This window comes from Macaca nemestrina, chromosome 15, assembly GCF_043159975.1.
Source record: "Macaca nemestrina isolate mMacNem1 chromosome 15, mMacNem.hap1, whole genome shotgun sequence".
Taxonomy (NCBI): Eukaryota; Metazoa; Chordata; class Mammalia; order Primates; family Cercopithecidae; genus Macaca; species Macaca nemestrina.
The window spans coordinates 57,828,498-58,405,213 of record NC_092139.1 but is presented as its reverse complement, the minus strand read 5'-3'; the positions used below and the strand labels follow the sequence as shown (position 1 = coordinate 58,405,213).

The window sequence follows — 576,716 nt, the reverse complement described above, 5'->3', positions numbered from 1 at the left end:
GAGGCCAAGGCGGGCGGCTCACGAGGTCAGGAGATCAAGACCATTCTGGCTAACACAGTGAAACCCCATCTCTACTAAAAATACAAAAAATTAGCCTGGCGTGGTGGGGGGCGCCTGTAGTCCCAGCTACTTGGGAGGCTGAGGCAGGAGAATGGCATGAACCCTGGAGGTGAAGCTTGTGTGAGTGGAGATCACGTCACTGCACACCAGCCTGGGTGACAGAGTGAGATTCTGTCTCAAAAAAATAAAACAAAACAAAAAAAGAATGAGAATATGTCCTTTGCGGGGACATGGATGAAGCTGGAAGCCATGGTCCTCAGCAAACACACACAGGAACAGAAAACCAAATACCACATGTTCTCACTCATAAGTGGGAGTTGAACAGTGAGAACACATGGACACAGGGAGGGGAAGAACACACACCAGAGCTTGTCGGGGTGGGGGGCAAGGGAAGGGAGAGCATTAGGACAAATACCTAATGCATGCAGGGCTTAAAACCTAGATGACAGGTTGATAGGTGCAGCAAACCACCATGACACGTGTATACCTATGTAACAAACCTGCACGTTCTGCACATGTATCCCGGAACTTAAAGTAAAATAAATAAATAAATAAATAAAATATAAAAAGGAGAAGCTATTAAGAGAGAAGATTTGATTCTACAAACATTCAAATCTCTGCCCATCAAATCTTAAGAAAAATTGAAAGGCAAATGGCAACTCAGAAAAAACATTTGCAATGGGGGGCGATGATTAGATGTCTTGTGATTCTGATTTGCTCCAGAGAGTCCTGGTTTATGCCTGTTTTTGTGCATAATTATTGACTGTAACACTTCTACTCTCAAATGCCCTGATTTAGACAATAAATTACACTATTATCCTAAAAATTGTTAATAACTGTAGTATATAGAGTGGCAGGAGGCTATTGAAACTAAAACAGGTGAGAACCAGGATAGAAAATGCAATAAAGCCACACACAGGTAATGCATACATACAGATTCAAACAAAGGGTCAGTTCATATCGAAAAATATTTATTGTTGATAAAAAAGTAGAGGCCACAATAATGTAGTATTTTAAAATTAACAATTGCAAAGCTCCATAAACAAGTACACACACACATACACAAACACATGCACACACAGACACACACACATAATACATATATACACGCATACACACACAGACACATATACTCACATGCACATACACACACAGGCACACACATATACACACATGGACATACACAGACACACATAATACATATATACATGCATACACAGACACATATACACACATGCACTATACATACAGGCACACATATATACACACATGCACATACATACACAGACACACATAGTGTTGTACAGATTTGAAGCATTTCCTACTCTCTTGGATGTAACAACTTGAAAGACCCCTCCTGGGGGCAATTTTGCAACTTGCATGAGGAAGTTTTCCACTTCAAGTAATGTGCCTTCAGGAAATACCTAACGGTGAGCAGAATGACTCGACTATTGTAGTTGTCATTGCAGCCTTGTTTATAGAACACTTGAAAGAAGGGCAGTGTCCCAAAAAGAGGAACTGGCTACATTGTTATTAGCTGGTGGTGATGAGGTCTGGCAAACTCAGCATAAATGGTGTCTGTGGTCTCTGCCACTCTCTCATGAGGGAGCGAAAAGGAAAAACACACTACTTTCTGCAGTACTCCACTATTATTCTCGATTCTTCACTTCTGACACCAGATGTGTGGGCTTTCTTGACCAATTCTCCAAAACCAGCTGGTATTCTCCAATTTTACTCGCTTCTGAAACCAACCCGAGTCAGGGCAGATCCCCCAGGTTAAGGGCTCGTTTTCACAACGGCACCCCCACCTCAGGTGCCAGTTGCAGGGCGGATGGTGGCAGGAAAACGTGACACTGTCTGGATGACCTGAGAAGCACCCTCTATGAATCTGTTTTCTCCCTGTGCCTCACCTCTCCTGGGTTTCCGCCCCTACTCTGGCGGAGGGCCACTGACGGTGCGTATCTGGCAGGCTGTGCTCACCTGGATTTCCCCCACCCCCTACTCTGGCGGAGGGCCACTGATGCTGCGTATCTCTCAGGCTGTGCTCACCTGGATTTCCGCCCCTACTCTGGCGGAGGGCCACTGACGCTGCGCATCTCTCAGGCTGTGCTCACCTGGGTTTCCGCCCCTACTCTTGCGGAAGGCCACTGACGCTGCATATCTGGCAGGCTGTGCTCACCTGGGTTTCCGCTCCTACTCCTGCGGAGGGCCACTGACGCTGCGCATGTCTCAGAATGTGCTGCAGCTGTCAGCTGGCCCTGCCTCTGTTACAGGTCTCCATTCTGCGGCCAGGTTTAATGGCTTAGTGTCCCAGGGCCCTGCCCTGCCAGGAATGCCACAGGGACTCCTTCCACCTCCTCTTCTTATCACGAAAGTGTCTGTTCCTGCTGTGTCTTCTTCGCTGCTCAGCAGAAACAGGCTTTTCACATTTCTGTGCTTCAGAGAGTCACGTGTGAACTTGTGGAGATGTGGAAACGATGAAGAAATTGAAGGCCTGTGATTGAAATAAGGAGGGACCCCTCCCTGCATGGGAAGGAGGAGCAGAGGCCCTGTCACGCACCGGGCAACCAGGGAAGGTGAGGCTGGATTCCCAGCTCTGTCCCTCCTGACTTTACACTGTAACTGCCCAGTGGGTTCACCTTGTCTGCTGCCTAGACAGAGCCGATTTATCAAGACAGGGGAATTGCAATAGAGAAAGAGTAATTCACACAGAGCTGGCTACGTGGGAGACAGGAGTTTTCTTATTACTCAGATCAGTCCCCCTGAGCATTTGGGGATCAGAGTTTTTAAGGACACCTTGGTGGGTGTGAGGAAGCCAGTGGGCCAGGAGTGCTGATTGGTGAGGTAGGACATGAAATCACAGGGAACTGAAGCTGTCGTCTTGCGCTGAGTCAGTTCCTGGGTGGGGGCCACAAGATCAGATGCCCAGATGGGCATCTTTTTTCTTTCTTTTTTTAATAAATAAACCCTACTCATTTATTCAAAATTAGCCAATATCAGTAATAATTCTGTTAATTTACAGAATACGGTTACATAGACACACAGTCTTTTCATTTATAAATTTAAAAATATTTATAGTATGCAAGGTATTACTTTCGGCATAGTAGAAAACTTACATTTGAAAGAAATGTGTCACTTGTCAAGTACATCAGCATCAAGTTGAGGAAGTAAAATATGTCACAACATAGCATGTAAGTTAACAGTAAAGGTTTATGATTATTTGGAAGAGAATAAAGAGAAGGGTTCCTAGGAGGGGTTGCCATGATCTCTTTTCTAATGATCATCCTTCCTTCTCATTTGTTAATTGACACAAGTTAATGCCCAATCACAAGAATGGTTCCCAAGGCTAAGTTGATTAATACATATTTATATAAGCATTTATATATATTATATATATAAATATATATATACATATATTTAAAAACCATAATTTTAACTTTTAAATTCAGGTGGTATGTGGGCAGGTTTGTTACTGGGAATGGTGCATGATCCTGAGGTTTGGGGTACGATTGATTCTGTCACCCAGGTACTGAGCATAGTGTCCAAAAGCTAATTTTTCAATTCTTGCTCCCCTAATTCCCTCCCTTCTCTATAGTCCCCAGTGTTTATTGTTGCCATCTTTATGTCCATGGGTACCCAATGTTTAGCTCCCATTTATAAGTGAGAACATGTGGTATTTGTTTTCTGTTCTTGCACTAATTCACTTGGAATAATGGCCTCTAGCTGCATCCCTGTTGCTGCAAAGGACAAAATTTTGTTCATTTTTTATGACTGTGTAGTATTCTATGGTGTATATGTATCACATTTTATTTATTCAGTTCACCATTGATGGTCATCTGGGTGGATTCCATGTCTTTGCTTTTGTGAATAGTGGGATGAACATGTGAATCCATTTGTCTTTTTGGTAGAGTGATTTGTTTTCTTTTGGACATATACTCAGTAATGGGATTGCTGAGTTGAACAGTAGTTGGGTTTCATGTTCTTTAAGAAATCTCCAATTGCTCTTCACAGGGGCTGAACTAATTTACATTCCCACCAACAGCATATAGGCACTCCCTTTTCTCCACAACCTCACCAGCATCTTTTGTTTTTGGACTTGTTAATAATAGCCATTCTCACTGGTGTGAGATGGCGTCTCACTGTGATTTTAATTTATTCATTCTTATATTTTGATTCTTGGAGAAAATAAACAATAGGCACAAAAATTTAGGTAGATGGAACTTTAATATTAATAAAACCGGGGATCCTCCATCCCCCACTAAGCCAACCCCAACTAACAAACACACTTACTCATAAACAAAACCAGCAGGACAGTTTCTCCAGCGGAGCCTCATTTTTGCTTCTCTCTGCTAGACTCATGCAAGATCATGACAATGCAGAGAGCTCCATGTACTCCGGGAAGCTCTGGGGCCAGGCGGCATTAGATGATTGGGATCACTTGTGAGTCGGCGAGTGGCTTGCCTTGGCCTCCTGTGTGATTTCAAAAGGGAAGAATCAACAATTGTTTCTGTGGTCCCAGGAACCAGGGCTGAGTGCCTAACAAGCAGGGTTTTATTATTAACTTTTGATTCTGCACATGTTTCAGGTCATCTCATTCCAGCAAGTCCAGTGAGAGACACGTTTCCAAAGAAAAAGAGGAATGTGTCTGGGGTGAGGATAGAATGATAGATGGGGAGGCTATGGATGGAGTCCCACATGCCCAGAGTTTATGTGGCAGAAAGAAACTGCTGGGAAGATCATCTGGCTCAGGCATTTCTACATGTTCCCTGGATCCTAATACTTTACAGAAGTGCCGAAGGAGAGGCCAAGGATGATGGGTTGAGGTGGGTCTGGGGAGAGTTTGCACTGGGCCCCAAGCATGTCCCAACTAGAGCATTCACTGCAGGCAGTTTACACAGGAAATATTCCTGTTTTATGATTTCTAGGTCTATTACAATAGATAAGCTATGTTGACATTTGTATGTGCTGGATTGGACTGAAAAGTTTTCTGTTAAGTATCTTAGAGCTCATTGAATCTTCTCATTTAACAGCTCAGGAACAGGGGCAGAAAGAGGCTCAGCCAGGTCACTGTGGGTTCTCCAGGGAGTCGATAACCTGGGCCTCATCAACACTAGTCCTGGCTTTTCTCTACTAAACCAATTATTTGATTGAAACATGGTCAGTTCCCTTGAAGGGGGAGGTCAGACCCCTGTACTGGCTGCAGGATGACCTGCAAGAGTGGCCTGGGTGGGCGCTGAGTCTGGTGCTCCTGAGCCCTGGGGCTTAGCCATGTTACGTGGCCCAGGGCTGTGTCTCTCAAGACTCTTCCTGACTACAGAGTTTTGTCTTTTTGCTAAACTTTCCCTAAATCAAATTCTGCTTTATATCTCTCTTTTGGAACTTTTGGCCTTTATTTATCCCCAACCCTTGAAATGCCTGCTCTGCTTTTTCCACGTAGTCCTAAAGCTGGCATCGTTATCATCAGTGTGCTCTCTACATTGCTCAGGTCAGGAATATGGTCCATATACTTGTTAGACGTTTTTGCTGTGGGAGATGGCATCCTAATTGAAGCCAGTGAAATAAAACACAGGTTTTATTATAAGAATCCTGGAATGTATTACAGAATCCAAGTGTGGGAATGTGGCTAGGGTTTCAACTAAATGAATCAAAACTGGAAACTGAAACGGAAATGCCATTGGCTCTCTTTCTCTGTGTGTGTCTTCTCGTTCTATTTTAATGTTGGCTCTGTGCTTCAGCCTCACCGAAGCCAGTTTTCTCCATGTGGCAGGAAACTTGTCCACTGAATGCTGCACATGTTACCTCTTGTGGCTTCGGTCTCCCAAAGAACCCGACAATGTCTGGGGCAGGGCTGTTGGCCCACCATGGGCCTGTGCACACATGCACACACCATGGATGGAGGGGCGGATTGGTGGTACAGGGAAGGTTTCAGGGGAGGCCAGTGCGGGGAACATACAACTAGATAGCCATCTTGTAAGGTCATCCAGGGTTCTCCACCTCGGCTCCTGGATCTCCTCACACACAGAATCACAGAGAAGAATATGTCAAAGAGGCATTCTAAAGCCTTCAGTAGCCAAAGGTCCCCAGTAGGGCCCATTCACCTGACCAGGCCTCAGGCAGATGGTTGGCAATGGGGCAGTGGCTATGGATGAAAAGATGAGGCATTACCCAAGGCAGTGCCCTTGTGCAGAGCCAGGCTTCTTCAGGAAGACGGCAGGAGTCCATGTGACTGTGGATGAAAAGATGGGGCGTATCCCAAGGCAGTGCCCTTGTGCAGAGCCAGCCTTCTTCAGGAAGACAACCAGAGTCCATGTGGTATGAATCACCCTGTACCTCCTTCTGGAATCCAGGAGAGGAGACCTTCTAGGAGGTTCCAAGCACAGAGATATCTCCTTCAGCTACGTTTGTGTGTTTCCTGGGACGCTGCACAGATAGATACTTCCTTGCCCATTGGAAAGGCTGCCAACATTGATGTTCTTCCTTTGTGATATTTTTGCGACTGCTGTGCAAAAATAAAATACCATTTTTTCAATGATTCTAAGACATACACATTTAGAAAAACACATCTTAACTTCTCCAAGATTGGAGTACATTGCAGAATTCATGGCATGTCACAGCTCTCCTGCCAGAGGATTTCTGTTGTTTGCAGTATATAAAGTAGTGGTCTTATATCAACGGTGTCTTAAATTCAATGAAGCGTGATAGTTGCAGAGGCAGATTTCCTTGAAAACAATGACAGCACGTAATGGTAGAATGCACCAACCTGTCAACCTTAGATCATGAGATTCAGAAATCATGATTAAGTGCTGAGTTCATTTGAGCAGGAAGCTTAGGGTTAGCCACCTGGGAAACACAGACTCCAAAGCAACAGGGTCAATGCTCCACAAGTTGTGAGTTAGGGCTTCCCTTACATAGACAGAGACAGAGAAGTTTAGGGGATTCCAGCATCTTCCATGCAAGGCCTGTGCATGTGTTGTAGTGATTTGATCAGTGGCAGCTTGCTACATTCTAAGGAATATTGCTTTAACATTCCATGAGCAGGGTTGACCATCTGAGGGGGTCTTAGCCCTGGCGCTACAAGGTCTTTCCAAATCACTTACAGGAAAAAGCCAGAGTCACAGCTTCGTGCTGCGTGACTCAGGCCACAAAGCCACATTCCTGTCAGGGATCAGAATAATGTAAAGTTCCAACAACTTTAGGTTTTAATTATTTAATTTCACAAACCTGATGGATAAGCAAAGGAAAGTCTCATCCTCTTGGCAGCAAGGGTGGGTTTTATGGCTGAGCCAAATGGGCTTCCGAGCTGTAGGAGAATCTGCCAGAAGAAGGAACGCACGCTTGTCTCTGGGAACCTTAACATTAGGAAATAAGGGAGCTTTAAACAGCAGATGGGCTACGTGTGAAGAGGAGTTCCTTTCTGTTGTTTTACTAAATACTGGAATCAGTTTTAAATCACTTTTAAAAAGCGACTGAGTAGTTCCATCTTAAAGTGACTTCTAAAGGGAAGGCAGGTCTCCATTGTCTGGGATGAGATGAGGAACTTCTGCCTAACAATAGGAGGTAGATTAGTTGACCCTCAATCAGAGTGACTTGGGTGCAAATTAACTAAAAATGTTAATTCAAGTTGGCTTAAATGGGAACATAATTTATTGTCTCACATGAAAAGAAGCCAGTAGTCCAGATTCCAGAAACTGTCATTAAACTGTTGACTTTCCTCTTGCTTTTCCCAGTTAGTCCTAATTAAAACTATCTTATTTTTCTTTTTTTTTTTTTTTTTTGAGACGGAGTCTCACTCTGTCGCCCAGGTTGGAGTGCAGTGGCTGGATCTCAGCTCACTGCAAGCTCCGCCTCCCGGGTTCACGCCATTCTCCTGCCTCAGCCTCCCAAGTAGCTGGGACTACAGGCGCTCGCCGCCTCGCCCGGCTAGTTTTTTGTATTTTTTAGTAGAGACGGGGTTTCACCGGGTTAACAAAAGAAAAGCCTCTCTGTCTTTTGTCTGGAAGGGAAGTGATTACATTAACCTCTCCTTGCCCTGGGGCTTGACTGTGCTGCCAAGGACCGGAGTCTCTCTGACCTGCACTTGAGTGATGGGCCCTTGGCTCCAGGCATACCCTTCCTGGGCTGCAGATGTCAATGTCCGTGCATGGCAACCACCAGAGAAAGAGAAGGAATGCTCATTCCCAGTTGATAGGGCTTGAATCTGTGTCCCCACACAAATCTCCTGTCACATTGTCATCCCCAGTGTTGGAGGTGGGTCTGGTGGGAGGTGACTGGATCACGTGGGTAGATTTCCCTCTCTGTGCTGCTTCTTGTGATGGTGAGTGAGTGCTCGTGAGATCTGGTTGTTTAAAGTGTGTGGCACCCCGCCACTCCCCACATTCTGCTCTGGTCATGTAAGACATGCTTGCTTCTCCTTTGCCTTGTGACATGATTGAAAGTTTCCTGAGCCCTCCCAGAAGCCCCCTGTATAGCCTGCAGAAATGTGAGCCAATTAAATCTTTATAAATTACCCACTCTCAGGTATTTCTTTATAGCAATGTGAGAACGGATTAATATACCAGTGTTAACATTTTAGGAGCAAGAGACCTTTCCCAGACTCTCAGCAGACTTTCTGTTCTGTCTCATTAGTTAGAAACAGGCTAAATCGAGGGGAATGGGATCACAAGATCCATGTGGTCCATCAGAAGTTACCCCTGCAGCTGAGGATGAAGTGGGCACCCAAATAAAATCATGTCTCTATTAACAAGGAAGAAGCTTCCTTTGCTGCGTGGACTTTCCAAGGTCACTTGCAGAGCTAAGGGATTCTGAGTACCCTGTGCTTGTTGCAGTTTACAGTACTGAAGTTGGCATGTGGTGCATGGGTGGGTGGTATATAGGTTCCTGGTGTGTAGGCACCTGGTTTTAGACAGGTGGTTTTAGGCACATGGAGGGTAGACACATGGTGGGTAGGCACGTGGTGGGTGGGTATGTGGTGGGTAGGCATGTGGAGGGTGGGTATGCGGCGGGTAGTCATGTGACAGGTGGGTATGTGGTGGGTAGGCATGTGGAGGGTGGGTATGCGGCGGGTAGTCATGTGACAGGTGGGTATGTGGTGGGTAGGCATGTGGAGGGTGGGTATGCAGCGAGTAGTCATGTGACAGGTGGGTATGTGGTGGGTAGGCACGTGGAGGGTGGGTATGCGGTGGGTAGGCACGTGGAGGGTGGGTATGCGGCGGGTAGTCATGTGACAGGTGGGTATATGGTGGGTAGGCACGTGGAGGGTGGGTATGCGGCGGGTAGTCATGTGACAGGTGAGTATGTGGTGGGTAGGCACGTGGAGTGTGGGTATGTGGTGGGTAGGCACGTGGAGGGTGGGTGTGTGGTAGGTAGGCACGTGGAGGGTGGGTATGCGGTGGGTAGGCACGTGGAGGGTGGGTATGCGGAGGGTAGACACGTGGAGGGTGGGTATATGGTGGGTAGGCACGTGGAGGGTGGGTATGCGGTGGGTAGTCATGTGACAGGTGAGTATGTGGTGAGTAGGCACGTGGAGGGTGGGTATGCGGAGGGTAGACACGTGGAGGGTGGGTGTGTGGTAGGTAGGCACGTGGAGGGTGGGTGCGTGGAGGGCAGGCACGTGGGGGGTGGGTGCGTGGAGGGCAGGCACGTGGGGGGTGGGTGCGTGGAGGGCAGGCACGTGGGGGGTGTGTGCGTGGAGGGCAGGCACGTGGGGGGTGTGTGCGTGGAGGGCAGGCACGTGGGGGGTGGGTGCGTGGAGGGCAGGCACGTGGGGGGTGGGTGCGTGGAGGGCAGGCACGTGGGGGGTGGGTGCGTGGAGGGCAGGCACGTGGGGGGTGGGTATGCGGCGGGCAGGCACGTGGCGGGTGGGTATGCGGAGGGCAGGCACCTGGGGGGTGGGTATGCGGAGGGCAGGCACCTGGGGGGTGGGTATGCGGAGGGCAGGCACCTGGGGGGTGGGTATGCGGAGGGCAGGCACCTGGGGGGTGGGTATGCGGAGGGCAGGCACCTGGGGGGTGAGTATGCGGTGGGTAGGCATCTGGGGGGTGGGTATGCGGAGGGTAGGCATGTGGAGGGTGGGTTGTGGAGGGTAGGCACGTGGAGGGTGGGTGTGTGGAGGGTAGGCACGTGGAGGGTGGGTTTGCGGGGGTTAGGCACGTGGAGGGTGGGTGTGTGGTGGGTAGTCATGTGGAGGGTGGGTGTGCGGGGGATAGGCACGTGGAGGGTGGGTGTGCAGGGGGTAGGCACGTGGAGGGTGGGTATGTGGAAGGTAGGCATGTGGAGGTTAGACACACGGTGTGTAGGCACATGGTGAGTAGGTATGTGGTATGTAGGTGTGGAGGGTAGACATATGGCATATAGGCATGTGGCATGCACTGTGCTGGACAAGACATGCCCCTGTTCTAACCCCTTGGCCATTTGAGCCCAGCTGGACAAAAACAAATGGCCAATCACAGAGAAAGCCACCTGTCAGGGAAAGGTTAATGCAATCATTTATCATCCTGGAAAATTGCTCAGGGGACATTTTGTCCATATCTTAAGACAACTTAGAATAGATTAATTGGAGGGAACTCAGTGGACATTTCTGGAGAATAATGCTGGAGAACATGTGTCTGCTGAGCCAGGAGACGTCATGATCTCGCTCAGGGAGCAGCCAGAGGTCCCAGGTGGAGAGGCCTGGGTGTGGCCATGATTACCTGCCTCCCTGCCCAGCCTAGAGGTGATCATAGTTTCAGGTGAGCCACACAAAATCATCAATATTGTCCCATCCCATCTTAGACTTACAAAAGTGGCAATTTTGGCCGGGCGCGGTGGCTCAAGCCTGTAATCCCAGCACTTTGGGAGGCCGAGATGGGCGGATCACGAGGTCAGGAGATCGAGAGACGATCCCGGCTAACACGGTGAAACCCCGTCTCTACTAAAAAAAAAAAAAATACAAAAAAATAGCCGGGCGAGGTGGCGGGCGCCTGTAGTCCCAGCTACTCGGGAGGCTGAGGCAGGAGAATGGCGTAAACCCGGGAGGCGGAGCTTGCAGTGAGCTGAGATCCGGCCACTGCACTGCAGCCTGGGTGACAGAGCGAGACTCCGTCTCAAAAAAAAAAAAAAAAAAAAAAAAAAAGTGGCAATTTTACGTGGTTCAACTTAACATTTAGTGAAGAAGTGGAGAGAGAGGAACAACTCCAATGGAAATGAATGCTAAATATTTCAAAATGTTTTGTGTTACAATGAATCCAGCCAGGAGGAATACCACTTCCAAAAAAGTGCTTCCTAACCCCATCTCCTGCCCTGCCCGCCCCTTTTCCTACCTCTGTTCAACCCTCACAACCTCTCTCCTGTCTCACTGGATTGTGATGAAGGAGCAGGTCCTGGAGCCAGCAGTTTGGATAGTGGCCTCTGGATTCCTTGACTCTTTGGTCATGGCGGAGGCAGATGTTCACACTGGGCAAGCTCTGTGCATCTTCCTGGGCCGTTCCTGGAGGGAGGAGTGACCAGCTTATGCCAGCCCCTCCAACCCTTCCAGAAACTTGGCCATTGCTGAATTCCCTGTATCAAACCCTTTCTGCTCAAATGAACTGGTGAGGTTTCTGATACTGATCAGGTGCATCTGATCCTGACTGGTAAACAAGAACAGAAGGGTAAATGAATTTTCCATCTTCTTCTTTCCTTAAGGACAAGCTTCACTGGTCATAGATTTCTGAAGGTGCCACCAAAACACAAACTGAGTGAAAAGCTACCTTAAAAGAGTCTCCTGGAAACACATCTAAAACTAGAACTACCGTGAGAAGTCTCATAGGTTAACATTTTCATCTACATGAGAATGTAACTGCCTGTACATTTTTTATTTTATTTTTATTTTTATTTGTTACTATACTTTAAGTTCTATGGTACATATGCACAACGTGCAGGTTTGTTACATATGTATACATGTGCCATGTTGGTGTGCTGAACCCATTAACTCGTCATTTACATTAGGAGCGAACTATCACAAGAACAGAAAACCAAACACCGCATGTTCTCACTCATAGGTGGGAATTGAACAATGAGAACACTTGGACACAGGATGGGGAACTGCCTGTAAATTTTAGTGAAATCGCAAAAAGAAGAAAATTCCATACATTCACTACAGAACAGATGTGTTAGCTGGAAAAATGCTGAAGGACCCACAAATGCATCTGGTGCATTTTTGTATATATAAAATGCTGGTACAAATATGCATTTTATAATTCAAACACATACCAAAAGGCCACCTCATGATTTCAAAAAGAGACTCATCGCAGTCACCTTAATTAAACAGCTGAAGTAAAATGTGATGGTTTCCTATAACCCAGGTATTCACCATTTCAGGAATATTTATTGAATACATTGATGTACACAATGTTGCTTCAAAAGTGAGAACGCTGCCTCTCTGTGGGGCTTTGCTGAACAGTCATCACTAACATTTAAGTGGCTTGTGTTATACTGAATATTTACCTGGGTGTTCTCATCTAATCTTATCAACAGTCCCATGATGGGGAAACTGGCACACAGAGAGGCTAAGTGACTCATCCAAGGACACACAGCTTGTGAGGGGAGTAGCTGGAACTGGATTGCTCAGTACTCCCAAGGGTGCTGGGCGTCATCTTTTCTAATCCACTTGCCTTCTGTTGTAAGGTCCCCAGGCCTGCACATTTGGACTCTTACACTTCCACCTCCCTAATTTATGTCTGGCTGCTTTTCTCTCAGGATGGGAATCTCACCATCCAAAATGTTTTTTGGACCATTACTTTTGTATTTTACTTGAATTTTGGAAATTAGCAGGGTAAAACAGATTTTTTTTTTCTTAACCATCTCCACCATTGCAGATCCAATACACTGTGACACAGTTCAGTGCCCATGCGGGGTCTTCACGTGGACTGAGAGCACCTTTCCCATCCATCCAGGTCCCGGTGAAACTGAACCATGTTACTGTCTGCAATGGTGACTTTAGAATCTGGGAGGGCAGCTGCCAAGTGCCCTTGTTGCGTTAGGAAGATTGGAGTCCAGGGCCACGGGCTGAGAGTGACAGGAGCAATCGGGCTACGTTTCCCTTTACACATTCTCAAACAGACACATCCACAGAACAGAAATAGCAGACGCTATGCATTTTTACAGCTTAGATCACTGCATTCAGAAGAAATGTGGTAGGCCTGCCAGAAGGCAGGGATTTTGAACCATTGTCTGCTTCCTGCACGCTGACCTGATTGAAGGCCAGGCTCTGACCCAGTCACATGTTATTGCGTACTCTGCCTTGCTGCCCCTCTGTGTAGTCACCCGTCACCGTTAGGAACAACCTTGGCTCATTCTTTCTGAGCTCACTTACCTTTTTGCTGCAAGGTAACTGGGTTCTTTGCAGAGCAGGGCATTTTCCTTGAGTGGATGGTGAAGAAATGTCCCTGACAGTAGGCCACAGTGAACCGGGCCACATGTGTGTCTCCCATGAGGTTTGGGGCATCTCCAGGTGAATCTTGTCTCCCTGGGGCCATCAGCGTAGCAGCCTCCAAGATCATAGGAGCTCTTCAGTCTCCCAGTTCTCCCTGGTTCACTTAGGTGGGTTTATTCTCTGTTTTTCATTGCTGCTTCCTTAACTTAGAATCAGACTTACTCGGCAATAGTTTGAGAATGTCCTCCCACTGGCTCTCCTGCTTGGCAATGAATTCATGCTCCACCCTCCTCCAGCTGAGGCCAGCACTCCCTCTGGGCCCCTCAGAGCACCCCGTCTCTGCCTGCTGGTGATGCTGACCACAGCGTTCGGCCACAATTCTTCTGCTTTCTTCTCATGTCCAGACAGTGAGCTCCAGTGTACTCAAGAGGTGTTTGCTGAAGTGAATTGAATGATTTCATTCAAACCTCTAAACCACCCAGCAAGTAGGCGGATCCCCAGATAAGGAGGAGAAGCTGAGACTCAGCAATGTTCAGTGCCCGCCCGTAAGCATCATGGCATCAGAGACAGAGCTGGGATTTGCATCTTCAGGCTCCCAGATCTTAGGTGCTGGGTAGCTTTCTCATTGTTCTTTGGCTCATTTGACCAAATTACACTTGTCTTTTGAGACTGGGCCATGTGCTTTTAGGAGAGCCTGTTCTAATACCATTCTCACTGATTTGAAGGAGAGTTTCCAGCACACCCTGAGGATGCGAAGGACAAATGGGCATCCTGTTTTCAAGGCCATCCTTGGAGCCATCAAAATGTTCGCCTCATGTTCAGGGGAGAGAGGTCATCCCTGGACACCTCCCTGAGCCTCAGGCCTTGGACCAGACTCCTTCCCTTCTGTGGTCCCCAAGGCATTGGGAGGGTGCCTGGTTACCATGACAACCTCTTCCCACATGGCAGTCCCAAGCCACAGTCCCACAGGGGTGCATCCCGGTGACCGAGCCCACAGCAGCCTGTCTGCTCTCCATAAACAAGGGAGACTGGGAAGTGTAGGACTTGAGATTCCATGTCGGAGGGCAACATTGACACCTGTACAAATAGGCAGTGGGTGTAAATGATGGGGAATTGCAAGTGGATGATGACAGATGTCCTCTGTGCTGCAAGTCCTTCTTCCTCGCCTCTTTTGTCTTCATCTAAACAAAGATGAGGATTTTGGAGGCTCTACTTGCAATCAGTGTTCAGGTTGTCTCTGGTGCACTGTCCCCGAATGCTGGGCAGGACAGGAGAAGGGGAGATCCTGGTGGTCAGTGTCTAGCTTTCGGGAACATCTCGGCTTCCCAGGTGCTGATGTGCAGGAACCAGATGCCATGGCTCCAGGGCTCCAGCTTGCCGTGGCGAAGGTGGGAGGACCCAGTAAGAACTCATCGGAAACCTCGCTGCTCATTGCAGGCGGCGATTTTGAACATAGAGGGGTGTACTGGAAAGTCACAATGCACCACGGTGTGGAGATTCGCTTCTATAAACCAGGTCCCTGTTTTCAGCAACCCCAAATCCCTGTTAGTCAGTTCAAGCCACCATAACAGAATACAGAAGACCGTGTGGCTTAAACAACAGAAGTTTATTTCTCACAGTTTTAGACACTGAGAAGTCCAAGATCAAGGTGCCAGCAAGGTAGGTTTTATGCTGAGGGCTATTCTCTTGTTATCAAACTGAACTGGGGGTGTGGCCAAACACTGACATTATTATTGCAGCGAGGGAAAGTGAGGCATTTATTGCAGGGCCCCAAGCAAGGAGAATCGGGCAGCTCATGCTTAAGACCTGACTTCTCTCATGGCTTACCCTAAGGTAAGGGTTTTGAAAGGAGGGGACACAGAGGTGATGGCTGAAGTTATATATCAAGGCATGGAGGCTGTACTTCGGTTTGACCCAAAGAGGCAGGACATCTCCAAGAGTGGGCCCACAGGTCATAGGTGGATTAAAAAATTTTCTGATTTGCAATTGGTTAAAGAGGCAAAGCTTTGTCTGGAAATTTGGGATTAGAAGAAAAGAAATGTGGAGTCTGACCCATGGGCCCAGGTTGCTCAGGAAGAAATTTAGAACAAAGAACAGAGATCAAGGTTCAGTCCAAAATCCCCCTTGTCTGAGGCCTGAGCACCAGCAGATCCACTTGGTGGGGGTCTGGGTTTCTGAAAGACAGCTGAGAGACATTTGTTAAGATACTATCTTTAGCTTCTCTAGGTAACTGAACATCTCCTGACTTCCCTGGCCACCGTTTTAAGCCACTGTTACCTTCTTGTTTATCAGGTTGCTCATTTACTTCTCAGGGCTAGCTGGGTGCCTGGAATTTTCCTTGAAGGAACTCAAGATTTTCCTTTATTTCAATGCTCGGGAGGCCTGGCAGGTCCCTAAGAGGGGTCCCTGCTGCCTCTCACTTTGGTTTGTAGTTTGCTCACATGACCTGCACATGAACTTGATGAGGGTAGAGGGGAGAGAGAGAGAGAGTTAGCTCTCTGGTGTCTCTCCTTATGAGGGCACTAATCCCACCACGAGGGCCCCACCCTCATGACCTCATCTAACCCTCATTACCTCTCAAGGCCCCATCTACAGTACCATCACATTAGGGGCTAGGACTTCAACATTGGAATTCTGGGGGGACACAAACATTCCATTCTATTCATAGTAGTCATGATGCTGATGCAGATGCAGTTGCATTTTCTACATCCTCTGGGTCTAGACTGCCTGAGTTCAAGCCTGCCTCTGCCCCTTGCAGACAGTGGGGTCTTAGACAAGTTCCTTGATCTCCCTAGGCCTCAGTTTTCCTATCTGTAAAATGGGCATGATAAAAAAATCCCTACCTTGGAATAAATAGTAAGTGCCAAATGAGGATTTGTTAAACCGTAATATCTACTTCCACAGTCTTTCACAGGTTATGAAGTTCCCTGACACCTTACAAGTCAAGCTGGTGTTGTCCCCTCTCCTTTCCTCAGGGAAACAAGAAGTCTGGCTCTGATAACCCTTCACAGGCTGGAAGTCAGGACACCAGGAGAGTCTTCTCTGAGCTGTCACTTTGTAACGAAAAGCCTTGTCTGGAACAAGCACTCCTGTACGACTTCATAGGCTCTACATGGTTTATTGGCAGTTAAGCACATCTGTGCTGTGTGCCTGTGTGCATGCATGCACCTACACACATAGTACGCAGCACGCCCCAGTGTAACCATCTGGGGGTCTTGCAGTGCTTGTCAGGATTCCATCTGTCATCCCGATGGGCAGGGTTAAGGTTTTTGTGTGGTCTAGGCCCTTCCCTCTCTTCTCCCCTTTCTGGTTCTGTGCTGTCTTTGACTTGTGATATCCACTTATATGTCTGGCACTGGTTTGTGGTCCTGAAGCTTGGCAGTCTCCTGTGTGCAATGCTCAAAGTGGAATTCCCAAGAACTGCACTCCTGTTACTTCTAATAATTTTATTTTTTGCATAAATCTGTGCTTCATGGGAGCTGCAGGGAATATGGTTCTCTGGGTGACCTCCTGCAAGTAAGCAGGATGGAGGCTGGCTGGGAGGTTTCGTTCCTCCGAGTGTCCCCTGCCCCTGCCCTGGGCCTACACACAGGTTAAGTCTGGTGTGGTTTCAGGAAGGGTATGTTACTTCCCTGGGGCTGCTGTAACAAATTACCACAAATTTAGTGGCTTAAAACAACACATTTATTTTTGTACGATTCTGGAGGGCAGAAGTTCAAAATCAGCCTCAGTGGGCTGAAGGTGCTGGCAGGGCTGGTCCTTTTGGAGGCTCTGGGGAGAAGCTGTGTCCTGGCCTGTCCCAGCCCCTGTGGCTCCTGCATGCCTGAGCTCCTGGCCCCTTCCTCCATCTTTGCCGTGGCAGTGTGGTCCGCACCCTCTGCATCCTCTGTGGTCAGGCTGCCACCTCTGTCTCTGCCTTTCGTGAAGACCATTGTGGTGACCTTGAGCCCACCTGAATCATGTCCCCATCTCAGAATCCTGAACCTAACAGTATCTGCAAGGCCTTCTTTGCCATGTAAGGCAACATACTCACAGGTTCTGGGGATTAGGACGTGGATATATTTGGGGGCCACTGTTTTGTCTGTCACCAACTGGCAGGCTGTATCCCTTCCCGTGTTCAATGTGTGCAGACGCTGCACTGGGCCAGGGCTCCCTGTGGGGCCTTTGATTTAATCCTACGGCAACCCCGCGCGGTGGGCACACTCCAACCTCCAGGTTGAAGGTCACTGATAATGGAGCTGAGGTTTAGGGAGGTCAGCTCCCGAAGGTTACACAGGTTCCAACGGGTGAAGCCAGGACTCAGCGGGTGCAGCGTGGTATGTTTTAACCGTCGGTGCCCAACTGCGTGCTCCAGCCCCTCCTCCCAGCCACCCCCACAGCACGTGCCCCTTAGTCTGCCAGAGGTAGGTTCGCTGTGCCAGGCTGCTGCCCTGCTCCTCCCTCTGGGGCCCCAAGTCGCCTGGGCCCCACGCCCACTCCTCAGGCATCCATCAGTCATCTGTGCTGCATGACAAATGGCTACAGACACAGCGGCTTGGAGCAGCACCTGCTCACTGTCCCACAGCTCTGTAGGACAGAAGTCTGTGGCTTCAGTGGGCTTCTCTGATCTCACAAGGTGAAAGTCAAGGTGTCAGTTGGGCTGGGCTCTTGTTGGGTCCTGGGGAAGACTCTCCTTCCAGGCACGCTTAAGTGCTGGGCAGGACTCAGTTCTTGGTGACTCGGGGCCCCGTGTTAGCCAGGGGCTGCTCTCAGCCAGGCTGTCTTTAAAGCCGGTGAGGCCATGTTGGCACCGTAAGGTGTGGGATCTGGCTGACTTCATTTCTTCCACCAGTTGGAGAAAATTCTCTGCTTGTCAAGGGTTCACGTGGCTAGGTCAGGTGCAGCGGGATAATCTCTCATTTGTCATATAACCTAACAGGGTCACAGGTGCTCCATCTCATATCTCCAGGGGAAGCTCACTGGGTCGGGGGTCACGTTAGAGTTCTGCCCACTTGGCCAGTCTGTGTCCTCTAATTCATCCCATTTCAGTTCCCAGTGCTGGGCTCTTTCCCTCCACACAATTTGAAACCTGGCTGTGAAGGCCAGAGGGAAATGGCTGTGGAGAGAGAAGAGCATGTTTTCTGTGCCGGCCAGGGTAGGGGTGCAGAGAGCAGTGAGAACCAGAAAGGCTGTGGAGTTCAGAGGTAGCTTTCTGGGCATGAGGAGTGTTTTAAAGGATGATCTTAAACATTCTTTGAATTCTCTTAGAACATTTCTGTGGAATCTGGGTTTCACAATTCTTTCCATAGTATATCTAAGTCTACATTTTACCAGTTCCTCAAAATACTTTGTTGGTCCCCTGTAGAGAAAATGTTCTAGCTTTGTGACCGTGTGGGCAAACAAGCTATTTAACTGCTCTGTGGCTCAGTTTCCCCACTGGTAAAATAGGCATGATCACTGTGTCTACCTCATAAGGTTGTTAAGGGGTTAAACAGAGTGGATGCAGGCACATGCTTAGAACACAGAAGCACTTGTCAAGTGAGTAAAACCAAGTAAAACCACATGTCTACAGAAAAGGTCGCTTCAGTTTAATTATTCGGTTTAGAGTTGCAGCTGAAAAGTGTTATAAATGTATGGAATAGTGTGAATTCTTTACTGTGAAAGCAAATTAAATGTCTTTAGTGTTGGGGAATGCTTAGGTGAATCAGTAGAGAGTCAACAGTGTCAGCGAAATCATCCAAGGTGTGGCTGGCCCGAGGCAGGTGTGATGCAAAGCTCATTGGCTACTAGGGTGCAGGTGGAGGGACATGGTGCTTGGTCACTCGAAGGCACTTTGAGGGAAGGTGATGAAGGTGTTCCTCCGGCCCCACAGAGGGGAAGAAAATGTGGAGGTACAGGAAAAGAAAGACAAGGTCAAGGCCTTCAAGGCGGCCCTGAGGTCATCCTGCACCCTTCCAGCTCTCCCAGGTGAACGACTCGCTCTTTCCTCTTCAGTTCACTTGGACTCCAGAATTCTTTGGGATCCTTGAATTTTTTTAAAAAAATATTTTATTTTATTCTATTTTATTTTGAGATGCAGGTCTCACTATGCTGTCTAGGCAGGCCTCAAATTCCTGGTGTCCAGATCCTCCTGCCTCAGCCTCCTAAGTAGCTGGGATTACAGGTTTCGAGCCACTTCACCTGGCCCCTTGGAGAGCATCCGATTTTTTTCAGCAGTTTATTCTGATAGTGTCACTGAAACTATGTTGCTCTAAACCACATATCGGTGTTACTTCATCATTGAGAGTTTTCTATAACCATGATTAGTGGTGGTTTGATTTGCTTTGAAAAGATTCTGGACTAAAAATTTTTTGGCTATGTTAGAAAGTGGAGGAATTATAAACATGAGTGTTTGATGAAATCAGAATTGTCATGTGTGGGTGAGTGTGTGTTTATTAGGTGTGTATATGTGTGCATATATGAGTGTATATTTGTGCCTATGTGTATATGCCTGTGTATATGTGTATGCATGTATGTATTTGTGTGTTCATGTATATGATTGCATATGTGCATATGTGTATGCATATGTGCATATGTGTATATGTTGATGTGTATGTGTGTGCATATATGGGCTTGTGTATATGTGTGTACATTTGCATAGATATGTATATATGCACATATATATGCATGCATTATATGTCTGTGTCTGTGTGTATGTGTGTGAGTGTAAACATTGTCTCATATGTAAGTTCTTCCATCCAACTTCTCTTCAGTGTTGGATTGTCTTATTAAGGGCCTTGGTTAGTCTTATAAATCTTCATGAAAAATCTGTCCACTCAACCTTGCTCGTTTGATTAGATTATTTAATTTTTGACAATAGAGAGGGAATATCTGCCCACCAGGTTCTAATCTGAGATGAGAACCTTGAATAATCAATTGTTTGCCCTTGTTGAGAGGAAGGGCATTTGTGCAGGGTCTTTGGAGGGCAGGCAGAACCTCCTTTCTTTGGGGTGTGTTGGACTGAGTCTCTGGAATTTGGAATCTGTCTCACTTCCCAGACACCTGTGAATCTACGCTCTCTGAATTGTGCTTGGTGCTCATGACGGGCCCTGATTGCTCGTAAGGTCCATAAGAGAAATTCCATGAGACTGCCCAGGCCTGCATTTGCTTTAGAAATGCTGCCAAGGGTTTTCTGCCATGATAATCAGTGCCCCTTATGTAAGGTTCACAAGGCAAACTGCTTTCTTGCTCTGTGAGTTAGGAAAAAAATTTGCTTTTTTAAAGGAGGTGGATTATTCTACTTTTGCACAGTTAATTTTCTTTTCTTTTTTATTTATTTAAAATTTTTTGAGACAGAGTCTTACTCTGTTGCCCAGGCTGGAGTGCAGTGTTGCAATCTCAGCTCACTGCAACCTCCACCTCTGCACAATTAATTTTCTGTGTTTTTGTTTTTGCTTTTTCTGCTAGGGAGCTCAGAGTAAAATTTATGTTTCAGATTTAGGAACTGGGTGAGACATGAAAGTGTGGCCTTCAGCCTTACCCTTAGACTGGATTTTCTATGCTGATCTGGATCTTCCACGATCTTGCATTTTAATCTTTTAGTAACGCTTTTTCATATGTGTGCTAGTCAGCTCTATCAAGCCCTCAGGGGAACAAGTCAACAGCAAATGATGAACATTTAAAAACTCTGTGATGGTTGCTTATAGGCCAGTGGAGGGCAGGGAAGAAGACACATAGGTGAGGCTTGGGGCCCACAGCTGGAGAGATGGTGGGTCATAGTGTGGACTCAAGAGCTGGGTACCTGCACCCAGGCACTCAGTGCACACAGAGGCTGAAACCAGCGGTGACTGCTCTGGTCTAGGGTAGGAGCCCCTGCTGTCACTTTGGGTCCTGCCTTTTCACAGCTCCACACACACACTGGTTGAGTCACCTGGGCACATTGCCTCACCTCTTTGAGCTTCAGTCTTCTTCTCTGCAAAATGGAACTAGTAATAGAGTTAGCTTCATAGAGGATTGTGTGTTTTAAATGAGACCAGTTTTTAGGTGTGGAACAGAGAGGCTGGCATCAAGGGCTAGCCACCACTATTATTATTAGTAGTGGTAAAATCAGAAGGCCTGGAAATTGTGTGCAAATGGAGGGTGGGGAATACTTGAACAGAGCTTGACTTTTGAGCTTATGGTAAGTATTCCTTACTCACCAGGTGTGGGAGGCAAAATTCTAATATGGCCTTCAAGATTTCCTACTCTAATCCCCAAGACTTTGAAGATTGGATTCACTGATGCAGGTGTAATTAGGGTTACTGCTATGGTCTGAGTGTGTCCACCAAAATTCATATGTCGAAACTTAATCACCCAAGTGAGAGTATTAAGAGGTGGGGAAATGAAGTCACGAGTATAGAACCCCCATGAATAGGATTCCCGTCCTTATAAAAGAGGCTGAGGGGAGCACTGTAGGCTCGTACCCCTTTGTCTTCTGCCGTGTGAGGACACAGCATTCATTCCCCCTGGATGACACAGCAACAGGTGTCATCTCGGAAGCAGACACTAGGCCTTCCTCAGATGCCAAACCTGCTAGTGCCTTGACTTGGACTTCCCAGCCTCCAGAACTGTGAGAAAGGAATTTCTCTTCTTTATGAATCCCCAGTCTCAGGTATTGTGTTACAGCAGCACAGGTGGACGGAGAAAGTTCCTAATCCTTTGACTTTAAAATAGCAGATTACCCAGCTGGGCTGAGCTTCACCACACACCCTTTACAGCAGAGGATATTCTTGAACTGCTGATGGAAGGGGAAGTCAGAGGGACCCATGGGTGACAGAGCTGCTCTGTCCAGGGAGCTGCTCTGTCCAGGGAGCTGCTCCTTTCCTGATGGTGATGTGGAGGGGCTCATGGGTCAGGACCTGAGAGCAGCCTTTAGGGACCAAGACTAGTCCTTGGCTGATAGACATGAGAAAACAGGGACTTCAGTCCTGGAACCACAAGGAACTGAATTTTGCCACAACCTGGATGAGACCATAAGCTGATCTTCCCTGGAGCCTCCACCTACAGTACAGCAGAGCTGACGCTGGTTCCAGCTTGTGAGAGCAAAGGCAGAGAGCCCAGCCAAGCCTGTCAGGACTTCCAAGTTGCCGTGCCGCACGGTGGCAAATGGGTGTTGTTTAAAGCTGTTAAGTGTGTGGCGTTATGCAGCTACAGATGGCTAATACATCGAGCCACTTCCACATGGTACTGTACACCTTCCGGGCACCACCAAAACACCAAAACGGCTGCTGGGCAGGGGGGATGCACCACACAGTGGCTCCCCATCAGCCTCTGGAGCCTATTGGTGGCTGCTCCTTGCCTGTGGGCAGGGGATACAGTGGGTGTCCCTTGCTGCTCCAGTGATGCACTGACTGGCGGCTCTTGGTCCAGGGACTCCAGGTCGCAGATGCCACCCAGTGGGAAGAGACATGCCTGGGTGAAAGAGCATCTGGAGCCCTGTTGGTGGCTGCTCCCCACCTGTGGGCAGGGCACACGGGGTGTCCCTTGCTGCTCCAGTGATGCACTGACTGGCGGCTCTTGGGCCAGGGGCTCCAGGTCGCAGTTGCCACCTGGTGGGAAGAGACATACCTGTGCAAAAGAGCATCTGGGGGTCCGTGGGATGCACTGGGAGAAGGACGGCTTCACAAGCGCCTTCTGACTCATCAGCCACTTCTCCCTGGAGGACAAGATGTGACCCAGAAGGCTGAACAAAGGCAGCCAGCTCCAGGGATCGAAAGTCCTTGTGATCTGTCTTCAATTCAGCTTTTACTTTGATTGGTGAAGCCCTTCTGGTGAAATGTGTGAGGCTTAAACCCAAGACTGTAAACCTAATAGGAATTCGGTTCGCTTCATGAGTCAAGATAATTGTGGTTTGAAAAATGTTTTCAACATGACATTAATTTCGACCTTTACGTAAAGACTGACATAAGTGTGTTTTTAAAATGGATATTCATGCATGACACAGTTTTCATTATCACCTTATCAGATTTCCTGAGTTGCTGCAGCAGTGATAGTTCAGGTGTTTCAAATAAGCAATCACTTATTTTTATGCTCTTGCAGGGACAGGTTATGGTGATTGAATGGGATTTTCTTTTTTTTTTTTTCCTCCTACGGGAGCCTCAAGAACAAAGGCCATCGGAATGGCCGTTCCCTGGCGTGGAGCCCCACAGGACTCATCAACCGTGGTTGAGGTTGGCTGAAAACAGAGCAAGAGAGGCCCTCGCCCATCTCAGGCCCTCTCCATGCCCTCTTTCTGGTTGGATCCATGAAAGGAACTGGCAGCACGTTTCTATTTCTTGGGATTTAAGATCCTTTGTGTGAAATACTTAAAAAACCAGGTTATGGTTTATCCGTAAATTCTGGCTGGATCCCACTGGCTTCCTGACACCTCATGGGCCATTTTTCCTCTCCCAGCCACTTTCCTCACCTCACCCAAGGCATGCTGACAAAGGAGCCCTGGCCAGATGCTGCCACTGCAGAATTTTTAAAAATGCATTAACCAAATAGAGTTTATAAAGTTGAGGTAGAATTCACATAACGTAACACTATTTTAACAATTTTGAAGTGTAGGAAACAGTGACTTTTAGTACATCCACAATGCTATGTGACCATCACTGTCTAACTTCAGAAAGAATCCCCACCCCACTAGTGGTGACATCCCAGTCCCGCCTCTCCTGCCACCAGGCAATCAGGAATCTGCTTTCTGTCTCTGCAGATCAGCCTATTCTGGGCATTTCACAGAACTATATCAAATAGTGTGTGTCTTTTGTGTCTGGCTTCTTTCACCGAGCACAGTGTTTTCAGGTCTGTTGTGTGGCAGCAGGAGGGATCACAGCTTCCTTCCCTTTCAGGGTTCCACAGTGTTCCGCTGTATGGATGGACCACATTACCTTATGGATGGACCACATTTGGCTTCTCCATACGCCCACCAGTGACTGCTTTCTGGGCATTATGACTAACACTGATGTGAGCATTTGTGTACGTTTTTCTTTGACTCCCTGCAGAATTTTGGTGTGGGCTGATTCTCGGGTTTCACTGGACCCGGCCTCCTCTGGTGAGTGTCTGCTAAGACCGTAATTCACTGATTGGCTATCCTGGGATTTGTTTTCCTCAGATGAGACTGGTGTTTTCTGCTGAATACAATGGATTGCTTAAAGGGTCTTGAAGGGGCATGATACTGCAATATGCACCTTCCACGGCCTGGAATCTTCCTGAGTCTTGTCTTGGTTGAGCTGCCTTCCATGTACAGGTGGGGTCTGTCTCTCTCTCTACTATGTTTTTCGAAGGATCCTCTGATGCTATTTCTGGATTTTCCTGCTGCTGTCTCTATTTCCCGAAGACCCAACTCTGTTCTCAGATTTATCAAAGCTTTGAGACCAGAGGTATTTGAGGTATGAGATTAACTCTATTAGCGACTTAGGAATTAAGATGCCAGGCCCGTTTCCTGATAATGCTCTGTTTTAGTAATCACGGCTTTGTGCCACCTTGTACTGTATACATCTGATCTTTTGCATGGATGGCATTTGCTTTCAGTAAGATTGGTTTAGGGCTGAGGTGATTGTGAGCTGCATTGGTGGAAGAGTGGCGATTGGAGGAAGATGGCGGTCCCCTGCCCCACCCAAGCTGTGGATACATCATCTCTCGACCACTGCCCCCAGGTCAGTGTAAGCTCTCTCCCTGAGAAGGGCAACCAGGGCTACGAAGAGACAGCAAGTGTGGCGCTGGAATCTTAGCAAGGAGCTGTGTGAACGATGCTGAGGAAGCGCATGTGCAGAGCACAGTTGGTCCGGATTACAGCTGGGACCTCCCGTTGGCTTACAGGGTGGAGGCTGAAGCCCACGCAGATGCCCCCAGTCACTCACGACGGCTTGCTGTTCAGGGCTCCCTGCTTTGTTCCCCGTGCCACGCCCTGCCTAATGCCAGTGCCGTGGTGCCCATGGGTTACCAATCTGCAAACATAAGTGACATGGCTCAGCAAAACCTTCTCTCGACATCCATGGAAAGCGCGGGGCCGCTGAGCGCGACCCAGAGAACCGCAGAGTGTGTGTCTCAAGCTCTCTGGGCACATGAGTCCACTAGGTGGGTTTTTGGGTACCACTGGCTGCCCTTTTTCATGGCTATTTTTTCTGGGCATTTCTCTTTAAAATGTTGACCAACATGAATTGTTAAATTGTTGAGTTTAGGTGCATAAAATGTATATATAATGGAATTTGTCAGCTTTTCAAGAGGCAGCATAGAGTCTCTGATCCTCCAGTGGCATCCCCACTTCCCTGTGGGGTGTCTGAGTTCCAGAGAGTCATGGAGCTTGCACTCTTGCTTATTTGAGCAGTTCAAGGCCTTTGACCCCAATTTTTTGCTTGTCTTATCCAGCAGAGTCTCATGCACGGTCACTTTTATTTCTCAACACACTTCCCTGCTCATTTGTTGGTTCCTTTAACAGAACTTCAAGGGATCCTAGAATCAAGATGGTGCCATGATCAGGGAGCAACCAAATAACCTTTGCAAATCTCTCTCTAAATACACACACACACGCAAATACATTCATATGTGCATGTGTATGTACACACAGATTGAGTGTCCCTTATCTGAAATGCTTGGGACCAGGAGTGTTCGGGATTTCCAGTGTTTTCGGATTTTGGAATATGCACATACAGGTAATGAGCTGTCTTAGGGGATGAGACCCACTCACGCCTAAACACAAAACTCACTTATGTTTCAGATATACCTTAAAACACAGCCTGAAGGTAATTTTATATAATGTTTTAAATAATTTTGTGCATGAAACAACATTTTGACTGCAATCTATCACATGAGGTCAGGTGTGGAATTTTCAGTGTCATGTTGACAGTAACGAAATTTTGGAATTTGGAGCATTTCAGATTTCAGATTTTCAGATTAGAAGTGATCAATCTGTCTATGTAAGTGTGTTTGTTCATTTACTTTCAGCCCCGTCTGAAGATATTAAAAAGGAGGAGAAGAAAGAGGAAAGCAGAGAAGATCGCCTCGCAGAGGCCAGGCTGCAGCCTGGGCTCCGTGCACCTCTGCCTGCTGACGGGATCCACCTCAGGTCAAGAAGGTGCTGGCTCACCCTTCCCTCAAGATTTTAGAGATCCCAGTGCATGTCCTGGAAATCCTTTAAAATTCAAAGAAAACAAGCAAAGCTCTGGCTAATTAAATGTTTTCTGCTTACCGTCGTTAACATATTAATGCGACAGGCTAAATGTATTACTCAGTGGTGCAGAAGCTCTTAGGTCTGTGCACCCCTTTTTGAGAGGATTTCTCCATGTGGCCTCCGTGTTTACAGTGCACTGGCTTTCTGTTCATAGGGCTTTTACGTGGGGGCGATGGCATGGCAGAAAGCATCCCCAGGGTGAGAAGGGGATGGGGAGGTCCACATTGCAGTTCAGACCCCCTGGACATCTGCCTTTGAGATAGCCACGTCCCTGAGCCTTTCCTTTCAAAGGATGGTGGGTCAGTTTCTAATGTTCCCATTTTGACCTCTCAGACTCAGGGACTGGGGCTAGAGCACAGGTCCTCTCGTTGAGGTCACTGTAGCGCTTCAGCGGCATCAGCACTCTTGCTTTCTTTTGCACATCCTTGGTTTTCAGTTATTATGGGTACACAGTGAGCCACCCCAAAATTAGTACAACAATAGCCATTTTGCTGTGTTCATGGATTCTGTGGGTAAGGAATTGGGAAGGAGCCCAGGGTGTGGTGCGTCAGTTGGGAAGATTTGAGTTGATAGTAGGTTTGCTCACTCCTGTGTCTGTGGCGCACGTGGCCTCTGTGTGGCTGGGCTTCCTTGCAGCATGGCATCCTGAGCCGCCTTCCACGGGGGCTTGCTCAGGGCTCCCAGCACAAGTGTTCCAGCCAACAGGGTGGATTCCACAGCGCCTTTTCTGGCCCAGTCTCTGCCACATTGAATCATCTGTACCTGGCGAGGTCCTGACTTCCTTTCTGCCAGATCCTTCTCTGGTCCTCAAGGTCCCTTACTGTTTTTGCCCCTGGTTACAACCTCCTGTGTACCTGTCCTGGAGTGTTGTGGTTAGGAGTGTGGTCTCGGGCGCAGACTGAAATACACTGCTGTGTGCAGTAGGAACCTTGGCTGCTGCCCTGTGTTCATGGCAAGCACTTCAGAGCTGAGCCTGGTGTGAGGCGAGTCCTCCATCAACGGCCTTGACTTTTCTTTCCCAGACTAAAGTGCAGGTTCCTTCAGGGAAGCTCTCTCTTGGTCATCTCTGCCTGGCATTTCCTGCAGGACTTGGCAAGTACTGCGTTCCCTCTGCTTGGGCGGTCTGCGCTGGGTCTGTCTCCTGTTCTGTAAGTCTCACAAATTCACCCTCTCAGAGCAGCCGTCTCTGCCTGTCCCCTGCTAGGAGCTGTGGTGACCTCTACTCATCTTGTTTCCTTTTGTTCATGACACTAGCTCTAATGAAAATGTTTCATCCCCTCTTTGTTTCTGTTAGACCAGGATATGAACCCCACCAGAGCCAGATCTGGGCCTGTCTCCTTCCCTGCTATTCAGTGCCTACAAGAGGGTCTGGGTCAAAAATGAATGGAGAGGAGGAAGGGAGGGGTAAAAAGATCGACTTCAGGAAGATTTCAGAAACACGGTGCTGAGAATAGTAGGGTCATGTACCAGGGTGGGATTTACTTCCTTTTTATACACTTAAAAAATCTCAAAGACATCCATTCAGCTTTCAGTTTAGGTGAAATCTATTCGTAATAAAAATAAAATGATATCTCAATGACAATTTAATTTTGAGTAAAAATATTTTCTGGAGGGCAGGGGGCTCTAAATACAAAGAAGCAAAGAAGCGCGTCACCTCTCCCCAGTGGGGCTCATGGCCCTCGATGGAGCCACCTGGAGCCCAGGCACTTTGCGGTTTATTCCTGGGTCGCCTCCACCTCCGTCCCTCAGTTATGGGGCTGTGATGGTCCACAGCAAGCCCCCATTCTTGCTGCTCCACTGGTGTGATTTTCTTGGGACCGAAATGGGGAGAGGACAGGATTGTGTGTTTTGCGAAAGCACAGCGTTGGACGTTCATTGGTGTTCCTCTGTGCTTCCATGACTTGAGGGCAACCATCTAGCAGTTTACAGGGGTTCTGAATAAATTCCGGGGACCTGGAAATTATTGGATTTATTTTATTTTAAGCAGAAACATTTTATGTTTAGTGTGGTAACGGCGTGCTCCACTTAGTGTGGTCATGCCTAGCTCTCTTGTTTTGTGTCCACTTTGGAGTCTGGCTCTGGGCAAGCACTCAAATGCTCATAGGAATCCCACGGCTCAGGGCATCCTCTGAACCCAAGGGCCTCTAAAGGGGGAACAGCAACGTGGGAATGTGGGTGGGGACAGCGAGTGAGGGGCCGGGTGCAGGGTGACGGCAGGTGTAGGTTCTGCACGATGCACACTGCACTGCTTGGGGGCACTGTGCGTTCCCCCGCAGAGCACAATGATGCCGCAGAGTGTGAAGTCACAGGTCTCCGCACTCAGCGGGGAGCGGAGGTGCTTGGGTTTGAGAACCGGGGGGGAGCAGGCAGCTTGGGGCCAGCAGATCCACCCCTCTGCTCTTGGGGAGCTTTTGGTGGTCTGCTGGGTGAGGGCGTGGTGGTCACTGGTGGGTTCACGTGATTCCCCGTCATTCTGTCCCTATGGCCCCGCCCTCCCTGACTGTGCCGTCAGTGGTCAGTGTACCTCCGTGCCCTCTGTGGTTGAACGTTAGTCATGATCACAGGACTTTAATGATCTTATTGAGTACCCAGTGCCGGCCTCAATTTTTACTTGGAGAATGTGGGGCTTACATGACAAAATATGACTCATGCACGCATGCTGACTGCCTGAATTAGGGGCTCTTGGGCTTAGCTGCTGGTTGGAGTCATCCGGGAGCTTCAGGAAGCTCCAAGGCCAGGCCCTCCCTCCCAGAGGTGGGGCTGAACGGACCTGGGGTGCAACCTGGGCTCTGGGGCTCAGGAGCTGCTGGAGGCTGAGGGGAGCCAGCAGGGCACCTGTGGGGTTCTCTGGGTGGTCCAGCGGAAGCTAATGCTGGGCTCTGGAGAGGGGAGTGAGCAGCAGTGCGGAGTTCAAACCCTCATCACAGACCTGGCTGCTCAGGGCGGCATGACCTTTTGGAAGAGTATGTGGGCGAGAAATTGGATGATTTATCTAAAATAGATGCCAGCATGGTGTGAGTGGGTGACTTTGTTTAGATGTAACTGTGCATAGATTAGGCTGTTTGGATGTGTTTAATTATGGCATGTGATGGCGCCACTTCACCAATCATTTGTATTAAATGTCCTCAAGCCTAGTTTGAGACTTTAGGTCAAGTTAAAACTGTTTTATCTGTCAGCACCTGGGAGACTCGGGAAGGACTGTCACTGCAGGACCAGTCCTAACTCTCCCTATCATGTGCATCACAGGATGTCAAGCTGTTCTGCAGAAGTAGCAGAGCCGAAGCTGCAGTCATATGACCTGGGCATGTGGAGAGCAGGAAACCGTCACCTCAGTAACACTTAGAACCAACGTTTCCTCCCTGAGGAATCAAAAAGCCTGGACATCACTGGAAGCTGAACACGGGAACCCTTTCAGAAACGAGCGGTCTGTTATCCAGGAAGAGCCAGTGCTGAAGTCCACCATTCCGCGCCTTACCGTAAATAACCACGTTTAAAGCTGTCCCATCGAAATCCGCCCCACCAGTGCGTCTGCATACCAACCTGCCCTCCCCAGCCCGTTAGAGTCTCACCTGACCTAATACTGGGGATTCAGATCTGAGCCCTGCCTCCTGTCTCCTTGCTGGTTGGCCTTGCAATAAAGCCTTTTCTTTTCTCAAAAGTAGGAGCTATAATATTGGCTTCCATGTGCAGTGAACCCACTGCATTACTCAGAGGCTGTGTGGGCACACGGCGGGATGGTGTGGGGCCAGGCAGGGGCATCGCAGACCCAAGGACTGGCAGTTTCCTTTAATGCGGGGTCACCGTGAGCAGTTGTGGGTGATGCAAGGAAGAGCTCTGAAAACCACCAGGTCAGTGTGGCATTGGGCACCTTGGCTGTCAGGGATGGTCTGACATGAGCCCGCCCTGGTCCTGGGCTGAGATCACTGTCCTTGCAGTGTCCTGTGCTCTGCTCCATCTTGGCACTTTTTTTGTGTGTGATGAGGAATGAGCCCACATGTCCATTATTATTTTCCTACTTCTGGCCACCCTTAGGAGAAGCTCCAGGCCACCCACATTCTGCCTCTGCTTCCAGGCCTCCATCATGGATGCCGCTCAGTTCCCGTGGATTCTCCAGTGCCCCCCTGCAATGCCCCTGCATCTGCCCACAGTGTCATATTCACCTGCTGGAGGAGGGGACCAAGGGGATGAGGCCCAGGGGGGTGACGTGTCCATGCTCCTGCTTTTCAGGAGGCATGGCTGGGGTACTGGCAACGCAGCCTCCCTGCTGCTCCATGTCTCCATGTCCCTCCCAAGCCCTAGGCCGTACATGTGGGTGGAACAGGTTGGTGACCACACGGCGCTCAGCACGGGGCCACGCAGGTTCCGACGACCTTCAGTCAGTCTCAATCCATTTCTCTTCAGCCCCCTCCCTGGGCAGAGGGAACGAAAGCATTGAAATCACTGCCACTTTTAGCCACTTTAAGTTGGAGGGAACTTGTTTTCCCTTGGAGGCACTGGGTAACTTCCCACCCTGGGGAGAGTGTGGGTAATGACTGCGCTAAAGAACATGTGACCTTCCTAGGAAACAAGGCAAGAGCCGGGAGGGGCTCTGTGGGGTCTGTGGGACTTCAGGGGCTGAGGAAAGGTCTTGAAACTGGAAAGGTGTCTGGTGAGCACGAGAGCTTCTCAGGGAGTCTGGGCCATTCATCCTGACAACAGAGGCAGGTGGAGAAGGGAAGGTGCCTGCCCACTTTGCCGGGTTCCTCTGGTGGCCGAACGTAGGTTTCCCTCAGACAGGAGCCTCCGCTGAGCAGGCCCAGGGGGCGAGGCTGTCAGTGTGAAACACGGGATGGCCGGAGGTGCAGGCGGAGCGTGGGCAAGCTGTGAACCTCAGTCTGCAGGGACTTTGCATTTCGTTGCTTTTCATAAATCACCCTCATTCGCTTTTACACCTGGCCTCCCCTCTGTGGAAAATCCCACTTCCGGTTTGTAAGGCGAGTTCTGATTCCCAGCCGCTTCCTCCCCACCTCACCAGGGTTATTTCAAAGACTCAGGCAAGGCGGAGGCACAGAAAAGCCCTCTGGCCGCAGGTGGTCCCCACTGGGTTGGGCCACCTGGTGTCCCTTTGTGCTGTGCTTTGAGGATACCAAGAATCTCATGGAATCACTTCCCAGGACAAGTGACCCAGGAGAGCCTGAGGTCTCAGGCTCTCAGCTTTGAGGTCTGCAGCCTCCCAGCTCCTTCAGGCCCACCAGGTCATCTGTCTAGTCCGCAGGAAGCCCCCACATTCTGCACCTGCTGAACTTTCTGCCTCTTCCCTCTTCTCTTGGTTTGGGATTTTGGGAAACAAGAGCCAAGAGGTGTCCATGGTGACGCTGGCTCTCTGCCGTGCTGTGTGCTCCCTCCTGGAGGCACCAGGAGAACCACCTGCCTGAGTGGAGGAAGGAGAAGGAGAGGAGGACCCAGGAGAGAGCATCACGAGGCATCAGCTGGGAGCACGTGGAGGCCCAAAGAAAGCTACTTGTATCCTTCTCACTGAGAAGCGTTTTGGGAACATGGTATGGTCTAGATAGGAGTTAAACCATCACTGGGCAGAGACAGGCAGGACTCTGGGTCTTGGGTGGGCTGAACTGGGGCTGAGGAGCTCGAGTCAAGCAGGGTGTCAGCTGGTCTCAGTGCACATGGCCAAGGGGCCCAGGCTCCCCTCTGCCAGGGTGAAGGTAGCAGGGGTGAATCAGAGAACCCGATCACTTTTGGGGACAGTTAATCTGGACACAAAGAGGCAATAATCTTCCCGTGTGTGAGGTGCTCAGCAGCCAGCCTGGACTCCACTAGGAGGAGAGGAGGAGGCAGGCCCTAGGCTCGAGCCCCCCACGCCTCTTCTTCCTCCCTCCCAGGGCTGAACGTCTAAACTCTATGCCTCTTGCTGTCAGCCCTTCCCTGGTTTTCTTTTTTTTTTTTTTTTTTTGAGACGGAGTCTCGCTCTGTTGCCCAGGCTGGAGTGCAGTGGCCGAATATCAGCTCACTGCAAGCTCCACCTCCTGGGTTTACGCCATTCTCCTGCCTCAGCCTCCCGAGTAGCTGGGACTATAGGCGCCTGCCACCTCGCCCGGCTATTTTTTTTGTATTTTTTAGTAGAGATGGGGTTTCATCGTGTTAGCCAGGATGGTCTCGATCTCCTGACCTCGTGATCCTCCCGTCTCGGCCTCCCAAAGTGCTGGGATTACAGGCTTGAGCCACCGCGCCCGGCCCCTTCCCTGGTTTTCACCAGCAACCCCTGGTTTGTTCTCAGTCGTTATCATATTACCTCTGGAGGATTGATTTTAAATGTTAAGAAAGTGTCACAGATACAACATGAGTGTCTTGAGTTTCTGGGGAACTGTAACCTGAAGCTCCCAGGGACGCAGGTGCCTTTCAGTCTGATTGTGATTACTGACCACCACACCATCCACGTCTTTTTGGAAAACGGCCCTATTTATGAGTGGGAGACATATTGCTCTTTGGTTTATGCAGCATGTGTTGACCTGCAGTCCCCTTGCAATCATTCCCAGCCCACAGGGCACAGCCACCATGGCTCCACCAACCGGGGCAACTGCACAGACTGCAAAGAGACAGGGACGGACCCTGTGGCCTCTGATGTCCAGGCAAGCTGGTTCCCAAGTCCCAAACAGCTCTTACAGCTGAGTGTGTGCACATATTCCAAGTACACATAGCAAGGAGGGAAGAGAGAGAAGAGAGAATTAAAATACCCTCACCCATTCCATTTTCACCTTTCTGATTGAGCGTAGCTCTATTTTCCGTGAGGAATATGAAAAACAAATTTATGTCAAGCTGGTGACAGACCTAGTGGAGGGTCTTTCTGTTTGTGTTTGTGTGGGTGATGAAATGGACTCAAGCTTATTGAAAAGTATTTGCGGGTGTCCCATAGAAGGGCGTGGGTGCCGAGGTTACTCCTCCACAGCTGCAGTGATGGACAGAGAGCCATGAGCCACTCCGGAGGCTTCAGCTGGTGCTGGGGTCCCCAGGACAGCAGGGGACAGGCTCCTCTGGAAGGCTGGCTAGCCCTGGTATGGCTGGGGTCTCTTCTGTTGGGCTAAGAAGAAAGCTTATTTTAATAAAGAAGAGAAGGAAGTTTTCATTTCTGCTTTGTTGTTATGGATCAAAGAGATAAAAGTGTAGTGTGTGGCACCAGAACACCAGCACCCACTGACCTCTTTGAAATCAGATATTCAGGGACCCACCTCACCTCAGTCTCTATCTCTGTCTCTCTCTCTTACACACACACACACACACACGCACACACACACGCACACCCACACACACGCACACGCACACACACACCTCCTGTGAACATTACTGCCTTCATCATGGTTTCTCATTCTTGGTCAGACGTCCCTGCCCCCTAGTCCCTTGCCCCTCTAAAAGGAGATTCTTGAATTCTGTTACACACCTTTTGAGTCCACCGGCAAGCCTAGAATTTGCATTTTTAGTAAGTAAGCCAGTAGTTCTGATGTAGACAGGCCACATATTACAACGATATCTGGACACACAGTTTAGAGATGTTTCTGACTGTTGAAGTCCACGACTTGTCACATTTTCGTGCCGCATCCACTGACAGGAGCTGACTCCTTAAGGAACAAATGTAAATCTTGTCTTACAACTATGTGGTTTGGGTATGCTGAATGATAGGCATGTCTCGCTTTAAGCAAAATCCAAACACAAAAACCTAAGTCTACCAAACAAATACAGGAGTTACTTGTTCATAAACTTTGTAAAACAAAACTCATCGCAGCAGGGAGGGGAGTGGACGAAGCTTCGCTGAGAGCTGTCCTTCCCTGGGAAAGCTGAGATCCGGGCTAGCTGGGGCGGCACTCATCCCTGATGCTCTGCCCGGTGGCGGAGGGTGGAGGCCTGATCTCTGCCCCAGACAAAGGTCACTGTGACCCAGGCAAGAGAGTGGGGTGGCATGGGAGCTGCTGGGTGGGGAGGTGGGCACCTAAGAGGGCATGGACCCCTCCCAAATAGCTCTGGCTTAAGTATCCCTCCTGACCACCCTCTAATGAGCCTTCTTGAGAAATCAGCCTGGGGGCAAAAGGCAGAGCGCCCCACCTACCTCCCGAGCCTTGTGCGCTGGGGGTTCTGGGAAGGAGATGGTTTGAGCACCCCAGCCTGCGGTATGGGGTAGACAGTGTCAGGAGGGAGGGGTATGGGGTAGACAGTGTCAGGACAGTGGTGTATTGGGTAGGTAGTGTCAGGAGGGTGTTGTATTGGGGAGGCAGTGTCAGGAGGGTGGTGTATTGGGTAGGTAGTGTCAGGAGGGTGGTGTATTGGGGAGGCAGTGTCAGGAGGGTGGTGTATTGGGTAGGTAGTGTCAGGAGGGTGGGGTACGGGGTAGACAGTGTCAGGAGGGTGGGGTATGGGGTAGGCGGTATCGGGAGGGTGGGATATGGTGTAGGCAAGGTCAGGAGAGTGAGGTATTAGGTAGACAGTGTCAGTAGGGTGGGGTGTGGGGTAGACAGTGTCGGGAGAGTGGGGTATTGTGTAGACAGTGTCAGGAGGGTGGGGTACGGGGTAGACAGTGTCAGGAGGGTGGGATATGGGGTAGGCGGTGTCGGGAGGGTGGGATATGGGGTAGGCAGGGTCAGGAGAGTGAGGTATTAGGTAGACAGTGTCAGTAGGGTGGGGTGTGGGGTAGACAGTGTCGGGAGAGTGGAGTATCGTGTAGACAGTGTCAGGAGGGTGGGGTATTGTGTAGACAGTGTCAGGAGGGTGGGGTATGGGGTAGGCCCTGTCAGGAGGGTGGGATATTGGGGTAGACAGTGTCAGGAGGGTGGGGTGTGGGGCAGGCAGTGTCAGGAGGGTGGGGTGTGGGGCAGGCAGTGTCAGGAGGGTGGGGTATGGGGCAGGCGATGTCAGGAGAGTGGGATATGGCACAGGCGGTGTCAGGAGGGTGGGATGTGGGGCAGGCGGTGTCAGGAGGGTGGGGCGTGGGGTAGACGGTGTCAGGAGAGTGGGATATGGCACAGGCGGTGTCAGGAGGGTGGGATGTGGGGCAGGCGGTGTCAGGAGGGTGGGGCGTGGGGTAGACAGTGTCAGAGAGTGGGATATGGCACAGGCGGTGTCAGGAGGGTGGGGTGTGTGGCAGGCATTGTCAGGAGGGTGGGGTATGGGGCAGGCAGTGTCAGGAGAGTGGAGTATGGCACAGGCAGTGTCAGGAGGGTGGGGTATGGGGCAGGCAGTGTCAGGCAGGTGCAGACACATGGAGGCCCCCTTCCCCAACCCCACTTCCACTGACTCCTTCCCCTTGTTGGCTTAACCAACCCACCAGGTTCAGAGTTCAAGCCATGTGGGCTGGGTAGGAATGTTCCCCAAAGCATGTGACCCTGCCTGCCCAAGCAGAGTGCCTCTCCGCTCTACCAGCCACATGATTGGTTCTGCCGTAGCCCAATCCAGAGTCCGTGAGAATCTTGCTGTAATATTGGGAGAGAGGCTCCTCTGGTCACAAGCCACAGTGGGGCCTTGGCATCACATTTGCCCACCTATGGGGTGTGCCTAAATTCAGTCTCCAGAAAGCCTCAGCCCAGAGCAGTGGGAATGAGACAGGTTCCTGAAGCTGGGCTTGGAGACCCCTCAGCCTGCACTTCCCAGTCCATTTCCTGTGTTCAGGCACGTGCAGCTGGCGCCTGCCCCAGCTCCCACAGGATGACCAAGGCGTGCCTGGAGCAGGTGCCTGCACTGCACCTGGAACTCAGCCGGCTTGGTTACTGGCAGTGGCCCTGGTTGTTGTAGGAGAGGGTGGGGCATCTCTATCTTCACACTTTAGGGAAAGCTGGCTTTCTCTCCATGGGCAATACTTTTTTTTTTTTTTTTTGCTTTTAATTTTGAAACAATCTCACACTTAAAAAGAACAGTATGGAGAACTAGAACAGTATGGAGAACTTTCCCCAGAACCATTTAAAATTAAATAGCTGACATAATGCTCCATCACTCCCAGTGCCTTAGTGTGTGATTCATGCAATCCCTACAGAAAAACACTCTCTTCTGGGAGCAAAACGCAGCTATCGAAATTAAGGAACTAACACACAGACTTTACTTATTTATTTATTTATTTATTTATTTATTTTTCCCTTAACAAACTGTTTTCCTTTTTTAAAAAATTTCAACTTGTACTTTAGACTCAGGGGTACCTGTGCAGGTTTGTTCCATGGGTATATCGTGTGGGGCTGGGGTTAGGACTGCAAATGATCTTGTCACCCAGTCATTGGGTACAGTACCCAATGGTCGGTTTTTCAGCACTTTTTTTTTTTTTTTTTTTTTGAGACAGAGTCTCGCTCTGTCACCCAGGCTGGAGTGCAGTGGCATGATCTTGGCTCTCTGTAACCTCCGCCTCTGGGTTCAAGCAATTCTCGTGCCTCAGCCTCCCGAGTAGCTGGGACTACAGGCACCCGCCACCACACCCAGCTAATTTTTGTATTTTCAGTAGAGACGGGGTTCCACCACGTTGGCCAGGATGGTCTTGATCTCCTGATCTTGTGAACTGCTCGCCTCGGCCTCCCATAGTGCTGGGATTATAGACGTGAGCCACCACGCCCGGTCTTTTTAGCACTTTAATCAGCCCTTCCTCAGCCCCCTTGAGTGTGGCCAGTCATCTCAGTCGTGCCCTCATGGCCAGGGTCCAGGTTTGGAGTCCCACACTGCATTCACGCCTCCTTCCACCTGCAGCCACTCTCTGGCCTTTCCCGACCTTCGTGAGCTTGTTGCTTCGGGATCCCACAGATCAGTCACCTTCTGTGTGATGTCTCTTCGCAGCAGGGCCCACCGAGGCAGCCTGGGTCGAGATCACAGGAGTGAGACCATGTTCACTCAGTGTCCTTGCAAGTGGCTGATCTTGCCCCATTGACGCTGAAGGTCGTGGGTGCAGGCACGGGGAGGAATTAGGATTTTAGCATCACCAGTGAGACATGCCCCCAGGGAGTCTAATTCTGGGAATGAGGCGGGGATGAGAATCACCTCTGAGAGGCCAGAGAGTCATGATACTGCTCAGCACGTCCTCTTAGGACTCGGGCATCTGCTGCTGTGGAGCCCTGGACGCGTTCTCCCCTGGGCTGGTCTCCATTTCTCTGCTGTGAGATGGGAACAGCACCGCCCATCTCCCCAGGCTGCAGGCCACTGTTCCAGGGAGGGTTTGGGTATCAGAGGGCCCAGCACAGGAGGCTCAGCCGGAAGCACAGCGCTAGTTCACCCTGACGTCTCATGTTTCTGCTGACCTCGGTGCCCGCCCCAGGTGAAAGCCCTTCTGTAGCCCAGCCTAACGGGGCCTGAGTCCTGGGTAGTTCCTGTGGCACCGTGAACATGATCCCCGACACACTCAACGTTTCCTAGGATGCTCCTGCCTCTTCTATGTGGTGCCCAAATCTTGGCTTTGCCCCCAGAGGCCCGTTGCCCTGCAGCCCTGCAGATCAGAGGTAGGGCCACGTCCTCCTGGCCCCACACAGTGTGTGCAGGCCTGGCTTGTCTAATATGGCAAAGCTCTGCACCTGAACTCTCCCCCTCCCCTTCTCCTCTCAGCTCTCATCAGCAAGGCTGTCACAGCCATGTCAACCCAGGTGTATCAGTGTATTCCCTCAGCCTTAGTGACCCTCACCCCACCCTGTCCCCAGAGCCCTGCCCTGGACCTCCTGAGGAGCTTGCCTTGCACTATGCCCTGCAGCCCCCACGAGATCACACAGCCTGAAGCCCCCACAGGATCTCACAGCCCACAGCCCCCATGTGATCTCACAGCCAGCAGCCCCAACAGGATCACACAGCCCACAGCCCCCACAGGATCTCACAACCCGCAGCCCCCACAGGATCTCACAACCCGCAGCCCCCACACGATCACATAGCCCACAGCCCCCACAGGATCTCACAGCCCACAGCCCCCATGTGATCTCACAACCCGCAGCCCCCATGTGATCTCACAACCCGCAGCCCCCACGCGATCTCACAGCCTGCAGCCCCCACAGGATCTCACAGCCCGCAGCCCCCACACGATCTCACAGCCCGCAGCCCCCACACGATCTCACAGCCCGCAGCCCCCACGCGATCTCACAGCCCGCAGCCCCCACGCGATCTCACAGCCCGCAGCCTCCATGTGATCTCACAGCCCACAGCCCTCATACAATCACACAGCCCGCGGCCCCCACGCGATCTCACAGCCCGCGGCCCCCACGTGATCTCACAGCCCGCGGCCCCCACGTGATCTCACAGCCCACAGCCCTCATAGGATCACATAGCCCGCGGCTCCCAGGCGATCTCACAGCCTGCAGCCCCCACAACCAGCACACTACCCACTGAGACCAGCCAGCCTCAGAATTAATTGTTCACGGTCTCCAAACTCACTGGACTGGTATTTTAAGGAACACAGAGCGGCCACGCCCTGTCCAAACTGGAAGTTTGTGAGAAGGATAATAAGTGTTTTTGTTTCAAGCTCCTAAGATTTACGAGGTTTGCTACACAGCAGAAGAAACCACAAGGGCTAATCTACCTTCAACTCATGATAAAACGTGCATTTTAAAACCAGAGTGTACGTACACATTAAAGTATCCTATGTTTGTGTATTTTTTGGAAAGCTATTGTGTAATTTGCTGCAATAAAGTCCTTCCCCTGGAGGCCAGGGCCAGTGGCTCACACCTGTAATCCCTGCATTTTGGGAGGCCAGGGTGAATAGATCACCTGAGGTCAAAAGTTCGAGACCAGCCTGGCCAACATGGTGAAACCCTGTCTCTACAAAAAGTACAAAAATTAGCTGGGTGTGGTGGCACGTGCCTATAATCCCAGTTACTCTGGAGGTTGAGGCACAAGAATTGCTTGAACTCGGGAGGCGGAGGTTATAGTGAGCTGAGATGGCCCCACTGCACTCCAGCCTGGACGACAGAATGAGACTCTGTCTAAAAAAAAAAGTGTTTCCTCTGGAAACAGAATGACAGAATGTTAATGGCAGGAAGAGGCCACATGGAGTAAGGTCAGCCTGCAGTTGAGAGCGTGCTGAGGCCAGCAGGCCAGCGCTCAGCAGCGGCAGGACGGGGAGTGTGCGCTGCTCTCTGTATTAAGTTGTGCAAGGGTGAGCTGGTGTGAGATGGAGTAGCAGATCCCCCAGCCTGCCCCAGGCGCCCACTCTCAGCTGCCTGGCACCTCTGCCAGCTGATTCCTCAGCTACGCCTCCTGGACTTCTACGCTCCAAGCATACCAGCTTCCGGGATGCCTGTCCAGGGAGTGCCCAAACGTGTCCCATCCTCTGTCTTTGCACTATTGCTTCTACCCCATATGGAAGCCACGTACCGTGAGATGTCCCCTCTCCCAGGAAACCCTGAAGCTCCCAAGCCACTTGGTTGCCTTTTTTTTACTGAGCTTGAGAAGCCCCCAGTGTCCCCTTCCCGACTCACTGGGATCCCTTGCTGGACTCAGAGCTTCCTGAGGACACAAGCAGACTAATGCTTGGGGCGGGGCCATGGGGCCTGGGCGTCGTTCGTTGGCCACACTGATGGTGTTGGTCGATTGGGGCAATGGGTGTGGCCTTCAGGATGGCTCTGCCTGCGTGGGGGGGCCCAGGGTTGCCCATGCTGGGACTCCAGAGACAATCGGCAGGAGCTGCTGCATCTGGGAAGGGAGGGAGCTACTCCCTGCACTGTGCTGTCCTGAGTTCGTGTGACAGCAACACTGCCATCTCTTTCTGAGGTTATCACCTCTCCTGTGGCTCCTTCCTGCTTCCCATGGAGGACGCGTGGATTCATGTGCCCTAGGAAGAAGTGACTGATGAAAACTTTTTTGCCGAGTGTCTGCCTGAGCACCAAGATGAATCTGCCACCTCTTGTCTGTATGGAGAATTTGTAGTAAGTTGGGCTCTGACAGGCCCCTTTCATTTCCACAAAACTTAGTTGGATAAATGATATCCCTTGATTAATCTTCACATCAATTTCAAGCTGGTGCTGTGAGATTGCCCCTGCACAGGTGAGGCCAGCTGCAGCCGGAATTAGCCGTGTTTAAACAAGATGCAAGACGTTGAAGGTTTACCATGACTGATGGTAAACCTTAGGAGGTTGGGACTTTCTTCATATTTGAAATCTTTAAAGCCACAGGATTGCCAGGAAAAATGACATAGGGAAGTGCTGCTGCTGTGGGATGTTTACCAGTTCCTTTTGTTTGGGGATCCAGACTTTGCCAGACTGGCCCATTAGGTAGCGTGCACACACACATACACACAAATGCACACACACGTGCCTGTACGTGAATGTAGCAATATGCACACTTGCACTCACAGACACGTGCATTCATATGCACATGCACACGCAGAACATCTTTTGAGATGGAGTCTTGCCTTGTCACCCAGGCTGGAGTGCAGTGGCGCGATCTTGGCTCACTGCAAGCTCCACCTCCCGGGTTCACACCATTCTCCTGCCTCAGCCTCCCAAGTAGCTGGGACTACAGGCACCTGCCACCACACCCGGCTAATTTTTTTGTATTTTTTAGTAGAGACGGGGTTTCACCATGTTAGCCAGGATGGTCTCAATCTCCTGACCTCATGATCTACCTGCCTTGGCCTCCCAAAGTGCTGTGATTACAGGCGTGAGCCACCGTACCCAGCCCACACACAACATCTTGAGTGCATCATCCGTCAGCACATCTTTGAGTGCCTACTGTGGCAGTTAAGTTCCCCGGAAGCGGACTCGGAGATGGAGGTTGCATGCAGGCGTTTCCTAAGCAGGGCTCTCAGGATTGCGGGGAGCCATGTGCAGAGCTGCCACAGGGGCCTAGTGATGGAGCTCTGGAGCTGGAATGACTCCTGGGAGTTGCCTTGAGTTGGGTCTACATGGCCAGGCGTTTGTATTCCACCTGAATGAACCACTGGGTGTGTGACGTCCCAGGCAGGCTGTGACCTCGGGTGCGGCACATGGAGGAGGCCTAAGAATGACAAGAGTTCCTCTTCTGGGCTGGTGGTTCTGTAGGCCACTCTAACTGCTCCTCATTTATTTTATTTCAATGCCTTGTCCTCCGTTTTCTTTAGGACATCCACAGTTTAGCCAACAAAGAGTGGGGGTGGCCTGGCAAGTGTTAGCTCAAAAAAGCGTTGTTGCTAAGCCCTGCTTGTCCTCCACCAATACAGACAGGGCACAGTTACCTGCTCACGACTAAATGAAACTTATGTCTTCACATGTGTGTGTCCTTTTCAAAGCCTACAGAGGTGAAGACCTATGCGTGGGGCAGCAGCAACCTGTTGCAAGTGGCCTCTCTGCTTCTCCTGCTGGGCCTTGAGGCCAGAGGTCCCCCTGAGAACTGAGAGCCTGCCAGGAGCCTCAGGCCACATGGAGCGAAGGGGTGAGGGCCTGCCTTCTGGGCTCAGATGCCAGCATGTGTGGACGGACAGACAGAACCTTCTCACTGATTTCAAATGCTCCTGTTGATGGGCCAGGAGGCTCTAAACGCTTTGAGAGGTAAATGCACTTGGGGCTGGAGGGGGCTGGGGTCTGTCTTCAGACTCAGGTTTGTGTTTCCGCAGCATTTCTCCCTTTGGGTCGACCCTGCCCCTTTCCCACTATGTGCCTCTGACCCTGCCAATCAAAGCCCGAGTGTGGGCAGGAATTCAGATCAGCTCCTGACCTCTCCCAGGTGTATTTGTGTTGTGAGCCTCGTTTCTGATTATAGGATTAACACCTCTGCACCATGACAAAGGTCCTACAGGAAAGGAGGGGAGCACTTTCGGGGCTGTGGAGGGCTTTTCCAAAGCCCCAGGCTTGGACGACACCAGCCTCTCAGGATAGTCCTTGCTGGTGCCTGCTGCCCCAGCGCTGGGACTAATGGCAGTGTTTCCGCTCCTGAAAGTGTTCTGGTCTGAACCGTAATGATGGAGCGTTCACTGTTCTCTACCCGTGGGTCACGACAGAAGAACTTTCAAAAGAGCGGGGCAAGCCGAGAGTCTCTGGGGGACGGGTATTGGGAGGTGGAAGTGAACCTGTGGTCTTTACAGCAGATTTCTCAGCTGCAGGAGCAGCGCACACGGCAGGTGCTCCACAAACAAAGAATGCGCGGCCGCCTCTCTTAGCCCCATCTTGCAGATGAACACAATGAGGAGAAGAATCCTGATCCAGGCCTCAGTGTTCTGTTCACCAGCTCCTCCTCCTTGCTGGGGCTTCAGACAGGTCCGTGACGGAGCTGGGGCTGCTCTGCCTGTGTTGGGCTCTCTGTACAGGTCTGGCAGGTGTGCCAGACCATGGCCTCCCTCGGGTCTCCTGCCAGCAGTGCTGCCATGGGCCAGGGTGGGCCCAGAGGCACTGAGCCTCCTGGTCTTGATGCTGCTGTGGTTACAGGCCTGCACTCATCACAGACACAGACTCTGGCTTCCCCACGCTGAGTGCATGAATCACCTGAATGCAGCTCAGAAAGCGGGTCTTTCTTCGCTGGGTGTGTGTTCACAAGCTGGAGAAGGTGTCAGTGGAACTGCATCTTTCAGAAAACATGCACAGACCAGCAGTTTTCCATCTTGGGAAGAGAAAAACCCTCCCTACATCCCTGGTCCACTGAGTCTCCAGGGCTCTGAGCCTGTAGACTTAGGGTTGATTGAATTCCCTGATAGCTGGCTCAAAACCAAAACCCTAAACCAAGAGCCTGCATTCCAGAGGTAGGCTTTCTCACGAACAATGGATATGTCAGTTAACTGTTTATTTTGACTAGTGTACTGAAGCACTGAAGGAAGATGCATTTCGGTCCTGGTGTCACATAAAAAGCAATTTCCGGGCCAGGTGAGGTGGCTCATGCCTGTAATCCCAGCACTTTGGGAGGCTGAGGTGGGTGGATCAGCTGAGGTCAGGAGGTCGAGACCAGCCTGGCCAACATGGTGAAATCCCGTCTCTATTAAAAGCACAAAAAAATTAGTTGAGTGTGGTGGCGAGCACCTGTAATCCCAGCTACTCAGGAGGCTGAAGCAGGAGAATCACTGGAGCCTGGGAGACAGAGGTTGCAGTGAGCCGAGATTATGTCACTGCACTCCAGCCTGGGTGACAAGAGCTAAACTCTGTCTAAAAAAAAAAAAAAAAAAAAAAAATTTCCTGTTGCAAACACCTATGGGATGGCGGAGTGGGGCTGAGAGGCACCTGTGTGGAAGTCCAGGGCCCTGGGGATTCAGGGCTCACAGGAAGCCCTGAGAAGGATGGACAGGGCCTCTGCTCAGCAGAACCTCTGCTTGGCTGTGTCCTTTGGCAGGTTCAAGGGACTGGATCTTTCCTGGCGGGATCCCTGGAGTCCATGTGGACACCACGCAATGCCTGCCCCCCAACGGCTATGAAATACAGGTGGGGTTGGCCCTGGGCCCAGGCAGCTATACCTCCAGCCCTGGTGCCAGGTGAGCCTGAGAGGCAGCCGAGCCGCACACCCCTGTGTCGCAGGGCAGAGGCCTCTGCAGGCCAGTGGCTCTCACTGGTGTTGCTGGAGGCCTCCTGCAGGGAGGGCAGGCGGAGAATTCCAGGCTCTTCCTTGTAGCAACCTGGGACGCCTTTCACCAGTTTCTGTAGCAGACGCCTGTGTGGGAGTTCACGAGAAGAAAAAGTTCTATTGGAAAGCCACTCGCCACACTAAGAAAACACTTGGACATCCCAGCACCCCCGTGGTCACGCTTCCTGTCCAACAACCTTGCCTGAGCGCGGATGAGACAAAACACCTCTGTCGTGCAGTGTTTGGCTGGCAGATCTTACTGCCTCAGGATTCCCTTCTGGCTGGCAAGCCAGGTGCACTCACTGAAGGGCCAGGCCTCCTCGCCATGGCCGTGGGACGGTTTGTCACTCAGTTGAAGGCTAAGACAGAAAGGACAGATATTCATTCTTCAGGGCCAGCCTTTATTCCTCATACTTCCCCTCTATCCCAACACTTTATTGTAAAATTATCAAACACACAGGAAGGTGGAAAGGAGCGTAAGCATCCTGGGGCTGGGCTGTTCCCTTGAGCCCTCTAACCCCTCCCCATTCCCCCACAGGACAGGTGGAGTGAGAACGGAAGCATCGTTTTGGTTACCTGGAGGGACTGCTGCGCCTTCCTTCTCCCCTTCTCACCTCTTCAGCCTGGGGACCAGGGAATGGTGTGGGCCCAGCCCCCAGCATCCTTCTTGTTCTTGGAGGACCGGGGCCGGGTGGGGTCAGGTGGGAGTGAGCAGCTGGAGCTGATAGGGGCAGTAGAGGCTGTTACCGATGCCCCTGGGATGTGTCCTGGGGTCATTTGGCAGACTTGTCCACTCAGTGTGTGGCATTTTAAGGGGATGAGGGCCAGGAGTATGGCCCAGGGGCCCAGGTTTCTGGCTCCTCAAGGTTCAGGGTCCCATTCTCCCAGCCTGTCCCTCAGCCCTACCCTCCCCACACTGGGCTCCACCTGCTTTGACCGCAGATAACAATGGCATAGTCTCAGCCCTGGGAGGGAGGTGTCTGGTGATAGCCCCTCAACTGCAGGTCAGATGGCTGAGGTGTGGATGCCTAAGACCCAGCCCGTGAGATTGCTTGCAAATCGGCAGGGTTGACATCAGCTGGTTCATATGCACAGACTTAGTGTTGGGATAAGTAGGAAAGAGGGTGTGTTGGATATGCAGAGTTGAATATGTTTATTTTAATACAAATAACTTCTTCATCTGTAGTATTTATTCTCGGGTTTTTCTGCTTCCCTTAAACAGATCTTGATGGTGGCTAAAGGACTCAGGGAGTACTTCACAAGGGCAGGTGCTCCCCATTCCTCTGCCCTGCAGCAGCACTGTGTGGCGTGTAGGGGTGCAGCAAGGGACAGGGTAGGGACTCGCAGATCTGAGAAGGGTGATGTGATGTGCAGGCGGGGGTTCCAAGGCTTTGGAGGGAGGTTCCAGGGTTGTCAAGGAGGCCTCGGTGGTCAGGGAAGGCTCCAGGGACAGGGAGACAGTGCTGCTGAGTGCCAGGTGGCTAACTGGTCCCCTGAGCACCTTCTCCAAGGCCCACTGGCCTTCCCTGTCCTCTGTGGCCACTGTGTCCTGCAGGGACCCTGACATGTGGCAGGCATAGCTGGAGGGCAGGAGAGAAGTCGCTGCTAGAAACTTCATTATGTTCTGAGGTGGCAGCAGGCACTAGGAGTGCAGGGTGGCAGGGCCACAGCTTGCTTCCCGAGTAGACAGCAACAGTCCACTTTTATGACACTGTGATTTCAAATGTCTGGGGCCAAAGTAATAAGGAGAGCCAGGCTGGAGAGGCTTCAGAGGCTGACCTACCTGCTTACTTTTCTTCCTGTGTCTAAAACCCAACCCTGCCAAGCAAGAAAAACCTTGACCCAACGAGAAATGGGACCAGAGACCCCCAAAGCAGGGTGGAGACACAGGAGTGATTCATCTTGGGCACATTCTGGGAGTTAAAATAGAAAGGAGCCAGGAGGACTTTCAGCCTCAGATGATGCTGACAGCACCAAGGGCTGGTGCAGCTGCTCAGCCGGGTTTCCTGGAGCGAGTTCTCTTGTCGCTGCGTCTAAATGTAGAAAGGTTGGTGGGGAGAATCCAGAGGATTTGTGCTGCCCCTTCAGGGCTGATCTGGGGGAAGTTTTCCTTAAAAGTTTCACTGACGGAGATAGCGGGGCAGTCCACATCAGCTATTTTCTGCCTTGTGTCTTCTATGTATGTTATACTTGCAAAGTTAAATATGTCAAACAGCATGAGGTGGGAAAAAAATCAAAGCTCTTCTATAATCAGGACCTTCCCGAGGGCCTCTGGACAAACAGGCAGTAAATAGGAGAGTTACAGATTTTACACATGCGACCCTACCTGGCTCTGAGCGGTGGTGCTGGAGCACGGGGCAGCCCATGTGTGGGGTGACACCTTCTAGGAGCAACAAGACCCAGATGCCAGGCTCTGCAGGATTATTAGGGAGCTAGTCTTTCAATTAGAGCTGCTAATTACTCTGCTACTGCTGCTGACTTACTTTGCATGGGGCTTGCTAATGAAGTGAACTTTGGGGTATCCTGGGCAATTATCAAGGCTCTTTGACCCATATATTGACATACGCCAGGGGCACCCATGCAAGGCATGGGCATTGTGCGAACATCTCAGGGCACTTCACAACTAATTGGTAGTGGAGGGCATTAAATAGTCTTGTGGGCTTTATTAAGTTGGCAGTGGCTAATGAGGGTCAAGTCAGTTCCTCACCGAGAAGAGGCTGACAGCAGCTCACAGTTAGAGAATGGGCACTTGGGGGATTTTTATGACTCCAGGCAGGATGCCAGGCAGTACTGACCTGTCAAAAAGGGCTGGGAGAGTCTCAGAGTCATGTGCGAAGGTAATTGCACAGATAACTTGTTTTATGACAATGAGGTCTGAGGGTGCTTCTTACACTGCTAATTCTTGGGCCCTACCCTAGATATGGGTTCAGGGTCCAGGGACTTGCTTCCTTAACACCAATGGGAAATGTGGCCAACTCTGGGCAAGTGGCATGCATGTGGAAAGTGGTAGCTGGCAGGATGGAGGGGAGCTGGCATTCGTCAGATGTTTGCATGGCAAGTTGCTAAGGTGACACCATCGGTCCACTGGCATGGGTCTGCAGGGCTGACTTCGGTCTGCTTCTGCTCCCAAGCAGGTGTGGGTGGAGGATGGAACAGGAGGTGTGTGGCTGCTGCCTGGTGGGCAAGCCGGGGTCACCTGGGTCTCAGGGAGCCAAGACGGAGTGCAGACCCCACCCTCAAAGGCTGAGAAAGGGCTTCTTGTTCCCTCACCTGACTCCACGGCTCTGAACTGGCCCCTTCCTTACCAGCGTGAGTTGGCTTGGAAAAGTCTTGGACCTGAGCACAATAAGACCCTCAGGGACTGGTCCTGGGCTCGGGGGAGGTCCCAGTAGCTCCACCAGGAGAGGTTGACATGGGCGGTTGGCATGGGGGTGATCTAGGAACAGGAGACAGCACAACACCAAATAAGAGGCCTGGGTTTCCACTGTGAGATGGTGATGCCCCCTGCCATCCACTCTTAACCTTCTCATATTTTCTGTGTCCTCTACAGCTGGGTGTGGCCACAACACTCAGTTCTGGCCAATGAGATGTAAGGAGAAGTGTTTTATGGTACTTCCAGAAAACTGCCTCCTTATTGATGCCTGGAATGTAGATGCGACGGCTGGAGCTTAAGCAGCTATTCTGGCCCAATATGTGGGGCAGCAAGACAGGCAAGTCCCTGACACTTTGGACTCATCAGCCAAGGGACGCCTATCTTTGTTCCTCCTTTATGCAAGGGATGCATGCCAATCTTGTTTAAGCCACTGCTATTTGTGCCACTTGAACCTAAATCTAGCCAATGTAAGCTGATAACTGCCGTCAGTGAAATCCAAGGCTGGGCAGCAAGGATCTGGGGGCAGCATCAGGCACTGCAGGAGAATGTTCTTGCTCTGGGAAATACTGAGCTGCAGAAAGAGGCAAGACCCTGGTCTGCAAAGGCATAAGAAGGCAAAGGCTCCTCCAAAGGCACAAGGAAAAGTCCACCTCTGGGACTGGGCCACGTGGTTCGAGTGGGCTTGGTGGCAGTGTGGTGTGCCATGCATGGTGCAGTTTACTCTCTGTCGCCGTGTTCCCCTGCCTGGGGCCAGCGCGGGTCCCATGCTGGCTGAGGGTGGCTGAGGCACACAGTTCTGCTTGGAGCATGAGAGGGCCGCAGAGGCAGGAGGGAAGCCATCTCTACGTTTCCTTGTTTTCCTTTTCCAGGATTTCCATCCTGTCTTAGCAGTTGGTTAACTCCTGTCTATGCCCCAAATAACAGTGGTGCTGGGTCAGGGCGTAAGTGGTCAGGACACACTTGAGGACCAGCACTCATCGGGTCAGCTCCCTGGTGGGCTGGGAGATTTCACAGCAGCCCGGAGAACCCATACGGCATTGGGCTCTTCAGTTAAACCCACATCCACAAAAAGTCCTGGAATGACTCCCCCCACCCCGACCAGGTGGGGGAACAGCAGCGGGAACAGTGACAGCAGCCACGGTACCAGCCAGGGCCTGCCTTTTGCACAGTGATCTTTATCTCACTTAATTGGATCTCCTTGTTGGTGCCGTAATGGAGATGGTGCTTGGAAAATTGCTCATAGCTGCAGAGCTGGAATCCAAACCCGGGCTGGTCCCACTCCAGTCTGTGACCCTTCCTGGAGCTGTCTTGTGTTGGGGTCTCATTTAGCTCTGCTGCTGGCTCATCCTGGGAGCTTAACCGAGTCACCACGGGTGTCTGTGTTTCACAGCTCTCTGTAAAGGGAGGGGATGGACTAGATACATTGTGAAGGTCCCAAACACTGGGGCTGGAAGACGAAGCTCTGCACCCACCCCGACACCCACCTTCGCTGCACACTTTGTGGAGCGTTTAGGGGAAGCCCTCACTCTCAGGCTGTGTGTTGGAGATTGCGGGTTCCAGTTATCTATTGCTGGGACACAAAATCCCCCAAACTTAGGGCTGGAAAGCAACCTGCACTCATCGTATTATGGGCATGGATGCTGAGGGCCAGGGGTGGCTTTGTCTCTGCTCGGTGATTCTGGGTCCTCAGTTGAGAAGACCGAGTGGGGTGGAGTCATCCAGGACTGAGGGCTCTTCTGAGGGAGCGTCTTCCCCCCCACACTTGGCTCCTGGCCTGGGCTTAGCTTGCGGGTGGAGCACTTCCCATGGCCGCTTGACGGGCTGGGCCTTGAAACCAGGGTGGTGATGGTCTTTAAGAGGGAGTGTCTCACAAGTAGGTGTCCCAGGAGATCCGGGTGGAAGCTGTGTGGCCTCTTCTGACTCAGCCTCAGAAGTCACCAAGCATCACTTCTGCCATGCTCTGCCAGTCGAAACAGCCACAGCCCTCTAGATCCAAGCAGAGGGAGGCAGACCCCGTCTCATGTGGGAGGGAGTGTCGAAGAAGCTGGGATCCCTGTGTTGAAGCTGCCACAGGGCTGTAGTGAGGCTGCACTACACACCGCATTCCTCCCCGCGAGCTTAGTCATGGGCTGCAAGAACAGTGATATGAACCAACCTCGTTTGATCACATAGGTCACTGGGGTGCCTTTGACATGGTGTTGGGCAGTATGTGCATGGACCTGAATTTGGCCTTGGCTATCTAGAGGTTGTCAATCTCGAGCTGATTAGCAGCCCCTGGAGGGCTCGTCCACACAGACTCCCGAGTCCCACCTCCAGAGTTCCTGATTCAGTGAGTCTGGGGTGGAGCTCAAGAATTTGCATTTCTGAGGAGGTTCTAGGAGATGCTGATGTACTGGTCCAGGGACCCCACTTTGAGAATTGGGGCTATCCAGGGAGCATCCTATGCCAACTGGGCCTCTGGACTTTGGAGGCTCTAGTTACTAGAAGGGTACACTCCCTGCATTTTTACTGTGCCTCATCAATTAAAAAACCAAACAAAAACAAAACCAAAAAAACTCCTAACTATACCCCAGATATATGCATTTCATGAGTTATACATGTGTGTAATTGTTAATCACATATTAAATCTTAGTGAAGCCTAATAGATGTGTTTCCAGCTTAAAATAGCTATAAATAGAAGTTCTAGCATGTTCTTCCTGCATCCTGAAGGATGATTTGGGGGTTTGCAGGGTAGCACAGCCCAGCCTGGAGTGCCCGGGGGGCAGATAATGGTGAGAACGTTCACCTTCAGGGTTCCTTACTGCTCAGAAATGGCATTTGTTCTGGTAATCCATGAATATTTAATGAACCCTGAGTCCATGCAAGGCAATGGGTCAGGCACTATAAAATATGCAAGGAAGCAAAACATGAATCTTATCACTTAGCTGCTACTGTGAAAGTTGATTGTTCGAAATGGGTCATTCTTGTCACACCCAACTAAAACAGAGTCAAGGAGCCAGAGGCAAAAAGCACTCAGGTCACATAACATTGCTCTGAAATGTAATTCCCTGCAAGCCTGGCTGGTGAAACTGCCTGTGGTGACCTGAAATCAGTTTTATCTAATGGTTACTGAAAGGACCTGCTGCAACTCTAAGACTAATTTTACCCTCTGTCACTCACCAGTCAGAGCTTGCCAACTCCCCAAAGCTTTGCTAGTGCCAATAAATTTCCTCAAAGACCAGTACATGACATTTCTCCTTTTTATAAAACCTCCAACGTCCTCTTTGTACTTTGTGCATGACAAATACCACCTGGTCTGCGTGTGTGCCCCAAATTGCAATTCTTCCTTCTCAAATAAAACATTAGATTTAAAAATTTATCTCTACAATTTTATTTGACTTTGACACTACTATTAAGACTATGTGTTTCCTGTCCTGTTCTCAGAAGGTTTCAGGCAACAGAATCAAGGAGTCACAGACTGAGAATATCAGTGCATGATGACCTGGTTACCCAGATTGCTCATGTCAGTTCAACATTTACATGCTACGTGACTTACTCCACTCAAACCAACGCAGGCATAAAAAGGGATGTCCTGACTCTCGTAACTGGGAACTCAGGGCTGGATCTAGAGGTGGCAACATTTAGGGGTGCAAAGATGTCAGGGTCCCCTGTACCCTCACTACCCTCAGCTTCCCTCTGGGTCTAGTCGTTTCTTCACCCTGCTGTTGATGTCTTTTTCCAGGCCACTGTCCTGATGGAAAGAGGCTTTCCCCACCGGCCACGTAGCTATGCTGTGGAAGGTGACTGGTCCTGCATGGGAGCAGAGCCACCTCTGGATCAAGCACTGTGCAGGGGGCAGTGGGTCACCGGGGTCCCAGCCTGGGTCACTTGCCCATTCGTGTGCATGTGGCTGTCATTGGAAGCCCCTCAGCAAAGGGAGGGACATAGCTGACAGAGCCGGCATGGGCCCATGGCAGCCATATGTTTAGACAAAAGAAAGGAATCTATACTACTTGGTAATTAAACCTTATTTAATAATTAATAACGTTACGTATCACAGTGCAAAGCCAGTCCTGAATTATTCAACAAATGGCTTAATTTTCCAGATGAGTTTTGTGCTTTGGCAAGATTTTAATAAGCACCACCCATAAGAGAGGGTTCCACGTTAAATATATTTAGGGAATGCTCTCTACTCTACCCTCCTTCCTGTAGACTCAAAACTAACATTCCTGAATTCAAGGCCCAGAGAACTGCAGCTTTGAAGAAGTCTGTTTAGCACAGTTTAGCCTCGAGTTTAACACATTTATATGACTAAGATCCTCTTCTCCTTCTTCCCTCCCTTCCCCACTCTAAAACTCAGACCCCTTATTGGGTGGAACCGGCGTTCTTGGGAGTTGCTTGGAAATGTGGGTGTGACGCATCGGGCGTGACCTGGACATGCAGTCATCTGCCGAGCTTCATTTCGTCTCCTTCATCATCGGGGGCGGGGAGGGAGTTTTCCTGTTTAGAGATGTGGAGACTGAGGCAGATGAGGTGAAGTCCTTTGCTCAGATTTCACAGCGGGGGTGGCCAGCCGCAAAGTTTACCCCACCTGTGTCTGACCACCAACCTCCCTCTCTTTCCAGTCATTCTTGTAGAAACCACAGCTTTCAGTGAGGTCATTTCCTTTCCCAACTTGCACACCGTGCAGGGGAAGTTGGCTGTGACTGGCCATGCCCTGGACATGGCTGTTCCCGAAAGGGAGCAGGGGGAGCTGCAGAGCTTCCACTGCAGGACCCGACCGGCACCCACTCTGACATGGAAGATGCAGGGGTGGCTCAAGATCTTTCCAGGGGCCAAGAAGAGGATTTTGTGAGGCTTCCAGATAATGGATAATTTCTTTCCCCTTTAATTTATACACATCCCTTGGAAGTCCCCAGGATTCCAGAATATTTATCCAGCAGTCTGGGTACCCCAGGGATGACCAGATTCCTCAGGTCTTTCTGACAGGACACTCTGGGTCTTGCTGACAGCTCGGCCAGCCATGCTGACCTGAGACTGCACTCTGTGATGGGCAATTGCTGTGATTTGTAACTAAGGGCAAGGGTGATTTTTGGGCCTTGGTGAATCCTTTAGGAAAAAGGAGTTTCGCTATTTGAAGGGGCTTGGGGTGAGCAGGAGGTTGGCCCTGTTAGGACAATAGTATTCCCAAAGTGTCTTCCTTTTGTGGGGAGCATAGCTGCCTCCAGTGTCTGGTCCATTAGCTGGGGCTGGAAGCCCTGGTCTCCATAAAGTGTAGGAGAAGTGCAATGCGATCCCTTTTACTTTACTATTATTTTTCTCCCCACCATCAACCCAGCAGCATGGCCGTGCCTGGTCTGGGACTTGCAATGGCGTCCACTCCTCACTCCCGGGGGCGCCTGGTGGGTGGGACACCGGGTCTCATCCACACTCTGGTGGGATTGAGAGGTTCCCAGGCTCTCTCCAGAATCTCTGCCGGAAACTCCTGAGGTGATTCCCCTGTTACTACATGTCAAATATTCTCTGGGTGAATATTCTGGGTTATTGTACTAGCATGTCTATTGTGAGGCTGTGGCTTGGGAAGGGCTGACGCCCCTCACTGTGTCACTTCCTTCACTCAAGGCTGGAGCTGGGCAGGGATCTCTGTGCAGAGGCTTCTGGGCCACATTCTGGGAGCAGTGCTGGGGGAGGAGGTTGGTGCTTACCTTTAGGCTGAAGTTTCATAGCTGACCTCTCCAGACCCTGCTAGCAAGCTCCAGGATCTGTCCCAGCTGGGAGGGCTCCTGTGGTCTCAGGAGAGTGGGTCTCTCATGGGGCAACTTGCTGAAGGGGTCAGGTGGGGACCTGAGAGGCCAGAGCCCAAGCATGGGCTTCCAAAGGAAATAGCCTTTGGTGGCCTCAGAGCCCACACTCCTTGGGCCAGGAGGAGGAGGGGCACAGACTCTCCTTTGACCAGGAGGCAGGGGGCTTGGAGGGGGCAGGAAGGGGGTAGGGGAGGGAGTGCACAGACTCTCTTTGGACCACGAGGGCTGGGGTGTTATATTGGGGGTCTAAACAATCACTGCCTGGTTTGATGATTCGCTAGAACTCACAGGACTCGGCATACAGTGGCTCTCACAGCTATGGCTTGTGACAAAGGACACGGGGCAAAGCCAGCAAAAGCACAAGGTACATGGCGAAGTCTGGAGCAAACCCAGTGGGAGCTCCCAGAATCTTCTCCTGGTGCATGATACAGGCTGTGCTTAGTTCGCCAGCAGGGAGTTGTGAGTGGAGCTTCCAGAATCTTCTCCTGGTGCATCACATAAGACGCACTTAGTTCCCCATCAGCGAGCTGTGACAACACGTGTGAAGTGTCATCTGTCAGGGATGTTCATTAAGACCTAGAACTCAGACTTTTTACTGGAGGCTGGTCATGAAGGCAGCCTCTGCCTGACACATGCCGAAATTCCAGACTCCCAGAGGAGAGCAGAGGTTCAGCATCAACCTCACTGGTGTACAGACAGTGAAGACACAGGGATCCACTTGTATCTATCCTGGGGATGATCAGAAAATCCAAGTGCACAGACGCCAGCCAAGGGCTCACCTTGCTGACAGCCTTTCTAAGGCTAGCAACCTTTTCTGCAGGGTGTGGTGCTCCTGAGACCAGAAGAGGGTGCCTTGGAGGACTTAGGGAGATGTTCACAGTGGTCGGTGGAAATGCAGGCTGCTGCGGGGTGGAGTGGGTGGGCTGCAGGCAGCTCCCACCCCTGCCTTCCTCTCTTCCTGCTGGATGAGGCTGCTGACTCCCACATGGCTTCAATCCTCCCCGCAGTTGGGACAATCCTGGCCAGATTCTGCTCCGATGCCCTGGGTCTCATGGCCTGTTAGACCCTTCCAGACGCAGCCACTGCTGCCACCTCCCACACTCAATATTAAACTGCATGACAGGGGTGGGGCTCAGGCTTGACTCCCTGCAGCGACGCTTCCATCACTTCCTACAACATGGCAGATGCCAGCCTTTTCTTTTCAATGCACTGCTTGCCTGGGACCCGAGTCTCCCTGTGTGAACATCATCTCCTTCCCCGACAAAGCAGCTGCAAACCTCAAGCCGTGTCCTGGGTCTCCATCTCTGTGATGGGAACATCCATGCCCAGCTGCCCTACCCAGAGCTGGTGGTTAGTGTTCGCTCCCTCGCCAGTCCATGTGGCCCTCGGTGGTCTCTCCTGCAGTGCTACCCAAGGAACTGCCCGCGGTCACCCCTGGCTCCCGGCTGGCTCCAGGGAAGCCCTGGTTTGCAGCCAGGGCTTTGTGTCTCCAGAGGAGATACATGGCTCTAAATAGAGGTCCTCATACTCGCCTGGCATACAAAGGTTTTCACAGAAGAAAGGTTTTTTTTCCTTTTTAAATGTACACAATTGTCTACAGAGGTTTTTGGACACTTGTGGATCACATCCAGACCCTGCAGCTTCCACAGCCCCTCTGGCTTCAGGAAGGTTCCTCTGTAGGCTGCCGGGAGTGGTGGCAGCGAGGGTGGGCGGTGGCTTTCTGTTTGCAGAGGTCAGTCCCAAGGTCGGCTCGCCACCTGAAGACATGGGTTTCTCATCTTCCCGCATGTCACCCACCATCCTGGTTTGACGACCTGCTTTGGTTTAGATGGGAGGGGAGGATTTGTGGATGCTGAGTCACTAGCTGTGCAAAGCTGTGACATGACCATGTCCACAGTCTAGGCTCTTGAGTCTTCTCTCCCTGCGAAAGGAGCAGCTCCCATTAATGCCAGCTACCGAGATGATTTTAGCTTTAAAAAGTGACCCTGGTGTCTCCTGATAAAAAAAAAAATTTGCCCAGGGTGTGGCCAACATCTAGAGACCGCATTTTCCAGCCTCCCTTCCACTTGGCTGTGACCCTGTGACTTGCTTCTGACCAATGGGATGTGAGCAGGCGCGCAAGGTCTGGGGCACTGGTGTCAATGGAAATTGTGGGTGCGATGCCTCTCCTCCCATCCCAGCAGCTTAAGTGCAGCTAGGTGGCATGAGGCAGCCTTGCTGTACCAATGGAGACAACACTTTGAGAAGAAATGGTTGTTCCGTGACACATTTTTAGGCACGCAAATCCATGACACACATGTGCACACCATTTCTCACGGCCAGCATGCACAACCAGGATGCTGCTGCTTTCCATTCTTACGATGCTTTCCAGAAAACCACCTCTCTTCTTTCGGGGCAGGAATGTCCTTCTCTGTTTGTTTTCTTTGTACTGCTGTATGCTGCTTCTTTCACTTTCCCCCAGAATCTGCCTGCCTAGTGGTGGGGGCAGGAGGAGGACAGGACTCTCAGGGGATGCTCTTTGGCAATTACTTTCCAGATGGGCATGATAGTTTCCCCTTCTTAGAATCCTGGGTGGTTATCAAACTGACCGTCTGTGGCTGGAGCAGGGGTCTCTGGCTCTGGCTCTGTGATGAGCTGGAGAGTTGTTTCCAGGTCTTGGTCTCTGAGTAATTTGGTCCAACAGCTTAAAGAGTGTGAGCTCTGTTCATTGTGGAAAAGGAAAATTATGATCCAGCCTTAAATATAGACTGTACAATTAATTTTCTTTTGTGCGCTCAGGGCCCAGCTAATCACACATCCCTTTTGGCCTCTCAACTTCAAAGCATGCACCTCCCTCTCTCCCTTCATCCCCTCCTTTATTTTTTTCTTATTCCTTTATATCAGGTCAAGTGCAGGCTTTAGAGAAAGCTGGCTGTTTCCTCCTTTCATAAATATGAGGCCAAACTAGGTCATTTGATTTTCAAATTCCTTTATGTGGATCAAAAGAGTCCATGAGAATTCTGTCAGGATAACAACAAGGAAAACAAAACAAAACTTTGAATTGATTCTTTAAAAAACTTTCTAACTGGGAGATGGAGTGGAAAGGGAGCCACGTTGGCCTCTGGGTCCCCCCGGCTGCAACCTTCTCTCTCTGTGATGCTGGGCCAGAGCTGGGCGGAGGAGTGGCCTACAGCCTACAGCCCCGCAAGAAGCCTCATCATCTCTGAGAGGTGGTTCAGAGGCTGTAAGACGAGTGCTCCAGATCCCACAGCAGGAAAGCACTGTGAGTTCTGCACTAGAACTCAGCGCTGGTCAGCTGAGTCCACTGGGCATGGAGGGGCAGCTTCAGACCGACTGTGGCTTCCCTTTCGGGGCCCTTGCTTGCTGCTGTTCAGAGCAGGGCAAGGTGGCACCTGCGCGCAGGGCTCAGGCAGAACAGCTCTCAGAGGGGTTCTGGGAGCTCACAACGATCCAGTGTCGCTCTGCCTGGGACTCAGGGATATAAACTCCCTGCAGGGCTCGGGCAGAATGGTTCTCACAGGGATTCTGCGGGTTCACGATGATCCAGTGTCATTCTGCCTGGGACTCGGGGATCTGAGCTCCCTGCAGGGCTCGGGCAGGACAGTTCTCAGAGGGGTTCTGAGGACTCACAATGATCCAGTGTCGCTCTGCCTGGCACTCGGGGATCTGAGCTCCCTGCAGGGCTCAGGCAGGACGGTTCTCAGAGGGTTCTGGGGGTTCACAATGATCCAGTGTCGCTCTGCCTGGGACTTGGGGATCTAAAGTTCCCTTTGCATTCATCCCAAATTCCCGCTAAGCCTCTATGCTTCCCGCACAAGTGGAGCCACAGTCCTGAGCTCAGTGTCTGGCTCTGCCCTGAGGCACTGTGGGCCTTGGGCCAAGGATTAACCCTTTGGTTCCGTAGGTTTCTGTAAAATGTGTGTTTTGAGGGTGAAGTGAGGAAAATGTATATAAAGTGCTGCAGTAGGTGCACAGTCAGCGGGTGGGAGGCTCAGAAAATGGTAGCTGCTGGGAGGACACTGCTTCCCCTGACTCCTCCCCTCCTCCCCTCACTCCTCCTCTCCCACCCCTCAGTACTCCACCTCCAGGCTTGGCTTAACAAGGAAGAAAGTCTCTACATCTTCCGCGGAGCTCTGTCAGCCTCCCTGGCAGGCCCCTGGGTCACCTGCTTGTCCCCACCCAGATGGCTCCAACCTGTGGCTTCCTGCCTGGCTCCAATGCCCTCTCCCTCGCCCAAGCTCAGCCTCCCTGCAGGGGGAATGCAGTCTGAGCCTGTGCTGTTGGGCAGTGCTCTCCTGGGCTTAGCCTCATCTCTAGAGGAAACAGCCAGCCATCCTCTGCCATCCAAGTCACTGCCTTGATCTCCTCTTGCAGGGAGGGCTCTGGGACTGCTTGTGAGGAGCACAGTCGAGGCATATCATGGTGTGGAGATTGGTAACTGTGGAAAACTGAGAAACTGCAGAATTTCTGGGGCTGAGGCTCTTGGGGGTGGCAGGGAGTCTCCTGCCTGAAGGGGTTAGGGTGTGACTTTGGAGGAGAGGGCTGGGGACTGGAAGGAATTCACTGAATTTGAGCAGTGTTGCCCAAGGTACGGCCCCTAGGCTATGCAATGCACTCACCTGTGGGCTTGTTTAAATGCAGATTCCTGGGCCTCACACAGACCTCCAGGTGAAGTTGCTGTTCTGCAAACCTACGTTTTAAATGCACAGGCTCTCCCTCCGTGCCCTGCCTGGCTGTGCCCAGAATTCTTTTGCAAGGCACAAGAAGGAGCTGAAGCAGAGGGCAAGGGGTGTGGGGAGACTTCCAGGGATTCAGAGGATTGCAATAGACCCCCATGGCTATGCTGTTTTCTGCACAATTGGAAAGAGGAAATCTAACCATGTTGGTCGTGGGAAGGGACGACTTAAACCCTGGGCAGGAGCTGGGCTGGGGTCCCATGTCTGGGGAAATGTTAACCAGGGGTTCATGGATTCCTGAGGGGCTGGGCATAAAATTCAGATGACCGTGAACTTGAAAGGAAAACAAATTTCATCTTTATTTCTACTAGCTTCAAACTCAGATTTTGCATTACTTTTGATTCTGAATTGAGTTCCACCAACGTGACTTTTCCCATGGACATTGCAGAGGGTTTTTATCGTGGATGTGGTTGCAGGCATCTTGGGACTTTGAAATTTTAGTAATTCTTAGATCCTCTAGTGAACTTGCTGTTTAAGATGTTAGTAAAGAAGCACATATATTAACACATCACACATGTATTTAAAAACATTTTGAGTGGCCGGGCGCAGTGGCTCATGCCTGTAATCCCAGTATTTTCGGAGGCCGAGGCAGGTGGATCACTTGTGGTCAGGAATTCGAGACCAGCCTGGCCAACATGGTGATACCCCATCTCTACAAAAAATACAAAAGTTAGCCTGGTGTGGTTTAGTGCATGCCTGTAGTCCCAGCTACTCGGGAGGAGAATTGCTTGAACCTGGGAGGTGAAGCTTGTAGTGGGCTGAGATTGTGCCACTGCACTCCAGTCTGGTTTCAAAAACAAAACAAAACAAAAAAAGTTGATAACTTGCAAATATTTTCTCCCATTCTGTAGGTTGTCTGTTTGCTCTGATTATTATTATTTTTTTGCTGTACAGAAGGTTTAATTAGGTCCCATTTATTTATTTCTGTTTTATTTGCATTTGCTTTTAGAGTCTTAGTCATGAATTCTTTCAATCCCACTACTGGGTATCCACCCAAAGGAAAAGAAGTCTTACATCACAAAGACATCTGCATGAGGATATTGATTGCAGCACAATTCACATTTGCAAAGATATGGAACCCACCTAAATGCCCATGAAACAATGAGTGGATAAAGGAAATGTGGGATGCATGTACCATGGAATACTACTAGGCCATTCATAACAGTGGAATAATGTCTTTTGTAGCAACTTGGATGAAGCTGGAGGCCATTATTCTAAGTAGAGTAACTCGGGAATGGAAAATCAAATACCGCATGTTGTCACTTACAAGTGGGAGCTAAGCTATGGGTATGCAAACGACACAGAGTGATATAATGAACATTGGAGACTCAGAACGGGGAGGCTGGGAGAGGGATGAGGAATGAAAAACTACATATTGGGTACAATGTTCACTACTCAGGTGACAGGTGCACTGAAATCTGACTTCACCACTATACAATTCATGCATTGTAACCAAAACCACCTGCACCCCAAAAGCTATTAAAATAAAAAAAGTCTAAAACTGTTTTGATAACTGTTTCAGTATAGTTGGTTGACATTGTAAGGCGATGCATGTTGGGTAATGTGTTAGGAGCATCCTTCTGAGAAGGGCTCGGTAGGCTTCACCTGATCCACAGAGGAGTCTCTGGCACAAAAAGGTGAAGGTTCTCCCTGGCCATGAATGGAACTAGCTCTCCATCAGGCATCACTCCCTTTGGGGCCCAGACTCCCATAGCCTCTGTGCTGCATGTAACTGGCACCACGTGACATGGTGTCCTACTGAACGCTCTGGGTTCAGGGGTCAGGCTGACCTGCGCTTAAGTCCAGCCATGTGCCCTGGTGTGAGGTGCAGAAACTTCTCAAGCCTCAGTTACTACAGCTCTGAAATAAGGCAACACAAGTACCCATTACCCAGGGCCATTGAAACAGGATCTCGGAGCCTGGTGCCCACAGGCTTAACTCTAGAAATAGCATCTGTTTCCTTTTGAAACGGAGAAATGGAGGGAGGGAGTCCTCCTGCACGGGAGAGAAAGAGACACAGGAAGGACTTTAAAGGTGATGCCTGTGTCAGGGAGGGGAAGAGGGGCTGGAGGTGGGAGAAAAGTGCGGAGGAATGTGTGGGTCACATGTGCAAAGAAGGACGCTGGATGTCGTGGGGTGTGGGCCCACTGTTCTGGGGGCTGCTGCTCTCCCAGGGTAAGTCAGCGCCTCGAGACAGCCCACTAAGCAAGGGCTTTATCAAGAGCCTTCATGGCCTCCATCCACCAGCCCGGTGGCGATGTCCCTGAGAGGGGCACTGGGTGGTGGCCTGGGGCAGCACTCCCTGCTCTGGGGCTCCTGTGGAGGCGTGAGAGGGTTTCAGCCTTGACTTGATCATGGAAGCAGAAGGACGAGCAGGCTTACACGGCCGGCAGCAGCACCTCACTCCTGGGGGTTTTGATATTCAGTTCCAGCTTGAACCGCAGAGACTTCACAGCCAGTGCCAGGGGACCCTCCACCCTAACACAACCGTGTTCCCCAGAAGCAGGCCCTGGTGCAAGGCTTTGGGGACAGTCCATACAGGGTGAGGTTCCTGCAGGGGACTCCTGGGTAAAGGCATGGAGCACACAGCAGCCGCTGGGTCCTGAGCATGCCGCTGTCAGGCTCTCATGCCCTGAGTGCTCTCTGAGCAGCTCTGTGGGGTCAGTCAGGGGCCTGGAGGAGACCTGCTTTGCATGGAGATGTGGGAGGACGGGGGGCCCGGGGCTGTCCTGTGAGCGGGCTGTGAGCCCACAGTGAAGGTAGACGGTAGGGCCAGCCCGCCAGAAAGGGGGTGTCTCAGGCTGCATTTGCCCAGGGCAGACCCCAAGACAAGCTTTGAGATGAAGTATTGGTCTGGGAGGGGTCTCAGGAAGCAGCTGGAGAAGGGGGCAGTGAGGGAGGAAGGGGTGGCGATGGCGCATGAGGGTGGGAGTCAGCCACCTAGCTCTGTGGCCACTGGGACTGAATCCTGCTGGGACCTCAGGGGATGGGGAGGCCCAGGGGGAGGCATGAGGGAGCCCTACGCCTGTCTGCCCTGGGTCAGGCCCACTCCCAGGGATGTTTATGACTGCCTTGTCTGTGGGCAGAGCAGGGTCCCAGGTTCCAGAGAAAGCCCCTGGGCAGAGAGAGGAGATGCTGGCAGCTCGGTGCCCACCAGCATCTGGTACTTGGGGCAGCCCCATCAAGCCCATGGCTCACTTTCCCTCCTCTGCTTCTGTGGTTCTTCTCCCTGGAGGGCAGGGGAGTGCACCGTCCCCCTCCTGTCTCTTGCTAGCTCTGTGGTGTGGGCAGCCACGTCACCTCTGATAACTGCTCCCCTCACCAGGCTGCTGAGAGGACGACACCAGACAGCACCCAGGGCATGGGTGCTCCACAGGTGCCAATCTTGGGTTGCTCCTGTCTCCTCTGGGCTGGAACTGAAGAGCCAGTTGTCCTGCAATCAATTTCTGGACCCTCCATAAGTGAGGAAGAGCAAGGAGTGACTGCAGAAGCTGTCTGCGCCTCTGCTTTTAAAATGAGAAGGGAAGAGGATTTCCTAGAAGTGCTTTTGTGCTATCAGCTGCCTCTGGCTGATGGCAGGTGGAGGCCAGGTTTGGAAGGAGAAAGACGTGTCAGAGCCTGGGTCCATCCCCTCCACTGATCCCTGTGCCCTTGGGTGAGTGTACCAGTCTGATGAGGACTCCACGTGGGATGGTCCCTTAGGCGTTCTGGTGATTCCAGCGCCCGTCCTCTCCTTCTTGTGGGGAATTGAGAAGGAATGTGTGTGGAATGCTGGTCCCAAGCCCTGGCCAACCTGCTTGCAACTCCATGTGCCTCCCAGCAGCAGATGGTAAATACCCAGGAAGTGCAGATTAATTTTCACATTAGACCAAATGAGACAGACGTCACAAACCCAGAGAGAAGCAATTTGGGAGTTGTTTGCTGTGTTGGACGCTGGTGCTGTTCTCTCCACAGCTCTAAGCCGAGGCTGGCTGTGGTGTGAGGGGGTGGCCTGGGGGGCAGTGGGTACTGGGGGACATGCCCCACATCCCTGTGACATGAGGTCAGGGTCATGAGTGAGATGCCAAGCTTCACTAGGACATAGCCCTGAGATGAGGGAGTGGCTGTGGCAGAACAGAGGGCCCGGTCTCAGGTCCCAGCCTTCCCCACTTCCCCAGCAGTCACTGCCAGAGCCATTTCTTGCACTTGTACTGGGGTGACTGGAGGAGTCTGCTCAGTAACGCCCCACCTGCTACTGGCACCATCATGTCTGAGGACTTGCCCCCCCAGTCTTTAGATCTCCTTTTCCCTTGAGGTTGCCCATGTCTTGACCTCTCTGTGTCCACATCTGTCCTTCTCTCTCTTCAGCCACATTGGAATTTCTGTCTGTTATTCTTACATGAAACTCTTGGGTCAGTGTGCAAGGAGCACAGGTTACTAGGTGGCAGTCTCAACAGTTTCAACATCCAATAGAGTGAAACCGTTGTTGGGTCTCTTGGTGGAGCATTCTTCCCTGGGGAGCTAAGTCCTCCAAAACAGCTGAGCTTAAAGCTGTGTCAATGGGAAGAAAAAAAAAAATTGTTGCAGAGTGTGACAGGTGAGAGAAGCGGCCATCACATGATTCTGCAGACCACATCTGTGTGGGTTAGAAACCTACTCCTGATACAAAATACCGGATGTGTGAAGGCTAGTCAGGAAACCAGAACTCAAACACACCATTCTAATACAAAGACTCTAAAATAAGATCAAGCAGATGTTGGCACCAGGAAGAGCATGTAGTGCCCAGCCGGGCATTTCAGGCTGTGTGTATTCTGAGACCTCCAGCAAACCCAGTCACTGTTCTTATTTCACTGACTTAAGGCACAACTAGACAGTCAGGGTGTCAGCTGAGCATCTGCTGTCTTGTTAGATTAGCTGGGAGTGGTCTTCCACTTGAGTTCAACCCAATCCTGGTGTTAACAGCTGCTGTTTATTAAGCACTGACTGTGCCCAGTATTGCACTCCTGTATTTCCATCCACAGCCTTAAAGAGAAGGCACTACTGCCCCAATCTGAGGGAGGCAAAGCGGAAGAGGCAGAGCTGGTTTGTGGAGCACTGGAGCAGGAGGCACAGGTGGATCTCAGAGGGCCTGGCAAGGTAGGTGTGTGCTGAACAGACGTTAAGGTGGCTCCTGACCTCCTCCTGGTGGTCACATCTGTGTGTGGTCCTCTTCCCTGAAAGCAGATGGGACCTGTGCCTTGCTTCTAACTAGATACACAAAAGTGATGGCATGTCACTCCTGTGATTATATTACATTATTTATTTAAGACTGTCTTGCTAGCAGACTTGCTCTCTTTCTCAGTTGCTGGATTTGGGGAAGCAACCTGCCACGAGGTGAGAAGGCCTGTAGAGAGGGCTGCCTGGCAGGAAACTGCAGACAGCCTCTAGGGCCTGACAGTGGCCTCCAGCTGACAGCATGAAGCCCTTCAGTCTTACAGATGCAAGGAAATGCATTCTGCTGACACCCCGAGGGAGCTTGGAAGTGGATCCTTCCCCAGTCCAGCCTCTGATGAGACCACAACCCTGGCCACAGCTGGGCTGCTGCCTGGTGAGACCCTGAGCAGAGGGTGCAGGTCAGCCTGGGCCAGACTCCTGATGTGCAGAAACTGTGTGGTGACCATGTGTGTTGTTCTCAGCTGCTAAGCTTGTGGTGACTTATACTGCTATAGATAACTAAGATGGTGTTCAATTAAAGGGAGTGCAAGGGGTCAATGAACAGGTACATGAAGAATCCTGGCAGTCCTTAGCATTTTTGAACTCCCTGGGAAAGGAGGTGTGAGGTTGAGAGAATTGGAGGGGTGGGGGAATGAGGCCCAGTGGTGGGATTTTGTTCTGGCTGGTCCTTCTGCCAGAGGTGGCCTGTGTGGATGGCAGGAAGTCAGCTGCTGGGGCTGGAGTTGGCCGTATGCCTTAAGTGCATTTCACTCTGTTTCTTATGGCACCAGAGATTTCATTATCCACAATCCATTCTTGGGATCTTAAGATTTTCTCTGTCTTAAGTGTCCCCCATCACTAGTCAGACATGGTAGAATTTGGAGTAATTCACTAGACAGTTTTAGAGAAACCACTCAGTACCAGGAGACAGCATGGGCAACAGCAAGTAAAATGCAGGTCTTCATGCCCATGGCTTGGACCTCAGTAGTTGAGACAGATGCAAGAACCAGCAACCATGGTACACAGGGGGAGGGAGGCCCGAGCGGTGGGCAGAGGAGGAAGGAGTTCTCCACCTGGGCAGGGGGAAGGAGGGAGGGCTCCCCAAGGGCCACTCCGAACCATGTAGGACTATGTGATGTGCCGTGGCCTTTAAGAGGGAGCAGGATGCCCAGGGTAGAGGAAAAAGAGTGTCCCAGCTGCATGAGGAGGGAGCCCTGCTGAGCTCACAGCCTGGCCCTGGTCTCACCCTGACCTCCACAGCCTAGGGAGGCCCCACCCAGTGTGAGTCAAGTGTCAGGGCTGGAGCACCCACCAAGGGGTGATGGGGTCCAGTCACTGTCTCCAGGACTGTCCCTGGTCCTTGGGGAGGCCCTGTGGCCACGAGGGGACACTGCCCCATGCCCTGTTACAGCCCAGGCCAGCCTCTTCTCCAGGAGCCCTGGCCTCTCCTAGAAAGGCTAGCCCAGAATCAAGTGTGAGATGGGCTGTGAGGCAGGGGAGGGGAGTCCTTTCAGGACACTAAAACGGAGCTGCGATTATAGGTGAACTTCATTTCAATCCATTAAAGCCAAGAGGAGATGGAGTTTTTCCCTTTGACTTTGCCAAGTGATGGAGCATGAGTGGCCCAGCTTCCTGATCTGAAGCAGAGCAAAACGTTTCTGGGAAAATAAACAAACGTGAACAAAAAAATAGATGCTCATGTGTCTGAGCCAGCAGTGAGCCTTTGATTAGGTTGCACCAAGGGACCAAAAGAGCGAGACCGATGGGCCTGGCAACAGGATGAGGCAGACTCTGTTAGAGGCTGCCCTGAGTCACACACAGCATTTACAGAGGCTGCAGGAGGAGAGACGGCCACCTGGGAAAGGGACCAGACTAGGGCTTGGTGGAAAGAAGCGCACCATGCTGCTGACGTTGGCAGTGCTGCACAGCGATGCCTGCTCCTTTCGACTTTCCTTCTCTTTTATTAATTTTATATTTCAGGCATTGCTTAACGGTGAATTTGTCTTTTTCTTGAAGATTCTCTTGGCCTCCTCCTCACTGGTTTGGCAGGACACCTGGCTTTTGGAAGAATGACCATTTTGCTGTGCAGTCTGGTGTGGCTCAGAAGCCATGTTAATGTTTTGATTTTTTTAAGATGGAGAAAGAAGGTGTGCTGGGATGTGGGAGGGGTAAGGAAAGGAAAGGCTGAGAGTGGGGTGGGGATGTCGGGAGCTTTCTTCCTACTAGATGGAGATAGCTGATGCATTTCAATTCACTCTTACCCTTTTGTTGAGAGAGGATGTAGCCATGGTCCAGGGCATCAGAACCCATTTTCCTCCACATTTGCGAGTAATTAGGACTTTCAGTTGGACACGGTCGCTCCAAGTCTCAAGCTCTCTTTCCTCACTGGTGTGACGAGGGTGGATGCTCTTTAGCTCACAGAGTCTTAGTTTGAGGCAAAATCACAAGAAATGTGAATAGTGCTTTGGAAAGGATAAGACAGCCATGACAACATGCTTTCTATTTATTTCTATGGAAACAGCTGGTGGGCAAGTCAACCAGGGCGGCTGTCTCAGAACCCGGCCAGCACCTGAGCGGTTTGGGGGCCTCCTACTCCCCTTGCCCTTGCCAGGCAGGTCTCACCTGGACTCTGCACAGCCCCCAGTCCTGCCCTCTCAGCCACCCTCCCCACAGGGCTCATCCACTGCTACCCAGTAGAGGGCACCTGGAGTCCCTTTAACAGCGGCTTGTCTGCACAACCTCCTCGAACCATTTAGTTTATTATAGTGGAAATTATCTGTAATTATGGCAAAGAACAGTGCCCTTGGGCACCCAATGTCAGAGTTTGGCAAAGCAAGGCAGAGAGCCCTGCTGCTGCCTAGGCTCAGGAGCCAGGGCTGTTCTCAGAGCTTTCTTCCCACTCACTCCCTCTCGGGACTTTGTGGGAGAAGGAGGGTGTGAAGTGGCTCCAAGGCAGCCCCCTCCACACGCGTCCCATGGAGTCTTCTTTCCTATACTTCACTCATCCATTCGTTCATTCACTGGTTTCCGGTGTACAGTGAGTCTGCAAGCCAGGGGGCTAGGTGAGGGAGGAGGAGTGAAGGCAGGGAGACAGAATCAGGTAACTCACCAGTGCATCCACACGCTGACTATTCAGGGAGTGCTTGTTGGGTTACACAGCTACTGATGGAGTCCACCCCTAAATAACTAAGCAGAGCTGTGGGATGGTTGAAGCTTGACCTTAGAGAGACCTTGGAGGGAAGGACAGGTGGACTTGGCAACCCCCACTGTGGAGATGCAGGGTCTCCTTTCTTGCCCTCTGGGGGCAGTGCTGTTTGGGGAGTGAGCTGGGAGCCAGTACTGTGGAGAGCCACAAATCTCCTTTTGCCTCTGCCTGTGGCCCCTCTTCCTGGGCCAGCCCTGGCGGTTGTCGTCCTCACCAGTGGAAAACATCTGCTGCAGTGGTTTGCCCAGGGCTAAGGAAACAGCAAGTTCTTCCCCCAGCACGGGTGGGGCCCACCTGCCTTGCCTGGGAGGAGATGGGGTGGGTTCTTGTTGATGGATTAAATTGTCCTGCCTTAGGTGATGTGCAGTGCACATCCTGGGAAGGAGAAGCTTGGGCCTAAGCACCCGATTAGGGCAGAGGCTGGGCTTAAGCTGGAGCCTGGGCTTATGCTGGAGGCTGCATGGATGCACAGCCAGGATTTCTAGAGCCTTTCATTCTCATAGGGCCTCTGACAGAAGCCAGGTTCAAGACTTGCTTAGGGAGACACAGTAGACATAGCCGAGGGGGCCAGGAGCTGGGAAGAGCTCATTTTGATTCATAACAGGTCTAATAAAAGTAGAACATGAATTTAGGGTTTGACAGGATACCAGAATAATTGAAAATGTCCTTTAAGAAGACATAGCCAGTAGAAAACTAGGTCAAATTAGATATGGCAGGTAAAAGCCTTGCCAGAAAGAACTGGGAGCTGCAGCGAGCTTGAACTTCTGGGGCAGAGAAGTCAGCACATGACCATGATGTGCAGAAGGCCAGGCAGCAGCTGTGTCAGGGCCAGGAAGCCCTAGAGGCAGGGGGTCTTAGAGAGGGGCCTCAGGAACCCTGCAGAGTATGAAGACCAGACAGGTTTCCCTGGGGACATAGGGCTCTCCATGCTCACCTATTCTCCCTCTTGCTAGGATGCCCTGATGTCTCATGACACACAGCCATGCTGAATGCCACTAGAGGTCATGCCATGGGGTCCAGCTCAGGTGGGGGCCCAGGTGCTTCCTTCCTCAGCCTGTGCTGCAGCACTGGTGACAGCTCAAATCACGCATAGGTTTGAAACTCCAAACACCCAAAGTAAACCCCGAAGCTAGCTCTCCAGTCCTCCCAGGGGATGTCATTCAGGACTCCAAGGAAGATTCCGAGGAAGGGGAGGAACAGGGGTCCTCCTCATGGGGTGACTTGGTGCCTCGTGCCTATCTCTGGGGTCCACTCAGATCCCAGGATGGCTTTGTGTGTGTACTGCCAAATTTAGCCACTCTGTGATTCCATGGGACCATCCTGTTCCTTCTGATTTGTTCTGGCTCTGCAGACCCCACTTTCCCATCTCTAGTTTCTTTCTGGTGCCTGCAAGGCGGACATGCATCATTCCCTCCAGGAAAGGTCCAGCACCTCTTCCGTCCTGCACTTTGCTTGATTAGGAATCACATGCAGCTCATACTTGTGCACTTATTAATTAAGATAGAGCTGTTGCTTTTTCTCCTGTGAAGGTATGGAATGGAAGCTGTGGGTCTCATGCTGGAAAGCAGGCTTGCCTGGCCCAGCCCTCTTGGCTTTCTGCCATCGTTTGCACCTCGGTGTCTTGTTGGGCCCAGACATCCACCCCTCACTGGGCTCTCATCCAAAGACAGGAGAGGGAAGGGCCAAAGAGCAAGGAACCTCGGGGGCTGCAGTACTTAGGATGGTTATGCTTCCACAGAGGAAATGCCAGGAGAGGTGGCCCTGGAGCTAGAGGCCCTTATGAGGTGCAGGAGGCACAGCGAGCAGAGCCCTGGGCACTGAGCATTGTGTTCAGAGGAAACAGCTGCATCCCAGCCAAGGCCGGAGTAACAGGTGTGTTCCCAACTGAGAAAACGGTAAGTAGATGCACAGTTAGGGCCTGTGATTAATCCCACACCTACAGAAATAATCAGATGAAGGTCTGTCTGGGTAGGACGCTGGAAGCAGGAGGTGCTGTGGACCTGAGGAAAGGCTCCTGGGTGTGGCATGAAGGGGTGGTTAGATCCTGCCTTCTGGAGCTGAGCTTGGACTTTCAGCCCCAGTCCAGCTCTGTCATTGGCAGTCTAGTCCCGCTTTTCCTTCCCTTGGTTCTGGTGCACAGGTGTTTTTGGCTGGCCCCAGTCCCCAGGTGCTCTGCTGATTCACAGAAGCTGGCAGGCGGCAGCCACTGTGGTCAGGGCAGCACAGCTGTCTTCATCTGGGGCGTCCTCATGCACCTGCTGTCAGCAGGCCCTCCTACCCTGACCCTGGAGGACAATCTAGGAGCCCGGGAGCCTTTCTGAAAGGTGGATGCATGGAGAGGAAAACCTGGCCTCAAACCTCACCGGCCCAATGGGAAGGCTGATGTGGATGCTGCCTCTGCCTGGCAGGCTTCCTGTGCCCTGCGCCGGCGTCCTGCCTTGGCCTGGCAGTGTGTGGGAAGCAGTGATGAGGCACCCAGCATGCTGAGCCCCCAGGAGGAAGGCGGCTCTAGTCCTGGGAATTCAGCGAATTTGTGCCCTGGCTCCAAGGAGCTTCAGTTCCCAGCTCTCTCTCTCCTCTCCCTCTGTCCTGATCTCTAGGCCATGCCCCAGGCAGCATCTGACCTGCCCTGTCTTTGTTCCCCTGCCCCACAGCCTTGCACGCACAGATGGATGGAATGCACAGAGGAAAGAATGAATGGTTGCTTAATGTGAGGGGAAGCCAGGCAGCCAGTGACATGTAAAGCTGGAAGAGAACCTACAGAGGGTTCCCCTGAGTCCCTCAATTTGTCTGAAGGGGCCCCTCTTCTATGTTTGGTTGAGGAAGGGGCTGGGAACTTTGCCTGTGTTGACAGGGGTCTCCTGGGGTCTGGGGTGCGGGGTGGGCAGATCCTAGCTCATGGCAGGCAGGCATTCATCGTCGTCTTTGCATTTGCCAGAAGGTTCCCCTCCTCTCCTGAGTCCTCGGGCTGTCTCCGTGGCATCTTCCACGTTTGAATGATGACTCATGGGCGTCTTTCCTCTCTGCTTCTGGAGATAGTTTTAGGCTTGGGGAGGGGGTGGAATCCCACAAGAACAGATGCACACTGCCTCCTTTGCACCTACCCCGTGGCTGTGTCTGAAAGCTTCCATTTTCTCCAGGAGGACAGGCGGCAGAGAACCATCCAATTCCCTCTGCATGTGCAGCGCTTTTTTGGAATTCAGTTCTACATCAGGTGGTGCGTCTCGCCAACTCTTCAAAATTCAATCAGCTACAAGGCCTTATATTAGAACAACAAACCTCTTGGAAATTCAGCGCTGAAATCCCTTTATGCACCAATTCTCTCAGAAACCTGAGTCAGATAGTCACAGTTCTCCATGTAGCCTATTTTTATGTCTGGTCTCTTGGAAATTTAGCACATAGTGGGAGCTCAAACATTTTGCTTAATCATTGCAGGACTGTTAATTTCTGTGCCACACTGAGGACAAGCTATTTAAAGACCCTGTATGTATGGGGCTTAAGGAGCTTAAAGACATGATTCTGTAGAAACATGATTCCATGGAAACAATGTTGCTTCTATGCTTGCCTCTAACATGTCACATTCTTTTGTATTTTAACGTTACTTCTCATGTTGTATTGACCAAATGCAGTTTCATCTTCTGAATCCAAGAACGGAAGCACAATGGGACCTGGGCATCCAGTACTACTCACTCAGGAGCACATATGACCAGCCCCTCAGAGCCTCTGAGGTAGGAGGCAGGTGCATCACCTTCCAGCCCCATAGTCAGGTCCCGTGACTCCTTTGCCTGTGGGCTGTGCCATCATTGTGCCACATGATTGTGCAGTTGCTTTGTGCTTGGAGTGTTTGTCAGAAAATGTTCCCAGGGCAGATGGGTGCGAAGGCAGCATCCTCCCTTGGCCGAGGTGACACCCTCCAGGCTGGGGACAGAGTCTGGGAGAGTAAGGAGCACTTGCTCCTTTCTCTGGGGACTGTGCTGTGTGTCCTGACAGGGTGTCCTGGTTCTCCCCTTTGCCCTCACACTCTTTTCCCACAGTGAGTCCTGGTACGCTCTTGCTCAGAGCCTGCAGTGGGATCCACCATCCCTGCAGTGGCCCCCAAGGGCGCCAAGACCCAGCAGGACCTGCCTCGACCTTCCAGTCTCACTTCTGTCCACTCTCTGCTTTCCTCTTGCCCGTCCAGCCTGACCTCGCTGTCCCTCCAGCACCCAGTCACAGCCAGGCCTCAGGGCCTTTGGCTGTGTGGTTTGCCTGGAGCACTCTTTACCCAGACATCTGCTTGGCCAATGTCCTTGGCACCTTCTCTTTGGCACACCCAACTACCTTATTTAACACCACAGAGTCTCTCCCTCTCCAGCCCACACTCAGGACCCACGTGTCTGACTGCTTTCTTTCCTTCTCATACTTACAGTCGTGTAACATGCAAGCTGTTTACTCCTATTCTGTTGTTGTTTGTGAGTCATTGCCAGTTTTGCTCCCCAACATCCTGAGCACTCAGCAGTCTGCCCTGCTTTGGCTCAGGTGGAGCATGATGTGTGCATTTGGGTTTGTTGCATCTTCTCAGTTGAAATAAAACTGACAAATGGCAGCATTCTTCAGCAGACATCCAGCACAGCTTTGTCCATTTCATGTATTTCTGCTTCTGTCCTTATTATCTTGTATATTCTGTTTTCCTAAGGTTTATTCTGTTTGAAAAAATAGGTTTTCTTAAGTTCATTCATCCTCAGACTTCCTGCTTTTCTAAAACTGCCCTAGTATCATGTAACCACTCTTAGAACCTTTTTGTTGTACTCTGCAGTGTACTCTGCAGGTTTTGACATGTACTCTTAATGATTATTCAATATTAGGTACTGTTACTTATAAATTATTTAGAAATACATGGTGATTCATTGTTACCTCCTTTTTCCTGTTTTAGAGGTTATGCCTCTGTATTCTTTGACAGAGGCTAACATTTACAGACTGCATTCCTCACTTATCAAAGTCTGATGTTAATTGGTGATTTTGTATATGGGCACCCTCTTTTCCAAATATATTTTAAAAATCTTTTTATCATCGATTTTTCACTTAATTGTATTGCGTTTAGAAAATATGGTGTACAGATCTAAGTTTTGCGATCTTTTGAGACTTGTTATTTAGTCCAATGCATAAGCAATATTTGTAAATGTTGTCTGTGATCTTATAAGAAATAAATCCCACCAATTAATGGGTGCATGTTCTGCACATACCTGTCAGATCATGTTTGTTAGTTGTGTCATTTGTGTCCTTGGTAACCATTTTTGTCTGCTTGACCTATCGGTGACAGTGGCTTTATCAACCTCTTATTGCAATCCTGCCAATCTTTGCTTTACATATTTGGAAGTTATTAGTTGCACACAAGTTTAGAAACACTGTATCTTCCTGTGTAGTGATCTTTTTCTCCCATATGATGTTTTTTGTCCTAAAGTCTATATATAGCTGCAGTAGTTTTTGTGATTAATAATTGCCTGGTGTATCTTTTTACTGTTATTTTCTTTATGCTGTATATATTTTAAAGTTTTAGACGTTTCTCTTTAAAACGCATATAATGATATTTTGTTTCTAATCCAGACTGACCATATTTGTATCTTCATGAAAGAGTTTTTAATCCATTTACCTTTAATCCATTTACCTGTGACTATTGATGTGTTTTTGCCCCCAAATCGTATTTTACATCTTTTATTAGTTTTGTTCCTTCCTCCTCCATTCTTTCCCTTTTTGGGAAAAAATGGCAAAGAGTTTTTGAACTCAGATTTCTCTAACACCAAAGACTGTATTCTTTCAACCTCTCCACTGTGGACTATGAAAATCCCCAAGTGGCATTTCTAACTCATATCTCAATTTTATGGCAGAGATTAATTGCATGTTTTTCTATTTCCTATTTCTCAACCTATCTGTTTGAATAAACATCTGAATGGTTTTATAGACTGGCTTCCTTGGTGCTTCTCAGATATCCCCCCATTTCCCTACAGGGTCTGTTATGCTTTTTCCTCAAATACCTATGAGGAGTTCTCACTTCTTTACCCCTTCTGGTTTGGCTTAAAGCGTGTCTTTTTACTGAAGCTCCCTCGACCATCTTAATAAAAATATCAAAACCCTCCACCCCTGCCATTCTTATCCCTGTCCTGCTTGACTCCTTGGAGGATGGGTGACTGCAGGCACCACCCCATGCTCAGAGGCTCTGTCAGGAGCCTGCACCCCACGCCTCACCCTATGCTGAACTTCTTCAGGATGGCATTTGACCTCCACCACACAGGATGAGTCTTCTGGGTAAATATTTTTTTCAAGTGTAGTGGCTCCCTTTTTTAAAAAGTCAGTGAATATGGCTTTTTCACATGCTAGCATTTTTTCTTTGTTGTTTTCTTCTTCTCATCCTTTCCACTTCTGCCCCCTTCCCCCAAAGCATGCACTGTGCAGTGTCCCCATCTCCTGCTCATCAAAACTCATGACCTTTATTCATACCATGGTGCTTCAGAAATGCCATTCACCTCCCTGCCCAACTGTGCAGCTCCCTCTGGGTGAAATATTGACTTCAATGGCCTCATCTTCTTTACATTCTCCAAAGTTTGTCATCTTTGTTAAATAATGAATGCAGCTTCTTGATGTTTCTCTCCTTAATGATTGCAAGAGAGAATGATGCTGTTATTTCCCAATTGATGCTGCCAGGGAGACAATTGGAGCTAGGAGTGGACCCAGAAGCAGCCTGCTGGAGGAAGCTGCAAATGTGATCATCATGAGGCTGGAGATGCTGAAGATCGGTGAACATTCCCAGTGACTCTGGCTCAATCTGGGACCCTGGCCAGAGCTACTGGTCACCAACACTATGCAGGGTTTGGGGCTTCAGTGCCTCCCAAGATGGATCTGCAGGTTCTTGACAGGTAACAAGGTGACCCCTGTCTGCTACTGACCCCTCAAGCTGGTCGGCACAGGTTTATAATGAACACCACGGTGTCATGTCAGACTCGGCCCCAGTATGAGACCAGGGGATGCTGAGTGTCTGCATTTCAGCAAAATGTAACCCATCTGTTTCTAGGCATTTGCCTGAGACAGATTGTGGTCTAGCCGTCCAAGGGGGATGTGGTGTCTGAAAGCCCCTTAAAAAGCTGATTCAAGGTTTATTCTCTCTTTTGAAGAGGTGAGTCATGTTTCACCAGCAGATACTTGTGACTCATTTTTAACAAAGGGTTTTCATACTCTAAGCTGGTGGGGTTGAAGAGAATTACAAATCTGTGAGCCTTTCCCCATCTTTCTTACATCTGGATGGAAAACACAAGCTCATATTCAAGGAGGTGCTCAAAGCTGGACTGTGGCGTTTTGCACACATTATGAAGTTATTTCTACTTTTGGTTCTGAACCAGAATTGAGCCCAGAACCACTAGGGCTACCCCTCCAGGGTCACCTGGAGAATGGTTTCTGTGGTGATCGCTGGAATTGGGCTGGTGGTCCCAACTGAGCCACAGGTCGGGCCTCTTAACTGCACCAGGGTTAGAAGATGCTCCTGGAAGGGGTGGAAACAACTTTCCTCCAAGCAATACAACGTCTGTGGTTGGGGGATTGCCTTGGAGAGAACCTGATTGGGATTTTCCTGGGTAGGAGTTCTGAAACTTTTCCAAGTCGTTAGAGAAAGCCTGTCCAAGCAATTTCATAGAAAAAGCAACCTGGGTGTTGCACAGTCACCCACTCACTCAGCAGCACAGCGCAGTGCGGATCCTTGGGGTCCTCCCAGTTTGCAGTCACCCACTCACTCAGCAACACAGCGCAGTGCGGATCCTTGGTGTCCTCCCAGTTTGCACAGTCACCACTCACTCAGCAGCACAGCGCAGTGTGGATCCTTGGGGTTCTCCCAGTTTGCACAGTCACCACTCACTCAGCAGCACAATGCAGTGAGGATCCTTGGGTCCTCCCAGTTTGCACATCACCACTCACTCAGCAGCACAGCGCAGTGCAGATCCTTGGAGTCCTCCCAGTTTGCACAGTCACCCACTCACTCAGCAGCACAGCACAGTGCAGATCCTTGGGGTCCTCCCAGTTTGCACAGTCACCACTCACTCAGCAGCACAGCACAGTGCGGATCCTTGGGGTCCTCCCCTGGCTTTGTGAACTTGCTGAAGCACCTGGCTCCAGCCCCATTGCCTCTTGTGTGAAATTAGGATAACGGATTCTCACAGAACTGAAGCATAAATTTAGTGAGTTATTACAGGAAAAGTACTGGGCTCTCTCTGGCACATCGTGGACACTGTGCATTCCAATTCCTTGCATTTCTGGGGACATATAGGAGGCATTTCTCCTTTCTCCCTTTAGAAATCACTCAAAACCACTTGGAGAAAAAAGCCGAAATGAGCCTTTTCTTGATGAATTAGGAGTGCGTGTCCTCCCCCCAGGCCCCCAGCCACAGAGCATCTTCGCGTTTTTGAACAGCCACCTGGCTCCCGCCTCAGGGCCTTGGCACCTGCCCTTTCTTCTCTCAACACAGCATGTCCTCTGGTTGTCTGTGTCCTTGGCCCTCCTCATCTGTCATCAGGGATGACGACATCACTGACCTGCTGCTGAAGGTCGGTGCCGTCCTGCCCACACGTCTTTGAGCCCTCAGCAGGGTGCACACCTATTTGGTTGCATTGTGTACTTTCTAGTGTGCACTAAGTGCTTCCAACAGTGCCAGGCTCACAGCAAGCACCGCATCAGTGTCTGTTGCTATTATTATTATTATTATTACTACTACTATCATGTCTTTGTGGGATGAAGGAGGAGTGGCTGGGGGGCGGGCGAGGTGTGGTGGCAGAGAGCGCTTCCCGCCTGCAACACGTGCCTGGTCTGAACATTTCACATCAGATGCTTTCAGGCTCCTTCTCTTGGCAGGCCACCCAAAGGTTGCTTTTCTTTGCCTTGAAGAATTGCAGCACACTTTAGATCCATTCTGCGTTATATGTGTGTGGTGTAGTTGGATCAGATATGTAGATGGAGACATAGATAAAGACACAGATGTGGACCTTCAAGGAGAGCTAATGAGGTCAAGGAGTGTTACTGTGAACACACACAGGTACACATGGACACACACAGAGACACACACAGGCACAGAGAAACACACAAACACAGAGACACCAACAGACACACACACACACACACACACACGTGCACACACATACATATGCACACACACATCAGACCTGGAGACCGTAATCTAGGTCCTACAGAGAAGTTTTGAAACATTTCCGGCAAAATCCCATCCCCTCCTTGCTTCACCTCGCCCTTCCCCTGCCCTGAGGGGCACTGTCTGGTCCTAGGAACAGGGCCAGCTTTCGAGTGCCCAGGTAGGGCTGCTGCTGCCTCCAGCCTCCAGCTCCATCCTGGCCAGCCAGGGCTCCTTCCTGCCGACTCTGCTTTCCCTTCCTGCACCTCTGGCAGCCTCCTCCTGGCTCTCAGCATCTTACCTAGTGAAAGCGAATGCAAGACAGACTGAAAACCACATCCTTACAATCCTGGGGACAGGACTTGCCTCACTGTAGCCCCGAGTGTCCCCTCTGCTCCTGGGCTTGGAGCAGCCTGGGTGTGCAAGTGCCGAGATCTGCAGATCTGGAGGAGTTGCTCCTGCTCACCCTGCCAAGGCCGTTCTCCCTTCTCCTTGCAGGAAGCCATTATTTCCTATGTGAAGGCATGGGCACTGCCCCGGAATTATCCTGCGAGGAACACCTTCATTTCTGTTTTACTGATTAGTACACCCAGGCTCGGAGAGGTTAATTAGCTTGCTCATGGTCACACACATCATCCACTGCAGAATTGAGACATGAAGGAGGCTCCTGTGCCCCAAATCCTGTTTTCTTCACCCCTTTGCTAATACTTCCAAAATTGTGGAAACAAAGCACATGAAGCCAAAGGGAGTCGGAGAGGCAGTGCAGCTGCTTAGAGATTTAGGGTCGAGGTCGGTTGCCTTTTACCCATGACTGCAGCTAGGGCCACTTTACTCCTCCGTGCCTATAAAATGGGGAAATGACACCTGCAGAGGCCGCTTCAGAGAGATGTCGAGGTGGTCAACTGAGAAGGAAACCTGCTAGGGAAGCCGTCAGGTACCCCCACAGAAATGAATTACCCTTATCCTCCACAGCACTGGAATACACCAACATTAAACACGAAAGGACACCAGAAAATTTCTAAAAAGAATATGTGTTCTTCCAGGAGACAACCTGTTTTGTAAATGCACTTTCCTAAATCGGGGTTCCCTGATGCCCCGCCCTTCACCGTGGCCACGTTTCCCAGAGTCAGTGGGTATGAAGTTGAGCAGCACAGCCAGGGCCCCGCTGGGCTGGGATTGCAGCCTCCTCACTCAAGAAACAAGGAACCAGAGAATCTGCCATGGATGCTCAGCCCGCTTCCAAAAGACCTGAGACACAATTACACCATCCGTGTGGAAATGGAAGAACCTTGTCTACCATGGAGAAGGAAGGGGAAGGAATTACCGCCAAGGCCGGGCTCTGGGCGGTCATGGTGGGAGATGTTGATTCCTCCCATGGGCATCCTAGTGTGAGGGCAACGCCCCAGTCCCAGCACGTCTCCCCACACGCATCCTCCTGGAGGGTGCCCGTGGGGTAGCCCTTGAGGGAGGGGAAGTGCTGGCAGATTCACCCAAGGGCCTGTGCCGGGGATGCAGACAGCCTTGCGGACTTAGCTGCCCCGGAGGGCTTGCTGCTGAGGCACAAAGAAAGTCCCGTGGCATTTTGTTGCTTAAACCCTCAATAGAAGTGAAGGGTGCAGAATAAAAATGTGACTCGGCCGAGGAGGCCCTGCGGGAAGCTGACCGAACGAAGCCACCCGACTCCACACCTCCACCTGCTGCTCAAAGTGTCCACTGGGAAGGCCCAACGTCTGCCTTAAACTCACCATTCCTACAACGAGGGGGATTTGCCCAGCTTCCCTATCTGTGCCTGGGAAAAGGGTCACATTCTCCCTCCTGCTTCCTAGTCTGAGCAATGCAGGGCCGGGGACCAACTCTCAGTCTGCCTCCCGTCGCCCACAGGCCACCAACTGCCCCTCAGAGCACCTCGGCTTGCACTTCCCTAGCTATTCAGCACCACACCCTACTCATCGTCCTGCTGGTCTCTGGCCCGTGCTAGGATCGTGGCCCTCCAACAGGTTTCCCAGCCCCATCTCTCTCCTCTGGCATCCCCGTGCACTGCCAGCAGATCTGTCTTGGCCAAACTCTGCGTGGGGCGTGGAGCCACTCTGCTCAGAAGCCCTCAATGGCTCCCTGTTGCCTTCTCAGTCAGGGCCTCCCAGCAGAGGTTCCCCTTATTTCCCACTGGTACTGGTACCCCAGTCCCCAGCACGTGCTGGCCAAAGCCCCAGCCATGGCCCAAAGTGACCACCCTCAGTCCCTGCTCAAGGGGACTGAGCTCTACCATGCTGGGGTGGGGGCGGCCACCCAGCCAGTGGTGGGGCCTGACCATGTTGCCTGGTGCCAGGGCTCTGGCCAGGGGAGGCCGTGGGGCCTGCCTGTCAGGTTCTTTGCAGACCTGCTCCCCTGGAGGCAGGTCCGGCAGCAGCAGAGGAAAGTGGAGCAAAACCCCTGAAGGAAGAGGACATTTGGGGAGGGGCTCAGGTGCTGCTCTGCCCTCACCTAAGGAGCCTCATCTTGAACCTCTGTCCTCACAACCACAGGAGTCTGAGGCTCTGATGGTGCCCATTCTGGAACATTCTGGTTAGGACCACTGGCTCCTTGCTGCCAGAGAGCTTCAGCATGGAGCTGCCGCCTGGAATCCGGCAGTAGCTGTGCAGGGGAGGCAGGCATTGCAGATCGGCCCTGCAGTGCTCATGACAGGCGCCCTGGCACAGAACCTCTCTGGGCTTTAGTTACTTCTTCAGTGCAGCAGAGAATCTGTAGCCCCCTGGATGTGGTTGTGAAGCTGAACCTAACAGTGAGAGGGAAGCCTGTGGCGGAGATGGGGCTCACAGCTTGAGCTCCCAGAGGGCTGGGCTTAATCAGATGATTGAGTGTCCTGGATCCCAGAGGCAAGAGGGGACCCCCCATCGTTACCAAGAAACTGCAGCTCCAAAACAGCTCCAGATGCCACATCATGTCACTTCCCACATGTGGCCAGTTTGGTGGTGCGGGGAGTGTCTGTCAGGGCAGGTGCTTGCGGAGGGGCCTGGCATTCCTCATGCTTTGCTGGACCCAGCTCATGAGCCCGGCCTGCATTTTCCACTGTTTCAGAGTTCTGGCTTCTACACTGACAACCCTGCCATTTCACTGGGTGCCAGGAAGAAAGACATCCTTACATTCTGCTGTGTTCTGGGTGGGTGGGATTGCTTATCTGACCTCCCAGATGAAATTAACAGGGATGTCTAATGCCATTCTCACTCACATGCACCAGATGCTGGGAGAGGGAAGAGGGGGTACATAATTGGAGAGGAAAGCAGAAGAGCCACAGTGGACATGCTGTGTATTACACAGAACAGCCAGCCGTGCAGCCTGCGGTTCCTGGGTGGAGTAAGTGCATCCTGAAATATGCATCTTCTAAGTGCATATAGTCTTCTAAGTGCATATAGTCCTGGTAATTAGAATTTCTATTCAAGGTAATTGATTTGAATTTCCCATCTGTGGGAAATGCAGTGACTTAGGTGGAAACATTACGTCTCCAAACAAAAATTCCATAAACAACCCCTTAAGACTTTGCTAATTTTATGTTAAGAAGTTCTCCAAGGAGGGACTTGGGGGAAATATTTTTGCCTTTGGGAAGAGAGAAAGAAGGGAAGGCAGAGGCAGATAGGAAACGGGACTGCCTGCTGTTTGCTGATTGCTATTGCACTCCTGGCTTGGTTCCATTCTCTCTGCTGCACTGGATCCAGCCTGGAGTCATTACTCAGAGGTTGAGAGACTGACTTGGAGATAAGGGGCCTCTCTTGCAGGTTTAACAAGAAGTACAGTGCAAATGCAGGCTTCCTGGAATCTTGCTGGGAGCTATTCATGCTGACACACATTGCTGAGCGAGAAGGGGGAAGCTTGTGCCTGCTGGTGGGGGGCTCCTGCCACCTACCATCTGTGGCTTTCAGGGTGGTCCCTGTGATTCTCTGCTCCTCGGGGCTTCCACTTCTCTGGATGGGGCTACTTGGCAGCATGGCCTGCCAATGCACCAGCACCAGGGTCTGGTAGGCTTGGCCTGCCTCCAGCACCAGGGTCAGGTAGGCTGGTCTGATGGAGGAGAGTCCAGGTGGGGTGAGGGGGAACTCTCAGAGTGACTGTTCTGGGGGATCTGCACAAAGGGGCAGGAGGTCTCCCCACAGGAGGTAAACCTTGAATGGAAATGGGTGGTCCTGGGGCTGGAGACCACCAAGACTTCAGGCCATCAGGTAACACTAGGGATGGCCACCAGCAGGCCCAGGGCACCCACTTATTCATCTTCTTTCCTGGGAGGTCATCAGGAACCATGGCAGTTGGGGGGATAGGTCACAGGGAGGCAGGCACTGAGAGGCGCCAGCACTGGCAATGACACCGAAGCCAGTTGTCAGAGCCACAAGGACATGGCCTGTGACTTTCCTACCGCTGATGCATCCCTGCCTGTGTGTGACCCTTACACCAGCCCTGGGGCTCAGGGGGAGAAGGACTTGTGCAGGGGCCCTTGGCAGACGAGCAAAAGAATCGGGTTTGGACTCAGGTCTAGCTGATGCCAACTCCTTGACACCATAAAAGCTGGCAGAATGCACAGATGACACAGTCCACGCAGAGCTTGGCTGCAGCAGGTGCTGGGAGGCCAGGGCCCCCGTGCCCTGGGATTTTGTCATCCCTGAGCCTGGATTCCTGGAGTCTCCACATTGAAAACCCTATTCTACATCACGTGACTCCCTGGACAGGGACCCGGCTCGCTACATTTTGGGCAAGAACCCTTATATCCCATTCTTCCTGATGGGCTCCAGAGCCCAGAGGAACTCAGTCTGCATGGGATCAAGCTGTCCCAGCTGTGGGCAGAGGAGAGGCCAGATACCCCTCCTGCTGAGCACCCTGCCACCTGGCTTTGCTACTTACTCTCAATAGCAAAAGACAAAAATCCAGATGAAAATTTCCTCTGGAATCTGGATAACTGAGCCATTGTTTTGGCTAGTGCTGCCAAATACTGTGGGTTCTACCTTCTCCCAGTGATGGTGGCTCGAGGGGCTGTTTGGGGTTCTGTAGCCTGGGTGCAGGCATTTGGATTCAGTCTATCTGACTGGGGGTCACGGTGCCTGCGGCCAAGGATAAATTTCAGTGACTGGCCCAGCAGTCAGCCTTGCAGACTGAGGCATGAACCCGAGCGGCTGGAAGCAGCCCTCTACCTGTAAGTATCTTATCTCCAGGATCCCAAGGAGACGAGTCGCAGACTGACTTCAGCTCTGGGGAAGCATGAGACACAGGTTTTCTGAAAGCACCTATTGGGGGTGGGTCTCCCAGTCCAGGGCGAGTGCACACCTGGTGGGCCTCAGGCCCAGAGGAGGCCCCTCCTGGGCCCCCTGGCCGGCTTGATGATAGAGCCAGAGGCAGGTCGCTCCTCATCTGCATTCTTCCACAATCGAGGGCCCACATTGTAGTCTGATTTGAGAAGGGCACCAGGTGTAAAGATGATGCTTCTGAGACTGCTTTAAAACCAGGTGTGGTCACAGAACTAAATTCAGGTGAGTGGGACATAAGTCAAAGTGTCTCATACGGCAGCTTCAGATGCCTTTCTTAGAAGTCAGCTGCCTTTCAACCTCTGTCAGTTCCTCTCTTCTGCTGGCTATAAGCAGATGAGATGGCTGGAGCTGGAGCAGCCATTTTGGACGGTGAGGTGACCCTATGATTGTAGACTTTGTACAAGGAGGGAGGAGGAGAAAAAGCAGGGAACTCTTACTCTTCTTGGACTTGGCTTTTCTCCATCACTTACTTCTATCTTCCACCCTGTTGGTTCATTCTCAAGCTTGACAGGGAGGTCTCCCACAATTCTAGCCTCACCTTGTGGCCACCTCCAATCCATAGGAGAGAGTATGCCCCTGAGATCTCAAAGCAAGCCCCAGAATCAAGTCTCACTGTCCCCATGTGACTTCAGCTGGGTCATGGGCCTGTCCTTAAACTAATCACTGAGGTGGTAAAAGCTTTGTGTGCTGTGTTTGTTGCCATACAAAAGAACATTCAAACATCTTTCCTCAATTCCTATTTGTATCTTTAAACCAGCCTTTACTTTACTGACTGTGCGTTGCAACTATTGATTCCTCACCTCTTCTGTTTGATGCAAGGGATCTGAGGTCCAGGGAAACTAGGTGACCAGCCCCAGGATGTGTTTGGGGGGCATGTATCACTTTTCTGAAACTAGGCCCCCTTTCTATTTTGGGGAACCCTGACAATGGTCAAAGGTAGCTAGGGACACCATCTCCCCAACCCAGCATCTGGCACAGGGATGGGCCTGTTAGCAGGGCTTGGCAGACCTGGGCTTACTAATGGCAGTGGCAGCCAGCAGGGGAGGCAGTGGGGTCTCACTGAGCCATTCAGAGTGACTTGGACTCTCGAGTCCCTGAGTCCCTGGTCCTAACCTCCTGAGCCCCTTCCAACATCCCTACTTCTTTGCTTGTCAGCAGGGCCTGGGGTTGGCAGCCAAAGACCAGATGATTCCAAAAAACACCCTACCGGTGGTGAAGCCTGGATCTCTCTCCCAGCCCCAGCCCAGCACCTGCGCAGAGTTGGTGCTGTGTGAGTCCTGGTGATGTGGGACTGGCTGGGCCTCCCATGTAGGGCTTTCCAGCCTGAGCTGGTGTTGACTGATTCAAACACGAAAAGAGCCAGCAGCAAGCCAGGGCTGCTGCCAAGCCCACCAGGGTGCTCTAGGACTCAGATGCAGAGTCCCAGGGGAGCTAGGCAGGCTCAGATCCCCACACCTGCAAAATCAGAATGTGTGGAGGTAGACGAGGGGCCCAGCAGGGATCATGGACTGAAGGCCCTGGGAGCAGATATAGAACCTCAGGGCATCTCGGGGCAGCTGACTGGGTGCAGTTATTTTCACACAAGGTTTCTTCCTAATCTTCCAAGAAGAACTTGTAACAGACAAATAATATGACCAAAGCCAGAAGACATCCCACAAGACAAGGCTGGATGTGATTTTTCCAAATGAAGAGTAGGTTGGGCAACTGAGATTTGAACAATGGGCTTGTGTGCATGTGTATGCATGTGTGTGTGTGTTCTCCTGCGTCTGTGTTAAAATTTAACATTAGCCTTTTCCTCTTCATTCCTCTTTCCAGGTTACATGACAAGGTCTGTGGAGAGGAGGCAGGACTGGCCTGGGCAGGAGGGGTGGTGGCCTGCGGACACACAACCCCGACCGCTGATGCCCTTCGGCATCATGAGGCCCATTGGTGTCGGGAGCCTTGTTCTGGAATCACATCCTTTCCCTCCCAGAGTTTGGCCACCCTGGAGATGGAGATGACACACAGCTGTCTCTCCTGGCCCAGAATTTCAGCCGGTCACATGCTGAGTCCGTGGTGCTCAGCCAGTGATTCCAGCATTGTTTCAGAGAAGCCTGAGGGAGCTGTCAGTCTCCCGTGTAAGTAGCACTCAGCATTAAAACCATATCTAAAGCAAGTGATGGGGAAGGGACATGGTACCTGTCACCATTTATGTCCTTTGTCATCAGCAGAGTCCAGGGCTCTGAGCGGGTGATGGGCACTGTGGCTAATGAAGGGGACAAGAGGCTGCCGCTCTGGGCAGTGCTCCTGGGAGCAGAAAATTGAATGAGGTGGATGTAGTGAGGAGGGGATGAGAGTCCTGGCAGAAAGGCCAGAGCATCACAGGGAGGTCTGAAGGCTGGGTCGCTGCCCACAAAGAAAAAACTCTTGCGGCTTTCAGACAAACAGGAGTGTCCTTCTGCTCACTCTAGAGTCCCGCTGCCTTGATGGCAAGTCTGGCGGGGCTGCTGGGGGATGACACGCTGTGCAGAGCAGAGACAAGCCAGCTCCCAGCCCCGCTGGCCCCCAAACCCACAGGCTGGAGCTGCCCAGTGAGCGATTGCTGACCACACCATTGCGATATGAGCGCACGTGCGGTGGTTGAAGCTGCTCGCTCCAGGTTGGTGTCAAACAGGCAAGGGAAAGAGTGCGGGTTGGGGATCTAGCCGCGTCCATCTCAGGTATGTGCCAGGAAGCCCGGGCTGTCTTCTCTGCAGCCGCCAAATGAGGAAGCCTCCTTGGAGGCCAGGGCAGATCCTGCTGCTCAGCTGCCATGGCCTGGTGCTGCTGTCCTCCACCCCGCTCCTTACTTTAGACCCCAAGTCATCCTTCCCAAGCAAAGTCTTGGGTGCCAGCTGTGTCTGCGATGTGCCCTGGGCCCACCCACCCAGCCTGCCCACCCACCCAGCCTGCCCTGGGTGAGTCTCCAGTTTCTCTATAAAATGGGAAGGCAGCCTCCACCTCAGGGTCATCTGGAAGTTAATCAAGGAGCCTCGGGGGTGAATTCTGCAGGGAGGGTCATCTGGGCAAGTCCCTATTTTACCGTCAACCCTGTGAGTGCTTCTCCAATCCCACCGCGAGCGTGTGCTGGGCAGCTTCCCATTCCCATGGTCAGTAAGGGCAACAGGGAAGCAGTGCATGCCTTGGGCGTTTCCTTCACTCTGTCGTTTGAACCAGTGAGACCTGGCTAGACGTTTGATGCCTGAAGTTTTCTTTTCAAAGAAGAATTATTTTGGTTTGATGTTCTTGACTGCTGTACTTGCTCCCTGACCACCAGCACCCCAGGTGCGGGAGGTGCACCGGAGGCCCCTCCTGCCAGCCACGGTTTTCAGCAGGCTGTGACCTTCGCTCTGAATGTGGGGAGGGAGCTGCTGCTGTTGGAGCCCCACGTCTCGGAGGCCTTCCCACTCCCAGCCCCTTCTCCAACCAGCAGCAGCGTGGAGGAGTGGGAGCCTCGCAGCTGAAGGGAGCGGTGTTTTTGGGGTGGTTTGCAAGTCTTTCTCTTCGTGCTGCTTTTGCTGTGTGTGCAGTGCCGACACTTGAACTGAGAAGCCGCTGGGGCATGCTCAGGTCTGAGTCTGAGGCTGGCAGACTTAGGTTCCCCCATGGGTCAAGGGAACCCTAGAGATTTGCTGTCACTTAAATGTCCCCAAGCTCTGCTGTAGATGCTGCCTTCAGAGCCAGCCACATGTAACTATCGTCTGAGTTCCAGCTGCCAAGGGCCTGAGACTCTACCAAGGCTCTTTCTGGCTGGGGGCAGGCAGGGCTGGGTGGGCTGGATCCCCCCTGGCCACCCAGAGGGAACAGCCCTCAACTAGGGCTGGGGGGCTGCCCAAGTGCCCCAGCTTCTCTATCTGGGGGAAAGCCCAGGTGGGGCTGCCAGCACCCAAAGCTCCGTGTGAGGTCAATCCTCACTCCCTTTCCCTTCCCCGGCCCGCCTTCCCCTCCTCTGCCAGGTTGTGCACCTCTTCTCCCAGCTCAGCCTCTTGCCTGGAATCCGTGCCCAGGGTTTGCCTCTGGGGACTGCACTGAGAGAGCTGGCTGTCTCACCTACATGTAGAGTGGGTTTGAGGGGACAATCCCAGAATATTTGGCACCAAGGTCAGGGCTGCTTGGTCGAGGATGGGCAAGGGCAGTGGTGATCAAGGAGTTCCATGTTTTCTCCTGTGGCTCAGAAGCTGCTTTCCTTGTTTTCTGGAAAGGCCTTGGGGCAGAACATGGGATTCGCTGTCTTCCAGGTGGGAGACTTACTAACTTTTCAAGGCAGTGAGCACCTGCCAGCCACCCTCCTGACCCCTTGGAGCATCAGGGATCTTCTGCATAGAGGCTTCCCCTAGGCAGGGCCATGCAGAGATGGCCATTGGAGGTCTGGAGAGGTCCTGGTGAGTGGGTCAGTTGGCAAGGCAGGGGGACCCTCCCACATGTATACACAGCAGGGGAGGGCACAAGGGAAGGAGCTTCGTGGGGCTCAGGCAGTGGGGGGACAATGGAGGAACGGGGGAGAACTGAGTTCCCATGGAGAGCAGCATCTTACTGTGAGTGAAGATGTAATTTGGGCCTTCCTCAAATACACAGCAGGGTTGCCCGTCCTTGAAAGTAGACCTGGAACTATGTGTGTGTCACCGCTTTGTTGAGCATGGGGTCTGCAGCCAGCATGCCTGTTCCCATCTCTCTTTGCTTCTTATAATAACTTAAGTTTTTATTCTATCTGTATCTATATCTATCTACTTATACACACATATTATGCAAATACTTCTCATGCCAATCTACATTTATTTCAGTCTCGCATTTACAGTATGTATAGTACAAACACGCTTTGGTTGTTATAGTAAATATGAATGCATATACACATACACACACACACACACATAGAAGAAGAATGTTCAGTTTTGCTGCAGTCCGAGAGATACTGAGAAGACCACTTCCCCACTGAACTTAGCATGCTTATATTGCACTCTTGCTGAATACCAGGCACAGGCCTCTTCAGCACATACCTTCAGAGCTCCTTCACTAGGGTGCTGGCAGATGTCACGCTTGATGTAGGCATCCAGGAGGAAAGGCTAATTTTGTCTGAGAGCATGTGTGTGTGAGTGCACAGGCTGGTGGAGCCTTTCCCTGAGACTTGGATGCTCCTCTGGAGGTCCACGCACAGGACAGAAGCCCTGACGCAGGCTTCTGCCTCCCTCCAATGAGGCATCCTCATAAGCTCTGTCAGAGGCAGCACCTGGGCTGGCAACAAGCCTGTTGAGTCTCTGCTGTGCTAGGCACTGGAGAAGCAGCTAAACCAGACAGGCTGCCCCTGCCCTCCTGCAGCTGACAGTTGAGGCAAGGGGGATTTAAGTAAAGATTCACAGAGGAGGCCAAGAGGCTCTTCACCAAGAGGGGTCAAGGTGCCCCTGTTGTGGCTGTGGGATGCAAAATGAGAAACGGTTGTCAGGGCTGGCCTGGGCCTCACTGGCCTCCAGTTTAGTGCCTTGGGCAGCTCACAGTCTTATCTGACTTACCCATACCTGTCCTAACAGGGCTGGAGTGCACAGAGAGCTCCCAGCAGGACTGAATATCAGTGCAGACACCTACACACCACCCACCCCTCTGTGTTGATCTTGGTGGAAATAACTGAGCAGGTTTGCTGGGCACCATGTGATCCTGAAATACAAGCAGATGTCTCATGCTGAGTCAGTCCAGAGATGCATTTTTTAAAGATTTGGTTTAAAAAATAGATTTTATTTTTTAGAGTAGTTTCAGGATCACAGAAAAAGTCATCAGAAGGTATAGAAATTTCCCATATAACCTGTGTTCCCCCAACCTGCCCTACTATCAGCATCCCACACTAGAGTGGTACATTTGATTTCTTTCGTCAGAATTTTATAGTTTTTCTCTTACAGATCATGTATATATGTTATTGGATTTGTATCTAAGTATTGGTGCTAATGTAAGTGCTCTTGTGTTTTTAATTTAAATTCCACTTGTTCATTGCTGGTATATAGGAAAGTGATTGACTTCTGTATATTAACCTTATATCTTGCAACCTTGCTATAATCGCTTATTAGTTCCAGGAGGTTTTTTGGGTCAGTTATTTTAGATTTTCTAAAAAATAATTTTGTCATTTGCAAACAAAGGCAGTTTTATCTTTTCTTCTTAATCTTTGTATCTTTTATTTCCTTTTTATTTTTAGACAGAGTCTTGCTGTGTCACCCAGGCTGGAGTGTAGTGGTGCGGGCACAGCTCACTGCAGCCTCAAACTCTTGGGCTCAAGGGATCTTCCTGTCTCAGCCTATTGAGTAGCTAGGACTACAGGCATATGCCACCAGGCCTGGCTACTTCTTTTCTTGTCTTACTGTATTAGCTAGGACTTCTAGTCCAATGCTGAAAACAGTGGTGAGAGGGGACATCTTGCCTTGTTCCTGATGTTAGAGGAAAACTTTTGAGTTCTTCACCATTAGATATTATGTTAGCTGTAGGATTTTTGTAGATGTTCTTTGTCCAGTTCATGAAGTTCACTATATTACAAGTTTTCTGAGACTTTTTATTATGAATAGGTGTTGGAATTTTTGTAAAATGATTTTCTACATCTGTTGATATAATACTGTGGTTTTTTTTTTCTTCTTTAGCCTGTTGATATGATGAATTAGAATTACTTTAATTGATGTTTCAGTGTTGAATCAGCCTTGCATACCTGGAATAAATCCTATTGGTCATAGTATAGAATTCTTTTCATACATTGTTGGATTGGATTTGTTTTGTTTTGTTTTGTTTTGTTTTGGCATTTTTGCTTCTATGTTCATGAGAGATGTTGGTCTGTGTGTTTTTCTTGTGAATTATTTGTGCAGTTCTGGTATTAAGGTAATGCTGACTTCATAGGATGAATTAGAAAGTATTCCCTCTACTTCTATGTTCTAAAAGAGATTGTACAATTTCTTCCTTAAATGCTTGGTATAATTTACCTGGATCTGTTGCTTTTGGTTTTGCAAGGTTGTTCGTTATTGATTCCGTTTCTTTAATAGATATAGCTCCATTCAAATTCTCTATTTTTCCTCACGTAAGTTTCAACAGATTGTTTTCTTGCAGGAATTGTTCCATTTCATCCACATTATTAAGTTTGATGACTAGAGCTTTTCATAATAGTTCTTTATTATCCCTTTTAATGTCTATGGGATCTGTAGTGTTGTCCTCTCTTTCATTTCTGATGTTAGAAATTTATGTCCTCTTTTTTTCTTTAGTTAATCCTGGCTAGAGGCTTATCAGTTTTATTTATCTTTTCAAAAAATCAAATTTTTCTTTGGTTGATTTTCTGTATTGATTCTTTAATTTCATTGATTTCTACTCTAATTTGTATTGTTTATTTTTTCTGTTTAATGTGAATTTAATTTGCTCTTCTTATTTTAGTTTCCTAAGGTGGAAGCTTAGGTTATTGGTTTTAGACCTTTCTTCTTTTCTAATATGTGCATTCAACGCTATAAATTTCTCTCTATGCATTGCTTTCACTGCATCACACAAAATTTGATCAGTTGTATTTTCGTTTTCAAAATATTTTTTAAAATCTCTTAAGCTTTACTTTTTGATTCATGTGTTATTTAGAAATGTGTTGTTTAATATCTAATTGTTTCGGGATTTTACAGCTCCCTTTCTGTTATCGATTTCTAATTTTAATTCCATTGTGTTCTGAGAAAAGGCGTTGTGTGAGTTCTATTGTAAGTTTGTTAATGTGTGTCTTCTGGCCCAGAATATGGTCTCTTTTGGTTAATGTTCCATGTGAGCTTGAGAAGAAGGTGTATTCTGTTGTCGTTGAATGAAATAGATTGATGTCAATTATATCCAGTTGATTGATGGTGCTGTTTAGTTCAATTATTTCCTTACTAATTTTCTGCCTGCTGTATCTGTCCATTGCTGATAGAGGGGTGTTGATGTATCCAACTACAAGAGTGAGTTCTTCTATTTCTCCTTGCATTTCTGTCAGTTTTTGCCTCATGTATGTTGATGCTCTGTCATTAGGGACATATACATTAAAGATGATATTGTCTTCTAGAAGAATTGACTCCTTTATTATTATATAATGCACTTTGTATTCCTAATAACTTTCTTTGCTCTCAGGTCTGCTCTGTCTAAAATTAATATAGCTATTCCAACTTTCTTTTTATTAGTGTTAGCATGGTATATCTTTCTCTGTCAATTTACCTTTAACCTATACGTATCTTTTTATCCAAATGAGTTTCTTTTAGAGAATATGTAATTGGGTGTTGTTTTTTGATCCACTCTGACACTCTTCATCTTTTAATTGGTGTAGGTGGACTATTAACATTTAAAGTAGTTATCCACATAGTTGGAATAATATCTAGCATGCTTGTTACTTGTTTACTATTCATTGCCCTTGTTATTTATTCCTATTTTTGTGTTATCTTTCTACCTTTTGTTGTTTCATTTGGGTATTTCATATCATTTTATTTACTCTTCTTTTTGTCATATCAGTTATTACTATTATTTTTTTGAGATGGAGTCTTGCTCTGACACCCAGGCTGGAGTGCAGTGGTGTGATCTTGACTCACTGCAACCTCCGCCTCCTGGGTTTAAGCTATTCTCCTGCTTCAGCCTTCTGAGTAGCTGAGACTACAGGTGCCCGCCACCAGGCCTGGCTAGCTTTCTGTATTTTTAGTAGAGACAGGTTTCACCATGTTGGTCAGGCTGGTCTCAAACTCCTGACCTCGTGATCTGCCTGTCTTGGCCTCCCAAAATGGGATTACAGACTTGAGCCACCGCATCCCGCCAGTTATAATTTTTAAAACTGTTTTTTAGTGGTTGCCCTAGAGTTTGCAATATAGTCCAGGTCCACTTTCAAATAACATCATACCATTTCACAGGTAGTGCAAGCACCATATAATAGCAAAATAATCCTAATTCCCCCCCTTGTCCTTTGTGTCATTGTCGTCATTCATTTCACTTATAAGCACATGTATAATATATAATACATACATATGTAAACATACATACTCGAATATATTGTTATTATTTTGAACAAAGTGTTATCTGTTAGATCAATTAAGAGTAAGAACGGAAAGTTTTTATCTTTGCTTATTCCTTCTCCAACGCTCTTCCTTTATGTAAATCTGAGTTTCTAGGTTGTATCCTTTTCCTTTTCTCTGAAGAACTTCTTTTAATGTTTTTTTGCAAGGCAGGCTTACTGGCAACAAATTCCCTCAATTTTTGTTTTTCTGAGAAAGACTATTTCTCCTTCATTCCTGAAGAATAATTTCTTAGGGTACAGAATTGTTAGTTGTTGCTGATTTTTTGTTATTTGTTTTTTTTTTTTTTCCACCCTCTCAACACTTTAAATACTTTACTCCATTCTCTTCTTGTTTGCACGGTTTTTGAGGATAAGGTGGATGTAATTCTTATTTTTATTTCTCTATAGGTAAGATTCTTTTTCCTCTGGCTTCTTTAATTATGGTTTCTTTATCTTTCATTTTCCTCATTTGAATGGGGTATGCCTAGGTGTAGCTTTTTGGGGGGATTTATCCTGCTTGGTATATTCTCTGAGCTTCCTGAATCTATGGTTTGGTGTCTGTCAATCATTTAGGGAAATTCTTAGGCATTATTGTTTTAAATATTTATTTCTTTTCTTTCTTCTCCTTCTACTGTTCCCATCGCATGTATATTGTGTTGTTTCTAATTGTCCCACAGGTCTTTTTTTCAGTCTTTATGTTTGTGTTTTAGTTTTAGAAGTTTCTGTTGAGATATCCTCAAGCTCAGAGATTCTTTCCTCAGCGATGTCCAGTCTCCTAATAAGCCCATAAAACGCACTCTTTACTTCAGTGGCTGTGTTTTTGATCTGCAACTTTTTTGGGGGTTGTTTCTTAGAATTCCCATCTCTCTGCTTACACTGCACGTCTGTTAGTACATGCTGTCTGCTTTGTCCGTTACAGCCCTTAGTATATTAGTCATAGTTGTTCTAATTCAGCGTCTGGTAATTCTAACATCTCTGTCATATCTCGATTGTGGGATGAGGTGGAGTTTGGCTGGGGGCAGTTGAAAGCGAACCTGGGTCACCGAGCAGCCCAACTCCAGGGGAAAGCTGTCTCCCCTGTGGCTCCCCCATCTGCTGAGAGCTGCTTCCACTCGGTAAAACTTTGCACTCATTTTCCAGCCCATGTGTGATCTGATTCTTCTGGTACGCCAGGGCAAGAACCTGGAACACAGAAATCCCTCTGTCCTTGTAATATGGACGCAGGTCTAATTGAGCTGGTTAACACAAGCCACCTATTGATGGCGAACTAAAAGAACACTCTGTAACACACACCCACTGGGGCTTCAGGAGCTGTAAACATCCACCCCGGGACACTGCCGTGGGGTCGGAGCCTCACTGCCTGCCCATCTGTATGCTCCCCTAGAGGTTTGAGCAGTGGGACGCTGAAGAAGCGAGCCACTCCCCCGTCGCATGCCCTGTGAGGGGGACAAGGGACTCTTTCCCGTTTCACTGTGACCTCAATTCTCTGATGAATCCAAAAAGAACTGTTGATTTTTTGGTTTGTTCAGTTTTTTTTTTTTTGGTTGTTTCTAGGATGAAGGAATGACTTGCAAACTCCTTACCTGCTGGACAGGAAAGCACAAGTTGAGATAAACTTTTTAAAGGAGTTGGGATGATTAACATTCAAGATGATAATAGAGTTTAGATATTTAAGAAGACAAAACTGAATTAAGGCAGAAATGAGAAAAGCATTCTCTCTTACTCCTGTGCGGCATGTCGTAGTTTCCCAAACACGGTCTCACTTGGGTCTCCAATCACCCTTTGTTGTGTAAACTAAAAATAAAGTCCTAGACTTCTCACCAACTGAACAGACCTTCTCTCGGCCAAAGGACCCCAGAAAAAAAACATAAAAACCAAGTTCCCAGCCATGACGGGGCAGGAGGTCAGACACGCTTAGTTTCTCCCCTCCCTCTTGTGGTTTAGACACAACTGACCAGCGCGAACGTTGAAATAGAGATCATAAGACTGATGGGACAGACTGTGTGGCAATAAATTGCTGAAGTATAATCAGGGCCTAAGGCCGTGAGAGTCAAAGCTTAAGTCACTCACCCCTATACTGCAAGAATAAATAAACCATGTTCTAACTGTTGTGAGGGTTTTCTTTTTCTTTAGTAGCTGAACAAGCAGTGGCTTTGAGGTAAACAATGCTGAAGCAATTGCAGCTCCACTGGACATTGACCCTAAGTTTCACAAACTGTAATTACAGCTTTGATTGAACAGCAGGCTGATTTCGATAACTTTCTCCAGAGAAGAGACCACTGACCGTGGACTGGTTCTGGATGGTTTACAGAGGTTCACATTTGAGCACCTTTGTGTCCTGAAAAGACCTTTTGACATATAGGTCCTAACAGTCATGCATTTAAATGTTAAGTCTCCACCCCAAGGCGAACATGGGTTGTATGTGACATACATGTTTGTTCTATATGTGTGCATCAGGACCCTCGTTATGAATATTCACAGCTCCTTCTGTAACCTGTTGAATATGTATGTTTAACCAACTCATTTGGCACAAAGCTCCTCCCCCCACCTATTTTTCTTCAAAGTGCTTGACTTTGTTCTTTGCCCGAGGCTGTGCTTCCCAGTCTGCAGGATGACTACCTTCTGGCTGTGCTCATAACCCTTTATAAGAAGTATGATTTCCTTTCCAAATGTATAAATTGTGTGATTTTTAAGTTAACGGTTGTATTCCAGGATTGTTTTGCCCCTGTGTTCAGAGGGGGAAACTGAGGTGCAGAAGGGTTTCTTGACCTTCTCACCAGAAGCATAAACCTAGACCTCTTTGTCTTTGAGGGGATATAAAACAGGCCAGCAGCTGTGTCTGTTTTGCCATAGTTAAGCACCGTGCATTATTAGTATCATTGTTATTAACTTGAAGGCCTTTAAGCAGGGCATTTGCTCATAGCTCTTCTGCCCCTGCTGACTCTATAATCTTTAATGTGGCCAGATTTGCGCAGTTACTTAACTGGCCTGTCCTCTGTGGGCATTTGTGATTGCCAGAATCCTGCATGACCTTATGCAAAACATTGTTCAGAGTACAATATCTGTGCTAATCCTCCCACAGTCATTTGCATCTTAAATGAGAACACTTGTGAACTCAAAAACAATGACTCTCCAATGGCTGAATTTTAGAGATGGTGGCTGGGGCAGAGATTTTTGAGCTGGCTGTGCTGCCTGCAGTATCCTAGGTTGGGACTCTTCCTCCTGTGCTGCACTGTGGTCCTGGGCACCGCCCAGCTTGCTGGACGGAAGCCGGCTACAGCATGCCAGGGGCTGTTTCCTCTTCACACACTCCTCGAGGCTTTGCACCTGACAAGAGGGTGCTCAGGGCAGAGGAGAAGGTGTTCCGAAGCAATTGCTCAGAAGAAGCCGGTTTACTTCTGTCTTTGAGAAACTTGTGGTTGTTTTCCTCATCCATCTTGAGCCCAGTTCCTGCCTGTCTGGGGCGCCCCGTCAAGAATAGGGCTGAGTTTCTGGAAATTTAATGCTTTCTAGATATAACATTTGAATGCAATCAGTGATTCCCAAACCACAGCCCTGGTACCAAATGCATCAAGATTTCCCAGAAAGATTAAAACAAACAAGCAACAACAACAACAATAATAACCTTTCTGGGGCTAAACTTTCAGAGATTCAGTAAGTCCGAGTAACACCTAGGAATCTGTTTATCTTTTTAAAAACAGCCAGGAGTTTAAATAATCATTTCTTTATTGGAATTTACAATCCAGACAACAGCAGAAAGAAGAGTTTATTGGGCCCACATACACTTATCTCCAGCTGATGGATGCAAGGTGTTTTTTCAAAATTGAGATACAGCCCTCCCGTGCGCCCCCTCTGCCTGCACACTGGGTTGTTCTGAAGCCTATCCCAGGCATCCTATGGTGTTGTCATTAGGCATTTCAGTATGCGTTTTTAAAAGATGGATGCTTTTAATGTAACGTAGATACCTAATCATCAACAATCCTCAGCATCAAATATCAGTGTTTACCATTGGTTCATACAAATCCCGCATCCAAACCAGGTCCACCTGTTGCATGGTATTGGCATGTTTTCTTTCTTTTAACCCAGAGATTTCTGCCCCCTCCTTTTTTTTCCTTTGAAATTGATTTGTGGAGGAACCAGGTCCACGATCTCTTAGAGCTTCTCAAATTTTCTTATGTGCACACATCACATGCAGATTGTGTTAAAATGCAGCGTCTGATTCTGCAGCTCTGGAGCTGGGTCTGGGATCCTGCATTTCTAACCGGGTCCCCTGTGATGCTGAGGCTGCTGGTCCTCAGACCACATGCAGTGGGTGAGGCTGCTGAATGAAGAGTATGGAGGTCCAAGCACCATCCGCCTTCCCTTCTCTGTACAGGGGGTCAGACACAGACCCTGGTCAGACCCAAGTTCGCTGCGGGGCAAGCATGCTCTCACTGCAGCTGTGAGACATGTGGAGAAGGCCACCTGCAAGCCAGGGCGGGCCCTCATCACACACCAGACATGCGGGCTCTTTGATCTTGGACTGCCTGGCCTCCAGAACTGTGAGGACTAAACATTGCCGTTTCAGCCACCCAGCGCACGGCAGCCCAAACAGTAGACAGGGCTACAGATGGCGAGAGTTGGGGAGAACCTGGAGACCAGCCGCCTCATGGGCTGCACCCCTGACTCTGTGCAGACTTCCAGCCATGCGAGGTTCTCACTGCCAAGCTGCAGTGAGAGCATGCTTGCCCTGTGGCAAACTTGGGTCTGACCAGGGCCTGTGTCTAACCCCCTGTATAAAGAAGGGAAGGCAGATGGTGCTTGGACCTCCGTACTCTTCATTCAGCAGCCTCACCCACTGCATGTGGTCTGAGGACCAGCAGCCTCAGCATCACAGGGGATCTGGTTAGAAATGCAGAATCCCAGGCCCAGCTCTCGCCGTCTGTAGCCCTGTCTACTGTTTGGGCTGCCGTGCGCTGGGTGACTGAAACAGCAACATTTAGTACTCACAGTTCTGGCTCTCGCCGTCTGTAGCCCTGTCTACTATTTGGGCTGCCGTGCGCTGGGTGGCTGAAACAGCAACGTTTAGTCCTCACAGTTCTGGAGGCCAGGCAGTCCAAGATCAAAGAGCCCACGTGTCTGGTGTGTGGTGAGGGCCTGCCCTGGCTTGCAGGTGGCCTTCTCCACATGTCTTCACATGGTGGAGGGGAAAGAGGGAGGATGCATCCTCTCCCCTCCCCCAACCTCTCCCCTAACGGCTCTGCCTTCACAACCCAATTACCCTCCCTTCAAAGCCCCACCTCCTATTACCACCCTTGTTGAGAGTTAGGGTTTCAACATGTGAATTCTTGGAGACACCAACCGTAGTCCACGATAAGCCTGTAGTTGGAGGCTTTGGCCCTGACAGCCTCCTATCACTTGTCCTTTGTGGGAGACGAGGCTGGACTGAGCGCCTGCCTGCAGAGGCTTGGCCAGGCTTGGTCAGGGCTTGCATGTTGGGGCTTCCACTGCTCCCCCTGCCACTTGGGGATAGAAGCCCAGGTTAGACCGTTGGATGACAAGCAGACAACAGGCAAGGGACCCAGCTCATGGCCAATGTTAGGGCCTGGGCACAGGTTTGAGGCCATCTCAGGCTTCTAGCCCCAGCTGAGCTCCCAACAGAATGCAGCCACAGGACTGACCATCCACAGAACTACCCAGCCATAGAACTGCGAGAAGCAATACCTCTCGCTATTGTCTTAGGCCACCATGCCCTGGTGTTTTGTTACACAGCACAGGATAACTGAAACACCCAGTGCAAGGCCTGAGCTGGGACCTCCCTACCTTTCTATTTTGAGGGCTTGTCACACATGGGCTAACTCCTGACATTTGGATGCCTCAAGAAAGAAACCAGCTTTGCAGTCCCACACTTGCCTTTAATTTTTCAATCATTGCTTCTGTCAAAAGGAAGGCTCACGGCAAAGCCCTTGGGGATGCTGGGTCTCGAGCTGGAGGCTCCAGGGTGGCCTGGGGCTGACCCCCCTTCTGGTTCCCTTGCAGCCACACTCTGTTCTCTCAGCTTCCGTGGCTTTGTGTTTCCAAGGCATGTAAGAATAGCGGCCGGGTGTGGTGGCTCACACCTGTAATCCCAACACTTTGGGAGGCCGAGGCAGGTGGTTCACAAAGTCAAGAGATTGAGACCACCCTGGCTAACACGGTGAAACTCCATCTTCTACTAAAAATACAAAAATTAGCTGGGCGTGGTGGTGCGCACCTGTAGTCCCAGCTACTCGGGAGGCTGAGGCAGGAGAATCACCTGAACCTGGGAGGTGGAGGTTGCAGTGAGCCAAGATTGCACTACTGCACTCCAGCGTAGTGACAGAGCAAGACTCTGTCAAAAAAAAAAAAAAAAAAAAAGAGAATATCGACTTCAGGGCTAATTTGAGAATTAAGTAGAATGAGGTCTTTAGTGCGGGACCTGACACAGAGTGGCGATGCGACATGTTGTTATTGTTATTGAATATGAGCTGCACACTGAGCACAGGAGCCATTGCTCGCTCCCTCTGTTGCTCGAAGTGTGCTTCACGGAACAGCAGCACCAGCACCGCCTGGGAGCCCCAGCTCACACCGACTGCATCAGAAGCCCTGGCTGCAGGGCCCCGAAACACAAAGCTCTGTGGGTGATTCTGCTCCTTTCTTGTATTCATCTATCTTTCAGTGACAGGATCTCGCTCTGTCACCCAGGCTGGAGTGCAATGACCTGATCATAGCTCACAGCAACCTTGAGTTTCTGGGCTCAAGCAATTCTCCTGCCTTAGTCTCCTGAGTAACTAGATTGCAGATGTGTACCACCATACCTGACTAATTTTTTTTCTCTTTTAAGATGGAGTCTTGCTCTGTCACCCAGGCTGGAGTGCAATGGCACAGTCTTGGCCCGCTGCAACTTCTGCCTCCCGGGTTCAAGCGATTCTCCTGACTCAGCCTCCTGAGTAGCTGGAACTATAGGCGCATGCCACCATGCCTTGCTAATTTTTTGTATTTTTAGTAGAGACGAGGTTTCACCATGTTGGCCAGGCTGGTCTCAAACTCCTGACCTCAGGTGATCCACCCGCTTTGGCTTCCCAAGGTGCTGGGATTACAGGTGTGAGCCACCATGCCCGGCCTGGCTACTTTTTTAATATTAAATTTTGTAAAGACAAGGTCTCACTATGTTGCCTAGGCTGGTCTTGAACTCCTGGTCTCAAGTGATCCTCCTGCCTTGGCCTCCCAAAGTACTGGGATTGGTAAATTTTTCTATTATACAATAAAACACAGATACAGAAAACTCCATAAAACATATGGCTCAGTGATTTATTTTGGGTCAACACCCTTACAGCCACCACACAGGTGAAGAAGCAGACCTGCAACCTCTCCTATGCCTGCCCTGACTAGACCAGGTCTTTGCACTTCTCGACAGCTTAGCATCCAAACACAGTCCTTGGATCCTAGAGTTTCATCTTCCTCTTTTGAACTGTGATGTCTCAATTTATAGGTTCCCTGTACACCTCTCTCTTTCCCTTTCTGTTGAGGGACACAGGCTCATTGGCCTGCAGTTTTCCTGTCTGGGTTTTGCAGGCTGTGCCCACATGGTGTGGACCAAGGCCTGTGCTACCCTCTGTTTCTCACAGCTGGACCCAGAGCCGGATCAGACCCAGGTGCCATTCCATCTTCTGGACCAGACAGGTGCGTTCTCTCATCAGGAGGCATCGGATGTCCAGGTGGTTCTCTTTGCGTAACATCAGTAGCTGCTGGGCTTGCATGCCTGCAAAATGGTGATTGTCTGTTTCCATCATTTCTTTTTCACTTGTTGGCTGGGATAGTTTCTCTAAGAGACACTTTTCCTCACCTATGCCTGGATTATCCAGGAGTTCATACAGGAAAAGGAGGACAAACGCTGCATACTTTCTCTTTATTTAAAACATTGAATTGGTTTTACATCATCTTCAAAAGGTGCCCAATTAATATTTAAAAAATACCATGAATTCATGAATTTATAGTTGATGGGTTTTCAACATATTGCAATTATTCTCCTTCTTGAAGATTGACCTCATCATGAGAGCCTCCCCATGCTGGCACCTGAGGCTTCTGATGTGACCCTCGTAGTCTTTGAGGGTATCTTGGCATCTGCTAGGGTGCTCCAGGCTCATCTCATGTATTTCTTCTCTCAGACATGGGACAAGGCTTGAAACCCAAGAAACCCTCCTTATTTTTCTTTCTTTCTTTTTTTTTTGGTAGGAAATGACATTTCAAGCCCACAGTCTGGATGCTGGATGCACTCATTGCTATTGGGATGGTCATTCCTTCCATGCATGTGTATGTATGTATGCATCTCTCTCTCTCTGTCTGTCTGTCTGACTGGCTGTCTATCTATCTATCTATCTACTTTAAAGGTAAAAATACCTAATGAGTTTTATTCTCTACACAAATTTAGAACTTACAAGGTTTTAGAAAAGGGGGAACCCTCTTCTATTCCATCTGTATCTTCTTTCTTCCACAATAAGAACCCTGATTCTCAAGGCCACAGTGATTGATAGAATATAACATAATTATTTGTTTTATCCCAAATTAAAGTCAATGAAAAAAGAATAACAATACTACCACTCCTCCCTCCCTCCCCAACTTTTTTGATTGTGTGGGACCTATGCTGCCCGAGCTCCGGACCCTCCCACAGGCCATCACCCAGGCTGGATTCCAGGGGCAACTACCAGTCCCCGAGTGGGTGTCTCTCTCATAAGCTCACTTGTCTGAGGCTAGTGTTTAGTAGATTCCTCAGGAAATGTCCATGAGAACAATCTTTCCTGAGTTGTGACATACCGATAATAGTTTATACATGGCCTTTATCATTGAAGTCAGTCTTGCTGGATATGAAATCCTTGGCTAACATTTTCTTTCCTTGAGTATTCTAATGCATTTATTTATTTACTTATTTATTTTCTGGTACAGAGTGTTGCTGTTGAAAAGTATGATGATAATTTGCTTTCTTCTCATTACAAATTTGCTGTTTTTGCCTGGATGCTCAAAAGATTTTTTTTTCTTTTCTTTATAGTTTAATAATTTTACTAGGATATGTTTTGGCATTGCTTGTTCTTGGCTGATATTCATTTCTCCTGCTTTGATTTTCTTTCTTAGGCTCCTATTTTCTTTATATTAGATTTCCTTTTTCTATCTTTCATATTTGCCACTTTCAAGTCTTTTCATCTCTTGACTCGTGTTTTTCAGTTTTTACAAATTTCCTCTTTTTGTCTTCTAGTTCTTTATAACATTATCCCTTGTGTTTATTTGGCGTTTTGTTCCTTTCGTTTTAATCATTACCTCTGCAGTAATTTTCTTTTATTTCAAATTCTCTAGAGTTTTGTTACCTTGTTTATGAATTCTTCCAAAGTCATTTAAGACTGTTCGTATCATGTGTTCCTAATGTCTTTTAGTTTATATTGAAATAATAGATGGTAGCTCTGATTTTTGTGGTTGCATTCGTCTGGCAAGTTTTGACTGTTAGTAGGAAAGCTTTTCTGCTCCTTCATCTCTTTTTTCGTGTTAATTTTTTATTTTGTGTGGTATTGAACTGCAATGCACTTCTGTTGCTCAGTTTTTCTGTGAAATGGTTTTCTGATATTTTAGAAGGAGACTGAATGCAAGGGAGAATTTGTAACTCTGCAGAGCTCTCTCTTCCACACTTTCCTTGTAGTGTTAAAAACATGGTGGTCTCCCCTCTGAGGTTTCCTGGGGGGGTTCTCCTTCCCCACTTCAGGTCTGATATGGTTATCTTGCTCAATTTTGATTTTTCTCACCCAAATCTCTCCTCAGTGTGGGCTCTGTCCTGGCTGGGAGCCCAGACAGGCCAGTTTGAAGGATCCACGGCCCAGCAGGCTCACCCTTGTACTTGCTGACGCATCAGACAAATACTCGGCTTCAACTGCTGTTTCCAAATAGCTCCCATGCCCTCTGCCTTGTGGAGGCTCTGTTTCCAGGTGTGAGGCTTGTCTCCTGTTTCCCTCTGCTGCTCCCACCCCGTCTGGTCGGGGGCTCTTGGGTGTTTGTTCCACCCACTTGTATGTTGGGTTGCTGTCCACGAGTTTCGGATTTTGCTGTCAAGTTTGTTCTGGGCATTAAGGCTTCCATAACAAAATGACACAGGCCTGGTAGCAAAAGCGACGGAGATCTATTGTCTCACAGTTCTGGAGGCTCAAGTCCCAGGTCCAGGTGTGGGCAGGGCTGGTTTCTCATGAGGACTCTCTCCTTGGTTTGCTGCACTTCCCGTGGCCTCCCCTCTGTACATACGCATCTGAGTATCTTTCTGTGCCCAAAGTTCCTCTTTTTTTTTTTTTTTTTTTTGAGACGGAGTCTCGCTCTGTCACCCAGGCTGGAGTGCAGCGGCCTGATCTTGGCTCACTGCAAGCTCCGCCTCCAAGGTTGGTTCATGCCATTCTCCTGCCTCAGCCTCCAGAGTAGCTGGGACTATGGGCACCCGCCACCATGCCTGGCTAATTTTTTGTATTTTTTTTTTTTTTTTAGTAGAGACGGGGTTTCACCGTGGTCTCGATCTCCTGACCTCGTGATCCCCCCGCCTTGGCCTCTCAAAGTGCTGGGATTACAGGCGTGAGCCACCCCGCCTGGCCAAAGTTCCTCTTCTTATGAGGACACCAACAGGTTGGATTAGGACCCACTCTAATGACCTCACATTAACTCATTCACCACTTTAAAGGCTCTATCTCCAAATACAGAGCCCATTCTGAGGTACTGGGAGTTAGAGCTTAAACATAGGAATGTTGCGGGGAGGCCATTCAACCCATAGCATGCCATGTATTTTTAGGGTGAGGTCTGGGGAGGGTAAGCACTCTGCCACTGCTGCCACTTTTTCCCAGAATTTCCCTTTCTTGTGCCCCAGTGAGCCAGAAAAGGGACACTCACCACTCCCGGACGTGGGTCCCTTTGTAGCACCTGCCCTTGACAGCTGGAGTGCCTGATGTTGCAGAGCTGCCTGCCACACTAAAGCACAGAGCCTCTGCAGCCTGGACTCTGCCTGTCCCGTTGTGGCCGCATCCACAGCACCAGTAGCTGGTTCATGGCAGGTGCTCGACACATTGCCAAGGAGTAAACATGCAGGGAGAGTGTGTGCAGAGCAACAAACACAGCCTGGGAGATAGGAGCCGTGTGTTCAAGTCCAGCTCTGCCTGGACTCGGGTTTGTGCCTTTGAGTGAATCACTGAAGTCTTTTCCCACCACCTGTGAAGGCTGAGGGGATGAGAGGGGTCATATTCCTTACCTCTGGGCTCATGTTCCTTACCTCACTGGGGGCATATGTGCATGCTGCCTGAAGAGTGACTGCTGAAGTAGCACAGTCCACAAAGTAAAAATCTCTTTTACTTTCTCTGCAATTAAAAGTGACAGCAGGAGTCAGCAGCATCCAGAAGGGTCAGAGGTCACTGCTTCTTACCAGCATCAACAGCTTCTGACAAGGGCACTGCCTTACTCTCAGGCCACTGACTGGGAAAGAGGCCTTGGCTGTGATAAGGGCTTTGGCAGTATTTTAGAGAAATACAGTTTTCAGGAAAGAATGGAGCTCTTGTAAGACACAGATCCTAGGGAGGCAGCTGAGGACTAAAATCGTTGACTGGAAAGATGAGAGAAAGAGTACTAGTCTTTTCCCCACCATTTATTTGATTTTTGCTTGCACCCACCATTTATTTATCACCGCAGCTGTTTTCTGGCCCTCACCACATACCTGTGTGGTTGCCCTCACATCTCCATCTGTGAAATTCATCCATGACCTTATTATAAAGAAACTTAAATCAGGATCAATGAATTTCAGTTCATTTTAAGGCTAATTTGTTAAAAAAAGAGAGGGAATCTTCGCTGTGGCTACATTGGGAGCTGAGTCCAAGAGCTTGGAGCCCGAGCTCAATGGTGACACGTTCAGAGCTGTGGCCACGGCCTGCAGAGCCCTGCTCTGGAGTGCTCCCTCCCCAGGACTGTGCAGGTGGGAGAAGGAGCAAGGTGTCAGACCCCAAGTTTCCTTGCCCTTCTGGGATTTGGCCCTGGGCCAGGGTCTGCAGTGCAGGTTGGGGAATCCTCACTGCCCAAGAGCCCTGAACAAAAGGAACTTAGGAGGCTGGGGCATGGCACAGACTGGCACGGGAAAAATGCTGAGTCAGACTGCAGAATGCGCCTAACCCCAGTGAGGAGGCCTGGAGGGAGGTGCCTGGGTGAGGAATGCAGATGCTTACAGCATCATGGCTGAGTCCTTGACTCCCTGCAGAGGTTTCCTGGCATGGGCTTGGCATAGGTCTTGGGTGGGAGGGCAGCTTTCCCTGTTGGGCCTGCCGGGCAAAGCCTTGTCAGTGTCTGGGGCCCCCTCCTGAGGGATCACACGTAGGACTGTGACTGGGAGTGGCCTCCTCGGTCCCCACCCCCAGCCCTGGGCCAGGTGATTGGGGCTAGTGCACTTGGAGGTAGACACCACCTGGCCCCTAAGAATGGCCAGCAAACCCTGAACTTCCCGTAAAGGACCACGTGGGCACGGTAGGACTGCAGGCTGCCTCTCTGTCGCCAAACACCATCCAGTAGGAGCTGGAGGGTTTCCATTCCCATCCCACTGTGGGATCGGCCTTCTTTGCTTCAGTTCCACGTTTCTCAGAGCTGTGACCCGTGTCAGCAGTTTTGCAGGCTCTCCTGTAAAACTCTTGGTTTTGTTTTCCTCAGCATTTAACCCCATGCCAGGGTCTCAAGCCTGGTGCATATTAGAATCACAGGGGGCCTTAAACGATGTTGACAGCCAGGTCCCTGCCCTGGAGGTCCTGGTGTGAGTCTCTACCTGCATCCCCCAGGGGATTCTAACGTACAGCCAAGTGGTGCCACTGCCCCAAAGAAAAGGCACATTTGCCACCAGGTTTCAGAGCTAGCACGAGAGAGGACTGAGCATGGGTTAAAACAGCCCTCTCTGGGGATTTGAGGCATAAACCAATTGTTCCCCTAGCCAACAGCAGGGTGAAAACCAGGAGGAATATGGCGCCGAATAGGACTTGCTAAGAGGTTTTGGAAACCTGGACAGGCTCTTCAGGATCTCAGGATGCACCGTGTCCCACTCACAGGGCCTGGCGCGTGCTTGGCCGGCACCAAGTTCTTCATAATGAGGGGCGAATAGTTAGAAAGATAAAGCAAAAAAGCTTGCAAAGAAATATAAAAGCATTGAAGAAACAAAGGTGGCCACGCTGGGGCCTTTGTAGCTGCTGGAATAGCGGACATTTTGGTTTAACACAGCAATTTTTCAGCTTCAGTGCCCACAGAGTCCCCCAGAGGGTGTGTTCAAAGGCTGCAGTCCTCACCCTCAGAGACGCTGACTCCCTGAGTCCAGGGAGGGGTCTGACATCCTGCATTTCCAACAAGTTTCCAGGCGGTGTGGATGTTTCTGGGGGTCCTTGAACAACATGTTAACCCTGGTCAAATGACCAAGATAAAGCAACTTCAGAGAAAGTCAGTGAGAAAACAGAAAAGAAACAAAGGTACTTTTGGCTAAAACCCCCCTTTTGGACTATTCGATTCCTTTGATTCTAATTCCCCTGTACCTGGGCCTGCTTGCAGCAGCAGTTTTCTGTATTCAGACATTGGCACTTGCTATGACTGAAACCCAGGGTTTCTGGAGTGGGTCCCAGGATGCAAATTCAAGGCAATCTCTAATTTTCTCTAATCTAGGAAGTGCTGTGTGAATGTTGCCTGCTTTCATCCTGGCCAGAGGTGGTGCTTAAGGTCTGAGACCCTGGCAGCCTAGACTAAGGTCGCACCTGAGATTTCCCCAGATAAATGACCTCCTGCGCTGGTGTGGTCCCAGCTTGCCTCAGAGCTCACACAGCCCCATGGCGCTCAAGGCTTGCAACCCACAGGGATTCATCAAACGCTTAACTGTGGCCAACTGCAGTGTTCCCAACCTGTACCCTGGGCAAGACTCTTGGAGGTAATATTTGTAAGAATGGCCTGAAAAAGTCTGGGAAAAGTTCTACATTGCATCATCGTCTTGTGGTTTAGCATGTTAAAGGCCCTGAGTATTCCTGCAGTGAAGAAACTTGCTTAACATACGGAAACTGGTGCCTTCCATAACTTGTTTGAGCATGAACCACGTTCTCAGCATTTCTACTATTGAGTTCTCCAGGAACTCACTCTCCATGAGATAGCAGTGTGGGAGATGTACACAGATACCACAGTCCAGGAGGAGGGGAAAGAAGAGATCGAGTCTTCCTGGTCTCAGAGAGCAGATCCTCAGTGGTCTGTGAGGCCCCACAGAGTCGAAGCCTCCTAGAGGACGCAGGCAGGTAAACAAGTGTCTCCTGGGGGAGAGGCCCTGTCCATGCCCAGTTCCCAAGACACACTTGCTCCCTTGTTATTCGCAGACGCCCTCCTTCATCCACAGGAGTTTAGGCCTGCTTCTCTGTGGAGCATCAGAGATTCAAAATATCTACCACGTGGCCTCAACTCCTGGTCTTGTGGCTTACTGCCTGGGAGAGTTGGCATTAAAACCAAATGAAGTAATGAGTTCAAAGCTGCATGGCTCAAAGCAGGCAGCATCAGCACCGCCTGGGAGCTTGTGGCCCACACAGAATCCCAGGCTTGCTCCAGACCCGCTGAGCTGGAACCTGTCCTGGAGTGAGACTCCCAGGAGTGTAGAGGCACATTCGAGTTTGAAAAGGCACTGTTTTTCAAGTAAACAGAAATTAAAATAAAAGCAATATGTTAAAGGGTTGGTTCCCAACCCTGTCTGCACTTTGAAATCACCCAGGAAGCTTTAAAAATACGCAACTGCCCTGCCCCCAATTCTAATTTAATTGGAATGGAAGTAATCTGGACAAGGGGAGTTTAAAGGCTCTGTGGGTGATTCTAATGTGCAGCAAAGATTTAAAGGTATTAGGGTCTTCAGTGCATAGAGGTGGTGATGGTAGGGTGTGTCCCAGCACCTGGTATGGTGCCTGGCATGTGGCAGGCACAAAACTGTTTATGGAAGAACCACCTCGCTGCTGCATGGAGTGCATCCGGGGACTTTGAATCACACGGAGGATGGGCAGGAGGTCCTGCTGAGATCTGGATGGATGGAGGACAGAGAAACGTGCAGAAACACTTCATCCTACAGTGAGAGTGTGGCCCAACACTGGGGTCCCAGGAGCGGAGGCGGCCTGATGGTCACACTGCATTTCAGGTGGCCTCCTGGTCTCCGGCAGCCCGTGGCATGCACAGCCCACCCTGTGATGCTGAACTGGTGGGTGCAGTGGAGCCAAGGCCAGTATAATACGTCATTATTATTTTGAGTTTTTTTATTTTAAACTGATAGACTGTAACCTGGTTATAGATGAGTGAGCGGCCATGGTTTCAGGACAGGATACCAAGCACCATCAGGTCCGCGAGCAGCCACCTGTGCCCTGTGAAGGGTGGGAGCGGAATGCCTTGGAGTTCTCAGGAGCAGGGGACCCCTCTTCCAAGGGGGCTGCTTCTAGGAACACACTCCACTCCGTGCTGTGTGTCTATGTGAGCTGATGGGCGGGGGACATGGGTGGGACAGGCAGCTGGAGATAGAGCCCTGGGCAGGTCTTACCACTGGCTGCCTACCCATCCCCAGCTGTCAGGCTTGAGTGACTTTTTAAAAATACAAGGACAGCAGCCACACACACCTTGCAATGGGCCATCAGCCTTCAGCCAGCCTCAGGAGCTACAGCAGCAGAACTGGGAAGCGGAAGGGGTCAGCGACTCCACCTCAGGGCAGGGAGCTCTGCCGAACCCTCCCTCTGAGAAGTGCCTTCCAGTGCCTTCTCTTTGATAAAAGACTACATGGTTGGCAGAAAACCAAAATACATTTTCTCCTTCAAATATGTCTGAGGCTCACGGCCAATAAATCCCAGGTCCCTGTCAGGCCGGTGAGCATGGGCGTAGAGCTGGCTGTGGCACAGCTAGGGAGGCAAGGCCCCTCGGTGGGTGCATGGAGCCCACCCTGTAGACTTGCTGTCCTCCCATGGCAGCCCCTGCTGTGCCTGGAGGAAGGTCATCCCAGGAAGCTGCCATGGGAAAGAGCTGGGAGGGGCAGATGTGGGGTCTGAGGGGACGCTAATGACTGACTCCCAGCCGCGGATGCTGTTGGCATCTTGCTTCCTGGTTCTGATCTTGCCGAACCAGCCCCTTGTCGGTGTCCCCGTGGCCTCCTCCTCTGGGCAGGCCCAGGCTGGGGCCACTCATCCTCTGCAGGTGAAGGCTACCTTCTCTTATTGCTGTCATTCACCAATGTTGTCCTTTCTCTGCTCTTTTCAGAAATGGAGAGGCTGGGGTTCCAACAGGGCAAAGAGGAGACAAAACAGGTGGAGAGAGACGCCCGGGCCTGTCAACCACAAAGTAAAGAGGCTGGAACCGCACAGCTCCTGCCCGAGGGCCTTGGCAGGATCTGTGTCCCCCACGGCCCACTGGGCATGGACTCTGGGGAGGGGCAGAGGGGTTGGCCCCTCGCTCAGGCTCTGCTTCCCTGGCCTTCACCCACATGAGCCACCTTCTGTTGGCCCTGGGACACTCCCTCTCACCACAGTGGCCTACTTCTGAGCCCACATCAAGTAACTTGCGCAAATAAAAGGAACATTCTCAAGCTTGGGAATTTATTTCTGTGAATACAGACTGAAGACTGTTAAGTCACATTCAGGCATTGGATGCATCCGATGAGAGAAAGAGAATGTGTGTAAATTACTGGAAATGTGATCCACTGACCACAGAAATCAGGACGGAACCAGAACACCCACATACGGCAGAGCTCCTGGGGAGACTGAGGTCCAGGGTGGGAGAGGGGCCACGTGCAATGTAACAGGAAGGTGAGGTTGAATGACAAGCCACTTTCCAGGCAGTGAGAGAGTCCGTGTCAGATGGGCAGTGCCCCTCCCACATGTTCCATTGGGGGCGGAGGCCTCTGCATCTCCCCACATGGCTGGGACATCTCTGTTGAGCAGTAATATCCTGGCCCCAACACATTCCCTGCGTCCTTAGCAAACCTGCTTCTTGGGGGTGTGAATGTGCGTGTCTGGAGAGTGATACTGACTTTTGGAAACAGCACAAAGTAATTTAGGGCTGTGGTGATGCAGTTAGACAATATCATTTTGGAGGTGAAATTGATGTGTTTGTTTGCTAATGAGGTGGTGTCCTGCAGAGGAGCAGTTCTAATACAGTCAGGGTTATGGAGCTGGGGTGCAGGAGGTCAAGGTAATGGTGGTGGTGAAGCAGCTGTGAAAGACAGACACTCCCAGGAAGGAGCTGGAGCAGAGCACCAGGCCTGGCCCTCTGTGCTCAGTGCTTTCTGCAGGGGATTGTGGGCCTGGAAGTGGGAAGAGGGAAGGCCCTTGCCAGGCTCCTATGCCTCCTAAAGTCTGTGTTTACACTGTTGGGCTAGCCCCTTACTCCTGTACCAGGCCCAGCACCAAGCTGCAAACCCAGGCCAGGAGGAACAGGCCAGGGATGGCTTCCTGGCTTGACCACATATCTGGGCTTTTCATCTTGAGATTAGTACCCAGAGAGGACTCACTGGAGTTCACAGCATGCAGATTAGGAGGCTGCCCTCTGACACCCTGGCCCTGACCTCTGCCCCTGCATCCATCTCTTGAATCCATTTAGAATCCACACTTTGTTTTACATAACTTGCTGCTCCCAACTTCATACTCCACACAGGATCGGTGGTGAAAAGTTGATTATCCCAGAGATGGCTCCCCTGCAAGCCAGCGCCCCTCAGCTTATCACTTTCCAGAGAAGGACAATGCGCAGCTGCAGAAACACAGACCCAGGAGCTGTCATGGCCTACAGGGTGCCCTTGAAGTCACGGGGTCTGGGTTTTTGGAATTTTAATTGTCAAGGCTGCAGGTATCCCCCTTGGACTGGGGCACCCCACAATTTCACTCCACTGAGATTGGCTGTCCTGGACCCCAGCCCAGGAGGGAGGAGGGCTGCTGCTTTCTTGGACCATCTTTCCCTCCGACGGGGCCCTAAGTCAGGTGAGCTGAGCAGTGTTCCCTGCTTGGTGGTCTTTCTTAATAATGCACAAGCTTTGTCAAGGATGCTAAAGACAGAAGGGTGAGGCTGGGTCTCTGGGAAGGGAGGCAGGAAAGAAAAGCGCTCTCCCATAAACATGCAAATGAGCTTCTCCCTCCTGCTGAGGCTCTCGACAGCAGGCAGCCACCACCACAGGGCTGAGGCCAGCCATAGTGGTGGGATTTCTTCTCTGCTGGGGACTCATTTTCTCTTCTGTGAAACAGAGAACAACTTCTATTCCAGAGTTCTAGTGAAGGATGATGCTGAAAAACTGACCTTGGCCAAGTGCAGAACCCATGGCTGGCGCACATTAACTGGTGGTTTCCTTTCCTTCTTCTCAGAGAGAGAACTTGGGGTACGGGTGCCCTCGTTAGGCCCCAATGGTAGCTTTCCCACCAGACCCTGTATCCATCCAGCCTGCGGAGAAGGAATCGGGGTGGGGTCCAGGGTGTGGGGGATGTGCAAGACTGGCTGGCTATGGCTACGCCTCAGCTTGGGGTTGGGGAAGAAAGTGTGGAGCAGTGCATGGGAAAGAAGGGTGCCCAGGAGACTGGCAGACCCTGGGCACATGTAGGAGAGCCTAGCCCTGAGGCTGGCCCAGGCCCTGGTTGGGAAGGACACACAGGTCCCTGAGCAAGACCTGCAGCTGCAGCTCCTAGTGTTCCGCTTCCAAGCCTGGTGGGAACTGCCGACCCACAGAAACTCTCACTTCTCCGGGAGCCGCTGGACAGTGAGAGCCAAACTGGGTCATGTGCCTGCTGCAGGAGGGAGGACCTGGAGCCAGGTGCATCTCCTCCTCAGCTTTGTCACATGGGCGCTGTACACAGAGGGCTTCCTTGTCCATGTAGACCACAGTTGGTTTTGCATCTGATCTGCGCTGGCTCCTTTGAGGCCTCTCATGGGGCTGGAATCCCCGCTGTGCCCCTGCACTTGCTCTGTCTACACCTGAGCCAGATGTGCCCTGGAGTAACGAGGTCCATGGTGGAGACCAGAGAAGTGGGAGGAGCGTTCCATGCTGGGCTCCAGGCTCTGTCATCGTCACGGCATGGGCGGGAGGGTCGGGAGAGGTGTAGGGAGAAGTTGGGTGAGAAGACACTGGCTGCACAGAGACTCCTGCCTCTGGGCGGTTTCCCTGCCCAGGCATGACATCCTTCCCAGCAGTGTTAGTTTCCTTGGATTGCTGAGATAAACTGTATCTATCAGTGATGTTACTTTCCTCCGGTTGCTGAAATAAACTATCTATATTACCTGAAACAACAGAAATTTACTCTCTTACAGCTCTAGAGGCCAGAATCTCTGGACCCAAATCAGGTGTCAGCAGAAGCCCCCTCCGGAGGCTCCAGGGGTGGACCCTCCTGGCCTCTACCAACCACTGGTGGCTGCCTGCATTCCTTGGCTTGTGGCCACATGGCTCCAGTCTCCACCTTTATCTTCCCATCACCATCTCCTCTGCTGTGTGTCAAATCTCTGTCTTCCTGTTACAAGGATGTGTGGATTGCACTTAGGACCCATGTGGAAAATACATCTCTCCTCAATGTGATTACATCTACAAAGTCCTTTTTTTTTTTGCCACCTGAACCAACATTCACAGGTTCCAGGGGTGAGGCGCATGGCTCCCTGGTGAACTTTCTAGATTTCTAGGGCTAATAAAGCTTCTCTGGTCACTGTGCACTGGTTTTGTCTGGTCATTTCCAGGTGCCCAGTATCCCCAAGAGACCAAGGTTGCTGGGCAAGGACCCAAACCATACTGGCAGGGGTAAAATGCGATTCTCTCGTGAATGCAGCACATGGGCCTGCAGTTTTCCCTAATGATTACGGCTTTCCTCTCTAATGACTGTCTTCAATTCCTTGACTGACCCCTTTCTCCTCACCTGCCTGTTTGGTTCTCCACCATCCTCCACCGGCACCTTATGTGTACAACCTGTCAAGTCACACTGGCATTCTCGGCACCCTGACCCCGATCACTCACATCCTGCCTCCTCCACAGACCACGCCACCCACCTGTTCCTGGAAGCCAACTGCCTCAGCCTGGCCCTCAGCAGCAAACTCTCCTCCCTTTTCTCATGCCATCTGCCAATTCCATGGCTTCTAGTCCAGAACAGCTCTGTCTTTCCCATCTGTCTGTCCCCACCACCGTGGAGACTCTGCAGCAAAGGCTATTCCTCTCGCTACATGAAGGCATCCTAGCACCATCAGGACGGCACTGGGTGAGGGGTCCACACGATGGCCCTGCTGCTCCTAAAACAGACCAGGCCCAGTTGTGGGCTCACACCAGCCTCAGTTCCTGCTTCAGGTTCTCTTTCTTTTTTTCACCCCATTTATACATCCTTCATGTTGCTACTGTTTTTTTCCATCAAGTATACAGTTAGTTTTGCTATTATGAGGCTTGAAACATCAGAAGCTTTAAGTAAGGCCAGGAACAAACAAGGATTCACCATGATCTTATGTAGGCTGATTACAGAAGGCTATACAATAAAATCAGAGGAGAGTCAGGAGTGCCAGTAAAATAGTGAGATGTCAAAGTGAAAGTTACCACTGTTCACAGATAACATGATTTTGTGCTTAGAATATCCAGAATAACGGCGAAACCTATGGAAAACAATAACTCAGGTAGGAAAATTATTATGCATAATAAATAACTTTTCTATGTACAAATAACTTGTTAAAATATGAAAAAAGGCCGGGCTCGATGGCTCACACCTAAAATCCCAGCACTTTGGGAGGCTGAAGTGGGCGAATCGCTGGAGTTCAAGAGTTGAAGACTAGCCTGGGCAACATGGAAAAACCCTGTATCTACAAAAAATATGAAAAACTGGCCAAGCATAGAGGTGTGTACCTGTAGTCCTAGCTACTTGGGAGGCTGAGGCAGGAGAATCACTTCAGCCCGAGAGGGGGTGTTTGCAGTAAGCCGAGATTGCAGTGCTGCACTCCAGTCTGGGCAACACAGTGAGGCTCTGTCAAAAAAATTATGAAAAAATATTGCATTTAAGATAGCATTTAGTTGAGACAATAGCACAATACAAACTTTAAAAGAAACATGTAGGACCTGTATAAACAAAACCTGAAAATCCTGCTAAGGAATAAAATGAAACTGTGAGAGATAACTTGCTATCTGCTAGAATGAATCAATATTATGAAGATGACTGTTAACCCTAAACTACTCATAGGATCAGTGCAATCCCAGTTGAAACACTAACATGCTATGTGAAGGAAAATTGATGCGGGAAAATAAACAGGAGTGTCAGGAGAAAGAAGGGAATTGGGAAGTAGTCCTATGAACTGTCAAATGCACCCTGAAGGTTCAAGAATGAAACCAGATCAACATGAACGTTTGTGTGCAGCAGAAAGAGGCCCCAGGATATACACAAATATATACTCAAATTGAGTGTGTGTGATAGGAAGCATTTTAAATCAGAGGGCAAGGAGGAAATATTGAATAAATGGCTTAGAGACAATGTGGTATTTGGAAAACCGTACAGAATTCTGACCCACTGCCTTACTGTTCCAAAGTAAGTTCCAGAAGTATCAGAAATGTGAGTGTACAAGAGTGAAATGAAAACATTCTGAAGTTTAAAAGGTGAGTTTATTTATAATTGTGAATGGGAAATGCATAAGCAGGACATATATTTGAAAACTTTAATGGGAAATGTTGAGATATTTGACTAGAAATAAAAATCATCATCGAGGACACAAAAACCCACAATTAAAGAAAAAGGGGATAACTAACTGAAGAAAATATTTGAAACCCAAGCGGAAAGAGGCTTGTAGGCTTCATTGAGCAACACATTTTACAAAGAGTGCTCATCAGTCAGTAAGAGAAACATTTACAAACCCGACTGAAAAGCCCACAGGACTATAAATGAAATTGGTGAATAAATGTATTTTTTAACAGGCTTGCTCAATTTCTCTCAAAGTTACAGAAACACATAAAAATAACAAAAAGATATAATTTCAAAGTAACAAAAATTAAAAATGCAATGGCACTGGTGCCTGCTGTGAGCATAGGGAAAAGATCGCATTTGTAAATTGTCAACAGGAGTGTAAGTTGCAGAAGGCTGCCCTGGAAAGTTAATGGGCCATATCCATCTAAGTTAAAAATGCAGCTACCCTTTGACTTAGCAGTGCCCCTGCCAGGAATTGACCTCGTGGCTGTACTCATAAGTTAGCCAGGAAAAAGAAACACTTACAAATATTGTTGCAAAAATGAAACCAGAACAGAAAAATTAAATAATCTATCATTACGAAACAGATTACTTAGATTATGACAATTCTACAGATGGTAAAACTACGATTTGTTCACTTTTCTTTATGTGTACAATTCAGTAACAAGTTATTAACACACACAAAGAATGAAATGACCCTCTCTACCAATACAGAAATGTTTCCAAGACATATGTTTAAGGGAATAACAAAACGCAGAACAATGTAAAAACAATCACAAATAACTAACTCTATAAAATACCTATGTTGGCACATGCACAGAACTTTCTCAAAAGGACATCTAAGAAGTGAATGAGCCTAGAAAACAAGAGAAAGGCTTTCACTTTTTATTTGAAAATGTTCAGCAATCTTTGAAGTTTTAGGCTATATGCATGCTTTACTTTCCTTTTTAATGTTCTTCTTTCCGCTTCCCCAAGGTGTAAGAGATTGCTTCAATCCTTCCCTGTGCGGTGTTCAGATGTAATCTTCTCTTGTTCTTGTCCTAGGCACCTTAACACCCAGTGAGTGTCTCCATGTCCGACCGACCATTGGGGCGGCAGGGTTATCTCCTGGGGAGCGATGTGAAAAGGCTGCCTCAGTAGCAAGCCTGCCCTCCCCCCTTGGTTTCCTCCCACAGTTAATGAAGACCTCCCCAATCTCCCTGGTTCAGTGGCTTTCCAACGCCAGCTTGCCTCAGAGTACTCCGAGGGCCTGTGAACAGGTGTCGCAGTTCCTTTGGAGTTTAGAGATCTGGGAGGTGGGGACCGAGAGCTTCATTTCCAAGAAGTTTCCAGGTAATGCCTTGTTGGTCCTGGGAGCCCACTTTGAGAACTGCTGACCAGGTCAGTTGTCTAAAGTCAGACGCTGGGACTTTTCCTTGTGTGTTAATCTGCTCCTGCTGCTGTATCGAAATACCCGAGACTGGGGGATTTATAAGCAGCAACATATATTGCTCACAGTTTTGGAGTCTGGGAAGTCCCAGGTCAAGGCACCAGCAGATTCAGGGGCTGGTGAGGGCCTGTTCCTCCTGGATGAGGCCTTCCATGTGTCCTCACATGGTGGAAACACCAAAAAGGGCCAACAGCCCCTTCAGTGCTCTTTCATAAGAGCACCAGTGCCACTCATGAGGTCTCCCCATCATGATCTAAGTACCTGCTAAAGGCCCCACCTCCTCATACCATAACTTTGGTGATTAGTTTTCAGCACCTGGATTTGGAGGGACATAGACACACAAACATGCAGACCACAGCACCCTGGCTTCCTGGCACACAGCTGATGCTTGATTTCCTACTGATGGGTGAATCCCTAAGCCCGGTGCTACTGTAGAAAGCAATGATGGTCCATGCAGTTCACCCCGCATTGACCCTACAGGCAGGAGAAGGGATGCAGGGACACCTCAGTTCCCTGAGGTTCTCGCTTCCTGATCTCACTTCTGGGGCCGGGAGGGCCAGTGTAGTGCACATGCACCCGCACTCCAGACCTAAGGTCTCTGTCCCCACATCCACAGCGCTGCGGGTCTGGCACGTGCCCATCGCCTCTTACCATCTGCTCCTTCTCAGGGTTCTCTCCTGAAAGGCTGGAAAGTCAGGCCCCGGCAAGCTGCCCACAGCTGCAGACCTACTAGAGCTGCTGGATCCAGCCCGGGTGCCTGGCTCTCTGGAAAGGACACTTGGAGGCACAGACTCTGAGACACAGACCTCAAGTCTCCCAAAGGTGACCACCCCAGACTCACTCTCCCACTGGTTTTGGTGTTACTGATTTCCTGCTCCTGGGTTTTAACTTTGGTCCCCTCCTTGCGACACTTCCCTTCCTTCCTCACTCCCCTTCAGGTCCTTCCGGGAATCCCCTCTCAGATAAACCAAATCCTTATCTCGGGGCCAGCTGCTGAGGCAGCCTCAGCGAGGACAAGGCCTCTGCCCGACTCTCTGGCTGAGGACCCTTCTCTATCTTGGCTGGACGGTATTACCCTGCCTCTTGGTGGGAGTCTTCCCAGGACCAACCGCGTGATCCTGGGGCTCTGAACAGGAGGCAGGTGAAAAGCACCTGCTGAGCAGGCTGGTGTAGCAAGCCCAGGAGCCCGGTTGCAGAGCACCCTCACTCCATGCTGCCTCTGTCCAGGGAGTGATGATGGGCTTCAAGGAGAGCAAGGGTGGGGGCAGAGACCTCATTACCCCCACAAAGAGAGCGGTATTGCCTCATCCACCACTGTTTGTCCTACACAGACCCTGGCTGCCAGAAGTGTCTGCGCGGGAGGTATTCGCTGAAAGCCTGGAAAAAAAAGTTGAAGAGAAGCGGTAAGTTTCTCAGGGCTTCTACTGAGACTTGTCAGTTGTCTACTCACCCTCGAGAGCAGCTCCTGGCCCACGACACAAAGTTCTGCAGCTCCAGGGACCCGGGAATCCCAGCCCTGCGCATGGCAGCTCCCTCCTTCCTGCTCCCGTGGAAAGATTTGCTTCTACCTTCAGGGCTCAAAACCCTGTGCTCTCTTCTTCCTCCCTTCCCCCACACTGGGAGCCTCCTCTTTGCCTGCTGACTACAAGAAAACAAAGATCGTTTTTGGGGAATTGGTGGATAACTCAGGTGAGTCTCCCACAAAAGTGGGTAACAAGGTTGGAGAATGGTAATGTGTCCAGAATTGGTGGGTTTTTGGTCTCACCGATTTCAAGAATGAAGTCGCAAACCCTCGCGGTGAGTGTTAGAGTTCTTCAAGATGGTGTGTCCTACCTTGTTTCTTCAGACATTCAGATGTGTCTGGTGCTTTCTCCTTCTGGTGAGTTCGTGGTCTTTGCTGCCAGGAAAGAAGCTGCAGACTTTCATAGTGAGTGTTACAGCCCAAAAAAGCAACATGGACCCAAAAGCTGAAAAAACAAACCCTCCACGGTCTTGAAAGTGACCCAAGCGGCTGCTTTTATTCCCTTATCTGACCCCACCCACATCTTGCTGATTGGTCCATTTTACAGAGAGCTGATTGGTCTATTTTACAGAGAGCTGATTGGTCCATTTTGACAGAGTGCTGATTGGTGCGTTTACAATCCTTGAGCTAGACAGAGTGCTAGACAAAAAAGTTCTCCAAGTCCCCACTAGGTTAGCTAGATACAGAGTACCAATTGGTGTATTTACAAACCTTGAGCTAGACACAGAGTACTGATTGGTGTATTTACCATCCTTGAGCTAGACACAGAGTACTGATTGGTGTATTTACCATCCTCTAGCTAGACATAAAATTTCTCCAAGTCCCCACAAGATTAGCTAGATACAGAGTGCTGATTGGTGCACATCTAATCTTCCCGCTAGATATAAAAGTTCTCCAAGTCCCCATCCGGCTCAGGAGCCCAGCTGGCTTCACCTCGTGGATCCTGCACCGGGACTGCAGGCGGAGCTACCCGCCAGTCCTGAGCCGAGCCTGCACTCCTCAGCTCTCGGGCTGTCGGTGGGACCAGGCGCCACGGAGCAGGGGGCGGCGCCCGTCGGGGAGGCTTGGGCCGAGGAGGGAGCCCACCGCAGAGAGGGAGCTCAGACATGGCGGGCTGCAGGTCTCGAGCCCTACTCCGCTGGGAGGCAGCTAAACCCGGCGAGAAGTTTTGAGTGCAGCGCCGGCGGGCCGGCACTGCTGGGGGACCCGGCGCAACCTCCGCAGCTGCTGGCCCGGGTGCTAAACCCCTCGCTGTCCTGGGCCGGCGGCATCGGCCGGCCGCTCGGTGTGCGGGGACCGCGGAGCCCGCGCCCGCGCCTGCCGTGCCGGAACTCGCACTGGCCCGCAATCGCCGCGTAGCCCCGGTTCCCGCTCGCGCTTCTCCATCCATATCACCCCGCAAGCAGAGGGAGGCGGCTCCGGCCTCAGCCATCCCAGAGAGGGGTTCCCAAGGTGCCGTGGCGGGCTGAAGGGCTCCTCGAGCGCCGCCAGAGTGGACGCCGAGGCCGAGGAGGCGCTGAGAGTGAGGGTTGCTAGCACATTGTCACCTCTCAGTAGCTTTTCTGGGAGCTGATCTCAGGACGCTCCAACCTTCCTGAGGGTAGGGGGAGTGGGAAGGAGCCAGGACAAAGCTGTGGGCAGCTAGGGTTCAGCCATGGGGAGAGGGGTAGATAATACCCCAGGGTCCTCCCAGCCCAAGGGGCAGGAAGTGGGGCTGTTCACCCTCCAATTCCCACTTGTAATCAGCTAAGGGCTGCTTGTGTCCCGACCCCACATTGCTGGGAAAGCCCTCAGGCAGATTCTCCAGGGGCTGCAGGAGGCCTGTGCAGCTCTGGGAGCCATGAGCCTGGGGAGTCACCAGGGCACCAGCAGAAACAGCGGCTCCACCATATTTATTACAGGATTTGAAAATAGTGACCAATGTATACCCCCTTGGAATTAATATGGAGCAGACTCTATTTAAATGAGGAAAAGTGTATTTTTCTAGTTAATTGGACACTCAGGGAGTAGAGGACTGGAATAGAGCCATTGCGATCTGGATTTCTGTTTAATAAAACAAGTGCGAGCGTGGCATTATTCTAACCACCAGTATTTATCTTTCAAAGTCACTTGGCAGCACTAATATGTGTAACTGCTAAATGCATGTGGTTGCTGAAAATCTAAAATAATACATTATAATCTCTTTATTTAGAGCAGTAAGATAATTTATGCTATTAGAAACTTGGAGAAAATGAGCAATCTTTAAGCACCTTGGTAAACAGAGACAGTACCTGACGTTTGAAGCACAGCAATTGCAGGAAGTCTTTTATTCATTTCAGAAGGAGGAGCCCCCTACCTCCCTGACTCAGCATCGTTTGCTGTTTGCTAACGAACTTTTGGATGCTGTGGCATTGCTTCCTGGGAAGATAAGCCATGACCCTTACCGCAAGAGGCAAGTCTGGATGGGCCTGGGTGTTCAGGGCCTTTTTCACCCATACCACTGGGGTGTCCAAGGGACAAGGCGTGTGTGGATTATTACGGAGTAAACAGTGCTTTATGCTTCATCAGTATAATCACATTCAGAATCACAAAATGTGCATGCTATCAGGATCATAAGCCCTCTCCTCTCTTTTTAAAAAGTAAGTGGGAAAATAGTAATCGTGTAAGTTTGTGGGGCGTGTGCTATGGCGAGGTGTGCATGTGCTTGCGGGTGCCTTAGCGGAGCCACCTCCTCACATGAGTATTGTGTGTGTGTGTTGAGAACGTTTAAAATCTACTCTTTTAGCAATTTAAAAATGTGTAATACATTTTTATTCGCTAAGATTACCTGTCTGTGCACTAGGTCAGTGAAACCCATTCCTCCCGCTTAACTGTTGACTTTGTACCTTTTGACCAACAGCTCCCCTTTCCGCCTCCGCCGCCTCAGCCCAGCCCCTGCTAACCGCCATTCTCCTCCATTCTGTGAGTTCAGTCTGTTTAGATTGCACGTGTAATGAGATCATGTGATACTTGTCTGTGTCTGGCTTATTTCACGGTGAATAAGGAAAATGTGGCCTATATACATGATGGTTTCTATTTGCAGCAGCATGGATGAAGCGGGAAAGCATTACCTTCGTGAATGAACCCATTCCCCCATCCCCACTCTCTCCAAGGGACAGCAGCCTGTGTGATTTAAATGGTTCCCACGCTGTCCCTATCCCCTGGGGCACTGGATGAACTTGATTAAAGCTAAGGATTAGACTTGGTCATCTCACTGTAAAGCATGCATTCCTAAGGAGATAAGGAGAGACCTCAGACAGCTTGACTCTAGGCTATAGAGAGCCACCGATGTGCCAGCTGGCGGAGACAGAGCTGTCTGTTAGAAATGGAGCCTTGGTGATGGCTGCAGACATCGTCATGGCCTTTCTCCCTCCCTCGTGACTTTTTCTTCTCGGAAGTAACACACTGGTGTCTTCCTTCCTCCCCAGGGAGTCAGGCTGAGTTATTAGGCTGGGGAGTGTTGGGAAGGAATTGGGCCTGCCTGACTCGGCCCTTCCTGCCTGTACTTTGGTGGTGTGCTTCTCTGCCAGAGCGTCTGGTGAGCCTAGCGCACCCTGTGCCTGGGTGAGGGCTGTAGTTTCTCTGTCATTTTTTTGGGGAGAGGGGTAAGAGATCACATGAGATCTGCCTTCTCAACAATTTTTTCCAGTTTTATTGAGATATAATTGACAAATAAGAATTGTATGTGAAATAATACTACATATGTGCACACAGAAAATGGTGGGGCAAAAAGTACACAACTGGAGAATGAGGGTAAAGAGAGTGTAGGAGCTCTTTGTCCTAAATCTGCAACTTTTCGGTAAGTTTAAGACAATTTACCTTTATACCCTTTAGCTTCATTCACCCACCGTGTGCATTCCAGCCCAGCATCACTTTCTGTGTGCGTAGCTAATGTCATTTTTTTTTCTGATGCACTTGAGAGAGAGTTGGAGTCCTCATGCTATTTATTCCTAAATATTTCACAATATGGCCTGAGAGCAAGAGCCCTTCCTATCACATAGTCACAGTATAATGATCAAAACTCAGGAAACTTAGTGTTAATACTACCATTTAATCATTCTTTGTCAGTTTTCTCAGAGATGCCAATGATCAGCCTTTCTCCCCTGTCTGGGAGCCCTGCGTGCCTGGAGTATTACCTTTGCTTGCCGTGCGGCTCTGTCCATGTTGCCTCTGGAGTGTGCCTTCTCAGCCTTCACTGTCCTTCGTTGCCTGGACACTTCTGAAGAGAGCAGGCCAGCAGTTTGGTCAGTGGCCCACCTGAGCGGACTGACGGGATGTGCCCACGGTAGGGACATCCCAAAGCCCAGCACATGGGGGCGGGGGCGGCTCAGCAGGACAGTGCTGTTGACCACGTTACGTGGCTGTGTATGGGAATGTTGGATGTCTACCTGCTTCTGGTCCTCCCTGTTCTAAAAGCAAACCCCAGACCTGGAAGGGGAGGTGGGAGAAAGCACTGCTGGTACTCACGGGTCCCTGAACAAAGTCTTTGCCTTTCCCCCACCTCTCCAGAAAGCCCCTCTCCAGAGTCTGCCCTCTGACCTAGATTGAATTCTTCTTCTAAGTACTTCTGAAATAGAAATCCCTCTGATGGCCACAGTGAAACTCCATTTCTCTGCACCTCCACACCAGCTCATCTGGGGCTAGTCCCTGCCCTTGGTTGGTTTTGACAAACAGAATCTCTATCACTATTCACAGTTCATACTACAGAGGGCTGAGTCTTCTGAAGATCTCTGCAGAGAATTACAAATATTCCAACTGCTATTTGCTGCCACAGAGGGCTGAGCACATGCAGAAACTTCTGGAGACAAATTATCCTTCATAAACTCTGTGAAATATGTTCCTCTTACGCCAAACCTATCTTTTGGAAGGAAAAAGAACTTTCTGTGTCGGGTATATTGTCAGGATCTCCCTCTTTTCATTAATTGGACATCACTTGATGTCAAGGATGTTTGGGTTTTGCTGCTCAACCTCTTAAAGCCCATTAGTGTCTCTGTCTTTCTTCCCCAGGTCCTGATTTTCCACACTCTAGTTCTGCTTTCTGACTATACTGTGGTTATGTCATTTGTTTTAGGTGATCTCAACTCCTTTGGGAAGCACGGTATATTTTTAGCATTTTCATAGTTACATTGTGCTCGGTTCCCCAGCAGGCAGAAATTCTTATCCCCATTTCCCATGAAGAAAACAGTCTGGAGAATCCAATAACAGGCTCAGTTTTCATGGGACAGGTTAAAGGGAGAATCAGATGTTAAAGCAAAGTCTAGAATATTTTCCTCCTCATGTGAGTTACTATTAAGAATGCAGTTACAATTCTAAGAAAAAATATAAATAATTCGTGAGTTCCATGGCCGACAGAGGCCAATGGATGGCATCCTTGCCGGGCTCACCGATGAGGTCCCTGTGGCTCAGGGAGAAGTCTGTTGAGTGCATTGCTCCTCTGTAGGCTGCAGCTTTCCTACCACCTTCACCCTGTGTCCCCAGCTTCTAGAACAGCGCCTGGCAGGCACAAAATAGGCCGGGGCTGGTAAATCATGTTGAGCAAATGCCCACAATAATCATTTGTGCTTTCCACTTTAAATATGTGGCCAGAGATTCTCATTCTCCGTGATGTAAACTCATGGGAACGTGGAGGCCTCCTAAGGCCAGGCAAGTGGCTCTCTGGGGCCACAGGCTTCGCCCCTCACTGTTTGCGTTCTGTTGTGATGACCAGAAAGCCTCCTTCTCACAGGGAAGGCCCAGGCCCTGCCCTCCTCAGAGCAGCATCAAGACGCCCACTGGCAGGTGTCCCCATGTGGTGGGGCCAGTTTGGAAGCCTCATCACAATGTCTACAGGGTCTCCGAACTGGGAAGGATCAGGAAGACGGTGACTCCCAGACGGCAAGGATGAGCTCTCTCAAAACTGACTTTGCTGGGTTTGCTGTGGCAGCCTGGAATGCAGGGTGGTGGTGTTCGGGCTGTAGGCATTAAGACTGCTGTAATTGATTGGTGATGTCTGCCCTGAGCAGGACTGGGGAGTGGGAGGATGAGTGTCACATTGCCAACTCTAACCTGATCAGCGGCCCTTCATGGTTAAGGTTAGGGAACTCTCCCCTGGAGAGGTGCCTTCCAGAAGTGTTTAATTGTTGAAAATGTTTAATTGCTATCCCCGAGGTGCTGAGGAGATAGCAATGAACAAAGCGAAGTCCCTCCCTTCTGGAAGCTTGCATTCTAGTGGGGTGCCCAGTGGCCCTCAAACTTCAGATCTATCCAGGGTTTGTTACAATGCAGGTTTCTGTGTCACAGTTGCTCAGATATTCTGATTCAGCCTGTCTTGGAAGTGTCTGGGCCATCATCATGCTTGCAGTGACCTCAAGTGGTCCTCTAAGGGTCTGAGGGTGGCAACAACAATGGACAGGATGCTGAGAGGGGGTTTGAGGGTAGACTGAGGCCATATTTGTGGCCAGCCCCCAATCCCTCCTTACAGTGCTGCAGGCAGCTCCCCCTGGCTGGCTGGTGTTGGGTGGAAATGGCTTCAGTGCCCTGCCCTACTGAAGCTCAGTGTGGAGCCCTTGTTGGGTTCTCAGCCGAGAAAAAATGAGAGAAAACATCCATGAGCCAGAAATAGAAATTGAGAGCATTAAGCAAATGGCCAGTTATCTTTCGGATGGTACCCAAATGTACTGTCTGTTTATCTGCTGCCTTCAGAGCAAGCCAGTGCCTGCCTTTGGGAGCTGACTAGGAGGACGGCTACTCAGAGTAAAGAGGCTTAATTTTCCTGGCCAGAGCCTATACTTTTTAGTATGTTGATTGAGTGAAGTGTGCCTGCTTTCCTGTAGAGTCAGAGGTATTTTATCACAGACAGGAAAATCCCTGTATTCCAAACCCTGGTACCCACTGCCTGCACACAGGATAACGTGCAGAATTCCACCAAATGCCCGGACTCCCCCGAAGTTCAGCCCTACCCAGCCGTGATGCTGTTTCTCTCCTGTAGACAGTCATTAAACAGTCATGTTGCAGCGAAGAAGTCCTCTCTTAAGAAGATGAGCAGCGGAAAAGAGGCTGTATTATGCTTGCCACGTCTGCGAGATGAGGGAGGCGGCGGGTGGGGCAGGAGGCCCAGTGGAGGGTGGCACAGTGGGGTGATATGGAGAATCAGCTCCTGTGAGCCGCGGGGCTTCCTCGGGAACATGAATCTCTGGCTCAGCCAGACCTCCTCTACCAAGGGCATTGGTTTCCATGCTGCCATTTTTGGGCCATCCATGCTGGGGGTATTTCCAATCGATTGAGCCCTCAAAGGGGCCTCCTGGACTCCTCAGAGCACAGCCTCTGCCAGTATCAACAGCCACAGCAGCCACATCCCAAAGGCAACCACCACCTGGAGGAATGGAATCATCTTCTGCCATGTCTCTGATACTAACCTTGGCACCTGTGCTTTACAGGGGATTTTTATGTTGTTTCCCACTTCAAAGGCCTGTCTGAAAGATGCTCTTTGGATTTCAAAAATACTGGGTTAAAATTTCTGACACAGTAAAGCAGAATACTTGATACTGTGTATGTATAAAAAATTCTGGGTGAACTGCTGCTATCGATGAATGTTTTGTCCTTATTATTGCTATACATAATTAGTAAACTCGATACCAGTATTGATTCAGCATGGTAGGCCCGCGGGGCTGGGTAACTGGTTGGAGGGACGTACCCCCGTCTCAGGCAGCTCTGAGGGGTGCGTGCCTCTGGCTGTGCAGGCCGGCGAGCTCAAGCCGGCAGCGGGCAGACACAGTTCAACCAGGAGCGAACCAGGTGTGGCATTGAGACCCCCGTGTCCACTCCAGTGCTCAGATTCTTCAGGGCACTCTCTTCCTCTCCTTTCCTCACAAGAGCTGGTCACCTGCTCATTTCTTCACTCTGCACTTGCCTTTGTTCCTTCAACTCTTAAGCAGGAAAAATTCTGTTTCTTAAGTAATTGCCTTGAGATATCACCAGTGGATGCTGGAGCCAGCTTGCTCCAGCTCCTGAAACCTAAGTGCTAAATTTTCAGGGGTCTTGGGAGCCAGTTAACACAGGCATCATTAAAAATTAAATGTTAAAAACTTACAATTAAATGAATTGTATTAAAATGAAGGGAAAGTACTCAAACTTGTCACTTCCGGTTCATTGACATTTGACTGCATCTGTACTCGCGAGGTGAGGTGGATCCACGGCCCTCCCTAACTGTGTTCATGGACCTCACATGTGCAGCCTGGAAGCAGCCACGGGTGAGAGGAGTCACACCTCAGAAGGGGCAGACACTGCAAACTAGAGCTTTCCTGCCCAGATAGCTGCTTATTAAACATTTACAAGCGCACCAGTGGGAATGACAAAGTGCACAGAACTGGAGAGCTGCACCCGCGCCACCGCCACCCAGCCTGCCACCCCGCATAGCCACCACCCCAGTAACTGACTACCACCCTATGTGACTGCCACCCCGCCAGCCACCCCGCATAGTCATCACCCCAATAACTACTACCCCATGTGACCGCCACCCCTCCTGCCACCCTGCATAGCCACCACCCCAGTAACTGACTACCACCCCATGTGACTGCCACCCTGCCAGCCACCCCGCATAGTCACCACCCCAATAACTGACTACCACCTCGTGTGACTGTCACTCTGCCTGCCACCTCGCCTGCCACCACCCCAATAACTACCACCTCGTGTGACTGCCACCCCACCTGCCACCTCGCATAGTCACCACCCCAAATAACTACCAGTCCAATAACTGACTACCACCCCATGTGACTGCCACCCCGCATAGCCACCACACCAATAACCGACTACTACCCCAATAACTGATTACCACTTCATGTGACTGCCACCCCACCTGCCACCTCGTATAGTCACCACCCCAAATAACTACCAGTCCAATAACTGACTACCACCCCATGTGACTGCCACTCCGCATAGCCACCACCCCAATAACCGACTACCACCCCAATAACTGATTACCGCCCTGTGTGACTGCCACCCCGCCTGCCACCCTGCATGGCCACCACCCTGTGTGAGTACCACCCCCATAACTGACTACCACCCCGAATAAACACCAACCCGCCTAACTACCATCCTGTGTCACTACCACTCCGAATACCACCTCGAGTAACTACCACTCTCCGTGTGACTACCACCCCGCATATCCACCACCCCATGTGAGTACCACCCCTATAACCACCACCCCGTGTGAGTAGCACCCCAAATAACTACCACCCTGTATAACCACCAGCCCACCTAACTACCATCCTGTGTAACTACCACCCCAAATAACTACCACCTCAGATAACTACCACCCCATGTGACTACCACCCGTATATCCACCACCCCATGTGAGTACCATGCAATAATCACCACCTCATGTGACTACCACCCTGTGTAACCACCACCTTGAATAACCCACCTAACTACCACCCTACATCACTACCACCCCAAATAACTACCACCTTGAATAACTACCACCCTGTGTGACTACCACCCCGCATATCCACCACCCTGTGTCACTATCACTCCTATAACCACCACCCGTGTGATTACCACTCCTAATAACTACCACCCTGTATAACCACCAACCCACCTAGCTACCATCCTGTGTCACTATCACCCAGAATAACTACCACTTTGAATAACTACCACCCTGTGTCACTACCACCTCAAATAATCACCAACCCTTCTAACTATAGCCCAGTGTAACTACCACCTTGAATAAGTACCACCCAGAATAACCACCCTGTGTCACTACCACCCCGAATAACTACCACCCTGTGTAAGTACTACCCACAATAACCACCACCCCACGTAACTAACATCCTGCATAATTACCACCCATTGTAATTATCACCCTGAATAACTACCAATCCATATAATTACGACTCTGACAACTACCACCCTATGTAACTACCACCCCATGTAACCAGCATCCTGAGTTATTACCATCCCATGTAGCTACCACCCCTTGTAATTACTACCCCATGTAACTACAGTGAAAGGAAAAATGATTCTGGGGGCCTTCAAATCACTAAGCTAAAGGGAAGTCAAGCTGGGAACTGCTTAGAGCCAACCTGCCTCCCATTCTATTCAAAGTCACCCCTCTGCTCCACTGAGATAAATGCTCATCTGATTGCTTCCTTTGAAGAGCCTAATCAGAAACTCAAAAGAATGCAACCATTTGTCTCTTATCTACCTACGACCTGGGAGCCCACTCCCCACTTTGAGTCTTCCCGTCTTTGCTCCGAGTCGCCCCGCCTTTCCAGACTGAACCAGTGTTCATCTTGCATATATTAATTGATGTCTCATGTCTCCCTAGAATGTGTAAAACCAAACTGTGCTCTGACCACTTTAGGCACAGATCATTAGGACCTCCTGGGGCTGTGTCACAGGTGCGCATCCTCAGCCTTGGCAAAATAAACCTTTTAAATTAACTGAGGCCTGTCTCAGATTTTCTGGGTTCACACTACCACCCCTTGTAACTGCCACCCCATGTTACTACCGCCCCGTGTAAATACCATCCCACATAACTACCACGTTACGTAACTACCACCCCAGACAACTACCACTGCATATAACTATCACCCCATGTAACAACTACCAACCCAAATAACTACCACCCCATGTGACTACTACCCTGTGTAACTACCACCCCAAATAACTACCACCTCACATAGCTACCACTCCATGTAACTACCACCCCAAAAAACTACCACCTCACATAACTGCCACTCAATGTATCTACCACCCTGAATAACTACCACCTTGCATAACTACCAACCCATGTAACTACCACCCCATGTAACTATCATTCTGTGTAATTACCACCTTGAATAACTACCACCCCCCCAACTACCACCCCACATAACTGCCACTCCATGTAGCTACCACCTGCTTGAGACATAGAGCACACAGTCCCCTGGGAACCAGTCATGTCTCTTCCTAGTCCACAGTACCCCCTTGCCACAGAGTAACCACTATTCTAAAGCCTCTCCCTAACGTGTAGGATTTCCTGACCTTCGCCTCATATCAGTGGTATAATATAGTGTGTTATCTCTTGTTTCTGACCTCTTGCCCTGCTGGTATCTGTGGGATTCACTGTCATTGTGTGTAGCATGGTTCATTTCTTTTGGTTGCTGTGTGGCAGTCCCTTGTATGAATATCTCGTTGTTTACTTTCCTTCTGGCCCCTCTCCTCTGCACCCCCATCAGCTCCTCCTTCCTCTTGTCCTTGTCTGTCTAGCTTTTACCAATGACTCTTGTATGACCCCCCCAAATAATTGTTGTCTCCAAAGTCTTATTGCTCCCAGAAGCCGGGTATGCTGACAGCTGTAGAATGTAAACCTGGGAACCAGGCTGAATTGACAGCTCTAATTGAGGATTCCCCTAAACCTAGACAAAGCCAGCAACTATTCCTAGAGAAACTTTTGGGTGCATAGGACCCAGGGCCACTGTGATGGTTAATGTTATGAGTCCACCTGACTGTGCCATGGTTCCCAATTTATGTGGTCAAACATTATTTTAGCTGTCTCTGTGAGGTTGTTATGGATGAAATCAACATTCAAATTGGTGTACTTCTAGTGAAGCAGATTGTATTCCCTAATGTGGGTGCACCTTTTCCAATCAGTTGAAGGCCTAAATGGAATGTGAAACTGACCTCCTCAGCAAGATGGATGATGCAGCTGATGGCCTTTGGACTGAACTGCAAAATTGCCTCTTGCATGGGTCTCCAGCCTGCCAGCCCACCCTGCAGACTTTGGACTTGCCAGCTTCCATCATCTATCAGGTCAATTCTTTAAAATCTCTCTCTCTCTCTCTGTCTCTCTCACACACACATGCACACAGACACACACACTCACTCACCACTCACCATATTGGTTCTGTTTCCCTGGAGAAGCCTGGTTGGTGCAGTGACCCAACCTATGTCAGGTTGTTCACATATTGGTCAGAGTCTCAGATGCTAAATCTTAGATGGTAAGAGCTGATTGGACTGAACTGGAAATGGACCTATAGGATCCCTCTTTCCACAATAAGCTCGAGGGTCCAAAAAGGGCCTATAAATTAGGGTTAGGTCTCCTACATGCTATGCCTGAAACATTTCCAGTAAAATCTATTGGACCATAATTATATCATGCAAATATATAAAATATAAAAATATAGGCAATGTTAAGACTAAACTAGAAAATATATTGAGGCTACATTTGGGAGTTAAAGAAGATGGTGATGGGAAAGCAGCTCTTTCATCTCATTTTGTCAATTTGTATATGTAATTCAAAAACAGAAATTAGAACAGAAAGGCAGTCTTTTCACCTGAACTACAACAGTTGGCAGAGCATGTTGAAAAGGCTTTAGAACAAAAGCAAGACAGGACCCAAAATAAATGCATGGCCCCACAGATCAAACAGCAGGGTGACCCACTCCCAGCCAACTGACAAACTGATAAGGATACTTGTAGATATGTAAACAAAAGAGAATCTGGAATAAAGATCATCCCATCTTGGAAAAGAAAAGGCAAGACAAAGAAAAATCAGAAAATCTAGTTAGATGAGGGTGCACCCAATATCTTGCTCTTACCTTAAATACTCAAGGTGAGTTGACACATATAGATGGTCCATTTCATTATTCCTGGTTGATGCAGGAGCTGCTCTTTCTAAGCTACATTTGCCACCTTTGCTTAACCTTCATCTCAGAGCAAACACACCACACAAGTGACTGATGTTTCAAATAACCCATGGATTTTCCTGAGCTCCTGGCCCTGAACTGTATAACCTTTGGGTCCTTGGCTAAAAACACTCTTTCCTGTTCTGTGATCCCATCTATGCAAATTTAATAGCAAGACATTCACATTGCAAACAGAACATTTGCACACCAGAGGGACAATTTCCTGCAGTCCCAGAGGACTCTTTTGTTCATCATCAAGCTGTGTCTGTTCTCATTCTACTTTTGCCCCTTCTGTCACATCAGATGTGGGCCCTAGATAAAGACTTTGACACTGTATCTGATACTCTATGGGCTAAAACTTCCACCAGCATACAGAATTAATTTGAGTAGAACCTATTAAAATTTAGATAGATCCTGCCAAATGGTTACCAAAATTTCTCCATTATCCCATGAAGCTGGGAATGAAGGAAAGGCTCAAACTAGAGTTAAAAGCCTTATGGCCAGAGGCCTTCCCATGCCCTGCATTCACCCTTACAACCCTCCTGTCCTGCCAAGAAACTGAATGGATGAGAAATCGATGTGGTCAAAACTTCAGGGCATCGACACATTTGTCATTTCTCACTTCCCAGTAATTCCTAACCCAAACACCATCCCGCCATCGGTTCCTCCCGCAGCTACCTGCTTCACTGCAGTGGAGCTTTGGTCGACTCTTCTCAGTGTGCCCCAGATCAGTCAAGTTTTTCTTCCTTCACCTGGAGGACAACAGTGTACCTGACCGGGTGCACCCCAGGGCTTCACTGAAGTCCCTCCCGCCTTTCCCAGGTCCACAGTCAAGACTTTACAAAATGGTCAGAGCACATTCCGATATTTAGTGCACGGCCTACCAGAAGAGGGAAAGGCATTCCCTCCCAATAGACAAAAGACTATGCAGACTTGTCCTAGAACCCTCACAGCAACAATGGAGAGGGTTTCTAGGTTAACTGGATATTGCAGACAACGGGTGCCAAGTTTTTCTGAGGTTATGATACCTCTTTATGAACTCAGTTCTCAGAAAGACCCTCTGCTGTGGGAGTTCCAACATGAGCAGGCCTTGTGGGACCTGAAGAAGGCTCCTCAGTGGCCTCCTTCCAGGTGCGTTCCTAACTAGCAAAGCCATTCATCTATTTGTGCATGAGACATCTGGACATGCCCTTAAGGTTCTGAATCAACTTCATGGAAGGGCTGAATATGCCAAGCAGCCCCAAAATGCCAGAAGTGCCAGGAAACCAAAAGATGAGGCAGGCAAATCCAGTTTGTGGGTATAGGGTGATTCATTAGAACCTTCGAACAGAAGCAGAGTCTTGAGAGGCTACAAGACAAGTAGACCTCCCTGCTGTCACTCCTCAGACCCAGGGCTTATATAGCATAGGGAAAGAGTGTATGTGCTCTATTGAGATGATGAAAGGCAGCCCCCTAGAACAGGAAAGAATGCTGTGTGTGTCAGAGCCTGCCATTTGTATGGTAGCATCAAGGTTGACATGCTCTTACGCAAGGGAAATTGAATACAGTAGAATCGGGACTCATTCCTGGGACTGGGGCTGACCAGAAGTCAGCATGTAACCAGCATCCAGGATGGAGTCTCTTTTGTCTCCACTCTAGCAAAAGCCTGTTGTGGACTCTGTAGCCTGGATTCAGTGATAAAGGTTATCCCTCTTGCCTCGGGGCAGGAGCTGGCACTGCTGGTGTTTCCTCTGAACTAGCTCTAGGCTCCCTGCCTGACCTCATAGCTCCTCATGCAGCACAGACACCACTTCACTTCTCAGCCGGCCCACCAACCTCTTAGGAAATTCCATTACTCCCTCTCACTTTAGCGTTCACCGCGGCAACACCCTGAACCTGCCACTCTCCTGCCCCAGCCCGGGGACAGGCACCTCTTGATGGTCATTCCTGAGCTGGGGAGCCCTCTGCACCACACTCAGATTTTGAGACGCCATCAAGAACCCTGACCTAACATGATGGATTGTGCCTCACAACCGAACCTGGAGGTGATCAAGCAGCAGGCAGCGCTAACCGGGAATCTAAGGCTCCTTCAGAATACAGTCCTCTATCACGATCAGGTCAGCCCAGATAGCAGCACTGACCATACTCACCAGAGACGTCAATTCATCAAACCCAGAGAGTAAACTCATACACAGACAGCAGACATGCTCCGAGATGCATTGGAAATAAAAGGGGTTTCTTGACTTGGGGCTCCCTCACTTGCTATTGTGAGTTCCCACCTTCACGCAGGGGCAGCCTCCCCATCCTCTCAATTCCCACACCACTGATCTGTCGTGATCTCTCTAACAGCCATCTTTTCTAAGTCTGACATCATGATTAATGTCTTGACAGTTTCTCTTTTCTGACCTGTAAATTTTATTACAGGAGAAGTCTTAGCAAGTTATAAATTTTAGAAATTACACTTAGCAGTATATTCCAGAGTCATTCTTATCAGAAAGCACATGATTTCCTGATTGCATGCATCCTGCAAATCTGTCATAACTCAGCCATGTGACAATGGAGGTTGTCACTTGTTACTTCCTGCTGCAGGGACTTCTGTGCAAGCCTTATTTGACCTTCTTGGCTGTGGACATAAAGATGGGGTCTTTTGTGTCCCCCAGAGTAGCTAGCATATATCCTCTATGAGGCAGAGCTGCAACAGATGTTCAGACACATACACAAACATCAATGCTGTTTTCTGGGAATTTCTCTTCAGCCACCAAATTTCAAGAAATCAATGTGTTTCCCTCTCTGCTTTTCCAGACCTTAGAAACGCAGCAGAATGAATCAAAAGGGCACAGTTCATGCTTCTCCAGCTGGCAGAAGCACAAGCTACATGTAGTTCACTTAAGCATCTGATTCCAAGCCCAAAACATTAACCTCTAATTAAATTATGTCCTCTTGACACCTATAATGTAAAATTATGGTAATGTATGATGTTATTAATTATATCTAATTATTCAATTAGCAAATAGCAGATACCAGTGGGGATGAAAGTTTGTGAATGATTTATCAGAAAAGCCAAGTTTGACAAGTCTGGAGCCTGCTGCTTGGTGGCAAGAGAGAAGATGTCCCCAGGCGCTGATCAGCCTCCAGGGAGGAGGGGGGATGCTTCTAGCTGCCCTGGAGACGCACAGTCTAGAGACCAGAGGTTGTGTTCGAGGGCTCTGAGCTTGTGCCTGGGAAAGTCTGGGCTGGTCTTAGAACCTACCAGAGAGAGGATATGTCATTCTTTCTTCCCCAGAGCTGAGACTATTTCAGGCTCCAAACCCAGACCCCTGCCAAAGGCTGGGTGGGGCTTTCTCTTAGCAAGTGGTAGCTCACTTAACACTTTTCAACTCAACACACATTTCTTGAGTGTTGACTGGGTTCTAGGTAAGATACTGAGACAATGTTGGCCTGGAGGGAAACAGGGATTCCATGTTAATTTGAAAACAAGCAGGAGATGTGAACTGTCATCTGGCTACTTGACTCCCCGGGTACACAGGCTTCTCAGGCTTTTCTTGGCAACTCACCAGAGCCTGGGCTTCCACAGGCTGGTCTTCCTGAATCTGACCTGCCTCATGATCACACCAGGAGACACAAAGGCTCCCCTCCTGCTCCATATTAATGCTGCCTCAAATCCCTCACTCTGCCCGTCTGGAGAGCAGGGCCATTTGAGGGCTGCAGATTAACTTAGGGACTCCAGCCCAGCTGGGCCCTTCCTGCCTTAAACCTTATCCATGAGGGGCCAGTGTGGGGATGTTCTGAATTTGGACACATGACAGAGCAGAGCAGAGGGCTTGATGAAGTCGTCCTTTAGTGAGCGTGCCCCTTCCATGCCCAGACAATTGCCAAAGACTACTGTGCCCTTGGGGGAGAGCCTGTGGGAGCATAGCAGAGAAAACCTCAGTAAAAAACATTGGCCCAATTGCTCCCCTGACTAATTTAAAGGGAGCAGCTTTCCCCTGCTCTTGGCCACGTTTGTCATCTGGATACGCCATTGGCCAGAAAGAAAAGTGTCTTTGAACAGCCAGAGCAGTAGGGGTCACAGTTTAATGAAGATTATGATGTTAAGTGTCACTGGAATTTTGGTGAGGGGAGATCACTAAATGTTTTCAAGATATACAAGGTAAAATTCACTGATTAAAATTGTGTGTGCATTATTCCAAAGTAAGTGAAAACCCATTTTATCACACCATAGATTGAAATATTTATTCTAATTATAGTCAATCCTCATCTTTATCAAAATAAACATTTACTGTATTCTTCTCATTAACAAAAATAAAATTATACATAAAAGTTCAAGCCCTTAGTACTTTGACACTTTTACCTTCTGTTTTCTTAAGTATAAAGAAAAACTTTGATTATGTCCCATAAAATTTTTGAAGTTGTTTATGACTTTAGTAGATGATTTTGATTATTCTCAAAATTAGCAAAACAACCCAAAATGTCCAGAAATGTACCTTTGCCACAGGCTTACTAAAGCTTTTATCGCACATTTTATATCATACATAATAATTTTACAACATGATGGCATTATACCACATTCAATAATAACAAATAGTATTTAGATTTACTTTGTTTTTTTTTACAACTTATTAAAAAATAAATATGAATTATTATATTCAATTTTTATCAGTTTAATATTGACTGATTTTAGTCAACTTTCTTATAAGATACATTTTGCAATTTATTTCTCAGTGATTTTTATGCTATTTCTTGAAACATGCAATTCACACATTTGCTTGAGCTGAGAAACGCCATATGCCTTCACCCGGGAGGGAGTCCCATCTGGCAGTTGAATTGTGCCAACAGAAGCTGCAGTGCTGGCTTTCCAAGCATGTCATCAGGGTGGTGTCTCCATCATTCAGGCTGGCTAAGCCTCAGCCTCAAGGTCTTCAGGAAAATATATTCAAAGCATATGATAAGATAATATCCAGCGCTTTCTCTTAGCAGGTTGAACCAAGTGCCTACAAGGGAAACGCTGGTATACGGTCCTCTGAGAGTCTTGTAATAGTGCCCTTTGCATAGACTTCCAAGAGACTGAGCAATGATGATTTGAATGATTGGAAAACAAATCCCTTTCTAAGGGAGGTGGTTTCTAATTCTTTGCTATCAACAAAATTAAGGGCAGATCTAATGGCTATAACTGAGAAAGAGCCTCAGAACTGAATGCCATTGGTATAACAAAATTTTCACCTACTCTTAGATGTGAATAAAGTTTCTCAGTGTATTCCGCTGTAAAACAAAACCACAAAAACAAAGGTGAGAATAAAATTGATATGAGGTCTCCCTTGCTTAATTCTCAAAATAAGCACTAATCATCTACAGCAAGGCCCTAGACAAAAATACAATTTATAGGCCCCCAGTAAAGGTCAATATCAATATGAACCACAGGGGTGGGTTGGGGGAACCCTGAGCTCTCTCCAGACAACTGCACCAGTCATGGGCACCTGCTATCCCTGCTGTCCACTTCTTGATCCAGGGGACATATACGTGGGTTACTCAAGAAACAGAGCAACAACCACAAAATCATCTCATTACAAGAAACATCCCCAATGCAATCTTATTTTTTAATATAATAATTTATCAATTTTTTATTATGTATCTTGAATTGTTCAATTAATGATCATTGTCATGATAACTCAATTAAAAAATTGAACATCTAGAGCCTTTTGGTCATAGGAAACAAAATAATTTCAATTGATATCCATGTTACTCTTCCAGAATTTTATGAGATGATAATAAGGTACTTTCAAGCATAAAATTCTATGACATTAGAATAAAATTCAACGACAGAAGTAGAATTGAACTGTGAGTTCCAGTAGAAGAAAAGAAGGGGTAAAATTTCTGACTGTTAAGGTGGAGATTGCTCATGTATTCTTTTTTTTTTTTTCTTTTCTGCAACCTCCACCTCCTGGCAAGCAAGTCTCCTGTCTCAGCCTCCCAAGTAGCTGGAATTACAGGCGTGCACTACCATGCCTGCCTAATTTTTGTATTTTTAGTAGAGAGGGGGTTTCACCATGGTGGTCAAGCTGGTCTCAAACTCCTGACCTTGTGATCCACCTGCCTTGGCTTCCCAAAGTGCTGGGATTACACCCTGCTCATATATTTTTTTAAAATGGATAATGGTAAGTTTTAAATTGCTGTGGTATTTATTTTCTTTCTTTCTTTTTTTTTTTTTTTTTTTTTTTTTGAGATGGAGTCTCACTCTGTTGCCCAGGCTGGAGTGCAGTGGTGTGATCTCGGCTCACTGCGACCTCTGCCTCCCAGGTTCAAGTGATTCTTCTGCCTCAGCCTCCTGAGTAGCTGGTATTACAGGTGCACACTACAACACCTGGCTAATTTTTGTATTTTCAGTAGAGACAGGGTTTCACCATGTTGGCCAGGCTGCTCTGAAACATCTGACCTCGTGATACATCCTCCTCTGCCTCCCAAAGTGCTGGGATTACAGGCATGAGCCACTGCAACTGGCCAGTATTTATTTTCTATTGCATAAATTCTAGAGAGAGGTAATAGTTTTATTTTAAAATGGCAGTTTTTATAATATCTGAAAAATTATATGTTTGTGTGAGAAAGTTAAATGTTACCTCAAATATATGTGAGAGAAGTTTCATGACTTTGTCAAAATTCTTTTAAGGAGCAAGCACAGTGGTTGAAGAACTGCAGCCTGGGGAGTGGGGCTCTTGATGAGGAGCAGCTGGTGCAGAGGGAGAGAAGCTGGACAGAGCCCACTGTTTCTAGGAAACTGCGATAGATTGGTGGAGGAACTGAATGCGGAGGAGAAGCAATGAGCCCGGCAGGTGGGAAGGTGTCTAATCATGGAGGCCTTGGGTAGGAAGCCGAGGAGGGTCTGGAGTTTGCAGAGAGTATTCAGCAGCGGGCAGCGATGACGAAGGCCATTTTGGAAGGATTTTTGGGGTGCTGTGACAGTGCATCAATTGGCATATGGAGAGGGCAGAGGGACAGGAAGCAGGAGCGTGAGAAATGAGAAAGGCAGGAATGAGGCAGAGGTGGCAGCAGGGAGGCGGGAGGGCCAGTGTTTGGCAAGTAGAAGTGACAGGTGCTGGTGACTCACATCGGGGGCCTGCATGAAGGAAAAGACCCAGTCTCAGGTTTCTACCTGATGCTCTGGGTACAAACATTGTGGGAGATACTGGAAGCAACCTGAGGTCATTAGATGATACATTGGACTATTTTGGGCCTAGTGAAAATGAATTGCTATTATTTTGCCCATCAGGAAACTATAAGCTTTTCAGTCTCTCCACTCAATTCTACTCACAGGACCAGTGGGAGACGTCTAGAGTCAGGCCATTCTCTGCACAGGTGTGCAGTGTGTCATTTGCACATTGGTCGAAAGAATGTTAAAAGTCTGTCCCAAGTTATTTTCAAATAAGAAAGCTGAGTCCCAGAGAGAGAATGTGACAGTCAAATTACATAACTAGCTGGTTGCCAGTTTTATTTAAGTTGCCCTGGCAAGAAGTGAAGTGAGTAATGGTTCACACTGTGTAGAGAAAAGGGAAAACCAGAGCTCCACTCTTGTCATCTCCAGTGGGGAAGGCAGGTTTGTAAATGGATTTAACTCTCCAATTAAAAGATAGAGAATGGAAGAGTGGATCAAAACATGATCCAGTGATATAATAACAAAAAGAGACACACTTTAGATTCAAAGAAACGAATGGTTTGAAAATAAAAGTATGGAAAATACATTGCATACAAACAGTAACCTATAGAGAGCCAGAGTGCTTATACTAATGTCAGACAAAACAGACTTAAAGACAAAAACTGCTACTTGAGACAAAGGACATTTTATAATGATAAATAGAAACTCCATAAAGAAGATGTAACAATTGTACAAATAACAACAGAGACCCAAAATACATGAAGAAAAATGACAGAATTAAAGGGAGAAACTGACAATTCAACAATAATAGTTCAACACTCCATTCTAAATAATGATTAGAACAATTAGACAGAAGATCACAAAATAATGGATAACTTGAACAATATGAAACAATGACAACAGTCACCTACAGAGCACTCTACCCAACAACAGAATACACATTCCTCTTAAATGCACATAGAATATTTTCCGTGGTAGAGCATATGTTAAGTCACACAATTGGTCCCAATAAATTTGCAGTGGTCAACTCATGCCAAGTATGTTCTCTGACCACAATAGAAAAAAAAAAGAAATTGGTAACAAAAGGAAATTTGAAAACTCCAAATATATGGAAAGTAAACAGTACATTAAAAAATAACCAATAGGTCAAAGATAAATCACAAGAAATTGGGAAATTCTTTGAGATGAATGGAAATTAAAATGCAACATACCTGAATTTACGGGATAAAATGAAAGTGGTGCTCAGAGAGAAATATACAGCCATCAGTATCTACATTTAAAAAGGAGAAATATTTGAAGTCCATAACTAAACCATCCACCTTAAGCAACTAGAAAAGGAAGAACACTACAGCCAAAGCAGCTGCAGGAAGTAAACAATAGAGAAGAAATAAATAAAATAGAGAACAGAAAAACAACAGAGAAAATGAACACAATAAAAATTGCTTCTTGAAAAGATTAACAAAATCGACACATCTGTAACTAGGCTGACCAGGAGAGAAAGAGAGAAGACTCAAATTACTAAATCAGGAATAAAAGTTGGGGAGGGGGCATTAACACAGACCATTCAAAAAGAAAAAAGATTATAAAGGAATACCATGACAAACTGTGTGACAATATATTAGACATTCACATAAAATGGACAAATTCCTAGCAAGATACAAACCTCCAAAATGGACTCACAAAGAAATAGACTTATAACAAGTCAAGAGATTGTATTAGTCACAAAACAAAAACAAAAACAAACTTCCTGCAAAGAAAAGCCCAGAACAAGTTAGCTTCACCAGTGATTTGATGAATTCTACTAAACCTTTACAAAATAATTAACACTAGTCCTTTAAATAATCTTCTAAAAAGCAGAATAGGAGTAAGACTCCCCCGCTCTTGCTATTATTCCAGTGTTACTCTGATACCAAAGTCAAATATCATAAGAAAAGAAAACCACAAACCAATGCATCTTATAAATGTAGGTATGAAAATACTCAATGAAACACTAGAAAACCAAATCTAGCAGCATTCACCATGTGGTAATTATCCCAAGATGCCAATTTGGTTCAACATATGAGAAAGTAATCAATGTAATATACCACACTAATAAAATTAAGGATAAAAATCACGTAAGATCTCAATGGACACAGACAAACCCTTGACCCAGTCTACCACCTTTCTATGATGAAAAACACCCAAGAAACCAGGAATGTAAGGATGCTTTCTCAAACTGATAAAGGACATTTATGAAAAACCCACAGTTAATATCATACTTAATAGCAAAAGACTAAAATCTTTCCTCGAAGATCAGGGACAAAACAAGAATGTCTCTCCTCTTGCCACTTCATTTAACACTGTTCTGGAAGTTCTACCCAGGTCAGTTAGGTCAGAAAAATACATAAAAGACATGGAGATTGGAAAGGAAGAAGTACAACTATCAGTATTTGCAGATGATCTGACCTCATATATAGAAATTCCCAGAAAATGCACAAGTAAACTATTATGACTTCAGCAAACTTGTAGGATTCAAAATCAATACACAAAAATCAGTTGCATTTCTATACATTAGCAATAAACCATCTGAAAATGAAATTAAGAAAATAATCTCATGTTTAGTAGGACCAAAAGGAATGAAATACTTAGGAATAAATTTAAAGAAGTGTAAAACTTATACACTGAAAACTACAAAAGATAGCTAGAATAAAGTGTATCACAGCAAAATGAATGAAAAGACATCCCATATTCGTGGACTGGATGAATTTTGTTAAGGTAGTAATACTCGCCAAATTGATACAGAGATTTCATGTGCTCCCTATTAAAACACCAACTTTTTGTTTTCCAGGAATAGAAATTCTCATCTAAAATCTTTATGGAAATGGAACCTGGAGTACCCAAAACAGTTTTTAAAAAAGAACAACAAAGTTGGAAGACTCAGACTTTCCCATTTCAAAACTTACTACAAAGCTAAATTAATCAAGACAATAAGGTACTGGCACAATGACAGATATATGGATGACAGAATATAATTGAGAGTCCAGATATAAATCTGTGCATCTATGAGCAATTGATTGTCAACAAAGGTGCCAAGACCATTGAATGAGAAAAGAATAACCTTTTCAACAAATGGTGCCAAGATGTGAAAAAATTAAGTTGGCTCCCACCTCAAACAATACAGAAAAATTAACCAAAATGGATCAAAGACCTAAATGTAAAAGCCAATCTGTAACATTTTTAGAGAAAACATAGGTATAAGTCTTTGTGAACTTGGATTAAGCAATCGTATTTTAGATATGACAAAAAAGCACAAGCCCCTTTGAAGGAAGCAGTTTGCCACTGTAGGATCCAAGCTGAAAGACTGAGTGCCCAAAGTGTGAGAGGGGAATGTCTGCCCCTGAACACACATCCTCACTGGGGAACCTGAAGGTCTGGATGATGGGAAAAGAATTTGACCTTACGTGGGGCTGAGGTGAATTTAGAGAGCCAAGTGAAATACAAGGGTAGAGGAAGCAGTGGGAAGAACGCTGTAGGCACTCTTGGTCCCCAGGAAAGCCATTCCTGACTTTGTCTCTCAGGGGTTTTTGCAGAGGGGTGCCAGTGGAACTGAGGAAAGACCACAGAGAGAAGGAAACTTCCAGCTGGACTTTGTAACAATTTCAACCAAACATGAACTTTCATGGACAGAATCCAGGGGAGGAGGTGAACAGGGAGTGCATTTATGAACACAGAAACCATGGCAGGCAGGGAGGCAAGAAGCCTGAAAGCCCTGCTTGTTTTCTCAGTAAGGAGGCTTGTAGTCTGGGGCAGATTCTCAGCCCTGCTCACTGTCTGCCTGGAGATAAACTTGATGCTCTTGTGGGGGCACAGTGGGAGTGAGACTGGCCTTTTGGACTGTCTGGGAGCTGGGTGAGGCCTGTCATGCTGGTTTTCTCCCACTTCCCTGGTGACCCGTATGACACAGCAGAGGCGGCCATAATCCCCCCGGGAACATCACTCCATTGGTCTGAGAATAAAACACCCATCCTCTACAGCAGCCATGGCAAGCCCTGCCCAAGGAGAGTCTGAGCTCAGCCATGCCTAACCCTGCCACCATCTGATGATCTTTCTCTACTTGCCCTGGTAGAGGTAGCTGAAGACAAAAGACATAATCTCTTGGGAGCTCTATGGCTCCATCCACCACCGGATCCTCCCTATGCTACTGCAGTTGATGCGCTGGAGGACAACCAACACAAAACCAGCACACTTAACAAAAATACAACCAAAGACCCTCACTGAGTCCACTTTACTCCCCTGCTACCTCCACTGGAACAGGTCCTGGTATCCACAGCTAAGACACCTGAAGATAGATCATACCACAGGACTCTTTGCAGACATACTCCCGAGTACCAGGCCAGAGCCCAGTAGCTCCACTGGGTGACTGGAACTAGAAGAGAAATAACAATCACTACAGTTTGGCTCTTAGGAAGCCCCATCCCTAGGGGAAGGAAGGGGGAGAACACCACATCAAGGAAGGACCCAGTGGGACAAAAGAATCAGAATAGCAGCTTTTGAGTCCCAGATCTTCCCTCTGACATAGTCTACCCAAATGAGACGGAACCAGAAAAACAATCCTGGTAAGATGACAAAACAAGATTACTTAATACCCCTGAAAGATCACGCTAGCTCACCAGCAATGGATCCAAGCCAAGTAAAAGTATCTGAATTGCCAAAAAGATAACTCAGAAGGCTATTAAACTAATCAGGGAGGCACCAGAGAAAGGTGAAATCCAACTTAAAGAAATTGAAAAATTAAGATGCAGAATATGGAAGGAAAAATCTCCAGGGAAATAGCATAATAAAAAACAATCACAACTTCTGGAAATGAAGGACACACTTAGAGAAATGCAAAATACACTGGAAAGTTTCAGCAGTCGAATTGAACAAGTAGAAGAAAGAACTTCAGAATGCAAAGACAAGGCTTTCCAATCCAATCCAACAAAGACAAAGAAAAAAGAATTTAAAAAAATGAACAAAGCCTCCAAGAAGTTTGGGGTTATGTTAAAGGACAAAACCTAAGAATAATTGGTGTTCCTAAGGAAGAAGAGAAATCTAAAAGTTTGTAAAACATATTTGAGAGAATGAGCAAGGAAGACTTCCCTGGCCTTGCTGAAGATCTAGTCATCAAAATACAAGAAACTCAAAGAACACCTGGGAAATTCATTACAAAAAGATCATTGCCTAGGCACATAGTCATCAAGTTATCTAAAATCAAGATAAAGGAAAGAACCTTAGGAGCTGTAAGGCAAAAGCATCAGGTAACCTATACATGAAAATGCTATCAGATTAACAGCAGATTTCTCAGCACAAACCCTACAAGCCAGAAGGGATTGAAGTCCTATGTTTAGCCTCCTTAAACGAAACAATCATTGGCCAAGAATTTGTACTGAGCAAAACCAAGCTTCATAAATGAAGGGAAAATACAGTCTTTTTCAGACAAACCAATGCTGAAAGAATTCACCACTACCAAGCCAGCAATACCAGAACTTCTAAAAGGAGCTCTAAACCTTGAAACAAATTCTTGAAGTACACCAAAATAAAACCTCCTTAAATCATAAATCTCAAAGGACCTATAAAATAAGATCACAACAACAACAAAAAAGGTATTTTGGCAACAACTAGCATAATGAATAGAATAGTACCTCACCTCTCGATATTAAAGTAGAATGTAAATGGCCTAAATGCTCCACTTAAGAGACAGAGGATGACAGAATAGATAAGAATTCACAAACCAGGTATCTGCTGCCCTTAAGAGACTCACCTAACACATAAGGTCTCATATAAACTTAAGGTAAAGGGGTGGAAGAAGATATTCCATGCAAATGGACACCAAAAGCAAGCAGGAGTACCTATTCTTATGTCAGACAAAACAGACTTTAAAGCAACAGCAGTTAAAAAAGACAAAGAGGTACACTATATAATGATAAAAGGACTAGTCCAAGAGGAAAACATAACAGTTCTAAATATATATGCACCTAACACTGGAGCTCCCAAATTTATAAAACAATTACTACTATACTTAAGAAATGAGATAGACAGCAATATAATAATAGTGGGAGACTTCAGTACTCCACTGACAGCACTAGACAGGTCATCAAGACAGAAGGTCAACAAAGAAACAATGGACTTAAACTATACCATAGAACAAATGGACTTAACAGATGTTTACAGAATATTCTATCTAACAACTGCAGAATATACATTCTATTTATCAGCACATGAAACATTCTCCAAGATAGAACATATAATAGGATACAAAACAAGTTTCAATTAATTTAAGAATATCAAAATTATATCAAGTGTGCTCTCAAACCACAGTGGAAGAAACCTTTGAAACCATCCAAATACATGGAAAGTAAATAAACTGCTCCTGAATGATCATTGGGTCAACGATGAAATCAAGATGGAAATTAAAAAATTTTTAAAACTGAATGGTAACAGTGACACAACCTATCAAAATCTCCAGGATACAGCAAAAGTGGTGCTAAGAGGAAAGTTCATAGCTTAGAAGGCCTACGTTAAAAAGTCTGAAAGAGCACAAATAAAGAGTATAAGGTCACACCTCAAGGAACTAGAGAAACAAGAACAAACCAAACCCAAATCCAATAGAAGAAAAGAAATAATAAAGATCAGAGCAGAACTAAATGAAGTTGAAATAAAAAAAATACAAAAGATAAATCAAGCAAAAAGCTGGTTCTTTGAAAAGACTGTTAGTGAGATTAACCCAGACAAGAGGAGAGAAGATCCTAATAAACTCAATTAGCAATGAAACGGGAGATACTACAACTGATACCACAAAAATACAAAAGATCATTCAAGGCTACTATGAACACCTTCACATGCACAAACTAGAAAACACCAAGGAGATGGATAAATTCTTGGAAGTATACAACCCTCCTAGATCAAACCAGGAAGAAACAGAAACTCTGCACAGACCAATAACCTGCACTGAGATTGAAATGGTAATTAAAAAAAAAAAAAGCCAATGAAAAAAATCCAGGGCTAGATGGATTGAAAGTGGAATTCTATCAGACATTCAAGGAAGAATTGGTACCAATCCTATCGGCACCATTCCAAAAGATAGAGAAAGAGGGACTCCTCCCTGAATCACTCAATGAAGCCAGAATCACCCTAATACCAAAACCAGAAAAGAACATAACAAAAAAAAGAAAACTAGAGACCAATATCCCTGATGAATATAGATGCAAAAAATCCTCAACAAAGTACTAGCTAACCAAATAAATAGCATATCAAAAAGATAATCCACCATGGTCAAATATGTTTCATACCTGGGATATAGGAAGGTTTAACATATACAAATCAATAAATGTGATACACCACATAAACAGAATTAAAAGCAAAAATCACACAATTGTCTTCATAGATGCAGAAAAAGCATTTGACAAAATCTAACATGCCTTTATGATTTATGATTAAAACCCTCAGCAAAATCATCATAGAAGGGACATACCTTAAGGTAATAAAAGTTATTTATAACACACCCACAGCCAACATTAAAATGAATGGAGAAAGGTTGAAATCATGCCCCCCCTGAGAACTGGAACAAGAAAAGGATGCCCACTTTCACCACATCTATTCAACGTAGTACTGGAAGTTCTAGCCAGAGCAATCAAACAAGAATAAAGAAATGAAGGGCATCCAAATCAGTAAAAAGGAAATCAAACTGTCACTGTTCACCAATGATATGATTATATACCTAAAAACCCTAAAGACTCGTCCAAATAGCTCCTAGAACTGGTAAATGAATTCAATAAAATTTCAAGACAAAATTAAGGTACACAAATCAGTAGCACTTCTGTACACCAACAGCGGCCAAACTCAGAATCAAATCAAGAACTCAACCTCTTTCACAGTAGCTGTAAACAAAATAAAATCCTAGAAATATACCTAACCAAGGAGGTGAAAGTCTTCAAGGAAAACTACAAAACACTACTGAAAGAAATCATAGATGACACAAACAAATGGAAACACATCCTATGCTCGTGGATGAGTAGAATCAATATTGTGAAAATGACCATACTGCCAAAAGCAATTTACAGGTTTAATGCAATTCCCATCAATTGCCACCATAATTCTTCATAGAACGAGAACAAACAATCCTAAAATTCATATGGAACCAAAAAGAGCCCCCATAGCCAAAGCAAGACTAAGCAAAACCAACAAATCTGGAGGCATCACATTACCTGACTTCAAATGATACTGTAAGGCTATAGTCACCAAAACAGCATGGCACAGGTACAAAAACAGGCACACAGACCAATGGAGCAGAATAGAGAACCCAGAAATAAAGCCTGATACCTACAGTCAATTGAATTCCGACAAAGCAAACAAAAACATAAAGTGGGGAAAGGACACACTAATCAACAAGTGGTGCTGGGATAATTGTCAAGCCACATGTGTAAAATAATGAAACTGGTTTCTCCTCTCTCAGCTTATACAAAAGTCAACTCACGATGGATCAAATACTTAAATCTATGACCTTAAACCATAAAAATTCAAGAAGATAACATCTGAAAAATCCTTCTAGACATTGGCTTAGGCAAATACTTTATGACCAAGAACCCAAAAGCAAATGCCACAAAAACAAAGATAAATAGATGGGACTTAATAAACTAAAAAGTTTCTGCACAGAAAAATAAATAATCAGCACAGTAAACAGACAACTCACAGAGTGGGAGAAAATCTTCAAAAACTATGCATCCAACAAAGGACTAATAATCAGAATCTACAATGAACTCAAACAAATCAGCAAGGAAAAAACAAACAATCCCATCAAAAAGTGGGCTAAGAACACAAATAGACAGTTCTCAAAAGAAGATATGCAAATGCCCAACAAACATATATGAAAAAGCTCAACATCACTAATTATCAATGAAATGCAAATCAAAACCACAATGTGATGGATACCACCTTACTCCTGCAAGAATGGCCATAATCAAAGAATAATAAAAAAAAAAAAAGATGCTGGCATGGATGTGGTGAAAAGGGAACACTTTTACACTGCTGGTGGGAATGCAAACTAGTACAACCACTGTGGAAAATAATGTGGGGATTCCGTAAAGAACTAAAAGTAGATCTACCATTTGATCCAGAAACCCCACTACTGGGTATCTACCCAGAGGAAAGAAGTCATTATATGAAAAAGATACTTTCCCATGCATGTCTATAGCAGCACAATTTGCAATTGCAAAAATATGGAACCAGGCCAAATGTCCATCAATTGACAATTGAATAAATAAATGTGGTATGTATATATACATACATACATACCATGGGATACTACTCAGCCATAAAAAGGAATGAAATAATGGGATTCACAGAAACCTGGGTGGAATTGGAGACCATTATTCTAAGTGAAATAATTCAGGAATGGAAAACCAAACATTGTATGTTCTCACTCATAAGTGGGAACTAAGCTATGAGGATGCAAAGGCATAAGAATAATACAATGGACTTTGGGGAATCAGGAGAAAGGGTGGGAGGAGGGTGAGGGATAAAAGACTGCACATTGCATACAGTGTACCCTTCTCCAGTGATGGGTGCACTAAAATCTTGGAAATCATCACTAAAGAACTTATCCATGTAACCAAACACCACCTGTTCCTCAAAAGCCTTTTGAAATAAAAAATAAAAATTGTTAAAAAGCACAGGAAACCAAAAATAAACGTATAAGACAATCAAAATTAAGAACTCATGGAAATCAAAGAAGACTACCAAGAAAGTGAAAGGACAACCCATGAAATTGGGGAAAAGATTTGTAAATCATATAGTTGAGAAGCATCTATTATTCAGAATGTATAAACAACTCTTACAACTCAATAATAAAAGGCAACCTCATTTTAAAAATGGGCAAAGAAATTGAATAAACATTTCTCCAAAGAAGGTATACCAATGGCCACAAGCACATCAAAAGATACTGAATGACATTAGTCATCAAGGAAATGCAAATCAAAATTACAATAATATACCACTTCCTATAGCTATAGGATGGCTATCATAAGAAGATGAATAGTAATAAGTGTTGACAAAGATGTAGGAAAATTTGAACCTTCATTTATTGCTGGTGGGAATATAAAATGATGCAACTGCTGTGGAAACAGTTTGGCAGTTCCTCAAACAGTTATACAGAGTTACTTTATGATCCAGCAATTCCACTTATAAGTATATACCCTAGAAAATTGAAAACATATATTTACTTAAATACCTTGTAAATCAGTGCTCAAACAGCATTATTCATATCATCAAAAAGGTGAGAACAACCCAAATGACCATCAAATGAAGAATGAATAAACAGAACTTTTTATGTCCATACAATGAAATATTCAGATATAGGAAGGAATGAAGCACCAATACATGCTACAACATGGATGAACCTAGAAAACATTATGCTGAGTGAAAGAAGGCAGATACAGAAAACCTTCTTGTATGAGCCCACTGATAGAAAATGTCCACAACATGAAAATCATAAAAGACAGAAACTAGATTTATGAATCCCAGGGACTGGAGGTAGGGGAGACTTAGAAGTAACTGGTAATAGTTGTGGGGTTTTCTTTGGGGTGGTAAGAATGTTCTGGAATTTGATGGTGGTAATGGTTGCACAACCTTGTGAATGTACTAAAACTCCATGAATTGTACACTTTAAGAGAGTAATTTCATGTTGTGTGAAATTTCATGTGCTGCCTTTTATGATGATGCCAAATTGTATATCCTGATTTGCCTTTCCCAGTAAGGAGCTTGGCTTGTCTAGGCTCCCAAAAGGTATATAATACAGAAATTTACAATGACTTCCTTTTGCTTGCCTATATAGCATTTTCTTCTCCAAGAGCTCTATGCCCAGTGCCAGGGAATTATTCTAGCCTCTGTGAGTAAACCACCTTGTCTAGTGCCTAAGACAGTGTTCTTTCCTGTGAACAAAAAGTGCACGCCAACTTCTATCTCTCCTCTAGACGGAACTCAGCATAGTGCTTGGCACAGAGTGTGTGCTTAATTGCAGAAAACTTGCCAGATGTCTTCACGGCATTCATTCACTTACTCATTTGCTCCATTCCTCACTCACTCATACACTTCACATCTTGAACCTGCATTCTGTGCAACATGCAGTAAAAGCATTTGCTGTATTTCAGGTGGGGAGGTCGTGGGGGTACAATGAGAGCCGAAATGAGATGCATGCCCTCTGGTGACACACAACTAAGGAAGGTAGATGGTTATAGACATGAGATAATTTAGACCAAGGCTAAAGTAAATAGTAACCATGATGGACATGTTAACCAATGCCACAGGCCCTGGGAAAGTCCAGCTCTGGTGACTTTGAGGCACTATCCGTTGAGTGCCTAAAATACTGCTACTACTGGGAACCCCCAGAATGAGCGGTATGGTGATCCCTCCTCGGAGGTGTCTCCTGCATTTATTCAAATACTACAGCTTGATGTCCACATCTTAAGTAATCAGTGATCCTGTCGAACTTTAAAAATGATCAAGTACACCTGACATGTTTGCAGACAAGATTTCAAGTGGCATATAAAGAGACTTTGAGCAGCTATCTACATTGTGAAAAAAGCAAAAGAGGTCTCTTGGAGAGCTAACATAAAAACTAGAGTTACCAAAATTGAACTCTATATTTTGTTTTGAGTTGCCTAAGAGCCAAGGCAGAAAAAAACGAAACACAGTAAGCTAGAGAAGCACTACTGTCTTTTCCTGTACTCTTTGTCAAAGTAATTATGATAGACTTTGAAGATCAATGGCAGATAAAGATTTCAATCCCAGTTTTCTGGCTTCTAGTTGAAAATATCGGTATAGAGGTATTTGTACTCTTCCCCAACAACCAAAAGCAGCCAAAAGGAATGAAGAAATGGAGAAGAAAACTCCATATTTAACTAAATTAGAAAGAAGTCCACTACCTCAAACTACTCACTGTGAAGAATAGCTGGCAAATGGAGTGAAATTGGACAGAAAGAAAAACGGTACGAAACAAAGATGACCCCTCAGGTCTCCCAAGCATGACAGAGTTCTCAAAGAAAGAGTTAGATAGCAATGAAGGCCCAGTCAAGGACCTAGAATCTGCCATTGCAACATCTGGGACATGGAGAGACCATGGAAGCAGCCCGCAAACCCTAGCACATGGTGTTGAAGCAGTCCACGGAGTGGGGTAGAGGAGAGGCTGCACAGAGCAGCTGTTTCTGCAAAAGGCAGATGGCGGTAGGGGTAGGATAAAGGGGGAGTGTGCACAGCGATCAACTAATCAGATTAAAGTTAAGCAAAAGCTAAGTGAGCACGGCATGAAAGAAAACACCTGCGTGGATGTTTCACCACCCCAGTGGATGCCCTTTCCTTCCCCTCATGTTTCCCCTTTCCCTCAGTGGGTAACTCAGAAAGGAGCCAGTAACAAAAGAAGCTAACAAGCAAGGCTGATGTAGGACACGCATCTGAAAGCTGAGCTGCGAGGCAGAAGGGGATTTTGGACAAAAGCTTCTTTGAAGAGTGCTGTCTCTTAAGTCGTCTCCTCTGGCTGCATGCCCACCTTTTTAACCTCTGCTCTGTGATGGGGCTGGGACTCTGCAGCCACGTTTCTAATCTATCAGTTGTTCCCCATTGTGAGGAACACCAAGAAGCAGTGTTAGAGGGAGGCGTCATGGCTGTAGGAGGAATAGGACCTGCTCCTTCCCTCATGTTCTAACAGCATCTCCCCAGCAATGGGTCCTCCCATTTCCTATCAGCATCTCCCCAGCAATGGGTCCTCATCCCAGTTGTGACAGCTCCTTCCTCTGCAGCAGCTGAATCCCCTCCACAGTTACTCACACTCAAAACCAATGACTGGATGACATTCAGAGACATGGACAACACTCAGCTGGATCCCTGCCTCCCAGCCTGGGTCTGTTTCATGAGACCTCTTTTTGGGCTCCTAATGCACCAGGACCAGCCATGCACTGCTTCTTCTCTGTGTCTTGGCCTTAGCTCCATGGGCTTCTCCTGCTGAGGTCAGGCATCAACTCCTGATAAGCAGTGGCCCCCTACACAGAGGACTCATCTCACATCCCTCCTCTCAATTCCTGATGTGCCAGCACCAGCCAAGGAGTCCTATCCTTAGATATCTGGGCCATAGGCCCTTAGGACATTTCCTGGGAGCTTGAAGACACCAGCACTAACCAAGTAGCAACCCCTACTCAAAAGTCTAGCTTCCAGCTTGAGAATGCTCCTCTGTCAGAGCTACAGATTTAATGTTCCATTTGTTCACTTTGTTTCTCCAGCCTAGATGTGGTAGTGGCTCCCAGGAGTTGTTACCTTAAAGGTACCTTGGTATTTTCCCCTTTCTCTTTTTGGTTCAATACTTGGTTGACAATATTTTATATTAAATTTGTTTTTCTTAAGATACCTGATGTGGTTTATTTTTTCTTCCTGGACATGTAGGTTACAATAAGTTGTAAGAAAAAATAGTGCAAAGAAAATATGCTAGAAATTGAAGAAGAGATAAGACACCAGAAAGAGATAATATTGGTCTGGGTGAGTTAAGAAAAGAAATTAGAATTAGTAAATGAAACCAAATAAAAGTCACATTAGAAACAAAGGGATAAAAAAAAAGCTAACACGAAAACTATTGTCAGAGGTATGGATAACACACTTAGAAAACTACACAGAGAGAAAATGATTATAGAAAAAGTATTAATTAAAGGAGATTCAACTAGACATATATATACATAGTGTCTGAGAACAAGAAAATTCAGGAAGTAAAAAAGAATAAAATATGTTAAAAATATAATAAAAGGAAGTACTCCTAGGAGCAGCCTGAGTGAAAGAATGGAAAGGAATGCTAGAACTTAAACAAAGCTGACATAGAATGACTATTACCAAGAAATATCTTGGTGAAGATTGAAGATTTTAGAATTTGAAGATAAAGAAACAAACCTATAGGGTCTCACATAAAAAATACAAGTTACGGCCAGGCTCGGTGGCTTACGCCTGTAATCCCAGCACTTTGGGAGGCTGAGGCGGGCGGATCACGAGGTCAGGAGATCGAGACCATCCTGGCTAACACGGTGAAACCCCATCTCTACTAAAAATACAAAAAATTAGCTGGGCGTGGTGGCTGGTGCCTGTAGTCCCAGCTACTCGGGAGGCTGAGGCAGGAGAATGGCGTGAACCCGAGAGGTGGAGCTTGCAGTGAGCCGAGATCAGTGCCACTGCACTCCAGCCTGGGTGACAGAGTGAGACTCTGTCTCAAAAAAAAAAAAAAAAATTACAAGTTACACAAAATCAGGAAGATTAGCTTGGTCTCAGTTTTTCCTACAGCAATACTGAATGCAATTTTAGCAAGCCGAGTAATATGATTGAGTTTATTAGAGAAAAAATAATGCAATAATTAAATTCCTAAACAATTATTTTGATATAAAGGCAAAAGAAGATATTTTCAAACATGCCTGGACCTGAAGAACAGTCACTCATCAACCCTTTCTGAAAAACATAACTTCTAACTAAAGGTAGAGGTTTTTATTAAAATAATTAAACACACAATAAGACAACATGAATGAAATACGACAATAACAACAGCGTCAGCAAAAGATATTAGAAACAGACCCATAAGGGATCCAAATATCGGAGCTGTTAGATACAGACTTTAAAATAAGCTCACTTTATATGTTAAAGAAAATTAAAGAACAGAGTGAGACATGGAGCCAAAAATCAGAAGCTGTAAAAAAGAATCAAATACAAATTTTATAACTGGAAAATAAAATAACTAAAATTAAGAAGTCAGTGAATGAGTCTAACAGCAGATTGGAGGCAGTTAAAGAGAAAGTGAATTGAAAGATAAATTTGAAGAAAATATCTAAACTAAAGCATGAAGAGAAAAAAGAATTAAAAATAGAGAAAGACATTAAGAGACATAGAACACATGGAAAATATCTAATATATGTGTAATTAGAGTCTGAAAAGGAGAGGAATAATAAATAGGGTAGAAATAGTACTTAAAGAGATAACTGCTGAAAACTTTGTAGAACTGGTTAAAGACATTGACCACAGATCCAAAGAAATTGGGCTTTGAGTACAAAGAAAACAACATCCAGGCACATAATAGTAAAGCTAAGACAAAAATCTTTAAATAATCCAGAAAAAAGATATGCTTTAATCTGACTTTTCAACAAAGCAATGGAAACCTGAAAACGATGCAATGATATCTTCAAGAAGTTCAGAGAAAATAACTTCCAGTGTAGGTTTCTTGCATACACACCTAGAACTGAAGAACTGCCCAGCTAAGGCCCCAGCTCAAATTAATTCCTGTTGTTTAAGCTGCTAAGTTTTAAAGTGTTCTTTAGCAAACATTCAAAAGTGGATGTGAAACAGAGACACATTCAGACACACACACACACACACACACACACACACACACACACACACACACAATGTGAGAAACTGAACTCACTGTCTCCGGAATGCTGAGGATTGGCCTCCAGCCTTGCTGGGTGGAAAGAAATGGATTGTTCATTGTGCATTCTTTTGATCTGTCTAGATCATTTTTATGATGCTCTTTCATTTTTCTTTTTTTTTTTTTTTTTTTGAGACGGAGTCTTGCTCAGTCGCCCAGGCTGGAGTGCAGTGGTGCAATCTTGGCTCACTGCAAGCTCTGCCTCCCGGGTTCATGCCGTTCTCCTGCCTCAGCCTCCCGAGTAGCTTGGACTACAGGCACCCGCCACCGCACCCAGCTAATTTTTTGTATTTTCAGTAGAGACGGGGTTTCACCATTCACAGGATGGTCTTGATCTCCTGACCTTGTGATCCGCCTGCCTCAGCCTCCCAAAGTGCTGGGATTACAGGTGTGAGCCACTGCACCCGGCCCGCTCTTTCATTTTTTAATAAAAATATGTGGACAGAAAGTTTTAAGGAAAATGCCAAAGTGATCGTTTGCCCATTTCTTATAAGCCACCCCGGATATATGTGCAGGAGCAACTTTGAAATGTGAGGTGATGATGCCGCCAGCAGGTGCTGCCGGGCCACAGAGTGTGGGATGGTGAAGTCTCCAGGGTTTGGATGAAGCTCCCAACCCCTTTGTCACCGTATTGGTAATGACAGTACCCTAGCTGGTGGTCCAAATTCCCTTTTTGCCAGTGGCAATTCTAAGCCATTCCTTCACCACGAAATAATGAAATTGGGCAGGGAGAATAGTTTCTGAAGTGAGAACAGTGATTAATACCCACAGCTGTCAGTCTTCAGCAGAAATTTGTCATACTATTCAAAGAATTAAATTCCTCCTCCATTAAAAATATGACTAAAAGAATTAATTAATTTTCAATGTAATCACTTAAGCAAGCAAGTCTTGCATGAAAATGAGTATTTCTGAACTTCTAATGAACTGTTTCCTTTTAAATGTTCTAATGAAGCTGAATTCAGAAGGCAGTTTTCTGATAATTGCTAGAGATCCAAGACTCCCTCAAATGAGCTATTAGGTGAGATAATTTCTAAGGGAATTGAACTTCAGATAAGGATAGATGAATAAACACCAGTGTGGGAATCAGAAGTTAGAGGCCATGGTAGGCTTTTGTATCTGCAGCCCCAATGAACCACACCATCCGGTGTTCTCACCCTTGTGTAGGCCCTTTCCCCCTTGACTCTGGGCTTGGCCATGTAATTTGTTGAGAACTGGATGTTAGCAAGTGTGATACAGGCAGAGACCTGATCAATGTTTCTACGTGGGAGTTTGTCTTCTTGGAATGCTTTCTTGTGGAAGGCAGCTGTCATATAAGAGGTCCAACAGGTCTGAGACCACCATGCTATAAGGAAGCCCGAACTACCCTGGTGGTCAGATCACAAGGAGAGAGAACTCACATGTCTGGTCAACTCCCAGCCACAGTAGCTCTCTAGAGAAGCCCCAGGTATGTGAACACGGGGTGCACCAGCTCTCGCACACGCTACCTAGAGCTGAAGAACTGCCCAGCTGAGCTCCAACTCAAATTAATTTTTGTTGTTTAAGCTTCTAAGTTTTGAAGTGTTCTGTGGCAATCAATAAGTGAAACTGAAGTCTGGGGGTCCTAGCTGAGACACACCTAGAAGAGAAGTTAGCAGGCAGCAGAAACAAATATAAAAAATGTAGTGAATCCTTTCATCTGTAATGGTGTCAGAGCTCTTACTGTCTCTTCCAGAAGGTTCCATGGGTAACAGTGAAGCAGAGACCCTTGCGACTCAATGTGTGGTCCCTGGACCAGCAGCATCAGCATCCCCTAAGAGCTTGATAATTTCTAAAATCTCAGGCCCTGCCCCAGACCTGTGAACCATATCTGCCTTTTAACACAATTTCCTGGCATTTGATGTGCAGGTTAAGGTTTGAGGCGCGCTGGTCTGGATGAAAGAGATCTGGGCCAGGAGATTTGGTGTTTGTCAGCTTCCAGGGATGCCAAGATGTGGGTCCAAGGCCTGTGCTCTGGGATGGCTGTGACCTCTGTTCTCTGAGATGTCTGTGAGTACCTTTGAAAGGGTGTAACTCATCCATTGAAGGTCTCACGGCCACTTACATGCCAAATGTGTGTGTGCCTTTTTTGTTTCAGGCTTAAAGCCATGAGTTACTAGGCCAATGTGGACATCCTTAGGAAAAGCCAGTAAATTAGGACTCTTTGTGAACTGTCAAAGCAGTGAGGCTTTGTTGACTGAGAAATGGAGGTGAAAAGAAAAATGCTCCACCTAAGAGGTGACTGAGAGTGATGGGCAGAAGCACGTGGCTGAGGGCTCCTGGAGTCTCAAGTCCTGGACTCCGGGCACCTGAATGTGTGGACCAGTGGGTCCCTCAAGTAACTGTGCATAAAACAAATCACCTTTCCCAGTCCCACACAGGGGCCAGGTTTACCCTTGGAGATTTGGCTCTGGGAGGTCTAGGGTGGGATCCCAGAATCTGAATGTGAATGAGACACCAGAGGGGAGACAATGCAGATAATTCTAGGACCACCCTCTCTCCTTTAATTTGATAAATAAGAAAAAATTGATGGCGCCGAGCAGGGGTGACCTAGTAAACCAACAGTCCAGAAGGAAAATTTTAAAAAGACACCAACAAATCCCAATTTGTAGCATCTTCTGACTTCTGTGGTGCAAACCCTCCCACTATTGCAGAATTCAAGCTACCAATAGTTTGACAACCGGCTCCCCAAATTGCTAGGCATTTAACAGTGGGCTTTCTGCAGACTGCATGAGCCACTGCCACCGCAGTGGAGCAGTCTTCCTGTTGCAATGTAAATGCTGATGGCAACACAAATGCTTCCAGCCAGGAGCACGTGGAGGGCTTCCTGCATGCGGGCAGCTTGAGTGCTGCCTTGCCTCACCCTGGAGGCAGCCATCAGGGAAGTAGGCTGAAGGAAGTCGAGGCTCAGTTCCTGCTTGGGAACTGCAAGGGAACTCCCCTGTACCAAGGACCCCAGGCCTCCAGCAGCGAGTATGCTTCTAGGTCTGACCTGCTGGGGGCTGGGGACCTTCTTGGCCTTTCTGCCTGCAAGGTGTGGGCTCTGTCTGACAAGGGTTGGGCTCTGAAGTGGATCATTCCTCACCCCTAGTCCCCAAGGAAGGTAAGAATCAGGAATTTGGGGAAACAAATAGGAAGCAGGGGCATGTGTGGACCTCAGCTGAACAGCAGGCACTCAGGCCCACTCGGCTCTGGGCTGCTCTCCCCAGTCCTCAGTGCTCATGAAATGGGGACTGGAGGTCCCGCAGTGTCTTCAGGAAATGGAGAAGGCGGCTAGAGCAGGCCCAACAGCAGAGCTGGGGCTCCTGGTGGGTGTAGAGGGAGGTTTTATGTGGCTGAGGCTCAGAGCAGGATGGACTTCTGCGGAGAGAAGCCACAGGTGGGGCCTAGAGGAAGGAAGGGCTACACCATGCCCATTACGGGGAGTAAGTTCCCCCACCCCCCAGCAACGGGCTCCTCTCCATGGGGTCTGCTACTCGCCCTGGGGCTGACCTGCTGGTCTCTGCACCCACTGTCTCCACGAAGAACTGCCCTGCTGAAGCCATGGGGGGACTTCTCAGGTGAGACCCCACTGCGGAGTCAGGGGTATTTGCAGGAGGGCTCCTATCCTCTTCCTCCAAGCCACCTTCTTGTCCCCAGTCCTTGGGCTCCACCTGGCTCCCCACACATCCAGGTTCACTGTGGTCATCTGTGGGATGCCTCTGGAGCTTGGATTTTGTTCCAGCTTCTGGGATGTCACATGTCCTTGGAAGACTCAAAGCGACTCTGTATTTTTGTACAACATTAGACAATTTTGGTTCAAACGAAACAGTGACTATTATTCGTGATGATGTCAAAGAGGGAGGGCGGTGTCCGAACCAGCCCAGCAACGATGGTTTGTTTTGTGAATAAAGCAGATGCATGATGCGCATGAGGCTGCTGATGGCTCACTTAGAAGGTTGGGGACAGCAGTGGAAGTAAATGCGTCAATGCAAGTGAGGTTCTGACAGGTTGGAGAGCAGAGCCAGAATCCTTCCGCTGCAGGACCCGCTCCAGCACCCAGCAGGCCTGCCCAAGGCATAGCCAAGGGTACTGAGAGGTTGGAGAGAGGCGTGTGCACGTCAGGTCCCTGCCTGAACAAGGAAGATGTTTGGACTCTTAATTAATGTAAATATTCCTTAATCATCCCCACATGGATCTGCTGATGAGGTTGCCATGGCCACAGGCTCCGATGAGCCCAGAGCCCTCATCCCTGCACGTCCATCCTCCACACCCACATTTGATTCAGGCAGTGAGTGCTGGGATCACTGGGCTCCTGTAGCTGCCACCGAGAGTCACCTGGGCCCCTCTGCCTCCTGCAACACCCCAAGAGTCATCTGGGGTTTCCATGGTTAGGGATGGGTGACGGCAGGCTGTCACGGCAGTAAATGGTCTACTGGGTTTTGTAGCTGCTCCTGCAGCAATACCAACAGGGATAGGCAGGGCTGAGCCTATTCCATCACCGGGTAGGACAAAAAACCAAGGTTCACAGAGGAACAGTGACTCACACAGCTCATTTGTGACTTGTCAGGCCCCATGCCTGGTAAGGGTGCTAATGATACTGGGCAGCACTGGGCTAGGACTCAGGATCCCAGCAACCTGGGAAGGAGGTGCAGGCATCATCTCCACTTTTCCGAGGAGAGAAACTCAGAGATTGTGAGTATCTTGCCTCAGGTCACAGGGCAATTGAGTGGCTGAACTGGGATTTCAGGGCTGTCACAGGCCATGCTTGGGAGTAGAGGCAGGGGCAGGGCTGGCTTACATTTTCTGCCTGTGCCCCAGGATTAAGAAGTTGCTGATCCCCACCCCTCTGCCCTGCAGTGTTGCTGAGGGCCCTGGCACTGGGCTAGGAAGGGAGAAAACGTTTGAGAGGCGGGTTGCGGGAATCACACTGTGCTGCATGCGCTGGTGCAGTTGCATTGCAACTGCAGTTAGCAAGCTCAGAACCCCAGTCAACATGTGCCCTGTTGCAGGTGGCAGATCCACGCAGAAGTGAATCTTTCTGGCTTGGGTCACTACAGAGGGACTGCAGGGGAGCCAGCCCAGATGTGCGGTATCTGCAGCAGCAGCTGTGGATGTGGCCAGGGCATGCGGGGGTGTGGTGAGTGCCTGATGCTCCCAGGAGGAGCATGACAGCCGGGCATGGGTCTTGTAGTTAACGTCACTTGCCCTGCTGTTCCGGTTCTCCTAGTTAAAGCAAGGCATGATTATCTGGGTTTTCCTGAATCTTTTTCAGAGTATTTCCCCACTAGGCTAAGTCATGCTGTTGGCCCTAATCACATTAGATGATTAAGGCTTACACATGGTCAGACATTTATTCTGGGGAGTTAGATCTCCCGAGCATGGGCTTGTTGCTTTGCTTCAATGCTGAAGGGTTCCGGGCAGAAGGAAGGTTCTGTCTTAAGGGAGAGCTGTGAGCTCGGGGCTTCCTTCCTTTCCCAAGTGTGTGCTTTTAGCTGAACTTGACTAGGTCAAGATTCTTCTGTCCTGAATCTCCTTGCTTTGTTCAGACACATCTCCCTGATGCTGCTTGCCTTGGAAGAGATTCTGCAGATGACATGATCTGTCTCCTTTGGGTTAATGCTGGCTCCTATAGCAAAAGGACCCCATAATGTCCAAAGTTGCAAATACAGAAGTTTATTGCTTATTCCCTGAAGAGTCAAAAATGCAAGGTCCTGGCTGGCAGGTAGCTGTCCTCCCTCTTCCGATCCCTTCCAGGAATTCTCCCACCTTGTGGCTCCTCTGTTCTCTAGGGCCTCGGTGTCTACATCTGGATCCAGCCTGCAGAAGGGGAAGAGTGCTCTCTGGCTCACATCCTATTGGTTAGAACGCACCTGGCTGCAGGGGAGGCTGCTGTCCCATCTGCTGGGTGTTTAGGAAGAAGAGAAGAAAATGCCGACGGGTGTGCCCGATGGTGACAAGCTTGTTCTCCGCTCCTCCTTTCTTCTTGGCCCATTAGGTAGGCGCTCACAATGCCACTTTTTTGACGGGGAACTGAATTTTAGGGAGCCGCCCAAGCAGCAGAGTGGGATTTGAATAGAGACCTGGATATAATTTGTCCTTTTTCCAGAACACAGCAGCTTGCAGTGTCAGGGCCACTTGTCCACATGGGGACAGGACAGTCCACTTACTCAGCCTCCAATCCTTTGTAGAACTGAAAGTCTGAATCATCCAAAGTAAAAAAAAAAAAAAAAAAAAAAAATCCAGTTTACTTTCTAGTGGCAGCTAGGAAACTCAGATTAAACAAACCAAGATGGCCCTAGATGCCCCACCAGGAATTGGTAGGAAGGACCTCAGAGCAGGTTGTCATATGTGCCTGAAGGGTTGATCCATCCGGTGCTGGAAGCCCATGGACATGGCTTCTTCCCTGAATCTTCGGTTGCCTCTGAGGAATGTTTCAGTGAAGCTACGAGGCTGTGTTCAGCTATGGCAAGGCTCACCAGCACCTCGTCCTTTCCATTCACATTCCCAGCCTGTCTTAGCTCATGCCCCCAAGGGATATCCCTCTGCCTCTCTGCCTCTTAGTGCACCCTCCCTCTCCAGCCCTGTGCCCACCCCACTGGGCCACAAGACTCTGACCCCTGAACGTGTTGTTGATCTCACCATCCCCAGCCATTAAAGCCACTTCCCAAGGCTGCTTGACCTTCTTGGGGTCAAACTCAAAGTCTTTAGTTTGCCCCTCAAGGCCCCCTAAGTCCAGCTCCAATTCCCCCTTCTTGCCACCGCTGCGTCTACCACTTCCCTGCTGGGTCCATTCCATGGTTCCCTGTTCCTAGCAAGTGCCCCGCTTAACTCGCCTGCCTCCTGCTAACTAGCTGTTTACACATCCTCCTCTGCTTTTCCATGAAGCCTGCCCTGTCCATCCCTCCTGGAAGCATTTCCTGGTTCCTTCTCAGGGCCTAGCACATCATCTGCCCTCTCAGGGCCCTTGTCACTTTTTTCAGCTGACAGTGACTTTGGACAATCTCTCTCGCCATGAAGCTCTTGGTTTTATGGACATCTGGGTCCCAGCTCATGGCCACCTACCTGCTCAGCAAATGCCAGAACCACCAGCCTCCAAGGTGCAGAATCAAGCTAATAAGGTTTTCATCAACTCACATGCCAGGGCCCTGGTTCTAGCCCTGGGATATTTAGGAGAGGATGTGGGGTTAAGTTTATGGCTGAGCACGGAGGGCTGGTGGTGCTTAGGAATGGGATGGACGTGTCCCCAGCCTCCAGCCTCTGACCACCCCCTCTTCCCATCCTGCTCTGGGCACACATACAGACTGCCTGTGGTTGATGGACCTGCCCTTGCTTCAGGGGCTGCTCAGAGCCCCCTCTGAAATGCTTTCCCATGAAACATTACACTGTGCAACTCTTAGGGCAACTACCTCTTTATGCCTAGATAGTCACTCGTGTTTGTTTCATCATATACATTACACAAGCCATATTTAATCATGCCACACAAGTGCACACACGCACCCCTTTCCATTGCTCCTTTTTTCCTCTCTGGTGGAATCTACCTAACATAGCACCTGGGGCAGGGCAGCCACTCAGTCAAGTTTGTTGAATGAATCACTGTAAGAGTGAATGAGTGAAGGAATGAATGAAGGCACTTGCCAGGCATCCGTATGATGTATTATCCAACCAAGACTCAGCAATTCCTGATGTATTCAACCTGTCATTAGCTTTACATGCAGTAGATTTTCCTCTGCGTGGCTCCAGTAGGATCTAGGGGAAAATACAACATTGACCACAGAGTGTCATCTGAACTAAATTATGCCCCAGCCAGCAGGGCACTGTTTCTGATTGTGTCAACTCTCAGCCCTGCAGCAGGCAGTGGCCCAGATGCTGATGGCAGAACTGGACCAAACCAGTTGTGCAAGGAATTTTTGTGGAAACCAAAAAGAATAGAAACAGAAGGTAAGAAAAGTAAACAAGACCATGAAGGGAGAGACAGAAAGTCCTTGAGCGAGTGCTGGAACTAATGAAGTTTGCTCTGCCGTGGAGCTGCCCGGGGAGGGAAACTGAGTGGTTCTGATGAAGCCTCCAGGGACTCGGGAAGCAGCAGCCTGTCCGGACCGGCGCCAGCGAGGTCACAGCAGGGGTGGCACAGGAAGGAAAGGGAGACACAGCTCAGGGACAGCGTGGACTTCCAGCCGTCTCTCCAAAGGAAGCCTGGCTGGGAATCAAAAAGAAAATTGTCTTCCGAAATGCTTCGTGTTTTTGAATTTATGGCAGCAATAACTCCTTGGGCTATAACCACTTTGGGCCACGGACTCAGGTGGGAGAGGCTGAGCACTAAAACTTGTGAGGTATCCTGGGGTGAGGGCAGAACGGTCACTTCCCTGGGGACAACCAGAGCCTGCGCGTCTAGCTTGTGTCCCTGGGGCCAGGGTCCCATAGCCTAGGGACTTGGAAGTCCTTTCTTCTGGCAGTTACCAAACCTGATAGCTCGTTAGAATCACCTCGGGATGTAAAAAAATAGATTCCTGGGCCCCAACCCTGGAGATGCAGATTCCTAAGTTCTGCATTTTCTAATAGGTTCTGCAGGCCTAGCAGTCCCAGTGTGCAAGCTCGGGGCCATGGACTCTACCGCAGGTGATGGAGAAGCTCAGGCCACTATGAGGAGGTGCTGCAAAGTCACCCCAGAAAGGGCAGGAATCATCTGACTGTGTCCTGCTGACCCGCCTTCCAGTCAGTGTCTTGGCAACATCCGCTCTGCCTGGATTTCAGCCCAGGCCTTTCCTGCCTCTCCCCAGCAAAAGTCTGCTGAACTGGGGCCTCCTCCCAGGCTCTCTGGGCCCACCCACCCTAGAGGCTGCAACCACCACTGCCCTCCTGGCTGCCCTCCCAGAGCCCCACTCTCCTTGTCCTACTTCCTATGTCCCTCCAGATCCCAGGGAATGGCCGAGTTCTGGCCATGCTGCCACTCAGGGCCCAGGTCACTTCACCTGGCCCTTCCTGGCCATGGTGTGTCCTGGTCACACCTGCCCTCACAGGGCAGTGTAGGCCATTTGTGGTCCTGGGAGCAAATCCACGGGTCTTTTCTGTGCCACGAGGCTTGGGGTACTCCCAAGATGCCTCTCTCCCGCCACACTGGCCAACTCCCTTATTCAGCCGTGGCCTGTCCCAACCCAGGGAGGTTCTGGAGGCAGCAGACTGGGGCCTCCACACTTAGATTTCTGGTATTTTTGTCCTTTTCATCCAAGGATTTGATCTTCCACCCACTCTTGAGCTCTGACTTCAGGCCCAGAGCCTCTGCCGCCAGCTCCTTATGTGTTTTCCCAGGAGTGGAACTTGTGGAACTCGGGGGTGGGCGCTCGGGGTGCCCCCCACACCACACAGGTGTGCACTGCAGGTGCTCATGGCAGGTGCATGGCAGATGCAGGGGGCGGCGAGGGAGGCAAGTCCCCAGCTCTGCCCCTTTATGTCCCTCTTTGCCGACATCTGGATGTCTCATCTCCTGTGTCCTTGGCTCTCTCTGGCCCTTCCAGATTCCAGGCCCACTTCTGACTCTCTGGCCTCTGTGGCCTTCCTTCTGGCTGTACCCCTGTTGCTTGGGTGGAAAGCCACCTCAGAGAACCTGGAACCAGGAATGGTTCCAGCGAGCACCATGGGAACAGGGTTCAGCTTTTTCCAACCCGGTCTGCTGCTCACTCCCATCACAGCCCCTGGGGACCCACCCCCAAACCTACTGAATTCAGAATGGCTGGGGTCGGGGTGAGGAACAGGCTTTTTAAAAATACACATTTTATTCTGCACCAGTTTTAGAGTCATAAACAATCTGCGGAGATAATGTGAATGTTCCCACACGCCCCTCACCCAGTTTGCTTCCTCTAATAGTATCTTACGTTACCAACGTTCATTGGTAAAAACTAAGAAAGCAACATTGGCACATTACAATTAATTAACTCTAGACTTCATCAGATTTCACCTGTTTTTCCATTAGCATTCTTTTTCTGTTCCAGAATCCAGTCCAGAAACCCAGGAATTATATTTTAAACAAGCACCCTGGGTTATTCTCAGGCTCACTAGAGTTTGTGAAGTTTGATCCATTTACAAGCCACAGTTTGAAGATGAAATTAAAAGTCAGAGAGGCCCAGGGACATGACAAGTTCCCCTAATTAGAGGCAGTGCTGGGTACTTGGAGCTTGCCAGTCACAGCACTGTCACCAGTCCCACATGAAGCTCCGGCCCTGGCTCTGCTTTGCACCCTCCAGCCATGGGGAGAGGAACTGGGGCCACAGCAGTAGCTCAGTCTCCCTGAGTAAGTGGTCAGAGGTGTTGCAGTCTCAGGCTGACACACCTGCAACGCTGGACCTGGTGGGCTCTGTGCTGTCTCCAGAGTGAGCTACACAGCATGGAGTTACTGCCATCGAGGAACACCCTCCTTCCCTGCTTCTCTGAGCCTGCACTTGTGATCTGAACCTGCACCCAGGCCCCAGCAGGCTGCCAGAGCAAGTCAATGGGCCCTGCCGACATGGAGCTCTGCATCACCTGGCGGCTTCCTCAGCCTTGGCTGGCCCCACACCGTGCCCTCTTTTCACCCTGCACTCCTGCATTCCCCATGCCAAGGGCCCACCTCGCTGCAGGTTTAAGATGACCCAGGCTGGTGTGCAGAGGGAAGAGGAGGCCCTCTTCCTGACCCTGGGCTTGTCCAAGCTGCAGTCTCCTTGCCTCATATGAAGGTTCTCCCTTCCTGAGATGCGTTTTTCCACCTTCCTGTCTATACCTGCGCTGTCCCATACTTTGCCCACTGGCAGGATGTGGTTGCTTAAAGAAAACATTCTGTTTCACAGGTGCACCAGTCACATTTCAAGTGCTCAATAGCCAGGGGTGGCTGGTGGCTGCTGTGGTGCATGGGCAGGAGCAGAATATCCCCTGGTGGCAGAAGGCCCTGATGGAGCAGATACTCTAGTCTGAAGACATCCATCTGCACATGATGAACAAAGCTACAGGGAAGAGAGGGGAACAAGGTTCAGGGGCATGTTGGGGGTGGCTCTGCTGGATTCACACCAGCTAGACTCTGGCCTCCATGGTGGCAGCCAGCTCAGCTCCTGCAGAACCAGCTCAGAGAGCTCCATCCCACCTGAGCGTCTCCTCTCAGCATGAGCTGGCGGTTGTGGAGCAAGGCTGTGCTCTCTACACCCAGGAGACCTGGGCACCTGTGGAAGTTTCCTAGAGGGCTGGTGGCAGGAAGAGAATGGGCCAGTTCCTAGCCAAGGCATAGGGTGGGGCTTGGTTACTTGGAAAACTTGGGGAGGTGGAAGACAGAGATGGCCTGGAGCCAGCAGCAGCCCACACCTGCTGGAGAAGGTTAGCCTGTGAAAATGGATTTTCCACAAACACGGAAATTGGCAATTTCCCCCTAGGATTATATGTGAGGGAAGTAATCTATTTGAATAATGCTGAGAAATAAAAGACATTCCTGTTTCTCTTTGTACCCCTTTCCTCCTTTCTAATGGAACAAGGCAATCTTGGGAAGTGCAGAGGGATGAGATGCAGGCAACAAAAATGCCTTCATCCATTTGCCTTGACAGGGAAGGGCTCTACGTAGGTATAAGGAGAAAACGTCTGTCATTTATTTACTATTTTAAAGTGAAAAATCGGTAGATATGCATAGGAAACGTTGGCGCTTGCCTGTGCACAGCTGTTCATGGATGTTGTCTTTGAGAGTGAGATTATGAGGAATTTTCACATTCTCCAAATTATAGAATGTTAAAAACAGCAAGCATGCATTGTCCAAATTGTCCAAATACATAAAATAAAATAAAAAAAAAGGAATTGCAGCATATGAGGGATGGGGCCACTCGGTCTTCATTAGATAGTCAGGGTTTGGACTTAGTGATTTTTGGTTTAAGGTCCTTAAGAACCTACATCTAAAAGGCTTATTAGTCTCAATTCTATTTGTAGATTAAAAAATATTTTTTTGGAGACCAGAAAAAAATGGCAGAGAGGAGGCATGAAGAACTTGTAGTTCCTGCTCAGACAGACAGAGCAGCCTATGGATAATCACATCATGAACTTTTCCTCCAAGAACTACTGCAGAAACATACCAGAAAAGCCAAGAGAATCCACAGACCCTTTGAAGGAGGTGAATAGCTACTGCAGGTTCCATGGGACAGCTTGCTTTCTCAGTGGGGAGGCTTCTAGCCTGGGGCAAGTTTTCAACCCTGCTTACCAGCCACCTGGAACAACTTGGTGCTGTTGTTGGGGGCATGGTGGGAGTGAGACCAGCCTTTTGAGCTGTGGGCTGTGTGGAAGCTGGTTGAGGACAGCAACACAATAATAGTGGGGGACTTCAATACTCCACTGACAGCACTAGACAGGTCATCAAGACAGAAAGTCAACAAAGAAACAATGAACTTAAACCATACCCTAGAGCAAATGGATTCAACAGATATTTACAGATCATTCTACCCAACAATAGCAGAGTATCCATTCTATTCAAAAGCACATGGAACATTCTCCAAGATAGACCATATGATAGGCCATAAAACAAGTCTCAACAAATTCAAGAAAATTGAAATTATATCAAGTACTCTCTCAGACTACAGTGGAATAAAATTAGAAATCAACTCCAAAAGGAACACTCAAAACCATGCAAATACATGGAAATTAAATAACCTGCTTCTCTATGATTGTTGGGTCGACAATAAAATCAAGTTGGAAATTTAAAAATTCTTTGAACTGAATGACAGCAGTGACAAAACCTACCAAAATCTCCAGGATACAGCAAATGCATCGCTAAGAAGAAAGTTCATAGCCTAACATGCTTATATCAAAAAGTCTAAAAGAACACAAATAACCAATCTAAGGTCACATCTCAGGGAACTAGAGAAACAAGAACAAATCAAATCCAAACCCAATGGAAGAAAAGAAATAACAAAGATCAGAGCAGAACTAAATGAAACTGAATCAAAAAACACAAAAGACAAATGAAACAAAAAGTTGGTTCTTTGAAATAGATAAAAAATTGACAGACCATTAGTGAGATTAACCAAGAAAAGAAGAGAGAAGATCCAAATAAGCTCAATTAGAAATGAAACGGGAGATATTACAACCAATACCATAGAAATATAAAAGACTATTCAAGGCTACTATGAACACCTTGACATGCACAAACTAGAAAACCTAAAGGAGATGAATAAATTCCTGGAAATATACAACCTTCCTAGGTTAAACCAGGAAGAAACAGAAACTCTGAACAGACCAATAACAAGCAGCAAGATTAAAATGGTAATTAAAAAATTGCCAGCAACAACAAAAAAGTCCACAACCATGTGTACCCACAGCTGAATTCTATCAACCATTCAAAGAAGAATTGGGGCTGGGCATGGTGGCTCACTCCTATAATCCCAGCACTTTGGGAGGCCCAGCCAGGCAGATCACCTGAGCTCAGCCTGGGAAACATGGTAAAACCCCATCTCTACAAAAAATACAAAAATTAGCTGGTGTGGTGGCATGTGCCTGTGGTCCTAGCTACCTGGGAAGCTGAGGTGGGAGAATTGCTTGAGCCTGGGGGGTCAAGGCTACAGTGAGCTGAGATTGTACCACTGTTCTCCAGCCTTGGTGACAGGGGGAGACCCTGTCTCAAAACAAAAACAAAAACAAAACAAGGAAGAATTAGGAATCGGTACCAGTTCTATTGACTCTATTCCAAAAGATACAGAAAGAGGAGCTTCTCCCTAAATCATTCTATGAAGCCAGATCACCCTAATACCAAAACCTGGAAAGGACATAACAAAAAAAAGAAAACTAGAGACCAATATCCCTGATGAACACAGATGATAAAATCCTCAACAAAATAATAGTGAACTGAATTCAACAGCATATCAAAAAGATAATCCACCATGAACAAGCGTTTTTTAAACCAGGGATGCTGGGATGGTTTTAACATATACAAGTCAATAAATGTGATATGCACATAAACAGAATTAAAAACAAAAATCACATAATCATCTCAATAGATGCAGAAAAAGCATTTAACAAAATCCAACATCTTTTTATGATTAAATCCCTCAGCAAAATTGGCATAGAAGGGGCACACCTTAAGGTAATAAAAGCCATCTATGACAAATCCACAGTCAACATTACACAGAATGGGGAAAAGTTGACATCATTCCCCCTGAGAACTGGAACAAGAAAAGGATGTCCACTTTCACCACTTCTACTCAACATACTACTAGAAGTTCTAGCCACAGTAATCAGACAAGAAGAAAGAAGTAAAGGGCATCCAAATCGTAAAGAGGAAGTTAAACTGTTGCTGTTTGCAGCTGATATGATCATACACCTAGAAAACTCTAAAGACTCATCCAAAAAGCTCCTAGAACTGGTAAATAAATTAAGCAAAGTTTCAGGATACAAAATTAATGTACACAAATCAGTAGCACTGCTATACACAAACAGCTTCAAATCAAGAACTCAATTCCTTTTACAATAGCTGCAAAAACAAAACAAAAAAAAAAAACCTTAGGAGTATACCTAACTAAGGAGGTGAAAGACCTCTACAAGGAAAACTACAAAACACTGCTGAAAGAAATTATAGATGACACAAACAAATGGAAACACATCCTATGCTCGTGGATGAGTAGAATCAATATTGTGAAAATGACCATACTGCCAAAAGCAATCTACAGGTTTAATGCAATTCCCATCAATTGCCACCATAATTCTTCATAGAACTAGAACAAACAATCCTAAAATTCATATGGGACCAAAAAAGAGCCACCACAGCCAAAGCAAGACTAAGCAAAACCAACAAATCTAGAGGCATCACATTACCTGACTTCAAACTACACTGTAAGGCCATAGTCACCAAAACAGCATGGCACAGGTATAAAAACAGGCATATAGACCAATGGAACAGAATGGAGAACCCAGAAATAAAGCCTAATACCTACAGTCAACTGATCTTCGACAAAGCAAACAAAAACACAAAGTGGGGAAAGGACACCCTAGTCAACAAATGGTGCTGGGATAATTGGCAAGCCACATGTAGGAGAATGAAACTGGTTCTTCATCTCTCACCTTATACAAAAACCAACTCAGGATGGATCAGAGACTTAAAGCTATGGCCTGAAATAATAAAAATCCCAGAAGATAACATCTGAAAAATCCTTCTAGACATTGGCTTAGGCAAATACTTCATGACCAAGAATCTCAAAGCAAATGCAACAAAAACAAAGAAAAATAGTTGGGACTTAATTAAACTAAAAAGCTTCTGCACAGCAAAAGCAATAATCAGCAGAGTAAACAAACAAGATTTTCTCATAGAGTGGGAGAAAATCTTTGAAAACTATGCATCCAACGAAGGACTAATATCCGGAATCTACAAGGAACTTAAACAAATCAGCAAGAAAAAAAAAATCCCATCAAAAAGTGGGCTAAGGACATGAATAGACAATTCTTAAAAGAAGATATGCAAATGGCCAGCCAGCATATGAAAAAAGCTCAACATCACTAATTATCAGGGTAATGCAAATCAAAATTGCAATGTGACACCACCTTATTCCTGCAAGAATGGCCATTATAAAGAAATAGATGTTGGCGTGGATGTGGTGGAAAGGGAACACTTTTACACTGCTGGTGGGAATGTAAACGAGTACAACCAATATGGAAAACAGTGTGGAGATTGCTTAAAGAACTAAAACTAGATCTACCATTTGATCCAGCAATCCCATCACTGGGTAATCTTCCCAGAGGAAAAGAAGTCATTATACAAAAAAGGATACTTGCCTACGCATGTTTACAGCAGCACAATTTGCAATTGCAAAAATTTAGAACAAGCCCAAATGCCCATCAATGAGTGGATAAAGAAAATGTGATATTATATATATATATTATATATGTGTGTGTGTGTGTATATATATATATATATATGTGAATACTATTCAGCAACAAGAAGGAATGAAATAATGGGGTTCACAGCAACCTGGAGGGAGTTGGAGACCATTATTCTAAGTGAAGTAACTCAGGAATGGAAAACCAAACATCAGATGTTCTCACTCATAAGTGGGAGCTAAGCTATGAGGATGCAAAAAAATAAGAATGATACAATGGACTTTGGGGACTTGGGAGAAAGGGTGGGAGGGGGGTGAGGGATAAAAGGCTACACCCTGGGTACAGTGTACACTGCTCGAGTGATGGGTGCTCCAAAATCCCAGAAATCACCACTAAAGAAATTATTCATGTAACCAAACACCACCTGTTCCCCAAAAACCTATTGAAATAAAACAAAATAAAAATAAATATTTCAGAGTTTGGTGTGAATTTTTCTGTGCAAAATGGCCGGTTTGCTGTGGACAGCTATCGGCTTCTGGGACTCAGGAACTTCTTTTTCCTGGGGAATCATAAGTCTGGGCCTCATATGGTATTTATCCGCTCCTGAGCCCCAGCTGTAGTGCAGCCTCAAGGCCCCGATGGTCACTTGCTGTCTTAGCTTGGTGTTCCTTGGAAGCAGATCTCAGACAAGGGCTGGGAAATAGTGGTCCCAGGAGGCACACGTGAGGAACTGGGAAGTGGCACAGGGCAAGATGGGAGTCAGTTAAAAAGGTGTTAATAATCCCACTCCAGGTATTTCACCTAAAGGAATGGAAACTTATGTTCCCGCAAAAACATGCACACTGTTGTTTATAGTAGCTTTATTCAAAGTTGCCCCAACTTCGAATACACAACCCAAATGTCCTCCCACTAGGGCATGGACACACCACTGCACCCGCCGTGTGCAACGCTACTTAGCAATACAAAAGGGGGAGCTGTTGATGCACACCACAAGCTGGATGAGTGGCTGCAGGCTGAGGGTAAGAAGCAGGCTGGAAGGCTGCATTCTGTGCAGCTCCATTCACAGGACACTCTGGAAACCCACACGGTGGGGGCAGAGGGCAGGCAGTGCCGCCGCTTACAGGTGGGGCAGGGGTTGACTGCATTGGGCATGTGGGGATTTGGGGAGTGACGAAGCTTCGTATCTTGACTGTCAAGGTGGTTCCATGTCAGTGCATATTTATCAAAACTCTTAGCACTGCGCACTAAAGAGGGTGAATTTTAGGTCCACAACAAATCAGCAGAAGCAGACGTTACCCCAGCTGCCTCCGTGAGGACTAGAAGCCAGGAGGCTGCCAGAGGCGGAGCCAGCGGGAGCCCCAGGAAACCTGAGCCAAGGGACTTCAGGTCTACAGCCGCCACGGTGTAAACTCCGATGTAGGGGCCCCACTGCCCACTGAGGGGAGTTGGCACAGCATGAAGAGACAGGAGCATCAGCAGGGTTTCAAGGTTAGATCTCACCAAGCCCCGGGGCAGGAGTGTGAACAAAGATGGCCTAGGGCGCATTGAGAGGGGCCTCCCAGTGGAGAGCAGGGGGAGGGAGGGGCCTGCGATGCCCACCTGGCAGGCCCCAGGCAGGGACGCACATGCCAGGGATTTATTTGGGAGGTGATCCCAGGAAGCACTGGTAGCCGAAGGGGAAGATGCCAGCAGAGGCTGCATGAAAGAGCCAGTGACAGACGAGGACAGCCGAGGCTCTGTCCTACTGGGAAGCTGGTGACTACCCACGACTCCCAGCACCACTGGCTGAGGCTACTCCCGATGGCAACTCCCTGGTCCTGTGCCTGCCCTGAGCCCTGCAGAGGTGAAGGGGAGCCCCTGGGGCATAGCCGAGGGCATTACTCCTCATCCCCCTGGAAACAGGAGCCTGAGGATCATGGGCTGGGCATTGACGGCCACTACCATTGGTGCCAACACTGGCCACCTGCACTTGGAGAAATCTTGTTATCAGGAAATGGAAATTGTTGAATGTATTCTTTGATTTTCTGGTTTTATCTCACTAACATCCGCGTGAAAGAGGAGCGGAAGATGCCATTTTGTGTCTCCACCATCACCCTCAGGACCACAATTGCTCTTGAGGTCAAGCCATCTCAGAGTGGTCTGGCCCCCTGAGGAAGCCACACGTGGCATGAATGCCAAGCAGGAGCCAGGCCCCAGCCACTCCCGCTGGCTCCCTTCCCCATTTCTTCTTGGCACAATCGAATCAAACATGATGCTTCCCTGTGGGGACAGACATTGCTGAGAAGCGTGTTGGCTTCTGCTGCCGCTGCAATGAGCACACTTTTCTCTTTCTCAAAGATTAAAGGAAGAAGTTTGTTACAGCAATGTCACACAAAAAAGTACTTCCAAGGAGATTTTTCTTTTCAGTGAAAAAAACCCTGTTTTCTAAGTGAAGCTGGGGTTTCCAGTTCCCCTGTTTGGAGACTCTGAGATCCACACGTTGCTGACAGGCCAGCATTCAAGGCCAATGGATGCAATGGCTGGGCTTCCTTCGCTGAACCTTTGAAACTACTTCTTTTTAACCTTGCAGTTAAATTTTCAGATGCAGACAGCAGGCTCTGGTCTCTGCATTGTGCCTTTGTAAAAAGAGGGACACCCTGTCTGCTGAGAGGAGCCTCCATTTAGTCTCCCTACACATCAGTTTCCCTGCTTGTAAGTGTCAAAAATAGTGCCCTACCTGCTTGCTTCACAGGGTCGTTTTTTTGAGAGGATCAACTTTAATCATATTTAAATATACGTGTATAACACTTATCCTGCTTTCCAAATAGCTAATGCTGAGCAAAATAATGCATAAAATACGAGGTCTGTTTTAAAAAAGAATCCTAAAATACAGAGGGAGCTGCAGTTAAGTCCAGGACCATGATGCAGGACTGAATTAGAAACCCTAAGGACACCCTCGGTGGAGACCGCAGCCTTCCCGGAGAGCCCTGTGCTGAGCCGGAACCCCCATCCCTTTATTTACTCCTCAGAGTAGATCTGTGCCTGGAGACTTGAAAGATGAGGGAAGTCAGGCCCAGAGATGCTAGTGAGTGGGGTAGCAGGGATCCCAGCCCTCCTCTAACCCTGGAGCCTGTGATTGGAGCAGCGGCACAACACAGATGAAAGGATGTGGACATATGAGTCCTTGGGCACAGGGCTATGCCTTCTTAATATTTTTAATCCTCAAGCCCAGCAGAGTGCCTGGCACACACTAAATCTATGGCTTGATTTTTTAAAAGCATGAGCCACATCCTACATAGAAGCAATGTGTATAAGGAATACACAGTTTAAGAAAAATAGGAGGCACCTGTGCCCTCCTGGCCTCAGAAAGGGAGCCTTGCCAGCACCCCGGACCCCTCTGCTGATTGCCACGCTGTCCCTTCCCTTCCTGTGGAAGAACTGCTGTCTTTTTGGTTTTAATTTTAATTTGTATAAATTTAAGGGATACAAGTGCAATTTTGTTACACGCATATGTTGTATAGTGGTGAAGTCTTGGCTTTTAGCTTATCTGTCACCCGAATAGTGCACATCGTACTGGTTAAGTAATTTCTCATCCCCCTCCCCCATCTGCCCCCCACCGTTCTGAGTCTCCAGTGTCTATCACTGCACACTCTTTGTCCATGTGTACACACTATTTAGCCCCCACTTATAAGTGAAAATATGCGGTATTTGACTTTCTGTCTGAACTATTTCACTTAAGATAATGGCCACCAGTTCCATCCATGTTGCTGCAAAAGACATGACTTCATTCTTTTTTATGGCTTAGTATTCCATTGTGTAGACACACCATATTTTCTTTATCTATTTAGCCATCGATGGGCACTCAGGTTGACTCCATGTCTTTGTTGTTGTGAACAGTGCAAGAGCAGATGTCCTTTTGATACAATCATTTCTCTTGCTTCGGGTAGTTGCCCAGTTGTGGGATTGTTTTAGCTCTTTAGGAAATCTCTGAACTGCCTTCTGCAGAGAGAAGCCCTGCCTTGAATTGCGTGTTACTCTCCAGCACTGCATCAGCTCTTGTTACCTGCCTATGCTTCATTACAGTCTAGCTTTTCTTCCTTTGAACCAGATCTAAATGGGTCACAGGATGCACCTTCTGCACCTTCTGTGCTTGTGTTCCTTCTCACAGTTGTGTTCTCAAGCTTCATGCCCTGGGCTCACTGGTGTTCAGCACCCAGATTCCCCTGGGCTGGACGATGACAGCGGATTTGCCATGAGCGCTATTGATGAAATGAGTGGATGAAAACCACCAGAGGCCTGGGCACAGAGGAAGGAGTGAATTCTGAGTTTGGAGACAGCTTCGTGAGGGGTCTGCATTTGCCTGGGCCTTTGGGGACACACCTGACTCTGATACACCTGTGAGGGTAGCTGGGAAATAGGGCAGAACAGGGTGTGCCACACTGGAGAATTTGTAAGACCCAGGGTGGGAGGGAAGACATGTGGCAAGAGGGGCTTCTTGGGGAGCCTAAATTAGGATTTCAGTTCCATGTGCGGACACCGCCCCCGACCGATGCCCTGAGGAGGCCCCAGATTTATGCCCTGAGGGAATAAGTCCAGGCCTTGAGCACCCCTTGAAGCCACACATCTCCTCCTTGGAGCAGGAGGCTGAGAGCTGGCAATGGTTTCTCCTGGGGCCTTTCTGCTTCACTCTGAGGTGCACACTACTAAGGTCTGCGGTTGAGCTGAGTCTCTGAATGACCAGTACTCCTGCATAGACCCCTCACTGTGGTAATTCACAAAGTCCAGAGAGGTACTTCACAGTTTTCTGGGTGGACCCCTAACTGTGGTAATTCACAAAGGTCAGAGAGGTACTTCACAGTTTGCTTCCTGCTACATGCTGACCTTCTTAGCCTCGTGCCTATCCATGCCAGAACACAGGTTCAGGTAAATGCAGACCCCTCACGAAGCTGCCTCCAAACTCAGAACTCCCCTCCTTCCTCTGTGCCCAGGCCTGTGGCGGTCTTCATCCTTTCATTCATCAATAGCAGTCATGGCAAACCCGCTGTCATCGTCCAGCGCAGGGGAATCTGGATGCTGAACACCAGTGAGCCCAGGGCATGAAGTTTGAAAACACAGCTGAGCAAGGACTGTGTCAGTCGAGCCAGGACACTGAGTACACCCAGCAGCAGAGTTTTGTGGACGCAGCCCCCTGAGCCCTGTGTTCCCACCTCTGGAGTCTCTGATTATCCTGTGGGATGGCTACTGCTTGAGGGCCCTGCGAGCGTCCAACAGCGCAGGAGCCAGCGTGCCCTTTCTGAAGTTAGGATGCATCCAAGAGAGGGCTGGCCCTGAGGCTGGCCTGGGTCAGTGCGACGGGCTTGCCCACAGGCTGACGCAGGGCTCTATTCTGCAGGACCTGTGGAAGCTTTGTATACAGAACTTTGATAGCCATATGTGTAACTCTGTTATCGTGTGTGTGTGTGTGATCATGTGTGTGTGCCCGTGTAAGAGAGGGACAGAGACAGAGAGAGAGAGACTGAGAGACAGGCACACACAGAAACAGAGAGAGAGAGAGAAAATACGCCAGTGGGAAACATTCACTTCTGAGTCATTTATTGAAAAGAAAAGGGTGAAACCCCCACAGAGTAAAGTTAAGGAAGAACTATCTGCTGTGCCAGCTGGGTGCAGGGATGGATCCACTGAAGAGCGGCGGAGGAGGTCAGAGCCGCCTTCCTCATCGCCCGGTTCGAGCGGAACAGACGAGTGGAGAGAGCCATGCAAAATCAGCCTCTAGAGAATGCGAGCGGCACCCGGGAAGATTCCTGCTGTACTGTGAGGAGGGCGTTCGGGTGTTGAGTATCCCCATGAGTCCAGTTTTCAGAGGTAGGGGAACGGGGGTGTGCCTCAGAGGTCGCGGCAGCCTCCACATGGGGTAGCAGGCTGCTGATCTCATTGCCGTGGTCACCGCGTCTCCATCCTTTTCCGTCATTGCATTTAGTATTCTCCCCTAATGTGTGCACATCACAAGGAGAAGTGGGAGGCGCTCACCTTCAAGATGTCCTTTGTTCTCTGAGTGTCTCAGCTTGGCAGGATCACTTTCACCCTGGGCCGGCTTTTGTCTGCGAGCCACAGAGATAGCTGAAGGAACCGCCTATGGAGCTCAAACTGGAAATCCCTTTCCGGCCATCTTGGAACAAGCTCACTTCCTTTCAAGGGGCTTGGATGGTCCAAGTCTAACCTCTGAGAAATCAGGGCTGGAGGCAGGACCCTAGGCTGACCATTAGTGAACAGACCTTGGGTCCACCAGTGCAGCAGAGCAAAGCCAAAGCTGACCTCAGGGCTGCGGTGAGAGAAAGTGAGGCAATGATTGCAGGGCAGCTCATGCTTGAGACCTGGCCTCAGTGACTTACAGGTAGGAGTTTTTAAAGGGAGGGAGGCAGAGGTCACAGGCAAAGACATAAATCAAGAGTTGGAGGCTGTACATTGGCTTGACCTAAGAAAGTGGAACATCTCCAAGCGGGGGCCCACAGGTCATAGATGGCTGGATTCAAAGATTTTTAAACTTGCAATTGTTTAAGGAAGCAAAGCCTTGTCTAAAAATTTTGTAAACAGCAGAAGAGAATGCTAGGTTTAGCTGGTGGACGTGACCTCCTCTTGGCCCTCAGGAAGAAATTTAGAACGAAGAACGGTGGTCAGAGTCCAGTCCTCAGCTCCCCCTTGTCTGAGGTCTGTGTGCCAGTGAACCCACTGGATGGGGTTCCACATTTCTGAAAAACAATGCAAGGACATATGCTAAGATGTTATCTTTAGTTTCCATAGGAAACCAAATACTCTCATGACTCTAACATCATTGGCTACTGTTTTAAGCCACTATAACCTTCTTGCTTATCAAATTGCTCTTTTACTTCTCAGGGTTAGCTGGGTGCCTGGAATGTCCCTCGAAGGAACTCAGGATTTTCCTTTATTTCCATGCTTTCGGGAAGGAGTAACTGGCGGGCCCAGCAGGCCCCAAGAAGGGTCCCTGCTCCATCTCAATCCCAGAACACGGGTGATCTCAAGCTACTCCAACATCCTAGGTGCTGGCCTAGGCAGCCAGTGTCATCATCAGATGATGGAAAGGGTCACTGAGACAGCAGTCCCCAGGATTGATAATCCAAGAACATCTCACTCAGTTCTTCATTACCAAGGCCCTGACCTTCATTCCCAGCTCCCAGTTCTTACTCACTCTGAGATAGGCCTCTCATTTTGGTTTGGACAAGCTTAGCACATTACTCACCTGGAGAGGACGGGCTATGCATAAAATCGCAAATTCAATTTAATTAAATTCAACAAACATTTAATGAAGGCCTTTCCTCCACTTCATTGTAGACATTACAGCAGAGTTCCATCATAAAGATATCTAATTCACCTGCGCTCCCTGAATGCAAAGACAGGTCTGGGGGCAGGGCTAGAAGTAGGGTGAGATTTAAACAGGTGCTTCAATCAATGAGCATTTATCCCGAGGTAACAAATGCAATCACGCCTGAAAGAAATCGATGCATTTTAAGCAAAGCCATGGGAAGCATGCATGAATGATTTTAATATTTTCCTGCCAATGACTCGGGAGTAAAGGGTTCCTGAGGGGGATGGGCCGCCTCTGCCTGGTGATGATTTCGTCAATATTCTTGAAGGAAGAATCAGAGAAGGAACTGGCGGCCCTACACAAAGACTGACTGAGGAACAATTGGAAAACTTGATGCACTGGCCTCCAGAAGATGAAAATAAGAATAGCAGATAGAAAAGCCAGCAAGCTGGAACCCTCGTGCACAGGTTGCAGTGTGGCCTGCTGCGAAGCACCCTGAGAACCCCCTTGTGGAATGGGGTCCCCTGGTGCACTGAGAGAGACTGTGCCGTTGTTGTACAGATGGCAGTGGGTGTATCATGTGCAGGGTTGTAAACCCAACATAGTTTTTGATATCAATTAGAAGATGTAATTCTTCCATATTACATTGTTATAGCTTTTTTACATTCCACATTACAAAATTACAAACCGAATACTGACCCTATGCCGTTTTCACTTTGTGCTCTTTGGAAACTACTTCCTGGCTGAGATGCATCTCCAGAGCATGACCCGAGACCTTATGACACGCAGATATGATCTTCTTCCTCGCCTGCATGGTCAGTTATTGCTATCAGCTCTGGCATCTGTCACTGTGCTGCTGTGGCAGCCTGAACTCATGGTCAGCCATCAGCCCAGTCATCCTAAATTCCACGTCTCATCTCCACAAGGCCCATGCGGCCTCTGCTGGCAGTCTCCAAAAGAGGAATGTGGGCAGTGGGTTCTGGCCATGACTTTGCCAGGCACCTGGGAGGGGTGCCAGCCAGCACATGAGTGTCCTGAGTAGCAAACCTGGGCTGGCTTCAGGCATATCTGGGTGATAGACCAGAGCCTAAGCCTCTCATCTTTCCAGGACTTTTGTGTCAATGGCAACTGAGTTGGCTTGGGGACATCTAAAGTCACCCCCTGACCATCTCCAGTGGCACCTCCAAGCCTGGTGGCACCCATTCCCTTGCTGCCTGTCTCTTTGAGTCCTCCCATTCTCTGTGGTTGCTGGCCTGTCTGTTGGTTTGCCTGGTCGTTGTCTTCCCCCATGGAAGGAGCCTTTCCCTTACTGACACCGTAACCTCTGAGCTCAGAGCAGCTGGATCACTGGGCAGGTCTGCAACCACAATGCATGTGGTAAGTGGTTAGGAGTCAGCCCTGCATGACCCTCTGCTGGGTTTGAGTGGCCAATGGGGCCTGATGCTAGAGGCTCTGGAATTTGGATTGGTCCTGGTTCCTGCAGGCTGGGGAAGTGTCAAAGAAGGCTTTCTGGAGCAGGTGGGTATCAGCTGGCCTTGAAAGATAGGCAGGGTGTGGTCATGGGTCATGCATGGGCTGAGAAGGGGCTCCCACTGCATCAGAGGCCAAGGTGCTGGATCTGCCAGATGCCCATCTCCTGGCAGGGTGCTGTTGGGAAGATTCAGAGTTGACCTTTGGCATTCCAGGGCAGCGGTACCCAGGGCGCTCCTCAGGGGTAGAAAACCTTAGTCTTATCAGATATGAGCCGGAAGAATGTGAGCTCTCTACTGGAAAGTTGAGTCTGGAAGGCCTTGAATGAATGCTAGAAAAGCCTCAGCTTGCGGGGGTGGGTGGGCAGAGACTATGGGAGCTGCACCGCTGCGGCCTTCTCTGCACCTGGGATCACGGCAGGAGGGCACCAAAAACACCCCTGGGCTGTGGAGAGAGCAGAAGCTGACCCCCAGAGTAGTCCAATTGCTCGAGACTTCTTTGTCATTTCATATCCTCCAGGGCCATTCTTCAGGAGCTGTGGCTTCACTGTGAGTGGGAGTTCTGGCCTGGTTCGTCTTCCAAGAAGTTAAATTTGTTTCTGTAATATTCAAGCTAAGAAGTGTTTATTTTTCTCTTTGGTGCATAACTTAGAAGCAGCAAGTATTTTCTAGCTGCACTATCACAGTTCAGTTCTGCTCCTAGAACAACTGAGATGAGTCTTAGTTCAGAGGAGATCTGTTTCACAGGTGAGAGGCAAGTGAAGATTAAGAGAGTTTAATTGCACAGGAAATCACAGAATGAAAAACAGTATCACCTACCTTGGCGCTGTTCAAATCATGGTTCTGCAAACATTTACCCCAAACATCCACTATGACCTTCCTTGGAGGCTCTGCTAACAGGGGCCTTCTATAGACAAACACAGGCCTCCTCTTTTTTGCAGAGAAGGAGACAAAAGTTTGCACTGTGCTGAGGATTCCGAGTAAATTTTCTAAGCCTGTCAGACTTGTCTCCATCAAAATGAGTCCGTGTGGGCTGAAAACAGAGCTGCAGCTGCCACATAGCAAAGTGTGCTTCTTTCCTTGCACCCTGCTTCACGAGCGCAGGGGCCTCTATGTCGGGAGGGATGAAGAGGGTAGATGGATGCTGTGGAAGAATATGGTGGGTCCAGCAGGCAGGAGCCTAAGGGAACGCAAGGGCCCCGAGCCACGGAGCCAGTCACTGAAAGAGGCTGAGTCCGTCATCTGTGAGAAGGGCTCAAAGTGAGCTGTGGCAAGGGGCTTCTCCAATTAGAAGATGGATTGTTGGTTTCAATGGTGCGGGAGTCACATGGGTTAGGCTGCAGCTGCTCATGGTTATCTTTTCACCTTTTCAAGATTGGGCTTCACCTTCCTAACACCTGAGTCCTAATCTCCCTGGACCTCACCCGGGGAGGCAGGCGCAGGCAGGCTCTCCAGGGAGCAGCACCAAGGTGTGCAGCGGAGAGGCTTGTGGTGGGAGTGATGCTGTGAACCAGCCGTGGAGACTGTGGGCTTGGGCAGGAGGGGCCTTCAGGATGCAGGGCAACCTCTGGGCACCTCTAAGCCCAGGGTGCTGGTGGGAAGAACTGGTCTGGGTGGGAAAGGCCAGGCCTGTGCCTCTGACTGGCCTGGTTACTAGCTAGGGCCGCCCCAGGGAGAGCGGGCTGTGGCTCTAGCACCAAAGGCTGTCAGTGGCCATGCTCCTCACAGTGGGGCAGCCAGTCTAAGTGGGCTGCTTATGGGACACGGTGCTGTGGTAGCAGAAGCTGCACACACTTGGTTGACTCTTACCCTCAGGTAGGTTCAGGCAGGACTTCATTAGTCTGAAAATCTGCCTGTCAAATATCCCTGACAGTTCCCTAGCGGCACCCCCCCCCAGTGTGTGTGAGCACATTCACCAATGCCATCCTTTCCAATGATCCTCTCTGCTCCCACCTTGGGGTCCCCCGTGTCCAGCCAGGTATCTTCACCTGGTCTAAGGTCCTTGTCCTGGCAGGCCCCACTGACTCCCACTTGACCGGCGCATGCCGGTTCCCAAGGAGTTCCTCGACACAGGGGAAGAGCCCCGGGGCTGAGTGGCAAAGCCTCTCTGGGTCTCTCTCACAACTCAGTCATGGCTGGGCTGCAGACAGGCAGGGTGGGGGGTGCACAGCCCCCAGCTGGAGAGCTCCTCATTTTAGAGGTCCTCTTGCCCTCTGCCTGCAGGATCCTGGTGGTGGGCAGCATCCCCAGCTCAGCCGACACTACCAAGTCTGAATTCTGTGCAGATGCCAGCTGGGCTCTCTGTAGCCTTGGGAAGAAGGGGTCCACATACTGGACACCCACTGCCCATGTATGCGCAGCTTGAACCCTTCATGGATCAAACACAGCACTGATGTGGGGCCCACAGATGCGGGCGCACAAACAGACAGACAGATGTGGGCGTGGCTGAGGGCAACTCTGCTGGGTGGTGGTAAGGGGCTTGGCAGTGTATCTGCACAAGGGGGTGGGAGGCCACAGGGATGGGAGCTGCACTAGCTTGGACAGTGACTTGGGCTCCGTTGTGTCCCCTCAAAACTCATATGTTGGAGTCCTAATCCCCAAGCCTCGGAATGTGACTATTTGAAGATAGAATCCTTAAAGAGGTAGTTAAGTTAAAATGAGGTCACTAGGGGTGGGCCTGATCCTAGATGGCTATGTCCTTATTAGAAGATTGGGACACGTACGTGGGAAACTCAGGAAGAGGGCAGCTGCCCGCAAGCCAAGGAGAGACCTCAGAAGAACCCGTCCTGCTGACATCTGATTTGGGACTTCCAGGCTCCAGAACAGTGGGAAGTACAATTCTGTTGTTTAAGCCACCCAGTCTGTGATGTTTGTTACAGCAGCCTGGGCAAAAAAATACAGGCAACTCCTCAAGAGGCCACTGTCCAGATGGGTGTGTTTTGGGCGTTTGGCCTCTTGGGGAGCCACTCGGACCTGAACTTTGACTCTGGCCTGTTGTGGACCAGCTCTGTCATCAGGCAAAGTACTGGTTCCCCGAGCCTCAGTTTCCCCATCTGTAGAATGGGAAGGTTAGAGCCCATATCCCCCTTGAGGACTGTGGTGGGGCTTCAGAGGGAGGGCTTGTGACAGTGTCTGCTACATACTGGCAGTGTAGGGGCCTCCGGACACACGGGCTGCCCTCCCGTTCTTTTCTAGGACCAATCACCTTCCCCTCCAGAGAGAAGACCTGAGTTTCATTTTCCCAAGACCAAAATACAATCTGATTGATGCTACCTAGGTGAGTGGTGGGTACCAGGAATCCCAATCAAGGGCACTGGAGAGGGCATACAAGGCCTTCTCTGTCCCAGAACATCACACCTGGAAAACTGGGAAGGCTACACCTCCATTTCCTTTTCAGACTAGCAGCCAGCAAAGCTAGTTATGCCAGAAGGCGTGTGTTGAGAGTGGAGTGTGTAGCAGTTGAGACTACCAACCTGGGATTTGGGCAGAGCTGGAGCATAATTGAGATTTGTACCAGCTGTGTGACCTGGGACAATTTATTTCCTAACCTCTTTGAGCCTTGGCCTTCCCTCTGGGACACGGGGATCACAAGGATACAGACCCCTGAGACCATGGTACAGATGAAGATGACATCATAGAATGCTCCATGATTGGCAGAAGCCTCCCTCCGTGCCACACCGTTGTATCAGTGCCCCTCATCCTCAATGTGAGGAAGGGGCATAACTGGGGACTGAAAAGGGAGAACCTCAGACTGAATCTTCTGCTGCCAGCACCCTATGGTCAAGATGACCTTCTCGGCCCATTAGAAACAAGGCCCTGCCTTACATACCCCGCCACAGGCAATACTCAGCAGTGGCCATCTGAGTGACTGAAGGAGAGCGCTGTGGCCACTCACTGATCCCCTTAGGAAGGGAGACCATCACCCAGGTGTGAGGGTCCTGGGGAGCACCACCTCCATCTCTCCCAAAGCTGACAGAGCTGCGTGGGCAGGAACCTGCCACCCACACAAGCACCAGGGATATGTGCACATGGGGCCAGATGCAGCTTTTGCGAAGGGTTGATGGAAGCCTAAGAACTGGAAGAGTGTCCCAAGAAGCTGGAAGAATGAATGAAGCTCCCAGGAGAGTTGGAGCGGAAACCGAGTCTCCCTCGAGGTTGCTGCTCCAGCCTGAGCAGCCTCTTCCACCACAAACGCATGCTGTTGGACTTGCGTGGTCTATGGCCTTGGTCCCTTCCCTAGGCCCCTGGCCCGTGGCCTTGGTTCTGCCCCTGCACTGTCTCTAGTGAGGCTGTGCACGTCTCCAGCTCTGCCCCTTTCCTCGTCTTTGTTTCCCAAGGGCCCACTCTAGCCCTTGCACACAGTAGGTGCTCAGCAGTGCTTGTCAAACTTCCCTGGCATTCACGAGGGGGCATGGAATGCCTGCCCCATGCATTGCACCTCTGGCTTTATTCCACAGTGATGCTGAGTGACCGAGAATGAATAAACCTGCAGATAACTAAATTAAAGCCCAAACCTCCCCTGCAGACTCTGATAGGCCTTGTCCAACCTCTTTTCAAATGCAGTCCTCTCCTAATTCACGCGGAAGGAGTGGAAGGAACCATACTTTTTCTCTGAGCAGCCCTGACCTGTGGGTCTGATTTCTTGTCCACAGCTTACACAGTGGAGAGCACGTGGTCCCCAGCCTCATGTAGACCACCGTCCCGGAAAGGATGGCAACGCTGCTGGTGATGCCTGTGCCCCACCCGGTTAGACCCTGATCCTCACCCACAGTGGAGTAGCTGGGGAAGGAGGCTCGGCCACCACCCAGCAGACTCGAGTCCCCACCTACCATGACCTGGCTGACTTGGGCTCATGGCCCTCCTGTGGGGCCCTGTCTCTGTCCTCTGTGGATGAAACCCACAGCCCTTTCTGGATCAGAGGATTTCTGGGAGTCAGTGATTGAGCGACCCTGAAAGCTTTCTCTACAAAGCCCCAGGCCACCTCCAGTGGGACGCTCTGTCTATTTCACTGCTCCCGTTTGGCTGGAATCGGTGCACTGCTGGTGAAGGCAGGTGGAGGTGTGCACAGGGCAGCTGAAGCGATGTTCGACTCCGCAGGCTTCTTGCAGGGCTCAGAGGAGGGGTGGCTCCCTTGTTCCCTCTCTCCGCTTCCCCTTCCTCTCTTCAGCTAAACTATGATGGGGGTGTTCAGGGAAGCCCTTTCATAGGTCTGTGAGTGGATTCCAAGCATACTTGGCAGGCTCCACCTGGGTGGTTCCTAATTCAGAGCCACTTTTCAAAATGTGAATGTTCGTGTTGTGAGTAACCAAGCCAGGTGGCATAATGCAGGGTTTCTTAGCATTGCTGATGTTTGGAGTCGACTAGCTCTCTGTTGTGGGGGTTTTCCTGCAGCAGGATGTTGTTTCCTGTGCAGGATGTTGAGCAGCATCCCTGACTCCATAAGAGGGGTAGTTGTGATAACCAAAAATGTCTCCCCAAACCTTCACAAGTATCCCCTATGAGTGGGTGCAAAGCTGACTCTGGTTGCTGATTCCATTTGCTGTCAGACCTCAGTTATCCCTGAGCGCAGGTGGCCCCCGGCTTCATGTTCTCCTAGCCTGTGCCTCCACATCAACCACTGCAATCACCACTTTCTTGTGAACTGGACTCAGATAAGGCCTTGGGGTGGGGGTCGCGGGGAGGTTCCTTTCATGCCTGAAATGCTGCACCTGCTCCAGGGGAAGCCACACATCAGGGGAGGGCATTTGGAAGAAGCCTGACATCTCCAGCTTCTCTCCTGGTGCAAATCATCCTGGTGCCACATATTCCCCAAAGGGGATGCTCAGTGCAAGGGGGAACAAAGCCAGGCACCCTCTGTGCTGGGGTCTCAGCGGGGCGAGACTCAGTGAGTGCTGTGGCCATCTTGCAACCGTGATTGTGGGGCACCTGCCTCACTGCCCCTTGGCTGAACCCAAGGCAGGGTTTGTCACCCAGGGGTGTTGAGGAAAGCAACCTTTAGAGTTCCATTTCAGATGCGGCACAGGACTGCTGAGAATATGAAGCAGACCCTCTATCCCTCTATCCAGGGAATGAAGACAGTAGCTCAGGTGAGTTAGGGGAACTGAGACCATCTTGTTCCACCTGCAAATCTTGAATGGTTTAATAAAATAGTTGGAACCCAAATATGGATGCTTTGGCATATATAGACAACAGATGCAAATCATTGTCCATTTTTTGGCACAATGCACTTTGGCAATGCACTCTTCAAATTTAAGGTACGTATTATTTTTAAAGCACCTATTGTTTGAGAATCCACACACACCAGATGGAGAGTTGGTTTAGAACACCTGAACAGCTGGATTCTTCTCTTGGAGTAATAACGAAGTTTTACATTTAATTCCTTCCCATTATTCCATTGTGAACTAAAAGGAAGGGCAAGTGAGCCTGCTCTCTTTTCTGCGTTAAAGATTGTGGCGGGACAGTGACCATCCCTTGTCGCCAATGACTGAAGAACGTCTTGAGAGAATAATGGAAGACTCACTCACTGTGCTAAGCAGGAGAGGTCTCCCAGCTCCTCATCGGCCCTTCCGCCAATTCAGCCCTCAGCAAGTCAGAGCCCAACTTAGCAGATTCTTTCTACTTAGCAGGAACACTTCATCAGCCAATTCAGTAGAAAAATAGATGCTGCTTAAAATGCGCCAACTCTATCCAGGGAATGAAGACAGTAGCTCAGGTGAGTTAGGGGAACTGAGACCATCTTGTTCCACCTGCAAATCTTGAATGGTTTAATAAAATAGTTGGAACCCAAATATGGATGCTTTGGCATATATAGACAACAGATGCAAATCATTGTCCATTTTTTGGCTGAGTCATGAGTTGGACTCAGGTGTCCTAAGGTATCATAAGCAAAGGCCGACGAGAATGGAGAGCGCTGGCTTAGAGCTGGAGGAGATGGTTCAGATACCGTGATTTTGTGTCACCTCTCTCTCTCTTAAATGTCTTATTGCTATCTCTGTCTATGTATATTCATATTTGCCCCCGAATGACCTGGTTTCAGTAAACAGCAAAGCGCAGTCGCCTAGACGTAGTAGGAGGTGCAGGGGATGTGCCCTCCAGGACCTATCTGGCACCTCCCAGAGCACCTCGTTTTCACTCAGCCTTGACTGACTGAGTGTAGGCCTGGGTGCTGAATTCTCTCTGTCTGGGGCAAGTGCAGCCCTGGGCTCATTCTGTACTAGAGCAAAGGACATGAGGGTGACGGAGGAGACTGACAACATGCTCAGCTGAGGGGACACTTGTCTCGCAGTCTGGAGCCCAGATCCGCCACTTTGGCCCCTGCATTGATGAGACGGGTGCAGTGGCACTGAGAAGCCAGGTCTGATGCCAGGGCAGCCACAGCACTTGTCCTGGATTGGAGCAGAGGCAGAAATCTCAAGAATAGGTCAAGGCAAATATTCGGATCTAATCTGGGAACTGTGTGCCTGTGGCTCCTCGTTGTGATATTTGGACACAGCATGGTGACTGTAGGCACACGTTAGGCAATGGAGTTGCCTGCAATGCAAGTCAGAGAGGGCCTTGGTCAGAATCAGGACAAAGACATTGTCCTTGTCGCTCCTAATGGCTTTAGCGCTGTGATGGGAAGGCCTGGAAGCGGATGCTCCAGTTGTGTTGGAGTATGTGAGGAGCACACGAGCCTGCCCCAAGAGCCTGCCTCAAGAGCCCTGGGAACCAGCCTGCCTTGGGAGCCCTGCACACCAGCCCGCCCTGGGACCCCACCCTGGGAGCCCTGCACACCAGCCTGCCCTGGGAACCCTGGGTATGAGCCTACCCTGGGAGCCCAGTGAAGCTCTCGTGGATTCAGCCCTCGGCATTCTTCATTCTCTCCTGTGGAGCCTCCAGCATGTGCAGCTGTAGGCACTGCGGTGGGTCTGTGGCCTCTGCTGGACCGAAGTGACCAGAGGCAGCTGTCAACAGTGCCTAGAGGCCCTTCAGGCCGCCCTCGGGCCAGCGTGAGAGGCTCACAGTGGGCATCCTGGAGCGGGTGGGGTCAGTGTCCTCAGTGTGAAGGCCAGGACTCAGCCCTGTCTGCATGCTGTTGTCTTTGGGCCTTGAAAGCTTTCCTGAAGAAAGCTGTCCTACTCCATGGGCTTTCAAAACCAAACCAAACCAAACAGCAGCAGCAGGACCAGCAACAAAACCCAAAGGAATGAGCCCTTGACCTTTCTTCTGGAGTAGAGGCTGGTTTAGTAGAGGCTGGTTTCGCCTCAAGCAAATACAGTTTTCCCTGCAGCATGAACCGGCCCTCTCCCATTGTTTGGGTTTGGAAAGCTAAGCCCAGCCCCACCCACTGGGAATGTCTCCAGTCTGGTGCTTCTGCGTGGAGTCACCCACATTCACACCCATCTGCTGCTTTTCTACCTGGTAGATTTGGGCAAATCCTTAGAGCCCTCAGGGTCTTCCCCTGCCCAGGGGGGGTCATCCCGTTATGCATACCTGCCTGGAACTCCATCCCAGCCATCCCCATCCCCTCGTGCATGGGGCAGCTGTAGTCAACCTTCTCATTTCCCGGGACCCTGTTCTGGGGACCTTGTTCTGGGGACCTTGTTCTGGGGACCTTGTTCTGGGGACCTTGTTCTGAGGCCCCAGGCCATGCCCGTCCCTCACTCCTGTGGGAAGGTGAAGTCGCCCCTGTGGTCCTGAGTCCTGCTGCGCCTTAAATGCAGGGTCAGCAGATCCTGCCCCTTCTGCCCTGTCCCCACAGGGAACTTTGACTCTTTCCTGTGAGGCTCAGGCGGTTGACAAATTCATTACTCAGTGGACATGCTTGTTTGGCAGGGAGCCCACAGTCTGAAGACCTGCTGTGTCTTGGTCTAGCATCCACCGTTACTTTCAAAGATGAGCAGACTATTCAGACAAGAGCGTCAGGGGAGCGAAGCCCCCACCCCTTGGACAGCCAAGCTCACTCTGAAGAGCAGGGAAGAACTTCCAGGAGGTCATGGGGGTGGGGACAGCACAGCCACAGCCTGATGCCATTGATCCCAGTGTTATCAGCACAAAGCAGACGCAGCGAGGCATCCCTAGATCGGAGGTGGGGTGGCCGTGATTTCCGAGGGTTCGGCCTCAGCTCAGGCTATGGAGGGACAGTTAATGGCCTATTGGCAAATTGGACCAACAGATGTCAGCACCGATGGCAACTAATGCAGGTAAACTTTGAGGGGAAGAGGGAAGCACAAAAATGTCCTCATAAAGATAGGCATTTCAGCTGGTCCACTAGGAGCCTCTGAGGGATGCTATAAACTTCAGGGGTCAGATCCTGACCTCAGGCCATGGCTCTGAAGGGCGGCTTTGGCCATGATCTCAGTGCAGGCTCCACTTGACATTGGTATCCAGGGCATGGGAGCGGCAACTGGTAAGCAGGAAGATTGCTCCACTGGTCATTTTAAATCCATAGGCTACTGCAGAGGGCAGGGCCACTTGTAGAGCTGGCTGAGTTTGAGGGAAGCCCTGTTCCAGCTCTGGAGGAGCTGGTCCTGGTGTCAGGGGGCCTGGTTCCTGGTTAGCTGTGTGGTCTGTCTGTGGCAGCTGCGGACGGCATGGTGACCAATGATGGGTCCTCCTCTACCATGTTCTCCTCAGAACTCACTGTAGTTCCCTGGGAATAGTTGGGGTATGACACCTGGTCAAGTCAGTTGGGACACTTGCTGAAGCTGGGGACGCCTGGGGAGGTGGGGGTACCTGGGGAAGTGGGGATGCCTTGGGAGGTGGGGGTACCTAGGGGGTAGGGGTAGCTGGGGAGGTAGGGATGCCTGGGGAGGTGGAGGTACCTAGGGGGTGGGGGTAGCTGGGGAGGTAGGGATGCCTGGGGAGGTGGAGGTACCTGGGGAGGTGGGGACGCCCAGGAAGGTGGGGGTACCTGGGGAGATGGGATGCCTGGGGAAGTGGGGGTGTCTGGGGAGGTTGGGATGCCTCGGGAGGTGGGGGTACTTGGGGAGGCAGGGGTACCGGGGGAGGCGGGGACGCCTGGGGAGGCAGGGATACCTGGGGAGGTGGGGATGCCTCGGGAGGTGGGGGTACCTGGGAGGCAGGGGATGCCTGGGGAGGCAGGGTTACCTGGGGAGGTGGGGATGCCTGGGGAGGTGTGGCTACCTGGAGAGGTGGGAGTACCTGGGATATAGGGATGCCTTGGGAGGTGGGGGGATGCCTGGGAAGGCAGGGACACCTGGGGAGGAGGTGGGGACACCTCCCTGCTGGGACTATTGGGAGGATGAGGCGAGGTCATGTGTGCCTGGCATAGCTGTGCTTAGTGGATGCCACATGGGCCTAACAACAATGATGCAGGTTTAGGGAGGTGCAGGTCGCTCCGACACACTCGGAAGATGGCTCAGCTGACAGCAGTCACTAACACAGCCACCGACGATGACCTTCAGTCACTTTCCCTGCCACCAAGGCCAAGGCAGTCGCAGGGCTGTCACACACTATGCCTAGCTGCCAGGTGAGCTGCTGGGCCCCATGGCTGCCTTCAGCTGGCCCTGTCCCCTGTGCCCACTATGACCATTTACACCCATAGGTAAAGCCCTTGAGAAAGACTCGGCAGAGCTTGACAACTTAGATAGGGCCAAACCCTTGGGAACTGAGGCTTTTCCATCTGGAAATACAGAGGCTGGAATAAGATGGGCAGTTGGTCTAGCAGAGGTAAAGTACCTGGCACTAAGGGCCTGGCTTAAGGTGACTGTTACAGTATAGACAGAAATGATGGGTGTGGATGTACAGAAAGGTTCTACTTCTTTACCACATCCAAAGGTATGCGCCTTTGGGGAGCCTTTGAACTTAACATGGGTCATTTCAGGACAAGTACAGCTCTGGAGGGGCTGGTCCTGGTGTCAGGGGGCCTGGTTCCTGGTTAGCTGTGTGGTCTGTCTGTGGCAGCTGCAGATGGCATGGTGACCATTTGACACAATGGCTTGTGATAAATGAACCCTGAGAGATGGAGGGACACAGACCAGCCATGGGATAGCCCATCAAGGACATGATAGTAACTATGACCACTTGCTCCTGCCAGGAGCCATGGTCTGTGACTAGCGCCTTCCCCAGCAACCCCACAAAATGGGCCTTATTGATTATCCTCTCCTAGAGACCTAGAGACGAAGCTCAGAGAGGTGTAGACTTTTTTTTTTTTTTTTTAAATGAAGTCTTGCTCTGTCGGGCCCAGGCTGGAGTGCAGTGGTGCAATCTCGGCTCACTGTAACCTCCGCCTCCCAGGTTCAAGCGATTCTCCTGCCTCAGCCTCCCAAGTAGCTGGGATTACAGGCACGCACCACCATGCCCTGCTAATTTTTTGTATATTTAGTAGAAACAGGGGTTTCACCATGCTGGTCAGGCTGGTCTTGAACTCCTGATTGAATCACCTCGTGATTCACCCACCTTGGCCTCCCAAAGTGCTGGGATTACAGGTGTGAGCCACTGTGCCTGACCGAGGTGTCAACCTTTACCCAAGATCACAGAGCTAGAAAGTTGCACAGCTGGATTCAAATCCAGGTTGGTTTGAACCTAAACCTATGCCCTCCATGGCTGGTGACTCTAACTCCTACAGGGATGTTGGCTGGCTTCCCTATCTACTTCTTAGGGTTAAAATCCTATAGTCCCTGTGAACCATCCAGTAGAGACAAATGCTAGATGGATCTCAAATTTGACCTGGGAAGACAGTGCTAATAATTTTCAGAATATTAAGTGTTCAAGGTCAAGGAGGACAGTGTCAGGAAGAAGGATCAAACCCATAGTCCTTATTCCAGGGCAGTGGTTCTCAACCTTGGCTTCATGTTGCAGTTACTAGGCCACATCTTGACCAATCAAGTCAGCCTAGGGCTGACCCAGGCCTCAGGAATTTGCCAAGTGCTGCAGGCGGAGCCACTGTCCTGGAGAGGGGGGTCTCTGCGTCCACTGAGGGGATTAGGACGATATTTATCAGTGGAAACTGAACCGGCAGGGACTTCAGTTCTCCTGGAGACCCCCCTACTATTTCATAGGTGGGGGCCTGGGTGGCTCTGCAGTTCCTTAAACCACAGGGGAAAGTATAAATGAAACCCAACGACAGCTATTCATCAGAAAGAAAAGTCTTAAGCGAAAAAGCTAAAAGATAATTTTTTGTTAAGTAATGAACACTCGTAAAACAGCAATGAAATGGTATTAAAATGTCTGTGATTACTTATTTCTCAGCATTCGTCTGGTAACTTAAGCAGCATGAAGCAAGAGTTGCACTTTAAAAAATGACAAGAAAATAGCTATTCATTTAGTCGACAGAGTAAGGCCCATCTCGTTTCCAGGATCACTAGTTTCTGCTTATGACGGGGTGAGCATCCGCCAGCGCGGTGATTGGGAGGCGCCCCTGTGTCTTTACGCTGAGGCAGTGCCCACGGCTGCAGTGCCTTGAGTTTCTGGAGCAACCGTGGGGCTCTTTCTTGAGGAGTCTTGGGAGGGGCGGTGGCCTGCCTCCCCATCCTAGATCAGTGAGGTCCCAAGAGTGCGTATTGCTGCGGGGTAGCTGTGGAGTGAGACACGTTCTGGAGTGGCTCGACATCTTGAGGCTGGGGTGGTGTGAAGGGAAAGGAACAGGGGCAGGTCCCGGGCTGGCTCTGCTTCCAGGGTCAGGCCAATGGGTCTGCAGAGCAGTGCGGCGGGGCTCCTGCCAGCCATGGTGTCACCTCTTTCTTCCCAGCCCCATTCTCATCTTGCAGGGAAGGCGTGTGGACTCAGGAGGGGCACAAAGGACTCCAGCAGGGCCACAGACAGAAGAGTGATGTGTCCCTTGTCCTCTGCCTATTGCACCATGTTCCATAAAAAATAAACGCTTTTTTGGACTGTTTGTATATTGCTCATGCGGTGGCACTCTGGGCACTGGCAGGCTGCAGAGAGCCGCGCTGCCATTCATCCACCAGAATCCATCCAGAGACAGCCTTGCGGGCTGGGATCTTTGGAGCTTTCCTTTGGAAGGATTAGCAGTGCCCGTCTGTCTGGTGCTCTACACAGTGCTGTGAACATGAAATTAAAGGATAAAAACAAAAGAAATTCATGGGTAGGAAATCCCAGGGCTTCGTGGCGTCTTTTGGCGATCATTTGTACTGTACAGCATCATGCGGTATGTCTGCTTCCTCCACGTCCACACAGACCTGGCCCCGGGCGCTCCCCCTCCGTTCGCAGGAAGCTCACAGGTGGTTGTTCTTGGAGAGGTAGGCGATGAGGGCCACGGCCACGCCCACATAGACGCCAGTCCCAATGGTGATGGACAGCACTGCCAGGAACAGGGCCCGCCGGGAGCTGGTGCTGGCCTGGTGCAAGTCCCCCTTGGCTACGGCTTTGTTGGTCTGCAGAGTTGGAGAAGGAAAAGGAAGTCATGGTAAGCAAGTTGGAACAAGCAGTGAATGGAGGGCTCATCTATGGCTGCTGATTCAGAAAAAGGCATTGTCGATGCAGAGAAGGCTGAGGGGGAAACTGTGCTCACACCTGCTGTGACCAGGGCAGTTCTCTAACTGCAAGAAACGAATGTGGGGCTGGGATCTGCTGCTGTTCCCCCACACCGCAGGGAAGATAGACTTCTTTTCTACTTGGCCCTGAGGGAATAAGAGAAAACTGGGAGTAGCCCAACTGAGTTCCACCAGTGTGGGGTCTGGGATCTCCAGCACCAGTATTGAGGGATGGGCTAGATATGACTCCTCCAGTGCCGCTCTTTCTACCCAAGAACGGTGTGCTCATTTATTTGAATAACTCGTAATTTTCTAAAGCATATTCCTACCTATCTGTTGAATCTCTGCTACCCACTGGAGGTGTGCAGAAGGCAATGACAGCTCTCATTTCCCCGAGAGAAACTCCGGCATAAGATCATGAAACCCACTGGAGGACGCCTGAGACCTTCCTCCTCAGCTGCCTTGCCTGCCATGGCCATGAGTCATTCACTTCCCGACCGTCCCCACCCTGGACATGGCTGGCGTTAGTAAAATTCATCCATCAATAAAATCATTTGATATAAAAGTAACAGCTATATTCCTTAGTGCTCAATGACATAACCAGGTTTTGGTGTAATCAAATTCATGATTCTTGGGGTCATGAGGAGATAGAAACACGGAGGTTTTGGAGGCCACCATGGAGGCACCACCAGAGTAAAATGGCTCATTTGGCAGATGGGGTGGGAAGCTACCAAGGCACTGAGCCCCGGGAGCCCACGTGATGCTGAGGAGGGTCGACCCCAAGCCACTGGCGGGCCCCCTGTGGTCAGGACTACCCTGGCAGAATGTCCTAGCTCACTCTCATGGCCATCTCCACAAAGCCAGATTTCTACCGGGTCCCGTTTCCACCTAAGGTCAGTGACATTCCTAGGTTTTATACGTGAGTATGGGAGTCGGCATGTTGTTCGCTCAAACACACCAGCTGAAACATACCAACACCTCTTCAGTGGACCAGAAAGGCTCACACTCAGATGACTCATGACGAGAACCTGCATCTTCCATGGTCTCTGAGCTCTGGAAGTCTGTACCACGTGGGGAAGGGATGCCCGCCGCTGCCTGACTTCCTTCTCACTCCCCTCGCTTTGGGATCCTAAAAGCTAGTTTTTGTTTTTTTCCTCCCCAACTTTTTGTCTTGGAACTGAGCTTGAGAGCTCACTGTGGACAATTCTGGAGGGAGCAGAGGTAAAGGGATGCAAAATGGAAGCCTCTTAGGACAATGAATGAATAAATGAATGAATGAATGAATGAAGTTGTGACGAACCCAGTCTGTTTCATGCGGCAGCGATCCCACACAGGCCCACATCTTAGGATACAATTTCCTCTAATTGCCTTTCCTTAGCACTAACTCAAAGAGCCATCGCTCATTAGGGTCATGGCTGTGTCCCCGCCATAATCACCAGCCTTAGTGCTATCTCCATGGCTACACAAAGGGGTGCGGAGAGGAAGGCGGAGTCACTACAGCTGCCTGGGCACCTGCCAGCAGCATTCCCTGACCCCTGTGGGAACACCCATGCTGGGCTTCCTGAGCTCATGAGGACTCACACATCTGAGTACCCACTTGTGGAATAGTTGCCTTCCTGCTCACTGGTAAGCTCCCCGAGGTAGAGCCCCTGTCTCTCTTGTGTGTTGTGGTCTCCCTGGGGGCCTGGGCTGGGCTCTGGGGGGATAGGGGGAATATAGTACTTCTCTAACTGGGGCACAGTCCCAGTCTCTCTGGTGGTGTTGAGGAGGAAGGCAGTGGCATGGGGCTGCCTCTTGACCTCAGTTCTGGCCCAACTCTGCAGGTTCTGCACACACACGCACCAGAGCTCTCATGCCTAAGCTGGTGTGTCTGCTTGAGAATCACATTTGTTCTTTATTCTCATTCTCCATGCTGGGGGAACTCGATCCGCAGGTTTATATGTTTGGCTCTAACAAGAAACCTAGGGAATGTGGTGTGTTAGGGGCCTGATCGCTGATGTCAGAAATAGCAAACAGATGCAGCCTTAGCAAGCAGGCTGCCTTCAGCAATGTCACTCGGCATCTGCGTGTCATAGAAGCCAGAGTTCCTGGGGTGCCCACTCCCACAAGGCAGAGACGTCATTTACATACACAAAACACACAACATGGTCTAATGAAGGTGATTACCTGACGTGAACCTTTTGTTTTAGAAAATGGATAACTGTGGCCGCGAAACAGCTTGCTCATTCCTTTGACAGGGTGCAAATGGGAAGACATGTTTCCATCCTGACAGCTGCTGGATGAAAGCTCCCGGCTATTTGACAAAGTTTTTTGCTGTGCATGAGGGCAGGGCAACTTGACCTGAGTCCAAGAGTCTCTGAGCTGAAGGCAAGGCTTTGTGTGTAGGTGCAAAAAAGTTTGTCAAGATTGTTATTTCTTGTGGTTGGGCTTTTCCTTCCCTGCCCTTTTGCCCAACAGGTTGCAAGTAAAGTTTGTGACTTTCTTTATTGGCCTTTCGTTGGAAAATAAGTGCAGGTGGTTAGAAAATGCAGGTGGTTGGGGAAGCCCCAAGTAGTGCCTGGTGCCTGCACCTTGTGCCAGCGGTGGGCTGGGGGTGGGGGCTCAGCAGGACCCAAAGACACTATTTCTGCACCGTGAGGGCTCTTCAGAGAAAGCGTTTCAGCTCACAGCAGACAGAGCCTTAACAACCCAGGGCACAAGGGCTCATTATTGGGAACGCAGGCAGCAGCCAGGCTCCATCGGCAGGGCTGGCTGCAGGGCATCAGACACAGCCCCCAAGGGAGATGTCCTGCAACCTGAAACCCTCCAGGCGCTGAGCTCCTGCACAGCCCACATTGGAGCATGATGTGTGCACTGCGGTTCTGGAATTAAAAGACCTGCTTTCTCTTCCCTAGTTGCAAAGATATGTAGAAGACCTGAATTTTAAATTGAAGAGCAAAAGTAAACGTGCGCCATAGCAATGACAGTTATGGAAGCACCCCCTTCCAGTCCCTCAAGTGCAGTGCTGTTCACACTGAGGAAATAAAAGTTACAGAAGCAGAGGACAGACAGCCAGAACGAATGTGCTTTGGCTGAAGTTGTCACCATCCGAACTGAGGTCCAGCCACCTTGTACCACCGCTGGGTCACACATCCTTAGGTAGAATGGTCACTACCAAGTGGCCAAGTCAAAGGAACTGGCTGTCAAAGGACCGAGCGCTGTTGATCCACATGTAAAGGTCATGCTGCTCATGGTTTTGTGATGAGAAATGACCAGTTTGTGGAGGGACAAAGTCAATTTACGTTCCATGGGTGTTAGTGTTTAGTGCTGAAACCCCCCAGCAATTCTCTCTGGTGGAACCCCTGCCCTGCAGATTGGCCACATTTTGGGGAATGGTTTTATCTGAAGGGAGTAGCTTCTTGTGGAGGTGGCAGAGAGGTTTGGGAGTGGGTCCTAGGCCCTGCTTCCTTCTGATGCACCTGGTGGATCCAGGTCTTGCTCTAGTTGGGGGAGTGGCCAAGTTGAGTGTCTCCCCTTCTCATGCCCACCTGAGGTCCCTGGTTTATCCAAGAATGTATCTTAGCACATGCTGGCGTGCTGAAGGCCTGTCCCTCCCTCCCTTCCTCCTCCCTTCCTTCCTTTTTCCTCCTCTCCCTCCTTCATCCCTCCCTCCTTCCTCCCTTTTTTCCTCCCTCCCTCCTTCCTCCCTTTTTTCTCCCTTCCTCCTTCTTCCCTCTTCCCTCCCTCTTCCCTCCCTCCTTCCTACCTCCTCTTTCCTCCCTCCTTTCTCCCTCTTCCCTCCCTCCTTCCTCCATCTTTCCTACCTCTTCCCTCACTCCTTCCTACTTCCTCCCTCTTTCCTCCTGCCTTCCTCCCTGTTCCCTCCCTCCTTCCTAACTCCTCCTTCTTTTCTCCCTCCTCCCTCCTTCCTTCCTACCTCTTCCCTTCCTCCTTCCTACCTCCTCCCTCTTCTCTCCCTCCCTCCTTCCTCCATCTTCCCTCTCTCCTTCCTACTTCCTCCCTCTTTCCTCCCTTCTTCCTTCCTCTTCCCTCCCTCCTTCTTACCTCCTCCCTCTTTCCTCCCTCCCTCCTCGCTCGGTCTTCCCTCCCTCCTCTCTCCCTCCTTCCTCCCCCTTTCTTCCCTCCCTCCCCCTTCCTCCCTCCCTCCTTCTTTCTTCTGTTCACTTGCTCTGTAACAGGAGGTCCAGCTGGAAGCTCCACCCCAGGCTCCACATCAAAAGAGACACACCCTAGGATGGTGACAGGGACCTCCCTGCCCCCACCCCCAGCAGCCTTTGCCTGTTTTCTAAATAAGAGAGCGGAACCAACTTAGATGCCTCAAAGCCTGTGCCTTCACAAAGGGTTTGGAGGCTGAGAAGCATTTGGAAGGACTGACAGTTGCTCAGCCTGGGTTCCGTCCACAGAAGGCAGGCATTTGTTTTTCACTCAGGCTGCGGGGGCGCAGCTGCCACGGGACACTGTGGGCTCCATGCATGTCCAGCACTGCGGGCGGATGGCCAGCCGGTTCCTGCCTGGAGAGTCTGCAAGGCGAACGGCTGGCCAGCAGTCTCAGGGGTGGGGCCAGGAGGGTGCGACTCTGTGGAGATGGCCAGGCCTTGGCTGGGCCAGGAACAAAGGCTGACACGGTCCCCAGGGACCAGACATGGTCTTAGGTCCCGTCCAGTAGAGCCCAACTGAGGGGCAAGTGGACGGACACACAGGGCCTGTGCAGCAGGCTGAAGCTGGGCATGTGAAGGTGAGTGTGGGCCTGAGAAGAACCTGCCAAATGCCCAGATGAGAAAGCAAGTCGTGTACGAGAGCATGAGCCTCTTGTGACAATCTGAGTTGGGGGCAACTGTGACATCTCTGTCCCCTATCTGCTCCTGCCAACCACACCTTGTCCACAGGGGCAGACACTGTGGCTGACAAGTGGGAAGGAGGAGGGGAAGAGAGGAGGCCCCTCCTCTTGAGGCCAGGCCTACTGTGTGTGCACACATGCCCAACCCGGGATGCTTAGCACATGCATGGACCCTCCAGCAAGGCCAAGACACGGCCAAGAGGCAATAGGAAGTGTCATGGAGAATGTGGGAAAACTAAAATTCCCCTGCACTCCTGGCGGGATGTAAATTCATGCCATCACTTGGGGAAATGGTGAGCATTTCTTACAGCTGAACATATAGATACATCACACAACAACAATTCCACTCCCGTAAATGAGTGGACATTTATTTGTGTAAATACCCAACAACAATTATTCATGTGTTCACAAAACACATCTGTAAGAATGTTCAAAGGAGTCTGACTCATGGTTGCCCTGCCCTGCAAGCCCAATGAGTGCCAGTGATAGAAGGGCAAGCCGTCATGGCACCCAAATGGTCATGGAATAAATCTCAGAGGCACAGTGATGACCAAAAGAAGCCGGACTCGGCATCCTATTATCTACAGCACAAAACAGGCCCAAGTCGCATCTGTTGTTGGCGTGGAAACAGGTTCATGGATACTTCTGGAAAAGAACAGTAACTGGAAGAAAGCATAGTTGAAAAAAATCTACCTTACTTTAGAAATGAATTCTATCAATAATTAAATGAACAGATAAGAACCACCTACAGAGAACAGAGAAACTCATTTTATAAAACTGATAAAATCTTGATGCCAAAACCAGAGAAGAAAAGTCAGAGAAAGGGAAACGAGAGGCTGACTTCATCTCCGAACACGGATGCAAACGTAATTGTCAAGGGCAGGTGCTGCCCGGCTCCCTCTGCAGGCCTCTCCCCACCTCTCCCTGATTTTCCCTTCGCTCTGGTTGTATTTGCAGTGGCCTTTTCATCACCTGTCACTGTTTCAACACTATTCATCTTCCGGGCCACAGCTTCTCCATGGTATCTTCCCAGCTGCCTTAGGTCTGGGCCCTCATGTCTCCACCCAGCACTCAGGCACTGCAACGTTGATGCTAGCCTCTTTGCTGAATGCAGGACACATCACCCACACCTGGTAGTGCCCAGACAGGGCCCAGGGAGTGTCATTCATGACCACATGATGATGAAGACGGCAGACTTTCCCCCTACCGTGTTCTCAAAGGTAACTCATGCTCTCCAGAAACATTTCCACGATGTGCAGAATCCCATGCAGGCAGGCCCCAAATCATGGCTGGTAGTCACTCACTGGCTTTATGCAATCTACAAGCTACTAAGGAAGATAAAAATAGGCGAATCCAGAAAGGAATGAATTATGTCCAATGCTTCTTTCTGTGGCCGGTGACACCTATTAAAGGGAAGCCCTGTGGGCTCAACAGGGCATAGGGAGGACTTGGCTCCAGTTCTGGCAGTGTGTCACGCTCAGCAGGGCAGAGTGGGAGGGACTGGCAGCTTCTTGGGTAACCCAGGAAAGGAGCGGGCGAGAAGAGCTGGAGACCAGGTAGCAGCTGGGGAGGGAAGGTCCACATCAGAGCCGTGCAGAGGCTCCTGGGGGACGGAGATGCTGCTTGACCGTGCCACCTGCTGAGTCTACAGGGCACTTGGGGCTTGGCTCATGCTACTGCAGAACTGAATTTTAATATTACTTAATTTTAACTAATTTAAAAGTAAACAGTTGCCCGTGGCTGGGGGGTCCCACACTGGACAGCATGGATCTGGGAGAAAGCAAGGCAGATGACCCCGCCAGGAGAAGAGCCTGTGGTGATGCCCGAAGTGAAGCTCCGGGCGTTTCCGGGCTGTGTGCTGTGCGGGCCTTCCCAGGCCCCTGGGAAACAGGCTCCACACCTGCATGCCTCGTGGGAATCTCTTTCACCTTCAGTGAGTCGCTGGGGTGGCGCTGGGGTGGGGGGTCATACTCCACACAGTTCAACGTCAGGGTGGAGATAATGAAACAGCTGCAAGATGAAGGACATGGGGGTGACCGTGGGAGGGGGAAGCCCCTTGAAACCTGCAGGTCACTGGGGGAGGGCTTTCGTCCTCGCAGGGCATGGCCGGAGTGCCTGTCCACTTCAGGAGTCCACAGTCTGCAGCTCCTGTGTGGAATCTGTCACGGGAAGGGGCACCGGCCATCAGGGACCCAGTTCTCAGTGACCCCGTGGCAGAGTCCACTCCTCCAAGTTCTAGTCCCCTGCCACGTCACTACCTGCCTTTCTCTGAGACACCCTGGAGATGTCTGAAGTGCTGGACTCTGGGCTGTCTCAGACAGGCCAGGACCCACTGGCTGGCATTTCTCTTCCCTCTTCATGGAGTTTCTGATGAGCTTTTGCTTGTCCTTTGGCTGGAAATTATCCACTGTTGTTTGAGGTTTTGGAAAAATCATGTTTTCTGATGGCTACCCCGGCTGCGTTGTTTCTCCTGCAGTCAGTTTTTAGGAGCAAGGTCGATGTTTCCACAGTCTGCATCCTCCATGGACCAGGGCCAGCACAGCTGGGGGTCCTCAGCAGTTACGCCCTCGCCAGACACCTGCCTCCCGAGATCTGGGACCGGCTTCTGCAAGATACTGGCTGCCTCCCGAACTATTTCTCTGGAAACGTATTGCATCACGGGTGTTTTATGGTTCATTTTCTTTCCAGTACTGATACCTGTCTGGCTGGATTACATTTCTTTGCATTATTGTAAAGGTTATTTCCATTATTTATCATCATCTAATGTTCGCCGTGCAATGACAAAGTACTGAGAGCTGTACTCGACAAAGAGGCAGATTCAATATTCTTAATGCGGACAGAAAGAGAAGCTGAACAGCAACTACAGGAACGGGAGGCTTCTCAGGCAAAGGGTCTTACACGCAGACCCCCCAACACACGTTTGTTTCCTGCATGTGTTTAGGCCCAGGTCTATTTTTATGACCTCTCACCCCTGCTTTTTTAGCAACCCTTATATTGTAAGCCGTAAAAAAATAAATCTTCTGATGTTAGTTAGGTCTAAATGGCAGGGAGGCAATGGACTGTGAAACCAAATGTACCGACTGTTGGTTACAACCCAACTCAAACACCAGAGGATGGCTGCGTCACCACCTGGGTGCCGGCACTGATCCTCTCCACCTCCTGCTGGTCTGAATCACTACATCCAAGGGAGGGGACTTCCTCACAGGGAGGCGTCTTGAGTGTCTTTGTCCTCAAGGCCAGCCCCTTCTGTGGATCTCAATTTAAAGAGATCACCATATAACAACATCATAAACATAAACAGGAACTGCGGCCGCTGCGCCAGGCTGCTGCTGGACGGGGGAGCTGCTATCATTTACTCCATTTGCTGACTGTGTTCGACCCTCCTTGCAAGGCTATAAAGGAATACCTGAGGCTGATAACTTATAAAGAAAAGAGATTGAAGTAGCTCATCCTCTGGAGGCTGTACCGGAAGCATGGCGTCAGCATCTACTCCACTTCCTGGGAGGCCTCAGGGACTTTTCACTCATGGAGGAAGGAAAACCGGGACCTGACAGGGCCAGAGCAGGAGTATGACAGCAAGGGACAGGAGGGGCCACACACTTTTACTCAACCAGATCTCAGAGCACTCAGTGTCTTGAGGACAGCACCAAGCCATGAGGGATCTGTCCCCGTGACCCAAACAGCCCCCACCAGGCCCTACCTCCAACACTGGGGGGTACATCTCAATATGAGATTCGGAGGGGATAAACATCCAAACGGTGTCACTGGCCTCTGGCCCTGGCCAGGGAGAAGCTGGCCTTCGTTTCTCACAGATTCAGGCTTAGCTTGCCTGAGAGGGAGGGGGCTGCGGGGCTGGCACTGCTCGAGTGGGAGCACACAGAGCTCAGGAGGAAGCGAAGCAGAGACGGGAGCCCCTGAGGAGGGCGAGGGGCACTCATGATCTGGTCCAAGAAGTGGATTTCCGTGTCTGGGTGGCTTCAGCTCGTTCCTGCATCCTGGCGCCCTCTGAATGCTGCCCATGATGCTTCACCTTCCTCCAGGTGAGTAGCTGGTTCCACCCCAGCAGCCCAACCTCTGCAAACGCCTCCTGGCCCTCCTCACCAGTGCCCCTCAGCACGCCTGCTTTCCTCAGGGTGCCACGGGGTCCAGCATGCAGGCCGTTTAGGAATAGGAAGGATCCTAAAATCGTGAGATATTCTATTATTACATCAGAATTACGGCTAGAATCAGTGGGACTGACAACTGTCACTCTCCTTATTCGTCAGATCCAAATAGCAGTAAATGGTCACACACTTTATACTGGCTTTTCCTGTGCCCTTCATTCTTCTTTAAAATGTGATATATATCTCCCATATGACTGTATACCATGTGGAACACTCACAGAGAAATGCTCTGTGCATCAGTACACAGCTTGGGGAAGGCCCACCACATATGTAACCAGCATTGGCACTAAGAACAGCACCATATAACCCCCAAGGCCTTCCTGTGCCCCCTCACTGTCCCTCATCCTTAGCGGTGCCCACTTTGCTGAATTACAACAGCCCACATTCTGTTTGCCTGCTTTGGTAGGCCCTATAGGTCCCATAGTACATGCACGATGGTGTCTGAGTCCTCTGCTGTGGGTGTGAGACTCTCCCCTGTGTGTGCAGTGATGGACCATCCGTTCACTAGGCTCTTGTTGCAGGAATGCACTGCAGTCTGTTCGTCCATTCCCCTGTGGAAAAGCATCTGAATAGTTTCTAGTTTTGGGCTACTATGGATAGCTCTGCTATGAACATTCTAGTCTTTTTTTTTTTTTTTCTGATGAGTATATAGATGTATTTCTGCTGGCTATATAGCTAGGAGTAGAATTGCTGATAAGTATATGTATATATTTAGTTTCTAAAATAATTTTTATCATCAAAGGAGTATGCTCAAAGTGTTTGGTAAAATACATGACACCAAAAGATGTATAAAATAAAACACCAGCAGCAATGTCTTTGGATACTTCTCTACCTCTGAGGCTCTTTCCCAAAGACGCATTTTGAACTTTGTTAGTGGATCCATCTGGTATTTACTTCTTTCTTAAGGAGTTAAGCATATTTAATTTCTTGATTTATCAATTTGTCAACTACCTATCACTGACCGACTATTCTGGTGGATGAAGAGTTCATTTTCTTGGAAACCTCTGTCCCCACCCCCTTTGTCACTTCTCCTTTCCTTCATCCCCTAATATGGTCATTATTTTGACTATGCACATTGTGTTCACTGCTAAGCCAAGTGCACTGGTTTATGCCTCTTTTCTTCTGGCTTCAGTTGCTGTAGTTTTTACCACACCCATTAACACCCTCTCAATACAATTTTTCAGGCTATAATCAAACATATCAGATGACCTATTAATTCCTTCTTATTTCCTGGGACCATACTCCTGGCATTCTGCTCCATTGAAGCTGATTGCTCTTTGATGCCTCACCTTGGAAATTCCTTTTGCTTCCCTTTGACGTTACAGTTTTCGTTTCCTAGATCTCAGGTCTTATCTCAGGGAAACTTGTCCCTGCAACACACACTGCAGAAGCTTTCAGAACATCAGTGCATGGGAGGCAGTCTCTGCATGCCTGGAATGGCCATATTCTACTGCCACATTTGACTGACAGTTTGGAAAAGTATAGAATTCCACTTTGGAAATGATTTTTCCTTGGACTTCTGAAAGCCTTGCCCCATACTCTTCTCACTTCCAATACTGTCAACAGGTAGCATCATCTTTATACCCCTTCACTTCAACAGATCTAGCATCATCTTTATATCCCTTCACTGCTGCAGCTGCTCCTTCTCTCTAGAAGCTCTGATGGAGTCCCCTGCCACCTAGGTGTTCTAAAATGTTGATTTGAAGGGCTTTGATGTTCAATGAATTCTCTAACCCACGCTTGCTTGCCTCCTTCCTTCCTTCCTTCCTTCCTTCCTTCCTTCCTTCCTTCCTTCCTCCCTCCCTCCCTCCCTCCCTCCCTCCCTCCCTCCCTCCCTTCCTTCCTTCCTCCCTCCCTCCCTGTCTCCCTCTCTCCCTCTCTTCCTTCCCTTCTTTCTTTCTCTCTGTCTCCCCTTCTCTTGCTTGCTTTTGTCATTGTCTACCTCTTTCCTTTTGTTGTACTTTATGGGACATTTCCTCAATCGTTCTCCAAGCCTTCTATGGGATAGTATTTGGGTATCATATTCCTTAATTTCCTTTTGTTTACTCTTTTTGTTTGTTTACTCTTTCTGTTCTCTCGCTTTTGCTTTTACACAACTTTCCTTTTTGGTTTCAGGAAGTTGATTTCATTCCTTATCTCTCTGAAAATATTAACTGTATAGATTTTTTGAAAGACACTTTCTACTTCCTGCATTGTCTCTCTATCAATCAGAATCCTTCCCCTGACCCTCGCCCATTTGTTCAGGTCTCTCTCTTTTTTTTTTTTTTTTTTTCATGGTACAGGTGTTCTTAAGTGTCAGGAAATCACTGGCTGTTATTTAACATTGAGGATCACCAACAGGCTAATCAGATGCTCTGCATATATGGCACTGATTAACTGGTGAGATTTTCCATAGTATTGATTAGGCTGCAGGCTGTCTCTTAGATTTCTTTAGCTTCTGTACAACAGCATACATTGTACATTGGTCTTTTCTCTGGGGACTGTTATAGGCTGAATTTTGTTCCCCCAAAATTATATGGTGAAATCCTGGCCCCCCATACCTCAGAATGTGACTGTATTTGGAGACAAGGTCTTTAAAGAGGTGATTAAGTGTAAATGGCATTGTTAGGAAATGGCATTGTTAGGATGGGCCCTCATCTGACATGCGTGGTGTCCTTACAGGAAGAGATGACGCGGACACAGAGGGATGACCCCGTGAAGTCGTGACAAGAAGGCGGCCACGTGAAGAAGAGTGGCCTCAGGATAATCCAGCCCTGCCAACCTCAGGCTTCCAGCCTCCAGAGTTGACAGAGTTAAATTTCTGTTGTTTAGTCACTCAGTCTGGCATTTTGTTGTGGCGGCCCTAGAAGACTAACATAGAGACTTTTCACTTTCTCTAGGGACAAATCCCCCAGCCTCCTGCCTTGGGGTAAGAGCCAGGGGGGCTAAGGAGCACTGTGGCCTGGGCATTGGAGGGGCCGGGCCCCACTGCTCATCACGCTGTGGACTTTGGTCTGCCCTCGCCCCTCCCACCCCGTGCTCCGAGTCACCAAGGCTGGAGGCATTCTGACTGGTCACCTGCTGGGATGAAGAAATGTCTGCCACTGAGCCCTGAAGATGGGAGACAGGACTGGGTGCTTTACCTGTTACAACTTAGAAACGCACTGCTTTCAGGTGGATGTCTTCGCCACGTCTTGCCTCATACCTGGAGCTCCCCAGCCCTGCCTCCTCACGGTGATGGTGGAGTGGACTGGCTGATTCCTGCTGCTGTTGTCACAGGGGCTTGCAGACTCAGCCACACTACACAATCACCACTCCTTTGTGAACTTTCGTCTTCCAAAATGTGCTGACATCTTTGTTTCCTGTTGCTCCATATCCTTTTTCTTTTCCTTCATGGTTTCATACCTTATTCTTTTACCATAACTTAAACAAAGATTTTATGAAGGAGCTGACATAACACACATGTTCAAGTGCCACTAGAAACTGATCCCTTTGTTCTTAATGTCTTTCCAGCTTAGGCGGGGTCCAGAGGTGACTCTGAGACAAGGGTAGGAGGGCAAGCAGCTTCCTTGGAGGTGATCCCAGGAAGTGCCATTAAGAAGGTAGAGAGGTGAGACAGGGAGGCAGAGGAGCCGGTGCAGGGTGGGTGAATGAGCAGGGGGTGGCTGTGTCAGCCCCACTGCAGACTTCTGGAAGAATATTCCCAGGGGCTCCCCTCCAGGAACAAGGAGTCTGGAATATGTAGCCCCAGTCTCCTCCACCGTTGCTTGAGGTCTGCTCCCGTTTGTTCACCTCCCCACATTTCTGGCCCTCCCCTGCACATGACCGGGCACCCTGCTGTGAGTGGAGTAAGCCTCCAACAGAGCCATGGCGGGTATTTGCAGTTAGAGCCATGAGTGCAAAGGGAATACGGGTGCAGCGCTGGCGTCATCTGCTGTGTCTCAACCAATTGCTTTGTCATGTTTCCATTTCTCCCATATCACAATCAGCTGAATGAAGAATCACATTAGGCCACTTGGAAGCTGTTAAACTTACTGGAATCACAGCCAACCACAAGCAGGCTGAGGGCTGGACCAGAGCCCAGGGTAGGACAGGCAGAAGCCTCTTCTGATGGCTCTTCTGACTTGTAGGCTACAGTGGGGGAGCTCATGTAAGTTTTGTGAACGTTCCTCAGTAAGGCATCCTGGGATAAGGGGTGAATTCTGGTAGCTGAAAACAAAATTAGAAGGTTCCAGGAGGAAGAGAATTTTGAGCAGAGGCTAGAGATGGGTGTGTCTTTGGCTGCACCTTGCATCTCACTTGCGGGGAGGAGCCTCAGCCTGTTAATGCTTCCCTTTCAACGCCTCTGCCTGGCTTTCCCATCAATCCTATTTCCTGGATGCAACCCGAGGGCTCATGCATCATTCTGCAAAGATGACCGCTCTGTGGGGAGCGGCGACTGTTCTAAATTATCTACTGCTGGTAACAAATGGTTCCAAAGCCTGGTGGCTTGAACAACAACCATTTTCTTCTGTCTGATAATTTGTGGGTCAGGAATTCAGATCAGACCAGCTGGTTGACTCTTCTACTCCATCGGCATTAACTGGGTCACCTGATGTGGGGTCACCGGTGCCTGGACTGCCCTGGGGTGCCTGAGACAGCTGCACTCATACCTGGTGCCTGGGCCTCTCCAGCACAGTGGCCACCGCTAGTTGAACTTCCTGTGTGGCAGCTCAGGGCTCTGGGTGAGTGTTGCAGGGGGGAAGCTGCAAGTTTCTCCTGGTTATCAGCCACAGGAGACTCAGAACATCACTTCTGCTGTGTCCTACTGGTTACGAGTGACTCAATGGGGCCAGCCCAGATTCAAGGGAAAAGGATGCAGGAAGCAGGTCAAGAAACGCGTGGTCATCTTTAGTGTACTGCAGTGACAGCCACTCTCCTCGAGTGACTCCCCTTTCACATGGTGGCCCAGGACGGGAGGCTTTGCCTATGAAGAAGCGCCCTTAGCTCATTATGTATTAGACTTCTAATCTGCACAGCTAAGTAAATTTCCTTTGTTTTAAATATACGTCAAAACAACTCCTATGTGTGCTTTACTGATTCAATCACAAACTTGGCTCATGTGTGGTCATTTATCTGCCTTTGCCACTCCTTCTGTAGCAGGACTGACTGCAACTTTAGGAAATTTGGATAGGCCCTTGGTGGGGAAGTTTATAGTGATTAACCCACCATCTCTTGCTGTATCCCCTTTTTGACCAAGAGATATATTTGTGACATTTTTGTGGCCTTTATTGACAGTGAATGCAGTCTGTGGCCATAGTTCTAAGGTGATATTTGGAGAATGGCCCTGGTAAGGATCTATGCTTACAGTCAGCCTCTTTGCAGGGAAGCAAAATAGATAAATTCAAGAGTGTTGGCCTTAAGAGTAAACACATGTGAACAAACACAAACAAGCTGAAGTGATAGGAAAACACAATAAAAACAAACACACATATGAATATAAGGAGGCCGAGGCAGATGGATTGCCTGAGCTCAGAAGTTTGAGACTACCCAGGGCAACATGGTGAAAACCCCATCTCTACTGAAAATACAAAAAAATTAGCTGGACATGGTGGTGTACACCTGTAATCCCAGCTACTTGGGAAGCTGACTCAGGAGAATTGCTTGAGCCCCGGAGGTGGGGGTTGCAGTGAGCTGAGATCGCACAGAGTAGCACTCCAGCCTGGGCTACTCTGTCTCAAAAAAAAAGAAAGAAACAAGAAATAAGAGTCATTGCGTGGTCCTTGGGAGCCCTTGGGAGCCAGAAGTGAGCTGTAAGAAGTACAAGATACATTGCATTTTCAAGAAACACACATTTGTTTTCATACGATGCAACAGTCCGTTTCCACACATACTGCAGAACCATTACAGCTGGCAAGAGCACACAGGAAACGCTGTCCCAGCTGGGAGGCTGGGCTGGTGCACTGAATTCTGAGACCCGGTGCTTATGGTAAAGAGAGGGATGTTTTTCTCACCTGGAGAATTTGTACAACATATAAGGTTGAATCTTCTTTAATTCAAGTGGGAAAAAAAAAGGATGGAAAGGTTTCCACAATCGATTTGTTTCATTTGACTCCATGGTGCTGCCCATGTACGTGATGCTGAGTGGGAGCACACAGGCAGATACACACCATGTGAACTGAGGATGGACAGCTCACTATGGTCGGAGGGCTCGGCACAAACTGGATGGGCCATTTATTTCGAGCACAGCTGGCAAACTTGCAGATTTCTGTTTATAAACGTAGTGCCTCCTGGAAGGCAGACACAGCATTGTACAAGTGCTACTTTCTAGCTGGTTCAACTCTTTATGAGTTTGCTTTCACAACAGCCTTGGGGACTGGTCTAGATGACACGTTACAGATGAGACAATGAAGACTGAGAAAGTGTAAGCGACAGAGTCGAACTTGCTTTCTGAACCACACCCAGTGCCCTGCTGCCTGCAAGCTACCCCTATTTTGGGTTAGTGGGTAACTGCGACCCAGGGCCTGGCTGACACAGGGGAGCTGTGTTTGTTGGCCCTCCCATGCCCATGCAATCCATCTGTTTGTTGCACAAAATGTATTAAAGATGAGTGTATGCCACAGGAAGCAATGGCTTCCTGCATTTTAATTCATTTTATTTGCATTTTCTATTTTAATATTTTCCTGTTTTAAATAAAGTCTTTTACATTTGGTACTGTCACTGGTGTTTATCTGTGAAGTATGATAGGTCTTGCATTCCAGCAAGATGGCCAACTGGAATGACATGGGTGACCCCTTTCACTGAGAAGGCACAGAAACTATGTAGCCAATGGGTAATTCATTTCCAGGAGTCAGGACTTGGGGTGTGTGGCTGAGTTTCTAATGCCTTGAGGGGAGACAGGACATGGTGTTTGCTCCAGGGAGAACTCATGCATAAATCCCATAGCCTCAAAGAATTCTCTCCATGACAGAGGACTAGAAATTCCCCAGTCTCCACCCCATGTTAATAAACCAGCAAGTAAGCTTTGTGTCTGTCCTGGACCGTAAGTGAGCAATCCAGACCTCAAGTCAGGATAACCATAGGCATGGGCCCTGAATTTATAGATACACGTGTGCAAGAGCCCTGCTGAGAAGTTAAAATATAAATGGATCCAGCACTCAAGCCCAATAAAACAAAAGGATGTCTCTAAGGATGATGACAATTTCATAAATTAGAGCTCATAGATTTCCAGCAGGGGAAAAACAAATCCTAGATCTCAATGGAACCACCAAAGAAAATTATAAACTGAATGAGGGGGGTTAACATAAAAATGATGGTCAGCTGATTGTCCACCCAAAGCAGAACTATTACTTCCAGGTGGCTCACCTTCAGCTGTAGGGCCCCCTGCCCACCACCTCAACAGGATGTCTCTAGATCTCACACAAACATTGCGTCCCTGGAGGAGGCTTCCTTGGTCCCTGGTTCAGGTCATGCTTCCCCGCACCATGCTTTCATACAACTTTGCATTCATGACACTTACTAAGTGAATGTTCATTTGCCCACTAGACCGTAAGCTCCAAGGGAGCATAGGTCACCTTTTTGCTCACCTTTTTTCAACACTTAACATAGCACTCTGCACATGGATGACATGAATGAAGGATATATCCAGGATATAAGTGAATAATAAGAATCAGTACCTTTTCCAACAGAAATTCAAGCAGCATGCTGGTAACATGAATACAGCAATAGTGTCCTCTGCAGACGCTGGCCTCCACCAGCTGTTAGCATCCCAATGTTGACTGCTGAGATGGAATCTGGCTGCTGTGTCTTGGCCTCTATGTTGCTGCACTTGGCTTGGGCACTCATTTCTAACACTCAGTTCTTACTAAGAAGACGGCTTGCTTAGCACAGTTGGATCTGAACTTCTGAAAACTGTTTGCCTCTGCAGCAGAGAAGCAGCCCTTGCCAGGCTGGTGCTGGTCTCACTGCTGGCCCTTCTGGCCTCTCCCTGGGGAGCCTCCCTGCTTTCAGACTGGATGCTAGCAACCAGGGATGTGCACTTCCTAGTTCCACTCCTTCAGGTTTTTATTTTCCTGCTGCAAGAGTTTCTGACATCCACTAACCCCAAATGTGTGATAATATAGTGAGACAAAGGAAATCAGACTTCGCAATTATTCTACAGTCAAGTGAAGTGAAGATTCGGTAGTTGGAGTGGACACACTGGGAAGGTGCCACATGCTCTGTATGTCCTCAGATCCTTGGTGACACCAAGACACACACTGCAGGGCAATGGCAGATCATAAACCTCCACAAACCTCCTCTCTTAAAAGGAAAAGTGCCCACTTCAAGAGAGGGCCTTCAGTGAAGCTGAGTTTGTTTCTTCATTACCCAGAGGCATGTCTGTGAGCCAAACTGCTATGGGCTGCATGTGTGTGTACCACCCCATCTCCCAACTTCATATATTGAAGCCCTAATTCCAATGAGATGGTATTAGAAGGTGGAGCCATTGGGAGGTGACTGGGTTTGGATGAGGTCATGAGGCTGAAACCCTTAGGATGGGATCAGTACCTTTCTAAGAAGAGAAGACAAAAGAGTTCTCTCTCCGCAAACCAGTGAGGACACAGGGAGAAGGTGGCCATCTGCAGCCTGGAAGACAGCCCTCCCCAGAACCTGACCATGTACCCTGATCTCAGATGTCCAGCTTCTAGAACTGTGAGAAACAGATGGCTGCTGTTTAAACCACCTAGTCCACAGTAACTTGTGACAGCAGCCCAGTCTGACTGATGTGCTGCTCAGTCTATCCCCAACTTTTCACAATACTCCCTTGCATGTATCTAATTGCTAGAAAAAAAATCCACCCATTTCCTGAGATTTTAATCTCAAATGAAAAAGGGCACTTTCCTTTGGAAAACAGGTTCCAGCTTGCTGGGCCTTCTTAACTGGGATTATTCTCGGAATTGTGTCATGGTATCGCCTGCTCCATCTGGTTCCTTGCAAGCTGCCATTTCAGGGCTATCCTGATATTTCCATATGAAATTGACAAGTGCCTCTCCTTTTCCACAGATGCCTGTGAGCCCACATACCCTGTGCTGCACTTTGGGATATCCATCATTCCCCTTCCCAAAGAAAGTGTTTGGCTCAAAGAGGATGTTCATATCATACTGCTTTTTCTTTCCCTAGTGAGAAGAAACTTGCCTCTGAAGCGTGAATTGATGGCATATATACCCAAAACAGATTCCCCTGATTCTGCCACATGCACTGCCCTGTGTCAACTCCAGGGAAGCAGGTTTCAAGCCATCGAGAAGGTGCTGCCGTGTACCCTGCCCTGCCTGTGTGTTCATATGGCTCTCAACTGTTTAGTTTCTGGGTTCTCTGATTGGGAGCAAGATGCAAAATTAAAAGTATATCTACATTGACTTCTTTACTTAGACCTTTTAATGAAGTGCCAACTGTCAGGTGCAAGCTAACAAGAATCTGCTTCTTTGGAATGAATTCCAAAGGAAAGATAGGAAATTCTCTTGTACTGAACTCAAAAGAAAAAGATTCAAAAGACTACATGAGGGTTGCTGTCTTAGTCCACTTTGTGTTGCTATCACAGAATACCTGAGGCTGGATAGTTTATCAAGAAAACAGGTTTATTTGGCTCATAACTATGTAGGCTAGAAAATTCAAGACTGAGCATCAGCCAGGCGTGGTGGCTCATGTCTGTAATCTCAGCAGTCTGGGAGACTGAGGTGGGTGGATCACCTGAGGTCAGGAGTTTGAGGCCAGCCTGGCCAATATGGTGAAATTCCATCTCTACCAAAAATACAAAAATTAGCCTGGAGTGTTGGTGCACACCTGTAGTCCCAGCTACTCAGGAGGCTGAGGCAGGAGAATCACTTAAACTGAGGAGGCAGACATTGCGGAGAGCCGAGATCATGCCACTGCATTCCAGCCTCGGCAACAGAGTGAGAGTGTGTCTCAAAAAAAAAAAAAAAAAAAAAAGACTGAGCATCTGCATATGGTGAGGAGGACATCAGGCTGCTTCAACTCACTGCAAAAAGTGGAAGGAGAGCCTTGAAAGCGGTATGCACGCACAGAGATCATGTGGTGAGAGAGGAAGTGGGGTGTGCCAGACTCTTTCTAACAGGCAGCTATCGAAGGAGCTCATAGAGACAGAACTCTCTCACACCCAGGGGAGGGAATTCATCTATTCATGAGAGATCTGCCCCCTGGACCCAAACACTTTCCACCAGGTCCCATTTCCCAGTATTGCCACACTGGAGATCAAATTTTAGCATGAGGTTTGGAGGTGACAAACACCTAAGCCATAGCAGTCCCTGGAGCAGTCACTGGGAAATTACCGTTGTGTATAGGCAGTGTTGCTTACTGCAATGTGTGCACGTTCCCTGGTCTGTCCACAGTCCTCTAGGTATTGGAGGAACATGCATGGCTTCCTCAGAGCTGCATGTGGGGCTTCAAAATGAGATGCTGGACTTGAAAGGGCAGGTCTCTACCCTGACATAAAATCTGACTGAAGAGGGGCTCGTATGTGAACTGAGGCCTTCCTGGGCAAGTGCATGCTCCAGCTCTCCTCTCTCCAGGTGGATGGAGGTGGCTCTGTGTGGGACAAGGTTACATGATCACACTCCCACGGGAAGCACAAGCTTGGCTTCTATCCAGGTGAGAAGGGTGCCTTGACTCCTGCAAGCCATTGCTGGAGCTGGCCAGCACCAGGTGTTCTCTCTACAGTCCACTATATTAGGGAGGAGAGAACCAAGATTCGAATATTTTGGTTCTTAGGACTGTTGAGATGATATCCAATGAAGATTTGCTGAGCATTTTCAGCCTCTGAATACAAGATTAATCAGATGGTAGCCACATATACTGGTGGCATGAGGTTCCCCCTAGCCCAGCCTCCGCCTCTCTCAGCCCAGGTGTAGCCTGGGTGCAGACCTGCAGCTGGTGAAGTGAGGGGACAGCAGGATCTTCTGCTGGTCCGGACAGTGTATTCGCCCAGAGGGCTCAAGGCTGAGAGCTCTCAGCACACACCGAGGCAGCCTCCCCCTCACTTCCCTCTTTCCCTCTCCATTGCCCTCTCTCCCTCTTTTCTCTGGAGCCCTGTGCTGGTTCTCTCTGCTGAGCTGTTTCAGTGGGAGCCACAGCCACAGGAACAGATGGCACCAATGTGGCCATCCACATCCTACCTGGCAGTGTGGGCTCTCGTCTAATGGTTGGAAAACCAGCTATTTGGTCTGCTCATCTCAAGTTGTGGGTAAACGAGCCGCGTTCCTACTCAGATTATCTATGCCCAACTGGGTGCAGATGCTTCCCATTGAAATAATTATGAAAAAATTAATTAACGTGGGTGTTTTGCCTGGAATGTGGCAAGATCCTTGAAGACAATTTGGCTTCCTCATTCTAACAGGAGGCTCATTTCACCACCAGGAGAGAGCTGCACACTTCCACATCATTCATCTGGCTGCAGATGGATCCCAGAAGGCACGCTTGGTAACTCTAATTTCTCTAACAGTTCCTTCCCAAAGTGCCTCTCAAGCATTTTTGCTCATGTAAGAGCATTTTTTCAGGGTCAGACTGACTGGTTTCAAACCCATTGCTTCACTGTACTGTGACTTTCTACAAGTTTCTTTCCTTCTCTGTGCTTCAGTTTCCTCGTCTGTAAGCTGAAGATAATGAGTCGCTGTGTCATGGGGTCTTTGAGAGTACTAGGGTGTTAATATACACCAGTATTTAGAACAGTACCTAGGACACAGTAGTGAGTGTTCTGGTGATCTACTGCTCTGTGGCTAAGTACCCCAGTGGCTTAAGACAACCACCACTGAGTGCTTATGAATCCTGGGGTCAAGAATTCAGGCAGCACTCAGCTAGATAATGCGCTGGTCTAGAGGTCCAATGTAACTTCTCTCAGATATCTGGTTCTTGGGCTGAGATAACTCAGAGACTAAGCCTGTTGACCAGAACACCTACAAGTGGCCTCTCCATGTGACTTGGGCTTCCCCAAAGCATGGCGGTCTCAGGGAGGAAGACTTTTTACATTGTAGCTCAGGGCTCCAAGAGCAAGTGTCCCAGTGAGTGAGGCAGAAGCAGCAAGGCTTTGGTGATTCCTGGCTTCTGAGGCCACACAGAGCCCTCTTCCTGCACTCCACTGCGACAAGCAAGGCACTAAGTGCATCCCAGTGCTGTGCAAAGCACTAAGTCAAGAGGTGAATGAAATTCTATGCCTTAATGGAGCAGGGGCAAGGCCACATTGCAGAAGAGCATGTGTGCTGGGAATGCTGTGGCCATCTTTGGGAGGTAAAATTTGCCACAGTGAACAAAACGTTTTAACTGTCATTTTAATTAGCCTCTGCCTCATCATCTATGTGAGCAACAGAGGGCTGAAGATTAACAGTAGCCTTGCTCCATGGATGAGCACGTGGAGATTCAGTAGAGCAGACCAATTTGCTCATCATCAGGCTCACAATCAATAAATCGAAGTGTGTTTGGAAGCTGTCGTATCCTGGAATCCATTGATTTTCCTCCTTCCCTGGGAATAAGGTGTGGGTGTTTGCGTTAGCTAGTCTACATGATTCACTTTTTCTTCTTTGACATAGAAAGTCTACTTCTTGCATTTCAAAATATATGAAGTTGCAAGCTAATTATTGCTAGGGCTCAGTTTTCTCTTTTTGATGATGTGCCTGTTTTTCTATTGAGAAATCTGGGGCCGAGTTGTGGGGCAAGAGGGAGAAGTCAGCATCACATAAGTGGGTTGGAAATCACATATTTAAAGGCTCTTTCCACAAAGCTGTGTTTCTTCTTAGAGCATGTCTGAAACTATTCTGTATGACACTGTCATGGTAAATATGTGGCACTGTGCATTTGTCAAAACCCACAGGACTTTACAACACAAAGATGAAAACCTTATTGTATTCAAATTAAAAAATTGATTAGGAAGTCAGGGGATGCCAGGAAGGAATGCAGATTATGATGGATGAATCTAACTGTATTACAAATTTATGCAACAACCTCATTGAAGGGGGTGAGGTGGGTGTTGACTGAAGTAACTCTGAAATTGAGACTATAGGACTAAAGGCAGAAAGAACTGCACATAAGCAAGGCACTCTAGCTGATAAAGTTACTTCCCATGAAGATACAGGTTGACAAATCTGACGCTATACACATAGACTGGAAATGAACAATTAAGTAAGTGGATAGTGGATGGTTGGAGCCGGGTTTCTCATTGTTGGAGTAGGAGGGTACAGAGAAGTAAGGGAAGAAGGCTGCAGTGATGTGTGACAATGAGTTGGAGTTGGAGGCATCAGTATGAACTCACATTTAGCTTAATACAGATACAGATGGAGATACATATCTATATACACACACATAAATAATTATACATATATAAATATTTCTACATATTTAAACAAGTAGAAACACTCTACATATAGAACTAATTAGATTGGTACAAAAGTAATTGCAGTTTTGCCATTAAAATGCAACTAACCTAATAGTAATGGCATGAGGATACACACATTTATTTCCTAGCTTTGTCACTGAGATAGCCTAGATTCAACGACACCCCAGAAGCCACAAGCACACCCAGTGCCCAGATCTTGGTTTCAAACATCATTCTTTAATGAACGAACCAGAGCTCCATAGGAAAATAGTTGATTCTAGGACGTGGACAGGAAACATGCAAGATAAACCTGAAGCAGCATCTTGCAGTGCAAAAAAGTAAGGAAGTGCTTCAAAAAACAAAAGGATGTCAAGTGGACACAGAAACCAATCTGAAAGAGCTCCCAAGGGTCAAAGCAGCAAATAAATTATGTAGTTTTGGATTAGAAACCAAAGTATAACATAAATATCCAAGGGTCCATACTGACACAAATAAATGGGTGAACGAATTAATGGAGAATAGACAAATCTCCCACATAGACAAATTCCAAAAAATTTACCCAAGTGCTCCGCCCTTAAGGTGATAAAGCATTTTCCCCCTTACCCTTCAAGTGTGGGCTGTGCGGTGAATTCCTATGACAGAGGACAGCATGGGAAGGGGGAAAGAGTGACTCTGCGGTGGAGGCCCTGAGAATCGCTCTCTCACCAGGTGCAAGTTTAACATCAACAGCAACAAGTCACACCGATAGCAGGTGCCCCTGATGTGACCCCAAGTCTATAACCTCAGTCGAATCATGGTAAAGACATCAGACCAATCCCAACAGTGGGGCCTCTCATAATGTATCTGACCAGTGCTCTGCAAAATTGCCAAGGCCATCAAAAACAAGGAGACTTATTTGAGAAACTGTCGCAGCCAAGAAGACCTTAATGAGACATAACTACTAAACGCCATATGGTTTCTTGGATGGGACCTCGGAACAGAAAAAGGACATTAGGTAAATCCTGAAGGAATCCATTATGGACTATGGTTCTTTTGTGTTTTGTTTTTGTTTGTTGTTCAACCATAGAGCCTAGATAGTCCATGGAGTGTAGTTTTTGATAATGTGTTAATAGTGGCTGATTAATTGTGACAAATGTGTCACACCGTAAGATGTTAGGGAAAGGAGAAACCAGATAAGGAATACATGGGAACTCTGTGTACTGTCTTAGCAAATTTTTTGTCAACCTAAAACTATTCTAAAATAAAACGTTGACTTTAAAAACATCAGGGCATGGCATGGGACAAGGTGAGAGACCAGGAGCTGTGAGTCTGCAGACCCTGCTGTACACCCCATGCTCCGTCCTTGGCTGCCTGGTGGCGAGGTGGGCAGGGCACAGCTTTGACCCGGCTCAAGTCTAGCATGAATGTTAACTAGTTTACGTCCTGTTACTCTTTTATCTGAGTGTCTAGTTTCATTTTTTTCCCCTAAAATAGAGTTATAATACCTATTTTGCTGGTTGTGACAAATATTAACAACAATAACACACTGACTTACAGCTTTATGTCGAACACCATACAGACAACACTTTACTTGCCTCACCTCGTTTCTTCCACTGCACAACACCATCTAGTAGGTACCATTATCAATACTGTTTTCCTCAGCAATATTTTATGTTAAGATATGGAAAAGTTAAAAGAAACTATAGTCAACACCCATATACTCACCACTTTGGTGTACCATTATCATTTTGCTATATTTATGTATCTACCCAACTCTCCATCCATCCATCCATCAACCTATCCATCCATTATCACCTTTTTCAAAAATGTATTTCAACATAAGTTCTCCTAAACATGTCTGCATGTGAAACCATTAACGATACTTTAAAAATGAGGACTTAAGGTTCAGGAAGGTGAACTTTATCCAAGATCACATAGCTAGTGAGTAACAGCTTCTAACTCTTGGATTGTAGTAAGTGCTCATGAATAGAAACTACTGTCACCAATATCATTCTCTAAGCAAAAGTTCCTGGGAACTAATGAGGAGGTCTAAGGTTTTAAGAGCTATGAGAGGAAGGGCAGATCTTTCTTGTTAAACACCCATTGGGGATGAAGAGCAATTTTTAGCAACGAAAATGCGTGGACATTATGGAGTGACCAGCTGTGTGCATACAGGCTGGCAGGCACCTGCCCATGTGCCCTCCGTGTGCACCCTCTCCCTGATACGTGGGTGCTGGCTGTTTTGTGCCTGTGAAATGCTATTGGGTTGCTAGTTTGGTGCCTCTAGAGGGTGTGTGGATCCATCCCATGCTATCTGCAGAAGCACCCCTAGGACTCCTGTGTTTTTGTGTCCAGCAAGCTTCTGCAAGTTTTGCTGTATTATGGGTGACATATTAGTCCTCTTGTTCTCATCTGAAATCTCCTCTTTCCAGCCAATTTCATAGAAAAGCAATTACACAGTAAAACAAAACACATTTGTTTACAAGGTCTTCCCACATTGGGGCCACTAGATAACCATGAAATCTAACGCTTTAATTATTTGGAAAAAAGCTCCTTCCTTCCTTCCTTTTTTTCTCCCTCCCTCTTTCTTTTCCTTCCTTCCTTCCTTCCCTCCTTCCTTCCCTCCTTCCTTCCCTCCCTCCTTCCTTCCTTCCTTCCTTCCTTCCTTCCTTCCTTCCTTCCTTCCTTCCTTCCTTCCTTCCTTCCTCTCTCTCTCTTTCTTCCTTTCCTTTCCTTTCCTTCATTCCTTCCTCTCTCTCTCTTTCTTCCTTTCCTTTCCTTTCCTTCATTCCTTCTTTCTTTTCTTTCTTTTTGAGACAGAGTTTCACTCTGTCACCCAGGCTGCAGAGCAGTGGCATGATCTCGGCTCACTGCAAACTCTGCCTCCCAGATTCTCCTGCCTCAGCCTCCTGAGTAGCTGGTATTACAGGTGCTCCCCACCACGCCCAGCTAATTTTTATATTTTCAGTAGAGATGGGGTTTTACCGTGTTGACCAGGCTAGTCTCCTGACCTCAAGTGATCCACCAACCTTGGCCTTCCAAAGTGCTGGGATTACAGGCATGAGCCATTGCACCTGGCCAGGAAAGCCTATTTCTTAAGAAACAAGAATAAAGATTTAAGCAAAAAACTGAAAAAAAAAAAAAAAACATGTAGTGTTGTTTATTAGAATGAAAATTTGGGGAGCAATCTAAATGCCTTAAAATGTATTTGTGAATAGTTAAATAATCATGTTGTATCCACATGATGAGATATCTGGTACTCACAGACAATTATGCTTATGAGACAGTGCTAATTACATGGAAAATGCTCACGGTATTGATTACAAAAAGGCAGACTTTAAAATTTAATCTTACCTATATAGAGAACAATGTTTAGAAAACAGGGCCAGAAAGAAACAGGCTAAACTCGTCAGTGTGATTTCTTCTGTTTTTTCATAGTTTATCACAATGTCCAAAATTTCCATTGTGTTAATGTTAACAACAACAACAACAACAACAACAAGCAAAACATACTGATACGGCAGGATGCCATTCTGTCCTGGTCAGCATCACGCTGACAACTCAATTTATTCCTCCAAGTGTGAGCAGCTAGGGTGGTGGCAGTGTTCCCGTCACTCAGACTAGGGAGCTGAAGGGCAGGGACAGCAGGCTGTCTCCCAGCCCCAGAGATGCTGAGATGCCTTTTAGAATTCTGGGGCGCTGCTGTCAAAGCCTTCCTGTGTGGGGAACATGCCTTACCCTACTGTCCTCACTGGGCTCTGATCTGCAGTGGCAGGGACTGCTGTCTCTGCAGGCTGATAAACCTTCATCATCACTGTCACATACGAAGCCCCCAGTAGCACTGGAGCCAGTGGGCACATGCATCTGGTTCATGCCCTGTTGAGATGTGCTTCCCCTATTGGCCATCTGACAACCCTCCCCTGAGCCTGTCACGTTCTCCCTGCCTGCGTCTTACCTCACCCTGGGTGCATTTCATGCCCTCTGTGTGCACCCCTCCAGTCTCCACACTTTAGGCTGCACACAGTGCTTTGTATTATAATAATGTGTGTGGCCTTTGTGGGTCTTGTCGTAAGGACAGCACCTCCTCAGCTCTGCTTCCTGGGCCCCCATGTCTGTCACCTGCTGCTGATGTCAGCTGCACCCACCATGCTGGCAGGGAGGCCAAGCATGCTGCCTTCCAGTCCAGGCTGCCATCTCACCACAAGTCCTGCATGCCAGGCCTATGACCTTTGGCACCCCTGGGCTGCCCCTGTGTTTATTTCTTAAACAGTGCAGCGTGCTCACTCTCTGAGCCTGGAATCAGACGCCGTCACATGCCCAAGCTGAGTCATGCACAGACTTTCAAATCAGAGCCCGAGCTTCTGCTTCCACATTTAATATGCCATTTATCATGACAATGGCCATTCCCTTTTGTTTTCAGTAGCAATCACATTCACAGATATTCATCCAGTGACACATTTAAAAACATACAAATTCCAGGCTGAGTGTGGTGGTTTATGTAATCCCAGTTCTTTGGGAGGTCAAAGTGGGGGGATTGCTTGAGTCCAAGAGTTTGAGACCAGCCTAGGCAATGTTGTGAAACCCTGTCTCTATTTTAAAAATAGAAAATTTCACCGGGCATGGTGGTACATGCTTGTAGTTCCAGCTGCTCGGGAAGGGGCTGGGATGGGGGGATCGCTTGAGCTCAGGAGGTGGAGGACGCAGTTAGTCCTGATGGTGCCGCTGCCGTCCAGCCTGGGTGACAGAGTGAGACCCTCTAGAGACAGAGTCTCTAAATAAATAATAAATAAAACAATTTCTATTTTTACCTGCCACCATATTGCTGTTCTTAATATGTATGCAAACTTGTCAGTTATAGTCTCTTCTTTCAAAAATCTAATTTTGCACCTGCAGCATCCGTCTTAGTTTTTCTGTCCTTCTCAGCCCTGCACTGTCACTGGGGTGCCCAGCTTTGGTAGGAGTTGACTGTGCAGCTTTGTGCTGGCTGCTTTTCCTCTGTGAGTGAGAGGTGACCAGTGCCTGCTTTGCTTGGGCGACTCACTCACCTCCACTTTTTAGGACTGCGTGAGGCTAAGTGATGCAATATTTGGAAGGAACACTCTCTTGGACCCTGGATGACCAGATGTTAGTGCCAGCTTGGCCATTAACTAGCTGTGGTCTCGGTCAGGCATTTAACCCCTCCAGGTCACAGCAGTTTCTAAGGTGCTTCTAGGATAGTCCTGGATTTCTTCCAAGAAGTCTCAACTACACAGAGGAGTCTACAGGTAGTTGAGGGGTGTTCTGGGGCTAGGGAGCCTCAAAGGGAGCCAGGGTGGTCTACACCAGCCAGCTAGGTGGGTGCAGTCCACTGCCTTTACCCTGCTGTGGTGCCTGCGGCTCTTGGTGACACCTATACACCTTTTGCTGCTGGACCTTTGACCGGTGCCTGCTGGCAGAGCACCTGCTCTGCTCTTTGCCTGTTCTGTTTCTGGCATCACCTGCCCCCTTCTTTCCTTGATTTGAATTTAGGACTTTAGTGACTTGCTCTGTATCACATCTAGGAATATCAGCGTTTTAAAAGGGTCTTCTCTGTGGCAGAAGTCTGGAGAGCCCACATTTTGCTGGAGTTTTCTAGGTTAGCAAGAGGCTTCATGAATAAGATCCGATGGCCAGGTGGGACCTCTGAGGGCTGACATCTCTGAATGAGAGGGTTGTCTTTATGGGCCTGTTCCTTTTGTCTCTCCTATGCCACTGCTTTTCACAGGGAAGAGGCTGTTAGAGTGGAGGGAGGGGATGCAGAAGGGACTTGAGAAAAATGTTGCTCTGAAGGGAAGGAATCGTAAATTACCACGTGGCTTGTAATTACCACATGAGACACACCACAGAGTGTTGGGTTTCTTGTTCATCGTTCACTTGTCTGTTCACTATGTAATTGGCATCTATGCTGCATGTAGCTCCATGTGGGATTCTGTATGAGCTGTACCAAGACCCCTCTTCCTAGCCAGTGTCCCCTCCTCAGCTGCCGGGAGGGCAGGCTGCTGAGGATACAGCAGCCCGCCCTCCCCGGGCCCTGCCTGTGGCTGCAGGGAACTGCCTTGCAGGATCCCCTACAGGGAAAGGGCCAAGCAGTGACTTCCCATGTGCAGGGGAAAATTCTCGCCCCTTGGATGGTCTGCAAGGCCTCAATTGCAACTTGTGATTTCCTACTGCACCCCAGGTAGAACCTAGGTTTGTTTACATGATCAATATAGATTTTATCTTATAATAATGATATAGCAGTTAAAAAGAAATTCTTTAGGCAGATAGTGAGGGTAAGAGAGTCCTTGGTAAGGTTTTCCTTTTAATGAAAAGCAGCCCCCAAATCACTTCTTTTCTAACAAACAGCAGCCTGTAAAATTGAGCTGCAGGCATAGATAAGCTGGAAGTTTGCACGAGTGAATGCCAGCATCTGTGCCAACAGGAAAAGGCTACCTGGCAGCCAGGCAGGTTCAACATGGCACTCCATCATCTCCTTTCCTTGTCAACCACGTGCACAGCAAGGAGCAGACAACAGGGCACTGGCCAGGTAGAGACGCCATCTGCATAATAGAACATTAGGGAGAGGTGTCCAGCTTCTTCGTGTGCTATGTAAATGGCACATCTGGTCTGACCAATCTTTGGGCCCTATGTAAATCAGACACCACTTCCTCAAGCCAGTCTATAAAACCCCATGTACTCTGCCACGGACCAGAAGACCCACTCAGGAGCCCCTCTCTCTCTGCAGGAGACAGAGCTATTCTCTTTTCTCTTTCTTTTGCCTATTAAACCTCCACTCTTAAACATACTGCTTGTGTGTCTATTTCCTGGATTCCCTTGGCATGAGACAATGAACCTCGGGTATTTACCCCAAACAACGACACAGCTTCAATAATAGATGAAAATCACTTCCAACTGATGTATGATGAAAAGAAGTTAAGCTTTCTCATGAAAACTGAAGTATCCTATTTGCAGCCCAGTCTTATATACCAGCAAATATGGATATAAACTTTCACCAAAAACTACATTTGATTAGAACATTGTTCATAGAACTCCCCAAAGCCCAGACAACAGTGAACAAGCAGTGTTGGAAAGACAGCTGCGTCAACGACAGTCATCGTTATGCAGGTATTTCATGAGTGCTAAAGACAATAACTACAAAATTCCAGAATATTGGAAAGTATTGTCAGTGAAAACACTGAGATACAGAAAACGTGTTTAATTTCATGAGAATAAACCAGTGAGAGGGTCCTCACAGTGGTAGGTGGCTTGGTGACGGGGTGCTAGATGTGTGTGCATATACAAATGGCGGAGTGTGGAGGAACCTGGAAGGGCAGTCGAGGTGGTTAACGTAGGTTACCTGTGTGGCTGTGAGATCCACCCTCAACACAGAGGGGGAGAACACGGTGCTCTGAAAAACAAGAGGCATGTGTGAATAACTGCGCTGCTGTAAAACTATGTGTTTTGTGATGTGAATGTAATAATAAAAAAAAGGTTATGAAAAGGTACTCCTTTAGTTGGCCTCCTCATCAAGAAAAGTCTCCAGTTTAGAAACTTAAGTATTTAATAAGAAAGATGAGAACTGGGGGCAAGACCCAAGCAGCACAGAGACCCTTGGTGTCCACCACGATAAGGCGCAATGTCCCTGAATCTGCAGAGCTTTTATCATAGCGACAGCTTCTCTTCTTTAGAATCACGGGTGGGAAATTATGCAAGATGACCAGGAATGAAGAGCCTGTTCAGAAAGGCAGAAAGTTATAAAATCTGCGAATGATAAGAGGAAGCTGCCTTGGTCAGAGGCTCTGTGAAGCACGAGGAGATAGGTGTAGAAATAAAAGGTGAGCAGTGGATTTTGTGACAGGACGATGGGGCTCTTCACTGCACGATTTCTCCTCCTCTGCACACCCAATTCTTCGTGTGTTCATGAGTCACCACGGTGAAGCCAGCACCCTGGCCCACGGCCCAGCAGGAGACAAGTGAGGTCTTCACTGCCTTTCCTTCCCGAGTCTTGGAGGCTTCCCGCTGGCGGGGTGAGGAGTGGGCAGAAGCCCGTGCTGTCCCCAGCTGCGCCCCCTCAGAACAGGGGAGGAAAGCTGCTGAGTCACACAGCCAGGCTGCTCCTGGGACTGCCGCGTGGGAGCTGCAGGATCCGATGGTGCCTGGGAGACACCAGCACAGGCTCTGTCTTCTGCTGAGTCACCGTGAGACGCCACAAGACCAATGCTCAGCAGCTGTAAAGAACTGGACTGTAGTGCCCTGGAAGCTTCCCCCCAGCAACCACTGAAGGTACTCCAGGACTCCTTTCTACAACAAATGGCACCACTGACAGCCAAGTCTGGCAGGAGGACATGTTTGCAATAAAGCTCACAAACAGCAGTGTAAAAACTGTGTCAGAAAAATAAGGTCTACACATTAATAAAATGTGAAAGCCCAATGCAAAATGGTAAATGTAGAACTAGAAATTTATACAGGAAATAATAAAAACAGGAAAAAAATAACACACATAAAGATGTTCAGCATTATAGTAACCAATGACATACAAACTGAAACTGACAGTATCTTTTATCTACCAGATTGTTGAAAATGGAACACTGAGCCCAGGTGGGAAAGACAGGCATTCGCATTTTGTTAATGGGAATGAAAACTGGTACAGACTTCTGGAGGAGAAGTTACAGTATGTAGCTACATTTACATGTGAATAACCTTTGACTTGCTGGAATTTCATTTGTGGATATTCTATACTTGCAAAAGGAGAAGCTGAAAACAATTGACATGTCCATTTTTAGGGAAAACATTCCTGTAATGAAATTATTGCAATTCCTACATCAAAATGCTACAGAATCATTAAAAATGTCAATGCTGGTGTTTATATGCAGATATCAGAAGTATTTACATTATGTGAAAAAGCAAGCTGCAATGCACTTTGATGCTTTTCTATGTGTAAATCAAAACTGGCCACACACACATTGATAAAGGCACAGAAAGACGGGGTCCCCCTGGAGGGGTGGCTTTGAGAAAGGGGCATGGAGGAGAGGTTCATTTTTTATGCTTTCTTTCTCCATTCTCTTCCTCCTCCTTCTGTTTTCCACATTGAGTACACTATATTTGAAAAGACAACGAATGAACAAATCCAGACGTGTGCCTATGTGTTCCACTGATAATGAAGGGAACCCAGGTGGAGTTTGGCGGATGCAGGTGACCTGGGAGGGCAGGAGTGAAAAGGTGAGAGCGACTGGTGAGGGTGTCCTGTGCTGTGCCCACACCCCAACAACCCTGAACCATGGCCTCCTCTAGGTGCTGGGGTTCCTAACCAAGAGGAACATCAGGACAGGCTGATTTCAGCATGTGCTAGCCCAGGAGTCTCCACAGCAACTTCAGAGGGGCATTCACACCCAGACTGCTAGCCCCGCCCCCAGAGCTTCTGAGCCAGCAGCTCTGGGGAGCTGAGGGGAGTTCACGATCTTAAAATGTTCCCAGATGACCCTCATGCCGCTGGTCTAGGGAACCAGCCCTTGAGAACTAGAGAAAAGGATGGAAGAATTGAATGCTGTTATTCCTTCCAGGGTGATCAACTAGAATCAAGGGGGCCAACTTAGAGGGGTTCTTTGGAGCATTCTCCTCTGTGAACGTTACCGTTCATATTGATCTGTGTTTATTTCTGAGCTTCCCCTGCACCCGCTCCTGTGCTCGGTGCTGGGACTCTGCCAGGCACGTATAAACCAGGAGGGGCGTATCAGGGGCGTCACACACTCCACTGTGGGCCTTCCAGCTGGGTGGTGTCGGGGAGGAAGGCACGTGCCAGAGCGGTGGGCAGTGTGGCCCTGCAACCAATGAGGGCTCAGATCCTACGTCTGTACTCAAGACAGTAACATGAGCCTGAATGATCCGGGCCAGGCCATTCTGGGTCTGGAGGCACTCTGACCAGTGGGACAGTTTCCAGGCAAGCCTCCTCACTCAGTGTTGAGCATGGCAGTAAGCTTGCCGCAGCAAGCACATCATATTCAGATTCGACACGATCTGCCCATCGCCTCTGATTTTCCTCAGGGAAGGAGGTACAGAATGGAGCACAAAGAACCACTGGAAACTATGGGAAAGGTTATTCTGGGATATGAAAGCCTGTGGTAACTTTATTGACTGAAACAAAACAAAACAAAACAAAACAAAACTTCACATAATCCATGGCAGTATCCCTCCAGGGCCTTCATAAAATAAGTTCATTTCAAGTTCTGTTTCGGCTTCTTGCAAATTTATTCCAGAAGGGAGGAAAACAGCTTGTCATCCCTGTGTCTGGAAGCCCCTATGACTTTCTCTTGTTTCCTTGCAAAGCCACAATTGTTTACAGGTCTCTTTGTCCCTCCAGCTGGCATTAAATACCTGAAGGGAAGCAAGGCTTCCTGCTGTTTCCCTGCTCATGGCAGCAGGGCCATGTTATCATCTTGTTACCTGGACTCCTGACAAAGAACAAGAAAAGGGAGCCCTGTGGTCCTGGGACCAGGAGTTTTGAAAAAATCTCATTGAAATGAGGCAGCCTGCCTATTTTCACTGGTGTTATTATTATATGTGAGATCTGGCCAGGTGTGGTGGCTCACGCTTGTAATCCCAGCACTTTGGGAGGCCAAGACGGGCTGATCACCTAAGGTCAGGAGTTTGAGACCAGCCTGGCCAACATGGTGAAACCCCGTCTCTACTAAAAATACAAAATTTAGCCAGGCGTGGTGGCACACACCTGTAATCCCAGCTACTTAGGAGGCTGAGGCGCGAGAATCACTTGAACCTGAGAGGCAGAGTTTGAAGTGAGCCATGATCGCACCACTGCACTCCAGCCTGTGCAACAGAGTGAAACTCTGTTTCAAACAAAATAAAATAAAATACAAAATAAAAATAAAATAAGAATTAGGTGTGAAATCTAAGCAGCAGGGAATTCACAGAACTGGAAAGGTCTCAGATAGGCTGACTTCCAAATTCCTCCTTGCCCTCCCCTGCCACCGCCTTGGCCCACAGCCCCCACTTACACAGAAAGACATCTGGGAGATGAATGAATCTAGTTCTGGTCTAGTCTGTGCCACCCTCTGAAGACAGGAGCAGAGGATGAGGCTACAGGGACATGCGTAACTGGACAGCAGTGATGCTTTGCTCACATTTTTGAGTCTTGGTTGATGTAACTATAAGCAATCTAAGCTCTTATCAAAATGTTTGATCCTTGGTTTCAAAAGTCACCAACACTGCAAATCTACTATTTAAAACAAAGCTAGGTGATAGTAGAGTATAGAACTAGCCACAGAAACTTATTTTATTGCAACTCTTTGAAAATAAAGCTAGTTTCACAGGATATGGTTCTGCATATAAGTGTATATACTTATTAGATACACACACACATACCAAGAAGGGTGCTCTCAGCAGGAGGAATTTTTGAAATTTTTCCGATCTGTTGGTTTCCAGGAGAGATTCCTCAATGCTCAGATGCCTCAGCAGATTTTATGTGATAAAAGCTCTGCTCCAGGAGTCCTTCCCAGTGTACCCCTAATAAACTACAAAGGTCCTCCTGATCCCAAATACAAAAATATCACCTTTTTGTGAAAATAAAAGTTTTGATAAATTGGTTCAAGAATGAGGAATGTTGAATTTGAGGCTGACAGTTCCTGATGTGTGGCTGAGAGTATTGCTTTCTGGAGGAGATGATGAGGCTGTCGCGCCCGCAGGTGGGGATGTGGTGGCTGACGAGGCCCTTCCGCAGTCCTCAGAGGCCTCTGCTGCCTCCACCTGCCCCGGAGCTCACCCTCATGCACGGTGATGCCCGCCGCAGGAGCCACCATTTCATCTTCTACTTCTACAGCTGGGCAGGGAAGATGCCAGGCCACAGTTTCCAACCTTGTCTGGGCCCACAGCTCCCAGGACATTCTATGAGCCTGTTCTCTAATTTCCTCAGACTTCACTTTGAAGCCTTCTAGGCCACAGCCTCTTCCTTGATTTCCATGGTTTCCCTTGTACGTCACAAAGTAGAGGCTCCCCAGCTGGGACTTTTGAGGCAGTGTTGATTTCCTGTCATTGCCCTCCATAACAACACGCCCTGTGGACAATCCAAGGGCATCTATGACCACCTCAGTTAAATACCTTCTCCCTCACTTCCCATCAGCAGCCAAGCCAGCTCATCTTCCAGACCCAAATCATCACGTGATCCTGCTGTCCTCCTCTCTTTAGAGTGTTCTTTATTGCTCCGAAGGCATTTGCCTTCACTTCTCTTTGTTCGGTATTAATCTCACCACTGACTACTTCAGTGTCACCTTCCCTCTGGACGGGACATTCTATAACTCGGGGTTCTTGTAGAGTGGCAATGGCAGAGAGGGAGATTCCCAGCAGCGGCAGCCCAAGGGCAGCCGGGTGACAGTGGACCAAGGTCTGACGAGTCCTGAGGATGCAGCACGAGGGCTCCCAGGACCCAGGACCTCAGGAGTGTGGATGTCGCTGCAACCATGTAAGGGATTCTGCTGCCTTTGAAACAGAGGGACTCAGGCCTGCCCCACCACATGGAGCTGCCTGGTGAACCATCCTGGATTCAAAGGACCCTTGAGATAGACTCTGGCTGTTTCTCTGCTCCCCTGGGTTGTTTTCAGTTTGGGGCCCTGATGAATAAAGTATCATGAACAATCCTGTATATCTCTTTTTGTGGACATTTCTGAGTTCGTTTCTCTTGGGAAAATATCTAGGTGGGAATAAGGGAGATACATGTGTTTATGTTTCTAAGGAAACTTCAGATCATTTCCACGGTGTTTGGAGCATTTTACCCTCACACCAGCAGTGGGTGAGTGTCCCAGTCCTCTAGGTCCCAACCAATCCCCAGGGGTCTCAGCACGTTGAATATGGACCACGCCGGTGGGTGTGTGCAGAGGCAGCTCATGAGGTTTCCGTTTGCACTCCTCTGATGATACAAGATCATGGGCACCATCTCTGTGCTTCTTGATTTTTGCATATCTGCTTTGTGAATTAACTATTCAGGTCTTTGTCTTTTTATCATCGAGTTCTGGCATCCTTCACCACCACCAGCAGAATCTCTCACTTTATAGATGATGCATCTCCTGTGCAGTCACGCATGTGGTCCTTGCAGGGTTGGGCTTGGACTCGGCTCCTGACTCCAGGCACTTGTGCATGACCTCAAAGTATAGAATATCTTGAGTGGCAGGAGAAAGGCCACTTGGCAGCAGGAGGCAGAGACACATGACCACTTGCCTGTCTTCAAGCAGTTATCTCGGCAGCTGATACTATCTCAGTTCTGGAAGCTGCCTGGGCTGCTCACTCTGGTCCACCCTCCCTGGCAATGGTGCTGTAAAATGATTTCACAAAACCTGCATTACATTTACTTCTCCTTGCTGGCAGTAAACCATGGCTAGCTTTGTAAATCACTTTCAGCTTTGAAGCCTCAGTGGTGTATAAACATGTGGAAGGGCCCCAATTCTCCGTGTTCCTACAGCACAGCATGGCACAGGCAGTGGTGGGCTTCTTTTCCTTGGTTTATTTATATGGTCTTGACACAACAGAGCTGCTGACTGCTGCGTGGGCTCAGGTGGCTGCGAGGGCCTTTCTCTGTGGTCCTCATTTGGCTTCCTGTCAGTTTCCTTCCTCCTCTGCCTCCCTCCTTTCCTCTTCTTCCTGTCTTGATTTCTCTTTGGCATATTGTTTATTTAATTGCCATGACTCTTTGAAAGGCCCTGAAGTCAAAGCAGTCACTTTTGATTCTCTTGCCCAAGAATTTCCACCTAGGACCTTCCTCCATCCTAAGACACTGCCGAGGAAGTCTCCCCAAGGGCAGTAGCAAGACCAATCCGAGAACCCCAGAGGCACACTTGTCTCACTGTTGGGAGGCCACTTCAGCATAAGCGGGGAGCCGACATGTCCACGTCTGTCACAGAGGAGTGTGTGGGCTCTTGGGCCTGCCCTTGGCGTGTCTTGTGTGTAGCAGGCCAGAGCCGGCCTTTCTGGTTCACACGTTCTATCTGCAGCCTCTCAGCTGAGCATCCATCTCCACTGTCCAAGCTCTGCATTCATTCTGCCTGAAACAAAGCCATTTGCATGGGGCTAACGTGGACAGATACAGAGTAGCTGTGGCTGCCTTTCTTATGAAGACCACTATGCCCTCAAAATCATCATCTTCCTGCCTTTCAGGGTCTAGATCTTAGAATCCATATGGGGGCTTTGGAAAGCCTACAGACTTGCTTGCCTTCCCTTCCACCCAATCTGCAAAGCGTGGAGACTGAAAAGCAAGGCTGACCTTCACTTCCTGTTCTGGAAGGATCAAGGGCAGGCAGAGGATGCAACTCCAGATAATGGTGACAGAGCCCTAGTGCGGTGTGTTTGGCAGAAGGCAAAGGGTGGAGCAGGGGTGTGTGCTTCCTGGGGACTGCCAGCTTGGCTGCAGCCAGACTCCCCTTCCCACGGGTCCTGCTGGCCCCGCTGCCATTCTCAATGTGTTTTGATTGGGTGGGGAGCAGAAAATACAAAAGAAATTTCAAAGTCCATCACTTAGAGGACAAACGTATAGCATTATGCACTGATACTGCCTTTCTTGAAGTGGAAATTCTGCTCGGGGTCCATGCCAGGCCTTCCTCCAGTCAGTAATAACGACCTTCTTCACTTGGAAATCTTTTCATTTTCTCTGCTATGAAGCCCTTAGTAAGGCCACCTCAGTTGATGGTCCACACACCAATAAATACATCAGAGGATGAATAAGCAGAGGCTGGCAGGATGGGGAGCACAGAGCTGCATAATGAAAGGTGTCAGAGCTGCTGACTGCAGAGGAGTGCTTTGCTGCAGATGTCCAAGTTCGCGGGGCTCCCCTGGTACTCGCTTCAGAAGAGTCTCGACTTAAGGGACACGGGCTCTGGCAGTGCCAGGAAGCTTCCGACCTGCTTCCTGGCAGTGGTTGCCAATTCTTTTCTTTTTTTCCCAGATAATTTTTACATAAGGAAGTAGGGGGCTGAGCATGCTGGGGATGCCCCGGAGAGCGAGCCCTGCCGACAGCTCGCCAGCTTCTGCCTTCCTCTGTCCTAGCGGGGGACCATCCTGCTCTCCTCTAAGTGCCCTAATTACGAACCATCAAAAATGATTTAACATCCACGCTGCACACCAACGACATGAATAAAAGATGGAAAGATACTGCCACAGCTCAGAGAGCTTACTCTTCAAGTTTTCATCACCATGCTGCTCTCCGGCCCGAGGATCTCCACAGAGTGACTGAGCACTTGATTCTCCAACCTCCAGAGGCGACCCTGCTCCAGGGCAGCGCTAAGAAGTGCTGAAGAGGGGGGCTTATTCTTAGGGTTCCCCCAGCCTTGTTCTCCACTTGACAGTGGGACCCTGTCGTCAAACAAGCTCAGAAGAGCGTTCCCTTTTAGTTCGGTAGCAAAGCATTTTGTTGTTGCTGAGAATTGATTGATGGGCATTTTTGAGACTGGGAATCAAACCAGTGCCAGTTCCAGTCCCGGGAACTGGGGAAGGCTTCATGTCTTTTAGCCTTTGAAAGAGGCACTATGGAGAATGTTTTCTGAAGTGTAGGAAAAATATCCTTTTGTTCAAAGGACATCCGAATGCGGAGACTGCAGCATGATCCCTTTGGTAGGTCATCAGAATCAGGGGAGGAGTTCTCAAAACCAGAGCACCCAGGCCTCACCCCAGACTAATCACATAAAATTCACCAGCAGAAGGGCCCAGGCATCAACGGTCCTTCAAGTTTTCCAGATTCCATAGGTAGATAAGACTGAGAACCATTGCTTTCACTGCGGTAGAGCAATCAGGTTATCCCTTGCTCCGCAAGTGAGCTTTGTCATTTGTATTTTCAAGGGACTGGTCACTTTCATCTAAGTTACTGGATTTACAGGTACAGAGTTGTTCACAGCATTCTCTTATTCTCCTTTCAATGTCCCAGGCATCAGGAGTGATGGCCCTTTTTCATTCCTGAGGTTGATAATTTGTGTTGTCTTTATCTCCTGGTTAGCCTGGCTAGAGGTTTAATTGTGTTGATCTCTTCAAATTTTATGTTTTCTTTTCAAAGAACTGACATTTGGTTTTGTTATTTTCTCTACATTTTTCCCGTTTATAATGTTATTCATTTCTTCTCTAATTGTAGTTATTTCCTTCCTTTTGTTTAATTTGTTATTTCTCTAGTGCCCTAAGATAGAAGTTTATAGATATTAAATCTTTCATTTTTTCTAAGATATGCATTTAATGCTATAAATTTCCCTTTAATCATTGCTTTAACTACATCTCCCAAATTTTAAATTATATTTCCATGTACACTTAGTTGAAATATTCTTAAGTTTTCCTTGAGATTTATTCTTTGACCATGCGTTATTGAGAAGGGTTTTTTTCTAAGTTCCAAATATTTGAGAAATAACCTGTATCTTTCTGTTATTTAGTTCTATCTTAATTATTTTGTTGTCTGTCACATACTTTTTATTTTTTCTACAGTTTTCAATCTTTTGAGGATTGTTTTGTGACCCAGAATATGGCCTATATTGTGACCGCTTCATGTGCCCCTGAGAAGAATGTATATTACGCTGTTGTTGAATGAAATTTTCTTTTAATGTTAATAAGGTCAAGTAGATTGATAGTGTTATTCAGATCATCGTTTATGATTTATATCTTCACTAATTTTCTCTCTGCTTGATCTGTCAATTACTGACAAATGGGCATGAAAATCTCTAACTACCATTGTATCTTCTTCTTCCATTTCTATCAGTTTTTGCCTCTCATATTTTGACTCTCTGTGGTTAGGAGCACACATGTTTAGGATTGTATCTTCTTGGATACTTGAACCTTTCATCATATCCAATGAGCCTCTTTATCTATGATGATCTTTGTTGTTCTGAAGTTAGCTTTGTCTGAAATTAATATAGCCACTTCAGCTTTATTTTGATTAGTGTTAGCATAGTACATCTTTTTCCATTCCTTAATTTTTTTTTTTTTTGAGACGGAGTCTCGCTCTGTTGCCCAGGCTGGAGTGCAGTGGCCGGATCTCAGCTCACTGCAAGCTCTGCCTCCCGGGTTTATGCCATTCTCCTGCTTCAGCCTCCCGAGTAGCTGGGACTACAGGTGCCGCCACCTCGTCCGGCTAGGTTTTTGTATTTTTTTTTAGTGGAGACGGGGTTTCACCGTGTTAGCCAGGATGGTCTTGATCTCCTGACCTCGTGATCTGCCCGTCTCGGCCTCCCAAAGTGCTGGGATTACAGGCTTGAGCCACCGCGCCCGGCCCCATTCCTTAATTTTAATACATCTGTATCTTTATATTTAAAGTAGGTTTCTTATAAACAGCATTCAGTTGGGTCTCTTTTTTTTTCGAGACGGAGTCTCGCTCTGTCACCCAGGCTGGAATGCAGTGGTGGGATCTCGGCTCACTGCAAGCTCCCCCTCCCGGGTTCACGCCATTCTCCTGCCTCAGCCTCCCGAGTAGCTGGGACTACAGGCGCCCGCCACTACACACAGCTAATTTTTTTTGCATTTTTAGTAGAGACGAGATTTTACCGCGTTCGCCAGGATGGTCTCGATCTCCTGACTTCGTGATCCGCCTGCCTTGGCCTCCCAAAGTGCTGGGATTACAGGTGTGAACCACCGCGCCCTGCCAGTTGGGTCTCATTTTTAAAACTCCAGTTTGACAATCTGTCTTTTAACTGTCATATATAACTGATAATACAGTCAGATTAATGGCTGCCATCTTTGTATGGTTGTTGCATTTGTTCTGTTTTTTTTTGTTTGTTTGTTTTTTGTTTTTCCCCTTTTTCAGCCTCCTCTAGTTTCAACTGAACATTTTACATGATTCCGTGTAAAATGGAATCTATTGACTTATTATTGACTTATATTATCCTCTATTGACTTATTATTTATACTTCTTTTTTAATGTATAGTTTAGTGCCCAAGGTTCATAGTATACATCTTAAACTAATCTAAATTTACCCTCGAATAATACCTTTTGCAGATGCCCTTCTCATTTCTTGGGATGCTGTTTTCATTTTTCACTTGAACACATGCTATAATCACCAAAGGCAGTGTCACTATTTTTGCTTTAAATGGATCTTTTAGATAAATTATGAGCAAGAAAAACAAAATATTTTATTTCACTTCTAGTTATTCCTTTTTTGCTGTACTTTTTTTCTTTATGTAGATCCAAATTTCTGACCTGTAACATTTTCCTTCTGTTTGAAGAATTTCCTTGCTATTTCTTATAGACTTCAGCCCTGCTGGCAATGAATTCCCTCAGCTGTTTATCTGAGATAGTTTTTACTTTATCCTTGACTTTTGAGGGATACTCTTACTGGATATGCAATTCTAACTTGCCAGTATTTTTTCTTTATTTGTTTCTTCAAATCTTTAAAGATTGCAGTAAGCTGCATTCTTAGTTGCACAGTCTCTTTTTTCTTTTCTTTTCTTTCTTTTTGAGGGAGTCTTGCCCAAGCTGGAGTGCAGGGGCGTGATCTCAGCCTACCATAACCTCCGCCTCCCGGGTTCAAGTGGTTCTCCTGCCTCAGCCTCCCGAGTAGCTGGGATTACAGAGTCGCACAGTTTCTGATAAGTCTGCTGTAGCTTTAATCTTTATTTCTCTAAAGAGAACATCTTCATTCTTTTCAGATGTATTCAAGATTTTCTCTTTGGTTTCAATTTTCCATGGTTTTAACAGGATATATCTCAGTTACTTTTGGTTGCTGTTGGTTTGTTTTTGTTTTTTGTTCTAATTCTGCTTGATGTTTTCTCAGTTTCTTAGGACTGTGGCTTGGTGTCTATGACTAATATTGGAATGGAATATTGGCCATGATTTTAAAAAATATTTCTTGTGTCTTTTTCTGGTATTCCAATTTTCATATGTTACACTAGTGGCTGCCAACCTTTTTGGCACCAGGGACCAGTTTCGTGGAAAACTATTTTTCCACAGATCAGTGCAGAGGGGATGGTTTCAGGATGAAACCGTTCCATCTCAGGTCATCAGGCATTAGATTCTCATAAGGGGTGTGCAACCTAGATCCCTCACATGTGCAGTTCATAATACGGTTTGTACTCCTATGAGAATCTAATACCACCAGTGATCTAACAGGAGGCAGAGCTCAGCTGGTAATGCTTGCTCACCAGCCACTCACCTCCTGCTGTGCGGCCCAGTTTCTAATAGGCCACAAACCAGTACTGGTCCACGGCCTGGGGGTTGGAGACCCCTGTGTTACACCATTTCATATTGTTCCACATTCTTGGACTTTCTGTCCTGCTCTGTTTCATTTTCCATTCTTTTTTCTCAATGTGTTTCAGTTTGGGTCATTTCTTTTCACCTGCCCTCAAGGTCACTGATTCTTTCTTCAGCCATGTCAAATCTATGTATGAGCCCAATAAAAAATTATTTGTTTGTCTTTTTTGTATTACTGGCATTTCTTTTCATATTTCTGCTGACATCCATTTTCTTAAGTGTTGTCTACCTCTTCCATCAAAGCCTTTCACATATTGATCATACTTGTTTTAAATTACATGTCTGACAATTCCAACATCTGAGTCATATTTGAGTTTGGTTCTGATGATTATTTTGTTTCATCAGTGTTTTCTTGACTTGTGGCCTGCCTTGTAATATTTTGTTGAAATATAGACATATGGTATAGGGCAGAAGATACTGAGTTAAATAAGACTTTCAGGTGAGAATTGATGTTAATTTGGCCAGGAGTTGAAGTGTATTAGATGTTTGGTGTAGATTTATGTGTCAGAAACTTCTAATGTCCTTATTTTTGCCTCCTCCCTTGGCATTTGGACTCCTCTATATGTGGCACCTAAGTCAGAATATATGTCTTGTGGCTTCTCAAGCTCAACTCATGGTTATTTTCATATGTTACACTAGTGGTTGCCAACCTTTTATGCTCATTCACATGGTGGTAGGGCATAGGGAAGGAAATGTTCTCTGATTTGATCAAGTATCATTCTTTGGAGTGCATAGGTGGCCTGGGGTGCACTCCAGAAAAAGGCATGACTTTAAAATCTTTCTGTTTCTTCCCAGGGTAGAGTTTCCCCCATAACAAAAGCATACCACTGCTTCAGATACTAATACAGGGGAAGAAATGAGACCCGGCAGACATATCAGCACATGGGTTTGGGACTAAATGGCAAAAGAGTTATTTAAAAATATGAATAAGTAGGGTGTAAACTTAGAAATGCAGTATTTCAGCAGATCTGAAATAAGACATTTTGCAAATGGCCATTTAACAAGAGAGAATGCCAAATTGTGCTAAGCCAACCAACTGAAACCTTCAAAGTGCTATGCACTTATGATGTGATAAATTATTTACTTAAGTAGCAAAAGTAAATAGAGAAGCTTTCCCAACACTTTGTTTTTAGAATAGCAAGTGAGATGCTTGTGGAAGATTAGCAAATGCTTTAAGGTTGCTCTCTTTTGTTGAGACAGTTTCTATTCCTTTCTCGTACACATATAAAACATCAGGCTGCACATATTTGATGGAATATGCTAACTTAGCTTATTTTTTAACACTCTCAAAATATTTAACGCTATCATTTAGCGTTATCAACATAATGCTGTTTGCTTTGCTCATTGAAGATTCACAAGATTCTTAGCCCTTTTATCTCCATCAGGTAATGTGTTTATCATCATTGCTATGTATGCCAACGGGCATCTGCCGTGTATAATAGCATCTCAGTCAAAATGCCTTTTACCTTTTACTGAAATAATGCCATGAACTTATAAGACTGACAGAAGGCATTTTAGGTCAAAGATATTTTGTTAATTTGATATATTGTTGTGGAATAAAGTATTTAGGAAAATAATTGTTCTGTCATTATTCATTTTCCTGTGAACCTATTAATACAAATATGTTATGTGTATAATTTTCTTTCATCATTGGAAATACAGCTGTGGCAGACTATATAGTCCCAAAATAGCAGCTGCAATTTTCCCCATCCTTTAGAATCTTCTGGAGCCTTGACATCTGTGTCTTCTCCCATGAATGCCTTGACCAGTAGAGCCCAGCAGAAGTGATGCTGCCTGGCTTTGAAGGTTGGATCACAACCAGATCTTGTGTTCCACCTTGATGTAGGATGTTTGCTTGAGGAACCCAGCTGCTGTGTTGTGAGAAAGCTCAAATTAGCCCATGTGCCGAGACCACATGGAAAGGCACTGAGATGGGCCTCCTATGGATAGTTGGTTTAAAGTACGAGCCAACAGCCAGCACTGATGACCAAATGTGGGAGTAAAGACATGTCCAAGTGTTTCCAGACCATACTGTCTGGTCACCCCCAGCTTTGGGTCTTCCTAGCCGAGGTCCCAGACATCATGTTGCAAAGACAAACCATCCTCATGGTGCCTCTTGAACTCTCAATCACAGAAATCATGAGCATAATGAAAAAGTTGTTTATGCCACCATGTATGGGTAGCAGCAATAAATAGATCAGTGTCGTAAATAAAATTTTGAGATTTATCAGAAAACGGGGAGCTGGAGTTGTGTATGAAATACTTTCCTTTGAAACCGATAAGAATCACATAGACTGTGGCTTGAAGTTTGCAGCAACTGATACAAGGTTATCCTGAAGAAGAATTTACCTTCTCCTCTAGAGTCTTAGGGAAGCTCTCCAGGGCGGCCAGGATTTTGAACCTCTTTAGTTGAGTCCATATTTAAATTCCCAGGGCCTCAGTTTCCTCATGTGCAGAACTCCACAACATGCTTTGCCTCATGCAGGGTCTGAACCTGGAAGCCTCTGCGTCACCCTTTCTCTCCCTCAATGCCACTCAAATGGAAGACACTGAATCCTGATTTTGCACATGAAAGTTAGGCTGGGTCATGCCACATGGGGTCTGTGATACAATATGTTCTGGTCACTAAAAGATGACTTTTCTTTAATGGTTGGAGCTTTGTTGACTAATAATATCATGAAGATAATGTAGTCAGTCTGGGCTATGCTATTACATAGTGGCAACACTACATTTATCTTAATTATAAACGTTAAAAATAAATACAATGTAGAAGCAAGGTTCTTGAATTATGTGTGTGCGTGCACTTGCAAATGCATGCTCTTGTTTATGGCACATAAATACCAGCTCCCCTGACAATCATCTACGAACAGGAACACGAAGATGGCAGACTTGTCTCTCTTACCACTTTGCAAATATTGAGAAGTGAAACAAGACTGAATTAGTGTTGTACAAATGATTGGCTACCCTCCAGCTCCATTCATAACAGCAGCATTTAAAGAGAACAGACTTGATGATGACAATGACCACTGGGCCCAGGAGGAATGGCCCTGGGTCCCCACTCTTCAGAGCAGCTGCAGCGAAGGCCTTAGGAGCTTATGTGTACACACTGCGCAGCCAGTCCAGATCCTCATTACGCATCCAATTAAAGGATCCTTGAGGTGTAACACCAGCCAAGTTTGGCTGAGGGCTGAGGGTTCCACTAAGTCAGACTCACAGGCTTATCATAGGCATTTTCATTTTTCCAGCATTTAAAACAGTGAGATAGACCCAAGACCACAGCTTCTCTTTAACTCTTTTGGCAGTTTTAAATTCCAGGAGGCTTCAACACTCTCGCCCTGCAAAGGAGACTGTAAACCTCAGTCTTCGCATAAAAGAGCGGGAGGTTCTGCAGAGGCCATACCTGGAAGAAAACAGGTGCATTTTGTCTCCCTGTATATTATTTGATGATATTATTTGTTGTTGCAATTAAGGAAATACAAGCCCTAATGCCCTGGTCACTTGGCTACAGTAGTTACATATCTGAAATAACAACCACCACCACAAAATAAATAAAATAAAAAACAAAGAAAGGAAAAAGGAAAAAGAGTCACATGGAGGGGAAGAGGTAAGAGAGAAAAAAATAAGAGACTCATCCAAAAGAAGAAAAGGTCACAGCGGCTATTCTCAGTGTGTAAAATATTCCATTAGCTTTAATATGTGGAGGACATTAGCATTACGCACAGTGGGAAGGAACATTTTTAACACAGAACCTCTTCTTCCAGCTTCAAAAGATGAGAGGAAAATATAAAGTGAATGAAGCTGCTGTTGGGATGATGTCTTTTTCTCCTCGGAGTATAGAGGAGAATACTCCTCTGGGTGGGCAGAATAGCAGGCTCGTCGGGACACAATTTGCCTGGTCAGAAATGACCCCGCAAGAGAAGGAGAGGCTGAGCCCCACAGTGCCCAGGAGGACAGGTGCTCTGCCTCCCAGAGATGGTAAAGAACCCCCCTCCCTGGGCCCTTCCCAGGGACCCCCTTCCCCAGGCTCTCCCCCATCCCCGGGCTCTCCCCTCTCGCGGGGCTCTCCCCTCTCCCGGGGCTCTCCCCCATCCCGGGGCTCTCCTCTCTCCCGGGGCTCTCCCCCTTCCCCAGGCTCTCCCTCAGGACACCCCTCCCCGGACTCTCCCCACCTCCGGTCTCTCCCTCCTCCCCGGGCTCTCTCAGGACCCCCCTCCTTGGACTCTCCCCCCTCCCTAGGCTCTCCCCCCTCCCCAGGCTCTCCCCCTTTCCAGGGCTCTTACCCCTCTCCAGGCTCTTCCCCTTCCCCAGGGTCTCCCCCTTTCCTGGGCACTCCCCACTCCCCAGGCTCTGCCTCAGGACCCCCCTCCCTGGGCTCTTCCTACTTCCCAGGCTCTCCCCTCTCCCCAGGCTCTCTCTCAGCATCCCCCTTCCCCAGGCTCTCCCCACTCACCGGGATTTCCCCTCCACTACGCCAGGGGTCTGCCCCTCCCCAGGCTCTCCCCCATCCCTGGGCTCTCCCTCTTCTCCAGGTTCTCCCTGCTTCCCGGGCTCTAACCCCTCCCCAGCCTCTCTCCCCTCCCAGACCCTCCCTCAGGACCCCCTTCCCGGGCTCTCCCCACTCCCAGACCCTCCCTCAGGACCCCCTTCCCAGTGTCTCCCCTCTCCTAGACTCTCCCCCCAGGATCCCCCCTTCTTGAGCTCTCCCTCAGCCTCCCCTTCTTGAGCTCCTTGGCCAGGAGCCCAGCGGGGAAGGTCTTGGGTTTGCCCGCCCTTTTGGGGGGCTTCCTTGTGGTAAATCTCAAAGGGCAAAATGCACCCCCGGGCCTTGCCATGTTGACCGGGGAGTCTGAGGGTGAAATGGGTTGCCTACGTCTGGGATCCTTTCGGAGAAGGAGGTGGCTCTTATAAAGTCGAGTTCTCAGGAGCACCAGGCAGGCAGTGTCTAGAAGCTCATTAAAGGTCTGGTCTTACAGGCATTGCTGTTGCACCTCCAAAGGGTGCAGCTGTGACTGTGAGGAAGGCATGCAAGTCCATTCCCAGCTTTCCCTGGTTCAGAGTAGTGCCGTGTCCCCTTTTGTGCTCCAGTCAACCGCTTGGGAGGTGGCAAGGCAGCAGAGAGAAGGGTGTCCTGATGGGGCAGAGTCGGTGACTGAGTTTAGGAGGTGAGGGAGAGGAAGGATGCGGGCCAGGAGCATGGACGTTCGGTGGGGATGGCTGGAGGGTGAGCAGCCCCTTGCAGAGCCACGCGATGGGGTGCAGGCCCCGTGCTGTGGGAGAACCCTGGGGACAGCATCCAGGCGGCCACCTCTTCTCGGCCCACCTATCACATCGGGTAAATTTTCTGTGTCTGTTATGTAAACCTCCTGAGTGACCTAAGCAGCTACAGGAGAAGGGGGAGGCCTGAGAGTACACGGATGCCACGGAGGGCCGTGGAAGGGGACAGATACCTCCAGAAGCTGCCGAAGCCACCTCTTTGGCCCACACTCTGAAGGTCAGCACCCTGAAGGTAGCAGGCCGGGGCTCTGCTACCTGGCCTGGTATTTCAAACCCTACAAGGACAGGGCCTTGGTCCTGCTCTGTGCTGTGTCCCCAGTGCCGGCACCCTGTGTGGCAACAGTAGCTCAGTGAAGGGTTGGGAAGTGCATACCCTATGAGCAGCAGCTGGGCATCACAGCAGCAGCAAACAGCGAAGCTAGCAGGCGATTTTCTCTCCTCCAGGCTCAGCCAGTTGCTGTCCAGGTGTGAAGGCTGAAGCCCCGTCCAGCTGCCTCAGCCCTGTGCAGCTGCCTCACCCCCTGCACCTGCTCCTTTCTGCTCCACCTTGCCGGGGCCTCCTTGCACCTTCTCCTGGGAGCTGCTGCTGCTCCCCACAAATCAGATTCTGTGCTTTCTCCTGCTGAACCCAGAAACCTGGGCCCTGAGGTGGCTGAGAGTGCAGAAGGCAGGCCTTTCACTGCCTGAGGGAAGAAAGGTTGGCCCACCCTTGTACTGGCAACATGATCTCGGCCCTGTCTGGAATGGGAGCTTCAGTTTCCTTCGAATTAAAATCCCCAAAGGCGGAGCTGGGGGGATGTTGGTGGAGGAGGGGCGCGAGCCCCTGGAAAGGCTTTGGTGAAAGGCCTTGAGCTGGGTGGGAAGGAGGTGCTGGCCAGATGGACAACATGTCACAACACCAGGTAGAAAACCTCACCTTCTTAGAGCCACAGCCCCTGTCTCGGAATAGTGTTCTTAAATGTAAACAATAAAATACAGAGGCTTAAAAGATGAACCAAATATTATGAAATAGAGCTTTGGAAATATTAAAAGTCATAATCAATATAGAAATATATGGGCTACTTTAAGACATTAAATAGCAACTAACATTTGGGTTTGCATTTTTAAAGTAGTGATGAGCATAAACAATATTTTAAGATACCATCAACAGCTGTTATGTGATGTGAAGACATCTGTGGTTTCTCCTGGTACAAAGTCACAACAAACTCTGCCGTGTGCTGCTTACACTCCTAATTGGAGGAAGTGCTAAATTTCAGCTAGAGGTTGATGAAAATAATGATGTAACTCATTTTCCACCCAGGCTCATGGATGTGCTAAATGACTTCCCTGGCCCTCTTAGGGGTCCTTCCTCTAGAGGGGAGAGGGGAAGAATCCCACGTTCTCTGAGCTGCAGAGGGACATTGAGAACTTTGGGCAGCAGCGAACTGAGAGGAGGTGGAAGATGAAAGACTCCGCAGACTTTCCACTGGGCGCCCGTTTCAGGGACAGCAGTGTGGGGTAAACTGAGTACCTGTGTCCCCTCTGAAAATGTGCCTGTGAGGAGAGGCCACCTGGAGGGGAAACTGGGTGAGTTCTTGACCCCGAAAAAGCCTGCCTAGCCCTGGGGCCATGGGGAGGATGAAGTGGGTGCAGCATGGGCTCCTTGTGCTCCCAAGCTCCCACAAAGCTCGACAGTCTTCACTGAGGGGCCCAGCAGTTAGAGAGAGGTGGCCTCTCCTGCTGGGTCAGGAGCTTGGTTCTGGAAGGGTGCTAAAGTAAGAGAGCACAACCTGGGGTCGGAAGATCCAGGCTGAACCCAGGTCTTGCCCATCACCCCCTTAGGGATTTCAGGTGGGTGGTGGGGTTCTCTGATTATCAGAGTCCCTGTTTCCTGCAACATTGGAGCAACACCCCTCCCTGGGTCCATTTCATTTCACACGGGTGTTGGGGTGTGAGGATCTTTAGAAGACCATCATACAAGGAAAGGCAAGCTATTAGGGGTGGACAAAACGCTGTGTGGACCAATTACATGGATGTTCAAATATTAGCAAGGAAGCTGCCTAACCTACTTAAGATACTAACGTCTTTAAGAATTTCAATAAACATGTACAAATTGGTTGTTAATTTCAAATATTAGCTTTCACTTATTAAAGTAGGACCCTGAAATAACTCCTTTGAAACATAAACTTGTTAATTGCAAGGTAACAGAAGTGCTTGAAAGCAATAATGCTGCTTTAAAATATTTGACAAGTCAGACGTTTGAGAACATTTCCCCACACCTGGTCCAAACTACAACGTATTGTTAAGTTCTGTTCATTTCATTCTCCACTCACCAATTACATTAATTTATGCATATAAACATTCTAAGTATAGCCTAAGCATTTAAATAGGCGAAGCAGGACTTCTCCTTGACAACAATTTGTCAATAATTAGCACTTTAATAGTATTTGTGTTTTATTTATACCCTGACAACTTCCAAAAAGGATCTGTTTGGAGGGTTAGCTCATTCCTCCCATGTGACTCCCTCTCCCCCTCCTTCCCTCCCCCTCTCTCCCTCCCTCTCTCACTGCCTCCCTCCCTTCCTTCCTTCCTTCTTTTGATTTTCCTAGCCCCAGTTTCTAAGATCTAATTTAATATATTGCTGTGATCACTCCAGAGTCTTAAATTAGCAACTTTAGGTTAGTTCCCCTGAGATTCTGTTTTCACTGGAGAGTGGGAGGTTTGGGGAAAGTGCTCTGATGAACCAGTTCCCTTTATTCTTGGTTGTTGCCTCCCTACTTCACTCTTTACAACAACCAGTCAAACAAACAAACAAAAAAGTATATTTATTATATTCCTTTACCAAACCACAGATTACACGAATACTAAAAATTCTAATCATGCACATTAATATCTCAGAGTGAGGCTGGGTGCAGTGGCTCATGCCTATAATCCCAGCACTTTGGGAGGCTGAGGTGGGAGGATCATTTAAGCCCAAGAGTTCAAGACCAGCCTGAGCAACATAGTGAGGCCCCATCTCCACAAAAAAATTTAAAAATTAGCCAGGTGTGGTGGGCATGGTGGTGTGTGCCTATAGTCCCAGCTACTTGGGAGGCTGAGGCAGGAGGATCAATTGAGCTCCGGAGGTCAAGGCTGCTATGAGCCGTGATAGTGCCATTGCATTCTCACCTGGGCAACAGAGAGAGATATTGTCAAAAAAAAGAAAAGATCTGAGAGCGATGCCCAACCCTGCTGGCGATCTGGGTGCTCTCCATGGTCTGCCTCACCCAGCACTGGTAACAGCCTCTCTCCCCTACCTGGGAGGCAGCGTGGCCTCTCCATTCATGTTATCCCCCAAAGCCCTAGATTACCATCCTCTTCTATCTCCAGACACTAAGAATTCAGGTTCCAAATCCCATTTATGCCATTTATGCCCTTGTCCTTTGGGTGTCATGATTTAAGCTGGGAATGTTCCTTAAAGTCCCAACTGTAGCTGGAGAAGAGCTGCAGGGGCACTCCGTCAGTCTAGAAGGGCTCTGGGAGACGCCTCAGGAGCTGGTTCTGTGTGGGCTGAGCAGGAGTTCCGGCACAAGGTCAGGAGGGCAAGCATGAAGGGAGAACCTCTGTGTCGAGGTGTCGAGGCAGGGGGTGCGGGTGGCTTTAGGATCCTCAATGGGGGACACAGGAAGCTCGGGGTCTGGCTAGGCACAATGGGTACGCTGAGGGCAAATTCTCCCCCAGTCCTAGCTCCATGCTGGGGTCCATGGGCAGGTCTGTGTCATGGAAGGCTGATGGTGAGGCCAGCAAGGAGACTGCACCAGGCCTGGGCATGCAGCTCTGTCCAGGGAGATGGCAGGACAGGGAGCAGCTGTCCAGGTGCGGATGGTGCTGTCTCTCTGATTTGCAGAGTAGGCTTGCTTGCTCCCATACAGCACACACAGCAGCTGTCAGCCTCACCACATCTTGTCTTATCTTATCTCAGAGGCCCTGGGATAGGGAGTAACTTGGCCAGGGTCACATAGCTGGGACTGGCCGTCACCAGGATGCTTTCAAACTTCCAACCCCAAGCACCCAGACCCTTTATCTAAGTAACAGGGAGGTCTGATATCTTCCAGGTTGCCTTGGAGGTGGGCAGTCTAGCCAAGCATTGGGAGGGTCTGCTCTGACACCCTGCCTTCACCCCATCCCATGGTGCCATCTCCCAGAGACGCATTCTCCTCATCCATAAAGCATTCCTTCCCATTTCATCACTGTTGTGGAGGCACGCATGTGACAGAGCTCATGAAGCACTCAGCATGGTGCCTGGCACATGGAAAAGCTCAGGATGTGACAGCCTGTGGTTGAGATGGGCACGCAGGATGTATCCCGTTGTTGGGGTGGATACCCTTTGGGGTTTGTCCCTGCTCCTGAGTGGCTGGCAGTGATGTGTCTAGATCCAGGAGCCTCCCAGACCCTGAGTTCTTGACTCCTGCAACCATTTGTTTATGGACCACCAAGAGCCAAAACCCTTCATGCACACTTTTTGAAGATGAAGAGCTGTTATAATTCTGTGCTGGGACCGAGGGGGAATATTTCTGAGTTAAGATATATTTAGAAGCATATCTAAGGTTGACTTTCCTTTAAGCCTTTTCTCCTAGCTTTTGAATTCTGTTAAGTTACTGGGAAATAAAATTAATCTTTTGCAGGTTAATGAAAGGTTGTGCCAAGATCAGTTTTAAGTCCTGCTGCCAAAGCCATTCTTTAGTCTTATGGCTTGGGATGCCACGTGTCATGAATAATAGCGCAGGCTGCTTTCTTCTCCTGCTTTAAGACAAAGGCACAAGGATGTTTATGTCAACAGGGACCATCACAAATATTCCCAAGTAGACTCAGGACTCAGGGGCACGTGATGTCTGTCCTGGCACCAAAGGGTTAAGCCCTGTCCAAAAATTAAAGGCACCTTCCCAGCCCTTTCCGCTAAGGTCAGACTGTTCCTATCTAAATAAAAAAGATGAATTATTTGGAGAAAAGAAAAGTCTTAGGTGGCCTCCGTGCTCCTAAGTGGTGACGAGGATTAATGAAGAATTTGCAGAAAGAATCGGCCTTTCTCATGAAAGGCACACAGTGGTGGCAGGTTGAATATTTTGCCTCTAACCATGCACACCCTTAGAGAACTTGATACATAAACTATGTGATATTCCCTGGGGCAATATTTTTGTTGCTCTTGCCATTAAGTGGCTATGTCCCTGTCAGCACAGCTATGCAATGGAACTGGATATGTCAAGAACACTCTCATTAAGACATGCAATTACAGGAAGCAGTGCAGGGTTTGGTACTCCCTGTATTTTATTTTAGAACACCTGAATTACAGTATTATCCCATTCTCGGGGATCACACGTGACAGTAACAAGAGGGCTCTGGCCAGATTCGCTATGATTCTTGAACTTAGAATGCTCAAGGGAGACCAGCACCATGGGCTAAAACCGAACAGCAGAGCCACGCTGCATGAGGAGGGGCCTGGGAGAGGCACCTGGCCCATTTCCTGTGGAGGAAGTGGAAGCTTGTGGGTAGAAGGCCTCCAGGTAGAAGTTGAGGAAGGGCTCCTGGAGGGGTGGCATGGGAGGACAGGCCATGAAAGGTTGGGGTGGCAAGTGCACACCAGGGTACGGAAGGCAGGAGAGAGTGGGAGAGGGAGGGTGTGGCCCTGCTGAGATCCTGTGGGCAGGATGGTCCTGCTGTGGGTAGGAGGGGGGTGCTGGAAGTAGAGCCCTAAGCTGAGTTGTGAGAGCCACCAACCTCCAGCAAAGGTGCTCTGAGTGAGCTCTGCAGAGCATCAGGAACCACTGAAGCCTGGGCTGGAGACAGGCACCAGCTTACCCGCCTTAGGAGCATTAACTTGGGGACTTTGGCTGACACAAGAGAAAAGGGAGGTACGAAAACAGGGTGGTGAACTGGAAGAACAATCTAATGGTTCCAAAAAGTGGCAGGCCATGAGAACCAGACTAGAGTAAAGGGACAGCAGACAGGAACGGAGAGGCCAGGAGCCTTCGTAGAGAGAGAATGCTTGGGATTCACAACCTGGAGAATGTGGTGAGGTGAGGGGAGGGAGCTGTGGGCGGTGGTTTGGAGCCCTGGATGTGGGCAGACAGTAGTTCCAGCAGCAGAAATAAGGCGAACACTCAGAGGCAACATCCTGAGCATTGCGCGGTTCAGCTAGGGGAGCAGATTTGAGAGAATCTGCCAGGAAGCGTGCCTGGGAGCTGGCTGAAGACAGAAGATGCCCCTCTGACTAAGGAAATAAGATGCCAGTTCAACTCATTTCCTGTCATTGCAGCAGGGCAAAGCCCTCAAAGAAGACGCAGCCCTTCTTGACAAGGCAAAGGCGCCGAGAGTGGCCTGGCTTCCTCCTGTGGACCCATCTCCCTCTCCCTGGGCAGCACCAAAGCACAGCTCTGGGCAAAGAACACTTACATGCACCTGGGCAAATACACAGTGCCTGGGCCAGGCAGGGAGAAGGTCAGGTGGCTTCGTGAAGGGCTCTGCCTCCCTCCAGACTCATCAGCTCATCAGCCAATTTGGGGCAACTCCCTTTCTCGAGATTCAACTTTCATGCATAATAAATTGTGCCCTGCTGAGAGTGTTACTTGCAAGATACCTTTCCAATTACCTAAAATCCAGCTTAAGGACCAGAACAATCAGGCAATGCATAAATCTGAGCTTCCTTTGTGGGTGGTGTGCGTGACTCAGGAGCCCTGCTGTGGAATCAGAGATGGGGATAGTACATTCATTCTGGCTGGTTAGCACTCGGCCCCACTGTGTGCACAGCTTCATGCATAAACATGCTTCCGAGTGCCCATGGCGGGTGATTCGGAATCGTTGCATGGACACAGGTGGCTCTGGAATGAAGAATCGCCACTTACCATATCCTTTTTGGTTCTCACACCCCGTATGACATCCCCAAAGGAATGCAAAGCATTCTATACACCTATGAAGAGCAGGGCAAAATTTTTCAAAATTATCACAGGAATGCAGAGAATCATTTTAAAACTGAGCTTGGAGAGCCTCAAGATACCCTGTCTGTCCACCCACCAGTGTCAGTCTAAAATTAGCTGGGTGAGAGCTGCAATTTCCATGTTTTCACCTGTGTTTAGGATTCCTGGCAGGCAGCACCACAAAGTATTGCCCTCCTGTTCTTTGTGTTTTCTGTGCCTGAAAACCTTTCCAGGGTGGCCTGGAAGCTCCTGTGCTTTTCCTTTTGACCAAAAAGAGATGATCAGAGGCACCACGTGGTGGTAGTGGTGGGTAGGGTTGCACGTGGGATGGACCTGGGAGCATAGGGAAGGGGCAAAGAGGATAATGGCAGAATGGGAGAAATGGGGAAGCCTTGGGGTGCAGACATGTGTGGAAAACACAAGCTCAGACTGGGTGGAGTGGGCTCTTGAGGGGTGATACTGTCCAGATAGAGGTCGGGCCTTGCACGGTGAGCTGAGATACGAATGTTCAAGTGGCCCCAAACCATGGAGCTTCTGGAGAGTCAGTTGTGCTGGTGACTTGGTTATAAACTCATTCTTCCAATTTCCTATACTCTAGTGCAGGGCCGGCTCTCAAAGGCACCTCTCTCGGCCTGTCTGTTTTGCTATTTCCAAGTCCCCTGAGCAGTCTGCAGTCCTGTTGCATCATCATTTATTTCCGAATTCACCGAGGCATCCATCCCTTCCAGCTCCCAGCAGAGTCCAGGGGCTCACCATCCTCTGCTCCTGCGTGTGCTTGAGTGCTGCCACAATGCAAAGCTTCCAGGGACATACATACAGACTGATACAAGTGAATGCTGCAGCTGTGCTTCAGAGACCCTTTACTACTTTATACACAGTCTAGACAGGTTAAAAATAAAGAGTGCCCCGTCTAAAAGGAAGGACAGAAAAAGAAAAGCAAAGGGCATCCCACATCCGCCTTCCACGTCAAAGCACAAGATTGAGGTAATTTTTTCAGCTCTAAATTGGGCATTTGCTATGCTCTCTGTCTGGGATTCTTATAACTCCCTAAGCACCAGAAAATGCTAAAGCTAAGCAAAGAGGCAAGGAAAGGGGGACAATGCCGAGAACTGCTACCTCCAGAGTCATGAAGCATGGGTCCTGTCCTCTTGCTATGCCATTCTTTTACAGCAGAGGTGTAGATGGTAATGTGATGAGCAACTTTAAAATGCCCATGACACTGAGATGAACCTAAAATAGCCCTGAATTCCCATGAGAATCTATAATGTGCTGATCAACCAATGACTCATTTGTCACCCCTCATGTGAATCTATAGGTTTGGCTTGCACCAACATATGGACACACAAAATTACTGTCCTCCATACAAAGCACTACTGTATGCTGTTTTTCTGAACATCACCTAATCTTAGCTTTAATTCTAGAGTGCAAGGGTTGGCCAAGAGAACTGAGCTTATGTTATCAATATCATTCACATGATTCCCTCCATCTACATTTCTCAGCCCCATCCTTACTGATGGGCATCAGGCGGTCTGAGAGGTACTTATTGCCTCATTTGTGGCTGAAAGCTTTCCCTTACCAACAGGAAAGGTAGTTTCAGTTACTTTTTAATTATTGTCTCATCTATGAGATCAGCATACATAATACCTTGTGTATTCCTCCCGAGTATTTTGCTATGTGCACACGTTTCATGTTCCTGTGTGCAGAGGTCTGGACACAGGGGTCCTGCGGTGCTGTCACTTGAAGTGGGTCAGTTGGTGGGTGATGGATTGTCACCTTTAAGATTTTATTGGAGGGGCGCGGTGACTCACGCTTGTAATCCCAGCACTTTGGGAGGCCGAGGTGGGCAAATCACCTGAGCTCAGGAGTTTGAGAACAGCCTGGCCAACATGGTGAAACCCCATCTCTACTAAAAGTACTAAAATTAGCTGGGAATGATGGCAGGCGCCTGTAGTCCCAACTACTCAGGAGGCTGAGGCAGGAGAATCGCTTGAACACAGGAGGCAAGTGAGCTGAGATCACGCTACTGCATTCTAGCCTGGGCGACAGAGCGAGACTGTCTCAAAGAAAAAAAAAAATACTTAGAAGATAATATTGCCAAAATTTAAAATAATTTCTGCATTATTTGTCGCGGGTTTATATTCTAGAAAGCATTGATAGATCATACCTTTATAATTAAAATATCTTTTCTTAGGTATACAACTGGAAGGACACACTAAAATTCAGCATTGGAGACTACGGGGTTTAGCTGCCAAAGATGTTTTGAATGTGCTCTAACATCTTGTTTCATAAGAAGATCTCATCCTGGAAAAGTCTGTAAAATAGATTTCTGTGTAAACCTGTATTTTAAATATACTTGAAGTAAATTGCAAGACATTATGTTAATACGTTAATGTTACCTTCGGGTATTTGTGATGCACATAACTGCCCTTGACTTACCCATTGTAAATATTGGGAGTTTTAAAAGATTAGGTTTTCATCAAATGGAGTACACCTAAAAAGTCTACAAAAAGGGAAGAAAGTAATTAATAGAGGGTTCTCCAGCTGTGGCCAACTCAAGTCCCAGTGTGCCAGTGAGAGAGCAGTTGGGCTTCCCTGTCCCCACAGCTGCCTGTGAATTTCAGCCCTTGAAGCAGGGAGAGGTGGAGCCCCAGGCCACCTCTACTGTGAATGTGGCCCATGGTGACTGTCTCGCTCTTAAGGAGAAAAAGTCACAGCCAGGCAGCAGGAGGGGCGAACATTCGTCATGGGCCAAGGCTCTTCCTAGCCCCGCTTTCCACTCCAGCAGCCCGGGTGAATCAGGCATTGAGGACAGCCCTTTGGCCAGAACCACGGTGCCCAACTGGGACTCTCATCAGCCCGAATGAGGTGGAGTTTTCTTTCTTTTCTTTTCCTTTTTTTTTTTTTTTTTTTTTTAGACGGAGTCTGGCTGTCTCCCAGGCTGGAGTGCAGTGGTGCAATCTCAGCTCACTGCAAGCTCCGCCTCCCGGGTTCACGCCATTCTCCTGCCTGAGCCTCCCGAGTAGCTGGGACTACAGGTGCCCGCCACTATGCCCAGGTAATTTTTTTCTTTTTTGTATTTTTAGTAGAGACGGGGTTTCACTTTGTTGGCCAGGATGGTCTCGATCTCCTGACCTCGTCATCCGCCCGCCTTGGCCTCCCAAAGTGCTGGTATTACAGGCATGAGCCACCGTGCCCAGCCTTTTTTTTTTTTTTTTTTTTTGAGACAGTCTTGCTCTGTTGCCCAGGATGGAGTGCAGTGGCATGATCGTGGCTTATTGCAACCTCTGCCTCCTGGGTTCAAGCAATTCTCCTGCCTCAGCCCCCACTAGTAGCTGCAATTACAGGTGCGTGCCACCACGCCCAGCTAATTTTTATATTTTTAGTAGAGATAGGGTTTCGCCATGTTGGCCAGGCTGGTCTCGAACTTCTGACCTCAGGTGATTCAACTGCCTCAGCCTCCCAGAGTGCTGGGATTACAGGCATGAGCTACAGTGCCCGGCCAAGGTTCAAAAAGAACTTTCACCAGGTCATCAGTGGCAAACAAAGCCCAAATGAGTGGAAAGAGGTTCGTTCATATAACACATGATTCTTGAAAACTCCTTATTTCCAACTCCCTATGGACAGTACTGCCTAAACTGCCCAGGGCAGCTTCAAAACGAAGATCCCAGAATCATCCTCCAAGCACTGCTTCTTCTCCTGCTCGTCTGTGTCCACTTTCCAAGTCAGCATCCAGGGGAAAGCATTCTGATAAACACAGGAGCACACGATCTTCTGCTGACTGCAATCCTCTTGCTTGGCAGCCCCTGGCCCCCGCTGATCCTGCATGCTCCCCTACGTCACCCCAGGGGTGGGCATGTGTGCTGCGCTCTGCCCACCTGTAGCACAGGGTCTAAACTCCGGATCTCTACTTCCAGAAAACCCTTAGAGTAAGGATTAACTGGGCTACAGTAAGTTTCCTAAATCTATTCGAGGTAGCATCTGGATGGACATTTCTAATTCAGATTTGTTCTCTTTTCCTAGTAACTTTTTCAATAATATAATAGTCAACTATATAATAACCCAAGGTTTTACCTTAAAATGCAATTCGTACTTTTGATTTAGCATGAGGTCAACAGAACCTAAGATTTGAGGACAAAGTGAAATCTGGGGTAATTGTCTGCTAGATATCTATTAGAATTCAGTGAAATAGTTTCCCAGAGACAATTGTTCATGAGTTGTCGCTCACGGCAAGAGGGGTCAGTCCTCAACCATCAGCTATTTAGGAGGCAGGGACATTCCAGTAACCACAGCCTCATAGCCACATCCCCTGACACAGGTGGAGCTTCGAGACCTGGCTTGAGGCCATCTGAGGACAGCACTGGCTGCCCACATGGCTGTGCTGGAGACACTTGTAATGATGCTCCAGTACCTCTGAGATCAGCCAGCACATTGTTGGATTGTCCCAGCCTCTGTCCAGGTTGGCCTGGCAGTCACAGAAATGGCCACAGATAGTGACCAGAAGCCAAGGGACACCACACAAAACCATAATTCTGTAGGACCTGCACAGAAGACCTCAATCTTAAAAGAGATGCAAAAGAAATGTGTGAACATGCTAAATTCTAAAAGCTTCAGGTACATCATTTAAAGAAAAATGATCACATGTGGGAAATGTAATTGGAGGTGAGCCCTGAGTCCAAAAGGAAGAGTGCACAGCTTACATTGTAATGCATTGCGATGTCAACCCTGGATCCCACACATCACAGGTTTGCAGACTCTGCCCTTGGACAATCAGCATGCATATTTTCTCTGCTACAGACAAATAATCACAAAATCAAGATGCTAATTACCAAGACAATGCATCACCTATCAGTGGAAAAAAACATCTATCCAATCCACTGCAAGGAGCAAAGCAGACATGATGTATTTGTTCATTTACACATCAAAACAAGTTAAAATCAGTAACTAACTGCAGCATGGATTCCAGAGGAAAAAAATAGATAAGAAACCTGATTTGTCTTGGCTGCACCAGATCATTAATATTTATATGGAATTCTTTAAATCCAGAAGTTGCAAAACAGCTCTCAGAAGCTACAATCAGCATATTAAATATGCATACTGAGACAGAGATACAGACTGCGGGAGGGAGAGAGAGAGGAAAGATGCCACTTGACTGCTTAACTGCCCTCACACATTTCCCTGATACAAGTTAAAATAAACCCATGCGGTAATATTGGAGCCATCCTCTAGCAATGTTTTTCAATGCATTTGTCTGCAAAGTCAGTGTTATACTTGTGTCTGGTTGGGCTCTTATAGCCCTCATTGCAACCTTCGTTTACATGTCACTCACCCAGGAAGGCAGATGTGGGCCCACTGCAAACTCTTCCCACCCATCTGTCCCTGGGTAGCATTTTCTTTCTGTGTGGCTCCATCACTCCTGCTTGGTTGAGATGCCCTTTGTCAGGACTTTCTCCTGGACCCCAGCACAGGTTTCATGTCTTTACCCAGATGCCCCCCGACTACTTGCCCATGACCTTGGATGCCCTGCGACTCTCAAGGGAAAACTTGGCTCTTGTGCTGATTCTGAATCTACCAGAGCCTAACAGACGCATTCATTAGATGGGATTCAATTTACTTTAAATTTGGGGACGTTAAAAAATAAGGAACTTAAGGATAAAAGTGGAATCTGGAGGGGTGCATGGAACATTATCCCAGAGTCACTGGAAAGGAGTCCCGATCCAGACCTCAAGAGAGGATTCTTGGACCTCGTGCCAGAAAGAATTCGAAGTGGGTCCATAGAGTAAAGTGAAAGCAAGTTTATTAAGAAAGTAAAGGAATAAAAGAACGGCTACTCCACAGGCAGAGCAGCCCCAAGGGAGGGCTGCTGGTTGGCTCTTTTTATGCTTATTTCTTGATTATATGCTAAACAAAGGGTGGATTTTTCATGATTTTTCTGGGAAAAGGGTGAGCAATTCCCAGAACTGAGGGTCCCCCCGCTTTTTGGACCATATAGGGTAACTTCCTGACATTGCCATGGCACTGTAAACTGTCATGGCGCTGGTGGGAGTGTCTTTTAGCATGTAATGAGCAGTGAGGAAGACCAGAGGTCACTTTCATTGCTATCTTGGTTTTGGTGGGTTTTGGCTGGCTTCTTTACTGCATCCGTTTATCAGCAAGGTCTTTATGACCTGTATCTTGTGCTAACCTCCTGTCTCATCCTGTGACTTAGAATGCCTAACCTGGGAATGCAGTCCAGCAGGTCTCAGCGATACCTTAACCAGCCCCTGTTCAAGATGGAGTCACTCTGGTTCAAATGCCTCTGACACCCACACTTATGCATGATTATGAACAGCACCATCGAGGTGTGGAATCCGTGGAGCTCCAGTTCCACACAATGCACATGTTCTAAGCTTTGAAAAAAAAAAAAAAAAAGAAGAAGAATAGACATTTCAAAAGAGGTCTGCCTTTGTGACAGGGTTTAGAGAGAACATGAAAATGTTGTTCACTTTGGTAAGATAAGTGATTAGAAAGATGGATAGGTGACAGCTTCTGAGAACACCCGGGGCATTTTGTTTCAGACGTTTGGGAAAGTCCCAGTTCATTTATTGTGTCAGGCAAAGGTTGACTGCGACTGTGCTCCTGGTTGGGGGCAATTGAAGGGAGGAGAACGAACTCCCCTGGCCTTCCTCCAGATATTCTTCTCCCCACCTGTCTGTAGGAGCAGGTATCCACTGTGACCCCACAGTGCCTGACGAATGTCTCTGCTCATTTCCTTGTGAAGAAAATTCTTCTGGGCTAAGGATGGGTTGTTTTCCAAACACACCGTTTCTATACGCTGCTTTCTGACAACTCCTCCTGATGGTCTACTCCACTCTCAATGCAATGCTTCCTTGCTGAGAATGCCCTGTCAGTGGACAGATCCTGCTTTGCACTCAGGGCTTTTGGCCCTCCACTGCCATCCCAGGCCTGTGTCCAGGTCTCCCTTCTACTGCATACAGCTGAAGTCCTGCGATTTACTTCCTCCCTGAGGCAGTGTCCTACTCAGGGCACCTCTGTCATTATTGTGTCCATCTACCGTGCAGGAACAAGCCAGAAAGACCAGGGAATTAACACTTCTTGTGAACAGCTCTCATCTATGGGCACCTCCAGCCCTCACCTCCCTGCTCAGTGGCAGAGCTTGGAGGACTAGGAATGAAGCTTCCTCCAGAAGTCCCCATGGGTTAGGGAAACTTGTCTACAGTCCTGCCAAAGGCGTGTGTTCACAGGATTTGGCAGCATGATTTGATCTTAGCCACAATCTCTCCCAACTCTGGACACTCTTTGGTAATGCTGCATTTAAAAACCACATGGTTCATCTTTATGAAATGACCAAGCAGAACACAGGTGTGCACATCTTTGCATCAGACACAAACACAACCGGCATTTAAGTGAGCATCTACAATGTGGCAGATTCCACACCCAGTGGCTCTTTGTAGCATTTAAATAAAGATTGTTTCTTCATTTGCATTGGAGTGAGCTGTATGGGCTTCTTCCCATGTCCTTACACTCCTCATTAGCCTTGATAGCATTGTGTTGGTTACTCATGCAGTGCAAAGAGCCAGTTCGAATTTCAGTTAGTACCAGAAGAAATGGGAATTCAAGTGACAGATAATCTAGGTCCGTAAACCAAGCTTCCAATTTTGTAGTCAAAAATATTGCTGTTATAAAAAATAATATATTATCTGTACAAACAACTAAGGAAACAGAAATGTAGATTTCTGCTTCTAACAATGCCAGACTGGTAACCCTTCTACAGAAGACAGCTAAAACACATTAAAGAAACATCAAAGAAAATATTTTGTAAAGCATTAAAGAGATAAGATGAGGGATTATCTGGTCAAGACCAGAGAGAGGACAATAATTCAGAAGGGTGGACCAGTCATATGAGGACACACATGTCCTAGGGATGTTTGCTGACCATAAGAGGTGTCTGAGAGGGTGAGTTTTGGGTTACTTTGTGAGATGGTGGGAATCCAAGTAGGGGTTCAGAGCCCAGCAAAGAGGGAGATCCTGTAAACCAGCCATAGGATGGAGCACCAAAGAGCTAAGCTGTGGGAGAAAAGGTGAAATGAAAGTATACCAGCCCCTCATGGGCTACAGCCCAGCTCTGCTTCACCTCAGAGCTTGAGTGTGGACTAAGATGGTCTTGAATTTTTTGTGCCCTATGTCCTGGAAAAAAGCAAAGAAATAACCTATCTGAAGAAAGGTGTCATCTTCCTAATCTTCAAAATATTACTATGAATACTTTGTCAAAAATAATGAGCAGCATAAAATTAGTAACATCTGAGAAAATATACCATGAGTGAAGAACAAGGAAAAACAACAAACATCCAGACTCACGGGTATCATAATGATCAGGCATAGACTAAAATACCTCTGCTTACTATGTTCCAGGAAATAAAACAAAACTTGGAAGTGTTGGCAGGTGACTGAAACATACAAGAAGGGTTGTAGGTGATCTGAAAAAGAAGACACATGGGAATTATAGAACTGGAAAATTAAAAAAAAAAATATTATAACTCAGCGAATGGGTTTGGCAGGAGTTGAGACACAACTACAGAGGAAACTGTGGAGCAGAATTCTATACCCAATGAACATACCTGCAAGAATAAATGTGATAAAAAGATATTTCTAACGACATAAAACAGAGAGTGTTTACCAGAAGAAAAGCCATTCTAAAGGAAATTCTAAAGGATGTTCTTTAGGCAGAAGGGTATCATTCAAGCTGGACAATAAAAAATTTAGGAAGAAATGAGGAGCAAAGTAGTGGAATATAAGGATTTCTACAGTTAAATATCACCAGTGTAAAACAATAACATTGTCATTTTGAAGTATTTCTTTCTGTCTGTCCATCCATCCCTAGAAAAGATAATCTTCTCTTTAGTTCTTAAAGTCCAAATTCATATTTTTAAAATATTATTAAAATTGATTATTTTGATGAAACTGACAAAATCCTAGAAAAATATAACTTGCCATAACTGATACAAGAAACAACAGAAAGCCTAATCAGAGATATCAATATTAAAGAAAGTAAATCACTAATTTAAAATCTTCCTATGATAAGTCCAAGCTCAAAGAGCTCCACCAATAACTGCCACCAAAGATTTGAAAAATAGATAATTTCAGTTTAAATAAATGTTCAGAGAACAGAAAAAGGGAACTCTTCACAACCGGAGTAACATTGATATGAAAACTTAATGAAATTACCACAAAGGATAATACACATCAATCTCTCTCATGAACAGAAACACAAAAATGTTAAGCAAAACAGAAGCAAAAAATTCAGCAACATATACAAATTATGATCAATTAGGGTTTATTTTAGGAATGCAAGGTTGGTTTAACATTTCAAATCAGTCAATGTAATTTAATTAGTAGATTAAAGGCAAATATTCATACAATTGTTTTTTATTTATGCAAAATGCTTTTGGTAAATCCAACATCCATTAATGATTTAAAAATGAGTTATCTAAAGATCCTACTTAACAGTGAAATGTTGGAAATTTTTCTGTTGAGAGCAGAGACAAGATAAGAGTGCCACTCAGATGCAATGTGGCTTTTGCAAGTACAATAAGGAAAGATGAAGACATGGGCTGGGCGTGGAGGCTCACACCTGTAATCCCAGTACTTTGGGAGGCCAAGGCAGGCAGATAGCCTGAGGTCAGGAGTTCAAGACCAGCCTGGCCAACATGGTGAAACCCTGTCTCTAAGAATATAAAAATTAGCTGGTTGTGGTGGCGGGCACCTGTAATCCCAGCTACTCAGGAGGCTGAGATAGGAGAATTGCTTGAACCTGGGAGGTGGAGGTTGCAGTGAGCCGAGATCATGCCATTGCACCACTGCACTCTGGTCTAGGTGACAAGAACAAAACTCCATCTCAAAAAAAGTAAAAAAATAAAAATAAAAAAACTAAAGAAAGATGAAGACATGAAGGTTGAGGAACTCAATCTTAGGTGGTAAAATAATAAAAATGTTCAAGAAAAGTGTGTCCTGTGGAGGTCATTCTAGTGGTCACTGGGTGGGGAGGAAGGAGAGCAGTAAGGAGGAAGGATGGCTGGAAGGTGCCAGTCCTTCTACCCTGTGGGTCCCAGGGACATTCCTGACCTGGGTGATGGTGACTTAGCCACTTGCTTTAAAATAATTTGTTAAGCTGTACAATTATGCTTCTATTCTGACTGTTATTTTCAAACTAGGAAAGGTGTGACAATCCCATTCACATTAACGGTGCTAAAACAAAAAAATAAACAAACACAAAGACACATGCAGGAAGGAAGAGAAAAACCAACCACTGCCTACAGATGGAGTGATTTTCTTCCAGTCTCTTTTTCTTTTTCCTAACTTTCAAAAATGTGTAATAATATATTGCATATGTGGAAAGCTCAATTTTTTTGTGATGAAGACATATGAAATAAATCACTGGATTCTTCTGAAAAATGACTGTATACTGTAGCGTAACTTTTAAAAAATTTGTACAAATGTATGAGATACCTGTGAAATTGTGTTAGATGTATACAATGTGTAGTGATCAAGTCAGGGTATTTAAGGTGTCATCTTCTGAATATAATACAGTTTTGTTTAACTATAGTCACCCTACACTGTTACCAACCATTGAATGCATTTCTTTCACGTAACTGTGCATTTGTACCCTGTAACCCACCTCCCTTCATCCTCCTCCAGCTACTCACCCTTCCCAGTCTCTGTTATCTATCTTTCCACTCTCTGCCTCCATGTGATCAGACTTTTTAGTTCTTATGTTTATAAGTGAGAACAGGTAGTATTTGCCTTTTTGTGTCCAAATAATCTCCAGTTCCACCCATGATGCTGAAAATGGCATTATTCCATTCTTTGTTATGGCCAAATCGTATTCCATTGTGTATCTATACCACATTTTCTTTATCCATTTGTCCACTGATGGGCACTTGGGTTGATTCCATATTTTTGCCATTGTGAACAGTGCTTCAATAACTATGAGAGTGTAGGTATTTATTTGATATAATTATTTCTTTTTCTTTGGGTAGATACCCAGTAGTGGAATTGCTAGGTCAAAGGTATTCTATTTTTAATTTTTTGAGAAATCTCCATACTGCTTTCTATAGTGGTTCTACTAGTTTGCATTCTTACTAACAGTGTATAAGAGTTCCCATTTCTCTGCATACTTAGCAACATCTGTTATTTTGTCTTTTTAATAACAGCCATTCTGACTGGGGTAAGATGATGACATCTCATTGTGATTTTGATTTGCATTTTTCTGATGATTTGTGGTGTTCAGCATTTTTTCATACATCTGTTAGCAGTTTGTCTTATTTTGAGAAATCTATACAAATCCTTTGCCCACTTTTTAATGGGATTATTTGTAGCATTTTCTTCCTGTTGTTTGAATTTCTTGTATATTCTGGATATTATCCCTTGTGAGATGTATAGTTTGCAAATATTTCTTCCATTTTGCAAGCTGTCTCTTTATTGATTATTTCTTTTGCTGTGCAGAAGCTTTTTTGTTTAATTAAGTCCTGTTTGTCTATTTTTATTTTGGTTGCCTGTGCTTTTGAGGTCCTAGCCATTAATTTTTCACCTAGACCAATATCTAGGAGAGATTTCCCTAGGTTTTCGTTAGTAGTTTTATAGTTTTTGGTCTTACGTTTAAGTATTAAACTCATTGTGAGTTGATTTTAGCATATGATGAAAGATAAAGGTCTACATAGTGTATATTTTAAAATCACAAAACTGACCCTTTGTTGATGGGATAAGTGGAGAATAACTGATAAGACATAATTAAAAAATGTTTCCATGGGAAAAGTAGTAAACCAAAACCAAGCAGTGTTAAACTGAAAAGCAAATGAGGTCATGAATGAGATTGGACTAGAATCGGTAGGAGCCAATCCTGAGCACCTAGAGGTGCTTGTGGATTTCCTCACAGTTTCACCCACTGTGGGCCCCAGTCCTGCTGTGTGATCCTGAACACCTTAAACAACCTTGCTGGGCGCTGACTTCCTCACTTGCTAGGTACAATAGAATGTGCCTATTTCAGGATTCTCTTGAAGATGAAATAAAAGTCACTGTAAACTTGCTGTGAAACAGTGGTTCTGGGTATGTGTGAAAGATTTTAAAACAGCACAGACCCTGATTTGTACAGACCTGGATTCCAATTTGTAAATTTTATCGTCTGTAAAATGGTGATAACACTAGTATTAATTTCACGGGGCTGCTGTGGGAATTAGGTGCAGTTGTGCATCTAAAGCACTTTGCCCTTGCTGCCATTCTTGTTTCGTGAGTGTGTGGCAGCAAGCCCTCCACTCCATACCCTGCACAGTGCCTGTCTGCAGCAGCACAGTTCTTGGCTCAACAGAGAACTAGAACTATGGCCAGGGAAGATTTGCTGTTGACACCCAAGCAGGTCCCTGCTGTACTCAAAACAGGGCTGTCCTGGTGAGAATTACCCTCTTTAATGTGGGTTTGAATTTGGCTAACACAGGTTGCACTCTGAAAAACAGACTGATGTCAGCTTATTACATAACCCAAATTGTCATTTGATGTGAGGTGGTGTGGACCAGAATGCACCTCTATGCTGCAGCTTTGACCTCCTTGAGTCCTGGGAGGAAAGGCAGTCTTCTATGCTTTCTGCATCCTCAATCTCCTGTAGTCCCTTTTGGATTGATTCATTGGCTATCGACTGGACATCTGCCATGTTCGCATGTTTAGTCTCATTGGATTCAATGGATATCACTGGTCACAAAGCATCCTCCTTGCTCAGACATTTGCAGCCTGTGCAGATGGTAAAGGGGGGCACAACCTTTGCTGCTGGGACGCAAAGAGCCTCTGAATGCTGAGGAGAGGGAAATGTAGTACCCTGGGTGTGCTGGGCACCAAAGGCTACAGAGGGGCTAAGGTGCTCCTCTGATTCTTGCATGCTGAGGTGACTCTCAGTTGGCGCTTTTGCTTCCAGAGGGAGAAATATCAGACTCACCTCCTGTGTCTCAGTGTCCCTCAGCCTTGCTGTCTCTCAGGCTCACAAATTGCTTGCTCTGCCCTGGCCTTTCCAATGGCTAACTTTATGCAGGCCACATCAGTCCACTGCCTGCGGTCTCTGGCTCTTCCCACCACCACCAGCTTGATGAACTCCAGCCCAGGCTCCCAGATTCTGGCCTCCACAGCAGCTCTGGAGGAAGCACGGTCTGGAACTTGTTAGTGTAGGGAGGTTCATTCCCAGTGGGGCAGACTTTAACACTGGGAGCTACACTGCTACTTCCCTCTCCAGTTGCCCTCTGCTGTCTCAGTAAAGCCTACCCAGAGACCTGCTAAGAAGCAGAGGCCAGAGGGCAAGGCACTACCCTATGTTGCCCCACCTCCTTCCACACCTCCTTTCCATTTCCCTCATGTTCACTGGTCTGGAATCGCACTTCCAGATAAGGCCACAGAACTCCAACCTTGCTGCAGGTTCTGTGTTCTAGGGAGCCCAGTTGAGTTGATGGACTCAGCTATTTCTGTCCAAGGCTCACCACACTGAGTGCATCACATAGCTGTCATGTTAGGGATCTCAGAGCCTCCAGGAAACACAGTGGCCAGAATTCCAGACTCACCCAGTGGGTCTGTGTAAATGCAGCCACCTCCCAGCCTTAGCATCCCTTCCAGAACAAGGAAAAAAGTGGAAGAAATGCTGTACTCTTTAACATCTTTAGCTCTTTGGAAAACAGACACAAGATGGGATAAGGCAGCCAATGGGGAAACAAACTGTGTCCTGAAATTAATTAGAGCAGGAACAAGGGAAAGTACATACAGCCATTTCCATAGCACAAAGCCAGAATCTCTTCTGCACTCTCTATTTCTTCCCTCCCAAACTGCACTTTTATGTGCAGACAAATGGACAATGGACATCCGTTATCTGTCTCCTGGGGAGAGCTGCTGGGACAGTTCTTCCAAATGTGTTCTGGAAGAGGACCATGGAAAAGGACACGAGGTGAAAGAAGGAGGAGGGAATTCAAAGAGAAATCTGTTCATGGACTCCCAGTGGAGGACAGGGTCAGACAGCCTCCAGCACACCCAGGGTACTGCATTCCCCGCTCCTCAGCACTCAGAGGCTCTTTGTGTCCCAGCAGCAAGGGTTGTGCCCCCTTTTACCATCTGCACAGGCTGCAAATGCCTGAGCAAGGAGGATTCTTTGTGACCAGTGATATCCTTTGAATCCAATGAGACTAAACATGTGAACGTGGCAGGTGTCCAGTTGATGGCCAATGAATCAATCTGAAAGGGACTGGGGGAGATTGAGGATGCAGAGCTTATATGTCCCAGCACTGACTGCTCAAGACTTCTGAGTGCAAGGGAAGGGCTCCAAGCGGGGTGAGGATGAGAAACAACCTGTAGGTAAAACACCATGAGTGAGGAGTGTAAGAAAAGGTTTGGAGGCCAGGCCTGGTGGCTCACACCTGTAATTCCAGCAGTTTGGGAGGCCGAGGCGGTCGGATCACTTGAGGTCAAGAGTTCGAGACTAGCCTAGCCAACCTGGCGAAACTCTATCTCTACTAAAAATACAAAAATTAACCAGGCATGGTGGCGGGCGCCTGTAGTCCCAGCTACTTGGGAGGCTGAGACAATAGAATTGCTTGAACCCGGGAGATGGAGGTTGCAGTGAGCCGAGATCACGCCACTGTACTCCAGCCTGGGTGACAGAGTGAGACTCCAGCTCAAAAGAAAAAAAAGGTTTAGAGACTTCACATTTAATTATCTCTTAAATGAGTAATTGGCAAAATAAACACATAAATACACATTAAAAATTGGAATTGTTTTTAAAAAATCAATATAAAGAAAATCACTCAAAACCATACACTTATATGGAAATTAAGCAATCTGCTCCTGAATGACTTTTGGGTAAACAATAAAATTAGGGCAGAAATCAAGGAATTATTTGAAACTAATGAGAACAAAGATACAATATATCAGAATCTCTGGGACACAGCTAAAGCAGCAGGAAGCTTCCCCCACCTAAAGAGGGAAGCTTATGGTGCTAAATGCCCACATCAAAAAGTTAGATCTCAAGTTAACAACTTAACATTACACCTAGAAGAACTAGAGAAACAAGAGCACACCAACCCCAAAGCTAACAGAAGACAAGAAGTAAGCAGAATCAGAGGTGAACTGAAGAAAACTGAGGAGTGAAAAACCATACAAGAGATAAACAAATCCAGAAGTTTGTTCTTTGAAAGAATAAATAAGCTTGATAGACAACTAGCTAGACTAATGAAGAATAAAAGAGAGAAGATCCAAATAAACACAATCATAAATACAAAAATCCTCAGAGACTACCAGGAACACTTCTATGCACACCATCTGTAACACTTAGAAGAAATGGATACATTTCTGCAAACACAACATCTCCCAAGATTGAACCAGGAAGAAATTGAACACCTGAAAAGGCCAATAATAAGTTCCAGAATTGAATCAGAAATAGAAAGCCTACCAACCAGAAAAAGCCCAGGACCACATGGCTTCACGGCCGAATTCCACCAGATGTATAAGGAAGAGCTGGTATCATTCCTACTGAAACTATTTCAAAAAAGTTGAGGAGGAGGGACTTCTACCTAACACATCCTATGAGATCAGTATCATCCTGATACCAAAACCTGGCAAAGACTTAACAGAAAAAGAAAACTTCAGGCCAATATACTAAATAAACATAGATGTAAAAATTTTCAGCAAAAACCAGAAGCACATCAAAAAGCTAATCCATCACAGTCAAGTGGGTTTTATCCCTGGGATGCAAGGTTGGTTCAACATATGCAAACAAATAAATGTAATTCATTACATAAAGGGAAATAAAAACAAAAACCACATGATCATCTCAATAGATGCAGAAAAGGCTTTTGATAAAATTCAGCATCCTTGCATGTTAAAAACCATTAATAAACTAGGCATTGAAGGAGCATACTCAACATAATAAGAGCCATTTATCACAAACCCAAAGCCAATTTCATACTGAATGGCAAAAGTTGGAAGCAATCCCTTTGAGAACCGGAACAAGACAAGGACGTCCACTCTCACCACTCCTGTTTGACAAAGTACTGGAAGTCCTAGCCAGAACAATCAGTCAAGAGAAAGAAATAAAAGGCATCCAAATAGAAAGAGAAGTGAAAGACTATCTCTGTTGGCAGATAATATGATTCTATACCTAGAAAACCCCATAATTTCTACCCGAAAGCTCCTAGATCTGATAAACAACTTCAGCAAAGTTGTGCAAAAATCAGTAGCATTCCTATATACCAACAACACCCACGATTCACGAAAGCAATTCCATTCACAATAGCCACAAATGGAATAAAATACTTAGGAATACAGCTAACAGGGAGGTGAAAGATCTCTACAATGAGAATTATAAAATGCTGCTCAAAGAAATCAGAGATGACACAATCAACCAAAATAATATTTCCTGCTCATGGATAGGAAGAATCAATATTGCTAAAATGGCTATACTCCCTAAAACACTTGAAGATCTAGCGCTATTCCTGTCAAGTTACCAATGACATTTTTCACAGAATCAGAAAAAAGTTATTTTATAACTCATGTGGAACCAAAAAAGAGCTCAAATAGCCAAGGCAATCCTAAGTGGAAAGAATAAAGCTGGAGGCATCATGTTACCTGACTTCAAACCATATTAGAAGGCTGCAATAACCAAAACAGCATGGTACTAGCACAAAAACAGACATATAGACCAATGAAACAGAATAGAGAACCCAGAAATAAAGCCATACACCTGATCTTTGACAAAGTCGACAACAACAAGCAATGGAAGAAGAACTCGCTATTCAATAAATGGTGATAGGATAACTGGCTAGCCATATGCAGAAAGTTGAAGCTGTATCCCTTCCTTACACTATATACACAAATGAATTCAAGATGGAGTAAAGACTGAAATGTGAAATCTACAATTATAAAAACCCTGGAAGATAACCTAGGAAATAGCATCCTGGACATAGGCCTTGGCAAAGATTTCACAGTGGAGACATCAAAAGCAATAGAAACAAAACCAAAAATTGATAAACTGTACCAATCAAACTAAAGAGCTTCTGCACAGCAAAAGAAATGTTTAACAGAGTAAACAAACAACCTACAGAATAGGAGAAAATATTTGCAAACTATTCATCCAACAAAGGTCTAATATCCAGAATCCATAAAGAACTTAAACAAATTAACAAGCAAGGAAGAACCCCATTAAAAAGTGGGAAAAGGACACGACAGATTTTTTTCAAAAGAAAACATACACGCAGCCAACAACCATAGGAAAAAAATGTTCAACATCACTAATCATTAGAGAAATACGAATCGAAAGCACAATGAGAAACTCTCATACAGTCAAAACGGCTATTATTAAAACGTCAAAAAATAACAGATGCTAGCAAGGTTGTGGAGAAAAGGGAAGGCTTTTACATTGCTGGTGGGAGTGTAAAGTAGTTCAGCCATTTTGGAAAGCAGTGTGGCAATTTCTCAAATAACTTAAAAGAGAATTACCATTTGACTCAGCAATCCCATCACTGGGTATATACCCAAAGGAATATAAATCATTCTACTATAAAGACATATGTGTGCATATGGTCATCACAGCACTATTCCCAATAGCAAAGACATGGAACCAACTAAATGCCTGTGAGTGGTAGACTGGATAAAGAAAATGTGGTACATACATACCATGAAATACTACATAGCTACAAACAAAAGGAGATCATGTCCTTTGCAGCAACATGGATGGAGCTGGAGGCCATAATCCTAAATGAACTGACACAGGAACAGAAAACCAGATACTGCATGTTCTGACTTACAAGTGGAACCTAAACATTGAGAACACATGAACACAAAGAAAAGGAACAACAGACAATGGGGCCGACTTGAGGAAGGAGGGTAGGAGGAGGGAGAGGATCCAAAAATTACCTATCAGGTATTTACCTGGGTGATGCTTATTACCTGGGTGATGAAATAATCTGTACATCAAACTCCCATGACATGCAATTGACCTATGTAACAAACCTCCACATGTACCCTTTAACTTTAAAGAAAGACAAACTGAGTTTTTCCAGCAGCAGCAGGGGGCCAGAGGTGTGGACAATGAGCTGAAGTCCTCAGGATTTCCTGATTTCTCCCTACTTTTTTTTTTTTTTTTTTTTTTTTTTTTGAGACGGAGTCTCGCTCTGCCGCCCAGGTTGGAGTACAGTGGCCGGATCTCAGCTCACTGCAAGCTCCGCCTCCCAGGTTTATGCCATTCTCCTGCCTCAGTCTCCCGAGTAGCTGGGACTACAGGCGCCCGCCACCTCGCCCGGCTAGTTTTTTGTATTTTTAGTAGAGACGGGGTTTCACCGTGTTAGCCAGGATGGTCTCGATCTCCTGACCTCGTGATCCGCCCGTCTCGGCCTCCCAAAGTGCTGGGATTACAGGCTTGAGCCACCGCGCCCGGCCTTCTCCCTACTTTCAGATGATCTTACTGACCTCAACTTTTTCCCTGGGCAAATCAGCTTGTTCTTTCCACATTAAAAAACTGGGGGCCAGAGAGCAGTGGCTCACACCTGTAATCTCAGCACTTTGGGAGGCTGAAGCAGGAGAATCATTTGAGCCCAGGAGTTTGAGACCAGCCTGGAAAACAAAGAGAGATCCCCATCTCCACAAAACACTAAAATTAGCCGGGTGTGGTGGCAGGCACCTGTATTCCCAGCTACTTGGGAGGCTGAGATGTGAGGATAGCTTGAGTTCAGGAGGCTGAGGATGCAGTGAGCCATGATCCTACCACTGCACTCCAGCCTGGGCAGCAGAGTGATACCCTGTCTCAAAAATTAAATAATTGATTTAAAAAACCTAGAAAGTGGGGACAAATCATCCAAGTCTGATTATGATGGCCCCGTTGATTAGTTCATCAATAGCCCGGCAGCTCAAGAACACAACTAAGAAAGCAAATTGCAACTACTGGCATTGTTTGGATCTCTGGGAGGAACACATGTCCCCATACTCTCTAAGCAATGTCTTGACAGTGGTTACAGGAAGATTTAGGCTCTTTCTGGGAAATTGACAGAAAACATTGCATCCTACACACCAGCCATAAATAATTAGAATTAATATCCAGAGTAAGATTGAGAAGGGAAACACTTAATTCCTGTTGGAACGATGATGGTGTCGTGTCCCTTAATGTCCTACAAAGCTTACTTGAGTGATATGTTTTCATACCCAAATCCCGCAATTGTTCCCTCCACCTTTGAAGAATTTGCAGAGCATCTTATTCAGAGGAGAAAGAACAGCCTGTACTTGACTTATATTTCTACTCTGCTGGAAAGCACCAAATTCAAGAGAAAAAATAAGTACATTTAGTACATATCATTACCCAAGATTGCTTGGTTCTCTCCCATAATTTAATATAATCCGGTTTTAATGGAGTCAGAGGGAGAAGGACAGACATATCCCCGGGACCTACAAGCAGGGCTGCTATTTTACTGAAGACAAGAGGCAAGGATATCAGACTTCTATAACTCTTCCCTATGTGGGTATTTGCAATGTTAAAAGCAAGACTGTGATTTCCTCTAACACTTGGGCAGTATTTGGTGGAATCTGTCACTAAGTACAGTAATCACTGATCACTGACCCAGAAGCGGGCAATGATGGTGGGGGCACCGAATCCTGGCTCTACCCTTGGAAGCATGTCCTGGGAACAGGTATATGACTCTCATAGCCTAATGCCTCATGTGCATCTGCCCCAAGAGGTGTGTGATGTCATGTATGTGCAAGGTGCTTGGTGTACAAGGGGTTTTTTTGTTGCTCCCCTAACTGTCCCCTCATTCTCCTTCTCACCGTATTTCACAACATCTATTTTTCTCTCTTTTGGGTCATTTTAATCATGAACAAATATGCTATCATTTCTCCCACTTAAAAGCAAAAACAAAAACAAAAACAAAAAAAGAACACTCTTGACTTGACCTCATTGAATAGCACCCCATTTCTCACTCTCTGTTTACTGAAAAACTCTTCAAAAAAAGATAACTAGCTATACTATGTCCAATTTCTCTCTTTGCATATCCATGTGTCTATTTACAAACAAGGTCCCATTCTGCCACTCAGGCTTGAGTGCAGTGGTGGGATCATAGATCACAGCAGCCTTGAACTCCTGGGCTCAAGTGATCTTCCCACCTCAGCCTCATGAGTAGCTGTGACCACAGGCACGAGCCACGACGCTCAGTTAATTTTTAAATTTTTGTATACATGGGTTCTGTTGCACAGGCTGGCTTTGAACCCATTGGTCTCAAGCAGTTCCTCTCCCTAGGCCTCCCAAATACGTGAATTCTCTAAATGTTTTAATTGAAGTATAGTATTCTTAGGGAAAACGGAAACGTGTACACACACACACACACACAAAGTGTAAATAAAGCTCAAAGTTTCCACAAGCATACGGCCAGCACCCAGGTCAGGAAACGGAATTACCGCAGCACCCAGGTCAGGAAAGGGAATTACCGCAGCACCCACAAGTCCCTCCGCGCCCCTCTGATGTGCCTGCTGATCCAAGTCCCAGCAGTGCAGCTCTGCCTCGCTCGATGGTTCCCTTCCTCTCGCTGTGGAGTCTGCTCCTCGGGGCTGTCCCTCTTTGCATGCCTGAAGCTGCTCATCAGTGGTCAATGCTCCCACGGGCCCCTCATCACTGTGCCGGCGCTTGAACCCCAGCTCAGGACTCACACTCCTACCCTCGGCCCAGACGTCTCCCTGGAGCCCCCGTGGTTCAGCGCCTCCACGCAGAGGCCGGCAGCTCTGGGAGTTGAGAGGCCCCGCTGCAGGTGCTGCCTACCCATCTGTAGGAAACCTCTGGTCCAGGGCATCCCTCCCTTCCCTCTTCCTCTCACACTGCAACCTAAGCCCAGGGATCATTCATCCAGAAGATACCCCGCAGCTCCCCACTGCTTATGAAATTCCCAGCCACCCCTGCAGCGCAGGTCTCCGGAAGGCTCCCGGGAGCATGTGACCATAGGGGCTTCTCCTCCACTCAAGCCCCGGAGGCTTCTTATCCCAAAGTGGAAGCCTCGCCCAGTCACAGCCTAAAGAGTCTCGGGGTCTGCCCATGTTGGTCCCGCCTTGTTAGTTACCCCCTACCCCCTTTCCTAGCTCGACACCCGCGGCCCCCCGCTCGGCCACGCCTGCCCCACCTGCCCCACGTGTGCCCCACAGGGTCTCAGCACTGCTGGCCTCCCTGTCTGGAAGCTCCTCCCCAAGGGCTCCCCCTGGCTCAGCCCAAGGCTGCATCATAAGACACCATCCTTTCCGCGAGCCCCACCAGGGCCACCCTGTTTAAAATGTTTCTCCCAGCTCCACACTCCTCATGTCCATCTGCAGCTAATAGCCAGTGAGTAAAACGGAGAAAAGTAAAGCTGACGTTGCAAGGAAGAGAGGCAGGCGACGAGCACGTCAGCTCTGAGAAGAGGGATTTGGTTTGCTCTGTTCACTGCTGCATGCGCGGCACTTACTGAACACGTGGGAGGTGTTCACTAATCAGTGGGTAAATGAATGGATTCCAAGGGGCTTTGCTATTAGCTAGGTTGCACTCTTGTTCTAGATTTTCAGTACCATAAAAAGATTCTCTTTTTTCCCCCTAATTTGCCCAATTCCCTTTGCTGGTACTATTCATAAAATTCATAATCTGCTTCCTAATACCCTTTTCTCATTTAATTATTGTTATAATGTTGCAGTTAGTAAAGGAAAGAAACATTTTATGAAATGAAATTAGATCAAGACATAATAAATGCTTGGATGCAAAGACGTCTGCCAGCAGAGTCAACACACGAACCCTGGGGCCTGCCCGGCGCAGGTCCAGGCCCAGTGCCCCCTTTGGGGCAGGGCTCTGGCTTCAGTCCCCGGCTGCCCCCATCACATGGGATGGAGTGAAGTGCCATGAGGACCAATGCCATACCATGCTCAGACGGCTTTCCTCCCCTGCCAGCCTTTCCAAACAGGGTGGGGGGATGGTGAATTTAGAAGCAAGGACTGTGGTTCTATTTTTGTTTGCAAACAGATAAAAGTCAAAGCTATATTGCAAAAAATATGGCTTTAAGGGTTAGAAATATTAATATTTCCCTCATGTGCCCATACTTGCTACCTCTGTGATATCTGTTACTTATTAAATCCCTTGAAACTTCAGTTTTGTTCATCTGTAAACTGGAGGTAATAATTTTCCACCTTCCGGACTCACTGCAAAGATTAAATAAGATAAAGTGTGTGCATTAACTAGCTGACAGCAGCCACTCAGCCAATTATGGGATTCATGTCTATCCTCAGTATCATTCACAAATGTCAGTTCCTAGATGAAGCCACACCACCATAATCGCACACACCCACACCGTCCTCTGTATGAACCGGTTTACAAAGCGTGCTTGCAATGGGGACCAGATGGAACATTGTTGAGCAAAACGAAGTTGTAGACAATATGCTGCCCTCATCTGCCCACCCATCCCCACCCCACAGCTCAGGGACAAGCCAGATGCCTCCCCCAGAGAAGGCAGGTGCCTCCAAGCCCACACATCCTGCTAGCTCTGGCTTACTGCTCACCAATGTTGGCTTTAGGCTCATCACTCAACCTCACTGAACCCTGATTTCAGCACCCATGCCATGGAGCTCCTATGAGATCATGCATGTAGGACAGCACTACTCACACCCGAACAACATCAGAACCCAGGGCATCCCTCCCTTCCCTCTTCCTTTCACACCACAACCAAAACCCGGGGTCATTTCTTCCAAAAGACATCCTCCAGCTTTCCACTGCTTATTGGATTCCCAGCCATGACTGCAGCGCAGGTCACCACGGCCCCTCCCAGGTGACGGCAGCCACATCCACGAGGAGCTGGAGGCCTCCTCAAAATGCAGATTCCTGGGCTTTGCCCCAGAGACTCTGACTGAGCAGGCCTGTGGTGGTACAGACAGTGTGCATTTCTAGCAAGTGCGTAGCGGGTCCAGGACCACACCCCGGAAGCAAGGGTGCATGGCCCAACGCTGAAGCTGGCGCACAGTTAGGTGGTCAGCCAATGTTACCCACCTCACTAACACTTTGATTACTACTGTTATGCTAGTTCATGAACACATTTTTAGAATTAACAAAATCTCCTGGGAAAGCTGTGTCTGTGTCTTTCCAGGCATCCCTTGGCCTCTGGACCCCCAACACCTGGGGAACTCAGGTTTCCAGCAGGGCACGACCAGCAGCAGTTGCTCTGCAGGTGCCTCCTGGGGACTTTCACTGGCCTTACATCTCTAACCCTCAGCTAACCGCACAGCCTGGAAATCATGTTAACATCATTGCATGCATCAGGAAACAGAGGCATGGAAGAGTTGCCTGCTAAATGGGACCAGACTACAACAGGACAGAACAACATATCAGAGGCGCATAATTCTAGAGATGGCTGCCCTCATTTTCTCCACTGCCCAATTTAATCAAACTACCATAAGATGTTGTTTTGTTTTTCTGTAATGGCTTGGCATGTTCCTTCGACTTCACTGAACAGTTATTTTGACAACGAGCAGACACGGCCTGACTGTCAGAGTACACTGTGATATGATCTGAGATAAAAGGGAAAGAAAACCCAAAGTCACACTTAGATGTCAAAGATTTCCTCGTGAATGGCACTGTGGGCCTGGAGAGCCTCGGCTCCACCAACATGCTCTTCGCCCAGGTGCATCATCCCCTTGACCCAACAAGGCGGCAGGAGGTGCTGGCCACTGCAGCAGAGAGGGTTACGGGCTTCCCCCTCTCCAGTCCTGGGCTTTGCACTCCCAGGTGGCCTCGCTTAGGAAAGCACTGATTTAATTTAGTGCAAGGATTCTCAGATTGCATCTGTTCTATTCTGTGCCACACTCTCTCTCCTTGGCAGCTGCCGGCTTCCCCACGATGGCCTGCTGGAGACCACACATCTGCAGTGTGTGCTGCAAACGGAATGCTCAGCAGCCTGGTAGCCGGCTGAGGCATCCTGAGCAGGGCTGCTTGTTTCCAGGATCTGCAGCAGCACCCGGAACCACCACTGCAGACTAAGGGGAGCTGCCTGGGAAGGGAGTTCTGATTGGAAAGGGATGCGGAAGCAGGCCCTGCAAAGGGGACTCACCTCCACAGGTATCTTTATAAAAGTGTCAGCCCCTCTTCTCTGTTGCGGTTCTACCACAGGGAAATCCATTCTCAAAGAGCAATGAAAAGGGAGGCTGCAGCCAGTGGCCCTGAAAGCTCCTCTCTACGCCCATAGTGAAGGCAACACCTACACCCACCCCCCAAAATGTTTCCACTTCATCTCCAAAAAAGTGATCAGAAGCCGCTATAGAAACTGCATTTCCCATTTGCAGCTAACCAAGTAATAGAAATCCTCTTCACTGTCTAATGTATCGAACACTATGAGTTCTCAGACCCAAGCCTGAGAGGCTCTTACTGTGTTCAGAATAAAATTACTTTCTGAGAAAGACTCTAGACACAGTCTCTGCAGTTGTAGCCTTGCTCTTTATTATAATGATGATCTTTGGAATAGAGACGTTGTCCATACCTTGCCCTGCACCAGAGACTGGGGCTTCAATCCGAGCACACGGAGTGGCAGAGACCACGGACACCACAAAGGACTGGTGTCTCCTTTGGCCTCTCCCTGCGGCCCCTTGCCATCTCTCCAGGGCTCCATCCGCCCAGCACTCTGTGGCACTTTTACATGGGTGTCTCAGTGGCTGGGCCCCACGAAGGTGGGTGTGTCCCTATTCTTCCCCATATGGAGATGACGCAGGGCTGGGGTGTACAAAGGAGACTTCGGGGACGCGTTTGATGTCACCTGTCCAGCTCCTGGGCCCAATCTGTCCTTCCCTTGCAAGACTGCTCTTGTCTATTGGCAGCATCAAGGTGCAGTTTATGTGGCATGGCAGGCTCTGCCCACCATGGGCATGTGCCCACACCCATTTCTCCAGCTCCTGTGTGTCCCAGTCTGGCACCTCATCCTGCAGCAGGGTTCACTCACGTCTGCCTCCACTCCACAGCCACCAGGCCCTGCCAGACCCAGGAGTCAGGCTCCCCACCCTATGCTTGTGCTGATGGAGAAGGGGTTCTGTGGCATTCGTGGGACGAAGTCACAAGAGAAGCTCGGACAGATCCTCAAGATCAAAGCTGGGTCTGGAACAACTGCTCAGCCTAGCCCCAGCAGATAAAGATTTCCCCACTGTGACCCTCCGGTTACACCCCTGCCTGCGAAGGCTGCCCAACTTCTCGTGCCCTGTCAGGAAGCACTTGCCCTCAGGAGGACCACAGGCCACCCACCACGCTCCCCTGCTCCTCCTTGGATGTCAGAAAGAGGGGCCAGTCACCACTCAAGATGTGCAGGGGAAAACAGAAACCCCATAAGGCCAGGGTGGATTCTCCTCTCACTCGTCCAACAAACCCAACCAATACAGAAGCCATCAAGAAGCAACTGCTGGGCTCAGCCAGGCAACCTGTTTCAGAAGAAGCACCTGCCAGGCTCAGTTGTGTGCAGCCCTGGTCCCGAACCCTAGAAGCTGGAGAGGGACCCTCTGCACCTTCGAGGCATCTTCAGCCCTCCCTGAAAACACCCCACGGGCGCCCGGCACCACCCCCACCCCGGGCCAGCAGAGGAGCGCCCTTTCTCCCTCTTTTGGTTGGGCAGATAGCAGCGGGCCATGGTAACGCCGTCAGCTCACTCTGTAATTGGCAAGTAGAAATGTCTTTCTCTGATTAATAAAAATGTGAATATAGCTGATTTCTGAATGAATACTCTGCACTTGCTACAGAAAAATATTTCCAATATTTTCAAAATGTAGGTTGCATAAGGGGCAACCAACAGGATGCTCTGTAGTGAAAAAGGCTGGGAATCGAAACCTTTAGAAGCCTTATGTTGGGGAGGAACGGCAGATGTCATGCTGAGATGTGCCATTTCCACAAGCAGGGCGTTCACCTGGGGCAGGTACACGGGGGCTGCTGTGGAACTGGAATCTATTTTATAGGAAGGATTCTTTAGCAAGGAAATCAAAACCCTTCTTTTCTCCTCTCTCATTAAGATAAATGTAGCCCACCTGGGCCTGGTGTTTCCTGGCACTAGGGTCACCCCATGCACACAACCCTAGCACCTAAATGAAGGACAGCCTCCCAAAGGCCATGTGCCTTCTACCCAGCAGACACTCGCTTCGGTCATGAAGCCTCTTCAGAAGGCAGTCCCGCCTCTGCGAGGGCACAGATGCATCTGGGGTGAGGCAGCCCGAATGCCTCCATCCGGCCCCCAGGGTCCCCTGACTCTGACTTCTCCCAGCCTATCCTCCAACTGGGCAAGGGCTGACCCAGCTGTAGCAGGAGCTGTCTGGGCTTCCTCCCTTCTTCTCTTCCTCAGCTGGGATTGTCGCCCTCACCCCTGCCCTGTCAACACCTGCACACCAGGTGCGACAGACCAAGGAGGCCTTACCTCATGGGACAAGTAGAAGGCTGCGATGCCCAGAGGCCAGAAGCAGCAGAGCATGGAGAAGACACTGAGGCCCAGATGGTCCCGCGGGGGCATCATGAGGAAATTGTCCTCACTCTCTGTGTCGCTCGAGTAGTCGCTCTGCAAGAGAGAACCAGCAGGACAGGACAGGAGAAAAGATTAATACAGGAGTCATCCTGGGGTGTCCAGGGATGTGGGATGATGCCTGGCAGGCGCAGGCCCTCCCCAGGAGGCAGCTGCAGTTGCTGATGTCGTTTGAGCCATCGTTACTGCTGTAAGTACACAGCCTCCCAGGAAGGGCGGCCCGGCCAAGGAAATGCTTGCCAAGAAGAGGAAGATAATAATGCCAAGTATGGGGCTCTTGGGTCATTCAGTTGCAGAAGAAATCCTACAGAAAGCAGTATTTCTAAGATCACTGGGATGTGAGTGCCTGGATGGTGGGGACAAAGGATGGGACTGGGGACTTCGCAGGGACTGCCTGCCTGGAAGCCACCTGCAGAACTGGCCCCGTTGCCACCATGCACTGTCAGTGTGTTCTGAGGATGGACTGGAGACTCTCAGAAGGGATAGCCCAGGCGTGTTTTTCTTTGTATTCCGAGACTTCTCACTAGTGGACAAGGACGAGGCAAGGCTGATGTGGATCGACAGAGGACACTGTCCCCTGAATCTCTCTTTTAAGTTTCCCTTGACTCTGAACTGAGTCAAGACATAGGTGGGACCTGATTTCCACCTGGAGCATGAGGGCAGCTTCCTGAGGAGCAGAGAACAGCCCAGTGAGCCTCAGCTGTGCCCTTCTGCTCTGTGGCCTGATGGCAGGGGCTGAGTGAGACCCTCCTAGGGGTTCTGATGGAGAAGGTATGTGCTGGGAGCAGGGAATCAGGGTGAAGCTGGGTACAGGAATTTACTTTTTAATTTTATATTTTTTAAAACATTTTTTTTTAGGTTCAGGGGTATGCGTGCAGGTTTGTTTTATAGGTAAACTCATGTCATGGGGGTTTGGTGCACAGATTATTTCATCACCCAGGTGTAAGCCTAGTCTGCAGTAGTTATTCTTTCTGCTCCTTTCCCTCCTTCTACCCTCCAACCTCTGGTAGGCCCCAGTGTCTATTATTCTCTTTGCATCCATGGGTCCTCGTCATTCAGCTCCCACTTACAAGTGAGAACATGGGGCATGTGGTTTGTGATTCCACAGTAATTTTTTTGTTGTTGTTTGTTTGAGACGGAGTCTCGCTCTGTCGCCCAGGCTGGAGTGCAGTGGTGCGATCTCGGCTCACTGCAAGCTCCGCCTCCCGGGTTCACGCCATTCTCTTGCCTCAGCCTCCCAAGTAGCTGGGACTACAGGCGCCTGCCACCACGCCCGGCTAATTTTTTGTGTTTTTAGTAGAGACGGGGTTTCACCGAGTTAGCCAGGATGGTCTCGATCTCCTGATCTTGTGAGCCGCCCGCCTCAGCCTCCCAAAGTGCTGGAATTACAGGCGTGAGCCACTGCGTCCGGCCAATTCCACAGTAATTTTTAAAAAGCAGCTCAGATGATTCCAATGCTGACCTAGCAAAGAGAACCATTGCCCCACCCTCCCCACAAAGGGCACACGGGTCCTCCAGGAGGCTGACTGGCTGGGCCCTGCCTTGGTGTTTGTGCAGAGGGTGCCTCCTGGCTGTCATTCCACTGGCTGGGCTCTTTCCTCATCAAAATACGAAGTGTTCACGCCAACTCTTCCAAACCCCAGGGCCACCCTGTATTTGTCCTATACGAAGTTGAAGCCCATCTTACTCCAGATATTGTTTCCTAGAAGAGTAGTGGCTCATTTCCTCTTGGAGGAGGCCCTGGCTTCCTAGCTCTCTGCCAGCTGCCCAAGGTTGTTGAGCAGAGGCCCCCTGCCGCAAGCTGGAGCACTTTGAGAACGCAGTGGCAGTGTAAGGCAGTGACAGGGCCATTTCTTTAGGGGGCTCCCGGACAGACCCTGTGAAGCCAGACAAAAGTGCAGGTGGGCCCACCCTGTGAGTGCAGCACTTGTGTGGATGCCAGCCCGCTGCTCACCACTGGTGTCTGTGCGCCCCAGACATTTCTCCGTACTAATAGACTCTAGGAAGGCCCACAAGTGACCACGGCCCCCTTTCCTATTTCTGTTAATTAAACACAGGTAAAACTGCCAGTCAGAGCCTCTAGTCACTGTGCAGCCAGCCATGGTGCTGCAGTGAGACCTGAAGCTCCCTGGTACACCGCATTTTCATAGGCTCAGTCCAACAATAAGGACTTTCCAGGTGGCCTCTCGTGGAGCTTGGGCTTACTGTTTACTTGCCCCCCAACAAGTCTGCAGGGCAGGGATCTGAAGTGCCACTCCACCAACAGGGCAAGCGACTTGCTCAGGCTACAGGGCCAGCTCCTGGCCTCGCCCCTCACTGCATCTACTGTGGTGGCTGCTTCATGTGTCTGGGGCTGCAAAGCCTCTGTCCACAGAGCCATGCTTGTGAGATTTCTCTTCTCTTTATTCTGCACATTGGCCCCCATATGGTCTCTGAACAGTAAGGGGATATGAAAATTGCCATCATTATGGCTAAGGGGGAAGAAAAGCGGAACAGCCCACAGGGATGCATAATTCATGGGGGAGTTGTGAGGCCCCAGGCTGTCCAGGCAGAGATGCTCACTTCCCAGCCTCGGGTGCTGGAGTCTGGAATCTGTAAGAAGGACGAGTGGTGGGTGGGAAGGATAAGCAGTGGGGAGGGTGTGCCGCGTGGAGGATGTGCAGAGGGGAGGATGTGCAGGGGTGAGGACGTGCAGGGGTGAGGACGTAAAGGGGTGAGGACGTAAAGGGGTGAGGATGTGCAGGCGGAAGGATGTGTAGCGGGGAGAACATGCAGTGGGGAGGACATGAAGTGGGGAGGACGTGTGGGGGGATGACATGCAGGTGGAGGACGTGGAGTGGGGAGGACGTGCAGGGAGGAGGATGTGCAGCAGGGAGGACATGCAGAGGGGAGGACATGTGAGGGGAGGACATGCGGGGGGAGGTCATGCGGGGAGAGGTCATGCAAGGGGAGGCCATGCAGCGGGGAGGCTGTGCAGGGCGGAGAGCATGCATGGGGGAGGACGTGCAATGGGGAGGATGTGAAGGGGGGAGGCCGTGCAGTGGGAAGTATGTGAAAGGGGGAGGAGGTGTAGTGGGGAGGACGTGCAGTGGGGAGGATGTGCAGGGGGTGGACGTGCAGCAGGGAGGACTTGTAATGCGAAGGAAGTGCAGTGGGAAGGGAGTGCAGCAGGGAGGATGTGAAGGGGGAGGACATATAGTGTAGAGGATGTGAAGGAGGGAGGCCATGAAGCGGGGAGGATGTACATGCAATATGGAGACTGTGCAGCGGGATGTGCGGCAGGGAGGATGTACAGCAGGGAGGACATGCAGGTGGGAGGACGTGTAGTGGGGAGGACGTACAGGTGGAAGGACATGCGGTGGGGAGGACGTGAAGGGAGGAGGCTATGCAGTTGGGAGGACTTGCAGGGGTGAGGACCTGCAGAAGGGAGGATGCACAGGGGTAAGGACCCGCAGTGGGGAGGATGTGCAGGGGGGAGGACGTGCAGTGGGGAGGATGTCCAGGTGGGAGGATGTGCAACATGGAGCACGTGCAACATGGACAGAATGCAGTGGAGAGGATGTGCAGGGGGAGGATGTGCAACATGGAGCACGTGCAACATGGAGAGAATGCAGTGGAGAGGATGTGCAGGGGGAGGACATGCAGCATAGAGGCTGTGCAGTGTGGAGGATGTCCGGGGGGAAGCACGTGCAGTATGAATGATATGCAGCGTGGAAGCTGTGCAGTGGGGAGGGTGTGCAGTATGAATGGCATGCAGCATGAAGGCTGTGCAGTGTGGAAGGCATGCCCCATGGAATCTGGGTATCTGCCCAGTTGCACCTCATCACACATGGCCCTGTCGACTCCACTCTCCATCCCTCACTGAAAACATGTGGCTTTGGGGGTGTCAGGGAGCTGATTTTGGAACTGCTGAGCTTCAGAAGGGGCTGTCTCTGCAGGAGATGCTCAGAAGGTTCAACCTGTGACAAACTAACCCACGTCCAAGACCCGAGAGCAGCAGAGCCAGGCTGGGGAACGGCCATTTCTCCAGTGCGCAGCTCAGCCCTTGACCTCAGGGAGCGCAGCAGCCATGGGTCCCGACGTATCCTTGCACAAAACCAAAAAGTCTGCCTGTGTTTATTTATTTTTTAGTTTCTTTATTTTTAGTTTACAAATGGTGTTATTACTATCTTTATTGTCATTGTCATTTCTGTTTTACAAAGGACAAAGCTGAGGCTCCAAGAGGTTAAAACACGTCCACTCACAAATCATCCTGTGAGTGGCTGCTGGAGTCTGGAATCTCTGATGCCAACTGCTCACCTAGGGCTCTGAGCTGCGTGCTGGGTTTGCACATGGCTGCTTTGGCTGCACACAAACCCCACTTTGCCTCCACTGCTTCTCATGAGAAGATGAGTTGTCTTCCTCCCCTCTCCCTGCCAGGGACTCTGATGATTCTGCTTCTTGCTAAGTCTGTCTCATGGTGGTGATGGAAAGAGGCCTGTGGCAACAGTGAGGTTTTTCCCGATCTTAGTCAATGCTTGGGGAACTGTTGCCCCGGACCATGTAGGCACATGGAAGCATTGCCTTCCATCTTTAGAAATAGCTTTAGCATTACCCCAAGAAGCAAAGATTTAGCTTTCAGGGCACTCCCCCAAAATCTTCACAGATTTTAATTTAGAAGCATAAAGGATTCACACTCTGTAAATTACCAAGCTGAGGCTAGATGACACCAAAATAATTTGTCAACTTTGATTGAAATAGATTTTAAAAACTCAGGGCTGGGCATGGTGGTTCACACCTGTTATCTCAGCACTTTGGGAGGCTGAGGTGGAAGGATCACTTGAGGTCAGGAGTTCGAGACCCGCCTGGCCAACATGGTGAAACCCCGTCTCTACTAAAAAAAAAAAAAAAAATAGCGGAGCTTCGTGGTGCATGCCTGTAGTCTCAGTTACTCAGGAGGCTAAGGCAGAAGATTGCTTGAACCGAGGAAGTGGAGGTTGCAGTGAGCCAAGACTGCATCACTGCACTCCAGTCTGGGCGACAGAGTGAGGCTCCATCTCAAAAAACAAACAAACAACCAAACAACCAAACTCAGACAAATTATAGGGTAGACAAAAACACCCCAGCTCTTTTCTTTGTTCCCTCTTCTGCCAGGAGTGTCCTGGGGTATAAGTGGTCGTGGACATCATGCCACCCAAGAGAAAGGAGAGGAGATGAGGCTGGCCTAGGAGAGGCCACATAGATACCAACAAGCCAAGCAGAGAAATACACACAATCCCCAGCACCAAGAAAGACTCATCATGCACTGCAGCTGTTTTAAAGAATCCTCTTCGTGGGTCATTTAATCGGTACATCTGCGGACTGAAAACATTCCAAAGGAGTCTGCAATTCATGCAGAGGTCCCACATTTTTGAGCTAAAGCCAAGGCAGAGAAAGGTGGGTGCCCTCCAGGGCCACCCATTCTACCGCGTTGCCTGCCTATTCTAGCCCTGTTTTCCTTACCTCCATGGAGAGAGAGGACTCTCAGTCCCCTCAGGGTTTTCTTCCTAGGGATATTTTAACAAAATAATCATAGCGCAGGGCATGACACCAAATGTTTGCATATCACAATGTTCAGCATTCCTGGCAGCTTTGTGAGCAAGAGTGCGAGGTGCCTGTTTCAGGAGTGGGAAGCTGAACCCCACCCATGGCCCACTTCTCTGTGCTCACCGACTTTGGTGAGCATCTCAGGCACTATCCAAGGGTGGCGGTCCCAGTGGCCATACCTGCCCTGAGGAGCCCAGCAGCCATTGGCCACGTGGAGCTGTGTCCGCTTAAAGTGCTCCCAAGTACACACAACCAACACTGGTCCCTCGGTGACACCACATGCTCAGAAGCCACGTGAGTCCCACGCCTGTCAAATGGGACTGCACAGATGCAGAACATTTCCACCACCTCAGAAGGTCCTATTGGACTGTGCCGTTGTATAGAGCACCTTTGACATTAGTGACTCCATCTTAGAAAAAGACTCCATCTTATATTTCATAGGGCACCTGTTCAACAGAGACCAGAGGTTTTTTTGCCTGATCAATAAAGGCTGCACCCAACCAGACCAGGATTTAACCAAGCACATTCTGCACTATTAGTCCTTACCAGAGGACTCTGCAGCCATAAAAAGAGCAAGACTTCAGCAGCTCAACAACAGTCATTTTAACAGACACCAACTTGCCATCACTTATGATAAGGAGCTCAGTATCTGCTGTTGAAGGCTCCGCCCACAGCAAAGACTCTTCCTTGAAAGACACTGACCACTGACAGAGCCCCCGGGCCAGGCCAGCATATTCTTTTCATTCTCGTCACTCTCCCTGGACTGGCACACGAACTCCTTTTCCTATCCCTTTCCTCTTGATGTTAAATGTTACTTAGTTTGTTGTGGAATGTTTAATCTATAACATTAATTGGTTGATTAAATATACTGTGATGCATGGTTTGCAATACTGACTGACGGGTGGCTCGGCTCAAGCCTGCGTGCCTGCCACTCTCACCCTCGAGGCAAGGGGAAGCACTAAGGAGAATGCCTCCTGGGAACTCCAGGGAGCCCGTGGCCTTTATGATGGAGAATGCAGCATCAATAAAATGCCTGGCATTGTGGAAAGGCACAAACGTGAGGATCTGGTGATCTCTGACCTTGCACCGACAGCTGTCTCATGGGATCTGACCCTTTTTACTCTGGGCTTGGCGTCTTCCACCTGCAGGGAGCTCCCTGCTGCTCTTCCCACGTGCGTGTGTGCCCTGCCTGCATCAGAGCCTGTGCACTTGCCCTCCGCTAAGCCAGGATGCACATGTGCCTAGCTTGCCCACTTCATTTGGGGCTTTTGCTCAGATGCCACTTCTCATCAGAGCCGTCCCTACATAGCCGCAAAGCTGCCACCACCTTCCCAGTCCCTCTATCCCCAGCCTGCTAGGGGCTTCTCTGCACTCACGTGATACTGATTTGTCTACTTTCTGACTCCCTTCTTTTCTCTCTTTTTTTTTTTTGAGACAGAGTCTTGCACTGTCTCCCAGCTGGAGTTCAGTGGTGCGACTGGGGCTCGTTGCAACCTCTGCCTCCCTGGTTCAAGTGATTCTCCTGCCTCAGCCTCCGGAGTAGCTGGGATTACAGGTGTGCGCCATCATGCCTGGCTAATTTTTATATTTTTAGTAGAGATGGGGTTTCACCATGTTAGCCAGGCTGGTCTCGAACTCCTGACCTCAAGTGATCCACCTGCCTGGGCCTCCCAAAGTGTTGGGATTACAGGCGTGAGCCACCGTGCATGGTCCCTGACTCCCTTCTAAGCACCAGGAGGGCAGAAATCTGCACATTTTATCCAAAGCTGTATTCTAAGTGCCCAGAACAGTGCCTGGCACATAGTAGGACTTACGCATATTTGCTGAATGAATGAGGGATTCGCCTGTGGCCTAAGCCCATATGAACAACACTAACTAAAATGGTGAAGCCCCTACAATTTGTACAGAGGACAGTGGAGTCACCAGCAGCTCCACCTTCCTGGGCCTATCATTGCCCGAGAAGACTCCGCATTCAGCCCGGCTGCCTGACCTCTGATCCTCTCTTCACCCTCTGAAATGCCTTCCTACGCTCTCCAGGGTGTACATCTTCACCATCATTTACATGTGCCCACCGAGAAGCGTTTCAAGGTTGGGTGAGAATGATGACTTGGCCACGGTCAAGGCTGTCTTATTTATGGTGGCTCCAGGGCAACTGAGGACAGAGCCAAGGACAGCACCTGGGAAAGCTGTAGGCGGATGACACAACTCAAGCCCCCTGCATCTACGGAAGGTGCACTCATGTTCTCTGGTCTTGGCAGACAGCTTGGAGCAAGACACCCTCGTTCCACATCACAGGTGTGTGGAAGTGGACCCAGATGCCTTTGAGGCCTTCAGGCAAGAGCTTCCACTCCCACAGAAGGGAATGACTTTTCGTGAGCCACACGGGTGAGGCTGGTGTCTGAGATGTGAGCCATGGAGACCTTGCAGGGCCAGTGCTGGGGCCATCTTCCTACACCTGCACCATCGGGGCAAGCCCCCGAGGTCCATTTGGGTCCACTCAGGGGTTTTCCATGGCTGTAGAAGGCTGACCCTTCTGCCCGTGTCAAACCATCCTCTCTGCACTAGGCTTCTTCAACATCTTGAGGCCTCCTGTTCTCTCCTTTACTCGAAGTCAGGTCACGGAAAAACCATAGACATCTCCTGAGGACCCCTGATGTGCGATGCACACAGGGCTCACAAGTACACAGCTGTATGGAGATCTGGGGCTTTCAGAGTGCAGAGCCCTAGGAAGCCATGTTTTCATGTCTGAACACACATTGCCCTAAATTACTGACCAATCATTTTGGGTATATGCTGTCTGTCATACTTTTAGTTTTTCCTACTAGATAGTAGTTTTTTGTGTGTGTGGAAAGAGGATATTTCACATACTGGCGTGAAACAAGCAAGAGCAAACTGACAAAACCCTGCCACTTTAAAACTGCCTTTTACAAAGCATGTCTACTGAGCAGGTTGTTTCATTTGGATGGGTCAGGTGGATAACTGGGGAAGGGGCTGGGAAGGGATCCATGGCTTTCTCAACAGAAGTGAGGATTTGGGAATCCTTAGGGACGTCTGTGCTGGATAGCTGAAAGAGAGATGGGATTGGGAGGAGGAGATAGGGGGCCACAGAGGTGTCAGGGCCTGAGACACTGCTATGGGTTGGGAGCCAGTACCTAGCTTGGGGGCAGGGCTGGAGAGTCCAGGGACCGGGGTGGTCATTACTCTTCAGCACATGGCTAGAGTTCATGTCTGTGACTCCCTTCCCATCTGCCCCCAGTGCTCAGATGCCATCTGTGACTTCACAACTCAAGAGTTAACCATGACAAGGGGCAAAGCAGATCTCAGAGCCCCGCCTTGACCCAGCCCCTTCCAGGTATGTGATGCCAGGGGCACATGACCCCTGATCAACTGTCTTCCATCACACATCGAAACAGCCCAAAGCAGGTATAGCAGAAATGCTCAACAGTCATTAGCCCCAAACTAGAGCTCGGAATCATAGTAAAAAAAAAATGAAATCATGGGTAGTGTCGTTAAAATATCAACTGTACTTCACTCTTTAATCTAATTCCTAAAATCGGAGAATTCAGTTATTCTTTGTTAATCAGATCTTCATTAACCAGATAATTCAACTAACAAAAACACCAGATTTTCTAGTAAATATATATTTCGAATTGCAACATATTTGATTTTGCTGTAGTCATAACGATATATATACCCTCTGTGCCCCTGAAAATGGGGAAAACATGCCCTCTGCCATCAGTGGTAGGCCTGGTCTAGCCGTTTGGTCTCCATTTGGTTTTTGAGGGATGTCACGGAGCACAAGACAATGTGGGTGGAGATGCCACGTGTCACTGAAGGAGAGGGACTTTCATTCTGTCGCCAATGCAGTGGTTTCTCACTGTGCTCTTTAGGGCCTGGGGCCTCTGTGAAGGGGCAAGTGGTGGTGGGGGGTGTGGCATGGATGCCTCAGAGTCCCTGAACCTGCCCAGGCCCAGACAGCTCAGACTGTTCCTGTTTTGCATTCTGGCTTCCCAGGCAATCTTTTCTAAAACAAATGGATCTCAGCTAAAATAAATAAATTAATGTATAATGTTCAAAAATGAGCGAGTCAATGCATCATTCAGAAGTAAATAGATTTTTCCTCCTAGTAGTATCTAGCCCAATATTCCTAATTCATTTTATATTCTTTGAGGAGGGAGGTATTTTTAGAAGAAAATAATCCAGTTAGGTGCATAAAACAGGAAACTTTTCTGTACAGAAAAATATATTAATCTCGCAAGAGAAATCAAATAAAACCCAAGTGCCTTGCATGTCCTAGAAGAAATGAGATGAAGTTTCATTGTGCGCTTTTGGGGCTTGTCTGCTGTAAATGAGGTGTGCATTGCGCTGCAGCCCTTGGAGTTTGGGACTGACCTTTTCTCTTTTGGAGGCCCCCAATTTGATTCTGGGTCCAGAGTAGATGCTTGCAAATATTTGAAGGAGATTATTTGCAAACAGACTCTCTGGAAATAAATGAGCGTTCAGTGTGCATGGGCAGAACAGTTGAAGCTGAGTCGGCCTGCCTTAATGGATCACCTCCATTCTATTTCTTTAAATTGTGTTTTCTTCCTTTGGGATGGGTGCTTTAGGTCTTAGCTCCTAGCACATCCCCATGAAGACTCAATTCCCATGATCAATAGACTCGCTTAGTGGGAGACCCTAACTCTCTTTCAAAAATGTGCAGCCCTTTGAGGCAGGGATGGGGTCCTGGAAGGCAAACTTTGGCAAGAAGGCCCTTGTAAGGCTGCATTCTGCATTCACTTGTGTCAGACAAAAACCTCACCAGAAGTAATGGGATGAGGCTGGGGAGGTACATCCAGGGTTTCCCTGGCAATATCTGCCATGCTCCAGGAAGACAAGCATTCATTCATCACAAAGGGAAGTTATCAAAAGAGAACTGTCTCTGTTAATGGCTATTTGTTCTGGGTAAAGCGCAAATGTATTTCTTCTCTGCGAAGTTTCTGATTAGCTCCTAACGATGGACCTAGGGACCTGTAATGTTCTGGAAGCAGGAGCCAAATGAAGTGAAATTCATTAAGATTCACCTCTGTGTGTAGCTCCTGGTTTGTCTTTGTGAAGATAATGGTGTTGTACACTGGACTTCAGGTTTTATGATGTGATAAGACATATCATTATATTAGAGGACTGGTTTTCTATATTCCTGCATTAACGAAATACTTGTCTTTTAACTAGCTATAGGCATTTAATCCAATGGTTAGAGTAGGATAAGAAGTTCCTTCATTGAGTTCACCCATCAGGCTAAGTTCTTCCTGTGGCCTGGAAGTGCTCAGTGGCCTGGGAGGGCAACTTTAGCAAATGCACTATATTTATTTACTTTTTATTTTGGAGACCGAGTCTAGCTCTGTCGCTCATGCTGGAATGCAGCGGCACAATCTTGGCTCACTGTAACCTCCACCTCCAGGGTTGAAGCAATTCTCTTGCTTCAGCCTCCTGAGTAGCTGGGACTACAGATGCATGTCGCCACGCCTGGATAATTTTTTTTTTTTTGTATTTTTTAGTAGAGACAGAGTTTCACCACGTTGCCCAGGCTGGTCTCAAACTCCTGAGCTCAGGCAATCTGCCCACCTCGGCCTCCCAAGGTGCTAGGATTACAGGTGTGAGCCACCGCTCCCGGCCTAGCAAATGCACTCTTGGGACCTGTCTTAGTTTAGGTACTCCCAGAAGCAGAGCTTGAGTAAAGGATTCAGGTGCAATTGCTTTCTTGGGAGGTGATCTCATCAAAGATAATGGAGAAGAGGAGAAGTGGGAGCCTGGAGGCTGCTCCTGCTGGGACCTCGAGGAAATCAGTGTAAGATGCATTCTGAGTTATCCCTCTGGAATAAACTGACCCTGGTCTCCTGAGGGCAGAGATTCTCCCACCCTTTGCAGGGCAGACTTCAGGTCTTCAGAGAAAGTTCAGGCCCAGGGGTGTCTCAGGCAAGGGTCATCCCTGAGAAGGTATGGGGTAAGGGGAGCTGAGAGCACCTGCTGCAGAGCCTGTGAAGGAACTGGGGGTTGCTGGATGCCCCCAATACTGCCCTGGGGCAGCCCTATGTGGAACACGCCCATGAGACTCTGGGACACTTGAGAGGGAGTGAGAAGACAAAGACACATGACAAAAACGTCATGCAGGATGAGGAACCTCATCACTGCTGCCAAACAGATGGGTGCAATGAACAGTTACACACCCTGGCCTTCAATGACAGGATGGGCCAAAGCTTTCCAAGACTTGGTGTGAAAGATCACTGGGTGATTCAGATCAAAGTGACCAGGATGCAGCAGGCCATCAGTGTAAGCTGACGATGATACTGTTTTTTCATTCTCATATGTTTTTATTTTCACAGCGTGGTTATAATTTGTCTTGTACACTGGACTTCAGATTTTGTGAAGAAGGGTCTGGTGGCTGCTGACTCGTTAAAGGACTTGGGTGCAAGGATAGCAGCACAGGCAAAACTGGGGTTGGGGAGTGAGCAACACACACACAGGACTGTGGAGAGCAAGAGAGCATGGCTTGAGTGTGACAAAGAGGTGCCCGCAGCCAGACCACTTCTCCCTGCTTGAACAAAACCGAGCTTATCCCACATCAACCTACATGACTGGGAAATAAACAGGGATGCAGCCTTCTATGACCCATCCAGAAGGGCTGGTTTCACAGCGGAATGTCAAGTTATCATTGCCTGTTGATCCAGTTACTAAATGAGTACCTCTGCTTACAATGTACGTTGTTTGCATGGGTAATTCTCTGCCCAGAAGAGCGACATACAGCATGTTATTGCCTAAGACAATGGTTGTCCTTTTAGATCTTCTTATCTCCACTTTGTTTTTCTGAAGAACTCAGCACATAACCCACCATGGCTTTTACTGTTTTCAGATGCACACTCCAAGCTAGTTTTTAGCAGCGTGGATTTGGGCTGGCTTAAAGGTAAAAATGGGAATAAGGACACCTACTGTCATCCAGGCCTCTTCATTATCACCTATCTCACTCCCAGTGCCATGCAGGGACACAGCCAGTGCCAGAGCCTGGGCACTCCCTTACGTTTCATGTCCAGTGTGCTCTGCTTGTCTCTCCTGTGTCCAGGTGGAAATACTGCCTGACTTCACATATCCTTAGAGCGAGGAAAATGAAAACTACACTAAGTCACCATTTCTCACCGATCAAGTCAAAATTAATGATAATATCCTAGTTCTAGTCATTTATCCTGAAGATTCACATCCCAAAAATTTAAAAACACATATGCACAAGGTTATTATTCACTGCAGCATTATAGGTAACTGGGAAATAGTGGAAACAACCTAAATGTTCATTCAAAGGAGACTGGTTAAATAAACTGGTATGTCCACACAATGGAATGCAATGCAACTTAAACAAGAATGAGAGACACCAATATGAACTGACTGGATTGGAACTGAATACAGATAGATTATCATTTCTATAGACAGAAAAATACAAATGTGTTGTTTTCTATATATATGGATATTTATGCATACATACTTTTCCCCTTACAGTCTGCTAAGAAGGCCTAAAAACAGTGAATCCCAAGTAGCAATGAGCACACCTAGCACCCAGTTTGTGTTTTCTAAATACCATTGTCCAATGAAAGAAACCAAGGATCTTTGGAGAAACAGCTGATTTCAAGGCTAGGGCTGGCAATGAACAAGATGCACCTGGAACAGCTGTGCCAGAAAATGTAATAAAAGGCAACTGAAGAATGATGTGCTATGTCCAAAAAACACCGAAGCCAACTTGAAGGGACTTTTGCAGTCAATCTGGAACAGGGTAAGCATCATAAACACTCAATAAATACTGTCAGTTACTCCCTGAATAAATAAAAAGCAACGGTCCAACCTGAAATAAAGTAATACATGATAAAAATAAATAAATACAGGAGAAGGAAAAACTCTTCCTCATAGTGGAATGTTAACTAATAAACACAGAGGGAACTATGGGTGACAATTGTCAAAGAATGCTAAAATGAGTTGGTGAATGACTAATGAAAAGCAAGATTTTCACATGGTCTCACTGTACTTCCCTACAAGATGCTCATTAATTACAAAGCAACGTTGTCACTTGGGCAGTGAGAAACTTTCCAGACACCAAATCAAATGATCAAAGCTACTGTCACCAGTAATGGATACCGTGGGCCCCCTGACCCAATGTACTAAAAGAGCACAGAGACACTTCTGGGTGTTTCCAGAAAAATGCATAACTGGAACCCAATCATAAGGAATCATCCAACAAATTCAAATTGACAGATTGCCCTGTACTCTGCAAAGACACCAGTCATGAAAAACAAGGAGAGACAGAGAGATTGTTCCAGACCAAAGAAGACTAAAGAGGCATGACAAGAAAATGCAATGTGGAATCTTAAAATCTTGGATTTGAATGTCTTTTTCTTTGGGTTTAAAGGACAACATTGAAAGAACAGGGAGGCCCGGCGCGGTGGCTGTAATCCCAGCAATCTGGGAGGCCGAGGCGGGCAGATTATCTGAGGTCAGGCCAACCCCGGCCAACATGGTGAAACCCCGTTTCTACTAAAAATACAAAAATTAGTCAGGCGTGGTGGCATAAGCCTGTAATCCCAGCTTCTCAGGAGGCTGAGGCAGGAAAATTGCTTGAGCCGGGGAGGCAGAGGTTGCAGTGAGCTGAGATTGCACCACTGAACTCCAGCCTGGCCAACAGAGCAAGACTCTGTCTCAAAGAAAAAAGAAAGGGAAAAAAAAGAAAGAACAGGCAAAATTTGAGTAAGGTCTATAGAAGATAATATTGCAACAATGACCATGTTAATTTCTTGACTTTCATAGTTGAACTTGTTATTAGAAAATACATGTAGTTCATTTAGGCATAAAAGAACATTATGCCTGTAACATACTTGCAAATTTCTCAGAAAAAAAGATACGCGTATAGAGAGATGTGTAAAGCAAGTATTGTAAACTCTTAAGATTGAGGGGAACTGGAGACAAGTATACAGGAATTCTCTGCACTATCTTGCAACTTTTGTGTAAGTCTGAAATTATTTCAAAAATAAAAACCCTCATTTGGCAAAATATTCAATATTGGTAAGCTGGGCAAAGGGTACCTGAGAGTTCTTTGGACGATTTTTGCAACTTTTCTGTCAGTATGAAATTATTTCAGAAAAAAAGAAAAGATACTAGTGTCCATTTATACATTTAAAAGTCTTGACTATAAACATTTGCTAAAGTCATGGCTATATCTTAATCTGAAAGAAAAAATTGCCATCTGTCTAGAATAAATTACTTGTGTTAAGCAGACAACAAAAATAAATAAACAAAAAGTTGAGAAACCCCTCACAAAGTGTGGCATTTTAGTGAAAAAATTATACTTTGATTATTTTTCCTTTGGGGATTAAGTGTTGCACACATTTTTTTCCCCTTTCTTTGATTGCGCTTTAATGGAAATACCATGGGCATTACTGGAAAAAGCAAAAAACCCATATTGAATTCACTTTTTTGTGACACATGAATAATTCATTTAACATTGCAATTTGGTGTCTCATCGTGTTTGCCCTTTTCATATTCTCACAGAGAAGCGACTTAGTGGCGTCTGGTATCACACACCTGCCCCAGAGACACAGCACGTCAAACACTTCCAACAGATGTGCTGGAGCCTAGCAGGCTGAAGACGGCTTCCAGCCTCCCCTCTCAGAATGGAGACCCTGTATAGTCAGAGGCGACTTCTTAGAGGACGAGGCAGCCCAGTGCCCACTGCCAGGCACCCTCAGAGCAACCGGCTCCTGGGCAGATCTGGCAGAGGAGGGCGGCTCACTTGTGCCACAGGAATGCTCTTCACAGGATGCCCACTCTCAAGAGCAGAACAGACCCACCGTCAGGATCTGGAAGGAACTTACAGCAGAGCAGTGTGTAAAATTTCAGACTGATGAGGGTCAGGACTGGGGCCGGGAGGTGGAGGAGGCTGGTAGAGTGCCAATCCTCCCAGGAACAAAGTGCAAGCTTGGAGGAACCTGACATCCATCCATCCACACTATCCATCTACCCAGTAAGTCGTCTCTGAGTTCTTGTGAGCACCAGGAATGATTCTCCCATTTTCCCTCTGTATATCTCACCCTTCCTCCATCCTTAACCCCTGGCAACCACTGCACTATCAGTTGTTACAGTTTCATCTTTTCAAAAATGGCTTGGGAATGGAAAGATAAAGCATAAAACATTTTGAGTCTGGCCTTTTCCACTCTTGAGATCCATACAGCTTGCTCTGGGAGGGGTGCAGATGAACACCACTGTATCCCTTCCTTTAAGAGGCCAGTGGCCATCTCTACTCCCCATATCCTGCCCAACTGTGTCCTCCATGCAAGGGCACCAGAAGCTTCTTCGGCTTGAGTGAGAACCACCTGTCTTACTCCAGAGTGGGAAGAATGTGGGTCTCCCACCTGACCAGTCTGCTGTCTCCTCCATGCTCTCAAGAGTTCCAGGCGGTGGCCAAAGTCACCAGCCCTCTGCAGTTTGAGAGCCTTAAATCTGTATCTCCCACCTCTAAAACAAGAAGAGCCAGCTGCAAAAGGCATGGGCTAGGAGAGTCCTGAGTTCAGGTGATTCCAGGAGCCTCCCGTCCAGTCTCTCAGAGCCCTCCTGGCTGGCCCCCTGGTTACAGCCCCACACACCAGGAAGTAGCTGTGGTTCAGCTGGGCAGCCTAAGTTGCAAGGATTTGAGTATTTTCTAAACCAAAGTCTTACTGAAACACCAGGGATTAGGTCTAGGTCCTGCTGCTCGCCACACAGAAAGCCAATGACTGACACAAGGAGTATTGCCAAGGAAGAAGGCTTTAATTCAGTGCTACAGCTGAGGTGACGGGAGCTCAGTCTCTAATCCATCTCCCTGACTCACTAAAATTAGGAGTTTATACAGCAGAGAAGATGTAACAATGTGTAAGAAAATAGGAACCAGGGAGGCTTAAGGAAGCAATCGTGATGAATGAGGGGTCTGGCCTCTCCTCTGGATGCAGTGATCTGGTAAGTTTCAGTTCTTTGATACTTTTGGGTTGAAAGGCCTGAGGGTCCTTTCTTAAAGAAGGAACTCAGATAAAACAAATGTAAGTTTCAAGCTTTAAGATCAGAAGGGTTAATGTCTATGTTTCTAAAAAAAAAAAAAACTGTCTATGGGTCAATTTCAAAAGGTTGCCTCTGTGTAAAACAGAATTATAGTAAATCTCTGGTTATTTACCAAGGGATGGGCTGGGGTGTTCTAGGTAATTGGATATCAGCCATTTTTAATAATCATTAATTTCCTTTTTTTCTTCACTATTCTAAAATGTTCTGCTTTGTTGAAAGAAAAGCATGTATTTAAGTGATATTTTTAGTTACAGTTTGAAGACTACAGAAAGAATATTTGAATTCATTAAACATGACTTCATACAATATAAATGTATTTATATGTGTATATATGTATGTTATATATATATACACACACTTTGAAATATTGTGTGTGTGTATATATATATATGCACTTTGAAATAATTTTGGACTTACATAAAAATTTCAAAAATAGAACAGAGTTCCTGTAGGAACTGCAAAGATAGAACAGAGAGTTCCCATATACCCTTGCTTGCCTCTTACATAACCATAATGCAATGATCAAAACCCAGAAAATGACATTGGTGTAACACTCTTGATTAAACCACAGACCTTAAGCGGATTTCACCAGTGTATCTGTGCCTCACTCTTGTGTGTGTGTGTGTTGGCAGTGTATAGTTCTATGGATTTTGTTGCATGTATAGATTTATGCAACCACTCCAACACCCAAGATGCAGAAAGGTTTCATCACCTCCAAAGAACTCCCTCATTTTTCCTTTTCATATTTCACCTTTCCCCATCCTTAACCCCTTGCAATCACTGCACTGCTGTTGGCTGTTACAGTTTCGTCTTTTTGAGCAGGCATAGGAATGGAAACATACAGTGTACAACCTTTTGAGGCTGACCATTTCTACTGGCACAATACCCTTGAGATCCAGGTTGCTGGGTGTATCCACAGTTCATTCATTTTTTTTTCCTGAGTAATTACTTCCATAATAAGTAACACGATGTGTTTAATCCATTCATCCAAAAATGAAGAACATTTGCTCTTCCAATTGTGAGTTATTAGAAATACATGTTATAGACATATATGTACGGGTTTTTGTGGGAATGTAAGGTTTTATTTCCTCAGCATAAATACCTCGGAGTAGGATTGCTGGGTCATATGGTGTTTGTTTAAGTTTAGAAGAAACTGACAGTGTTTTCCAGAGTTGCTCTTCCAGTTTGCATTCCCACCGGCAATGTATGAGAGTTCCAGTTACTCTGCATCCCTGCCAGTACCAGTAGTTTCAATATTTTGGATTTTAGCTACTCTGAGGTGTGCAGTGGCATATAATCATGGTTGTAGTCTGCATTTCCCTGATGGCTAATGATGTCAAATATCTTTCTGTGCGCTTTTTTGCCATGTACATATTGCCTTGTGTCTGTTCAAATATTTTGCCTATTTTTAAATTAGATGGTTTGATTTCTTACATTTAAATTTAGAGATAAGTTTTCTGTATTCTGGATACAAACTGTCAGATACGCAATTTACAAATATTTTTTTCCCAGTGTGTAGCTTGTCTTTTCATCAGTTGACAGTGTCTTTTGCAGAGCAAAAGTTTTTAATTTTGCTTAAGTAAAATTTGTCTTTTCTTTCTTTTAGAGATTGTTTTTCTGATGTCATAGCTAAGAACTCTTCACCTTACCCTGGGTTACAGAGATTTTCTGTTTTCTTTTAAAAGCTTTATAGCTAAGCACTTCATTTAAATGGGATGGCCCATATATTTTCAGAGCAGTGTTGCTACACATTTGTTCAGTAAATTAACTCTGCCAGAAGAATATTTTGCCTGTCCATATAAACTCCATAATGTTATAAAATACAATACTGAAATTGGTGTATGACCATTTTTAAACAGCAGATTAAAAGTATTTTAGTCAACAAATGGTGCAGAGAAGACATCCTTTTTATTCCTTGCATCAACCTGCACTTCAAATAGATACGAAAGAACAACTTAAAAGAATTATCTAGTGAATGCTCACGTATTCACCACTGAGGTTCTACAATTAGCATCTTTACCGCACCAGCTTTATCATTATGCTTGCATCTGTTCATCCTCCTATCCACCCATCGCTTCATCTTATCTTTTTTGATGCGTTTCAGAGTGAGTTACACACAGCAGGACACTCCCACTAAACACTTCGGCATCACACCATTAACTGGGGTTCAGTATTTTTTTGTACTTTTTTTCTGTAGTAAACTTTACAAAAATTGATTTTTTAATAGAAAGCTGGCGTTTTTGGTTTTGATTTAGACAATCTGGATCCACTTGACCTTAAGATACAGGTTAGTCAGTATAATAGAATAGAAAAAGCATGAGATTTGGAGTTAAATTTTGATCCACCCCTTCCTAGCTGAGACCCTTGGGCAGGTCACCAATATCCTTGGGGTGGGCTGCCTCTGGGGCTCACTCAGGGGCTTCAACACTCCTGAGGCCTAGGTCCCTGATGCTCTCTCTGGGCATGCGGAACCTTATAAATGAATTAATCATATGTGATTCTAACATAAGACAAGATGGAAAACAAGCAGCTGGAACCTCGGATTCATCACATGTAAAACAAGGATGCCAACCCGTTTGAGCTAGGAAAAGCGCTAAACATGGACACACGAGTCACTCTCCTGTCACACACTGCCTGGATGTGAATATTTTCTTCTTGCCTTTTTGGTCACATATAGAAATTCTCCTCCTGTGGTCAAATCACGGTAAAGGCTAAGGAGGGGGAATAGTTTTCAGTTTACAGAAATTCCAGCAGTCCCTGAGTGATGATTTATTGAGCTTGTATTTCCGACACCAAAGGGTGTCATGTCACTTGCAGTGGGCGGGTATTCGAGGGACACGTGCACTTTCTGTCTCCTCACATAGGGTGAGACAATTTCCTCAGGTCAGTGTGACGAGCTAGCAGATGTGAATTCCGCCATACCCCCAGAGTCCCTCAGGCCTTCAGAATTGGTTATGGACGTGCATCATCTCTGAGAAGCCCAGCTGATGAGTGGAGGTGGTGACATGTACGAACAGGGGGCACAGGACCACCTTCGGTTCAGGTGAACACATTTATGCAGAAGTGAATCTTCCAAAAGAGGACTGCAAGAAAATGCTGCCTGCTGCCTTTCTTCAGCCGGAATTGTTACATCAAATGCTGTGACTACCTCTTGCCTTTGACCTCAGATAGCACATTTTGAGTACTTATGGGAATATATAAAGTCCTCCTTCCTCATGTTTTGGAAATCCTGTTGGCTGCTTACAGATCCACAGAGGTGATCAGGACAATGTGCGTCATGCCTCTCATTGGTTTGGCCGCTGGCTCTTTCAAAACTCTCCTCAAGGTTAGTGTCATTTTTATCTCAGTTTCTGATCCCCCAGACACTGAAGTCCTGCGTGGTCAGACTAGACTCCAGGTGTTATGAGAAGGGAGTAGAAATGACCGGATGAAAGACACGCCCCGAGGTCACCAGCCCTAGGAGTCCAGTATTCTCACACCCCTCCTCAGCCCACACTCACGACAGACAGATGGGGCTGCTACAAGGGGACAACTCTACCTGAAACAAAGTGGTGCATTCTGCTAACCAAGGAACGGGATAGGGACAGAGAAAAGAACAGTCCCTTTTATGAGCACATTTATTTCTTTCCTGTCATTACCTGAAGCCAAAAGAAAGCACATGCCTCCAGCAGCTGCAGTGCAATGATGTCTCCTACTTCTCCCACAAAACTGGACCAGCTGCTGCATTTCTTTTTCTTTCTTTCTTTTTTGCTTTTTTGAGACAGACTCTCCCTCTGTCACCCAGGCTGGAGTGCAGTGGTGCAGTCTCGACTCACTGCAACTTCCGCCTCCCGGATTCAAGCGATTCTCCTGCCTCAGCCTCCAGAGTAGCTGGGATTACAGGCGCCTGCCATCACGCCTGGCTAATTTTTGTATTTTAGTAGAGACAGGGTTTTACCATGTTGGCCAGGTTGGTCTCAAACCCCTGACCTCAGGGGATCCACCTGCCTCAGCCTCCGAAATTACTGGGATTACAGAAGTGAGCCACTGCACCCGGCCCAGCTGCTGCATTTCTAGCAGCTGTAGACACAGTGGAGAGGATGGTGCCCCCATCATACGCATATCACATGGGCCGAGTGGGAAGCCCAGTGTGGCTCTCCTTCCCTCCCTCCCATCCTGGAAGGAGCCTTCTGAGATTTCAGGGAGGCAGTAGGCAGATGCCACCAGGTGGGCACAGGCCCTGCTGGATGGACTTCACATGGTGCAGAAATTAGAGGGGTGGTGCTTGGAAGCTGAGACTTGCAGGGAAGTCTCCAGAAAGGAGGAGGCTGGAGCCTCTGCTCCACACCACACAGGTCAGAGCACCTCCGGGCTCTCTTTTCCTAAGCTCTTTTCAAGAGGGCCCCGGAGTGACGGGGGACCCAGGAGAGTGGCATACCGTCCTGGGGAGAGTGGAGATGCTGGGGGTGTCCTTCAGAGCAGGGCACGCTTGGGCAGGAAGTGCAGGTGTGAGAGTTGTCTTCACTGGACGGGCCATCCTTAGAATGAGACAGCCAGGTGGGAAGGGGCCCTGGAAAACCTCCAACTGGCCTGCGCACTGGGAGGAGCGTGCACTGACGTGGAGCCACAGAAGTTTGCACTGTTTACTCTGCCTGTGTGGAACCTGGGATTCAAACTGCCAGGCGGGAAGCACTCTAGCAGGGACTCTGGGCTTATGGAGAGTCCCTGTTTCCTCCTTTTCACTCAGTAAAGCCCTCCTTTACTCACCCTTCAAACTGTCTACAAGCCTGAATTTTCGTGGCTGTGAGACAGACAAGGACCCTGTCTTTAACTGACCTAAGGAAAAGTCCTGCAACAAGAAGACGGCAGGTGTGATCTTCGGGCTTCCACAAGGGGCTACAAGGGGTCAGGCCGTGTGGCTAGAGAAGGGGCTATGCTCTCAGGAAAGGTTGGTCTCGTGCCTCCTCTGTCCCTGAAGTGGTCAGAGAACATGCATTTGGACCTTCATCCAGGAAAGTTCATGTCCTTCCCGCTCAGGGTGGGGCCCCCAGCAGCTGTAGGAATGCAGATGCCCAGGCCCGCCCCGACCTGCCCTGGGACCTGCACTTTAACCAGACCCAGGTAATTCATGCACAGGCTGAAGCCTGACAGACTCGGGAGAGGGCTTTGGACAGGCGTCACTCAGCGTGGCTCCTTCACTCAGCTTCTTTCCCCTAGAGCGCATCAGGAGCCTGGACCTCACTGTCAAACCTCCACCTCAGCAGTGAGGATGACAAACTGTCTGCTGCCTCCTTCGTTCTTTGTTCTGAGTTCAGAGTCCCTGCATCTTCTGGTCTGCACGGGCACTGGGATCGTCAGCTGCCTTCCCACAGATGGGACAGTCTTCTCCAGGTGACAGCAGCCTTCCTGAGCCTGTCCAAGGAAAGCACGCTCTGACTCTGCTCCTGTGACTTGAGGCCAGGTCCTTTTCAGTGGCACTGGCACAGCTGTCGTCTGATACTTTGCTCTCTTTCTCCCCCACGGCACAGAACCTGCCAGCTTGGGCATAGTGAGGCCAGGAGTGTTTCCCCAAGTCCACACGGTGACACACTCATTCAGAAAGTCAAAATGACGGTCTTTTGGAACAAAAAGATGCAAGGCCAGATTAATTCACGAGTCACAGAGTTGAAGTCAAAGAGCTGGGCTCTGCCTGGCTATAATGTGTGGGACTCGTGGGGCCCTGACTTTCTAGTGAGTGCTATGAGTTTTCAGAGATGGGGACAGGTACTCAGTGCTCCCAAACCATTTTTCTTTCCGTGAGATGAGTGTTCCATGGAGTACACTTTAAGGGATGTGTGCAGTGATTAGTGATTGCAGCCAAATGTATTCAGAACAGGCTCAGCCCTTTATACAACAAGCTGACTGCTTCAGTGATTACGACCACGGTGTATACCAGCGCCTTAGACCCACGCTTCTGCAATCAGGATCATCCGCAGGACTTTATGAAAAATACTGACCCCAGAAGTTTTGATATGATTGGTTTTAGGTGGGACCTCTGCAGCAATGTGTTTAAAAAACACCAGGCTGAGGATGCGGGCTCTGGCTGCAGGCAGGGCCCAGGAGAGCAATGCGGACCTGGCCACTTGCTGCCTTTCACCTGCCCGTTTGTCTTCTGCTCTATTGCTTCAGGGCTCACAAAGTAAGCACTCTCTGGCTAGAATGAGTGGGGGGTTTCTTTTTTACTAAGATAGTAATGGCAGGTCATTCATAATACTCATGTCATGCTTTTATTCCTTATTTAAAGTCTGTCTTCATTTTGTGGTTCGTGGAAAACATACTCTCCTCTTGGGTCTCAGCATGATGCTGGATGTTGCTTGGGAACAACATTAGATGTGTTAACCATGTCATCCCTGAGACAGAAGATCGATGCCTGCCACTGCACAGGCCTCAGAAGCCAACTATGTACCAGGAGGCCTGAGTTCCATTCCTGCTTCTTGCATTTCACACAAGGTGACTTTTTAAAGCATTCAGCAAATTCAAGGTCACCTAAGATTTGCACTCAGAGGACTATCAAGGGCTTGGGTGCTCACACAGAGTTTGGCTTCATTCCTATCTTTAACACATAGGAAATGTACCTTGGAGTTTTCCTCTGATAGTTTCACTTATTTCTTAGATGAATAGACCGAATATTAATTATAATTATGTGCCTACTGTGTGCGAGCTCTGGGCTAAGATCTGGAGACCCGTATAGGAGTTGACTTCTCTGTTCCTCAGGGAGCCTGTGGCTGCTCGCTGCACAGCTCCCTGGTGGTGGCAGCCAGCTGGCCTTCGACCATCACAGCCATCACCTTCACGGCAGAGTCCCCTGCAGGTCAGGCGGAGATTCCCTGTGTGGGACTCTGGCTAAGACGGCTCCCCTGCATGAATTCCCCACTCACTCGCTGCTCCTCCCTATGAGGAATCTCTTCGCAAATCACTTGTTCATGGCTTCCACATCAGTGTCTGCTTCTGGGAAATGTGACCTAAGACAACTGTGTCCAGCAAGACAGAAAATACACACACACACACACACACACACACACACACACACACACACTCAAATAATGGCATTTAAATGGAAATAGGGAGGGTGATAAGAAGCCAGCCAAGTGGAGGGCAAGAGAAAGAACATTCTAGGCAGAAGGAAGGGCTGCAAGGACCCCTGAGACAGGAAAGCCCATGGAGTGGTTGAGAAGTTGAAAGAGGGGCTGAGACTCAGGGCTGTGAGGCAGGGGAAGGAGAAGGTGGGAGCTGGGGCTCCGGGAGGTCCCCTGCAGAGAGTCTGGGTTTACTGAGCTGTTGGGTGATCTGCTGCCCAGGGGCATTTTTAAAGGGCTAAAGCAAAGTATTAGAGGAAGAGATGCAACAATGGACTAATCTGTCCCAGTGACTTGCTTTTTCCTCTATTTTCTAGAAGAAACAAATTCCATAGCATCTACCACACTGAGAAACACCCAAACATCACCCAGCTTGGGCCAGAAGAATACTACATGCTTTGCTGGGAGAATGGCCGTCTGCTGGGGCCTCAAGTTACAGATGCCCCGTCCCCCCGTCCCCCATGGCGTCCCAGCACCCTCCACCACCAGGCCTCCTTGAAGCACCACTGTTATCTTGGCTGAATGAGTCCTGAAGCTGTATTGTACAGTCTTGGCCTGTGTGTGCCATGTCTTATGTAAGGTTATAGGACTCCAAGCTATACATTCCATTTCTAAAGAAACTTCTTGTATTGTAACTGATGAGTGTTCCTTCCTTCACATATTCTTGTTTCAGGGTGGCAGAGACTTCCGCCATATCCCCAGTGGTTCTCACCTTTCCAAAAATGGGATTTCTAATTATTTGTCCCCTAACATATAACATCACTGAAGCTGGCTTACTTTTTGCCTACACACGAATTTGAGGTGCAATGAAAACTTACTGAAGATTCAGATGAACCAATCAAGGGGGTGTTTTTTAATGAACAGGGGTGAACAACAGCAGGTACCTCTTTCTCTAAAGATTTATTATTTAAGCTGGGCAGGGGCTGTTTTCATTAACACAGTCTCGTGTTCTTCCGGTGTCTGGTGCATGGGGCACAATGAGGGCTTCATTATCCAGGAGGAAAACATCTTTTCTTCTGGGATCTTCAGCCAGCTGCAAGTTCCAGGACAGCACAGTAGCAGCTTTTCCTCTTTCCTCGACTTGTGAATGAGAACACATTCTTCGCTACAGATGAGCCCAGGCAAGAATCATTCAGCACGCTTTGCACAGTGGGGGCCTCCTTCTCACCTCCTTCCGCTGCTGCTTCTTCCAGATGAATCAGAGTGCCAGCCACGTGTATCGTTTGTACCAAGAGCACCAAAGATCGATGTGCTTGTTCTTCATCCATAAGGACAGACTATCCTCACCCTTCTAATCATTTTTACAGCCACAACATCTCCAACAAACGATATGCCTCTTTGTATTATTTTGGAAATCTACCTTTTAACAACACAGCATGCTGAGAATCAGTACAGCCGCATGGCCTGTAACCTGTTACAGTTTCTTTCTATGTATGAGAGCTTGTGATGCACCGCAAACTACCAATGGTTCAGACGTGGGTTCTTATGTTTTTAGGAAATACTGTGAAACTGTTTGCTAGAGAAAAAAGAAGAAAGATATTGGTTGAAATAAAGGCTGGGCTCATCTCTGGATGTTAATGATGCACTCTGCCTGCTGTGTAGCATGATTAATACATATCTGAACTGTATTGTAATACAAAGACTGTTTCTCTGTACTCTTTTAAATCAACACATTGTCATCACCAATACCTTGAATTCAAATAATGTGTTTCTTCTATTTAATTTTAATGTTTATCATCACTTTTTTCCTTATAATATTATGGTATGATAAGTAGGAGATGCTGTTTTTATCTACATTGGTCAGGTTGAAAGGAATTCTCAAGGCCTTGTTACTGAAATGCTAGAGGTTTGGTCACAGTCCTGCTGCTGGCTGCACAGAAAGTCCATCACTGAGACATGAGGACTGCCAGGGAGAAGGCTTTAACTGGGTGTTGCAGCCACAGAGATGGGAGATCAGCCTCCAATCTGTCTCCCCAACCAACTAAAATTGCAGATTTCACCAGGTGCAGTGGCTCATGCCTATAATCCTAGTACTTGGGGGAGGCCAAGACAGAAAGATCACTTGAGTCCAAAAGTGTGAGATCAGCCTGAGTAACACAGACCCTGTCTCTACAAAAAACAAACACAAAAATTAGCTGGGCGTGGTGGTGAGCACCTGTAGTCTGAGCTACTCAGAAGGCTGTGGCGGAAGGACTGCTTGAGCCTGGGAGGTCAAGGCTTAAGTGAGCCAAGATTTTGCCACTGCACTCCAGCCTGGGTGACAGAGCAAGACCCTGTCTCTAAATAAATAAATAAATTTAATTAGGAGTTTATATAACAGGAAAGAAATTTAACCATGTGTGGGAAAACAGGAATTAGGGAGGGATAAGGACGAAGGGCTGGTCAACAGGCAGCATGTGGTCATTTAGGCAATTGTGATGGGTGAGGGGTCTCGTGTCTCATCCTCCAGATGTGATTTGGTGAGTTTCAGTTCCTGATGCTCTTTGGGAGGCCTGATGGTTGATTTCCTGAGAAAGGCACTCAGATAAGACAAACGTAACTTTCTCAAGTTTTAGGGTTGGGAGGATCAATTTCTGTTTATTCAAAGAAACCATAAATATCAGTTCTATGGGACAATTGGGCCAGTTTCAGCCTCAAGGCTAATCACTGCAGAAATAGACTTTAGACACATATTAGAGAGTTACCAAAGTGCTGAAGACAGAGGCAGGCCCATCAAGAGAGATGTTTTAATAAGCCCATGAGCACATCTACATTACAGGGCATTCTGAAGGATCCTTTCTATTGGTACTGGATTTTGTTTCAGTGAGTACTACTTGAGACAAGGGGGCCTTCAGCCAAGTTTGGGACAACTTTATTAAACTACAATTTCATTTAGAATCAACATTTTACTACTACTTGTTCAAAACTGAGTGTGGAAGAGGTTCATGAATTATCAGCCTCTTAACTACTCCTCAAACTACATTTGTCACAATGACCCGTGTCAGAAGGTATTTCCCTCATAGCTCCATGTAAATACAGAAAGCTGGATTTCATTATAATAATTATAGTCTTACAGTAACAAAAGATGACGATTCTTTGGCCATTGTTCCCTTATAAAGGCAGCCACAGATGGAACAGGTCTCTATTCACCCACAATTTTCCCTAGTGGCACGGAAGCGACATCAAGAGATATGATCAGCACAAGTCTGAAAACTTTAAAAGATTTTCTTTTCTCAGCACACACATTTGGATAGATGCCCGCACCCCTTTTCTTATCACGTTGTTTTAGAGGAAAATGAAGAATGATCCCCTTGTATTATTATCTGGGAGATTCTTTCCTTCTCACAGAATGACTACATTTCACACCCCAATGCCTTTTATTGACACACATAAGATGAGATATCTAAGATAATAATGTAAAGACATTGATTTTTATTTTTTGAGAAACATGCCTTGAGTGACACATTTAAATGAGTTATTAGTATTTTTGATATAGAAAATTAAAACATTAGATGCCATGCTACTATTCGAATCATGCTCATATTTTTTATTTTATTTTTGAAAATTGTAAGTATTTGGCATGCCCTCAATGGTGGCAAATACTTGCTTCATGAAGGAAATTCAATTTCTAGGATCAGCCAAAGTTCTTCATGCTGGTGGCTCTTCACAGAATAAGGTGGTTGCTGCAATTTGGGCAGCACAAGACAAGATGCAACTATAAGGAGGCGAAACTGATTCCTTTTTGTGAGAGATCTACACACAGAACTGGAAGAATCTGGAATATTTAAATACATTTATCTATTTAGGGACTGCTCCAAGGGAGGGAAATGAGTAATTTAATCTTCTAATGCCATAACTAAATATATATCATATTATTGAAAGATAATTAATTTGATTAAAATTCTCAACCTAACCACAAGCCATGTGTGGGCATCAACACATTCTTTGCCCATATTTACTGCATGTTGGGAAATGCACGTCCAGTGCTTCAGATAGTATCCTGGCACGGCTTCTGCTAGGGCAGTCAGGAGGCAGGCCGATCTTGTGCCCAGGAAACAAGTGGACAAAACTGTCAAACACAGCCATAGCCAGGCTCTCAAACTGACCAGGAGCCAACAATATATTGAAAGGTGTTATTTATTAAAAACTGCTAAATTTTGAGTAGTAACAGTGGGAGTCTGTGGTGTTCTTGCCCTGGGCTGCTCCAAGTCATTCACCAGCTTGGTCCATGAAGTGCTTCTACTAGAAGAATGGGGTTAGCCGTGGAAACTAGGAACTTCACTGCTGGAAAGGGTTGAGTTGCTTGAGAGCAGAGGGTGGAAAACCATGCCCAGCTGCCAGTGGAGGTGCTTCCAGCTCTCCTAGTCTAAGGCTATAACTCTGGTTGGGTCAAATGGCAAACCAGAGGACAACCAAGAATTTAACGGGGAGCTCCTGGAAATGAGGGAAGCATAGAGGGGCTGGGTAAGCTCTCCTCACATCCCGAGTGGACCTGGTGGCAATGGAAATGCACAGAGGGGGCAGAAGAGAGCCAGACAGGAGCAGGGGCTGGAGCAGACTGGAAAATTGCCTGAACCTTGAATGCACTGTCCAAACCACACATGGAGGTATCGGCAGATGGAGAAACCTTATCTGCTTGAGGTATCTGAGCCCAACGTCTACCCAATAATTACCTGACTGACCTCTAAGCGATGCAGACCCAGGAGTGAATCCCAGGAAGTCAGGCTTAACAATAAAAAAGAGTTAAAAAAAAAAAAAAAGAAAAGAAAAGCTGAAGAGAGATGTCAGTGACTGAACGCTGCAGAGGAGAAAGACTCTGCATATTTAGTCCAGATAAGTCACTAGAAAAACTAAAACAAGACACCCAAAACAACAGTTTCTTTTTGTTATTGTTTTTGTTTTGTTTTTTTAGGAAACACCAAGTAACAATCATAACCTTAGGGGTAAAAATCAGAATCCTGTGTTGCTATCCTGTATCATTCAAGTTGTCTAGTTTAGTTTTCATTCACAACAAAAATTACTAGCCAGGTATAGAAACAGCAAAGCATGACCCATACCCAGTTTTGTTTTTGTTTTTAAAAAAGCAGTCAATAGAAACTATCTTGGAGTAGGGGGCACAGAAGAAAAGCAGTCAATAGAAACTATCTCGGAGTAGGGGGCACAGTTGTTGGATTTAGTAAAAAAAAAAAGACTTCAATGCAACAGTGACAAATATGTTCACAGACTAAAGAAATCCATATTTAATAATAAAAGGAAAAGGTGATGACAATGACTCAATGTAAGAAAAGGCATAGAACCCATAAGAAGTCACTGGATGGAAATGAACATACAATATGAAATGAAAATTCACAAGCGGGGCTCAACAGCAGATTTGTTATGACCGAGGGAACTACACATTTGAAAGATCAATTATCCAAGCTGAAGAACAGAAAGAAAAACGTTAAGGGAAAAGGAACAGAATCTCAAATATCTGTGGGAAAATATCAAGCATAACAATGTATTTGCAATGGGAGTTTGAAAAGGAGAGGAGAGTCCAGCCTGGCCAACATAGTGAAAGCCTGTCTCTACTAAAAAAATACAAAAATTAGCTGAGCATGGTGGCATGTGCCTGTAGTCCCAGCTGCTCGGGAGGCTGAGGCAGGAGAATTACTTGAATGCAGGAGGCGGAGGATGCAGTGAGCCGAGATCGCACAAATGCGCTCTAGCCTGGGTGACAGAGCGAGACTGCATTAAAAACAAAACAAAACAAAAAACAAAAAACAAAGGAGGAGAGGAGACAAATGTTTTTTTAAAAAGTTGAAGAAATAATGGCCGAAAACTTCCCAAATATAAAGAAAAAAGTTGTAGATTCAAGCTTAGTGAACTTCAAATAGGAAAAGACCAACACCAAGACAGGGCAATTACATTATTGAAAAACAGGGAAAATCTTGAAAGCAAGAGAAAAAAACCACAGAAGACTCATCCTGAACAGGAAATCAGGACAACTGATGTCTGATTTATATGAAACAATGGAGGCTAGAAGACAACAGAGTGACATGTTACAAGTGAAAAAAACTTCCAAACAAGAATTCGATATCCAACAAAACTACCTCTCAAAAATGAGAGCAAAAGAAAGACATTCCCAGGTAAATAAAGGCTGAATGAATTTGTTCCTATCAGACCTGTCTTATAAGAAACAGTGAAAGAAGTCTTCAGGCTGGAAGTAGATGACGTAGATGGCAATTTGAATTCACAGGAAGAGACGGAGAGCCCTGGGAACAGTAAATATGAGTGAGGGTAACTATGTAATACTGTATAAACACATTTTTATTCTCCTGTGATCCTGAGTGGTTGGTTTATTGCTTGTTTAAGGATTATAGATCTTTCTTCCTTTTTATTTGTAAACATTTATGGAGTACGTGTGCAATTTTATGACATGCATAAATTGCATAGTGGTCAGGTCAGGGCTTTTTAGAATATCCACCACCCAAATTACATACCTTGTACCCATTAACCAATTTATCATCACTCTCCCCACTCCCACTCTCTCACCCTTCTGAGTTTCCTTATCTATCATTTCATTCTCTACATCCATATGAACACATTTTTTAGCACCCACTTATGAGGTGAACATGTGATATTTGTCTTCCTGTGCCTGGCTTGTTTCATTCAAGATAACGGCCTCAAGTTGAATCCATGTTGCTGCAACTGACGTAATTTCATTCTTTTTTAAGGATGAAGAGTATTACATTGTATATATCTACCACATTTTAAAATCCAATTATCCATTAATAGACACGCTGATTGTGAAGTGTCACTGTTCACAACAGTGCTATTGTGAATAGTGCTGCAATAAACATATGAGTGCAGGTATGTTTTTGATATATTGATTTCTGATACTGCTGGATCAAATGGTAGTTCTATCTTTAGTTCTTTGAGACATCTCCAAACTGTTTTTCCCTGTTTTAATTTTTAAAAGACATAATTGTATAAATTAACAGTTGTTTAACACTACTGTCAGATTTATAACATGCCTATGAAATATATACACGACAGTATGAGCAAAAAATGGGGACAATCGGGCTGTACTGGAGTGTGGTTTCTATATTTTACCGGAATGAAGTTAGCACTACCTTGAAGTAACCTGGATAAATTTAGATGCTTATTGTAATTTGCAGAGACAATACTAAGGAAGTAACAATACAGTTAGAAAGCAACAGAGAAACTAAGATGGTATTCTAAACATATTTACTTAACATACAAAAACAGAAGTAAGAAGAAACAGAGAAACAATAACAATTACTAAACCAGGATACATGCAGAAAACAAGAATCAAAATGGCTGACATTATTCCAATCATATCGAAATTACGGTTAATGCCAATGGGCTACATACTCCAATCAAAAGACAGAGAGTGTAAGGTTTATTTCAAAAACGTGATTCAGGTATGTCCCTTCTATTTGAGACAAACTTTAAATTCAGAAACAAAAATCAATTGTAAGCAAAAGGATAGGAGAAGATATATCACAAAAACAATAATAGTTAAGATAGAATGACTATGTTAATATCAGACAAGACAGTTTAAGACAAAAAATATTATTAGACACAAAGAGGGACATGAAACCGACTCAATAGTCCAGTAGATAATTTTTTTGGATAAACATAGAAACTGACACTTCTGGTCTTAAAGATTGAAACTTAAAATTGTTTTATCTGAGTTCCTTCCTCAGAAAAGTGTCCCCAGGCCTCTCAAAAAGTATCAAAGAACTGAAACTCACCAAATCACTGCATCCAGACAATGAGACACCAAGGCCCTCATTCATCATGATTGCTTCCTTGTCCCTCCAGAGTTCCTGTTTTCCTATACATTGTTACACTTCCTCCCTGCTACATAAACCCCTGACTTCAGTCAGCAGGGAGATGGATTTGAGACTGAGCTCCCACATCCTTGGCTGCAGCACCTGATTAAAGCCCTCTTCCTTGGCAATAATCATCTCAGTGATTGGCTTTCTGTGATGGGAGCAGCAGGTTCTAGATGGAATCCTTGGTGTTTCAGTGACAGAAGCTTTATAATAAAATGGCCAACAGTTCAGCAAGATATAACAATTATAAAGGTATGCACACTTAACAACGGAGCCCCAAAACACATGAAGTAAACACTGACAAAATAAAAGAAAGAAATAGGCAACTCCCTAAAAGTAAGTGTTTCTGATACTCCACTCCTAATTGTGACAACTAGGCAGACAAACACCAAGAACAGGAGACACGAACAGCACAATTAACCCACCTGACCTTGCAAACCTGTATAAAACACTTTGCACAACAGAACACTCATTCTTTCCTTATTCACATGGCATATTCCACAGAACACATCAGACAGTAAGCCATATATCAAGTATCAATCAATTTAAAAGAGAAATTATACCAACTATGTCCTTCAACCTTAATGAGATTTACTTAAGAATAAATAATAGGAAAGAACAAAATCCCTGAATATTTGGAAATTAAACAACACATTAATAAATAATTCATTAGAAAAATGTAAAATCACAATGGCTATAGAAGTATTTTCAAGTAAATAAAAATTAAAACACAGCAAATCAAAATTTTTAGGACCAGTTAAAACAGTGTTTGAAAGAAAGTTATAGCCTAGAATACATACGTTGTAAGAAGAAACAAATGTCAAATAAGTAACCCCAGCTCATGCCTAAACAAAATAGGTAAAAAAGAGCAAATTTAAGCCAAAGGAAAGAGAGGGCAGGATGTCATAAATATCTGAGTAAAAATTAATAAAATGGAAGACTAAAGACAGAAAAATCAATGGAACCAGAAGTCAGCTATTTGAAAAGATCCAAAAAATGATCAATTTCTATCTAGACTGACCAAGAAAGAAATAGAGAAACTTAAATTACTAAAATGAGGCATGAAAGAGTAAATATTATTACCAACCATACAGAAACTAAAAGGATTTAAATGGAATATGATGAACAACTTCATGCCAACAAATTAGACGTCACAATACTAAAACTGAGACAAGAATAAAGGACAACTTTCGGATTTTCTTTAAAACAAGAGACTGGCCGGGTGCAGTGGCTCATGCCTGTAATCCCAGCACTTTGGGAGGCCGAGGCGGGCGAATCACGAGGTCAGGAGATCAAGACCATCTTGGCTAACACGGTAAAACCCTGTCTCTACTAAAAATACAAAAAACTACCTAGGTGTGGTGGCGGGCACCTGTAGTCCCAGCTACTCCAGAGGCTGAGGCAGGAGAATGGCATGAACCCAGGAGGCAGAGCTTGCAGTGAGCTGAGATCGTTTCACTGCACTCCAGTCTGGGTGACAGAGCGAGACTCTGTCTCAAAAAAACCAAAAAACAAAAACAAGAGACTTAAACCAGTAAGGTAATAGAATCAGTTCAGTAATTGAAACTCTTCCCACAAAGAAAAGGCCAGGCCCAAATGGCTTCACTGGTGACTTCTAACAAACACCTGAAAAGGAATCATACCAACACTAAACAGAATCTTTCAGAAAATAAAGAGAGGAACAATTCCCAACTTATTCTGTGCAGTCAATATTACCCTCATATCAGAGTCCAGGAAAGATGGCACAAGAAGAGAAAACTGCGGACCATCATCCCTCATGAATATAGGCAAAGAAATCCTCATCCAAGGATTAGAAAATAAGATCCAGTGACACTTAAAGAGGCTTATAAACCAAGACAAAGTGGGATTTACCTCCCAATGCAAGGATGGTCTATTATCTGCAAAGCAGTTAATGCAATATACCACATGATTAAAGGATGAAAAAATAAAGGACAATAAAGAAACACCATATACGATTACCTAAGTAGTACCTGACAAATTGAACGTCCATATGCAGGTCCCTCAAAAAACTACAAATAGAACTACCATACCATCCAGCAACCCCACTACTTGGCATTTATCCAAAGGAAACGAAATCGGTACATTAGAGAGACACCTACACCACTTGTTTGTTGAAGTGCTATTCACAATATCCAAGATAGGGAATTAACCTAGGTGTCCAACAACAAACAGATAAATGGATAAAGAAAATGGGGTAGTTGTACACTGATAGGACAGGAAACGGAAATACTGGGTAGAAGAGGGCAGTTTCCTGGCAAAGCCCCACCCTCAAGCCTGGATACCTGTGACCCTAAGTGAGAAAGGGCATTCCTGTTTTTGTGCCCAAAAAGTTGTCTTTTAGCCCGCATGCCTGCATCCATATAAACCCTGAACCCCAGGACCCAGAGGCAGACCAGCAAGCCAGCAGACCAGCAAACAGACAAATGGCAGAACAACATGGCAGAGAAAGGGAGAAGAGGAGGAACATCTGAACGCCGAGAGGAGTTTGGCTGGGGGTGGTCAGAGAGGAGTCCAGCCACTGGACAGCCCAAGTCCAGGAGAGGATCACCTTCCCACTCCAGTCTCCGTCCCAGCTCCACATCCATCCCACTGAAAACCACCTCTACCACTCAATAAAACCTCGCATTCATCCTTCAAGCCCATGTGCGACCTGATTTTTCCAGGATGCTGGGCAACAGCTCTGGATCTAGCCCTCTGTCCTTGCGAAAAGGCAGAGGGTCCATTGAGCCTGTTAGCATTCAAGTCGTCTGTGGACAGCAAAGCTGAAAGAACTTTGTAACACTAGGGTTGCAGACACCCACCCCTAGACACTACTGCTGGTTCGGAGCACAAAGCACTCGCCCCAGCCTCTGCACCTGCCCTTCTGCATGCTCCAGTCCCACAGTGGGTTTGAGCAACAACAGAACAGGCGAGCCACACCCATCAAACATCCTGCAAGGGGAATCAGGGAACTCTCCCATTTCAGCACCGCAGGATACTATTCAGCCATAAAAAAATAATGAAATTATGTCATTTGCAGCAAACATGGATGAAACTGGAGGACATTATGTTAAATGAAGTAAGTCAGGAGGGAAAGTTTAGCACTGCATGGTCCACCCGTGGAAACTAAAAGGAGTTGATTTCAAAGAAGTAAAAGTAGAACGAAGAATAGTAGAGGGTGGGCAGAGTAGGAGGAAGGGAGAGATAAGAAGAGATGTATTAAAACATACAAAATTACTGCTAGATATGAGTAAGTTCCTGTGTTCTACAGCACTGTAGCATGAAAACAGTTAAAAATATATTATACAGTTGCAAATAGTTAAAAGGAGGTTATTGAATGTTCCCAACAGAAAGCAATGATCAATGTTTGAGTTAATGAATATGCTAATTACCTCGATCTGCTCACCAAGTTATATGTACCAAAACATCACTATATATCCCACAAATATGAATACCCTATTTATTGTCAATTAAAAAATAAAATAAAAATAAAATAAAAAACCTTCTTCGACAAAGAAGTGACAAAGGGAACTTCCTATACCTGATTAAGAGTGTCGATAAAGAACTACAACAAACATCATCTTTCATCATGAAAGCTAACAGCTTTCTCCTAAGATCAGGAGCAAGGCAAGAATGTTCGTTCACTTACACTCAACAATGTGTTTGAGGTTCTGGCCAGTGCTACGAGGTAAACAAACAAATAAGCAAAACAAAACCCCCAAATTTTCCTCTACCCAAATCAGCACCTCAAATCTCTCTGGAGATACTAAAAATAATTTTCAAAATGTTGTCTATTATTTTCTGAATTCTTTCTGTTTCCTCTGGATCAATTGTTCTATTTGTTGTTGTTCTGTCTCATTCATGCTTTTGGGTTTTCTTCAAATGCGTGCTGAGTCCTCGCCCCTCTTTCCATGCTTATGAATGAAGTATATGTAAGTGCTCTATTGCAGTTACAGAATTCTGTGTCCTCCAACACTTTCAAGTTTTTACATGAGAAGACAGACTGGAAGGCCTTGGAAAGCTTGATGGCGAGTTCCCAGACGTGAGGTCCTGATGCCGTCTCTTCCTGCTTTGTCTGTGGACTCTGGCATAATGCTGAAACAGAAGTTTACTGGAACACATTTTTCCCCCTAATGTAGAAAGAACAGCGTCATGAGGAGACAGAGTCTAAAGTAAGCAGATCTGTCTGAGATCCAAGGACTGACAGCAGAGCCACATGTGCGATCTTGGAAACACCCCAAGTTTCTGTCTCCCCACATGTAGGATGAGGACAGCACCATGACCCGTCCCCAAGTGCTTCGAGGACTCGATGGCCGAGTGCACTCGCAGGGCCTGGCAGAAAAGTTGCTCCACTGATGAGCGTTCCCTTCTCCCTTCTTCCTTCAGTGAAGAAAAGGCACAGCCCCTGTGGGCACTGCTTCTAGGGGGTGACTGCCACGTACTCTGGGTCTGAAAGGTTTAAGGTTTTGCATTACCACAGGTAAGTGCCATTCAACATCTGGTCACCATCTCTAAGGGAAGGAGGGTGGTCAGGCCTCTGCACCCAGACTCCAGTCACTTCATTTCATGGCTGTAAACTCAAACTGTGTATTTTGTAGCCCTGCTTCATTACTTGTCCCTGAAATCTCTCTGAGTCTATCTGTGTGAAAGGAGACGTCGTTTCCCACTGCTGGTATTCCCTGAGACAGCAGTTTTTAGCTACTGGCTGGGAAGTGGATGAAGCAGTGTTCACATACCTGGGAAGAGGCCCGGGCTGTGGGACATCAGGCCCAATTATCACTACCCAGAGTGTCCTGAGGGCACCCCCACAGGATGCCTGTCTTGTCACCCTGAGCGCAGTGGCACTAGATAATGAGCGGCACCTCTGCACTCCCGCAAAGCCCCAGAGGTGCCCCTATATCACCCTGTCTAATGTCAAGCCATGCTCTACTTCGTGACTTAAAGTGGAGCAGGACAGATCATAAACACTTGCTGAATGGTTGAGAACCTCCCATAAATATTCTCAAAGTTAGTCATAGAACCTGTTCCTGGTACTACCACAACCTTGAAGGTAAACAGTACACTCCACATGCCCTTGCAAACCATGTGTCAGACAGGCCGACCTCTTCGGACCTAGGGAGGCTCCTTCATAAATGCCAGGGACGCACCTGTCTTGGGAAAGTGATTGGGGAAAACACAGCCAGCCACCCAGTGCCCAGGAGCTCCAGCAAGGGAAGCCCCGCTCAGAACCAGGGCAACGAGGGGGCCCTGCTCCGACCCAGGACAATGAGAAGGCCCCACTCCGAACCAGGGCAGTGGCTTTCTGAAAACGGCACTCTCTGGGAAACAGCATCCATTCGCTGTAAACCAAGTGAAGCTATGCAATACTCAAAGAAGTTAAAAATCACATTTTTTTCTTTTTTTTCTGAGTAGAACTGCCTTCTAGAAAGAGCTCAGATCAATATTCACTGTTCTTTTGTTTCAGTAGTTGTCATTCTGTTCAATTAGATGATCTGAAAAAAAAAATGATGCCAAAAGTCTATGGTTTTTGGCTCTGTGGTTGCAGTACTGGCACCCAATTTGTTATCACTTCCCTATATCGTGACCTTAAGCAATCCTTTCCACGCTGACTGAGCTTGGCTGTGTGACTTGCTCTGGTCAATGAGATAGTAACATGCAGGACATAGGCACATACTTGACAAGCCCTTGCACAGTGGGCTCCACCTCTCTGGCTGCCACACGATGAAGCCTGGGACAGGATGGGTGACTGCTGGGTGATGCAGTCACCTCTGTTACTGCAGCCAGCAGCCTCTGGCTGCCCAGCCCATCACAGCTAGCTATGGAAAAGTGAGTGAGCCCAGGTGAGACCAGCAGAACAATCACCCAGCTGAGCCCAGCTCAATTGTCTACCCTCAGAAATCATAAGCTAAAGAAAGAGTTGTTAAGGCACTATGTTGTGGGGGTGATTTGTTATGCAGCAAATGCTTATCAATACATGACCGTTTATTATTTAATGGAATGGAGAAAAGAGTAAACCAAAGAACAGCTACTGCATGTTCAATGACACTTCCAACCAGTTATTAGTATTAGTATTTTGTTATTTACAGAAGAATAGAATAAAAAGCACCATAGCTATACTGTAAGAATGTTTCTGAGAAAATATCTTTGTTTTCAGAGAAAAGGGACCAAGTTAACCACTGTGGTGAGGCTCTGAAATCCTCCTCAGCATCCTGAGCTGCATACAGAAGCAACAGCAGCTGTAATGTGTCTCCATCCCTTCCGCTCAGAGCCTGTGGGAGGGCCATTTCTTGATCCAGGTGAGCTCCTTGGATGTCGACCAGAAAGTCTCACTAAAGTGCCTAAGAGGCAGCTCGATTTGTAAACAACTGGCTGTTCCATTGATGTTACTTTAGGAGTGCCTTTTGTGGCCAAGGTATAAATGCCAACATGCTCCATCTTACGTTATAGTCAAAAGTCACTAGAAATATTAATACAGAGTAGGCACTGTTATTATGACTAAAGATTCTTATTACTGTATTATTAAAATAATTATTTCTGATGGGCTTCCACTTTTGCTGCTAGATCAGAGGAGCAGGACTGGGTGGGAAAGTTACCTCCCAAGAAGTATACTATACTACTTGTCAGAGCCTTGGACCTACTAAGACAGACAAGTCTGTGTCTGCCTCCACCCACTTCCTAGCTTTTATTTAAAACATTGTCTCTGAGTAGATTTCAGACCCTTACAGGGTTCCAAAACCACATCTATTACCTGCTGAAGCCACTGTGTGAAAAATCATTGCAATAAAATGGATTCAGTAATTGATTGACAAAAATGTGGATTCAGATATACTATAAATTTTTTAAAAATTGCATTAAAATATTGGTTGTGTTTATGTGCAAGCTCCATCAGAAGCCCACGTGAGTCTTCAAGAAGGATAAATAATTCTTTTGAATGTAGTCCATTGTGAAGTACCAGGAGGGAGGCTAACTGAGGACTAAGAAGATTTGCTGCTCACCTGCTCTCCTCCCACCTTCTCCCCTCCCACCTGCTCCCTGCTCCCCTCCCACCTGCTCCTCTCCCACCTGTTCCCCTCCCACCTACTCTCCTCCCACCTTCTCTCCTCCCATTGACCTTGGCAGAGTGTAGTTATTCAAAAGAAGTGCATGAATGCAATCGGGGTGGGGAGGAACCCACAAGGGTGAGAAAGAAATGATGGAGACATTCAAATGTCCTTTTCAATCTAGTTGGTTTCAATCAACCATCCCAAGCCTTCTATCACTGGGGCATATTGTGTCCTGGAGGGGATTTTCCAAAAACCCTTAAGAAAGCTGAAAATCCTCTGCCAGCCAGTTTGGCCCCCTGGGGGCTTGGGAACATCTCTGATCCCTTCCTTTCTACCCTCGCACCTCCATTAATGACAAATTTCACCTTTTAGATATTTCTTCACCATTTCTAATGCTGTCCTTATTCTCTCACCTGCCCTTATGACAAGCCCCCCAAAAGAGGCAGGGGGCACATCCAGTTTGGTCCTAGCCCCAGGCTGCCTCCCCTCTTGCCTCCATCTCCTCTACATCCTTGTCCCACTCCTGGTCAGAGCAGCTCCTGAAAACACAGATCAAGATCTGACCACAGCCCTTCTGCATGAGACCATTCCATGGACCTGCATGGTCACGTGCAGGTGCCAAGGCCTCCTCCTGCGATTCCCAGGTCCTCCACATGACATCCTGCTCACTTTGTGTTGTCTTGTGGATTAAATGTTGGTGCATTCTGGCTCTTGGTTACGCTAACAAATCTATTCAGGCTCCCCAGCAACACGGCCTGTGTGGTGGGGCACAGCAGTGACCCTGAAGCAGAGGGGACAGATGCTCTGGGTGGGGCCTGGCTCTCCAGGCTCCAGGCCCCCCCCTCCCAGGGCTCCTTCTTGACTCTTTGGTGGGTCCCTTCTGTCTCACACGTATCTGAGTTTGTGACTCTGCATAAATCCAGTCTCCCTTAGGTGGCTGATAAGGTCCTTGCTGATGGGAACCCCCTCCCTCTCCAACCTGTCTCCTCCCCGTCTTTCCCATAGGCCTCCGCATTTCTGACCAGTTCCTCTTCCCTGCAGATCTCTGGAGCTGCTGCCTCTGTGCTCCCCAGGTCCTCTTGGACTGGAATTTCTCTGCCAGCTCCCCTCAAGCCTCCTCTTACTCATCCTCAAGATATAGCCGGGGGAGGGCTCCTGCCTGTGTGATGACTTCTGAACCCTGCATTGAGCTCAGGGCCCTAGCCCCTCTTCAGAGCTGATGGGGTATTCCGTTCCCATAACTCCTGGGGCTGCGTTTTCGTGCATTCGCTTCCCTAATTCCACTCCATGCGGGTCGGGCAGTATTTATTTATATTTCGCTGTCAGCAAAGCCCTCAGATCTTGCAAAACAGTAGACAGGGACAGAGGCTTCTGAACAGAAGCCAAGCATGCTCCCAACTTTCCACAGCTGCATCATGAGCACCCTCCCTTTACAGGTGTCACCAGAGGGCATTAGGACCTCCGCAGATGCCCAGGCATCACGTCTTGGTCCTCTTCCATGCTACGACTCTCCACTCCCTGCCAGTGGGCTTCCCAGGCTCCACTGGCTGGGGCTGCACCGAAGTTTCCCTCTCCATTGCTGATCCTCCCTCCTGACTAAAACCGGATCTCTTGGCTCCTAGTTCTCACTGAGGTCTCCAATCCTGATCCTCTGGTCTCCTTGACCTGCCACTCCCTTGCAATTTCTCCGGCCTTTCTATCAAGCGTGGGTCCCATGGTTGTGGGTCTGATTCGGCTCCAAACTTCCTCCCTCTTGCTTTCTCCTGCCTCCTCCACCTTCCAGGCAGAGTACACCTTGCCAAGAGAGCCTCACCTGCTAAAGATGGTCCCACACGGCTGGAGAAAGTCACGGAGCCCTGGGTCTGACCAGATCTTCACACGAACTCATACTGCAACTGGGCAGTTTCTCCAGAAGTCTTTTCTAGAATGGGCACTTCCCCCAGATCACTGCTCTAGACTGTCTGCAATCTCCCCACACCCCAACACACCCCAAGAGCTTCTCTGGCTGTGCTGATACTCAGCCAACACGAACCCCTCCTTTCCTTCCTCTTCAACCCAGAGCGCTTGAAAGTTTCCCTTACCCCACCCTTCTCTTCTCTCCCAGGCCAGCACGTGGACTTCTTCTGAGAGGCCATCTCTCACACATACATGCTTGGAGTACAGCTCCTGCCTCCCCAAGACCACTCCCCAGCCGCCGGCCGCGATCCTGAATTTTCCATTCTGAACATTTCCTCTCTACTTACAAAAATGTTCTCACCTACTTTAGTGAAAAACAGACATCCCTTCCTTCCCCCTTTGGCCACACACTGCCTCTGAAGGTCGGACCTGTTCGGCGGTTTCCTCCCCTACCAAACTGACGGAAAACCTGGCCCAAGTCTCCCTGACATCGCGTCCTGGGAAAACATCCTTGGCCTCACTGCAGCGGAAAGTCTGGGAGCGCATGGGCAGCAAACCGCTAGTCCATGGCCTGCAGCCGCTGCTCTCACCCTGTCACCCAGTGCTGCCCTAGGGGGCCAGTGTGCCACATACCCAGCAACCACTGTGCCTACCATGCTATATCCAATGTGCAATGTGCACATCTCTGTGCGTGTAATTCAAATGCTGTCACCTGCCCTCCAGTCCTCTAAAAAAGTCAGCTTATCTTCCCTTTAGGCTATCAGTACCTACACTTTCTTCCAGCGTGGTTCAGCTCTATCAACAATCTCTCAGTAGTAACTGTGGAATGCAAAGTCAAGGAACCACAGGTGACAGCAGAAACACCTCCCAAAGTGTCCCCCATCCAATACATTTCCAGCCTCATGTGGCTCTGGGATCAAGCATTCCTCCCTCCTCTTGTCAATGACCTCTCTGTCTCATGGGATGAGGGACAGCCGGGAAAACTGATGAACCCACCAGCACTGCCTTCTGCAGCCCCATCTGACAGCCATTACCTGGGGTCATCTCATACCAGAATCACTGGCTTTCTGTTAATCTAAGTCTTTCCTCTCCTTCTATCTTCCACAAGCACTCAAGAGTGAAGGGCACCAAGACTGCCTTTGGTTTCTGCATTTTTGCACACTAGTTTCATTCCCTGATTTCTGGGCTACAGTGTATAGGCATTCATGGCTCCTGCCCACCCTAGAATCCCCATCACACATTCCTAGAGGGCCTCTGACAAACACATCCTCTAACCTCCAGCTCCTGGAACTCCTCCTCCTCCTCCACATCGTAGGACAGGGTATGGATTTTTATGTCATCAGCTGAGAGGTCGATGAACTTCCCATCGGGGTACTCGAGGCTGTCTTTGGTGGGCGATCGGTCCTCGATGAAGGTGGTCTCGCAGCAGTCGGTGGTCACACCGTCCCCCCAGGAACGCAGCACACCCTCTGAATAGAGGATGATGTTGGGCCTGTAGCGGGACTCCACCGACTGCTGCAGGGTGTTGGGGTCCAGCAGCTGCTGCACCGGCTCACTCCTGCTGCTGTCCAGGCTGGCCGGCACTGTGCTGGCCCCCACCCGGTGGCTCTGGTACTGGGGCGCTGGGTAAACAGACACCAGACCATCTCTGCTCTCGGCCATCAAGTTTCTGGTGTTAATTAAGCCATTCCTCTTGCCAGCATCACTGATTTTACTGTGCACCAGCATGCTCTTCTGTTCAATGATGCCATCCATGGTCCTCTCTCTCTGGCTAGGCGTCAGGCTGGCGGGCTGGGCACGTAGGTCACACTTGTCTCAGGGAACCCATTTCTCCTGGAGGAGGAGAAAACAGAGATGAGACAAGAGAATCACACTTAAAAACAAGCTAATCACCCAGACCCACATTGTTTCAGACTGTACCAATCAGCTGATAAATGCATAGTAACTGTGAGAGTTAGACAAAATGCAGTCCTACCTATTCAGTGAATGTTAAAAAGGATCTGTCGGGGTGGCTAGCCAGAGGTAGCAGAAACTGATTACCTGAATCTCTATAAAGTCTCTGCTTCCAGATGAAGGAGACTGCAGGAGCTGGCTCCCTTGCAGCCTAGAGGAACCTTTGATTGCTAGCAGACATCCTGAAACCCACGGGTAAACCCAATCACATTAGCATCCGACAAGTCCATAGGAAAACAGAACTGCAAATCTGTAATAGGGATTAGCTCTTCCCAGGTACATGGCTATTCATTCAAGCAGGAAATTATGTGATTGCAATAATCCCTACTTAGTGATGATCTTGAGGCGTCAAGTCCCAAACACGAATCTGCTACTGAGGCATCTTGAGATAGGCACAGCTTGGTCTCTTAGGGTGCTCTCTACAGTTTGCCACTCAGAATTTGCTGAGAACCGGCAGCATCAGCACCAGCTGGGAGCTTGTTGGAAATGCAGAATCTTGAGTAGCACCTGCATCTACTAAATCAGAATCTGCATTTTAACATGATCCTAGCTGATGAGTCTGCACATTAAAGCTGAGGAGGTGCTGGGCTACAGTGTATAGTGCAAGTTTTGGCCTGCTGAACAAGTTGGCTTGATTTTACAACCGATTATTTACTAAATTTTAAAATGTACTCAAATTGTATCAAACTGTTTTTTACAGAACAACTTTTTTCATATTGAAGTGAATTTTTTTTCAACTTTGAGTATCATAAATTATGATACGTATGAATGAAAGGGATCAAAATTAGTGAAATTTTATTTTTGTCATTGCCGCATCCTTCGATACCTCTTTCAACACAGGCTGGTTTGTCATATATATTGTCTTTGCTTCATAATTCCCATTAACTCATTTCCTTCCAGGTTTGCTGGTACCCACTCCCACCTGCTTAGAGCGTTTCCCTGGGCCTCAGTTCATCCACTCAGAGATGAAACTGGGTTGATGGGAGGAGAGAGAATGCCTCTGATGAGGCTGCCATCCGGGGTTATCCACATGGCTCTGCACCAATGCACTCTGGAGTCTTGCCCCAGAACGGTGCTACTGTTCCTCCAATTCCCTTTATAACTTTTGTGGGATTTTTAAAAAATTTTTTCTCAGTTGATGATATTCAGAACCAGTAGCTACAGAGATGAAAGCCTCCTGCCTGACCCTTTATTTCTGCATAAGCAGTCTCTGCTCTGTCTAAGATGCTCCCTTCTCTTGACCAAATGCTTTCTGGGCTGCATCAACCACTGAGTTCCCCGTGTCATCTTCTTATAAGACTTGGAGTCTGGTTTTGAGCTTGGCAGAGCTTTAAATGCATCACTGGCCAATTATGCCCCACCTGCTTCTTTATCGAGGAAGGCAGCTAGAGGAGGAGACAAGATGAAGAGGGGCCTCTGTGGCCTTGCATTTGAGTTCCTAGTTCTTAGTCTCTTTATCACCATTGTAAGAACTCTTCTGGGGAGTTACTAACATGCACACCTAACCATGAGTTGGGGTGAATATCAGGTGAATTGGAAAATTGAGGCATTGTGAAAGGAAAATAAAAGTCAGAAAGTAGGTATGCAACATATTCTATACAAATTTTATGAGATATATATATATATATATATATTTTAACTTGGAGACTGTCGCAGTATAAAGAACACTTTACTAAGAGTCAGGAGGCCAGGAATTCAGCCCTAGTTTTGCTACTAAATATCTGACTGTGGGCAAGTGGCTTATGAAAGCGGAATTATTAATGGGGTGCTTGACCAAGAAAAGTTTTCAGGTCCCTTTCAGCTCTATGATTTTTTACGTCTTAGTCCAAGAGTTCTGGGGTTTTATGGCAATAGATAAGAGATTTTTCACAAAATGGCTTCAGTGGTGAATTGTAGCAAACACTTAAAGAACTAATACCAGTCCTTCTCAAACTTTTCCAAAAAACTGAAGAGGAGAGAACACTTCCTAAGTCATTGCATGAGGTCAGCATTACTGACACCAAAGCCAGACAAGACACCAGAGGAACATTACAGACTCACATCCCTTATGAACACTGATGTAAAACGCCCAACAAAAATACTACTAAACTGAATTAAGTGGCATATTAAAGGAATCATATACCATGATCAAGTGAGATTTATTTCGTGGAATGCAAGGAGGGTTAAAATTATGAAAATCAATCACTGTAATACACCATATTAACAGAACGGAAGACAAAGATATACGATTATCTCAACTGACATAGAAAAAGAATTTAATGCTTTTCTACTAAGCATTTCTGGAAAAGCATGGATGCTTTTCTCTTTCATGATAAAAACGTGAAACAAACTAGGAATAGAAAGAAATTACCTCAACAAAATAAAAGCTATATTTGAAGAAATCCACAGTGAACATCATACTCAATGGTGAAAGCACCCATAAGATCAAGAACAAGGCAAAGATGCTCACTTTTCCCACTTTTATTGAACACTGTACTAAAAGTTGTAGCCAGAGAAATTAGGCAAGAACAAAAAATAAAAGGCACCTAATTGGAAAGGAAGAAGTATGATCTCATATATAGAAAACCCTAAAGATTCCACAAAAAATCTGTTAGAACTAATAAATGAAGTGAGCAAAGTAGCAGGATAAATGTTAATACACAAAAATAAGCTGCATTTCTATACACTAATAATGAAGAATCTGAAAAGAAATTTTTAAAATTCATTTACAATGGCATCAAAAAGAACACAATACTTCAGAATTAATTGAACCAATGAGGTGAAAGACTGGTACAATGAAGTCATCAAAACATTGCCGAGGCAGGGGGTGGTGGGTCATGCCTGTAATCCCAGTTCCTTGGGAGGCTGAAGTGGGTGGATCACTCGAGATCAGGATTTCGAAACCAGCCTGGCCAACATCATGGTGAAACCCTATCTCTACTAAAAATACAAAAATTAGACTGATGAGGCTGAGGCAGAAGAATTTCTTGAACACAGGAGGCAGAGGTTGCAGTGAGCTGAGATCATGCCACTGCACTCCAGCCTGGGTGACAGAGCAAGACTCCATCTCAAAAAAAAAAAAAAAAAAAAAAACTGCTGAAAGAAATTAAGAAAGACATGAATCAATGGGAAGAGAGTCCATATTCATGCATTGGGAACCTTGATAATGCTAGGATGTCAATACTACCCAAAGTTATCGATAGATTCAGTGTGATCAGTAGCAAAATCCCAACAATGTTGTCTGCAGAAACAGAAAAACCCATTCTAACATTCACATGGAATCTCAAGGAGCACAGGCTGGACTTAGAACAAAGTAGGAGTACTCACACCTCCTGATTTTAAGACTTACTACAATGGCACTAGAATCAAAACAGTGTGATATGGCATAAATACACATATATGGACCAAGTGAATAAAATAGAGAGCTCAGAAATAAACACTTGCTTATACAATCAAATGATTTTTGACAAGGGTGCCAACACCATTCAATAGGGAAAGGACATTTTTATCAACAAATGGTGCTAAAAAATTGGATATCTACATGCAAAAGAATGAAGTTGAACCCTTACCTAATACCATATTCAAAAACCAATCCCAAATAAATCAGTCACCTAAATGTAAAATCTAAAACCATAAAACTCTTAGAAGAAAACAGGGCAAAAGCTTCATGACATTGGACTTATCAGTGATCTCCTGGACGTGACACCAAAAGCAGAGGCAACAAAAGAAAAAACAAGTTGGACTTCATAAAAATTTAGAAATTTTTGTGCATCAATAGACAATATCAACAGAGTAAGAAAGTAAGCCACAGAACGGGAGAAAACATTTGCAAATCATGTATCTAATAAGGAATTAATACCCAGGATATACAGAGAATGGCTAAAACTCAACAACAGCAAAATCTGATTCAAAAATTGGCAAAGGACTTGAATAGACATTTCTCCAAAGAAGATATACAGATGGCCAATAAGCCCATGAAAAGATGCTCAACATCACTAATAATGGGAAATGAAAATCAAAACTGCATATGAGAGATGACCTCATACTCACTGGGATGGCTACTGTTTTTTTAAAAAAACAGAAAATAACAAGTGTTGGTGAGGATGTGAAAAAACTGGAATCCTTGTGCACTGCTGGTGGGAATGAAAAATGGTTCAGTCGCTTTGGAAAACAGTATGGCAGTTCCTCAAATAATTAAAAATAGAATTACCATATGGTCCAGAAATTCCACTTCTGGATATATACCAAAAGGAGTTGAAAACAGGGTCTTGAAGAGATATTTGCATGCCATGTTCATAGCAGTATTATTCATAATAGTTGAAATGTGAAAGCATCCCAAGTGTCTGCGGATGAATGGATAAGCAAAATGTGCTATCTACATTCAATGGAGTATTGCTCAGCCTTAAAAAGGGAAGGGAATTCTGATATAGGCCACAGCATGGATGGACCTTGAGGACATTATTCTAAGCGAAATAAGCTACTCACATAAAGACATATGCTGTAGGATTCCATCAATATGAGGTACTTAGAGTCATCAAAAGTACTCAAAAGTCACCAAAAGTGTGGTTTCCAGGGGATGGGAGTGGTGTGAGGAGTTATTATTTAATAGGTGTGGAAGGAAAAGGGATATAGAGATAGACGGTGGTGATGCTTACACATTATAAGTGTACTTAATACCACCAAACTGTACACTTAAAAATTGTTAAGTTGGTAAATTTTATGCTAACATAATAAAAATTAGAAAAACTCAATGAAACTGAACTAAAAGCAAACATAAAAAGAAGAGCTATCTATGTGGAGATTCATGCTAAAGTATTTAAAGATGAAATAAAAGATGCACAGTCTGGGACTTTTTAAAAATCATCTGGATTGGAAGGAGAAGTGCACACCATACCAAGAAAACAAGACTGTGGGCTGACCACTGATCATCTCAGTTGGAATTCCCATCTGAAATTCAGTGACAGTAGAAAGTCAAGGAACCACAGGTGACGGCAAAAACACCTTCCAAAGTGTCCCCCCCACGTACATTTCCAGCCTCATGTGGCTCTAGGATCACGCATCCCTCTTTTATCTGGCCAATGACCTCTCTGTCTCATGGGATGCGGGACAGCAGGGATCCCCGATGAACCCACCAGCACTGCCATCTGGAGCCCCATCTGACAGCCATTACCTTGGGTCATCTCTGACCATCTTTGATCACTGAAGGAGGAGTGTATACCATACTGAGAAAACAAGACTGGCAGCAGGAGTGATGAATGAAGGTATGTTGTATACCATACAGGGAAAACAAGACTGGCTGTGGGCTGACCACTGAAGGAGGAGTGTATACCATACAGGGAAAACAAGACTGGCTGTGGGCTGACCACTGAAGGAGGAGTGTATGTCATACAGGGAAAACAAGACTGGCTGTGGGCTGACCACTGAAGGAGGAGTATATACCATACTGAGAAAACAAGACTGGCTGTGGGCTGACCACTGAAGGAGGAGTGTATATCATACTGAGAAAACAAGACTGGCTGTGGGCTGACCACTGAAGGAGGAGTATATACTATACAGGGAAAACAAGACTGGCTGTGGGCTGACCACCAAAGTTGGCTGATGGGTGCACACGATCCATTATACAATCCTCTCTCCTTTCGTGTGTGTTTGAAACTTTCTGTAATAGAGAGGTTTGAAGAAATCAACAAGTTAAGCTGTGCAGGGAAGGTGTTCCAGGCAGAGGCAGCAGCATAGGTAGTGTTTGGGAAGCAGAGGAGGAGACCAGAGAGATAAAGTTAGGAGGGTGGGTCTCATTTAGAGGCTCTTAGTAAGCAACAGGCTTGTGGAAGAAAGGCTTAAGTGGGATGTGATCATCAGAGAGGCAGTTCAGGCAGATGGATGTGTGAACAGCATGAAGAATGGGTACAAGGAGAAGCACAATAAGCACTGGCGATGTGGACAACTGACAAACATGGTGGTCCTCTACTGCTCAACGGGCTTTCGGGCAATAAGAAGGGTGTGATGCCCCGCAGGAAACTTTGGGGTCCATGATCCAAGAGAGCCCCAGTGATGGTTCCCTGCTTTGTGTATTGTATTTGAAAAATGGGTCATGAAGGGCAAAATGTGTAGCCTCATCCCGCAGCTGGAGGATTCCACATTCAGCAGCTCAGACCACAGGGTCCTCCCTGCGGGACATGGGGGCCTGCGACCGCGCTGGCAGTAGGAGTGGCGAATGAAAGTGCGCTGGGGCTCTCACTTGCCCCTCTCAGGTACAGCCACTCCTCCAGGCTGTGTGTGGAATGCTGTTCAGCTTGGCTCACCTGAGTAAGCAGCAAGCACCTTCAAAACCCAGAGGATATTTAGGAAGGGCACACCCGGTTTCTAACACAGAGGTGGCTGTGGTGCCTGAGGCTATCTCCAATATGCCCAGGGAGAGCTCCCAGCCAGACAGACAGGGTGCTTCTTAGTGCCTTGAAGGAGCTGGCCCAGGGAGGCGGGTCTCCTGAGTGGGGTGGCACTGACACATTCAGTGGGATCTTTCTTGCTTGGAGAGTGTTTGAGGAACACAGCAAGACTCAGGATGCCCAACTCCTCCCTGCCTCTGGAGACAAATGTCCATTCAGAATTGGCCTTTGAGTGCACTGACATCCACAGGGATGTGGCTGCCCAGTAATTTCACTCGTGACCACACTCAGATATCGCCTCTTTTTGGAGCAGAGTTGGTCATCCGGACTCCCATGCTGCCCAGCTGAGGCCTGGGTGACAGCAAGGCCATGCCCCTCTGGTTCTGCTGGGGACAAGGCATCGCGGCTGCACTGCAGGCTCTCCCATCACAGCCATGATCTCAACCATCCTTGCAGTTCTGACGATGCATCCTGGACAATTCACCTGTTGCACTAGCACTTGATGACTAACGAAGTGATGTTTTGCTAACACCAGCCACAAATGAATCCTAAAATGTGTGTGTCAAGAACTTCATTGATGAAAACAAAACATGACTCTTCATCAATGAAGAAAAATTACTTGTTTAAGTCAGTACCCCAGTGAAAGTTGTCAGAATCAAAATGGAGTCAGTAACGTTAAGAAAACCCTGACAAACAGAGCCAGGGGAGGCCATGAAGAGCGGGTTCTTATGCTTGTATGCTTAATAACAAAACAAGACTCCAAAACCCACAGCATTTTACACAAAAAAACACTTCTGCAAGGACATCTGCCCAGCAACTGCCCGCCCAGCCTCAGAGTGGTGTCCTCCTTGTTATTAATCTTTATAGCCAAGGATAATTATTTCAAAACAATTGTGTAATCTTCATCATTTTCTTTTTCATGAAAAACCTTTGTCTTCCTTTACCTTCCTGAATGTGCACATGGTTTACTATGGCATGTGTGTTCCCATTGCAAAGCTTTATGCCCAGATAAACATTTTTTCTTTTAGAGAGCTTCTCTCTGTTTATGATTAAGGTTGACACCTAGAGAGATGTGTAATTTAAAAACCCATCGATCTTGGACTAAGTTATTAAACCCTAGTAGCTTTTCTTGATTTATAAAGAAACCTTCCATTTAGGAAGGAACTATTCTAGCCAGAAATTCAGTAGCATTTAGGAGGAAAGCACATTGCTGTACATTCAGTGACGAGGTTTGGATTTTCATCAAGCAATTTCCCAGAACTTCCCTTTGACATGAAGAGCTACCCCTATGCTCTCACCAGGAGGTATCTGCACACAAGCCAGCAGAAAGCATCAGCAAATAACTACGGTCCTGCTTCAGAACTGGCAAGGGTTCCCATCTCATCCCTATCTTAACTCGAGGTAATGGCCTACTGAAACCAAGATCAGAACATCTAAAGAGCCACCGTTTTCTTATGGCTCTGCATGTTGGAAGCTTCCTAAACTTAAACCAGTAAACACCACCCCGCACACCAAGTGACAATCATCTCTCAACGCAAGTGAAAACCATCCAGGGGTTGGTGACAAAATACTCCAGCTGGGCAAAAGCCAGCTCTTCAGAGCAGAGGTGGCCTCGAGTCCTAATGCAACGTCACCAATAAAAGTTTCAAAACAGAACTCCCTCCCTCAAACCCAGGGAAGAAAGGAAGCCCGTCCGTGTCCAGCCCCTACCACACCACGAGCATGTGGCAGGTACTTCCATGCACCCACCTGACAGGCACTTAGTGGGCACCTAACGTGTGCAGGCAGTGTGTAGTGCGTTGAGTGTGGGGGTGTAGCTGGGGACCTAGGCGACCACCAGCAGGGACCCTGCACGCAGCACAGGAGAAAGACAATTTTTTGAACGAGCACCAATGTGTGACCAGTGGGCAAGACCCCGCCCAGCACACTGGGCCTTGAGGCAAAGGCCAGCAGAGGTACCTGTGCAGAGGCTCAGGAAAGAGGAGAGGGAAGGCACAGGCCCAGGCGGGAGCCCCGGGGCTCGTCCTGACAACCTCAGGTGTTGCGGGAAGTCAGGGACCCTGAACGGAGAGACTGGCTGAAGCCGTGGCAGAAGAACATAAATTGTGAAGATTTCATGGACATTTATTAGTTCCCCAAATTAATACTTTTATAATTTCCTATGCCTGTATTTACTGCATTTCTTATGCCTGTATTTACTGCAATCTCTGAACATAAATTGTGAAGATTTCATGGACACTTGTCACTTCCCCAATCAATAATTTCCTATGCCTGCCTTTAATCTCTTAATCCCATCATCTTCTTCGTAAGCTGAGGAGGATGAACGTTGCTTCAGGACCCTGTGATTGTGTCAACTGCACAAATTGTTTGTAGAGTATGTGTGTTTGAACAATATGAAATCTGGGCATCTTAAAAAAAGAACAGGATAACAGCAATGTTCAGAGAACAAGAGAGGTAACTTTGAACTGGCCGCTGGTGAGCCGGACGGAACAGAACTATATTTCTCCTCTTTCAAAAGCAAATAGGAGAAATATCGCTGAATTCTTTTTCTCAGCTAGGAACATCCCTGAGAAAGAGAATGCGCCCTGAAGGTAGGCTTATAGATGGCCCCTTTTAAGACGTGCTGTCTTTTATGGTCAAAGTCGAAGGGATGAAATAAGCCCCTGTCTCCTGTAGCGCTCCCAGGCTTATTAGGCGGAGAAAAATTCCCACCTAATAAATTTTGGTCAGACAGGTTGTCTGCTCTCAAACCCTGTTTCCTGATAAGATGTTATCAACGACAATGCCGGCGAAACTTCATTAGCAATTTTAATTTCACCTCATCCGGTGGTCCTGTGATCTCGCCCTGCCTCCATTTGCTTTGTGATACTGTATTACCTTGTGAAGTATGTGATCTCTGTGATCCACACCCTATTCATGCACTCCCTCCCCTTTTGAAAATCACTAATAAAAACTTGCTGGTTTTACGGCTCAGGGAACATCACGGATCCTGCCGACATGTGATGTCTCCCCTGGACACCCAGCTTTAAATTTCTCTCTCTTGTGCTCTTTCCCTTTATTTCTCAACCCAGCCGAGGCACTTAGGAAATAGCAAAGAACCCACGTAACCATCAGGAGCGGGTTCTCCCGATACTCAGGAGACCCTGAGTGCCTGAGGAGGGGGGTGGTGTGGAGGCTGTGAGGAGGGAGCCCTCATGCTTCTAGCTTAGGCCCTCAGATTAGAGAAAGGGATGGCGATAAAGTCACATCAACCAGGGGGTTGATACAGTTTGGATGTCTATGGGTTCCAAATCTCAGGTTGAAATGTGATCCCTTGTGTTGGAGGTGGGGCCGGGAGTGAGGTGCCCTCCCTAGGGTAATGAGTTCCGTAAGAGCTGGTTGTTGAAGAGACTGGGACCCCCTCCTCTTTCTCTTGCTTCCCCTTCATCGTGTGATTTGCCTGCTTCCCTTCACCTTCTGCCATGAATAAAAACCTCCTGAGGCCTCACCAGAAGCTGAGCAGATGCCAGTGCTGTGCCTTGTACAGCCTGCAGAACCATGAGCCCAAACAAACTTCCTTTAAAAATAAATCATCCAGGCTCAGGTATTCCTTTATAGCCATGCGAAATGGACTAACACAGGGGCTGAATCCGTGGGTGCCCCACCCCGTGCCCTGGCTCACATCATCCCAGGAACTGATGGTGCCATCATGGCTCACATACAGGTCAGGCCAGGCCAAAGGGGTTATGGCGCCTGGTGCAGCCTCAGTCAGTGACAGTGAGAAGCTGATGGATCAGCATCCAGCATCTTTGTCCTGGGGTGGGACGGCTCAGAGGCTGGTGTTTCACACTCCCCCAGCGCCCCCCAGAGATCAGCTTGCTGTATAACACAGCATTTGTCTAAGGTCTTCCGTCCCTGGTCCTTGACTGGTGTTTCCTGGGATCCCCCCCCTCCCAAATTCTCATCCCCAGGCTTGTTTCTTGAGGACAAACCCAAGGCATCAGACTATTGTCAACAAGCCTGCCAGGTGTTATCACAACTTCCGTATGGACAAGAAAGCTAAGCAGGCCAACTTGTATGTCTGTAAACCTACAGCTCTGTAAATATTACTAGATGACTGCAATTCGTTTCTGTGGTCAGAACTGGAGAAGGTGGTAAATATCTGCCTTCACAGATCCAAGCAGAAACCACCAGAAAGAGCTGGAAGCCCTCCCAGCCTGCAAGGAGGAAGGTAATGTGCCTACATGGACAAACACTTCTTACAACAAAAGTGAGAAACAGGCCAGGACAGTTAATTCTTTCTGCAAACGTATAAGCTGCCTGATTGCAGGGAGAGCATGTCTTGGTGTCCTCAGTTCCCTGGAGAAAAACTCCTCAGTACTCACTGGCATTCTGGTTTTCCAGAGCAGTCTCAGAAGGTGGAGTAATCTAAACCTGCCCCTGAAAGACGGATTCTCTCCCACGTGCTGGGGAACAGTTAGCTTTCCTGGCTTCTGAGGCCCTGGAGAAGGAAGACTCAGACCCACCAACCCCTTCCCAAGAAAATGACTGCCCCAGCAACCTCCAGGATGCACCCTGGTGGTGTCTTTTGGATTTCACAAGGTCCTAAATCCTAACAGTGGTTGATCTAAATGCAGATAGAAAAGACACAAAGAGAAATAGGTGGAGATTGAGCCCAGGCGTTTCTGACTCCAAGCCTTATAGTCCTCATGAAGCAGAAGACCCCGGGTCTCTGTTGGAAAGCTGGGGAAACAGCTCAGGCTGCGAAGCTGTGCATGGACGCTCACGGCTGAAAGGCTGGGAGTGCAGGAAGATCCCAACTCTGTTGCTTTCTTTAACTTTGATTAGTATTTTCATCCATTTTTTAAAATAATTTCTTTACTGGAATATCATTTGCCTGCCATGAAATTCATCCAAATTTAAAGATGTATAATTGAGTGAGATTTAGTATATTCACAAAGTTGTGCAACCCTCATCACTGTCTGATTCCAGAACATTCCTGTCACCCCATGCCCATGATGTGGTTCCTTTCCCCAGCCCCTGGCAAACACTGATCTACCTTCTGTCTCCATGGATTTGCCTATTCTGGACATTTCATATAACTGGAATCATATACTATGTGGTCTCTCATGACTGCCTTCTTTCACTTGGCATGATGTGTTTGAGGTAATTTCTTCTCATGGCGGGATAATACTCCACAGTATGGAAGCACTGCATTGTGTTTACCTTCACTGTGCTTTCATTTTGCAGGGAAATGGTGGTTGCTATCCTTTAGCTCTTGTATAATACGGGGTTAATTATGATTACAGGTCTTTGGCTGAATGGTTGATAAGACAGTGTGTTCTTTTTCTGGCATGTATATAGTGAGAATAAAACTATCTTAAAAACAAAGTCCTCAGTGGGTACCTCTGGGGTGAGGGAATGGCATTTTGTGTATGGCCCGGAACACAAAGTGACAACATAGTAGATGTTCTGGAAACAGAGGCAGGGTCTCAGAAACATTAGATGGACCAGACAAATCCCGTTGGAGGCAGCCTCTGTTACCCACTGATGGAAGAAAACGCTGCAGGCTGGGCCTGCTTACTCACTGCGAAATAGAACAACTCAGTCCCCTAAATACAGCAGATGCTTTTGCATGCCGAGTGTCCCATCAGAATAAGCCAGCACACGCAGAAGCCACCTTCCCCGCCAGAAATGGGATCTGAGAAATTTCATGCTCAGCCTGCATGCAGTACACACAGCACACACCTTCTGTGAAGAAGCCCAGCCTGCTCCAGGGGGAATTATGCATTGGAAACGTGACAGAGTTATACATGGACCTATCCATGAAGAAATTAGGATTATTCATTACAGGTAGCATTTTTTTTTTCAAACTTGTTTCTAATGTTTAATAGATGGTTTTTCTCTGAGGAATTGGCTAGAAAAAAATCCAGTGAATGTTTTGGGAACCAGTATTGCAAGTGCAATTATTTTCAAACAAATGCATGAATAAAGAAATACAGAAAAACTGGAGTATCAAAACTTTCTCTTAGTTTTCCTTTTTATCTGAACCTGCAAATAAGTCTAGATTTTTTTAAAAGTCTATGTCTCGCCCACCCTACCACCCACCCTTCTCCTTTTCTTAAATATACCTACTCCTTTCACAGAATGACTTAAAGATCTGCACTGTTGGTTTACAATTTGTTACTGTATGGAGCGGAAGGAACTTCACAGCATAGTATTCCATGTCCATCCCTGTGTTGCTAATTAGAAACCTCAAATGCCAATTATATTGTGCAGTATCAGTCACATTTAACATATAAGACCACCTGTGTAGCAGCCTCTCCAAGTAGAAACAGAATGAAGTTGGCTATCTATGCAACTGAAGGAGAAAATAAAACTAATTGCAGGCTAGGCGTGGTGGCTCACACCTGTAATCCTAGCACTTTGGGAGGCTGAGGCAGGCGGACTGCTTGAGCTCAGGAGTTCAAGACAAGTCTGGACAACACTGTGACAACCCATCTCTACTAAAATACAAAAAGAATAGCTGGGCATGGTGGCACGCACCCATAGTCCCAGCTACTCCAGAGCCTGAGGCAGGAGAATCGCTTGAACTCGGGAGGCAGAAGTTGCAGTGAGCAGAGATTGCACCACTGCACTCCAGCCTGGGCGACAGAACAAGACTTCCGTCTCCAGAAACAAAAACAAAAACAACCCAAAAAACAAACAAAACCCCCCACAAAACTAATTGCAGTTTCATTTAGCCAGAGTGTTTGCCATGTTTGACAGGTACGGCTGCTCTTGACCCTTCTTATACAGCTCAATTTGGCAAGGCATTAGGAGGGCACCAGGGGCTGGGTCTTTCCCAAACCCTAACACTGTTAGAAGCCTTTTGTGTAAATAGCAAAACTTCCCTATTGCTAAGCGAATGATATGTGTAACTCACCAAGGCCCAAGTGTAGAGAGAAAAGAGCTGCTTGCAAATCCTCATTAAAACAATTAAAATTTGCCTTTAGCACAAACACACAGAAAAGCCTGTGATTTGGCAGTGGAGAGAGTTAATGAAGCATTTGGGACTAGATCAGTTATTACTATTTAGCATTTAAATGGCACATTACAATTGCAAAATGCTATATCATCCTATGTATCATTTTTGGTGGCCTGGGACTTCCTGTTCACAAAGCCAACCCAAACGTCTGCTGGTGAGTGATGCTTTGTCATAGCACAGCACCACTGGGACACAGTCCACAGGAACTCCAAATCTGATTTATAAGCACTCAGACATGTATAGCAAATATGATGTGATTTTGGAAATAAGGAAACCTTTCAGGCCATTGCTGCTTTTAAAAGTTGTGCCAACTCCCTGTAGCTTTGTGAGTCTCCGCTTCATTTTTAAGGATAATGTGGAGGGAGGCAGCTTCTTCCCCTGTGACGCTGCCATGTCCACCATTACCAACTCCACCACCCTCACCATGACCACCATCTCCATTATCTCCACCATCACCACCACAACCATCACTACCTTCACTACCCCATCACCTCCAGAATTTCAATCACCATAATAATCAGCATCACTGCCACAGCCATTGCCATAATCACCACCACCAGGAGTACTGCCATCATCATCACCACTCTCCCCACCACTGTCACCATCACTGGGAGTACTACCATCACCACCACCACCACCATCCCCACCACTGACACCATCACCGGGAGTACTACCATCACCACCACCATCACCATCCCCACCACTGACACCATCACCAGGAATACTACCATCACCATCCCCACCACTGACACCATCACCGGGAGTACTACCATCACCACCACCATCACTGTCATCATGTCCACCACTAAAACCATTACCAGGGGTATTGCCACCATCACCACCACCATCACCATAATTATCCCCACCACTGACACCATCACCACCACCATCACCAACACTATTTCCAACATTGACACCATCACCATTATTATCCCCACCATTGATACCATCACCAGGTGTACTACCATCACCCTCACCACCATCACCATCATCATCCCCACCACTGACACTGTCAATAGGATTACCATCACCATTGCCACCATCATCCCCACTGCTGACACTACTGCCAGGATTTGAGAAACTAAGGCCACAGGACAAACACATCTAACACCTGCATTTGTACAGCCCACAAGCTAAGAATGGCTTTCACATTTTTAAGTGGTTGAAGAAAATAGGAATATTCCATGACACACCAAAATTATGTGAAATTCAAATGTCAGTGTCCATAAATAAAGTTTTATTGGACTGCACCCACAACCATTCATGCACATATGTCTATGGCTTCTTCTTCACAACAAGGGAAGAGTTGAGCACTTGTGACAGAGACCATATTGTCCATGAAGCCTAAAATATTATCTGACTCTTTACAGAAAAATTTTACTGATTCCTAGCCATCATTCCTTCCACACCACCACCACCACCATCGTTACCAGAAATCAGACCCACAACCACCATTATATCGCTACTACCACTACTACTACTACTAACATCACTGTTGGTACAAGTAATGTCACCAGTACCATTGTCATCATTACCATCAACACCAGTGACGCCCTCTCACACACACACAGTCCACGGTTTAGAGATGCAGAGGCTCCCATGTGACCAAAGATTTAAGTGATAAGATTGTGAATGTGGACACAGCCTCAGCCAAGACGTCTTCCTCCCCACCCACTGAAGGAGAGAAAGAGAAAGCCTTGAAAGCATTCTCATCTCTAAAATTATTTTGGGTAAAACTGTTTTTTTCTTCTTTGGAGGAGGGCCAGAGGGGCTTCATCTCTGAGAATTTCTAACCACAAGCCCGCACTCACACTCTCTCTGAGATTTCACACTCTTAATGTGCCTTAAAAAACACAGTTGAACACTTAGTTTGTAGTGTTTGGGGCTGGGAATCCACCACTGTGATTCTTGGCAGAAGCAAATGCAAATGTCCTCTAGGATAATGTATCCTAGAAAATGCCCATGGATAGTCTCAGAAAGCAAACTGAGCTTGGGATTTAAGGGAGGGAAATGAGCACTGCTAATGGTTTGGATGCATGTGTCCCTTTGCAATTAATATGTTGGAACTAAATTCCTGAGGTGATGGAATTAAGAGGCGGAGCCCTTGGAGGTGATTAAGCCCCCACCCATAGGATTAGTGCTTGTATAAAAGGGCTTGAGGGGGAAGAGTTAGCCCCTTCTTTCGCTTCTGCTATGTGAGCACACAGTGCTCATCCCCTCCAGAGGACACGCAACAAGGTGCTCTCTTAGAAGAAGGCAGTGAGTCCCTATCAGACACTGAATCTGTCAGCACTTCAATGTTGGGCTTCCCAGGCTTCAGAACTGTGTGAAATACATTTCTATTATTGATAAATTACACTGTGTGGTATTTTGTTGTAACAGCAGAAGTGAACTAAGACAAGCACTAAACACAGGAAGAAATAAGCAAGGGTGAGCAGAAATATCACAAATCTGGTTCACAGTGAATGTAGGTATTAACACTTTCAGATGAAGATTATAAAATAACCATACTTAGAATACTTTACAAATGAAATATTTAGGACTTTTAGAAATAAAAACACATCAGTGAAATTAAAAGTCAATGGACAAACTGTTATTTTTGGCATTAAAATTGACTAGATGCTCTGAGAGATTCCCTTGTTACAAAATTAGATGCAGGATTGGAACACACTTTGAGACATTATTGATTGTGAAGGAAAATCTCCAAATATCACCACTCTTCCATAGAAGATTACTTGAAGGGGCAGATTTAGGATTGATTTCGGATTGATTAGCATTGATTGATTTAGGATTTAGGATTGATTTAGGATTCAACAGTAACAGTGATAGTAAGTTTTATAGCCTTGTAGAAAGACAAGATAGAGAAGTTGAGGCTGAACTTTATTCTAAGCTAAGATTCTTTATGGATGCGGTCTCAGATTTAAGCATGCATTTGAATCACCTGAAAGGCATGGTAAAGCCCAGATTGCCAGGCTGTAGAGTTCCTTACTCAGTGTGGAAAGGGATACCCAAGTTTCCATTTCTAAGAAGCTCACAGGTGATGCTGCTGCAGCTGATCCAGGGACCACACTCTGAGAACCACTGTTCTGTTGATTGCAATAGAGCAATTCAGTGACGACCCCTCACTACAGGCAGAAATAGAAACAAACATCTCTAAGAGAACCCCTTCCCCCAAATTTAACCACAGAATAAGGTCAAACAACGAGCTGAGAAAGATCATCATGCACGAAAGAGTGCATGCCACCATGAGTATCTGTAGAGAAAGAGAGAAAAACTCTGGACCATCAAGGACTTTACATATTTTTATAGTGAGAAGAAAATACAGAACAATTGTTCACGAAACACTTACATAAATAAAACACAAGAAGGAGCAAGTGACAAGTGACTATGAGAATAAACAGAAAAATGAAACGTGAATTTCAAAAAGCAAAACATATGTTTGTTGAAGTAAAAAGCACAACAGAAGATTTGGAATCTAACAGCAGAATAGACACAGCTAAGAAAAAAATGTAATCCAGAAGACAGATCTGAGAAAAAAACCCCAAATACCTCACGAATAGAAAAAAAAGATAGGAAGGCCGGGCGCGGTGGCTCAAGCCTGTAATCCCAGCACTTTGGGAGGCCGAGACGGGCGGATCACGAGGAGATCGAGACCATCCTGGCGAACACGGTGAAACCCCGTCTCTACTAAAAAAAAATACAAAAAACTAGCCGGGCGAGGTGGCGGGCGCCTGTAGTCCTAGCTACACAGGAGGCTGAGGCAGGAGAATGGCGTAAACCCGGGAGGCGGAGCTTGCAGTGAGCTGAGATCCGGCCAATGCGCTCCAGCCCCGGCGACAGAGCGAGACTCCGTCTCAAAGAAAAAAAAAAAAAAGAAAGAAAAAAAAGATAGGAAACAGCAATGAGCAGCAAAGAGTCTGGCAGGTAGAATGAGAAAGATCAGTCTCTTCTAATGGGAGTCTCGGAAATGGAGAAAGAACGCCTGGGAGAGGAGAAGCCACACTTCAAAGGACGCTACCTAAGAAATGTTCAGCACTGATGAGAAACACAAATTCACTGATCCAGGAGATACCACATTGACACATTACGTGCAACTGCTGAAGATTAAGTGGAAAGGTCTTAAAAGCAGTCAAAGGAAAATAGTGGATAATCTACATAGCAACAAAAACTAGAATGGCAAGACACATATCAAGCAATAAAGGAAGCCAAAGGACCAGGGACTAATATCTTCAATATATTGACAGATACTAACTCTCAACTTTGAATTGGACATAATGAAATTATCTTTCAAGAGCCAAGTGAAAAATCCATTTGCAAATAAATAAAAAAACTACTTAGAGATTTAAACTAAAAGGAATTCTAAAGGAGGCACTTTAGGAAGAAGAAAAATAATGCCGGGTGATGATCTGAGATGCAAGGACTTAAGAGCCCACAAACTCACAACATATTTATAAATCCAAACAAACATTGACTCTCTCTCTCTGTATATATATATATATAAACGTAAATCATTAGGTTTATTCTTAAAACTCTAAACACAGGAAAACAATAGCATGCAAATCAGGATGTGAGTGATTCTAAGATTCTTTTGATATTCCAGAAGTGTGTTAACATGTTCAGTTTTAGACTTAAATATACATAGGCAAATGTCAAGGATAACTACCAAATGAATGGAAACATTTCTAATCATTCTAAACCAGGGGAGAGAAGTACATGAGTAAGACTGAAAAAAACAGTAAAACCTCAATCAAACAGAAAGAGGTAAGAAAAAAATGAAACAGAAAAAATGTAGGCCAAATTCCAAATACAAAACGAGGATAATAGCAAATCCAAACATATCAGTATTCACGATAGGTACAAATTAATTTAAATTGTCAATTAAAATAAATTGTTACTTTGGATTTAAAATAATATCCAGACATATGTTATTCATAAGAGATAGACCTAAAGCACACGGACATGGAAGCGCTAAAAGCAAAAGGATGGAAAACATATATATGTGGAAAATCCTAGGCAACAAATAAGAAATTTGGCATGGTGTAATGAATATAAAACAAAGCGGACATTAAGGATTAGAAAGTATTATTATATAGTAACATAGTTACACAGAGAGAGGTCCAATTAACCATATACAATAGTTCTCAACTTCTATGTACACAATCCATTTATATCACATTATATAAAGCAAAATCTATAGAATTATGGGGATAATGTAATATCTTCACTATCACAACAGGAGACTGCAAAGTATGCTCTCAATTATGCTGAGAAATAAACGGGCCCAAATGAAGAAAAACAGAATATTTGAATAATAATTTTGATCAAAAATGCATGTATAAAACTTGGCATCCAACAGAGAATACAAATTCTTCTAGGCATATCTGTTCTCTTTCTCTCTCATTCTCTCTCTCTCTTGCTCTCTCTCCATTCTTCTCTCTCTTTCTTCCTTTCAAAAATTGATCAAGTATTAGGCCATGAAGTATGCTGGGCATGGTGGCTCACGCCTGTAATCCCAGCACTTTGGGAGGTCGAGGCGGGTAGATCACCTGAGGTCAGGAGTTCGAGACCAGCCTGGCCAACAGGGCAAAACCCTGTCTCTACTAAAAATACAAAAACCAGCCAGGCATGGTGGCATGTGCCTGTAATTCCAACTACTCAGGAGGTGGACACAGGAGAATTGCTTGAACCCGGGAGGTGGAGGTTGCAGTGAGCCAAGATGATGCCACTGCACTCCAGCTTGAGTGACAGAGTGAGACTCCGTCAAAAAAAAAAAAAAAAAGAAGATGTATGTATAAAAAATTAGTATCTTACAGATCACTTTCTTTAACCACAATGCAATTCATATAAAAGTTGATACAATTAATAAAAACTACGTTCATTTAGAAATGAAGAAAAAGAAATGCTTTCTTAATAACCATTTGATCAAAAAGGAATCATAACAAAATATAAAAATATCTAGGACAGAATCATTGAAAAACTAAATTATTGAAACCTAGGGATGCAGGAGAAGAGGGAAATATGTAGCCTTAAATGCATATATTATTTTTAAAAGGTTAAAAATTAATGAGCCCCTATCTAAATTAATAAATTCACCAAAATAATAATAATAAAGGCAAAGAATATATGAGAAGAGGTAACAAGGTAAGAGCAGAAGGTAGTGAATCAGAAAGCAAAGATACCACACAGGATCCACAAGGCCAAGTCTTTTCCCTGCAAAGACAACTGTCTGACGAGGCTGTGTAAAGAGAGAACCAGGGAGCCTGCTTCTGGGCTAGACGAAGAAGTGGACACACATCACTCTTCCCCTCTCTCCAAGACCCCGTTAAAATGTTAGTGAAAGACCAAAAAGAATCTTAATGGAAGAGAAAATGGAAAGAGTCATCCTTAACAAGATAAATAATTTTAAAGCATAACAGTAGATGAGGTATCTAACCAAAGGAGAGAAGAAGGAGTGTGGGCAGAAGCTGCAGCTAGGAATTCATGTTTGGAGCCTGCAGGAGGCCAAGAGGACACAGGAACACGGGCTGGCAGAAGACCATTCATCAAAACCGTGTACATGGACAGGCAATGGGACAGCACCTTCGAAGTTGAGAGAAAAACCTTTAAAGTATGTACTCCATCAAGCACTCCTCCAAGGATGAGTAAAAACAAAAAGGAGACAAAACATGGATGACAATAAATATTTTCAAGAATCAGAAAATGTGTCTCACAGCAGCCTGTCTGAATAAGTAACTTAAAGATTTACTCCAGAAACAAATGGCAGTGAAAACCATGGATGTGGATAATAGAAGATAAGGAGAAAGCAGTGAATAGCTTAAATGAATAAAAAGCAATCTCTGCATGGCAGCTGGCCAGCAGCAATCTGTCCCATTTATAATAAACACCGTGGGCTTCACAAAGACCATCTTTGTGAGCAAGAATGGCAGCATGCACGCACAGCTGGAAGTTAAGACGGATGCTGTGAGGAAGGCGCAGGTTTCTGTCCTCAATGTGAAAAGAGTGCCATTTAGAAACTCCAGAAAAACACACACAGCCAGAAAAGGTGTACAGGAACTCCATGGGTCCAAATATAAAGCAAAACAAAATTTCCCATCATTTTACACAGCTGTGGAATTTAAAATGACAGAATCCATTTGACCTGGACTCTATATTTTCCTTTATCTGGCACAGGGGTTATGGTGCTAGAGCTGAATCCAGAGGCAACATTAACTTATAACCAAAACTTGGGTTTATAGCCATAACATTATCATGTTGGCCAAGAGTTCGGCTTCTCCTAAATCCCAAGCATCGTGCTAAACTTTTAATAAGGACTATCCTGTTTAATTTTTATAACAACCCCATTAAGTAGGTATAGTTATTATCCTCGCTTTTGCAGATGTGGAAACTAAGGCATCAAAAACTGAAGCAACCTGTTTAAGGTCTTTCACCTACAAGCCGCAGAGCTGGATTTCACAGCCAGGAAGCCTGGCTTTAGGGTCTCACTCATAGCCAGTAAGCTGGACTCATTCTCATGTAAAACTGACGACACAACCAACCTCAATAGGAAGGTGATACAGTTTGGACGTGTGTCCCCTCCAAATCTCTTATTGAAATGTGATCACCAGTGTTGAAGGCAGGTCTAACAGGAGGTGTATGGGTCATGGGGGTGAACTCCTCATGAAGGGCTTGGTGCCATCCTTGTGGCAAGGAGTGAGTTCTTGCTCTGTTAGTTTACATGCGAGCTGCTTGTTTAAAAGACCCTGACTTCTCTCTCTTGCTCCCTCTCACCATGTGATGCTTTGGCTGCCACTTCCCCTTCTGCCATGATTAAAAGCTTCCTGAAGCTTCCCCAGAAGCCAAGCAGATGCTGGCACCATGCTTGTACAGCCTACAGAACCATGAGCCAAATAAGCCTCTTTTCTTTACAAATGCCCCAGCCTCTGGTATTCCCTTATAGCAACACAAAACAGACTAATACAGAAGGCCAATGGGAAAGAGAGAAGCAGTGTGGGTAAGCATGCTAACCACAGCCTCATCCCACAGAGTGAGGAGATGAATACGACAGTAACCAAGGGAAGGACTCAAAATAATACATCCCTAAGAAGTTGGGAGAAGTGGGGAGGAGATGGGCAGTAGTGTAAGTGAACTAAATTCTAACCTTAAGTGAACTAGTCTCTACCCTTTCAAAGTAGGGAGTCCACTGGTAGAATTTAAAGCTAACGGATCAAGAAATAACTTGATGCGGACAGGTACACGGGCTCATGCCTATAATCCCAGTACACTGGGAGGCAGAGGTGGGAGGATTGCTTGGAGCTAGGAGTTGGAGACCAGCCTGGGTAACATAATGAGACCCCATCTCTACAAAAAAATTTTAAACCTGGCTAGGCATATGCACCTATAGTCCTAGCTACAGGTGGGAGACTAAGGCAGGAAGCTGAGGCTGATGCCGGAGGATCCCTTGAGCCCAGGGGTTTGAGGCTGCAGTGAGCTGTGATCATGCCACTGCACTCTAGCCTGGACAACAGAGCAAGACTCCATCTCTAAAAAGAAAAAAGATAGAACAAGATGAACACAGTTGTCAGGGTGTGGCAATAACAGTCAAAACAGGAAGGTGGGCAGGAGCTGCCTCTGAGGAGTGTCTGGGCATATGAAGTGATATGTTAGGGGCCACGGGGAAAGGTTTGTAACTTTCATTACTATTTTGGGGTACTACTTAATTAATTAAATTTTTTTTTTTTTTTTTTTTTTTTTTAGAGGGAGTCTTGCTTTTTCGCCCATGCTGGAGTGCAGTGGCACGATCTTGGCTCACTACAACCTCCGCCTCCTGGGTTCAAGTGATTCTCCTGCGTCAGCCTCCCGAGTAGCTGGGATTACAGCCATGCGCCACCACATCCAGCTAATATTTTTGTATTTTTAGTAGAGATGGGATTTTGCCCTGTTGGCCAGGCTGGTCTCCAACTCCTGACCTCAGGGGATCCACCCGCCTCGGTCTCCCAAAGTGCTAGGATTACAGGCGTTTAAGTCACCGTGCCCGGCAAGGTACTACTTAATTTTTAAATATGCCTTTATTATCCTAGCCAGAATAACCATATGAAAATAGCCTTTAAAATTCATATTATTGTGGAGACACTGGAACCCTATGCATTGCCAGTGGAAATGTCAAATGGAGCAGCCACTGTGGAAGACAAGATGGTGGCTCCTCAAAGATTCAACGTTGAGTTACTATACAGCAGCCATTTCACTGCCGAGTATACACTCCCCAAAATGGAAAGCAGGTGTGAGTGTGTCACTGTACTCCAGGCCTGGGCAATAGAGTAAGGCTCTGTCTCAAAAAAAAATTGAAAGCAGTGACTCCAACACAGATTTTAGGACACTGAAGTGCACAGCATCATGATGCAGCAGTAGTCAGAGGTGGAAACAATGAAGACGCCCATTGACAGAGGAATGAATATGCAAAATATGGCATATGCTACCCTGGAGTATTAGCCTTCAAAATGAAGGAAATTTTCCTCATTGCTATAGCATGGATGACCCTTGAAGACAATATGCTAAGTGAAATACACCAGTCACAAAAGGTCAAATACTGCATGATTCCACTTACATGAGGTACCTAGAGTAGTCACACTCACAGATAGAACACAGCTGCAGGGGCTGCAGAAGGGAGGGAACGGAGAGTTACTGCTTAATGGGGACAAGGTCTCGGTTTAGGATGATGGTTAAGTTCTGCAGATGGACGGTGGTGATGGCTGCACAGCAATGTGCATGGATTTAACGCCACCGAATTGTACATTTAAAAAGGGGAAAAATGGCATATTTTATATGTATTTACTACAATAAAAAAGCACTTTTCTCAAAAAAATAAGAAGTAACAATGTTGGTGTACAAGACAACATCGTTAGGTACAAGTATACAAAGGCACAAGTACAGTATCTTTGAACTTACTGGAATTTTTTTTTTCTTTTTTTTTTTGAGACAGTTTCTCTCTTGTTACCCAGGCTGGAGTGCACTGGCGTGATCTCAGCTCACTGCAACCTCTGGCTCCCTGGTTCAAGCGATTCTCCTGCCTCAGCCTCCTGAGCAGCTGGGATTACAGGCGCACACCACAATGTCCAGCTGAGTTTTGTATTTTTAGTAGAGACAGGGTTTCGCCATGTTTCCCAGGCTGACCCAAACTCTTGAAGTCAAGTGATCTGCCTGCCTCAGCCTCCCAAAGTGCTGGGATTGTAGGCGTGAGCTGCCGCGCCCGGCCTGAAATTACTGGAATTTCATGTAAGTTAGTTCTTCACTTTCTGGAAAATATAAGAACCTCAAACATATTAATTCTGATTACAATCTACCAATTTAGTACTGTAGTACTATTGTTGGCTTTATTTTAAATTATATATAATATACATATACTATTATGTAAGATATAAAAACATATAATATATGTTCAACATATATAAGCACCACAATATTTTGTTAGTGTTTTTTTATTCAGTCACTATTCACTTAGATTTACCTATATACATAAAAGCACGCTCAGGGAAAAGCCTTGTCGGACTCCATCAAGGGTCAGAAGCCACTGACTGTGAGGCACATCACTGTTTCAGAATTTCAGAAATAGGAACAAGTGAAAAGAAAGGAATGTGCATCCTAGAATTGGAGAAATGTAATATTAAATAGAAAATAAACTAAGAGAGAAAGAACCACAGACTGCAACACTACTTGGAAAATTCCTTAGCATGGGTTAGTTTCTAAATGAGTTTAATCTACAGTGATGACATTCTGTTTTTTGATGGTGGTGGTGATGGGGTATGTGTGTTTGTGTGTGTATATGTGTGCATGTGCATGCGTGTGTCTGTCTGTCTAAAGGAGAGAGAGAGGGGGAGAAGGAGAAGGAGGGAGAAAGAGAAAGAGAAAAATCCACTATGCACTGAGGGTTTTCAGTAGGCCCAGAGTTGTATGAGTAATACAAATTTACCAAAAGCTCAAAGGAGCCACATGGCTGCCATTCTCTGTATCAACGGTAAAGGCATGTGGTGGAGAACTGGGATGTGGATTGGCTGTTGCCAGGATCCATTTTGTGGAAGAGGGTGAAAAAGAAACTTGAAGAATACTGTGCTTCTAATCTTCCCAAGCTCACAGAAGTGAACCCAGAAGTGACAATATGGCCAGCTCATTATTCACATCATAAATGATCTATTTAAAAATCCTTAGGATGCAACATGAGATCTTAAGTACCCACAGAAACAAAATGGTGGAGTGACTTGCTTTTTCCTGTGCCATTGGTTTTTACTAAACCTCAGATTTGCTGAAATAAACCAAAAGCATAAAAACAAAAAGTGACTATTTCTCACATTTTTCCTTTAACTAAGTGCTTCTTCAATATGGAAGCACAGTTTCTTTATTACAAAGGTTCAGAAATGACTACACAGTCTCTCGGACAGTATCATGGTCCATCTTCCAATTAATTAACATCATAAACTCTCAGACTATCTCCCGGTCCTGTGTATGAGAAACAGAGCAACAGCTCAGTCTGGGAAACATAAAAAATATCAGTAGCTGAAATTAGTTCATCAGCATGCTGACTGATGAGAAAATGAGTCACATTTCAATCCAGCATTCCCATGCTAATATCTCAAGTTTATTCCTGGGGCCATTTGCTCTTGAGTTATTCTCTGCCAGCTAGTAGTGGGCTGTGCGAACCTAGCAAGGTCAAGAAACCCAAATTGGAAGAGTGTTCTCACTCCAGAGACCCTGCGGGGGCACGCTGCTTCTTCGGAGGTGTCTGTGGTTGCCGGAAGACAGGTGGTGATGGTCCTCGTTGTTGTCACCAGGATGCCAACAGACAGAAACTGGTTTCTCCTGGTAAATTATTTTATGTCCTGAAGACCATGCTTTCACAAGTGAAAACATGGAGCTGGGAGACATGCTCAAGCAGTGAATATGGAGATGAGTCCTCTGTGACAGCCTCAGGGCCCTTGTGAGTCAGAACCAGCAGGAAGCCAGAGGTTGGGACATGAGCAGGGCCACCCAGAAAGCTGCTCCCAGCACCTTCTGCCCAGGGCGTCACAAGAAGTGAGCTTTGTTTTGGAACAAGGAATTTCTCTCGGACAAAAATACTTTTCTGAAAGATTAGCTAAACCCCCAGACAGGAAGTGCAATTTAGCCCTGCTGGTGACACAGTGTTGCCAACGGGACAAGGACAATGACCATAAACTGTGTTTCTGCAGCAGAACCCTCCTGCAGCTGCAAAACTGCCCTCAATCCCTGCTTCTGAGCCATGCCCTTTCTCACGGTGACAGTCCCAGCCCTGACAGCTCCTCCACTGTCTGTACAGAGACTGCAAAGATTCCCCATTGCTAGGTGTCCATGCTTCTCCCTAGTACCAGTCCAGAGCCGGCCCCTCCCCTGCTTCCTCCTGAGAATATGATTTAGCACAGGCCCCCATTCTTGAAGAACCTTCTCCTACTGAAGGTGCTCCCAAGACTCCATGTAGTCCATTTTCTTGCTGCAGCAGCTAAATTCAACCAATTTCATTTGACTATAAGTGTGCTTCTATTGGTCTTTGGCTAGTGGGCTTCAATGGAAGTCAGTTTCGAAGTCCTAAAAAATAGCACTTTTGGAGGCCAAGGTGGGTGGATCACGAGGTCAAGAGATGAAAACCATCCTGGCTAACACGGTGAAACCCCGTTTCTACTAAAAATACAAAAAATTAGCCAGGCGTGATGGCGGACGCCTGTAGTCCCAGATACTTAGGAGACTGAAGCAGGAGAATGGAGTGAACCCTGGAGGCGGAGCTTGCAGTGAGCCGAGACTGCGCCACTGCACTCCAGCCTGGGTGACAGAGCAAGACTCCCTCTCAAAAAACAAACAAACAAACTATACATATATATATATATTTTTTTTTTTTTTCCAAAAGACCAATGGCGCCACATGACTGCTGTTCTCCTTTATCAATACTAAAGTCTTGTGGTACAGAATTGGTATATGAACTGGATGCTGTTAGGATCCATTTCGTGGAAAAGGGTAAAAGATGGAATATATTATGCTGAATCATAAATGCCTACACAGGAGTCAAAATAATATTACAAGTGATAAGTTAGAGACTGAACAGAGAGTACATGCCCCCTGCCACTCAAGTTTCTAGCAAATTTTAGTCCTGCTGAAAGACAGATGTCATATTGCCAGATCTTCAAATTTCTCAGCAGAAACTGGTTATAAACATGGTGCCAGATTCACTTCAAACACTTCCTGCAACAAAGCATGTAAGTACACTGCATAATATAGCATTTTTTAATAAGCCACAGCTAAGGTCATAGGAAAGCAAGGGAAATCTTCAGGGGCTGGAATTAAGGAGGAAAGTTGGATATGAAGCCTTAGCCCAAGCTGATGCTGCCTCATCGTGGGGAGACAGGCCAGTCCTGGCAACAGGGCATGTGTTTAGTGGCGGGAGCAGAGGAGACAGGGCCTGGGTCTCCTCAAGAAGGGAGTGGAAACCAGACCCCCAAACAAAGATGGGAAGCTCAGAGAATAATGTATCCAGTGAAAACTCGGAATCCAGAATCACTCTTCCCATCAGTTCAGTGAGGGAAAACATGGGGTCGTCCCATTGGCCTGGTGCTGGGAAAGTTCTATGCTGAAAACACAGCACCATGTGGATCAGGGGTTAGGGATTATATTATTTGTGCAGCTAGGAAACCCCTACACTGAGGAACTAACATAAAAAGTGGTGACATGTCAGTGATTCTGAGGGGTGCCTGGTATTGCATCCTCACTTCAGGAAATGCATAATGACAGTTTTCAATTAAAGTGCCATGGAGAAAGGTCAACATTCAAAATTTTAAAATCTACCAAGAAATGGTCTGCCCTGAGCCTCAGTCAGCAGAGAGAGTAGCCTTCCAAGAATTTCAAGTGATAGATAAAATAAGTCTCTTTTAAGATATTCTAGCACACAAGGAGAAACCAAATCCACGTGGGGAAAAATACATTATCAAAAGAGAGAAGGCAAATTGGAATTTCCTGAAATAAAAATAAATACTGAATTTAAGACATGATGGGTGAGTTAATAAGCTAACTTGAAATATCTGATGAGGGACTTGAACTGGAATATGGAACTGATGACACTACCTAGAATTCAGCATAATCTGGAAACTATGGAAGACACATTAAAAGGTAGGAAGATAAAAATGAGAAGGTCTCCCAATCTGCTAATAGAAAATCCAGATGAATAGCCTGGGAATTTCAGACTGAGAGAACATTGAGAATGGGGAAGAGGCAACATCTGAAGGTATTTGAGAATTTCTCAGAACTAATAAAAGATATGAATTTGCAGGTTCAGACATATATAATACAAGGTAAATTAAAGCTATCCCACACTAAATATAGTAACTACACAAAAGTCAAAAATATGATCTCAACTTCTTTTCTTGTCTTTTTTTTTTTTTTTTTTTGAGATGGAGTTTTGCTCTTGTCACCCAGATTGGAGTGCAATGGCACAATCTCGTCTCACTGCAACCTCTGTCCCCCGGGTTCAAGTGTTTCTCCTGCCTCAGCCTCCCTAGTAGCTGGGATTACAGGTGCTCGCCACCATGCCCAACTGATTTTATTTTATTTTTTTTAATCTTTTAAGTAGAGATGAGGTTTCATCGTATTGGCCAGGCTGGTCTTGAACTCCTGGCCTCAGGTGATCCGCCTGCCTTGACCTCCCAAAATGCTGGGATTATAGGAGTGAATCACTGTGCCCAACCCAGAGAAAATAATTTCAAATTCCTATAGGAAAAAAAACAAACCAAGAGTAGGTTTCTCAGCAAGAGCAACAGAAAGTGCATTAGGCCATTCTAGCATTGCTATAAAGAAATACCAGGTAATTTATAAAGAAGTGAGGTGTATTTGGTTCACGGTTTTGCAGGCTGTACAGGAAGCACGGTGCTGGAATTTGTTCAGCTTCTGGGGAGGCCTCAGGAAGCTTCCAATCATGGTGGAAAGAAAAGAGGAGCAGGCAGGTCACCCGGCCAAAGCAGGAACAAGAGTGAGTGGGGAGGTGGCACATACCTTTCAACCACCAGATCTCACGAGAACTCACTCATTATGGTGAGAGCAGCACCAAGGGGCCAGAGCTAAACTGTTCATGAAGAAACCAGTCCCATGATCCAATCACCTCCCACAAGGCCCTACCTCCAACACTGGGGATTACATCTCAACATGAGATTTGGACTGGGGACACACATCCAAAGTATACTAGAAACCATAAGGAAATCAAAAATAATTTCAGTGTTTGTGAAAGAGAACACTTTATCCTAGAATTCTATACCTAATTAAACCATCATTCACAAATGAGAACATAAGGCCTTTGTACAAAGATTGAATGGACTACTAACAGCCCTTCATTAAGGCTACTAAAGCATATTCTCCAGAAAAAAGAAAACTGATCAAAGTAAAAATGAGATGCAAGGTGGGAAGTAAAGAACACGAGTAATATTTAATGAGCATTGACCATAGAAAACAACAGCAAAACTAACCACACTCAGGATGGTTAATTCTGCTGGAACAAAATTTAGAAGGAACTGAAATACAGAACAATAACGTAAGAAAGCAGGGAGATGCTAAACTCCTTGTATTGTTAGGAAGAAAGATGGACAGTATTAACTCTAGAATTTGCACATTAAGAAATGCATATTAAAAATTTAAGGGTAACATCTAATGATAGAAATAAAATATAAGCCAGTAGACGGAAAAGAAAAACAGTTCAGAGAAACTGGAGCTCCAGAATTATTTTATAATCACAAATAATTGAAATACACACACACATATACATACATACACATGTGTGTGTGTACACTAAATCCCTCAAGGGGCTAAATAAAACATGCCCATAACCCATCAGGTTGTAAACTCACACTAAGGTGTCTGCATCAGGGGTTTCTGCTAAAATTACAGGGACCAAGGGACGTGAAACAGTAAACCAATGCTCATTGCAGGGAGGTTTATGCTTAAAGCCCAGGGGATTCTTCACATTTTTTACTGATGGTCTTTTGACTCCATGTTACTTTCTTAAATTACCATGAACGTGTTGGGTTGTGGGACCTGGCATCTGGGCAATTGGGTTTTTATTTCTTGCTGACCTGGTAGTAACACCCTCGATTTCATCTTCAGCTTCCCGCTTCCACCTCTATTTATTTCCCTTTTCTTCAGTTCTCATATGACTCCAGCCTGCGCCTGCAGGGGAATGGAGTGGGAGCTGGTGCACATTCATGGTTTTTATCAGTTTGAAGAACTATTTTTCTTGCTCTTCCAGCCCCTAGCCTGGTTTTAACTTTTACCTGCTCATTTTGTTTTTATTTTTACTTCAAAATTTGATCTTCAACTTCTAGGCTTTCCTCTGAATTTTGTTGGCTCTAGTTTTTTTTTGTTTGTTCATTTAAACATTTGTTTTAAAATCTCTTTTATTTCAGCTTTTTCTTCACTGGGGCTTTGAAATTATCTGACATTTAAATATTATCCTCCTGGGCAGGGTATGGTGGCTCATGCCTGTAATCCCAGCACTTTGGGAGGCTGAGGGGGGCAGATCACTTGAGGTCAGGAGTTTGAGACCAGCCTGGCCAACATGGTGAAACTCTGTCTCTACTGAAAATACAAAAATTGGCCGGGTGTGGTGGTTCATGCCTGTAATCCCAGCACTTTGGGAGGCCTAGGCAGGGCGATCATGAGGTCAGGAGATCAAGACCATCCTGGCTAACCCAGTGAAACCCCTCTCTACTAAAAATACAAAAAATTAGCCTGGCATGGTGGCAGACGCCTGTAGCCCCAGCTACTCTGGAGGCTGAGGCAGGAGAATGGCGTGAACCCGGGAGGTGGAGCTTGCAGTGAGCCAAGATTGTGCCACTGCACTCCAGCCTGGGCTACAGAGCGAGACTCCGTCTCAAAAAGAAAAAAAAAAAATACAAAGATTAGCTGGGCGTGGTGGTGCATGCCTGTAATCTCAGCTACTCGGGAGGCTGAAGCAGGAGAATTGCTTGAACCCGGGAGGTAGAGGTTGCAGTGAACCGAGATCGTGCCACTGCACTCCAGCGTGGGCTATAGAGTGAGATTCTGTCTCAAGGAAGAAAAAAGAAAAGATCCTCCTTAATTTTAATTTTTCACTTACCCCATGGTTAACATTTTTGTGTTAATCTCTTAACCTTCTCACGTTTCTTATCTATGTTTTATCTTCTCTTTTCCTCAGGCATTTTCTTTCCATTTCTTTTTTTATTGGTTTATGCTTTTCGGATCACATTAGGTACCTGGGGAGATCCAAAACACTTGGTAGTTTGGCCTGCAGTGGTCCTCCTGGGCCCCAGGCTCTTCTGAGAGGTCACTGTTGTACCTACTGAGGGTGCTTCCCTGCACGAAGGCAGCTTCCCTGCAGAGGGTGCCTGGGTTGTGGAATAGCTCACCTGCTGGCTGTCCCACCAGCCCTTCTCGGAGATGAGCTCCTTGGGTGGGACCCATGGATTCTGGGCCAATGGTGCCCATTAGCGTGTCCTGGACAGGAGGAAACAGATGGCTGCAGGAGGCTCCTGCTGCCTGCTTCTCTTCTGGTCAAATGGGGGAGGAGCCTCAGCCTAGCTCAGATGTCTTGCTCACACCCGCTCCTGCTCAGTTTCTTATCTCTAGCAGGGAAGGCTCCCCCACACCCATAGACCTTCAGCAGCCAAAGGAGGAAGCTGCCGCCTTCCTGCTGAGCACGTGCGGGCAAGGGGCCTCTTCTAAGGGCCACACTCCCGGCTCCGGGGCACAGCAGAGTGTGGCAAGGGCTGGGTTCCTGGAGCTGGAGAGGGATGGGCTAGGAACAGGGCTTCCAACAAAGGAGGGGCTTTGTGCTGAGCTCGTCACAGCTCCTTCCAGAAAAGTCCTGGTTCTCACCAGCCAGGGATAAATTGGTATTGAGTCTTACTTGTTCCTCCTTCAGGAACCACGCGGGAATACAGATGATAAATCAGAAAGGTTCAGGCATTCCTGGTGCCTGGCTGTGTGTCTCAGCTCTCATCCCTGGGCAAGCCCTGGCAGCATCCTCCGGCCAGCACACAGCACGCTCCTGTGGGCCACAGCCTTGGCGGACTGTAGGGGGAGGTCAGTGCCCAGGAACAGTCACAGCCTTGACAGGCAGAGGTGGAGAATGGACCACCAGTAACTCAGAGGAGGTCCTATTCCACCTGCCATGGTCACCAGCAGGACTGGGGCCCCTGCCCAGCTGGGAACTGCTGATGACGAATTGGGTGTCGGGCAGCCTCCCTGAACGCTCACTTCCCACTTGACTTCCAGTGCTTTCTGGCATCACTTCCCATGCAAGCTACATGCAGCCAAATTCTTATCTCAGGGGACTCTGGGGAGCCCATCTAAGATACCTGGGCCCTCTTGCCAAATCCTTCCTTTATTCTAGAATCCCTTCATGACTAAAAGAGCTCCCGGGCTTCCTTGCCCACTGCCCAGCTTCTCTGCCCGTGTGAGTGACTCAAACCTGCCCCTCACTTGCAACTGGGGCCCACAGGGCTCAGGTATGCCTGACTTTGGGAACCGATGTGGGACTGCCTGGGACCACACTAACATGGCTTGCCGGGTCCTGGAGGAGCCACTGCCCTGGACACCACAGCATCAGCGGATTTGAAATAAAGAGAGGGAACCCACAGGAGCTTTTATTTTAGATGTGGCCCATCCCAGATTAGGCCCACAGGGCCACAGTTCCATCCCAGCAGCAGGGCCAGGCTGGGGCTTCCAGAGAAGGACCTTTGCTGGTGGACCTTAATAGGACTTCAAGAGAAACTTCAGAGTCTGAGATTTTATTGCTTCAGTTTTCAAAGAAAAAAATAATAGCGCCAATACCTCAAAGCACTGGCCACCCTCAGCTCAGCCCCTGGTGGCACCAGGGGCATTGTGGCCATGCTCTCCTTCTCTTTGGCGCTTGGGGGAATTTCTGTCTCCTAAACCTGGAGTGGTTTCCTGACAACTCAGACGTGGCATCACAGTCACGCTTTCCCTTTTTGGGTATGTGGGTGTGCTGCCACCTGGCACGTGGCATGGTTAGATAGAGGTTTCCACCTCATCTTATTCCACGTGCCCCTTGTCTTATAACTTGCTAAGGATATGGATGTCTGGACAGACAGACCTTTACCTGGGCAATGGGTATGGTCCCAGCTGCAGCTGCATTCACCTTCATGGAAATTCCTCTCTGAGGTTATTTATGAACCAGACCTGGTGGTGCCAAATTAAAGCACTTACGATAAACTGGGGCCAGGGTTTGAGAATTGGTGGGAGCTAAGTCGTACTTTTGGGGTCGGCACTGGAGGGTCAGCATTTGCTATGGCCCCTCTCTGATTCCTGCCATCCTGGCACTGATGTTCTGGATCAGTTACAAAGAAAGTATTTCCCCTTAGCAGTGCTGTTTTCATGACTGCATCTAGCTACTAACAAGCCACAGAATTTGGCAGAATAGGAAGACTGAGACAAGTGAAAATACTGCAACTCTTTTAATGGCATGTCTCTAGCTTCAGGATTTTTTGCAACTTTGCTTTAAGTGCTGCAAAGGGAAAGTCTAGCATCTCACTTTCTATGTTTGGATTTCTGATCTTCTAAAATAAGTCCCAGCCCCACTGTGTCCTGATGTCCAGGACTTGGTCTCCTAAGGAGAACACTGAGAGGCATCCAGACAGCACAAACACCTGACCCGGGCGAGTGGAGTAAACATGGAAACAGCAAATATGGGCGGAAGCGAGGATCCAGTCTGCTCTGCAATTTAAATTTTATTAAAAATGTTGCAGTGCCATTTACAAAAACCCCAGAAGAGAACAATCCATGTGGATTCCTAAAATCCGCCCCAATTTAGCTGCTAGATTGAGTAAGGGGGCAGATCTGGGATTTGGATATGTAGGAGCCACTCTGAGCCCCCCTTGTCCCTGCTGAGGGGGTCCTAAACGTCAGTGAGCCCACAGAATGGCCACCTCTCCCTACCAGGCCCGACCTTGGACAAACATGACACCCTGAGCAGCTTCCTTCTTCTTGAGAGAATTTCCCCAGGGCTCCCCTGGCTGCGTGCCCCCGGCTGGTTTTCCTGCTCCCCGACCAGGTCTTCCCAATGGCTCTTTCCCAGGTCCTCTGTTCAGCCTTTTCCAGCTCATCTCCCTGTAGGCCGTGGTGCCACCTGTCCTGTACCAATGACCACTCGGCTAGCAAGCTGGACATGCACAGACCCTCTGCTGGCTCCTCACCCACCACGTCTGTGAACAGCCTTGCCGCTGCTCACTTGGCCTTGCCCCACACCTGGGATCTGTTCACCACCTCCTCCATGGAAATCAAAGCATCAACAAGTCCTACTGATTCCTCTCCCTCGTCACCCTGGACCAAGCTACCATCCTCTCACCCAGGCCACTTCAAAGATCTCCTACTTGCTTCCCCACTTCCTTACTGGGCTAGTGCAGCAATCACAGGGTCTTTCAGAAGGGGAATTGGTTCTGTGACAGCTCTGCAGGAATTCTTCAGTGACACAGCTCCAGGGGCACAGACCAAAGGCTCATGAGGGCCAGCATATGCCAATTCCCGTTTAGACCTCCGTCTCAACTCGGACATCCCCCAACTCTCTATGTTCCCGCGTCACTGGTCTTCTTTGAAGCAGAAGCTGTTCTTCATGAGCTACGGATTTTAAAGTTTTTATCCGCATTCATTCTGAAGAAAACTGAAAACTAAGAATACCCATGTTCCACCACAGGGACAATACAGCCCCAGGTCCCAGCGCCCAGGCAGCCTCCGAGCCACAGATGGAGACCTAGAGCTAGGCTGAGGGTGGCATCCAGAGAGGGCCGAGGGAGCTCAGTCGGGCTTGCTTGGGCTTGGGTTTCTTTCACTGTGTCTCTGTCCTGTCTTTCCCTGTTTTCTTTCCAGGGGCTCCTTTAAGCCTTTTTGCTATGCATAGGGTGTCTTTATTATGTACGACTTCATTGCTCCCTGGGTTACCTATGCCACAATGTACACTGCAGTGAAACAAGCCATCAGAGAGTCACACCAATGAACGTCCACAAACCATAAAACTGCTCTCCCTGGGTCCCACGGATCTGCTTTGTAAGCAGCAATCCCCATGAAATGTCTTCAATCCAGTCATTCAATAAATCATGCCCAGGTACCCACCCTGCAGGAGGCACTGCTCTCACTGCTGGGGGTGTCCGGGAAGCAGTCAGAAGAAGCCTATGTTCTTGTGAAGCTCACACTTGACCTAAAGATGAGAGGCAGATCATGAGCTCGATGAGTGAGTTCTGCAGATAAGAGCTGTAGAAAAGTGAGCACAGGGTTGGGGGATTGAAGCGCCAAGGGACTGAGATCATGAGCTCAATAAATGAGTTCTGCAGATAAGAGCGGTGGAAAGCTAGCATAGGGTCAGGGCACTGGAGCGCTGGGGGGCTGGGGAGGCATTCCCAGTGGGGGATTTTGGGGGATGACACTCATTGCTTCTATGAGAACTCTGCATCCCATATCAGAGCAAAAGTAGATGAGCTTCTCCTGAGCCCCTGGTCTATTTTTACCGCGTGGACACTGTGAGTCATGCTGCTGACTGTGTCTCCCTCTCAGCACTGCTGCTGAGCATACAGCCAGCTCTAGACACCAAAATATATTTGGGGTACTCACCTCCCTCTTGGTGTGATCTCATTTTTCCTAATCTTTTTCCTCCAGCTTGTTAGGATCACCTGTGCATTTAGTTAGCTGGTTAGCCAATCTTGTTATATTGCCACCTGTCTGCCCTGCCTCGTGTGATAAGTACCGTGCAGAAGCAATGCATCCCCAGCTATATTTCCAGGCATCACAAGCTGCCTTCTGGCAGGGGACGCCTGCCTTCCCCCACAGTCCTCAGGAAGGAGCAACGGAGAAGAAAGAATGAGGGCACAGTCTGCTTCCCAAGCTCAGCTGAAGATCACAAAGCTTCTGAGACACTGACCATGAATCTATCCATTCATGCATCCCAGATAAAGGGCCCTTGAAACTTGGAAGTGTGATGGGCTTCATGCTATGGCATCTTGAATGATCACTGAACATAACTGTGCTAAGTTCATATCCACTTAATTTACCAGAGTTTAAAGCAGAATTAACATAAATGCAAAGACAAAACTCCCATGTCAGCGCTCTGCTCTCCAGACACATCAGCAGGCACTGTATGAATCAGTGCTGGTACTTCTCTTCTTCAGTGACCTTTGTGTTTTGTTTCCTTTAACAGAGAGGACAGCCCCAAGGCCTTCACACCATCCTACCAGAAGCCAAATGGCAATGCACTTGGAGGATGTGCATTTGATCTAGAAAAGCAAACTAGCATGTTCTTAACAAAGATTTGAATGGGATATCCATGGAATGACACTAACTTTTAAAAGTCACTAAAAAAGCTTGCTTAAAAGTCATTGAAATAGCTGCCAGGGTCAAATAAATAATTGTTTCAAAGACATTCTTTCCCAGCACTCTGCAGGGAAGATTCAGTGGTGAGGATTCTGAAAGATTCTGTCTCCCTGACATTCGTTCCTGTCTGTGCCCGGGGTATGATTCATCCTGGAGAGGCCAGGACGACGCTCTGTGAATCAGAGCAGCATCAATGCACAGGCAGAGCTGCTTCCCAAGAGACACTGCCTCCCACGTGACACACCAAGCCCTGCTCACCACTTGTCCTGGAAAGGATTCACTTAGTGATGGGGAGAAAGCAGATGACGCAGAACAGGCCTGCCGCTTCCACAAGGCTATGACTCCTGCATCCAGGATGATGCCCAAGACCTCCCAGAAGCTGGCCCTGTGACGAGGATCTGAGTGTACACAGTACATTTGGGAGGTGGTTCCAGAAAGCACTGGGTAAAGGCAAAGTAGGGAGCAGAAAGAAGGAGAGAGGTATGTGCGGTTAAGCCAGTTGCTGCTGCCAGCAGCTGGGGCTCAGCCCTGTGGGAACATCTGGGGGACTGTGTAGGACATTCACTCAGAGCTATCAGGACAGGGGCATCTGCCCAGCAACTTCCTGCCCGCCACTGGGCAAGGACTGCTCGTGGACCATTCATTCTTGGCCCTTAGCTTGCCCTGGCATGGGCAGAGCAGTCTCCCTTTGCTGGAAAAGAATCCCCAGGAAGAAGCCCACAGGTGTCAGCCAGAAGCAGCTTGGGGCCTGCAGTGGTGAGTGCCCAGTGGGTATACCTGAGGCATTGGCCTTACTTGCTCTGATGCATAAATCTCTCCTAGATGATACACCACAAGTGGGTGCTTCTTTAACTCTGTAAGACAGAGGCTAGTGCATGACAGATAAACACTATCAGAAGCACAGGGGCCAAGCACCTCACCATGAAATACATCACAACCCCCTGTGACATGGACATTATATTACTACTCCCATTTCCAGAAGAGGGAACAGAGGTACAGAGAGGCAAAGTATGTCAATGACAGTCACACAGCTAATAAGTGGCAGGGCTGGAATCTGAACCTAGCTGGTGTGGCCTTGGGACCTCTGTCCCCAGTCCCTACTCTATACAGCTTCCCATCAGAAATGCAGCCATATAAATAGCTGGGCACAGCACAGCTTAGGGCCTGAAATAAGCTTGAAGGGTGATCAACGATATCTGTGAACTGGATTCACAGATTCAATCCATGGAATCCACTCCTACTGCTCAGAGCACATCACACGTGCTATCTTCGCTGTCATCCCGGGCTATTGCCCTGTGCATGCTGCAGAGGATATGGAGGCTACAGGTATGACATCTAGGTCCCAGCGGAATTGCCATTGTCAAGAGTTTTAGTGGATTATAAGCAGAAGTACAATGTGCAAAGCAAAGCACACACTACATATGTAAAATACAAAATAAACTTTACATATACAAAAATAGATGGAATATGTAAATATGCTGTCTACATAGGTAGATAGAGGATATCTACATAGGTAGATAAGTAGATGGATAGGTAGATTTCTTTTCCTAAAAGCTTTAAATTATTTTAGTATGCTTGCCAGTTTGAGGAAATATCTTTTTCAAGTTTCATTTCTTGTGTTTTTTAGTGTTTATATGGTAGAATTGGTCAGCTACCCCACTTCTGTTTTCAATATTTCTTCACTAATTAGAAAACTTTCCCTCAGGACTCCCCCAGAGTTGTGCACACACCTCATCAGCCTAAGATCGTAAATGCAATTTATTTTGCTTTATGGGGAATGAATCTTCCACAGCACATGCTTCCAAATATAAATCCCACACTCTATAGTGCCCTCCTTGGTCAGGCAGGTTGCTGATGTTCCAATGGACATGGCTGACAGGACCATCATTTTAAAAGCTGAGCTTTAACTAAGCCCACTGTGAAGCCAGACAGGAGGCCAAGTCTAAAGAAGGATCTGTGGTGTCTGCACACAGCGGTGCACTTGCATTTTATCATCTGTAGCAAGCATGGCACACATCACTTGAATGAAGACAAAGGAAAGAAAGAAAGAAAGAGAGAGAGAGAAAGAGAGGGAGAGAAAGAGAGAGGGAGGGAGGGAGGGAAAAAAAGAAAGAAAGAAAGAAAGAAAGAAGAAGAAAGAAAGAAAGAAAGAAAGAAAGAAAGAAAGAAAGAAAGAAAGAAAGAAAGAAAGAAAGGAAGGAAGGAAGGAAGGAAGGAAGGAAGGAAGGAAGGAAGGAAGGAAGGAAGGAGGGAGAGAGGGAGGGATGGAGGGAAAGAAAGAAAGAAAAGAAGAAAGAAAGAAAGAGGAAAGGAAGGAAGGAGGGAGAGAGGGAGGGACGGAGGGAGGGAAAGAAAGAGAAAAGAAAGAAAGAAAAAGAAAAGAAAGAGAGAGAGAGAAAGGAAGGAAGGAAGGAAGGAGAGAGGGAAGGACGGAGGGAGGGAGGGAGGGAGAGAGGAAGAAAGAGAGAGAGAGAAAGAGAAAGAAAGAAAGAAAGAAAGAAAGAAAGAAAGAAAGAAAGAAAGAAAGAAAGAAAGAAAGAAAAGAATCTGCTTTTGTTTTCCAAGTAGAAACAGCCAACTCTCTAAGTTGATACTGAAATGCCTGAACAGCCCATTGCTTTGTGGAAACTCGTGGAAAAAGGATGAAAACAGCACTTGATAGAAAGGTACTCCATCGTTTCTTCGGCAGCATAGAAGGTATTTGTATTTTTTCTGCCATTTTCTATCAATGACATCTGTGAAATATATTTACTCACTTTTAAAGAAACATAGGAGTCACATTTGGCATCATTTAAAATGCCATTTGAGGGATACACATGCATAAATCAAACATCACCACCACTGAGAGGACCAGGGATGCTAGCAAGTTCTGGTGCTTTTGTCAACAAGGATGCACAGAAACTGAGTCTGGAGTCTTTGGCAGCAAACCCACAACCCAGAAGTGGCTGGCTAGCTGGCTTTGGCCTTTTTTGGGTTCCCTTTCCTGATGCCCACCTTTGGGCCATTTCACTTCTCACTAAATCCAGGAAGATGAGTGGGTATGGAGTGAGTGGCGATGGCACTTCTCAGTGCAGCTATTTGCATTAGAATAGTGAAAATTACTGGCATGATTTATAAGGCATCTATTATCCCCACTCCCTTGGCTGATAATCAGGAATCAGCTTTACATATATTGATATCAACTTTGTATAAAGATTTTCATTGTGTTGTATAGAATTTTTACGTGATGGGAGAGTGCTCATACCTTACCTTATCAACAGTGCTTCTGCTTTCTTGCTTTCTCGCCCACCAGTGAGCAGCCTCTGCCCAGGAAGGGTATAGAGAATTGCTGTTTGGACAGTTAGGTTCTTGGCAAAGCCAGTGACTCTGGACAGGTACCGACTCAGTCCATACATGTCACTTCTAGTCCACATTAGTTGCTGTGTTTATGCCATCACAGGTTGGCACATGTTGGTAGTTCTCTCGTGTTCATAGGTAAACACCCTAACTGTCATTTATGGATGCATGCGGTGCAGCTTTGCCTGGGTAGCAGAGGAGGGTAGTGGTGAATATGAGTTAATTATCCTTCGACACTGCTGGAAATAACTGTGCCACTGGGCCTGAGAACGAGAACATAAAGCCTCATGTCCTGTTCCTCTTCTGACCACTCGTGGCTGAACTGGATCAGGAAAGACTCCCATCTTTCACTAGGCTGGGTGCAGTGGCTCACGCCTGTAATCTCAGCACTCTGGGAGGCTGAGGCGGTTGGATCACTTGAGATCAGGAGTTCGAAACAAGCCTGGCCAACATGGTGAAACCCCATGACTACTAAAAATACAAAAACTAGCTGGGCATGATGCTGCCCACCTGTAATCCCAGCTACTCGGGCTTGAGGCAGGAGAATTGCTTGAACATGGGAGGCAGACGTGGTAGTGAGCCAAGATCGCGCCACTGCACTCCAGCCTGCACTCATGACAGAGCGAGACTCTGTCTCAAACAAACAAACAAAACAAAACAGGAGACACTAGTGCCTACTGAGAGTCTACTGACTGGTGTAGCCCCCGGGGAAAACAGTTCCTCAAAAAATGGAAACTCGGACTACCCTAAGACCTGGCAATCCTGCTTCTTCTTGTACATCTGGATGCCACACACCCATGTTCCCTGCAGCATTCTTCATAACAGCCAAGGCATGGAAGCAGCCTAAGGGCCTACCGATAGACAAATGAAGGGAAAAAAGGTGGTGTGCACACCATGGGACACTGGTCAACCTTACCAAAGAGGGAAATCCTGACATCTGTGACATGGACAAGACTGAAGGACATTATGCTAAGCGGAACACGGCCGACACACGAGGACACATCTACATATATGATATGAGGAATCTAACATAGTTAAACTAACAGCAACAGAGAGTGGAATGGTGGCTGCCAGGGCCAAGAAATGGGAGATGGGAATGGGAAGGCGTTGGTCAAGAGGCACAGTTTTGGTTATATAAAATGACAAAGTCCTAGCACGCTACTGTGCAGCTCAGCACCTATAGCTAATGTGGACATTTAAAGTACAAGATTTTAAGTACTATATAATATATACTTACAATTTTGCTAAGAGGGTAGACCCTATGTTAAGTTTTCTTATCACAAATACTACTACTAATAATAATAAATAAAGAGGGGGGAAGGAAGCTTTTGGAAGTGATGAATAGGTTTATGGCACAGAGTATGCTGATGGCTTCAGGGGGTGTACACTGAGGTCCAGACTCCTCGAGTTGCATACATTAAACATGCACAGCTTTTTGTGTGTCGACCAAACTTCAGTAAAGTCAGCTGATTTGTTTTTGTTTAAAGAGTCTGCTGATTGGACACCTCTTCAGGGCCCAGGTTGTGAGATCAGCATGTGGGAAACTGCCCTGGAATGAGGGCTGTGAGATTGTGGTGTTTAGTTAAATAACCTGCCAGTGCCTTTGGCTGATGGCCAAGTCTGCTCTATATGACAGCCTGTGTTGAGATTCCAGTGTAAGATCATGGATCTGGACAATCCAGGTTGAAAAAGTTGTTTACTGGCTGGGCGCAGTGGCTCAAGCCTGTAATCCCAGCACTTTGGGAGGCCGAGACAGGCGGATCACGAGGTCAGGAGATCGAGACCATACTGGCTAACACCGTGAAACCCCGTCTCTACTAAAAAATACAAAAAAAAAAAAAAAAAAAAACTAGTCGGATGAGATGGCAGGCGCCTGTAGTTCCAGCTACTCAGGAGGCTGAGGCAGGAGAATGGCGTGAACCTGGGAGGCGGAGCTTGCAGTGAGCTGAGATCCGGCCACTGCACTCCAGCCTGGGCGACAGAGCGAGACTGCGTCTCAAAAAAAAGAAAAAGCTGTTTACTGTCAGCACTTAGCCATTGTTTTCCATCTTGTTCAGGCAGAAATAGATCCATAGATCACATATGAAATCAGAATAGTGCATGATCTTCAAATACACTCTGGGACCATAAGCTAACTCTGCTCTTCAGTCCCTGTAGCTGACATTCTTCACCAGCTGCGAGTTTTTTCTTTTTAACAGCAATGGGCCTCAGGGTTGCCTAGAAGCCCTTGTATCCATTTAACTTTAGGCAGAGACCCCAGGTTCCTGAAGAAATGCTGCTTTTCCATCTGTTCTTACCTTCCCTCTCTATGGCATGGGCAGTGCAGTGCACATGGAAGACTAGTCCAATCTCTTCCAAGACCCCAACTGTCCTGAAATCTAAGAAGCCCATTTGTGATTTAAAAGAAAACAAATACTAAATTAAGAGAAACCGAGGCCAGGCACAGTGGCTCACACCTGTAATCCCAGCCCTTTGGGAGGCTGATGTGGGCACATCACTTGAGGCCAGGAGTTCAAGACCAGCCTGACTAGCATGGTGAAACCCCATCTCTACTAAAAATACAAAAATTAGCCAGGCTTGCTGGCACACACCTGTAGTCCCAGCTACTCAGGTGGCTGAGGCACCAGAATTGCTTGAACTGGGAGGCGAAGGTTGCAGTGAGCTGAGGTCGCACCACTGCACTCAGCCTGGGCAACACAGAGAGATCCTGTCTCAAAAAAAAAAAAAGAAAGAAAGAAAAGAAAAACAGAGAAGCAGAAGAAACTTACTTGATTCACAGGGCCTGGACATTAGTCATCTCATTTCAAATACGTAAGAACAGAAGAATAAAATTCTGATAAAATTCTGTCTCCTAAGAAAATATGAGCTAGCAATGAAATAGTAAATTAAGCAAACGGTATTAGTGCTACTATGAAGATATAAAATTCTAATAAGCCTACTAAGGCTGGATCTAGAAACTCAAAGGTACCAGGAGGATTTTGGGGGGGAAGGGGTAGAAATTGAGAATTAGAAATAGATAAAAATTACATCACTAAAGAAAAAATAAGGGTAAGAAAAATCTTAAATATTTAAAGTACAAAAGTGAAAGCAAACGGATCTTTTTTTCTCCCCCAACTCTGGGGATATTGTGTCAGGGGATATTGTGCTTTGGTATTGGGATAGGGATAAGGTGTTACATGTGAAAAAAATAATAGCTTTACTATAGATCTGAAAGGAAACTAGTATTTACCACACTGTGCTGCTGTGCTGTGTATTTTCTTTCTTTCCCTTCCTCCCTTCCTCCCTTTCTTCCTCCCTTCCTTCCTTTCTTCCTTCCTGCTTGCCTTCCTCCCTCCCTCCTTCCCTCTCTCTTTCTCTCTCTTTCTTTCTTTCTTTTTTTTTGACGGAGTCTCGCTCTGTCGCCCAGGCTGGAGTGCAGTGGCGCGATCTCAGCTCACTGCAAGCTCTGCCTCCCAGGTTCACGCCGTTCTCCTGCCTCAGCCTCCCAAGTAGCTGGGACTACAGGCGCCTACCTCCACCCCTGGGTAATTTTTTGTATTTTTAGTAGAGATGGGGTTTCACCGTGTTAGCCAGTATGGTCTCGATCTCCTGACCTCGTGATCCTCCTGCCTCGGCCTCCCAAAGTGCTGGGATTATAGGCGTGAGCCATCGCGCCTGGCCTGTGCTGTGTATTTTCATATACATTATCCCAAGTGATCATCTCACTAAGCCAAGTAGAAATAAATTATGATGCCCATTTTATAGATGAGGAAACAGATGTCCAGAAAAAAAACCAAAACAAAACACAACAGTATCTTGCCCTGCCTTACAAACCTGGTCAGTAAGAGTTACACCCAGGTGTGACCAACGCCAAAATCCCCATTTATTCCACTATATAAATCCATGCTTTTAGAATCAAAAAGGACAAAATATTAAGGAATTAAATTTAACAAAAGAAATGAAACATTTGTTATGCTGAGAGCCACAAGACATCTCACTGGAAGAAATCACAGAAGACCTAAATATATGGAGAGATATCCTTGTTCATGAACTGGAAGACTGAGTATCACTAGATGGCAACACTTCTCAAATTCAGCCATTGCTTCAGTGCAGTCCCATCAGCGCCACAGCTGGCAGAATGGACAAGTGTATCCTCACGTTAACATTCACAGGGAAAAGCGAAGGATGGGTTCCCTCTCTTGCTACTCCTGAAACATGGTGTCAAGCTCAGTTTTTGAAAACAGAAATAATAACTACCTCCATTTCCCAGGCAGCTCTCTGCCCAGCATTTGGCCAGGGGGTTGGCCCACCTCACCAGTGTGATCGCATGTGAGTCCCGTCAACTTTAGAACTCAATTACTCTCGTTTTGTGCATGAAGAAAGTGAAGTTCTAGTCCTAGGACTTGATCCTTGTTCTGTCTGAATAAAACCCCAAGGCACTTTTATAAGGGTATGTTCTCTGGTGTCTTCGTTCCAGCTATGCCCACTGCCGTTGGAGGCTGGGTTGTGAGTTGGCGTCTCAGGGGAAGGTGGAAGGTGGAGCATCATAGCCACCCTCCTGGTCCCAGGCCACAGGCCACATTCCCAGCGTCGCTGCCACTGCATGACAGAATTTTTCAGCTCGGGGAACTGGACGAGGCAGGCTGGGACCATAACTGTGGTGATGCCTGAGGATACACTGGGATGGGGGTGGCAATAAAGGATAAGTGTTATGTGCAGTGAATGGGGAGGTGACTCTCTAAAAGTGGCCAAGTGGCTGGCCTCCAGCAAGCCAGGGGCAGACCGGAGGGCAAGTGAGAAGTGAGCTGAGGGCCTGGAGGGTAGTCCTGTCTTCTGAAACAGCTGACAGGAAATCCACCCTCCCTTGTGATGCCCCTTGTGTGTCCCTGAGAATGTCATAAAAGTGGGTCACAAAGTTTAAGTGGTAAACCCCACCCTAGTAGAGGAACATGGCCATTGTACCGCGTCGTATCCTTGTCTTAGTTTAAATTTACAGTGTGAAGCGTCATAAATACAGCTGTCAATGACCATGGCTACCGCAGATGCATTTGTGACTGTTCTTGTAATTGGGTTCTACCTTTTTAACTGACCAGGGCATGGTTATAAAAGGAATGAGAACCCAGGACCTGGACTTAGGCAGCGGGAATCACTCCTGACAGAGGCTCCTATAATAATGCAAAAACTCAGAGGGCCGAGGCCCTGCGCCCTGCCAGGGCACCGAGGGCATTTCTGGGCCTCTCTCAGAGGGGAAGAGGGCCACCAGGTACTCTCTCAGGACATGGGGAAGGCTGGAGGTGTCTGTCACGTCTGAGGTCCCCGAAGCCAGCACAGTAGGGGTTCCTCTGGGCAGTCAAGCCAGCCTTCTGCAGGGCAAAGGGGCAGGGTGAGTAGGGTGGCTCCTCAGGGCCCCGGTCCCTGCTGCCTCCAGTCCTGCCCACCCTCCCCAGCCACCTGCACCCTTCCCGGGGGGGCCTGTTCCCTGTATCCTGTTCCTCCTCGTCCCTCGGGGCTCAATTTCACAGACGTTTGGTGGCACCAGTCCCCCAGGAATGAGTGCTGTCAACACGAGGCGCCCCGTCCCTTCACCCACCACTGCCTACACCACTCTCTGTGACTTCAATGCCCAGCCAATGTGCTAGCTTCTCGAGCTCCTCACGCCCCACTTCTATGATCTCTCCCACTGCTCCTCCTGAGTCGTCCGCTCCCACAGTCACCCTCGGACCCGCCAGCTCCTCCAGCTGCATGGATCTGAGGCCGCTCTTCTCAGCATCCCTCCCTGCTTACGCCCCCAGCAGCTTCCCTGACACTGTGCGCTCAATCCTCCATCCTTCACTGCCTTCCCCCACACCACGAGTCCCACACACGCTGCCCTGCCATGCTGCCCAATTTGCACTCAGTGATCCAGTCCTCGGCCGTGCACGCCGCCCCCAGCCCTCTTCCCTGCCCTTCTACTTTGCTGGTGAAGCCTCTGCTGCGTTCAAACCCAGTTCTCTCCCAGATCCTCCCACCCCATACCCAGCGAGCGGGGGTGTGGCCGGGATGCACCCGGCTCAGCTGCCAGGGCCAGGAATCTCAAAACGCCGGTGTCCGAAGCTTTATCATCAGCTTCCAGGGCTGGGTCTCCTCCTCTAGGCCTTCACACATTGGGATGAATCCAAGACCCTTCCTTCATCTTTTCTTCCTTCTCTCTCTACCTACTGAGCTTGGCCAGCCTGGGGACTCAGTGCTCTTCCAATGCTGGTGGTGCCCCCAGCACCCGGCCACACCTCCCCTCTGAGCCTGCGGCTGCCCAAAGGTCCCCTGAGGGTGGGGGTAAAGCTCCTCACACTACAGTGTTGAGACACAGCTCTGCTCCTCCTCCACCACCCTCCACAGCTCACCAACTCCACTGAGCATTCGAGCACCTTCTTCTAGGTGCTAGATTTCAGGCACAGTTGACAGAGCAGTGACAAAACTAGACAAAAACTCCCTCATGGAGCCTACAACTCAAAACCCTCAAGGATATTTAATATTGGTGAAGATGTAGTTAAAACAAATCTACTTAAACCAGGAAGCAAACTTCACCACAGTGTGTGTACCTGCATGTATACGTGTGTCCATGTGTGCATGTGGATGTGTGTGTGCCCATGCATGTGCCAGTGCATGTCTGTGTGTGCTCACACGTGTGTGCATGCATGTGTGTGTCCATGCCTGTGTGTGGATGTGTGTGCACGTGCATGCGTGTGTGCCCTTGTGTGTGTGCACACGAGGGCCAGTTCAGCTTCACGCCAATAAAGGAAACCCACGACTAGGAAAGTGAGTTCATTTAGCTTCTAACATGACTTGAATTATAATTATAAGTATGTGCTAATTGTTGGAGTGAAAAATGATCAAGTGTCGTTGAGGTTTTTTGCTTGTGTAATTTTTCCAACGAAACTGACTTTGACAGAAACAGGAAAGAGAATGACTTATGCAGAAATATTCAAAGGCTTCCCTAAATTTTCTGAGGGCATCTCAATATTTTGATGGCCTTGAATTTCAATATCCCTTACCTGCCTGAAGCTTTGTAGATTTTCTCTTCTCCAGTCGTTAGTGAAATTAGCACAGCAGGATCATCCCCACCAATGCTTCAATCTCACACAAAGCCATGCCCAGCATCATGTGCATCAGCACCTTGAATTCCTGCCACTTTGCAAAATGTGTCCATTCTTTTGCTTAGAGGATTTGGCTTTCAGGTAGAAAGGCAGAGTGGGACTTTGGCCGGATGCAAGGAGAGGCAAGGTAAAGGGGAAGGAGGAGGGAGAAAGTGGGCTGGATGTGCAGGTGGTAAGCTGGGTGCTGGGCCCCTCCCCTGGGAAGCCCTTTGGCCATGGAGGCCTCTCATACTCCAGCAATGTAACGGGGAAGGAGAGGTGGAGGGGATGGTTGGGGGGAACTGCACTAAGGATGTAAGGATCCGACCTGAAGCTGCTCTTACACTCTCTCTCCAGCTCAGGGCTAGGCGGGGGATTATGCAAACCTGGCTCAAGCCAGCCTCTGAAGAAAACAGAAGGCGGTGCTGTCCTTTATCCTGCAGGGGAGCCACTGTGAGGTTTTGTTTTTCCTTTGAAACTTGGAGGTTTACCAAAGTCTTTCCCAAGATAGATGACAATGCACATGTCCCCTGCGGTGGCCAGCAGCTGATCTCCAACCAGACAGCAGAAGCGGCGGGGCTGAGCCTACCCTCCTCATCTCCTAGTCACCCCTTAGCAACTCTCTTTGAAGGCCAGGCTCAAGGGCTGCTTTCTGTGCTCACTGTGGCTACTTGGCGGAGCCCCAACCCTGACAAGAACCCAAAAGCCCACTAGAACAGCGAAAAGGGGTGGGCACATTCCAAGGGGGTGTGGATGGAGAAGGTTCTCCCCAGCATCCCTGCGGTGCCTGGAGTTTCGCTGTGGACACGGACACAATGGGATGGGAAGATTTGCTCACACGGAGCTGGCTGGGAGCCTCCGGGCTGGGTCACCTATTGATGGGGTCCTCTCAGCAGGTGTGTGCCTTGCTCTGCCTAGGGCACGTGCCTGCTTCAGGCCTATTTTCATTCCTTCCACCTGTCTTCAGCATTTCTTGTTCTTGTATTTTTTATCGTTTTTGTTTTGTTTTGCTTTTGTTTCCAAAGAGTACTTGCATTGAAGGAAACTATCAACTTCCTGATGGAAGGTCTCCATTTTCCATTATATTTTCTTCCCAGAAAGTGCACGACACAAATCTTGATGTGCCCAGGAGCCCAGAGACTTGTGACTCAATGAAATCTCTTCGAGCATAACCATACTTTTAATTTCTTCCAGATACTCCAAAGTTCTGTCAAGCTAGTGTCCTTTGCTGATGTTATGGTTGGATTTTCTACTTTGCCATTTGACTGTAAGGTCAGTGTCAGTGTTGGGTCTGCACCTGGAAGCCACTGAGGGATGTACATGTCACATCCCCTGGCATCAGGAACATGACGGACCTTGTCCTGGGTCTGCTATGGGGATGGTGACAAGGCAACTCCCTCCTGCAACAGGGCATGCTGCTAACCCTGTGTGTGGCTGTGCCCTGGGCCAGGCCCTGCGCTGTCAGAATCAGGAGCTAATAACATCAAGGCAATAGCATCTGAGGTTCGCCACTCTTTCATCTGCTGCACCTGTCAACCTACGGCAAGTGAACTGGTGTTGTTCGGACATGACTGGCCCTGCAAAAAGACTCCAGCATCCTGTCCTCTCCTGGCTGCTCTCCCAGCCTGTACAGACCTCTGTTTAATTTTGCTTTATTAAGTATTCCACGAGTCACCATTTGTGCCTTCAAAGAATTCCCAAAATGGATTGCGGCTGACCTCACACTCACTGGAGCCAACTGGTTAGCATCTTACGGACCGAGGCAGCAGTGCTTGCTATTGAAACATTATTTTCTGTATGTTTTACTATCAGTCCCATAGGGGTTGTTGCACACCATGGCGCTTGTCCTTTCCTGGCCCTGGACCTCAATGGCCAACCCTTACCTGCCACAGCAACCAGATGCACGAGGAGCTCCAGGGGCCATGACTCCATGGCACCTCCATACGTGGGCTCAGTACTGCTGCTGGGCTCTAAAATGTTGGCCCAGGCCTTCTCCTCTGGGATTTACTTCCTCCCTGGCTCCACCTCCACTCAGACTGGTGCAAATTTCCAGACTGTGCGGCTTGGATTGCTGATTGGCATCTGCCTGCCCTCCTCTGTGCTGCCCTGGAGCCTGGCACTTCCAGGTTCCTAGCAGAGCTTCACCCACCATACGATGGGCTCCAATCAGCTCATTCCCTGGTGCTAGCCTTGGCTGAGGCCCCACATAAGGAGTCCTAGCCACAGCTGTCATGCCCACCCCTGCTTCATGCCAATTCTGCTGAGTACTGCACATCTCTCATCCAGGGAATTGCCCTGACGACACCATGGAGGTGTAACTGGTGTGCTCTCTTCATTCATAAGGAAACTGAGGCACAGAGAGGTTAAATGATCTCCCAAGGGCTAGGGGCAAGCCAGGATCCAAGTCCGGGCACACTGGCAGCAGAGCCCCAGGCATAGCCTCCTTTATGCCCAGCTCCTTCCACTGCCTGCGGCAGCCCCAAACCACCTTTCCCATGAGGACTGTGACTTGGTTTCCCCTCCTCTAGGCCTCTCTTCACTTCCAAACTTCCAGAAGCAAATCCCATCCTCGTGGGCTCATAGGCAAGGCGTAACTGCTATTTTAGGTGAAATAGCTCTCTATAAATAAAAATCAAGAAGCCGCAAAGACAAGCTTTACATAAAGTAGTCTGGAAACTGTGATCCGTGTGTTCCTCTTTCAGGCATGGACACACACTGATCCCTCCACAACACATCAGACCCCACAGAGGCACTCCCCTGGGCCTTCTGCCCTGCCCCTGTCACTGCCCAGAGTGTGCGGATGGAACAGGAAAGGGTGCAGGGCCCCAAAGGTATCCTGGAGGGTGCCTCTCTGATCCCTGTCCCTGGCTGCGCACCCCCTGCCTCTCTCTTCTGTTATTTGTGAGAGCAGATGTGGTGGATTCAGCTCGGGGGCCACACACAGATGGCACGCCTCACCCTCACCAGATGAACCCGGGAGCCAATGCACTGCAGCCACTGGCGGCCAGGCCTGCTCAGTGACGACACAAAACAGCCCACGGGGCTTCTTAACGCACTCCAGTGCCTGTGGTTGGAACTTCTTGTTCTTGACTTGGCGCTCGAGTCTGTCCTTGAACCACACACTGTCCTTTGACTTGAGGCCCCTGGTTCCCCAGTGGCAACTGCCTCCTCCCTCCATGCTGCAGTGACAGTCACAGAGGTGGGCGGTTACTGTTCAGGGGATGAGTGTGTCTGTGTGTGCATTTCTGTGTCCATGTATGTGTGTGTGGTGAACGTATGTATATTTAAGCATGTGTGTGTGCATTCATATATGTCTGTGTATGGTCATGTGACTATGATGTGTGCCTGTGTCTGTGCCTGTCCCTGTGAGCATATGTGCGCATATGCGTCTCTGTGTGCATGTATATGTGTCTATGTGTCCATGTGTCTGTGTGTCCTTCCATGTGTACGTGCATGTGTCTATGTGCATGCGTCTCTGTGTGTGCATGTATCTATGCGTCTGTGTGTCTATGTGTCTGTGTGGTCATGTGACTATGGTGTGTGCCCATATGTATCTGTGCCTGTCCCTCTGAGCATATGTGTGCATGTGTGTCTGTGTGTGTGCATGTATCTGTGTCTATGTGTCCATGTGTCTGTGCGTCCTTCCATGTGTGCATGCATGTGTCTACGTGCATGCATCTGTGTGTGTGCTTGTGTCTATGTGTCTATGTGTCTGTGTGGTCATGTGACTATGGTGTGTGCCCGTATGTATCTGTGCCTGTCCCTCTGAGCATATGTGTGCATGTGTGTCTGTGTGTGTGCATGTATCTGTGTCTATGTGTCTGTGCATCCATCCATGTGTATTTGCATGTGTCTGTGTGCATGCGTCTGTGTGTGCATGTGTGTCCACGTGTCTGTGTGTGCATGTACCTGTATCTTGTGTCCACATGTCTGTGTATGCATGCATGCGCCTGTGTGTGTGCACATGCATCTATATCTGTGTGCCCATGTGTCTGTGTGTGCCTGCATGTTACTGTGCTTGTCCCTGTGAGCATGTGTGTGCATGCATGTCTGTGTCTGTGTGTGCGTGTGTATCTATGTGGCAGTGTGCATACAAGTGTCTGTGTCCATGTGACTGTATGTGTGCATGTATGTGTCTGTGTGTCTGAGTATGGTGTGTGCACGTGTCTGTATGCCCCCATGAGTCTGTGTGCGTGCATGCATACAGACGGGAACGTGGCCTCCACATTTCTAGAACACTGCCTTCTAAAAGAAGCTGGATGTTCAGTTCTGGGTCAGGACACCTGCGGGAATCTCAGCCTCCACAGGGGCTTAGACTTGCCAAGACCAAGGGACAGGGCTCAGTCACAGCGGGGAAATGATGACTAACAGGGGAAGAGGCTTTTCACATAGAACAGGAGGAAAATCCTGACCCCAGGACTGATGCCCCATTCCAGAGCTGTGGAGCGAGGCGTGTCCCTTTCCTCCAAGCACCCAGGGATGCTCTGGCACCAGGCCTGGCATTAAAGACATCAGCAGATACCAGAGAGGTATTTCAGCTGAGAGTCCAGGCAGGAAGAGTCTTTCATATTTAACTTCTGTTCTGTGAAACACTCACACCTTGGTCCCACTTAGCTCATCGATGAGACACCGTGGGCCTCCCTGCGGTATAGAGTTCTTGGCAAAGGCTGAACAAACGGGGACTCACCTTTCTTGGGCAGGAGCCAATGTGATGCCTGGGGACGGCTCCTCCGGTGTTCACACCCACTGGCTCCGGCAGGACAAAAGAATTCTGTCCTTCATCAGTTTGTGCCTGGAGCCTGCAGAAGGGCTTGAAGTGGATGAACTGTTCCCTCTGCTCCTCACTCTGGGGCTTGTCCAGCTGGTCTCCCACTGTTCTAGCACACCACCAGGTAGTGAGAGCTAAGCGAGTTACGAGCAGACGTGGAGCACTGAAGAGAAGCAGGGGCACCCCACAAGGCACTGTGTGAAGCACTTTGTATGCGTGCACAATTGGGAAATGTCTGTTTGCCTCTCATGTCTGATTCATTGTGGATGCAGTGCCTCGAATGGTGTCTTGCCTTTTACCAAGGCCAGGATCCCGGCTAAATTATTTCTCACATTTCCTCTCTGCAGGAGCAATAAATGACCAGCTGAATTCCCTTCCAACATTTACTCAAGGGCTATATTGTTGAGTTGAGTGTAAATATAGAGTATTATGCAGAGATATTTCTAGCTCATTTTTTTCTAGCTATGTGTTATTACTTGCTGTGCAACCAACCACCCTAAGAGTTGGTGGCTTAAAATGCAGTCATCTTATTTTCTGGGTTGGCAGGCGAAGCTGCGCTGGGATGCTTGATTCTTGGCTGGTCTCTCCTGGGGTCACTGATGAAGCCGCAGTCAGCTGGAGTAGATCGGCACACTACAGCCTCATCGACGCGTCTGGCGGTGAGTGACAGCTGCTGGCTGCACTACCTCAGAAAGGGTCCATCGCCACTTTTGCTTCCTTCTAGTGCTCCAAGACAGTTATGGGTTCAGTCCAGATCCAGATCCCAGGACCTCCTCTTCTTGACGGGAGCTGTGGCAATGTCACTGTGCCAAGGGCTGTGTGCAGCAGGATGAGAGGAAGTGTTGCAGCCCCTGTTACAAACACATCACAAGGGGCCAAATATTCCAGAAGGAAGGAAGATTAGCATGCGTTGATGCATACTTATACACACACATACACATGTACACAAACACACCTGTGTGCATTTCCATGTGGACATGGATTCGTTTATTTAGTCCCACCGTATGAAAAAAGTGTGCTGGACCCTTTGCAAGGCATTACTCACATTCTTGAGATAATAGCACTCAACTCTCACTTAGAGATGGGGGAACCAGAGCAGATAACTCAGCATGGCCATGGGGCTATAAGGGACAGAGCTGGCATCTGGACCATCATCCCCTGTGAGCCTGGGCTCTTGCTGTGTCTCTTGCAACACTCACCTCAGTAAACCTAGAAGCACAGCAGTTGCCAACTACAGCACTGATTTTCTACCTCCAAATGTTTAAATAAAAGGATGGTAAAAATTTGTTTTTTATTATATTGTTACATAAGACAAATTTTAAGCATTATATTTCTTGACCCAAAATCCAGGTTACATAAGTTTACTTAAGGCAAATTAAACCATAAGTGAAAGTCTGCAAGCTCTGTGTTGCTAGCTTCTCCACCTGAAGCCATTTCTTCCCTCCCGTGGCCCAGCCAGGGACAACTACTCTCAAACCCCCACCCTACACCCACCGACCCTCCCCGCTAACCTTGGCCCGTGATTCCCTGGCTGCTCAAAGCGTGTCCTGTGGGAGAGCAGCACTGTCATCACCGGCACTTGTTAGAAATGCAGACTCTCGGCCTGGCGCGGTGGCTTATGCCTGTAATCCCAGAACTTTGGGAGGCCAAGGCAGGTGGATCACGAGGTCAGGAGATCGAGACCATCCTGGCCAACATGGTGAAACCTGGTCTCTACTAAAAAAACAAAAAATAGCTGGGCGTGTTGGCACGCACCTGTAGTCCCAGACACTCAGGAGGCTGAGGCAGGAGAATTGCTTGAACCCCGGAGGTGGAGGTTTCAGGGAACTGAGATCATGCCACTGCACTCCAGTCTGGTGTCAGAGAGAGACTCCATCTCAAAAAAAAAAATTAAATAAATAAATAAATACATGAAAGAAAAAAAGAAATGCAGACTCTCAGGTTCCAGTGACCCACTGGACCAGAGCTCGCATGCCTGCAAATCCCCAGGTGTTGTGTGCGTGCATTAGAGTTTGAGGAATGGTGCTTGAACAGATATTTCAGTAAGCAAAACTGATTCAGCTGCTTCTTTAATATTATGGACTAAACTCAATTTTTGGTCTTTACATTATTTGTATAGAAACCAATTGTTAAATAACCCCAGGTGAATCTAACATGCAGCGAAACTTGAGAATCACTCTGGACCCGTGCTGCTCAAAGTCTATGGATCAGCAGCAATGGCGTCAGCCCAGGGCCTCCACCTGGCTACCCAGCCCAGGCATGGGGGTTGCTGCCTCTCCAGCACCCACCCTGCCCTCTCTTGTGCCGTCCTGCCCACACACCACACCCAACTTCACACCCACCAGCAAACCACTGACTGTTCTTTTGACTTCATAAATACACCCAGTCTTCCCTTCCCACACCTACCCTGTGATGTGGCCTTGGCACGCCTGTCACTGACAGCTGGGGTGACACTCCCTGGCTGAGTGGAGGACCCACTGCTGAATGTCAATGCTTCACCCTGCCCACCTTCACCTGGAGGTTGGAAGAGTTAAGTTCTCATGAAATCCTCACGTGTACCCCATACTTTATTACCAAGGGTGGCCATGAGACACAGCTTGGGCCAAAGATGTCTCCTGGGGGGTCTCTGTCCACCTTTTTCACTTCTTGTCTTGACCTCATATGTGATATCGGGGGCAGTAGCAGCCATCTGGGAGCCAGGAAAGACCACAAGGACTATACAGATCCAGCTCCAACCGCACTGAGCTGCTGAGTCAGTAGCTCCTGCTTCCAGACTCTTCCAGGTATGGAAAACTCCATTGTTCAGCTCCTAAATAACACTCAGCCATGTTCAGTCTTCTGTCATTTGTTGTGGTACCATTTCTATGTTGTATACACACACTTGCTAAAAGGGCTCTTTCTTTAAAGGAGATATTACCGTACGAAATAAAGAAAACAAGAAGGCAATAAAAAAAAACTGTATCCAAATTATATCGAAATTAGCTTTGCCACTGATTTCTGCATAAGTCTGGAGAAGTCACTGATCTACAAGGACCTGAAACTTCAAAATTTTTCCCACTTTTCCTCTCTGTCTTTTTAGTGAAAACGTTGGAGAGAGACGGAATTGAACAAAATTCCAAAGACCTGTAATTCCCTTATGTAATGACGAACGCATCCATCTAATGGACAAAATGGGTGCTATAAATCTATGTCCCAGATTCTGCATTATGGACTCAAGTATAGCACCACACTCTAGAATATACTTTTAAAGAACAAGTTGACACACTAAGAATTTATACAGACAATGGAAAATAATTAAGACTATGTGTCTTAGTCTGTTTTGTGTTGCTGTAACAGAATATCTGAGACTGAGTAATTTATAAAGGCAAGAGGTTTATTTAGCTCAGTTCAAGGCCATGGCCCTGGCTTCTGGTAAGGGCTTTTGTGCTGCATCATAACATGGCGGAGATGGTCAAAAGGGAAGCGTAAACGCAGGGAAAGAGACCAAACAGAAGGAGGAACCCTCTTTATAACAACCTGCTCTGGCTGGAGCGCTAATCCAGCCTCAAGGAAGAAAGAACTCACCACTTCAAGAATAGCACCAAGCCATTCATGAGGAATCTGCCCCCATGACCCAAACACCTCCCACTAGGCCCCACCTCCAAACACTGCCACACTGGGGATCACATTTCAACATGAGTTTTGGTGGGAATAAATAATTCATACTCAAACCATAGCACTCCAGAAAATCCATGTATTAAACAAATAGATCTAGATGAATTTCTAGTAAGAAAAGGCTCTACTTTTCATTATTTTGTGATCTAAAGACCTACTGTGTGTAGAGCAAGTAATTGGAGTATTTTGTTTTTCAGTATCTGTGTCAGATCATCTTTTCTAAAGGTGGACACAACACTACTTCCCATCCCACATCTATTCCTGGATGTGGCCCTGATACTCCTCTCAGTGAAACGTGGGGTCTCTGCTCCCTCCCCTTGAACCCAGGTGGATTTGAGACTCACCCTGAATAGAAGGAGTGTGACCTCTGAGGCTAGGTCAGAAAAGATCATGCAACCTGTCTTTTACTAGAACACTCAAATCGGAGCCTTGGCCTTCCTCTTACGAAGTTTAATACCTCAAGGCTGCCATGCTGTGAGAAAGGCCAATGTCGTTCATGTGGGGAGACCACGTGCAGCACACCAGAAGTTACAGTTACCCGGCTGACCCCCCAGTAGCCCCAGGCCCCCACTTTTCTGGCTGCAGATACATTCTGACAGCACCTGCCTGAGAGAATGAGGCTGGATGCGCCCAGCCCACCCCTCCAATATTCCCAACCCTCAGCAGTTTTCATGCTATACATTCTGGGGCAACCTGGGCAGCAACAGGTAGCCAGGACTGTACTTGAATTCGTCTGACGTCATCTGTTGTTCCTCGTGTGGGCACCTGGATCTCAGCAAACACCACTGGTGCAGACTGAATTCTGAAGCCACATCCAACTTCCACCTTCTAGGTGCACAGAGGCCTCTGTGACCTCTGCCCTATCTTGCACCCTCTGCTGAGAAGACCCCTTCTTTCTACTCTTCCAGGCTAGTCACTTTCGCATTCTGAGTCTTGGCTGCATCTTGCCGAAGCACCCCTGCTCCTGCAGCCCCCGTGCCTGCCTGTATCGCCATTTTGCGCCTGGATCGCCATTTTGCACCGTGTCAAGCAAAGTGAGGCTTCGCACACTAGGCAGGGCCTCTGAACGCCCTTCTTCCATGAGGGACCACAGCCTTTCATCTCTGTCTCTGGGGTCTGCCACAAGGTCAAGCAAATGGCAAGTCCTCAATACATGGTGAATGAACTACTCTTGAAAACGTATCCACTGTCGTGGGGCTTAGAGCCAAGGCTGCCAGCCACAGGCAGGAGCATGCACACACATGCTCAGAGGAGAGGGGCCTCCTCAGACTGGGAGTCCTGGGGGGGAATGCAGAGCACGTTCTTTCAAGAGGCAGGGAGGTGCCCAGGAGAAGCCCAGGAAGAGTAAACATTGGCTGAGCACATAATGTGTGCTAGGCTCTGGGCATAGGACGTGGGAACATAAAATATGATTAAGAAACAGATTTTCAGTCAAATGAGAGAGGCAACAAAATAATTTCTAAACTTTTGGGTTTTTTTCCAAATCAAAACAGTAATCAAGGATCAAGTTGAAAATCAGGAAAGTACATAACATAGCAAATGAAATCCACATGTAACTCCATGCCTGGAGCTACTCATGGTGGTACTGGCGTCTCCTGCAGTCCCTTCCCACACATGCACACCTTTCTCTGCATGCGTGTAAGTGCCCATGGCTTGGATTCCCGCTGCATCACACTGCAGCCACAGCGTGCATTGCATGCTTGACACAGACACCCTTCACTCAACTTCTAGGAGGCTCCAGGCTTTCCACCTTCCCCAATCAGGTATGAATGTGAACGTGTAGCCAAACCACTACATCCAGACCTCTGATTATTTCCGAAGGATAGATAGGTGTTTAAATAGGTTTTTTTTTTTTTAAATGGCAAAAACAACATGTTTATGTTTATGAATTGAAATCATACCAATGCATAGAAAATTAAAACCATGGAAGTTCCTATTTCCACTCTACTGCTCATGACTACATACCATTAACAATGTGGAGAACAGCTTTCAAGAATTATCTGAATAAATATTTAAACTTCACTCCCAGAGAATAACATATTCACACAAATGTTTAACATATTTTCCTCTAGCTTTCCATCCTTAGTAGTTTACCACCTCTAGCTTTCCATCCTTAGTAGTTTACCACGGACATTGATCCATATAAATACATACTCAGCACAGCCCTGGCCAATGGGCCAGGGATTTAAAATAATGGAATCATTATTTTAAGAACATCATGATAGCTGCATCATATTTAACCATCCCCTTTTGACAGACATTTAGTTTTTTTCTGACAGTTCATTACTTGAAGTCAAGATGCACATACTCTGCGTGTATCTTAGAAATGTTTTAATGGTTCTGTTATGGGGCCAAGGATATAAGGGAAGGACCTCAGTGAACCTTTCAGTGAAACTTTCAAGACAAGAGATTCAACCTCCCCAGAGATCCCAAGAGCTGCCTCAGGTGCCTTTACTGAGCAACTGGAATCTCTGAGGCTGGGCCGTCATTTTGGAAAGATGTATCTTCCCTAACTTCAATGTGCGTTTTCATCATTACAAGTAAAGATGCACAGCCAGGCATGGTGACTCACGCCTGTAATCCCAGCAGTTTGGGAGGCTAAGGCAGGTGCATCACAAGGTCAGGCGTTCGAGACTAGCCTGGCCAACCATGGTGAAACCCCATCTCTGCTGAAAATGAAAAAATTAGCCAGGTGTGGTGGCATGCACCTGTAATCTCAGCTACCCAGGAGGCTGAGGCAGGAGAATCACTTGAACCTGGGAGGCAGAGGTTGCAGTGAGCAGAGATCACGACACTGCACTCCAGCCTGGGTGACAGAGTGAGGCTCCATCTCAGAAAAAACAACAACGACAAAAACCAAAAAACAAGAAAAGATGCACGTATGTTTTTCCATATATTTGTTTCTTAGTTATTTCCACTTCTTCCCACCTTTTTCTCCATTGCACGAACTCAGTTTTTAATAAGGTTGTGTTTTCTTCTTTGCTGTGGGAAGATTATTAAGCATTTAATTTGTTGCAAATGTTTGTTTCCAGATTATTATATGCTTTTCAATTTTGTTTACAGTGCCTGTTGTACAGAATGTGTACATATATTTAATCTTTATCAATTATTTTTCTCTTGGGATTACTGGTAAGATGTTCAGGCTGAATTTATTCATGCTTTTAAAATACTTATTTATCAATGCTTTTAAAATACATTCAGAACTTTTTATGAAATGGGGAGGTATAAATTGACTTTATAGCCCACCTACCTACTTCCAAAGTGCTCCACATTGACTAATTCAGCTCTCCCCGCCGGCTCCCACACATTCACTAGGCTCTTGGGGCTGGCATCTGTGTCAGGGTTCTCTGTCTGACCTACTTGTCTGCATGGCAGATTGAATGTATGGTTCATAAATTCTTTCATACACCTCCCTTCAAAAGTAGAGTCTAATTTGCCTCCTTGATTCTGGGCTGGCTTAGAAACTTGCCTATAATCAATAGAATCCTGCGGCACTGACTCAGAGTGGCTGTGGAGATGGGGCAGGAGAGCGTGCAGCCTTGACCGTGTTCACACTCACTTTTGGAGCAGAAGCCTCGGCATGTGAAGTCTGGCCATCCTGACACCATGCTGGGAGGAAACCCAGGGAGAGGTCACGTGTAGGTGCTCCTGGTCCAGGCTCTGAGTGAGCCCAGCCCGGGCAAAGACTCCAGTCCCAGCCATGTGAGTCTTCTCAGCTGAGGCCCCAGGAGCCACGGAGCAGAGATAAGCCGTCCCCACTGTGCCCTTTCAAATTCCTGACACACAGATCCATGAACTCTAAGTTTTGGGGGCAGTCTGTTATGCAACAGTAGAAAATCAGAATAGCCTGTTAACTACATGCCAGTAACTAGAATCTTACATTTCCAATTAATGTGTTTTTTTTTTATTGTGGCAAAACACACACACACACCATAAAATTTACATAATCTTAACCATTTCATAGTATAGAGTTCAGTAGTGCTAAGTATATTCATATTGCTATGCAAGGATTCTCCAGAACTTTTTCATTTTGCACGTATGCAACTCTATACCCTTTAAATAATAACTCCCATCTCCCCTTCCCCAGACCCTGACAACCACCATTGTACTTTCTGCCTCTGAGTTTGAGAACTCTCAGTATGTCATATAAGTGAAATCATATCGTATGAGCCTTTTTGTCTCTGGCTTATTTCACGAAGCTTAGTATCCTCAAGGTTCATCATGTTGTAGCCTATGACAGAATTTCTTTTCTTTTTAAAGCTGAACAATATTTCACTGTATGTGTTTAGCACATTTTGCTTATCTACTCATTTGCTGATAGACACTTGGCTTGCTTCCACATTTGAGCTGTGGTGAATAATGTTACTATCAAAATGGGCATGTGCATATCTCTTCAAGACTCTGCTTTCAATTATTTTGGATATATACCCAGAAGTGGGACTGCTGGATCATATGGCAAATCTATGTTTAGTGTTTTTGAGGAACCTCCACACTATTTTCCCTAGCAACTACATCCTCTCACAGTTCCCCAAGTAGTGCACATGGGTTCCAATTTCTAAACATCCTTACCAACCCTTGTTATTTTCTGTGATTTTTTGACAGTAGCCATACTAATGGATTTGAGGTCAATTAATGTAATTTGAACACTTCGTTTTATTATCTGGTAGGACATTTCTTCACTGAAAAAAATGTAGTACTGTAGCCTGATTATTCTTTCATGAACTTTTGAATAATTCTGTCAAGCTCAAAAGGCAATATAATATTGGAATTCTGATTGAAATAGCATTATATAGGTCTTACACATTTCTTGACAGTTTTTTGTAGATATTTCATCTTTGATTGTTCTGCTAACGCCACACCAGTGTTGGTGTGGGCCCAGGTGCCAAGGGCACCTAGAAGCGGGGATGCCGAACTTGCAGGAAGGATGCTGGGAAGAGGTGATGATCAAGCTAAGCCTTTGAACCTCAGAGGAGATTAGCAAGAGGCAAGAGGCAGCCAACTGCAGGTGGGGGAGGTGTGGGACTATGTAATGTGTGTGTGTGTGCATGTGCACATGTGGGACCATGGAGTGTGTGTGTGTGCAGGCATTTGTGTGTGCACATGTACTTGTGCATGGCAGGGGCAGGAGTAACTCGGTGTTCTGGGCACCTAGAGAAATGGGGATGAGGCTGGAGGGTGAACAGGGACTGATAGGACAGCCTTGCCTTGTATCTTTCCCAAGCCTGTTCTGTGCCAGTAGTGGGCTTCGAGAGGAGGGCCCCAGAGGCGGATCTGCACTTGAGACAGCTCACTCTCCTGGCAGTCCTGGAGGCAAGAGGCACAATGCAGCAGGCAGGGAGAGCTTGCAGGAAGCTACTGAGATGATCCAGCAAAAGAGGAGTGTGCATACAGGGCCAAGGGTGGAAAAGATGCAAGAGAGAGGCAGGAAATACTTAGATCTAGTGATGAGGAAGAGGAAGGAGCACAGGGGCTGAGGGAGTTTCTGGTGTGGATTCCTGGGTTACTAAGTATCATTATCAGAGGGAGGGGCATGGAAAGGGAAGCCCAAGGGGCTGGAGGGAGCAGACAGAGAATGGGTTCACTGAGGCTGCTGCCCCAGAGAACTTCCCAGAGATGACGTTGGGTAAGGGGTAGGAACAGGAAAATATGCAGGGCAGCCAGTTGTGAACATAGGAAAGCTCAGTTGGTAGCAGTGAGTCCTGCCCCTGGGGCCACTCCATTCTGACAGAGAAGGTCTGGTGGGTGGAATCCAAGGAGGCTGAGGGCTTGGGGAGAAGGTCTCAGAAGAGAGGGAAGAACCTGTCAAGACGGGGCTCCCAAGTCACTCTCCAGGGCTGGGCCAGGCTCTGGTGGAGACAGAGACCCTCTGATTTGGGTCCCCAAGAAACAATTTGCATCTTTGTTTTTACTCTAATTAGGCACCAACTTAGTCTTAAGGAGCGACTGAAACAGTTGGCAGAGCCCAACTCACCAAATATACATTTCTGTAATATTTCAAGCTCTGAATAGAAATTCCAGGAAGATCAGCATTTCTGGGCAGTGTCTAAGGAGAAAGAACATTTTCATCTTCCGGGAAAAGCCTTATGCTGAGAGCAAGACAAGAACACAGTGCCCACGAGGTCTAAAAGTTGACCTGCTGTCCTGCGGAGTTCAATGCGACGTTCTCTCTAAATGTCTGGGCCTCTGGCATTACAGGAATGCGGCTTCCCTTCTGCCTGCCTGGGAGTTCTGTGGGAGGCTTCTGTTCTCCTAGACTTTTCTAGGTGCATGACTCCTGGCCTGGCCTAGGACCTGGGCTTCCCCTCGCCCATGGTGCCCCTGACTGGCTGTGGTGCTCTCCTCCCAGGAAACCACCGAAAAGCACAGATAGAGAAACGTCCTCATCATGTTGTGTCCTACTTGGGGCTTGCTGGAAGCCAGAGCTGTCTGCATCTATTTGTCTACAGTGCACGGGGTCTGTCATTGTCCCAAACAGTATTCTGGGTTCCAGAAATGCCAAGAAAACTGAGCACGGTGGGTGAGGAAAAAAAATGCACTTTAGAGACAAATACAAAAGCAAACAAGCCCTAAAAACTTGGGTCCCTGTGCCCTGGCTCTGCATCTGGGAGATGCAGAGGCTGGATGGCACGTTGGGGAAGCCCTCTGGGTCCCTTCTTTCCACCAAGTGTCAAACAGGCATCTAGGGAGCTTGCCGAGGGAGTCACATGGAATAGCAGACAAAGCTCAGTCTCCAGCCTTCCCTCCTAGGGTTCCTCCCTGCCCTGCCTGGCGCTGCCACTCTGGTCCTTAAGAGAGACACCGAAGCAACAAGGCACCAATTGAAGCTGGTGGTCTTCCTGAATCACCTTCATGACAACATCCAAACAGGTCCTGCCAGCTTTAATCTGACCCTTTAGGTTTGAGCTCCCTTTATTTCCCCACAATTGTTTAGCTCACCTCTATTTCATCTGGATCTGAAGAGCAGGGCCACCCTTTTAGAGCAGCCAGGCGGCTCCGTGGTGAGGCATAGGGCTTACCTGGTTCTACCAAGAAAGGATGCTTGGCCACTGGCAGGGTGGAGTTCTTGTCCAGCCCAGAGCCAAATCCTGAGGTCAGTAATGCTGGAAGCCCTTGCCTGTGTCTTAGGTCCAGACAGGTCAGAAACGCCTGGAGTTTGGAATATCTATAACAGTGTAGAAGTGCTAGTGACTGAGGTCCATCCTTTGACCAATGCTGGGCTCTCCATCAGCCCCTCCATTGCACTCCATCACACCCCAGCCTCAGTGTCCCCTGAAGGGCAAGTATCTCCCAGAGCCATGGCTCTCCCTACCCCACTTCCATGCACTGACCTGGCCCTCTGCATAATGTCCAGGACACACTGGAGCCAGGGACAGTGAGGTGCAGTGTACCCCATCCCCTCAGTAACCTCTGCAGGTATCCAGGGCATTGCAATCACTGGAGGACAAGATGATGGGGAGGCAGGGCAGTCACAGATGGTTTACAGCTTGGCTCTCTGATCCAGAGACCATTAGGAAGCCCTTTGCTCCCACTGTCTGTGAGTCTGAGTGCTACAGTCCCAGGTGCACCTGGGGCAAGGCTGAAGTAGTAGAATAGACTAGCTGGTGACTGCAGTGCCAGACTCTGGGTGGGACAGATGGGTGACTGCAGACAATCAATGGGATGCAGGAGAGCTTAGGGAGGAGGGAGGTGCCCATGTGGCCCTGCTCTGGTTAAAACAAAACAAAACAAAACAAAAAAAACAGTGTTTGAGGACGGGCTATGGCCCAACACCAATGGTGAGACGGTAGGGCCACCTGGTCACCCCAGCACTCACTGAGCAGCCCTGTGCCACTTTGCCCTGTAGGCATGTGAAGAGCAACAGACAGAATCGTTGCTGGGATTAGGGATGCAAACTCTTTTTGTGTCCCAAGAGTGTGACGCATGTTTTTCCTGGAAAGGTATGTGGCAAATCAGAAATTCGAGGTCTAGCAATAGGCAAGGAAGGAAGCTACCGAATTCTGCACATATTGAGTCAAGAGATACATTTCATCTCTATGGTTCTAAAATAGATTGTGATGTCCTCAAATACATCCAGGGCTCCGATTCACAGCTAATACAGCTACACCCAGAACATTCAGATTAGCAAGTGTACCAATGAATCTTACACAAGAGGACCCACACGAGCAGGGCCACAGCGGATGAGCGGATGGCAGCAGGACAGAAATGCAGCTGGACAAATGACCCTCCTTGTTCCAGGCCACTTGAGTGGGATAGACAGCTGTGCTGCAGGCTGTAGGGTCCTTGCCAAGTCCAGACCAGTTAGGAGAGGCTTCCAGTTAGTGATCCCATTGTGAACAAAGTGAAAACAATGGACTGTGTGAAGGTGTGATACTTAATATAATATCCACAGTTTTTTTGTTTTTTTTTTTTTGAGATGGAGTCTCGCTCTGTCACCCAGGCTGGAGTGTAGTGGCACGAACTCGGATCTCAGCTCACTGCAAACTCCGCTTCCCGGGTTCACGCCATTCTCCTGCCTCAGCCTCCTGAGTACCTGGGACTAGGGGTGCCTGCCACCAAGCCCAGCTAATTTTTTGTTATTTTTAGTAGAGATGGGGTTTCACCATGTTAGTCAGATTGGTCTTGAACTCCTGACCTCAAGTGATCTGCCCGCCTTAGCCTCCCAAAGTGCTGGGATTACAGGCGTGAGACACCGCACTCGGCCAATATCCACAGCTTTTAAAGGTCAGGATAAGAATGAAGGGCAGAGAATAAACTTAGAAATAACAAAGAAGATTATTTCCCTTGACTCAAAGTTAGCTTTCAACAAAAACCTGTTTTTGTGAGGGAATTTAGAGCACTAAACTATTATTAGAGTACTGAAATGAATGAGCTGTATCTCTAGGTTTAGTATATAAGAAAAAACCTGTTAAGATACTATGCACATTAAGCTGGGCACAGTGGTTCATGCCTGTAATTCCAGCTCTTTGGGAAGCTAAGAGGGCAGATCACTTGAGGTCAGGAGTTCGAGACTAGCCTGGCCAACATGGTGAAAACCTTGTCTCTACTAAAAATAGAAAAATTAGCCAGGTATGGTGGAGTGCACCTGTAGTCCCAAATACTTGGGAGGTTGAGGCAGAAGAATTGCTTGAACCCAGGAGGTGGAGGTTGCAGTAAGCTGAGATCGTGCCACTGCACTCCAGCCTGGGTGACAGAGTGAGACGCCATTTAAAAAAAAAAAAAAAAAAAAAAAGACACTATGCACATTAATCAGCTCATAGTTCTTTGTTGTGGAGCCACTTGTCACAAAGGCACTATGGAAACGGTGAGGAATTGGGAGAGAAAAGTAAAGCCAAAAGAGGCAAGAGGTATCGGAAAGCATTCCAAGACTGGGTTAGGATTGGTGGGATTGCCCGGTGCAGGGTCCTCTCCAAGGTCCTCATAAATACAGGGTTTCCACGGGAGATCTGCAGGAGATGAGTGCCTCTTACAGTCAATCTGTGACAGTCAATCATCTATGCCTACCAGCCCAGGCCAGTCCCTGCGCTTAGACAGCATCTCAGAAACCACGCACACCACCTATCACATCTCGACTCTTTCGACTGCCCTACGCGTGCTGTGCCATTACCCCATGGGGCACTCAACGGAACAACAAGGTTTCTTATAAAGGAGACACATGGGTGATGGGCTGAGGCTGAGATGTCAGACATGAAGGTTGGCTACAGAAACACAAAGGCTTTATTAAATGCACTTTTAGAAACCGCAAATAATTAACAGTGGAATTGGTACCAATCTTTTGTAGGATGAATTGGGCTTCCCCGGGGTCTACCCTAAAGCTAATGCCTCAGGCCACCCCACAGCATGGCTACTGGGTTTCCACTGGGAAACTGTCCCAGGACTTAATCCCATTAGGATCTTCAGGGATAAACTCCTGTCTCTCAGACCCACGCCAGCTGAGGGTCTGTACCACCAACATGTGAAGACCAACTTCCTCCTATAGGAGGAAGTTAAAAACTGACTATTGTATGCATGACAGAAGAGTGAGTTTCTATAACACTTCATTTATTTGCTTTTCCAAGCAGGGGCGTGGGGGGTGGTTCCAAATGTATTTGAGGTAAGATTACTGTATCTCCCTTTCAGAAAGATCTGTAGTTTAAAGTTGAGGCAATGGAATAAAACTTTTGTAGTTAGAATGATCTGAAATGTGTTTGCTTTCTGGTTTTGTTTTGGGCACTGGAGTTTTCTGAAAGAGAGGAAACCTAAGGAAGTAACAGATGGAGGTAACATCTGAAAGTGCCTGCCCAGTGAGGTCAAGTGATAGATAACAGCTGAACTTGTTGGAGACCTAAGAATTGTTCAAAATAGAAATTTACCCTAAGTGAGCCCTTTTTGAAACACCCAGTTTAAAATCCACACAAGTACTCTCTCCTTCAGACTCATTCTCTAAATGCCACACCAGTATTTAAAAATGAATTTTATTGACACAAAATTCAGTTAAGAACTAAAAACCAAGCAAAAAGTGTTTTTCACACTGAACACTGATTGCAACTTCCAGAGCAAAAGGCCCATGCCTCTGAAATAATGCTAATTGAACTCTTAAATTATTTTTACGTAACTAAACAGGCGAAGTTATCCCCTGGGTTGTGCCTTTGGAAGCAGCTTTTATTTTTATTATTTTCTACCTGTGTATAATGTTTCCTGGTTCTGTTATTTTTGGTTCTAACAGTTATTTTTGATCCCGAAGCTTATCTGTTGTTGTTCTTTAGAATTTCCATTTTTCTTTGTTTTTGGTAATTTAACAGGTCATTTATCATACAATAGTTTAAGAAGATTTACATTTTGTTATCTGAATCATGCTTGCATCTTGAATCATCACATACTACAAATGGAGGGTGGTGGTTTGTTGGTAATCTGTTTTAAAAATGTTTCCATCTTAGAGAATGCATCACGTAAGTTTATAAGGTAATATGAATCTAAATTTAGTTATGTTAAAGCTAAATTTCATAAGCTATTGCTCACATGCCTTTCCTATACATTCTCATAAATCTTTAGCCCACATGGCTATGTATGCACCCTGGGCACATTCCTGTGCATGTGTCCGTCCACCCCAAGTGAGTGCAAACGCACTGTCCCAATCCTCACCCTTGCCAATGACAGGTTGTAGGCTCCAGACTCTGGGCTCTGCTGCTTGCTAGCTGAATGATCTTAGACAAACCACGTCACTTTTCTGAGATCGTTTCTTTTTAACCATATTCTTTCCAGGATTTTGAAAACCAAGCGTTAATGTTGTCACAGTTTGTTAAATGAAAAAGACACTGGATTGAGGACATTTCATTGTCTCAAAGTTTCTCTGGGTAAAGTTTGTATTCACATGGCATTCTGAGAAAACAAATGGGACCTTCCAGATTCTGGAGCCTATGTCTGCTCATGGCACTCAGGGAAGGCCCAAGGGGAAAGAGGGAGCAGCCTGGGGACAGGAGACACTCTGCACACCTGTCTCCCCAGCGCATCCCTCCTCCACTCTCCGCACAATCCGATATGCTGCCTGGATGTAAGCAAAGCAGTCACGAGGGCACTGAATCATAGCTGGTGCCCGGGTTACTTCAGCTGCTCTCTGAACACAAGTTTAGGATCTCTTAGGAATCATTCAAAATGGGCATCTTGCATAGAGAATGCTGAGAAACCACATTTTTCAAACCTCCCACTGCCAACTTCATTATTCTAATTCCAGTGACGTGGTTAGAGACCTGGTCAGCCTATCTCTAATGTTTTCAGTACTGCTTTGTAGAGATTTTGACACCATGCCTCTAGTGTAGTGATGCTGAGTCAAGAGCTATGGCTCCAAAAACTTCTGTCAATGCACTGCCCCAAAATGACCTTATGCAACTTTCCACTGATACAACAGGCTGTTGTTGTGCCAGTCGCTTACCCCCGTGTTTTGCTGGTGTTGTCAAATTAAAACCCCATACTTCAGTCCTTGCCACTTTACCCACTCATTCAAAGAATTTTGCTGATAATGTGACATCTGTTCAAACTACAAGCCACAGCAGTGCGTTCACTCTGAGATGGAACCTGCATTTTCCAATGTGCATGAGGATCTGAAAGGCCAATGTGAGGGGCACAGGCCAAGCTGGAGTCATGAAAAGACAAGGTTTTATTTGGGGATGGGGTGACAGGACATAAAACTGCTCACCTACAAGATGGTTATTCATCTTACAAGAGGTTAACTAAGGACGCCTTTAAATAGTGCACTTTATAAAGGTACTCAAAAGTCTGACTGACTCCTCTCAGAACGTCATTGACAATTTTTAGGAACTGCTTTTATATAAAGGAAAGCACAGAGGTGTGCAGGATGGGAGGGGGCTGGTAGAGGGAGGGCATCCCCTCCCACTGCCTCCAGTGCCTCCCTGTGTGCCACACCTCTCCAGCCAGTAAAAGTCACACTGGACATCACATCTCAGCAAGCGCAGAGCCTCTTCAGAGGGCAGAGCAGGTGTGACCTGGAGGACGACCAAACATTTTCTAATTAAACAATGAAATGTTCAGTACGCTCCATGAACCTCAGCATAGCACTGACTAGTGCCTCAGATAGAAATCTTACATAAGAAAATAACTTTCTATTCTCTGATAATAGTAATAACTCCCTAGAAAATATGATTTAAAATTAATGAGAAAAATAAGTCTGGTAGAGCACCTTTATCTCAATGTTAAATGTGGAAGAAATTAATTGCTTATAATTTTTGAACTGAGTTTTAAAGTTTTTATCAAAAAAAAATTATCTTGCCTATCATGACTCAACCAGAATCATGCTTACACCCTGCATGAATTAGGATAAGTCTGGTCCTATTGCTAACATGTCTCTCTTCCAGAGATCTGGACTTGTCTTTCCTTCAATATCTCGCCCCTGTACGCCTTAAGGAGAGTTAGCAGGTTTTCCTTTTCTACTCTAAAATGGGAATGGAGGGGGCCTTCATTTTTATTTTAATATCACCTATACTCTAATGGGGTTATTAAAAACTGACATTTCTGATAGGTAACATAAAATGAAATGTCATCAGCTGGAGATACAGAGGGATGTGTTTAGAGGTGAGGTGAGTTTGGAATTTTTTTTTTTTTTGAAGTTTATATCAAAGTAATTTTGTATTTTTAATGAATTAGTTTATTTTATCAGACATTAACAAATTATAATTGTATATGTTTATGGGGTACAAAGCGATGCTGTGATATGTGTATACAATGTGTCATGGCTGAATGGAGCTAATTAACATACTATCCAATACTTAGCATTTTGGAATGAGTTTTGAAATACTTCATCAAATAAGGCCTCCAAAACTCCACAAAAGGTAACTGCAGGTGGTGACTGGGTGGGGGGTACACAAAGCTTCAGGGCACTATTCTCTGTCTGCCACTGTGTACCACTGAAATTTTCCATAATAAAAAAGTTTAAAAATAGATTTCTCCATCTTTTTTTTAACAAGGCCCTCTTGATTATGAGGATTCCGTTTTCATGCAGGATACGGGGGCAGGGTGAGAGAGGGTGCCGATCAGCTACTAAGTCAGGCTTGCTCCTCGCAAAGAAAGGGGCTGGCGGTGGAGAGATGGAGAGAGAGGGGAGGGAGAAAACAAGGGGAGGGCGCTTCCTCAGGGCCCACAGGCCTCACACCTGTGGTGTGGACCTCCGAAAGAACGGGCCACACCACCGCCAAACACAGCACGCAATTCATCTAAAAATTCGACTTCAGTTTCTTCCTGTCCGCGCCAGAACGGACATCAGATTGCCCGCCCGCCTCCTGGCAGCTCCTTTTCACTTCGGCTGCTGCCAGGACTTCGAGACCCAGACCCCTCTTTGAAGACCACTTCCGATCCCCGACGCGGCGGCCCCTGAGGTCGCAGCCTAGCACTGAGAAGTTGGCCGGCTCTAGGGGCTGTTATGAGGCTGCTAACCCCACAGGCGCAGGTCTACGCAGCACACACACCACCTCCTTCTTTGGACTCAGACCAAACACGCTGGGCTGTAGGAGGGGAACGGACAGATACACAGACGCGCGCGAGCACGCCCCACCAACTGATTCCAACCAGAAAACGGAGCCACTGTGTAATGCCCAGCCCTCCCCTCCACTACACCCCCGATCAGCCAAGCCTTCGGCCGGTGTCTGCTGCACTAAACACCAGGACATGGCCAGGGAAGTCGCAGGCATCGGTCCGAGCCAGGAGCGCCGCGGCGCCAGCGCATCTGGTGTCGCAGGAGGACTGTGCGCACCTGAAGTCGGGGTGCCAAGCGCCCAAACCTCTGCGTGCAAGGAAACCCCCAAAGGAAAACAAGACTACCAGAAGACTCCTTCCTCTCGTCTTTCAGAGATGCCAAACGGCCCCTCTGGCCGCCTCCTCAAAGCTCGGCTGCCAGAGCCACTCTACTAGGGTCTTGCAAAAAGCGCAAAGAGACCAAAGCCCCTTCCCTAAGAAAAGTGCCCAACTCATCTAGTGAGCCATTCCTTCCTCCCCACTGCCCAGAGAGCGCACACGAAGAGGCAGAAATCACGACTAGGAAAAAGCGAGATTCAAACTGGAACCAAAACAGCGTATGTGCTCGCTCCCATCTCGGCGCCGGGGCTTTGGCTCCCAGGGCTGCAGGCTGTCGCGGCTGCCAGGGGCCAGACAGCTTTCGAAGGCAGGTCTTGCTATGGCTAGAGGAAGGAGGCTCCCGGAGTCCCTGCTTCCGCCCCGGTTGCCCGTCGGGATTCCCCATCCCAAGCGCGCTTGCACCTTGCCTGCCGCTCCGCTCGGAGGATTAGTCTGTTTCCCTTCCTATTCCCAAACAGACCTAGGTCCCCAGCTCCGCGGCCGCCCGGCTCACCAGCCCCGGCTGGTCTCCTTCGGGTCACTCCGAGGGGTAGCGCGAACCCGCAGAGCCTTGGCCCGCCGCGCGCCCCCTTGGCCCTGCTGGGCAGCCTGGCTCCACTACGCTCCCAGTTCTCGGTCTCAGCAGCTCCCATCGACTTCGCACAGCAGCCCCTTCGCGTCTCCCGGGGTGGCAAGGCACCAAGGTGCAGCCCCGGCCAGCACCGACCCTTTCCTCAGCATCTTCTCCGCCGGCTCAGCTCTTCCTCCCGCCCGCCGACCCCGTGTCTCCCAAGTCTCGTCCCGGCGACCACCCGGACTTACCGCGGGCGCCACGCCGCCGCCGGGTCTGCGCGCTCCGAGGCGGAGCCAGGACTAGGACACCCGCCAGCGCCCGGCAGCCTCCCGCTCCCGCTGCCAGCTCGCTGTCCCCGCCGCGACCCCGCCCACTGCGGGCCCCTCCGCCAGCCCCCGCGGCCTGGAGGTCGGGACTTACCTCCGGGACAAGGTGACCCGGCAAGTGCGCCCAAGCGGCCGCCCGCGAGTCTATCCAGCGAGCGAGCATGCGGGGCGGTGCGGCGCCCGCCTCTGCTCCTCCGCTCCCAGGCTCTCTCCTCCTCTGCCCTCCCTTCTGCGCCGCTCCGCTCCCCCCGCCGCTCCCCGCCCTGCGCTAGCCGCCAGCGCCCCCGGCTGCCCCGAGCGCCGGGCGCGGGGCAGCGGCTGCAGCCCGAGCGGCGGGGAGTCGGGAGCTGCGGCGCCGGGGCGGAGCCCAGTCCTCTCGGGAGAGGAAGGGGTGCTGGGAGACTATCGTCGCACGCGCCTGGCCGGCAGGCTGGGCTAGGGGCGCCCTGGGGCCAGCCGCTCAGCTTAGCTTTCGGAGCCTGGCAACGCGCGTGCTGGAGGAGGCGGGCGCGGGCTCCGGGGGAGGAGGGCAGGGAAGAGGAGGAAGGCGCAGCCCGCGCGAAGGTGGCCACCAACTTTGCCCCAGACCAGGGAGGCCCTAGCGGGGGATCCCGTCCAGAGGGTGGCCCGGGGCCGGTGTCTGACAATGAGGGCCACAGAGGCTGGGGGCGGCGGGTAACTGCGGGGGACTAGGAGGACAGGAATTTGCTGCCCGACTAGAGGAAGGGATGGCTCCCCTCGGTCCTAAAGGCCTCCCCAGGCTCCGGTTCGGTTTTGAGGTTCAAAATGACCCAATTTATGGGTCCGGCGAATGTTCAAGTCCTGACCAGCTAAGCCATGGAGGAGCAAGCGGGCGCGGAGTTCAGACTCCAGAGACCCCCTCAGCCCTGAGCTAGCCTGCTGTTGGCCCATGGCGGGCCCCCCCCCCCAGTTGGAATTGGAAGGAAACTAGGGCGGTGGTAAGCCAGTCTGCGTTCTAGGAGGGGAGGAGGTGGTGTTTGCAGTCTAGATTTCATAGAGAATCAAGTTTGAAAAAAAGATTTACCAGAAAGGGGGTCAAAAGTTATTTGGAAAAGCATCTGTGCGCTCCCGTTTCAACACTAGGCAGAGGCCTCAGTCCTGCCACCGCAGTCTCCTTCTCTGGTGGTCAGAAAAGCTTAAGCTCCAGGGTTCCACGGCTCCCAACCCTCCTAGAGCCTTCCCTCCTGCCTGGTAACCCACCATTGCGATGCGTCTTCCCCAGGTGGGCAGGGGCAGGAGTTAAAGGTGGTGCCGGGAACAAGAGGTCCTTCCTATGTTCCTTTCAGGGGACGTGGCTTCTGGGGAGCCTCCACAGCCCAAAGAGAATGCTGAAATGCAGAGTGCCAGAAGGAGGCATTTGAAGGAGGAGCAGGTGAGTGCAACCAGTACCATCACCTGAATTCCATCCCCATCTTCATGTCTGCAGCCCCGCGAGACATGCCTGATGTTTCTTCCCTTAGGTCTCCGGAGCTGCAAGGCTGTAGTCTGGAACACTCAGAAACGGGCACTGTTCATTTCTCCCATCTAGCAGAACTTCTCAACTTGGAAGAACATGCCACCACACCTTAGTAAAGCAGCTTACTGTTCCGGAGCCCTTTCCTGAATAAAGCAGTTTCCCATCTAAGCCATTAGGTTGAGCAGATACTGTTAGACCCATTTGAGGTGGAGCGTCATTGATCCCATTTATCAGACGAAGGAATTGAAGTTTTAAAAGGGTAATTACGATTCCGTAGTGACCCAATGTGCAGGAGTAGCCTCAAGCTCGGTTCCCTGCCTCTAAGTCACTGCTCTTTCACTTGCCCAGTCTCTGAATTGACTTTTGAGGCAGGTTTTGTTTTGACAAGAGAACACCTGCCTGGGCTGCAGCCAGGACTTGCCTTTGTCTCCTGGGTGCAGTTTGAATTTGAAAGTGGACTCTTCCTAATATAGCAAGCAGGCACCTTGTTGAGTGCAGCCTAACCCGTGGGGCCCCAGGTCACCGCTGGCTGTGTTCCCTCCAAAAGTGAGGGTTGCAGAAATTAAAGGAAGAAAATACTTTTGCAATTGTGTCCTGTATTGAGTTCTTCTGGACCCTTTATACCCTTGATTCTTTGAAAGTTTTCAGGCTTCAGAACTTTACACACAGGCTTTCCCAGCTGATGAGTTGAGCATGGATACTTTTTTTCTTTCTTTCTTTTTTTTTTTTTTTTTTTTTTTCCTGTTTTTACATTGTTTCTCTGTTTTGGAATGAACATGTAACTCCTCTTTCCCAGTTGCAGGGTGGGCTCCCTTGTTTTATACTTGCACATCTCTTTGCCTGGGTACATCCCAAGTGCTGAACAAATACCTAGCAGCTGATAGTTACTGAAAACAAACCACATTGGATTGTGGTGTCAAGAAATTGATGTCTGTTGAAGAAAGACAGTAGTGTGAGAGAAAAAGGAAGAAAATTCATGAAATCAATGTAGTGGATTTAAAAATATAATATTATTTTTATTTGTCCCATGCTGCTCACTTAGCTGCAAGATCCCCAGGTGTCTTGTCTGTTGTCTTTTCTTGACACCCCCCCCAACACACACACACACACACACACACACACACACACACACCCCTTAGTGTTTATGCAATTCAAATGGGCCTTGCACTTCATTGCAAAAGAAACTCACAGGGCCGGGACGTGTATGTAAAGAGACGGATGTCACCCACTCCTGGGAGATGTAGCAGCTCAAAAGGGCTCCTGGTGGGAACCTCAGTGGCCCAGCACACGATGGGCAGTTTCTCTTACCTGTGATTCCCTTATTGTGGCTTGAAATATTATCTAGTATGCTGTGATATAGCATTGAAATAGAAACTTTCAAGAAAGTCAGCGAGGAGCTGTCACATATTAGGCAATGGGACACAGTAGAAATTACCAAGTCTCTTGGAAATTGGGGTAACCTCAACAATGCTTATCTCAGAGGAAGTTACAGAACTTTCAGAGTTAAGAGAGGTCTGTGGACCACCTCCTGTGCTGGGAAGAACTGTCACTCAGGCACCGAGCAAGCTGCCACACCTTCCAGCTAACATTTTTTTTTTTTAACTCTCAACTTTTAAGTTCAGGGGTACATGTACAGGATGCGCAGTTTTGTTATGTAGGTAAATGTGTTTTTTGAGACAGAGTGTTGCGCTGTGGCCCAGGCTGCAGTGCCCTGGCACAGTCGTGGCTCACTGCAGCCTCAACTTCCTGGACTCAAGTGATCCTTTCACCTCAGCCTCCTGAGTAGTTGGGACTACAGACACAGCACCATGCCCGGAAAATTTTTGTATTTTTTCTCTTTTTGTGTGGAGACATGGGTTTTGCCATGTTACCCAAGCTGGTTTCAAACTTCTCAATGATCCTCTTGCCTCAGCCTCCCAAAGTAGAGGGTCAAGTGCACGTCTGGGTCTGCTCAGTTCCAGCATCAGCAGTGTTGCCCATGCATTCGTTACAGCACTTTGGAAAGAAACAAGGAGGAGAGAAAGATACTATGTTTTTTTTTTTTTTTTTTTTTTTTTTTTTTTTTTTTTTTGAGACGGAGTCTCGCTCTGTCGCCCAGGCTGGAGTGCAGTGGCGCAATCTCGGCTCACTGCAAGCTCCGCCTCCCGGGTTCACGCCATTCTCCTGCCTCAGCCTATGTTTTAAGCAACTTATATAGTGCTGGTGTATCAGTTATCTGTTGCTACTGAACAAACTACTCTGAAACTCAGTGGCTTACAATGATAATCATTGATTTGCTCACAGTGCTGTGGGTTGATGATATGGGCTGAGCCATCTGGGATGGATTGCCTCTGCCTCACACAGTGCTGTCTGGGCTCACTCAGGCATCTGTGGTCAGCTGGCAGCCAAAGACCTTACATTTCTGGGAGTAGGCTGGCTATGGGCCATGTCTCTCCTTTTCCTGTAGGCTGGCTCAGAGTTCTTCACCCAGTGGTGGCTTCGGGGTGCCCGATAGCAATGAGGGAAGGCAAGCCTCAATGTGCATGACTCTTCAGGGTGACATCACATCATCTCATTGACCAAAGCAGATCAAGTGGCCCAGGCCAGATTCAGGAGTTGGGGAGACATCCTGTACTGTGGCTATAAAGTCACATTGGAAGTGGGCTTGCAGTGAGTGACAGGAGGAATCTGTGGCCTTTTTTTTCAATTACCATGTCTAGAAATGAGATAAGTTCTTTATAAATATAACCTCATTGAATCTTACGCTCCGTGGGGCCATTTGGAATGATTCCAGGAAGACGAAGAAGCTGAATTTTGAGAACAGAGTGGCTCTTCTGTCTTCACATTGCTTGTGAGAAGTGGGGTGGGGTCCCCAGTAGCCAACATTAATAGGGGTTGTCTGTCAGGCATCAGCTGAATGCTTCCCTGCGAGAGTAGAAGCTCACATCTCAGAGCCAGCCAAGCCTGGGCTGGAGGCAAGTGTCTGCTGCTGTCTCTCACACTCTGTCCTGATTAACAGCACCTGGATTTCCTCACCTCTGAAATGAGCTTATTCTATGTGCTGCCTAGCATTGTAGGAGGCAAGGGCAGGCTCAGAGTGCTGGCAGCGCCTTCCTTAGTGGAGCTGGCTGGTCACCTTTCTTAAAGATGGTTGGCAAGACAAGAGCTGCTGGTGCTTTTTCTGAGAAGTTGAGAGAAATGGCAAAGTCTAGATCCTTGGCACAAAGCTGATGCTGGTGTGAAGACCCTCAGAACCTAAGACCATGACTGATGTCTCTCCCTCAGCTGGGGATCTTCTTCTTGTTTCAAGGGGGCAGAGGCTGAGTGCAGCAGACACTGTCGTGTCTGGATCAGATGCCCCAGATCTCAGTGGCTGATTCCATCTGGCTGCCCCTAGCTCCTGTGGGCTCTGTTGCTCAATGGCTCACGCCAAAAATGTCTTGAGTATTATGCTTAGTCCTTGGACAGCTTTAGTTTCTCTTCTGAGAGTATGAAAATGTGGGCTCCTGAAGAGCCACCCAGGCCTATCTAAGAGGGTGGGCAGTGCAGCATGATATGGTGGAGAGGATGCCAGCCTCAGAGGCAGGCCGGGTGAGTTTAACTCCACTCCCTCACATCCGACCTTTACTTGCTTACATTCAACAAGCTCCTCATCTTCTTCTTCTTCTTCTTTTTTTTTTTTTTTTTTGAGACGGAGTCTGGCTCTGTCGCTCAGGCTGGAGTGCAGTGGCCGGATCTCAGCTCACTGCAAGCTCCGCCTCCTGAATTTATGCCATTCTCCTGCCTCAGCCTCCGGAGTAGCTGGGACTACAGGCGCCACCTCGCCCAGCTAGTTTTTTTTTGTATTTTTCAGTAGAGACAGGGTTTCACCGTGTTAGTCAGGACGGTCTCAATCTCCTGACCTCGTAGTGCGCCCGTCTCGGCCTCCCAAAGTGCTGGGACTATAGGCTTGAGCCACCGTGCCCGGCCACTCCTCATCTTCTTGAAATGCCAGTTTCTCCATCTAGAAAGTGGGCATACTAGCATTGAGCATGGAAGGCGTGTCCGGGGCACTGACAGCCGTGGGCACACAGAAGAGGAACGGTGGTCACCATGGGCACAGCGCAGCACTGCGCTTGTCAGCAGACCCTTCTAAGACCCGTCTTCTTTCCTCAATACCCCATGGAAGCCAAAATAGCAGCTTTTACTACCTATTATCTGGTGTTCTCATGCCCATCCTTTGCTGGAATAGTTTCCCTCAGTCAAGTTCACAATTTCGCAAACCTTAATTGGATAAATTGGATAAGATTTGTCACACCTCAGTAAACCAGAGGTGCTAAAATACCCAGAAAGAATGTGACGTTTGGCCTGTGTCTCCCTTCCCAAAACCAGGGCTGGAGAGCTCAGTCAGGACATTTATTTGGAAAATAATCCCAGGAAAAAGGGGTAAGGGGCCAGTGGGTGGCCAGCAGGGTGGGAGGGGAGTCAGATGGCAGAGGAATCCCTGAGCTGGTCACCACTGCAGGCAGCAGCCACTCTCCTTCCCTTTGGAAGGAAAAGAGTGTTTCTCAGAATCACCCAGCCAGGGGATGAAGAGGAGATGCACCTGCATAAGCCTCTGCCCTCCGGGGAGGAGGAGGCATCACCCGTATTGCTGAGTGGTACCTGAGTGTGTGAAGTGGGTTCCCTCTAACAGAAAAGAGATGTCAAAATAGGATCCTGGGAAATCTTGCTGTGTCGTTTAAGATGTGGAATTCCTGCATCACCCAAGCCTACATTAGAGATCTGTATTTCAATTCAAGACTTTAGGTGTCCAGTTGATCTTTTTCCTAAATATGAGCCTGTGTGGAGCCTGGGCCATAAGGCTGCTTATAGCAGATAGTCGCACAGGTAGGTTTTGTTTATGCTGTCCAGTTGGGAGAGATCGTAAACCATCACCAGCGGGCAGCCCTTTCACACACCAGACAGCCAGAAATCCAGGTAAGCCAGAACAAAGTTCAAGCCCCCCACTTGCCCATAAGGACATGGTGGCTCTTTCTTTTGTTGTCCTGTATGGCTGGCCCTGCAGTTGTTCTGCTCTCTCCTGACCTCTGTCTTCCACTTCTTGTTCTTAGATTGTCACTTGACCTGAACACACACTTGGCCTTACATTCTCCCGGGCATTTCCGGCTACCATGGGTAATGACCCAGCCTGTCCACACCAGAGCCTGCATCCTCATTGTGTCACCAACTTGGCTGTCCTCATGTCCCCCAGAAACCTGCCTCACCCCTGTCCTGCCTGAGCAGATGGCTTCTCTTTGAATTTTATCTAGTTATTAATTTCTATGATCCAATTAATTGTCCCATAATACGTACCTATTATTATGACTGAATGTGGTATCAGAAGCTTCAGTATTTTTAAGAAAATTGTAGTTCAGCTGAAAGCTAGAAAACACAAGTGTTCTCAGGACCATTAGAGATTAAACAAAGAAAAAAGAAGAAGAAAAAGCTTTACAAAGCTTTGCTACAGGATGACCTGTGAGGCCAGAATTTGTAGCATATGCTCAAAAACTCAAGCTTCCAAAAATGGACACAGACATCGACTTCAATCCAGGCACCAAGTGAACAGTGCAATGCACCTCCTCACTAAGATAAAGGAAGACTGTATTTTTCTTTCTGTACAAGTGTAACTCTAACGTCAAGAAAAACTAAGAGGTTGGAATTCTTGAAAACATTGCTGGTGCAGCACTAAGCATTTAAACATGTCATTAATTATTAGCATGGTTGCTGGCACTTTCTAAAAGGCCTAAGAACTTGTTTTTGGCTCAAGAAAACATATTTCTTGCTGCATTTGCTTTTTTTCTGTGAGCGAAAAAAAGTTCTTTTGCAAAAATAAGCACTTCTGTAATTCTGCAGCGTGTGGAACTGAAGGGAGGAAACACAAAGGTAAGCAATTTCATTTTTGTGATTCTTGGTTTATCACTCATATTTTAAGAAAAGAATGCCTTTTAAACAAAGGAACTCACTCAGGCAAGTGCCTGAACCAAAGGCAGCTCTCTGCTGCACCCTGGCTTGTGTTCCCTGGGCAGTTGTCATGCAGATCAGCACCAGCCCACAAAGAGCCCTTACTCTGCTTCTGCACAGCTGGCCTGGCAGCTGGTTCTTAGGGGCATTCCTTTGATGCAGTTTGCTTGCTATCAGGCACCCGGGTCCCACAAGGGTCTCCTGCCATAGCACATATTAAGCATGGCCTCACAGAATCTATCCAATTTGGGGGTACAGGACACGTTTGCCCTGGCCAGCAGCAGAAAGAAGAGCTCCTTCTGTTCAAGAGCTACCTGAAAATACAGAATTGATTGAAAGAGGACTCACCAGCTAAGATAGACCTTGCCGAATGTACATAAAGCTTTTCTCACCCTCAGCCATGGTGAAAAAATAGCAAAACAAAGTGATTTAACCAAGAACAAAGAAGCTGTTGTATCCACAGTGGTAGAGTCACACTGCTTGGGGAGGCCCAGTCCCCAGGTGTATTCTTTCTTTGCCTGTGTGTTTGTCAATTGGCTTGGTGAGTGTTGGTTGGTGTCTGCTACTGGACAGGTACAGAGCAGCTGTTGGGGGCACAGGAGCAGGTGAGCCTGGCAGGTATGGCCCTGCCCAAAAGGACAAGTAAACAGCAGTGACTGTGCAGAGTGATGACTGCTCCAAAGGGGCGAGGAAAGGGTCCTGGGGGAGCAGGGTGGGAGGGGGGCCCATGAAACAGGGAGTAATCAAGAGAGCTGAGACCTGGACGAGGAGCAGGGCCTGCCTGCGTGTGGGTGCTTATGACCCTGGGGGTGGGGGAAGGCAGTGCTCCTGGGGCAGTTTTGCTCTTTCTGGTTTTTGAGTTTGAAGAAGCACGGAGCACGAGTGTAGGATGCGTAAGATAAGACCGGAAAGGTGGGTAGTGGTCTCATCACTAAAGGCGTCATACCAGGTTTTAGGGGATTGGGCCTCATCCTGGGCTGTGAGCAACCTGTGAATAGAGTGATAGAATCGGATTAGATTGGTGTAGGTAAGCTGTGAGTGATCTTCCCCAGACAGCAGAGAATGCTGATGAACCTTGATTCTTCACGTCACTTTGAAATAGTCACACTGATGTTTCTCACACTCTTTGCAACGCGTTTTCCTTGGACAAACACCTGAAGGCATGTGCCATGACTCCCTGTTAGGGTGGCCCCTTGAATTCCCATTTCCTATCCCCCTCTCCTGGCTGCACGGCCAACCCACCCTGGAAGGAAGGTCCATTGACTATATCCCACTTCCTGGGAACATGGCAGCGGGCCTGCCCCCCTCTCTGTGGGTCGCACCCTCTCCTGTCTGGAGCTTTGTTATTTATTTACCTTTTGTGCTTCACTTACTGGACTGGAGGCCTTTCCAGCGTATGTGTTGCACAAGTGTGTGTCCCAGTGTACAGGTGCATGTGTAAGTATGAAGGCGGGTGTAGGGGGAGTGTCTTCATCTATCTCCAGACTCCCAGCAGCATCACCTGAGCACGGCTGCTCCAGGTAAGAGCTAAAGAGCTTCGGAGAGCTGAACATGGCATCACATGAATGTTTCGGGATATTTGCACTGCAACAGTGCTTATTTCTTACAATTCATAGATATTTTGTGGCTTTTTCCCTTTCTATACAAATATATTTGGTAATTAATAATTTGCATTATCTCTAATAATAATGTACTTTGTCCCGTCAAGAAACTCTGTTTAGGCTCCCTAAAAGCAAACAAATAGAAAAATACACTCCTAAAAAACAGTATACATTTATTTCTCATAATTCTGGAGGCTGGGAAGTCCATGCTCAGCATGCTGATAGAGAAGGACTCTCCTCCTGGTGGAGGGCGGCTGCCGTGTCACTGGGCTCACTTGGAGCCAGAAGAGGTCAATCTCTTCCTCATCTTACAAGCACACTAATGTCATCATGGACGCCCATCCTTATGACCTCCTCTAGCCCTAAGGACCTCCCACAGGCCCCAACTCCTAATACCATCACATTGGGGTTTAGGGCTACATTGTATACATTTTGGGGGGAGACACAGACATTCTGTTCATAACACAGCGTAAACAAACAACAACTACTAGCCATGTGCCGTGGCACACACCTGTAGTCCCAGCTACTCAGGAAGCTGAAGTGGGAGAATCTCTTGAGCCCAAGAGTTCAAGTCCAGCCTGGACTACATAGCAAGATCTCATCTCAAAAAACAAAACAAAACAAAACAAAACAAAACAAAAAACCAAAAAAAAACCCTCAAATGCTGCACTGAAAATTTTATTTATTTTTGTAGAGAAGTCTTGCTATGCTGCCCAGACTGGTCTCAAAATCCCGGCCTCAAGCAATCCTCTTATCTCAGTCTCTCAAAATGCTGGAATTATAGTTATGAGCCACCGTGCCCAGCCTGAAAACAGAATTTTCAACAGCAACATGTCTTTTTCCTGCAAACCACCTAACTGTCCCCTAGTTATCAAGGCAAAGGCAGAGTCCAGAGAAGTAAACAGGGCGCCCGCAACTTCGTGGGGGTGGCTCCGTGAGGCCTACCTCTTCCTTACCTGCCTCTCGGGAGGCACATTGGTGGAGAGAGTTGCAGGGACCGGGCTTTGAGCCTGCACCTGCAGTGGTCTCCCAGCACATAATGTGCAGCCCACCAGGGTGGGTGCAGAGTTCAGGGCCTCATCCTGCAGGGACAAAGCTGCAGAGCCACTCTGCAGGTGGGCAGGCTCCCTGGCTCACTGACCTCCCCACCTTAGCCTCACTTTACTAAGCCAGCAGCCCTTTGTGCTTAGACAGTGGGTTCTGATCTATCTCCCTCTGGAATTTCCACTGATTACTTCTGCCTCAGTTCTTTCTCCTTTCAGCCTCTCCAGATCAACTGGACCCGCTTCCCTCCTGCAGAGTCAAAGGGAATGTGAAAAGGGAAAATTCAGGACATGCCCAGCAGCTTGAGCGCTCTGAGGTGACAGGGCAGGCTGAACCTCCCAGATGAGTGGGCTGGAAGTTTAAAGGAGCAATACTGGCAATCCTTTTTTGCTGAAGAAGAAAGGACGTCACATATTCCCTTTATTCTAGCCCACTGGGGAGTTGACACCCATGGGCAGTTACTGACACAGAAATAGCCTGTTAACAAAACCAGAGCAGTGAAATAAGAAGGATCCAATTTCTACTGTAATTGTAAAAGAAGGTTCTGCTGGAGATCCCTTGGCAGCCTTCACTTTCCTCCTAGATCAGGACAGGACCAGGATGGTGGCAAGGTGGCAGCATGGAGACCAAGAGTGAGGGTGTGGCCAGGCTGCGGCTCCCTTTGGCTACAAGGTCTGCGGTGGAGCGACCCTGGGTGGATCCCTTCCCTCTTGGGCCCCAGGCATGGCATTGTTGCAAAGAGTAAAAGAATCAACATAGGTAAGAAATGTGGCACAGCCAAGGTTTTCAGTGTGTGCCCATTTGCTGTTGATGGTGAGGAAGAGGCCCTCGGCTAACTGTGGAATGAGTAGGGGAGTGTCTGACATTTGGGATCCACCTGAGGTCATCACGGAGCCACCCGTGATCTGGACTCAGCACTGACCAGAGGCTCCTTCACATAAATTCTCTTCTACTCCTAAGGAGATGCCTCTTCCACAGGTACGATGACCCCTTTTGCAGATGAGGCCGTAAGGCTCCTGGAGTGGTGCTGGTGTTCCAGAGAGGCACTAGCTCACACTCACAGACGGGGGCTCACTCTGAAGCACAGTCTGAAACCTGATGTTGCCCCTAGTTCCTTTGGCATTGACTTCCCCAGCTGCTATCTAGCCCTCTGCTTCCCCTTCCTTAGTCTTTGGACTTGACATCATTCTCCTGTGTCAGACACAGCGTCTCCCAACAACAGTCTGGAGCATGATCCTCACTGTCCTGCTTTGGACAGCCTCCCCTCTCAGTTGAGAATAGGACCCTGTTCAGTATAAGCAAGAGGAGGGGCAGCACTCAGGGCTCACCACGACCTTTGGAACCCAGAGCCAGGCACCCAAAGTCACATTTGGAAACTGGAAGAAATACTCCCTGCATCCAGGCCCCCTGACTCCCGGTTTTCTTCCTGTCCACAGCCTGTCCCTCATCCACTGACCTTGGAGGGTTCCATCTGTGGGCAGTGCATAAGAGTGAACAGATGACAATTCCCCGGCAGGCATCTCCCAGGCTTGGATCCAGTGAGCCGATCAGATGGATGGGGATGTGCACAGCCTGCTTTGCGCTTTTCCTTCTCTGCTCCTGGGGCAGTGCCCAGGTTGTGTAAATCAGGGATCCAGTGTCAGATTCTGCGGGAAGGAACCTCATCCCTTCTGAAATTTCCATACCTCTTCTGTACGCTCCTTTGTCACTCTTATCAAGAAAGATTCATTCATTTTTTACAAAAAGGAAAGAAAGAAATATCAGAGCAGGGAGAAGGATAAAGCACCTTGACATCTAGGCTAGTGGAGCAGGAACTTGAGCTTGCAAGGAAGGAGACAGGAGATAGAAACTGCTTTTGCTCCAGATTCAGTGAGTCACAGCTTGATCTGTTTCTCAGTTATTTTGTATTTGCAAAATGGGGATTCTAATTTCCAGATTTTACCTAACACGGAAGGACATGGGGAGAATGAATGAGCTCTGCAGAGTACATGTGCTAGAAGGTTCTGTGTCAATAACTGGAAGAAACAGAAGTAATATGAGCTGGCTATGTGGGACACATTGGGTGTCCCTTGATGGTTCTGTGTTGACTCACATTCTGCTTGAGCAGAGGAGTGTTTTGAATCCTTTGAAGCAGCAGTGAATGCCACCTTTCTACCAGGCTTGGGCATACATTTCACATGTGGAGACCCATTCTAGTTGACACTTCATTATTTTGTTCCCAGCTCTGTAGCAAGAGCTCTGAGTGTGTCTGCACCCATTGATCACAGCCCAGTGGGGCAGGGACAGTATCACTGCCGTTGTTCACATGAGGGATGGATTCTTTAAGAGGTTCCATACTGCCTAGGAGTCAGTATGGAGCTTCTGGGCTGGAGAGGGCCCTCCCTGCAGCATTCTGATGCTAGGTTCAGGCTTCTAAGGGTTGACCTGCCTCAACTCTCCCAACATAGGGTCAAGGGCAGTGTTGAAGATCTGCTCATCCTGGTCTTCTCATCCTCATTTTCATGTACTTTATGAACTTCTGCTTCCAAACCCTCCCACATAAGAGACACACAGGAAATGTTCCTGGTTGTCGTGCTTTATCTGTTCGGAGCAAATTATTTCAGAGGGACCCTGTGTAATCCTGCAAGACAGATGCTGGGCATGTGGACCATGTACCCTTCCTTACAGTCTTCTGGGGCTTCCCTTCCTTGTCAGGCTGGGGTTTCCTTTGTGCAGTAGGAGCCCTTCTGTATGTGCAGTATGTCAATTATTCTACTTCTGCAGTCCTTGAATCAGCCATCATTTTTTGGTAAGAAGTCTTTATGTACTTGTGTAGTTACTGGCTTACTATTTAGTCTTCTCTGGAGGTGAAATACTCTAATTGTGTCAATTTTCCTTCAAAACCTACTTTCTAATCCCCTTAATCGATTTCACCTCCCAAATCCCCAGACCTTCTAATGAGGTCATGGGGGCCCCAGTCACAGACACAGCTCTGGCCCCGCGTGGGGCATTGTACTAGTGACTGGGGCCGAGTATCCTGGATCCTGGTGGTCTCCACTCAGATGCCCTGCGATGCCCGTGTCTGATCTGTATGCCAACTCTGCAGTTTCTGCATGCTTTTCTTCTAACTGCAGCCCATGCTCTTTCTTTGGGGACTTGGGCCACGGGAGCTGCTTAGCTTCACTGTTCAGAGAACTACAAGGGCCTGTGGGTGCATGTCCTTCCTAGTGGTCAGTAACTCATGACTGACAGGCAGGAATGGGAAAGTCCAGCTTCCCTGCTTCAAGGCAGGACAAATTCAGAGGCCTTGCTTGCCCTCCAGAGGCCTCTTCAAGATCAGGCTGAAGATCCCCCTACAAGACTGTTCTTGAGATTGTGCCTGGCTTGACTTCCCCCCTCCCCACCCTCCTTTCCTGCTCCCTCCCTGACCTCCCTTGGCGCCTCTCCCGTCATCAATCACTTGCCTGTGGATTCTCATCAGAAGTCTGATTCTGGAAGAACCTGCCTAGGACACTTGGATCTCGTGACTTGCTCAAGGTCTCAGAGGCTATCTGGATAATCTCCCTGTGGCCCAAGCTTGTTGTTCACCCACCTTTGTGCTTGGGTTTCTCACTTAAGCTAGTGCCTCTGCCAGTTCTAACTTCCTGAGACTACAGCTAAGACACATAAAGGGAAGATGCTCTAGGGAGACAGCAGGACATCCTTCTGAGGGGTCAGAGTGCTTGGGGCCAAAAGGTTGCTCTGACACTTACAAGAGTGTGCATGTGTGTGACTGTGTGTGTGTGTGTGTGTGTGTGTGTGTGTGAGAGAGAGAGAGAGAGAGAGAGAGAGAGAGATGAACCCTGGGCAGGTCACTTAGTCTGAAACTGAAATGGAGTCATCAACAGCATCTCTTCATCATGGATCAGCTGCGGGAGGTTCCATGACACCATGCATATAATGTCTTGGTATGGAGGCGACATTTGCATTCGGTATACACTAATTGTCACCATGCGTTAAATACTCTCTGCTGTCTACGCTTTTTCTGTGTACAATGTAGCCCTAAAGGCAATTGGGAATGTTGTTAGGAGAATTGTATCCCAATCAGGGATTTAAGAGGCCCTTCTCCTGTTGCTTGGGAGATGGGAACAGGCAGAGGGACTCAAACAGTAGGAGATAGTGTCCTTGACATTCTGAAAAGAGGACAGTGGAAGCTGGAATACACACAGACTGCTTCTGAGGAGAAGGGAGGCAGGCACCCGAATTCACGGGCTGTGGGGTTCACAGAGTGGTGAGCACAAGAATCCGCACCCGCTTCTGCAAAAGGTCAACGTGGATGGCTTTGGCTTCCCAGGGTACAAGAAGACATTTGTCTCTGGAGTCAATGGTACAAACAAAAGTGTAATAATTTACTCTTCCCTTTGGCTCATGCAGCAAGTGATGCTTTATAATTAAAGGATTTTTCCAGGGAGGGAACATAAGGAGTTGATGGCGCCAGTGCCTGCTTATTGGATGCCCACACATCAGAGGAAAAAGGACAAAACACTTAGGGAAGTAAGAAGCCATTTAGAAAATAAATCCCCAGGGAATCCTTTGAATTTCAATGGACTGAGGACAACTGCTGTTTTTTCTACTATATTCTTCTTTCTTCGCCTGCATGCAGACCATACTTTTCCAGGGCTGGCTGAGCCTGGCTGTTCATGAGCAGACACTCCTGAGCGGTCCTGGAAAAGGGAGATCTGAGTTTACGGGGAACAGCTCACCCTCAGATAAGCAGGCAGTCAAGAGACACAGTTCACTCAGCAAACACTCAGTAACTTCAGGGTGTCGTCTTAGATGTTACGGTAGAAGATGATTCAAACACAGCTTCTGCCTGACAAGGGCTTGTGGTCTAGGAGTGGGGAAGAGACGAAGCCAAGAACATCCAAAGCAAAGGGAGGAACTGCTGTGAAGGAATGTAAAATGAGGGACTGGGGGTCAAAGAAGGGAAATTGTGTCTGGAGCCCAGGGTCAGGGCCAGGCACAGCCTCCACCCTGTGGGGCTGAGCCTCCAGCCCAGCCAGCTGGGGTGGGGTCCTGGGGTCATCCCGCTGGTCTCCCAACAAGAATCTTGTTATGAAGAATTTGGTCTAAAAAAACGTTAAAATGATATATACTTGCAGACATTGTGTTTTATTGTATTTCACTTAGCTTTGTGATCAGTTTAAATATTTTCATGATTTAAAACATCTTCTCAGAAAGAAAATTCTATTTTATTACCTCGTGAATAGGGAAATTAAGGATCTAAATCAAGATGGCTTGCTTTGGCATCTAGATTCAATGAAGTGGTTAGTTAGTTGTCTTTGTAGCTTGGAGTGGAGAGAGTGTCTACCAGAAATTTTCTGATCAGCTCCTGAGCCATGCCGTCACAGCCAGATCTTTGTAGATGGAGCACAGGTGGCTGCTGATGGTCCCCCCTCAAGTGCACCTCTCTTTGTATCTTGGTGAAGCAGTCATCTAAACAACTTGCTATGTGCTTTCCTAGCCAACCATCTTCTACATGTTTAACAAAATCAATATTTTTTTGTGATGGTCTCTAATTAGGTTCCTGATTTTAATTTCGAATTGTTATGTTGCATTTTTTAAGAATAAATCATTTGTTTCACTAATACATTCATATTCTTAATCTTTCACTCCTTGCAAAAATATTAGGTTGATTTATTAAACTGTGCTTAATAGATTGGGTTATATTATTAATCATGCAATGGTTTTATGTTAAAATAAAAATTGGTAGTTAATTCAGAAAACTTTCAGACTCTGCTTCCCCATTGACTGTGGAGGCAATGGCGTAGTGCTTGATTTTTTTCTTTCCTCTTGACCATATGGATTTTCATTTACTCTTTCTGAATATACTTCTGTTTGCGTGGATTCAAACTTGCTTCTAAGCTTTCCTTCTGATTAATACTGAGAGTAGAAACCAACAGGAATTCCTGTTCATGTGTTAAGCAGTATTGGGACGAAGCAAAAACAAACCTCCAAAGAAGCAAACACAGCAAAAAGTTGGGAGACTGCTCCACAGAGTCCGTCTTCTCGGAACATAAGGCTCAACTCAAGAGTCTGTTCACTAACACCTCATTTAAGACCCTCCCTTTGCTGTGCCCTTTAATCCTAAACTGTGTTGTCAGACTCTGCCAGTTCCAACCAATTCCTCACTTTTCAGGACTTGCCTTAACGATCACTGAGCTCAGGCCCTGAAACCAATACATAGGGTCCCCTGACTTTGCCCTTTTGAGAACTAATACCATCAAGATGGAGGTTTTTCTTTTTGCAGTAGGTCTTTTTCTGGGGTCCTTTCAAGGAGTGGAGTGGACAGTATCTGGATCATGACAACTTTTCTGCAGGTTGAAACCTACATTCCAGTTGATTCCCAGCCTTGGATCCACATCTGATTCACATTAGTAGTTTTAACAAATCGTGATACCCAGGCTCTTCCCCAGAACCATTAAGTCAGAAATTCAAGGTTTGAGGGGGACCTTGGCATTTGTATTTTTAAAGGTCATTTGTGAATCTTATGTGCCTCCAAGGTTGAGAACCACAGATGGAGAAGGTGGGCATTTGTCACTCAGTTATGTAATCACTCACTTTTAACAAATGTTTTTTGACTGTCTTATCCATGGCAGGCACTTCTTGGCACTGGAAGTAAGATATGTACGAGACTGGCTTGGTCCCTGTACTCGGGGAACTCATGTTCCATTGGGGGAAGAAAGAAAGGAATCCCGAGATGATGCCAAGTGTTGTGAGACAATAGAGACAGGGTGATGGGCAGGTGCAGCTCCTGGGAGTGTGGGGGAGTGCCCCACTGCATGGGGGACCTGCTATCTGAGACCCCAGGATGGGAAGGAGTGTGGGGCAGTGTCCCACTGCATGGGGGACCCGCCACCTGAGACCCCAGATGGGGAGGAGAGTGGGGGAGTGCCCCACTGCATGGGGGACCCGCCATCTGAGACCCCAGGATGGGGAGGAGTGTGGGGGAGTGTCCCACTGCATGGGGGACCCGCCACCTGAGACCCCAGATGGGAAGGAGTGTGGGGGAATGTCCCACTGCAAGGGGACCTGCCACCTGAGACCCCAGGATGGGGAGGAGTGTGGGGGAGTGTCCCACTGCATGGGGGACCCGCCACCTGAGACCCCAGATGGGAAGGAGTGTGGGGGAGTGTCCCACTGCATGGGGACCTGCCACCTGAGACCTCAGGATGGGGAGGAGTGTGGAGGAGTGTCCCACTGCATGGGGGACCTGCCACCTGAGACCCCAGGATGGGAAGGAGTGTGGGGCAGTGTCCCACTGCATGGGGGACCTGCCACCTGAGACCCCAGGATGGGAAGGAGTGTGGGGCAGTGTCCCACTGCATGGGGGACCCGCCACCTGAGACCCCAGGATGGGGAGGAGTAGCCGTGGGAGCGTCCTGGAGAGAACACACCAGGTAGAGGGAAGGGCAGGGGCTCAGGCCCTAAGTCTGAGTGGCCTGGGATTATTTGAAGAACAGAAAGCAGGTAAGTGCAGCCAGACTGCATTGGGACCAGAGGAGAGTGGCCTCAAATGCAGCTGGAGAGTGAGTGCTGGCGGCTGGTGTTGAGCTTTGCAGGACATGATTAGCATTTGGGTGCTCCTGCGAGCACACAAGGAGCCTTGGCTGGGGTGCGGGCTCAGGGAGGGCCCTCAACAGGGAAGGCAGGCTGATCTTACCTATCCAACAATACCACTTTGGGCTGTGCTGCTGCTGAGAGAATGTCCCGCAGGGAGCAGGGCAGGACCTGGGCAAGCAGTCCAGAGATGACTGCACAGTCTAAGAGTGAGGTGATGGTAACAGACTGAGGGCGGGGGGAACAGGACACATCTGACACGGGTCAGAGGCAGAGCCAGGAGAACTTTCTGGTGGGTGAAGAAGGGCTGGAGGGAAAGGGGGCCACCAAGAGTGGCTCCTTGGTGTGTGGCAGAAGCTGCCTGGTTCCACCTGTGGCCGTGGCCATCAGCCCTGGGGCAGAGGGAACTGTAGTATGGTGGGTGGAAATCACTGGAGGTGGAGCAGGAGTTCCAGTGGCTGTTCCATGGCAGGAGAATGAGGCAGGAGTTGGAGCCAGAGATTGGGATCTGGGAGGTCTGGGAGTCTTTGACATTTGGACCCACTGACAGATGTACAGCGTGATGACATTGCTTGGGTTAGGAGTAATGAGAGAACAGAAAAGGGCCTGGCCAGGTGCTGGAACACAGCCACATGTCCCTTGGGAGACAGCGAAGTAGAGATCCGCAAAGCCAGTGGCCATGGAGCAGATATGGAGGGGGTGCCATCCTCACAACCAGGGGCCAGACATGTGGGACACATGAATACCCTAAGGCAGACAGGAGGCCCTGCACTACAGGGATACAGCCAGCTCCGGCCTCGCCCAGTCCCACCAGCTGCCATCACACCTCAAGGTCATATCTCCCTGGTGACAGAGCCACCCTGAGGGCTTCGAAGAAGTCACTGGGGGCCTGGGCTACAGCGGGTTCTGTGCAGGGGTATGGCTGGAGGACAAGTGGAGTGAGTGAGCCGAGAACAGCCTCTCTCTGAAACGAAACGAGGGCATCTCCCAAGTGTAGCCAGAGCCATGCCCTATATAAAAGCAATGATTCCCACCTCGACTGCCCTTGGAAAGTGGGTTAGGCATTGGACTCTTTTCAAGGTAAATCAGGAGTGAGGCTTGGCAGAGAGGATTTGCATCAGCGGATAAAGGGCAGGTAGCAGAGAAAGTTGAGAATGAGAACATGAGTGAGGGGCCCAAGGGAGTGCCTGCGGAGCAGTGACTGCTGCCCATCAGGAGGGGTGGGAGTGTGTATGAGTGACAGAGTGAGTGTGTATGTGTGAGTGTATGCATGTAAGTGCACACAAGCATGTGAGTGCCTGTCAGTGCATGCAGGAGTGTGTACATGTATGTGTGTGTGTCTGTGTGTGCCGGCAGTGGCAGTGGTGAATGGCTGAGCTGGCAGGAAGGTGCTCTTTGGCACCAGGCTGCAGGCTCTGCCATGGGTCTACCGAGGCCATCATTTTTACTGACATGAGTCAAGATTCTCATATTCAGGCATGAGCACAAATTCTTGGCATGGAGGAACCAGAATGCATTGCTGATTTTTACTATAAACTTGCAAAAATAAAAATGCTATTGAGAAGCCAGGAGTCAGCACCAAATTGAGAAGAAGAAATTGACCAGGAGAAGCCTGGCTGCTCTTTTGAAAGGGACATGAAAAGGAGAGCCCCTGTGAAGAGGACAGTGGACACAGAAAGGATGCCTGGCTTTGTACTGTGGGGAGTGGAGCACGACCTGGAGGTTCAGCACCAAATAGGGAGGCAGTGAGGAGAGCAGGAGTAGGCATTCACACATGCGAGCATTCGGGGTGCAGATAAGTCCCAGGAGCCCGTGGCGGAAACGGAACTGCTGGTGTCAGTGGGGAAGAGCCCAGAGCTCCCGGGGAAGCCCCACCAGTGCCCAGAAAGGCTGCGGGACCAGTCCTCAGCGGCCAGAGCAGCTGCCCTGGTGCTGAGTGGGTTACCATCTGCACTTGGGCCCTTTCCGCTCAGAGACTGGGACCTGCCATGCTCTACGTCCACCGTGCCCCTTTGTGTTGGACATGCATGTCGTTGGCAGTGCCTAATGCATACAAAAAGCTCTCTACAGCATGTTCAAGTGCATTCTGCCAAGGATCTCATTACTTTTGCTGCAGCAGAAGCTACATGGCCTTAGAGCACCACCGGGAGCTCAAGGGGGACATTTTCAGCAGCTGACGAGCTGGACTGCTGCCCACTTCCTCTGAGGAATATCAGCCTCATAACAGTGCAACTGTCATTTCTGTCTAGTTAATTCCCATTAAAAGCATCACAAACCACAATGAAAATAAATAAAAAGTCTGATTTGTCCAATTAAAAACATACTGAGATCTGGGGTATCTCCCAGGAAATGTCCTAGAAAGATGAAAGCTTACTACTTCCTATCTGACACACCCCAGTGTTGGAAGGGCAAGTAAGATGGGTAATAAGAGGAATACCAGATGACTAAGAAATGCTAACATGTCACTAAACAAGGTGGTTATGGAATTCCAAAGGCCCAAGTGTGTGTGCCTCAGAAACAGCGAACGGGTAGGGCTTTCCTAAGCCCGGTAGCAGGTATGGGAATGTACTAGATTTCAAAGGTCTCAAAAGCATAGGGAATAATAGGACACCGAAAAGTGCGGGCAACAAGAGAAAAACCAGGGAAATAAAACTTCACCAGAATTAAATACTTTTGTACCTCAAAGGACACTATTGACAAAGTGACAAGGCAGCCAAGCCATGAAATGGGAAACAATATTTACAAATTATGTATCTGATAAAGGGTTAATATTTAAAATAGGCCAAGCACAGTGGCTCATGCCTGTAATCCCAGCACTTTGGGAGGCCGAGGCAGGTGGATCACCTGAGGTCAAGCACTTGAGACCAGCCTGACCAACATGGTGCAATCCTGTCTCTACTAAAAATACAAAAATTAGCCAGGCATGGTGGTGTGTGCCTGTAATCCCAGCTACTCAGGAGGCTTAGGCAGGAGAATTGCTTGAACCCTGGAGGTGGAGTTTGCAGTGAGCTGAGATTGCGCCACTGCTCTCCAGCCTGGGCAACAGAGCAAGACTCTGTCTAAAATATATATATATATATGTGTGTGTGTGTGTGTGTGTGTGTGTATGTGTATATATATATATGTATACACATTTAAAATATATAAAGGGCTCTTATGACTCAACAACAAGACAACGAACAACCTGATTTAAAAATGGCAAATATAGACATTTCGTCATTGATGATAACCAAATGGCCAATAAGCTTGTGTGCTCAACATCATTAATAATCAGGAAAATGCAAACCAAAACCACAATGAGATACCAATTCACAGTCACTAGGATGGCTATTACAAACAAAACAAAGCAGAAAATCACACGTGTGACTGAGGATGTGAAGTTGAAACTGGAACCCTTGTGCAGTGCTGGAGGGTATGTCAAACCACTGTGGTAAATGGTATGGCCATCCCTCAAAAAATTAAAAATAGAATCACCATGTGATCCAGCAATTCCGCTCCTGGTTATCTCCCCCAAATAACTGAAATCTGAGACTTTAACAGATATTTGCACACCCGTAATCACAGCAGCATTATTCACACCAGCAAAAGGTAGGAGCAAACCAACTGCCCATCAGCAGCTGAACAGATACGCAAAATGTGGTGAATACATCAAATAGAATATATTCCGCCTTACAAACGGATAAAGTACTGACGTGCTAGGACGCATGGTGAACTGGGAAGACATTATACTAAGTGAAATAAGCGAGACAAAAAAGGTCAAATACTGTGTGGTTCCACTTATGTGAGGTCCCTGGAGTTTTCAAATTCATGGAAAGAGAAAGCAGAAGGGTGAGTGCAGGAGCTCAGGGGAGCGTGGAGATAGGGAGTGACTGTTTAATGGGTATGAAGCTTCAGTTTGGGAAACTGAAAAGGTTCTTGAGATGGATATTGGTGATGGCTGAACAATAATGTGAATGTGCTTAATGTCACTCAGCTGTGCACTTAAAAGTGATTAGAATGGTAAAGTTTATGTTATGTGTATTTCACCACAATAAAAAATAGCATAGAAGCTGCAGAACTTCAAATGTGTGAAAAAATGTGATGTAGATGAGGTTCTTTTCCTTGTGAATGTGATGTGTTTTCCCTTTTGAAGTTGCAGTCACAGCTGGGAGATGAACAAGTCCCCACGCCATCCCGCTTTCCTGGGTGCTCAGGGTCCCAGCTGCCAGTCCACACTGAATCATGACTGACTCCATGTGCAGCCCTTCCCTGGGGCAGTTATGTTTTAAATTAGCACAAAGAAAAATGAAAATGAACAAGCTGGGGGAAGACTCCCTTGCTGACTATGACTGGTCACTGACAGGAACTGCCCCTCGGCCCCACGGTGCTGTCAGAGGCCAGAGGCTGGAGGCATGTTCTGGGTGCCAGCTGGAAGCCTCTCGGCCCCAGGAGTGGCCTCTTGCTCTGGAGACACCTCTGGCTTTTACCTTTGTTTTATTACCCTCTGCGCACCCCCTGATACCCGCCCTATGAGCTCAGGTGCAGCCTCCAGCCCACTGTCTTATCTCTACTCCCATCTTGAGGCGGGGCAGTTCCAGCAGTCACCCTCTCTCCAGGCTTTGACTCTGCTCTGTACCCACTGCTTCCATGTTTACTAAAGCTTACGCCTCATCAGACCTGATGCCACAGCCTAAGGCCTCAGACTGTAACCAAGTATCCCATTTTCCTAAAAATCATCTTTACCTTTTCTCTTTTTCCCTGTCCTTTCACTTTTTACTTAGCTCTTTAGGAATGCAACTATAACCATTCCTTTCTCCCCACCAGGCACCCCCTGCACTGCAAGCTTATCTCACTGTATGTTTGCTTGGAAATTCAGAGGACCAAATGTTGAACCAAACCAGGCACCCTGTGGGTTTCAGCCCCACCAGGAGATTGCCTCGAGACAATGGCCAACTTACGACCTAGCTCTGCCCACGATAGCACCAGCCAGGACCACCCAGTGGATAAGATATTGAAATAAGTCATGCAGACCCCACCATCTCCTCCCCAGTCCCCTGCATGCCTTTCATGCCAAGTTCCCCTTTAAAGCTACTGCTTTCTGCTTGTACAGGTGAAGCTGTTCCCTTAAGGCAGAAGCCTGTATCTTCTTCCCCTTACCCAAGCTCTGGAATGGTCACCTTCTCTCTATCTGACCTCACTCTTGTTAATTGGACTCTACAAGCAGTGAGCAGCAGGCCCTGCATTCAGTCCAAGCTCCTCGCAATCCACTACTCCAGGTATGGTGACCCTAATAGGCTTCTGAGGCAGCATGAGTGACAGGAGAACTTGGAGACAAGGACGACTCCTCTCCTCCCTTCAGACCCACCCAGGTGGAAAACAACTCATTTTCCCCATTGCAACAGTGATCCACATCGGAGTGTGTGCCTGCGAAGGCAGGGGGCTCAGGGTGAACAGGCAGCCCGAGGGGCTCTGCTGCTGGGTGCAGGGTGCATGACACCTTCCAGCCTCATCACAGAAGCCAGCCTGGAGTCTCCCACCTCATGGCAGGTGGAGGTGGCCCACTATTTAGGGAGCAACTTCCAGCTCTGAAGTTCCTGTTGAGTTCACCTTGCAGGAAAGGAAGGAGCACTGTGGGTAGGGCAGTGGTGTAACCTTTGCTGTGTCAGACACAGGTTGAGGTCAGTGGGGGAGGAGTGTGTTCACACAGCCCAAGGTGGGTTGTCCCCTAAACTGTACCTTCCAGGCAAGAAGGAGCCAAGTTTCTGAAGAGAGTGATGTTAATTAGGTAATATTTGACTTGAATGAGAAGAGTGGAGCTGAGAGGTTTGGGGTAACAGATGAAAGGAGGGCTGAAGTCAAGGGCAGCAGCTTGGATAGAAAGACAGGAAGTGAATGTGAGGGCTGCTGGGACAAGGAGGGGAAGCAGCCTGCCTGAGTGGAGGACGCTTGGCCCTGGGGAGTCCTGGCAATTGAGACTCATCTCCCACAAAGCTGCTCCCTGAGCTAGGAAGGGCTGGCCTTCTCAAGGTCATTCTCGCTACAAGGGCAAAGGGATTCGTGTGGGATTTAATGTCGTTCTTGTTAATCCTTCCAGATAGAGCAAAACCCAAAATAAAAAGACCATCAATACATGTGGCAGAAAATCCCCTCTTGGGAGCAGCAGTGTATGGGAATCCACATGGAAAATGCATGACCAAATAGCATTTGTCGTCCCTAGGGTTTAGTCATTTAAAGACAATTTAGTTGAGTTCCCTACAAGAAGTTTTTCACTGCAGCTGAAAACCTGAACTTGACAATGTGATGTGACGCCAGGGGCAGCTCACAGTTACTCTCAAGTATGTGCCCACTCCCTCCTCGCCATCAGAGCATGCTGCTGCACTGCTTCCCGCTGCGCAGGCTAGAGAGGTCAGCACAGACAGCACCAACGGTGCAGGGCACAGCAGGGCTCTGGAAGCCCTACCGCTGCCTCAAGAGCCTGATGCAAGGCCTACTGCAGAATAGGAGACCATCAGTTGTTGGGAGGTGGAGTCGCTAGAGGCCAGGACTCTCATTGGCTGAGGGCCTCTCTCTTCCTCTCATGTCACTCCTGGGGCTGGTGGTCCAGGGCTCTTGTGTCCTGGAGGCCATGAGGACTGTGAGGTCCACAAAGAGGCTGCTGTGGCCAAATGCATTATCATGCCAGGAAATGGGCTGGATAAAGGGATCACTGAGAGCAGTGCCAGCCCAAGACCAAGACTGGGGGAGTGGGTGTGTGCTACTGTTCAAGTCCCAGAAGACAACCTGTTCTTAGGGAAGCAAGAGTCTCAGTAGGGGTCTCTGGCACCCACTGAGTCACTGTGGTGTCATTGTGTTTGGTACATTTCTCCAGACAAGTGGGTCAGCTCAGTGGCAGGCACAGTGGGTATGGAGGCACAGAAGGCTGTGCCAGTGAGCATCCCATTCAGTTCAGGGATGGCCTTGCCTGCTGCCTTGGCATTTGAGCAGCTCCATGTCCACCTTGCCACAGTTAGCCGCAGAGTCTTCTGGAGGGCAGAATGGTGTAGACTGTGGTCCCAAGCCTCTCCGTGATGCCAACATTGCTAAAGTTGCTCGAGCACAGAGCGGACAAGTGACTCATGGTGCAGGAGGTGTTGCTGAGTCTGGGGGCAGCTCTGCTCTCATTCCTGACTCCCATGACAAACACAGACTTCAAAGAAGTGGCAAACACACTGACCCTGCGGCTCCACCATTCAAAGGAGCCCAGCTTCTCTAAGGCACTGACAGCTCTGGTGGTCTCCGCTGCTCATCACCGTTGCATGCAGCAGGCAGGGGAGGGGCATTGGATGGGGGCTGCTCACAGACGACGGAGACAGGTCCTTGATCACAGGCTTCCTGCCCTCCGTTTGAAGGAGCTCTTGAATTTGCCTTGGTAGGACTGCACTAGAGCATACAGACCATGTAGTTAAAGTCAATGCTGGGGTCCTTGATAGCTCTACTATCCACTTTGTCAGTGCTGGAAGCAGCCCTGGGTAGCAGGTGCCCAATCTGAGCCCCACACGCCACAGCCACCTTTCCAGTCTTGGGGAGCTCTAAACTTCCCTCCTGTCTGGTCTACACTGCACTGGCCTTCTAGAAAACAAAAAGAAGGGGTGGTTGTCTTTTGGGTGCCTAGAAACTGCTGTTTCAGCTCAGTAGCAGAAATCCTCCCACTTTCACACCCAGCCCAGATAAGGAACACCCAGTCTGGCTACCTTCTTGGGAGCGGGTAGGAAGGGGGCTACTAGCAATCAGAGTAAGATATGAGTTTGTGTCAGTAACATTTCAGCTCACTAGGTGTATATCAAGTCCTTCGAGTGGGTAGAATTATTAATAATGACCTTGTGTCACTCGGCCCCAGGAAGCCCAGCCTCCGGTCCTGTTAGGTAGCTGAGTACGGACCAGCCCCTCTGGGGGCAGTGGTCTCAGATGTGGGCGGTGGTGTCCACTTTTATTGTTGAAACACTGGCCACCCAGTGAAGATGTGGCCAACATGGCTAAAGAAATGGAAAACCTGGGCTCAAATGTAACCTGGCCTTTACATCTTTTCTAGGTTTCCTTTGGATGCAGCAGAACCACTTGTTGCTTTGTATGTATTGCCATTAGTGCGGAGACACAGCAGGGACCACTCTTAGCGGGGGGCCATCCCCCAGCTCCTAAATGTGGAAATAAAGGAAAATCTTGAGTGCCTTCAAGGGAAATTCCAAACACCCAGCTAGCTCTGAGAGGTAAATGAGCAACTTGATAAGCAAGAAGGTAATAGTAACTTAAAACAGTAGCCAAGGAAGTTAAAGTCACAGGGTGTTTGCTTCCGTATAGAAACTAAAGATACCATGCTAACATATGACCCTGAGTTGTTTTTCAGGAACCCACACCCCTCAACAAATGGACATGCTGGCACATGGACCCCAGATAAGGGGGACTGAGGAGTGAGCTCTGCCTGCCTTTCCTTGCTCTCAGTTTCTTCTTGAGGAGCCTGGAGGTCATGCCCACAGGCCGGAGTTAACACTCTTTTCTGCTGACCCCCAGTCTAGACAAACTTTCCTTCCTTAACCTATTGCAAATCAGAACATCTTTGACTCCACCTACGACCTGTGGATCCCCACTTGGAGATGTTCTGCCTTTTTTGGGTCATTGATTGATGACTTGGCCTGTGACGTCTGCCTCCCTGCCTTTAAAAACCCTTACCTGCAAGGGCAGCTTTGGTCTCAAGCCTGAGCTGCCTGATTCTCCTTGCATAGTGTTCTTCCATAAATGCCTGGCTTTCTGTTGCTGCAGTCCTGATGTCAGTGTTTGGTTTTGCTGCACAGGGCAGGAGGACCCGAGTTCCGTTTGGTGACAGGATGTATGGACTCTTAGCCCCTGTCATTTGTGTATCCGCCTGTCTCTGTGGGGAGTCATGGGCTATTGATGGCAGGGGCATCTCTCCGAACCGGGCTCAGCAATGTTTGCTGACTGGCCAAATGCTGTGTCCACTGGTACCTCTAGGACCCCCTTCCGTTAACTCCCAATGTTATGATACAGATGGAACGTGCTGTCATTTCCACGAGTAGTTGCTCATGCTTATTAGCAAGGTATTATGTAAGCATCAGCTGTTGTTACTCATCTTCTGGATGAGTACTAATTTCTACATTTCTCTCCCTGGATCTTTTGTTTCCTTGGGTGGCATCCTTAATCCGTGGTAGCCCCAGGCCCAGGCTGCCTGATGGGGGCTCAAAGATCCCTCCTGAGAGCCTCCTTGCTGAGTGCTGCTTTTCATTGCCCATCTAGCAAAGTCTCCAGGTGCAAAGGCTGCTTCCAGTCATTTCCAGATGAGGTGTAGAGGGAAACACGCCCCCAAGGAGTAGCCTGCTAGAAGGCAGATAGCCTGCTTGACACTAGAATCCCCTGGGTCTAGGAATCTGCATTTGAAAGGGGAGCTGTGGTTTCATTGGAGGCAGGCTTAGGCTGGGGTGCATTTGGAAATCCTGGGCTACTGCAAAGACGTACCTTACAATCTAAGTTTCTCACAGGGAAAAATGTGACTTGATGCCTTTCCTTCACTTTACAAATGCTTCTTGAAGTGACTTTGTGTGCTGTGACTGATGGAATTCTAAGTTGGTACCAAGAGGCCTGCTCATCTTCCCTCAGTCACTCAATGAAACATGAATTGAGGTTGGGCCATCAAGGAATTCCGTAGAAGTAATGAAGTTCTCAGGTGAGTTGGTTGTAAGATGGGGAGATTATCCAGCAGGCCTGACTCAGCCACAGGAGCCCTTTCAATCTGTCTGCAAGTCACAGCCAGGAAGGTCAGGTCATAGCTTGAAGTGAATTCAGCAGGGGTGGGGTTCTCCACTGGAGATGGATGGGCCACATGGCAGGAAGCTGGGGTGTGGCCTCTAGAGGCCAAGAGTGGTCACTGGGATCAGCTGGAAAACAGGACTTCAGTCCTGGAGCTGCAAGGCTGAATTCAGCCAAGAACCCAATGACCCTGGAGGCAGATTCCTCCCAGACGGGCTGACTGACACCTTGTTTTCAGCCTTGCAAGACCCCAAGCAGAAAAATCCAGCCACCTGCCCAACCTCTGATCAACAGAAATAGGAACTATAAAATGCATGCTGTTTTGAGTTACTTGATTTGTGATAGTTTGTTATGCAGCAAAGGTAAACGGTTGCAAATGTCACTCACAGGGTTCTGACCCACTGGAAATCAACAGTTTATTCTACCTGAAAGGCCTGGAAAGTCTAGGGGAAAAGAGAGAGCAGCAAAAAATGATTTCAAGGTTTTGTGGAAATTGCCATAACAGAGACAGAGCAATGGGATTGAGGAGAGAATTAGGTGCTTAGAAAACGGAATCAAAAGGAAACAGCCAAGGCCACTGATGAACATTTTGGCAGCTTAATACAGCACTTAGCTGCCCAGTGTAGCACCCATACTGCAGTGTGGAATTTAGGTTCATGCACTTGCTCTTCTTACAAGCATAGACTTCAGTATGTGACAAAGGAAACAGATGGAACTTTCTAGGAAGTTCTATCACATCCGGGACTCATGCTCTAGAAAGATTGCTCTACGTTGAGCAAGTATAGCTTTGCTCCTCCAAGTAAAGAAGCAGTTCACCTGCCATACAGCAGTTAAAATGGCTCCCAAATGTACCTGGTTGGCAAAACGGTAAGCCAGCCGTTATTGACATTATGTTTGCATCACACTTCTAATTACAACTGCTTTCCCAAACCATCCCACATACGTGTGGTCCCTTTCGTGTTTATAAATTCCTTGAGAGGAAGTGACTATTGAAAACTGCATTTGTAGTTGTGGACTGGAGGATCAGCTCAATTCACTCACCCAAGATTGCACAACTGCTCTGGTAGAGAAATGGGTTCAAGTGTAGTGACCCTGGCATCACCCCCTAATGCTCTCTTCTTTGGTCAGCCAGTACCTCTTGGATAGAATACCTTCCCCAGCTCCCTTGGTGTTCCACGCTCTCACCAGCCCCCATTAGTCCAGGCAAGACAGAAGATTTCTTCATTAACGTGCCATGAATACACAGCATATGGACACAGAGGCAGCCGAGGCTGTGTCAGTGCACACAGTCATTGCTTTAGCTCCTAGCAGATGGAAGAGGCCCCCGCCTTCCCACACAGAGCAAGAGCTGCCCACAGGCACCAGGCGCATTGATGCAGGGCCTGATTACGAGGGCGCCCTGCCACGTTCACTGCTATTGAGGCACTCAGCATTAGTGTATGATTGGTTTTCGTGGCGAACAATTGCCACCTGGTCTCACAAAGTCAGCTCTGTGACTTGCTCAAGATTGGCATGAAAAAGAGAAAAGATGAGAAAGACACTGCTCTGATTCACAGAAGGGACTCTTTGACCTAAAATATGGGCGTGGGTGGAGGGGATAGGCAGCCAATGAGAGGGTGTTTGCAATGCTAGAGTGACAACAGGAAGAATAGACATTTAGAACTTAGTTATTTTCCATACCCTTTTCCTTCATGGATGGTAATGAGCTTCAGAATACTCGTGATTGGGTATCTTAAAAGCAGAGCTTTTGCTACCCAGATGGGAATTTTCAACTATTGAGTCCTTGCCTTCAAAATGAATGCTGTTTACCATGTCTCTAAACTTTCATAGAAAACAGCTTTCAATGACCACGTTACTAGCACCTGTGAATTTTCAGGGCGACACTTTGGTCCCAGTTTGGAAATAGGTGGGTGGCATAGTGGGTCTTCTATTAGATGAGGAGCCCTGAGTGTTTCCAGTGAGGGATACTATGCAGTCTGGGGAGAAGAATGCCAATAGCAGGTGCAATAGGAAGAGATTGGTGAGATATCTTCTAGGATTCACAGTTAAATTCATCTCTGGGGACCCCATACAGCATAAGTGATATCAAAGCCTTCACCGAGTCCCTCCCCAGTGAAGTGTGGAAACTTTGAGCAATTTAAACAATTCCTCAGTAGTGAGCACCACACCGGCCAAATAGTTCCCGCAATGGGGGCATGGGAGCCTTTCCTGATGGGGAGAGACAATGCATTTTCTTTTTTTGTAACGTTCTTTCTTTCGTCAGCTAGCTCATTGAACAGACTACAAGTTTAACACTTAACGGAAGTGAGGTTGAATCCTGGTGGTCTGTACATGACCCTGGGCAATGACTAATCTTTTCCTGTCTTAGTTTCTACATCCACGAAGCAGGGGCACTAATTTAAAGGTTGTTATGAGAATAATCAGGGTAGCCACCAAGCCTGGAACCACACAACACATGGTTTATTGATACTATATTATAGTAGGTGATGAAATAATAGTATCTCTGTTTTCAGACTTTATGGTCACACTACACTCTTTTTGGTTGAGTACAGAAACAAAAATCACTATGAATCAGTTTTAATTAATGACATTGTGTCCAAAGCATCAGTGAAGAGGTTCAGCCTCTGCAGATGTTTTTTGGGGCTAAGGTCAGGGACCCACACCCACTAACTAGCAAATGGCCTGGTCTTTCTCCAGAGTGTGAGGTCCTAGCCTCCCACCTGAGCTGCTTAAAGGCTTGAGAGAAAGGGGTGTGAAGCCTCTTGGTCCCCAACAGCCACACATACCCCAGGCACAAAGAATAAGCTGCCCTAACTGTTATGTGACACCAGCATTCCTTGTCTCCCCAGCTAAGACCAGAACCACATGTCAGCTCTCCTCTTATTAAACTACTCTGACATCTTTCAACAGCACAGCTGAGGAGCAGCCAACTCTGTACCATGGGGCCTGCAGGAAAGCCTCTGAGCTGCTGTGGCAGATTGGATTCTCCTAAGCTGGCTGCACCAGCTTTTATCCCACGCCCTGCTCTGTGCACAGCATGATGCTCACACTCCTCCCTTTGAATCTGGGTGGGACCATGACTCCCAGGAGGTGAGACTGTGGAACCGAAGGCAAAATCCTAAGAGGTGGTGCAGCATCTGCCTGGACACTTGCATACTCAATCATGGAGCAGCCACCGTGCATTGAGGAGGCCGAGCAGCCACATGGAGAGGTCACGTACAGGTGCTCCAGCCACAGCCTCAGCCAGTGTCCAGCTTGCTTCAACCACCAGATGGGTGAGGGGGCCAGCCATCGGGTGAGGGGCCCAGCTGTCAGGTGATTTCATCCCCAACCTTCGAGCTGTCTCGGCTGATATGGTGGGGAAGCAAACAGACTCATCACACCCTGTGCAAGTTGCAGATTGATGAACAACATGAATGTGTTAACCTCTGCTAAGTTTTGAGGAGGTGTGTTCTTCAGCAACATGGCTGGGACACCTGCCCTTGATAAGGTACTGCCAATTATGAACTACACAGACATCAGCCTTCACTGATCTTCGGAGGACACGCTAGGTATGCAGAAGATGCCCACTTACTATTTGTTGAATGAATGGACAAATAAACTTATGCATGGCAGCTGCCCATCCTAGCCACATGCACACACATACTTATCACATCCTGTCTCTCAGACTTCCCCCAGCTTGTAGCAATGGCTGTGGTTCAGAGAGGACAGGGAGTAGCTATTCCAAGTAAGTTGGCTTACAGGGCAAAGAATAATGATGGACTATTACTAAACACATTGTTATCTAACCTAAAAACTGTGACACCTTAGAAGACATTACTGTGCTGCTTTTTAAAGACACACTTTGTAGGTTTGCAGAAAAAAATGTGGGTTTTGGGAGTAACTAGAGAGGGAGTGAAATCACAAGCTGATGGTCAGCTGCTTCACCTCTGTCCTTCTAGCCTCCTTCTCTATAAAACACAGAGGGATGTGGGTGAAGGTTTGAGCATAGCTCTGGCTTAAGATAAATTCTCAGCAAATGGTAGAGATTATTTTTTGTAGTATAGGTGTTTTCAGTGAGAACTGACTGTAGCTCACATTCTTGATGATAATAAGGACAGATAGAGACAGCATTTTCACCTCAGTCGTTCTCTTGTGATACCATTGCCCAAGGAGCACCAGAGGCTTTCTGCTGTCTGACAGAAATTGTTTCTGTTGGATCATGGGGGTAAATCAGTGCTCTCTGTTCTTATGGTGGTTTCATCCCAAATGTGTGTGGGTCAGAATCTTTCTGTCCACTAATTGGCTCCCAAACAGCATTTTCTTCCTGCATGTGGGCAATACTTATTTATAAGTTCTGACCTGCTCGCTCCTGTCTAACTTGGGGTTGCTAAAGAGTCTCTTGTTGATATATTCTGCTGGCATTGCTTTATCAAATATCATTATTATGTATTCAAAGTAAAGAGTTGTTTTGAAAATAAAAAACAAACAGGAAAAATGGCCAACTGAATAATCTTGGATGGTTGGTTTTCAAGGTGTGGTAATGGTGAGTACATCCTGTCTCAGAATGTTGAAAGCCTCAGCTGATGGACTAAGACTTGTGCATTCATGCCAAGGATTGACTCTCCCCTGAGACTATGCCAAATCAGTGGCCTCAATTCCAAATAGAGAAGAGATTTGGGAATTGGCAACTTACGATGTGCAACACCAAATGACCTCTGTAACAATTTGAGTCAAAACTCCTCTTACATATGATGGAAAAGTCCTTTGGTTCAAATGTTGAGTGAAAAGGAGTACAAAAGACATATGCAATATATATGCAAATGATGCCTGGAAAAAAACAAATGGCCAGGAAGGTAACAGGAAGATTGAAAGTGGATCAGCATGTAACTGGTTGTTTTGGATTGTGAGACACTGGCGGCTAAATCTATTTTCTTACTTTCTTTGTGTGTTGTCATGTTTGTTGTTGCTTTCCTTATCTGAGCAGAAGTCAGATTTCTCTCATGTTACATCAGGCTGCTCACACTCTTAAACTTATACTGGGGAATGGCTACATCCCACAATCGCCTGTGCTGGTTTTGCCTTAGCTCTTGATGTCTGAATATGTCACAGACATTTCTTCATTGCTAGAGAACATGTTACTCTCAGCCTAACAGTGATTGCTTCAAACAGCAGGACTAGAGGAGTGAGAGATGACTCCATGAGGCTTCCATGGTGAAGTGCTTGTCTTGTGACCTCATGGTCTCTTCTTATGAAATGAGCTCACCTCTGCAACAAGAGCCACTTCCAGGGTCTGAAATTCCCTCTAGCTCTGGAGATTATACGTAACTCACATAATCAGCAGTTGATTTGTAAATCTTGCAGCAGGACTTTGGCCAAAAGCAATAAAAGTCTCACATAAAAAAGTAACCAACATTCAGAGGGAAGGGGATCTTATTTTTACTACAATCATTAGAAGAAGTTGGATGAAAAGGAATAAGTGAGGCTTGGGCGAGGATGGGACAGAGCATCAGTGCATCCATGCTGGGTGGGAGCCTGGACTTGGGACCCCATCATCTGGCAAGGAGCCCTGTCCTTTCAGGGAAATGGACAGAGATGACACAAAACACACTGAAGAGGCTCCATGGGCTCTGCCTGCAAGGATGTGATTGGCCACTTCCTGTGATCACTGCATTTGTCTGCACCCCAGCAACTAGAAAACCACCTTGAAAACACTCTGAACAGAGTTTCCGTGTCAATGACACCACAAAGGCAGACATCAAAGACCCAACTTAGAAGGAGGATTCCCAGGTTCCTTATCCGGGGCCCTGTTTCCACCTGGATGGTGACATCTAGACCCAGGTCGGTCAATCTGGTGGAGAGCACTGGTTGGCCTCCCAAACCCCTTCTCAGCTTTCTTATCTGTCATGAGACTGAAAACAAGCAAGCAAGCCAACAAACAACCTAGACTCATTTCCCAGCATCTATGGCAGCTCAGAGGCATTGCCATGAGTCAATTTGGGCCAAGAAAAGGTAATGTGAAAGTCAGCTGCGGAATTTCTGGGGAAAAAATAATCCTCCCCAGTAAGTGGAGAGAGTTCAGGATGAGGAGCATTTATTTTTCTTGCCGCCACTCCCCTCCCAACACCTCTAATACAAGTCTTGTCCCCGGACATGGCTGTCTGGAGCGGACCAGGAGACAAAAAGCTATTGGAATGACATCCCAGACCCAAGGATGGCTTAGCAGAAGGATGAAAAGAACTAGGATCATTGGTGATACCATATAACCATCAGACAACCGAGCCACCTGATGTCTTATAAAGTGAGGTGAATCATGAAGGTGCCATTTGAACCACGTTTGGTTATGAATTCTATTCCTTGCAACCAACAAATCCCATTTGATAGGATATGCCTTAACTAAAACTTCCCTTTTAAGACTATGTTAAAAGAATCTGGGTCTTCTAATAAAAGATGCATGAAATATAAAACATATGGAAATTCAGCTTATTATCACATATGGATAAGCTCTTATGGAAAAAGATTTAAATGAAGTTAAAAGTATAATTAGTAGCAGAAGTATAAAGAAGGCCCTTCTTCACAAATGAACATGTGTAATTAGTAACAATATTCCTTCTTTACATGTCTAATCATTTTGCAACGCTCACAGGAGAGCAGGCGGTAGAGATGGTAACCCACTACATAGTCCAGGAATTTTTTCCGTAAAGGACCAGAGAGAAAAAATTTCAGGCTTTTGTGGGCTGGACGGTCTTTGTTACAAATATTCAGCTCTGCTGCCATTGAGGAGAAAAACAGCCACAGACAATACATAAACAAGTTAGTCTGGCTGTGTTCCAATGACATTTTATTTACAAAAACAGGTGGTGTGCTGAATTTAACCCTCAGGCTGTAGTTTGCTAATTCCAGAGATAGATTCTAGGAAAGAGAAGACAACAGACCTTTGTCAAGGGCTAGGCATCATATAAAGTTTTACATATATTTCTCTTAGTCATCCCAGCAACTCCAAGAAATAGATAACCAAGGTTCAAGGAATTAAACAAACTGTCCAAGGCTACTTGCTTAGCAACAGCAGAGCTGCAATTCAAACCCAAAGCTATATATACAGCACATTTTGTGCTCATTTTGGAGAATCCATGTACTCCCTCCTCAACTCCAGAAATGATAAAATACAACCAATAAAATATTTAGGGCAGAAACCTAAAAACTATTATGCTTCATAATTTATTTTAAGATGGACTTTGATGTTGTCTTCCTCCCACATACCTGCTAAAACAATTGCTTGGTTTGAAGGGAGTTCTTTTGTGCTACACAGGAAGGAATACTTGTAAGTGGGTGTAGGGAACTGCACACCTAGCATCTGCTATAAGCACCTGCAATTTTGCACCTGAGTGTGGTTCAAGGCATAGTGGAGGCATTCTCCATCAGCCCCTGCATGGTTGCCCAAAGAAAGCATGCGCAAGCACATGTGCACACACACGTACACGCCACAGTATCTAATGGGATGGGCTGGGTAATAATTCATGGTGCCCACAGGAAGCATGCACACACACACATACATACACCCCATAGTATCTAGTGGGATGGGTTGAAAGTAATAATGCATCATGCCCACAGGAAGCATGCACACACACACACACACCCACCCACCCCATAGTGTCTAATGGGATGGGCTGAGTAATAATGCATGGTGCCCACAGGAAGCATGCACACCCACACACACACATATACACACCAACCCCCCCACACACACACCATAGTATCTGATGGGATAGGCTGAATAATAATGCATGGTGCCCACAGGAAGCACACACACACACACACACACACACACATACCATTCACATATAATGAGATGGGCTGAGTAATAATGTGTTCAGCCAGCACCGTGTCAGTGATCATTTAATCATTTCCAATTTCTGAGTTTTTGTTATAAACCAAGCTGCAGTAACATTCTTGTGCATATATCTTTCTTTCCTTGCGGAGTGCCTAGGCCCAAGCACCCTCCAAAATGTCAGCCCCATTTATACTGCTTGGGAGAATGTTTCTCTTTATTGAGGGTGTAGACGGTAGAAGACAGGCTCAGCTCCAATGTTTACTTGAGTTCTTTTATAGGACTAAGACTCTGCACTCCTGGAAAAAGAATATCATAAGCAATGCCTCAAATTAATAAAATTTAGGCGTGATTTTCTCCCACCCTTAAAGTCCCTTCAGATCTCCCCAAAGAAAGAAAAAGGGCAAAAGCAGAGTGTTACCACCAGCAGCAGGGAGGATTCGCCAGTGATGGAGGCCAAGGCAGGAAGGCTTTGGCGAGAATGCGAAGATCTCGCCTCTCAGATGGGCTTGAGTCTGTAAAGGTGGGCAGGTTGGCACTGATTTCCAGAAATAGCAGAATGAAGCAAGGGACACCTGACTTCCTGTCTCTGGGTTTGAGTTTCTCCGGCCCTCAGCTCAGTTGTTCTGATACATACGCGTGTGTGTGTACATGTTTATCTTGTGTAATAAAAGAAAAAGAAAAAAAAAGTTAGGGTGGAGTCAATCGTGGTGTAAGTTACATACAAGAAGGTTTTGCTTTATTTTATTTGATTTTCATAAATTTGCATACCATGTATGAAAAGAGAAAAGTCTGTATGTTATGTTCAGTCAATGACTTGTCAATATTTGAAAGGTTTGCCTGTCTGATGAGAGAAGCCTCATATTAGCTTCCCTGCCACTGCCCAGATTTCTTTTTTTTTCACGTGTTTCCCAGCCATTCGAATTGCTTATTCTGGAAATTTCCTGCCCTTATGCTGTATACCTTTTTTCTCTCCAGTTATTGTTATTTTTCTTGCTTGTTTTAGTACCTGTTTTATATGGTAACAATAGTATCATTGTGTCAATTACATATGTTCAAAATATTCTCAGTCTGTTTTTAGTTTTTATTTTGTTTATGCTTTTATTGTCCTTCAGAAAATGTTAATATTTTGGAGGTCACATTTATCCATCTTTTTTTTTTTCATTGTTTCTGGGTTGTATGTGTTGCCTACAGGGCTTTCTGCACTTTAAATGTATATGTCCATTCTACTCAAGCTTCTTCTGTCTCCCCTACCCCTCTTACAAATGGTGTGTGTGTATGTGTGTGTGTTTGTGTGTGTGTGTGTGTTGCTGTCTAACCCAGTGTTTCATTGTATTTGGCTGAATAATCTGAAATTTAAAAATATATTTTTAAAGGTATTTTAAAGGTATTTAAAGGTATTTTTAAGGTAAAATCCTACTTTTTCTTCTTCAGAGTTGTATCACTTTCCTATTGCTGCTGTCACCAATTACCAAAAACTTTGTAGCTTAAATCACTGCAAAGTTATTCTATCACAGTTCTGTGCATCACAAATCCAACAAGGTCTCACCGGACTAAGCTTGAGGTGTTGGAGGCTATTAGGCAAGGGTCTGTATTTTTGTGTTTCCTGATTTCTGGAGGCCTCCTGTGTTCCCTGTCTCGCTGTCCACCCTCAATGCCAGCAACATATCTTCCACTGACCCTTCCTCAAAGTCCCTATCACTGACTATGGCCAGGAAAGCCTCTCTGCTTTTAAGAACTCCTGTGATTAGTTTGGGCCCACCTGGTCTTCTGGAATAATCTCACTATATGAAGATCCATAACTTTAATCGCATCTGCAAAGTACCTTTTGCCATTTAAAGGAATATATTATAGGGATTGAGTGTGCACATCTTTGGAGTCTACTAAGGTGCATACCACAAAATAGAGTGGGATTTTCTGAATAAACTTGTTGAATAATGCATCTTTCCCTCACTGTTTCCAAATATCACGTGTCATTACATGTGAATCTGTTCCTGAACTGTCTGTTCTCTCCCAGGAGTCTGCCTCACTTTATATTGATACCATACAGATTTAATTACTATATTTTCATAGTTTGCTTTCATATCTGGTAGGGCAAGTATCTCATTAGTACTACTATGTTTTAAAAAAAACTCCTTACTATTAGTTTACATTTTATCTCCCATATCAACTTTATAGATACCTTGCTGAAGTTTATCACAAATTATCACAGGATTATGTTATAGATTATTTGCATGTATGAATTAATTCATGAGCATTTACATTTTTCTAGTACCAGGACCTCCCTTTTGGGAACAAGACACATTCCGTATCTCTTCATTTGTTCTAGGGCATTCTGTAAAGGCGTTTGTGTAATAGCTCTGTGTGGGTATGGATGTCTAAACCTTCAGGCTGTGCGTTTCCTAATTTATTTGTTCCTGGGTGTTCATTTCATCACGTTGTTACTCTTTTGACTGAGATTTCCTTTTTCCTGATCATTGCTGGTGAATAGAAGAACGACCAATTCTTACAGACTGAGTTGTTATCAAGCGCCCTGCTCCATTCCCTTATTAGTTCTAGTACTTGGTTGGTTGATTCTACTGGAGTTTTTAAGTAGATAAATATTTGGAGTTAGAATTTCAGAAACACAAGTTAAGGTTGTTAATCATTTCCTTTCCATTAAACAGTTTTTTTCCTAAGGCTCTTTCACAGTGAGTTGGAAAAGCAAAGTTAAATAATTTTGTTGAAGGAATGTGTGTTTATCCTGTTGCCAATTTATCAAAAAAATGAAACAAGAAAGGGTGCAGAGTTTGGCTGGCAGGTGGCTGGGAAGGGGACTTTGGACTGGGAGGCTGTAGTTTGTCTGGAAGGCTGTGGGGGTACTTTTGTCTGGAAGGCTGTGGAGGGAGTTTGGTCTGGAAGGTTGTGGGGGGAGTTTTGACTGGAAAGCTGTTGGGGAGTTTTAGCTGGCAGGCTGGGAAGGGACTTTGGACTGGAAGGCTGTGGGGGAGTTTGGGCTAGAAGGCTGTCGGGGGAGTTTGCCTGGGAGCCTGTAGGGGGAGTTTGGTCTGGAAGGTTGTTGGGAGGAGTTTGGGAGGCTGTGGGGAGTTTGGTCTGGGAGGCTGAGGGGGTAGTTTGGTTTGGAAAGTTGTGTGATAGTTTTGGCTGGAAGGCTGTTGGGGGAGTTTTGGCTGGAAGGCTGTGGGAGCAATTATGTTTGGGAGGCTGTTGGGGGAAGTTTGTCTGGAAGTTTGTGGGGGAGTATGGTCTGGAAGGTTGTGGGGGGAGTTCTGTCTGGGAAGCTGTGGGGTGAGTTTGGTCTGGAAGGTTGTGGGGAAGTTTTGTCTGGGAGGCTGTGGGGGGAGTTTGGGAGGTTGTGGGGGAGTTTTGTCTGGGAGTCTGTGGGGGGAGTTTGGAAGGTTGTGGAGGAAGTTTAGAAAGCTGTTGGGGGAGTTTGTCTGGAAGGTTGTGGGGGAGTTTTGTCTGGGAAGCTGTTGGGGGAGTTTGGTCTGGAAGGTTGTGGGGAAGTTTTATCTGGGAAGCCGTGGGGGGAGTTTGGTCTGGAAGGTTGTGGGGAAGTTTTGTCTGGGAGGCTGTGGGGGGAGTTTGGGAGGTTGTGGGGGAGTTTGTCTGGAAGGCTGTGGAGAGAGTTTGGGAGGCTGTGGGGGGAGTTTGTCTGGAAGGCTGTTGGGGGAGTTTGTCTGGGAGGCTGTGGGCTGGGGAGGAGTTTGTCTGGAAGGCTGTGGGGGAGTTCATCTGGAAGGCTGTAGGGGGAGTTTTTCTGGAAGACTGGGCTGGAGTTTGTCTGGAAGGCTGTGGAGGAGTTTGTCTGCAAGGTTGTAGGGGGAGTTTTTCTGGAAGGCTGTGGAGGGAATTTGTCTGGGACACTGTGGGGGGAGTTTGGGCTGGAAGGCTGTTGGGGGGAATTTGGACTGGAAGGCTGTTGGGGGATTTTGTCTGGAAGGCTGTTGGGGGAGTTTGGACTGGAAAGTTGTGGGGGGAGTTTGGTCTGGGAGGTTGTGGGGGGAGTTTGGGCTGGAAGGTTGTTGGGGGATTTTGTCTGGCTGGCTGTTGGGGGAGTTTGTCTGGGAGGCTGTGAGGGGAGTTCTATCTGGGAGGCTGTGGGGGGTGTTTGGAAGGCTGTGGAGGAAATTTATCTGGGAGGCTGTGGGGGGAGTTTGGGAGGCTGTGGGGGCAGTTTGGCAGCTGTGGAGGAAATTTATCTGGGACATTGTGGGGGCAGTTTGGATTAGAAAGTTATGGGGGAAATTTGACTGGAAGGCTGTGGAGGGAGTTTGTCTGGGAGGCTGTGGGGGGAGTTTGTCTGGGAGGTTGTGGGGGGAGTTTGGACTGGAAGGCTCTGGGGGGAGTTTGTCTGGGAGGCTGTCGGGGGAGTTTGGGCTGGAAGACTGTGCGGGGAGTTTGGGCTGGAAGGTTGTAGGGGGAGTTTGTCTGGAAGGCCGTGTGGGAGCTTGTCTGGAAGGCTGTCTGGGGGTTTGTCTGGAAGGCTGTCTGGGAGTTTGGGCTGGAAGGCTGTGGGAGAGTTTGGGCTGGAAGCCCACAATGAGCTTGAGCAAATGCTGGTGCTACTAGGCATTGGATGCTCCTGTTACTCAGGGACTTCTAAGGGGACATTCCAGGAAAGAGCCCTTCTGTGGGACGATTTGTCCACAGTTGTTGTCTCCCCAGGTGTCCTCGTCCTCTTCTTAGGAGCCTAGAACATTTGTCCCAGCTTGGGGTGCTTGGAGAATATCCACCCTCACAGGGTGCGGTTCTCCTCTCATTGTCTTTCCACATCTTTGTGCTCTCCTCCCTCTTCCTGGATAACTATGAAAAATATGAAGACCATTATTGTACTGTGTATTGTAACATCATACCAAGAACCCATGTATTCCAAGTTCATCTGTATGTCCCCATGTGGTGGCCTCCCTGTATCCATCATGTAAACCATGGTGCTGTTACGTGTCTTAGGGTCAAGTGGTCAGCATTGTGATGTTTGCACTCAGCAAACCTGTAGAGAAGAAAAGTCAGCCAAATGGCCTTGAGAGGAAGGAGTAAGACAGACTTTCTCAGGAGCTACCTGGATATACATACGGGGCAAGATCTGTGGTCTGAATCAGACACACTCATCTATTGACCATGGAAACACATCTCTCATTTCGCTCTTCTTTCCAGAAGAGCTTCCTGTTTGTGTCTGCGTGGCTCAATCTCTATGCATTCTGCTCTTCCAGGCATGTAAGAGCATGCACATGCATGTGTATAACCTCAGCAATGATGTTTTAGGTTCTCCCATCCTCTTTCTTGTTCTCTGGATGCTTTCTTTCCTTATCAGCCTGTTCTTGTTTCACGGATGCAATGTCTTTATTATTCTCACTGCTAATTACCAATGAGATGTGTTTTAACCCATTTATGCCTGGTGTTCCCTTATTGGAACAGTAAGCTTATGGGAGTTATTTATATCCTACTGCTCAAGGTCATCGCCAAAGTCTGATTTTTCACAGAAAAAATGTGCAACCTCCAGAACAGATGAATTAAGCTGACCTGTCCCTACATTTAACGTAATTTCAGCGGGTCTGTTTGCTTCAGGTTGATTCCTCTCTTTGAGAAACTAGGTCTTATGTTTCATACATTCTCTTATGTATAATACAGATTATAATTATATATATGTATATATGCATATATAACTATATGGTATGTACTATTATATTTATAGGAATTTATAACTTATATTTATAAATATAAATATATAAGTATATATGGCTTTAAATATATTACTATATTATACTTATCTATCATAACCAATTATACTAATTTGTTCTTTTTATTATTGGCTTCTATATTTTTTATTTCTCTTTCTTTTTTCCTAGTCAGCTTCTTTTGAAGCAATTAGTGTTGTCTACTATCATTTTATTTTTTTGTGGTTGTTCTAGGAATTTCAATATGCATTTTAATTTCCTATAGTTTACAAATAATGAACACTGTATCACTTCATATAAAATGTTCAAATATTACAGGAGAATTTCTCTTATCTCACATAATTCATACTTTTACAATATATATTCTTGTAAATATGATATAACCTCAACATCATGCTATTATATATTTTTTAAACATTAAGCTATCTTTTAAGGATGCTATAAGAAAAATAAATATAATCTTTTATCTTTACCTACTCACTTGACATTTCCTGTGCTTCTTTTCCTTCCTGTAGATTCATTTATCCATCTGGCTATCAGTTCCCTTCAGCCTGAAGGAATTCTTTTAGCATTTATTGTTATGGAGGTCTGTGGGTGACAACTTTTCTCAACTTTCATTGATCTGTAAATGTTTTTATTTCATCCTCATATTATAAGGATATTTTTGCAATACATAGGCTATGGAATAACACCTTTTTCCTTCTAACACCTAGAAGCTGCCATCTGCCTGTCTTTTGATCCATTGCTTATGAGAAGTACACTGTTATTTGTATGGTTGCTCCCCAGAGACCACGCATCTTTTTTCCTCTAGATACTTTCACAATGTGTCTGAGTCTGGTGATTTCATCGTGTTTATTCTGATTGAGATTTGTTAATATTCCTTTATCTGTAAGTTGATGTTTTTCTCCATTTATGAAAAAAAATTCAGACATTATTTCTTCACATATTTTGTTACCCAATTCTCATTATCCTTGTCTACTGAAATTCCAGTTACCCAGATGACATTATGCCATGGGTGATTTATGCTCTTTTTACATTTTCCAAACTTTTTTTTTTTCTCTAACCTCCAGGCTGCATAATTTCTATTGGTCTGTGATTGAGAAGGACTTTTTATGTACTGTAATTTTCGGTTCTAGATTTCTCATTTGGTTCTTTCGTAATTTTCATTTTTTTTTCCTCCCGAGTTTCTCCATCTATTCATTCATTACATTCAACTTTTCCTTTAAGTCTTTGAACACAATTATACGTGCCACGTAAATGCTAATTTCTATATCTGAATCAGCTTTGGGTATGTTTCTATTGACTACTTAAAAAACAAACAAACAAACAAAAAAACACTGTATTGTTTTAGGGCAGTTTTAGGTTCATGGCAAAGTTGAGAGAAAAGTACAGGAGTACCCATATAATCCATGACCCACACATGCCCAGCTTCCCCCATTGTTAATACCCCACACCACGGTGGTGGATTTTTACAATCAATGAGCCTACATTGACATATCATTACCACCTAAAGCCCATAGTTTATGTTAGGGTTCAGTCTTGATATTGTATATTACGAGTTTGGACAAACATATGTGGATATATATCTACCATTATAGTATCATACAGAGTATTTTTACTACCCTAAAAATCCTCTGTGCTCTGCCTATTCATCCCTCCCTGACCCCTAGCCCATGGTACCTTCTTAACCCCTAGCCTTTTCCAGAATGTCATATATTTGGAATAAAAGCTACATACAGAATGTAGTCTTTTTCAGATTGGCTTCTTTCACTTAGTAATATGTACTTAAGTTTCCTTCATGTCTTTTAATGGCTTGGTAGCTTATTTCTTTTTAGTGCTGAATAATATTGGCTGGATGTATCACAGCTTATTTATCTGCTTATCTACTGAAGAACATCTTGATTGCTTCTGAGTTTTGGCAATTTTGAATAAAGCTGCTATAATGATCTGTGCAGATTTTCCATCTCTCTGTTTACATTTCTCTTCTATCTATTTTATCCATTAGAGCTCTTAGCATATTGATCATAGTTGTTTTAATTCCCTGTCAGATAATCTCAATATCCCTGCCATGTCTGATTCTTGTTCTGTCACTTCAAACTGTACTTTTTTTTTGCCTTTCAGTATGCCTTGTAAATTTTTTGTTATTTCAAAAAGATGGATATGATGTACTGGGTAAAAGGAACTGCTGTAACTAGGCCTTTGGTACCATAGTGGTAGGGCATCTGGGAGGGGAAGTACTCTGTAGCCACATAATCAGGCATCATCCTTTCTGGGAGCCTGTGGCCCTGGACTGTGAACTTTACAAGTGTTTTTTAGTTTTTTTCTTGCCTATGTTCTTTTCCCTAGATTATATGTAATAACTTTCTGGTTTTTTATATGTCTAGTAATTTTTAATCACATTGTAGATATTGTGGATTATATATTACAGGGAATCTGGGTTATAGCTCTTACTTTGAAAGATGCTGGGCTTTGTTCTGACAAGGAGTTAAATTATTGACATAGCCTATGGAATCTGTTGACCTTGGTTTTAGTGTTTTTTGTCCTCTCTGTTCAGTATTTTCCTCAGACTTAGAGCATGAACCTTTATCTGGGACATGGTTCTATTAATAAGGAATGTCTTTTCTAGATTTTGACCTAAATTAATTTTTACCAAAGGCAAACATTTGGACTGGCTGTGGGTGCTAGCTTGAGAGGTTATTTTTAATTTATTACTTTTTGGGTATGTTTTAAACATGTGAATATAATCTAAAAACACATGAAAATTGTATAGTTAATTCTATGTAATAATTACACTATTTAATGCGTTATATTCTTTTACTAAGTATGCTACATGCAATATCATAAATTCCTGATGGTTTTCAAATGAAAATGATTTTCTTTTCAATAAATTAAAATATTTGGTTTTAGCTTAAAAAGTATCCCAAGGAACTCAATGCCAGACAACCAGTAAGAAATTAAATAATATTTTCAAATGAAAAGTCAATATACTTGTCTTAAAGTCTGCAGATGAAAGCAACAGAAATGCAGAAAATTGAACCTGCAAATGCTACCAATATACTAGAAGGAGCAATATCTACAAATCAAATTGAATCTTCTAGCTCATGTTAAGGAGGAATCTTGATGGCTACAAAGATCATGGACTGAAAAGGCATCACTTTACAAGAAGGAATCCCACAGAATTATTCAATGGCATGGCATTTATTCTATATATTAGAGTCGCATCACAAATGAAGAAATCAAATTAATACTCTCTCTGTCATCTGATTTCTAGAGAGGCCAACACCACATTTAGAAGTCCCTTTGCTGTCAGCAGTAGTTGGCATGAAAACAAAGGGAACTATTTATCATGAATACTTTTCATCACAGGATTAAAAACTCTTTGATCAGAATAACTTTTCAGAAAATCTATTTACCTATGTCAAGATACCAAGTGAAACTAAAAGAGGATGGTTAATTGGAGAACAAAAAAAAACTTAATTTGAGGTACAAATCTCGAATGTATTAATAGTGCAGTTTTGGAGAGTCATTTAACAATTTTGAGCCTCACTTTTCTAAATGTTTAAAAAGAACAAGAATAATACCCTTAAGACCCAGCATGTGGCCTGGAACATAGCAGGTGCTCAATAAAAGTTTGCTGAAGTAAATATTGATTAAGACACACTCAATGCTTGCCTTAGTCTATTTTAAAGAAATGCCTGAGGCTGGGTAATTCATAAAGAAAAGGGATTTATCTGGCTCATCATTCTTATCTCTGGAAAAGTTCCCGATTTCCATCTGCATCTGCATTTGTTTAGGGTTTCAGGCTGCTTCCACTCATGGCAGAGAGTGAAGGAGAGTTAGTTTATAGAGACCACATGGTGAGAGAGAGGAAAGAGAGAGGAAGCAAGACAAAGAGCCAGGCTTTTTCTAACAACCAGGTATTGAGGGAACTAACAGAGCAAGCACTCACTCACCCCAAGGGAGGGCATTCATCTATTCATGAGGGATCCACCAATGACCCAAACACCCCACCAGGCCCCACCACCACAACACTGACCCACAGGGGATCCAATTTCAACATGAGATTTGGTGGGGACAAACAAACTGTATATAAACGATAGCAATGCTATTTTACCTGCACACATTTTCTCTTTCTGGGTACAGAGGAGGGCTTTGCCTTGTTGCCTCCTCTTGGTCAGAACTTAGTTTGTTAGTGTACTATATTTTGGTTATTCATTATGTTGTGGTATCTCAGTTCTGTTTTACTTCACATTTCCCTGAAGATATATGATATGGACCATCTTTTCATATGCTTTGTGCCATCTATGTATCTTCTTTGGTGAGGTATATGCTAAGCTTTGGTGCCTTTTTATCATCAGGTTGTTTGCGTAGAGGACATGTGACTGACTTCTGACCCAGAGGGTGTGAGCAACAGCAAAGAAAACCTTCTAGAACTGGCCCCTAAAGCCATCTCCACTGTGATCCTCCAGCTTCTCCCTTACTGTGCTGTCCTTGGGGTCACAGTCTCTGGATTGTGTAGCTACCAGATGGACTTGACAACACAGCCCGCACCAGACTGCAATATGGCTAAACCATTGAAAGACCGGTGTTTACTGGTTCCCACAGTAAAGCCTATCCTACCCTGCCTTAATGTAATGATCTTATAAGTTATTCTGAGAATTAAAAGAAACAATGCATTTGAAAGCCATTTAGAAACTGTCCAGCACTGTTAAAAAATAAAGTGATAAAATCAATATATTTACATTAATTTATATTCCCATGGAGGGCATTCCCTTTGATTTGGAAAATCCAGCTTAGCACAGCATAGGTAAAAGATGTCCCATGGGGACTTTTCATTGAAAGCACAATTGGTTGTTGCTACCTAGATACTCAGTGTCATGAATATCTATAAATATTTCAAAGCACAAGCAAAAATTCATCATAAAGCATTGTGATTTTGATTATAACTCTTTATAACTCCCTAGAGTATTGACAGTTTTCATAGGCTTTGCCTGACCTTGCCTGGAAAACACATTTGTTGTGGGGAAGAAGGGCATGTGCCATTTACCTATTAACCTTCCTTCAGGAATCTTCCAACATTTCAGTTAGATAGAATAAGTTCAAGAGATCTATTGTACAGCACAATGACTATAGTTAATAGCAAGGTATTGTATTCTTGAAAATTGCTGCAGGAGATCTTAAGTGTTCTCACTACAAAACATGCTAAGTATGTGAGGTAATACGTATGTTAATTAGCTCAATTTAGCGAGTCCAAAATGTCCTATCAATAAGCTCTTCAGAACATCATGGGATACATGATAAATACCTACAATAGTTATTTGTCAATTTAAAAATTCAAAATAATAACAAAGACTCTTACAGAGGATGGTTCCATTCATTCCCTAAGGTGAGTTTGTTTTTGTCTTTGTTTTTGGTTGTGATTTTTGAGGCAAGGTCTTGCTCTGTTGCCCAGATTGAAGTGCATTGGCACAATCACAGTTCACTACAGCCTTGACTTTCCTGGCTCATACTATCCTCCCACCTCACCACCTCAGCATCCTGAGTAGCTGGAACTACAGGCATACGCCACCACACCCAGTGAATCTGAGTTTGAATTTTAACTATGGGAGTAAGAGACTCAGTCAAGAGACCTTTGCAACTCTGCCCACTTACCCGGAGATTCAGGTCAGACTGAAGGAGCATGTTGCATGCAAATTCCATGCTAGGGCTGTCTTGGGAGGGGTCTTGCAGCCTCTGCCCTCACCTGACCTAAGACCATTCCTGACATGAACAGCAGGGCTTTGATTTAAAGCTAATGGGACTTTTTGGGGGATCCCCAATGAAAATACAGCCTGCAATTGGCCAGCCTTGAAATCTGGTGATCCTGAATGAAATGTTAATTTCCATCATTTACATTCTTTTACATTTTGCACAAAAACATGAGTGATTTCCATATTATTTCAGGGTTGCATGATTTAAATTTGCATAGCAAAAACGCACAGTGCTGTAAGGATGTGAACATGAGGGAGTGGGAGAAAGCATTGCAAAGCAAAGCAAAGGAAAGTGCAGTCTGGTCTAAGGGCTTCATATACGCACAGCTTTTCTCCCCTGCTGACAAAGCCTAAATAATGAACGGTGTCTGCAGGGCCTCTGGGAGGGCCTTAGAGTGACAGCTTCTTTCTCTAGGAACATCAGGACGCATTTCCTCAAGAGCAGTCACAGCACTTGTGAGGTGGAGGCATTGCAGGAGTGTTTAAAATCCGAACATCAGAGGGAAATGCCCAGTGCCAAGCGCTCACTGGTGCTCAAGCCTGTGGTTTCCTCTGTCCCTTCACCAACTTCTCAGCTCAGGCTCCAACTGCAGAACGACATTGGTAAGGAGCTGCTTTTGAGATTGTGCAGTCATCATGTATGTCTTTTTTCTTGCCCAGGCTGAAGTACAGTGGTGTGATCATAGCTCACTGCAGCCTCCAGCCCTTGAGCTCAAGTGATTCTCCTACCTTAGCCTCCAAAGCAGCTGGGACTACAGATGCATGCCACAATTCTCTAGGAAATTTTTTAAAAAACATTTTGTAGGGACAGGGTCTTCCTATGTTGTCCAGGCTGGTCTGGGACTTCTAGCCTCAAGCGAGACTCCCACCTCGGCCTCCCAAAGCCACCATGCCCAGCCACCCATGCATGTCATATTGTGGAAAATAATCTTTATCAATTAGATTGATTTATTTTGATTCCTGACTGTTGTGCTTTTCCTTTGATTTGGTCTTGAGATGTTTTTCTGGAGAATGTCTATAAATCCTAACCCTGCCCTGATGGGAACCCAAGGGATGTGAGTGTGGACATTTGCAGTATTTGCCTTGCGTGGGATACTTGTTATCCTGGTAAACTGCCTAACGCCCAAGTGAAGGACCTGTCACCAAGTGTCCTTCTCACAAGGAAATGTGTTTAAACTGGCAGACACCCTTGTGGCTCTTGTCTGACACATGTCCAGTTTATTCCTACCCAGACAGCCACTCCCTAGGAGGGCCCAAACAGGAGGAGAGTTGGGTTGGGGTGTGGGTTGGGGGAGACACAGGAGGCAGCACAAGAAGACACAGGAAGCAACAGAAGCACCGTGTCACTTACAGATCCCAGGGAGAGGGCAGCACGCCCCATGGCGCCAGCAGAAAGCGGGGAGCCATCTGGATCATGAATGCTCACCTGGAGGGGGTGAAGGGAAAGAGAGGGACCTGAGGCCTAAGCCCTTTTTGGGGTCCAGGGCGTTTCCCAAATGGGTTTCCCATGGGGACTTCTCACTGGTGGGTTTAGAGCAACCAGACACGGACTCCATGGGGTCCCTGTGGCTGAGAGGTGGGCATGGCGGCATGTCTGGGAAGTCCCTGTGGGGTGCGGAGTCAGTGTGGTCATCGAGTGGGCTGTATCTGCCTGTCCCACAGGGAGGTGGTCACCAGGAGGCAGGTGTACAAGGCAGATATCTGGGTCAGCCATAGTGAGGAACTGGGAGTGGGTGGAGCCCTGGACACCGTGTCAAGGGTGACTAAGCCCTGCTTCTGGTAGGAGACGGTCCAAATTAGATTCAAAATGGATGCTGAGGCAATGCACAACTGTAAGAATTCACTGCACTGACTTTCTGTCAGAACTTTTGTTCCAAATCCGAGAGTGTATTTAAGACACACAGCAAATGCTAAGTATATAAACATCCGTCCTCTCCATCTCTTCCTTCCTGTAGCCTCTCCCCAGTCCCTCCTCCACCATCCCAGCCTGTCTGTAAATGTGATGTTTATGAAAAATAACAATAAAAATTAATTCAAGCAAAAAAACTGAGGGGATCCCTGAAGAATCACTAATGACCATCCCATCTTGAGCCCCAGTTTCTAATCCTGATTCCTTTCTTCCTACTGTGTCTGGGAGTCCCTAAGCACAACAAGACGAACTTCTGAGTTTTGTTTTAATGCTGCATCTCCAGAGCCCAACACGATGAGAGCCCACAGCAGGTACGCTGATGAAATGCTTGTGTCATCCTCTGCAGGTGGAAGCCAAAATTCTTAATTTTTTTATTTTGCAAAAAGAAAAAAAATTAAGAAAAAAGGAGGAAAAGGAATGAGGAAGGAAAGACAAAATGGAGGAAAAAGGGATGAAATAAGGAAAAAAAGGAAGGGAAGGAAGGAAGGAAGGAAGGAAGGAAGGAAGGAAGGAAGGAAGGAAGGAAGGAAGGAAGGAAAGCTAAAGTTCCCAAGGAGGAAAATATATCTTCAATTTATGTGATGCCTGCATTCCACACTTTAGTCACACTTACGGCCCCATCTACTTTAAAACTTTATGTCAGAAATATAATTTTTATTAATTAATTTATATTTTGAGGCAGAAAAGTAAAGGTCCAGTAGGGCAGAAACTGCATCCTGCCTTGGGCAGCAGAGCCCGGTTCCTGCCCCACCTGCCAGCGCTGAGGTAGGCTCCCCTCTTCACGGCCCAGGCTCAGGGCAGTGTCCCGTGGTGAAGGAGAGTGTTCCTTGCAAGCCAGCCTCACATGCGTCACAGTGACAAACAATGAAGAATCTGCCACTCTGTGGGGTCAGGTGCAATACTAGATGAGGACACAGCTTCCCTCCTAAGCAGGATCATTTACCAGCTTGACTGCCTCCTTGGTCTGGTCTCAGCAGAGACTGAGGTTCCCTGCTTAGGGAAGATGTGCTGACTGTCCTCTGACGATGGAAGCCAGGCAGAGCTGCCCACCTGACGTCGGTGACTCCTGTAAACACACGCAGAATCCCTAGAGAGGCTGTCATCAATAGGATGTGGGCTTTCCCCTTGTTTAAAAGCCACTTCCAGGAAAATCAGTGGAGACCCCGCATGCACAGAAGGGGTCTTAGACATGTCCCCCAAACCCAGCCCACCAGATCTCTCTCCTTTTGCTGGATGGTTTTTTGCTGGATGATGGCCCGACTTCCCCACAGCTCTTCCCTGCTCAGTTCTGTCCTAATTGAGTTGGAGAGCTGGGATGATTGGGCATGGAGCCAACATCCGGGCACAGGCCAGTTTGAATTTGTGGCCAGTCCCGGCCTGGGCCTGTGCTGCATTTCTGCAGTTGGCATCTCCATTGTGGCCCAGGTGCATGGGCTGGGGCCTGCCTAGCAACGCTTCTGCTCTCTCAGAATAGTACCGCTGTTGAGGGGGCCTTCCCTTCATGAAGTTTGTGAAGCCATTGTCAGCACCCTGCACGATGGGATTGAATGCTGCTGGAAGCCAGGACTCCGTGGGTCTGCTAGGTACTGGGAGCCCACCTGAGAAGAGAAGTCAAAGTGTGAGACTCCGGGGCTCAGTGACTCTGGACGGGCAGGAGGTTTGCCTGCAGGCACGACCTCTTCTGCCAAAGCTTCTGTCCACCACTGGGTGTGAGGGGAGGAAGTGTGGCCCTGTGACCAGAAAGTGTCTTCCCCAAATTGCCCTTGGGGACATCCTGCCCCTAGCCTGCTGGGCATTACTGGGCCAATAACATACCTGAGATGTGACTCAGATAACTGTCTGGCCCTCTCTGCCACTCCTGACCCCCAAAATCCAGAGGATCCTGTCACTGGCAGCACAGTTCAGCTGCTGTTGAATGCAGATTCTGTCACATGCTTCCCTGGCCTTCATCTGCGAGTCCCTGGAGCAGAGCTGGCAATGGCACAGGAGTCCTGGCTTACATGCAGGTCCTGTTACCTTCCCTTATCTGCAGTTGCTCAGGGGCTCCCTGAAGTGGATCAATTATGGGCCAAATGGCCAATGGGGCCTAGACCTGGACCTGCCTACCCTGCCTGTCCCCTGTTGTCACAGGACAGGCCTTTGCCCACACTCTAGGTGGTCCCTCTCTCTGTCCTGCCTCAGGGCCTTTGCATGCACCATCATCCCTGCTCTTCCTCTCCCCCACCTCACTTGGAACCTTTTGTTGAGTTCCATGTCACAGACAGGATCCCACAGGAAGGTTCCTCTGTCTCTATCCCTGCCTCCTTCAACTAGGTCTGGCTCGTATGTCTTACCCTTCACATGTGTTTTTGCTTGGCAGTCATCATAACATTTCTCTGGCTTCTTGATTAGTGTCTAGCTTCCACACTGGATTATAAACTCCATGAGGCCAGGGCCATGTTTGTCTTCACCCTGCATCCCAGTACCTGGCAGAGTCACAACCCGCTGAAGAGGCTTAATTAATGCATAGCAAATGAAAGATCCACACAGCTGTCGATTCTGAGGACTGAATGTAAACTGGGTACCCTAGTTCCCAGGTTCCTTCTTTTAGGGCAGAGTCCTCACCAGGGCGCTGTGATGGTCACTTGCGGCCACCCTCCATGGAATTATAACAGGCACAGACCAACTTCCGAGCCAGGTTAGGATCTGTGCCTGGAGGACAGCCTTAAACTCACAAGAGAACCACACTTGGATTGAGGCCCCAGCATGTGGGGCTCTGGTTTCTCCAGGTGGGAGGGAACAGAGGAGGTTGCTGGGGCCCTAGGGCAGTAGCCTTGATGTCAGCCTGGCCCTGCTCCTGCTGCCCCCGTCCCACTGACAAAGTGCAGCTCCATCCAATCCCTGGAATCACTTTCGGAGTATCTAGGGACACTCTGATGAGTGAGGACAGGAAAATTGAGGGTAAAGCTTGATGCTCTGGCCCAGGAATTCAGGAAAGAGATGAAGAAAACTGCTAACTGAATCCCAGATTGGGTCTTAGTTCAGGAAACCCCCAAAAAAAGCAAATGGTGACTCCATAAAAAAATTCACTTAAATGGAGATTACAGAATTCTAATTCCCTGACAGATAGAACAATATTTTTCACTCTTGCAAAGCCTAAAACAAAGGGTTTCAGAACTTAGAAAGAATGTGCTTTCAGATAGAACAATATTTTTCACTCTTGCAAAGCCTAAAACAAAGGGTTTCAGAACTTTGAAAGAATGTGCTTTATCTGATTTGATTCTCCCCTAGTCAGGTATCATGATATTCATGTGACTAACAGCCCAATGGAGGCTGAGAAGGTTAAGGAGTTTCCTAAAATAACACAGTCAAAGGAGGAGGTCGTGAAGGCCCAGGCCCCTGTCTCTGTGCACATTGCTTATGTCTGTCAGACAATTTTCAGGCAATACCCCATGTTGCACATGAAAGAGAGGAGATGGTATTTTTTAAGTCTAAATTGCAAGATTTTAATCTCTATCAGGCACCATTTCTATCATTTTTTAAAATTTATTTATTAACCAGAAAATATGCTTATTGTAAAATTTTTGATAAATGCTGAAAAAATATAATGAAGAAAATAAAAATCACCTATAACCCCACTCATTATTCATATAATAGATAACCATTATTCACAGTTTGGTTTAACTCCTCCCAGTACTTGGTGGAGGGAAGTTAAATCTATACTTTGCCATCATATTTGTAATAAAGTAAGGGTTTTCAGATAATATTGAGTAGAGGTTGGCAAAATACGGCTTGTAGGGCAAATCCAGGCCACATCCTGTGCGCCTGTATTGCCTGCAAGCTAAGAATGGTTTTACATTTTTAAATGGTTGAAAAATCAAAAAGATAACATTTCATGATATGTGAAAATTACATAAGATTCAAATCACTGTTCGTAAATAAAGTTTTGTTGGAACACAGTCATATGCATTCCCTTACGTATTGTCTACGGCTGGTTTTGTGTCATAGTGGCAGAACTGAGTAGCTGTGGCAGAGACTGTAGCACTCTAAAGCCTCAAATATTGACTACTGGGCCCTTTAAATAAACTTTGTCAATATTTGGTTTAGAGCAAGCATTTTCCAATACTCTTAAATGCTTTTCAAAAATAGACAGCAAAAATTATTCTTTATATAGTTTTGTGGAATGAATTCTACTCTTCTTCTCACTCATTCTCTTGCTCTTAAAATATTTTTTTCAATGGTCTTAAAAAATTCTATCCTATTTTAGGTATCAATTAACTCTCCTCCAGAAAAGTGATGCTCTAATTTAGGGTGGACAAGGGGCCCCAAAGAGCTGGGTAGCAATGCAACTTCCTAAGCCTCATCTCAGAAACTGGTTGGTGTTGGGCCTGCATGCAGATGAGATATTTATGATGAACTGAGTGAGTTTCCATTAGAAGCTGATGGTGCGCTGCTCCTCTGTCACCCGAACACATAAATCAGCGTGGAGTGCCACTCCAGAAACACTGAACGCGAATGTCCCTGCCTCTGGAGATAAATGTGCTTGGGTTCTGATGCCTGGGACAGACAATAAAGGATGGAAGCCCTTGGAGCTCGGTTCCTGATAGTTCTCAGAGCATGCTACACATCAGTGTTTCACACATAGAAAAAAATTCACGCCCTGCACCTGTGTCTTCGGAGTCCACATTTGCAGTCTTGCTTGCTGAATGACCACCTTCTCTGTTCATCTGACCCCCAGGGCGTTATAGAAGTCTCAATGTTTCTCTCTCTGCCCCTGGGACACTTGAATTATTTTAGTGAGAGCTTGTTACTCTAATATTTAATATGCAGAAGTATGATTTTTGTACTTCTGTTAATATCAAAAGGAGTTGTGAGCAACGGAGACTTTAAAACATGATCCACTCTGATGCATAACCAGCTTCCTTCCAAAGACCTAACAGTTCAAACTGGGAGACAAGGCATCATGTGGTGAGCTGAATTCAAGTCCTCACTGTAGGAATTTGGGCAAGTTGCCTAATCTGTCATAATGATAATAATTAGCACCATATGTCTATGCATCCATCTCATTGCGATGATAAAATGAGGCATTTCAGTGAAGTGTTTAACAATCGTTCTAGGTCGGGTTCCCTGAAAGCAGAGCCTGAGTCATGATTTATGGAGGCAGAGCTCTCAGGAGAGAGCCACAGGGGAGTGAGGGACACATGCCAGGGAAGGGGAGCAGCGGAGTGAAGATGTGGAATGTCAGTTTCATCCCATGTCCATGGGTGCTCCGGACTGTGAATGATCCCACAGTAGTTGTCCATCCAGAAGCAAAGGGGGCTGAGTTATCAACCCTTGTGTCAGTCTGTTGTTGGCTATGGGTCCCTCCTGGGGAGGATAACTTTCCTGCATCTCTAGGAGAAGGGGTTCAGGTTAGCAAGGGCAGACCTGCAGGGAAGTTTGCCTACTCTGGAACAGCTCGACAGGGGTGCTTGAGCCCAGTAAAAGTTTCCCAGTGACATCTGCTAACACAGTCAGTGGTATAAAGGCAGGGTTTAACAACCATGAGATTAAAAATGGGAACAACAACACCAAGGAATGGTTGAGCCAGGAGGCTGAGATGATCGCAGGTCCTAAGTTAGCATATTAGCGAGAATGGTATTAGCAAATTTTTCCAAATGCATTTCAATTTGAGTTACCTGCTGATGAATACAAACAGCTTAAGTTACCTGCAGGTGAATAAAAATAGTCCTCTTGCATTTGTGTCATGCTTCAAAGTTGATGAAGTACTTTTTAAAGCTCATTTATTAGGACAGCAAAGCATAGCACATCATACAATTTTTTTTCTGAGAACTGTGAACCTGAGGAAGGCTGAAGGGAAGGAACTCAAACTGGAAAGATGAAGGGGTTATGATTCCCTGAGTCTCTTTTCTGGCTCCTTGGCCAGACTCTCCCCATCCTTCAAGGCCTGACTTTTGTCACCTCACTTATAAAGTCTTTTCAGTGGCCCCAGCTGAGTTTTGCCATCTCACCCGAGTCTCCGTGCACAGCTGTAGCCTGGAGTGGTCCACTCTATTTGGCCATGAACTCTCTGTCTTGCCCAGCTTTTAAAAATAAACTGCGGATGCAAGGTGGCAGGTCTTTGTTGGCTCTGCATCCTCAGCCGAGCAGACTGATGCCGTCCAGAGATATGGTAGAGAAATTCAAGGAATGAAAGCTCCCCTCCCAAGCCTGGTCCCACAATCTTTGCCATGAGAGTCCCAGTGCCCAGGACCCAGCATGACCCTGACATCAGAGTTGGCAGAAGTGCAGTAAATCCTGAGGAACGCAGGTGTTGCCAAGGGCTGGATGCAGTTCCAACCAATCTTTATTAGTCAATGCCCAAATTCAGTTAAGATTTTTAAGATACCCTAATTGCTCTTCCATTTGTATGGTCATTTGAGGACCTTTCTTCCGTAAAGCTCCCAAATAGGTCTGCATCCATGATAAGCGCTCACCAGCATTGGATTCTGGGGCCCCTGGAGCCTCCGTGTTAAGCCTTGTAACATCAGCAACATCCAGAAGCTCTCCAAGAACACAGAATCTCAGCTCCACCCAGACCTGCATCTCAACCTGCCCTTGAGCCAGACGCCTAGGAGAGTCACGTGCTCATCCACCTTTAGAAGCTCTGCCCTGTGTCAGAGGTTTTCCATTTTCTTTACTGATGAATATATTTGGCCACACAGCATTTTCTTCAAATAGAACCTCAGAGTGCAAGGTGAATATGTAGGGTAGATGAAAGTAGAGATGCTTTGGTGGGAGCACATCCCCTCTTGTTTCACAGGGACATGGAGAGGCCCCTGCAGAATCTCAGTAGGACACTGAGTGCCAGTAGGATCGGTTTTATTTCTCTAGAATTGTCAGAGCACCCTATAACTGCTATTCAGTCCTCAGTGTTGATAGCAGTGCTAGCAGGCTGGACATAAAGCCAGACTTCATGGAGACCATCTTCATCAGAATTGGTCTTTGGAGCTACCAAGAAAACTGCTGAACTTGGCTTTGTCCTCCTGAGGTCAGCCTCACCTAGAATAGAGCTGGACTTCAGCTAAAAGACATAAGGAAGCAAGCCCAGCCCTTCCCCATTGGTTAGTTGGTGTGCAGCGTCCCAGCGGGGAGCTCTTCACTGTGGTGAAGACGAGAAGCTGATCCTGAGTGTGACGGGTGCTCCGTGAATCACAGAATTACATTTCAGAGGTGCCTGACACTCTGCCATGGGCATTACAGGATGCTTCTGATTTAATAATCACAACCACTGCAGATAAACTCTGTCATGCTCTCCACTTACCAATGAAGACACCGCTGCTTGGAGAGGGTAGGTCACCTGCCCAGGGTTGTACAGCCCATGCAAGCCAGAGGCAACTTCAAACTTAAGTCTGACTTCAGAGCCCAGGCTCAAAACCAGCTTCTGGATGATTTAGACCTAGGCACGTTCAAAGACCTGAATCTTATTTTCTTTAAATTAAAAAATCTTTAAATTGTTATACTTTTTTAGACATGGAGTCTCGCTCTGCTGCCCAGGTTGGAGTGCAGTGGAGTGATCAGAGTTCACTGTAGCCTCCAACTCCTGGGTTCAAATAGTCCTCTTGCCCCAGCCTCCCAAGTGGCTGGGACTACTGATGTGAATCACTATGCTCAGCTTAAATACCTAGAATGTGAAATAGGCATTTATGGGGCAGGGGTGTTGCAGGGGTACTCTGTTCCTGCACTATGAATAGATTCTGAGTTGGAGAAATTCCAGAGACTTGCATTGGTTTGAGGCAGATGATGAAGGAACCTCAGAATCAAGCTCCATCATCATCCCCAGGAGGGAACTCAACAGTGAGAAGAGATGATGTCCTCTGGGCAGGGTGTGGGTGGACCTGGACCAGTAATGACCACAGGGCAGGCTTGGCAACCAGCCTGAGTCAGGCTGTGGAGAACCCTCCAAAATCCCCAAGGAACTTGTGATTAGGTAAAAGACAGAATTTTGAGAACTGTTCACCACAAGCAGCAATGCTGGTGCAGAGCTCAGCCTGAGTTTTGGGGTCCCTCAGGAGCCCCTGCTCCAGCTGGAGATAGGTTCATATGTCCCCGCTCCACAGGAGTCACAAGCAGCTCATCCTTGGGTGGGAGCCAGTGGCAGAGGCAGAGGCAGAGGCAGAAGGGGCTTGTGCTAATCCTTGCATTTTGGAGGTGAGTGTAGAGAGGGCACAGTGGTGAGAACACACCTAAGACCCAAGCTTTCCAGTGGCAGAGCTGGACTTGAACTCAGGTCTTCTGACTCCTAACCCCATGAGCCTCCCAGGGCATCAAGTAGTCCCTAAAAGACGACCCTATGGACTCAGCCCTAGGCTGTGGTGCTACTGGTGTTAGTAAGAAGTGCCCTTGGAAGCACATGAGGTCATCGCACTGCATCCTGGAATGTGAACTTGCTGTGCTTCAAAATGAGAAAATGGAGGAAAAAGAGGGAGATGTCCCCACATCTTGAGTCTTACGTTTCCCTTGGGCCATGATTCTCAACCTTGACACCATATTAAAATCAGCTGGGGAGTTTTTAAACTCCCAAACCCAGACCACTCCCCAGGACCATGACCTGAGGATCTCTGGCAGTGAGGTCCAGGCATCGGGAGTTTTTAAAGCTCTCCAGGTTGTTCCAATCGGCCACTAGGGCTGAAGTCACCAGCCCTTGCAGGATTCGCCTTTCCATTTCATCTCAATGTTGTGATGTCAGTGTGACGGGAGATGGATGCCCACTTTGGTGCTATACTGCAGACTCTGGGTGGCCTTTTTATCCTGTCTAGGCATTGGCAGGGCACGAGAATGTCAGCCAAGCTAGACTGGAGGGTAGGGTTCAGGCAAAAAGACAAGCAGTATGGCAGGGTGATATTTTTGGCCAAAGTGAGACCGTTGTGCGAGAGGAACACATATGGGCCAATGCAGGTCCAGGTCAGTGCATTCAGAGCAGGGCCCAGGGAACTCATGCAGTGGTTTAGGGCCAGATCCTGAAGCCCAGATGTGTCGAGGGCAGTTCCTTGACATGAGCAGGAGAAACCGAGCTGCACTGTTGGGTGTAGCTCCCAGCTGTCCTGCCTGCCCGCCTTGAGACATCTCATCTGATGGAGCCTCTAACCTTTCAGGGAGTCCTGGGGTTGAGCTCGCACCCAGGCCCGCCGTGGTCTCCCTGCTCTGTTGACCCAAAACCTCCACAGGCATCCTGGTAGCTGGGAACCTGGCCAGGGGTCTTGGAGTCCCCGAGTGCTGTTTATTCCTCCATTGCTGCATACAATTTTAGTTTTGCCTGTCACTTTTGACTCAAAGGTCAGTTTTGGTCAACCATGTCTGAAGAGGTATATTTCAACAGAAAGAGCTTGAGTTCCTTGTACATGAGCCTATTCCCCAAAATAGATAGTTAACGTTTCAGTTTTAAAAATTAGAACAGCCAAGTAGAGTTGCCAAAAATAATGAATATTCTGGTTTGAAGACTAGCAGGAAAATCCCTTACTGCATGCACAGCAGAGGGACTCAAATTTAATTTTTTGGCATAAAAATTATTTTTCAGCTTGGAGAGTATAGCTCAGGGCAGAACTCTTCTGTCACCTGTCACATGTAAACGTGAGGAAGGCTCTCGCTTCCTGGCACAGAGTTGCAAACTGGTATTTTTTCTGGTGTGATATTTAATGTTGGTAACTAAAGTGAGGAGTAGACTTGGGTGCTGTCTGGGGCTACAGATGCTTTCTGAACAAATATATACACGCTGAGTAAAGGCTCAGGAAGCGCGGTGCCAGCTTGCTTTATTTGTTCCGGAGTGATGTGGTCCATGCGGTGGGACGCGCGAGCGTGGGTGCATTTTCTTCACCGTATGGCTTCAGCAGCATCAATGGGCGTTTCCAGTCCAAGCTGTGTGTGTGCTTTGGGTGGGAATGTGTGTGCCTGTTAGCACTGGCGGTATTCAGGTGAGAGGCTGGTGGTAGACGCAGCGAGCCGGTCCCACGTCCATTGTCTCATCTCTGAGTCTACCTGTAGCTGCAGGGGTGGACAGCACGTCACCTTTGCCTGCATCCCTGCCTGAGGAATTTCTTTTTTGCAGTGGGGTGGGGGTATAATATATTTTGTAGGTATATATACAAATGATATATCATTTTATTTATTAAAATGTATTAAAATGATAGATCATTTTAGGCTTTTTAAGGTACACCATTAAGCAGCTTTAAGTACATTCACAATGCTTTGCAATCACCACCACCATCTAATTCTAGAACATTTTCGTCATCCCCAAAGGAAACCCTGTGCCTACTAAGGAGTCACCTCCATTGCCCCTTCCCTCAGACCCAGAAAACCTCTAATCTATTTTCTGTCTCTATGGATTTGCCGGTACTGGATATTTCATATAAATAGGATTGAACTATATGTGATCTTCTCTGACTGGCTTCTTTCACTTGGAATTATGTTTCCAAGTTTCATGAATATAATATCTTTCTGAGAAAACAAACGAAACCATATTTAAATGGTCTGATGTACACAGGTATGGCTGAGTAGCTAACTTCATGTTCCGTCGTCTGCACTCTCCGCATGAGGGATTTCTGCAGCATCGTGGCAGCTTGCTCAGCCACTGGTAGGACATCCTAGAAATGCCAAGGATTTAATAACCCAGGGGCCCTCCTAACTAATGAAGGACAGAGGCATTTCATAAATACCCCAGGCACCCCTTCCCCCAGAAAGGCAATTCTGAGGATTTTATCCAGGGCGCCCGGCAGGACGGAGCCTCAGTTGCCCGCACTGTAACTTGTATTAGCCCCTTCATCAGCTTTCAAACCTTCCTTCTCCCTCGCTTTGCCTCCCCGCTTGTCGGACTGTCTGGGATCCCTTCCCAAATAAACTATGCAGCATCTGCTTTTGAAGGGAGCCTTCAACTAAGAATGAGCTTGACCTGGAACTGCGGAAAAAATGAGAAAACTGGGTAACTGTTATGTGAGGGCCAGTTGGAAAGCTGGGTATTTGAAGGCCACCCTCAGAATGGAATTTATGATCCAACTGCCTTATTATTGAAAGTGGAGAAAATTGGTTAAATTCCCCTCGTTTCTAGTAAAGAACCAACAGCGAAGAAGTAAGAACTGCTTTCTCCTTGTGGTTGATTAAAAGATGAATCAGGGATTCTCAGTTTTTGTGAAAGACTCAATGGAGCTGGACCTCACAGGCAAAAAGCAAGGCATGATGTGGTCTAGAAAGGGCTAGTGCCGCAAAGTCATTTTCACGCACTGCCTCTCTCACAGGCGGCGCTGGGGAGTGGGCTGCAGGACCCCCACTTGTTGCTAAAAAGAAAAGTGTTCAGGTTTAACATCAGTTCATGATTTATTCTGAAACCTGCACATGTGTTCTAGAGGACTGGTTCCAAGGTATTGGATGTATTTAATGCCTGTAATTCTTCAGGAAGCTCCCTCCGAGGAGTGCACCTGATCTTCTCCTGCAGTCACTGGGTACGGAACATTGATGCTGTCACATCTCAGACACTGCTGGCCTTTCGGATGACTTTTCTCACGTTATGAAATGGACTGAGGAAAGGGAGAGATCTGCTCCTTAGATGCATTTATCAAGTGCTTCCTGTGTAAACTGCTGGCTGCAGGACTCCAGAACCATGTGACCATCACAGTGCTGTTAGGATCCTGTTCGTTATAGATCTTTAATGGCAATGCTAATATTATGAAATGGACCAAGGAAAGAAAGAGAGATCCTCCTTAGGAAAAGTCAGTGAAGTCCAGGCAAAGAGCAGGAGCTGGGATCTGGGAGCTTTTTTTTTTTCTTTTTCTTTTTTTATTTTTTGAGACGGAGTCTGTCTTTGTTGCCAGGCTGGAGTGCAGTGGCGTGATCTCGGCTCACTGCAACCTCCACCTCCTGGGTTCAAGCAATTCCCCTGCCTCAGATTCTCCTGCCTCAGCCTCCTGAGTAGCTGGGACTACAGGCACACACCACCACACCCAGCTAATTTTTGTATTTTTAGTAGAGACGGGGTTTCATCATGTTGACCAAGATGGTCTCGATCTCTTGACCTCGTGATTCGCCTGCCTTGGCCTCCCAAAGTGCTGGGATTACAGGCATGAGCCACCGTGCCTGGCCAATTTGGGAGCATTTGTGATCTTTAAACTCACTGTAATCTGTAAAGCTCAGGAGAATTAAGCATGGTGTCTGTCTATGCCAAAAAGGAGGTGTCCGTCTGCGTGCGCCAATGGTTCATCCTGGGCAAGAACAGAGTGAGGACTCCGGGAGCCCACTTCTGGCAAAGTAGAAGACCGCACGTTGTGTCCTGTGCAGAACACACTCTGTCTGGATTTCTGGGACAGGTCACAGATCTCTCAGTTACAAAATTGATTATTAAAATCATGGTTAAATGTGATTTAACTGATATAACATCACAATTGTTTTACTAATGCATGCATTTCATACATTACTAATGTAATATCCACATATTTACTAATATCTCTACTAATTTGACCCAAACACATGTTTTTTAAAAACTTTTTATTGATGTGCTATATGTTATATATACATTCAAATATATGCAGAGAATGAACAGATCATGAATGGATGGCCTGATGAATTTTCACGAAGAGAACACAGCTGTGTGATGAGCACTCCTATCGAGAAACAGGACCCAGGAGCCCCCTTTGTCTCCTCTCCCAGACTCTTCCCTGCTCCCGGCCAGTCTCCTGACTTAGCGCAAATTCATTTTTATATAAATGGAATCATACAGTATGTACTCGACAATCTTACAATGTGTACTCATTTTTATTTAGCTTATTTTACTGAGTGTTCAGTATTTTCTGGTTTAGAAAATGCATTTACTGCCCCCAAATCCTACTGATTCTTAACAAGTTGGGCGGGGCTCTCTCCTCCACACCCTGGAATCACAGGGTGAAGGAGGGTAAACTGGGCTTTCTTCTTTAGGTAGGCAGCATCAAGGAAGCTCCCTGTGAAGGTCTGGACTGACTATTTCTATTGGCAGGAGAGGAGGGACGCCTGATGCAGGTTTGGGGGGTTGCTTCACAGACTCCATGTTTCTTGCTGGGATGTTAGGGCCAGCAGGTCCTCAGTGAGCGTTTACCAAGTACTTCTTGTGTGAACTGCTGGCTGCAGGACTCCAGAATCACATGACCATTACGGTGCTGTTAGGAACCTGTTCATCATAAATCTTTAACAGCAATGCAAATACTAATAATAAGCAGAATGATAATAGTAATACACAAAGTACTAAAATGGCAATTGTGCATTGAGCACATGTGAGATACTGTGCTAAGAACTTTCCATAGCTCGCCTTATCAATCGTCTAAGAGTTCCCTGAGCAGAGTTCTTACCCGCATTTTATTAGCCATGACATGCAGACTGCTGTGACAGACAGTCCCCCTCAGGGACAGAGCTCGAGGGGTGTTTGCTGCCACACAGGTCACATTTGAATGCAATGGCATTCGTAGGGAGGCTTGTGACACTGCTGTCTTGCAACACTGTCTCTCTCAATCTATGGTTCACAAAGTTGTGCTGGAATGCAAAAACAGACACAATTCTTTGCAACCTGTTCCATTGGCAGATAGAAATGATTTCTCCACCTCTGGAATGTGGGCTGGGCTTGGTACTTGTTTTGGCCAGCACACGGTGTGGAAGGAATGTTGCTGGAATTCTGACATGGAGCCTTAGGGAATTCTGAGATGGAGCCTTAGAGGACCTTGGAAATTTCTGCTACCACTCTGCAAGCCCTGTCACTGCTGTGTGAAAAGGACACAGGCTCACCTGCTGAATGGTCAGTGACACCTGGCCGATCACCTCTGTCACCTCAGCTGGCAGCAAGACAGCCACCAGTCATGAAAATGACACCATCCTAGACCAGCCAGCCCTTGGCTGGTCGCTAGCTGACTCCAGAAACTTGACCCACATGAGCAAAAACGCCAGTGGACCCATGGACACATAAACAAACATGAATGTGTGCTGCTTTGCAGCACTGAGGTTAGGGGTGCTTTGTTATTCCATAAAAACTGACTGATACGGTTGTGGGTGGGAAAGAACAAGTGTAGATATCTTAAAGGAGAGGAGATGACCAGTGCTGGAAGTACTCTATGTCACCTCCCAGAAGTACCATATGGCCAAGGCTGAAAGTATCCTATATCACCTCCCAGAAGTACCCTATGGCCAAGGCTGAAAGTATCCTATATCACCTCCCAGAAGTATCCTATGGTCAGGGCTGGAAGTGTCCTGTATCACCTGCTGTGGCTCCAACACAACTGCGAGGAAGGGTAGGAAACGAAGCTTTATCATGAGCCTATGAGGAAGGTAGAACTGGGCTCTGAATTGTGGCACTACCATGGCCACATCTGTTTCATAGATGAATAAACTGAGGGTCAGATAAGTCAAATGATGTGTGCAAGATCACACAAAGAGAAGTGGCAGATTTAGGATATGAACCATGTTCTGTGTGACCCCAGCCCTGAGTGGTTATCATGATGCATTTACCTTCCACACTCCCTCCTTTTCCCCTCCTCTCAGCTCTCCATTGCTGTGTGGAGAAAGACATAAATTCATCACTCAGCGAACCTGCTACAAATGAGATTAGGAGATGTTCTACAGATGTTATGTAAGGCCACCAGATTCGACTCTTTCTTTGCAATGTAATTAGAATATTTCATGGCAACCGTATTTACGTTACACAACGTAACCCATGAAGCTTAGAGGCATTGCCTTCTTCGGTCTGTGAGGTTGTTGTGATTATTTTCTCATTACACTGATGAGAAAACTGACGTTCAGAAAAGCCCCAGCTAGTAAGGGGTAGAAGAGGATGGGGACTCATGCTGTACAAGCAAAGATTCAAACTTCTTTCCATTAAAAACAAGCAAAAAGTCAGCTGTTGGACAGCTTGTTTTGTGTGCCCTCCAACATAAACGCGCTGGATGGGGAAGGTGTCCAACGTGTTTTGCGTAGAGGGCACACAATAGATTGTTTACCTCTTTGCAAGGATCTCTAGAGAGAGATCTGTGAACAGGAAGGATATAGTGTATTGTAAAATCTTCTTTAAAAATTGTTTACAGCCTGTAATACAAGTTCAGATAAGAGAAATGTCAGAGAAATAAGCTCCAGGGAAGAGTTCTTGACCAACAGGGACCTGAGGTTCTTTAGAAGAGGAGTCAGATCCAGATGGGTAGAGAGACTGGGCTGGACAGGACTGGCAGGCAGACGTCCGAGGGAGATCATGTGTTCTGCAGACCGCAAGGTGGTCTCCGCTTGGGGCGAGACCTGTCCTGTGGAGTGGCAGGGATGTGGCTCCATCCAGGGGTACAGTGTCCCCTGCTTTCACCCCATCACACATACTCGTGACTCACCTCCGAGGAGTTCAAAGATCTCAGCCTCTTGCTCTCTTTTTCTCTCTCACTTCCTGTCTCTGTTTCTCTCTGTCAATCTCTTTCCCCACCCAAGCTTCAGTCCTCAGCTGATCTGCAGGGAGAAGTGATGAGAGGGAAATGAAAACTCTCACTGTTATTACATTTTATTATCACGGTGAAAACCAATGCAATAAAAAGCAACTCAGTTCAACTACTAGACAGAGATAATATGGAAAATAAGCAAATCAGGCTAATAACTGTGATGAATTAATAATTGATGTGCTTAATAAACCTCCAGCTGCCTCTTGTGTGAAACTTCAAATGTCCCATAAAATGAATGAATGGTTTTTGCCACCAAAGCTTGGTTATTGAATTACATTCATAATATATTTCCACACATCAGTGGACATATCGTACAAAGGAAAAGAAAGCAAACTCACCACAAATAGAAAGAGGCACTAGTGTCAGACATTTGCAAGACTTGGGAGGCACCTCACACACACCCTGTTGCTGGCTCCTCTGCACAGCAACCCAGGGAGTCATGGTGGGGTTGATAAAAATCAGGAAGAAAAATCTCATGTTTCTCAAGGACGATTATTTATTAATTTCATGTTGTTCCTCAAGGTTTAATCATCTTCATGCCAATTTATAATGGAAAATGTAATTATCGTGTGACTTTCTTCTGTGAAAATAGAGTTGACGCCTATTGGATTGAATTGATGGAGACTTGGAGTCCTCTTGTCCATTCTTGTGGCCGAGGGTTCTGAAAGGTTCTTCATGCTGTTACCGTGCAGCAAATGAACATTAAATAATCACATAGGAGACCACAGGGAGAGGACAAAGAGAGGAAGGGGGATGTTCAAAAAGTAAATACACACTTGCAGAGCTAAGCAAAGTATGACTCATTATATCAGAAAGGCCCACTGACTGCTGTGGTGGGACATGAAATAAGATCCAGTGGAAGGGACTTTAGAAAACTAAGAAGAGAGTGACATCCTAAGAGTTTCCAGGTGGGCTGGTGGTAAGGAGACGAATGAATGAGAATCCAGTTGACAGCAGGATCCTTCTCATTGACAAGGAAATGATGGAAACATATATTCAAATGTTGTCTGTCGTAGAAAAAAAGAGAAGACTGTTAACCTGAAATTCTGTAGCCAGATAAAGCCTTTTTTCTAATAGAAGGGTTAAATACATATTTTTTTTAAAATAAAAAACTCAGAAAATATATCACCCCTTTGAAAGACTGCTTTAAAAGGCCTCTTTAAAAGAAAAAAAAATTTTAAAAATCACTAAAAGACCTCTAGAAAGAGAAAAATCAAACTCAATACTTAAAAAGGGACATAGGAACAAGAATAAATACATAGACATGGCCTGGAGCAGTGGCTCACGCCTGTAATCCCAGCACTTTGGGAGGCCGAGGCAGGCTGATCACTTGAGGCCAGGAGTTTGAGACCAGCCTGGCCAATATAGTGAAATGCCATCTCTACTAAAAATACAAAAATATTAACCAGGTGTGGTGGTGCGCACCTATAATCCCAGCTACTCAGATGGCTGAGACACGAGAATCATTTGAACCGGGGAGGGGAAGGTTGCAGTGAGCCGAGATCGCCCAGGCAACAGAGCAAGACTCTGTCTCAAAACAAGAAAAAGAAACAAGAAAAAAAAAATAGACACTGCAATTTTTGGTATACTTTATATAAATTTTGTTATAAAAAGATAAAAAAGCAAACAATAATTTTATGATTAAAATGAACAAGGAAAACACAGAAGGGAATTTTCTCAATTGAATAGAGGACATCTATAAAAACCCTGCAATTAACATGATACTTAATCTTGTTAACTTTCCTCTTATGATCAGGAACAAGACAAAGATATTCACTCTCAGCACGTTTTTCAACATTATATTGGAGGTCCAAGACAGTGCAACCAGGGAAGAAAAAAGCAAGATAAACAAAAAATAGAAAAAGAAACAAAGGGGATACAGAATGAAAAGAGGTGAAACTGTCTTTATCTGCAGCTAAGATGATCACATGCATAGAGAAAATTCTAAGGAATCCACACACATTAAAAAACCCGACTAGAACCAATAAATGAGTTTAGCAAGTTTTCAGGATACAAGATAAATATATGCAATTCAATTGTGTTTCTGTATACTAGCCATGAACAATCCAAAATGAAATTATGTAAACAACTCTATTCACAATTGCAATAAAGTAATAAAATAGGTAGAAATATACTTAACAAAAAAGTACAGGATTTGTATAGAAAACTATAAAATATTATTAAGAAAAAATTAAAAAACTCTAGATAAATTGAGATACATTCCATGTTTGTGCGTGGGATGACTCAATATTGTTAAGATGACAATTTTTTTCTAATTGAGCAATAGATTCAATGCAATTACTTTAAAAATCCCAGCAGGTTTTGGCAGAAATTGACAAGATGATCCTAAAATGTATAAAGAAATGCAGAGGACCCAACATAGCCAAAACAATTTTTAAAAGATAAATAAAATTGGAGGACTTAAAGTCCTCCATTTCAAAACTTATTATAAAGGTAAGATAATCTAGACAGTGTGACACTGATATGAGGATAGACATATATATCAATGGAACAGATTTGAGAGTCCAAAACTAAAGCCCTACATTCATGGTCTACTGATTTTTGACAATGGGGGAAAGAATGGTCTTCTTAACAAATTGTTTTGGGAAAATTAAAAATCCACATGTTAAAAAATGAGTTTAGATCATTACATCACAATATGGATTAATAAAACAACTCAAAATGAGTCATAGACAAAATGTAAGAGTTAAAAGTATAAAACTTTTAGAAGAAAACAGAGGAGAAAATCTTCATGACATTTTGTTTGGCAAAAAGTTTTTACCTATAATGCCAAAAGAGTGATCCAGAAATAGAAGTTTGATGAATTGGACTTCTGCAAATTAAAAACTATTTTCCTTCAAAAGACACCATTAGGGAAATGAAAAGACAAGACCAGACTGTCTTTTTGGAAAATCATATATCTTATGAAGGATTTTATATCCAGTTATATAAAGAACTCTTACAACTCATTTCTTTTTTTTTTTTTTTTTTGAGACGGAGTCTTGCTCTGTCGCCGAGACTGGAGTGCAGTGGCCGGATCTCGGCTCACTGCAAGCTCCGCCTCCCGGGTTTACGCCATTCTCCTGCCTCAGCCTCCCGAGTAGCTGGGACTACAGGCACCCGCCACCTCGCCCGGCTATTTTTTTTTTGTATTTTTTACTAGAGACGGGGTTTCACCGGGTTAGCCAGGATGGTCTCGATCTCCTGACCTCGTGATCCGCCCGTCTCGGCCTCCCAAAGTGCTGGGATTACAGGCTTGAGCCACCGCGCCCGGCCTTACAACTCATTTCTTTTTTTTTTTTTTTTTTTTTTTTTTTTTTGAGACGGAGTCTCACGCTGTTGCCCAGGCTGGAGTGCAGTGGCGCGATCTCGGCTCACTGCAAGCTCCGCCTCCCGGGTTCCCGCCATTCTCCTGCCTCAGCCACCTGAGTAGCTGGGACTACAGGCGCCCGCCACCGCACCCGGCTCATTTTTTGTATTTTTAGTAGAGACGGGGTTTCACTGTGGTCTCAATCTCCTGACCTTGTGATCCGCCCGCCTCGGCCTCCCAAAGTGCTGGGATTACAGGCTTGAGCCACCGCGCCCGGCCACAACTCATTTCTAAGAGAACAAACAATCCAATAAAAATGGACAAAATATTTGAACAAACTTCACCAGAGAAGATGTGGGAATGGCAAAGAAGCACAAGGAAAGATTCTTAGGATCATCAATCATTGCAGAAACTCATATTGAAACTGTGGTTGGTTGGCTATAACGAAAAAGACTGACAGTAACAAGTCCTGACAGGGATGTTAGAGTGCTGGAAGCCTCATCCATTGCCAATAAGAATATGGAAAGCAATTTGGCAGTTTCTTAAGAAGTTAAACATAAATTTACCATATGGCCCAGTGATTCTACCACTAAGTGTCTACTCAAGAGAAGTGAAAACATGTATCTGCACAAAGGTATGTATGCAAATGTTTAAGCTGCATTATTCATAATAAACAAACACTGGAAATGATCCAAATGTCCATTAACTGGTGAATGGTTGAACAATAGTGTGGTCTATCCATATAAGGGAATATTACTGGACAATAAAAAATAATGAAATACTGATATAGGCTCCAGATGGATGCACCTTGAAAACATTACTCTAAGTGAAAGAAGTCAAACTGAATGACTACATATGGTAGGATTTAATTTATGTGAAATGTCCAGAAAGGGCAGATTAGTGACTGCCTGGGACTGGGGGATGACTGAAAATGGTCATGACTATTCTTTTCATGGATGGTGGTGAGGAAACGTTCTAAAAACCGGATTGCGGTGATGACTGCAAAACTCTGAAAATTTATCAAAAATCATTGAGTTGTACTTTTACTAGGGGTGAATTTTATGGTATATAAATTGTAACTCAAAAAGTGTTAACAATAAAGAAAAGTGGTACCTGCAAAAAATACTTGCAGCGCATACAGCAGATAATATTATTCCTAAAATTTAAATACCTAAAAATTGATGCAAGAAAGAAAATCAACGTACTAAAAAACGTGTGCAAATGATATCAACAGGAGAAACACATAAAATGGCTGAGAAACATATGGGGATATCCTCAACTTTGCGATAATCAGAAAATAACAGCAGCAATGAGGTATTATGAATGAATGAGGTATCATGAGACCGGCTAAACATGAGATGAATGAGAGTCGATTCTGAGAAGTGGGTGCCCTTATTCACTGTCAGTGGGATGGTGTGTGTTTAAAGACACACACACGTACACACACACCTACACACACACGCACATGCACAGACCTACACGCACTGTCACACATGATTAAAAGAGGGGGCTTTACAGAGGGAAGCAGCCAGCAGAAGACCCCTGATAGAAATGCTGTCCTGGGCATCTCTTCCTCTCACACTTCCCACAAAGGGCAAGTGGCTGGCACCTGCCACCATCCATGGCTTGGTTCCTGTGCCAAAGCAAACCTGCTGGGACCGTATGTGGAGTCCCAGGTCTTGGGACTTCAAGTGTGCAGACTGCTGACACAATTGTGTTTATGCTGTCATAACAGATGTGAAAACAGGATTCTCCCTGTGCCAAGGCTGACAGGGTGCAAGTAGACATATTAGAACGTAACATGGCTGGTTAGTTGGTGTACTGGATTCTAATTGCTAAAAGCACCCCGTTCTATGAGTTGAAGGCTATGCATGCAAGAGGCAGGCTGCCCATGCTGGCTGTCTGAAGACTTGATCTAGAGGCCTGAACACCGGCACATTGGTGGTATTTGTTTTGCTCTACTTATTACAGGAGGTGCACTTGTTTTTTTTGGCACTGTGAATTACTTTTTGTTAAAAACGATCTAATTGAAAAAATTAAAGGACAATATAATAAAAATACTGCATTCATGAGAGTAACAGAATTATAAAATGTTAGTACTACAGATAGAAAGAATGAATAAATCTTATAGGTATAGAACTACTAAACTTTGCTGGACAACATTCAAGAAGGCCTGAAAAAAGATGAAGTCATTTACTACGTGCTTGGATAAAAAGACTCAATATTTTCATGAGGTCATTTCTTCTAAAATTAGTGGTGGCATTGGTGGTATAATGGTGAGCATAACTGGCTTCCAAAATTAGTTTATAAATTCATTGCAATCCCAATGAAAATCATAATAGTAACTATCAACTTAGCAAGCTAATTCTAGAATTCATATGGAAAGAAAAGGCACAAGAATATTTGAAACAATTTTCAAATTATACACAATGAATGTGGACTTGACCTACTAAACTTTATAAGAATAATGTTGGGATAATTGGCTTCTGTTTTGCTACAGTCCTATTTAACATGACTTGTAAAAACAAATACCAGGTGCACTAAAAATCTGTAAGTAAAAACAAATGAAACAAATCTAACCCCATCTCTAAACAAATGCCAATCAGTAAAGAGACAGAACATTTATAACACTGGGGCTAAAGAAAGCTGTGTTTTTTTTTTTAAGTACGCTTAACAAAATTGCTATGAAAGGAAAATTAATAAATTTGATTGCATCAAAATTAATGTTTTCTCTAGAACTAAAATATATATTAGAAATAATCCTAAAAGATGAGACGCAGGGAGAAAAATCCTTGTGACATATGTCATAAAATATTAATGGCTAGAATGTAGAAAGAAATCATGTAAATTTATTTGAGGAAGAGAATCTCTTGGAGCAGATAATAATGAACAATTCAAAGAAGCAAAAATGGGAAACTAACAAATCTGTCAGCTGAGAGGGTCCACATGGACTGCTGGAGAGCTATTCTGAGAAGGCACAGGCAGTTGCTTAAAAGAGTGTGTAGGTCTTTATACAGGGATTAAGAGTTAAATGAAAAAGACACAGTGAAAAATAGTAAGTTGCTTGTGATACCAATTACTGAAATGAAAAAAAAAAGCAAAAGAACATGTGTGAAGGTATAGAAAAATGCCTAGGAGAATAGTCAACAAATCAGTTGCAGTAGTGAATTCCTGGTTTTCCCTTTTGTAATTTGACAAAGTTGAAAACAGTGCTGTTCGGATCTATTGGCAGAAACTCTACAAGCCAGAAGAGAGTGGGAGCCAATATTCAACATTCTTAAAGAAAAGAATTTTCAACGCAGAATTTTATATCCAGCCAAACTAAGCTTCATAAGTAAAGGAGAAATAAAATCCTTTACAGACAAGCAAATGCTGATAAATTTTGTCACCACCAGGCTTGCCTTACAAGAGCTCCTGAAGGAAGCACTAAACATGGAAAGAAGCAACTGGTACCAGCCACTGCAAAAACATGCCAAATTGTAAAGACCATTGATGCTAGGAAGAAACTGCATCAATAATGGGTAAGATAACCAGCTAATATCATAATGACAGGATCAAATTCATACATAACAATATTAACCTTAAATGTAAATGGGATAAATGCCCCAATTAAAAGACGCAGACTGGCAAATTGGATAAAGAGTCAAGACCCATCAGTGTGCTATATTCAGGAGACCCATCTCATGTGCAGAGACACACATAGGCTCAAAATAAAGGGATGGAGGAAGAGCTACCAAGCAAATGGAAGGAAAAAAAAATAAAAAAAAGCAGGGGTTGCAATCCTAGTCTCTGATAAAACAGACTTTAAACCAACAAAGATCAAAAGACACAAAGAAGGCCATTATGTAATTGTAAAGGGATCAATTCAACAAGAAGAGCTAACTATCCTAAATATATACGCACCCAATACCAGAGCACCCAGATTCATTAGGCAAGCCCTCAGAGATCTACAAAGAGACTTAGACTCCCACACAATAATAATGGGAGAATTTAACACCCCACAGTCAATATTAGACAGATCAACGAGACAGAAGGTTAACAAGGATATCCAGGACTTGACCTCAGCTCTGCACCAAGCAGACCTAATAGACATCTACAGAATTCTCATCGACAGAATATACATTCTTCTCAGCACCACATCACACTCATTCCAAAATTGACCATGTAGTTGGAAGTAAAGCACTCCTCAGCAAATGAAAAAGAACAGAAATCACAACAAACTGTCTCTCAGAACATAGTGCCATCAAATTAGAACTCAAGATTAAGAAACTCACTCAAAACCACACAACTACATGGAAACTGAACAACCTGCTCCTGAATGACTACTGGGTAAATAACGAAACGAAGGCAGAAATAAAGATGTTCTTTGAAACCTATGAGAACAAAGACACAACATACCAGAATATCTGGGACACATTTAAAGCAGTGTGTAGAGTGAAATGTATAGCACTAAATGCCCACAAGAGAAAGCAGGAAAGATCTAAAATCGACACCCTAACATCACAATTAAAAGAACTAGAGAAGCAAGAGCAAACAAATTCAAAAGCTAGCAGAAGGCTAGAAATAAGTAAGATCAGAGCAGAACTAAAGGAGATAGAAACACAAAAACCCTTCAAGAAATCAATGAATCCAGGAGCTGGTTTTTTTGAAAAGATCAACAAAATTGATATACCTCTAGCCAGATTAATAAAGAAGAAAAGAGAGAAGAATCAAATAGACTCAAAAAATGATAAAGGGGATATCACAGAAATATAAACCACCATCAGAGAATACTATAAAAATTTTGATGCAAATAAACTAGAAAATCTAGAAGAAATAGAAAAATTCCTGGACATACACACCTTCCCAAGACTAAACCAGGAAGAAGTTGAATCCATGAATAGACCAAAAACAGGCTCTGAAATTGAGGCAATAATTAATAGCCTACCAACCAAAAAAAGTCCCGGACCAGACGGATTCACAGCCAAATTATACCAGAGGTACAAAGAGGAGCTGGTACCATTCCTTCTGAAACTATTCCAATCAACAGAAAAAGAAGGAATCCTCCCTAACTCATTTTATGAGGCCCAGCATCATCCTGATACCAAAGCCTGGCAGAGACACAACAAAAAAAGAGAATTTTAGACCAATATCCCTGATGAAATTCAATGCAAAAATCCTCAATAAAATACTGGCAAACCGAATCCAGCAGCACATCAAAAAGCTTATCCACCAAGATCAAGTTGGCTTCATCCCTGGGATGCAAGGCTGGTTCAACATTTGCAAATCAATAAATGTAATCCAGCATATAAACAGAACCAAAGACAAAAACCACATGATTATCTCAATAGATGCAAAAAAGGCTTTCAACAACATTCAACAGCACTTCATACTAAAAACTCTCAGTAAAGTAGGTATTGATGGAACATATCTCAAAATAATAAGAGCTATTTATGACAAACCCACAGCCAATATCGTACTGAATGAGCAAAAACTGGAAGCATTCCCTTTGAAAACTGGCAAAAGACAGGGATGCCCTCTCTTACCACTCCTATTCCACATAGTGTTAGAAGAAGTTCTGTTCAGGGCAATCAGGCAAGAGAAAGAAATAAAGGGTATTCAATTAGGAAAAGAGGAAGTCAAGTTGACCCTGTTTGCAGATGACATAATGGTGTATTTAGAAAATCCTGTCATCTCAGCCCAAAATCTCCTTAAGCTGATAAGCAACTTCAGCAAAGTCTCAGGATACAAAATTAATGTGCAAAAATCACAAGCATCCCTATACACCAATAACGGACAAACAGAAAGCCAAATCATGAGTGAACTTCCATTCACAATTGCTACAAAGAGAATAAAATACCTAGGAATACAACTTACAAGGCATGTGAAGGACATCTTTAAGGAGAACTACAAACCACTCCTCAATGAAATAAAAGAGGACACAAACAAATGGAAGAACATTCCATGCTCATGGATAGGAAACATCAATATCATGAAAACGGCCATATTGCCCAAGGTAATTTATAGATTCAATGCCATCCCCATTAAGCTACCAAAGACTTTCTTTACAGAATTCGAAAAAACTACTTTAAAATTCATATGAACCAAAAGAGCCCATATTGCCAAGACAATCCTAAGCAAAAAGAATAAAGCTGGAGGCATCACGCTACCTGACTTCAAACTATTCTACAAGGCTACAGTAACCAAAACAGCATGGTACTGGTACCAAAACAGATATATAGACCAATGGAATAGAACAGAGCCCTCAGAAATAACACCACATATCTATAACCATCTGATCTTTGACAAACCTGACAAAAACAAGAAATGGGGAAAGGATTCCCTATTTAATAAATGGTGCTGGGAAAACTGGCTAGCCATATGCAGAAAGCTGAAACTGGATCTCTTCCTTACACCTTATGCAAAAATTAATTCAAGGTGGATTAAAGACTTAAATGTTAGATCTAAAACCATAAAACCCTGGAAGAAAACCTAGGCAATATGGCTCAGGACATAGGCATGGGGAAAGACTTCATGACTAAAACACCAAAAGCAATGGCAACAAAAGCCAAAATAGACAAATGGGATCTAATTAAGCTAAAGAGCTTCTGCACAGCAAAAGAAACTACCATCAGAGTGAACAGTCAACCTACAGAACGGGAGACAATTTTTGCAATCTACCCATCTGACAAAGAATCTACAAAAAACTTAAACAGATTTATAAGAAAAAATCAAACAACCTCATCAAAAAGTGGGCAAAGGATATGAACAGACACTCAAAAGATGACATTTATGCATCCAACAGACACATGAAAAAATGCTCATCATCACTGGTCATCAGAGAAATGCAAATCAAAACCATCTCACACCAGTTAGAACGGCGATCATTAAAAAGTCAGGAAACAACAGATGCTGGAGAGGATATGGAGAAATAGGAATGCTTTTACACTGTTTGTGGGAGTGTAAACTAGTTCAACCATTGTGGAAGACAGTGTGGGGATTCCTCAGGGATCTAGAACTAGAAATACCATTTGACCCAGGGATCCCATTACTGGGTATATACCCAAAGGATTATAAATCATGCTATTGTAAAGACACATGCACACGTGTGTTTATTGTGGCAGTATTGACAATAGCAAAGACTTGGAACCAACCCAAATGTCCATCAAGGATGGACTGGATTAAGAAATGTGGCACATATACACCCTGAAATACTATGCAGCCATATAAAAGGATGAGTTCATGTCCTTTTTAGGGACATGGACGAAGCTGGAAACCATCATTCTGAGCAAACTATCACAAGAACAGAAAACCAAACACCACATGTTCTCACTCATAGGCGGGAATTGAACAATGAGTACACTTGGACATAGGATGGGGAACATCACACACCAAGGCCTGTCAGGGTGGGGGGAGGGGGGAGGGATAGGGTTAGGAGATATACCTAATGTAAATGACGAGTTAAAGGTGAAGCAAACCTACGTGGCACATGTATACATACGTAACAAACCTGCATGTTGTGCACATGTACCCTAGAACTTAAAGTAGAATAATAATGAAAAAGTGCTGTTTTATTACTGCGTCTGATGAGAGGGAGAGGAACGTTAGTGATCCACACCTGTTTTCCCACCTGTTTAAGGCAGGCACCACACTCACTTTGCCTTCATGAGGGAAATATTGTGAAAAGCTACTCTAAGAAAACTTTTCTCAAACATTAATTTCCGGCCGGGCGCGGTGGCTCAAGCCTGTAATCCCAGCACTTTGGGAGGCCGAGACGGGCGGATCACGAGGTCAGGAGATCGAGACCATCCTGGCTAACCCGGTGAAACCCCGTCTCTACTAAAAAAAAAAATACAAAAAACTAGCCGGGCGAGGTGGCAGGCGCCTGTAGTCCCAGCTACTTGGGAGGCTGAGGCAGGAGAATGGCGTAAACCTGGGAGGCGGAGCTTGCAGTGAGCTGAGATCCGGCCACTGCACTCCAGCCCGGGCGACAGACCGAGACTCCGTCTCAAAAAAACAAAACAAAAAAAACAAAACAAAACAAAACAAAACAAAAAAAACCTTAATTTCCGTGATCATCAAATCAGCCATTTCAGAGGATGCACGTGTTTAATTGGCTCAGATGGTGAGAAATGGAAGTACTGCCTTCCAAGGCTGGGGCAGCATCTGCAGCACTCACCTCACCATCCCCGTGACTCCAGCCCATCTCCTTAGGAGCTGCACAGGCCTCTTCTCACAGGGAAACAGGGTACACTCCCGCCAGGAATAGGCATCATGCGGACAGAATAGTAACTTGTTCTTTCCACAGGTCCAGGACCCGTGAGAATATAATCAGCAAATCTAGTGTGACCCACTGACTTGTAACAAGTGCAGCACCTCCTCAGATACCAGAAATAACGTCATCACCAGGCTCCTGACTTCATTCATACAAAAGAACCACTCACTTTGGCCCAAATTGAATGAACAAATTCTTCCTGATTTCAGTGAGGCATTTACTTTTTGGATGTGGACATTAACCAGACGAAGCAGTAGGAACAGTCTCAGATTTAGGGAAGTCACTCTGCCTTCGCAAAGCACTGCAGAATTTACCAGGCATTTGCCACACACCATCACCTCTGGCCCTCAATACACTCCTGAGAGGCAGACAACTTTGGAGCTGTTTAGTGTTGCAAACCTTGAAACCACCAAATCAGGAACTCATGCCTTCATCACCTTCCATGGCCCTTCCCGTGTCATTTGCACTGTCATGTACTTGCATCATCTGCATGATTGAAAAAAAAAACAGTGGGAACCTGGAGAAGAGGAGACATTAAACCTGGGTGCATCTCCCTGTGCCTTCCACGTGCTGTCTGTCTCTAGAGAGGCTGCCAGGCAGCTGAATGTGGAGTCTGTGTTTGTAGTCCAGCCAGGGCCAAGCCCTACAGTGGCAGCTGCTGGCAAGGCCCAGCCCCCTGACCCCACCACCTCCGGTCTCAGTGCCCCTGAAACGGGAAGGACATCTCAGGTACCCAACAGCTTCCCACCGCAGGCACCAGAGGCTCCCTGCTTTCTCTCGCTGTGAGGAAGTCTGCTCACCTCGAACTGAATGTTCCCAGGGGTGATACCCAGCTAGTTGGTGTCCATGAAGAAAGCTTCAGCTCTCCCTGTCCCTTTGCTGGGCGGTCCTCAGGTGTGCGCTGCATGCTTCCTGGAGGTCCAGGCAGCAAGCCTGGGGCCCCTCTCAGGGACCGCTCCCTTGCTTCAGCTTGTGTCCATGCTCTGTCCCACTCCTGCTTCCTGTGATCATCCTCCATATAGATCATCTGCATCCTAGTCTTGTCTCAGGCTCTGCTTTGGGGAAACCAAAATCAGTGCAATGCACATGATTTCTTATTCTTGTTTGTGCCCCCAAGGGCTGGGGGTAGAGTGGATATTTGTGGAATGACTTAATGGACAGCAACTCCACTTTCTCTATTCTGTGTTCTTAAGTAGTAGCCAAAGGCAGTAAATGATAATTTTTCTTCCCTTCCTCGAGGTGATAGCATGCACTACTTTCCACAGCTGCAAATCCTGTCTAGGGTGTAGGTAGTTTGTCACCAAAGAGACATGCCTTTGTTGGTAAAGAATTGCTTTTTACAAAGACTGGGGATGTTGTCCTCCATGCATGGGGGCAATGCCCTGATCTAGCAGTCTAACATTTCACAGACAGCAAGGTGTCATGGAAAGCTCAAACAGAACTCCAAAGCAAAAATGCAGATGCTGCTCAGGGATCAGAGGAGCCAAGTGTAACTTTTTGTTTGCCACGTGCTATTATTGCTGCTGCATCAACCCCTGCTACCATCGGGAGAAGGGACTGGACCCCAGGAACTGTAGTAAATGCTTGACACATCTTTTCTCATTTTACTATGAGAAAACCCCTACTGGGTGGGCACTGTGGTAATGCCATAGGGGGCATTTTTCTGCTCTGAAATTGTCAAATGGGACCCAAAGAAGAGTCCATCATATACCCAACAACCAAAAGAGAATTTCGGGGACTGGACTTGCTAATCTGGAGTTTTTAAAGACAGGATCTGGCTGACTCTGCTATGCCCAGGCATCACCAGCTTCCTGATCCCAGGGAGGAGGGAGCTGTGGGGTCAGGCTCTTCCTCCATACCATGTCTGGAGACCGCTGGCACTATTTTTCACCCTGGGGTGCCTATGTGATGAACATTGGAAACCCAAAGCAGGACTGAGAGAGGGACAGTTGTCAGGCAGCCTGGAGGGTTGTCGTGGAGAAGATGAGGCTAGGCTAGACTCCCCTACCCAGGAGCAACCAGGGCTGCAGGAGGCAAACCATGACATGATGGAATGAATGCTTGTTTCTTACCTCCTGTCTCTATTATGAAATAAGCTCCCTATTTGTTACCCAGGGCTGCTGGCACATGTGCACTTTTTCATTACATCCTTTAATCCACGCACATGAGTTTTACATTTAATTCCCCATCATAATATACTTTACAATTAAATTTCAAAGGAAAGTTTAAAAAGGAAAAAAAGGATCTTTGGTGCTGTCTTTCCATTCTTTAAAGCTGTGGCTGACAGCTTCCCTCCCTTCTGCTCTTGCCTCTCCTCTCCTGGTCTTTCTTCTCTCATCTGCCCCCTCTTTTCCCTCCCCTTTCTTCCTTTTCCCTCCTGTTCTTCCTTCTTCTCTGCCTTCTTCCCAACACCATGCCCAGTGGCTGTTTTGAGTGCCTTGGTCTTCAGCCTTATGCTGCTAAAAGGGGACAGGATCGTATGTGAGTGGGGTTTGGACTCAGGTGTTGAAGACCTCTTGCAGAGCCCGCTGGTCTGTGTGCCTGACCCCAGTGCCTGGCCCCATCTATGAGACTAGGTAGGCTTCAAGTCTGGGCATGTACTCAGCCAGACAAGGAAGAGACATCCATTTCCATATGACATTGCCCCATGCCTACATCCTCCTCTACGTCTCCCAGGAGGTGTCATCAGGGACTGCGCTCAGGATGGAACTGGGGCATTGGAGGGTCTCTCGGCCATAATGTCACCATACACAAGACAGCTGAAGAGTCAGGGACAACATAAAACAATGAAAAATAGTGAATGATAGCTTGTCCTCTTGGGCTCCTGATGGCCATCCAGGGACCTTAGCATGGTCACTGACAATGTGCTGGGAATTTGCCATCTAAATGTCTAGATGACAAGGGTGAAGCTTCTGGAAGGGCAGGGATGCCTATCTGCCCCAAAGCCTGCCTCAGCATCCAGGCTTCTAGGGACTGACCCAAGTGCCCTGCCCTTTCTGGGCATGGCTGGGCATTTAGCAGTAGTGGGGTTGTGTACAGCCCTGCAGGGCCAGAGGCTCCCTGCTCAGCATAAAGAGAGAGGGGAGGTGAAAGGTGCATTTCAGAACATCTTGGTTTCCCCATGGCTGTTAGGTTGTTTAAAACATAAAACAAAACAAAAACTCATAAAGCAGGATTGTGTCTGTGTGGTTCCATGGTCATCTCTTCTGATGCATTCCAAGTCCTGGAAAGAGGAAGTGGTAGTTAATGGTGCAGACCAATGCTGGGTGTCAGAAGCGGACAGGATCTCTCACGAACCGCAGACCACACTCCATCGTCTGTCTGAACCTGGTCTTATGCTGCAAACCCAGGCTGTGCTGTCATGGCCAGCAGGTCTTTCCACCTCTAGCCTAGCACTCTGTTTCTAACCGGGCTTTTCCATTTGCCTTCTAGGAGTAAAATTGTTGGCTCATTTTTGACCTGGAGAGGCTGGGGAGTTTTGGAGGACCTGGGGTGGATTGTGACACCAGTGGAGAGTCCCTAAGTGGGAGATAATAAATGTCATGAACAGGTATTTTTACTGGGTAGGTAGTTATTTCCATTTTAAAATGAGTAGAAGGTGACTCAGGGACATTAAGGCACCAACTGGAGTTCCCAGCTTATACGAGGCTCAGGTGGGACAGGCCTGGAGTAGGAGTCTGCCTACTGCTAGGGCTGGCATGCCAAAGAGGACATTTAGGAGACCTAAGACACTGAGGTGGCTCAGAGGTTCATATATGCCTGGCTGGGAAAACATAAAAACACCTCTTGTGGATGAAAGATCCTACAGTGCCTGGAGCACACTCCAGGAGAAAATGGAACACTTCCTGTGATGCTCACAAGCCCACTTCTGAAATCACAAGGGCAGAACTGTGGTCACAAAGATGCCTCCCCATCCAGCATCCTCCCATCGGAGCAGGACAGCCTCCAGGGCGGAGCCCCTCCAGGAGGAAACAGGAGCAAAACTGCAAATCCCACGCCAGTCCCTTTGTGACGTGCTGTTTGACTGGTACTGTCTGAGTTTCCTCGGTCTGACACCTGCTTCTTGGCTCTGCCACGTGAATGTGAACAATTCCTCCCGCTTTGACCTCCAGGCAGCTGCTGGTTTCGTGGGTGCCCCTGACTGACATGGCAACGGGTCTCTGCTTTCCACTCTAAAGTCAGTGTTCTCTCAAGGTAAGGTATTCACATGGGTTTTTGAGATGATGAAAGTCAAAAACCTTTCTTTCTAACCCAGTTAATGCCAATAGAGGAGATCTTATATCTCAAGGGCCTTGCTTGAGTGGTGCGGCTCTAGCTATAAATTCAATGCCTGAGTAGTTGGAAACTAATGCTTTAGGGCTGAATTACACAGAATTTTAGTGTTAAGGATAAGGATTACTTAAAATTGCCTGGTTTAATCACCAAGAATTTAACTCTTTTCTGACTTGGGAAATGTCTCTATTTACTGGAGAAATAAATTGATGAAGTACAAAAACACTGCGAGGGCACGTGAAGAAACCCTTCCCCAAGCTAAATACGATCAAAGAGCAGATGAGACCCCATGTGTTGCTCTCTTCCAAAGTGGACCGCTGGGTCCAACTTTAACGATGAAATGCTTTTCATCTTCCAGTCTAGCTGAGCACTCAAAGTAGACTCGGTAGAAATCTTTCCAAATTTTTGGTCTATATTTTTACTGAAAGATCAGTACTTATGGCAGAATCAGACATTTTCAGTTACATCAAAGTGTCTTCTAATTTAATAAAAGTAAAGAGTAACAATTTCATTTGGGATTTGAACTTGGTTCAAATTATCCATGATTACATTATATAAATTAATAATTAATAATTATAAAACCTATTAATAATAATTAATAGATACCCACCAATATGGGTACCTAAAGCCACTAATACAATTTGATTAGTAACTTTTAAGGAACTGAAGCTTCCATTTCATCTGAGGAGCATGGAATGGTAAGAGAATGAGACTGGGTCAGAATCTCAGCTCTTCTAGAGGACTTGGGTCTCTAGCTGGTAGATGCTGAAAGTTACTATAGGGGCATGAGGTGGCAGGATAGGTTTTTAATTTTGTAAAGATCCCTCTGGCTGTAGCATGAAGGTTCTGTTGGAAGAGGATAAAAGTAGAATCAGAGGGAAGGTGGGAGATGAACCAGTCAAGGTCCCAGTAGGAAAGACCCCATTGGCCAAACCCAACTAGTGGCCAAAGGGCAAAAGATGATGCATGCTTGCCTCCTGGGCATAAGCACATGGCAAAGGTCTAGCAGATTTCTGCACAGAGGGCTGCAAATCTGGTCTTGGTAATGGAGAGGAAGAGGGTTTCAACCGTTGGAGCAATAGTGAAGGCGGAGAGGAGAAAAGGAACTTGAGAGACGTTTAGGAGGATAAACAGCCACGAGAGTGATTGCTGGACATGATTGTGATGAGTTCAGGGAGGGAAGTGTCAGATAACTCCCAAGTTTTCTGGCTTCTTTTATGGATGAATGGTGGCATCATTCATGGGATTAGGAACACCTGTTGCATGCCAAGAACTTCCTCAACATTGTTTACATCATTCCCAGAACACAAAAATCTACCAGATACTATTTTCTCCATTTTGCACAGGGGAAAGCTGAGGTTTAGATAAATTAACTTACTAGGGTCAAAGATCTAAAGAGTGCTGGAATTAACATTAAAACTCAGGTACAGTAGAACCCCAAATCAATGCTCTTAATCACCTTGACCCCTGGCCTTCTTAGTACAGAAAATGCAGGAGCAATATTTTAGTTAAGAACAAAATAAGGTTCCATGAAAGCCTCAAGTTGAAAAATCCATTTGAACTTTTAAGGAAGTGGCTCAGTGAGAATGCAGTACCAAGAGAGGATGGGGGTGGGGTGAGGGGAGCACTCCATTTCAGGGACGGACAACCCTACTGGAGGAAGCGCTCAGAGTAAGTGCTGTACCAAAGGAGGATGGCCATGGGGTGAGGGGAGCACTCCATTTCAGGAACTGGTAACCCTGCTGGAGGAAGTGCTCAGAGTGACTGCAGTACAAGAGAAGATGGGCGTGGGGTGAGCCGACAACTCCAACTCAGGGGCTGGCAACCCTGCTGGGTGCAGAAGTTGCTCTGCATGAACTGCCTTGCCACAGTCGGGTTCCGAAGATCCCCTTGCTCCCTTGTGAGAGTTTGGAATTAGTCGCTAGAAGGCCAGGCATCAGGACTTTCACCCATCATTGTAGTGAGCCATGGTCTTTCTAGAGTTTGGAGGTTATTCAGGTCCCTGTGACTGTCTTGGTTTAAGACCCTCATTGGCCCTGACTGCTCAGAGAAGAAAGCCCAAATGAGCTCACCAGGCTTTGAAGCCTCTTCAGGGCGTCCTTCCATCCTGCCTTCCCAGTGAGAGTTCCCATCATGCAACCCCAGCTTTCTCTGTGCACTGTGCATGTCCTGTCACTCAGCCTTTGGCCCCTCAGTGACTGCTCTCCAGAATGCCTCTCCTTCCTTTCATATGTTCACATCCTACTGACAAAGCCGCTCCTTTTTTCTTCCAGCCGAACTCCGTTCTTCTTGACTCAAGGAAAGTACTATTGTCTAGGACGAGCAGTGGGTGGTGGATGTTTGACAACCAGCTCTCCAGACAGGGTGGGAGGTGCTGGTGGAAAGACCAACTTGTAGCACTTGGCGATTTCCGCCCTCTCACCGTGGCCAATTTTAAGCTACCAACAGTTTAACAATGGGTTTAGAGTTCTGGCAAATTGAACAGCTGGCTCTCACCAAGCACCGGCACACTGCTCCTGAGACTCACCACAGAGATTTAGCTGGTGTGGGGTGTGGCCTGACTCAAGCGTTTTACAAAGTTCCCCTGGGTGGTTCTCGCGTGCAGCGAGACCATATAACAGTACTCAGTTGCATGGTGACATCTCTGGGAGCTTAAGACAGTTCCAATCCTACACCACACTCCTGTGGGTCCTGATTTAACTGGTCTCTGGGCCCAGGGCCATGGTATGCCTACTGCTTCCCAGGTGATGCTTAGGTACGCCCTGGGTCAACAGTCAACATCACTGCCATTCCCTGTACCTCTGTTATCCGTGCTTCCCTTCTATCGTGGTTGGCTACACACAGGTCTCATCTTCCAGTCAGGCTGTAAACACCCGAATCATGGCTCCCTGAGGCTTTCAGAAATGAAATCATATCACAATAAGAGTTTATTTAGAAATGAGCCACGCTGATGCACAAAGCACTCATTTCACATCTGCCGAATACCTGAAGGAGAGGAGCTTGCTGCCTGACTCTCCAGGGCTCTGGCCTCAGCCCCACACAGCCCTCACGGCGAGCTCGCAGAGGTCCCAGGAGAAACAGACACCTGCTTAGGAGCTCTCTGCAGAACCCTCCTCCCTGCCCGTGTGCTTATCCACTAATGCAGGGGACCCATCTCACACCTGCCTCCATCTGCAGCATTCACCGTCTCTGTCACTCGGTGAAGCTCAGGAGTCCAGGGCGGTTCTGCCTCCCATCTGTGCAGCAATGAAGATTATTCACACTCACTTTACTGCACTTGGTATTAACCCCACACCTCACCCCACTTCACCATCGAGCTGCTAAACAGCATCTCCAGGTTGCTGGGTCTTCAGCTCTCAGACCCTCCTGAATGTGAATGGTTCATGCCAAGAGGAACGTGAGGTCACCTTTTACCTGAAGGCAACTCAGGGGAACACAGTTCTGGCCTTTATACATAGTTGGTTGGAGGTCCTGGGAAGTCAGGGTTGGAGAGTGTCTGGAGCAGGCACCAGGGACTGGCATTTGTTTTCCTGGGCACCTGGCATGACAGAAATAGGAAACTGTCTAAGCTGTTTATATTCGATTCTCGGCCCTTTAACTGAGCAGCTTTGACTCGCAGCAGTAATGATTTGTTCTTTTCTTTTATCTTATTTATTAACTGCTCTTCCCTCACCACGGTGTGGGGATGTTTCCCTTCACAGTTTCACAGCCCCTTAAATCTGTTTAAAATTCACAGTGGAATTAGAGAGGTTTCAGGTGCCCTGGTCAGAATCTACATAGCTTTCTCCCAGAGGCATGTTTCAGAGGATCTGAATAGAAGGAACCAACCAACATTTACCGATCACCTACTCCATGCATGCTAAGCAGCATCTAGGGCTTAATTTAACTGGCACTACAATAATGTAACTCAAGTACAATTGTCCCCATTTAATTGAAAAGAAAATTGAGGCTCACAAAATTAGCAGAACAAGTACGTGAGTCAGATTTGCAGCCACGTTTCTCAGGCTCGGGGGTCCTCTTTACTGCACATCAATACTCGAAATGTTGCAGGCGTCCTGTGGACCTGGAGCGGCAGATTGTGAATTTCCCAAAGTGTGTCCCCTGGGCACGCGTCAACCAGCTTAAGTGTTTATTTCATAAACATGATGATTCCTGGGCCCCAATCTGGTTTCATAGTCAGTAAGTCTAGGGGGGCTCAGGGATCTGTATTTTTAACAAGCAGCCCCTCCTTACATTTTCCTAAACATGGAACATTGAAGCTAGTAGATTAGAGAATATTTGTGAGCAAAATCTTCACTGAAGTTTACTTCAGTGAAGTCATTGATTATATGAGATTGATTATATGAGATTTATTTCAGAACTTAAGCCAAGTGATGCATCCTTTGAGCTATTCGAAGAATCATGTTTTCTTACAATTCAATCAATACAATTTCAAAAATTCAGTCAGGAGCCGTGAGTGCAGTCCTGTGTCATCCGCTATGAAATTCAATGAGTCTGGGAAAGCCCTCATCTTCTCTGGATCCTACAGGAAAGGAGGTGCTTGCTGTGACCTTTGCAGCTCAGAGCTGCTTCCAACAATTGTCGAAGTGGAGTAGTGAGTCGTCCCTGACAATGAGGGAAGTTGCTACTTCAATGGATTTGTCCATCAACAGTTGTGGTTTGAAAACGTGCACCATCAAACACCCCTCCCATGCTGGGATTCCCTTTGAACCAAGAATATCTTTTTCATTTTGAGATCAAGAGGCTAAATCTAATGTCAGGAGAGTCTAGAGAATTCTGTTTAAAGGACAATGTCTTTAATCCGTTTTGTGCTAATATAACAGAATACCTGAGACTGGGTAATGTACAAAGAAAATAAATTCATTTCCTCACAGTTCTGGTGGCTGAGAAGTTCAAGATCAAGTTACTAGCATCTTCTGAAGGCCTTCTCACTGTGTCCTCACATGGTGGAAGGTAGAAAGACAGACAGACAGACAGAGAGAGAGAGAGAGAGAGAGAGAGAGAAAGAGAGGCTGAACTTAGTCTGTTATAAAGAACCTACTCTCAGGACCACAACATTAACTCATTCATGAGGGTGGAGTCCTCATGGCCTAATCACCTCTTAAAAGTCCCACCACTCAATCCTGTTACATTGGGGACTAAGTTTCTAATACATGCTTTTTGGGGAACACATTCAAACCATAGCAGACAAATTGAGCAATTCCATTTCCTAAAAGCATTTGTGGATTGTTAATAAAAAAATTACTTATTGCAGTGGAGAAGTCTCATAAAACTGGCTTGCACTCTAACATGAGCAAAAGGTTATTGAATTGGTTAACATGGAAGGCAGGCTAGAAACACATTGGTGTCTTACGGAAGAACAGAAACGCTGTGTGTGACTGGCTGAGAGGGCCTTTCCTACGTCTGCAGTAGGTAGGGCAGGCCACAGACAGAAATGCTTAGATTCAGAAGTGGACCAGGAAGGCTCCGGGATGCCCTGGTACTGGTGCAGCATCAGGAAGAAGTGTGAGCTCTCCCTGGGGCCGTATTCCTAGGAACATGGCTGCAGCAGAAACATGTGGTTGTAGGAAAAAGCCTGTGAGCCCCCAGGACTGTATACGCTGTGCCCCACTCCCTCTGACCCATTCACTATGATTTGCTTTGCAGGGTCCTCCCCATCCCCTTCCACACAAGCCTTGTGCAGCGTAACCATTGGAACTTTCCAAGTTCCTTCTGAGAACATTTCAGTAACCTCAAAAATAGGAAGGCAAGAGCTCAGTTTCCACCACAACCTCTCACAATGAAGTCAACTTGCAAATCAAATTCTCCCGCACAGGCAAACATATCTGGGCAGTCAAGCATAAGATGCCCATGTGACCTGCATGCTGTCTTGCATGAACTCTTGCAAGGCAGAGATGGTGCAGTGCCCAGTGGCAGCAGCCTCTGTGCAGCATTTCCAACCAATCCTGCTTCAAATAAAATATGATTTATCACTCCTTCGTGTTGACTAACGATCCTTCCTGCGCACATAGACTGAGATGGGAAGCCCTGAAAAGTGAGCTCCCTCCTTTCTGGGTTTTTTCAGATGCAAACTGGCTACCTACAGAGAGTACAACTGATTAAGGACTGTGCAAGTGGATCATAGATCACCCGTGTGCAGATTAAAACAGATGCACACAGACACTCACCCCCCCCACACAAAACACACACACACACACACACACACACACACACACACACACACACGAGTCTATGCTGTTGTCCTGTGGAGTAAATCACACATGCTGCATTTCCAGAGTGTCACTTGCCTCATCATACAAACAAGTTCTAGGGTCTCCCACTCCAAATATTGTTTCCATATTCTCCCTTTCCCTTCTCCCTTGAAACCACTGAAATCAGTCCTCCAGTATTATGGTTTCTCTGAAACCGCTTTAAGATCATTGACGATTTCAACGTTGCTGAATCTGTTAGACATAATTCCGGTCTCTGCCCAATCCTCTGCTGTGTTCAACTTCTCACCACCTCCTCCCACTATCATTCCATAAGGAAGCCTCTGGCATTGCTCACCCTGACTGGCTTTCCTTCTCAGTGTCCTATTCACAGCCTCCTTTTCTATAGTGCCATTAAAGTTTGCAGATCCTTACAGGTCAGGCCTGGTTTCTTCTCCAGGCACACTCTCCCTGGGAGAACCTGTTCATCCCTACAACACTAACAACGATTTCCATCCTAATAGCTTCCATCCTACTCCCAATATTTTGGATATTGTGATGGTAGTCACTGCATGTACATCTCTTCCATATTCTCAGCCTATCCCTCAATGGCCTTAGGCCTTTGGAGTGCCAAGATAATATAAAGGAGAGACATCAACTGACCCCATGACATTAGGAGATAAGACTGCATTCGGCATTGTTTCCTCGGGGATGTGACAGAACAGTAGAACTCTGGCTCACAGAAATCAGAAATTACCTTCTATCAGCACCAATGTCACCAACTCTCCTACATCCTTCCTCCCCTCCCTAACACCAACCCAGCAGAAAAGGCCCCTGAGGGGAGGTCCCCTGTCTAACTTGCTCTGTGGACTACATACTGTCTAATATTCAGTATGAGTTTCTCGCATGTTTGCTTTGGGCTTTGGAGATCCCACATTATTTACATTTTTACATCTGAAGACCGGGCTTTCCTTGTTACTGTTGAGAGAAAAACAAGCCAGTTCTACACCAATTTAGTTGAGGCAACAGCAAGAGCCTTAAGATCAATAGAAAGGTCCCAACCAAAGATGTCGCTGCCAAGTGACAAACAGTTCGGGCACTGCACCCGACTGAGCCATGTCGGATTTTGTTACTTGATATACTGTTTGAATTTGGGCAAGTGGGCGGGTCCCATTGAGGCTTAAGTTGTGGCGAGTAACAGGGCTCATTTTGGGACCTTTTGCTACCGTGCAATGTTGTAAGGCTGAGGTTAAACAATACGTGAAAGTATTTAGCAGAATGCCTGGAATGAAGTAGAAGTACCTGCCTACTAATCCTCAAGTCTTGTGGCTGAAAAAGGAAGTGACCGGTGGATTCACAAGTGCCCTGCTCTGTTTTCCTGAATACAGTGAGCCTGAGTCTTTGTGGGATCAACCCCTGCAGGACCCTCCCTGTCAATACTCCTTGGCAGGGTGAACAAAGCGCTGTTGTCTAAAAAGCAGGGGAGGAGGGTGCCTGGTGGGCAGGACAGCGAGGGCCTGGTTGATGCACCAGTGTAAATGGAGAGCCTGAGCAACAGTTAGAGTAGAGTAGAGAGCAATGCTGACCTTGGATTCCATCAGCTAAGTACTCGTCTCTTGGGTGATATTGATTCAACTTCCCACATGCTGTAGATAAGGAAGAATGCCCTCTCATAGTCAGTGAATAAACTAGCACAAAATGGATGGCATTGGGCCAGGTGCCGTGGTGCACTCCTGTAATCCCAACATTTTAGGAGGTCAAGGTGAGAGGATTGCTTGAGGCCAAGAGTGTGACACCAGCCTGGGCAACATAGTGAAATCCCTATGAAGGAAGAAATGATGACTGGCATTGTGGAAAGAGAGCTCTATTAAAAAAATGACATTAGAAAGACTCATGTGACATCATCTAAAGAGACAATATAGACTGACCCCAAGTCAGGTAACAATTTGACTTAGCTTTAAATAAAATGCTATAATCGGTTAAGAGAGAGAAGTGTTGGTCAGCAGACAGTGTGTAAATATTAGATCAAGTGTCATTGAAGCAAATGTTGAAAGCATCCATCTATGAACTGCCCAGGGTCTGGATGGGAGATCTCTAGCTATTGGCGCTTCTTGAATGATCCAGCGCTTTCTTGTGATTTCATGCCCTCCTGAGCAGCCTTCACATGATGATTTTGATGCTTTTTGTGCATACAGAAATCATTTGCTAAAGATTTCTGGATGAGCTGTCTGGTTAACCTGAGGATTATAGTTTTTGCTATAGGTTCCTCAATGGCCTCCTTGTTTATACATCTGGATCTTGTGAGTTCTGCAAGTGTGCATCTGTACCTGAGTGGCAGGTTTACACTCTGAGAGTTGATAAGATTAGATCCTTGAGCCTATAAAGCTGTTGAGCACAGGCACAGTGAAATGTCATTTGACAGACTTTTTGGCAGTCTGCCCAGCTGGGAGAAATGGATTGGCCCCACTTTCCTTCAAACCACAGGTCAGGATAGAGGCTGCTCAAAGAAGCTCAAACAATGCTGGGGAGCCATCATCAAAAATCCACAACAAATGATTCTCACTTTGTTTTGTCCTACAGGGTGCACATCCTTCATTTCTGCATGTTAATGAGACTGACATATGCAGTCCATCTTGTCCCAGCCCTACTGGAATGCCACGGCATCTGCAAGCAAACAACAAAATAATCTTGCTTAAGAAAAACAAGTATGAAGCTCTCCATCTATAAATCACATGTAGACCTGGCGGGGTAGAGTATACCGGAACTGAAACTGAAAACATAAATTGTTCTCTTGGAGGTAGCATGGAGCTATTACTGCCTGCCTGCATCCAGTGCTGTCAGATACAAATTTATGGCAGCACCGCACAGCCACTGCGTCACCCACATGCTTGAGCCAGCACGCGGGCCACCACTGTGGCTCTGCGACTGCCTCCCCTGGCCCCAGCCAGTGGGTTTGTAGGATCTCAGAGTGGGAACCATGTTTATTCATTAGGGGGTGTCAGTGGGTTCTGTCCCCAGTGGAGGTGGAGTAGGAAGCCAATGTGGAGAATAGGGAGATTGGGAATAAAGATTGATCCAATTATTTTTAAGAAAAACTCTCAGGCAGGTGACTGAAAATATTTTTAAAAGAAGGTGCAGAGGATGACATACTGTGTGATTCTTTGCTCAACCAGACGCTGGTCTTGGTAAGCCATACGCTCAGAAAATCCTGGTAATCTGAAGAAGTTTGAAACAGCTTAGGGAAAGCAGGCAATCAGCCCCCGTGAAAATCAGAAGCAGGGAACAGCTGAAACAGGAGTCATGACCCAGCGTGGAGCCTCCATTTCTTCATTTTCCAGGCACTGGGAACCACCTGGCAGCTTTGGTTTCTATGTTGTGGGGCTTGGTAATCTCTGGAGGTGCTTTATTTCCAGAATTTCCTCCGAAATGTATCCTCCTCCTTCCACCCAATCAAATATGCGGTGCATCAGAGGATGAAGGTGGTGGGGCAGAAAGAGAAAAGCTTGAGAGATGTCCTGGCTTTTGTGTCTACACCCTGAGCTCCTGGAGTATTTCACAAGACATGTGAAGGAGGGAGACGGACAGAAATTTTGTGGCAGAAGCCAAGCGTCCCGGGAGAAACAAGGGTGCAAGGAACTTCTCCTATACCAGAGACAGAGAGAGATTTTCCTAGGCTAGAAGGGGAGCGAGAGCTGTCCAGGAGTTGAGGGAGGTCTCTACAACTTAGTGCAGTGGAGAAGATTGCCAGGTTCTCTGTAGCAAGCTAGGAGATAGCTTGGCCCCAGAAAGATGCATCTGGGACATGGGGTACCTCACAGATTCCCTCACTCTGCTGGGGCCATGGATATAAATGGATCCCAAAGGCAGGCACAGCGGCCTTCCATGGAAACCTGAGCAGGTAGATAAGGATGCCTGAGTTTCCTACCCCACACACCCCTTCCTGCTACTTTGTAGCTCATGAGCTTGGAAACACGATGTGTTCCTATTGGTGGCACTCTAAGACTTAATGAGATGCATTTCCAGCCAACCCAGTGAGATGGGATTTAAAGTCCAGATTGAGCTGGAAGTTGCAGATACAGAGCTACCCTTACCTGAAGTGCCCAAGAGTCCATGTTTCTTAGGTCAAGAAGAGAGCACCTCTTTCTCACTTCTTTCTCTGCTAGATGGAGAGGAATTAATGCAAAGGGCCCTGATGCCAGTGGCTCCAAGGGCTACAGCCTAATGCACGGTGGGCTTCCTCCCATAGAAAGTTAGTTGCGATGGGACCAGGAAGCTAGAAAGGTTTAGGGAACAATACTATATCAGAGTTCGCCCAGTTGGTTTAAATGAAGAGACTTTAGTGAAATGATCATTTAGAGGTGAGGAACAGCGCTATGGAAGAAAATCAGGTGTGGTTAAGCACCTGCAGCCAGCAGTGACAGGAGGTTGTGTTACTGTCCTTAAGGCCTCGTGAACAGAAAGTGAGAGAGGGTTACTGTAGCCTGGTGAGCTGTGAGCTGTGGAATAGGTCATCCAGTGGGAGCTGCATGTGCAGAGGACACAGTCACCATCAGGACGAGGTGCTGGGGCGGGGAGGTATTCAGAAAGAAACACCCGGTTTCTCTCTACTCTGGCTCTCCAATGCCCTTCTGGTGCCTTCTGTTGGTCAGACTTAACCAGAAACATGCAAGTCTGGAGTTAGCCTTACAGTCTACATGTATCCTCCTTGGGCACACAGCATGGCAGAAAAGGTTGAAAAATGAATCTGGGGCAGAAAACAAAGAATGATGAAGGCTGATGCTAAGGTCTAAGTCAAGTGCATGGTCCAAGCTTACACCTTTAATTTCTTTTGGGCATATACCTACCAGTGGGATTACTGGCTCATATGGTGGCTCTATTTGCAGTTTTTTGAGGAGTCTCCAAACTGTCCTCCATAGTGATTGTACTAATTTACATTCCCACCAATAGCATTCAAGCGTTCACTTTTCTTCACAGCCTCGTCAGCATTTGTTTTTGTCTGTCTGTTGGATAGAGGCCATTTTAACTGGAGGGAGATAATACCTCATTGTAGTTTTGATTTGCATTTCTCTGTTAATCAATGATGTTGAGTGCCTTTTCAAATGCCTGTTTGCTATTAGTATGTCTTCTTCTGAGAAATATCTATTCAGATCTTTTGACATTTTATGATCAGATTATTAGGTTTTTCCCTGTGGAGTTGTTTGAGCTCCTTCTATATTCTGTTTATTAATCCCTTGTCAGATGGGTAGTCTGCAAAATTTGTTCTTCCATTTTGTGGGTTGTCTCTTCACCTTGTTGACTGCTTCCTTTGCTGTGCAGAAGCTTTGTAACTTGATGTGACCCCATTTGTCCATGTTTGCTTTGGTTGCCTGTGCTCAATGAATAGTTCAAGTCCTGGAACCAAAATGATGTTCCCTGGAGCCGGAGGGCAAATGAGTAAGAAAGACATCTGGAGAAATTTCAGGGTCGGTTTGGAAGCTGTTATCTTAAGTTGGGCTTGAAGGATGTCATTTTATTTGCAGCAGGTCAGTGCATCCTCAGGGGAGTGAGGGGAGCTGGAGTCACACAGTCTCTATGTGCTGTTTCACAAGAGCTGCACTGAAGCCTGCTCAGCAGCCACTCCCAGGGCGTGGAGTCCACAGCCTGGGAGCTTTGTCTTTGTCTTCTGCTGAGCTGGGGCTTGTCCCCAGCATCCCACAGCCCAGCTTTTCTGGTGAGTGGGAATGTTGGCATGAATCCCCAGGAAGTCTTTATCATACATGTTAATGTCTGGACCAAAAGCTGTTTCAGTCAAAACAATGAGTCACCTCTAAAACACTCCGTTCAAAACTACAACATTCAGTTCTCACTTTTATCACCCATAAAATAGGAGTTAAACTCAGGTCAAGATATCAAGAGGGAATGAGAGATAATGTATAATTTGGTGGCAGAAAATAGGCTAAGAATATGTTGGCAAAAGAAAAATAGGAGAGAGTCTGGCAAGAGGTAAGAAGGGAAGCAACTGAGTCCAGGAGAATGGTGTTGGACAGAGGGAGAGGTCCAGGGAGAGGCAGGGAGGTAAAGGGAGACTGTAAAACTCAGAGAGGCTTCTGAGAAGGGAGAAGTGACAGACCTTGAAGTGAGATTACAGGCTGTGAAGAAAAGAAGGGGAGGAAGGTGGTAGGAAGACAGCTAGAAAGTGGGGTGGGAAATGGTTAAGAGAGAGACAGAAACATAATTAGGAGAGAAATTCGTGACACAATATTCCTATAAAACAGATATTTGGCATAGGTTCCTCTGGAAAATGTGACTAATTGTAACTCACATATATTAAGTTAAAATTCACTTATTTACAAATGCTATAATTTGAAGATGAATATAATTTCTTTATAAAAGTCAAGCAGTACAGAGTTGAACTCTCAAGGAAATAATTAGGACAATAATAATAATTTAAAAAGTCAGGCACCAGAATTAACCCAGAATTAGAATAATGATGTGGGATCAGATGGCACCAGAGTTGGGATGGGACTCCAGTCTCATCATTTAGCTGTCTGCCTCTGAGCAGCTGGCAGCACATGGAGCTCAGAGCTCAGGGCAACTGGGGGAATCTGCAAACACAGGACCGCGTGTGAGGTGGGGAGGTCTGCATAGGGGCCTTGCTGCTGGGCTGGGGAGTTGTCAGTTCAAATGCACATGTGCACACACGTACACACACACAACACACATACACACACAAATATACTACACACACACAGATATCTACACAAACAAATATACATGATATATATATATATATATGCACACCCACGCATATATACACACATTTATATACACACAAATATACACACATATGTACACACACATATACACATACAAATATATATGTACGAATATACGCACACCCCCACATATATGCACACAAATATATATACACACAAATATACACACACATAAATACACACACTATACATATACACACATGTATACACACACCCATACATATATACACACAAATATACATGTACAAACAAATATATATACATGCAGATGTATGCATACACATATATACATACAAATATGTATGCACACAAATACATTAATATACGTACACAAGTATGTATGTCCACACAAATATACACACTATATATATACACACATCCACACATATATATACACACAAATATATACACACACACACACATACACATTTATATACACAGAATATATTAGTCTGTTTTCATGCTGCTGATAAAGATATACCTGAGACTGGGAAGAAAAAGAGGTTTAATTGGACTTATAGTTCCACATGGCTGGGGAGGCCTCAGAATCATGGCAGGAGGTGAACGGCACTTCTTACATGGCAGCAGCAAGAGAAAAATGAGGAAGAAGCAAAAGCAGAAACCCCTGATAAACCCAGCAGATCTCATGAGACTTATTCACTATCACGAGAATAGCACAAGAAAGACCAGCACCCATGATTCAATTACCTGCCCTCGGGTCCCTCCCACAACACGTGGGAATCCTGGGAGATACAATTGAAGCTGAGATTTGAATGGGGACACGCCAAACCATATCACACACAAATATATATATACACACACACACAGAAATACATTATACACACACATATATATACACACACTAGTACACACACTATATACACACTCATATATACACACATCCATACATATATACATACACAAATATATATACACACATATATGCACATTTATATACACACACAAATATATGTGTGCACATTCAAATATATGCACACACATGCATATTTATATACACACGAATATATATGCAGATATATTATACACACATTTATATACACACAAATATATACATACACAAATATACACATGTATATTATACACACTTTTATATACACACAACTATGTACACACAAATAAATATACACACAAACATATATATGAAATTATATATGTATGTATTTGATGGATGTTTAATGCCGAAATTATGGACAAAAAATATTAAGATAGAGACAGACAACTGAATATAAAATTGGACAGAAACCTTGAAGAAGTCCTTTCTAAAAGAGCATTCAAGTGGCCAATTAGCATGTGGAGAGGTACACTGCCACACTGGCCAACAAGGAAATGCAAATACACATGCATATGTATGAGATGTAAATATATTTGTAGATACAATATATACATGAATACACATTTGCATTTTCCTGATGACCACGGTGGTAGTTATTTCAACCAACTGTTGAAAAGGATGTGAAGCAAATTCTGCTACACTCCTAATGTAAATTTAAGTTTGTGAAACCACTTGAAAGCATGCTCGAGAGTGTCTATGGAAAGAGAACACACACATAGTCTGTGACTCAGCAGTTCCATTCCAGAAATACGTACATGTTTTCACCAGAGACGTGTACAAGGATGTTTATAGTAGTATTTTTATAACAACAAGAAATTGGAAACAACTCAAATGGCTATCAATAAGAGAATAGATACAATTTGGCATATTTTTACAGGGAAATACTACATAACACTAACAAAACACATTTCTGCCAAATGCGACAATATGAATGAATGTGACAAATAAACAATTAATGAAAAGGCACAAAAAGTGTGCTGTGTATGATTCCATTGTATGACGCCAAAGAGGTACAAAATGAACCTCTGAGGAGAGAAACCAGGGTAGTGGCTAAACTTGGAAAGGGGAGTGATTGGTCGGAGGGGCACTGGGGGATGGCTGTGGGATGCTGGAAATGTTCCACATCTTCATCTGGGTAAGATTATACCACTTAGAATTTTATCCAGCTGTGTGCATTACACTTCCTCTTTTATGATATAATTTGATACAAAATTTACTTAAAAATAAAACAAAAGAATTGATGGATTTACTTTTATGCAAAATATTCTGATTAGGTTATGTGCTTTTGTCAAGAATCCCACAGAAATGCTGTGGTGGCCTTCCCACTTCATGTCTGGATGGATGTAGATATGCCAACACCATGTTAATGCCCCATGTTCACCTGGATCACTTGGTTCAGTGGTGCCTTCCAGGTTTTTTACTGTCAAGATATTATTTTCTCCCTTGTAATTAATATACATCTTCTGGAGTGATACACTCAGAATATGCAAATATCCTGTTTCTTATTATATTTTTTTCCCATTTAGATTCAAATTCGTTTCGTATTTTAAAAAATCGTAGCATCTATATTACCAGTTTAGGATCAGAAAGACATAACCATTGCTACAAGTCTGAGTTGAGTTGACATAATTCTAGCAAAAAGCTACAAAACCAGGCATCTTGGTAGGTCTGTACTGCATGATGGTGGTGAATGCATTGTGTATTTAAATAACTCACAGTATCTTCACTCCATTTGAGGGCACCCAGAATCTCCAGGTGGAAAAGTCCTGAGTGTATCTCATTTTTCTTTTCTAATTCAATTCTAAGTGAAAAAGAAAACTGTTAAGGCATGTGGGTAAACAACTCCAGACTTTTTAAAATCATGCTTGCCTCATAGACCCTGTTTTCCAAGCACAGAGTCTGAATATATCTCACTTTGCTTCAACCATTGACCCACAGCATTCCTGACCTGTGACTTCCCTTCACCTGTACCCAGCTCTAGCATGGGCAACAAAAATGATTCATTTCCTACGCATTTGGAATTTTTAAAACAATGTCGACTGGAAAATAAAAATAATGTTAACTATCATCTATATTCCAAATAAATTAAGGTGTCTTAAGAATGCCTCTGTCCCGTGCTTTACCCCTAGCGTTATCCTGTGTCAAATCTTCCCTTTTAAGTTTGAAAAAATGGGTACAAATGAAGCAATGCTTACAATAAACATAATTTGACCAAACTCACCAGTGAACATGACAACAATTTTCAAATTAGACAATAAAGTATAATTTTGGTTTGCAAGTGGCACACTTAGAACACAATTTTGGAAAGAAAATTGAAAGCAAGAAAATGGGATAAGTCATAGCAAGCTGTTACTAACCAAGAATAACTGGAATAACTACCTCAAAATCAAATGTAACACCCTTTTAAATATAGAGAAAGTCAAAACCCAATGCAAATAATTTAATTCATCAGAAAGGCTTAATAATTTTAAATATGTACATGCTTAATAGAGTAGCCTTAAGATGTATAAAAAATTGTAGAACTTCAAGGATAAATCCACCATTATTCTGTGAGATTTCAATGAATCTCTTTACATTAATTCTAGGTCAAGCAGACAACCTAATTAGCAAGAATATAGAACTCGAACAACACATTAGCTACCTTGACCTACCATCCCTGACGTAGGTAAAATTTCACATTTCCTTTCAATTTTTTTATGTCTTTATGAGGTAGACCTTTTTTCATGAATACGGAGGCAAAAATTCAAAACATAATATCAGCAAATAGGGCCTAACAGTTTATGAAGAAGAAATTGAGTTTAATCCCAGGTATGAAAGGAAGATTTAATATTAGAAAACTTGTACAAAGTGGTTTAGCATGTTAAAAGTTGTTTTTAAATGATCATTTCAATATCTACTCACAATAAAAAACAAAAGTAGAAATAGAGTGTAAAATTTTGATCTATTAAGTATCTATTAGAAGAAAAAAACTAGCGTAAACATTATCATTCTAAGTGGGGGAATGTGAAAGGAATACACTTGCACACCAGGATCAAGATAAGGAAGCCCATGTATAAGAATTATAAAAAAGCACTGTTGACTGGAGCAGGAGCCAGGAGACTAGAAAATCCCCGCTCTCTGGAGAGCTGGTGAGTAGACTGTGGGGTGTTCACACATTGGGATGTCAATAAGGATGAGCTACAGTGGCACACAGCAATACAGACACATCTTACCATGCAACATTGAGGGAAACATAGTCATTGCTCTAGACACAGATGCATGGATCTTTGGGGAGAAACAGGTAAATGCTAGCAAAGAAGAGGTACTTTCAGAATGGCAGCATAACCAGTCCTATGGAACTGCTTCCCTGTGAAACAACCACAGCTAGTAAAGATCATCTAATAAATTACTATTTAAAGTCTCTGGTGATTGTCCCAAGGGCATACAGCCAAGACACCTTTATTCAGGAAAATCTTCTAAAATGGGATAAGAACAGTGAGTCTGTGGCACTTGAGATATTACTGGTTCCTCTTCTTCAGCCCCTTACCTCTGGAGGCAGAGGACCTCCATTCTGGGGGTGCAGCCCAAGCTCTGGCTTCTGAGATTTACCTCAGAAGTTTGTTGTGCATGTTCACCATTCATTCCTTTTTATTGCTGAGTTGTATTCTGTTATATGTTCATGATTTCAGTCCTAATATTTTATTCAACATATGTTAACTGGATACAGAACACTGAGTGGATGTGAAACCATCTGTACAGGGTTAACAAGAGTTCTGGTCAGCAATAGAGTTAGAATTAAGCACTAATCAGGCTGTACTTTGGCCCAGTTCCCTGTAACTGAAAGTCAGGCAACATTAGACTCTGACCATCTGCATCCCCATTGTTCCTGTAGGTAGAATCTCTGATGCTAGAATCATGAGACTTTTGTTTACGACATGCATGAAATGTTTTTCAGATCCTGAATTTCAGTCGACACCAACCAGTTTGAAGACCCCTACAAAGGAATGGGATCAGCATTAGAATACAGTTTTTTCTCTTTGTCCCATGATTTCACCCTGCACTCTTAACAAGTCAACCACCTCCACACTTTGGCTCCATCTAAAACCCTTAAAAGCCTTAGCCCCAAACTCTTCAGGGAGACGGATTTGAGGTCTCCTCCCATCTCCTCATTCGGCAGCCCTATAATTAAACCTCTTTGGCTGCTGCAGCCTGGTGTCTCAGCATATTGACTTCCCCTGTGCCCTGGGCAATGGCCCTACTCCACTTACGGAAGTTTTAGATGAGAAGCCTTTTCAGAGCCACAGGCACTCCATGCCGGCTGTTCTTGGCCCCAGGGGTTAGTGGAGCATGTTCCTTGGAGAACAGCGGTTGGTTCCCAGCGTAGCTCTCCCACCTGCCACTGCGAAGCAGAATGTTGACTCTGATTTTCATTAGATCAAAGTACACCTGAATGTTTTCCACATGGAAAATGTGATGTGCTGTGGAGATGTGCCAACTATCTTCCCTGCAGGGCAAGATGATCCATCCATTTGTGTAAGTGAAGCCGGGATATGCAAGCGGCCTTCTGCGGCCTGTCATACGTTGGCCTCTGGTAACCTTTATTTTAAATCCAAGTGATTAAGGAGACGCTGTAGAAATAGAACAAATGCAATGTTACACCAACTGGAATTGTGCTTTTACTCTGTGTGATTGAATCATTGCAGGCTTCCCCCTGTAGTGATCACAGCAGTGTCTTGAAAGCCAGACTCCCAGCAGCACTGATGCAGGACCACGGACTCGTGAGAAACGTTTCAGTGGTATGTATCTTTTGGCTTTGTTCTCTAGTTAGAATTCATCACTTCATGTTCCATTGTGAAAATGAAGACATATATCAGCTCTGAGAGTTATTCACAAACTCAAAACACCTTTGCCTACAACGTTCCACTGCTTTGAGGCTAGAGAGAGGAATGCTGTCGAAAGCCCTAAATCCCGGCCTGTCTTGAGAGACACCATAGGAAAGATGACTCCATATTCCAGACAACACTCCTGTATGCATCAGCCACTCAGGATCATCTGGGACTCCAACTGTCAGAAACACTAATTTCAGAGTGAAAAACAGCAAAGTAAAAGAAGAACCCATACCCAGAGGGTCACTAATGACAAACTGGCTGAGTGCCATCAGCGTAAACAGCATTTAACTTAGGTAAATTAGGTAAAGTTTAGCTGACTCTTAACTACTTAAGATTAATTACTGCATAAGAAAAATAAAAGTATCCTAAATTGTACAGCTCAGATATAAGGAATTTGACAGACATCTCCTAAAACTTGGTAACAACATTAAAATGTATATGACATTGCCAATTATCAGTTGTAAAGCTAAAAGAAATGTTTAAGCCAATTAATAAGGCAAAAACTTTTCATCAACCATGTCAAGAAAACAGCAGACTCATCTTTCCATTTTCTCTATGGAGAAGGATGCTGTGAAGTCATTGGCAGTGGAGAGGGCCCCAGTGGGCAGGCATTAAAGAAAGTACGTTAGAGTGGCTGTCAGGCAGCTGGTTCATAGAAATGTGGCATTTTCCCAGACTTGGTGATGTTTGTAGCATCTGCTGGCTTTTAAAATGTATGAGTTGTGATTTCTCTTCTCATTCTAAACAATCTCTTTCTTAAGAGGATACCCATGTTGGAGAAACTTCAAGTCCCATAAATCTGGGTCTATCTGTAGTTTTCAGCTTGTTATTTTGCTAAGCAATAACATTAGAAACCAAATCAGATTCAGCCAAAGTGACCTACCAGCTATCTGCATTTTCAGTTCATAAAACAATAATATTTTAACACGAAAAATAGGAAAAACAGTTGTTACTGAGATAAAAGGGCACCTTAATAAAAGATGTAAGAAAACACAAACATGCTGCCCTCATTTCCTCCTTGCTTTTCTGGGGAACCTGAAACAGAGATGACATCTCCACAGACTGGCCAAAGCCACCCTGCCCCCAAGCATCCATTGCCCAAGAGGCAGAAGGTGGGCCCTGACATCACTGCCTGCCACCCAGATGACCTATCCATGGCCTCCCAGCTGCACACTCAGCACCCGACAGGCCTGAGGGCCAGACACCTACATGGCCTGAGCACCTCCCCTCCTCAGGACTGGCCACACATCCCTCCCTGTTAGAGTGACCCAACCGTGAGGCTCTGCTACTGCCCAACATGGAGGTTTTAACCCAAAGGGCAACAGCTCTCCCCTTCTGGCAGGTGCTTCAATGATCAAAGAGGGCCCCTGCTTATCTCCAGGAGTCTCAAGGCATGGAACTGGGCTCTGCCTCTAACCCCATTTCACTTTAGCCAACAGCCTCATTCATCATCAGCCTTCCTGAAGGGCCTCAAGAACCCAAATAAGGGCCACAGATTACTTCAAACACTTGACTCAGGCAATAAGATCTAAGCGAACCTGTGCTCCTGTTCCCACTCCTGCCAGAGGAGTGAGTAGCTTAACTCAATAACTTGGCTTGGCCTGGGCCCTGCTCCCGGTGAGCGGCCAACATTGAACCAGAATCCATGCTCCAGAGGATGCTCCCAGCATAGAACCAGAATCCTCCCTTCAGAGGAGGCTCCTGGGGCTTTGCTACTAGTACAAAGGATGGTAGGAAGAAGCACTCACTTGTGAACTTGGTAGTTCAAGACAGCCGGGCCTACAGTCTGGTGGAGACTCACCTGCCTTTGTGTGAACATGGTCTGCAAGCCTGGGACCTGGGACTGCACAGAGGATCCCGGACTGCCCTGGTTCAGCTGCTGGGTGGGGGATTCTTGGCCCCTGGTCTCCTGTAGATAATGTGTCATACCCTCCTGCTGGGCTCTGGCTGTGTTTGTCTCAGGTGAACTTTTCATCCAAGATATTTTCTGAGCACTGGAAAAACTAGAAGCTGAGACTCCCAAGGTCTGCTTACTAATAAAGGCTGTGAGCCTGACTTTCAGCAGTTTCCAATACTTACCCAAGATAATCAAATTGGGTAAGACGTTGTCCACTTCACAATGAAATCTGGCTTGTGGAGGTTTCCTCTGAGAGAATGGGGACAGCCACCAGGGATTCCCTCTGCCGTGGGAGGCCCAGGGCTACTGGCGGCTGTGCTCCACCTACCAGGGGGATGACCCTTGGACCTTTGTGTTGCACATGGGCTCCGGCATGCTGGGATACAGCTGTGTTGCTCACACCTGTGTGCTGCCCACCTGGCTGGACCAGCTGGCATCCAAGCTGCTCTCCACAGCCTGTTTCAACCCAGCGGCAGGTACAACCTTAGCCTCTGTTGTTCTAATTGCTGTGACTAAAGCACCAAACTTCTCGGATTAATCCAGAACTGTGTCCCCTGGGTGGCAGGGTGCCCTTGCAGAGCCTAGTTACCAAAAGCGGGTATGGACTGGACAAAACATCCTCGGGAATGCGTTGGGTCTAGCCCTGTGTCATGGCATTCACATTTAACGGATAAATTTAAAATAGCAATAGTAGTAATGATTAGCTGTGATTTCTTGAAAGTTTTATGGACCTTTATTTTTGCAGTTCTCAGGGTGTTTTGAGGACCACAGGGGGTCCCTGAAACCCTTTCAGGTGTCCACGAGGTCCTCCCTTTCCCACCCACATGCCAGTGAGAGGCTGGGTTTCGTGCACAGACCATTCAAAGCAGCACATTGCAACAGATGGAGTAAAAAAGTGGATACAAGATTCCAACTTCTTTTATTAAGGTAGACATTCAATGAAGAGGTTTGCGGAAATGTAAAGCCAACATCACTCTTCTCACTTTTTTGAACTTCGGAAAATACAGTTATTTTGAATAAAAATATGGTATTTATGTTATCAGGTAGCAGGTTTCTTATTGTTGTTTCAAGGTGGATTACTACATATTTAAAACAGGTCTTAGTTTTCATTGTGAATATGGTGAATTTTGATCAATATAAAGCCCTTGGGGGACCCCAGTGATTTTGAAGGGTGCAAAGGGTCCTGACCTGGGCCTGTCTGTGAGCCACTTCCCTATCTGTAGAGTTGCTATGAGGTATTATTATTGATTGCTGTTTCTGTATATTATTTACCAACGAAATGGCTATTACAACATTGAGCAGAAGAGGAAACTGAGGCACAGACAGCAGAACAAATGCTCAAAGTCATTCACTGCAAGTGATGGGGTTGAGATTCCAATCACAGCTGTCCTGCTCCAAAGGTGACAAAGAGTCACTATTTTATAATTGGAGGAATCTCCCAGATCTCTGTAGCTTTTAACCTAGAGATGTTGAATTATCTCCATACTGCAGATCATGATGTTTCAACACACAGACATATGGACTCAGTAAATAATATAAAACTGAGCTCTAATTAAAGAGCACAATTTCAATTATTCTGGAAACTTAAGCATACTGCAGGTAGTATTTTTATATTACACACTTCAATTGGTTGATTTTAAAAGATTTATAATCAGGAATGAATGATGAAGGATTAGTGATGTGAACTGAGGGCGGGAGATTAGATTTGTGCCTTACGAAATGAAATATGAAATTGAAAAGTTATTTAAGAATGTGGAACCTCTACTGAATAGAATAACATAGAATAACAAAGTCAATACTGGCTGGGAATACCAGGTTTTGGCTTCAAAACTGTGATGGGATGAGAAGCAAGGCTTACGGTGAAATATCTGCGTTTCATCACGCTACACTTCATCAGCATATCAGATGCTTGAAGAGTAAATCAAGGTGCCCTCATGTACGATTTGATTAAATGGGACCTCGGTCACAGGCCTGCTGTGAGCACTACATGCACTCATATTTGTGAATTCCTCCACGCATGGCCCTGGCAGACTCACACCAAGTAACGCAAATTCATTTGCATGAACATGCATAGCTCATACAAACAAGAGTTTTGATGTATTTGCTCTATTAATTAACCTTTAATTGAGGTTTCCAGTGAGGCAAAGAGCAACCACTTGACTGTCCAAGGGGCTGGCAGAGAAGATGCAAAATTAAAGTGAGATCACTAAAACCAGCATCCTGGAGGTCCTGATCAGTGAATAAAAGGAAACTTCAGTGACTCAGAAAGGAAATCTGTGCACCAAGAGTGAGACATGGGCTGGGTGGTCTATGCAGTGCTGGCGGCCACCCTTGGATGAAACGAACATGGTCATGGCTTCTGCTCTCCTGGAAGCCAGCACCTGATGAAGGTCCCCAAAGGATGATGAGCTCTGTGAGAGGAAAGTGGTGGCCTTAGCACAGGGTCATCCTGCATTCAAGGAAGATTCTTGTCTTTTTGTAACCATGTGAAGTGCACATCCACCGAAGGATGAGGCACCACCACCAGCATGGTCATCATGCTTGGACTACCAGTGCTGTGCTACCACCGCAGGGAAGGTTAGAGGGGAAGTGGAGCCTTGTCAGATATCCTTGGCTCCCTCTCAATCTCTGGTTTTCTTCCTCTGATTGGCCTTACCCTCCCTCTCCTAGTGGCAGCCTGTGGATAGACAGGGTGCTGGCCCTTCTGGGGATCCCAACAGGTTTCCATTCCCCTCTCTCTCACAATCCACCCTTTCTTTTCCATACTCACATGCTCACCAGAAAGGAGCTTCTACTTACGACTCAGGCTGCTGGACCATCTCTCGTGCTCTTCCTGCCTATGGCTCATCTAAACTCTAGCTCCTGATATACAAGGAGAGCTTCTGGGGTTTAGAAATCCTTTTCTCTCTCCATACTTTTGCCTTTAATTCTATGGTCTCAATATACAGAGACTTCAAAAGATCCAATTTCACAGCCAAAGCTGATTAATGATTCCATTGTTTTGACTGGCATCTATCTTTATATTGAAGCAATGAAACTATCCCATGGTATAGTGGAGGTTACACAACGCATTAGAAAAGAAAACAGATGGAAGATATACAGGTGTTAAAAGTTTCACGAATAGCGCATCCTTTGCATTAACATAAAAACTAAGGGCCAGAAAATGAATTAACAACAAAAACTTAAAGAGATGGAAGATCATATAAAAACAGGTTAAATATGAGGACAAAACTAGGCCAAACAGAACTGTAGGAATGGCTTAGAAAATTTTGCAGAAAAAAAAATGTGACGATAGGTTTAAACAACTATAAAATAAAGCAGTATGTTCTACAAAAAAAAAAAAAAAAAAAAAAAAAAAATTAGTCCTTAAAACAGAGACCACAAAGGTTACAGTATTCTCAGAACAGATTCAGAACTGTAAGGAGAGACAGAAAAGGAAGTACACCAGGACTCCTGACAAAAATGAAGGGGATCAGTGTTTTTGTGGGCAACAGAACAGCTCCTTTGTCACAGTAAAATCTAACTGATGGATAGAAAGCGTTTTAAAAGTCCATGTACCGAAGCACTGGTTGCAGAAGTTTTCATAGGATTCCTTTTGCCCAACAGCAGAGGATGAGCTGTATGACTAAGCAGAGGCCTGAGAACTGGACAAGGCTGATGGGCGGTGCCATCCAAAGCCCTGGATTCCAGTGTTGGTTTTATCACTGTAGAACTGAGGGACCCTAGAGCAGTCTCTCCTCCTGCTGAGATACCTCATCCTTAGCTGTGCGTCTGTAAAACTGGGAGAAGTAGGAAGGTCAAGCTCAAAATGTTTGCCATGAGATTAACTGGGATCATGAGAAAATGCGTGGCAAAATCCAAGTGCATACAGGTAATCAAAGCCTCATGCTCACAAAACACGTTCGGAAGGAGGAAAATATAGTTTTATTGAGACCAAGGAAAGCAGGTGGGTTCTCCTGCTCTGATTTTCTTGTTAGGACCACGCAGTGGCAGGGCAGCCCACAGAGCTGCTGAGACATGCAGAGTCGCGGGCATCGACAGGGAAAATGATGCGGCAGAGACTGTACAATGGGGATATACGCCAGGCATGGAACCAGCCCTTTGTTAAAGGCTGCCAGAGGGTGTTCATTCGGTAAAGAAAGAAATGTGTCTTAAACATGAGAAGGGAATGCGAATAGTGACTAAGGCTGCCGCTGTTTAAAAATGAGATGGTAGGAGAAAGAGCAGAGCTTCAGATGTTGAGAGGAACGCTCACTGTCAAAGCATTAGTCTGGAAGTCCATATTTCCGTATGAGTCAGGAACAGAGCTGACCTGAGGACTAGAACACATTCTCCCACGAGGAATCAGAAACAAAGGGCTGGAAAATGCAGTGATGTCAATGTGTTGCATTTATGAGAGGTTGGTATCCAACACTTACCAAAATTGTTGGTTTTGGTGGTAGGAGCAATAAATAAGGAATACATATAATATGCAAAAATGTTTAACATGTTTTTGAAACTCTGTCATCATCAAGTAAAATATGTAAATGTAAAATAAAAGAAAACTGTAAAGGGCTATAAAAATCCATGAATTTCAACATGATTGTTGATGTTTTTGCTAATAAAGTTTTGAGGCTTTGTGTGTATAAGTTATATTTAAGTAAGACACGCAGTTGCATAGGTGTGAGACTTTCAGGCATTACAAAAACTACATCTTTGATTTTAAATAGTCCCTAAAGGACTAGTATACAAAGAAACCCTCAAAGTGTCAATTTTATACATGTGAAAGTACATGGTTATTAATTAAAATAATTTCTTTGTACAGCTCCTCAGATTCTGGTGCACCTTACAATCTGCCGTTGTTCTCCGCTCTGTGGTATCTGTTGAAGTTCAGTGAAGAGAGAAGCCAGGCCCCGAGGCTGGGGTTTCCACAGTCTCCTTCCAGGTGCTAGCTTACAGGTGCAAGTAGTCTGTGTATTTCCACTGGTTTTCCATTTAGCCTGGGCTACCCTTCCAGTTAATCATTTATAACCAACACTGTGGATCTCTGGATGGCATGCTTCCATGAAGCAGGTGAAAATGTTTAGGCATGGATAAAATGTGACCTATATGCGCATTGCCATCTATAAGTTTGGGCTATTTGGGTCAATGAAGAACCCATGGCAAATTCTCCAATCACTTTCCCATTTCACGAGTCAACGTAGTTCTTCAAAGTGCACTGTGCTCTTTTTATTTTTAAAAGTCTTTTAAATCAGGATTTAATTCCCAAGTATGTTTCCAATATATTAAAAATGCAGCAGTTTTATTAACACTTGAATGCCTGCGTTTGTTATGAAAAGTAGAGGCAAATAGATCTGTTTCGTATGGACTGGTGAGCATCATGAGCATTGGGAACAGCGGTCCTTACATCCCCAGTGTTTCTGCCTCTGGAGGCTGCTGGATGTGGTCGGTTCTCCCCAATAGGTTAGCCTCACTGGGCCTCCACCTTCTGCAGTTAGTTAGCTCTGTCTGACCCATGTTACTGGCAAAATGCCTTCATGTCTCCCCACACATGGCTCTGCTTCACTGAAGTCCCGTGTTGCTTCAGAAAGGTTTTCCCTATCTCTGTGTCACCATCCCATTTCAATTCAATACAGTGGGGCAGTGCAGTGAAGACATATCTGCGTCATGGATTACTAGCAAGTGAAAAGGACACATCTTAGCCAAGAAGGTGAATTGAAGACTTAACTTAAAATCAAAGTGTGATATGTTTCTGAGATACAATAAAATGTAAAGAAAAAAGCAAATGATAGAAAAATACTGATGAGTTACATTACATTAAAATTAAGAACATCTGTTCTTCCAAAGACCCATAAAGGGTCAGGAGCTAAACAGACATGTGCAAACGAATACAGAAATCATCTAAACACGGAGCATGATAAGTGCTGTTCAGAATATGGAGAAGGACAGTGGCACAGAGAGAAATGGGGTGGAGAGTGATTTAGCCAGAGCGGATAAATGCAATAGGTTCTGTCTTGCTATAACCTCCTAGGTTATCTTTTCTGTTTGAAGCAATCTGGGACTTCAGGCTTACTGTGAATGTTGACACTGAATTTCCTCAGCTGTTCTTATCTGATGATCTCATCATTGCAGCCTAGGGCAGCTGCTACATAAACGTTTGTCTTTTTGGATTATTGTCTTTGCTTTTCCTCCCTGATTTAAATTCCTTGTTGGTTTGCTAAATCTCTAGATTAAACAAACAAAGAAACTGAATCCACTCGCAATCCACCCTCCCTCCCCCAACAAAGCTAATCAATATTCTGACTTCCTGCCCCACAGAATGGTGTTTGTACACTTCATATAAATGGAATCATTTGATGTGTGTTCTTTTAAGTCTGGTTCCATTATATCTGTGACATTGATCTAATTGTTCATATAGAAGTAGAATATTCTTTTCATTTTTTGTATAAGCATCTCACTATATAAGTAAGCCATACTTTTAAAATTATTCTGGCATTGATGTCTATGTAGATTATTCAGTTTCCTTGCTACTAAGATGCTCCTCTGAACATTCTTATACATGCCATAAATACCTGAATATAAGTTGTTGTGTCATGAGTCCTATGCATGTTTGGATTTAAGAAATACTGCTCAACATTTTTTTCCAAAATGTCACGCCAACTGAGAGTCTGAGTTGTCCATGTTCTCACGAATGCTTGGTATTATCAGGATTTGTATTTAGCTTAGATTAGGCTATTCTGATATACGTCTAATGACTTCTCATTTTTGTTTTAGTCTGCATTTCCCTGAAAACTAATGATATTAGGAATCTTTCATATAAGTACCTCTTTTATCAAGTGCTTGTTCAAGTCTTTAACTCATTTTCCTATTAGGTTGTCTTTTTAAATTAATTTTTGGAAGTTTTTTTTTTTTTTTTAGACAGAGTCTCTCCCTGTTGCCTAGGCTGGAGTGCAGTGTCATGATGTCAGCTCACTGCAACCTCTGCCTCCTGGGTTCAAGCAATTCTCTTGCCTCAGCCTTCTGAGTAGCTGGGATTACAGGTGTGCTCCACCATGCCCAGCTAACTTTTTTTTTTTTTTTTTTAAATGTGTTTTTAGTAGAGATGGAGTTTCACCATTTTGGCCAGGCTGGACTCGAACTCCTCACCTCAATTGATCCACCTGCCTTGGCCTCCCAAAGTGCTGTGATTACAGGCGTGAGCCACCGTGCCCGGCAATTTTTGGAATTTTTAATAGCTGCCTTTGCCATCCGCATCCTCTGGCCTGATGCTTTGTTTTTCACTTATTTCATGGTGTCTCTGATGAACAGATGCTAACACAGCCCAATCCAACAGTCTTTTCCTTTATTACAGTTCGTGTTTTTGTTCATGTTTAAGAGAGCCTCTCCTCACTGTAAATTGATAGAGATATCTCCTATATTGTATTCTAGGAGCTTCCAATTTTTCAAAGTTATGTTTTGAGGAAATTGTACTTCTTTTCTTTCTGTGAGTATGTGCACATATCTGGAACACAAGAATGCAGAGAAATCAAAAGAAATGTTTATGCTGCGAGTGCATGTTGGAGACCGACGGCGAGACGGCAGGGCAAGCCCTGCCACCATACATGGCTGCACCGGCATGTTTCAAAAACCAAAGAAGTAGGGAGCTCTCAGTATTTCACAAAAACAGGGCAGTGAAATAAGTTCCTTTAGAAATGAAAAAACAGTCAGCATATCACCAAGATAATCTCTAGGCAACCAAAATCTTGTCAACCTAAAGTACGCCTTATGCTAGAAAAGCTGAGTTTCGCTTCTCAAAATCAAACACATCCCTGATAGGAGGCTCTGAGACTTGTGGAAAAAATGCTTTTCAAAAGAAAAAATACACACACACACACACACACACACACACACACACCTTTGTCTACTAAGGTTTGTTGTTCTTTTTGGTGACACAAAGGAGAGGGAGGAGGTGGACCACACTCAGAAGTGGCTTTCCTGCTTCAGTGCTTCTGTCCACACACACACGTGATGTGCCATGTGTAAGAGTCTGTGAGTTTGTTTTCCTCCTGAGGTAGACCCTGAGGTGAGGATTTTTCTGTAGGTTATCTGGGAGGTGATCCCAGGAAGCTCCCCTGGGCAGTGGGGAAGTGATAAGGGAAAGAGAAGCTGGCCAATAAAAGGCATGCTACCCAGAAAGTTATAGCCATGGGCCACGGCAGCTTAATACCCCAAAAAATTTGGTTTATTAGTGTGGCACAGACACCTCAGGCTTATATGTCTGAGGGGCGTGGGAGCTGGGGCCTTCTTGGCCATGCCCATCAGCCAGCAGTTGAGGGCAGGTAGGGGAAGGTGTTGATTCTCAGGCACTTTTTGTCACGAGCAGAGCAGAACTTCCAATGCCAGGCAGAGTCCTCTTGGTGTGGAGGCCTGGCTGCCAGCTCTGTGACAGTGCAGGCTGTGGGGATGTGGGTTTTGACACTGCAACTGCTGGAGTCAGGAAACTGGATGAAGCTCCCAGGGGACACTCTCAGGGGCAGCACAGTTGGGTATAAAATGGAGGAATCCAGGGCTTCACCTTTCAGAGGGCAAAGGCATATTCTCCTATGTGGAATTCCATACAACAAAACCAACAACAAAATCAGCTCCTGCCCTGTGCACCAACTGGACTAGGAAGAGACGTATGTTCAAACAAACAAACAAACAAACAAAACAAAAAAATAGACACAAAAGAGTACACAGTAAATGACTCAACTTAGAGAAAGTTCATAAATACTAATCCATGTAAATAGAAATCAGAATCACTTTTGGAAGAGGGTTAGTAAATGGGAGGGATCTTGTCTATTTTTTGATTTGCTTAATTTGTGCATTTAGCAAGACAAAAAAGTGAAGAACAAGAAAAAAACCAAACATAGGCATTTATGTAGCAAGATCATGACCTTTCCATCTTCCTCCCCACAGTGCCAGCTGCAGTGGGGCATGGACCAGAAAAATGAACAAAAAAACTGATGTAAGCTGGAAGCTCATGGGCCTGGGTGTTAGGAAGCTGGGATTGCAGCCCAAATCTCTCACAGATTCTCTCTCTTCCTAGACAAGACCCACTTATTCCCCTGGGAGTTGGCTGTGAAACATGTAAGTGATAAGTGGATTCTTCCAGAAAATTCTCATAATTCCTTTCATATATTTGCTCAGGGTCAGCCACTATTACTCCCTACCCATGTATGCAGGCTCAGGTCCTTCCTTCTCCTGGAGGAGTCTGCCCCTCAGTCTGCACTGGCTCTGTGACTTGCTTGGCCGATAGAGCATAGTGCCAGTGAGGTTGTGACTCCTCCAGGCATAGGCCTTAGGAAGCCCAGCAGTGACCACTCTCACACTCTGTGGGGAAACCAAACACCTTGCTGTGAGGATGCTCTGGTTAGACTATTGAAGGATGAAACACTTTGAGTGAAACCTTCTGGAAACTTCCAGCCCAGCCACCAACTGAATGCCACCAAGTGAATGACCTCAGTGGGTGCCACACGGAGAGGAAGGACTTCCTAGTCACCCTTTCCTGAACTCCTGGCCCACAGAATCATGAGAAGTAGTAAATTGTTTCTGTTCTAAGCTGAGTTCTGTAATGGATTGTTATATAGCTACAGATAATGGAAGCACTGGCAAAACATACAGGCAAAGTATAAGATGTGTGTTGTCCTTCGTGACACGTGTGACTTGCTCTTTCTAACGCTGGGGTTTGGACTTTTTCCAGCTTGTTCTTGGTGCACTGGCAGATGGGCCTCCCTTCCAAGTGTCGTCCCTCTGCCCTTTGCAATTCATTCATGCTTAGCTCTGCCCCAGCTTCAATGGGAATAGGCTGTGCTCAGTGGGTTCTTGGCCACTGTTTTCTGTTTGCTAAATTTCCCAATGCTGGCCCTCTGCAGCCCATTCCTCCAACGGCTTTTTAGCCAACACTGCTGGGTGGTTCTGGCTCCTCTACCACTGACACTTCCACGTCCTAAAGGAGGGCCCTGCATGAACTTAGCTCGTAGGTCCCTGCCAGCTCCTATGCAATCAAGTTTGATTGCTTAAGCCTCCCCCTTTCCTTTCCCTTCCCCTCCCTTCCCCTCCCTTCCCCTCCCTTCCCCTCCCTTCCCCTCCCTTTCCCTCCCTTCCCTTCCTTTTCCTTTTTTCTTTTTTATATAATTTCAACTTGTATTTTAGTTTCAGGAGGCACCTATGCAGGCCTGTTATCTGGGTATACTATGTGGCATTGACTTTTCAGGTATGAATGAATCAGGTAGTGAGTACAGTACTCAACAGATAGTTTCACAACCCTTGCCTTCTTCTCTCCCTCCCACCTCTAGTAGCTCCCAGTGTCTATTATCTCTGTCTTTATGTCCATGAGTATCTAATGTTTCACTCTCCCTCACTTATAAGTGAGAACATGTGGTATTTGGTTTTGTTCCTGTGTATTTCACTTAGGATAATGGCCCCCAGCAGTATCCATGCTGCTGCAAAGGACATGATTTCCTATTTTTTCATAAGCCACTTTATTCCACTGCTTCTCTAGGGCTGGAAGTTCCCTGAAGGCAAGTCTCATACCTTGTGAACTATTATATTGCCAGTGTCAGCTCATAGCAGGCACTGACTTCAATGCCTGTTGAATTAAAAACTAAAAACCATATCAGTGAAGACACACAGTAGAGTTCATTATATATCGTTGTTGGCATGTAGATACAGAAAACATTAAAAGTAGAACTTTTCCCTCATTTGCGCCAAATAATGCTCTATCCTGTGCCTGTTTCCACCTATGAAACTGTGTTTATGCTGTTCTCTGTCTTTGACATGCTTTTCCTTCCTTACATTTAGATCTAAAGCTAGACCTAGAAAGCCCCGTTCTCTGAAAAGCTCTAAGTTTTCTAGTAGGAGTGTATCTCCTCTCCTTTGGGCTTCCTTGAGCTTTTCATCTGCACCGTCTCCAAACTTTCTGCTTACGTTGTTCTGCATTCAGGCATCTGGTCCTTTAATTCACGCGCTCATTCATCCAGCATCCAATTATTCAGTGCTTCACATGTGCCAGCTACTTCATCTGCAGTGACTTTTCAAGGCATGCAGATTTTAAGGAACAGGCATTTGTTATAACTTCAAAAAATATTAAAATTCACCAGGGATGGGCTGTGGAAATGTTAGCATTCTACACACCAGCCGCTCAAGGATACCTTGGCTCCCCAGACACTCAGGACACTTTGTCCTCGGGTCCTTTGCTTCCAGCATTCCCTCAGCATAGGATGCCCTGCCCAGTCCATTCCCCTCTCTGGCCTGCTAAGGCCTCTGTGCCATTCAGGGCCCAGCCCAGAGGCCCTCTCCTCTGGGAAGCTTCTCTCAATGCTTCCTGTGGGAACTAAGAACTCCCTCCCGTGTCTCCTTCCAGGAAAGGCATTGGAGCTGCTCTGCAGCATGTTTCTTGCTCTGCCGCGGTGGCCTTCCCAGTGTGTTGTCAGTTTTTTTATTTGGATTTCAGATTCTCAGAGAGAGAGGCATGTTTCTCAGCTTTGCATTTGCCCCTTTGCCAACTTTCCCTAACAAAATGCAAGATGTAAGATTTCAAAAAAAAAAAAAAAAAAAGTTAAAGGTAAAGAGAAGAATCCATTACATACCCACTGGAAGGGCAAAAACTAGAAAGCCCAAGCCCACAAAACTAAACGTGGATGAGGCCGCAGAGCTCCTGCCGCCGCTTCCGTGCTGCCAGGAGACTGGAGAACGGGGAATGGTGCAGCTTCTTTGGAAAACTGCTTGGCTATTTCTTACAAAATTAAACATCTACCTACCATGTGACTTAGCCATTCTACTCCTGGGTATTTACTAAAGGTAAATGAAAGCATGTTCCACAAAAAGCATACACAAATGTGCACAGCAGTGTTTTTATAATAGCTCCATACTGGAGACAACTCTAATGTCCACCAACAGGTGAATGGGTGAACACATTGTTGATTCATACAGCGGAATCCTACTTAGCAGTAAAAGGAGCAAGCAACACCAAGTGCACATGTCACAGGACTCCACGACATGATATTCTGGAAAACTCAAATCAATCCGCAGTGAAGGAAACCTGATCCCTTGTTACCTGGAGAGGACTGACTGCAAAGTGGCATGAGATCATTTAGGGCAGTGACATGCTCCATAGCTTGACTGTGGGGATAGGTACCTAGACAACCACTCATCTGAAGTCACCAAGCTATACCGTTAGCATGGGTGCTTTTGAGGGTACATGAATCATACTTCAATAAAGTTGATTTAAAAGAAAAATGCCCCAGGGTTGCTGTTTTGCAGGCATTTAGCTGAATTACCTGTGACTTTGTGGGGCTCTGGAGAACTTGGAATTTGGGAAAGACGACAGGGAGACTAAATATATTGTCCCAGCAGACAGTAGGCCGTCATTCACCTGTTATAGACGGCTTATGAGGTGGTTTATGGAGCGGAATCTGAGGCTAAGGAATGGGCTGTCCTGCATCATAACCTGAAGAGGAAGCAGGTTAAGGAGTCACACCGAGTTTGGCTGAACCAAAATACCTTGATTTTATTTAGCTGTTTTCACCATCCCTAAAAGAGGGTGAGTTGGAGCAGGAACCCCTCTGAGGGGCCTGCTGGGCACCCATCCCCCAAGGATAGAAATAAAGGAAAATCTTAAGTTTCTTCAAGGGCAATTCCAGTCACCCAGCCAGCCTTGAGAAGTAAATGAACAACTTAATAAGCAAGAAGGTAAGAGTAGCTTAAAACAGTAGTGAAGGAAGTTACAGTCACCTGTCACGAGATGTTCAGTTCCCCACAGGAACTAAAGAGAACCTCTTAACATATGACCCTGAGTTGTTTCTCACAAATCTGGGCCTCACCAAATGAAAATGTCGTCTGCAGGCACCTGGGCCTCAGGGAAGGGGAAGCTGAGGACTGAACTCTGCTGTTCTTTGACCTAAATTTCTTTCCGAGGAGCCTGGAGGAGGTCATGGCCACAGGCCAGAGCTAATTCTTTTCTGCTGACCCCCACATTTTAGACAAAGCATAATCTGACTCCTACTATGACTATGACCTGTGAATCCTCACTTCACGCTGTCCCACCTCTTCAGGTCAAAACAATGAAGGTCCTCCATGTATTGATTTAGAACTGTGCTTGTGACCTCTGCCTCCCGCCTTTAAAAACCCTCAGCTGTAAGCCATTCGTGAGGTCAGATCCTAAGCAGGAGCTGCCTGATTCTCCTTTCTTGTCGCCCTGCAAATAAATGCTGTCCTTGTCCCACTGCAAACCTCTGAGTGGATATTTGGCCTTTCTGCACCCGGCAGGCAGATCCCAGGTCGGGTTGGTAACAAAGGTGGTGCAGCAAGGACAGGGGAGGGGTCTTATCGGCATGTGTCTTTGCTGCCCTCCCTTGCAGTCACATTGCAGGGAATGTGCCTTAGGAGCCACCATCCATGGAAAACTGCCCTTGTGGGCATTAGCTTTACCCCAAAGCCTAGCCCTCTGTGCTGGTAGTCAGAATCCAGGCAGGTTTGTGCTGTAGGAGCTGTAGAAAAAGGCTGCTTCTCAACATATGGGCCATTGCAAGGGAACTCTGTGTAGGAGTCCTTGGACTATCAGGCATGAAATAAACTGAATGGATGAATGAGCTGACTAGATCAGGAAAATATAGGAATGGGCAGTAAGCTCAAAGACTTTATGACAGTTTAGAGGAGAAAGGACACCTTCCTACTGGAGAGGTTAGACAAAGTCTATGAGGCTGCACTGCATGGACACCACCTGTATCCCATGGCAGGGAACCACCAACGCCCTGAGATGCGGGGACTCACCGCCCAGGCACAGTGCACATGGGTCTGCCAAAAACAAAACAAAACGGACTCCCCTCAAATATCCGTACTGTTTGGTTTCATCACAGCGATCACAAATACGTGCCATAATGCTTGTTTGGAAATGGAAGCTCTGCATTTATTGCTCAGTCTCTGCAGCCCCTGCCAGTCCTTCCCTGGCACGCCCTCAGGATGACGGGATTGTCAGACATTCCAGCCTCTGATGTGAACAATGCCACATCCTTCTTTTTAACATGATATACCCCAAGAATGATACAGAAAAGCATAAAATAAAAGTCAGCTTCCTGTCCTAAGGAAATCAGTTATTTGCTGAGAAACAGGGATGGGAGCAACATAATCACAGAGCCCACACCATCTGCCGGAAACATCACTTTCAGAGATAGAAAAAGCATGTATCCGCAATTCAAAAGGATCCTCCTTTTCTATGTGTTACTTTTAGGACAGGTCTTAAGGCTGATCTGTGTTTTTTGGAGGGCCATCTTTTTCCTTGGTTTCCCCTTCAAAGCCATGTGCGGTTGCTGAGTTGGCGGTGAGCCTCAGGCCTGAGGGGTGGCGCCTGCACAGCCTGGGAAGCCTCCGGCCTCCGCACTCTGCCTCCCCCTCCCCTGTGTCCTCTTTCTCCTCTCCTTTTTCTGCAGCAGAAGTGATGTCATGTTTCTACAAAAAGCTTCTTGAAAGACTTATTTCATTACAAGGCAAGGTGGAAAATTAAATTTTGGCTGAAAGAATTTTAAGATTTGATTTTACTCATTGGAAACCACCTTAGGGGCCTTGGTTATGCAGGGCAGGTTCAGGGCCTGGTCTGATGAGCACGTTTGTCCCTGGGGCCTAACAGAATTGCCCTGCATAATTAGTCAAGGGGACTTTCCTCGGGCGATCTTGTATTTAAACTGAAGATTTATCTCCTCTGGTGGGTAAGGGAATCTTAGAGTCAGTAGAAGAGAAGTCAGCAAGAAGGAACTAGAGAGCAGGACCCCAGAAGCAGGTGGGTCTCCAGGATGGAGCAGCCATCTGGACATGGGCTGTGAGATGTGAGCGTGGTTTCCATCTATCAGACAGCTTTCACTTTAAGAAACCAAACAGCGTATGTATAAAGGCACGTTGTATACGATGTAAATGACAGGGACCTATTCCCTTCAACACTTCATAGTGCTGTTTGTAGAATGTAGAATTAATGAATGACAAGGCAAAGGCAGAGACCACAGTGAGCTTGGGGGACCACATGTCCATGAAACAAGAATGACAGACTAGAATGGAGATGTCATCGGGTCTAACAATGAACCAATGGCACAATTAACAAGTCAGGAGGAAGGAGAAAAAGGAGGGGTGCTCCAAGGATATTTAAAACTATAAATAAAAGAACACATATATAAGTGGTTTAGCAATAGACAAGAGATGGTAATCAATTAAAATCAGGTGGAGGACCAGAAAGATGACAGTGGGGGTTGAAGAAGAACGTTAATTAAGTCGTTGCTAATAATCGGCAACTAAGCAACACTGTCCAAAAATAAAAGATATTGTGGAAAGTCATGTTTATAAATGCAATCCACTGAAATAAAAATATAAATCTTCTTTATAATTAGAGAAAATTGTACAAGAAAAACAGAACATATAGAAACAATTTTAAGCTATAAAAAGGAAAACAACATAAAATGACAGAACTAAAACTAAACCTCAGTCATTTCAATAAGAGAAAATGGGCTGAAATCATCTATTAAAATGAAAACCCAGCTTTATTCTGTGACAAGAGCTGTCAATAAAATTAGTGATTAAAATTTGAATACAGAAGTATGTGCAAAGTATAAACTAGCCTATGTTTTCAGAAAGAAAGCAGGTTATTTATCTTAACATCAGATTAAATTGAATCCGTGCCAAACATCATTAATCAAAACAAAGAAAGACGCTTAAAATGCTAAGGGGTGAAGAACACAGCTTGATAGTTGTGAAATAATATAGCAACCACGTTAATAACGTGAAAACTACAAGAGGTATAATGAGAACTAGACACCAATAGTGGGAGTCTTCAAAGCACCTCTACAATGTAAGGAAGACATGGAAGGCTTAAATATCATAATTAATAAGTTATGTTTACTCAACAGATTAAGATAATACACCCTGAAACCAAAGTCTAAACCGTCTCAAATGCCCATGGAACAGTCACAAAATGTGATTATACAAGGAATCTAAACAGAAAAAGAAAATGACAGTAAATGCTAAAAGTCAAAAGTACAACCATTATCTGATCTAACATAATAAAGCTAGAATTTAATAGCACAATGACAAAACAAAAAGTCCTTAACACTTGGACTTTAAGGTGCTCTCAAGCAATAATTGGCTGAAAAATAAAATCAAATAAAAATGTCAGAACAGAGCCTGGCATGGTATCTCAAACCTTTAATTCCAGCACTTTAGGAGGCTGAGGTGGGCGGATAGCCTGAGAGCAGGCATTCAAGACCAACCCGGCCAACATGGTGAAGCCCCATCTCCATAAAAAATATGAAAAATTAGCCAGGTGTGGTGGCGCACGCCTGTAGTGCGGATACTTGGGAGGATGAGGTGGGAGGATTACCTGGGTCCAGGGAAGTTGAGGCTGCAGAGAGTTGTGATTGCACCTGCCACTACACTCTAGACTGTGCAACAGAGTGAAGCCCTGTCTCAAAAAAAAAGAGTTGTGATAACCGTAAACAACAACAAAAATAACAATAACAATAACAATTTCACATATCAAAACATTTGGGATATAGCTAATGCAGGATTCAGAGAAAAATTCACAGCTTTTCGTATAAGAAAGTCACAAACACACAAAATGAGAAATTATGAGAAAACAATCAGAGATAATTAAAAATTAGAAAACATCTCATTACTTAACTCTGTCAAATACATTTGAAAGCTAGGAGGAAATGCTGATTTTGTAACAAAATATAATTTGTCAAAGCTGACTCAAGGAAGAGAAAATCTAGAAGAGATAGAAAACACAAGTGATTACAGAAGAAATTAAGAGGTTTATTAAAAGACTACTCAACCTTCAGCAAATAGTGAAGAATCCTGTCATTTAAAGAGTTGATAATTCCTAAGATATGAAGATATTTCAGACCAAAGAAAAATAATTGTTTTTTTAATAATATTTTGAAGTAAAAAGCATGCTATTTACACCAAAATGTGACAATGATTGCATAAGAAATGGTAAATTACAGTCCAATTTTACAAGCAAACGCTCATTCAAAAATCCTAAGATAAATAACAGTAAACCGAATAATTAAAGCTTTTTAATAGAATTGTACAGGGGGTGCTAGGCACCATGGCTCCCACTCGTAATCTCAGCACTTTGCAGGTTGAGGTGGGAGGATAGCTTGAGGCCAGGAGTTTGCAACCAGCCTGGGCAACATGGTGAGACCTCACCTCTCCAATTTTTTTTTTTTTTTTAAGTAGCCAGGCATGGGGGCACACACCTGTGGTCTCAGCTACTCAGAAGGCTGAGGTGGGAGGAGCTGGGAGGTCGAGGCTACAGTGAGCCATGTTAGTGCTGCTCTGCAGCCTAGGCAACAGAGCAAGACTATCTCAAAAACAAAGAAAAGAAAAGGGAAAGCATTATACAAAGGTTTATTTCAGGAATGCAAAGAGGTTCAATATTAGAAAAAAATTTTGATTATTTCCAAAGATGTTGATGAAGCACATGAACAAATCCAATTTCCATGCTTGTGTGTGTGTGTGTGTGTGTGTGTGTTTAAAATACTACTCTTAAAAGGAATGCACTGTCACTTCTTTGTGACCATCGTGTGTATGTATGTACCAAAGCAAGCACCGTGCTTTATAGGGACACACTAGAAGCATTCTCACTAACGTCTGAGAAAATACAAAGCTGCAAGCTCATATTTATCTCCAATATCATTTGTTATTACTGATGTTGCACTACCCACCAAAACTTAGAAAAATGAATTAAAAAAATTAAAGATATACAATTGTGGGATGAAAGATATAAAATAGCTGCCATATTAGATAATGTTTATCATTTGTCATCAAAAACTAAGAGAGTCGAGCAAAAAATTTTGACAATGATAAGGGACTTCAAAATTCAGGTATTTGGAAATAAAATTAATATACAAAAAATAGTGGCATATATATATTGTGTATATGTAGTATAGAAAATATTTTATATTGCATATAAAATATATGAATTGTACATATGGAATATGGGAAGCTTTTGTGACTATGAAGGAAAGCCAAGAAGAAGGAAAAGGGTGATTAATAAATTTAGCTATATAAAATAAAAATTTTGGCATTGTATCAACCATACAGTGAAATCAAAAGACAATCAATTTAAGTTGAGGGAGATTAGGATACGCCACCAAGGTCACAGAAACAGCTCATTCCCCTAATATGTTAAGTGTTCCTCTCAGACAAAGACCAGCATCTGATACAAAAATGGCACAGTTGGGGGTGTAAGGCTCCAAGAGATGGGTCAGGCAGGTGCTATGTCCGGGAGAGTCCTGCCTGCACCCAGCAGCAGCGCATAGGAGCTGCAGGAGAGGGTCAGGGGACTGGGTGCTCCCTCTGAGTGAGCTCGACCATCACCATCAGACAGTCACTGAGTGAGGTTAAACCCAGAACACATTCCAGAGACCCAGCCACCACCGCAGGCTTCAGCATTTGCACAAATACTTTAACCCTTTCAGTCATGTGCAAGCTCTCCAAGGACCTGGCTTGTTTTGTTGTCATTGTTTTGTTTTTTATTTGTTTCCTTTATTCGGTGCCCATCATTTAGTAGCATGAAATGCAAGACTTATGTTTGCTTAATAAACCTAGAATCCAGTCATTCTCAAACTTAGCATATTAACATGACCTGAAGATTTAAAATAATTTTGAAGACCAAATTAAACCTAAGATAAATTAATTCACAGTCTTAGGGGGTTTGCAGACAAGTGTGGAAACCTCTGGAATAATCCCATGGTTGGGGGGCCTTTTCTGTTTCCTGTTCCTGAGACAGCCATCAACCACAGTTAAAGACTCCCATAAAGGGGTATGTGATCTTCAGCTGGGAGATGCACAATAAGCCCTCGACTTCTCTGTGGTCTCCCATATCAAGAACTCTTTCCTCCCAAAGGCAGCTGAGCTAGCCCGCTCAACTCCTGAACCACTGATTGTACTAAACAAAAACAGAAACCCAGAAATATTAAATAGATGGAGAATGGTGTATGCAGAATATTTCCTCCTTCTGCAGGGCTGGAATCATTTTGCTAATGTGGTTGTTCTCTGTGCCTTTTGTTTCGCTTTGTTTTGATTTTTACTTTTCATTTATGAGAAAGCTGGAGACCAGCTTTGTTTCATCTCTTATCTTGCAGAACAGGAATGTAATTTCCAGTAATGGAAACATTTTCAAGAACGTTCTATTTACACTAAAACAAATGACCTATCCTGAATAAATTTTCACTATGAGTGAACAATCCCTTCTGTGCATTTTGTTCCGACTGCAGAAAACCTAAGAGAGCCTGAATAAGGAGGAGGGAGGAATAAGGAAGCCGAGGGAGCCGCTTCCTTGGAGTAATACCCGCATCAGTATGGCGGGCGCCAGAGGGGTTCTGGGAGGTCACGTCCTACAGGCAAGGCTGTTTGAAGGCCTGCTACCTTAATCAGTTATTCTGGCGTGAACGTGATTGACTGGGCCGCCCCTTCCTATATCACCTGAGAAATCGGCTGAGCTTCACCTCCTGTCCTTGCCAGCTCGGATGTGAGTGATGCGTCTGCTGGGCCGGGGCTGGAAATCACTCAGTGACTGGGGAGGCCAAGATGTTCTGACCGACAGAGGCCTTGGGGTTGGTTTCCTGGAACAGCGCTTCTGTGTCTTTGGTTTAAAGATTATCTTGGCTCATCTAAATTGCTTGGCCCTCGTCCTCAAATTGGTCTCATCCCAAAAGTATGTCTGTTCTTTGAACCAGAATTTCAGATTACTCAGACTTTTTTTAGACCAGACTCTACATTAACTGGCGTTTGTTATTTCTCAATGAAACACCGTTGTTTCTCTTACATTTGGTAGGATGTGTGGTGGGTGTGGGTAATAGGATCTGGGCAGGAGAAACTGTATAGGGGAGATTGTGGAAAGCGTAGGCACATTCTTGCTAATTTTATTTTTAAAAAATTAATATTATGTTTAATTGACATAAGAGAAAACATGTGTAGAAGACACAGTGACGTTTTGATGGACGTTTGCAATGTACACAAGGCGAAGGGATTTGTTGAAGCAACACCCCATTTCCCTGGTATCAATTTTCTATCTTAGTCTGTTTTGTGCTATTGTAAAAGAATACCTGAGAATGAGTGGTTTCTAAAGAAGAGAAATTTATTTCTTACAATTTTAGAGGTGGAGAAGTCTAAGATTGAGGAGTCAGAAGGCAAGGGCCTTCTTGCTACGTCATAGCCTAGCAAAAGGCATCAAACGGTGCAAGGGCAAAGAGAAGGCAGGGTGGGGCTCGGCAAACTTGTCCTTTTATAAGAAACCCACTACCATGATAATGAGTCCATTTCCCACAATAAAGACATTAATCCATTCATGATAACGGAGTCCACAAAGTCTAATCGCCTCTCAAAGTTCCCACCTCTTAATACTGTTACAGTGAGCATTAAACTTCAGTATGAGTTTGGGGGGACAAACATTCAAACCATAGCACAGCTTACCTGTGAGATACACTCATGTGCCTGTCCCTGTGCAAGCTCCAAATGTGCACGAGGAAGCAGCAATCATTTTTTAGTCATCTCCTATCCCCTTGTCTTCTCAGACTTAATTCTCGAAATTATGCATGATCCCTTCTCACTGGATCATCCCGGCTAGCATGCAGAGATACTGTGTTCATGGGAATCGATGAAAGTATGGACTGCTGCTGGTGGCCGCATGTCATAGATAAGTAGGAACAGGATAAAAGACTATCTTCCCTCCAGGTGGGAGATCCCTGAAGTTCAAGTCAAAAGATGGGAAAATTGTTGCATTTCCACTTGGAGTCCTTTTGACTCTGTTCCTTTTTTATCTTTTTTAAAGATGTGACTTGCTCTTCTAACATCCAGAAGACAATCATTAGTTTCCATTGGAAACAAGATGACATACAACCCCTTTAGTTTAGTTTCTATAGTCGTGTTTCTTTTTTCTCTCTTTGCTAGATTCTTCTTTGGACACTTAGGATAAATATCACCACTGCTCGAGATTCCCCTTCTTTATTCCTGTCATAAGGATTGTCGTAAAAGCTGACTTCTCAGTTGAGTACAGGGCTTCTGATGGCCACTCACCTTAGTTCTCATTGACACTGACTTTTGGATTTTCTGCTTATGCCATTAATTTACTTCTCTTTATGCCAAACTTAGGCTAAGAGTCTAATTATTTGCAGATAGCATTCTATAATGACTGGCCATGCTTACTCTGAAGGAAGACAACTCACTTTTGTGATTGACTTCATGATATTTTAACTGTGGGACTGGGGGCACGCTATTCAACCCTTCTTTGTCTTTGCCTGATCATCATTAAAAAGTGGGACATAATAGCAACTACGTTTTCAGGATTAAATGAACTAATAGGGATAAATGCCCAGCATGGCAGGAGACCTCTCTAAATTATTTATTTATTTGTTTATTTATTTATTTATTTATTTATTTATTTATTTGTTTTTGAGATGGAATTTTACTCTTTCGCCCAACCTGGAGTGAAGTGGCATGATCTCGGCTCACTGAAACCTCTACCTCCCAGGTTTAAGTGATTCTTCTGACTCAGCCTCCTGAGTAACTGGGGTTACAGGCGCCCAGCACCACGCCCAGCTAATTTTTTGTGTGTGTTTTTAGTAGAGACTGGGTTTTGCCATGTTGGCCAGGCTGGTCTTGAACTCCTGACCTCAGGTGATCCACCCGCCTTGGCCTCCCAAAGTGCTGGGATTACAGGCTACAGGGGTGAGCCATAGCACCTGGCCTAATTATTCTTTATTATGATCAAGGTCATTATTTCCATTTCTGTCTATATATTGCAACCTCAGCTCACAGTGATGAGAATTCACTCACTATGTTTTTATCAGCATGGATAGCATGGACATATTGGAAATATTAATTTTATTCAGGAAGACAGAAAGTGCACAAGAGGATTTTATGAAAATCAGAGGGCTTTTAGAGCTCCTACTCTCTTGTTGTTTGATTTAAGTGATGTTTAGAGCTTAGTTTTGGTGATTACTGGCACTAAGAGATGTTGTGTTACTCATGAAGGCCCCAGGAACTGTAGTCTTTACACATGAGTGACTTCTATGGAACAGAGTGGTGCTCTGGGCAACAAGTCTCCTGTCCCTGCTGTGGCATTGGGAGTGCAGCCTTGTGGGTAGGTTCCCACAACTGTCCTATGAGGAGATGTGATTGGTGGGCACCTGAGTATCTTAGTAGCAGTAAAACATTGGTTCCATAGAATAACCCTGTGAACCAGCCGCAGTGGCTCACACCTGAATCCCAGCACTTTGGGAGGCTGAGGCTGGCTAATCATTTGAGGTCAGAAGTTAGAGACTAGTCTGGCCAACATGGCGACACCCTGTGTCTACTAAAAATACAAAAATTAGCCAGGTGTGGTGGTGGGCACTTGTATTCCCAGCTACTCGGGACCCTGAGGCAGGAGAATGGCTTGAACCCAGGAGGCAGAGGTTTCAGTGAGCCAAGATCACACCACTGCACTTTAGCTCTGTAACGGAGTGAGACTCTGTCTCAGAATAAAAAAGAAAAAAAAAAAAGAATAACCCTCCGTGTCTGATCCTAAGTGCTTCATGTGGAAATCTATGCAAGAGACACTGCAGCCTAAACACAACCTGCATTCGAGCAGTGTGACCTGAGCACATTATCCATCATGCTTATATGATGACTACTAGGGGAACTGGGCTGTCAAGACCAGAGACCAGATGGCATTTGGTCTCCCCCAACAGTTAACTGTCTGGATTATGTATTTAGAACATTGCTGATAAATATTTGGAAACAAGAAATTGTAATTTCATTTTTTCTTCAAGCATGACACATGAAGATTCTAGAAAATAAGATATCCTCCTTGGTTCTTGAAAGCAAATTATAAGCTGCATCACACTTGATTTATACTCTGTGGCTTTCCTTAGTGGTTTATGCAGATTAATGGCATGATAGCTTTTAAAGACTATAAAGTCCGCTGCAGATTTTTCAGATTAATATTACAGGGGGAAGTAAAGGATACTATGGTGAGGCCAATATACTAGATTAGTACTGTCCAATAGACATATAACACAAGCTGCATATGTTACTTTAACTTTTGTAGTAACTACATTAAAAGAAGTTTTAACAAGTGAAATTAATTTCATTTTAAATTTTTAAAATTTTTATTATTTTCTTTTTGACATGAGGTCTCACTTTGTCACCCAGACTGGATTACAGTGCTGTCATCTCGCCTCACTGCAACCCCCGCCTCCTGGGCTCAGCCTCCCAAGTAGCTGGGACTACAGGCACTCACCACCAGGTCTGGCTAATTTTTGTATTTTTTGTAGAGACGGGGTTTTGCCATGTTGCCCGTGTCTGGTCTCGAACTCCTGAACTCAAGAGATCTACCCGCTTTGGCCTCCCAAAGGGCTGGTATTACAGACGTGAGCCACCATGCCTGTCTCTGAAATTAATTTTAATACCATGTTTTATTTAAGTGTAGAATATCCAAATCTTGTTATTTTGATGTCATCAATATAAAAAGGTTAATGAGCTGTTATACAAGCTTCTTTCATATTAAGTCTTCAAAACCAAAGGTGCACTTTACAGTAACCGACAGCACCTCTCACTGTGGATGCTCCAGGTTCCATGAACTCAGTGATCATGTGAGGCTCGTGTCTGCTGTGTTGGATGGTGGCAACTTACAAGAAACAATTCAGAGAATCTCTAGGACCCTTTCGCTCATCGCTTCTCAGTTTGTTGAGTGTTCCCAGTGACTTCTCTAGCTCCAAAGATGCTGCAGGTCTCCATGACTTCGCACTTCTGCTCCATCTTTCTGAATCATTCTGCCCACCACCCTCTCCCCACCTCTTGTCCCTCTGACAAACCTTGTTCTTCTTTCAGAATCTCAACCACGTGTCAATAGCCTGGGGAAGAGTTTTATACCCTAGTTTCCAGACACAATTAATTTGGTGTTCTATTTGTACCCTTGACTTATTTTATCATTTATATTTATTTGTTTTCGTGCCTTTTTCCCTACCGTGAGTATCTTGGAGACATGAACTGTGTATATCATGCTTATTACCACAATGAATATAAATGCTAACATACCATAGGTACTGTAATAAATAAATGGCTCTAAATCTTAATTTTAAACTGAGGCCTAAGGAGGTTTCTATGGGCTGCCCGTTGCTTCTTATGTAGTCTGTTTCCAAAGAGTGCTGGAAAGGCCAAATCAGATATTGGTTTCATGCAATGTAACAGAACCAGACTAATAAATATTAATAATTAATAGTAACTATTAATATTACCTTTTTAAAAATTTAACTTTTAACTTGTATTTTAAGTACAGCATATGTGAGGTTTGTTATATAGGTAAACTTGTGTCTTAGGGGGGTTGTTGTACAGATTATTTCATCATCCAGGTATTAAGCTATTACCTATTAGTTATTTTTCCTGATCCTCTCCCTCCTCCACTCTCCACCCTCCGGTAGGCACCAGTGTGTCTTGTTCCCCTGTATGTGTCCATGTGTTCTCGTCATTTAGCTCCCACTTATAATGAGAACACGTGATACTTGATTTTCTGTTCCTGCATTAGTCTGTTAAGGATAATGGTCTCTAGATTCATCCATGTTCCTGCAAAGGACATAATCTCATTCTTTCTTATAGCTGCACAGTATTCCATGGTGTATATGTACCACATTTTATTTATCCAGTCTACCCTTGATGGGCATTTAGGTTGATTCCATGTCTTTGCTATTGTGAATAGTGCTGCAGTGAAAATGTGTGTGCATGTGTCTTTCTAATAGAAAAATGCATATTCCTTTGGGTATATACCTAGTAATAGGATTGCCGGGTCAAATGGCATTTCTGCTTTTAGGCCTTTGAGGAATCACCACACTGTCTCCCACAATTGTTGAACTAATTACACTCCCACCTACAGGTATAAGTGTTCCTTTTTCTCTGCAAACTCGTCAATATGTATTTTTTTTTTGACTTTTTAATAATAGCTGCTCTGATGTGTGTGAGATTGTGTCTCATTGTGGTTTTGATTTTCATTTCTCTAATGACCAGTGATGTTGAGCTTTTTTTTCATATGATTGTTGGCCACATGTATGTCTTCTTTTGCAAAGTGTTTGTTCATGTCCTTTGCCCACTTTTTAATGGGGTTGTTCGTTTCTTTCTTGTAAATTTGTTTAAGTTATAGATGCCGGATATTAGACCTTTGTTAGATACATAGTTTGCAAAAATTTTCTCCCATTCTGTAGGTTGTCTGTTCACTCTGTTGATAGTTTTGTTTGCTGTGCAGAAGCTCTTTAGTTTAATTAGGTCCCATTTGTCAATTTTTGCTTTTGTTACACTTGCTTTTAGTGTCTTCATCATGAAATCTTTGCCGATTCCTATGTCCAGAATAGTACTGTCAAGGTTGTCTTCTAGGGTTTTTAGAGTTTTGGATTTTACACTTAAGCCTCTAATCTAGCTTGAGTTAATTTTTGTATATGATGTAAGAAAGCAGTCCAGTTTCAACCTTCCACATAGGACTAGCTAATTATCCTAGCACCATTTATTAAATAGGAAGTCCCCATTGCTTGTTTTTGAATAGGAAGTTCCCCATTGCTTGTTTTTGTCAGGTTTGTTGAAGATCAGATAGTCATAGATGTGTGACCTTATTGCTGGGTTCTGTATTCTGTTCCATTTGTCTACATGTCTGTTTTTAAACTAGTACAATGCTGATTTGGTTACTATAGCCCTGTAGTATAGTTTAAAGTCAGGTAACGTGATGACTCCAGCTTTGTTCTTTTTGCTTAGGATTGCCTTGGCTGTTTGGGCTTTTTTTTTTTTTTTTTTTTTTTTTTTAATCCATATGAATTTTGAAAGTGTTTTTTTTTTTTCTTTTTTTTTTAAATTCTGTGAAGAATGTCATTGGTAGTTTGATAGGAATAATATTGAATCCATAAATTGTTTTGGGCAGTATGGCCATTTTAATGGTATTGATTCACCCCATCCATGACCATGGAATGTTTTTCTATTTGTTTGTGTTATCTCTGATTTCTTTAAGCAGTGTTTTTTAGTTCTCCTGGTGGAGATCTTTGGCCTTCCTTGTTAGATATAGTCCTAGCTATTTTATTTTATTTTTGTGGCAATTGTAGATGGAATTGCATTCTTGATTTGGGTTGGTTTGGCTACTGTTGGTATATAGGAATGTTAGTAATTTTTGCACATTGATTTTGTACCCTGAGACTTTGCTGAAGTTGTTTATCAGCTTAAGGAGCTTTTGTACTGAGACTATGGGGATTTCTTGATATAGAACCTTACTGTTTGCCAACAGATAGTTCGACTTCTTCTCTTTCTATTTGAATGCCTTTATTTCTTTCTCTTGCCTGATCGCCCTGGTCAGGACTTTCAATACTGTAATGAATAGGAGTGGTAAGAGAGGGCATCCTTGTCTTCAGTCAGTTTTCAACAGGAATGCTTCCGGTTTTTGCCCATTCAGTATGATGTTGACTGTGGGTTTGTCATATGTGGCTCTTATTATTTTGAGGCATGTTCCTTCAATACTTAGTTTATTGAGAGTTTTTAACATGAGAGAGTGTTGAAGTTAATATACCTTTATTTTTAAATTTAGTATCCTTTTCAATCTTTGTAGATATACCTGCTAATGAGCTTAGTGATCAGGTAACTAGGAAGCAACATGGATTTGTCTGAAACTAAATGCAGCTTTCAAAAAGGGTAAGCAGATTCTGTCAAGAAAGAAGAGGGCTGGGCACAGTGGTTCACTCCTGTAATCCCAACACTTTGCGAGGCCGAGGTGAGCAGATTGCTTGAGCCCAGGAGTTAGAAACCAGCCTGGGCAACATGGTGAAACCCCATCTCTACAAAAAAAAATTAGCTGGGCATGGGGATGCATGCCTACGGTCTCAGCTATTTGGGAGGCTGAGGTGGGGGGATCGATTGAGCCTGAGAGGTTGAGGCTGCAGTGAGCCATGATCACACCACTGCACTCCACCCTGGGTGACAGAGGGAGACCCAGTCTCAGAAAAAATAATAATAATGATAAAGAAGAAGAGGAAAGAAAGAAAGATAAGATGCATATGAAGACCATTTTATTTTGAATATGAGAGACAAAGAAATGGAATATGATGGACCATAGAGTTAATACAAGAAACTAAGATTCTAGCTTTTATGTTGAGTAATAGGTTCACAGGGTTGATATTACTCAAAATAACTAACAAATAGATTATTGAATAAATAATATAAAAGAAGAAATATAAAAAGAACCTAGCACTTTGGGAGACTGAGTTGGGTGGATCACCTGAGGTCAGAGGTTTGAGATGAGCCTGGCCAACGTGGTGAAATCCCATCTCTACTAAAAATACAAAAATTAGCCGGGCGTGGTGGCACATTCCTGTAATCCCAGCTACTAGGGAGGCTGAGGCAGGACAATCGCTTGAATCTGGGAGGTGAAGGTTGCAGTGAGCCGAGATGGCGCCACTCCATCCTGGGTGACAGAGGGAGACCCCATCTCAAAACAAAACAAAACAACCTGTATTCAAATTCCTTGCACTGTACTCAGTTAAGACACATCTATTTTGTTGTGCTTTTCCACATTGATGACAACATATTGACGGTTCGCATCTTATCCTTCTATTTGATTTGTTCAACTGATACCTGGATGCTTTTCTTCTCACTCAAATATTTCCCCCTAGAATTTCTTTTATAATTTCCCACAAGTTTTATACATCATTTAGTCAATTTCAAACTTCCTGAATATTTTAAAACTTTACCTATTAAATATCTATAAATCTTTGTACAGGTTACTTATTGCTGCATAATCATTCCAATGCTTAATGGCTTAAAAATGTATTAACTTTCAGAAATCTGTGAGTTGCCTGGGCTTGACTGGGTGATTGTTGCATGGGATCCCTCATTTGGTAATAGTCAGATGGTGCCAGGGCTGCAGTCACCCCGCCTGGGCTGGACTTTCTAAGGTGGCTGGCAGGTCGGGAATGCTGGCTGTCCACTGGGAATGCAGCAGGGGCTGTTCACACATGCACTGCCTAGGACCCTTCCCGGTGGCTCGGGCTTCTCACAGGTTCTAAGAGCAGAAGCTTCACATCTTCTTATACTGTAGCCCTTGGAAAACTCAGGAAGTCACTCCTGCTGTTTTCTACTGATCAAGTGAGCCACTAAGGCCATAACCAGGGGAGGGGGATTAGACCTCACCTCTCATTGGGAAGAGAAAGAAATTAGTGGCCGTGTTTGCCACACTCCTTCTTACATACCTTTTAATATGCTAGAACTGTTTTAATTCAATGATTTTTTAAAATATTAAGCTTAATTTTAAATGAAACTACATTTTCAGAAATATATGTAGTTTGAATAAAAAGCCACTGCATATTCATCCCCTTTGAAGTTTAATATGATTGGATTTTATAGAATCACTGGATGCTTATGCAATCTGTGATTAAATAATTAAATGAAAACTCTGTCCAATTGACCTTGAGGGAGCATCTGTGTGTGGATAGCACGTGTAGTGATGAACTGGCTGCAAAATATGACCATGATGCATTTAAAGTCAAATGCTAAAAGCATTGTTGGGCTATTTGTTCTTTTTATTGAGTGACATTGCTTCCTTTCTTCATACCTCTGGATAATAAACATGGCTTTTATCTAGAGACTTTATAGCCATTTCATACTAAACCTGTGTGCCCTTGCCTTTCCCTTCAAGGTTGGTATCAGCACCTCCTCCTTGTTGTGGCAGATTATAATTGTATTTTCCAAAAAGAGTCTCAATAATATACGAGGTCCCATATGCTCTTTTTTCCTCTTTAAAATAAGCTTTATTTTTGAAAATAGCTTTAGACTGTTGATAGGAAAACTGTGGAGATAGTAGAGAGAGTTTCCATGTACTCCACACCCATGTCCCTTATCATTAACATCCGAAATTAGTATGGTATATTTGGCACAGTTAATTAACTAATATTGATGCATTGATGTTAACTACAGTCCCAACTTCATTCAGATTTCCTTACTTTTTATTGCATGCCCCTTTTCTGTTCCAGGAGTCCATCCAGGATACTGTGTTGCTGTCATGACTTCTCAGCTCTTCTGGGCTGGGATGTTCCACTTGCACTTTGGCCCTTCTCTCATTGAGAGATGGGACCTGTTTTCTGCCCCAACTCTGGCAGGCTAGTGACTACAGCACGTGTGATGCCATGCGACTCCTGATACCGGGTCAGAAAAAGTATAGGGCTTCTACCTTTTCATTTAGGTTACTGGCTCTGGGAACTCAGTCATGCTGTGAGGAAGCTTAAGCTGGCTCACTTGGAGACACCACATGGGGAAACTGTGTGTAGATATTTCTGCTGACAACTCAACTGTGGTTCTGGTCAATATCCCACAGCAATTCCCAGGCATGAGACTTAAGATGTTTTCCATTAATTTCAGCCTCTAATCATTGAGTTATCCCAGAAACAAGTGTTCAGCTGAGGCTCCAGACATCACAGAGCAGAGACAAGCGAACCCCACCTTGCCTGGTCTGAACTTGATACACAATACAGAAGGATAATACAGTGGCCATTTTATGACATGAGTTTGGGTCGTTAAGAGCTGTACTAACCAGAGCACTTGATATTTCACAAACTGCTATAAACTTTGACTGTCATACTGTTACCTGAGAGGTAGTGGCTAGGAGAGAGGCTACTCATGAGAGCAGCTAAGTGCAGAAGTCAGTCCTAATTGCTACATGCCTGGCATTTTTCCTGTTTTCCCATTTATCCTGACAATGACCTGATTCATTGTTGCCTAAATATTTATTGAGTCCCCACCATATGCCAGGCATGATTGCAGATGCCTGGGATGCATCAATGAAGAAAAGATCCACACACTTGCTGAGCTTCCACTGCAGCAGAGGAACAATAAATATCATTTGTAAGTTATGGTACAGCAGCTTAGAAGGTGTTAAATGCAATACAAAAAAATAAATAATGCAGCAGACCAAGGGGACCAGGAGTCCCAGGGACATCTCAGAATCACACAGGTGGTCAGAATGTGCCTTCGAGATACATGAGCAAAGGCACTAGAGCATGACTGAGCCCAAGCTTTCTAGACAGCAGACCATGAGGCAAGGATAAAGGGAGAACAACTTGGAGGTAGAAGCCCAGGATTGGGGTGGAGAACTGGGCAAACGAGCTTAGGACGTGAGCAAAGCAATGTAAAGAGTTGGGTTACCAAAAGGAGCCACTTTATCAATGGCCACAGAGAAGGGCAGATGGCACGGCAGTGTGCTTCCTCAGGAATCTCATGTTCTCTGGACCAACTGCATTTGGGAGGCACCATAGAGAGGGGAGAGGGTGCTGCCTGACTCCCATTGTCTTTCCTCTCCCAGTGGCCCATGTTTACCTTAAGGGTAGCTACTGGCATGGCACCCAAAGCCTGTAACTTTCTTGGTAATGACTCAGGAGTCCAGACCCACAGCCAGCATGTGCCTCTCATCTGAGTGCAGAAGCAGACTGGTGGTTGAGCAAGGAGTTGGGCATGAGGTTATGTGGGCCTGTGGCTGTAGCTGGGATCATTGCTAGTAATGCAGAGAATCTGAGAACGGGCTCCAGGTCTGTGTCTATTATTCCATAGGCGCGGGACTTGGCCATGTAGAAATCTGGGCCAAGAACACTCCAGCACAGGGACGAGCAGGGTCTGGCCATGACCTCAGCCAGATTGGCTTGTTGGAAAACAAGCAATAAGGCCAGCATGGCTCAGATGTGGGAGAAAGAGGGAACATGTGGGAGAAAGCTTCTGAGAGGAACGGGGCCAAATGCATGAGGGCCTGTGGGCTTCAAGGACTTTGGCCTTCACTCTGAATAAAGGATGACTGATCAGATGACTGATTTGAGTGAAGAATGGTATGGCTTGATTTACGTTTTGGAAGGTGACTCTGGCTAGTAAATATTCAAGATGGAATGTGTGTTGGGGAGCTTAGAGAAGCAGAGGCACTAGTTATCAGCCTACCAGGGTAATAAAGGAGAGAGTGGGTGGGGGCTGAGAACAGCATGGTGATGGAGAAATCATATGTGGATTTTCTTTGAAGGTGGAGCACATAGGCTTTCCTAATGGATTAGCTGTTGGGTGTGAGATAAGGAAATATATCAAGATGACCCCAAGATTTGTGGTGTAACAGGACAGATGGAGTTGACCTCACTTTGGATGAGGGAGGCAGCGTGTGGAACTGCTTCCTGGGGAGCTCAGAAGTGCATGTTTGGACCTGCAGAATGGAGCCATTTAAAGCAGACATTGAATACATAACTAGATGAATCAGAGAGAAAGATGTTGCTCTTCCCTATTCAGAGTTGAAACAGAGGCTGAGAAAGAAAGGTTCAGTTGAACCCCCACTCTGGGCTGTCCAGCTCTGGACGACTGGGAGCCTGTCCCCTGCCACGGCACTAGCACAATGGGCAGAGCTGGGGCTGGCTCCAGACGGTGGAGCAGGCTAGTGGGTCCATCAAATGAATTCAGTGTTGTGGAAATTACGTGGAGCACCTTCAGTTTAATCAGTGAAGATGCATACCTGAAGTATTTTTGGCCTTGTGGCCTCCACCTGGTTACAGCCTTCCAGGTGCGGGTTGGAGGAGTCACTGGTTAGCCAAGGCTGGATGTCACTGTGGCAGGCTAATCTGTATTTGTATCCCCTTCACTTGTTTAGAGCTGTCTTACCTTGAGGATGTTACTGGCCACTTTGCCACCACCATGTCCTCACTTTAAAGTGGGAATAGTGATGACCCTTAGCTCACAGCACTGTTTGAGGAATGGGTGAGATGTTTTCTGAGCACAGCAGAGTCTGCCACTTAGCAAGTGGTTCATAAATGGGAATTGGAGGAGTTCTTTTTTATTTTAATATGTTTTAAGAGACAGTCTCACTGTGACCCAGGCTGGAGTGCAGTGGTGTAGTCACAGCTCACTGCAGCCTCTACTTCCTGGGCTCAGGTGATCTTCCTACCTCAGCCACCCAAGAGTTGCTACCATGCCTGGCTAAGTTTTAATATTTCTTGTAAAGATGGGTCTCACTGTATTGCTCGGGCCAGGTCTTGAACTTTCGGCCTCAAGCAGTCTTCAAGCTTTGCCATCCCAAAATGCTGGGATTACAGGTGTGAGCCACTCCTCCAAGCTTGGGATGGTTATTATTATTATTATTTTAATAGAGTGTCTTTATTTCTGATAGCACCTCCTCTAATTTCATAAACTGAGAAAGTGTTTCATTATGTGACTTCTTGTGATGCTTCTGGGTGGGTAGGTTTGCAATATTTTGGGGATTTTGTTTGTTGATAAAGCCAGTTTTTAGGTCTCAGCTGACAATTATAAATTAGCAAAAATACCTCTGTGGCATCAACTATCTATAGCACTCTCTAAAACAGCAGGAGAATGAAAGCCAAAAAGATAAAATGGGGAAAGTTGTTTCATTTGGGACTTAATATACTGAGAAAACATCACGAAATTTACACATAATCAAGCCCTCAAGTGCTCAACTAACAGACACAACGGAGCAGGGAGGTGTGAGGAAGCATTTTTGAGCAACTTCTCTGGGCCAGAATTCATGCTAAGCATCTGATAATTCACCCTCATGAAGGTCTTCAAGGACATCATCAATGTTGTTGTTTATCTGCCTAGGAATCTGCATCTGAAAGACCGTCAGTAGTGTGGGCAGGGGCCTTGCCTGAGTGAAGGACGGCCAGGACCCGAATCGGCTGGCTGTCTCCATACTCCTGCTCCCCTCTGACCTCACTGAGGGGCTGCCAGGGCCATAGTGGGGTGGCGGGGCTGCAGGGCCAGGCTGTCCTCAGTGGGCAGGAGCCTGTCACCCAAGATTCCGGTTCCATCCATGAAAGATTTTTGTGCTACCGAGTCTGCAGTACGTGATCTTGGGATGGAAGAAAAGAGTCAGTGTCATTGTGGGACAGAGTTCTTCATTGCTGGGAGAGGAGTGGGGTTTTGCTTCACCAATGTAGAAATAGTAAGAGTCTATTTTTGCACTTTCTTTCAGTGTTCACCAGCAGAAACAGTAGCTTTATTTTTTAAATGCATCTCCCTGCGCATTAAAACTTTCTCTTCAGGTGCTATTTTTTCCTATTAGTCCTTTTCTGTGTTTTGTGACATCCAACTGTCTCAAGACTATCCAGCTCATGGAAATGAGGCTTCCTGCAGCCCTAGCCTGCGGCCATCCTATTCAACCACATCCTTTAGCCTCAGTTCCTGCTGAAACTGACTCAAGTCTCCTGGAACCTGCCCGGTCACAGGGCTGCCCGGGAGGCGTGCTGAAAACATTTCATCCTTCTCACGTACCTTCCTTTTCCCTGCAAGACACAAACTGAACAGAAGGGACCACTTCCTTTCAACTAAGAGAGTAAATGCTGGTCAGAAACAATCTCATCACCCCTTTGAAGCCAGGGGCTTGGTACTAAAACTTTTTACAACAGGCCACAGACCGAACTCAGAACCCTCCCAAGAGTGCCCTTGGAAGCAAGTCTTCTAAACTGATTTAGAGGGGAAAGAAGAAACCAGCTACATGACTGCTTTCACTTAAATGATAATTCGCTGATCTTTTGAGTTAACCTTACAAAAATCTTCTTGGGTTTGGGTTTTCCTCCTTGCAAGATTTGCCACCTTATCTCTGCAAAGTTCCATTAGCCCCTGCTCTGTGTAGCCCTGCTATCTCTGCCCCCTCTTTGAATTAGTACACTTCTTAAAGTTTTATTTTGTTTCTAATTGACACGTAATAATTGTACATATTTATGGGGTGAAGTGTTATGTTTTGGCACATGTATACATTGTTTAATGATCAAATCAGGGTAATGAATATATCTATCACCTCGAACACTCATCATTTTTGTAGTGAGAGCATTCAAAATTCTCTTCTAGCTCTTTTGAAATATACAATGCATTGTTTTTAACTATAATCACCTTAGTGTGCAATGGAATACAAGAGCTAATTCTCCTTATCTAACTGTAACTTGGTACCCATTGAGCAGCCTCACTGCATCCTCCCTTCCCCATTACTCTCCCCAGCCTCTGGGGAAGCAACCAACAGAGGGGAGAAAATATTTGCAAACTGACATTTCACATCTGATAATATCTGGAGTTGATATCTGGGGTTAATATCTGGAATATATAAGGAACTCAAACAGCAAAAAACATTCTGATTTTAAAAGGATTTTTAAATAATCTGATTTTAAACACCTGAATGGACATTTCTCAAAAGAAGACATACAAATGGCCAACAGGTGTATGACAAAATGCTCTAGATCATTAATGGGTACAAAGATTCAGTTAGGTAGAAGAAATAAGACCTAGTGTTCAAGAGATCAGTAGGTGACTATAGTTAACAATGATCCATTGTACAATTCAAAATAGCTAGAAGAGAAGAATTTGAATGTTTCCGGCATAAAGAAAAGATAAATGTGTAAGGTGATGGATATCCCAATTACCCTGATTTGATCTTTACACTTTATAGGATTGTACCAAAATATCAAATGTACACCAAAAGTATGTACATCTATTATGCATACATTTAAAAAACACAAGGAGTTCTCACCTCGCCAGAGTTAGAATGCTATTATTAAAAAGACACAAATTAACAAATGCTGGTGAGAATGTGGAGAAATAGGAGCTCATACACTGTTAGTGGGAATGTAAATTAGTACAGCCATCTGGACAACAGGATGGAGGTTCCTGAAAAGATTAAAAATGGAACTACCATATGACCCAACAATCCTACTACTAGGAATGTATATGAAAGTGAAAGCAGTATGTAAGAGATACCTGAACCTCATGTTTATTGCAGTGCTATTCATAATAGCCAAGATATAGACTCAGTGTATGTGTCCATCAACAGATGGATGGATTTTAAAAGTGGTATAGATACACGATGGAATAGTATTCAGATGTTCAAAAGAGTGAAATCCAATCTTGTGTGATGATATGGATGAGCCTAGAAGACATTACGTTAAGTGGAATAAGACCAGCACAGAAAGACAAATACTCCATCATCTCACTCATATGTGAAATCTAAAAAAGTTGATCTCGTACAAGTAAAGAGTAGAATACATTTTTTTATTTTAGACTAGTTTCAAATTTGCAAAAAAGTTTCAAAGATAGTACAGAGTTCGCATTTACCCCTCACCCAGTTTCCTCTATTATTAACAACTTACATTAGTATATTTATTGCAATTAGTGAAATATTGATATGTTATTATTAAGATCCTTACTGTAATTATAACTAAAATTAATTTAATTAAATTATAGTTAAAGTCCTTAACTTTAATAAGATTACCTTAGTTTTTACCTATGTGTGTGTTTATGTGTGTGTGCATGTGTGTGTGTGTGTGTATGTGAGGTGTGTTCGTGTTTGTGTGTGTGTCATTGTGTGTATGTCTGTGTATGTGTGGTGTGTCTGTGTGTTTGTGTGTCTATGTATTTTTGTGTATATGTGTGGTGTGTTTGTGTGTGTATGTGTATGTGTGTATTTTTGTGTGTGCAGTATGTGCGTGTGTGTGGTTTATGTGTGTGTGTGGTGTATGTGTGTATGTTTGTGTGTGTGTGTGTGTGTGGTGTATGTGTATTTGTGTGTGTGTGTATGTGTGTGTTTGTGTGTGTGGTGTATGTGTGTATATGTGTGTGTCTGTGTGTGTGTGTGCACTCCAGAATCCCATCCAGGATATTATATTGCATTTTGTATCTTTAGGCAAATCTTGGCTGTAACAGTTCTTACAATTGCTTACTTTTGATGACATTGTCAATTTTCTTGCTTTCTGTTGAAACTACTATTATTTAGCATGCTACTATTATTTTAGCATGCTACTATTATTTAGCAAACTACTATTATTTAGCATATTGATGATTTGTACGTTTTTCTTACCGTTAGAGAAGTCATGGAGTTATGGGTTTTGGAAAGAAAAACAACAGGGCTGAAGTGTCATTCTAATTACATCATATCAAGGGTACATGTCATAATAGAGAATCCATTTTTCTTGTCTGCTACAGTTTCTAGAGGTTGCCTGTACTCCGTGACTTGTGGTCCCCTTTTACCTTCAAAGCTCCCAGTGGCTGATAGAGACTTTCTCACAGAGTATAACTCTGACATGGACTCATCTTCTGCCTCTCTCTGCTACTTACAAGGACCCTTGTTATTAATTTGGGTCCAGCCAGATAATCCTGAATAATTTCTTCATTTTAAGGTCATCTAATTAGCAAATTTAATTTCTTCAGCAACTTTAATTTCCCTTAGCCAGTAACCTATCATATGCACAGGTTTCTGAGATTAAGATGAGGATAAATGAGATTAAGATGAGGAAAAAATTGATCTGCCTACCACAAAACCCAAAACCTGGGTGTTAGATGTGTTTATTGCTTTTGGGGTATCATTGTTTATAGACCCTCTCAGCAGATACAGCAAGGAAATATATGTGTGTTTACTAACATCTATTGTTCTATCTGTATATTAAGCTAAATATAAATTTATGCTGATGTCTCCAACTCTAATCCAGCATCACATGAGTTCAAACCCTTAATTTTCTACAACATTCTGCTCCAACAGTGAGAAACCTAGCTCCACCTTCTGCCATCAGTTTACTCATTTGTTCCATTGAAGTTTACACTTACACTGGTTTCAGAATCATTTACCCATGTGCCCCATTAGAGACAGCTTTATCAACTAGAACGCAGTGCTGATGGGCAGTTCCTTTGCTTCTACGTTCTATTCTTCTCCAAAATTACTTAGGTCAATACCTTGCACCTCCATACCTTTCAGTGAGATTATTTCATGCATTTGTAATAACACTTTTCTGGGGGGGTCATAATTTGAATTCTGGGACTTTCAGTCCCTCTGAATAGAAAGAACTGAAACAGAAGGTTAGGATGAGAAGTCAGAGTCCAAGGGTCCCTGTGAGTAGGGACATGTAATTTGTAAAAATAACCCAACAGCCCAGGCAATATAACTTCCCAGATCGCCCAGCATCATCTTGGCTGTCCACTGAACTCCTAGTCATCTTTTAAAGCCTGCTGTGAATGTAATCCTTTCCCTGAATGTCTTTGTCTTCTTTTCATTTCCAAGCTAAATGAACTCATGCTGTTCTAAGAATGAGACTGCTTCATTTTTAAGTCTAGGGTAAATAGACTCCTGTGTGTTCACTGCTGCTCTCTATAAGTGAATCCCACTGTTTCCACTTAGTGCTTCAAGCATGCCTGTCTTGTAAATCTTAACAGAATGTGTTCACGTACCTATCTGTCCTGTTACCACAAGCATAGCCCAAGGGCATATTCTTTTTAGTATATGCAGGCCACAGGTCTTCAAAAGGTAGTGATAAAGAAAAGTGTGCTCTAATGTAACAAATCAAAGAATGACTGCTCTTCCAGCTATAGGTCTGCCACATCCTCATTCTCTGCCTCGTACTTCACCATTTGTATGGTTACTCCTGGTTCCCACATGTCTATCCCATTATCCACCATGGGGCAATGACTGCTAGATAGAATGGCCAAGTCATTTATGTTGGGTAAAGATGGGGAATTATTTTTCAGAATTATGATATTAGTGTCCTTAGTACTGGTAAGGAACCTAGTTATTTTTCAGAGCCAATTTCAAGGTTTATGTATCTCGTGATGTGTTTCCTCACTACCCTAGTTTCTACTAATATTTTCAATCTCTGAACTCTGAATGAGTTGCCTTTTTGTGCTTGACACTTGGATCTTAAATACCATACCACCATACTGGTCACATTTCCATATGCTTACACCTCCTAAAATATAATAACTACAAGAGATTAAATCAATTTATTCTCCTCTCTACCTTTCACAGTGCATGTCATGAAATTTTCTTTGTAGTGAGTAAATTTATGAGGATTGAGAATGGAAAGATACCTATTGAAATCAATTCCCCATCAAAAGAGTGCTCTGCCTTCTGGCCTTATTCAAGTAACACACATTCATCACTTCCCAACATGGAAAACCAAACACATGGGTTTCCGCACTTTCATAGATTGTAGGCAAGCCAGTGTCTTTTCCTGGGCTCTGCCAAAAGCAGAGCCTGACACGTCGTTTTGGGTGCAGGTACTTTATTTGAGAGGTGATCCCAAGAAGGATCAATGAGGGGAAGGAGACAGGAACAGACAGGAAGTCAATAGAAGGAACATAATTGAGCTGGTTGTTGCTGTGGGCAGTGGCGTCTTTGTCTAACTAATGATCCTCTGAGAAGCCCTGTAGAATTCACCTAAAAGCCATCCCTTTAAAGATGGGACATTTATGCACTAGCTGCTGGTTCTCATTGGCAGTAATTGTGCCTGGGACACACACCAGCACTATCCCATCACCATCCTCCTCCCACCTTCCCAGGCTGCACCAGTGGGTTCTGTTGGCTTTGGAGAGAGCCTTGAGGTAGAGGCCGCTGTGTGCCCTTGTGGTGGGAGCTGGCAACGTGCATGGAGCTACCCTGCACAGTTGCATTGACGTTGATTGGGCTGAGGGGCTGTCTTGTGAGGGGTAAATGATGTCTGCTATGCAAAACATTGCTTGATTTTTTAAAAGGTAAGCTGAGAGTCTAAAAATGTCATCTAAGTCTCAACTGGGATCTGAGATGAGATTTTCATTTAAAAAAATTTATCCTCAGCATTAGTCTTAAGTGTGTATCTTCTAAATTTGAGTTTCATAAAATTTGATTGATGTCATTCTAATTTAATATGATGCTTTGGCAGCAAACCACAGGAGTTTTTGAATATAGGAATTAGAGCATTTACCAAGGCCCAATTTCTCGACTGGTGAGAGATTATGTTTGAGCCGGTAATGCACTAATCTGCAAATGTGCACTCTTCAGCAAAGGAAGTGTTATGCTGGATTTGCCATTTAGGGGCTACTCACCCACAGTAGGAGAACCCGGAAACCATACTTTTCATCACTACTGTGGGAAACAAGTCTGTGAGGGGAGCCCCAGCATCCTTGAAGAGCTCTGTGATCACTCTTCTCTGATGGCCGAACCTTACATTGGCAATGACAGTCACTCAATTAAGAAACCTAAATGCAATGATAGTAATTAGATCCTGGGGTGACAGGGGCCAGGAGGCAGCACTCAGCCACCAAAGACGAGGAAGGCATGGTTACTGCAATGGAGGGCAGGGCCAAAGCAGCAATCACGTAGACTGACTCCAGAGCACCTGTGGTATCAGCTAGTTGATCATGGTGTTCCTAGAAGTGAGATAGACAGGAAGCCTGCTAAATTCCTACATGATTTTAATGAACAGAAAAGTTGTAGGTCAACTGAATGAAAATTGAATCTGGAAGATAAAAACAGAGAATCAAGGTCCTTCAATCAATTCCCAGACCTAAGCTAGTTTACAGACCCAGAACCCCTTGAATGAAGGGGAGGACAGGTCACCTTGAAGAAGGATCCTGGCACTCTCAAAAGTCTGTGCTGTTAATCTTCTCCTAGTCTTCCCAAAATGGAGACATGTATGTTATATCAGGATAACTGCATTGAGGAAAAGGAAGTAGACCTTTCAGAGACTGCTAGACACTGACTCTGAGCAAACACTAATTCCAGGAGACCCAAAATTTCACTGTGGCCCATCAGTCAGATCTGGTCTTTTTTTGATGGGGCGAGTGTATGTGGAGGGATTCAGATGATAATGAAGTTTTAGCTCTGGTCCATCTCACAGTGGGCCCAGTGGGTCCCATGGCCCATCCTGTGGTTATTTTCTGAGTTCTGGAGTGCATGATTTGAATAGGCATACTCAGTAGCTTTCAGAATCCTCACCCACACTGGTCCCCTAACCTGTGGAATGAGGAGTAGGAAAAGCCAAGCGGAAGACACTAGAACTGCCTCTAGCTGGGAAAATAATAAACCAAAAGTAATGCTATATTCTTGGATGGATGGCAGAGATTAGTGCCACCATCAAGGACTTCAAGGATGCACGGGTAGTGATTCCTGCCGCATGTATTCACTGGATGATTTGGGCTGTGCCGAAGACAGACACATCTTGGAGACTGATGGTGGCTTATCATAAGATTAACCAGGCAATGACTCCAGTTGCAACTGCTGTATCAGATGTAGCTGAATCTTTAAACAAAGTAACACATCCCCTGGGTCCTGGCATGCAGGTATTGACTGGCCAATTCCCCTTTCTTCTTACCTGTTTGTCAAGCCCATGAGGAGCAGTTTGCTTTCAGTTGTGAAGGTCAGCAACACACCTTCACTGTCCTGCCTCAGGGCCTATCAGCTCTCCAGCCCTACTTCACACTTGTTTGCAGGGATCTTAATTGCCCTTCCCTTCCACAGGATACCACATTAATCAACATCAGTAATGACACTATGATTACAGACATAGTAAGCAAGGAGCAGTAATGACTCCAGACTTACTGGTAAGATATTTGTGTATCAGAAGGTGGGAAACAAATCCAACAAAAATTCAGAGGCCTTCTACCTCAGTGACATTTCTAGGTTTCTGTGGTATAGGGCCTGTTGAACTATCCCTTCTAAAGTGAAGGGTAAGTTGTTAAATCTGGCCCCTCCTACAACAAAAAAAGGGGCACATTGCCTTGTGGGCCTCTTTGTAGTTTGGAGGCAACATATTCCTCATCTGGGTTATTCATCCCATTTATCTCATGACCCTAAAAGCTGCAAGTTTTGAGTGAACAAGAGCAGAACAAGAGAGCACTTTGCAGCAGGTCCAGGCTGCTGTGCATGTGACCCAGAAGATCCAATGGTACTTAAAGTGTCAGTGGCAGTTGGGGATGTTGCAAGGAATCTTTTGCATGCTCCTATAGGGGAATCTCAGTGCAGGCCCTTAGGATTTTGGAGGAAAGCCCTGATGTACTCTGTGAATAATTACTCCCCTTTTGAGAAATAGCTTTTGGCCTGTCATTGGGCCTTAGTATAGACTGAACACTTAGCCATGAGTCACAAAGTTACCATGCAACCTGGGTTGTCCATCATGAGCTAATTGTTATCTGACCCAACAAGCCATAAAGTTGGGTGTGCACAGCAGTACTCCATCAGCAAATGGAAGTGGTATATATGTGATTGGGCCCAAGTACACTCTGAAGGCACAAGCAAGTTACATGAAGAAGTCCCCCAAATATCCATGGTCCCCACTCTTGTTATGCTGCCTTCTCTCTCCCAGCCTGCACCTGTGGCCTCATGAAGAGTTCCCTAGGATCAGTTAATAGATGAAGAGAAGACTCAGGCCTGGTTTACAGATGGTTCTGCACAATATTCAGGCACTGCCAGAAAGTGGAGGCTGCAGCACCACAGCCCCTTTCTGGGACATCCCTGAAGGACAGCGGTGAAGGGAAACCCTCCCAGTGGGTAGAACTTTGTGCAGTATACTTGGTTGTGCACTTTGCTTAGAAGAAGAAATGGCCAGACATGGGAAACAAACCTATTCATGGGCTGTAGTCACTGGTTTGGCTGATGGTCAGGAACTTAGAAGGAACATGATTGGAACATTGGTGATAAGGAAGTTGGGAAGAGGCATGTGGCTAGATCTCTCTGGAGGTAAAAAAGCATGTGAAGATATTTGTGATCTGTGTGAATGATTTCCAATAGGTGACCTCAGCAGGGCAGAAATCTAATAATCAAGTGGGTAGGATGACCCAGTCTGTAGCTATTGGTCAGCCTCTTTCCCCAGCCATCGTTGTAATTGCCAAATGGGCTCATGAACAAGGTGGCCACGGTGGCAGGGATGGAGATTATGCGTGGGTTCAGCAATGTGGACTTCTACTCACGAAGGCCAAGCTGACTACAGCCACTGCTGAGTACCTAATCCGCCAACAGCAGAGACTTACACTGAGCCCTCAATATGATACGATGCCCTGGGGTGATCAGCCAGTTACCTGTGGCAGGTTGATTACAGTGAACAGCTTCCATCATACAAGGGGTTGTGTTTAGCCTTAGTGGAATAGACATTTACTCTGGACGTGGATTTGCCTACCGTGCATGCAGTGCTTCTACCAACACTATCATCCGTGGACTTACTGAATGTCTTCTCCACCATCATGATAGTCCACACAGTATGGCTTCTGATTAAGGAACTCATTTCACAGCAAAATAAGTGCAGCAATTGGCCCATGCTCATGGAATTAGTTGGTCTTACCATGTCTGCAACTTTCTGAAGAAGCTGGCTTGATAGAAAACAGAATGCCCTTTTGAAGACTCAGTTACAGTACCAGTTGGGTGGCCATACCTTCCAGGACTGGGACAGTGTCACCCAGGAGGCTGTATATGCTCTGAATCAGCATCTAATGTATGGTGTTGTTTCTTCCATAGCCAAGATTCATGAGTCTAGAAAGTAAAGGTGGAAGTGGGAGTGGCACCTCTCACTATTACCTCTAATGACTCACTAGCAAAATTTTTGCTTCCTGTTTCCATGACCTGATGCTTTACTGGCCTAGAGATCTTAGTTCCACGAAGAGGAATGCTTTTACCAGGAAACCCAACAACAATTGTTAAGACAATCACCTGGCCACTTAGAACTTCTCATTTTATCTCAACATCCATTCCAAGAGAATCCAACCTAAGACAAAGTATCAATTATTTTTTGCCACATAACAGACTACCCCAAAACATAGTGGCTCAAAACAACCGTCATTTACTGAGCTTATGATTCTGCAGTGTGGTGATTTCTGCTGAGCTTAGTGGGAAGGTTATTCCAGTTTGGTAGACTGTGGTGGACTATACAAATGACTATGTTACTTTGCAGCTCTTCCTATTAACAAGCAGAATGTTCTTTATTGCTCCCCTTGAATTTGGGCTAGCCTTGTGACTTGCTTTGGTCAACAGGATGTGACGGAACAAGTTTCAAGCTAAGGCCTAAGGGCACTTGCAGTTTCCACGCTGTACTCTTAGAATCTTATCAATATCTGAACATATCTGAACTCACCTGCTGGAGAATGAGCGATCCCATGGACAGAAGCCTCAGTGATCCCGGCCATCCCAGCCCAGGTCATCCTAAATCATGAGCCCTAGCCAACTGCCCTGCTGACTCCAGATGCATAGGCAAGCCCGGCAGAGATCTACTGAGCTCGCCCCAGCCTGGAAGAACCACCGGCTGCCCAGCCCAGCCTGCCACCTTAAATAATAATGAGTAAAATAGATGGCTTTTGTTTTGAGTCACTACAGTTTGGATGGTTTGTTATGCAGCAAAAGCTGACCAATGCAGACAAAGACTTTCTACTCTCAACTCTCTGGATATTCCAGCCTCGATCATAGTCCTCCTGATGTGCTATCAACCTCTCTGACCCAGTATATATTACTTTTTGTTGTCTCTCTGGCGTTAAGAGTTTGCAGATAAGTAATGGAAAGATACGGCAGCCCAGGCTCCCCGTCCGCTGCTCCTTCCTGCATGCCACACTGGTCTCCTCGCACCCAGTCCCACCTCACAGATTATTGGGCTTGTTGGACTCTTTGCAGGAGTCCAGAAGAGAGAAAGGCATTCTCATCCTGTTAGAGGACACACTGTCAGGGCTGCGATGTTTGCCGACTGGCCCAAGGGCTGCGATGCACCGCACTGTGGTGGAGAGGCCAGATGCTGCCCTCTTAGAGTCGTCTTGCGGTGTCTCTTACTGTGTGTTACCTCAGCAGTCGCTCAGGATCCTGGCTCTTCTGGGCTAGAACATCCTGTCTGATCTTTGCTGGGATTTGTACTGGTTCCATGGTGTAGGAGGAGCTGCTGTTGCATCCACCAATGGCTTCAAAAAGAGAAGGAACTCAGCAGAATGCAACAGAGTTTCAGGGAACCTAGTGTGGAAGAAGGGATAAAAACAGGGCAGAAGAGGATCAATCATGTGGACATGTCTGGGGAGCTGGTCCCTGTTTTCCTAAAGGATTTCCTGCAGTTTCCCTTGGAGCTGGGTGGAGGCACAAATGCCCAGTGGGAAGATTTGGTGAAATTATGGGGCTTCCTCGTCCACATCTTCATCATTCTCTGCTACGGGGTCCATCCCTTTCTGACTCTTGGACTTGGACTATGAAGAAGTTCTGAGCCCACAGTCTAAATTATAGTTCTGAGAATGTTCTTAAGGTATGAACAGGAGCATGGCAGGATCTGTATCTGTATCTCAAGACAACAGTGAGAACTTACATTAAGCCCATATTATACTCCCTCCCAAATATGCCTTTAAGGTTGTTTCTCAAAGACATAATTCATAGCTGAGTGGCTCACACCTGTAATCCCAGAAATTTGGAGGCCAAAGCAGGAAGATCACTTGAGGCCACGATTTTGAGACCAGCCTGGGCAACATAGAAAAAAAATCTTTGCTACAAAAAATTTTAAAATTAGGACCTGTAGTCCTAGCTACTTGGGAGGCTGAGACAGGAAGATCACTTGAGCCCAAGAGGTTGAGGCTTAAGTGAGATATTATCACACCTCTGCACTGCAGCCTAGGCCACAGAGTGAGAACCTGTCATAAATAAATAAATAAATAAATAAATAAATAAATAAATAAATGGATAAATAAATTAAAGACATAATTCACTGTGGATATTGGAAAAAGGAAATCCGTTCTAATCTCAGCTAGGTCAATATTCCCACCCTAATTCTTTCAGCAACTTTTAATTTATGTTGGCTTTGACTGCTGAGAAATATGGGTAAGTCTGCTTTTTCAAAGCTTTGTAATTGGAGATTCTCCATCACTGTTTCAAAGGAAAATGATAACACTCTCTACTTACGCTGAAGGTGGGTGCAAGATGAAGTGTTGGAAGGAAAGACATAAAGAACTTGATCTTCCTGAGGACAGTGGGGCCCCAAGCAAGGGAGGAAATAAATGAATTACATTTATACCCCTGTCCGGGTCGTCAGGCAGATCATTGTTTTTCCTATACTGGGTAAAACTTAAGTGCAAGGTGTGAAATCATTCCCCTGAACCACACATGCTGTCAACAGTTGTTGGGGCTGGCGTGCAGGTTCCCTGAACCCTGGCCCGCGTCTCTCTCCTCCACCCCACACCTCACATCCGGACCTGCTTCAGAGATCTTTGGTCTCCTTAGATTTTTGCAATAACAGCCACTTGGTTAACGGCCCTGGAGCCAGGGGCTTCTGATGAGTCTGTGAAAGAACTGCCTGCAAAAGGGACTCTAGCAAAAGGAATCGCGGTTGAGTGTATCCTGTAAAAAATGCAGCCTGACTAGGTATCACTCTTGGCTTAATGCCATCTTGTTTATCAGACAAACTTACCAGTATTATGATCAAACAACACAAATTAAGATAATGGTAGTAAAAATGAACAGACTTCATTGTTGGATGTTTTGTTGTTTGAATGATAATTCACAAATGTCCTCTGCAAATTGAGTAACTGGCTCATCTGATGGGCAACTCTGTCACATTTTGTGTGCAACGAAGAATCTGCCCCTTATTCAGATATCTGCACTTCGGGACTGAGGAACCAGCTGCATAGTTACCTTGGCAGAACAAAGAGAGGCAAGAGCTGAGTATGTCCACTCCCATCACTCTACAGATGAGGAAGCTGGAGGCTGTATGAGGGGTGAGGGGTCATGGTCATTAAGTTAATTACAAAGAGATCCAAGCTCAGGGTCTGGACCTCCTCCTGTAACTCACCTCACACTGCTGTGCTCACTGCTACCTGAAGGGGAAGCAGCCACATCTACCCACGGTCAGCTGATGATGTCATATCCGTAACACATACTGGGTTTTTCCAGAACCTGTATTTGTAATAAACTCAAGAGATTGAGACCTTCTTACTGAATTCACTGGCCTTTCTGATGATGCATTCTTCCCTGTCTGTGAATATCTCTGAATGCAAGAATATTGTTCCACATTTCCCGCTGCCTTGTGCTCCTCTAAAAACCTCATTGACTGATCCTAGATCAACCCTTGGATCAAGGGAGCATGTTAATTCCATATGACAGACCTTCACGTATTTCAAGATGGTTCGTGGGTTCTTCCTACTGCCAATGTCATCTTCTGCAGGCTAGAGACACCAGTCCTCAAGGTCAGAAATGCCACACTTTAGAAGAAGCTTAGATGTACTTCCTTTCCAGGGAAGGCCCATGATTTACTCTCATGCATGAGGTATTTGGAATCACAGTTTAGAGATAACACAAAGGAGTGCATGACAAGATGCCCATGATGCCACCACACCTGGGAAATCCCTAAACTCCTCAACATGGTTACAAGAAAGACATTTCCTAGGACAGGCAAGTGAAGTCTCCTGCTGATAGGAAGTAAATTTTGACGCAAAATTTATTTTACATTTTGACTTTTTCTCTCAGAATGTTTCTCATAGAAAACAATAATACCTATTACTAGTGCATGTAGAAGAAAGAGCCTATTGTTAAAACAAACCTTCAATCAGCTGAGGTTACATCTACAGTAAGGAACACCAGTTGGAATGCAAAGGCTTTGTCCAACTCCTATTGCTGAGAAAAAAAATTGTGAGCAGTCAGTGTCTGGTTTGGGTCTTTGCCTTTTTAAAAGAAATTGGGATGGGGAAGATTGGAGAGGAGATTAAGAGAGGAAAATGCTGACTGATTGAAAGGAGACAGTCTGGCACTTATGGGGAAAGGTTAATGGAGTTGAGGCCACTTCTTCAGCAGAAAGTGCCCAGAAGGCAGATGAGTAACGGTCTTTAAGGGTACGAAAGGTTATGATGAGGACACTTCACAGTGATTTGCTTCCTCCCTAGAGGAATAAACAGGGAGAAATGGACTAACATTGTCACAGTCACACCAGAAATGTTCAGCTAGAAAAATGAGAATGAGCTTCTTGACTGTAAAAGCTCTTTGATCATTCAACAGGCCCCACAGAGAAGGCTCCAAAACTTGGAGAGAAAAGAACCCATTCTGGACCCTGGAGCAAACAATGTGAATCCTCAGGCCACAGCTCCTGGAAGCCTTTGCCACTTTGTGCACATCCCCTCCAGGCACACTGAACTCCCATCAGCCAGCACTTGGTCTCCTACTCAGAGGCTGCACCATGTTTTGAGGAAGACCCACTTTGCTTGTACCACAGTGAGCCAGAAGTGCCTGGAAATGCACACTCCTAGAATTTAACCAATGATGGATGGGTGTAGGGACATAAATGCTACAGTTCCCTCACTCCTGACTGGGACAACTCTGGGGTGTAACCTACATTGTCCCTAGAGGTTCCCTGCAAGGTTAAGCCAACTCATTCTCCCTTTCTGGGCTTTGATTGACATCTCACTCATGCTAGACTTCCTTCCATTCCCCACTTACTACTGGCTTTCCCTGGGAACTCCTCCTAATCGATCAGCTTCTCATTTTATCTCAACATCCATTCCAAGAGAATCCAACCTAAGACAAAGTATCAATTATTTTTTGCCACATAACAGACTACCCCAAAACATAGTGGCTCAAAACAACCATCATTTACTGAGCTTATGATTCTGCAGTGTGGTGATTTCTGCTGAGCTTAGTGGGAAGGTTATTCCAGTTTGGTAGACTGTGGTGGACTATACAAATGACTATGTTACTTTGCAGCTCTTCCTATTAACAAGTAGAATGTTCTTTATTGCTCCCCTTGAATTTGGGCTAGCCTTGTGACTTGCTTTGGTCAACAGGATGTGACGGAACAAGTTTCAAGCTAAGGCCTAAGGGCACTTGCAGTTTCCACGCTGTACTCTTAGAATCTTATCAATATCTGAACATATCTGAACTCACCTGCTGGAGAATGAGCGATCCCATGGACAGAAGCCTCAGTGATCCCGGCCATCCCAGCCCAGGTCATCCTAAATCATGAGCCCTAGCCAACTGCCCTGCTGACTCCAGATGCATAGGCAAGCCCGGCAGAGATCTACTGAGCTCGCCCCAGCCTGGAAGAACCACCGGCTGCCCAGCCCAGCCTGCCACCTTAAATAATAATGAGTAAAATAGATGGCTTTTGTTTTGAGTCACTACAGTTTGGATGGTTTGTTATGCAGCAAAAGCTGACCAATGCAGACAAAGACTTTCTACTCTCAACTCTCTGGATATTCCAGCCTCGATCATAGTCCTCCTGATGTGCTATCAACCTCTCTGACCCAGTATATATTACTTTTTGTTGTCTCTCTGGCGTTAAGAGTTTGCAGATAAGTAATGGAAAAGATAAATGTCTTCCTGATGTGAGATCAGGCCCAGACCATCCATTTAATCAACACATAGGAGCCTGCTTGGTGCTGGGCACTGTGCTGCCTGTTGGAGTTAGAGAATCACCCTTTGACCCGTGGATTCAGTCTGTTCTTCCTGTTTTGTCTGTGCATTCAGAGAATCTGAATAGCGTGCTTTGATTTACAGTTTTACCTTAAAACAGTGGGTCTTACATTTTTCTTAATTTTCTTTCTGACTCAGGCTTTCCTTTTAGAATTTTAGACAAATTCTCCCCAGAAAAGTGCACATGCTTAAACAAATGGATCAACAGTGTAATTTCAGAGTTTCTGATCTGCTTGGAGTCTATCCATGGACTCTGTAAATCCTCACGTTAATAACATCTGCCTTGGAGAATTCAAAGCAGTTAAACAAAAGAAAGCCTAGCTGCTAAAACTGTTTCCACAGATGAACTGTTTTCATCAGTTTTCCAAAGGATTTAACTGTGAAGCAAGTGTGAAAATTGGAGGTTGTCGAGGGGAATATAGCTGAGGAAAGATGACGCTGCAGAAGTGCCCCAGGGTGAACAAACCCATCAGGGAGGCCTGAGTCAGAGGCCCGCGGGGTCCCAGGCTGGTCCAGCATCGGCCATCCTGGACCTGCCTCATTCGCCCAGGCAGCATCCTGCCCACACCCTACCCTGGATCCTGGACCGGGCCCCCAGTTGCTCGCATGTGCATGTCTTTGCCCGGGAGTCTTTCAGGATGGCAGTGGGAAGTGCCAGGGAGCCAAGATCCTCCAGGAGCAACCTTCAAACAATGACTGGCCAGAATCCGGGAGCCAATATCCAGCCCCCGTCCCTCGGGTGGGAAAACCAGGAGGCACAGGGTTTCCCAGCACTGCTGAGGCTGCCGGCAACAGGAAGCCACTTGGTCACATGCCCATCACCTACTGCCTGCCCTGCCCTGTCTTACTTCCTCACACTCCTGCTACAGTTTCCTGGGAGCACCTCTGAAATAACCCATGTGTGCTCCAATCCTCGTCTCGAGTCTGTTTCTGTTTCTGGGGAGCCCTAATGAAGTCAGTGTTTCTCTAGTGTCAGGCATGGTGGCCAACAGGGCCAGGTTGGAGTGATGATACCGGCTTTCTGGGGGTGGGGGGTTGTCTTTTGTTTTTGAGACAGGGTCTTATTCTGTTGGCCAGGCTGGGGGACAGTGGCACCTTCATGGCTCCCTGGAGCCTCGACCTCCTGGGCTCAAGCATCCTTCCACCTCAGCCTCCAAGTAGCTGGGAACACAGGAATGTGCTACGAAGCCCAGCTAATTTTTTTTCTTTCTTTTTTTTTCTGTAGAGGTGGGGTCTCACCATTTTGCCCAGGTTGGTTTTGAACTTATGGGTTCAAACAATCTTCTTGCTGAGATTACAGGTGTGACCTCCCAAAGTGCTGAGATTACAGGTGTGAGCCACCATGCCCAGACTCCAGGGTGCTTTCTTACTGAAGTGGTTCTCCAGGCAGAGCTGGGGTGGGGAGCAGGGCTGAGCTCTAGTCAAGGGCAGGCTGGCTGTAATCTTGGCCAAGGGGCTGAGATTAGCATGGTGTTCCAGAACCTGGGGGAGGGGACCCGAAACCCGGTCTACAATGGGAGTCTGAACTGGGGCCACTTGAGGGGGTCTTGTGGAAGAGGAAAACTTGTGGAGCAATAGGATGTCCAGGGACACAGATGGCTGGATGCTGGGCAGCAGGATGGAATCCGGCCACCCCTGCTGGGTGAGAGCTCTCCCTTTGCTGGTGCCTGGGGGCTTGATGGTGTTAGGGGCTGGATGGGCCAGAGCTTTTAAGTGAAGGCACCTCTACCTGTTGCCAGAAAGGGCAGTATCTGACAACACCATGCTGAAGTGTGTTTTCCTGGTCCTGGAGGAAGCGGGTGGGGTGGAGTTAGAAAGTATGGCAGGTGACCCTGACACAACTGCCTGTTACCATCTGAAGGGGCATTTTGAGGGAGACTGAGTGAATTCTGAGCAGAGGCACTGAAGCACCTGCCTGTGAGGGGAAGGAGGAAGAGCTCAGGTAGAACCTGGAGAAGTGATGTCCCACAGCAACACGTGACCCTTGTAGAAGAACACATGGAGCCAAGAAAAGCAGCTCCTTTCCTCACAGAAACACAAACAACCCATCCAGCGCAAAGGGCAGGGAGCAAGGCAGAGGAGGAAGGAGATGATCAGAGATGCTTGCACACTCGGAACAAAAGCAAACTGAAAGAGAGAGAGGAAGGAGGTGCGGAAGGCAGAAATGCACAGGAGCTCTGGCACTGTCCTGAGGTCCAGACCATTGACACCTTCTCCTGCTCTGGGCAGCTCGAGGACAGGTCTCACTGCACAAGTGCTTGAAAACCACTGGGGGACCTAGAGGGTGCTCAAGCCTTTATTATGTTGAAGAAGAAGGAGAAGCAGCAGCCCATGTTCACCCTCACAGGCTGGCAGTCATGTTTGTTCTCCATGATAATTAGTGTGGGTTTTACATCTTTCCAGGTGACAAGTGACCTTCCTCAGGAGAGTGGAGGCTCTGCAGGATGAGGATGAAGCATGGGTGGTCAGCTGGGAACTCACATTTACTGGACTGCAGACGTTTTCCCTCCTGAAACAGCTGCCGGCCTCACCATTGTGTCTCGAACTAATAATACACTGATGTCTTAAGAGCTGACATTTGCCCAAACTCAGCCATTAGGAAATGTCAGTTTGCATCTAATATGATTTATGTGTTTGGTGGTTTCTCTTAGCCTTCAATAAAAATGCTCACGAGCGACTCAGGTGGATAAACAATCAGTCATCACGTTTTCCACGCAGAGCTCTGCCTGTGATGGTCACCTTGGTCACCTGCCAGGCGTCGGTCCACTTGCTGTGAGGGCTTCTCAGGGACCTGAAGCATTTTGGTGAACTTTAGTGGGGAGTAAGATGTCCACACCCCCTGCCACAGGGAAACCCTGATGCCTGATCAGCCATAAACACATGTCTGCGTCACCCAGCAGTCAGAGCTCAGAGTGCACACCAGGAGGAGCACATCCACACGTCCTGGAGCTGAGAAACACACCCTCACTCCCACGCGCTCACACAGCACGCACAGCTTCACAGGCAACATCACCATGCCCCTCCTGCAGTCCACGGTGGGGCCACGTGGTGACACCTGGGTCATTGGTGCAAGGTAGCAACCATCACATGTTGCACATGGGAGTATGAATAAAGGGTTGTGGAGAACATCTGCTTTGGAATTAGCTTGAGCTAAGATCAATATTGGATCTGTCATGTTATGTGGCCTCTTTAAGTCACACTGGATTTTCTATATAATTCGGAGTATCTAAGTACTTGTTGTCTGGGCTGGAAATAAGGAGATGTTTATCAAATAACACAAACTTTCAGCTAGAAGAGGAACAAACTCAGGATTTAATATACAACATGGGTGGTGATTGTGATAATCATTACACAATATATATGTACATCGAATCACATTACACACCTTGAATATACACTATCCTTGTGCATTAAATATTTTAAAATTAAAAATAAAGGAAGAGCATAGCACACTGCCCTGTTCACTTTTTTTTCTTTCTTTTTTTTTTTTTTTTGAAACGGAGTCTCGCTCTGTCGTCCAGGCTGGAGTGCAGTGGCGTGATCTCGGGTCACTGCAAGCTCTGCCTCCCGGGTTCACACCATTCTCCCACCTCAGCCTCCTGAGTAGCTGCTACTACAGGCACCCGCCACCATGCCAGGCTAATTTTTGTTGTTGTTGTATTTTTAGTAGAGACGGGGTTTCTTCATGTTAGCCAGGACGGTCTCAATCTCCTGACCTCATGATCTGCCCGCCTCAGCCTCCCAAAGTGCTACGATTGCCTTCTTCACTTTTATACTGGACATAACACATGAGTGGGTCACGAAATTAATTAAATGCATTGTGGCAAACATTTTCAAAAAGTGACAGAATAAAACAAAAAGTATCAGAGTACTCATACGGTCTGCAACCTACAATGGTTTGACTTGCAATTTTTTGATTTTATGATGGTGTGAAACCATTAAAATTTGGGCATAATGTAGAGTGTTCAATAAACTACATGAGAAATAAACTTTATGTTGGATGATTTTGCCCAAATGTAGGCTAATGTAAGTGGTGTCAGCACGTTTAAGTTAGGCTAGGCTAAGCTCTGATGTTTGGTAGATAAGTATATTAAATGCATTTTTGGCTTATGATGTGTTCAATTTATGATGGGTTTATTGGGATTTTACCCCATCATAAGTCAAGGAGCATCTGTGTTTTGAATATAATGAGGCTAAGTATTTGTAGTATGTTCTATTTTCGAAAATAGCTGCAATAATCTCTTACAGCCCATATGCTATTCTAGAATGGTACTTCCCTGTTCTGCCAGCACGATGTAAGGTCTATTTCCCCTCTCCTTGAATCTGGGCAGAACTGTGATTACTTTGAGCAATAGAAAATGCCAGAAATGATGCTGTGATTTCTAAGGCTGGGTTATAAAAACAATGCAGCATCTGCCTTGTCAACAAGAGCCTGGGCTTGGATCCCTGAACAGCCATGTTACAAGTGAGACTACTCTGAGGCAGCCATGCTGTGAGGAAGCCCAGGCCACATGGAGACACCACATATTGGTGATCCAGTTGGTCCCAGGCACTGAGCCAGCCCAGCCCAAGCACTGAACATGTGAGTGAAGCCATCCACAAACCTTCCCGATTAACCAGTCCACCAGCAGATTACCATTGAATGGCCTCAGTTGATTCCACAAGGAGCAAAATGACTGCTTAGCTAAATGCTGCTTGAGTCCTCACCTGAAGAATTCGTTAGTATAATATGCTAATAACTATTGTAAGTCTACATTTTGGGGTAGCTTTTTACACAGTAACAACCAAGCCGGTATGATGTGACACAAGCTAGTGGGATTTTTATTTCAGTATGCATATTGGGTTACAAAGTAAAAGTATTCTTTTATTTATTTTTTGTAAAGACGGGGTCTTGCTATGTTGCCAGGGTGGTCTTGAACTCCTGGTCTTAAGTGATACTCACACTATCACCTCCCAAAGTGCTAGGATTCCAGGTGTAAGCCACCGTGCCCAGCCGTAAAAGTATTCTTTACTGTGTACACTTAAACAAAAGTGTACAAACTACTGGTTTAGCCTAAAGTAAGTGCTATTATATTTTCATCCTTGTAAGTCTTATATAGAAAGTTACCTAACCTCTCTGTACCTCCATTTTCTCCTCTGCACATTGGGGATAATAGGACCTACCTTGTTGGGCTGTTATGGAGGCTAAACGAGTGAACCCTTATAAAGTTCTCACAACTGTGCCTGGAACAAGGTAAGCCTTCCTGAGGGTCATGTAAATAGAGTATGTGAACCCCCGGATGGGGACTTTCTTCATGGCATTGATAAAGGAACTGGGGGCGGCAAAAAATGACAGACTTGCCCAGGACTTGCTTCAGGTCCCCGAGAGGTCCTGAGAGCCAAGTGGACCAACCCCTGGCAGGTGACCAAGGTGACCATCACAGGCAGAGCTCTGCATGGAAAACGCGATGACTGATTGTTTATCCACCGGAGTTGCTCATGAGCATTTTTAATGAAGACTTGCCCCTCCCCTCCCCTCCTCCTCCCCTTCTCTTCCTCACTGTCTTTCCTGGGAGAAACAGGGTTTGAGGCTAGATCGTCTGAATGCTTAGTAGGTGTTCTTTGCTGCATTTAGTGGGCTCCCTACTCAATACTGTGATGTCAGGATTATTGCATTTTACAGCTGTCCACTCACAGCCTGAGGATCGCAGGTCAGAAGCAGTGTTTCAGCGCATTTGCATCTTTGCTTGTCAACAGACTGCTCTCTGGGCTTACAGGCCTATACATTTGTGTTATTAGTCTGGCTGATTCCTGCCTAAGAAATCCCCTGGTAATCGCTGCCCCACCTGCCTTTAGAGCAGGACATGGAGTGCCCTTGGGTGAACTCTCTCCAGCGTTCATCAGCACTGTCCCCTCTGGGCCTCGCTGGCTCCTGTGGCATGCAGGAGGTGCTTGCTCTAATGGATTCCCTCTGTCTCAATGAAGCAAGCGTCCAAGGAAACTGTGCCAGGGGACTTGATGCTGGATTAAGGGAAGAAATCAAGTTTCTCTTAATGACAGCAAGTACCTATAACATCTCAACCCAGATCAAGGTGGTTTTAGCACCATGACACTCAGATGCTAGAAGCAGTACTCACTTAGGGACTGTGTCTAATTTTCAAGTGAGAAACTGAAATAACCTAAAAGTTACACACCTGAGGCTACATTTCATAAGTTCAACAGAAATGTCTTGTTTGTGTCTCTAGGTTTGGTTCCAACTATCCATTTAGTCCAATCTTTGGGGTTTGTACCTGAGTTAATCTGCCATTTATGATTTGGACACACACAACCAGGATGTACACTAAGTCTAGTATCTGGAGAGCAAACCCTAGAGATCCCTGCAATATTGACAAAAAAAAAAAAAAACCCTTCTAGACACAGAGCCAGAAAAGGAATTTCCTCTGAAGACACCAGAGTATGTGTGCTGTGGCTTCCCTGTGAGCACAGCCCACACTGATTTTTTGAAACTGCAGATTTTGGGGAGAGGTAGGGAGAAGAAAGGAGTGGGACTTATCAAGCCACATCAAAGAAGAAGAGAAGAAAATGGCAGTGGAGAGGCCAGGGGTTCCTGTCTGCCACTAGAGCTTAATTAGGCAAGTCCATGTCCCACATTTGTCTGAGACAGACAGGACAAGAAGGGCAGCTCCCAGGTTTTGCAGTGAGGGCTGACTCAGAAGCTAGCTTCCTGCAGTGCTCCATGAGGGCAGAGCAGCCTGCTGTCCCACACTGTTTACTTCTGGGGTTCAGAAAATTCCTTTCTGGAGTCACAGCCCGGTGCATTACCACTAGGTTTATCGAAGTCCAGACATCCAACATCTGCCTCAAAATCACCCGGGGGATTGAAACATAAAAAGTCAAACCAACAAATATGTTTGTTCATAACTTTGTGTAAAGATAGTGAGAATACCTGTAACATATTCTTCCCTGCCTTGAAGCTTTGCAGATTTGATATAGAAAGCTAGGAGAAAATTCTATGAGAAGAGCTCTTACCATTTAATGAAGACAAGACTTGAGCAAGACTTTGTAATTTTCTACTAATCAAAATTCAAAATGTGAGTCTTGACAGAAGCCAAACAATGCCTCCTGCTGAAACTCTGGAACTCTTCTCTTTAGTCTGAAGCCTTGGACCCATCTTGCCCTTCACTATGAGTAAAGTTTACTGCAGAGGCTTGGTATCTTTGTTTAGAGTTCACATTTCTGTTTTTTGATGGCTATAGATCAATCCTGGTGGAAAACTCCACAAAGTGCAGGAAAAGTTGTCCTTGTGAAGTCATCTTGCAGAGGAGGAAAGCAGGTCTCTAAATAAGAAATCTATATTCCATTCTGACGGCTCGTATGGTGTGGGGTTTGAATTTCTCCTCTGAAAGTCTGATGGCCATCCTTGTTCTTCCATAGCAGGGCTGCCTGAGTATCTCTGAGAAATGTCCAACGGTCCTCTTGAGGAAGGGGACCGTCTATTGGCACCTGGAGCCTTCCATGGAAGCTGGCTAGCTGGAGCTCCATTTTACACTAGAGTCATCTCAGACATCAGTTAGCTACCAAGGCAAGTCGTTAACATGCATGACAATGAATCCAGTCTTGGCAATCATCGTAATTAAGTGTGCACACTGTATCAGGGTGCTGATTAAGTGGCTTCAGTTTTATGGCTATGATTCCTAATGATCATTCTTTTTACTGATTAAGATGCATTAAGCTTCAGAGGGCATTCGGGATTCCTATGCACTTGGAAGGAGGAGACTGAAGCCACACAGTGTCTGGAAAGGAAAACCCTTGATTAATCACCAGAGAAGAGGAAAGGAGTTTTCTAAGGTGTTTTCTGAGCTGAGTTCGTCCCAAAGATGTCAGCGTGCCAGAAAAGAGGTGACTCCAAACAAGTCCAACCTGACTCTGGCATTTGAGAGTTGAATGTGGCATTGGAGCTTATTTTGTTTTTGTTTTCCTGAAAAAAATAACAAAGGGAAGTTTCAAATTTTTCAGCTTCTCTAAATACTGACAAATGTCCCAAGAAGCTAAAAGCAGCAGTATGCCACCCTTGGTTCCTGTCCTCATCCCTATCACTACACAGTGTAGCTTCCATGATTACCAACCAACACCCATCATTTCCTCCAGCCATCACCCATGGGCATCCTGCAAGATGCACACAAGAAGATGACATTGCATTTAACTTACCTGAAATCAATATAGTCCTACTAAAAACGGAAATAAAGGTTTATCCCTTAGGCCTTCTCATGCCTAAAATACCGATGGACTCATATATGACCCAGAAGAGGGATCTCACAGCCAAATTACAGAGAGGAGCAGAAGTTTATCTTGGCTTTTGAGTTTTCTGATGAGTTAATGGAGGTTTGCGGGATGTAGGCTAATTTTGACTATACACAATTTTTCTTTCATTAGGATACAGGTCTAAGAATACGTAGACCTGAGAAGCCCCCAGCTTTGCTTCATTCTCTCTCTCTCTCTCTCTCTCTCTCCCCCACATAATCACCTCTCTTGTTAAAAAAGAAGCTCACCATCCCATAAGACACCATGCCAGAAGTAGGGATGTCCTCACCCATCACCACCTCCTCTCTAATCTCACGGCCCCACTTCCCCTCCCCTCCCCTCCCCTCCCCCCCCTCCCCTCCCCTTCTCTTCCTCGCTGTCTTTCTGGCATATCCACTTCTCTATTCTCACTGACATAGCTTTAGCAGGATCCTCATTCACAGTTTCAGCTACTGCATTTTCTCCCAACTGGGCTCTTACTTCTTTTCTTATGGGATCGTAATCCCTCCTTCATTCAGCAACCAGGATGAATTTTATGTTATACAAATATGGTTATATTCATTCCTTGTTTAAAATCGATGCCTCCTAATTTCCTGGGTATGAAGCAAAAATGCATTAGCTTAGCTTAGAAGTCTTCCATGGTCAGCATCTCTCTGCCCCCAGCACTCTCTGACTTCCAGCCATACAGGCATTCCTGCAATGTCCCCATATGCTATACCTTCTTGTGTCCCCATGCATTGGACACAGATAGGGCTCCCCATTGCTCTTAGAATAAATGTTCATGTACCTCTGCTTTGTGACACTTAAACTACAGCTGTGCGTTTTTACACTTATTTGCGCGTGCGTTTTGCTTCCTTCACTTTCTGTAGACTTAAGAGGGCAGCAGTCTTGTCTTGGTGGTGTTTGTTGATTTGAGTCATTCCTTACTATGTTATCCCCAAAATTAGCACAACATCTGGCCTATAGTGGAAGCTCAGTAACTAAACGTTTAAGGAATTAATAAATTTTAGCATCTCTTGAGACTTTTATTGAGCTTGTAATGCATAGTTATAGCATAAATGGTTGATGAATGAACGAAATGGCCATGCCATCTGGCTAGATGCTGAGGTATAGTGGCTTTGGAATTTGGACCCTGTCTACTCCGTCTTGTTGTATTCAATATTCATTCTGATTTTGTGTTAATGTAGAAACTTATTCTTCTTGTTCCTTGTTCCGCGGAACACCCTACCTGACGGGCAACTGAGGAAAGGGGGAGAGGAGATGCCCCCACACTCCTGCTGCTTCCTCTGTAATTTTCCTTTTCCCTCCTTAAACCAACTTTACCCAGATGTCTGACCTCCATACCTCAGTGGATCCAGCCACACCCCTCATTAGATGATATGAGGTGGGACAAGGACGCAGAAACCCAAATCAGAAGAGAAATTTCAAGAGCTTTAGAAATGAGGAGTTCAGCTGTGCAGACTTGGGCCTTTTCTGGCTTGAGGGGTGGTGTGCTGAGCCATCATTCACTCTCAAGGCACTGCAGATGGTTGGCCCAGCAGAGGCAGACATTACTGCTTGAGGGCTAAGTCCTTAACTTATATTTGCCTCTTGTACTTTGTATTTAGCTTATGTGGAAAATGGGTTTTGGAATCATTTGTTTCCTTCCTTGAATTTGCAGACTAAACTAAAAAACTGTCCATCATATTTTGACTGGCTGGGGGATGGGCTGGTGAGGATAAGTGGAGGAAATTTCAGCAGGACAATTTGCCAGGTGAGCTGTGGCTTCTGGGGAACATTTGTGCAAGTCTGAGCTTTGTGACAATCACTCATTGCCTTTTCCCCTAAGTTTTTAAAAATTTATTTCTGTTGCTCCTTGCATATACTTTAGATATAAATAATGTCTGTTCCTTCTCTCTATAGTTCAATATATCATGAATTCTTCTGTGGCTGACTCACCACTCTGCGGTTGACTTCTTATCTAGTTACCACAGATCCACCACCTGCTCCTTTTTCCTGCTTAATTCTTTCCATCATTTATCCTGCAGCTTGTATCTTGACATCTGTCTGGCTCATGCTAGAAACTTTAGTCATCCTTGGTCTGTGATTCGTTCCATGTCCTGTCACTCACCCTATTCCCCAACCATTCCCAGGCTATGTTCCTTTTTCTCCATACTTTTGCTAGACTCTCATGATCACTTACTCCCTTGACAGGAAAGGATCCAAACTTGACCCTGAGAGTTCTGCAAGCCAGAAACACCCTCTGTCTCACCTCTGATGTATCTCTGGTTTTCATCCCACTGCTTGGAACAGAGTGACTGCTCCAGGTGTATCATTTGACTGAATTATAAGTATTCCTTTTTCTGGGTCCATCCCCTCACTGCTCTGTTCCACATCCTTAATGACTCCCCATCACCTACAGGCTAAAGCCCACACTCCCTAACATGGATATACAAGAATTGCAACCATTAGGCCATGGATTAATTTTACATTGTAATATTAATTTTCATCTTCTATCACTTTCATACATAAATTCTCCATTCCAAATACTGGTAATTTCTTGTTCTTCCCTAAACCGAAGGAGAGAACTATTACCAGAAAGAAGTCTTGATCTAGACCTCAAGAGAGATTTCTTGGATCTTGCACAAGAAAGAATTCAAGGTGAATCCATAGAGTAAAGTGAAAGCAAGTTTATTAAGAATGTAAAGGAATAAAGAATGGCTGCCTCATAGGCAGAGCAGCCCCAAGGGCTGTCAGTTGCCCATTTTTATGGTTATTTCTTGATTATATCCTTAACAAGGGGTGGATTATTGATGAGCTTTCTGGGACAGGGGGTGAGCAATTCCAGGAACTGAGGATTCCTCCCCTTTTTGGACCATACAGGGTAACCCTCTTTATGTTGCCATGGCATCTGTAAATTGTAACTGGTGGGAGTGTTTCTTAGCATGCTAATGCATTATGACTAATGTATAATGAATAGTGAGATCGACCAAAGGTCACCTTTTTCACCATCTTGGTTTTGGTGGATTTTAGCCAGGCTTGTTTACTGCAGCCTGTTTTACCAGCAAGTGCTTTGTGACCTGTATCTTGTGCCAACTTGCTATCTCATCCTGTGACTCAGAATGCCTATTTTGACCAGCCTTATTTACCTAACCCCTATTCAAGATGGAGTTTCTCTGGTTCAAATGCTTCTGACAGAACCACTATTTTTTATGTCTCTTTTATTGGTTTTCCTTTTGCTATTTCCTGTGCCTCTTTTCTGCTTCCAAGTCACTTACTCCTTCCTCTGTTGAAATTTTACTTATTCTTTAAGACATAGTTCAGGTGTCACTTTTTCAAGCAAGCTTTCCATGACCCATTTCCCCCACCAGGCATTCTCAAGCATTATGCTGACTGAAATTCACAGTTCTATGGGGACCTCCCTTTTAGAAGCTATCAGAGTGAGTCATTATTATTTCATTATATATTACTGTTTGTCTTGTCAAAAAGATTGTGATTACAGTTTGTTTCCTATCCTACTCCTCCCTAATTTTTCAAGTTGACTTGCCTCTCCTCTGTGTCATATTATGACAATAATTTACATTCTTTATTTTATTTTCCTCAAGTATCCATTCTTTAGTGACAGATCACCCATCCTTTAGTGACAGAGGCACTACACAAGGTAAACAGGATGTTGAAACTCTGTCGTAGTCTCATCTGAGGCCTCCACATCCTTGCTCTTCAGTACAAGAGATTTTAAGGATTATGTGTCTTAAAGCAATGTGTATTGTGAATCTCCTAAGAGACTGTGAAACTTGTTTTGTCATTTTAAGCCCAGCATCCAGATGTAGGCTATGAAGAAGAAGCAGAAGAATAGGATGACTTTGAAGCGAGATGTGTGTTGCGTGTTCACCTCCATCCTAGGAAGGGAAGAAGAAGGTGAGTTAGTTTCCCATCTGTGTTATCAATGGGACCACCCAGGAATCTGATGGGCATCCTCCAGAGTGTGCAGGGTGCAGAGACCAGCTCTAACTGTCACAGGAGGAATCTAAATTGAGGGGGTATGGAGATGGCCCTACTTTTGAGTCAAGAAAGGTGGCTCTGTGGGAGACAACTGGACTTCCACCATGGCAGGGGAAGGGAACTATTTCCTAAGAATTAAGAGAGATGGTGTAGGCCTTCAGGGAAAGAGGAAAGAGAGATGACCTGCAGAAGCCTGAGGAATGGCGAAGGAGTCAAAAGTGGCCCAGTCACAGGATCTATATGGGAAAAGCTGCAAAATTCCAGTGATATAAATTAAAGAAGATCTAAATATATGGAGAGTTATTCAACATTAATAGGTTTGAAGACTCGAAATTGTCAAGATGCCAGTTCTTTCCAACTTAATCTATAGATTCAACATAACCTCAATCAAAATCTCAGAAAGCTATTGTATAGATATTGACAAATTGATTCCAAAGTGTATATGGGAAGTGAAAAGACTCTGGCCATACTGAAGAAGAATAACAAAATAAGGCAGTCACATTACGCAATTCCAAGACTCACTATAGAGCTACGGTAGTCAAGATAGCGTGGTGTTGGTGGAAGTATACACGTGTAGATTAATGGAACAGAGTAGACAGCCCAGAAATAGATCCACACAAATACTTTCAACTGATCTTTAGCAAAGGAGCAAAGGCAATTCAATGAAGAAAGAAGATTTTTTTTTTAAATAGTGCCGGAAAATTTGAATATCCATATTAAAAAATAATTGAGCCTATACACAGACCTTGCACTTTTCACAAATATTAACTCAAAATCAACTATAGACCTAAATGTAAAATGCAAAGATATAAAACTTCCAGAAGAAGCCATAGCAGAAAATCTATGTGATATACTGGGTGATGAATTTTTAGATACAAAACCAAAACATAATGCATGAAAGAAAAATTGATAAATTGGACTTGATTAAAATTTAAAACTCTCTGCTCTGTGATAGACACAATTAAAAGGATGAAAATACAAGCCACAGACTGGGAGAAAATATTTGCAAAACACACATCTGGTAAGGGATTTGTATCCAAATATACAAAGAACTTGTAAAATTCATCAATGAGACCCCAATTTTTAAAACTTGGCAAAAGACCTGAGGGTACCTTATCAAACATGATATACAGATGACAAATAAGCACATGGAAAGATGCCCAGCATTATTTGTCACTGGGGAATTACAAATGAAAACAACAGTGAGATACTAATATACCTATTATTACTGGAATGCTAAGATCTAAAAAAACCTGATAAAACCAATTGGTGATGAGAATGTGGAGCAACAAAAACTCTCATTCATTGTTGGTGGGAACACAGAAAGCTTGTCAGTTTCTTACAAAGCTGGATTGTCTTATCATATGATTCAGCAATTACAGTTCTATGTATTTACCCAGAGTATTTGAAAATCGTGTCCACGCAAAAATCTGAATGTGAACGTTTTAGCAACTTTATTCATAGTCACCAAAAGGGAGAAGTAACCAAGATGGTCTTCCAAAGGTAAATTAATGAATAAACAAAGTGGCGTATTCATACAATGAAATATTATTTAGTAATAAAAATAAGTGAGCTGTCAAGCCATGAAAAGACATATGTGAACCTTAACTGGATATTGCTAAGTGAAGGAAGCCAGTCTGAAAAGGGTATATACTTTATGATTCTAACTATATGACTTTTTGGAAAGGCAAAACTACAGAGACAGTGGAAAGATCAGTGATTTCCAGGGATTCAGAGGGAGGGAGATCGGGTTACACGGGTGAAGCATGGGGGAATTTTAGGGTGCTGAAACTATTCTGTATGATGGTATCATGGCAGACACATGATATGTGTATTTGTCAAAATCATTGATCTTTACAGCACAAAAAGTGAAACTTAATATATATGCAGATTAAAGCAACAACAATAGCAAAAGCAATGTTCTTCAGAAGATTGGGGAAATCCCAGGTTGGAATGCAGAAGATGACAAAATGATACAATACACGAAAGAAAACGAAAGAAAGGAAGGAAGGAGGGAAGGAAGGAGGAGAAAGGGGAGGAGGAGGAGGAAGAAGGAAGGAAGGAAGGAAGGAAGGAAGGAAGGAAGGAAGGAAGGAAGGAAAGGAAAGATAAGTGGCTTATATGAGGCACAGCTGATATGATTGGAAATCTAGTCAAGGTCCCCGTGTGAAGGCTCAATAGGACCCACAATGCCGTCCTTGAGGGAGGAAGTCAGCCACTCTACCAGCCATGTAGGGGTTTTCCTTCCTCCTCCTCCTTCAACCCTGAGGGCTGTGAATATCTGCTAGCACAGGAGGTGGAGCTAAGAAATCAGAGAAGCTAACAATGCCAGCTTCTATACTCTGGGCATTCAGTGTTAAGGCCAGGCTGGGAGCAGAAGGAAGTCTGAAACTGAGGGCCTTGATGGGACTGGGGGCTAATGGAGAACTCAGTGAATGTGTTTGGTATCTGGACCTTATTGGGTCCAGCTCATGCAACACAAGGGCCAAACAAGGAGACAGACAATACCCCCAGATAACGAGAACTAGAGCCAGGGAGAACTGAGGCGAGGGCTACATGGTGGGATTTTGGTGGAGTAGTCAAGGGGCCCATCTGCAGAAGAATGTCTGAGAAGATACCTAAGTGAAATATGCACAGCTGAGGCTCTCCAAGGAGTCTCCCAAGGCAAAGGGGATAACCATCGCAAATCCCCTGAAGTGAGATGAAATATTTGTATTTGAGGCAAGGCTGGAAGACAGAATCCCCAGTCACTCCACACAGCCAGCACACACTAACAGAGAGGAGAGGGAGGGAAGGAGTGGAGTTGGCCAAGTAGCCAGAGCCGGGCTCACAAAGCATAGTCCAGGCATGGTGTAGTATTGGACTGTATTCCACCAGTGACGAGAAGCTACTGGAGTAGGGGTTGAAGAGTCAAGTTTTCTAAATCAAAATTAAATTTAGGCTTTGGCTTTCTTCAAGTAAAGACCAGGATCATTAACAATTCACAATGCTCATTGAAAATGTGGGATAAAATCATTTTAAAAACATTAATTAAAACTAATCTCAATTTTGCATGTCTTACCTGGAACCAGCCAGGTCCTGGATGGATTTGAACATGATGTTCACGTAGGTGTTGTTGGTCCTATGGCTGAGAACAGCAACATTCTCCAGATCCTTTACAGGGTAGGATGGGCACTGGTCGAGTGTGGGCTCCTGGTGTGATTTGCCTTTTGTCCTGCATGGTGGCCTGAGTCCCAGGTACGGACCCCATGCTGGCAATGCATCTGATGAGCACATTCATCCTAAGTCAGCAAGGGCTCCAGAAATCCAGCCCAGACATTGCCTCACTGGGTTTCTAGGCTTACTTCCATGGAGACATCACTCATGAGGATGGTGAGCCGCAGGGTGCAGTCAGGATCAACTGTTTCTCTCGCTCTCTCTTTCTCTCTGTCTCTCTCTCTACCTCAATTTTAGTCCCTAAATTTGTGAGCCTATATTGATATGTAAAGCTGGTTGTTCATGCAGCCAGGCTCCTTTATTGTAAAATCGTGGAAACTGAATTTTAGCATGGAGTGAAAAAGATATTTCAAAGCACTCTGCCTACGCAGCTGGTTCCCGGCATCTCTCCCAGCCACACTGAGTCCATCTTGCCCTCCTCCTCCTTTTGCTTCTCTTCCAGAGATGTAGTGTTCACTGTATACTAAATCTCTAGGAGAAATTCAGTTCTTGTCATAACAAGTTGAGCAACTGGACATCAGGAAGAAAGAAGGTCATAGAGGATGGTCCGACCTTATTAAAGGACGAAGGAATTTAGATGACATGAAGTTCACTGGAAGGCATGACCCCCTTATGGACAGAAAGAAGGAGGCAGAATTCACCACTCCCTTGGTGAGGACAGGAAGACATCTCCTCTGAAGCACAGCGCGTTTGCAGAACAAAGGGACAAATTCCACTCACTCCTGGCCACGCACTCCTCTTCATGAGGATCTAGAGAAAGGAATCTCATCCTCTGTTGAAACCAGCTCCTCCCTCGAAGCAGCAATAAAGCATATTTAATATAGTGAATCTATAGATCTCAGCACACAGACACAAAATCAGTCCTCAGCTCAGCTCAGACCTGGCCCTAATGATGATTTGCAAATGTAATATTAACAACACCGTCAGTAAGACTGCAAATGATAGCATCTACATTTATGGAGTTTTTGCTTTGTGCAGACAGCAACTTTCCTTCACGTAATTATCTGCGAATCCCCACAGTGACACCGTGAGGCTGGATGTCTTTGTGTCATCCTTCTTTGACAGAAGTAGCCAATGCTCCTGGAAGTTAAGCAGCCTCTTCAAAGGCACGCAGCCACATGGCAGGTGACTGCCTGCTCTGAAGGTGGAGCCCCCATGCCATACGGAGCGCCCGCTCTGCACCCACTGCCCGCAGCAGTGAGCTGATGGCCAGCAGGTAACTTTTGATCTGGAGAAGGCAGGAAGGCACGTGAGTTAGAGCATGAGCTCTACTTAGAAAGACATGGGTTCAGATTCCACTGCTGCTCAGCACTTGGCCAAGTTACATATCTTTGACGCCTCAATATTTTTTGTCTTTAAAATGGGGATAAGAATGCCACCTTCCTGTGGCTCTGAAGAGTATTAAAAGGTGTGTTTCACATAAAGTGCTTAGTACAGCACCTGGAATATGGTAAATGATATGTGCTTAAGGTGATGGATATTCCAGTTACCCAGATTTGATCATCACACCTTGTATGCTCGTATCAGAATATCACATGGACCTTATAAACATGTCTATTATGCATCAATATCTATTTTTAAATGGCTGCTTTTACTAAAGCAGGTTTCGTGAGTAATTTTATGCCGTGACAGACAGAGATACCATCAACTGCCTGCTTCCCCTCCTGCTGGGGAGGAGTAGGGTCTGCAGTGGATGCAGCGACACATTTCCTTGTGTTCAGATGTCATTGCCAGAACAGCCTCTCTAGGTGCCAGGTGTCATTCCCATGCAAAGCCATTCCTTGCCCTCCTTGCCTTCCTACTTTATCCTACAGCCTGGGGACACCCCTTGTGGGGGCACCCCTCTTCTCCAGCCCTGTTGACGCTGGGCTGGCTTCTCTTATGGTTTTGTTTGGATATGAAGTTTCTTCACCAATCTCTTCTCCCCTTGCCCAAGGGACCCTTCACCTCCTGAATTGCTACCAGTTCCTGTTAATGATCTCCCCGATTCAGCTCAGTTCACTGCACTACCAGCATGGGAAAAGGATGGAAGTGCCACTCCTGGGAGCTGGGGCTGAGGTTACACACACTATCAGCAGCTTTATTAAATTATTCACTTTACATGCAGAAAAAGGAAGCTCTGTTAAGGATATATATTCATTTATTTAAAACAGTATTTTGGAGGTTCTGCAGTTATCTGGAAGTTTTCTTAGTCTCTGGTGATATAGAACTTCTGAATCAAATGACAACTGGCCTCTCCTGTGTGGAAAACAGGCATGGAGCTGTGGCCTCGGCGTCCTCTGACTCTTCTTGAAAAGGCTTCGGAACCTATTTCATTATCTGAAGAACTTCAAAGCCCTCTTCAAGTCTTGTGGGATTTTGGGATAAGGAGCACAGTCATTATTTCTGTTTTGTGGCTCCTACTCGCAACACACTTTTTTGTTCCCTACCATCTACCTAGAATTGATTCTCAGTGCCTTCCGGTTTGCCACAAAAACAAACAGAAAATGACAAAACCGATTTCTGACATGCACGTACTCACACTCAATGTCCCAGTGAGAGTAGGAGCAATCAGAGAGTTTATATTTCAGAAAAGTAATCAACTTCGAATTGACAACTGGGCATTCCTAGCCTAAACAACTGCCTTAGCCACCTCACCACCAGGAACCCGCAGTCATCCAGTGGAAGTAAATAATTCGTCTGTAAACACAGGTGACATATATATTGACAAATGTTACCATTTTACAGTTGAGAAACTGAGGCCCAGAGCCATGAAATGATTGAAAGAAAACCATGAACTTAAACGGCAGAATTAATTGCTTCCTCTTCCTAGCTCGATGTCCTCTCTTTTGAGCTGTGGGAGTCCAGCTCTTCTGAACACATGCAGGTCAGGCAGATTGTCTGGCTGGCACTTTGGGAGCATCAGGACTTGCAGGTGCACTAACATCAGACACCAGGACCCGAGGGTGCATCATTTGGAATGGGTCAGCCTGAATCATACTTGCAACACGTCTATCACAGGCTGATCAAGACTTTGTGAACTGAGCAAACACCAGGCAGCTCAGCATGCAGTAAAGCCTGTTGCACCCCATAGGCCAAATATCAGAAAATAAGTAGACATGGCTCCAGGCCACAGGGTCTTGGTGTGTATCACATGTGAATGACACAACATATGAGAAGGATCTTCTTTAAATCATAAAATCACTCAAACATAATGGAATCGCTTTTCATAGATTCCTAGAAAACTTGGTGATATTCCAACTCAATATATTGGTGGCTAGTAATAAAAAGACAAACACCCTGTGGAGATTTACAGAGCTAGTTACAAGTAGACCTAGACATTGTGCTCAAGTGTATTCACTGTATTGCTCAATATTATCATTACTGGAGAAAAAGTGACTGAGGCCTTAATTATAAATTAGCTCCAAACCAGTTCAGCTCCAAATGAATTTAAGATTCAACTGCCTAAAATTGTAATTATCTTTTTTGAAAAGAAATGAGAGAGATGACCTTTAGACTGGGGTATGAGAAGTTCCATGGACCCCTTCTTAAGTAAAATAATCATAACTGATGAAAATTATGTGTACAAAAACATTTAAAGTGTTTGGAAACTGTTCTTAGTGCATATGGCAAAGAAAGAAATGTTTATTCAAGAAAATTCTATTAAATCACATTTAAGCCATTAGCTATGCCCCTCCTCCTTCTTCCAGCTCAATAATCATAAATGTTCTACTTGAGGTGGGTGCAGCTAGGAGTACAGGAGTCCCTCCCCTACTAGCTCCCAGTCTAGGGCTATCTTCCCAGAACAACCAGGACACCAGCATTTCTCATCACTCCAGATCTGTTTACAGAGTCTCTATCCTAGGCAAGAACGGCTGAGAAGCTGGGGCCTCTTTTCCTCCAGGTATACCCCACTGATGGAGGCCAGAATTAGTGTAGTTCCAATTGCCCTAGCTCACTTGTAGGGTAGAGGTTCCCCACCAGGAGAGGCAAGCCAAGAAGACCTGAGGCTTCTGACCCTCACCTAGTACCGTTCATAAAGCAGAGGTGTCCCTCTGAAAGAAAGGGCCCACTGTCTCTGTTCTCAGTTGTGGAAAAGTGGCTTATAGGCTTTTATTAGTGGGGGGAAGGCAAGCCATAAGAATGTTCTGAAAGTAACTGGCTTTATTTGGAAGAGAGTATATGGGGAAGTTCAAGTCCAAGGGCACTGTAGAAAACACTAGAGATTTCATGGTAAGCTATTAAGAAGACTCTAATAGATTGAGGACAGAAACATATTAAAGCATAGACCAGCTAGAAGTTTCCCAAAGAGAACCAGGGAAACAGACAACCGAGAAGAATTCTCTAGGGTTGGGAACAAACCTCAAAGACTAGCCTCAAAAACTACTTTTGCAAAGGAGCCCAAATTTGAACGAAGGAGTATGTAGGGCAATTTATGTGCCTGGTCACCGTTGAAAACAATAGAGCAATCAGTTCACAATTAGTGGAGCCTTACAACAGGGTGTGATACCCAGAGAAGCAAGTAGCTTAGCATAAAGACAAGAAAAAGACACCAAAAGGACCCTGAAAGAAAACCTCCAACATTTCATGGTGGCTTTATGCATGCCCATGGCTGAGCCCCTTGAAGACTGACAGTAGAGGCTACGTACAGTAGAAATAGACCTCACTAAAATAGTTTAACCATGTTATCAAACACGTCAATAAACAAACAACAACAACAAACACTGGAGAGTGGGGGAGGAGTCAGTATTCATGGATGTTACAATATATCATGTTAAATTCATAATTTTTCTACAAAAAAAGTGCAAGACGCAAAAAAAGAAGAAAGTCTGACCTATACATGGAAAAAGCAAAACAGAGAATAAAAACTGCCTTTGAGAGGGCACAAATATAATATTTAGAAAACACAGAATTTAAAGCAGTTATTACAAAAATTAACTCAAAAGGAATTACAAATTGAAATTTAAGAGCTAAAATTCTAACACTCTTAGAAGAAAATAGAGGTGTAAATCTTTGTTATCTTGAGATAGGCAAGGTCTTCTTTGATATGACACAAAAATCAAAAGCAATAAAAGAAAAACAATGAATACAATATTATCAAAATTTAAAAAATCTGTTATACACCCAAGAAATTAAAAAGACAATAGACAAAACTTTAAACATATCTATTTTAAAATAATATATATATATAATAAGAGACTTGTGTCAAGAGTATATAAAGAACTCTTCCAACTCAATGGTAAAAAGACAAATAACCAAATTTAAAATGGGCAAAGATTTGAACAGTCTGCAAAGAATATACAGACGGCCAAAAAGGACATAGAAAGATGGATGGCAGTCTCCATAGAGGCAATGTGAATCAAAACCACAGTGAGATCCCACTGCATAACTACCATGGTGGCTTTACAAAAATGAACACACAAGTACTGGAGAGGATGTGGACACCCTGGAGCCCTCATAGGCTGCCAGTGGGAATGTAAAATGGCACAGCTGCTTTGCAAAAAGTCCAGCCATTCTTTAAAAGGTTAAACGTAGAGGTCTCCTATGACCCATCCTATGACCTACTTTTAGGTATATGCCCAAGAGAAATAAAAATATTTGCCAACACAAAAGCATGTACATGAGTGTTCATAGCAACACTATTCATAGTAGTCAAAAAGTGAAAAATACCTACACGTCTATCAACTGATAATCCACGAAATGTGGTATATGTATACAATCAAATATTGTTCAGCAATTCAATGAAATGAAGTACTGACACATGCTACAACATGAGTAACTTGAAAACATTATGCTAAATGATAGAAGCCAGTAGCCAGTCACAAAAGACAACATACCATATGATTCCATATCAATGAAATGTGCAGCATAGGCAAATCTGTAGAAGTAGAAAGAAGAGTGATGGTGTCTAGGTTGTGGGAGAACTGGACTAATTGGGAGTGATTGCTAATGGGTATGGGGTTCGTTTTGCAGTGATGAACTTGTTCTAAACTTGAATCTGGTGGTAATTGCACAACTCTGTAAGTATAATAAAAATGCTATTATATGCACATTAAATGGATGATGTATGGTATTTGAATTACATGTCAACAAAAAAATATTGAAAAAAGAGAGGAGATAGTAACATAACAATAATAGCTTTAATGTCTTAAGTTCAATATATACCTGTTTTATTAAGAGGCCCCTATCATAATTATAGCAACTTTTCATGGCAGTGGGAGATGTCAGTCACCATCACCCCCATTCACCAGGACAGAGGCACTATAGAGAAAGCTGAACTGTGCTGAGCCATCTGCTGCCTCTTCCCAGTGAGAGCATCTGAATCTGAAAAAAAAAAAAATGTGGTCATATCCATTTGTCATGGTAATTTGTCTAGTCAGGCCATGGTATTTCAAGTCAGCATTGTGAGGTTCAGCAATTAATTACGGTTTGATTGTCCCAGGCACTGCCATTCTTTCCCCCAAATGAGACTGACGGATGAATGGTGCAAGGTGGCAGCAGCCTGTGGCAGGTTCGGAAACTTTGCTGGACTCCCTAGACGTCTCTTCCTGTCTACCAGCATTAGCCCTGGTGAGAAGAGCACACCTACACAGCACAATTTGAACTGACCTGCCCAATCAAGGGTCTCCACATAGGCCTCAGATTAGAGTTTCAGGTCTGAAACAGCCTTGATGTTCTTTTAATTCAGAGCTCTCACTGCTCTGCACTGAAGCCAACAGACATGAGACTTCATAATTCATGCTGCAAAGCTGGCCAGTAGCAGAGTGAGCACCAGACACCCCTCTTGGCCCTCATTCCCACCCCTCACAATGGTTCCCACGCCTGGGTGGGCGTGGGCTATATCAGGTCTCTGGTCTGAGTCCTTCAGGTTCTTGGGACCCTGACTTTATGCAGGGGTGCTGGGAGCCAAGTAAAACACCTCAAGCCAGGAAGTCCCCCTGCAGCACATCTTAGAAGTATAAAATTTGACTTGCTACAGACTTGTTTCTAGACCTGAACTCACCTGCAGTTCTTGGAAAAGAAAATTAAATGGGTATTATTATTATTTAAAATATGGTTATTAGCATTTATGTGTATATGAAAGTATTATTTCATCAAATACACACACACACACACACACACACACACACACACACACACACACATGGACATTTCCAAAGAGACTCTTTCCTCACACTGTTCACAGGTCAGTAGCTTTTGCAGGATAAAGGGGAGTAGTTTTTGCTGGGACATAATGGGTTCCCAGGTTTCTTCCCTGATTCACCCCGTCCCTATCATGTGCTGGGCTGCACTTTGTCAGTCCGGGTCAGGAGCAATTGCAGATGAACTGCATTCCACTTACTGAAATTTCCTCAAGTGAATGCAATTTCCCCTTCAAGTTTGCAGATCACCTTCAGGAGTCAAAGTCCTCTCATGCTTCTAATAGTCTCTGCCTAGGGTCTTTTTTCTCATAAGGTTTAAGGGTGTGCAGGAACTGGATAAGCCCATCTAAAACCAGAGGTTTATCTCCTTATGTTTATGCCACATCAGCACAGAGACTCTTAGGTTAATTACCCAGAGCCATTTATTTAGCTGTGGGATGTATGTCAGCTGCTGCTGCAGAGAGCCAAGAGAAATGACTAATGGTAATTTCATTTCATAAAGAGATTCGATGAGTCTTGTCCAAACTGAATACCCTCCATATTTCCATGGCAACCAGTATCTGTTGGAAAAGAGCAGAGACCAAACAACCGTGGCATGGACCAAGACTTCTAGAAACACTGGGCAGCAGGAGACAGCGTGGAGAAAACTTGAAGCACAGAGTTCATATGATTAGGTAAACCGATGTTCCATTCAAGGAAAAGGCACTGTCTGGCTGGAAGAGGCTCAGATTTAAGGGCCTGATTGCTTTTTGTTGTGATAGTCGTCTTGTCTACATGACAGAAATCGCAGCAGCCTCTCTTGTTGGTTTCAAAGGTCTGTGAGCACAGAGACTTCTGCTCCACTGGAGCATGTGAGGAAACGCTCTCTGAAGATATTTCACATGGGCCCATGGGAAGCCCAGAGGGCAGGTGGCATATACGATCAGCAAGTGTGCACCCCCAACAAGTCCAGGGTGCCCAGGCATGGAGGAAGATGCTGGGGCCACTGTTCTACCATGATGACCATTCTGTGCCTGACATGTCCTTCTCCATAAAATTCCACGAGATTCTGGGACATGCACAGCAACACCTACAAAGGGGTGGTCAAATGTTAGCCTTGGTAGAGTAAAGAGATGAAGGAGAGGGTATGATTAAGTTGGGACAGTGTGTTTAATTTATTACAATCATAGGGGATTCTAAGTTGGTGTTTGTAACACTACCAACTAGTTTTGTGAAATGGCAACTTCACATGATCTACATGGGCGTTTTAGCTACTGAATTAAGAATCATTTGATGACAGTGAGTAATGCCAACATTGTAGAGTGCTGCAGTGCTCCTCTCCGAGAATTGCATTTTTATTGGCCGGTATTATTACTGGTGTCTAAGTGTGCTTTACTAAGGATGTTGACCCCATGAGAGCTCCATGGTAGACATTATCCTGTATACAAGACAAAAACAAAACAAAATGCTCCCATGCCATAGCTACATAGAACCTTCCAGTTCGCAGCAGCTTAACACAGTGCCTAGAATGGACAACATCAAGTTAGGGATGTAAGCGGAGTATTTCATCCTGGACAGGTGGACTTAGGTCTTCATAGGACAATGAGGCAAATTGCTGCTTTAGGAAAGTGCCCCCATGGAGATTATTAACAAATACACAGTCATGGCAGTCTTCAGCTCTCAAATCCTTCTTGAATGTCAATCTTAAAAAAGTACTAGACGATGTCATGGTCACTACATTAGATAAATGCAGACTGGGAAATACTTAGATAAGTACTTCCAGGATGAGGTGGAATGGAGCCGTGTCAAAGTCTAGAAATTGATATGCTTATGGGTTTTCTGCGTGTTCAAATGTGAAAGATTATGGATGATGCTAGTGTTGGCCACAGGGGCTTGCTCACTGTGGAGAGGGTCATGGCAGGCATCCTCAAGTGGGTATGTCTCCTGCACTTATCAAGACCAGGGGTCCAATCTTTGGCCCTAAGACTCTGCACCATCCTCCTGGAACCACTGGAACCATGAACATTTCAGTTTGATGAACAGAACCAAGACCCTCCCTTACAGATTGTGATAGATTTTGTAATCTATTTTTAAAACACTCAATAAAATGGTTTTAAAATGAGACCAAGGAAGTGCATAATTACCATATTCTACTAATTGCTCATGTTGTGTGACTTCTTTTCCTGAGATTGATTTAGACTTTTGCCAATTTTCAGGGGTAAGTGTTGTTTGTGATTGGTGAAATGAGTCATAGTTTATGTGAGTGGAAGAGATTCAATAAAAAGGCAGTTTTCAAAATGACAATCTGGGAAGCTGTAGGAAACTGTTCAGCCCTGTAAAGATCTGAAGAAAAGAGTCTATTAAAAGTGTCATAGTAGTGTCTAAAAATGACCACCTTTTTTCTTTTCTTAAACAATTTGCAACCTTAACCATAGTGGTTACTCTGAAAAGAAGTTAAGCGACAGGACAGAGATGATCTATCTAGGTAACAGAAAAATACTGACGTTTCATGGATCTGGGAGTGAGAGTGGGGAGTTACAAAAGAAGACAGTGAAGAGGAATAGAGGAGAGGCAGGGTTGTTAAGCCTGAGATTCTGCTGGGGTGAATCAGCACAGTAAATATATTGTGGAGCAGAATCTCTTTGTTCAGGTGACACTTGAGCCAACTGGCTGTCTTGACCCCTCATGACTGGTCCCCTTCAGCTGGCAAATGGTGCTTAGGGCCCAGGTCTGGCACTGGCCAGTCCAGCCTAGCCCATGCTGACACTCAGTGCCAGGGCTGGTTCTGGCCTCACTGACTTCAGCTGCTCTTCAAAAGGACCTTCAAAGTCTGATGAAGATGTGGTCTGTCTTTTCAAATGTGATCCTCCCTCAGTTTTTCAGTTACACCAACCTTTCCTGGATTTGTAAATACAATGCATGTGTGTCCAATACATTGCTGGAATCACATATTCAGAGTGACTGTGAGTAAGTCCTGACACCAGAGTCACATTGTGATTGTCTATAGAGACTGGGAAAGCAAAGGTAAGTGATTCCCACATATAAGCATATCGTGGGTTTTAGCTCACACGGTGTGGGAATCCTCTTTTGCTGGTCCATTTGCCTGAGCTTCTAGCAAGAAGGAGTTTATGTTTCTTTCATTGTGCTGTGGTCCCTTTTGGTGAAGGTATAGGTGTAAGGAGCAGACTCAAGGATCAGGGGATTGGGATGAAAAACAGGAGGAATGTATAATCTTTGCAATCCCCCATTTTTAATAAAAGCTTCTTTGCCTACATATGACATTCACCCAGAAATTGAAGTATGTGGACATATGCCATGGATGTGTCTGTGCGCACAGATAAGTGTGACCTGAAGTAGACAGTGACATTAATCCTTGACTGTTCAGTGGGTTTGCATTTGTATTCACATTGCCATCATTTTCAAGAAAACAGGCATAGGAACTATTTTCAAGCTTCACAGTGGAGCTTAATGTTTCAACTGAAATACCAGAAAGGCCTTGATCATTTCTGTTTCATGCATAGGGCTCAGATGTATTAATTGTATTGACTTCCATATGTTTACACTAGAAACAAGCATTTGTCATACCACCTCCTTCAACTCTTTTTAGTGAAGAATCATCTATTAATGATGTTTATTTTATACTTTAATGGCTTTAATTTGTAAATCTTCTATTAATGAATTATGAATCCCATTTTCCAAATTAAATACAGTGCCGTTCTCAGAATTATAATATTTTCCAAGCTTCTAATTTCTTATCTTATTACTAAAGCCTCCATCTGCTCTTTCAGTCCTAGCATTAGCCACTAAGCAGGTGACGTTACCTATATCAAAACACATACATACATATATAATATATCTATATAGTATTGACTAATGAACTCACTGAATACATTTAATGGTTTTCAAGGACTGTAAACACTGAGATACTAATATCTGTCTCCCAAGGTGTAGTGAAGATTAAATGAGACACATAGGGGAGCACATGGCACTCGGTGGTTCCATGGAAGTCTCTATAAGTGATTCTATAGCTGACATACTGGAGATCATTGATGATCAGATAGCTTCCCCAAGGCTGCTCAGATCTCAGCCAAAAGATACAAGCCCAGGTTTGCTCTCTTCATGTCGATGCTTGTTCTGCCACACCTCTCCTGACTTATCTCTCTGTGCAGTGGTGATTCCCACCCAATAATTAGCTGTCATTTACCTTTGGGGACTAAGGAAATCACTGGCAACCTAGGGGAGCAGCCATAGAATCCTATGTTTTCTCATGCAGGCTTTAACCATTTTAAAAGTTCTCAGAACTTATTAGGCATCCCCCAGCCCACCGCCTGACACTCCAACTGTTGCACATGAAAATGATTCAGAAACACTGTGAAGTAATGAAGTGAACTCTCTTAAGACCCTGGAGTGCCCTGTAGAAGGCACTTGTGGGCAAGCAGTCATAGTGCTTTGAATGGTTGACTCTTCTTGGGAAAGCTAAAGAAATAATTTCTGAACCTGTGAATCTCATGACTTTGCCCCCTGAGCCATCTAGATGGTTTTCTCCTGCATCAATTCCAACTTCTCCTCCAGTTCACTTTGAACATAGTGAATGATAAGCTCTCATTTCTTCCCCTGTGGGTTGGTTGGAATGAGATGTGTACCAAGAACACAGAGTTCACATCATGAGAATAGCTCATTAGTGCCCACTCCCAGGTAGGCACACCGAAAGGCTGGGATTTGCAAAAGGAGGCCTGATTTACACAGGCAGGGGAAGAAAAACAGTGCATCATCATTTTAATAAGCACCACTATTTTCAAAGCATCTGAGAGCATTTTATTTACCTATAAGCCAGAACACTAAAACTTACGGAGCAGAGTGCTTGGACCATGAGATGGGAAATTCCATGCTCTGCCCTGCAAGTGGGAAGTATCATCTATTTTTTGATGCACCTGGTAAATCTTCTCTAAGAATACAGGTCCAATTAGGATGCTAGTGATGAAAGCTGAATGAAAAACTTTGGACCTGAGCATGTCTGTATAAAGTGGCATGGGCATGGGCCTCTAGAATTCTCTGAAAAAGCTTCAGTTTGAATTCATTCTATTAAATTTCTTCAAATGGATTAATGAAATCAATATGCATTTTAAATAAACGCGGTTAAAACAACAGACATGTCTCAAATGAAGACATACACATGGCCAACAAACAAGGAAAAGGGCTCCACATTGCCAGTCATCAGATAAATGCAAATCAAAACCACAGTGATATACCATCTCACACTAGTCAGAATGGCTAATATTAAAAAGTCTAGTAATGCCATGATCACACCACTGCACTCCAGCTGGGGTGACAGAGTGAGAGCAAGTCTCTTAAAAAAAAAAGTAAAGAAACAAATGCTGGTGAGTTTTTGGAGTAAAGGGAACACTTACACGCTGTCAGTGGGAATGTGAATCAGTTCAGCCACTGTGGAAAGCAGTTTGGAGATTTGTCCAAGAACTTAAAACAGAACTATCATCCAATCCAATAATCCCATTACTGACTATGTACCCAAAGGAATATACATTCAGACATGGAACCGATCTAGGTGACTGATTGGTGTCTTGGATAAAAAAAATGTGGTGCATGTACACTGTGAGATACAATGAAGCCATAAAAAAGAACAAAATCATGTTCTCTGCAGAAACATGGATGCCACTGGAGGCTGTTATCCTAAGTGAATTAATGCAGAAATGGAAAATCAAATACCGCATGTTCTCACGTGTAAGTGGGACCGGAACACTGGGTACTCATGAACATGGAGATAGAAACAATAGATACTGGGGACTCCTAAAGGAGGCAGGAAGGGAGGTGGACAAAGGTTGGAAAAATGCCTATTGGGTACTGCATTCACTATGTGGGTGATGGGTTCAATAGAAGCCCAAACCTCAGCATTATGCAATGTTTCCATGCAACGAGCCTGCGTAAGTACCCCCAAATCTAAAATGATCTTAAAAAAAATTTTAAAAAACCAAGCCCCACATAACTACAGAGGAAAGAGAAGAGAGACAAACCCAGTCATAGAGCTACAGACTCTGTGGCATGACAGAGGACAGGGTTGGATTCAGGGATGGTGGCCCCTGAGTACTACTGTCCTGGAAAGGGGGTCCCCACCTTCCTCCATTTGCTGAGTGCTCTGCACTAAGCTCTTGTTCACCTTCTGTTGGCTGAAAGCAGTGAGGTCATCAGAGTCTTTTCCTCTCCCTAATATATGACAGACACCACATGAGTATGTTACACATAACTGTACACATTTGTATTTCTTGGTGGATTAATTTATCATCATGCTGTATGCATAAACTGTCCAGCACCATGCTGGAGTACAGCAGTCACATTACCACACGACCGGCTGTGATTGAAGTCAGCAATAGATTTCTTTGGCATTGTAAATGAAACTCTTGTCACTTCATAATGAAATGAGGAATATGAAATTGGATATTTCTGTGGATGTGTACAGTTATGGAGATAGAAAGTGCATAGGCGCTGTTACTCATTTGTGTACCTCCTACTCTACCTTAAATCCATCAAAATGTGTTTTTCCCTTAGAAGTAGATGGTGTGTTTCCTGAATGCTCATGCCTTTCGGGATAGGAATGGGCATATGTGCTTTTGTATGAAGGAAGACTGGGAGAGGAATATCCGGATCACCTCCGTCCCTACTATAAAACGAACATGCCTAGGAGAAGCCTGCTGCCCAGTTAGTTCTGCCTCCTGTACCACATTTATTTCCAGCTGTGCTTTGTGCCTTTCTTAGATGAAGTCAAAAGACATAGTTCAGGTTGGGATTGGATGGTCTGTTGGCTCAACTGGGTGCACTTGACAGAGGCCTCCACACATCTGTGTTAGCCTGAAACAGTACTCAGCATCTAACAAGCCCAGATTTGCTTCCAGCAGGGAAAGCTGCCAGGCTGCACTCAGTTCCATTCTTCATGGAGTGCACACATGTGTGAGTGAGTGTGTGTGTGAGTTTGTGTGTGTGTGAGTGTGTGAGAGTGTGTGTGAGTGTATGAGTGTGTGTGTGTGAGTGTATGAGTGAGTGTGTGAGTGTGTGAGAGTGTGTGTGTGAGAGTGTGTGTGTGAGTGAGTGTGTGTGAGAGTGTGTGTGTGTGTAGTTCATGTGGTGGCTTAATCCACTCTTATGTACTTTGATCCCGTCTCTAAATTCAGACCGGAAGCAGCACAGAGAGTCCAGAGTGAGCTCCAGGGCACCTGGGTTCCTGACCTTGCCTCTGGAGTGGCTGCCTGGTGCTCTTCCTCATGATCTTCCGCACATGAATGGGTTGCTAAGGCTACAGACAGCAAAGGCTGCAGAGGGCAGAAAAGTGAGAACAAGCACTAGTTAGGAGGCAGTCAGTGTGAGGGCAGTTTGGAAAGGGATGTTATCTGACCCCAGGAGACAGGAAAATGGTTGTGAAAGAAACACTCAGTTTTAATCTGAATACCATGCCTAACATTAGCCACAGCATCTTTTTGAGAGTACAACCCTTACTAAACAGTATCATACAATATTGCAAACTCTTAAAAATATAATTCTATATACTACTCACTTTTACAGATGAAAAAACCAAAAGTTTGCAATGGGTAAGTGCCCCCCTGCCTAACAAGGACTGGATGTGATATTTAAATCTTCCTTCCTTTAAAGTCTAAGCTCTTTTACCATACTTCCTCTTCTGGGTAGACTTAACTTTCTCATTATATCTCTTTTTGGTGTTATGCAATCACTTGTCTGTGTATCTTTCCCTATCACATGATAAGATCCTCAAGGTAAGACACCCCTGGTTTATAAGTCTTTGATTCCCACAGCACCTCATACAATGAGTTTTGTTGTTTTTGTGCTTTATTGAGTGACTGGATGGATGGCGAACCAATTCTAATCAACATCAAATTGGTAAGTCAGCATGTAGGTTCTCAATACTTCGGAGCCCCTCAACATGTTATAGTGAGACAGAGCTGGGACCTGTCTTAGGTGCCTGCTGCACCCCTTAAGCATGGAAATAAAGGACAATTTTAAGCTCCTTTAAAAGACATTCCAGGCATCCAGCCAGCCCTGAGAAGTAAACGAGTAACTTACTAAGCAAGAAGGTAATTGCAGCTAAACACTATAGCCAAGGAAGTTAGTTATGAGATATTGGGTTTCCCATAGAAACTAAACATTACATCTTAACGTATATCCCTGAGTTGTTTTTCAGAAACCTGGACTCCACCAAATACATCTGCTGGCACCTGGACAAGAGGGATCTGAGGACTGAGCCCTGACCACCATTATTTGTTCTAAATATCTTCCTAAGGGGCCTGAAGGAAGCCACACCAACAGGCCGGATTTAACACTCTTTTATGCTGACACTCAAGTCTTTAGAGAAAGCTTCCCTTCCTTAATCAGAAAATCTTTGAATCCACCTCTGACCTGTGGCCGCCGCTCTGAGATACCCCACTTTTTTAGGTCAAACCAGTGTATGGCCTCCATGTACTGATTATGACTTTACCTGAAACGTCTACCTTCTCACCTTTAAAAACTCATACCTGTGAGCCATCAGGGAGTGCGTTTCTTAAACATTAGCTTTCCCACAATAAACTTCTCACTTTCTCTAGCTGCTAATCCCCATGTCAGTGTTTGCTGCGCTGGGTAAGTGGACACAAGCTCGGTTCTGTAACAACAGGGAAGCTGAAATCCCTTGGGAATCTTGCAGATTAAGCATGAGATAGTGATGACATGAGCAAAATGTCCTGGAATTTTTCTAGACCCAATATTTGATATTGGGTAAAAACGTCATGCTTTGTGTTTACTTCTTATACTGTAGTCAAAATTTAGGGGCCTATGATCTAAATGGAAGTGAAAACCTGAACCAAATAAAGTAACTGATTCTTTGTATCTGAGCATATTGAATCATGCCTATAAGGTAATTTTGGAAAGTAAATACTGTAAGAGATGTGGAGAGCACTCCAAATAAACAAACAAACAAACAAACAAATAAATAAATAAATAAATAAATAAAACAAAACCCTGTTTACTGGGTACTTTGGCCTTAGAGAAAAAGATGACTATGAAAATACAGGATAAAAATGTCATTCACAGCTATTGATCCAGAAAAGATTCAATTACAATATAAATTATCATCAACCCTCCCTAATGCTGTGAAACAGAGTCAATAACTATGCAGTTTTTCTTTGTTTTATTTTTCTTCAACTTTTATTTTAAGTCCAGGGGTACATGTGCAGATGTGCAGGATTGTTCATAGGTAAATGTGTGCCCTAGTGGTTTGCTGCACAGATCATCCCATCACCTAAGTATCAAGCCCAGCATCCATTAGCTATTCTTCTTGATGCTCTCCCTCACTCCTCACGCAACAGGCCCCAGTGTGTGTTGTTCCCCCCACTGTGTCCATGTGTTCTCATCATTCAGCTCCTACTTATAAGTGAAAATATGTGGTATTTGGTTTTCTGTTCCTGCATTAGTTTGCTGAGGATAATGACTTCCAACTCCATCCATGTCCCTGCAAAGGACATGATCTCTTTCCTTTTTATGGCTGCATAGTACTCCATGGTGCATATGTACCAAATTTTCTTTATCCAGTCTATCATTTATGGGTATTTAGGTTGATTCCATGTGTTTGCTATTGTGACTAGTACTGCAATGAACATACACATGCATAGGTCTTTATAATAGAATGATTTCTATTCCTTTGGGTATATGCCTGGTAATGGGATTGCTGGGTCAAGTGGTGTTTCTGCCTCTAGGTCTTTGAAGAATCACCACCCTGTCTTCTACAATGATTGAACTAATTTACACTCCCACAAACAGTGTATAATTGTTTCCTTTTTCTCCACAATCTTGCCAGTGTCTGTTGTGTTTTTACTTTTTAATAACAGCCATTCTGACTGGTGTGAGATGGTATCTCATTGTGGTTTTGATTTGCATTTCTCTAATGATCAGTGATGTTGACCTTTTTTTCATATGGTTGTTGGCTGCCTGTGTTCCATCTTTTAAGAAGTATCTGTTCATGTCCTCTTCCCACTTTTCAATGGGGTTTTTTTTTCTTGTAAATTTAAGTTCCTTGTAGACTGGATATTAGACATTTGTCAGATTAATAAATTGCAAAAATTTTCTCCCATTCTGTATTTTGTCTATTCACTCTGATGATAGTTTCTTTTGCTGTGCAGAAGTTCTTTAGTTTAATTAATCATATTTCAATTTTTGCTTTTGTTGCAATTGCTTTTGGCATTTTTGTCATGAAATCTTTGCCCATGCCTATGTCCTGAATGGCATTGCTTAGATTTTCTTCTAGGGTTTTTATAGTTTTGGGGTTTACATTTAAGTCTTTAATCCATCTTGAGTTAATTTTTGTTTAAGATGTAAGGAAGTGGTCCAGTTTCAATTTTCTGCATATGGCTAACCAGTTTTCCCAGTACCATTTATTAAGTAGGAAGGCCTTCTCCCATTGCTGTTTTTGTCAGGTTTGTTAGAGATCAGATGGTTGTAAGTGTGCGGTCTTATTTCTGAATTCTCTATTCTGTTCCATTGGTCTGTGTGTCTGTTCTTGTACCAGTATCATACTGTTTTGGTTAATGTAGCCTTGTAGTATAGTTTGAAGTTGGGTAGCATGATGCCTACGACTTTGTTCTCTTTGCTTAGGATTGTCTTGGCTATATGGGCTCTTTTTTGATTCCACACGAATTTTAAAATAGCCTTTTCTAATTCTGTGAAGAATATCAATAGTTTAATGGAAATAGCATTGAATATATAAATCACTTCGGGAAATATGACCATTTTCACGATATTAATTCTTCCTATGTGTGAGCATGGAATGTTTCTCCATTTGTTTGTGTCCTTTCTGATTTCTTTGAATAGTGGTTTGTAGATTTCCTTGAAGAGTTCCTTCACTTCCTTTGTTAGCTGTTTTCCTGGGTCTTTTAATATTTTTGTAGCAATTGTGAATGGGAGTTCATTCATGATCTGGCTCTCTTCTTGCCTGTTGTTGGAATATAGGAATGCATCAAAAAGCTTCTCCACCACTATCAAGTTGGCTTCATCCCCAGGATGCAAGGTTGGTTCAACATACACAAATCAATAAACGCAATTCATTACATAAACGAAACCAAAGGCAAAAACCACATGATTATCGCAATAGATGCAGAAAAGGCCTTCGATAAAATTCAACATCTCTTCATGTTAACAACTCTCAATAAATTAGGTATTGAAGAGACATACCTCAAAATAACAAGAGCCATCTATTACAAACCCACAACCAATATCATCCTAAATGGGCAAAAGCTGGAAGCATTCCTCTTGAAAACCGGCACAAGAGAAGGATGCCCTCCCTTACCATTCCTATTCAACAGAGTATTGGAAGTTCTGGCCAGGGTAATCAGGCAAGAGAACAAAATAAAGGGTATTCAAACTGAAAGAGAGGAAGTCAAACTGTCCTTGTTTGCAGATGACGTGATCCCGTATCTAGAAAAGCCCATTGCCTCAGCTCAAAGGCTTCTTAAGCTGATAAGCAACTTCAGCAAAGCCTTAGGATATAAAATCAGTGTGCAAAAATCGCTAGCAGGTTTTCTTTACGTGGTCATGTTCCATATATTTTTGGCTTATTTTTGGGCCTTACCAGGCATAGAAAGGCCCTGCTTAATTAACTCTATGCAAGGTCAAAACATAACATGTTGCACTGAGTATCTGCCACAGCAGGATCTGGCCAAGTGTTAATCTTATGAAAGGTAGATGAACCGTAGGTTAATTAGATGGGGAGGTCCACATACTGAGATAAGATAGGACAGTGAGACCGTAGAAATGAAGTGACTTTAAACAGAATGTTCAGACCAGTGGCTCACAACCTGTAGTCTCCAGACCAGCAGTGTCAGCAGCACCTGGGAATTTGTTAAAAATGAAGACACTCAGGCTTCACTACAGATCCCTGCACCAGAAACTCTGGAGTGGGGTCCAGGACACTGTGTGTTAAGCCCTCCAGGGGGAAGCTCTCCAATCCCCAAACCATTGCTCTAAACCAGCCAAAGATGGAGTGTGTAAAGAACTTGGCATTAACTGAATAAGTTCATACTCAAGAATCAGCAACAAGTCAGGTCATTACTTTCTGTTTTTAAAGGAATGAAATAAGAGAGAGAGAAAGGGATTTCACTGTGAAAATGGGTTCACTGGTAAGGCCCTCAGTCAGAGGAAGATGGGAGACCTGTGAGCACCTCATCTGGTGATCTGTGCATTCAACAAATCTTAATTGACCCTATGTTTTAGAAACTGTCCAAGGTAATGTAACACAGTAATAAATGAGACAAGTGTGAACCCTACCTTAAGAGGTCTTGTAATGTAGCGGATAAGACACCTGCCTTCAGAGATCTTGTAGTGTTGTGAACAAGACAGATATTAAACATGTGATAACCCTAAAGTATGAAGACTGTTATTTAAGGTGTGCTACAAGGATTTATGATACGTAAGAGCACAGCCTAGTCTTCTGCTAAAGGTGGTGACTTATTCACTCCCAGCCTAAAGGAAAGATGTTTGAATTTTGGACCCAAGGAGAGTGCAGAATGGAGGGAAAGTATTTCAGGTAAAGAGAACAACATGCGCAGAAGTCACAAGCTAACAAAAGCTTGGGGAGAGTGTGAAATGGAAAAAAATATCAGAGCAACTAGAAAGTGACCTAGCAAGAGGAAAACTTGAAGAGGAGTGAAAGCCTTATAGTCTCTGTCATCAGTAAATATTCACACTTCATTTTATGAGATTGGGTAAGCACTGGCTGAATATAGACAGGAAAACAACATGACTAGACTTTCTTTTGAGAAAATAGCTCTGGATAGAAGGTGAAGAATGAAATCAGAGAGAGTGGAGCTGAGGGCTGGGAAGCCACTTGGAAGAAATTTGGGAATCCAAATGAGGGAGGCTGGTGGGGACTGGATTCCTTTTTATTACAATCAACATAGGAATACCTTTATGTGAAGATTATTACTGCTTCTCAAAAGTCATAATTCACCAGATATTCTAATAGGAATTATTGGCCAGATCCCATTGACACTTCCCTTGTTCTGCTGTCTGTGTTGCTCACCAGGCAAGGGCTCTCTCCTGGCGTATTCATGGTGTTGAGCCAGGAACTCACATGGGCCCTTGGAGATCTGAAACACAGTCACAGCTGTAGCCCTGCACTCTTCTTTTAGTGCCATAACCCTTGGAACTTGTCATTGCTTCTTGATGTTGTTATTGCTGTTGGTACCATTTCAGCAGCTGGCCTCAATTACACATCCAAGGTAAACCAAAGAGCATGAATTATCCAACTAAGATATCTCTGCATCCCACCGAATAAACTACTCCCAGAGAGATTTACTATATTGAAAAATGACTGTTCAGTAAATGTGCTTTAGAGCTGTAATGAAGCAGAATAAACCCTGGCTGGCTTGGTTTTGCCTTTTCTTTTCCAAGATGAAAGAAAACTAACAGCAGTTCTTCTAAACATCCCTCAAAGGGAATTGATGTGTAGGATTGTTTTCATAATGAATAATCACTTTGAGCTTCAACCAATTAGTGCACATTTCCTTCTTACTGAGGGGCATTTAGGGAATCAAATAAAATCAGGGGTACAGGAGAGATGACCTGATATTCACCAATGGAACCTGTATTGCTGAAAAAATATGACAATTTTCTTGTTATAAAAGATACCTAATCCTTCCTCCCTCCCTCCCTCCCTCCCTCCCTCCCTCCCTCCCTCCCTCCCTCCCTTCCTTCCTTCCTTCCTTCCTTCCTTCCTTCCTTCCTTCCTTCCTTCCTTCCTTCCTTCCTTCATCTGATATTGTTTGGCTCTGTGTCCCCACCCAAATCTCATCTCAAATTGTAATCCCCATATGTTGAGGGAGGGTCTAGGTGGGAGGTAATTGGATCACAGTGGTGGTTTCCCCAGTGCTGTTTTCATAATAGTGAGTTCTTAGGAGATCTGACGGTTTGAGAGTGTGGCACTTCCTCTTGCTCACTCTCTCTTCTGCTCCCTTGTAAGAAGGTACTTGCTTCTCTTTTGCCTTTTGCCATGATTGTAAGTTTCCTGAAGACTCCCCAGCCATGCAAAACTGTGAGTCAATTAAGCCTCCTTTCTTTATAAATTACCTAGTCTCAGGTATGTCTTTATAGGTGTGCAAGAGTGGACTAAGACACTGTCCCACCTCCACCAGAGAAGATGACAAAACAAATTTATGCAGTGATTTTTAGATATCGATTCTCAGCTGAGGAGTGGGTGGTGCAGGCAAATTCCCCCTAAATTGAAATTATGGCTAAATATGTAACAAGAATGCTGAGAAGTCATAATTAATTAATTAGAAAACTATGATCTAATTAATGTTGAGGTAGGAGGCTGGAAGGACTTGTCTTTTGGTCACAGTCCTGCTGACCAAAACAGGATCTGGTCCAGATAGGATAAAATAAAAAAAAAGATCAGCAGGAACCAGCAGATGACGATTAAAGTACTCCCCAGCTGACCTTATTGCTCATTGGCATAAGATACTCCCACCAGCACCATAACAGTTTACAAATGCCAAGGCAATGACCTGGAAGTTACTGCCCCTTTTCTAGAAAGTTCTAAGTAACCTGCCCCTTAATTTGTATTGACCTGCCCCCTAATTTGCATGTAGCTGAAAGTAGGTTTATGTGAGTATAAGTATTGTTGCCAACAGCCCATATGTTGCTGACTCTGGGCACACTGCCTATAAGTCAGCCCTGCTCCACAAGGAACAGTACCGTTCAACAAAAGATTGCTGCCTGCCACCACTAGCTCAGCCTGGAATTCTTTCCCTGGCAAAGACAAGAGCCCTCTCACGCTAAGCACCCATTCTGTGGCTCACCTGTCCTGTAACATCTGACGACCATGAAGAGACAAAGATGGTGAGTAAGAGGCAGTGACCAACACAGCAGTGAGACAGCAGCAATCAGTAGTGAGACAGGAAAACAGTAGCAATCAGCAGAGAGATGGTGAGAGAGCAGACAGTGGTGATCAGTGGAAAGGCAAGATGATGAGAAACAGTGAGAGATGGCAAGATGGTGAGTAGCGAGGTGGCAAGAAACAGCAATTGGCAGTCAGTGAGACAGTGAGAGGCAATAACTAGAGAGAGACGGAAAGGCAGTGATTGGCGATTGACAGTTGTTGGGACAGTGAGATAGTGAGAGGCAGCAATTGGTGGTCAGTGGAATGGCAGGATTGGGGGATGGTGATCAGGGAGACAGAGAGATGGTAAGATGGTGATCAGTGCTATGGTGATCAAAGCTGCAGAGTTGTAACACTAGCCAAAGGCTCTTTTTATTTATTTTTTTTTTTGAGACGGAATCTCGCTCTGTCGCCCAGGCTGGAGTGCAGTGGCCGGATCTCAGCTCACTGCAAGCCCCGCCTCCCGGGTTTACGCCATTCTCCTGCCTCAGCCTCCCGAGTAGCTGGGACTACAGGCGCCCACCACCTCGCCCGGCTAGATTTTGTATTTTTTTAGTAGAGATGGGGTTTCACCGTGTTAGCCAGGATGGTCTCGATCTCTTGACCTCGTGATCCGCCCGTCTCGGCCTCCCAAAGTGCTGGGATTACAGGCTTGAGCCACCGCGCCCGCCGCCAAGGGCTGTTTTAGGAACCATCATCTTTCCCGGCAGGTGGTGGAGCCCAGTGAATGAGTGAGCATCCACAGCACCCCCACCTCATGTGGGACCTGCCACTGCAGCTGGTGGGTCACTGATCTGCACTGACACCTCCCCTTCCTTCCATAGCAGCTGAGTCTGCCCAAGCTGGGGAAACCTGGGGAGCAGACCTTCACCCCAGCCCTAAGTTGGAGACTGGTTGGTGCCATTTTGGCTCCGGTGGGCAGAAAAATGTCCCCTCCACCCTCCCTGCCAATATTGGGTGAACCAGCCTTTGGCTAGATAGTCAATTCAAAGTCCTAACCAATTACATCCTTGTCACCCCTTCTCTCAGTCCTTTCCCCACTAATACCATTTTATGTTTCTGTCTGCTATTTTATTTTATTTTCCACCCTGAAATTTATGTTTTGTTTACAGTGTTTCCTTTGGCTCCCCACTAACTACATTTGGGCAATTGTTTAAGGCAGGACACTTAGCTGTGAGAGATCCCCTGTTGTGTTGACTCTGGGATGCCAGAGTCATGTTGCTCTGTGGCCCCAGTCAGGCTTGTGGGTTTCACTGTTGGTAGCTCCCGGATGCTCCAGGTTTCTTGACATTTGGTATGGAGACTCTCAAAGGCCGATACACAGGAACTCAGGTTTTCCACATTTGTTATTTTTGGCCACCCCCTGGATGCCCTGAGGATTTTTACACTGGCATTCCTGCTAGGATTGTGGGTTGAAGGTCCACCCTAGGGGAATCTTGGTCTTGCCTTTTCTGTTTTCTGCCCTAAAGTTATTATTTTCCATAACAGGATTTTCTTTTTTTATTGTCACTTTATCACACTTTTCTTTCCTCACATTACTTAAAAAAACACTTCTTTTGTCATAGTTCATTCACTGACAAATGATTATAACCCACTTTCTTATGCCTTTCTACCTATATTTACACTTTCTTTGCAGAAAGTAAGAATCTAAGAGGGAAAAAACAAGGGCCCAATTTCCTACCCTCTCGCTAGACTTAGACAAACTCATGGGCCTAGTAGAAATCCTTGTTGGACATGAAGACAGTGACAAGCATCCAGGGGATGTGCCACTAGGGTGCCTTTTAGTCTATTGGAGCAAATTCAAATTTGACTTGGTTTTTCTGTTGCAATACCATTTGGGTCCAACATAAATTAGAAAACCAAGAGATTTGGCCTAAACATGGTTATGTACATTATAATGCTATTTTATAATTAGATATATCCTATTAAAATGGGAGGAGGTCCCTTCCGTACAGGCTTTTATGGCCCTTTACTGGCTCATGTTACTTCCAGGCACCAGGAAGGAGCACCTAGGGGCTCCCTTCCAGCTGCTCCCCCTAGAAGGCCTACGCCCTCCTTGGAGTCTCCTCAGATCTTCAGTTCTGAGGTCCTGCCAGTCCTCTAACACAGAATTCCACTGCAAGGTCATAAGGTTCCCCTCCTCACTATCCAACTAGCCTATACCCCTGCTGCATGAGAAAGTAAGTCCAACCAGTACCAACAGAAGCGGGGTCCCATATCAGCCCCTACAGTCAAACCTATGTCCATTGTGGGAAGTAGTTGATGGAAATGAGGGGACAGTTAGAGTATATGTCCCATTTTCTATGTGGGATTTGGTTTTATACAAGGAAAAATTCAGCCAGTTCTCAGAGGATCCAGAAAAGTTTACAGAGGAGTTGACTAAGCTGTCCATGCTCTTTAATTTAAATTGTCATGACTTGCAAATATTGGTGTCTGCTTGCTGTGCCACAGGAAAAAAGCAGCAGAAAAACAATGTGGCTAAGCCAGTTATTTATGACAAGGTTAGAGATATTTTAACTTAGGGAAAAGACAAAAATCCCACCCGTTTCTGGGCCGTTTGGTTGAGGCACTCAGGGAATAGACTAATGCAGACCTCGATTCCCCGGAAGGGCAAGCTTTCCTGGTTACGCATTTCGTTACTCAGTCTGCTGTGCCTGACATTAGGAGAAAGCTACAAAAAGCAGCAATGGACCTCAAATCCCTGTGAACCAACAGGGCCTTTAAAGTTTACAACAATTGGGAAAAGGTAAAAGATGTGAAAAAACACAAAAGAAATAGGCAAAAAGTGCAATTAGTAATAGCTGCTTTAAGCCCTCTGCCACCTCAGAATTACCTATCCTGAGACAGTGTTGTAAAATCGGTGTCTGGGATGCCCAGATGACAGCCACCAACTCGCTGGCCCTTGGGCCAGAATCAGTGTGCCTACTATAAGCCAAAGGGCCAGTGGCAATAAGAACGTCCTAACCGTGCCTGGTGGGAGAGGAAAAGGCTTCCTGTCAACACTAAAGCTAACCTTCTTCCACTAGCCCCAACAAGCTGCCTTGCCCAAATAAGTTTATAAGTTTACTAAGGATCTTGAATCCTTGATGAAGCAGACAGCTTCCCACAGTGGAAGACAAGCAGCCACCTGAACATTTTTCTTTGGAGTCTTCACAGCTGGGGGAGCTCTCAGGCAGCTCAGGGATGCCCAGGTCTCCCCTTGAGCAATGTGGTTTGCCCTCTCTCTTCCTGATTTGATGCTACAGAATCCTGTTCATTGCCTCTTCCATACCTGTTGGGGTAAATAAAGTTTAGCCAGATAGACAGGTCAGGATTTTGTAAATAGCTTGGATCCAGTTGTCTTATACAGGTCACTTTTTTATGTTTGTTTCTGTATATATACAAGTATTGTGATGTGTGTTATGTCTAACATGCTATCCAATTGGCTTATAAAAAAGAATGTTGAATAAATTAAACAATTAAGACTAATCTAGGCCGGGCGCGGTGGCTCAAGCCTGTAATCCCAGCACTTTGGGAGGCCGAGACGGGCGGATCACGAGGTCAGGAGATCGAGACCATCCTGGCTAACCCGGTGAAACCCCGTCTCTACTAAAAAATACAAAAAACTAGCCGGGCGAGGCGGCGGGCGCCTGTAGTCCCAGCTACTTGGGAGGCTGAGGCAGGAGAATGGCATGAACCCGGGAGGCGGAGCTTGCAGTGAGCTGAGATCCGGCCACTGCACTCCAGCCTGGGCGACAGAGTGAGACTCCGTCTCAAAAAAAAAAAAAAAAAAAAAAAAAAAAAGACTAATCTAAACTTGTTACTTTAAAGAAAATGTTATATCTTCTAAAATTTAAGATACTTACCCAGGTAAATCACTGATATTTGTAGGCTCTTAAATGGTTAAAATGGCTTTAAATGGTAACTAGCTTTGCATGATATCTTGGTTCTTGGAGGTAGTCTAGGTAAAACTGTTAAAAATAGAAAAGTTAAATACATGTGAATAGAATAGATGCTTAAATAGTGAGCTTTCTGTGTGGTTTGAAATCTTAAAATTGGGCCTGGCATGGTGGTTTAGGCTTGTAATCCCAGCACTTTGGGAGGCTGAGGCAGGCGGATCACCTGAGGTCGGGAGTTTGAGACAAGCCTGGCGAACATGGTGAAACCCTGTCTCTACTAAAAATACAAAAAATTAGCCAGGCATGGTGGTGTATGCCTGTAATTCCAGCTACTAGGGAGGGTAAGGCAGGAGAATCGCTTGAACACAGGAGACAGAGGTTGCAGTGAGTTGAGATTGTACCACTGCACTCCAACCTGGGCAACAGAGTGAGAATCTGTCTCAAAAAAAAAAAAAAAAAAAAAAAAAAAACCTTAAAATCGTAAAGTGGTTCTCCTTTCTTGCTTCCTAGATTTGTATTAAATGTACCAAAAATGTATTCTTTGTTGGGAAAATAATTTTTGTCTAATTCAAGAGTTCTTTAAAGAGAGGCTCAACATATAAAGGAACCAGTGGGTAGAAAAAGGAGATGTAAAGAAAATTATAAAATTACCTACATATTGAAACTAAAGTTTTCTTAAAGTGCTGATTTGCTAAATTATGGAAAACTTTGCTTTTAATGCTATAACGAGCTTCTTTTAAAACTTCTTGTATTTATGTCTCCTAGATTCCACTATTGCTCTGTCTTACTGCTTTCAGCTCTTTCTCCCTTTAAAAAGGCCTGGGACGCTGGTTCTCTCCTTCAGCTCTTTCATCAGCTCCTGTGATGCTGACTGTCGTGGCCTGATGGTAAGGTACTTTGCCTTAGAGGTCTATGGAAGTGGTATTTTCCCCCAGTATAGCTTGATTCTATGCTCTTGGTTTTTCTTGATGTGTAACTTTTTTTTTGGCTTTTAATTTTTGACTCTTGTATTGCTTCAAGGATTTTAAGGGCTAATGAGTACCTGGTTACTTCAATCCCTACCTGACCTAGAAAGTTTAATTGGCTTATAAGTATTTTGATTCTAAGTCCCTTGGCCAAAGAAAATCCTAAATAAATTAAAAAAACCCTAACTCAGGCCATGACATAAAACATGAAACAGGAAACAGGACATCAGACACACCTCACTATGGCCCCTTAAAATTTAGGCTAGGTTCAAAATATCTTTCAAAAATTGTAAAACCAAAGCATTTCTCTTTTACACAAAGGACAAAAATAAAAAGATCCAGCCTTACTAAAAACTTTGAAAAAAGGGATCCCATGAGGATTAGATACAATGATATGAAAGAGCTCTTATTGGGTATAGTTAAGTACCCTCACTGCTCTTAAACTTTAGGGAAGTACTGGTTGGGAATATTTGTCTAGGATTGAACCTGTTTCTTATGAGTTCCCACAGGCACAAGAGCAGGACACTATGACCTACATTTGTAAACCCTAGAAAACTTAAGGTTGCTGTTTTACAAATGCATAACTAACTAACTTGATGCTGTGGGTGGGCATAGGAGCATTCATTTTTCTCTTCCTGCTAATTATAATTTTCTTGTTTAGACTCCTAGTAAAGTTTATGTCTTCTAGATTCCACATAAAGACAATGCTAGCACCAGCCTTCCAACCTACCCTGTCTTCTAACCCAGAAAATGAGAGCATCCTGCCTTTGGGCCCCTTAGATCAGGTATCTGGAGATTTTACTCTTCCAGTGATAGTCAGGGACTACACCCATAAAATCAGCAAGAAGCTGTTACAGAAGATGGACTGCTGCCCTTCTGCAGCCCTCTTAACATTAAGGAAGAGGATCTGATCTTTGGTATTAATTATCCTGTCCTGCAACAACGTCTTTATCTTTTAAAACTCACTCTAGGCACTCCATGTTTCTAGCAATTTTAAACTTTTAGATTAATTTGGAGCATTGGAAAATTAAGATGAAAGATACCCTCATTTATTCATTCCACAAATATTAGCTAAGCATCAGCCATGTTGTATACTGCCCTGGGACTGGGGTTATGATAATAACAAAAGTTCATTTCTGTTTTCCAGCAGCTTAGAAGCCTGTGGAGTCTTTCTTAGAAGAATATTTTTAGATACATAAAACAAAATACATGAGATTAAAAAATAAATGAGTTACTGTGAGATATTGTTATTTAATTATCTGAAAAGTTGTGATATTGTAATATGTGTAATTTTTAACTAATGTATTAAATGACAATGTTAATAAGATGAATACCTGTAATTTTTATCAGTGACAAAGACACAGGTACTAATATTTCAGTTTTTTTCTTTTTGGCTGGCATTTATTATAGAAATAAATTCTAATTTTTTGATAGATTGATGTGAAAAAAAAGTACAAGTTTTTCATTCAAGTTCGTAGAATCTCTGAATTCTGTTCAGGCTTCCTAGGAGTCTTAGATCTGTGATCTTGGGTTGGGGCTGACAGTGCCTTGAACAAAACCAGTAGTGGGAGGGTAGCGAATGCCAAGGGCCTCTGAAAGTGAAGCTAGCCAGCTTCCTTATAGTCCATTTTGGAGACCGAATCTGACCAAAAAAGTGGAAAATAGTAGCCAGTTCTGAACAGACAGATGGGCAGACCCACCATCTTGGAGAGGAATCCTTCTAAGGAGCTCTGTGGGGGCGGGATACCAAGTGGGCTGGCGGAAACCCTCCAGGCTCCCAGTCCTCACCTCCATGCTGAGCCTTATCGCAGAGATGCCAAGTCAAGGCTTTATTCAGCCAGTGACAAGTTTCTCATGGAGTCAAATTAGGAGCCAAGGCTGAGCCGACAAATTCCTCAACTCAGGACATACATTTCCCCTGACAAAGCTTCCTTCTCCACCTGCATGGTGCTTGATCCCAGACAATGGAATCTATTTTTCACAGTTTTCACAGTTAAAACCGGAGAAAAACCGATTTTATTGCCATCATTTCAGAGGAGAAAAACAGAATCCTAAATTGCTTCACGAAATGAAAGCTCCTTTTTTTTTTTTTTTGGCGGGGGTGGGGGACGGAGTCTCGCTCTGTCGCCCAGGCTGGAGTGCAGTGGTGCGATCTTGGCTCACTGCAAGCTCCACCTGTCGTGTTTACGCCATTCTCCTGCCTCAGCCCCCGAGTAGCTGAGACCACAGGCGCCCGCCACTACGCCCGGCTAATTTTTTGTATTTTTAGTAGAGACAGGGTTTCACCGAGTTAGCCAGGATGGGCTCGATCTGACCTCGTGATCCGCCTGCCTCGGCCTCCCAAAGTGCTGGGATTACCGGCGTGAGTCACCGCGCCCGGCCAAAAGCTACTTTTTAAGAGTTACTGTTAGCTGCATAACATTGAGCTATGTAAAAAAACGGAGGCAAGAAGTTTAGACCATTATTAAAATGGGTAGAAGATATTTCAGCATTATTGAAAAGGTCTTAGTCCTCCGTGGAGATAAATCATCGTAACATTGAATATGCTCAAAACAGCTCCTGCTTCTCTCTCAAATCTGCTGCACCTGCATTCCTTCCCAATTTTTTTTAATGGAGTCTGTTTACTTCCAGTTGCTCAGGTCAAAAGCAATGCAAACATCCTTGCTTTTTAAAAAAAAATTTACACCCCACATTCAATTCATCAGCAAATGCTGTTGGCTTGACCTCAATACATGTCCAGAATCCAACCCTTTCTCCACCCTCCGTGCCCCCACTGACACTAAAACTGTCATTCAATGACCTTCCCTCTTGTCGCTAAGCACACCTGCTGTCCTGCACACACCCTGCCTTCTTACTTCTCGCCCCAGAGAGAGAACTGTGCTCTCTGCCTTTCCTGCCACTATGCTCTAGAAACCTCCTTTTCTTATCTGCTCTGGAAGCTTCTTTTTCTCACCTCTGGACTCTCATAGCTGTGTGACAGGGATTTCAGCGGCTATGGCTCCCCACATGGCAGACCCAGCACCTCCCACTGCAGGGAGCTTCCCCTGTGCCTCCAAGGGCCCAGACGGGTTGAAAGATTGGTCTCACGGCCTCTTCCTGTTGTCAATGTCCACATCTACTTTACTCATGCCCCAGAGTGACCTCTCTCAGTAAGATGCCAGGTGTGGACCCTCCATCCTTTACCCTCACTCAGAGACCTGTGCCTGTCCCCATAGCACTCACCTATTTTCCTGCCACACCCCTCCATGCTCAGGACATCTGGCAGGGAGTCTGCCCTTCACCAGGAAACTACCAAAGTGCTCCAGATGGGGGTTAATTTCCTCCAAACCCTAACTTATAGTAAAAGAATGATGGGAGTTTGTGAGAGACAAAGAAGCAGCCAGGATTTTGTGAGCCTATGCAAGTCAGATTTTTGTGTTTGCATCCCTCATGTCCTATGTCTTTAATCTTCTCTTCTCTACTGTCACTTTCTCATTAGTTTAGAAACTTGTCAAGGTCTCTCATATCAAAATGACACCTTTATTTCCACCATTCACACACAGAGCTATCACATTTGTTCTTCCTGCTTCACCCATGCTGTTGCATTTATTCAATCATTTATTTACATGGATACTATCTTAGGACACTCAGTGTGGCAGAAAATGAAGTCCACCCTCCTTGACGCCTTTATTTCTTAACTCAGGGAAATCTGGTTTTCTCCCATCCATTTCACTGAGACATTCATTGCAAATAAGCTCACCATTGCTAAACCCAAGCAGCATCTGCCCCTCTCTGTGGCAGGCCTTCTGATGTCTTAGGTGTCTTGAGCACCCCTTTGTCTCTGTGATCTTATTTCCTCATCCTTCTCCTTTCTAATCATTCCCTACTACTCTCCTACATGGTGTTCTCCTGGGTATTTTCTGAGGTTCAGTATTTGGTTTCCCATTAAGCTACGTCGTGCAATTGAATGGCATCCTCTTCCACTTACTTGAAGATGAACCCCAGATCTACGACCTGCACCTGGACTTCCTGTCTGAACTCCAGGTTTTGCTGCTCAGCCATCTGATGAACACTGGCATGTGCATACTTCACAAGTATCCAGCACTGAATGTGTCCCAAATATGATTAATCACAGAACTTGCATGCCAACCCAGAAAATCCACTGGGCAGGTCTGAGATTCCCTCCCTATCTTTTGTCTTTACACCCTTCCAATCAATCAATGATCAAGACCTGATGGTTTTACCTCCTGATTATTCTTATGTTTATCTTCTGCCAGTACTTTCTACCAATGCCTGCATTCAGGTATCAATCTTTAATGTTGCCCTGGGTTCCTATCTGTTCTCCCAGCCTCTGTTTTTGGTGCTATTAAAGTTCTGAATTACAAGTCTGTTACTTCCTTTCCAAAGCTCTTCATCTACATACCAAAGACCCAAGTCTGGCTGTGTCCTGCTACTCCTTAAGAGCTGAATGTTCCCTGCCTCTTTGTCCATATTCCCCATCTCTCTCCTCATACCTTGCTCTTGAATGTGGGCTTGCTTATGGTTCTTGCATATGCTATACTGTCTCACAGTTTGGGGCATTCATTTCTATGCACTGTCCCCAATTCCCTCCCTATTCTCCGTGGATGCCTGTAAACTGGTGGTTCTCAAACTTGGCTGCTCACTGTTGTCACTTAGGGGAACTTCTGAAAATTCCTGATACCCAAGACACACCCACACCAATTACACCAGAATCGTTGGGTTTCAGACCAAGTTTCTTTTTTTTTTCCTTTGGTAATTTTAGCGTACAGGTAAGTTTGAGACCCAGGGCTCAACATAAGTACTTGTAACTTTAGTGTATATACAAATTACCTTGAGAGTCTGCATTTCTTTTTTAAATTTTGCATTTATTTATTTTTTAGACAGGATTTTGTTCTGTCACCCAGACTGTAGTGCTGTGGCACGATCACAGCTCACTCCAGCCTTGACCTCCTGGGCTTAATTGATCCTCCCACCACAGCCTCCTAAGTAGCTGAAACTACAGATGCACACCACTACATCCAGCTAATTTTTTAAATCTTTTGTAGAGATGGGGTTTCACCATGTTTTGCCATGTTGCCCAGGCTAATGAAAATGCTAGAAATAAAACACATGGTAACATGAAGAATGCCTTTGATATGTTGACTAGTAGACTTGACATAACCAAGGAAAGAGTGAGTGAGCTTAAAGATATGTCCACTGAAACCTTCCAAGATAAAATGCAAAGGGAAAAAGTAATGAAGAAGCAGAACAGAACATCCAAGAACTGTGGGGCAATTTTGAAGGGTGCCACATATATGTAATTATAACACCAGAAGGAGAACAAAGAAAGGACGGAGTAAATAAAATGTTTGAAGTAATAATGGTCAAGAACATTACAAAATAAATGGCCGACACCAAAGCACAGATCCAGGATTCAGGAAACTTAAAGAACACCAAGCAGTGTGTATGTGTATGTATATGTGCATATATTAGGTTGGTGCAAAAGTAATTATGTTTGATATTTACTTCCTATATTAATGTGTGTGTACATATATAGATACAGATCTTCCTAACATGGGGATGTGTGTGTGTGTGCATATGTGTGTGTGTGTGTGTGTGTGTGTGCATGTGGGTGTACCTAAGCAGATAATTTTCCAACTGTAGAAAACCAAGCTGTGGTTGAGGGAGGACACCTAACTGTT

General features: G+C 46.3%; 2 protein-coding genes and 2 long non-coding RNA genes across 15 annotated transcripts in view; 2 read left to right on the top strand and 2 right to left on the bottom strand.

Annotated features, from left to right (window-relative positions):
* The window catches only part of LOC105486734 (uncharacterized), a 54,171-nt gene extending 23,938 nt beyond the window's left edge, over window positions 1-30,233 (top strand). Inside the window, exons 4-6 of the long non-coding RNA XR_011613641.1 lie at window positions 24,540-25,504; window positions 26,372-26,501; window positions 29,844-30,233. This is a non-coding gene — a long non-coding RNA (uncharacterized lncRNA). The remainder of the gene's footprint in view (window positions 1-24,539; window positions 25,505-26,371; window positions 26,502-29,843) is intronic.
* Window positions 30,234-108,518: 78,285 nt separating this feature from the next.
* LOC105486739 (uncharacterized) lies at window positions 108,519-115,281 on the bottom strand. Its single transcript, XR_011613640.1, has 3 exons — window positions 114,632-115,281; window positions 112,238-114,508; window positions 108,519-110,729 (listed from the first exon to the last, which is right to left on the bottom strand). It is a non-coding gene; the product is annotated as an uncharacterized lncRNA (long non-coding RNA).
* A 16,959-nt stretch (window positions 115,282-132,240) lies between these two features.
* On the bottom strand, window positions 132,241-380,362 carry LOC105486740 (synapse differentiation inducing 1). Of its 12 annotated transcripts, none has more exons than XM_011749785.3 (5): window positions 380,235-380,323; window positions 361,190-362,121; window positions 309,662-310,219; window positions 267,767-267,904; window positions 186,352-187,531 (listed from the first exon to the last, which is right to left on the bottom strand). In XM_011749785.3, the coding sequence occupies exons 3-5, from the start codon at window positions 310,139-310,141 to the stop codon at window positions 187,373-187,375; spliced, it is 777 nt and encodes a 258-aa protein (XP_011748087.1). In that variant the 5' UTR covers window positions 310,142-310,219; window positions 361,190-362,121; window positions 380,235-380,323; the 3' UTR covers window positions 186,352-187,372. The 12 variants fall into 12 exon arrangements, with proteins under 12 accessions (XP_070935849.1, XP_070935848.1, XP_011748087.1 ...); XM_071079746.1 differs by lacking the exon at window positions 380,235-380,323 and adding an exon at window positions 363,026-363,146; XM_071079748.1 differs by lacking the exons at window positions 186,352-187,531; window positions 361,190-362,121 and adding an exon at window positions 132,241-132,288 and having other exon boundaries at window positions 380,235-380,362.
* LOC139358356 (uncharacterized) lies at window positions 361,833-382,194 on the top strand. The gene is made up of 5 exons (XM_071078906.1): window positions 361,833-361,929; window positions 378,753-379,171; window positions 379,589-380,704; window positions 381,448-381,533; window positions 381,622-382,194. The coding sequence occupies exons 1-4, from the start codon at window positions 361,833-361,835 to the stop codon at window positions 381,520-381,522; spliced, it is 1,707 nt and encodes a 568-aa protein (XP_070935007.1). The 3' UTR covers window positions 381,523-381,533; window positions 381,622-382,194.
* The last annotated feature ends 194,522 nt before the right edge of the window (window positions 382,195-576,716 follow it).

Excerpts from the sequence above, each read along its gene's own strand:
- LOC105486740 (XM_011749784.3), bottom strand. The coding sequence starts at position 310,141 with ATGGATGGCATCATTGAACAGAAGAGCATGCTGGTGCACAGTAAAATC. Across the intron at positions 267,905-309,661 it reads AGGAGTTCCAGGAGCTGGAG|AGCGACTACTCGAGCGACAC; the intron begins GTTAGAGGATGT and ends TCTCTCTTGCAG. Across the intron at positions 187,532-267,766 it reads CCTTCTACTTGTCCCATGAG|ACCAACAAAGCCGTAGCCAA; the intron begins GTAAGGCCTCCT and ends CCAACTCTGCAG.
- LOC139358356 (XM_071078906.1), top strand. The coding sequence starts at position 361,833 with ATGCTTGATTCTTGGCTGGTCTCTCCTGGGGTCACTGATGAAGCCGCA. Across the intron at positions 361,930-378,752 it reads CCTCATCGACGCGTCTGGCG|ACCACTTCCGATCCCCGACG; the intron begins GTGAGTGACAGC and ends CCCTCTTTGAAG. Across the intron at positions 379,172-379,588 it reads TGTGCGCACCTGAAGTCGGG|AGGAAGGAGGCTCCCGGAGT; the intron begins GTGCCAAGCGCC and ends TGCTATGGCTAG.